Here is a 563,330-nt window from a genome sequence, read left to right as displayed (position 1 = left end):
AAGTTGTCTCTCAAGTCGGACCCACCTCCTCTGATCATCGCCCACTCTCCAGTCCAGATTTCTTTGCAGGTAAATGGACATTCTATATTTTTCTAGGTCGGGTAGACCCAACCCACCATGTTCCCGCGGTAGCAGCATGGTCTTTTTATTTATTCTAGGTGGTTTTTTCTTCCACACGAAGGAGTTGATTAAGTTTTGTATTTGGGTGAGGTACTTAGGAGGTAGAGGCACCAGCACTGCACTCATAATGTAGAGTAATCTTGGGAAGATATTCATTTTTATGGTATTGATTCTGCCCCACCAGGAGAGCTTTTTTGAGCCCCATGAAGAAAGGTCTCGCATTATTGCTGTTTTGATATGTATGTAGTTAGTATGAAATAAATTGTCGACTGACCGTGGGATATAGATTCCTAGGTATTTGAGAGCTTTAGAACACCACTTTAAGGGGCAGCTATTTTTAATTACGTTTACAGAATGGTCGGGTAGACCGAGGGCCAATATTTCAGATTTGTTTGGATTGATAAGGAAATCTGTGAGCTTGTTAAAGAGGAATAATTCGGATAGAAGCGGGGGGATGGAGGTTTCAGGCTCGGTCAAAGAGAATAGGATGTCGTCAGCAAATAACGAAATCTTAAATTCATTGTCCTCCACTGTGACACCTTGGATTTCAGGTGTATTCCTAATCTTCAGTGCAAAGGTTTCAATAAATAGGGCAAATAATAGGGGGGAGAGGGGGCAGCCCTGTCGTGTTCCATTTGTGATTTCGATCGGTGAGGATAGGGAGCCGTTTACTAGAATACGAGCACTGGGCGAGGAATATAGGGCAAATATACGTTGAAGGGTTTTTGGGCCAAGGCCGAAAGCATGTAGGGTAGCTCTTAAATATGACCAGTAAACCCGGTCAAATGCTTTCTCAGCATCAGTGGATATGAAAGTGGTTGGGATATTTTTGTTTGAGACATGCCAGATTAGGTGTATATTTTGTGTCGTGTTGTCCCTAGCCTCCCGCCCAGGGACAAATCCGACTTGATCGTTATGTATGAGGGAAGGGAGAAGGCTATTAAGGCGGGTTGTGATTAATTTAGCGAAAATCTTAAGGTCAGTATTAATAAGTGAGATAGGGCAGTAATTAGTTATTAAGTCTAGGGATTTGTTAGGTTTGGGGATTACAGTGATATGAGCTTGAAGCGAAAGTGGCGAGAAAGCACTTACCTCGTCTATGCTGTGGAAGTATTTTAATAAGTGTGGGGATAGTATTTCCTTCAATAGTGTATAATAGGAGTTTCCAAAGCCGTCGGGGCCGGGAGCCTTCCCAGGAGGGAAAGAGGTAATAGCATTCAGTAGCTCTTCCTCCGAGAATGGGGCATCTAGTTTGTCCCTTTGTTCCTCAGTCAATTTAGGGAGGTTAATGTCGCTTAAGTAATCTGTTATTTCTGTCGGGAGAGGATCAGAGGAACCTCTGCGGATATTATAAAGGGTGTCATAGTAATCCCTAAAGGCCTGAATAATGTCTTTGGAGGTGGACAGTCTAGCACCTCCAGGGTCACGTAATCCCATAATATATTGTTTATTTGTACGTTTCCGGAGCTGCCGGGCCAACATCCTGCCTTGCTTGTTTGCTCCTTCATAATAAACTTTTCTAAAATATAAGGCCTTGTTCTTGGCCTCTGTGCCTAAAAATATACAAAGTTGATCTCTTTTGTGGGTGATACTATCTATCAAAGAAGTACTTGTGGGGCGTAATTTATGTAAGTCCTGTAGTTTATGAATGTCAGCTAAAAGAGAATTAAGGTACTCATTCTGTTGTTTCCGTTTCGCTGCCTTAAGGGCGATTAATTCCCCTCGGATAACGCATTTATGAGCGTTCCATATGTTGTGTATGTGAACTTCGGGGGTGTCATTTGTTTGGAAATAGTCAATCAGTGCTTTTTGTATCTGTATAAATATCTGGGGGTCTCTAAGTAAGGAGTCATTAAGTCTCCACCGAGAGGTCGACGGGTCAATGGGGTGCCAGTAAAGTTGGCAGCTGATGATGGCGTGGTCTGACCACGTTATGGGGTTTATATGAGTCTGGGCAATAGAAGATAGGCTGGAGACATCAGCAAAGATGTAATCTATTCTCGTGTATAATTGATGGGGGTTTGAAAAAAAGGTAAAGTCTCTATCGCTGGGGTGGTGGAGGCGCCAAGTGTCATGTACAGCTAAACATGAGAGGGAGTGTTTAATTTGCCTTAAAGTTTTATGTGGTATAGAAGATGTGCCAGAAGAGCAGTCGAGTGTTGGGTCAAAAGCTAAGTTGAAATTGCCCCCCAATATGAGGCTACCCCTAGCTACTTCTAGGATTTTATTGCTAAGTTGGCTAAAAAAGGGAGCTGGGCATATATATTAACTAGTGTCAGAGGTTTATGATAGAGATGTCCCACCAGGATCAAGTATCTTCCCTCCCTATCTTTATAAGTGGAGGAAGCAACAAAGGGAAGGCCTCTGTGTATCAGGATTCCAACCCCGTTATGTTTTGTGGTATTAGAAGAGAAGAAACTCTGTCCAAATTTCAGAAAACTAGCTTTAGGTTCACTTCCCCTTTTAAAATGGGTCTCTTGGATAAAGAGAATGTCTCCCTTGTGTCTCTTATAGTCTCTTAGAGCCATAGACCGTTTATGAGGGGTATTGAGGCCTTTAGTATTGTGGGAGAGAAATTTAATTTTAGAAGTTGAGCTATTCATTGACAGGGAATTTAGTGGGATCCGCCAATGTATACAAATGCATAGCGCCGCCTACCTGGGATGGGGGTGTAGCTCCCGAGGCTGGACAGAAGGGGAGGGAGGAAGGAAAGTTTAAAAGAAAAAGATAAAAATCACAAACTGAAAAATGGGAAAAGGCATAATACAAAGTCATGAACATCATTTTAACAATAACAATTATGCAAAGTGTAAAAAACAATCTATAATACACCTTGCAAGTAGGGGGGAGAGTATCGCCTAACATACTCTTAGGTTATGTTACATGTATTCGGGATCAGGATTGGACAGTTGAGCAGGGTAGCTTTGTCTCAAAGGACAGACACATCAATTGACCGGGGTCTAGGCCATCAGAGATTGACACTACCACAAGGTAAACAATATAACAATATGTAACGTGAAACATTTGAACCTTGAACAAAATAACATCAAAGCAATATAATCATGGGTTGCATGGATAAAAACTATACACACACAACCTGGCAAGTGAAATGATAAAAACATCTCTTAGATCCCTAGTCCGGTTTTATACACTCAGATATAGTGCCCAAAAGGTGGTCCAGTTTATAATAGGTCAGAGTTAGCTGTGAGATGACCTCTAAGGACACAGGGCAATCAGTAAAATAGAACTTAAGGGAGCCAGAGAACACACCTTGGGGGCGCCAATCTGGGAGAGTCAAGGCGATTAGATAAACACAAGAAAGTACCAACTTATTTCTGACCAAGAGTAACAAACCTTAAACATTGTGAAGAGTAAGCTATACAGTAATGACCAGGGCAGTATAGAGATAAGAATGCAGGCAAGAAAAATTCACATATTTTAACTTCTTTACATATTAAACATATACGTAACTTGGATGATTGTTGCTACGGGTCAGAGAGGGGCAACGCAATGTTTAGCTTATAATTTGCATAAGCCAGCACAAACATGCTGCATGTGACCCTCATAACCCGGTGCAAGAACATGTAATGACCACGGGGGAAATTAACTGAGTTAATCTAAGAAAAGCTTACTGCCTCATAGACTGGAGGGTCAATCAATAATATACATAACATGTGGAAACAGATATTAACATTAGTGAGAATAACAAAACATTGATTGAGCTGTAATGTCCAGGAACATCTAGTATCCAGCAGAGCAAAGTTCCACATAGCCTAGGTTGTGTGATGGCCACCCTGGGAGGGGCCAGGAGGCATAGTCCATGGCATAGGTAGTAGGTATAATCAAGATTACAAGTCAGGCATAAAACTAAGGTCATAAGCATTTTTATACGTTACCAACAGGAAGACGGGACTGTAGAAAGGCCATCCAGTGCGGCCAGGTGGGCATCAAGAGTCTAAGTAGAGGTTTATGCACTGCAGGTTAGCCTATGTGGGAAGGCTTAGGATCCATCTATGGAGGAGGGTATTCCATGAATATCGGATGGAAAGAAAGCAAGAGGAGAAAATTAGGTAGACCCTATATCAGGACCTGGGAGTAGGTCATCCAGAGGGCGGAGAGCCACTTTTGGACGGCAAGTTATCCATTTTTCTTCTTTTCGGTTAGACTTTTTGCCATTGTGGTCTTTGTCCCAGTGGACGTGAGGGCCCTGGCTCCTCAGCTGGGGGTGGGCCCAAGACGGGTGGATCCGATGGATTGTTGAAAGGAATGTTAAGAGATCTGGAAAATTGGTCAAGGTCGTTAAAGTCTTTGTAAATAATTTGTGAATCGTTGTGATTAATAATCAAACTAAAGGGGAAACCCCAACGGTATTTAATGCGGTGGTCTTGTAGAACGCTGGTGATAAATTTAACCTCTTTGCGTCTCTGTACCATGTAAGGGCTGAGGTCTTGGTATATCTGGAGGGAGTGGCCCCTGAAGGATATGGACTGTTGGGACCTTGCAGCCTGCCGTATGTCCTCTTTGGATGAGAATCTTAAAAATCGGACAATGACATCTCGTGGAGGAAGTGGGGGCTTAGGTAGAGGGCGTAATGCCCTATGTGCCCTGTCCAGATCTTCAGGTAATAGCGGCGGTGATCTAGGAGAAAGGTGTTGAGCTAGACCAATGATGTATCTTTTAAGGAGGTCAGGAGTCACCTCCTCTGGGACACCGCGGAACCTCAGGTTGTTCCTGCACCCGCGGTTATCCAAATCCTCTATTTTGTCCTGAAGAGATTGAACTTTAGAGTCCTGAATAGAGAGTTGTTGTGTGTTCAGGCTGACTAGGTTATTCAAAGTTTCCTGACCCTCCTCAAGATAATCCATACGAGCACCCATTTCATTAAGATCTCTTTTGAGGTCCCTCATCTCTTCCTTAATAAAAGATTTTAGAGAGTCCAGGTCAGACTTGGAAGGAAGCGTAGCCAGCTTCTCTTGGATAGCGTGTAGTGGGTCCTGTTGGCCATTCAGGTTTATGTTTAGGCTTGGAAGGCACGGCTGTTCCGGTGGGGTGTCAGGTAGAGCTGAGTTTGAATCTGAAGCTTGAAAAAAGGAAGATACCGATGGGGTTTGGGAGAGTGGTTTGTTTGGCTTATCAGATTTCTGTTCCTTCTTGGAGGCCATCTTAGGCCTGAGCCCTCCAACAGAGGGAGTAGGGTAGTCTGGATTAGTTTCCTCCAATGTTAATATAGAGGTAGGGATAGGTGGGGAGGAACTTGACGTGGCAGGGAACGGGGGATTGCACTCAGTGGGGGGCCTCGGACGGAGACCGGGAGGTGTGAGTAGTCTTGCAGCAGGAGGCTGGAGTTCCGGCGGTCACCCACAGACAGGTCCCAACGCCCCAGAGAGCGCAGCGGTATCCAGGCGCAGTTAGGCAGAGAACGGCTGCATCAGCCGCATCGGAGGACCCCTCAAATGTTCGGGCGGCAGGTCGGAAGAATCCGGACAAGTAGAGCAGACCCGGCTGTAAGTTTAGGTGCGGGGAGATGGCACTGCGGTCCTGTGCCTGATGTAGTTGTAAAGGCGGGTGGTCTTGTCCTTAGTTAACCCTCCAGTAGCATGGATAGATTTGCGGCCATGTTCCTGCATGGCTTGGCTCCGCCCTTTACACCTTTTTTTTTAATTTTTTTTTTTTATTATTATTATTATTATTTTCCTTAGTGTAGGATTAACCTCTTACCTTCCCTCCTCCCTGATCCCTCCCAAAAAGCTCTCTAACCCTCCCCCTTGTAACTAATTCCCGCCATCTTAGGTACTGGCAGCTGTCTGCCAGTACCCAGTTTTCTATAACTTTTAATTTATTGTAATTAAAAAAAAAAACCTTTTATTTCTGTAGCGTAGCTGCCAAACTTCCTCCCCCTCCCTTATTTATCCCCCTCCCCCTCTAAGATTGTTAAGAGTTTATGGTTCAGTCCATCCATTAGTACTACATGGGGCTACATACAAACACGTTTGCCATTTTACTAGTCCATGAGAAGGAAGAAAATGCAGTGGATGAGTAAGAAATTATGGAATCAATTATAATTTATCGGTGATTTGCTCCTGAAATGTTTTTTTTGCTTTCCGATCAAATTTTCATTGATTTTCTCAGGTGAGCACAATGCAAAATGGATTAGTTTGTTAAAAGCCTAAAGCCACAAATGCCTTTCAACAGAAAAGCTCCCAAAAAGGCCTTTTTGTGTGTTAAGTGCCTGTTCTCTAAATAGAAACTGGGAAGTCACCCGAAACAATAGCCAATTCAACCCTTTTAAGGTTACAGTAAGGTCTTTTCAATTAACCGTTTTGTTCACTGTGGAAGGGAAATACTGTCTTACATTTACAAGTGTGACATTACCTATTCTAACCCAGAGCCATCCTCATCACTGATCAGCCATATGCATACCATTTGTATCTTGGAGTGATAGGCATAGTTCAATATTCACATCAAGACCCAACATCTTCTTTTTATTTAAGGTCCATAATAGTCAAAAAAAATATATACTCTAATTTGTTGAAGCATGTAATTTCAAGGCTACCGACCCTGATCCAATCAGCAGCACTAATTGCATGATTCAGCTGTGTAACTAGTGCTGCTGATTGAATTAACAGTGCTCCATAGTTGCTGAGCGGTACTTCTACTGTGTCTTTAAATGCTTTAAGGGGGTTAAACACACAGTAGTGCAGGGTCAACAGTCTTAAAATTACTACTATTGCCCTTTTATGTTTGATTTCAAGTCCCACTCCTACTGTTGTGTTTGTCACTTATAGTACTGGCATCTTCATAACCAGATTTTAAAACAGGAATGCACAATTGCAAGTTCCATAAGAACCTATTGCATATATATATATATATATATATATATATATATATATATATATATATTCATCTACACCATTCCATCTGAATGCCACTTTATATTTGCATGATGGGCATACTACTTGAGACTGCTCTATTCCACAAAGCCTGCTGGAGGGAGTGCATTAATAGCGTGTTCTTGCTAGAATTGTGCTATTATGTCCTGAAAAAACTCTTAACGACCAGTGACATACAGGGTACATTGTGGTCATTAAGGGGTTAAAGTATTGTTAATGTTTGCTAAAGGATAGTTTCACTCTGGCTTGATCGTTAAACAAGATGAAGATTACAGGTATCTGTGTAAAGGACTTATAATACTTGTACTTCATTTTAAAAGATCAGAAGCTATAACACGTGAACCTGCTCCATTGCAACATTGCCTAGGACACGTTCAAACAATATTGTGCCTTTGTGGTCGGATTTTATAGGGGACCTGCTTCCATGCACTCTATGTCCAACAGTGCTTGCACCTACATTACTGAACTCACCTTCATGAAGGCACATTCCTGTTTAGGAGTTAAATGATGTAGAAGCAATAACTTAAAGTGATTGTAAAGTTTAATGAATAGGTGCACTGTATCTAAAAATAATCTTTTAAACAGGGTCATTTTAATTCATTAAACTTTACAATGAAGCTTCTTTTTAAAAATGCTTACCTTTGCTTTATGGAAAAGAGACCGGCGATCCTCCTCCCACTTTTCCTGCTGTAGTTAGCATATCGATGACGAATCCGGCTTCCTCCAGTTGTTGCGTGGCCCCTTTGGCATCCAGCTCGCGGAGTATGCAGCGATTGGAGGAGCCGGATTTGTCATAGCTGTGCTAACTACAGAAGGAGATCCTGTTTTCCATAAAGCAAATGTAAGTATTTTCAAAAAGAAGCTTCATTGTAAAGTTTAATAAATTAAAGTGCCCCTGTGTTTAAGATTATTTTTAGATACTGGGCACTTATTCATTAAACTTTACAATCGCTTTAACTAAATGGCAGGGGTTAAAATAAGTGAATGACTTTAAAGATACTGCAGACACAGGGGGGAAACCAATAACAAGTTAAGACATAATCATGCTAATTTATTTGTGACCAGCAGTTTAATGTCCTTTTAAAGGGAAATGAGTCACCTTTAAGGTGAGGCTAAATTACCCCTTCACATGGCATATTAAAGCCTAGCAATATATATTATTTTTAAAGACAGCTTCATTTTAGGTGGCTGTGGTTTGCACTGACATTAGTTTTTTTTTTCTTAAGTATATATATTGTATATCACTTTAAAGGGTCAGTAAAGTCATAATTAGACAATTGGGATTTAGTCAGAGCACACAATTTTAAACAACTTTCCAACCTACTTCTATTATTTAATTTGCTTCCTTCACTTGTTGGTCCTTTGCTGAAAGATTTATCTAGGAAGTTCTGTTTTGCCATTTACAAAAATAAAATGTTATCTTCATATTTGATTAAAATATCTATTCTAATTGTATTTACAGTTTTTTAAGTTCAATTCTACTTTTGAGCTTCATTTGATTAGTTACTTGCTATAAGTTTTAGAGGAGAAGGCAGCAGGAAACATTTTGCCAACTATGAAATGTAAATTTCTTTCTTGTTGAATAAGCAAAATACTAGAGTTTTTTTCCCCCAACAGTAACCATATTGTTGTCAGCTGGGATCAGCACAATATGTGCTTCCCTGAAGGATACAGGGTTACATCTTGGACAGTGCTCAAAGTCTGGGGATCTGTGACAGAGGGATCATCCTTTGCTGTTGGACTATCTGGGGCATTGTGAAATACTTCCCATACCGGGAGTTTGGCTGGGACCCAAACTGTTCAAATCATTAAAACAGCACTTCACCTACGACTTACTGATGGAAAAAGAGATTTTAACATCGACATCAGTCAGAGAGAGACATTGTAACATCTGTATGAGTGTATAGGAAAAAAACAGACTGTGTGTGAGAGAACTGAAGAAAAAGGGAGAGAGAAGGAAAGAAAATGAAAACATAGGGAGACAGACTGTAGCATATTATCTGTGTATGTGTATGTGTGTGTATATGTGTATGTGTGTGTGTGTGTGTATATGTGTGTGTGTGTGTATATGTGTATGTGTGTGTATATGTGTATGTGTGTGTATATGTGTATGTGTGTGTATATGTGTGTGTGTGTGTATATGTGTGTGTGTGTGTATATGTGTATGTGTGTGTATATGTGTATGTGTGTGTATATGTGTATGTGTGTGTGTGTATATGTGTATGTGTGTGTATATGTGTATGTGTGTGTATATGTGTATGTGTGTGTGTGTATATGTGTATGTGTGTGTATATGTGTATGTGTGTGTGTGTATATGTGTATGTGTGTGTGTGTGTGTGTGTATATGTGTATGTGTGTGTGTGAGAGCAAGAAATTAAACAAAACAATGCATGGCAAAGTCTTGTGTGAAGGGCAGCATGAGAACTGGAGCATCTAAGAGTACTTTTAAAGATGTGAGCAATTTCTACAACACAATATCTGACAACCAGCCAAAAGCACGCATTTGAAAATTGATACATCTGTCTGAAGCAGCAGTGAATATCCCCAGTATTAAAGGCGTTCAAAAGAACTGGATTTCTCATAAACACCGGATTGTGGTGAAAGGCAGCAACTTGACACACAGCGCATTCTGGCAGGCACATAACAGGATCAGCTGAGAGGGAACCTGCGGACACAGGGGGAGGGTGCTCTGTTTGTGCTCCAGATGTTGTAGAGACAGCTGGTGCTGGTATAGCAGAAACCGACAGGAACTTAGTACAGATCCCAAAATTACTGAGGATTAAAGCTCCTACTGAAGAAGTTGCTGGATCTGAAAAGACTCTGGGTGCCTGGACCTACACTCACAGCATGTGTTTCTCCTGGTGGCTTTGTAAAGATCCCTCTGTGCCTTGAAGGATCTAGTGGCCTGTGAGCAGACAGACCCTAACAAGCCCCTCTCACTCATGCAAGGTGAGTGCTTACCCATCCCACTCACCTGTTGTACCCCTATGGGATGTTATTTTCTTGTTTGCAGGCAGATATTAGGTAAATAACATTGTGAGTTCATAATCAAAATATTGACAACCTGGCTAATGCCCTAGTAATCACCATGCTCACAATAAGCTGATAAAAAGGCTAAAAAAGATGTATACACACACACACACACACACACACATACTTATACTATTTACTAGTCCACAAAATGCTAGGTAAAGACAAGTTTCCAAAGAAAGATAGATAGACAGACAGACAGACAGATAGATGGATGAGAGATCGATACCCATACATATAGGTCTACATGTGGTATAAAAGTGTACAGTTTTTAGGACCACCTTTTACCTAGGAGGGTTAACAGTCATTGGTATGCATGGTAAATGGTGTGTGCATGTGTCACTCCTATATTTTAACATTTGTAGACTGGGTAGCTGCTCTAGATTTGTTTATTAAGAGTAGTGTATTTGACATTGTTTAAAGTTTCAGACACTTTTATTAGTTAAGCAATATTAAATAAAAGTTACAGTATGTTTTCTAACCATTTGTATGAATTAATGTTTATGGATCTATTTAAGTGTTATGCAGTGGGTTTAATTTGGTATGGGCACATTTAGATCTACATTTTTATAAAACAGTACTGTTTTTTAGCTAACACATTCTTCGTTGTTGTCATAGTCTACATGAAAACGGTTACATGTATGTGTAAACCTGTAATAAGAATAGGAAGTTTTAAAACATGACTACATTGCAGATTCATCATAAAACACACATTTTACCAAGTTATAGAGTAATTCAACTCATTTTTCCTGTCTAGATCTTCTAAGAATGCAAAGAATTCTCCATTAAAAAAATGTTTGAAGTAACTTCCTTATCCAAAAAAGCTGATTCACTAAAGATTAAAGTAGCTTTACAAATCTTAATCTGCTCCATGATGAGATAAATTGCCAGTATAGTGAAAAACGTACATGCTCTCATTCACAAATATTTTTACACCTTAAAAATGTCTATAGAGTGAGACATGCAGAAATAGCACGGTCTACCACGTTCCTACAGCCCTAGAAGACCTTGTGAGGTGCTGAGGTACAGTGTATATTCATTGCCATTGTCAAGGGGTTAAAATATCAGTCATTTTCCTAGTACAGTTGACAAAGCTTTGCAAATTAAGCGCAGTGTGGGGGGTTTCTCACTGAAATATGGCCTACAGGGCTTAATTGTGAGCAGCATCTACAAACTATAAAACAGTACACTATAAAAAAGTGCAGCACATGGTGGAAATTGCTCAGCAGTTAAAGGGTTAAGCATTCCCATGAAGCAAGTTGTTTGCTCCCATTTCCTATATTTTGGGATAAAAGATTAACACACCTTACAATGTTCACTTAAAGGAAGACGCAGAGCTTCCATGTTTGACAAGGAGTGCCAACAGATAACATTCTTTTGGCAACGACCGGTATCCAGACCAGTATTCAAAATAATTTTATATTGGGATATATTATGTAAGCCCATGGAGGCTATAGCTACCTGCTCTAAAGACCAGCCTTCTATTGAAATCTGTTGCTAGCTATATATATTCTGTTTTCTTCAGTTTTTATTCTGTTAATCTAGTGGAAATTTTCCATTTTTCAGTAGTGGTGCCATCTGCTTCCTATCTGGTTCCTCTGTGTGCTCCCCTGCAAAACATGGTTTACAGTGTAAGAAAAGTGTTTGGATTTACCTTTACAAATATTGTGGCAGGGTTTCCAAAGATGGCTGCCACAGTGTACCGAAAAACCAGCCACCATATTTGTACAGGAAGTGAATATGCGCTGGTCAAAACTAACCAAGGTGAAATGATGACTGCCAGAAAGGGTGCTGTTGTAATAGGGCTTTTGCCCAGGGGACCAGTGAGATCTAGTTATGCAATAGGTGTGAGGCTTTGTGTTCCTGACATTGTATTCTGCAGATGTCTAGACTTCTATAAACTCATTTTTAACCATGTTTTTCTCCTGGAATTTGCAGACAATGTCCTTGATGTTTGGAAAACCTAGAGCTCTCAATGTTGTTAATGTCTCAGGTACTAATGAACGTGGTCCACATTGGGAATGTAACATTGTCCTGCTGGGGTGCAGAGGGGCCGGGAAATCAGGTGAGAGAAGTTTTACAATGGCAAAGCCATTACTGAGTAAATTGATATACAGCACATCATGCTATTCATTGCTCACTACACAGCGACCCCAGCAGACACAATATGTAGCCAGTTATCTGCACTCAGTTCTGTATACTAAAACTGTGAGCACACATCACAATATACAGACTGTTTTCTGCACACTTACAGCACTATATGCTACTGACTGACTGTAGAAACACAGCACAATATTCAGACTGCTTTCTGCACTTACAGCACTATATGTGATTGGCTGACTATAAGCACACAAAACAATATGCAGCCTGCTTTCTGCACTTACAGCAGTATATGTGATTGGCTGACTATAGGCACACAGCACAATATTCAGCCTGCTTTCTGCACTTACAGCAGTATATGTGATTGGCTGACTGTAGGCACACAGCACAATATGCAGCCTGCTTTCTGCACTTATAGCAGTATATGTGATTGGCTGACTGTAGGCACACAGCACAATATGCAGCCTGCTTTCTGCACTTACAGCAGTATATGTGATTGGCTGACTGTAGGCACACAGCAAAATATGCAGCCTGCTTTCTGCACTTACAGCACTATATGTGATTGGCTGACTATAAGCACACAGCACAATATTCAGCCTGCTTTCTGCACTTACAGCACTATATGTTATTGGCTGACTATAAGCACACAAAACATTATGCAGCCTGCTTTCTGCACTTACAGCAGTATATGTGATTGGCTGACTGTAGGCACACAGCACAATATAAATAAAAAGAGAGAAGCGCTCAACCTGAGAATGAACAATAGCATAATAGCTTGTTCTATGGCTAGTTACCACCCAAGAAGCAGCCTCTTTTTGCTCAACATGTGTCTTTCACAGAGAAGAACTTTCCTGAAGCATATCAGTCTGATCCTGACTTCACAGTACAGTCCAGCCCTGAAATACCAGGCAATCCCTCTCTGAACGAGAGAAACAGCAAAACCCCAGACGTACGTTTCGGCCTATTGTGGGCCTTGTCAGTGAGGTGCAGCCATATCCCTCTAGGCACACTGAGCAACGGGTCCACGTCTGGATTCCCGCATCACACTTAGGGAGACTTCCCCAAGTGTCATAATTTGCATAAATAAAAAGAGAGAAGCGCTCAACCTGAGAACGAACAATAGCATAATAGCTTGTTCTATGGCTAGTTACCACCCAAGAAGCAGCCTCTTTTTGCTCAACATGTGCCTTTCACAGAGAAGAACTTTCCTGAAGCATATCAATCTGATCCTGACTTCACAGTACAGTCCAGCCCCGAAATACCAGGCAATCCCTCTCTGAACGAGAGAAACAGCAAAACCCCAGACGTACGTTTCGGCCTATTGTGGGCCTCGTCAGTGAGGTGCAGCCATATCCCTCTAGGCACACTGAGCAACGTGTCCACGTCTGGATTCCCGCATCACAATTAGGGAGACTTCCCCAAGTGTCATAATTTGCATAAATAAAAAGAGAGAAGTGCTCAACCTGAGAACGAACAATAGCATAATAGCTTGTTCTATGGCTAGTTACCACCCAAGAAGCAGCCTCTTTTTGCTCAACTTGTGCCTTTCACAGGGAAGAACTTTCCTGAAGCATATCAGTCTGATCCTGACTTCACAGTACAGTCCAGCCCCGAAATACCAGGCAATCCCTCTCTGAACGAGAGAAACAGTAAAACCCCAGACGTATGTTTCGGCCTATTGTGGGCCTCATCAGTGAGGTGCAGCCATATCCCTCTAGGCACACTGAGCAACGGGTCCACGTCTGGATTCCCGCATCACACTTGGGGAGACTTCCCCAAGTGTCATAATTTGCATAAATAAAAAGAGAGAAGCGCTCAACCTGAGAACGAACAATAGCATAATAGCTTGTTCTATGGCTAGTTACCACCCAAGAAGCAGCCTCTTTTTGCTCAACATGTGCCTTTCACAGAGAAGAACTTTCCTGAAGCATATCAGTCTGATCCTGACTTCACAGTACAGTCCAGCCCCGAAATACCAGGCAATCCTTCTCTGAACGAGAGAAACAGCAAAACCCCAGACGTACGTTTCGGCCTATTGTGGGCCTCGTCAGTGAGGTGCAGCCATATCCCTCTAGGTACACTGAGCAACGGGTCCACGTCTGGATTCCCGCATCACACTTAGGGAGACTTCCCCAAGTGTCATAATTTGCATAAATAAAAAGAGAGAAGCGCTCAACCTGAGAACGAACAATAGCATAATAGCTTGTTCTATGGCTAGTTACCACCCAAGAAGCAGCCTCTTTTTGCTCAACATGTGCCTTTCACAGGGAAGAACTTTCCTGAAGCATATCAGTCTGATCCTGACTTCACAGTACAGTCCAGCCCCGAAATACCAGGCAATCCCTCTCTGAACGAGAGAAACAGTAAAACCCCAGACGTATGTTTCGGCCTATTGTGGGCCTCGTCAGTGAGGTGCAGCCATATCCCTCTAGGCACACTGAGCAACGGGTCCACGTCTGGATTCCCGCATCACACTTAGGGAGACTTCCCCAAGTGTCATAATTTGCATAAATAAAAAGAGAGAAGCGCTCAACCTGAGAACGAACAATAGCATAATAGCTTGTTCTATGGCTAGTTACCACCCAAGAAGCAGCCTCTTTTTGCTCAACATGTGCCTTTCACAGAGAAGAACTTTCCTGAAGCATATCAGTCTGATCCTGACTTCACAGTACAGTCCAGCCCCGATAAACCAGGCAATCCCTCTCTGAACGAGAGAAACAGCAAAACCCCAGACGTACGTTTCGGCCTATTGTGGGCCTCGTCAGTGAGGTGCAGCCATATCCCTCTAGGCACACTGAGCAACGGGTCCACGTCTGGATTCCCGCATCACACTTAGGGAGACTTCCCCAAGTGTCATAATTTGCATAAATAAAAAGAGAGAAGTGCTCAACCTGAGAACGAACAATAGCATAATAGCTTGTTCTATGGCTAGTTACCACCCAAGAAGCAGCCTCTTTTTGCTCAACATGTGCCTTTCACAGAGAAGAACTTTCCTGAAGCATATCAGTCTGATCCTGACTTCACAGTACAGTCCAGCCCCGAAATACCAGGCAATCCCTCTCTGAACGAGAGAAACAGCAAAACCCCAGACGTACGTTTCGGCCTATTGTGGGCCTCGTCAGTGAGGTGCAGCCATATCCCTCTAGGCACACTGAGCAACGGGTCCACGTCAGCACAATATGCAGCCTGCTTTCTTCACTTTACAGCAATATATGTGATTGGCTGACTATAGGCACACAGCACAATATGCAGACTGTTTTCTGCACACTTACAGCACTATATGCTACTGACTGACTGTAGGCACACAGCACAATATTCAGACAGCTTTCTGCACTTACAGCACTATATGTGATTGGCTGACTATAAGCACACAAAACAATATTCAGACTGCTTTCTGCACTTACAGCAGTATATGTGATTGGCTGACTGTAGGCACACAGTAAAATATGCAGCCTGCTTTCTGCACTTACAGCAGTATATGTGATTGGCTGACTGTAGACACACAGCACAATATGCAGCCTGCTTTCTGCACTTTACAGCAGTATATGTGATTGGCTGACTGTAGGCACAGAGCACAATATGCAGCCTGCTTTCTGCACTTTACAGCAGTATATATGATTGGCGGACTGTAGGCACACAGCCCAATATGCAGCCTGCTTTTTGCACTTTACAGCAGTATATGTGATTGGCTGACTGTAGGCACAAAGCACAATATGCAGCCTGCTTTCTGCACTTTAGAGCAGTATATGCGATTGGCTGACTGTAGACACACAGCACAATATGCAGCCTGCTTTCTGCACTTTACAGCAGTATATATGATTGGCTGACTGTAGGCACAAAGCACAATATGCAGCCTGCTTTCTGCACTTTAGAGCAGTATATGCGATTGGCTGACTGTAGACACACAGCACAATATGCAGCCTGCTTTCTGCACTTTACAGCAGTATATATGATTGGCGGACTTTAGGCACACAGCACAATATGTGGCCTGTTTTTTTTTTTTTTGCACACTTACAGTATTATTTATTACTGGTTAATTGTAGGCACACTGAACAATTTACAGCATGTTTTCTACATACTAGCTCCCTTCTGTTCCGCATCTTGCAGGAATGTCACGGTTTTGGAGCTCTGCTCTTGGGAACAGTTACACAATCACTGTTAGCGATCACTGTTAGCGATCAAACACTTATAGGTTCACTCATAGGGGACTATCTATCAAGCTCCGTATAGAGCTTGAAGACCACTGCTCCATAACCTGTCCGCCTGCTCTGTGCAATTGAGTGTTTTACTAAAAAGGATACCCCCCCCCCCCCCCACACACATAATTATTTACAATTGTTATAGGCACATCTATCATAAATCAGAATAATTAGCAGTCCTGGTTATTGCATTGAATGAATTAGCTGCCATGTTTTAATTTTGCTATGCGTGGAAAATCCTATAAAAAGCCTGAGAAAAGTAATTTTCTTTGTTTTGTTTTTTTTGTTTATCCATTTTGAGTTAAGAAAACCTGATGTTTCAGATATATAGAGGTAGATTTATTAAACTGCATACACAGCTTTTCTGGCTATGTGGAGCAGGTTTGCATAAGCAAGGCTGCTTCCACGTATTTAAAAAGCATAAACTGCTTCTTTTTTCCTCTCTGCCGCCTCAGAAGTGGAGGCATCAATCACCCTGACACACGCTCATTCAGTGTGATTGACATAACCTGCTCTAGTGCAATGATAAATGTTGCTGTGCGATGAAACATTGCAAGTTGCAATAGCAGGCAGACAAGTTCACTACTTGCAAACCTGTCCGCCTACAGGGATGGTAAATGTACCATATAGTATATGTTATTTGTGTGATTTAACTAATTCACACTGACCTGCTTCAAATGGAATAAAACATTGGAATACTATAAAAAAAATAAAAAAAATGTGTCTTTAATATGATTTTTTTTTAAGCAAATTAATATGGATAGGAATGGGACCATAGTGTTTATATCACACAATAGGCAGCTTATTTCATACCTCTCAACTTTTCCACAGACTATCTGAGATTGAGAGGTTAATGGATTACTTACTGAGATATGGGTGAATTGTACCAAAGCTCCTGGGGATCTGTGTGTGTGTGTGTGTGTGTGTGTGTGTGTGTGTGTGTGTGTGTGTGTGTGTGAGAGTGTGTGTGGTTGGGGCATCAAGAAGAGTTTCCAAATCATGACAATCCTGCAAAATACTGGACAGTCACGAGTTTTGCTGTTTATTGCACACAAACAGAACTTTATGATTTCCGCACACTTCATACTGAGGCCCCAATTTATCAAGGTCTGTCAGACATGATCTGACAGTGTGGATCAGGTCCGACAGACCTCGCTGAATACGGCGAGCAATACGCTCGCCGTATTCAGCATTGCACCAGCAGCTCACAAGAGCTGCTGGTGCAACGCCACCCCCTGTAGACTCGCGGCCAATCAGTCGCCAGCAGGGGGTGTCAATCAACCCGATCGTACTCGATCGGGTTGATTTCCGGCGATGTCTGTCCGCCTGCTCAGAGCAGGCGGACAGGTTATGGAGCAGCGGTTTTTGTGACCGCTGCTTCATAACTGCTGTTTCTGGCGAGCCTGCAGGCTCGCCAGAAACACGGGGCATCAAGCTCCATTCGGAGCTTGATAAATATGCCCCTGATAGTTTAGTGTGTTTATCAAATACAAAATGTAGCCTGTTATTCCCACATGTACGTTACCAGTACAAGTGACATTTTCCATTGTAAAATTGCAATATCTGAGCATATTATAAAAATAAATAGATAAACAGAAAGACAGACGGATAAATAGATAGACAGATGCATACGTTTACATGCTAATGTGTTCTTATCTTATCCTTACAGCTTTAACTGTTAAGTTTCTTACGAGGCGATTTATAAGCGAGTATGACCCCTTTCTAGGTGAGTATTGCATATCTAGATATTCAGCATTCTGTATTACTTATCAAGATATTGTCAGTATTGTATTAATATGCCATATTGCATACAGTAGAAAACGTACGTGAAGATGAATCTTAAGGGGACATTAAACTCAAAATGGATTTCCTCACAGTGAAAAAACTTTGCACTTTCATCATGTGTTTTGCCTGCTTCCCCTGTAATTTATATCTGATAATTGTTATTATTCTACTACCCCAAAAAGACTGGAGTATATTCCTTGGAAGTCAGAACTCTGACCTTCTACATGATGTACAGTGATTGTTTGATATTTACAGGAACTTATTTATGCCTGACCATAATTGGCCACAATATAGAAAATAAGATAGGCAACACATTTGTTTTGCATGCAGATCTTTTGTAATACAATGTTTTATTAGGCTTCCAGAGTTTAAAACTGTAAATTAATATTGAGCCATGTTACGGATTCAATGTATGAAATGCTAACAACTTTAGACATTGCAGTATTAGAAGTAGTATAATTAATATTCGGCTAGATTACGAGTTTTGCGGTATGAGTGAAAAAGCAGCGTTAAGGCTCTTTTTCACTACCACTGGTGTTACGAGTCTTGCAGGTTTAGGTGTACCGCACACTTTTTTGGCCGTAGCACAACGTAACTACCGCAGCTTTCCAAAAGTCCTTTTTCAATGGGACTTCCTTTGCACCGGTATTACGAGTCTGCCTGGGAGGCCAAAAAGTGAGCGGTACACCCTATACCGTCAAGATCCATACCGTAAACTGAAAGTCAGTAGTTATGAGTTTTATGCTACAACGCCGTAACATAAAAGTCATAACTAAAGTGCTAAAAAGTACACTAACACCCATAAACTACCTATTAACCCCTAAACCGAGGCCCTCCCGCATCGCAAACACTAAAATAAAATTATTAACCCCTAATCTGCCACTCCGGACATTGCCACCACTAGAATAAACATATTAACCCCTAAACCGCCGCACTCCCGCATTGTAAACACTAGTTAAATATTATTAACCCTTAATCTGCTGTCCCTAACATCGCCGCGACCTACATTACTGTTATTAAGCCCTAATCTGCTGCCCCCAAAATCGCTGCCACTATACTAAAGTTATTAACCCCTAAACCTAACCCTAAGTCTAACCCTAAACCCCCCTAACTTTAATGTAATTAAAATAAATCTAAATAAAACCTACTATTTATAACTAAATAATTCCTATTTAAAACTAAATACTTACCTGTAAAATAAACCCTAAGCTAGCTACAATATAATTAATAGTTACATTGTTTCTATCTTAGGTTTTATTTTTATTCCACAGGCAAGTTTGTATTTATTTTAACTAGGTAGACTAGTTAGTAAATAGTTATTAACTATTTACTAACTACCTAGCTAAAATAAATACAAATTTACCTGTAAAATAAAACCTAACCTGAGTTACCCTAACACCTAACCTTACACTACAATTAAATAAATTACATTAATTAAATACAATTAAAAAAATTCAAAATATCAAATATTTAAACTAATTACACCTAATCTAATAGCCCTATAAAAATAAAAAGCCCCCCAAAATGAAAAAAAAAACCTAGCCTAAACTAAACTGCCAATAGCCCTTAAAAGGGTTTTTTGTGGGGCATTGCCCCAAAGAAATCAGCTCTTTTACTTGTAAAAAAAAAAATACAGTAAAACCCACCACCCACACAACCAAACCCCCCAAATAAAAACCTAAGCTCCCCATTGCCCTGAAAAGGGCATTTGGATAGACATTACCCTTAAAAGGGCATTTAGCTCTTTTTCAGCCCAAACCCTAATCTAAAAATAAAACCCACCCAATAAACCCTTAAAAAAAAACTAACACTAACCCCCGAAGATCCACTTACAGTTTTTGAAGACCGGACATCCATCCTCAATGAAGCGGCAGAAGTCTTTATCCAAGCGGCAAGAAGTCCTCAACGAAGCCGGGAGAAGTCTTCATCCAAGCGAGACAAAGTCTTCATCCAAGCTGGCAGAAGTCTTCATCCAGACGACATCGTCTATCTTCATCCATCCGGCGCGGAGCGGCTCCATCTTCAAGACATCCGGCGCGGAGCATCCTCTTCTTTCCACGGCGACTGAAGAATGAAGGTTCCTTTAAGGGACATCATCCAAGATGGCGTCCCTTGAATTCCGATTGGCTGATAAAATTCTATCAGCCAATCGGAATTAAATGTGAAAAAATCCTATTGGCTGATGCAATCAGCCAATAGGATTGAGCTTCAATCCTATTGGCTGAACATACTATTGGCTGATTTGGTTTTATTTTACAGGTAAATTTGTATTTATTTTAACTAGGTAATTAGTAAATAGTTAATAACTATTTACTAACTATTCTACCTAGTTAAAATAAATACAAACTTGCCTGTGAAATAAAAATAAAACCTAAGATAGCTACAATGTAACTATTAGTTATATTGTAGCTAGCTTAGGGTTTATTTTATAGGTAAGTATTTAGTTTAAATAGGAATAATTTAGTTAATGATAGTAATTTTATTTAGATTTATTTTCATTATATTCAAGTTAGTGGTGTTAGGGGTTAATAACTTTAGTATAGTTGCGGCGACGTTGAGGGTGGAAGATTAGGGGTTAATAACTGTAATGTAGGTGGCGGCGATGTTGGGGGCGGAAGATTAGGGGTTAATAACTGTAATGTAGGTGGCGGCGATGTTGGGGGCGGAAGATTAGGGGTTAATAACTGTAATGTAGGTGGCGGCGATGTTGGGGGCGGAAGATTAGGGGTTAATAACTGTAATGTAGGTGGCGGCGACATTGGAGGCGGCAGATTAGGAGTTAATAACTGTAATGTAGGTGTTGGCGATGTCGGGGCGGCAGATTAGGGGTTAATAAGTGTAGGTTGGTGGCTGCGACATTGGGGGCAGCAGATTAAGGGTTAATAAATATAATGTAGGTGTCGGCAATGTCGGGGGCGGCAGATTAGGGGTGTTTAGACTCAGGGTTTATGTTAGGGTGTTAGGTGTAAACATAACTTTTGTTTCCCCATAGGAATCAATGGGGCTGCGTTACGGTGCTTTACGCTCCTTTATTGCAGGTGTTACGCTTTTTTTCAGCCGGTTCTCCCCATTGGTGTCTATGGGTAAATCGTGCACAAGCACGTAAAACCCGCTCAAAGCAGCGCTGGTATTGGAGTGCGGTATGAAGCTCAATTTTGCTCAACGCTCACTTATTGCCTGCTAACGCCGGGTTTATGAAAACCTGCATTAAAAAAGGGGGGGGGGGGTATAAGGTGCACAAATCTATCCCCTGCACATACACTGATTTGCTCCCATAAAGCAGAAAATGAAGGAGATACTGCTAAAAATAGAAATGGGTGTGCATGTGCGCTTGCAGCTATGGGGATTATGAACAATAATGGTTGAAAGTATTTAACAAACTATCCACTACAAAAGTAGATACACTAGCCACTATATAAAAGAATACATATTCAATTATTTATGTCAAAAAATTCATAACTTTTGTAAAAAAAATTCAAGTTAGGCTCAAAGCAAAGAAGTTAATACTCATACAGATTTAAAAGTATTAAAATTTAATCTAAATATAGAAATATAAAATATTACATAAAAAAATTGATGTATGACTACCTGATACACATATTTTAACTTGCTCTAAAAAGTGTCAGATATCACGACAATTGTTTTTTATATATTTTTTATATGTGTTTATGTACATGACCGGTCATACGTCAATTTTTTTATGTAATATTTTATATTTCTATATTTAGATTAAATTTTAATACTTTTAAATCTGTATGAGTATTAACTTCTTTGCTTTGAGCCTAACTTGAATTTTTTGACTTAAATAATTGAATATGTATTCATTTATATATATTTATATGTATTCATTTATATAGTGTATCTACTTTTGTAGTGGATAGTTTGTTAGATACTTTCAACCATTATTGTTCATAATCCCCATAGCTGCAAGCGCAGACGCACACCCATTTTTATGAAAACCTGTAATACCAGTGCTGTAGGGAAGTGAGCGGTGGCAATAATTTGCAAGTTAGTACCGAGCAGCTCTTAACTCAAAACTCGTAATCTAGCCGATTGATAGTAATAATACAAATAATAGTAAACTTACTATTACTAAGCCCCTATTGTCTTTTCCTCCTTTATTCAGAAATTTGGAAGATTATCAGGTCATAAAATCAACGAGGACAAGTGTGAGGCCTTGAGTGTCCATATTCCCCAACACTAAGAAACTGAATTTTGAATTTAAGTGGGCGAAAAAAGGAATGAAATACTTAGTTTATTTATCGCAGACTTTACACGCTCTATATCATTTAAACTATAGACCATTGTTTTAGCATTTGCAGCAGCTTATATCTAAATGATCTCTTCATAAAATGTCCTTTTATGGGAGATTAGTTGTCACTAAAATGACTATACTACCTAGCATCCTCTATTTATTTCTCTCTTCCTTTATCAGTCCCTCTACTTGGGGCTTGATAGATTTCAGAAAGATCTTTTGGCTTTTATATGGAACAGAAAATGACCAAGAATAATAAAAGGGTAATGAGTAGACCTAGGAGGGGAGGAGGTTTAGTTGTGCCTCATTTAGGCCTAGATCACTCAGTAATACCGGCGCAAAGGACTATATAACTAGCCCCTGAGCAAGCTCTTCTCCATCCACCTATCAGAGGTTTCACGTCACAAAATAACAAACATTGCTACAATTTGTACAGCAGTTAGAATGTGTTTAGCCAAGCACTGGAAAAAGGAATTACCACATTTTTCTTATATTCTTAGAAAAATTAACTATATCTATAATATGACTAGCCTCTCATAAGGCTTTTTAGATATAAAAGAGCAGTTTCTGAATACTTGTGAACCGTTGATAATGTATGTAGAAGCAAATAAAAACTCTTGCTGTATCCCATGTTCTGTGATGGATCAGACCTTATCATTAAAGGCTTTTACTATAGCCTATATAGGACAACTATATTTGCTTAACATAGTCATCACCTTATAGCTCACCTGCATTTAAAAGGGGAAAGGATATATCGTTATCAGATTTCCTACATGATCATGACACACTCTTGATAACTGACTTCCATTACTGTCTGTGTTGACACCATTTATTAAGCATGTGAACGACAAGGTTCCCAGCCACAGAACCTGTCCGGACTGATTTGGGGTTATTTATTATTCCCCATCCATATTTATTACTGCACAAGTATTTAGTTGTGCAGTCCCTCCAACCAATTGCATGAGTGCAGGGCTTGTCAATCATCCCGGAATAATTAATTCAGGACGATTTAAATTCAACACCACTGAGCTGGCGAATAGCATAAGAGGGAGCCCACTGCTTCTAAACATGCGGTTGCAGCCTCGCAAGAACAAGCCTGCACTGCTAGGGCTCAGAAGTTCCATCAATACCCCTTTAATTGGAGCGATTAATCTACTGACCCTGTCGTTAGACTCAGTGAAAGCATTTGATAGAAATCTGAGATTCCCTTGAGGAAACTTCTGAAACCTTTGGCCTTGAAAAGTTTACTTCTTCAGCAATTAGCGAAATCTTTCAGCAAGTTACAAGGACTAGTTTGATGAGTCTGTTTTAAAATTAAAAATGGAAGTTAAAGGGACATGATACACAAATGTTCAAAGACTTGACAGTGATCCAGAATAGCTGTGAAAAGCTGACTAGAAAATATCACCTGAACATTTCTATGTAAAAAAGGAAGATATTTTACCTCAAAATCCTGATGGCATTGACCAATCAGATGAGTTGGTGGGCACGGTTTTGACAGTTACCCTGCCCATCCACAGTCCTGATAAACAACTTTAGGTAGTATTTGTTTTTGTTTTTTTATTGTTATTTATTGTAATGTTAGGGGTTGTTAGGTTCTGGGAGTTTATTGACCTTGTAAGAGGACATTGCATGAGACAGCAGTTATTACAGGGGGTTTACCTCTAGGGAGGCTTTGAAGGGAGTCAGTCTTTAGAATATCGTGTCTCATGTAGGGGATGAGAATAGATAGAAAGTTTCTTATAGGTAGATGTTGTATTTAGGTATAGTTATGCTGAGGGTTAGCGGTTATAAGTTAATGTAGTTGGGGTGGTATGCGGTCAGGCTTAATTGCAGTGGTGGTATATGGACAGCAAGATTAGAATTAAAGTGCTGTAGGTGGTAGCAGTTATTATTAAAATGACCATGGGGAAACAGTTAGGTGAACTGCATATAGCAAACTGTCACTGAATATTATTGGTGCAAGTATGATTCAGTAACTAAATGTCAGTTGTTATGAGAAATCTAGACTTACTAGGTTTTTTTATAGTGACCCCATAATAGAGATTTTAATAGTATCAAGGCTTGTGTTTTTTGGAGCTGGTAACATATAGGGATTTCTCCTGTTTATAGTATTTTGTATTTACAATACTTTGTATAGCTTCTATTTTGAGTGATCCCTTTTCTGTAATACATTCTATAGCTTTTATTGCCAGCACCTGGACTTTAGTAGCAAATCATTTAAATATTTGTGACTCTATCTTGAACTTGTAGAGCCGCTTAAAAGATTGTTTTTAATATTTGAATTTTTTTTTGTCAAATTAAAATTAACAACATGCAGTTACAATTTAAATATTTTTTGTGAATAATCTGGCCTATTTTATTTTCTTAAAGAAGATTAGGAATGTAAATCTAAATGTTTTTTTTTTATTATGCACACATTTTCTATTTTTTCTTCCAATATTTCTTTTGTAGCAGGTGTGCCAAAAAGGTAGACTGAAATCTATAAGGAAATCTCTAAGTATCAGGGTTACCAACATGGCTGGAATTTTTAATGCTCCGGTTAAAGATGAAAACAAAGATTAAACATAGAGCAAGTATTTATTTCAAGAGAAGGTGGAAACCTTACTACGTACTGACCAGTAGTTTTTGTGATTTCTTATTTTCCTCTCAGCCAGCAGTGATAGTGGGGACTGGGGAGACCACTTTCAATTCCAGCCCATCACAAGTCATAGCTGCAATATGGAGAATATTTGGGCATGTAGCTTGCTTCACTTGATAGATGATTTAGAAATATCCTGCCTTTTTAAAGCACGAGAAGAAACAATAAACAGTTTTGTTATTTTTTAAATTTTTCAATGACATACAGTATTTAGGAATATTGAAGACCCTATAAATACTGAAGTCCCTAAGTAATATTTTGAAGAGCATTTATATTCTTGGAATAATTTAGGACAAAGTTAGAAGAGCATTCATTTTTCCATTCCCAAACAAATCTGGGGCGAGATTACATATGCGGCGCTAGCCTTAGCGCAACTGCTGAAATTTGCGTCGCCTGTAATTTCACCTCGTACATCGGGGTATCACATAAACGGCTCCAGCAGTTCATAAAGTGCCGTAAGTCGGATAAACAAGTAATGTCCAGAAATGAGCATAAATACAAATTTCTGGAGTTGCCAGTGACTTACGGCACTTTAGAAACTGCCGACACCTAAGAAAATAAAAAAAAGTCAAATCTCCCGTAAAAGTCTAACGTGCCTCCCAAAAATAAAGTCAACACATAAAAGAACTAATAATAAAAGTATTCACCCCTAAACCGACAACCTCCCACAACACAATATGCCTAATTAAACTATTAACCCCTAATCCACCATTCACCCACATCGCAATCTACCTAATAAAAGTATAAACCCCTAAATCCGCCAACCCCAACATTGCAAACTCCCTAATAAATGTATTAACCCCCAATTCGCCATTCACCCACATCGCAAATAACTAATTTAATTGCTAAGCCCTCTAACCTAACACCCACTAAATTAACCCCAAATTACATAAAATAATAAAATACTAAATTATAATTAAAATAAAAAATCCTAACAGTACTTAGTAAAATAAACCTAACATTAAAGGGACAGTCTAGTCAAAATCAAACTATCATGATTCAGATAGGGCATGTAATTTTAAACAACTTTCCAATTTACTTCTATTATCTAATTTGCTCAATTCTTTAGATATCCTTTGTTGAAGAAATAGCAATGCACATGTGTGAGCCAATCACACAAGGCCTCTATGTGCAGCAACCAATCAGCAGCTACTGAGCATATCTAGATATGCTTTTCAGCAAGTGATATCAAGAGAATGAAGCAAATTCGATAATGGAAGTAAATTAGAAAGTTGTTTAAAAATGACATGCTCTTTCTAAATCACAAAAGAAAAAATTTGGGTTTCATGTCCCTTTAAATTAAAATAAATTAATCTAAAATTACCAAAAATAAAAAAGTCTAACATTCTAGAAAATTATCCAAAATAAAAAAATTAAACCTAATCCCTATGAAAATAAAAAATCGCCCCCCAAAATAAAAACACCCCCTAATCTATTACTAAACTACCAATATCTCTTAAAAGGGCCTTTTGTAGGGCATTGCCCTAAGTTAAACAGCTCTTTTACCTTAAAAAATACTAAGACCCCCCTTACCTTAAAAAATACTAAGTCCCTCTGTAAGAAATTACACTTAAACTAAGAAGGATCTTAAGTTAAAAGCTGTTCACGTCGCAAAATTAATATATACATATATCAACAATGGGCCCTGTGCAAACGAATCTATATACAATCTCCTGTATATCTATCATGACCCTCCAGGAACAAATAACAATACAAAATAAACAATTACACATTTATTAAAGAAAGATAAATAACAAGATTACTTGTTATTGTTTACAAGGTTAAAACACAGAGAAACAATTTAACAGAGAAATAGTAAATAAAATGATATTACCCCGTTTGCTTCAACTGTGGAAGGCCTTTAAGTCATGGAGGACTAGTTATCAACGTGTCTACTTACCTGCCTTCGCCGGCCCAATACGCCCGCCTAAGCTCGCCTACCATCGCCGCCGCAGACCTGAATAATCTCGCCAAAGTTATAAAAAAAGCTGTCAAAAAGCCGCGCACCAAGTACGGGGCGATGAGCAGCGGACTGTGATAGTTATCACTCATCCGATCTCGCTGCTCTTCGGCTTTTCCCCAGCTTTATTGATAAGCTGTCACTAAGCACCCACACTAAACTACACTGTTCTACCCCCTATACCGGCGCCCCCGGAGCCCCCCGCAACTAAATAAATGTATTAACCCCTAAACCGCCGCTCCTAGACCCCGCCGCAACTATAATAAATGTATTAACCCCTAAACCGCTGCTCCCGGAGCCCATCACCACCTACATTATACCTAGTAACCCCTATCCTGCCCCCCCTATACCGCTGCCACCTATAATAAATATATTAACCCCTATCCTGCCGATCCCGTACCCCGCCGCAACAAAATAAATTGTTTAACCCCTAAACCTCCGCTCCCGGACCCCGCCGCCACCTACATTATACCTAGTAACCCCTATCCTGCCCCCCCTATACCGCCGCCACCTATAATACATTTATTAACCCCTATCCTGCCGATCCCGGACCCCGCCGCAACTATAATAAATGTATTAACCCCTAAACCGCCGCTCCCGGAGCCCACCGCCACCTACATTATACCTAGTAACCCCTCTCCTGCCCCCCCTATACCGCCGCCACCTATAATACATTTTTTAACCCCTATCCTGCCCCCCCTACACCGTCGCCACCTATAATAAATTTATTAACCCCTATCCTGCCCCCCCTACACCGCTGCCACTAAAATAAAATTATTAACCCCTAAACCTAAGTCTAACCCTAACCCTAACACCCCCTAACTTAAATATTAATTAAATACATATAAATATTATAACTCTTATTAACTAAATTAATCCTATTTAAAACTAAATACTTACCTTTAAAATAAACCCTAATATAGCTACAATATTACTAATAATTATATTGTAGCTATTTTAGGATTTATTTTTAATTTACAGGCAAATTTCAATTTATTCTAACTAGGTACAATAGCTATTAAATAGTTATTAAATATTTAATAGCTACCTAGTTAAAATAAAGACAAATTTACCTGTAAAATAAATCCTAACCTAAGTTACAATTACACCTAACACTACAATATCATTAAATAAATTATTCCTATTTAAACTAAATACTTACCTGTAAAATAAACCCTAAGATAGCTACAATGTAATTAATAAATACATTGTAGCTATTTTAGGATTTATATTTATTTTACAGGTAACTTTGTATTTATTTTAGCTAGTTAGAATAGTTATTAAATAGTTATTAACTATTTAATAACTACCTAGCTAAAAGAAATACAAAATTACCTGTAAAATAAATCCTAACCTAAGTTACAATTAAACCTAACACTACACTATCATTAAATTAATTAAATAAATTAGCTACAAATAACTACAATTAAATACAATTAAATAAACTAACTAAAGTACAAAAAATAAAAAAAACTAAGTTACAAAAAATAAAAAATAAAAAGTTACAAACATTTAAAAAATATTACAACAATTTTAAGCTACTTACACCTAATCTAATAAAATAACAAATCCCCCCAAAATAAAAAAATGCCCTACCCTATTCTAAATTACGAAAGTTAACAGCTCTATTACCTTACCAGCCCTTAAAAGGGCCTTTTGCGGGGCATGCCCCAAAGTAAACGGCTCTTTTGCCTGTAAAAAAAAAAAAATACAACCCCCCCCCAACATTAAAACCCACCACCCACATACCCCTACTCTAACCCAAACCCCCCTTAAATAAACCTAACACTACCCCCCTGAAGATCATCCTACCTTTAGCCGTCTTCAGCCAGCCGACCACCGATGGAACAGAAGAGGACATCCGCAGTGGTCGAAGTCATCATCCAAGGGGAGCTGAAGAAGTCTTCCATCCGATTGAAGTCATCATCCAGGCGGCGTCTTCAATCTTCATCAATCCGGAGCGGAGCAGAGCCATCTTCAGACGAGCCTGCAGTCCCTCCAGCAGGTAGGTGAGTGAGAGTCATATATTTTATGTAAGGTAGCTGGGACTAAATGCCAGCAAACTGTAATCTTATAATGCAGCTCCCACAAGGTCGTGCAATGTAATAATTTCTTAGTAATTATTAGTTCTCTGTACCAAGAGTCAGCGTCAGCCGTGAGGTTTAATTCTGTCTCCCAAGCGATGTATTGTGATATTTTATGCTTTGAGGAGGGGTCTAGTAAGATCTCATAATGGAACAACAAAGTTCCTTTAAGTTTGTGGGGTTGCGACCATCTCTGCTCCCAGACTGTGACTGGTCTGAGGTTCTTCCTGGGAAATCCCCATGATCTTACTATTGAGCATAAACGGAAAGTCTCGAATCTCAGAGAGGTTGGGGTTCGTTAGCCTGATCGTATAAGTCTGCAATATAATCAACGTCAAAAGTTTTCCAGCTAGAGATGTGAGAGTCAGGTAGGCAAAAAAGGACACTAGCTATGGTTTGTCTCGGGGAGGGGTGGGGGGCAATCAGATTTAAATGTCTCACTTGATCCCAAAGGCGCAGAGTGTCGAGAATCACTGGGTGTGTGACACAGAGATTTTTCCAGTAGTGAGACGGGACCCAGGGCAGGTCGGTTAAACATAGGCCTGGGGGGAGGAGGGACTGCTCGACCCTCCTCCAGGAAGCTGGGCTCTCCTGATGACCCCAATTCATAAGGTGAGTCAGCCGGGCTGCTTGATAGTAAAGGATGACGTTTGGTAGACCAAGTCCACCTTTATCGCATGTTCTCTGCAGGGTTTGTCTAGAGGTTCTGGGGTTCTTACCCTTCCAGACATAACTAGTGATAAGGCTCTGGAGTTTGTTGAGAATTGGCCTAGGCACATTAATTGGAAGTGATCGGAACAAGTAGGTAACTTTAGGGATGCAGGACATTTTAATGGCAGCAATCCTGCCTGTCCAAGAAATTTCACGATAGTCCCAGGAGTCTAAAAGTTTTTTCCATTCAGGGAGTCTTTCCGAAACGTTTTTAGAGATGACTGAGGACATGCTAGGGGAGATATGGATACCAAGTAGCTTAATGAAACGGGGAGACCATTGAAACTTATATTGTCTCTGTAGGGAGGATAGGTCTCGTGTTGAGATGTTGATATGTAGAGCCTCTGTTTTAGATAAGTTGAGTTTATAATGGCTAAGGGCCTTGAACTGGGAAATTATCTTGAACACAGCTGGGAGCGACCTAGACGGGTCCGTGAGTAGAAGCGTGAAATCATCCGCATATAATGAGACGGTATGCTAAGATGGTCCCATCAAAACACCGGAAATATCTGGATCTGCCCTTATAGCCTGAGCAAGCGGCTCGATAGCAAGAGCGAATAGGAGCGGGGAGAGAGGGCACCCCTGTCTCGTCCCATTTGATATATCAAAACTATTGGATTGAAACCCAACGCCCTTAACTCTGGCGGTCGGGCATGAATAAAGGGCTTGAATCGATAGAATAAATTTCTCTGGGATTCCAAAAGCATGCAGTGTTTCCCATAGATACTCCCACCTCACCCTGTCAAAAGCTTTCTCAGCGTCCAACGACAGGGCTAACGTGGGAGCACCTCTTTTTGAGCTTTCAATCAGAATGTCGAGAATCCGTCGTGTTGCGTCTGGGCCCTCTCTCCGAGGAATGAATCCCACTTGGTCCGGGTGGACCAAAGTGGAGATAATTCGGGCTAGACGATTTGCGATGATCTTAGCGTAAAGTTTGGTGTCTATATTAAGTAAGGAAATCGGGCGGTAGCTCCCGCATTCCCGAGGGTCCTTACCTGGTTTAAGGATGGTAGAGATAGAGGCTTCGAGGAATTTGCTACGAAAACAACCTTTATTCTGAACTTCATTAAAGACTCTGCATAGAATGGGGGAGATCTGAGGTGTATAGGATTTGTAGAATTGGCTCGTGAAGCCATCAGGGCCTGGGGATTTAGCTAGTTTGAGGTCTCTAATAGCGAAAGACACTTCCTCAAGGGTAATTGGAGATATCAAGTCAGAGACGTTTGATTGATCTAATTGGGGGAGGTTCAGAGCTTGCAAATATCTACGGATGTTGTCTGTATTGAGTTTTACAGAATGGTGAGAGGATTCCAAGTTGTAAAGTTTATAATAGAAATCTTTAAAAGCTTTGCCTATTGCTTGTGGTGACGTAACAATTCCATTACTAGAGGTGATGGAAGTTATTTTGGCTTGAGCAGTCCTATTTCTGAGTTTCCTAGCTAATAGTGATGAGGCTTTATTACTTTTATAGTAGTAGACTTGCTTAAGTCTTTCTAAATTGGACTGGGTTTTATATACTTCCAGGGTCCGTATCTGTTTGGTGATTTCCGAAACTTGAGAGCTGATAGTAGCGGAGTATGTAACAGAGAGTTTGTCTTTCAGCGCTCTAAGTTGACAGTTAAGAGACGCCAGTGAGGCACCCTGGGCTTTCTTAATTTGGGAGGTCTTCTCTATATAGAATCCTCTGAGGTATGCCTTCAAAGTTGCCCATACCACTTCCTCAGTAAGAGGAGGCGTGCGGTTTTTAGCAATAACGACCAGAGTTTCCTCTTTAATTGCCGGATTAGTAACAAGATAGTCTTTGAGGCGCCACGTGTAAACCGCTGAATGGGGGGTACGATCGCCTAGGGTCACGGTTAATGAATCGTGGTCTGACCAAGAGACAGATGAGATTTTCACGTCTGTGACAGTGTCAAGTAGGCGGGAACCTATAAAGAAGAAATCAATCCGAGTATGAGATTTATGGGGAGCCGAGTAAAAGGTGAATTCTCGCCCCTTCGGATGTATCGCTCTCCACACATCATATAAGTCGTACTGTTTGAACAAATTCTGAAAAGCTGCCGACAAAGGATGTAATTCCCTCTCGGATGAGGAGATCGGAGGGCCTGATCTATCTATCAGTGAGTCCCATATTAGGTTGAAATCGCCTCCTAGTATTAAGTCTCCCTGTGACACGGCCGACACTGACTCTAACAGATGCCTAAAAAATTTAATTTGACCTGAATTGGGCGCATAGATATTTACCAAGGTAAATAATTTGGAATTAAGTTTACAAATTAGGATTATAAAACGGGCCTGCGGGTCCCGTTCAATGTAAATGGGCTCATACGAAGTTGAGGAGCTGACTAAAATCGCCACCCCTCTTGATTTGGAATGGAAAGAGGCTGTAATCACTATAGGGAATTTTCTATAAGAGTATGTAGTACCTGAATTAGCTAACCAATGTGTCTCTTAAGTAAAAGCTACATCTATTTTATTGCGGTGGAGCAAGTTGAGTAATAAACTGCGTTTTGTCGGGGAGTTAAGGCCTTGTGTGTTAAGGGTTATGAAATGGAGTTGCGCCATTATGGATATGGAATTATGTAGAGAAGAGTAACAGCGAGGGTCTAGATTCCTCCGAAACCTAGAGTTCTAAACTATGAGAGTATAATGATTGTCAGACTAGAAGCTTAAGATGCCCACACAGTGAGCTGGGGGAGAGGGATGCAGCGGACAAAAGACACTCGTATATTGGGGGGTAAAGGAGAGTAAAGGGAGAGGGGGGGTGGTGGTGAGGGGACGGAGTTGCTTATATAAGGGACTTTTAAATAATAGTTGGTGTGTCGTAAGTAAAGAGAGGCAGACCAAGTGGGAAAAGGGTAAAAAGAATATAAAGGGAAAAAGGTAAGGAGAATAAGATACAAAGATGTAGCTGTAGTGACTATGTCAGCAACTTCAGGACTAAAAGTCCCAATGAGGCTGCACCGAATGGAGGGAGAAGGATAGATTAGGGCTAGGTAAAGAGAGGAGGGGGGTGCCGAGGCCGGATCCCCGCTACACCTAACGTACAGAAGTATAGTAAAGAAGAAACAAGTAGAGAGAAAGAATTCTCTACCAGCAGGTTGGCAAAGGAGAACATTGGGGTAGAAACATAACAAGGAAATTTAACAATATAAACATATATAACATTTCAAACTTGAAATTCTAAGATTCGGGCTAAACCCACATATATATGCATTCTAGAGAGGACTACTTAGATGAATGGAGTCATTACCCATATATAAGAAGCAAGCCGTGTGCTATAAAGGCTGGACACTCAACAAAGCAAATTCTACTAAATCCACTACACCCACTTCAATCTGGCATTGAGTAGAGAGTACAGCATCTCATTTATTTATCCTCCAGATGCTGTGTGAATCGCCATGAACAGGTAAAGTATGGAGGATATATTATATAAAGTTCAGGGTATTAGGCTCAGAACCAAAAATGCTTGAGTGAGGGGGGGGAGGGGGAGGGGGCAACATATCTGCTATATTGGAGGGTAATGTGAATACTGTAACTTAGGACTATGTGTATGCGAGTGACCCTAACCTGTTAAATAGTAAAATAAATGGTGAGGGAGAACCAAAAAGGGCGGAAGAGTTATTTAAGTTTTTCCTATTAGTGTATAATCTTCTTCAGTCAGCAAGGGACTAAATGTCGAGAGAGGGAGTAAAGGAGAGATAAATCTAAAAGTTCTAAGTGTAAGTGGTGGGACTAGTTAAGACCCCCTAAACATTATATCCTGAAGTAGCGACTAAATTTATCTCTATGGTATTGTAAATTGGTCAGAGCAAGTAAAACTTAAGAAGTAATTTGGCACACGGGAGCTTACATCGTTTGTAAGAGTTGTATAGAGTAACACAAAGCAACTTGGAACAGATATTAAACATTAAACAAGAAGAACTTAGCAATTATAAAGTAATAACAATGTCAGTACAGTACATTACCCATCCTCAGTCTGTGAGTCTCTGGTTTATAAATGTCCTGAGATTTCAGACTTCTCTGACATATGGTTGATATCGTAGGGAAGAGACAAAGGCATGTAGGGTGGGGAATGAGAGGCAAAGGAGTAGCAATCTTAGCAGAGTTCAATGACAAAGTGGAGGGTATGCACAGAGTTGTTCCTCATTTCTGATAGTTAAGAGCCTTTGGGAGGTGGTGGTGAGGAGTCTCTCCTTGCAGAATGAAAGCTGAAGGCTTGTGGTAATGGTGGCCAAGCGGGGGTTGTGGCATTGAGCTTCCTAGCATTTTCCTGGGTGCCAGAGGGTATGTTATCAGGTTGTAGGAGTTTCAGACATTGTAGAATCTTGAGGCCTTGTTCCGGGGTTGTTATGATGTATGATGAGTCATTGACTTGGAAGAACAGCCGAACAGGGAATCCCCATCTATACTTGATATTATTGTTGCGGAGACATTGGGTGACCTGATGAAATAGCCGTCTCCTAGACAAAGGGGGGTAGTTATCAAGCCGTCTACTTTTCTGCCTTCGCCGGCCCAATAAGCCCGCCTAAGCTCGCCTACCTTCGCCGCCGCGGACCTTGAATACGTTCACCTAAGTTATCAAATAAAGCTGTCAAAAAGCTGCGGGGCGATGAGCAGCGGACTGTAAGAGTTATCACTCATCCGATCTCGCTGCTCTTCGGCTTTTTCCCAGCTTTATTGCTAGCCTGTCACTAAGCACTCACACTAAACTACACTGTTCTATCCCTATACCGCCGCCCCCGGAGCCTCCCGCAACTCAATAAAGTTACTAACCCCTAAACCGCCGCTCCTAGACCCTGCCGCAACTCTTATAAATGTATTAACTCCTAAACCGCCGCTCCTAGACCCTGCCCAACTCTGATAAATGTATTAACCCCTAAACCGCCGCTCCCGGACACCGCTGCCACCTACAGTATACCTAGTAACCCCTATCCTGCCCCCCCTATACTGTCGCCCTCTATAATAAAATTATTAACCCCTATCCTGCTGATCCCGCACCTCGCCGCAACTAAATAAATAGTTTAACCCCTAAACCGCCGCTCCCTGAACCCGCCGCAACCTATATTAAACCTATTAACCCCTATCCTGCCCCCCCTACACCGTTGTCACCTATAATAAATTTATTAACCCCTATCCTGCCCCCCACTACACCGCCGCCACTGTAATAAAATTATTAACCCCTAAACCTAAGTCTAACCCTAACCCTAACGCCCCCCCTAACTTAAATATTAATTAAATAAATCTATTATTAACTAAATTAATCCTATTTAAAACTAAATACTTACCTTTAAAATAAACCCTAATATAGCTACAATATAAATAATAATTATATTGTAGCTATCTTAGGATTTATATTTATTTTACAGGTAACTTTGTATTTATTTTAGCTAGTTAGAATAGTTATTAAATAGTTATTAACTATTTAATAACTACCTAGCTAAAAGAAATACAAAATTACCTGTAAAATAAATCCTAACCTAAGTCACAATTAAACCTAATACTACACTATCATTAAATTAATTAAATAAACTACCTACAAATAACTACAATTAAATACAATTACATAAACTAACTAAAGTACAAAAAATAAAAAAAGCTAAGTTACAAAAAATAAAAAAATAAGTTACAAACATTTTAAAAATATTACAACAATTTTAAGCTACTTACACCTAATCTAAGCCGCCTAATAAAATAACAAACCCCCCCAAAATAAAAAAATGCCCTACCCTATTCTAAATTAAATAAAGTTCAAAGCTCTTTTACCTTACAGGCCCTTAAAAGGGCCATTTGTGGGGGCATGCCCGGGGTACATGCTCTTTTGCCTGTAAAAGAAAAATACAACCCCCCCCCAACATTAAAACCCACCACCCACATACCCCTAATCTAACGCAAACCCCCCTTACAAAAACCTAACACTAATCCCCTGAAGATCATCCTACCTTGAGTCGTCTTCACTCAGCCGAGCAGCGATGGAACCGAAGTGGACATCCGGAGCGGAAGAAGTTAATCCTCCAAGCGGCACTGAAGAAATCTTCCATCCGATGAAGTCATCATCCAGGCGGCGCTGAAGAAGTCTTCGATCCGGGCGATGTCATCTTCCAAGAGGCGCTGAAGAGGTCTTCTATCCGGGCGATGTCATCTTCCAAGCCGGGTCTTGAATCTTCCTCCCGCCGACGCGGAACATCCTTCTTCACCGACGGACTACGACGAATGAAGGCTCCTTTAAGGGACGTCATCCAAGATGGCGTCCCCTCAATTCCGATTGGCTGATAGGATTCTATCAGCCAATTGGAATTAAGGTAGGAAAAATCTGTTCCGATCAGCCAATAGAATGCAAGCTCAATCTGATTGGCTGATTGTATCAGCCAATCGGATTGAACTTGAATCTGATTGGCTGATTCCATCAGCCAATCAGATTTTTCCTACCTTAATTCCGATTGGCTGATAGAATCCTATCAGCCAATCGGAATTGAGGGGACGCCATCTTGGATGACGTCCCTTAAAGGAGCCTTCATTCATCGTAGTCCGTTGGTGAAGAAGGATGTTCCGCGTCGGCGGGAGGAAGATTCAAGACCCGGCTTGGAAGATGACATCGCCCGGATAGAAGACCTCTTCAGCGCCTCTTGGAAGATGACATCGCCCGGATCGAAGACTTCTTCAGCGCCGCCTGGATGATGACTTCATCGGATGGAAGATTTCTTCAGCGCCGCTTGGAGGATTAACTTCTTCGGCTCCGGATGTCCACTTCAGTTCCATCGCTGCTTGGCTGAGTGAAGACGACTCAAGGTAGGATGATCTTCAGGGGATTAGTGTTAGGTTTTTGTAAGGGGGGTTTAGGTTAGATTAGGGGTATGTGGGTGGTGGGTTTTAATGTTGGGGGGGGTTGTATTTTTCTTTTACAGGCAAAAGAGCTGAACTTTTTTGGGCATGCCCCCACAAATGGCCCTTTTAAGGGCTGGTAAGGTAAAAGAGCTTTGAACTTTATTTAATTTAGAATAGGGTAGGGCATTTTTTTATTTTGGGGGGGTTTGTTATTTTATTAGGGGGCTTCGATTAGGTGTAAGTAGCTTAAAATTGTTGTAATATTTTGCTCTACTATTGTAACTAATATTGGGGTTAAAAACATAATTCAAGATCCCAAATTTGCTTGAAGCTTTCTAAATAATGTAAAAGATCACTTAAGGAGCAGAAGTGTTATTTTGGTGCCAAAGTTTGGGATCTGAGCGAGGATGTGAAGCTGTGAGGTGAGGGCCGCAATCTCACGGATCAGACATCTCTTTCTCACCAGAGTGACTTACCACTTAATATACTCTATTGCAAAAGTTCGGATCTCTTTTTCTTTGGCACTGCAATGGAGGTATACCAGGAGGCTGCCCCGCTAACTATTTTTGCTTGCCTAAAAGAGTTTGAACTCAGAATGGATAACGCTTTTACACAACTGATTCATGAGGTGAAAACTATTGTGACGCAGCACCATTTCCTGGAGCAGGTTGTGGAGACCATTACCACGCCATCGGAGGGTGAAATGCACTTATCTTTACCCTGTGACCTGATCGATACCAAAGCCCAGCTTGTACCTCACTCACCAAGTGCTGTAGAAGATTCCTTCTGCCTTCACATTGATGTCACCCGGGAGAGTGGGGCCGCACCCTTAGCGACATTAGAGGATTGGAGGATGACCGGTCACGATCTTTATCTGCTCCGCAAGGTTGTACTAAGTCTGGACTCTGCTATACTCCACAACATGGGGAAAGATATGTGCGTCCAGGATGGAGACTTGACACTGGCTGTTAGCGGTGATTGTAAGGAGCAGCACGCCTTTTCTCAGCAACGCACCAAAGATATTAGTCTGTCTGGATGGCTATGCGGATTCAAGGGAGACACATTTTGTAAGAAATTCGCCCCTGCTGAGGCCCAAGTCGGTAGCGATCGCTCCTTATTTAAGGGCATATATAGCCATTGGCATTGGGTGACAGTTTTAGTTATAATTTAAAAGCCTTATAAGCCTTTACACATTTATTATTTCAGCTGCCCCTATCTGCTTTCCACAAGACTCTTGCAAGACACTTTGGGTGATAGACTCTCACTCTAACCTCTGGACCCTCTACACATAGTGACCAAAATTGGTTATTAGAATTAAGCTTTTTCTTTTCTTTTTATATGGACATTATATTTCACACTTCCACTCTGAATACCTATTATGGGCATAGGCTAAAGGACTGGTTTTCTGGCTATCAATATTAACCTAAATTAACCCTCAGGGGTTGTGTAATAAAAATCTGTTGCTTGCCCTGTTAATTCACATATGGAACATACTATCACAGACCTGGTATTATAGTGTTTAATGTGTTCTGATATATGCATCATCATACTTCACTGTGTTATCTGGAGGCGTTTGTAAGTTATGTTTATTGTTTTCTGGCTGCATTTTACCTTTCATGCAAGCGCTCTGAATGTATATGCCACAGAAGTTAAAGTGTTCATATTTCACTGAAGAAACTGCTATTGCAGTTAATATTCAAACATGGAACCAATATGTTAGCTGTATTCTTCACCTCTGTGTTATATTTTAGTAATCCCAGGTCTGATATATGCTATGTACTTATAAGACTAATTAGGTACCCAGTTGTTATTGTTTGCAGTGTGTGGAAATATTAGATTATATGCACATTCTCTCTCCCCCTTAGAAGAGTCTAACCCTTCATATTTATATTATGTCTTTGAGTATGTTTGTATTAGAATATTGGGCGCTCATATAATTTCTTGCAGAGTTCACCCTCTATGAGACATGTACTATTTCTAAAGCTGTTTTACTAATTCATGTTTGCCAATGTATATGCCTAATATGAAAGTTGTTAATATCTACTATTCCTCCTGGAGGAAAATTTTTACAGCCCAGCATTTGATTTTATCTGATAGTATTTCACAACTGCCTAAATACCAGTTCTCCTTTATATGCCAGTTTACAATGCACTATTTACATTCAGCTAGGCTTACGCCAACAATTGACTCAGAAGTGTATAAAAATATTTGCTCTGGCACTACTAGTTACATACTCGGATATATACTCTTATGATGCTTTTGGTCTTATGTGTGTGTGTGGGGGCTTGGACGTCAGCGGCCGGGATGTCTGAGCCTTCCTGCTTAATTATGTACAGTCACAACATATAGACTAACTATAGACTGGAGGCTACAGAGCTATCAAAGAACCATGGGCATTTATTGTTTCACATGTTTCTATGCCATTTCATGATAACTATAGATATCTGCGCATGCCCAAAGTTGGATATGGTAGGATAGATGTTTATACCTTTTTCCGTAAGATACGCAAACAGCAACTAGAGGTACATGCCCTCCTCCCCCTCCCCACATCTCTGCTAGCGGCTAGGCCCCTCTCCTTCCTTTCCCGCCGGTACTGGTTGCCTGCGGGTCATACCCCTTTTCCTTCTTCCCACATCGTCTACAGCTGACATTTCCCCAGGAGAGGGGCTCACCCAACATAACTTATGGCTCCGCCCCCCACCCTCACTTTTAGCTACTGTCCACCCTTGTTTTAGGTGGACAAATAAGCGGTATTTATCCGCTGTTGATATCTTTCTGTCATAAGTTGTTCTGAGCTTTTGTCTACAAAGAAAATGAGGCTCTTTGCCCTCCATTTAAGTATATCCAGTAGGAGCAACTTGTTATGACTCCTTATAATTTGTAAATTTTTAGATAATAAATATTCTTATCTTATAATTAACATATCACTCTATAAGAAGTATAAGTTTTTTGGGTTGTTTAAATTCTATCACTTTCTTATGCGTTTATATAGGAAACAAAAGGAAAAAAGAGGTAATGCTTGATAATATGTATTTGATTTGGTACTTGCATACAATGTCCTATACATTCATTATGTTCTTTTGGTGAGATACACATATAATATTTGAATTACGATTTCTTTATTATCTTCTATGTAAAGGTTTCATTGTCCGATGGATAAACGATGTCTTGTATGCAAAATTTCCCAAATTGAAACAAAATGTAAATTATGTTCATGTTCTTTTTTTTTTCTTGAATTGCCTCAATAAAAACCTTTGATTTAAAAAAATAAAATTGTTGTAATATTTTAAAATGTTTGTAACTTATTTTTTTATTTTTTGTAACTTAGCTTTTTTTATTTTTTGTACTTTAGTTAGTTTATGTAATTGTATTTAATTGTAGTTATTTGTAGGTAGTTTATTTAATTAATTTAATGATAGTGTAGTATTAGGTTTAATTGTAACTTAGGTTAGGATTTAGGGGTAACACTACTAGGGGTAGTGTTAGGTTTATTTAAGGGGGGTTTGGGTTAGAGTAGGGGTATGTGGGTGGTGGGTTTTAATGTTGGGGGGGTTGTATTTTTTTTTTACAGGCAAAAGAGCTGTTTACTTTGGGGCATGCCCCGCAAAAGGCCCTTTTAAGGGCTAGTAAGGTAATAGAGCTGTTAACTTTCGTAATTTAGAATAGGGTAGGGCATTTTTTTTATTTTGGGGGGATTTGTTATTTTATTAGGGGGCTTAGATTAGGTGTAAGTAGCTTAAAATTGTTGTAATATTTTTTAAATGTTTGTAACTTTTTATTTTTTATTTTTTGTACTTTAGTTAGTTTATTTAATTGTAGGTATTTGTAGTTAATGTATTTAATTAATTTAATGATAGTGTAGTGTTAGGTTTAATTGTAACTTAGGTTAGGATTTATTTTCCAGGTAATTTTGTATTTCTTTTAGCTAGGTAGTTATTAAATAGTTAATAACTATTTAATAACTATTCTAACTAGCTAAAATAAATACAAAGTTACCTGTAAAATAAATATAAATCCTAAGATAGCTACAATATAATTATTATTTATATTGTAGCTATATTAGGGTTTATTTTACAGGTAAGTATTTAGTTTTAAATAGGAATCATTTATTAAAGTATAGTGTAGTGTTAGGTGTAATTGTAACTTAGGTTAGGATTTATTTTATAGGTAAATTTCAGTTTATTTTAGCTAGGTAAGCTATTAAATAGTTAATAACTATTTAATAGCTATTGTACCTAGTTAAAATAAATTAAAAGTTGCCTGTAAAATAAAAATAAATCCTAAGATAGCTACAATATAATTATTATTTATATTGTAGCTATATTAGGGTTTATTTTAAAGGTAAGTATTTAGTTTTAAATAGGATTAATTTAGTTAATAATAGAAATATTATTTAGATTTATTTAATTAATATTTAAGTTAGGGGGGCGTTAGGGTTAGTGTTAGACTTAGGTTTAGGGGTTAATAATTTTATTACAGTGGCGGCGGTGTAGTGGGGGGCAGGATAGGGGTTAATAAATTTATTATAGGTGGCGACGGTGTAGGGGGGGCAGATTAGGGGTTAATAAGTTTAATATAGGTTGCGGCGGGTTCAGGGAGCGGCGGTTTAGGGGTTAATACATTTATTATAGTTGCGGTGGGCTCCGGGAGCGGCGGTTTAGGGGTTAATATGTATAGAGTAGCTTGCGGTGGGCTCCGGGAGCGGCGGTTTAGGGGGAAATAACTTTATTTAGTTGCGGTGGTGTAGGGGGGACAGATTAGGGGTGTTTAGACTCGGGGTACATGTTAGGGTGTTAGGTGCAGACAGCTCCCATAGAAATCAATGGGATGTCTGTCAGCAGCGAACTTGTACTTTCGCTATGGTCAGACTACCATTGATTCCTATGGGATCCGCCGCCTCCAGGGGTGGCGGTTTGAAAACCAGGTACGCTGGGCCGTAAAAGTGCAAAGCGTACCTGCTAGTCATTTGATAACTAGCAAAAGTAGTGAGATTGTGCCGCACTTGTGTGCGGAACATCTGGAGTGACTTAAGAATCGATCTGTGTCGAACTGAGTCCGGCGGATCGAAGTTTACGTCACAAAATTCTACTTTTGCCGGTCTCGAGCCTTTGATAACTAAGGCGAATCAGCCTCGCCACAAATACGCTGCGGAATTCCAGCGTATTTGAGGTTGACGGCTTGCTAACTACCCCCCAAAGTGTGAGATGAGAGGTCTGGGAAGATTTGTGTGTCCTGAAATGGTTCCTTCAGATTCTTGTTCTGGAATGACGCCCTGAGCACTCTCTCTTTAAATGTGAAGTAGTGCAAGCGGACAATAACATCCCTCTCCGACCCTGATGGGGCATTTCTTGGCCTGAGAGCTCTATGGGCCCTGTCAATGAGGTTTTCCTGTGTTGTAGTGGGGCCTAAAAGTTCTGTAAAAAGAGACTGCAGGTGTTTCAAGAGGTCAGCAGGGCCAATGTCCTCAGGGATACCTCTGATTCTGAGATTGTTGCGACGTGATCTGTCCTCTTGATCAGCTATTTTGGACTCTAGATCTGAGATCATTTCGGCAAGGGACTGAGCGTAGACAAGCAGGTTGGAGTGGTCCACGTGTAAGTCTTCCTGTTTTTTTTCCAGGGACTCTGTTCTCTCGCCAAGCAAAGAGATGTCTCTCTTCAATTCAAAGACAGAGGTTTTGAGCTCATGTTTCAATGACGAGTAGTGTGAGTCCATCTTGCTTGACAGTTCCTTAATGGATTCGAGTATAGAAGAAGATGAGTGAGCCGTTCTCTCTAAAGAGTGGGATAAAGCTCTGGAGGGCTCTTTAGAGGATGTGATTGAGTCTCTTGAGTCGTCATCAGACATGTCTTGTTCAAATGAATTCTTATTAGAAAAATGATCCGAAAGAGTCCGCTTCGGTAGGCCGCTATGTTTCTGTTTCTTCCTTTGTGAGTGGGCCATCACCTACAAGACAGATCTGTGATGTTTATACCTTCTTATCAATCTTAGTAGAATAAGATTCTGCGTTAGGGTGAGGAGCAGGGAGTATGTGTCCGGCACCCCCCAGGTCGTGATGTTTAGCCCAGCATGAGGTAGCAAGCTATCAGCTTGAAATCAAGGATGTATTCTGGTGGAGATCACTTGCTGCATGCTGAGCTCTCACCTCTTGTCCCTGTCAACTTTCTCAACTACTGCTCCCCAAGGAAACTTCTATAGAAATGGCCTCTCTCCCAGGGGAATTGCTCTCTGCTGAGTGAGTAGGGGAAAAGGTTTTATGGTATATGACCCGTAGGCAATGAGGGCCGACGTTAAAGGGGGGGAGAGAGGACAGGCAGTTGTTATAGCAGGAAGCTTCAATCCGGGTAAGAGTAGTATATTGTGGTCAGGAGTCTTTCAGTGGTTAATTCTCATGTGTAAGGTGGCCGAATAGTGTCTGCAATCAATTGCTCCAAACTTGTACAAAAGGGATATATCCTTTGGGGAAGCAGGGTGGGGAGTAGAATAGCAGAAAGACTATTGAGAGGGTCCAGTTTATATAATTTGCGTCAACTCCTGTGCTGTTGAAGTAGATGAAAAGACTGGAGCGAATAAGGGTAAAGTCTCTTCAACTAGCTGTATCACTTGCTGCTTCAGTGTATCTATCTTATAGACAGTAAAATCCCAAGATGAAGGTGGGGTGTCAATAGATATATGAAAGGCCTCAGAGCTAACTGAGAGTAAATAAGGCAGTTCGGTGCAGTTAATAATGACCAGCTATCAGTTTATGCAGAGGTTTTGGGCCCAGAGGTACTAGTAGAAACAAGACTTATAAAATCAGGCTTGTTTGGGGTTAATTAAGTTACTTTATGTGATCTCCCCGTAAAGTAAAACAGTACCGGAGCGTCTTACCCTGAGGAGTGGTGAGACGGAGCTTCCTTATCCCTGCGGGGTGCTCTGTGGCTCAAAGTCGGGTCCGGATAGTAGTCAAACAGAAGCCGGTCCCCACTGAAACTGCCAGAGGCCGTAGTGAGGGGTTGTAGAGGAGCGGTGCGGGTGTTATACATTCGAGTATGCTGCGCCTCTGTCATGCAAGTGGCACCGCTAGGACGGATCACTCTGGGAGGATTGAGGCTGTTGCGTTCTCCCCTCTATGGCTGCCAATAGTCCGCGGTTGTCGCCAGGTGGTGTGGAAAGGCAGTAAGACCGGACTCGGAGGTAAGCTGACAGGCAGAAGTAGTAGGAGCCGAGGGAGAGAGATCGATTGCCCAATTTTATTCACCCAGTCATCCAAAGCTGGACCGGAAGCTCAGCGGGCAGGCCGTTACAAACTGTGGCGCAGTAAAAAGTTCACAGTAAAGGCTTGTTAAATGGCTCTTCCGACACACAATCCTCACTCCTAGTATGAAGAGAAGAGTTCTCCTAAGGGTTAGAGACACAATGGGGTATAAATAAAAAGAAAAAAGTAGGATATAATAAGAAATATAGAACTTGGTCTGCAGAGCTTCAGTATATTGCGACCATCAGACAGCCTGGCAAGCTCCGCCCCCCCTGGATGATGACTTCAATCAGATGGAAGGCTTCTTCAGCGCCCCTTGGATGATGACTTTGGCCGCTGCGGATGTCCTCTTCTGTTCCATCGGTGGTCGGCTGGCTGAATACGACTAAAGGTAGGATGATCTTCAGGGGGGTAGTGTTAGGTTTATTTAAGGGGGGTTTGGGTTAGAGTAGGGGTATGTGGGTGGTGGGTTTTAATATTGGGGGGGTTGTATTTTTTTTTTACAGGCAAAAGAGCTGTTTACTTTGGGGCATGCCCCGCAAAAGGCCCTTTTAAGGGCTAGTAAGGTAATAGAGCTGTTAACTTTCGTAATTTAGAATAGGGTAGGGCATTTTTTTTATTTTGGGGGGATTTGTTATTTTATTAGGGGGCTTAGATTAGGTGTAAGTAGCTTAAAATTGTTGTAATATTTTTTAAATGTTTGTAACTTTTTATTTTTTATTTTTTGTACTTTAGTTAGTTTATTTAATTGTAGGTATTTGTAGTTAATTTATTTAATTAATTTAATGATAGTGTAGTGTTAGGTTTAATTGTAACTTAGGTTAGGATTTATTTTACAGGTAATTTTGTATTTCTTTTAGCTAGGTAGTTATTAAATAGTTAATAACTATTTAATAACTATTCTAACTAGCTAAAATAAATACAAAGTTACCTGTAAAATAAATATAAATCCTAAAATAGCTACAATGTAATTATTAATTACATTGTAGCTATCTTAGGGTTTATATTACAGGTAAGTATTTAGTTTAAATAGGAATAATTTATTTAATGATAGTGTAGTGTTAGGTGTAATTGTAACTTAGGTTAGGATTTATTTTACAGGTAAATTTGTCTTTATTTTAACTAGGTAGCTATTAAATAGTTAATAACTATTTAATAGCTATTGTACCTAGTTAAAATAAATTGAAATTTGCCTGTAAAATAAAAATAAATCCTAAAATAGCTACAATTTAATTATTAGTTATATTGTAGCTATATTAGGGTTTATTTTATAGGTAAGTATTTAGTTTTAAATAGGATTAATTTAGTTAATAAGAATAATGGGCGCGATCCGATAAACGGCGTAGTTTGCGGCGCAAGCGAGGGAACCCGCGTCGCCCGCAGTTTCAGCTCGCAACTCGAGCTATCCCATATACGGCGCCGTCAGATGCTAAAGTGCCGTAAGTCGGATAAACCAGCGATGTCCAGAAATCTGCGCAAGTACAAATTTCTGGCGTCGCCAGTGACTTACGGCACGTTAGAAACTGCCGGCGCCTACAAAACCTGACTAAAGTCTAAATCACCCGCACTGTCTAACACACCTCCCTAACATAGCCCGACACGTCTAACCCTCTATCCGCTATCCCCCCTCACTATCCTAACAATAAAAAATGTATTAACCCCTAAACCGCTGCTCCCGGAGCCCGCCGCTACCTAATAAAGTTATTAACCCCTAAACCGCCGCCAGCTATATTAAATCTATAACCCCCTAAAGTGAGCCCCTAACACCGCCGCCATCTACCTTACCTACCCCCTAAAGTGAGCCCCTACCCTGCCGCTATCTATTTTAAAATTATTAACCCCTAATCTAATCCCCCTACCCCGCCGCCATCTATATTAAATTATTTAACCCCTAAAATACTAAACTATCCCTACCACTAAACCTAAGTCTAACCCTACAAATAGCCCTGAAAAGGGCTTTTTGCGTGGCATTGCCCCAAAGTAACAGCTCTTTTGCCAGCCCTTAAAAGGGCTTTTTGCGGGGCATGCCCCAAAGAATTCAGCTCTTTTGCCAGCCCTTAAAAGGGCTTTTGGCGGGGCTTTGTCACAAAGTAAACTGCTCTTTTGCCTACAATCTACATCCCCCTACACCGCGGCCACCTATAATAAATGTATTAACCCCTAATCTAATCCCCCTACACCGCCGCCAGCTATATTAACTATATTAACCCTAATTATATTAGGGTTAATATAGTTAATATAGTTATTATATTATATATATTAACTATATTAACCCTAATTATATTAGGGTTAATATAGTTAATATCGTTATTACATTATATATATATATTAAGTATAATAACCCTATCTAACTCTAACATCCTAACTAAACTCTTATTAAAATAAATCTAATATTAATATTATTAATTAAAATATTCCTATTTAAAACTAAATACTTACCTATAAAATAAACCCTAAGATAGCTACAATATAATTAATAATTACATTGTAGCTATGTTAGGGTTTATATTTATTTTACAGGTAAATTGTTAATTATTTTAACTAGGTATAATAGCTATTAAATAGTTATTAACTATTTAATAGCTACCTAGTTAAAATAATTACCCAATTACCTGTAAAATAAATCCTAACCTAAGTTACAAATACACCTACTCTATCAATAAATTAAATAAACTACAAATATCTATCTAAAAATACAATTAAATAAACTAAACTAAATTACAAAAACAAACAAACACTAAATTACAAAAAATAAAAAAAGATTACAAGATTTTTAAGCTAATTACACCTATTCTAAGCCCCCTAATAAAATAATAAAGCCCCCCAAAATAAAAAAAAATCCCTACCCTATTCTAAATTAAAAAAAGTTCAAAGCTCTTATACCTTACCAGCCCTTAAAAGGGCCTTTTGTGGGGGCATGCCCCAAAGAAAACTGCTCTTTTGCCTGAAAAAAAAACACAATACCACCCCCCAACATTACAACCCACCACCCACATACCCCTAATCTAACCCAAACCCCCCTTAAATAAACCTAACACTACCCCCCTGAAGATCTCCCTACCTTGTATTCACCCCGCCGGGCAGAACTCTTCATCCGATCCGGGCGATGTCCAGTCAAGCGGCAAAGAAGAATTCTTCATCCCAGCGATGTCTTTCTCCAAGCGGCAGCAAAGTCTTCTTCCATCGGGCAGCATCTTCCATCAAGCGGCATCTTCAATCTTCATTCTTCGCTCCTCCAACGCGGAGCATGCATCCCAGCCGACAACTGAACGACGAATGAGGTACCTTTAAATGACGTCATCCAAGATGGCGTCCGTCGAATTCCGATTGGCTGATAGGATTCTATCAGCCAATTGGAATTAAGGTAGAAAAATCTGATTGGCTGTTTGAATCAGCCAATCAGATTCAAGTTCAATCCGATTGGCTGAACCAATCAGCCAATCGGATTGAACTTGAATCTGATTGGCTGATTCAATCAGCCAATCAGATTTTTCTACCTTAATTCTGATTGGCTGATAGAATCCTATCAGCCAATCGGAATTCGACGGACGCCATCTTGGATGACGTCGTTTAAAGGTACCTCATTCGTCGTTCAGTCGTCGGCTAGGATGGATGCTCCGCGTTGGAGGAGCGAAGAATGAAGATTGAAGATGCCGCTTGATGGAAGATGCTGCCCGATGGAAGAAGACTTTGCTGCCGCTTGGAGAAAGACATCGCCGGGATGAAGAATTCTTCTTTGGTGCTTGATTGGACATCGCCCGGATTGGATGAAGAGTTCTGCCTGGCGGGGTGAATACAAGGTAGGGAGATCTTCAGGGGGGTAGTGTTAGGTTTATTTAAGGGGGGTTTGGGTTAGATTAGGGGTATGTGGGTGGTGGGTTGTAATGTTGGGGGGTTGTATTGTGTTTTTTTTTTTCAGGCAAAAAAGCAGTTTTCTTTGGGGCATGCCCCCACAAAAGGCCCTTTTTTAAGGGCTGGTAAGGTAAAAGAGCTTTGAACTTTTTTAAATTTAGAATAGGGTAGGGCATTTTTTTTATTTTGAGGGGCTTTATTATTTTATTAGGGGCTTAGAATAGGAGTAATTAGCTTAAAAATCTTGGAATCATTTTTTTATTTTTTGTAATTTAGTGGGTTTTTTTGTGTAATTTAGTTTAGTTTAGTTTAATTGTATTTTTAGATAGATATTTGTAGTTTATTTAATTTATTGATAGTGTAGGTGTATTTGTAACTTAGGTTAGGATTTATTTTACAGGTAATTGGGTAATTATTTTAACTAGGTAGCTATTAAATAGGTCATAACTATTTAATAGCTATTATACCTAGTTAAAATAATTAACAATTTACCTGTAAAATAAATATAAACCCTAACATAGCTACAATGTAATTATTAATTATATTGTAGCTATCTTAGGGTTTATTTTATAGGTAAGTATTTAGATTTAAATAGGAATATTTTAGTTTATAATATAAATTAGATTTATTTAATAAGAATTTAGTTAGGGGTGTTAGGGTTAGATAGAGTTAATATAGTTAATATAAATACTATAGTAACTATATTAACTATATTAACCCTAATATAATTAGGATTAATATAGTTAATATATATAATGTAATAACTATATTAACTATAATATACTTAGGGTTAATATAGATAATATAGCTGGCGGCGGGGTAGGTAGATTAAATTAGGGGTTAATAATTTTAATATAGATGGCGGCGGTATAAGGGGCTTATATTAGGGGTTAATACCATTAATATAGGTGCGGCGGTGTAGGGAGGGCAGGTTATAGGGCAAAAGAGCTGTTAACTTTGGGGCAAAGCCCAGCAAAAGGCCCTTTTAAGGGCTGGTAATAGAGTTTATTACTTTATGGATATTAGATTAGGGGTTAATAATATTAATATAGCTGGCGGCGGCGTAAGGGGTCAGATTAGGGGATAGATCAGGTAGATGGCGGCGGTTTTAGGGGCTCGCAGTAGGGGGTTAGTTTATGTAGATGGCGGCGGTTTAGGGGTTAAATACTTTATTAGGGATTGCGGCGGGGGATCGCGGTTGACAGGTAGATAGACATTGCACATGCGTTAGGTGTTAGGTTTTATTTAGCAGATCGCGGTTGACAGGTAGATAGACATTGCGCATGCGTTAGGTGTTAGGTTTTATTTAGCAGATCGCAGTTGACAGTTAGATAGACATTGCGCATGCGTTAGGTGTTAGGTTTATTTAGCAGCTAGTTTAGAGAGTTACGGGGCTCCAATAGTCAGCGTAAGGCTTCTTACGGCTGCTTTTTGTGGCGAGGTGAAATTGGAGTAAGATTTCTCCATTTTCGCCACGTAAGTCCTTACGCTGTATATTGGATACCAAACTGCGCGGGTTTGGTATACCTGCCTATGGCCCAAAAAACTACGGGCGACGCCAGAAATATACGCACGTAACTTCTAGGTTACGCTGTATATAGGATACCAAACCCGCGCAAATATTGGCGTCGCCAGCTTTTGCGGGCGACAATTTTTATCGGATCGACCCCAATATTTATTTAGATGTATTTAATTAATATTTAAGTTAGGGGGTGTTAGGGTTAGGGTTAGACTTAGGTTTAGGGTTTAACAATTTTATTATAGTGGCGACGGTGTAGGGGGGCAGGATAGGGGTTAATAAATTTATTATAGGTGGCGACGGTGTAGGGGGGGCAGATTAGGGGTTAATAAGTTTAATATAGGTGGCGGCGGGGTCCGGGAGCGGCGGTTTAGGGGTTAAACAATTTATTTCGTTGCGGCGGGGTCCGGGATCGGCAGGATAGGGGTTAATAAATTTATTATAGGTGGCGGCGGTATAGGGGGGCAGGATAGGGGTTACTAGGTATAATGTAGGTGGCGGCGGTTTAGGGGTTAATACATTTATTAGAGTTGCGACGGGGTCTAGGAGCGGCGGTTTAGGGGTCAATAAGTTTATTAGAGTGGCTGTGGGCTCTGGGAGTGGCGGTTTAGGGGTTAATATGTATAATGTAGGTTGCGGCGGGGTCCGGGAGCGGCGGTTTAGGAGGTAATAAATGTATTTAGTTGCGGCGGTGTAGGGGGGGCAGATTAGGGGTGTTTAGACTCGGGGTACATGTTAGGGTGTTAGGTGTACACATTTCCCATAGGAATCAATGGGATGTCGGGCAGCAGCGAACATGAGCTTTCGCTATGGTCAGACTCTCATTGATTACTATGGGATCCGCCGCCTCCAGGGCGGCGGATTGAAAACCAGGTACGCTGGGCCGGAAAAGTGCAGAGCGTACCTGCTAGTCATTTGATAACTAGCAAAAGTAGTCAGATTGTGCCGAACTTGTGTGCGGAACATCTGGAGTGACGTAAGAATCGATCTGTGTCGGACTAAGTCCGGCGGATCGAAGCTTACGTCACTAAATTCTACTTTTGCCGGGCAGCAGGGCTTGATAACTAAGGCGAATCAGCCTCGCCACAAATACACTGCGGAATTCCAGCGTATTTGAGGTTGACGGCTTGATAACTAGGGGCCATGGAGTGTAACTTGATGTTTTCCCTTCAGAGAGGCACTCTGACTATTGTTATCTCTTATGCCTCTTAAATACCCTTTGTTCCAAATAAGGTAGTCTGAACTATAGTAAGCTTTTTCAACTCTCATCATTCCTTTCTATCCATATATGATCTCAGCCCTTAGCATGCATAACTAACCACCTCAGCATTACATCATGCCTAATGTTAAAATAGTCAGAAGAATACACTAACCTCTTTGTAACAATAAGGACACAATTTTTATACTCATTAAAATCTTACACCCCCTCTAACAGTAAAACCACCCAACAAACCCCCCAAAATAAAAAACCTAACACTAAAAAATCCTAAACTACCCATTGTCCCTAAAGGGGCATTTGTATGGGCATTGCCCTTAAAAGGGCATTCAGCTCTTTTACTGCCCTTAAAAGGGCATTCAGCTCTTTTAAGAGTGCCCAATAAATCCCTAATCTAAAAAAACACCCCCCCCCTCAAAAAAAAGCCTGTCTCACCCCCAAATAGGTACTCACCATTCCTGAAGTCTGGCGTAGAAGGTCCTGTTCCAGACGGTGTAGTCTTCTTCCAAGCGGCCGACATCTTCTTCCAATCGGGGACCACTTCCTCTGCATCCAGGACCAAGCCTGTGCGGAGCAGAGATGAGCGCAGAGCAGGACTGGTGACTGCGGAGCCATGGAAAGTGAAGGATCCTCTTTGTACGATCACTGCCATACACTGATTAGTGAATTCAAGGTACACGTTTAAATATGGCGTCCCTTGAATTCTTCAAATTCAAATCAGCCAATAGGATGAGAGCTATTGAAATCCTATTGGGGGGGTTTGTTTGTTTTTAGATTAGGGATTTATTGGGCACTCTTAAAAGAGCTGAATGCCTTTTTAAGGGCCTTTTAAGGACAATGCCCATACAAATGCCCCTTTAGGGACAATGGGTAGTTTAGGATTTTTTAGTGTTAGGTTTTTTATTTTGGGGGGTTTGTTTGGTGGTGGGTTTTACTGTTAGAGGGGGGGACTTAGTATTTTTTAAGGTAAAAGAGCTGTTTAATTTAGGGCAATGCCTACAAAAGGCCCTTTTAAGGGCTATTGGTAATTTAGTATTAGATTAGGGGGTGTTTTTATTATGAGAGGGCTTTTTTATTTTCATAGGGATTAGGTTTAATTTTTTTTTTTTTTTTTTATTGATTTTCAACAAGGTGTACATATATACAAGTCAGTTACCTTATGCGCCACGCAAGGCCCCAAGTAGTCCAATAAGCTCTAATATAGACAATTTAAAACTTCATTATCCGTATAATTCCTTACTATTGTACGAACTGATATAGTAAAATAAAATTTTTATCTTTCATAAATCAAACTCAAAAAGAAAAGAGAAAAAAAAAAAAAAAGGAATGTTCTCTCTCCTCTCCCCCCCCCCCCTCCCCCATCCACCCTGTCGTTCACCCGGAACATAGATATACTGCCAATCCCACAGGCTCCTCTGGGTCGGTCTAATCTCTGTCCTCATTATCATTTATCCAAATACCTGGAAGATGTCCCGCTAAAACTTGAAGTTGAACATAAGCCGAGTTTTTAAATGGCCTGACTAAGGCCTTCTGTGTTTCCTCTGGAAAGGAGATAATAAAATTTTTCCAATATTTAAAAGAACTGGCTAACTGGGTATCTGTTGGGTTCTGTAAACTATGCTGCTCAAATATATAGTGAGCGGTCAGTGCATTCTTCAGTTCTTTTGTTCTTTTAAATTTGGTGCTGATTTAGCCTTCCATGCTCTTAAAATTAAATTACGTCCAAGTAATATAATTATATTAATCATTTTATGATTCCTAACCGCGGTTTGTGGTTTCATTAGAAAAAATATTTCTATAGGTAGTATCACATGTTCTATTTTAAGGGTTATTTTCATCCAGTATATTACCTTGGCCCAAAATTGGGCTATTTTAGGGCATGCCCAGAAACAATGTAACATATCCGCTTCAGCTGAGCTGCATCTAGGACATCTAATCATTGTCTTATACCATTTGGTTAATTTTATCGGGGTTAAATATACCATTAAGGCCACTTTAATCTGTGATTCTTTCCATGTGGTTTGTACCCAACTTTTCTGTATCACCTTGAAGGCATTCTCTATCGCTTCCTTATCTATTTGTGGGAATACTTTTTTCCATATTGTCACAATATATTCTATTTGAGCTACGTCTGATTCATAAGTAAGAAGGGCATAAAACGGGGCAATAGAATAGATCCCCCCTTGAAAGTTGTTAATTCTACTTTGAATCTCGGACAGTGACCATTCTATCCCGTAATTTTTTTTAAGTTCATATATAAGATGCCTTGTCTGTAAATAGGCATAAAACTCTTAGTTTGATAATCCAAATTGGTTGCTAATTTCCCCAAACGTTAAAGGTTCTAAATCTGTATTCATCATTTGCGCTACATAGACTAACCCTTTACTGGACCAAGATCTGAAAACCTCATCTGTAATTCCTGGCATAAAAATAGGATTCCCGGTGATGGATAAGTATTTAGACACATGAGGCGATATATCCAGACTCACACAAAACTTTTGCCAGGCTATAATGATATTTTTAAAAGTTTCTAACATAAAAATCTGTGTTGGTAAAGCTGTAATGGGGCAGTGTAGGATAGCGTCTAAACGATAAGGAGCTATTAATGCAGTTTCCCATTCTATTGGGGATACTTGATCTTGTCTTGTCAACCAGTCCACTGCCACTTTAACCCGTGCTGCTAAACTGTAAAGAGATATATTAGGTAGTGCCAACCCAGCAGCTTCTAGATTGTTCATCAATCGCACTACAGAAATTCGTGCTTTAGAGCCTTGCCATAAAAATCTAGAACATGCCTTATTAAATTTTACTATGTCTTTTTTGTGAATATGTAGTGGAATATTCTGCATGAGGTAAAATATTTTGGGGAACAAAATAGTTTTTATGAGCGTGACTCTAGCGGATAAAGAAATAGGGAGGTTTATCCAGTCTTCCATCTTTTTCTTGCATTCTAAAAAACATTTATTATAATTCAGATTATACCATTCTTGTGGGTTCGGATTTAATATAATCCCTAAATAAGTTATCTGTGCGGTTTCTCTAAAAGGATGTTTTATCGTTCAAACTTTTTTATTTAACCAGAGTAGTTCAGACTTGGATACATTAATTTTAAACCCTGAAATCTTACCAAAGATATTGACTGTATCCAAAAATATCGGAAGATTCTTATTGATATTGCTTAAACAGAGCAGTATATCGTCTGCGTACATCAGCAGAACCAGTTTCCGTGCCCCAATTTGAATCCCGTCTAGTTGTTGCCGCAGGAGAATTGCTAGTGGTTCCAATGAGATGTTAAATAATAACGGAGATAGGGGGCATCCCTGACGTGTGCCCCTGTGTAATTCCACTGGTTGTGATAAATCTCCGTTGATAAGCAATGAGGAGATCGGGGTAGAGTATATAATACGAATCACTTCCTGCACATGTCCCTTCAGTCCAAACTGCTCTAAGGAAAAAAATAAGTGCTTCCAGGAGACGCGATCAAACGCCTTCTCCGCGTCAATGGTTAAAAGTGCTAGCTCTGTCATCGTGTTATGCCTAGTTGTGCTGAACTTATACCAGAAATAATCAATTAATGTCATAATCTTACGAGTGTTCCTGGAGGGGTTTCTCCCAGCCATGAACCCCGCTTGATTTTCATGAATTATTAAGCCGAGATGCGGTTTTAATCGTTTTGCGAGAATCAATGTTAACAATTTATAGTCGCCATTCAAAACTGATATAGGCCTGTATGAACCAGGCGACTCAAGATCTTTGTTTTTTTTTTGGAATTAGAGAAATTACCGCTGCTGCAAAACAGGGGGAGCACTTATTATGTTCGATAAAATAATAATTAAATAACTTAACTAAAGATGGAGCGATATGTAGTTGCAAAATTTTGTAAAATTCAGAGGGCAAACAATCAGGACCTGCTGCCATATTATTATTAGCGGCTGCGATTGCTTCCAAAATATCCTCTATAGTAATTGGAGCATTAATTTCTGCTAAGCTCTCAGAGGGGATTTTAGGAACCTTAAATTTGCCCCAAAATGTCTCAGTTATTATATCTTGCTCTTCTGCCTCATATAGTTCCGAAAAAAATTCATAAAAAACTCTGGAAATATCTTTACTACAAGTGAATCTCTCGGTTCCCTTTCTGATGGCATTTATCTTGTTTCTGTTGTTAAATTTGGTCAATCTCGCCACAAATTTAGCGGATCTACCCGCATAACCACAATAGAGGGCCTTTTGCCTTTGTATTTCTGCTCTAGTTTTCTGTTTGATAAAAACATCTCGAGTGGATTTAGCGGAAATATATTTCTGCCAGTGAAGGGTTGAGCGATCCGCAAGATATGTGCTATATGTATTCTTAACATGATGGGACAGTTGAATTTCTTGTTGCCTAGATTTCCTTTTCATTTTACATAGATACGCCTTTACTTTGCCTCTTAACACAGCTTTGACTGCTTCCCAAAACACTTCAGGTTTGCTTTCATAGTCTCGATTATAACTCACATATTCTCGCCATTGCTCGATCAACCAATTATTAAATTTAAGGTTGTTCATTAGATATTTTGGAAAAAATATAGATTGATTCATTGCTCTATCTGGCCGTGGAGAGTTACATGTTAATGAGATTATGGCGTGATCTGATATCACTATATCCCCTATCTCCGCTTCCCAATCTAGGCCAGTCAGGGGTTCAGCGATCAGAAAAAAATCAATTCTAGAGAGTGCCTGCTGGCCCTTTGACATGCACGTATAGGATCTCAAATCCGGATTCTGTAACCGCCAGATATCTATCAGTCCCAATTGTGAACATAATCTCTGCAAAATGCGGGTCTTTCTATCAGGGGTAGGATTACTTACTCCTTTAACCCTATCAAGAGAAGGATCTGCTATTAAATTAAAGTCCCCTGCTATAATAAGGTTCTGGCCTGTGAATTTGTGAAGATGTATAACTAATTTATCCCAGAACACTTTATCAATGTTATTAGGTCCATATACGTTGCATAATACATATCGGGTCTTATTATGTGTTAGTTCTAAAATTACAAACCGCCCTTCTGGATCTATAATGGAAGATTCTATCTTATAGTCAAGTCTTTTGTTCAATAAAATTGCCACTCCCCTTTTGCGAGCATTAAAAGGGACAGCAATCACTTCCCCTACCCAGTTGGTCTGAAGTTTCGGAATTTCAGTAGCCTTTAAGTGTAACTCCTGTAAGAAAGCAATATCCGTTCTGGTTTTAGCCATCTGTTTGATTATTGCTTTTCTTTTAATTGGGGAGGTTATACCTCCAACATTCCAGGAGGTTAACTTAAATGGTACTGCCATAGTATATAATATTAAAAATAAAATACATTATACTCCTGAAAATAACATACTAAACAAATTTGCAGCGGAGATGGGTACGAGAGAGAGGGTGGCTGGAGAGAAGAGAGGACGAAGGGGAGGAAGAGAGAGAGGAAAAAAAAAAAATCTCAGAATTTGCCGCGGAAGTGGCGAAAATGATGGCTCCACATCTAGATGCAGTTAAACAAGAAATAAAATCAGAGATTTCTAATCTCTCGACTGAGATTAGGCAATTTACAGCCAGAATGGAGGAGGTCGAGACAAGAGTGTCTGATTTAGAGGACAGAGTGAATTCTATTGGTTCTGTATCAACCATTCAGGACAAGGCCATTGCTCAATTACAAGCTCGAGTAGAGGACCTCGAAGACAGGTCAAGGCGGAACAACTTGAGAGTGATTGGCCTGCCTGAATCGGTTGAATACCAAGACTTATTACATTTTGTTTCTGTCACTCTGCCTCAGGCGCTCCTGATTCCCCCTCCCCCTACACCATTTCTGATTGAGAGATCGCACAGAATAGGGGTACTCAGAGAAAACAATACTACACTTAAACCAAGGCCCATTATCTTTAAGTTCGTTAATTATCAAGATAAGGTATTATTTCTGACCCACTATAGGAAACTTAATTCCCTTAATATTAACTCTCATAGAGTTTGGATCTTTCAAGATTTTTCTTCAGAAACTAGGGCCAAAAGAAGAGAGATGACGCCTTTTTTTGATAAATTTTTGAAAGCTGAATGCAGTGTTAGACTGTTATATCCAGCTAAACTTATAGTTAATAAGGCAGGAATGACTTATGCAGTGAATAATAGCGTGGAAGCAATGTCTCTATGCAAAAAAATGGGTATCCCTTGAAAAGGTAGCAGAAATGATGATGAACGGTTGCATAGATGAATATTAACAGAGTATAGAATGGAGTATATTGTTTTTTTCTTTATTAAATTGGTGTGTTTTAAATTTATATTTACAAATTTTTGAGGTTTCATTTTTTTATTTTTGATCATTTGGTTTATTATTTTATGTAATGTTAGACTTTTTTTGTAATCTTAGATTAATTTAATCTTAGTTTTTTTTTATTTTTAAGTAATGTTAGCTTTTTTATTTTAATTGTAACTTAGCTTTTTTTAATTTAGGGAATTGGGGTTAATTTAGGGGGTTAACAAAAGAAATGGGTAGGGGAGCGCTTACAGCAAGGGTAGATGAAGGCTCTAAAATGTGTCTTTATAATAAAGCAACATAAAACATTAAATCCTATTTCGAAAAATTAAAATTTTTCAATAGTACTAATTGATCTGGAACTACGGTGGGTAAACCGTATGTGAACGTTCACAAATTGTTGTTTAGAGGATCCACTTTTTGAGTATCTATAGCCGCTTCTATACTAACAGCCGCTTAGAGCATCCAGAGGAAAGGAATCGAATTACGGACCTTGAGATTGATGCAAAAAAAAAACATGTGATAGAGGAACACGTGTGGGAGTACACAGACCCGGAATTACCGCAGTGACTGGAAGATGCCGAGACCACACGGAGGAGAAAACTTTACTCCAGGTAGCTCAGTGCAAGGTCGCTTGACAGTTGGAGTGATCACCACTCACCCAAATTTCTTTATACACCCAGAAGGTCCGGTAAGATTCCCTGGGTAAGCCCGGCTGGAACCAAAGCTCTTAACACTCAATATAGAGACAATTGAAAGTGTCAGCTGTTCATGCAATCTTGCACTAACAAAGTTCATATACTTGAAAGGACTTTTCATCAAGGAACTTTTTTTTTTATATATATATATTTTATGTTGTGGCCACAACTTTATTTATGTTTATAGTTTTGAAATAGGATTTAATGTTTTATGTTGCTTTATTATAAAGACACATTTTAGAGCGTTCATCTACCCTTGCTGTAAGCGCTCCCCTACCTATTTCTGTTGTTAATCTTTCTTTATAGTGGTATTGGGAGAATCACTATTTTTTGAGGGAGCTATAGGGATAGAGGTTTTAGAACTGACTATAACCCTTTCTTGCTTATACGTTAATTTAGGGGGTGTTAGGTTAGGGGTCTTAGTAATTTAATTAGTTATTTGCATTGTGGGGGATTGGCGGATTAGGGGTTAATAGATTTATTAGGATTATTGCGTTGTGTGGGTTTGGCGGATTAGGGATTAATAGTTTTATTAGGTTTATTGCATTGTGGGTTAATGGCGGATTAGGGGTTAATAGTTTTATTAGGTTTATTGCGATGTAGGTTAATGGCGGATTAGGGGTTAATACATTTATTAGGTTTATTGTGATGTGGGCAATAGCAGATTAGGGGTTAATGCATTTATTAGGTTTATTGCGATGTGGGTTAATGGAAGATTAGGGGTTAATACATGTATTAGGTTTATTGTGATATGAGTTAAAGGCGGATTAGGGTTAATATATTTTATTAGTTATTGCGGTGGGGGTTGGCGGTTGACAGGTAGATAGATATTGCGCATTCGTTAGGTGTTAGTTAATGTTTTCAGGCAGTTATGGGAGTTACGGTGCTCACATTTTCAGCGCAAGTCTTGCTGCGACTGCCTATGTGTGGCGAGGGGAAACCTCTCCATTTTTGGCGCGTAAGTCTTTTTTGCGATACCGATTTGCAACTCGGTCCTATGTTAGCTCATGGGAGTAAAATTGTGGGCGACGGGTGAAATATACAGGCCGCATTTATATGCAGCACTGTATATGTGATACCAATACCGCGTAAAAACCGGCGTCGCCGGCTTTTGCGGGTAAGGCCGCATATGTAATCTTGCCCCTGGAGTGTATCCTGTAGACTTCAAAATTCTTACTTTGGAACATTCTACATAGAGTAGGGGGTTATTTGCAGCAGGGACAATAAGCATATGGAATTGTCTGTCTAAGGTTATTTTAGCAAACTCAGTAGATGTTTTTAAGAAAAGGACTGGATTTGTTTTTTGCTGGCAAAAAAGGATATACAGGAATATATAATAGTATACAAAACATAGCAGCTTATTGAGTCAAGGAGCAATCTGATTTCTAGTTTGGGGTCAAGAAGGATTTTTATTTCCTTAAGAGGTACATGTGAAATGGCTTCAATATTTTTATTTATTTGTTTTGGATCAACAGTACTAACAGTAATTTGTAAAAAGTTGTACTTAATGGACTTTTTTTCAACCTATATTACTATTGCCTAGATTACGAGTGGTGCGCACTACAGTTAGCGCACCACTCGTAATCTAGGTATATGTGTTTATTAAACCATACTTTATCAGTGCAGTAGCTCATTTATATTTGTGCCTATCTAGTCACAGCATAGGAGAAAAATCATACTCAGAATGCTTCAAAAGGTACATCCTTAGACTTCAAAACTTTAACAAAAATGCAGTTTTAAATGTTTTAAAAACATTTTGTACCCAGCTATTTTGCAACACAGTACTTAATTGTTAATATAAAGTATGAATATATAAATCATTGAATTTAATGCTCCTTTAAACATAAGTTTCCCTAAAAAGAATAACTGTTAATGAATTGATGTTAAATCAATGTAATATAACTTAGTTCTCTGATATGCTATGCAGCCTGTTTATCAAACGGTATAATGTAAAATGCACATTAGGGCTTTACAGAATAACAACTCCTGTTTATAAATACCAGTCCCTTTATTTCAGGCTCTTATTTCAATATGTACCCTGGAATCCTTGCAGCATCACTGTCTCGTAGATTCTGAGTGAAACGGAAAATGAGTTATATTTGGAAGCAGAGAGAAATGCCAAATATATTAGAGTGTTTGCGGACAAGTGGAGAGAAATCTGGACTCTGTCTTATGGGAATAATTGTCTAATTAACATGACAAGGCCCAGGACTCAGTCAGGAATCAGACCTGATTAATGGCAGAGATTAAAGAGATATGAATCTTATTCCGAGACTTGCTAAAAGCTTAAAGTGCCCAGACAGGCTGTGAAGTAAATGTTTTCCCTCTTAGTTTTGTTGAAAGCACTTCTCCAAGGAAATCGAATTCATTTTCCGTTGTGGCGTTTGAATTACATCCAAAACATTCATTATCAGTTATATAGAATAAAGGGGCAGTCAACACCAGAATTTTTGTTGTTTTAAAAGATAGATAATCCCTTAATTACCAATTCCCCAGTTTTGCATAACCAACACAGTAATAATTACACGTTTTACCTCTGTAATTACCTTGTATCTAAGCCTCAGCAGACTGCCCCCTTATTTCAGTTCTTTTGACAGACTTGCATTTTAGCCAATCAGAGTTGACTCGATGGTAACTTCACGTGCATGAGCTCAATGTTATCTATATGTAGCACGTGAACTAATGCCCTCTAGTGGTAAAAAACTATCAAAATGCATTTAGATTAGAGGCGGCCTTCAAGATCTAAGACATTAGCATATGAACCTCCTAGGTTTAGCTTTCAACTAAGAATACCAAGAGAACAAAGCAAAATTGGTGATAAAAGTAAATTGGAAAGTTGTTTAAAATTACATGCCCTATGTAAATCATGAAAGTTTTTTTGGGACTTGACTGTCCCTTTAACTGTCCTTTTGCCAGATCTGTCTGTCTGTCTGTCTTGTCTGTCTATTTATAATCTATCTATCTATCTATCATCTATCTATCTATCTATTTATTGTGAGCAATTTCTAATTCTAAGAACTTGAAATGTACCCTGCTGACTTCTCAAGGCTAACTCTGCCACATAGCTGTCCATTATTGGGCTTATCAGATAACAACCGCAAATAAATGTATTTTAGAGTTTTGCTAATTAAAAATGAATATATTTTATTTTCAAGATTTACATAAATTTCACTATACAGTGCTTATCCACCTCTGGATCACCTTATATTTCCCATTTATTCTCATTAAAGTGACATTCCAGCCAAAATTGAAATCCACATGTATGCATTAAAGTTTTGAAGCATTTTATAATGTACATGTTTAAGCAAAAATGCTTGTAATAAAAGCTTTAGCTGTTTCAAAAGTGTATTTAAGTATGCACCGTGCACCAGCATTTTAAACACAGCACTTGCTCAGATAGCTTAAAAGGACATGAAACCCAATTTTTTTTCGTGATTTAGCAAGAGCATGCAATTTTAAACTACTTTCTAATTTTCTTTTATTATCTAATTTGCTTCATTCTCTTGATATCCTTTGCTGAAAACATATATAGATAGGCTCAGTAGCTGCTGATTGGTGGCTGCACATAGATGCCTTGTGCGATTGGCTCACCCATGTGCATTGCCATTTCTTCAACAAAGGATATCTGAAGAAAAAAGCAAATTAGATAATAGAAGTAAATTAGAAATTAAAATTGTATTCTCTATCTGAATCGTGAATTTTTTTTTGGGTTTAATGTCCCTTTAAAGTGCTTGTACCATCTGGTAATGACTCAATTGCTGACTTGATATAAGCCCCACTTGTGCTCTAAGCAGCTTCAGTATTTAAAATGCTGGTGCACTAACAATATCTATCTATGCTTCACATGGTGCAGAGAAAAATGTTAACACTAAAACAGTGATAAACTTTACTTAAAGCATTTTGTCAATGCATGTATATTGCAAATATGTTTCTAATTAAAGATGTAATTCACCTATGTGCATTTCAATTTTGACAAGAATGTCCCTTTAACTCTCTCTTTCTCTTTGACTTTTCTATGCCTTGATCTTTCCATTAATTGTTTTGTCATCCGATTGTACCGTTATATTCTACCCCTTACATATCTACCCTATTTTATTGCTGCGCCCTTATGTTGTTTTTCCCCCTGTCATGTCATTTTGTAATCCCTTGCCTTTCTTTGTTCTGTCTTTTTCATAGAAAAAAAATCCCTCTGTTAGGTTGTATTTTAACACATCTCTATGGACGTGATGTCATAATTTACTGCGTGTGTTCTGACTTGCAGTCAATGTAAATTTAGTAGTGAGATTTTGTTTCTTAAAAGAGCTAAATATAATCAGTTTTTATTTTTTTTGTATAAATGCATTATAATTAAATACACCGCTCATTCTTTTGGGTATGAAATATATCAATACATAAAAGCAGTATATGTCTAACTGATATAGGGCCAGATTATATGTGGAGTGCAAAATATTGCTTTCACTAAAGCGATATTTCCGCTCCCCTTTGTAATACCAGTGCATGCAAATGAGCACTGGTATCAGGGGTGGAACTACAGGGGGTGCAGAGGACGCAACTGAGGGTGGGGGCCCAGCTTAAATTTAAAAAAAAAAAAAAAATCAATAAAAATATTGACCTGCCACTGCCTGCACTGATATCATGTGAGTGTGACATGATGCCTCACTAGTGTCTCTGACTACAGGGGTTAGTGTTTCTGTTTTACCCATTGGTGTTTATGTGTGTGTGAGTGTGTGTGTATGTATGTATGTGACTGTGTGTGTATTTATGCATGTGTGTGTGTGTATGTATGTGACTGTGTGTGTATGTATGCATGTGTGTGTGTGTATGTATGTGACTGTGTGTGTATGTATGCATGTGTGTGTGTGTATGTATGTGACTGTGTGTGTATGTATGCATGTGTGTGTGTATGTATGTGACTGTATGTGTATGTATGTGTGTGTGTGTATGTATGTGACTGTGTGTGTATTTATGCATGTGTGTGTGTATGTATGTGACTGTGTGTGTATGTATGCATGTGTGTGTGTGTATGTATGTGACTGTGTGTGTATTTATGCATGTATGTGTGTGTGTGTGTGTGTGTGTGTATGTTTGTGGAACCAGCAAATTACAGACCTTGTTACTACAGCAAGGGGGGCGGGGGGTAAACAGTGTCACTATACAGTACCACTATATACAGTATGGGGGGCTGGACCATGCTACAGACTACTGTGGGGCGGGTAGGGTCAGGCCAGCCATCTCACTGGCAGATTACAGACTGCATCACTAACTCACTATATACAGTACTGGTGGGTTAAACAGTGTCACTATATACAGTAATAGGGGGTCCGACCATCTCACAGACTGTGGGCACAGGGTACCTCCTTTTGCAGACATGTAATCTGATTCACATTATCTTTTTCTGTGTTAAATGTAAAAAAAAAAAAATATATATATATATATATATATATATATATCAAATTCACCTTTTTTGGGGGGGGCGGCCTTCTTTGATTCTTGCACCTGGGCCCTGTGGTTTCTAGTTACGCCTCTGACTGGTATTATGAGTTACGCAAATTACGAGAACGTGCTTCCATAGGCTCCATGGTTAGCAACAATACTCACGTAGGACGTGGCATTTAAACAATGCTCAATTGGTACTAAGGGGCCCAAAGTCTTTCAAGAAAATATCCCCCCCACCAATACACCACCACCACCAGCCTAAACAAGGCAGGATGGATCCATGCTTTCATGTTGTTTATGCCAAATTCTGACCCTACCATCTGAATGACGCAGCTGAAATCGAGACTCATCAGACCAGGCAACGTTTTTCCAATCTTCTATTGTCCAATTTTGGTGAGCCTGTGCGAATTATAGCCTCAGTTTCCTGTTCTTAGCTGACAGGAGTGGCACCCAGTGTGGTCTTCTGCTGCTGTAGCCCATCTGCTTAAAGGTTCGACATACTGTGCGTTCAGAGATGGTATTCTGCATACCTTGGTTGCAATGAGTGGTTATTTGAGTTACTGTTGCCCTTCTATAATTTCAAACCAGTCTGCCCATTCTCCTCTGACCTCTGACATCAACAAGGCATTATTGTCCACACAACTGCGGCTCACTGGATATTTCTCTTTTTTGGACCCTAGAAATGGTTGTGGATGAAAATCCCAGTAGATCAGCGTTTTTTTAAATACTTAGACCAGCCCGTCTGGCACCAACAACCATGCCACATTTAAAGGCACTTAAATTCCCTATCTTCCCCATTCTGAAGCTAGGTTTGAACTTCAGCAAGTCGTCTTCACCACGCCTAGATGCCTAAATGCACTGAGTTGCTGCCATGTGATTGGCTGATTAGCAATTTGTGTTACCAAGCAATTAAATAGGTGAACCTAATAATGTGGCCGGTGAGTGTACATATGTATATATGTGTTAATATGTGTACATACACATATTAACAAATAAATATATACGTGTATAAGCATATAATATATATGTATATAAACATATACATATATTTACAGGGAACACACAGTTCCCATAGATCACAATGGAAAGGCACTTTTCAGTGCTGTTTTTTAACACCCACTAGCCGCCAACTTTAGCCCCCAAAAACTGCCTAGTGCAGTTATTTATTTATTTTTAATAAAAAAAACGCAGCTATTTTTTATTTAAAAAAAAGCACTAGACACTGTCTTTTGGGGGCAATTAGGGCACATTTGAAACATTAACCAGAGGTCTGACCTCTGGTTAATTTTTTAAATGCTAATTGCTAACAAAAGTTCTCAGTAGCAATAACCAGACACTAGTAATGACTGGTTATTTATTGTGCTTGTATGTATGTGCATGTGGCTGTCTATGGGGGCTTGTGTGTGTACCAATGGGACTGCCTATGGGTGATTGTGTGTGCATGTGTGCTGCCCATTTTCATATTCACACTATGCCATTCCTCTGGGATTGAAAAAAATAAAATGAACCTCTGTGATGTGCTTTGAAGGCTTTCAGGAAACCATTTATTACCTTAGAAAAAACATTCTGCAATGCTAAAAGTATGAAGGTGTATTCAGCTCACGCCCATGCAAAAACAGCTTCTATCTTATTAGCCTAAAGAGGCTGCTAGTTAGCCTTGAGGAGCTCATATAGGGCAAAAAGACGTGTGATACCTTTCCACTTACCTTTTACACTAGTACAGACTCTTCTACAGTCTGAGTCCTATTCATTCTCCCCCTGTATGTCTCACAACTCTCACATTGGCCCAGTCACTCTCACTGGCTGGACTCTGACTCTGTTCGACCATAAAGTAAATCCCCGCAAGCTAGACCTCTATAACTAGGGTTGCACCGATACCGATACTAGTATCGGTATCGGAACCGATACCAAGTATTTGCACGAGTACTTGTACTCATGCAAATGCACCGATACTTATACCGATACCTCCACTTCATACCCATATGCTACCTTGTGGCGTTTTTTCAAACTGCATGTTCCCATTTCATTTTAAAATGGAGTGGAGACTAAACTAAAAATTGTTTACTACTGTTCTGCAAATACAAATTGCTGTTATTTGTATTATTGTAGGAGAGATCACTGTACCTCGTTCAGACAAACCCCTGAAGTACTGGGCAGTTAATAAACAGATTTCCAGCTCTGGCTAAAATGGCCCAAAAATATCTTTCTGCCCCATGCAGTAGTGTGGAAAGTGAAAGACTGTTCAACTTAGAGTCGAATCTCCATACAAATGTCAGATTGATGTTATATAAAAGCCCTACAACCCAATTGCATCACCCCTTTAAATGTAATATTTTATTGTAATATTTTTTATTTATAAACATGTTCAGTAAACTTTTGACAAATAAAACTGTTGTATTATTTCATAATGTCTTTTGAATTACAGTCCTTTATAATTATAAAGAAGGAATCTTAAATAATTAGTCTGTATTGTGCTTGGTAAACTGTCACGTGACATTAAAAAAAAAGTATTGGTAATTGGTATCAGTGAGTATTTGAAAACAAGTATCGGTACTTGTACTAGGGCATAAAAAAAATGGTATCGGTGCAACCCTATCTATAACTAACATTAGTCCTGCACAGTCACAGTCTGTGTGACTTTCTATTTTCTAAACCAGTGTTTTTTAATTCCAGTACTCAGGCCTCCCTAAAAGTCCAGATTTTTAGGATTACCTTGGGTAAGAGCAGGTTACTGATCAGATGATTAATTCACCTGAAAGTCTGGCCTGTTAGGGAGGCCTGATGACTGGAATTAAAACAACCGTCTTCTCAATGGAAGACCTCTTCTCTAATGACATGGAGAGAATCACATATACGCTTACTTACTGAAGCTTATAAAACACCTAACAGTCCAAAGGTTCAGACATTTTCGACTAGGATAATTTATTGCCTTTAAATAAATTTGGCAAAAAGAAAGTTAAACTTGTTAAATCTCATATTTAAAACTGCCATCCTTTAGGCAGATATCTCATCTTGAAATCTTGGAAGTCTAAAAATAGTCCTAGCTTTACATTTTTTTGGGAAAGTATATTTGATCAATTTATTCTGGAACAATTTGACCCAACAATTGTCTCAGAAAGGCAAGTTTTTTTATTTATTTCTTAAATGTGGAGATTTCATTAGATACTTCTCCATGAACATACAAACACAGATCATTTACCCCTTTTATAAATCTAAATTTTTCCAAACAGAACTGAAAAAAGGCCACTTCTCAACTAGCTGGAGAGAGGGATTCATTTCTAGCGCATAGTTTATGAGATATGGCTTTGTTTTCTTTATTTTTTCCCCCTCTTTCTTTTTGGAAATACAGTATAAAAATAAGAGATGTAGAAGGATACAATAATGAATTGAGTAATAATGTATAAATTGTTACAAATCAGTGCTGCGTGAAATCTTTTTCTTGTTGCTTTCCATTTTGACATTTGTTCTACTGCTACATTGTGTGTTTATTGTATAGAATGCTTGTTATTTAATCTCTCACCAATAATAAATAAATACAAATTAAAAAACATCCTTGTTCTAAACTAAAGGCTCAGGCTCTCTACAAATGCTGTGTTCATCATTTGAATGACTTACTTGTGTTTACTCTATGTGCTTGTCATCCTAACAAAATCAGATAATGAAACATATGTGATTAACACATTTGGCATAATTTCATGGCAGTAATAAAAACACATTTTCTTAGAGTTGAAAATATAAATTCCAATTTTGATATAATGTTATATCTTGGCTCATTTCAGAGTGTTGATCAGCCTACTTACAGAAAGATCTCTTTAAAGGCCTACAGTCACACACATGTCTTTTCTCTTCCTGCATATACAACAGTCTTGATGAACACAATGTGGCAGGGCAGTATTGAGCAGCATTGCCAGAAAAGCACTCTGCAAAATTGGGACGCATATGTTGTTCCAATAGTCAGCAAAGTTTGTGTCTCAGAACTGCAGAATCATAATCATATTCCTCAAGATATTCTGTATCCAGAGTCACATTTCACTCCTAAAATGAGATATACTAGACTCATACTAGGCATTGGCAGGGGAAATCTGCAACCTTCACTTAAAAGAAGGGACATGCCCAAAACTCTTAAAGGGACAGTCAAGTCCAAAAAAACCTTTCATTTTTCAAATAGGGCATGTAATTTTAAACAACTTTCCAATTTACTTTTAACAACAATTTTGCTTTGTTCTCTTGGTATTCTAGTTGAAAGCAAACCTAGGAAAGCACATATGATAATTTATAAGCCCTTGAAGGCCGCCTCTATTTTATTTACTTTTCACAGCAGGGGAGAGCAAGCTCATGTAGGCCATATAGATAGCATTGTCTAGGAGTTCAGCTGATTTTCAACCTTACCAATTTATCTTGAACTCCTACTACTCTGCCCTTAATTTCCATAAGCAACACTACTTCTCTACTCTTATCTCTAATCTTTCTTCAAACCCAAAATGCTTGTTCTCCACTTTCAATACTCTTCTCCGCCCTCCCCCACCTCCTAATACAACTTCTCTGTCAGCTCAAGACTTTGCCAACCACTTCAATAACAAAATCAACTCCATCAGAAATGAAATCAGCTCTCAACATAATTCCATTCTCTCACCCCCTCAAATGCTCTCAATCAACCACAACCCACATAACCTTAAACTAAGCTCATTCTCCCCTGTTACTGAGGAAGAGGTTTCTGCGCTCTCACCTCACTACCTGTCCCCTTGACCCTATCCCCTCACAGCTACTCCCCTCCCTCTCTGCCACCCTTACCCCTATACTCACACACACTTTCAACCTCTCGTTCAGCACCGGTATATTTCCCTCATCGATGAAACATGCACTGGTTACACCTATCCTCAAAAAACCTTCCCTTGATCCTACCTCCCCATCCAACTACCGTCCTAGTTCCCTCCTCCCTCTTGCATCAAAGCTTCTCGAAAAACTAGCTTATGCATGCCTATCCCATTTCCTTACAATAAACTCCCTCCTTGAATCATTGCAATCTGGATTTCATCCCCATCACTCCACAGAAACAGCAATTGCTAAGGTTACCAACGACCTACTTACAGCAAAATCAAAAGGCCACTTCTCTCTGCTTATTCTCCTTGATCTGTCTGCAGCCTTTGACACTGTTGACCACCCTCTCTTGCTCCAAACCCTCCAATCCTTCGGCATATGTGACACAGCCCTCTCGTGGCTCTCTTCCTACCTGTCAAACCGTACCTTTAGTGTAGCCTTCTCTGGGGCCTCCTCTGCTCCGTCACCACTTTCTGTCGGAGTACCGTAAGGCTCTGTCCTCAGTCCCCTTCTCTTCTCAATCTACACGTCATCACTAGGTTCCCTAATAAAGTCATCAATGAAAAGGCAAAAATGAGGCACCGGATGGTTTTCAAAATGCAAATGTCCTTTATTCAAGGTGTATAAAATCACAACCAGAGTGCATGGGAAAAGCGTAAACCTCAGGGCTAGGTGGAGTAGTGGTCACCCACGTACCCTAACGCTGACATGTTTCGGCAAAAGCCGTAATCGTAGCTATAGGGTAAAAGCCAGGCCTTCCTTTTAAAAGAACAGTTCACCTGTGATAGGTTAAAAAACAATATTACGTGGTTGATGCACACCTCCACCTATGGGTCAAAATGTATACATATACCGCCCTGTTTGGAAGTTAACTCCTCATTATCCACTACATACAATACATGTAAAGACAACTTGGTAATTTCAACCATATCAAATAGAGCTGAATTAAACTAAGCTCCATACATATCTTACTGTGAACCTCTATACAGAGAGATAGAAACAAAGAAACAAAGTTAATAAGAGTCGTATACCTCTGCTTACTTTAAACAGCATTGTGTACAATTGTACTATTACAATGATGGATAGCTATATATATTGATAATCATTCCGTGTCAGTCATGTATTAGGATTGTGGAGAATTGGGGTACCTAGTTAGATAGGTTAGATAAATATCAAATAAAGGGAAAAAACTAAAAAATAATAATAATAACTAATAATAATACCCTTTATATAATGAACTTGATTGGGGACTGTGTGTAAGGGAATTTTTATATATCGTGTATAGTGATATGGTATAGGCAACCCACTATCACTATCTATACACTGTCCATTATGAAGTAATGTGTCGTACATACAGATACACAGGCTAACACCAGAAGTTGATAAGGTCATATTCAGAGTTGAGCCCGTTGGGCATTCTGGTGTGTAGCCTGTGTATCCAGAACACCTCCCTTTTAAGAAGCAAGGTGTCCCTGTCACCTCCCCTGTTGTTTGTACCAACAACTTCAACAATCGTCCATGACAATGTCCCTGGATCTTTGTTGTGTTTAACCTTAAAATGGTTCACCAGGGGGGTGGTTAGTTTGCCCCTTTTAATGTCATTTATATGTTCCCTTATCCTGGTCCTTACTTGTCTGGACGTTTGTCCTGTATATTGAATGTCACAAGAGTCACAACTAAGGAGATATACTGCATATGTTGACCTGCAATTAAAGAGCGCTCTGTGTGCAAATGTCTCTCCAGAATAGGCGCTTCTGAATATATTACCCAATTTGACATGACTACATGCTATGCAGTTTGTAAAACTACATTTGTAAACTCCTTTGCAACTTAGCCAGGAAGATGCACTAGTCTCATCCAGTTTCAATTGTGTAGGTGCCACATAATTTCCTATAGTTTTGCCTCTCTTGAAAGCGAATCTCAATTTGTGTGATGCAATCTGTGTAAGGTCATCATCTGACCTCAAAAGTGACATATGTCTACGTATAATATTACATATCTGGTAATATTGTTTACTGAACTGAGTTACAAACGTTAATTGTTCAGACTTCGCATCACATTCTGTGGATTTATCTTTAAGTAAGTTGGCCCTCTCAATGGCCCTTACTTCATCCCGGGCCCTAATAATATCCTGTTTAGGGTACCCCCTCTCAAGGGATTTTTCACATAGTTCCATCTCATGTTTAGAGTGTTCACTTGCTTTGGTACAATTTCTTTTTACCCTAGTGAATTGTCCTTTCAATACCGACTTAAAAACCTGCTTGGGGTGACTACTCTGAGCGTGCAATAGGGTGTTCCTGGTTATGGGTTTTCTGTAGAGCTCTACCCTTATATAATCAGTTCCCTCACCATGGAGGGTGACATCCAAAAAGTTTATTTTGGAATGCCCAAAATCATGGGTAAATTGTAGACTTGCATCATTGATATTTAGATGCCCTACAAACTCTTGAGCTTCATTCTGACTACCATCCCATATAAACAGCAGGTCGTCTATATATCGACGATAATAGACGATTTTGCCCCTATAGTTATTTGTGTCTCCAAAGATGTGGCACAGCTCCCACCAACCCATATATAGGTTGGCGTAAGAGGGAGCAAGTTTAGCCCCCATGGCTGTGCCACATCTTTGGAGATAAAAAACACGCTCAAAAACAAAAAAATTATGAGTCAGTAAGAACTCAGTGACTCTGAGAATAAACCTGATAAATTTCTCACCCAGTGGATCTCCTTAGAAAGAAGGATATGGCCTCCAAACCAGAGCTGTGCGGGATGGACGAATATAACGATTTAACATCGACTGATAGCCACCCATAGCCCTCCTTCCAAGGGATTACTTCTATCTCTTTCAGCAGTTGTTTAGTATCTCTAAGATGGCTAAGAAGTTCCCCCACCAGGGGTTGTAAGATAGAGTCTAGCCATTTTGATAGTGGCTCCAACATGGAGTCGATCCCACTAATGATGGGTCTACCCTCAACATTCTTCAAAGTCTTGTGTACCTTTGGGAGAACGTTGAAGGTAGGGATCTTGGGATTCATGGCATACAAAAAATCACAAGTGCCATCATCCAAAAAGCCCTCTTCCTTCCCATCATCAATCAAGTGTGAGAGCTCTTTTTGAAATCTGCTGGTAGGGTCACCCCTAAACTGAGCTCCTTATTTTCCCCCCTTCTTCAAAACTCTCCACCCCCAATCTCTCTATAACTGTCGACAACTCCATCATTACCCCTACCCCGCATGCCCAATGTCTCGGGGTCACATTTGACTCAGATCTTTCTTTGACTCCTCACATTCAGTCTTTGGCTAAAGCCTGCCACTTCCACCTTAAAAACATCTCTAAAATTAGACACTTCCTTACACAAGACACAACTAAGATTTTAATCCACTCTCTCATCCTCTCCTGCCTCGACTACTGTAACTCTGTCCTCTCTGGTCTCCCCACCTACCGCCTAGCTCCTTTACAATCCTTAATGAATGCCTCTGCCAGACTCATCTTCCTTACAAATTGCTCTTCATCTGCTGCACCTCTCTGCCAATCTCTTCACTTGTTTCCAGATACTCTCCCTCCCGTCCCCTTCGCTCTGCTCACGACCATCTACTCTCCTCCTCTCTTGTCACCTCATCACACTCCCGTTTACAGGACTTCTCCAGACTGGCTCCCATCTTGTGGGACTCTCTGCCTCGCTCCACAAGACTCTCTTCTAGTTTTAAAAGCTTCAAGTGCTCCCTAAAGACTCTACTGTTCAGGGATGCATACAACCTACGCTAACCTTTCTTTATACCAGTTCCTCTCCTCCATTGCTATCCCCTGAACCCCCTTAGCATGTAAGCTTAAGAGTCCAACTGTTTGTTGATTACCTTCTCAAAAGCTGACTACAACAGTGCAACTCTTGGCAGGGCCCTCTACCCATTTGATCCCTATAACTGTTTTTTTGTACTCCGCCTTTGTTTATAGCGCTGCGGAATCTGTTGGCGCACTACAAATAACCAATAATAATAATAATTGTGATCACGCCCGTGGCTAGTGACAGACACTGCACTAATTTTCTAAAATGCAAGTCAATAGATAATAACTAAAAGTCATGGGATTAGGGGCGGTCAGGAGATGCTTAGATACAAGTTAGTCACAGAAGTAAAAAGTGTATTAATATAATAGTGTTGGTTTGCAAAACTGGGGAATGGGTAATAAAGGGATTATCTATCTTTTTAAATAACAAAAATTCTGGTGTTGACTGTCCCTTTAAGTAAGCACACACTTGTGTTATTTATAGAATTCTGGGTATCTTCACTTTTGGAGTTTTAAGAAAATTGATATGAAAAAGATGTTAGCTAATATAATTCAAGAATACTCTTTCAACAGATCTTTTGTTTCTCAAATCTTTGTAAATCCTAAGAGAAAGGTAATGCTTCATTATTAAGTTATATTGCCTCTCATATCCAAAGCTTTTGAGAGTTTCACTTAAAGGGACAGTCAAGTCCAAAATAAACTTTCATGATTCAAATAGGGTATGTAATTTTAAACAACTTTCAAATTTACTTTTATCACCAATTTTGCTTTGTTCTCTTGGTATTCTTAGTTGAAAGTTAAATCTAGGTCGACTCATATGCTAATTTCTTAGACCTTGAAGGCCGCCTCTTATGTGAATGCATTTGACAGTTTTCCCCACTAGAGGGCATTAGTTCATGTGTGTCATATAGATAACATTGAGCTCATGCACGTGAAGTTACCTAGGAGTAAGCACTGATTGGCTAAAATGTAAGTCTGTCAAAAGAACAAGGGGGCCGAATTATCAAAGGTCTAGCTGAATGCGGAGAGCAATACGCTCTCCGTACTCAGCATTGCACCAGCAGCTCACAAGAGCTGCTAGTGCAACGCCGCCCCCTGCTGACTCGCGGCCAATCGTCCACCAGCAGGGAGCTGTCAATCAACCCGATCGTACTCGATCGGGTTGATTTGTTTCGATTCCTGTCCGCCTCATTAGAGCAGGCGGACAGGGTTATGGGGCAGTGGTCTTTAGACCGCTGCTTCATAACTGCTGTTTCTGGCGAGTCTGAAGACTCGTAAGAAACACGGCCCTTCAAGCTCCACTCGGAGCTTGATAAATGGGCCTCAAGGTAGTCACAGAGTTAAAAAGTGTATTATTATAACTGTGTTGGTTATTCAAAACTGGGGAATGGGTAATAAAGGGATTATCTATCTTTTTAAACAACAAACATTCTGGTGTTGACTGTCCCTTTAAGCAATGAAAAACTAGGTTCTATAATCAATTCTTGTGTCCTCATCTATATCTTCTTTTACCGAGCATGTTTAAGAATGAGTTCCTGCTAACTCTGATCCGCATGATACTTTCACAAGCTTTCATGGTGATATTCCATTTTAAATAGATGTGTATCTGACAATGCTACAGATCCATATTTTCTTGGATTTGCCATGGGAACATACCATTTCCATTTTATTTGTGTTTACTTTGCTCATTCCATGTTACCAAGAACATTTACAAAAGTTTGTAATATTTATTGCAATGCTCAGGAAAGAAGGTATCTAAATATACTGTATATTCTATATAGATGATATTTTAAGGCTCCTTCCATTGACTGCATATGTTAACATATTATTATCTTTTCCAGTCAGGCATAGCTAGAAGTTCATTTAAAAAAAAAAAAAAGACATTTTATTACCAGCCAAACTAGACATAATTAAACCTGGTTGCTCCACTGGATCAAATTAGCCACAATAATTCAGCTAGGCTAGCATTTCAGGTCTCTACACAGTCTCTAATGACTCTTATAGTACAGTTCAAATGTATATGATATTGAGAGTCAGGTGGAGGATGGGTCTAATTCAAGTTTACTTTCTGAAAATTTGGCATCACAAAATGAAGCTCACATTTACATTGCATACGAAATTAAACTGTAATTTTCCTGGTTAAGGATACAGTCAAATCTGGAACCAGGCAGACCATTGATAGACCTTTAACAGGCAGGCTTGACTACAAATTCCAGCACTAAAGGCTGGAGAGCAAATTTACAGAATCAATTTATTTAAGACTATTGGACAGCAAATGAGCCTTTGTTGTAGATAAGTATGATGGCTCTCAGGGGAAATTTCTTTGCCCTTTAGCTTGTTCAGGATCTGTTGCTGAGGCCTGAAACCCATCTTGCAGGCATTTCAACAGTCCATCTTATGGGAGCATGAAATTGACAGGTATAATATCTCATCTTGCAAGAGTTTATTATATTTAAAGATTGTTGTTGATCCAGTAGTGTATCCATGTTTGTAAACTCTCAGAAGTATTTATAACTTCAGATTATTATTGAGTGTGTAATGTCTTCTCTGCATGGAAGCATTCACATGAAAATTTGAATTATATTACTGTACAGTATATAATCTATATTTTACATGATGGATTAATGAAGCTCAGTGTTCTGAAGGTCCAAGTATTTGTGTATCAACCATTACTGGAGTTAGATGGTCTCAAAGAGCACTGGTCTAGCAATTCTATCAAGCGGAGGCACATATTTGGACCTTGGAAACATCTTTAAAGTCTCAATGTTTTTTTCTCTGGTACTTGAAGCCTTAATGACTTCACCTTTTGAATCTTTGGGAGAAGCACCCCTTTAGAATTTCAGTATGGGATATCACCTTAATTAGTAAGTTGCTGATTTTCATGGGTTATCCTGTTGGTCTCTTTATTAGGTTTCCACGATAACAAGATAGTTCTACAGCCGTTCCTGAATGGTTGAATAAGGTAGTTGTCCAAATTTTTGTGAAGGATGGAAAAAATTTATACACCTAGATGTGGCTCAAGAATGCAAAGAAAATGGAGGCAAAATGAAAGAGTACTTGTTATACTAAAGGAACATTGCAGAGATTGGATTGTTCTCATTTCAGTTTGTGAAGTAATGAAGAGATCTATTTCACAGGGGATTTAGGCTATGTAAGGCAGCAGATTGGAATTCTCTTCACACTTTTGTGAATCACTATAAATTGAATACCCAGCCCTCAATAAAGCCAAGTTTGGTAAAATAGAGTATTTGAACTCAGTGTTAGCTGCCAAATCAAACATCCTATTTTAGCATTGACTTGATTTTGTGTTTTTCTTGTGCTGCTCACCCATATATATTACTTTGGTATGTCTTCATTGGTGAGTGCTACTAGGGTGTGCCAAGATAAACACAAAATTAAATCATACATACAATAATTTCCATAGCTTGGCTAGTGTCACCAAATAGGACTAATTAAACATCTGTCCATGCATCTAAAAACTGTATGAAAAGCAAAGACATGGCTTTCAAAAAAGGCCAGAATAGATGTACTTAAAGAAAAGTATCTGAGGAATATACATGGAGCAAAGTAGTTTGGAAATAGTGCAAAAACAGTGTTTATAAATAATGTTGGGTTGTGGATAAAGGTTTATGGAATTTATTTTAAAGACTCAGGATAGATTTTTGGAATGTGTGGATACAGTAACTGACTCTTATGGTGAGGTTGATAGGTACAAAAGTCACTAAAGAAGAGCTAAACATATACGTGGGCTGAAAATTGGCCTATGGTTAATATCTTTAAGCTAAGCAAGTGGAGGATGGAGAAAGTTACATAGGCCACAACTGTTCCCTCATCCTTTACTGGCTCCCAGATAATGAAAAAAATTGTTGTCTATTCTTAAATGTAGTCATGAATGAATCTGAAGGGATGCTGAATTTTCTAATCCTTAAAAAATAAGACATTGACCTAGATTTATTGGCACTTATGAAGTTGCCAAGAGGCCTCATTGTAAAGATGATATGTTCGAAATTCCATGAGCATTGCTTTGCCTATCTTTTCCAGCATTTTGATAGTAGGTATTCCTGCCATTAATATATATAGTTATGTTAGGTGCCTAATACATGATATCTCGTGCATCAAAAGATAACCTCTAGCAACATGGAAAACAACTGCACAACTGTATGTTCAGGTCCCATTTCAAGAAATACTTCTTTTTGTAAATTAAACAATATAAAACCAACCAAATCAAATGCCAACACGTATAATATGATTGAAATTTGATCTTTACTGTTACTTTCATTTATTGTTCATTTCTTTTAAGTAGCATTCACTAACAAAGTTTGACCCTGTTAAAAAGGTTTGAATATTTAAAAAAATATTCTAGCAAATGCACAAAGTATTCTATATACCCTTTTCTGGTTTTAATATTTACAGAAATGTTTTCCTTAACCTAGACCATAATTTAATTTTATCGTTTGTAAGTTAATATCTGGGCTGAAAATAAATGTTGAAAATGCATTAGATCAAAATAAAGCATATGATATATTGCACGGGTTTTAGTAGAGCCGAAACATTGTTTTAGTCTAATTTATTTTTTTAAATAATTTTAGACATATAATTGCACATATTTTAATTATTTTTCACTATTTCTACTTTGTATTTCAGAAGACACATACACTACAGAAGAACTAATAGACCAACATCCAGTTCTTGTAAGAGTTATGGACACGGCTGACCCAGTAAGTAAAAGAATATCAGGCAATTATATGTAAACAAGTAGCGTGATTATTAATCTAGAGAATGCAATTTTTTAAAAAAGTTTTTCAATCTACTTTTATAATCAAATTTGCTTAATTTTCTTGGTATTCTTTATTGAAGAATACACCTAGATAGGCTTATTAGAGCTAAGGATAGTGCATGTGTCTTTAGCACTCCATGACAGCAGTGTTTGCAACAATGTTTGTAACAATATAATACACTGTTGCCAGTGGTGTCTCTAAACTCCACATAAAGGGGAGGGGCACATACATAAGGCTCACTGTTTTTTGTGGGAAGGCTGTGGTGAGATGGGTGTGACCTGGGGTGTCATTGGCTGGGTCAGAGTGCAGTAGGTGTGAACAAGTGGATTCAGAACATGTCCTGGTTATGGGAAACTGCACTAAGAGGGATGGTCACAGTTGGGTAACACATGGGTGGGGCAGCTATTATATAGGGGGCTAGTGTCTCCCCAGTGATATGTTGCAAACATTACCACCATAGAAAGCTAAAGGTACGTGTGTGCTACTGAGCTATATGAGTCTGTCTAGGTGAACTCAAAAAGGATACCAAGTAAAAGACTCAAATTTGGTAATAGAAGTAAATTGAAAAGTTGTTTAAAATCCCTGTACCCAGTACATCGGCTGTCATTTTCAGTTGAAGGGATTAAATAGCAAGACTGGGCTATATCCCAATGCTTCATGGAGTGAGGCATGCTGTAACAGTGCTTCTTAATGCTTTCAGCGAGACCTGTGATATTACAGGGCCAAGAAACCCAAGACACGTGACATACAGGGTACATCAATGTCTTTAAGGGGTTAAAATTAGATACTCTGTCTAAACCATGGAAGTTTCTATTTGACTTCACTGTCTCCTGCAGCTAAGGATACAGCTGGTGAAACAACCAGGATCTAGCATACAGGAGTATGGTCCAGTCACTTACTATCCTGAATGCAATATAATGCAGCTATGTAGTAGATCACCTTTAGTACCCTGTTACAATTGAAAATGTAACAGAAAACAATACAAATAAATACACATAAATGTAGCTGTAAGCTGAACTGGCCATCTACAGTTTTCTTGTTAGTACCTCTATTTGATACAATTATAATTTCTTGTTTTCTTTGTACTATACATCCTGTCTGGTGATTTAAAAGCTAGAACCTCTAAACAAACTGTCCATTACTAATAACATGATGCTTTTCTGGGTACAGTCACTTTGGGATTTGACTACCTTGTGTAGTCAGAATGCTTTTGTGGTGGACAATGAACCTTTTCTTCACAATCATGGCAAAATTCAAAGAAGCCTTTGAAGTCAGGTAAAATATGTGCAGAATCTTGACAGAGGCTGGTAATGAACAAACTGTTTAGAGCACAGGCTCTACTATCCCTTTTTTTAACTGGGCAACCTTATTGGCTATAATACTAGGTAATCTCACAACACAAAAAACATATTAAAAATCCAGGAATTACCTCCTACTATTACCATATCACCTACCTATATTCTGTCATAGATGTTTATGACTTGCTCAGATGCAAAAAAAAATGAAAGTCTTATGGTCAGAGTATTGCAGTGTTATGACATCAAGAATCTTGTATACGATAACTTTAATGTAAGGTAAGGTTTGTGGTTAGGTTTAACCCCATAAATGCCTACAACTCATTTTAAAACAATTACTTACAATCACCTTTGGCGCAGACTGAGGTTTGCACCACTAAAACCACATTCCTGCACAGGGACCATTGGTGCTGTCAACTAGTATCATCAAAGGGAGATGAAACCCAAAATGTTTCTTTAATTATTTAGATTATACATTTTAAACAGCTTTCCAATTTACTTCTGTTATAAATGTTGCTTCATTCTCTAGGTATCTTTCATTTAAGAAGTAGCAATGCACTCCTGGGAGCTAGCTGAATAGCATTAGTAAGCCAATTAAAATGGGCATACAAGTTCAGCCACCAATAAACAGCTAGCTCCAAGCCTCCAAGCCTATCTAGATAAGCTTTTCAACAAAGGATACTAAGAGAGTGAATCAGATTATATACAGTAATAGATGTAAATTGGAAAAGTTGTTTAAATTTGTATGCCCTATCTGAATCATGAAAGAAAAAAATGGGATTTCATGTCCCTTTAATATTAGGAACATGGCAATAGTTTGGAATCTACAATATTGCAGGGTGAAATTTCTCAGTCTATGAAAAAATCCATTTATAAGTAAATCTGATTTTTTGTGGTTAAAGGGACATTAAATTAAAAATGCATTAAATTAAAAATAGTCCAAATATGTTAAATGCATATGAAAGAACACAATATTTAAAAGTTAATGCTTTATTTCAGAGCAAATTTTGATTTTAAAACTAATAGAAGTTGGATGTTTGTGTACAAATCTTTTTTAGGCACACACTACTTACTAGCTAATAAGTGAAATGCCCACAGCTCTACTAGTGGACAATGCCACAACCTACAAGAATACAAACATTTTTTGTTAGCATATGAGCAGCCATTTTTACAAATCTATAACACGTTGTATCCTTTTTACAATAATCTCCTCCTTTCTATTTTCCTGTGAGCTCTCTCACGAACCTTCATTTCTTTCTTCTCTTGTTTTGCAGGATGGGCCAGTAAATCCAGAGCGGTATTTACACTGGGCAAATGTTTTTCTAGTAGTTTACAGCATTGATAACAGACAGAGTTTTGATGGCTGCTGCCAATACCTGGACATCATCTCTCATTTTAATCGAGGAGCCTTGCATGAGAATCCCATCTTACTACTGGGGAACAAGCTGGACATGGAACGGTACAGGTAGGAGAATCATACACCTTTGATACAATATCATATTTTGTTATAGACATTTTCTTGGCTTTTGGTATTTAACACTATATATCAGTAACCTACTCATCTTGATTATTATATTGATACTTGCTGCAAGTAATATTTTTATTTATATGGTTTTTCTTATGTGTTTTTTTTTTTAAATATAGTTCAGGCATTCTATGAGCTTTTAAAATGGTGTTTTCACATTCTCTGCACCAGACTTATACAGTAATTGTATATATGATTCAGATAAAGCCTACAATTAAAATCAAATTGTGAACAAGATTTCGTATTTACTTTTAAGAGTCGGTGATTGGCTGATGGATCTCACAAGATACAAAGCACAGAGAAATGATAGAAAATTTGTTAGTATGGTTGCCAGGTGTCCAGTATTAAACTGGAGTGGACAGTCAAGTATTTTAGCAGACTGTCCAGTAAAATCTTTAAAAAAATACTGGACACTTAAGTCCATGGGTTTTAGACTTAGTTAAATATAAAAGCCTCATATGTCTCAATGCATTATAAATATTGAGCAGAAAGAAATGATTGGCAGTAAAGAGGGTCAGATCACTGCACTTTATGTTTAGTGCCACAGCTGAAGAGATAAAATGGTTGATTTGAATGGTACTGGCATCCGTGGTGTAAAAGACTGCTCAATTGTGAAAAATATACATGGTTGGATCAAGAGTGGTGGCTTTTTTTTGGTGGGTGGGCATTTTGTTACCCCACCTTCCATCGTGCCCAAACACCTAGAGGTTGTCCAGTTTTTTTGTGTTGGACAGCTAACTACCCTATTTGCTAGGGAAAATATATTTACTGTATATATATACTGCTTTGAATAAATTCAAGATAAGTGTTATTGCATTGTATTTTATTATGCACATTTTTTTACCATGAAATTCTACTGTATTTAACAGACTTTTAAAAAAGAGACATGAAACCCAAAATTTTCTTTTATGATTCAAATAGAGAATACAAATTTTAACAACTTTCCAATTTACTTATATTATCAATTAGGCTTCATTCTCTTGGTAGTTTTTATTGAAAGAGCAGCAATGTACTACTGGGATCTAGCTTAACACATTGGTAAGAGGTAATCGTGTGCAGCCACCAATCAGCAGCTAGCTTCCAGCTCCTGAGCCTACCTATGTATGCTTTTCAACAAAGAAAGTTAAGAGTACAAAGCAATTAGATGGAAATAAATTGGCAAGTTGTTTAAAATTGCATGCTCTGTCTTAATCCTAAAAGAATCATGTTGGGTTTCATTCCATGCATACTTGTGTATTTACCTCAGAATCAGAGGGAACTGTTTGAAAGTCTTTACAATTAAATGGTTTTAAGTTATGTTCTTTCACCCACCTTCTTTAAGAGACACTGATGTCATTTGTCATACATATGAAAGCAAATGATTCAATACAATGTCCTTTTAAGGCTGTAATAGATTGTTATACACAGAAATACATTTTTGTGGATCATTACCTAGTAATAAAGTAGACTCATTTGTTCTGTCCTAGGCACATTCTAATATGATACCTTCATTACTCTATTTTTTTCATGTCATCTTTCCCATCATGCCTCTTTGTTCTCTCTACTTTATTGCTGCATAGTTTTGGGTAATCAGCTTTGTGAAACTGAAAACTACTATTCAGAACTAGACAGGTTGCAATAATAGCCTGAATATCTTCTTTACAATTAGTCTGAAGGCAGAATCATAGTGTACTTCACCAAACATATCATTGTGTTTCTAAGCTAGTTAGAAACCATTATTGAAATGATGTGTCAATTGATATGTATAATTAACATGACATATTCTTGCTCAAAGGGGAATAAAGCTGCAATAAGAAAATGCTATAATACATTACAGTCTGTTATCATTGCACTGGTGTTTGTCCATACCTGTATGCTTATCACAACAAGGGGGTTAAACACATAGTTAAAGTCAATTGCAAACCAGCAATCCACTACTGATTGAAAACAAATGCTAAGCCAATCAGGAACAGCATACATGAGTAGCCACCAATCACCGGATATGTTTAGCACTGGACCAGTAGAGCTTTCCTTGTCCAGAGCTGACTTTATAGGGACATAAAAGTGCAGAAATAAAATGATCTGTTGCTTGTGTATCAGTAAACACATAGTTAAAGTAAGTTCTAGAGCAGCAATGCACTCCTGGGAGCTAGCTGAACACATCTGGCCAGTCAATTACAAGGGGCATATGTGTGTAGCCACCTGTCACCAACTGGTTGCCGGTAGAACATTTTCTTATTGGAGCGTTATGTTTTTGTTTAATTTAGCACTGTTAACTATGCTCAATAGATCTCTGCTTTACAAATGATCCTCTTTTTTTTCTCTATCCCTGTTCTTGCTTATTTTACTCAGTGTCTTCTGCACTTTCCAGGGAGCTTTCTCACATTCCATGCAGTTCCATGTAACAGGGGAAAAAAGGTATTTTTAGAAAACATTTTTTTTCTTACAATCAGCTTTATTTTCTTGAAAGGATACAATTACAAGGGGTGGGGAATATTCACTTTTTCTCTATATAACCAAGTATGGTTCTAATCCCTTTTAAAAAAAATAAAAAAAAAATAGTATTTTTATAACTTGTTTCTCACATTCCAACCACTTTATTAACAGCCCTGGCTAAATTTAGTTGCTCAGTGGTGTTAGGCATAACGCTGTAAATGTTACTTTATAAACTGTAAAAACCTTCTAGGATCTCCAAGGAAGCACCCCCTGTACATTAGAGTAGCCCTTACCCCCATTATAGGCTTATTATATAGATCTTGGAGAAATATGATTGTATATACAGACTCTCAGCTTTGGTCTGGTGCCTTTATATGGTCATAGAACGCCTCAGTAACTTGTGTTATCATATTATGCACACACTCTGCACAAATGGCACTATTATTGTATCCTTGGCATCACAGAATAATGTATCTTTATAGGAGTAAAGTAGGGCAATCTTTTCAAACCTGGTACATACTCAGGGACATGCAACAAAATATGGCAGACTCTGATATCCGGCACAGAAAAGTAGTAGCTAAAGAAGTCATGCCCAGCAGACATAGGTGCCTGGGGGATATATGAGGAATGTTTCAAAAAGAAGTGTTGGATTTATTAAATAATATTCCAGCAGGGTTGGTAAAAGTAATGCAGCGTAAATATGAATGAAATCCAGGATACAGGCTTAGAAGGTTCTGAAAACTGATACTAGATACTGTTACTATAATGAAATGTGGGATAGAAGATTTGGGTAGTTTACCATTTATTATACAGTGTAAAATATATATTGTCACCTTTTTGTTGTTTATTGCAACATACGTAAGTGCTTAGCCTTTGACATAACATTTATAAGTGCTTCTTGCTTCCTTATTATAGATATCAGCCTAACTGAGGCCAGTCTTCAAGCCAGTTAACCCATGCCTGCCAACTGCAAAATGCTAAAGAATCATAGTATAATTTAACTGGAAGCTGTTCACTCATTGCTGCAAATGCATTATACTTAAAGGGACAGTCTACTTGATTTTTTTTATTGTTTAAAAAGATACATTTGGGCCCCTTGTTATCAAGCCGTCAACCACAAATACGCTGGAATTCCACAGCGTATTTGTGGCGAGGCTGATTCGCTGTAGTTAAAAAAGCCCTACAGCCCGGCAAAAGTAGAATCTAGTGACGTAACCTACGATCCGCCGGAGTCAGTCCGACACAGATCGATGGTTACGTCACTCCAGATGTTCCGAACGCAAGTTCGGCACAATCTGACTACTTTTGCTAGTTATCGAAGAACTATCAGGTACGCTGCCCCCCTACACCGCCGTCACCTACTTTATACTTATTAACCCCTAAACCGCCGCCCCGCCACCGCCGCCACCTACATTATACTTATTAACCCCTAAACCGCCGCCCCGACACCACCTACATTATACTTATTAACCCCTAAACTGCCGCTCCTGGACCCCGCCGCAACTATAATAAATATATGAACCCCTAAACTGCCGCTCCTGGACCCCTCCGCCACCTACATTATACCTATTAACCCCTAATCTGCCACCCCCTATACCGCCGCCACCTACATAAAGTTATTAACCCCTATCCTGCCGATCCCGGACCCCGCCGCAAATAAATTAATTGTTTAACCCCTAAACCGCCGCACCCGGAGCCCGCCACCACCTACATTACATTTATTAACCCCTATCCTGCCCCCCCTACACCGCCGCCACCTACATTACATTGATTAACCCCTAATCTACCCCCCTACACCGCCGCCACTATATTAAATGAATTAACCCCAAAACCTAAGTCTAACCCTAACACCCCCCTAACTTAAATATTATTTAAATTAATCTAAATAAATATTCCTATAATTAAATAAATTAATCCTATTTAAAAGTAAATACTTACCTACAAAATAAACCCTAATATAGCTACAATATAATTAATAGTTACATTGTAGCTATTTTAGGATTTATTTTTATTTTACAGGCAACTTTGTAATTATTTTAACTAGGAACAATAGTTATTAAATAGTTATTAACTATTTAATAACTACCTAGCTAAAATAACTACAAAAGTACCTGTAAAATAAATCCTAACCTAAGTTACAATAACACCTAACACTACACTATCATTAAATAAATTAAATTAATTAAATACAATTACCTAACATTAAATAAAATTAACTAAAAATAACTAAAGTACAAAAAAAATCTAAATTACAGAAAATAAAAAAATTACAAGAATTTTAAACTAATTACACCTAATCTAAGCCCCCTAATAAAATAAAAAAGCCCCCCAAAATAATAAAATTCCCTACCCTAAACTAAATTACAAATAGCCCTTAAAAGGGACCTTTTGCAGGGCATTGCCCCAAAGCAATCAGCTCTTTTACCTGTAAAAAAAAGAAATACAATACCCTACCAACATAACAACCCACCACCCACACACCCCTACTCTAAAACCCACCCAATCCCCCCTTAAAAAAACCTAACACTACCCCATTGAAGATCACCCTACCTTGAGACATCTTCACCCAGCCGGGCACAAGCAGTCATCCAATCCGTCCAGAAGTCTTCATCGAATCCGGGCAGAAGAGGTCCTCCAAGCGGCAGATGTCTTCATCCAAGCGGCATCTTCTATCTTCAATCAACCGGAGCGGAGCCATCTTGAATCCAGTCGACGCGGAGCCATACTTCTTCTGACGTCCTAACACGGAATGAAGGTTCCTTTAAATGACGTCATCCAAGATGGCGTCCCTCGAATTCCAATTGGCTGATAGGAGTCTATCAGCCAATAGGAATTAAGGTAGGAAAAATCCGATTGGCTGATGCAATCAGCCAATCGGATTAAGTTTGCATTCTATTGGCTGTTCCAATCAGCCAATAGAATGCGAGCTCAATCCGATTGGCTGATTGGATCAGCCAATCAGATTTTTCCTTCCTTATTTCCGATTGGCTGATAGAATCCTATCAGCCAATCGGAATTCAAGGGACGCCATCTTGGATGACGTCATTTAAAGGAACCTTCATTCGGTGTTAGGACATCGGAAGAAGAGGATGGCTCCGCGTCGGCTGGATTCAAGATGGCTCCGCTCCGCCCTGGTTGATTGAAGATAGAAGATGCCGCTTGGATGAAGACATCTGCCGCTCTTCTGCCCGGATTCGATGAAGACTTCTGGACGGATCGGATGACCGTTTGTGCCCGGCTGGGTGAAGATGTCTCAAGGGTGATCTTCAATGGGGTAGTGTTAGTTTTTTTTTAAAGGGGGATTGGGTGGGTTTTAGAGTAGGGGTGTGTGGGTGGTGGGTTGTAATGCTGGGGGGGTATTGTATTTATTTTTTTACAGGTAAAAGAGCTGCTTACTTTGGGGCAATGCCCCGCAAAAAGCCCTTTTAAGGGCTTGTAAAAGAGCTGATTACTTTTGGGCAATGCCCCGCAAAAGGCCCTTTTAAGGGCTATTTGTAATTTAGTTTATGGTAGGGAATTTTATTATTTTGGGGGGCTTAGATTAGGTGTAATTAGTTTAAAATTCTTGAAATTTTTTTTATTTTCTGTAAGTTAGATTTTTTTTTCTTGTACTTTAGTTATTTTTAGTTAATTTTATTTAATGTTAGGTAATTGTATTTAATTAATTTAATTTATTTAATGACAGTGTAGTGTTAGGTGTAATTGTAACTTAGGTTAGGATTTTACAGGTACTTTTGTAGTTATTTTAGCTAGGTAGCTATTAAATAGTTAATAACTATGTAATAGCTATTTACCTAGTTAAAATAATTTCAAAGTTGCCTGTAAAATAAAAATAAACCCTAAGCTAGCTACAATGTAACTATTATTTATATTGTAGCTATCTTAGGGTTTATTTTATAGGTAAGTATTTAGTTTTAAATAGGAATACTTTAGTTGATAACAGTAATATTATTTAGATGTATTTTAATTATATTTAAGTTAGGGGGGTGTTAGGGTTAGACTTAGGTTTAGGGGTTAATTCATTTAATATAGTGGTTGCAGTGTAGGGGGGGTAAATTAGGGCTTAATCAATGTAATGTAGGTGGGGCAGGATAGAGGTTAATAAATGTAATGTAGGTGGCGGCGAGCTCCGGGTGCGGCGGTTTAGGGGTTAAACAATTAATGTATTTGCGGCGGGGTCCGGGATCGGCAGGATAGAGGTTAATACCTTTATGTAGGTGGAGGCGGTATAGGGGGCGGAAGATTAGGGGTTAATAGGTATAATGTAGGTGGCGGCGGGGTCCGGGAGCGGCGGTTTAGGGGTTAATATATTTATTATAGTTGCAGCGGGGTCCAGGAGCGGCGGTTTAGGGGTTAATAGGTTTATTTAGTTGCAGGGGGCTCCGGGAGCGGAGATTTAGGGGGTAAAACAGTATAGTATAGTGTGGGTGCTTAGTGACAGGCTAGCAAGAAAGCTGCGAAGAAGCCGATGAGCAGCGAGATCAATGACTGTCAGTTAACAACAGTCTGCTGCTCATCACTCCGTACTTGGTGCGCGGCTTCTTGACAGCTTTCTTGATAACTTTGGCGAACATATTCAGGTCCGCGGCAGCGATGTTAGGCGAGCTTAGGCAAGCATATTGGGCCGGCGAATGCAGGAAAATACGGAGCTTCATAACTAGAGGCCAATTGCCTTTAATACCCATTTCCCAGCTTTGCACAACCAGCATTGTTATATTAATAAACTTTGTAACCTCTAAACCACTAAATATCTGCATGTTTCAAAGCAACTACCGACCGCCTCTTATCTCAGTGCATTTGATTAGCTTTTCCCTGCTAGACAGCGCTAGTTCATGTGTCATATTAGATAACATTGTGCTCAATCCTATGAAGTTATTCATGAGTTAGCACTGATTGGCTAAAATCCAAGTCTGTAAAAATAACTGAGATAAGTGATACTGATTAAGATATGAAAGACAGACTCAGTATACATACAAGATTCAGTATACATGTTTGTCGTAGTGATCAGTAAATTTCAAATCTATTGTAGCATTATGTTGTCAGGAAGACACTGATGCTTTGCCTGCCAAAAAATGACATAAAACTAGCTAAATTCTTCTTCTTTTAAATGTTTATATGTAAATGTAGTGCATGTATTTTGTTTTGATTAGAAGTATTAGTATTTCTAAAAACGTTCACCACCCTGATAATATATAAACCAGATAACGCCCCTTACACATGTATTAAGACTTTTGTTGATAAAGTTACACTGGCATAAATATTTTGTTATCTTTCAGACAGGTCAGTAAGGCAGATGGTTCAGCTCTTGCCTCTCGTTATGGCTGTACGTTCCGTGAAGCGTCTGCCTGTCTGGATTTCCGGTCTGTACAACAGATCTTCCATGACGCCATACAAGAAGTGAGAAGAGAGACTGAGCATGCATCACCCATTAGACCTCCACTCTACATCAGTGAAGAAAGAGCTTTGCTGGGTCTACCGCCTATATCATCCCCCGCATCATCCTCCCGACATGGTATGCCTACCCTCAGCACCCTGTCACCAATCAGCTACAAGGAGATCCCTTCTGTGGCTCAGGCCAAAGTTGTCACTGTGAAATCATCCAGAGCTCAAAGTAAGCGTAAAGCGCCTACACTTACTCTACTGAAAGGTTTCAAAATATTCTAATGGGATTGTTATAATTGGACAGAAAGGGAACAAAATGCAATAAAAAAAAAAACGTATTTATAAACTAGATGCTGAATCAATGCAGACAAATATTTTTGGGAGCAAATGACTGTTACTTTATACAAAGAGTTGCAAAGTGAGGAACCCTGCACCTTCCTATAAAAAGATAAATAAATCATCATTGCAGCTTTCCGGATTAAGTTTACTTGCTGATTTACTGCTAAGGTCATGTGAAAGACGTTGATAAAAATGGAAACTATCTGTGAACTGCATCTTGGCCTAGAATGTGGAATTCATTTAGTTTTATTGTTTTTGATATGGATCGCATTGCTTCTCTACAAGTACCAGTCAGTAACAACCCTAAAGCATACAGGGAGCACAATCTACAACCTTCCCTGCAGCTCCGGGTCTTTATAAAAAGATTTTTCCCTTTATGTCTGAACATCTGGATAACAGATCAGCACGTCTGTAGCACATGAAGCAGACTTCTCCTACTGCCAATCTAACATCCCACACCCTGTTATCAGAGTACAAAACGCAGACCATGGGGTTCCAGACTTTTGATCAGCAGACAGAATGTGCTTGCTGGCTTCGATAAAATCTAAATGCTTCTCAATCTGCCAGCTGCAGAGTTTTTTTTTAATGTACAGTACCTGACAAAAGCGCACATTTCAGAAAGAAGACATATTTAACTTATATTTGCTCAATGAAAAAATATTATATAAGGCATTAAACATGGAACATGACCACATATAAAAATAAATGTTATTTGTACTATAATTGTATTAAAAAATACACTTCTGATGGTATATGCAAGGTCACACTCATTTTCATATTTTAATCCAAGGCTTCCTATTGTATTCTGTATTTCACTCTCACTCTGCTGAAAAAAACACTCTCTGTCAGCTTAACACACTCACTTGCTATTTAGGACTAGATTACGAGTGGAGCGCTAACTTGCGAATATGCAATATTGTATTTTGTCGGGTTTTTGCGCATGGCTCAAATAGCGTGTGTATTATGAGTTGAACGTTAACCTGTTCACTTGAGAGCAATCGAATTTAACACACGTCAGGTTAGAGCGACTTCAGAGCTCTGGTTAACTGTTATGTGAGACAAAAAAGTTGCACAAAAAACATCAAAAATACCCTTAAAAGTACAATTACACACATAATAACACTGTCTTCTAAAAAGTATTGAAAAATTTGTATTAAAAAAGTTAAAGGGCTCAAAGATATGAGGTCTCAGGTGTTAGAGAAAAAAAGGCAGGCAGGCAAAGGGCTTTAACATAGGGATACATACATACACATGTCTAAATATGTATATGTATTTAGGTACATATATGTTTATATGCGTATACATATGTATTGATATGTGTATATATGTATTTACAGATAGATATATATATATATGATTATGTGCATACTGTCATGTATCTCTAGGGTTTATACATGCTGGCCTGAGATTAATGGATACCCTTTCTACATGTAAACACTATGTCACTATTCATACCCCTAAACAATCTTCATACTCCTAGATCAGACTCTGTCTAAGAAATGGCTAACTCAAGATCTGATGCTTTTTATCATAACACTTATAATTTTCCCAGGTAGCTGCTTTTAATTTGTCACAGCGCTACTAGTTAATGCTCCGCAACAATCCCCATAAGTTATTTTATTTTGTAACTTTTATGTATTAGTGACAAACCTATATTACTAATAGGTACTCACTTTTCTATATACATATTATATCAATATGTTTTCTGTCTATCTTCAGGTTGTTGCCTACACTTTAGCACCTGGCAGTGTTGTTTACTGCTACTATGACAACTGTTACTATGGCGATCTATGTACACATTCACGCATGATTGGCCTGTTTGTTACACTATATGATGTGTTCATACACATTTACATTATGTTTACTTTTATCACGAAATAGATTGTAGATTTATTTATGTTATTCCATTTTGTAACAATTTTGTATTTTGAAGATCATCGCCGAAAACCGGAAGTGATGTATTACAACTTCCGGTTACGGCTCTCACTGTGGAGCGCAATATGCGTTCCACACTCGAAATTTTGGCGCACTTTCAGGAGGGCACTAGGTTTGTGTTTATTCATGATTATTTACACTATAAAAGGTTTGGTTTATGTCTTATTTACATGCTGATGAAGGGGTTGTGAACCCAGAAAACGTTCCTACATTAAATTGTGTTTTTTTGCGAAATTCCTGTGAGTGCATCCTTTTGTCTATATATATATATATATATATATATATATATATATATATATATATATATATATATATATATATATATATATATATATATATATATATAGAGTAAAGAATGGGGATGCACTCACCAGGATTTCCAAAGTTACCTTTAATGTAACGTTTCGGGGTGTTACCCCCTTCGTCAGCCAATACAAAATAACAATCATCAATACTATGGAAGCACCCTGGGTGGATGAAATGTTAACCGTGAGAGCTGGCCTGCCTACATATATATATACATACATACACACACAGATATATATATAGTCAAGTATCTGAAAACATGAAAAATCATAGTTATGTAATATTCATATTTAATATTATATATTTCATATGCCAATGTTATATTTCATATTCCAATGTTCTTCACACACACACACACACATATATATATATACCTATATCTAATATATATATATATATATATATATATATATATATATATATATATATATATATATATATATATATATATAAATAAATAAAAATTTACAAAAAAATATCAGATATATATAGAAATATTTATTTAAGAATGCTACCATGTGAAGAACATTGGAATGTGAAATATTAATATTTCATATCGGGTTTAGCGCTCTTTAATTTCCAGTTTTTGCGCTCCTTTGAAGTCAATGGGAGAATAAATTAACGCAGTCGCGATATTCTAAATTCCAGTTTTTCTCTCACACTTACTTTTTTACTTTCAACTCATAATATAAATGCAAACTGACGAACGCAAAAAGCCTCCGTCTAGGAATGTTATCGCTCGAGCTGGAGCACTAAATAGCGCTCCACTCGTAATCTAGCCCTGAGTCTGATAAAAGTGCTTGGTTACAAAAATGATATCATGACTGGACACATATAGACTTATATGTAAGATTTTACTTTTTTTTTTTTTTTAACACTGGCAACAGATAATACTGATACATAAAAACTTTGCAACTTTAATGAACATATTCTGTGGACCTGACATATTTTAATGAAGCCACATGCCATAAAAAGCTACAAACAATATTCTTTATATATGTACTTGATACCTCTCATTGATATTTCTCTTTAATCATCCTTTTATCATCATTTTATTGTATATTTTTTTTCCAGGCTGCACCTACAAAGACACAATGCAATGCATCCCCTATAGTAATAATAAATTAGCTCTGTAGACAAATCAGTTTCTGTTTTGAGTGGTATAAAGAACACTGTGCTTAAAATATTCCTGTCATCCATATGAAAGGGAGCATCTATACAAGTATATATTTTTGCATAAAAATATGAATTAAAGGGAGATTAAATACTACACATTTTATACGTTTAGTATTGAGGTTATTCCATGATGAAATGTACCTGTCACTGCTTTGCACTGCTGATGTGTTTGCACATGTGCAGCAACTCACCTTCAGATACCTGTAGTAAAACCAAGGTTTCAAAATGGTGGCGCCCATAATTAGAGGAAGGTGCATGATATGTATTTATTGTTTAATGTCCCTTTAAAATATATTAAAACTAAAATTTTAACTGATACTGCTATATGTTTTAAAAAAGCTAAACAATTTTGTATACCCCGCCAGGTAAAATAGACCACTGGGAACACATGGGGGTATTCATCTTATAGGCTATGATATTTACATTCTATGTGTATCTTCACACAAAACAGCTTTCAATCTATGTACTTTATCTTTAATTGAAATGTATTTATTTAAATGCACTGACAAGAGAGCTGTAAAGAAAGAGATTAGGAATGATATATTCTGTAAATTGGTATATTTTGTGTTAGAAAAAGTAAGTCCCTTTTATGTTACGTATATAAGGATCCCAAGGTCACATGCTCAATAAAAATGCATTGTTTAGAGTAAATACCCCTAATCCGCCATTCACCCACATCGTAATAAACCTAATAAATATATTAACCCCTAATCTGCCCTTTGGTTTATTATTTTATGTAATGTTAGACACTTTTTGTAATCTTAGATTAATTTAATCTTAGTTTTTTTTATTATTTATTTTAATTGTAACATCTTTTTTAATTTAGGTAATCAGGGTTAATTTAGGAGGTTTTAGGTTAGGGGGTTTAGTAATTTAAATAGTTATTTGCGTTATGGGGGTTTGGCAGATTAGGGTTAATAGATTTATTAGAATTATTGCATTGTGTGGGTTTGGCGGATTAGGGGTTAATAGTTTTATTAGGTTTATTGCGTTGTGGGTTAATGGCAGATTAGGGGTTAATAGTTTTATTAGGTGTATTGCGTTGTGGGTTAATGGCAGACTAGGGGTTAATAGTTTAATTAGGTTTATTGCGTTGTGGGTTAATGGCAGATTAGTGGTTAATAGTTTAATTAGATTTATTGCGTTGTTGGTTAATGGCTGATTAGGGGTTAATATTTTTATTAGGTTTATTGCAATGTGGGTTAATGGCAGATTAGGGGTTAATACATTTATTAGGTTTATTGCGATGTGGGTTAATGGCGGATTAGTGGTTAATACATTTATTAGGTTTATTGCGATGTGGGTTAATGGCAGATTAGGGGTTAATATACTTTATTAGTTATTGCGGTGGGGGTTGGCGGTTGTCAGATATTGTGCATGCATTAGGTGTTAGTTAATATTTTCAGGCAGTTACGGTGCTCACATTTTCAGCGTAAGGCTTGCTGCACCTGCCTATGTGTGGCGAGGTGAAAATGGAATAAAATTAAGTCCCTTCGCTGAATATGTGATACCGATTTGCAATGCGGTTCTATGTTTGCTTATGGGAGTAAAAATTGTGGGTGACGGGTGAAATATACATGCCGCATTTATATGCAGCGCCGTATATGTGATACCAAAACCGCATTAAAAAACGGCGTCGCTGGCTTTTGCGGGCAACGTCGCATATGTAATCTTGCCCCTTGTGTGTAATAAATAAAAATGACTACAAATTAGCAGTGCCAAAATGAGCAAAACCGAAGGGCTTTAGTACTTGTTTGGCAGCACAAGTTTAACTACTACATTAAAGGGGCATGGGAGTGAGAAAAAAATTAAACTTTTATGATTCAGAAAGAGCATAGAGTTTAAATAAAAAAAGTTTCCAATATCTTTGTATTATCAAATGTACCACTTTCTCTTGGTATCCTTTGATAAAACATAGCTCCTTACTATGATAGCATACCTAGATAGGCACAGGAGTTTGCATGTGTCTTGAACTCTATATGACAGCAGTGTGTGCAAAAAACACCTGTAATGATGTTAAACCTCTATATATGCTCAGTTTCAGCAAAGGATGCCAAGAGAAAGAGCTACATTGAAGTAAATAGGTTCTGTCAGAATCATAAAATCTTAATTTTGAGTTCTACATCATTTAATAATTCAGATCATATGTGTGTTTGTGTAAGTCTTGTACAATCTAAAACACTTTTTCTTCCTTAAAAGAACATCATTTTTTCTTAAAAACCACACCTGCATAAAGTCCTTGCTTGAATTCAATCACATAATACTCTTGGAGCAATGTTTATCTTAAAGAGCATATAACATAGTTGAATGAATAGTTGTTATTGCTTTCATGTGTATACACAAGCTTTACAAGAAATGACACACAGAAAATGCATACAGGGCTTATGCTGTTATAACTGAAGCCCAAGCTTTCTTGTTCATGCGGATTTTTTTGTTTCAATTTACTTTGATCTTATATGTTAAATATTTGGAAATTAGATTAGTCCATCATAAGAGAGATAAGAGTAATTATGCATTTTAATTGTATTTTAATAAGTTAAAGGGTTAAAGAAATGCAGGAATATTAAAATGCAGTTAGTTAAAACATATATAAATTATGATACCATATATTTTTGTAATGACCTATTCAGCAAAAGCTTCAGAAAAATAAATTACATTTAATTGCACAAGTATATAAGAAGGATCCTGCTTCATTCATGCAAGGCACTGATTAAATACAAAGAAGTTCTGGGCAATTGGAAAAGTTAACTTTTAAGTTAAGTTTTATTACTGTTCTTTGATAACTCAAATCAAGAATTAGCTCAGTTGTCAAGGGTGAATGCCACTTTAAGCATAAGAAGTTTAAAGGGACAGTGTACACAAACATTGTTATTGTTTAAAAAGATAGATAATGCTTTTACTACCCATTCCCCAGCTTTACACAACCAACATTGTTAGATTAATATACTTTATAACATTTAAACCTCTAAATTTCTTCCTGTTTCAAAGGTTCTATATACAGCCTCTTAATCACATGCTTTTTTATTTGCTTTTCACAACAGGAGACTGATAGTCCATGTGGGCCAAATAGATAACATTGTGTTCACACCCGAGAAGTTATTTAAGAGTTAGCACAACAAGATAATAAATAGTCACAGTCATGTGATCAGGCGGCTGTCATAAGATGCTTAGATACAAGGTAATCACAGAGGTAAAAAGTATATGAAGATAACTGTGTTGGTTGTGCAAAACTGGGGAATAAAGGGATTCTTTTAAAACAATACAAATTTGTTTGTAGACTGTCCCTTTAATTTAAAAGCTTCTTCCTCTAAGCATCTTGGAGATGGGCTAAAAATAGAATATCATTTATAAACTAACAGATGATAAAAAGGTATACATAATCCTAATGATGGAGAGTCTCAATGAAACAAAATATCTGTTTTGTCTTTTTAAATAAATATGAATTACATTAGGACGGATCTCTAAATCTCTGAAGTGTGGTCTCATTGAGGGGCATAAACAGCAATGCATAGTAGTACATAAATGTAAAAGAATTATATACAAAAACTTAATTTGTTTTATTAATAGGATGTTTTATGTGAAAGGATATATAGCAGGCAGTAAAAAAGTAAAAGGACATTGTGTAAAAATTGTGCTTGTCCCATTCCCTTGAGAACCAAAAAAATCAAACCCTGTAACTTGCAAATGTTGAAAATCAAATCGCTGGCAGAGGCGATACACAGCATTTTGAAAACCTAGGTTACAGAAATGTTAGTAATTTAATAGTCTAGAAAAGAATGAAAGGAGAGAAGCGCAGGACGCAATTCAAGTGTAGATATATTTATTCGAGTGGAACACACAAAGTATTGTACTCACAAGAGTTCAAATAAAAACAGGCACATCATGATAAAAGTTGTCCCTCGTAAACCTGCGGCTAGGACCACGCTGTAATGTTGTGGATCTTCAAATGTCCTTTCGTTGTTTTAAATGTCCGATGTTAATGTATGCAACAGCGGGTATTTCGGTCTCTCCAGCCGCTACATCAGGGACACACCTCCACACACCCTCAGCTCAGTACCAATAGGATAACCCCTAGTGCTGAGCTCACTGCACACGAGGACCTACGGTGGCTTCACTGGGTGAAAAATAGAATGTACAGAAAGCTACGTTCTACGCTTTTTGTCCCGTTCGACGGGACTTTCTCAAGCTTGAGAAAGGGGTTATCCTATTGGTACTGAGCTGAGGGTGTGTGGAGGTGTGTCCCTGACGTAGCGGCTGGAGAGACCGAAATACCCGCTGTTGCATACATTAACATCGGACATTTAAAACAACGAAAGGACATTTGAAGATCCACAACATTACAGCGTGGTCCTAGCCGCAGGTTTACGAGGGACAACTTTTATCATGATGTGCCTGTTTTTATTTGAACTCTTGTGAGTACAATACTTTGTGTGTTCCACTCGAATAAATATATCTACACTTGAATTGCGTCCTGCACTTCTCTCCTTTCATTCTTTTCTAGAAACTACACTTTGGAGATTTGTCTCGTTAAGAGGAGCTGCAGAGCATTCAAGACATAAGACTGTCACCCTTTTGCTTGGGCAGGAATTTACAGACCGGTATTCTACAAAGACATTCATTCTCATAAGGACTTTGGATTGCAACATATATTACATGCAGGTTTTTTCTGTTTCTTTTTTATCAATTAGTATTTTTTATGTGTTTTAACTAACAGCTGCAGTGTTGTATACAATACAGGGTTTGTACTTTGCGCTATTTCATTGCTCTTGTTGAGCAATTTTGAGTAATTTAATAGTCTACATTATATATTAGGATTAGGGCTTCTAAAAATGGGAAGTGTGTTAGGTTTTTCATTCCCCACAATGATAATACAGATAAGGAAAAATGGAAGACAATCTGCATTATTATTTATAACTTAGGAATTTTTTTTTACAATTGTTTTGTTTAAATGAAAGATTTTTTTTACTTCTCATTTTAAATCAGAGCCATAATGTGCAATGAAGATATAATAAACTGAACTGCAGGACCCTCTTACGCCTATTGTAGCAATATGATATGTAAGACAATATACTAGTGGATGTCATGGGAAAATGATGAGCTCCCTTTCTAAACTTGAAAATCCCAAACAACAGTATGAACTGCTTAGTAAAAATAGCATTTAAAGGGATTCTTCAGTCTTTTAACAAAATTCATACTAATGGAAGTGTCTACAAACTTGTGTGCCACAAATGAATATAAATATTATCAATATCATTAATAATAATTTTATATGCCACAGTCTACACTATGTTTTGCACTGTAGGTTGACCATTGTGAACATAATCAGTTGCTTTGAAAACTCCTTTGCTATTAAGCAGTGTTTCATAGTGAAGTAAAACCTAATACTATAGTATATCTGATCTAAAATAAAAAAATGTCCAGGCTATCTTGCAGTTTTATGGTCATGCTAGAGCTAACAGAATGCAAATTATTTAAATAATATTAATATTTGTTTTATGTATGACACATACAATCTGCTAGTAAAAACATATTCTACCTTAAGGTAAGGAATTTTTAGAATTCTAAAGAAACATTTTAAAATACATACTGATGATGGAGATACACGTATGCCTTTTAAACCTGTAAACTTGTCAGTATCAATATTTTTCTTATGGTCTTCATATTCACACACTTCTTTAAGCCTACTTATCAGACTGAGGCAAAAGAGACAAGTAAGAATCAGAGCAGAGCTAATGTGTTGATGGTATTAGAGATCTTTTTTTCTCCTACCACAGAATTATTATCATTTTGTTTTCTAGAGACCTGTCCACACATGCTGCTCCAGTGTGATGTAAATAAATATGTCCTTAAGTTTCTATACGTCTGCCTCTGGTGTCTCTGTGTACAATGATGTGATTTGTCCATCTTTCCACTGCACTGTGATATCGCCTGGCCCAGGTTCCTTTTTCAGTGGAGAATCCTCTGTTGGATCGCCCTTCTCCAAATTCACAATAGCTTGTTTGTTATCAACCTCCGATGACTCTGCATCTCCATCAGCTTTCTGATACATGGCTATCAGCTTGCGTCTCCTGCAATGCATGAAGACTAAAGTTAAAGAAATAGTAAAGTCCAAATTAAACTTTCATAATTCAGAAAGGGTATGTAATTTTAAACAACTTTCTAATTTACTTTTATAATCAAATTTGCTTTGTTCTCTTGTTATTCTTAGTTGAAAGCTAAACCTAGGTAGGCTCATATGCTAATTTCTAAGACCTTGAAGGCTGCCTCTTAGCTGAATACATTTGACAGTTTTTCACAGCTAGAGGGTGTTAGTTCTTGTGTTTCATGTAGATAACATTGTGCTCACGCACGTGAAGTTATTTAAGTCAGCACTAATTGCCTGAAATGCAAGTCTGTGAAAAGATCTGAGATAAGGAGGCAGTCAGCAGAAGCTTAGATAGAAGGTAATTACAGAGGTATAAATTATATTTATATAACAGTGTTGGTTATGCAAAACTAGGGAATGGTAAATAGAGGGATAATCTATCTTTTTAAACAATAACATTTTTGGTGTTTACTATTTTATTGGACTAGGTAAACATGTAACCTTAAATTAAACAGTAAAGGGATATAATAGTCAAAAGTGAAATGTGCATCAGTCTACTTAAATTTTAATTAAACACATTTTTTGCAGCATACTTGTATTGACACAAATGGTTCTAGGAAAAGTAATTACAATTTTAGGGAAATATGTTGAGCATGCCCTGTATTCAAACAATACACCTGCTCATAAAGACTTATATATGATATGGCATGTATCATATCAGTAATGAATCAAGTCATACAAGACGCTACCATCAAAATGAGCAAGCACATGATTTGAATGTTTGTGCATGGTGTAGGCCTCTGAAACAGTGGTATATTTTACTAGATGCATTCTTGATATTGCAAGTATATTGCAGAAATACTACTATTCAAAATATAAATACACTCATGCGCATTTCACTTTTGACTTTTATTTGCATTTAAACAAAAACACAAGAATAATATTAACTTAAAGCAAACAAGGCATGAAAATGACAGTGATGTAAAATAGTATGATTTCTACAACTTCCTGGCTAATATTGACATCATATATTTATATGATTTCATAATTAGAAATATATATTTTAAAATATTATAAAATATTAAAGCTCACTTGTTGCCCATGATGTTTCGACTCAGAAGATAAAGTCCCAAGAACAATCCAACAAAGGAGAGGGCCAATATTGCATAGTTCCATGCAGTAACTGTGGGAGAAAACAAGAACGCTTCACAAACGGCTCCGGTATTATGATTGTGATTTCACAGGTTGTTATATACACTAGCAGCTCAGGGAGCTCTATAGAATAGGACATTGGGGATATATATATTAAATGGAATTGCCACTTATGAGGTTTTGTTTCCGTTTAAAGAACATCAAAACTGGCTATAGACGCATCTATACTATTTTAACCCCTTAATGACCACAGCACTTTTCCAGTTTCTGTCCGTTTGGGACCAAGGCTATTTTTACATTTTTGTGGTGTTTGTGTTTAGCTGTAATTTTCCTCTTGCTCATTTACTGTACCCACACATATTATATACCGTTTTTCTCGCCATTAAATGGACTTTCCAAAGATACCATTATTTTCATCATATCTTATAATTTATTACAAATTTTTTTATAAAATATGAGAAAAAAAATAGAAAAAAAAACACTTTTTCTAACTTTGACCCCCAAAATCTGTTACACATCTACAATCACCAAAAAACACCCATGCTAAATATTTTCTAAATTTTGTCCTGAGTTTAGAAATACCCAATGTTTACATGTTATTTGCTTTTTTTTGCAAGTTATAGGGCCATAAATACAAGTAGCACTTTGCTATTTCCAAACCATTTTATTCAAGATTAGCGCTAGTTACATTGGGACACTGATATCTTTCAGGATTCCCTGAATATCCCTTGACATGTATATATATTTTTTAGAAGACATCCCAAAGTATTGATCTAGGCCAATTTTGGTATATTTCATGCCACCATTTCACCGCCAAATGCGATCAAATACAAAAAATCGTTCACTTTTTCACAAACTTTCGGTTTCTCACCCCCACCTTCCCGTGCACGCGCGCGCGCGCCCGTGCGCGCCCCCGGGCATCCCCGCCCCCGATCCTGCCCCCCTCAGCATCATCCAGGGCCATCGATGGCCGCCACCCGCCTCCCACACCGGCTCCTATCCACCCACAAACCTAGCCGTTAATGTCCGGTGCAGAGAGGGCCACAGAGTGGCTCTCTCTGCATCGGATGGCTACAAATGGTTATTGCAGGATGCCTCGATATCGAGGCATCACTGCAATAACCGGAAAGCAGCTGGAAGCGAGCAGGATCGCTTCCAGCTGCTTTCCACACCGAGGACGTGCAGGGTACGTCCTCAGGCATTAACTGCCTTTTTTTCGAGGACGTACCCTGCACGTCCTCGGTCGTTAAGGGGTTAAAAATAAAAAAGATATTTAATGAAGTATTATGCCTTTTTTCCTGATTAACATACGCCTAGATTACGAGTTTTGTCGGCAGTTTATGCTCACCGCTCACCTACAGACAACGCTGGTATTACAGGTTTTTAAAAACCCGGCGTTAGCCGCAAAAAAGTGAGCGTAGAGCAAAATTTAGCTCCACATCTCACCTCAATACCAGCGCTGCTTACATTAGCGGTGAGCAGGTAAAACATGCTTGTGCACGATTTCCCCATAGGAATCAATGGGGGAGAGCCGGCTGAAAAAAAAACTAACACCTGCAAAAAAGCAGCGTAAAGCTCCTAACGCAGCCCCATTGATTCCTATGGGGAAATACTTTTTATGTCTACACCTAACACCATAACATGAACCCCGAGTCTAAACACCCCTAATCTTACACTTATTAACCCCTAATCTGCCGCCCCGACATCGCCGACACCTGCATAATATTATTAACCCCTAATCTGCCACTCCGGACACCGCCGCCACCTACATTATACTTATGAACCCCTAATCTGCTGCCCCCAACATCGCCGAACCCTACATTATATTTATTAACCCCTAATCTGCTACCCCCAATGTTGCCGCAACCTACCTACACTTATTAACCCCTAATCTGCCGCCCCCAAAGTCGCTGCCACTATATTAAAGTTATTAACCCCTAAAAAAGTCTAACCCTAACCCTAACACCCCCTAACTTAAATATAATTTAAATAAATCTAAATAAAATAACTATCATTAATTAAATTATTCCTATTCCTATTTAAAACTAAATAAAAACCCTAAGATTGCTACAATATAACTAATAGTTACATTGTATCTAGCTTAGGGTTTACTTTTATTTTACAGGCAACTTTGTATTTATTTTAACTAGATAGAATAGCTACCTAGCTAAAATAAGACAAATTTACCTGTAAAATAAATCCTAACCTAAGTTACAATTACACCTAACACTACACTATAATTACATTAATTACCTAAACTAAATACAATTAAATTCAATTTTAAAAAATTATCTAAAGTACGAAAAAAACCCACAGTAAATTACAGAAAATAATAAAATAATTACACGTTTTTAAAACTAATTACACCTAATCTAATCCCCCTAATAAAATAAAAAAGCCCCCCAAAAGTATAAAAAGCCCTACCCTATACTAAATTTCAAATAGCCCTTAAAAGGGCCTTTTGCGAGGCATTGCCCCAAAGTAATCAGCTCTTTTACCTGTAAAAAAAAGTACAATACCCCCCCAACATTAAAACACACCACCCACACACCAAACCCTACTCTAAAACCCCCCCAATACCCCCTTAATAAAACCTAACACTAACCCCTTGAAGATCACCCTACCTTGAGAAGTCTTCACCCAGCCGGGCCAAAGTCCTCAACGAAGCCGGGCGAAGTGGTCCTCCAGATGGGCAGAAGTCTTTATCGAAGCCGGCCAGAAGAGGTCCTCCAGATGGGCAGAAGTTTTCATCCAGGTGGCATCTTCTATCTTCATCCATCCGGCGCGGAGCGGCTCCATCTCAAAGACATCCGACGCGGAGCATCCTCTTCCAACGAAGTCCAACTGAAGAATGAAGGTTCCTTTAAATTACGTCATCCAAGATGGCATCCCTTGTATTCCAATTGGCTGATAGAATCAGCCAATCAGAATTAAGGTAGAAAAAATCCTATTAGCTGATGCAATCAGCCAATAGGATTGAGCTTGCATTCTATTGGCTGATCCAATCAGCCAATAGAATGCCAGCTCAATCCTATTGGCTGATTGGATCAGCCAATAGGATTGAACTTCAATCCTATTAGCTGATTGCATCAGCCAATAGGATTTTTTCTACCTTAATTCCGATTGGCTGATCGGAATTCAAGGGATGCCATCTTGGATGATGTTATTTAAAGGAACTTCATTCTTCAGTTGGACTTCGTTGGAAGAGGATGCTCCGCGTCAGATGTCTTGAAGATGGAGCGCTCCGCGCCAGATGGATGAAGATAGAAGATGCCGCCTGGATAAAGACTTATGCCCGTCTGGAGGACCTCTTCTGGCCGGCTTCGATGAAGACTTCTGCCCGTCTGGAGGACCACTTCGCCCGGCTTCGTTGAGGACTTCGGCCCGGCTGGGTGAAGACTTCTCAAGGTAGGGTGATCTTCAAGGGGTTAGTGTTAGGTTTTATTGGGTATTGGGATATTGGGTGGGTTTTAGAGTAGGGTTGGGTGTGTGGGTGGTGGGTTTTAATGTTGGGGGGGTATTGTACTTTTGTTTACAGGTAATAGAGCTGATTACTTTGGGGCAATGCCCCGCAAAAGGCCCTTTTTTGGGCTATTTGTAATTTAGTATAAAAGTAGGGCTTTTTATTATTTTGGGGGGCTTTTTTATTTTATTAGGGGGATTAGATTATGTGTAATTAGTTTAAAAAACTTGTAATTATTTTATTATTTTCTGTAATTTAGTGGGGTTTTATTTCGTACTTTAGATAATTTTTTTAAATTGTATTTAATTGTATTTAGTTTAGGTAATTAATTTAATTATAGTGTAGTGTTAGGTGTAATTGTAACTTAGGTTAGGATGTATTTTACAGGTAAAATTGAATTTATTTTAACTAGGTAGCTTTTAAATAGTTAATAACTATTTAATAACTATTCTACCTAGTTAAAATAAATACAAAGTTGCCTGTAAAATAAAAATAAATCCTAAGCTAGCTACAATGTAACTATTAGTTATATTGTAGCTATCTTAGGGTTTATTTTATAGGTAAGTATTTAGTTTTAAATAGGTATAATTTAGTGAATTGTAGTAATTTTCTTTAGATTTATTGTAATTATCTTTTAGTTAGGGGGTAGGGTTAGACTTAGATTTAGGGGTTAATACATTTAATATAGTGGCGGCGACATTGGGGGCGGCAGATTAGGGGTTAATAAATGTAGGTAGGTGTCGGCGATGTTAGGGAAGGTAGATTAGGGGTTAATAAAATTTAAGTAGTGTTTGCGATGCGGGAGGGCGGTGGTTTAGGGGTTAATATTTTTTATAGTGGTGGCGATGTTCGGTTGGTTCGGCAGATTAGGGGTTAAATTTGTTTTTAGTGTTTACGATGTGGGGGGGGCTCGGTTTAGGGGTTAATAGGTAGTTTATGGGTGTTAGTGTACTTTTTAGCACTTCAGTTAAGAATTTTATGCTACAGCGTTAGCCCATAAAACTCTTAACTATTGACTTTTAAATGCGGTACCAGTCTTGACAGGAGAGGCTGTACCGCTCACTTTTTGGAAGACTCGTAATACCAGTGTTATGCAAGTCCCATTGAAAATATAGTATACACAATTGACGTAAGTGGATTTGCAGTATTTTTGAGTCTGGCCAAAAAAGTGAGCGGTACACCTGTCATTTCAAGACTCGTAATACCAGCGTTAGGACCTCTCAACGCTGCTTTTTAAGGCTAACGCAAGACTCGTAATCTAGGTGAGGGTATTTGAAACAGTAGATGCAATGGAGTGCTATTTTATGAAGGAAGGGCCTAATTATATGATAACAGGCAAAATCTGTTGAATGTAGAAGCACAAGAACAGGAACCCTGGCAATATAACCATTAAAACCTATTAAAGTTTATTTTGAATGCTGAGTTTAGTCAGTAGGTCAGGATGCTGTAATGTCACTCTCCCAAAGAGTAAATATTACTACAGTTAGTCGTTACTCCAAAGCCTTTCAGTAAAGACCTCACAATGGATGCCCAAGACCATGTCATGGCTTGGCAGACTAAATGTATTTAAGATAACTATTTTACCTAAATTCCTGTATGTCTTCCAAACTGTCCCCATTCCTTTTCCTAAATCATATACATTTGGAAAAAAATGACCACCTATGGTAGCAAAAGCCACTTTAGTTATACCTACCAGTCATGGGGGATTGGGAGTAACACGAGCAGCAGTTTTTCTGCATAAAATAGTTGAATGGTATACATTTGACTCAGACAACCACAAATTATGGGTATCTTTTGAACATTCTTTATTAAAAGTCCAGCAATTAGGGCTTTCTGTTGGCAACATGTCTCTCGCTGTCTGCCATTGGTGGCAGACTATCCAATAGTCAGAGAGACATTTGCAGTTTCGTTTAAACTTTTAAATACATTTCCTACACTATCTTTAAGCCTGTCTCCATTGACAACAACCCTATCTAATTTAGATTTCCTAAAAGAGATTTCCTTGACATTCCCAGGTACTAATATTTTACACAGCCTTCTCCTATCTTACATTCTAACTGGTGCATTTATTGCCAACTGATATTTTTTTTTAATACGGAGAGAGAGAACTTTGTGAACTAGACCCTGTACAGCTTTTGAGAAACTGTGCTGCTACAACAAAACAATACAGCATGCAATTTGACTTCTCTATTCTCTCCTAATACCTCCCTCCTCAACAACTCTTCCATCTTACAACACCTCTTGGCAGAAAGACTTACTTTTCACCTTGACATCTAAAGAATGGCATTCTACAATTCATAGAACGGCTACATGTGCGCACTCTGCGTCTCTTCTGGAAACAAATTACAAACTTCTGCTAAGGTGGAATTTCACCTCACAAACGGCTGGATTATGAGTTTGGCGTTAGCCATAAAAAGCAGCGTTATGGGGTCCTAACACTGCTTTTTAACGCCCACTGGTATTACAAGTTTGGAAGGTACAGGTGTACCACTCACTTTTCTTCCGCGACTTTTCCATACCGCAAATCCACTTACGTCAATTGCGTATCCTATCTTTTTAATGGGATTTGGCTAACGCTGGTATTACAAGTCTTGGAAGAAGTGAGAGGTACAGCCTCTACCTCCAAGACTCCTACAGCATATAAAAGTCAGTAGTTATGAGTTTTATGGGCTAACGCCGGAACATAAAGCTCTTAACTAAAGTGCTAAAAAGTACACTAACAACCATACACTACCTATAAACCCCTAAACCGAGGCCCCCCCCCCACATCGCAAACACTAAAATAAATTTTTTTAACCCCTAATCTGCCAACTAGACATCACCGCGGCCTACATTATACCTATGAACCCCTAATCTGCTGCTCCTAACATCGCAGACACCTACATTATATTTATTAACCCTTAATCTGCCCCCTCCAACGTCGCCGACACCTACCTACAATTATTAACCCCTAATCTTCCGACCCCAACGTCACCGCTACTATAATAAAGTTATTAACCCCTAAACCTAAGTCTAACCCTAACCCTAACACTCCCCTAACTTAAATCTATTTTTAATAAATCTAAATAAAATTACTATAATTAAATACATTTTTCCTATTTAAAACTAAATACTTACCTGTAAAATAAACCCTAATATAGCTACAATATAACTAATAGTTACATTGTAGCTATTTTAGGATTTATTTTTATTTTACAGGCAACTTTGTATTTAAAACCAATCCTGAATGGAATGAAAAGAGGCGCCAATAGGGTGATATTGTATGAACAAAGTCAATTACAGCAAGCGACGATGGTTATACTCACAAACGGGGCGGCACTGGATTGTGCCAGAACCAGCAGACCGGGACCTAATCGTCGCCCGGCAGACAAACACTCGATAGGAAACTCCAAGATGTCACGTGGGACCCTTCAGCCAATCGGGTACGAGAACACGTCCACACCTTACTCCAGACGGTAGAACCTGTTCTAATGTTGGTGTGATCTATCCCTAGAGGATTGTTTATATCTTGAAGCTATAATGGCGAATACACCTTGAGATTGGGATTATTTAAAACTGTGTGCAAATTTAATGTAATTCTGTTACTAATATGTGTAAAATGTCACATTTGTTTTTGATGATATAAATAACTAGCATCTAGCATTAAGTTGTATAGAAATTTCTCTTGTTAATTTGTGATATGACAACGTTGTTAATGGGGGAGTGTTCTACGAAGTAGTGTTTTCATTGGTCCAGAGGGGTATTAATACAGCAGGTGTGTGTAAAACATTAGTACAGCCTGATGAAACGGCTCTGTGCAGCAGAGAAACGCGTTGCTGGTTTCTTTTTAAAACTTTTAATAAATTGTTTTAATTATACCCCTTTGGAGTCCTTTCCTGTGAATTCGTTATCAAGTTCCTTGGTCTGGTGGATATTGGACGCTAGCACCACCTGCCCTGTGTATCTCACAAAGTCTTCCTGCTGTGATCTCAGGGGAGGAAGGTGTGTACCCAGGCCGTCTGTGGATTGGTTAAGCAGCCGTCCGGAGTAAGGTGTGGACGTGTTCTCGTACCCGATTGGCTGAAGGGTCCCACGTGACATCTTGGAGTTTCCTAACGAGTGTTTGTCTGCCGGGCGACGATTAGGTCCCGGTCTGCTGGTTCTGGCACAATCCAGTGCCGTCCTGTTTGTGAGTATAAACATCGTCGCTTGCTGTAATTGACTTTGTTCATACGATATCACCCTATTGGCGCCTCTTTTCATTCCATTCAGGATTGGTTTTGGTCGTTGTCATTTTATCCGAGAGAGCAGCCTTCGATCTTCGTCCATCTTTTGTTTTTCATTTGTTTGGCGCCCAGCGCACCTCCAGAGTTTGATTCATCATCCTCTTCTTAACTTTGTATTTATTTTAACTAGGGACAATAGTTATTAAATAGTTATTAACTATTTAATAAATACCTAGATAAAATAAATACAAATATACCTGTAAAATAAACCCTAACCTAAGTTACAATTACACCTAACACTACTCTATAATTAAATTAATTACTTAAACTACCTACAATTAAATACAATAAAATAAAATAAACTAAATTACGAAAAAAACCACTAAATTACAGAAAATAAAAAAGAAATTACAATATTTTAAACTAATTACACCTACTCTAATCCCCCTAATAAAATAAAAAAGCCCCCCAAAATAATAAAATTCCCTACCCTACACTAAATTACAAATAGCCCTTAAAAGGGCCTTTTGCGGGGCATTGGCCCAAAGTAATCAGCTCTTTTACCAGCCCTTAAAAGGGTTTTTTGCGGGGCATTGCCCCAAAGTAATCGGCTCTTTTACCTGTAAAAAAAATACAATACCCCCCAACATTAAAACCCACCACCCACATACCCCTACTCTAAAACACACCCAATCCCCCCTTAAAAAAACCTAACACTATCCCCCTGACGATCACCCTACCTTGAGCCGCCTTCACCCAGCCGGGCCGAACTCTTCATCCAATCCGGCAAGAAGAGGTCCTCCAGAGGGTCCGAAGTCTTCATCCTATCCGAAGAAGAGGACATCCAGACCGGAAGAAATCTTCATCCAAGCGGCATCTTCTTTCTTCATCCTTCCGGAGCGGAGCGGCACCATCTTGAAGACCTCCGATGCGGAACATCCTCCTTGCCCGACGACTAGACGATGAATGATGGTTCCTTTAAATGACGTCATTTAAGATTGCGCCCCTCGAATTCCGATTGGCTGATAGGATTCTATCAGCCAATCGGAATTAAGGTAGGAAAAATCCAATTGGCTGATCCAATCAGCCAATCGGATTGACCTCGCATTCTATTGGCTGATCTGAACAGCCAATAGAATGCGAGGTCAATCCAATTGGCTGATTGGATCAGCCAATCGGATTGAACTTCAATCCGATTGGCTGATTGAATCAGCCAATCGGATTTTTCCTACCTTAATTCCGATTGGCTGATAGAATCCTATAAGCCAATCGGAATTCGTGGGATGCCATCTTGGATGACATCATTTAAAGGAACCGTCATTCATCGTCTAGTCGTCGGGCATGTTCCGCGTCGGAGGTCTTCAAGATGGTGCCGCTCCGCTCCGGAAGGATGAAGAAAGAAGATGCCGCTTGGATGAAGATTTCTTCCGGTCTGGATGTCCTCTACTGCCCGGATAGGATGAAGACTTCGGACCCTCTGGAGGATCTCTTCTTGCCGGATTGGATGAAGAGTTTGGCCCGACTGGGTGAAGACGGCTCAAGGTAGGGTTATCTTCAGGGGGTTAGTGTTAGTTTTTTTTAAGGGGGGATTGGGTGGGTTTTAGAGTAGGGGTATGTGGGTGGTGGATTTTAATTTTGGGGGGGTATTGTATTTTTTTTACAGGTAAAAGAGCTGATTACTTTGGGACAATGCCCCGCAAAAAGCCTTTTTAAGGGCCGGTAAAAGAGCTGATTACTTTGGGGCAATGCCCCGCAAAAGGCCCTTTTAAGGGCTATTTGTAATTTAGTGTAGGGTAGGGAATTTTATTATTTTGGGGGGCTTTTTTATTTTATTAGTGGGATTAGGGGTTAATAATATAATGCAGGTGGCGAGGATGTCGGGGGCGGCAGATTAGGGGTTAATAAGTGTAAGGTTAGGGGTGTTAAGATTCGGGGTTCTTGTTAGGGTGTTAGGTGTAGACTTAGAAAGTATTTTCCCATAGAAAACAATGGGGCTGCGTTAGGAGCTGAACGCTGCTTTTTTGCAGGTGTTAGGTTTTTTTCAGACAACTCAGCCCCATTGTATCCTATGGGGAAATCGTGCACGAGCACGTTTTGCCAGCTTACCGCTACCGTAAGCAACGCTGGTATTACAGGTAGAAATGGCGCTAAATTTGCTCAACGCTCACTTTTCTGAGGCTAACGCAGCCATTCAGAAAACTTGTAATACCAGCGTTGTTTAAAGTGAGCGCTGGAAAAAAAAGGCTCGTTAGCCCCGCAAGTTTTTACCGGCAAAACTTGTAATTTAGCCGAAAGAGTGAAACACTTATTCCCGGGATCCTCTGAAAGTTGTTGGAGGAATTGTAACCAGATTGGATCCCTATACCACTTGTTTTAGACATGCCCGAAAATTATTTGATTCTGGGAAGAGGTCTGTAAATGTGTAAACACCATACATAAAGTGATGGTAAACTCTCCCCTTTATAAAAACAGATCCGAAATATTAGCAATATTTTAGATGGAGATTAATTAATCAATTGTAATGAAGAATATAGATATGAAATTCAAATGCCCTGCGCTCCATTACCCACTTTAAAAGTAAAAAATTTTCTGTGATCTAAAGGTTTGAACTGTTCTCCAATCAGCATTCTCCCCTTTAGGCACCTTTTGTTGTAGTTAGAGTGCTGATTGGACAGCAATTCAGACCATTAGCTCACAGAAAAATTGACTTTTGTAGTAGCAGCAAAGTGCAGGGGTATTTTAATTTTATATCTATATTAAAAAATAAGTTATAGCGCATCTTCATAACAACTGATGAATTAAACTCCTTCTAAAATATCACTATAGTTTCCAAATCTGTTTTTTTTTTTTTTTTTTTTAATTAAAAGTTTTTTATTCAAGTTAGAACAGCTGACAAGCAATCAATAATTCACATTATTAACGATAGAACAGTTACAGGTACCAGAAAGACATGGCAGGATAATGAACCCTCTCCCGTGGGGGAGGTAAGTAGCTAGTTCTGGATTTTGTAGTTTGTATAAGATAGTGGCCCGAGAGGCGGGCGAGTAGAAAGGGGGAAGATAAGGAAAAAGAGAAAGGTATAAAGAAAGGGGATGGGGGTCAGCTCTTCGGGCACTCCACCGCGGCATGATGATTCTATGCGTGGGGGATCCAGCGTTGTGGAATGTGATAAAGTCTGTGCGTTAGGAGTTGGTTCAAATCTGTTTTTATATAGGAGAGAGTTACCATCACTTTAAAAGTAACTTAAAACCTGACCATTTAATCTTCCTATTTAACTTTATACTAAAACTTACCTCAAAATTACATCAATACTATTGCAATTAGCCATACACAGCACTAAGCAAATAATACCTACCTATCCCCATACAAAGGTGGCATACTCAATTTCAACGTAATCCCTTACAATTCATGACAACGCCATAAAATAGGAAAAACAAAAGGGTCAATGGGATTTTGATCGCTTATCTAAACAGACCCAAAATATCTTGGACAATTTAGAAGCATGCGAGAAGAAGACAAGATTTGACATGCCATCATAGCTTACAGGAGCTTGCCATTATCTAGGTCAAAGTTACATCATAAGTTACCCTGGGCAGGTGGTCAATAACTTATGATTGTCTACCTACAGACATACCCTCTATCTCTACTTGCAAGAATGTAAAATTGTACTGCACATTGCTTTACTGTTTGACCAACTTGGAGGAAACACTTCTGGGATAAAGTACCCCAAGAGACAGGTATCTACATTGTTTAATTAGAAACATGGTCCATCGGATAAAGCATAGACCCCAGCTCAATATACAGCAGTTCATACTTACGGTCTCCAGTGCGAAAAAACCACACAGCTCTCTGTAGCTTCTTCTGAGCAGGGGAAGGTGTGGTCGCAACCACGTCACTCATGTTGTGCTAGATTGTATTTTCTTATCTGACTGCAAGGGAAAGATATAACAGGTAACATTTGCAGATTAATGACAATGGTTTGACTTTGAAATAAAAAGCATGATTTACTAAATGGCTATAAAAACTGAGAATAAAACATGCATGTGTGTACACTATATACTGCAATGACAGTCTATGGAATGCACCAGTCACAGTGCTGCTAGTCTCTTGAATGCATGATGTACATACTGTATATACAAATAAATTGTACATTTTAGTAGTCAGGTGGCTATTAACACACACATACACATACTGTGTTTATACTGTAAATATTTTACATTGAAATGTTCTTCATTTAGAAGAAAATGTTTGTTGTATTTCTAAATATTTATTACTCACTTCGGGTTAGCACTGTAGGTCTAAAGCCGTGTTTGGTTAACGTGCGAGCGATAGATGTTAGGTTTTTTTATTGAGTCTATGGGGAGAAGAAGCTAACATAATCATGATATCTGAAGTCCTACAGTTAGCATGTTGGGTTTCGCTCACACACTAACTTTTTTTTTTCTTTTTGGTTTAAACTTGTTAAACTCTATCCAGCACGCGTTACAAGTTTACTTTTGTTGATGTGAGCACTAAAGCGTGAGAGCTAAATACCGCTCCACTTGTAATCTGGCCCTATGACAGCAAATAATATTTCATTATAGAAGTAAATTGGAAACTTTTTAAAAATTGTATACCTGAATAATAAAAAAAGTGGTTTCATGTCCCTTTAACAATATTAGTCTACTGAAAATGTACACATAACATCATTAGGCTGTTATAGTGCTGCACTGTAGCCTACTGGTTACATTTAGTATAACAATTATGATTTACACTCATGTTAAACTAGGGGTGTTTTACGTTTTTAGCAAAGGGTAGTGTTGGAAATGTTTTCAAGGCTAGAGAGAACAGTTTGATATATAAGATATAAGTCAAACACAATCAGTGTATATTCACAAAAATAATATAATTAAAATTAAAAAAAAAGTGAAACTAAAAATGTGCACATAAAGATAAAGAAACCTTTAAATGCCTGTGATGTAAGTAGGAAGCTTCCAAAATCCTTAGGTAAGTGTATCCAATAGCTGCACATTGCTTGTAGTTAAAGGGATACTGAACCCAATTTTTTTTCTTTGTGATTCAGATAGAGCATGAAATTTTAAGCAACTTTCTAATTTACTCCTCTTATCAAATGTTCTTCATTTTCTTGGTATCTTTATTTGAAATGCAAGAATGTAAGTTTAGATGCCGGCCCATTTTTGGTGAACAATCGGGATTGTTCTTGCTGATTGGTGGATAAATTCATCCACCAATAAAAAAGTGCTGTCCAGAGTCCTGAACCAAAAAAAAAAAGCTTAGATGCATTCTTTTTCAAATAAAGATAGCAAGAGAATGAAAAAAATTGATAATAGGAGTAAATTAGAAAGTTGCATAAAATTGCATGCTCTATGTAAATCACGAAAGAAAAATGTTTGGGTTCAGTGTCCCTTTAACCCTTTGAGTGCTAATGACGGCTCTGAGCCGTCACAGAGTTTCTCACTCTGGTGCTAATGACGTCTCAGAGAACATACACTGCCCCCTCCCTGCATATGAAAAGACAGATAACATAAACAGGAGCCAGCAGGAGTCTGTAAACGTGTGTATACATCTGACACTGTGGGGCTTGGTTAGGAGTCTGAAAATCAGCACAATGTTCTTAAAAAAATAAGCAAAACTATGCATTGTTATACAAACACTCCCAGATGGGCTATATAAAGGGATCATCTACAAAACATGTATGCAAAGAAAAACCTAGTGTACAATGTCCCTAAAAGAATTTTGTAAGCTCCCCTTCTTACATCAGAGGCATTTAAAAGTTTCTTTATCTTTATTTACACAAGGGCTTTATGTGCAGTTTATTGTCGTCGTCCCCCCATAGAACAGTTTAGCAATTTTATTAATAGAAAAATGATTCTAGTACATAACTGTGTGTTTCAGCCCTGCAAAGGGATTAAACAAATAAACTCATCTCTAGAGCAGCAATGCACTACTGGGAGCTAGTTAAACATCTGGCAAGTCAATGACAAGAGAAAAAAAGTGTGTGGCTACAAATCACCAGCTAAGCTATGTACATATTCTTTTCAACCAAGGATAGCAAGAGAATAAAGTATATTTGATCATCAAAATTAAAGATATCTTACAATTAGATTCTCTTTCTGAATCATGCAAGTGTATTAGTGACGTTCCTATCTTTTTAAAGGACCGCTAAAAACAAATTGTAAACTACATGATTTTGAACCTTCATATTTGAGAATAATGTTGCAATATGAACTGCAGCTTTATTTCATCAAATGAGTATATAGTTTAATGTTGATTAATTTTACTGGTTTCTTTGCCCCCCCCCAGGACAAAAGAATCCTTGCTAAACCAATCACAAACTAATATTCAGATATAGCACAAACTCTGTTTGCCCATGTGCAGTTGAGAGAGACTGGGGAAGCCTGCCCTTATCTCTTCCCTTAAAGGGACAGTTTACTCAAAAATCTTCTCCCCTTTAATTTGTTCCCAATGATCCACTTTACCTGCTGGAGTATATTAAATTGTTTACAAGTATTTCCTTTACCCTGTTTTTGGCATTTGAAATAGTTTATTTAGCTGTGAAATCCACACCTATCCTGAAAGTTTTTGGCCTCCAGGCCAAGCTGTGTAAACACAGCCAGTAGAAGAAATTACACTCCCAGTGGGTTATAGAAGAGATAAGGTAACAAAATGTTAATTTTCCATTGTTCTCTCCAAGTATTGGTGATTGGTTTATGAACAGATATAAGATAAAGAAGCAGGTATATGTACACAATGTGATAAAGTAATGATTTCTGATTATACCTACAAGCTCAACCCATTTTATTAGGTTGTGGCTTCAAAACACAAAATCGGCTAACTCATATACACAAATAAGCCTTACAAAAGCAAATCTCATACATTTTATACTCTGCAGCTGAGTTATTGGAAACACATTAAGGGAGAAACTATTTTATAGTGTACTGTCCCTTTAAGGTGATTTAGCACTGATTCAACTTAGTTACTATTGCAAAGGATGCTTCTCCTATCATGAGTGTTGATGCAAAACTGATAATCCACCTTTTACAAACATGGGACTGCTGAGAATCTTAGGTGGGGAGGGCGAAGTAAACAAAAGCTTGCATTAATTGACTAAAACTATTACCCAAACCTCCCTGAGAGAAAGTGAAAAAAGCATAATTTTTAGATGTATTTTACAGCAAAAGGCAGCAAAATAAATAATGAATGTATATTGCAATAATGTTTCATTTGCAATAATAAAAAAAGTTAAAAGGTCCTTTAAATTGGCAACATTTTACAAAAATAGTGTCAAAAGCCCTAGGCTGAGCAATGAAAAAAATCATTTAAAACTATAAACACATAAAAAAGAGCTATAAAATTTCTGTGATATAAAAATACTGTTTATTCCACAGTACAAAGAATGTAAAAAAAACTTTTTACAGAAAGTAATTTATGTGGTTAAAATACCACCTTCCCTTGGCATACTCTGGAGCCTTTAAGAAGAGGGAGTATAAAACAAATTGTTTGTGAGAGGTCAAGATACCGCTTTTTCTGTGTATTATATTGAATTGGTGCAGGCATAATAGGTGTTAGCAATCAGGTACATTTAAAGGGACCGTAAACATGTCTATTGTGCTGCTATAGACTAACATATCAGTCAAGTCTTAGGCCCCAATTTATCAAAGGTCTTGCGGACTTGATCAGACACTGCGGATCAGGTCCGCAAGACCTCGCTAAATGCTGAGAGCAATACGCTCTCCGCATTTAACATTGCACCAGCAGCTCTTGTGAGCTGCTGGTGCAACGCCGCCCCCTTCTGACTCGCGGCCAATCGGCCACTAGCAGGGAGGTGTCAATCAACCATCATTGTATTCGATCGGGTTGATTTCCGGCGATTCCTGTCCGCCTGCTCAGAGCAGGCGGACAGGGTTATGGAGCAGCGGTCTTTAGACCGCTGCTTCATAAGTTGTGTTTCTGGCGAGTATGAAGACTCGCCAGAAACACGGCCCTTCAAGCTCCGTACGGAGCTTGATAAATCGGCCTGTTAATGTTTTTAAAATGAATTAAAACAAACATCCTTTTTACTGCAATTATTTTTCAATGAACAAATTCCCCTCACCATTTGCCTTATTTAGAGGAGCCAATCTATGCTTTAGTCCTCAAACAACAACGCTAATCACTGTCATAATGTTAGTATAAAGCATTTTGTTTTGCAGTTGTGGCCTGACACCGCCAATTAGGGATATAGATGTAGCAATGTTATATTTGATAAGTCAGCAGAGTACATTTCAAGTTCTGAGAATTTGGAATTATTCAGTTTGTCAGAGCTAAATTATATGAAAAGGGGATAAAATAAATAATAAAAATATATTGCAAAGTTGTTTCATTATGCCTAATTAAACACTTTATATAAAAATCTCAAGGTGTTTACTGTCCCTTTAACTTGAAGACAGACAAGGCTTATTAAAGGGACACTGAACCCATTTTTTTTTCTTTTGTGATTCAGATAGAGCATGCAATTTTAATCAACTTTCTAATTTACTCCTATTATCAAATTTTCTTCATTCTCTTGGTATGTTTATTTGAAAAGCAAGAATGTAAGTTTAGATGCCGGCCCATTTTTGGTGAATAAGCTAGGTTGTCCTTGCTGATTGGACAGCACCAATAAACAAGTGCTGTCCATGGTCTGAACCAATAATTTGCTGGCTCCTTAGCTTAGATGCCTTCTTTTTCAAATAAAAATAGCAAGAGAACAAAAAAGAAATGATAATAGAAGTAAATTAGAAAGTTGCTTACAATTGCATGCTCTATCTGAGTCATGAAAGAAAAAATTTGTGTTCAGTGTCCCTTTAAGTCTGGATGACAACACAATTACTTTGTGCATTTTATTTTTTACTCATCTGTACCATGGCTCTGGCCCCTCAGAACAAACACATTTATGTTACATTTCAGACAGCATTTCTGGCATGGTCAAAGAGATGTTTAGAAGCAACTGATTTAACTGTAAAAGTTGTGGTATGATTAACTATTTCACCATATTGTTAAAAAAAATGGCTGCATGGAAGGGGAAACTGCTTAGTATTTGTGCGGGCATTAGAATTGTTATAATGGCCTATCTGTCTTACAAAGTGTGATTACTAGGGTGCACTGCAGCTAGCCTGTGAAAAAAAAATATATTGATTACTTTTTAAATCCAGTAAATCTCTTCCTTCCTCTGGTTACCTTTAAAAAAATGTTCAAATCATATGTTTGGATGAATGTAACTGGATATGATTATTTATCTATCTATCTATCTATCTATCTATCTATCTATCTATCTATCTATCTATATATCTATCACCCCTAACCAAGCCAAAAAGTATTAGATGTAAACTCAAGTCTACAGATTCCTGCTGGCTCCTGTTTGTTTAATGGGTATTTTCATATGCAGAGGAGGAGGGTAGTGTCTGCTTGACCCCTTTCAATGGGTGTCCCAGCCTGACCTCATCAACAGTGCTAAACTGGGAGCTTCTTACTAAGTTTTTAAAAGTTTTTTATACTGGATTATTAGATCAATATCTGTGCATATTCTTCTTTATAGTAGTGTCTATTACATGCAGTTAGAAAATTGGTGTATACTGCCCTTAAACGTAACTGTGTTTTTGTATGTGTGTGACTGCTTTGTATGTGTCTGCATGGGTGAAGAGGGGGAAAAGAAGAAATTAAATACAGGGTGACATAGGGACATTAAAGTCAAAATTAAACTTAAATAAATTGTACAGAACATGATATTTTAAGCAACTTTATCAATTTTGTGTAGTTCTCTTGGTATCCTGTATTAAAGAATAATACTAGCTAAGCTCAGGAGCATGCACGTGTTTATAGCCATCTGGCAGCAGTGCTTGCAGCAATGTTTATAGCAATCTTATACATAGTTGCAAGCACTCCTGGCATAGAATGCTAAAGACATCTGTATGTTTCTGAGCTCCTATCACCCTACCTAGCTTTACTCTTCAACAATCAATACCAAGAGAACAGATACAATTTAATAATAGAAGTAAATGGCATGTTCTATTTGAATCATCAACGTTCCATTTTGAATGTACTGTCACTTTTAGAGGACATGGATGTCAAACTGTGTATTGCATGTATTTTAACATTTTGTATTTCTAGAAAATAATACTGATGCTGCAAATTCAGTTAAAAGTAGCTGTTTACAAAAATGCTTTTAAAAGGAATTTCACTGTGAATCATACAGCTTATACTTCTGGCTCCTATTTATTTTAAAAGTGTAGAAAGTTATCTTTGTGTCTGCCCCCTCCAAGTCCCCTTAAAGGGACACTGAACACAAATTTTTTCTTTTGTGATTCAGATAGAGCATGACATTTTAAGCAACTTTCTAATTTACTCCTATTATCAAATTTTCTTCATTCTCTTGATATGTTTATTTGAACTGCAAGAATGCAAGTTTAGATGTAGGCCCATTTTTGGTAAACAACCTGGGTTGTCCTTGCTGATTGGTGGATAAATTCATCCACCAATAAAAAAAGTGCTATCCAGAGTACTGAAACAAACAAAAAAACTTAGATGCCTTCTTTTTCAAATAAAGATAGCAAGAGAACAAAAATTGCTAATAGGAGTAAATTAGAAAGTTGCTTAAAATTGCATGCTCTATCTGAATCACAAAAGAAAAAAAAATTGGGTTCAGTGTCCCTTTAAAGTTTTGTCTAGCTGCTAAAATACCACCACATGTTTGACAAAAATATATTTAACAGTCTATGATAGTGTCAATATGACATTCTCTAATCCCTTAATACTATAACGGCCCTTTAACCAAGTACATTGCATAGAGCTTCATACTCTGCAAGACTTATTTGGCCTAAAGTATCATTACTTGTGCCACAATTATCTTTAAGGTCCAGGGTAGCCAATTTTAATTATGCATTAGAAAGAGCTGCAACTGAAATTTGTTTAACTGGTTTTGCATTAAAAAAAAAACTGTTAAAGGGAAGCTTCAATAAAATTAATTTTTGCACCCAACTACTACTGATTTAGCCATTTCCATTGGCTAATTTTGCACAAATCCTATAGATGTACTGGCTTACAGGGACAAGCCTTTTACGACCCTGACCAAAAAGTAAGTTTATTCACCCAAAAACTAAAGGAGGAGTATGACCCTGAAACATGTAGCGAGAGAGGAAGATGCAGTGTGGCCATATATTCTTTGTATAGCTTTTGTATGTGATCCAGTCACCTGTTAATGCAGAGATTGGCACTGTGCATGTGCAGATTTCAGCATTAAAGAGACTAAGGCAATCTTTAAAAACACTACTGAGAAGCAGTTGCTCCACTGTGTATCATGCTGGGGCTGAACTACCTGTTAATATCTTCCCTATACCCAGAGTAAATCTGACATCTGTCACATTGTGGTTTTTATGAGACAAACCTTTTCCCCAGAGAGCCATAAAGAAAATGTTTTTCACTCACAGTTTCAGCGAGCACATTTTATAAAACAGCTAAATGAAACAACTATTTATATCTTAAATAAGCAAAATGTAAACAAACTTCAAATGATTTTGCAAGATATGGGCTACTGCCTTGACTTATACTAGTGCCTGTGATTATGTAATGTGCCAAAAAGAAAAGAGAGTGATGCACTCAGCTGAGAATAAACGTGAGCTGGAAAAGCTTTCTTGCTTGTTTGTAAGGCTAGTGCCACTCAGGGTGCCATCCCTTTTAGCTTACTATGCCCTTCACAGAGGAGAAATATGCTGTAGCATATCAGTCTGATCCTGCCAAACGACCATCCAGTCCAAATTTGTTATGCTTAATGCATGGAGAGAAATCACTTAAAAACTCTAGAGGGCTTTATTTAACATTACATTGTAACATATGTGTCTCTCCTTCACACACAGACCCCAGCATAGTGAGATAAACAGTCCTCAAAATAAAACTTGCATTTCTAAAATTCTTTGAGAGACCTCACAGTACTTACGAGACTGCTTAGATAATCTCACTAAAGCAAAGAGCTTTAGATTATCAGGCCCTCAAAGACATGCACAACTTTCAAAGTATTTTCTAACTTTCATCTGTATTTTGACCCTAGCATTCTATTATCTACCCACACAACGTCACAGCTATAAGAGCACACTTGTTGATTTTACCTGCAAAATATACCCTGGGTTTAGTCACATACAGAATTCAGTCTGAAACAGTTCAAGGCCAAGTACAACTCAATGGGGAGTCATATTGTATCCCTGACTGTTGAACATCCCTAAATATGTAAAGATATGTTTATAGAAATATGGTCCTTTCTAAAATATAGTCTTAGGGTATTAATTAAAGGACCACTAAATGCAGCCGAATGGAATAAAATAAACAATATAAAGACAATGCCAAAGCACTTACTTTGAATTTGAAATTAGCAGTAGAATATTTTCTGTCAAATTTCAAAGATAATCCAATTTCCCTTCCCCTGTATCATGTGACAGCCATCAGCCAATTACAAAATTCATATATGTACTGTATATACTCTACACTTGCACATGCTCAGTAGGATCTTGTGCCTCAGAAAGTGTGCATATATAAAGAATGTGCACATTTTAGAAATGGATACTGGAAAAATTTGGGTTTATAATTTTTTTTATGGGCCTCGTCTTACCGACAAGACTTCTTAGAATGTCTCTCTTGAGCAGAAAGGTTTAGACTATCAGCCCCTTAGAAACAAGTTTACAAACGAGCAATTGCAAAATTTAGCAGTTCCCATAGTAACTTTATATCGTGTTGGATTATGCCCACTTCTGAGGGATTCAATGTAATTTAAGAAACATAACAGAAATTCTTCTCTAAATGTCAATAATAAACTAAATATGTCTTACGTCTGTAACAGAGGTCAACAACCCTTTTAGACCTTTTACTATATTAACCTGAAATGGCACCTAAACCCTTTGATTTCCAAGGTAGATAAGTTTTATATATCCCCTGTCCAAATGACACATCTCCTCTCCCAGCTCTAAAATTGCATCACTTACTCAGAACACACATTTGTCCTGGAGGGCGCTCACCTAACTTTCATTTTACCGATCTTCCCTGATACAATCCTTCTCGGCAGATCCAAAGGTTACATTCTACAGATATGACTGTGTACAATTGCTACTGTTACTGAGAAGCAGTAAGGACTTTCTAATGCACTGAGGCCCAGAGGTCACATGCTGCTCCTGGAAGGCCTCACTGTGGCCCACAGCCATCCATCCCCCAAGCTGGACATAATCTTTATTTTGTACCTGCAGGAAAGAAATATGCTCTTTTTCCACAAAAAAATTATTTCCAATGCATTAGCTATTATCCTTCTAATCTACTATCTATAATACAGGCAGTGGATTTTAAATACTTTGTCTCTGGGCCCAATATAGGCCTAGATTATATATATATATCATGATTGTGTGCACACCAATGTACAAAAACATTCTAGTCTCTAGAGTTTAATAAAGCACTATAATGCAAAAGTGATATAGCCAATCAAAATGTGTATCTATTAAAATGTTATGTTTACAATTAATATGGCGCATACAATTTTAAACAACCTACCTAGGTATTCTTTTCAACAAATGTTACCAAAAGAACAAAATCAGTTTGATAACAGAAGATGAACAGGTCTTAAAATAGCATGCTACCTCTGATCCATGAAAGTTACATTTTTACTTTCATATCCCTTTAAATGACAACAGGAGCAATGATGCTCTGCATGTTTACTAGTGAAGGGTAAATAAAACAGCAAAAAACACAAACTGAAATAAGGTCAAAGTCAAAAGCTGGCTCTGTAGAAGGCTGTAATCATCACAATATATAATACAATATTACTGACACATTTAGGCTAAAACTTAGTAAATTACATATTTGGAGTTTTCCTAGCGTGCCCTCTCCTAAGTCTACACTCTCCTCACTTACTTATCAACTCTGGAGAGTCCCCTCAGGAGCAGCGGTTTGATCAGGGTGCCTGTGCCTCAGGTCATGCTGTGTGACCCGCTCTGATTTGTTTGTCTTTCTGCCACCTTATCCAGGCAAACACACTGCGAGGTCAATAGACACTGAGATTTTCACCCTGCTCTCCAGAGCGAGAGAAACTCCTACAAAGGCTGTCACAATGCCACAGAAATAATCTTGCATTTAAATTGCTAATTAAAGATCTCTAAAAGAACAGTTCCAGTAAACTATACTCACTGCTGCTATACAGGAAGTTCTTACAAACATAATTTTGTTGTTCGCTGCTACAACAAATGGAAATAAGACAGCAGAGTCCAACGAGGAAGGGATAGTTTAGCTGGAGTGATATGTGACATATTAACTGTTTAAATACATTCAAGTAGAGAATAGATAGATTGCTACTCTCTGATTCAATTATTTTGTTCCACTCTTATGAAGAACTACTAAAGTACTGCAAAGTTGCCATTTTGAGTTCAGTTAAAAGGGCAGTAAACACCTTGAGATTGCAATATAAAATGTTTATGTGTAGTAAAACAACTGTCCAATACACAGTCATTATTTATTTTGATCCCTTTCCATGTAATTTAGCTCTGACAACTGTGGGTTTTGTGATTCTCAGAACAGGAAATTCACATTGCAGGGCTAACATAATGCATGTTGCTAACAAGTCTGGATTGGCTACTCCAAACAAGGAGTGTGGTGGGTGGAGTTTGGCTATTTAAAAGGTGTCTAGTGTCCCTTTAATGTGTGTAAGTAGAGTTGATAGTGATGCCTTCCATCATAAAAAAAATATACATATCAGGTCCAAAGCAAGATCATTGTTTGTACTAATTTCCTTCTGTATGGTATCATAATATAATTTGAATGGGAAATTAATAGAAAATGAATTGTGCAGTGGTGGGAATCTAAATGCATGATAGGAAATGAAGACCATTATTTATATACTGTACATACTATGTATCATAGCACGTTAATCGGACCCTTTTGCCATTAATCATTTCTTTTTGTAATATGCTGTCACCATAGTAACACTATCATGATAAAACATACAATATAATACATTTTTGGAATATAACCCCCTGTATTTACACAAACAAATGTACTAATGCATGCATGGATTTTAGTCATATATAAATATTTTGTAAACTTTCTTTACACTTCCATTACTCAGTACATTTCAACTCTTCTAACATTCTATACGGCACCTCTCTCCTCTCTTCATCTGATGCATCCAGTGTTCCTGCTATTTTGTTCTAAACAAATCCTTTGTCATCTTCTTCCCCCTCTTCCTTCTCCCATTTCACCTATGACCTCTTCCATTATTTTTTAAACCACTTATTTACCTCTCATACCCATTTACTGCTTTTACTCTCAATGTAGTATTTTCTCCAACATGTAATCTCTATCTTCTCTCACTATTGATATTATCCTCTTTCTACTATATTGTTAAATTCATTGTCTTTCAAACATTGTCTCCCTAGTTGATCACTTTGTTCCTTCTTTCCTACATTGTTACCAAATCCTCTCTCCAATCGTCCTCTCATCCTCCGATATCTTTTTATCGTCTATTCCCTACCATCCCTCTTATTTCCTTTGTCTCCATCTTATCTTCTTTACATTGTAATTCTTCTTACTTCCTATTTCTTTTTCTCAATCTCATCTTCTTACTTCCGATTTCATTATCTCCATCTCATCTTCTTTACACTCTCATTCTTCTTACTTCATATTCCTTTGTCTCCATCTCATCATCTTTACCCTCTCATTCTTCTTACTTCCTATTTCATTATCTCCATCTCATCTTCTTTACACTCATTTGTCTTACTTCCTATTCCTTTGTCTCCATCTCATCTTCTTTACACTCTCATTCTTCTTACTTCCTATTCCTTTGTCTCCATCTCATCTTCTTTACCCTCTCATTCTTCTTACTTCCTATTCTTTTGTCTCCATTTTGTTTTCTTTACATTGTCATTCTTCTTACTTCCTATTTCTTTGTCTCCATCTCATCTTCTTTACACTCTCATTCTTCTTACTTCCTATTCCTTTGTCTCCATCTCATCTTCTTTACACTGTCATTCTTCTTACTTCCTATTTCATTATCTCCATCTCATCTTCTTTACACTCATTTGTCTTACTTCCTATTCCTTTGTCTCCATCTCATCTTCTTTACACTCTCATTCTTCTTACTTCCTATTCTTTTGTCTCAATCTCATCATCTTTACCCTCTCATTCTTCTTACTTCCTATTTCTTTGTCTCCCTCTCATCATCTTTACCCTCTCATTCTTCTTACTTCCTATTCCTTTGTCTCCATCTCATCTTCTTTACACTCTCATTCTTCTTACTTCCTATTCCTTTATCTCCATCTCATCATCTTTACTCTCTCAGTCTTCTTACTTCCTATTTCATTATCTCCATCTCATCTTCTTTACACTCATTTGTCTTACTTCCTATTCCTTTGTCTCCATCTCATCTTCTTTACCCTCTCGTTCTTCTTACTTCCTATTCTTTTGTCTCCATTTCGTCTTCTTTACACTCTCATTCTTCTTACTTCCTATTCCTTTGTTTCCATCTCATCTTTTTTACACTGTCATTCTTCTTACTTCCTATTCCTTTGTCTCCATCCCATCTTCCTTTCTCTTATTTACTTTAGTTCATCAAATCTTCTACTTTCTTCTTATACTCCTATTTCTTTCTCTCAAACTCATTCCATTATATCACAAACATCCTTTTCACTTTACTATATGTCTCCTTCCTTCAATTACCATAGATTGCATCCTTCTCTATATCTCACCACTTCCCCTTCTATCCAAGCTCAGCATTTGGTAAACTTCACCTCAACTCATCTTTCATTCCTCTCATGCTCCTCTCCATGTATCTGTTACTTGTTCCTTATCATCACTTTCATAGTTGCCATTTAATCTATACTTCATTCACATCATCACTGTCATTTTCCTCTCTGCATCATCTCCTCTTTGCTTCTCCTAACATGCTTTGTAGTCCCTTAGTCACTCTTTCTTTCCCTACCCTCACCCTCATCTAGCTCTACTGCATTCCATCACATGTTCCTTAGCCTCATGATTAGCACTCTTATCTTTTCACATCAGATCATCTTCCTTATCTTCCACAACTCTCTCTCAGCTTCACTCCATCTTTAAAAGGACATTGTACACAAGATTTTTCTTTGCATAAATGTTTTGTAGATGATAAATTTATATAACCCATCTGGGCATGGTTTTGTAACAATGTATAATTTTGATTATTTTTTAATATCTGATTTTCAGACTCTTAACCAGGCCCCAAAGTATCAGATGTAGACTGAAGTCTACAAATTCCTGCATGCTTCTGTTTGTGTAATGGGTCTTCTCATATGCAAGGGAGGGTCTGCTCTTCCTGCTTTCTCATCCCCTTTAAGTGGGTGCTCCAGCCTAACCTCATCAACAGGGCTAAACTAGGAGCTTTTAACTAAGTTTTTAAAAGGTTTTAAACTGGATTTTTATATCAGTATCTGTCCATATTCTTTTTTATAGTAGTGTCTACTACATGCAGTTATATGAAAAATTGCTGTATACTGTCCCTTAACATTTGTTACCCTGCCATTATTTGCATCTCTGTATTCACCCTAACCTATCTAATATTTTTTACCCTTCCATTTCCCAATACATTTTAATTTCACTATATTGTAACTAATTATCTGACCTGTTCAGCTTTTTCCTTATTTTACTCCCTCTCACCTTCATTTCTCTGAGCCTCAGCATAGTATCTTCCCCAGACTTTAAACATTTTCTGATTTATCTTCATGCAAATGGCACCCACCTTTCTATAACAGGACTAAATATAACCAAATATCCCTGTTACCTCTATCTCTAGGGTGACCGCTTAATTCTCTATCTTGTGGCATATCATGCCTGACAACAGCTTAAACAATAAGTGTGAAGTGTCAAGTCAAAATTAACTTTCATGATTCTGAAAGAGCATGCAATTTTAAGCAACTTTCTTATTTACGCCTATTATAAAACATTTTTCGTTCTATCTGAATCATTAAAGTTTAATATTGACTAGACTATCCCTTTAAGCTTATCAATAAAAAGGTGACTAATTAACATTAACATACACAAAATATCATAATTCTAGTATGTTTATCACAAAAACAATATTGGTTTGTCTTACATTTACATGTAAAATATTTGTTATCCTTAAAGGGACAGTTCACCCAAAAACTTTCTCACCTTTAAATTATTCCCAATCATCCTTTTTACCTGCTAGAGTGTATTAAATTGGTTGTAAGTAGCTCCTTTACTCATATTTCAGCATTTGAAATAGCTGATTTAGCTTGTAGTTTCCCAACCTATACTGAAAGTTTTGATACTGGCGTATACGCTATTGACAAGCCTAAGTAAACACAGCCAGCAGAAGAGATTACACCCTCAGTGGGGGCATGATAGTTAAGTAATAAAATGATAATTTTCCATTGTTCTCTCTATGTATTGAGCTTTGGTGTTCCAGACAAATATAAGATAAGGAAGCAAGTATGTGTACACAAAGTGATAACATAATGAGATCTGATATTACCTGAAGCTCAACCCATTGTAATAGGCTGTGGTTTCAAAGCACAAAACCAGCTACTTCAGATACACAAATAAACCAGAAAATGCAATTTCTCAAATATTTTATACTCTGCAGTTGGTATAACAAGTCATTTAAAATACATTTATGGAAAAACAATTTTACAGTGTACTGTCCCTTTAAAGGGACACTGAACCCAAAAAAAAATATTTCTTGATTCCGATAGAGCATGCAATTTTAAGCAACTTTCTAATTTACTCCTATTATCTTTATTTGAAAAAGAAGGCATCTAAGCTAAGGAGCCAGCCAATTTTTGGTTCAGTACCCTGGACAGTACTTGTTTATTGGTGGGTGAATTTATCCACCAATCAGCAAGAACAACCCAGGTTGTTCACCAAAAATGGGCCGGCATCTAAACTTACATTCTTGCTTTTCAAATAACGATACCAAGAGAATTTGATAATAGGAGTAAATTAGAAAGGTTCTTAAAATTGCATGCTCTATCTGAATCACAAAAGAAAACATTTGGGTTCAGTGTCCATTTAAGGCTAGGTGAAATTAACTTTTTTGACTTATATTCAGGTTGATATTGAGTAAATAAATAAACAGGCTACCCTCACCTTATCCACTCCACCAACCAAAATCTAAACCATTTTCCAGACATGCATCATACTTTATGGGAGAAGATTTTAAATGTTCATGAATACATTGTAATAGCTCTATGTTCTATAGACTCTATAACTAATTGGATTTTACCAAGGATAGTTGTAAAATATATTATTAAGCATACCGTTCAAGAGTGAGAAGTTAGATCTCTAAGTGTAATAACAAAAAAAGTACTTTTCATTGATAAAAACAAAATGAACAGAGTCAGTACTTTTTATTTTTTATTTTTACAAAGACAGCGCAATTGATATCAAATTCTTACCCATAGCAACATACTTTAATACACACAAAGGAACAAAATCAATTATTCACTATCTATCTATGTTATATATCTATCTATCTTATCTACATATCTATCTATTTATACTATCTATGTTATCTATATCATCTATCTATCTTATCTATCTATGTTATCTATCTATCGATCAATCTATCTATGTTTTCTATTTTTTATCTATCTTATCTATATATCTATTCTATCTATGTATCTATCTATCTTATCTATATATCTAGCATATATCTATTTATCTATCTATCTATCATCTATCTATCTATCTATCTATCTATCTATCTATCTATCGGAGACACAGAACATTTACTAATTGCATTCCTGTATACATACCTAATTCCGAAACTAAACAATATTATCAGTGTCTATTAAAAAAAAAAGCCTTCTGAAACACTTACATTAATTTTGTCATGCTAAAGCAAGATTCTAATACAAAACTTACATGTTGTTAATTGTTAGAGCCTGTCATTTTTATACTACTGATTTGAGTACAATCTTATTCAGGAACAGTAGGCCTTGTAGCTCCCAATAAGGACATAGCCAGTCAGCCAATCAGGAATAGCAATCAAACAAACAGCCAATTAAAGACACTTCTATTTGGGAGCTAAAATAATGTGCAACTCGCAAACACTAGTATGAGTTAGTAATTAATACAGTACAGTAATAATAATACAGTAATTACATGCTCTAACAAATTAGAGTATATAATTTTTTAATAGAACACCCCATAAATATTAGTAAACTAGTGAAAGGATTAACAAATGCAACAATCAAGATAACTCTCAAAACACAATTTCTAGACAAGTAAATAAAAGGTAACATTTTATGAATCCCACAGGCCCACACATAAGTTTGAACCTATAGTTCTAGCATTCCCCTGTGCTGAACAAACTGAATCATTGATACCACACAGTAAAGTTCTATGTAATAGTAGAATGATTTTTAGGAACAAGCTATATTTACCTTCAGAGTAGTTTGGCAATTGGAGACAAATTGGCACAGTGGCAGCATGTTCCTGTGTTTTATATTTCTATAGTAGGAGGGAATGAACTGTGCCCTTGGCATATAACCCTGCTTATCAGTAAATGTAATTGCATTTTGATTCTTGTAGTGTCTTTGACCCCGACAACCTGGTTACACAATAACCAGCCTATGATATAGTAACATGAAAAGGCTGAAGGAAGAAAAGGTTGTAATGATTTAACCATTAGAGACACTTTACTATATAACCCAGTAGTAAATTTAGTTCCTGTGCTGCCCTAGGCACTGGGAAATCTGCTGTACCTACAAACACTGCCACTGACAAGATTTTTATTTCATGTTTGCCTCATGCATTTCTCACATTCTGAGGCAATGGAAGCAGAAAGGGGTCAATCACTCCCACTAGACAACCATAAATAATTGATATGTAATAAAATTAATAAATAAAACATTATGGGCCAGATTATGAGTGGAGCGCTAACAGTTGCATGCGATCGAAAGGGGGTTTATTGTGCCTGTTTACATGCACCAGATGTATCGTTCTTTTACAAGTTGAAAGCAAACGTAATCACTTGAGCGCAATTGAAGTTAATGTGCGTCAGGATATTGTGTTCTCAGAGCTCTGGTTAACTGTTTAGGAAAACAAAAAAAGTGTCACAAAATACATCAAAAAATACATTTCAAAGTACAATTACACTCCTAATAACACTATCTAATTAAAAAATAAATAAAACAATATTGCAAAAAAAAGTTATAGGGGCTCAACGTTATGAGGTCTTAGGTGTAAGAAAAAAAAAGGCAGGCAAAGGGCTTTAACCTAGAGATACATACATATACATGTCTGAATATATATATGTATGTATGTATATATCAGTGACGTGCAGTGACGTCAGAGGCTGGTGAGGCAGTGGCAGGATACGCCTTCATTCTTTAGATATCCTTTGTTGAAGAAATAGCAATGCACATGGGTGAGCCAATCACATGAGGTATCTATGTGCAGCCACCAATCAGCAGCTACTGAGCATATTTAGATATGATTTTCAACAAAGGACATCAAAATAATGAAGAAAATTAGATATTAGATGTAAATTGGAAAGTTATTTAAATTTGCATATGGGTTTCATATGGGTTTCATGTCCCTTTAAATGGTGTCTTGGAAAACTGGTCAACTTAGTAAACATCTGATTTTAGTCTAAAAGGATTGTAACAGAAACTCTTGCCAGATAACACAATGCTTGCTCTGATTATGAGATCTAGAAATCCATGCCCATTAAAATATGTTTAAAACATACATTTTACTTTAATGCTGCAAATTATGCTTATAGATTCTTTCATTACATAAGGGATGAGAGTCAGAGGGGGAGGAAGAGAGACAGAGAGAGAAAGAGACCATGGGGGAGAACAACACATAAGGAGAGAGATGGATAGATAGAGAGAGAGACACACACACAAGGGGGGGGAGAGGGACCACAGCATTTTAAAGTAATAAAACAGCAGAGCTACAGAGAGTTCAGAAAATTAGTCTATAATTTAGTGTGAAGTACAGAGGCAAGCTGCTAAGTTAGTGGGTGTAAAGTTTGAGTAAACAAAATACAAAAACGGTCCTTTGCTGTAAAAGAGTAAAAAAAACACTAAACCACATTCATTAAATTATCATTTTCACTAACAGAATCCCTATCAGTAAAATCTTACTTTAATAAGATGTGGGTGAAACACTGCTCTCTGTGCCTCTCTCCTGCTCTGGAAGGATTCAGGAAGTGACAGTGGCACATTCCACTGCACTTAAAGGGGAAGAACAGAACTCTCTTTTTCACTTTAGCAAAGCTGGCAGCTTCACAGGACAGCAACAAAATATATGAAAGTTGTTTTTTTCCGTTTTTGTTTTGTTTTATATGATTTAACATCCAGCCCCAACACTATATTCCACTTACTAATGCCTCTCGCTAGATTGGTTCAGCCCAAATAGGACTGCCTCAAATAAGCAGTTAATGGGCCATGCAATGATCTTAACCACTTGCATCCAGTAGATGGCGCAGCATGTTGTGTAATGGTGGGCAGACCTGCTTGTGCCTCTTCATTGCACAACATATAGCTGTGAGAAAGAAAAAATGCTGGGAAAAAAAATTACAATTTTTTTTTAAAGCCAATAAAAAAATATATATTTTTGCCCATATGAGAGGTGAAGCACTGCCTCACCTGCCTCTAGTGACTGCACATCACTGGTATATATATATATATATATATATATATATATATATATATATATATATATATATATATATATATATATATATATATATATATATATATATAAAGACAAAAAATAAATGAACCAGTAGAAAGAATCCACTGAATCACTCCTGGGCGCTCACAGTCAAATAAAAGCTATGCCACAAGGTATATACTCTATACCCAGCACCTCATAAAGGTATATATATTTTCAGTAAGAAGTATCCAGCTGCCAAAACCCAAAATAGCAGAGGAGACCTATCACTCCTCAATAAAGAGCATAAAAAGAAAGGGGCAGGGTGGCGCAGAAAACTCAAACTAAAAAATATATAATGAATAAATAAATAAAATATATAATACAGTTTATAGTAAAATATTATAGCAATACGAAGTTATAAAAATATATGTATATAAAATAAATAATATAATATATAGTGTATAGTGTAACAAATGTCCATAAGCTATAAGAAATCCTAAACGATCAGAGGTAATCAGGAGCACATCAAAATACGGAGAGCAAAGTCTTCAGATGTTAGTCCCCTATTAGATGTGCACTTACTTGAATGAACCTCAATCACATGAGGTAAGAATGTAGCACTTTCATAAAAGAGTGAGGCACTCCCTGTAGAAAAGATTGAATGATCCACTGGATCTCCCAGAGTGCAGGCTTCTGTATCTTGGAATATGGATAGTAGAATCCTCCAAATGTCCTCGTGCTCTCTTTAGTAAGTAGTAACTTCCAATTCCAGTGTTGGTGTCATATAAAGAGAACCAGAAAAGCAAACATAGTGTAAAACTGCTTTAATGGAACATAAATGACACACAATAAGGTACACTCACATAGAAAACCTCAACTAATGAGGTATGAAGAGAGCACATAGATGTAATAAAGCTGCAGCCCAAGAATTCAATAGGTATCCGCAGTGGGAATCTTAGTTCAAAGGCAAATGCAGGCTCCACAGTTACAGAAGTATCAAACAATTCATACAACAGGTAATGTACCTTCCTTAAAAAATCTTACGCGTTTCGAAGGGTTAAATTAATTAAATTCCCTTCTTCATCTGATGAAGAAGGGAATTTAATTCATTTAACCCTTCGAAACGCGTAAGATTTTTTATGACACCAACACTGGAATTGGAAGTTACTACTTACTAAAGAGAGCACGAGGACTTTTGGAGGATTCTACTATCCATATTCCAAGATACAGAAGCCTGCACTCTGGGAGATCCAGTGGATCATTCAATCTTTTCTACAGGGAGTGCCTCACTCTTTTATGAAAGTGCTACATTCTTACCTCATGTGATTGAGGTTCATTCAAGTAAGTGCACATCTAATAGGGGACTAACATCTGAAGACTTTGCTCTCCGTATTTTGATGTGCTCCTGATTACCTCTGATCGTTTAGGATTTCTTATAGCTTATGGACATTTGTTACACTATACACTATATATTATATTATTTATTTTATATACATATATTTTTATAACTTCGTATTGCTATAATATTTTACTATAAACTGTATTATATATTTTATTTATTTATTCATTATATATTTTTTAGTTTGAGTTTTCTGCGCCACCCTGCCCCTTTCTTTATATATATATATATATATATATATATATATATATATATATATATATATATATATATATATATATATATAGATAGATATATATATATATGTTTAAATGTGTTTACATATTTATTGGAGCCCTTTGCAGTTAAATAGATGAAAACATGAAAAAGCATATTTACGCAATATTCATATTTAATAAAGTATTATATTGTGTATATACTGTAAATATGTCACATTCCAATGTTCTGCACAAAGCAAAATATGTTCTATGTATTTTTAAATAGCTATTCCTATATATCTATACCTTTAAGTAATCATCAACATATATATAGGTATAGATATATATTGTACCAAAATACCATCAGATACATGTAGAGATATGTATTTATAAATAAATAGAACATATTCTATGTGAAGAAAAATGTTCTTATATTCATATAGATACATAGGTATAGATATATATTTTACAAAAATAATTATATATATATATATATATATATATATATATATATATATATATATATATATATATATATATATATATATAAGTCATGGAATGGAATTCTAGCGGTGCACCACCCGACTAATTTTACAGACCACCCGGCTAAACTTTTAGCCAATATTAAACTAAAATAAGATAGTATTAAAATGTAAATTTTTTATTGCACAAATTTATATTAAATGATGCAACTCATTTGTGCTTTAGATAGCTTAAAATGATATAATATTAGAAAATAGTATACTGTCCCCACCCGGCTACTTCATAATGCCACCCAGCTACTTCATAAAGCCACCCGGCTGGCAAAATTTTAAAGGGACAGTCAAGTCCAAAATAAACTTTCATGATTCAAGTAGGGCATGTAATTTTAAACTTTCCAATTTACTTTTATCACCAATTTCTCTTTGTTCTCTTGGTATTCTTATTTGAAAGCTAAACATAGGCAGTTCATATGCTAATTTCTTAGACCTTTTAGGCCGCCTCTAATCTGAAAGTATTTTGACAGTTTTTCATCACTAGAAGGCGTTAGTTCATGTGTTTCATATAGATAACATTGTGCTCACGCACGTGAAGTTACCTAGGAGTAAGCACTGATTGGTTAAAATGCATGTCTGACAAAAGAACTGATATACGTTTGCAGAGGCATAGATACAAGGTAATCACAGAGGTAAAACGTGTATTATTATAACTGTGTTGGCTATGCAAAACTGGGGAATGGGTAATAAAGGGATTATCTATCTTTTTAAACAACAAAAATTCTGGTGTTGACTGTCCCTTTAAGGCATTTTCATTCTATTTAAATAAGAACCTATGGTGTTTCTTGATTCTTGTGCATTGCTGGACAAGCAAATTAAACACTCACTTGTCAGCGTTCAGTCAGACAAATACCATTTTAGGTGTGTTTATAACTTTATTAAAATTACAGCTACCAGGCATTTGTGAGGCTCCACTAGTACAGGTTTATATGAGACAAAAATATATAAAACAAACTCCGGCTATAAAAATGTCACATGGAAGTATTTACTTAAGGAAGCAGAAGATTGCAGCAGGAGACGTATGTGACATATACAGTGATTCCTGGCTTTCCTTCCTGCGCTTTAATACAGAGGTGAGGACTATATGTAGAGAACATGACGCCTCTACATACATGGTTGGGAAATCAGAGGCTATAGATATACAGGAGAAATGTGTCCTGTATCCTCCAAACTTAGAATGTTTACTTATGCAACTGAAAACAATAACTGCATTGCACATACAGTCAGACTTGATATGCTGAAAAAATGCATGATATTTAAAACAAATCACAGTCATACATATTTAGATAAGATTATGAACAAAGTTATGGCTGATCTCTATATAACAAAGTATAGGGTCAGTCTCAATTGGTAAGAAAATCTTAGCAAATTATTAATCTACAAAAATCTCCATATTTAATGGTTAAAGGGACATTAGACCCAATTTTTTTCTTTCATGATTCACAAAGAGAATACAATTTTAAACAACATTCCAATTTTCTTCTATAATCTAATTTGCTTTATTCTTTAGATATACTTTGTTGAAGAAATAGCAATACACATGGGTGAGCCAATCACACAAGGCCTCTATGTGCAGCAACCAATCAGCAGCTGCTGAGCCTATCTAGATATGCTTTTCATCAAAGGATATCAAGAGAATGAAAAAATGAGATAATAGAAGTAAATTAGAAAGTTGTTTAAAATTGCATGCTCTTTCTAAATCATGAAAGAAAAAATGTGGGTTTCATGTCCCTTTAATTATGAAGAAAATTGATACAATAAACATTTCTAAAGGATTGTGACTAACCCTAATATCTGAAATTATAATGGCCTAGATTAGGGATAATAAAGCACTATCGATTGTACATGGTGCACTATTACTTTAGTGGGCCCATGCTCAAAATAACGCACAATCTGGTATTACAAGTTAATGGTAAAACATAATAACCAGAGAATGTTTAGCACAGGTGACATCTCTTTAGTGCTCCCTATTAGATAGTATGGCCGTGCTAAACATTGTTCATATTACAAGTTGTGAGTTATGTGTTGCATGACTGGAGACCTGAAGTAAAGTGTTAAGACTAGAATAAAAGTATAATAAAACACATGTAAAATATATTAAAGTACTACAATATATGCATATACTGTATATGGCATATTGAATGTAAAATATATATTTATTAATTAAAAAATGTAAAAAAACATAATTTATGCTTACCTGATAAATTCCTTTCTTCTGTAGTGTGATCAGTCCACGGGTCATCATTACTTCTGGGATATTACTCCTCCCCAACAGGAAGTGCAAGAGGATTCACCCAGCAGAGCTGCATATAGCTCCTCCCCTCTACGTCACTCCCAGTCATTCGACCAAGGACCAACGAGAAAGGAAAAGCCAAGGGTGAAGTGGTGACTGGAGTATAAATTAAAAAATATTTACCTGCCTTAAAAACAGGGCGGGCCGTGGACTGATCACACTACAGAAGAAAGGAATTTATCAGGTAAGCATAAATTATGTTTTCTTCTGTTAAGTGTGATCAGTCCACGGGTCATCATTACTTCTGGGATACCAATACCAAAGCAAAAGTACACGGATGACGGGAGGGATAGGCAGGCTCTTTATACAGAAGGAACCACTGCCTGAAGAACCTTTCTCCCAAAAATAGCCTCCGATGAAGCAAAAGTGTCAAATTTGTAAAATTTGGAAAAAGTATGAAGCGAAGACCAAGTTGCAGCCTTGCAAATCTGTTCAACAGAGGCCTCATTCTTGAAGGCCCAAGTGGAAGCCACAGCTCTAGTAGAATGAGCTGTAATTCTTTCAGGAGGCTGCTGTCCAGCAGTCTCATAAGCTAAACGAATTATGCTACGAAGCCAAAAAGAAAGAGAGGTAGCGGAAGCTTTTTGACCTCTCCTCTGCCCAGAGTAAATGACAAACAGAGAAGACGTTTGTCGAAATTCCTTAGTTGCCTGTAAGTAAAATTTTAGAGCACGGACTACATCCAGGTTGTGCAGTAGACGTTCCTTCTTTGAAGAAGGATTTGGGCATAAAGAAGGAACAACAATCTCTTGATTGATATTCCTGTTAGTAACTACCTTAGGTAAGAACCCAGGTTTAGTACGCAGGACTACCTTATCCGAATGAAAAATCAAATAAGGAGAATCACAATGTAAGGCTGATAATTCAGAGACTCTTCGAGCCGAGGAAATAGCCATTAAAAATAGAACTTTCCAAGATAACAACTTTATATCAATGGAATGAAGGGGTTCAAACGGAACGCCCTGTAAAACATTAAGAACAAGGTTTAAACTCCATGGTGGAGCAACAGTTTTAAACACAGGCTTAATTCTGGCCAAAGCCTGACAAAAAGCCTGGACGTCAGGAACTTCTGACAGACGTTTGTGTAACAGAATGGACAGAGCTGAGATCTGTCCCTTTAATGAACTAGCAGATAAACCCTTTTCTAAACCTTCTTGTAGAAAAGACAATATCCTAGGAATCCTAACCTTACTCCAAGAGTAACCTTTGGATTCACACCAATATAGGTATTTACGCCATATCTTATGGTAAATCTTTCTGGTAACAGGTTTCCTAGCCTGTATTAAGGTATCAATAACTGACTCAGAAAATCCACGTCTTGATAAAATCAAGCGTTCAATTTTCAAGCAGTCAGCTTCAGAGAAGTTAGATTTTGATGTTTGAAGGGACCCTGTATCAGAAGGTCCTGTTTCAGAGGTAGAGACCAAGGTGGACAGGATGACATGTCCACCAGGTCTGCATACCAAGTCCTGCGTGGCCACGCAGGTGCTATTAGAATCACTGATGCTCTCTCTTGTTTGATTCTGGCAATCAATCGAGGAAGCAACGGGAAGGGTGGAAACACGTAAGCCATCCTGAAGTCCCAAGGTGCTGTCAGAGCATCTATCAGGACTGCTCCTGGATCCCTGGATCTGGACCCGTAACGAGGAAGCTTGGCGTTCTGTCGAGACGCCATGAGATCTATCTCTGGTTTGCCCCAACGTCGAAGTATTTGGGCAAAGACCTCCGGATGAAGTTCCCACTCCCCCGGATGAAAAGTCTGACGACTTAAGAAATCCGCCTCCCAGTTCTCCACTCCCGGGATGTGGATTGCTGACAGGTGGCAAGAGTGAGACTCTGCCCAGCAAATTATCTTTGATACTTCCATCATAGCTAGGGAGCTTCTTGTCCCTCCCTGATGGTTGATGTAAGCTACAGTCGTGATGTTGTCCGACTGAAACCTGATGAACCCCCGAGTTGTCAACTGGGGCCAAGCCAGGAGGGCATTGAGAACTGCTCTCAATTCCAGGATGTTTATTGGCAGGAGACTCTCCTCCTGACTCCATTGTCCCTGAGCCTTCAGAGAATTCCAGACGGCACCCCAACCTAGAAGGCTGGCGTCTGTTGTTACAATTGTCCAGTCTGGTCTGCTGAATGGCATCCCCCTGGACAGATGTGGCCGAGCAGTTTGAAAGCTTGAAGCTTGTATCAGAATGTCGTCTAGGTATGGAGCTACCGAGATTCCCCGCGGTCTTAGTACCGCCAGAAGAGCACCCAGAACCTTTGTGAAGATTCTTGGAGCTGTAGCCAATCCGAATGGAAGAGCCACAAACTGGTAATGCCTGTCTAGGAAGGCAAACCTTAGGTACCGATAATGATCTTTGTGAATCGGTATGTGAAGGTAAGCATCTTTTAAATCTACAGTGGTCATGTATTGACCCTCTTGGATCATAGGTAAAATTGTCCGAATAGTCTCCATCTTGAACGATGGAACTCTTAGGAATTTGTTTAGGATCTTTAAGTCCAGGATTGGTCTGAAAGTTCCCTCTTTTTTGGGAACCACAAACAGATTTGAGTAAAACCCCTGTCCCTGTTCCGATCGTGGAACTGGATGGATTACTCCCATTAACAAGAGCTCTTGTACGCAGCGTAGAAACGCCTCTTTCTTTGTCTGGATTGTTGACAATCTTGACAGATGAAATCTCTCTCTTGGAGGAGAGTATTTGAAGTCCAGAAGGTATCCCTGAGATATTATCTCTAGCGCCCAGGGATCCTGAACATCTCTTGCCCAAGCCTGGGCGAAGAGAGAAAGTCTGCCCCCCACTAGATCCGATCCCGGATCGGGGGCCCTCAATTCATGCTGTTTTAGGGGCAGCAGCAGGTTTCCTAGTCTGCTTGCCCTTGTTCCAGGACTGGTTAGGTTTCCAGCCTTGTCTGTAGCGAGCAACAGCTCCTTCCTGTTTTGGTGCAGAGGAAGTTGATGCTGTTCCTGCTTTGAAATTACGAAAGGAACGAAAATTAGACTGTCTAGTCTTGGCTTTGGCTTTGTCCTGAGGCAGGGCATGGCCTTTACCTCCTGTAATGTCAGCGATAATCTCTTTCAACCCGGGCCCGAATAAGGTCTGCCCTTTGAAAGGTATATTAAGCAATTTAGACTTAGAAGTAACATCAGCTGACCAGGATTTTAGCCACAGCGCCCTGCGTGCCTGAATGGCGAATCCTGAATTCTTCGCCGTAAGTTTAGTAAGATGTACTACGGCCTCCGAAATGAATGAATTAGCTAGTTTAAGGACTCTAAGCCTGTCCGTAATGTCGTCCAGAGTAGCTGAACCAATGTTCTCTTCCAGAGACTCAATCCAGAATGCCGCTGCAGCCTTGATCGGCGCAATGCATGCAAGGGGTTGTAATATAAAACCTTGTTGAACAAACATTTTCTTAAGGTAACCCTCTAACTTTTTATCCATTGGATCTGAAAAAGCACAGCTATCCTCCACCGAGATAGTGGTACGCTTAGCTAAGGTAGAAACTGCTCCCTCCACCTTAGGGACCGTTTGCCATAAGTCCCTTGTGGTGGCGTCTATTGGAAACATTTTTCTAAATATCGGAGGGGGTGAGAACGGCACACCGGGTCTATCCCACTCCTTAGTAACAATTTCAGTAAGTCTCTTAGGTATAGGAAAAACCTCAGTACTCGTCGGTACCGCAAAATATTTATCCAACCTACACATTTTCTCTGGTATTGCAACTGTGTTACAATCATTCAGAGCCGCTAACACCTCCCCTAGTAATACACGGAGGTTTTCCAGTTTAAATTTAAAATTTGAAATATCTGAATCCAGTCTGTTTGGATCAGAACCGTCACCCACAGAATGAAGTTCTCCGTCCTCATGTTCTGCCACCTGTGACGCAGTGTCTGACATGGCCCTAATATTATCAGCGCACTCTGTTCTCACCCCAGAGTGATCACGCTTACCTCTTAGTTCTGGTAATTTAGCCAAAACCTCAGTCATAACAGTAGCCATATCCTGTAATGTGATTTGTAATGGCCGCCCAGATGTACTCGGCGCTACAATATCACGCACCTCCCTCTGAGCGGGAGATGTAGGTACTGACACGTGAGGCGAGTTAGTCGGCATAACTCTCCCCTCGTTGTTTGGTGAAATTTGTTCAATTTGTACAGATTGACTTTTATTTAAAGTAGCATCAATACAGTTAGTACATAAATTTCTATTGGGCTCCACTTTGGCATTGCAACAAATGACACAGGTATCATCCTCTGAATCAGACATGTTTAACACACTAGCAAATAAACTTGCAACTTGGAAATACAATTCAATTAGAATAATATTAAAACGTACTGTGCCTTTAAGAAGCACAGAAGATCTATGACAGTTGAAAATTAATAAATTGAAACAGTTATAGCCTCAATCCTTGTAAACAACACAACTTTAGCAAAGGTTTAATCCCATTAGCAAAGATAACAAATTCTGAAAGCAGGAAACAAATTACAGAATAAACGTTTTTTATCTCAGTCAAACTATAATTCTCACAGCTCTGCTGAGAGAAATTACCTCCCTCAAAATAAGTTTTGAAGACCCCTGAGCTCTGTAGAGATGAACCGGATCATGCAGGGAATACAATGAGTTGCTGACTGAAATATTTGATGCATAGTAAAAGCGCCAAAAAACGGCCCCTCCCCCTCACACACAGCAGTGAGGGAGAACAGAAACTGTCAGAAAAACAGATTAAGCAACTGCCAAGTGGAAAAATAGTGCCCAAACATTTATTCACACAGTACCTCAGCAAATGAAAACGATTTTACATTCCAGCAAAAACGTTAAACATAATCTCTAGTTATTAAACAGCTTTATGTATTTCTTACAGTGTAATTCTAGTGAAGTACCATTCCCCAGAATACTGAAGTGTAAAGTATACATACATGACATTATATCGGTATGGCAGGATTTTCTCATCAATTCCATTGTCAGAAAATAAAAACTGCTACATACCTCTATGCAGATTCATCTGCCCGCTGTCCCCTGATCTGAAGTTTACCTCACTCCTCAGATGGCCGAGAACAGCAATATGATCTTAACTACTCCGGCTAAAATCATAGCAAAACTCTGGTAGATTCTTCTTCAAACTCTGCCAGAGAGGTAATAACACACTCCGGTGCTATTTTAAAATAACAAACTTTTGATTGAAGATATAAAACTAAGTATAATCACCATAGTCCTCTCACACATCCTATCTAGTCGTTGGGTGCAAGAGAATGACTGGGAGTGACGTAGAGGGGAGGAGCTATATGCAGCTCTGCTGGGTGAATCCTCTTGCACTTCCTGTTGGGGAGGAGTAATATCCCAGAAGTAATGATGACCCGTGGACTGATCACACTTAACAGAAGAAAGTGTTTTAAAGTGATATGGTATATGATAAGGTGTTTAACTGGGAAGGGCTCAAAGGTATATATACAGTCTTGTGAAAAAGAAAGTATACCCTCTTTGAATTCTATGGTTTTAGGTATCAGGACATAATAACAATCATCTGGTCCTTAGCAGGTCTTAAAATTAGGTAAATACAGCCTCAGATGAACAACTACACATGACATATTACACTGTGTCATTATTTATTTAACAAAAATAAAGCCAATATATATATATATATATAGTGCTGGACTTTCTCTGTGTGTTTTATCAATTTGTTTTGTAATTTTCCCTATGGTTCCCGGTTTGTTGGATTGAGAGCTTGCATTGTCTGGCTGTTTTAGGGTCCCAGGTTTTTGGAAGGGACCTTGTTGTGGTACCTGGGCTTGTCCCATTTGGTCAAATGCGGTAACTAACCTTTCCATTTTAGCTTTTTTTCCTTAGCTGAGAGCTTGTAAGTGAGTGCTGGACTTTCTCTGTGTGTTGTATTAATTTGTTTTGTAATTTCCCCTATGGTTCTTGCATCCAGACCTGTCTGGGGTTAGCTGCCTGTGACTCTGGGGACAGCACAGCTTCCTGTGAGTGCCAGTGAGCACCCAGGGCTGAGCATGTTGCAGGGTCATGGGATGTGTATCCGGTCCGGCCTGAGAGTGCAGTCCCCTTCTGTGTTTTGTATATATATATGTGTGTGTGTATATATATGAATGTGCACACATAGATACACATAATATATATATATATATATATATATATATACACACACACATTTTTTTTAATATATACATATTTGTATGTATATATATATATATATATATATATATATATATAATGTGTGTGTATCTATGTGTGCACATTCATATGTACATATACACACACATATACACAGTATATATATATATATATATTATCTTCAAGGATAGCACCATAAAATAATGGATTTCTGTTCCAAAAATGTAGAAAATATCTATGCCCGGGACAAATGGCTCCCTCCAGTCTGTGGAGTTTAACAAATAATAAACAACAACCATAATGTCCCCCCACTATATAAGAAACATAAAGAAAAAATAAGTTATGCAAATATGAATTTATTTAAATCCACTAGAAAACAAGTGCTGTATGATGCATATAGTAAAGTGAATGTCAATTTTGATGCTAAAGTGCCCAGTTTTTAAAAATTCTATTAAAAACAGGGGCACTTTAATTCATCAAAATTTACATTTCACTCCTATGGAGAAAAAAAAAACCCTCACCTTTTAAACTTGACAGCCGCTCTAGCTTCCTCCACCCGTCGCAAAGCCTCTTCCTGGGTCTAAAATGAGGAATCTGGCTTCCTCCAATCACAGCGTTGAATCAGACACCGATTCCCCCGGGGGGGGGGGTATAAGCCGTGATTGGAGGATGACCTATCCATAATCTCTCCAGGAACCTGGAGCTGCTGTCAAGATTAAACGATAAGTTTTTTTTCTCAACAGGAGTGAAATGTGAACCTGTGAACCTCCTAGATTGGGCATCGCCAGTCAAACTAAAAACAAGACGTCCGTATTGTAGGAGATTTCATAAGCTATAGTGATAATGTACGAAATGTAAGCAAACATGAAGCAAAAGCTAGCTAGTTTATAAATGGTATTCCCACAGTTGTATTTGTCAGTAAGCAGTGTGATCAAGTTCAATGTGGTTCATATAGTTATAATATTAGTATAAGTATCCTTGCACATATATGCCACATCCATTTCCAGCCTTACAGCTCTAAAAAAATAAGTTATGCAGGAAAGCAGTACTCTGTGCACAGTTCATGCAACATGTATGCAATTAATAAGGTATTTCATATACGTGCAAATGTTAGAAGTAATATAGCAGTCAGAGTAGCGAATCAGCACTCCAGGATAAAATCCGCCAGGATCAGTCTCCGCTATTCTGTTGAGAGTGAATAACGTGTAACGAATGTGTAGGTTGTATGAGCCCTAGGAAAGGTCTCACTTGAGGTCCGCCGTGCAGATAGAGAGAATCAGTCTTATATATAAAGGGACTTGTTCTGTCCCGAAACGTCACAAATATTAAAGTTTTTTTGCCACAGATTCTGATGGATCAGCGAGTGCTTCATTTATGAACTTCTACAAATACCTTCAAAGCACCCTAGCAGTTGCTACAGTACAGTTGGTGGGAGTGCATACACACCTATTGTTGTATATATATATATATATATATATATATGCGTGTGCTTGTATATATGTGTATTATGTGCACATATGAATGTACATATATACACATACACACACACAAATAAGAACATGTATATATATATATATATATATATATATATATATATATATATATATATATATATATATATAGATGTGTGCCCTTCCCTGCATAATACTTTATCATATACCATATAACTTTAAAAGAATTTTAACACTACGTTATTTATTTATTTTAAAATAGAAATATTTGAAATAGTTTTGTTCTTCAATGATAATTTTTATCGATTATATATATATATATATATCTCACAGGCCTTGTGTTGAGCATGCCTATTGGTGTCATTTTCCCAACATACATACACATATAAACACATAAATACACATGCATAAACATATATGCACACCTATATATATATCTATATATATATACATACATACATACATTTATATACACACACACCACCAGCAATAGGATTATGACTCACTTAAGGCTCCGATGACGGTTAGCATTTTTTAGCAATAAGGTATTTTTTAATTAAGTTATGTACATTGTTGTTGTTTTTTAGATATAATGCTATTGCCCTACTACAGAATAGTGTCAATATAACTTTTATATGCACTTGTAAACAAAAAATGGATGTATTGCTATATTTGCTTTATTGTGATGGTCTGGAACCGAACCCGCAATATCTATGAGGAATGCTTGTATAAATATACTATATATATATATATATATATATATATATATATATATATATATATATATATATATATATATACACACACACACACCGGTATATATATATATAAGCTTTAGGAAGAATGTGGGAGGTCTTCTATGCAATGTAGCAAATGTCCCAGCAAAATCTACATTAACCACTTCTACTATAATAAGTAACATACAGTCCTTAGGAAAAGTGCTTACCGTTTACCAACTATTAGAATGGATTGGTCTATCTATCTATTATCTTTTTTTATGCAAACTAATCATTAATTTTTTATTCACACACACAATACACTCACAAGCATATAGTATGAGAGAGTGATGTGTACTACCAACACACCACGCCCTTAGGGGGCGCTTCCTCAGTAGCAGAATGAGTTAAATTGACAATATGTGGGACTTAGGGATATCTCATAGGTGAGTAGTCACACAATTGTATATACTATACACCAACCAAATGATAATAACAATAATAAAAACAGTGCACAAAACAGAGAACAATGTATAAAAAATAAAAATAAAAATAATAATAGAAGCAAAACCAAAAATATAAAAAAATATATGAAAGTCTATAAATCCAAGGTGGTAAAATGATCCAAACGTGGAGGCAGCACTCTGTCAAAGGAAGGCTGTCCTGATGTACAGAATCTGATAAAAGTAAAACACAGAGGCGCCGCCATGGCCTAATATCGCCAATACAAATAAGAACAGCAGCACAGAAGAATATGATTACTCACAAACATGGAGCACCCAGCTGGTGCAGATGGAGTGGGCTGAAACTTTGCAGTGGTCCAGCACACTGTATCCTTGGCACAGAAGCAGTTAGATATCCTCTGAGAACCCAGAATTCATGTGCCTATATGGGCAAGAGAAAGCAAACCAACATGGCCAAATATTATCTGGACAAAGATAGATAAACCCAAATGTTTGCACTTACAAGATAGTAGGCACCAATATGTTGGACGTACCTGTCGCAAGGTAAAAAAGAGGTGGAGTGAACATTCATATAACATTAATAAAAAATCCAAATCACACAGTGTCTCAAGACACTGTCTTGCTTATCATAGTACCCAAAAAAATCCAATGAAAATTACACCCATAGAGGTAATCTCTAGAGCTTCACCTGATGCTTTTTCTACTCTTAGAAAAAGAGAGACTTTTTGGATTAGAAAATTGAGGACACTCCAACCAGATGGACTCAATGAGAATTTAGACATGGCAGCCTTTTGAAACAAACTATTAGGAATTTTAGTACTTCAAATTAATATTCTCTATTCTGATGCTATGAAACCATTTCAAGTAACCTTTTAGTTTTTAGTTATGATACCTAATAATTCACTGGGGTGTACTTATTCAACCTTATCTGATATATATAATGACTATTGAGAATCCCGTCCTAAAAGGTATACTATCTACACAAATACATTTTACTTAGATGTGAATTCTATTATCACTCCTGACTATACTCTTATATAGTGACTTTTGTCAATGACACATAGGAATCTTAAATACATCACTAATGTTTGTTCACTATCACACTTAATACAATATACTAGACCAATTGAAGATTCAATATATGACTATTGAATTATTCAACACCTAACACTTATAGGTTAAGTATAATCATACACACTTCAAACTTTTTTTAGTTAGTTTTAAAAGATTAGTATACCAATGTATATATTGGTAATTAAGGGTAGTCTCAATATTCCAGTATATATTATTTTTCACACATCTTTATCTCACTATAGTCATTTATATCATATTAATACACATATGCACCAAATCACGCTTACATGTCATTTATTTGTCTATTTATTTATAAGCACACTGGTATATACGTCCTGGATATGAGTTCTGTTTATTTTTTACCACTACTAGCATAAAGTATCTATATTCAATCATTATGATCTGAATATACCTAGATACATTACAGCTAATTTGTTTCAAATATTTCCTAACTGATATACACAAATACCATTTACAAAACTGCCTTATGCTGTTACGTGTCCAATTTTTCCTACCTATCAATTTTTGATTAATATAATCATAGTTTGTTACTATTAGTGTATGTCTTTATTATTCACAATGATACACTTGTCAAATCACATTAGTTTTAGTTTTATTCCATATATATTTTTCCCTTATGCCTTAAAATCTGTCCTTACCCCTAGCAATTTTTGTTGACAGTCTGTCACTGATGCAAACGATCACGCACGATCTCAGTGCACTGACAGATGCTTAGGCTAATCACATACTATTCCTTTTCATTGACACAACAAATTTTCTCATCGAATTAACTAAGCGTGTGAGACAACAGTGCACGCCTACACATGTGATCCTATTGGATCCTTTTTAGTTTGCTATATTACATACGCATTGGGATTGGTCTATTGAAACCCCTTCATGGATTGGGTGCTCCTTCACACTCCCCTGTCAATATGGATGTATCGGCTTTTGTTTAAAGGTTTGGATTCCGGTTTCAAATGTATACACATACAGCTGATTTAGTTACACGCAGTATAACACACTAAGAGCAATGGTTTCTCTAAATACATTTACACGTCTATCTGTTTACCTCCCAATCTTAAAACCAGTATTGACCTTTTACAAATTTCAAGTAAATCAGTTAAGCAACGTTTAATAAAGATCTTCACATGATCGCTCCTACAAACTGTAAGTTAGTATTAACGGGATTCTCATCCTAAACTTGATACTATTGGGGTATTTTTAGACGCTGATCACACTTTGTATATTTCTAATACATTGACAAATATGATCGTCCATATCGTAAGGATTTATTGATGGCACAACAGATGTTTGTATTTTGAACGTCTAAAAAATGTTTGTATTTTTAATTTCTAAAAAATCTTTATCTTTAGGTGCCAGTAATGGTTTTATGAATCGTATTTTAGTATGGTTATAATAATTTTTTGTTAAAGGGATGACTAAATTACAAGAGAGCCATTTATAGTATATGTATTATGCAAATTTTATTGTATGTTAGATTTATATATGAAAGAGTTAATATTGGTTGGACACCACCTGACCTATATATGTACACAATGGTTACTAAACAACCACACAAATGAGATTGCAGACAGGTGTGGTGTGTTAATGGATTAACCAATTACAATAGTTTCCTCTTTTTAGATTTTTGTTAAATAGCAAGTGTATCACAATGTTTGTTATAGCCTGATGAAACAGCCCTGAGTAGGCTGAGAAACGCGTCGCTGTATGAATAAAGTTTTTATATTTTTATACACTTGCTATTGTGTGGTTTATCACCTTTTTGTGACAACTACTTTTTTGTTCCTGGTCCTTGCTGAGGATTGCCTTTGCATTAGTCTACTGGGCGACGCTTTGGTTGCAGATTGCAGTGATTGCACCTACAGGTGCCTACTATCTTGTAAGTGCCAACATTTGGGTTTATCTATATTTGGCCATGTTGGTTTGCTTTCTCTTGCCCATATAGGCACATGAATTCTGGGTTCTCAGAGGATATCTAACTGCTTCTGTGCCAAGGATACAGTGTGCTGGACCACTGCAAAGTTTCAGCCCGCTCCATCTGCACCAGCTGGGTGCTCCATGTTTGTGAGTAATCATATTCTTCTGTGCTGCTGTTCTTATTTGTATTGGCGATATTAGGCCATGGTGGCGCCTCTGTGTTTTACTTTTTTTCACACTCACAAGCATGCACACAATTATATTCCTCTCAACTTTTCCCGGGAAGGGGGGTTCCAGGATGAGGAGATCTGGGAACTTGTGGGCAGTGTGGAGGGAGAAGCTAAGAGATGGAGAAAGTGGGGGTGTGGCTGGGCAGGGGAAACTGAGAAGTTATGGGCAGAAAGCAGGTCAGACCTACCAACCCATGACAATCCCGCAGTATCCAGGATGGTTAGGAGGTCTGTGTACGCACACACGCACGCACGCACGCACACACATATATATATACACACACAAACACACGCACACACACACATATATATATATATATATATATATATATACACACATACACAGGTGGCCCTCGGTTTACAACGGTTCAATTTGCACGGTTTCAGAATAACAACCTTTTTTTTAGTCATGTGACTGCTATTGAAAAGCAATGAGAAGCAGTGCATTGATTAAAAAAGCCAGTAGGTGGAGCTGTCCGCTTGTGTTGCAGAAAAGATATGCAATCCAAGCAAGCTGAAATTAATCAGTTTAACCAGACCTGAGCTATTGAGCAGATTTAAAAGAAACAAGCTCTTCCTGTCTATAAATCAGTCCAGATTGGAATGCATAGAAAGAACTGTTTGCAGAAAAATGCAAGTAAAGCCTTGTTTGTGGTATTATTTTATTAGGTTTATAATGCTGTTTAGCAATTGTTTTTGTTCATTTAACTTAGTTTAATTATATATTCTGTGTTGTGTGATTATTGTATTAGGTTTATAATGCTGTTTAGCATGTAAAGTCTTCATTTCAAAGCTTTAAAAATAATGTATTAGGTGTTACTTATGACAATTTTGAGAGGGGCCTGGAACCTAACTCCCTCACTTCCCATTAACTTACATTATAAACTGGGTTTCAATATACAACGGTTTCGATTTACAACCATTCCTTCTGGAACCTTACCCCGGCGTAAACTCAGGGCTACGTGTATATATATATATATATATATATATATATACACGCACACACACACACCAAAGTTGAAGTTTAAATGAGTTTTTAAGGTTGCTGCTGTTAAACTACTTACAACTTTTGAATGGATATAGGAATATGTATTAAATTTGACAATTTTAGTTGTCATACAAGTCATAAAAAATGGGAAAGTTTAAAATAAATCTGTTTTATATTTTGAAAGTTATTAATGCATGAAAACATTTTCTTTTTCTAATAAAGAAGAATAGGCAAAGGATTAGACAAAGTTACAACAAAAAACAGTTGCACCGTTATTTAACAAAATTTGGCAGTTTTATAGATCATATGGGGTATAGAATCAGTTTTATAGCAGTAAAACTTTGTTTGAATTAACGTTATGAAGCTTTCAAGAGACATAAACATGCAAAAGAGATGCTATCAGTTGATGGAGGTTTCTCTTACTGCACTGTTGCTTCCATGTAACTATGGGCTCCATTTATCAAGCTGAGTATGCGGATTTAAAGCACCTCCGTGCAGGATCGCATGAGCAAGCCTGTAACCGATATTTAAGAAGCAGCAGTCCTCAGACCGCTGCTTCCTAACCTGTACGCCTGCTCTGAGCTGACAGATTAAAATCCCCCCTGCGTGTGCGTAATTGGCCTAGTGTGAGCAGCCGCTTGTGCAAAGTTAAGCGTGCTGGCTGCAATCCCGGCGGTCAGATTTGCAGAAGCAAACTTTGTCTGTCCGGGTATTGATAAATGGGGCCTTAGGTGTTCAACCTTTGTAAAAGGGTTAAACACATGGTTAAAGTCAGCTGAGTATGATCCATCCACTGCAACTCTTGGTTTCATAGCTTTAAACAGCTATTTATTCATGTGCTAATGTAAACTATTCCCAGTGCTTTCATTTTGTACAACAATCTGTCACTTGGCACAGACTTTTGAAGAAAAAAAACAAACTAGAGCATCAACTGGTTCATGTTTAAATAATTCTCGTTTAAATAGACAATAAGGATACCAAGAGAACAAAGCAAGTTTGATTTCTGAAGTAAATAGGAAAGTTGTTTAAAGTGATTGGAAACCACAAATATTTATTTCATGATTGAGATAGAGAATACATTTTTAAAAAAGTTTACAATTTACTGCTATTATCAATTTTGCTTCATTCTCTTGTTATTCTTTGTTGAAGAGATATCTAGCTAGGAAGCATGCACATGTTTGAAGTACTACATGACAGAAAATAGTGCTGCCATCTAGTGTTCTTGCTAATGTATAACATTATTGCAAAACGGCTGCCACATAGAGCTACAGACACGTGTACACTCCTGAACTCACTTTCCTGCTTTTTAACAAAGGATAACAAGAAAACTAAGAAAATGTGATGGTAGAAGTAAATTGGGAAGTTGTTTAAAATTGTATGCTCTATCTGAATAATGAAAGAAATAAATGTGGGTTTTATGTCCCTTTAACTCTTTATTTTGCTGGTTTTTCAATAGTACGGTATCACCGCCAGCGGCGAGACCACACTATTTTAGCAAGCCTGCAGGAGGGAGGGTCTTACAGACAGACAATCCCTTAACAACCAGTGATGTACAGGGTACGTCGTGGTCCTTAAGGGTTAAAATCGCATGTTCTTTCTGAATCAATAAAGGGGGGTAACTACAGACATCCCAACCTGCAAAAACTCATTTCAGGGAGGTGGCTTCACCGGCTACTGCGCTGCGTGCCACCCGCCTCCCCCTGTTTATATACCGGACACCAGAAAACCTTAAATAAGATAGAGACTTATCATTAAATTAGCTTCCACTAAACTCACATTAAAAAAAACAAAGTAACTTTATCGCACAACCACATACAACAAACCTATTTTCCAGCGATTGTACGCTTGTTGAATGCTCAAATATTTTAAAATACAAAGTTTAATTCCGTGCAGTAAATAAGATAGTATTTGTGTTAAATTATATTAAAATCAGTGGGGGCTTTTTGGTTACTGATGCATGCTTTGAGGGTTCCATAGCGTCCCAGCTTGTGAAGTACTCAGCAGAGTTGTCCCTGTACAATTTTCGGATTTTGTGTCTGGGAGCGTGTGTGATTTTGAGTTTGAGAGGCTATTTGTAATTATGTTTTGTACTCACAGTAGAGTCAGTTTGATAAGGACTTGGCAGCAGGGGTGTGTATCTCCTTCCTCACAGGGGCACACTCTCTTTGCCCTCTTTCTCAGTTCTCACTCAGGCTATGCTGCAGCAGATGTTGCCTGCTGCTGATTCTCCTCCCCCCAAGAGCCTTATCACCGCCTCCAAACAGCAGGAGGGAGGGTGGCAGACACGCAATATGCAAAGTAAAGACAGTTTTGCTGTGAAGCCTTCCTGCTCAATGACGTCACCGCAACCAAAGGCATTTCTTAAAGAAACACTGCTTCTGTGCTTCTGAATTTGGGCCACGTTGAATAATGATACTTGTAGTTTCAGGGAGATTGCATTTCATTTGCGGGCTTTAGGGAGCCGCTATTACAACGAGGAAAACTCCCTGAACTTCAGGGAGAGTTTAGATGTCTGGATACTAACAGACTGGAATGCTCTAAAACAGTGATTGTCAACTGGCCACCTGAGGGTTACATGTGGCACGTTGCACTAGTTTTTGCTTCCCTTCAGGAAAAGCAGGACTAACAAAGTGTGGCATCCTTTTTGTAGCCCTAGGAAAAAATTTAACGTGACTACAACTCAGAAAAGCCCACTAGAGGGAAGAACAGAAGACAGAAAATATCATGCAACCATACCTAAATCTATTATATAATTATATATTATTTGTTTAATAGTCATAAATTTTTATTCACCCTAAGGCTTCTAAAATATTGATCTGTGGCTCACTTGTGCTAGGAAGTTATCGATTACTCCTCAAGAACAGGAATAGCCAACAGGCAGTCAATTGGGCAAAATGGGTCTCTGTGCACTGTTTTTTGGGCCCCTGGGGAATAGTAGACTAGAAAACAAAATTTATGCTTACCTGATAAATTTCTTTCATGTGCGATGTATCGAGTCCACGGTTTCATCCTTACTTGTGGGATATTGTCCTTCCTAACAGCAAGAGCCTTATCACCGCCTCCAAACAGCAGGAGGGAGGGTGGCAGACACGCAATACGCAAAGTAAAGACAGTTTTGCTGTGAAGCCTTCCTGCTCAATGACGTCACCGCAACTAAAGGCATTTCTTAAAGAAACACTGCTTCTGTGCTTCTGAATTTGGGCCACGTTGAATAATGATACTTGTAGTTTCAGGGAGATTGCATTTCATTTGCGGGCTTTAGGGAGCCGCTATTACAACGAGGAAGACTCCCTGAACTTCAGGGAGAGTTTAGATGTCTGGATACTAACAGACTGGAATGCTCTAAAACAGTGATTGTCAACTGGCCACCTGAGGGTTACATGTGGCACGTTGCACTAGTTTTTGCTTCCCTTCAGGAAAAGCAGGACTAACAAAGTGTGGCATCCTTTTTGTAGCCCTAGGAAAAAATTTAACGTGACTACAACTCAGAAAAGCCCACTAGAGGGAAGAACAGAAGACAGAAAATATCATGCAACCATACCTAAATCTATTATATAATTATATATTATTTGTTTAATAGTCATAAATTTTTATTCACCCTAAGGCTTCTAAAATATTGATCTGTGGCTCACTTGTGCTAGGAAGTTATCGATTACTCCTCAAGAACAGGAATAGCCAACAGGCAGTCAATTGGGCAAAATGGGTCTCTGTGCACTGTTTTTTGGGCCCCTGGGGAATAGTAGACTAGAAAACAAAATTTATGCTTACCTGATAAATTTCTTTCATGTGAGATGTACCGAGTCCACGGTTTCATCCTTACTTGTGGGATATTGTCCTTCCTAACAGGAAGTAGCAAAGAGAGCACCACAGCAGAGCTGTCTATATAGCTCACCCCTTAACTCCACCCCCCAGTCATTCGACCGAAGGCCAAGGAAGAAAAGGAGAAACTATAAGGTGCCGAGGTGACTGAAGTTTTAAAAAAAAAAAAAAATACTATCTGTCTTGATAGACAGGGCGGGCCGTGGACTCGGTACATCGCAAAAGAAAGAAATTTATCAGGTAAGCATAAATTTTGTTTTCTTTTGCAAGATGTACAGAGTCCACGGTTTCATCCTTACTTGTGGGATACCAACACCAAAGCTTTAGGACACGGATGAAAGGAGAGACAAGACAGGAACCTAAATGGAAGGCACCACTGCTTGCAAAACATTTCTCCCAAAAATAGCCTCCGAAGAAGCAAAAGTATCACATTTGTAAAATTTGGAAAAGGTATGAAGTGAAGACCAAGTCGCAGCCTTACAAATCTGTTCAACAGAAGCATCATTTTTAAAAGCCCATGTGGAAGCCACCGCTCTAGTGGAGTGAGCTGTAATTCTTTCAGGAGGCTGCTATCCAGCAGTCTCATAGGCCAAACGGATGATGCTTTTCAGCCAAAAGGAAAGAGAAGTAGCCGTAGCCTTTTGACCTCTGCACTTTCCAGCATAGACAACAAACAAAGAAGATGATTGGCGAAAATCTTTGGTTGCCTTCAAATAAAACTTCAAAGCACGAACCACGTCCAAGTTGTGCAACAGACGTTCCTTCTTAGAAGAAGGAATAGGACACAGAGAAGGAACAACAATTTCCTGATTGATATTCCTGTTAGAAACAACCTTAGGGAGGAACCCAGGTTTGGTACGCAAAACCACCTTATCAGCATGGAAAACAAGATAAGGCGAGTCGCATTGTAATGCAGATAGTTCAGAAACCCTTCGAGCTGAAGAGATAGCAACTAGAAACAGAACTTTCCAAGATAGAAGCTTAATATCTATGGAATGCATGGGTTCAAACGGAACCCCCTGAAGAACATTAAGAACTAAATTTAGACTCCATGGTGGAGCAACAGGTTTAAACACAGGCTTGATTCTAACTAAAGCCTGACAAAAAGCCTGAACGTCTGGGACATCAGCCAGACGCTTGTGCAATAGGATAGACAAAGCAGATATCTGTCCCTTTAAGGAACTAGCTGACAATCCTTTCTCCAATACCTCTTGAAGAAAGGACAAAATCCTAGGAATCCTGATCTTACTCCATGAGTAGCCTTTGGATTCGCACCAAAAAAGATATTTACGCCATATCTTATGATAGATTTTCCTGGTGACAGGCTTTCGAGCCTGAATCAAGGTATCTATGACCGACTCAGAGAAACCCCGCTTTGATAAAATCAAGCGTTCAATCTCCAGTCAGTTGCAAAGAAATTAGATTTGGATGCTTGAACGGACCTTGAATTAGAAGGTCCCGTTGCAGTGGCAGAGTCCATGGTGGTAGAGATGACATGTCCACCAGGTCTGCATACCAAGTCCTGCGTGGCCACGCAGGTGCTATCAAAATCACTGAAGCTCTCTCCTGTTTGATTCTTGCAATCAAATGGGGAAGGAGAGGAAAAGGTGCAAACACATAAGCCAGGTTGAACGACCAGGGTACTGCTAGAGCATCTATCAGTACTGCCTGAGGATCCCTGGACCTGGATCCGTAACAAGGAAGTTTGGCGTTCTGACGAGACGCCATCAGATCCAATTCTGGTGTGCCCCATAGCTGAACCAGTTGAGCAAACACCTCCGGATGGAGCTCCCACTCCCCCGGATGAAAAGTCTGACGACTTAGAAAATCTGCCTCCCAGTTCTCTACCCTTGGGATATAGATCGCTGATAGATGGCAAGAGTGAGTCTCTGCCCATCGGATTATCCTGGAAACTTCTATCATCGCCAAGGAACTCCTTGTTCCCCCCTGATGATTGATATCAGCTACAGTCGTGATGTTGTCCGACTGAAACCTGATGAATCCGGCCTGTCCAGAAATGCAAACCTTAGGAATTGGTGATGATCTTTGTGGATAGGAATGTGTAAATACGCATCCTTTAAATCCACGGTGGTCATATATTGACCCTCCTGGATCATTGGTAAAATAGTCCGAATGGTCTCCATCTTGAAGGATGGAACTCTTAGGAATTGCTTTAGGATCTTGTGTGGTATATTGAGGTTTACAATTCAGAAAACAAGTATTTGTGCAAATTTTATAAAGGTTAGCCCTAAAAGTAGAGCTTGTTGCTCTTTTTTGAACTAATCAGAAAACAACTTCTATGTATCCTGATTAGACAACATGAGACATTTAATATATGATGAATTTATGTATTAACTCCAGACTTAGGTGTTAATAATGATAAGGATTTATAAATAAGATATATATCATATGTTCAATATATATCTAAATGAGAGCCACAGATGAGTAGAAATACTGACACGGTCTTAATCAGTAATGATAGTAACAGGAATTAGACAGAATGATCTCCTTTTACTTCACGCATTCACACACATCCTAAAATATTTACAAGTTCAGACACTCCGCAGACACACATTGTTTGTTTGTAACTGATATTGTAGATAACAGGATTTGCCCAATAATTCAGAATGGTGACAACAAATAGGCAGGTAAGAAGCTTAAAGGCTTTAGTTTTGTTCGTGTACGTTACCACCTTGAGGACTGTGACTGTTCCGTTACCACAATGGGAGATCCGTGTCTGGGACTGGCAGCGTGTGTGAATGCGGCTTACTTCCGGGTAGCGGTAAAAAAGTAGATCCGGCCGTTCAATGATCCAAGCTCTGTAATAACAAAGTTGCGACAAGATCATAAGAGATTCAAAGGTAGCAAAAGTAAATATTGGAATGTTACTTTGCTCAGGATTCAAGTGATAGGAGACCTGAAATAAGAATAGCTACAACAGAGTAGGTATGACTTCAATAATCAGGCAGTGAATGAATGTTACAGGTAGTCCTTAAATAGGGAGGAGACCACATAGGAGGGGTTAGAGTTAAAGGTATACCACATCTCCCCCCCTTCAAGGAAGCACCCCAGGGGATTCCAAGCTAGGTTTCTCAGGATAGCGGCGATGAAAATTTCGCAAAAGACGGGGAGTGCGAAGATCAGAATGAAGTTGCCAAGAGTTATCCTCCTAACCATAACCTTTCCATTTCACAAGGTACTCCAACCTCCGCCTATGGATCCTAGAATCCAACACAGCTTCGACTTCATACTCCTCCCGATCATCAATCAGTATCGGAGGTGGTCGAGACAAGGAGAGGGACTGAGGTGATGGAAGATATGGCTTCAACAAAGAGACATGGAAAGAAGGGTGAATTTTAAAATCCTGAGGAAGCTCCAATCTCACAGCATTGAGGTTGATTATTTTAGACACCTTAAAAGGACCCAAATACTGATTTGCAAGCTTTTTACTAGGAACGGAAAGCTTGAGATTTTTTGTCGAGAGCAGAACTAAATCTCCAATTTGATAAGAAGGACCGGCTGTGTGATGGGTATCATACAACCTTTTCTGATAATCTTTAGCTTCTGAAAGATGTTTTTTCAGGATGTCCAGCCTTTCTTGTAAAGTAGTCGCAAAATCCAATGCAGAGGGTGAGTTCACCTGTTGAGAGGATAAAGAGATGGTGGTAGGATGATATCCGTAAGTAGCAAAGAATGGGGATAGTTTAGTTGATGAAGAAGTGGTATTGTTGTAGCAGAACTCCGCCAAAGGTAAATAAGATGACCAATCATCCTGGAGATGAGTTATGTAGCAACGAAGATATTGCTCAAGAGTTTGGTTAAGTCGCTCCGTAAGACCATTTGTCTGGGGGTGAAATGCAGTCGAGTATCTTGAATCAATCTTGATTAGCTTGCATAAAGATCTCCAAAAATTAGAGGTAAACTGAGTACCACGGTCAGTTATAATAACTTTAGGCAGTCCATGTAAGGGAACTATGTTGTCTAGGAAAACGTGAGCTGTTGTGAAAGCTGTAGGGAGACCTTTTAGGGGAATGTAATGAGCCAGTCTTGTTAGATGGTCAATGACAACTAAGATAGTATTGTAATGGTGGGATTCAGGTAACTCGACTATAAAGTCCATTGATATGGTACTCCAGGGTTTGTCAGGAATGGGCAGAGGAGATAAAAGACCTGATGGTTTTTTGTGTACTAACTTATTTCTGGCGCAGGTATCACAATGTTTTACGTAATTTGTTATATAAGTATCCATGAGTGGCCACCAATAATTTCTTCTGGTTAGGTCAATAGTTTTAGAAATACCTGGATGACCCGCTAGTGTCCCATCATGGGTTTGTTTAAGAATGGAAGATCTCATTTGTTGGGGGATATAAAGTTTAGAATTATGGTAAAAAAGACCAGTATTGGAATCTTTCTGACAGTCTATTCCATGTGGTGGTTCATGCTTTAATTCTTTTAATACCTCTTCTTCTAAAGGTGTAAGTAAACCTATAATTTTTTCTTTTGGAATGATTTGGTTGATTTGATCTTGAGTGTTTTGATCATGTAGTCTAGAGAGAGCATCGACTTTGGTATTCAAGTGTCCCGGTCTGTATGTTAAGAGAAAATTGAAACGATCAAAGAATATTGACCATCTTGCTTGCCGTGCAGACAAGGTCTTACTTGTTTTTAAAAATTAAAGATTTTTATGATCTGTATAAATCTTAAAAGGCAGTTTGGAACCTTCTAATAAATGCCTCCAGTGGTCTAGGGCACGTTTTATAGCTAGAAGTTCTTTATCTCCTATGCTATAGTTTTTCTCAGCACTAGTCAACATTTTCGAATAGAAAGCAATAGGATGAATCTCAGTCTTGTTCTTATCTTGTTGTGATAATACTGCACCGATACCTGAGTCGGATGCATCGACTTCAAGGATAAATTCCAAATCAAAGTCTGGCATAGCTAGGATGGGTGCTGTTGTAAAATATTCTTTCAACTTGTTAAAAGCATGAGTTGCGGATTCTGTCCACTTAAATCTTTGTTTTTCACTAGTAAGTGCTGTTAAAGGTTTAACGATTGAAGATAAATTTTTAATAAACTTTCTATAGAAATTCGCAAAACCAATGAATCGTTGTACAGATTTTGTTGAAGTTGGAGTAAGCCAATTCAAAATTGCTGAAACCTTCTCCGGATCCATTTGTATTTTGTTGGGACTGATGATATAACCCAAGAATTTTATTTCTGTGACATGAAAAGAACATTTTTCCAGTTTAGCATATAATTTGTGTTCTTTTAAACGAGTTAATACCCAGCGTACATGCTTTTCATGTTCCTGTGGTGTTCTAGAATAAATTAGGATGTTATCTAGGTATATTATGACACAAACGTCAATAAGGTCACGAAATATCTCGTTTATAAAAAACTGAAAAGTTGCTGGGGCATTACTCAGCCCGAAAGGCATTACGTTATATTGAAAAAGGCCATATCTGGTTCTGAATGCCGTTTTCCATTCGTGACCTTCCTTGATTCTAATCAAATTATAAGCTCCCTTTAAATCTAATTTGGTGTAAATAGTTGCACCAGTTAGACGTTCCAAAAGTTCAGGTATTAAAGGTAAGGGGTACCTGTTTTTTATTGTGATGTTATTCAATGCCCGATAATCAATAATAGGTCTTATGGTACCATCCTTGTTTCTTACTAGAAACATTCCTGCAGCTGCAGGGGATGTGGAGTGGGAAATAAATCCCTTACGTAAATTTTCGTCTAAGTAATTTCTAATATATTGAAGTTCCTCTTGAGAGAGAGGATAGATCTTACCATGAGGGATTTTGGAACCAGGTATTATATCGATAGGGCAGTCAAATTCCCTATGGGGTGGAAGGTTTTCTGCCTCTTTTAAATTAAATACTTCTGCCAAATCCTGATAACACGAGGGTAAACCATTATCAAGAGACGCTATGGTTTGATGTGGGTAACAAGTGTTTGAGCAAAAGGCAGAATCTAATGTTACCTTATTTGAAACCCAATTTATGGTTGGGTTGTGTTTCTTCAACCAAGGGTACCCTAGGATGAGAGTATGCTGATGTATGGATATAAGATCGAAAGATAAATATTCGGTGTGTCCCTGAGATGATGTTACAAGCAGGGGAACAGTATGATGTGTAATAGGTCCTTGTTCTATGAATGAACCATCTATTAACTTAATGGACACAGGGTTTTGTTTGCAAATAACTGGTATTTTATTTTTATTTACATAGGTGGAATCAATATAATTGCCAGAAGCGCCTGAATCAATTAATGCCTTGGTTTGGATATTTTTCTGGTCCCACTGTAAAAAAATGGACAAAGTCATGTGTGTATCATTTGTAATGCTGTAAATATAGTCACTGGTTATTGTCTTACCATTCTTTTGTTTCTTCAACAAAGGACAAGTGGATACTGCATGTTCCTTTTGAGCACAGTATAAACAGAGATTTTCCAACCTCCTTCTAATTTTTTCCTCTGGTGGCAGAGGTCCTCTAAGAACTCCAATCTCCATAGGGGTAGCACTGCCATGAGCTCTATCATGACTTGTTGTGACTTGATAAGGTTTCCTGGATGGGTTATCATAAGAGGCCCTCTCTGCTCTCCTTTCTCTCAAACGTCGATCCAAAGAAGTGCTTAATTTGATAAGACCCTCAAGGGTATCTGGGATCTCAAGACGGGAAAGTTCATCTTTGAGTGATTCAGACAAACCCAGGCGATATTGATTCTTTAAACTGATTTCATTCCACTGAGAGTCCTCTGCCCACATCTGAAACTCAGTGGTATAATCTTCCACATTTCTCTTACCTTGTTTTAAAGACCTCAATCTCATTTCAGCATTTATTTGAGTATTTGAGTCTTGATATAGACTAGTCAAAGCAGAAAAGAAATCCTGTAATGAATCTAGGATAGGGTTATTGTTTTCAAAAAACCTATTAGCCCAAGTCCTTGGTTCACCTTGTAGGAAAGATATTGTGGTACATACTTTAATCCGCTCAGTGTGATAAGTCTTAGGTCTAAGGGAAAATAATAAGTTACAGGCATTCTTAAATTCCCTGAACTCAGAACGTTTCCCTGAGAAAGGTTGTGGATAATTAATATGAGGTTCAGGTGGATCATGAGGCTTTTGTGAAACATAATCTTTAACTATTGTTTTAAGTGCAGCATTTTCAGTCTGTACTTCAGTCACTGCTCTTGCTAAATAATCAAGTTTGAGATAGACATTATTAAACTCCTTTTTTAATTCATTGGGATCCATAATGGTAAATATTTAAAATCAAAAGAAATTTTGATTGTCTTTGGGCCTGATTATTATGTGGTATATTGAGGTTTACAATTCAGAAAACAAGTATTTGTGCAAATTTTATAAAGGTTAGCCCTAAAAGTAGAGCTTGTTGCTCTTTTTTGAACTAATCAGAAAACAACTTCTATGTATCCTGATTAGACAACATGAGACATTTAATATATGATGAATTTATGTATTAACTCCAGACTTAGGTGTTAATAATGATAAGGATTTATAAATAAGATATATATCATATGTTCAATATATATCTAAATGAGAGCCACAGATGAGTAGAAATACTGACACGGTCTTAATCAGTAATGATAGTAACAGGAATTAGACAGAATGATCTCCTTTTACTTCACGCATTCACACACATCCTAAAATATTTACAAGTTCAGACACTCCGCAGACACACATTGTTTGTTTGTAACTGATATTGCAGATAACAGGATTTGCCCAATAATTCAGAATGGTGACAACAAATAGGCAGGTAAGAAGCTTAAAGGCTTTAGTTTTGTTCGTGTACGTTACCACCTTGAGGACCGTGAGTGTTCCGTTACCACAATGGGAGATCCGTGTCTGGGACTGGCAGCGTGTGTGAATGCGGCTTACTTCCGGGTAGCGGTAAAAAAGTAGATCCGGCCGTTCAATGATCCAAGCTCGGTAATAACAAAGTTGCGACAAGATCATAAGAGATTCAAAGGTAGCAAAAGTAAATATTGGAATGTTACTTTGCTCAGGATTCAAGTGATAGGAGACCTGAAATAAGAATAGCTACAACAGAGTAGGTATGACTTCAATAATCAGGCAGTGAATGAATGTTACAGGTAGTCCTTAAATAGGGAGGAGACCACATAGGAGGGGTTAGAGTTAAAGGTATACCACATCTTGAGATCTAGAATTGGTCTGAAGGTTCCCACTTTTTTGGGAACCACAAACAGATTGGAGTAGAAACCTTGTCCCTGTTCTGCTTTCGGAACTGGGCAGATCACTCCCATGGTAAAAAGGTCTTCTACACAGCGTAAGAACGCCTCTCTTTTTGTCTGGTTTACAGACAATTGAGAAAGATGGAATCTCCCTCTTGGAGGAGAATCTTTGAAATCTAAATGATACCCCTGGATTACAATTTCTACGGCCCAGCAGTCCTGAACGTCTCTTGCCCAGGCCTGAGCAAAGAGAGAGAGTCTGCCCCCTACTAGATCCGGTCCCGTATTGGGGGCTACCTCTTCATGCTGTCTTAGTGGCAGCAGCAGGCTTTTTGGCCTGTTTACCCTTGTTCCAAGCCTGGTTAGGTCTCCAGGTTGGCTTGGATTGAGCAAAGTTCCCCTCTTGCTTTGCAGCAGGGGAAGAGGAAGCGGGACCACCCTTGAAGTTTCGAAATGAACGAAAATTATTTTGTTTGGTCCTTGTCTTATTTGACTTATCTTGGGGAAGGGCATGACCCTTCCCGCCAGTGATGTCTGAAATGATCTCTTTCAGTGCAGGCCCGAAGAGGGTCTTTCCTTTGAAAGGGATGGTCAAAAGCTTAGATTTTGATGACACATCAGCCGAGCAGGACTTAAGCCATAACGCTTTACGCGCTAAAATGGCAAAACCTGAATTCTTTGCCGCTAACTTAGCGAGATGAAAAGCGGCATCTGTAATAAAAGAATTAGCTAGCTTAAGAGCCTTAATTCTGTCCAGAATCTAGTCGGGTCTCCACCTGAAGAGCCTCTTCTAGAGCCTCAAGCCAAAAGGCAGCTGCAGTGGTTACAGGAACAATGCACGCTATGGGTTGAAGAAGAAAACCTTGATGAACAAAAATTTTTCTTTAGGAGACCCTCTAATTTTTTATCCATAGGATAGGTATAGTTGTACGCTTAGCCAGAGTAGAAATAGCTCCCTCCACCTTAGGGACCGTCTACCATGAGTCCCTCATGGTGTCAGATATGGGAAACATTTTCTTAAAAACAGGAGGGGGAGCGAACGGAATACCTGGTCTATCCCACTCCTTAGTAACAATGTCCGAAATCCTCTTAGGGACCGGAAAAACATCAGTGTAAACAGGAACCTCTAGATATTTGTCCATTTTACACAATTTCTCTGGAACTACAATAGGGTCACAATCATCCAGAGTCGCTAAAACCTCCCTGAGCAATAAACGGAGGTGTTCTAGCTTAAATTTAAATGCCGTCATATCTGAATCTGTCTGAGGGAGTAACCTTCCTGAATCAGAAATCTCTCCCTCAGATAGCAAATCCCTCATCCCTACCTCAGAACATTGTGAGGGAGTATCGGATACGGCAACTAAAGCGTCAGAAGGCTCATCATTTGTTCTTAACCCAGAGCTACTGCGCTTCCCTTGCAACCCTGGCAGTTTAGATAAAACCTCTGTAAGGGTAGTATTCATAACGGAGGCCATATCTTGCAAGGTGAAAGAATTAGACGCACTAGAAGTACTTGGCGTCGCTTGTGCGGGCGTTACTGGTTGTGACACTTGGGGAGAACTAGACGGCAAAACCTGATTTCCTTCTGTCTGAGAATCATCCAATGCCAAACTCTTATAAGTCAAAATATGCTGTTTGCAATTTATAGACATATCATTACAAGTGGGACACATTCTAAGAGGGGGTTCCACAATGGCTTCTAAACAAATTGAGCAATGAGTTTCCTCAATGTCAGACATGTTGAACAGGCTAGTAATGAGACAAGTAAGCTTGGAAAACACTTTATTTAATGAAAAAAAACACAATTTTCAAAAACGGTACTGTGCCTTTAAGAGAAAAGAAAGACATACACAAACTGCAAAATTGCCTCAAATTTTCCGAAATTTTTACAGTATATTCACTAAGCTTTAGTAAGATTGCACCACAAATATCTAAGCAATGGGGGGCGGAGCTTGGTAGCAACCATGATGGTCGCATAAATCCGGAGCTCCGTACATAGGGTCCTGCAAGCACTGACTGGGGCTGATTTCAATAGCTAAAATTGGTTATATATATCACAGCAGGAGAAGGGAACATACCCTGAGCCTGGGGATATCACCCGGACTAACAAAAAAGCTAAGAGGAGAAGCGGCAAAGCGGTCACTACAGGCCTAGACTGAACACGCAGCGGGCGCCATCTTACAGACACTGCAACCAGGACCGGTTCACTTGCGCTGCTCACCGTGCAGCTCATATTGCAGCATCACCTTATAGAAGGCTGTAGTTAGCTTGAGCTGGCTGAACGGGGATCCCGGTGCACAGGGGAGCGCTGTCACGGCTTCACAAACGGAACAGAGGTGAGATTATGCGCAAACCTAACCCACGAGGGCAGCGCTTGTAAAACGCCATCACCACAGGGATATAAAATAACGCTACCAGCACTGCACTTATACCATTAGCTGGGAGAGGCCCTCTGGTACCACTGCTTTATCCAACTGCTAATTATATAGATAGAGAGGTACCTGTAGGCAGAAGCTTGCACCCTCAAACAAATAAACAAAAGTGACTTTATAATAGCTGAGTGGTGACTGCTGGCAGATAGGGGTATCCCTTACACGAAGTGGCCACATTTATTAGAATTAAGGGGAACGTGTGTAACCTTTCCAAATGGCATCCAAAAGACTAAATAAGTCAGATAAAATCGCCAAAGTGCCAACAACTAAAACCCACACAATGCCATCTTACTTTGCTACAGAACACTCTCCTACAAATACTTTGGCTGGTAAAAATAAACCTCCCCCTGCCACACAGTCTCCAAGCCCTGCACCTGGGCCTACACCTGAAGAGACCACTCCAATCCCTGCTTCACTCTCATTTTGCATCCAAGCAAGGAAATTTCAGAAATCTTCAGAAAATGCCTTAGAGAAGAACTCACAGAACTCAAGCAAGAAATTCAAACTATGAGTTCCAGAGTTGAAATGCTGGAAGCAGAAACCGACGAAATCAGGGAAGATATTATCCGTATTGATAACAGCTCTACTTCACAACAGGAGAATATTGAAGCACTAATGGATAAAATAGACGATTTAGAGAATAGGAGTCAGAGGAAAAATCTGCGACTAAGAGGAGTTCCTGAATCCATTCTACCTAGAGACTACCCAGAGTATCTACAGGCTCTTTTCTCTGCTATTAAAGAAAAATCATACACAGAGGATATTCTGTGGGTACGGGCCCACAGGGCTCTCCGGCCTAGGCCTCCAGATAAGGCTCCACCTAGAGATATTATCATCAGATATAAAAATTTTCTTGAAAAAGAAATGCTTCTTAATCAATCCCGACGACAACAGCCTGTAAGGTTTAGAGGTAATGTTATACAAATCTACCAGGATCTCTCAACGAGAACATTGCAGAGACGAAAAGAATTTACCCCTTTAACAACATTACTTCGCAACAAGAAAATACCGTACAGATGGGGTTTCCCCACCCACCTCATGGTCGTACAGGACAATAAAAGATGGATATGTCACAAGCCTGAGGACATGAATACCTTCAGCAAAGATCTAGGCATTGACCATTCCATGGATTTAACACCCCCAACGACAGACCAACAAAGAGTCAACAAAAGGTCAAATGCCAACCCTGCAAAATGGCAAACCAAGATGCCCCGACCGGACAAAACACCATCAATGATAGAAAAACCCGGAAAACAGCAACCCTCGCCTAGAGACACTCACCCCTCTGAATCGGAAGAGGACTAGAGCTATAACATTTGTATTTCTTGATACTTCTACATGTGGCCCGACTCTCAGGCTTCCTTGTTGATGGACATGTGCTGGACTCTGATTCCTGGCGAGCGACGAGACAGGTATCGTATCCAGCTTACTTATTCATAATAAGGACTGTTTAACACCGCATGAAGTAATGCGAGGCTCTTGTCCAGAGCTCACACAGGCCCCAGGACGTTAATATATAAGCCTTATCCCTATCTTTGGGATGGGTAAGAACTTTATATTTACAAAATAAAGGACCTTATGATTGTATTCCCCCCTTTAGTGTTATATCTCTTTTTATGTCTGGTTTCAGATTTAGAGATTTGTTTGTTTTTATAATTCTACAGTTTTATATTGCACAATATGTTGACACTGTTTTTCTGCATATATATTCTGATTGTTTTTATTGTTTGTATGAAGCTAATACATGTTCAGATTATGTTCTTATAGGGAAAAAAAATTTCACTACTTATACAGTCACTATAGGCTTGACAAGTTTAAATGTTCATAAGTTTAGCTGGCAATTACACCAAGATAATGTCTTGTCACAACTCTAACAAGCCACGCTCCCTAGTCCTCTTTTCCCAAAATGCTATAGGTCTTAATTCCCCATGCAAACGATCAAAAGCCCTCTCAGATATTTCCAAAAGACAGGCCGATATACTCTTCCTCCAGGAGACCCACTTTAGAAAGGGAAATATACCAAAATATTTAGGACAAACTTATACACAACATTTTCACAGCACAGGACCTTCTAAAAAATGTGAGCATTTTAATGAAAAGGAGCGTACACTTTACATTAATCAAACAAGAATCAGATAACGAAGGCCGATTCCTGGGACTGAAGGGCCTCCTATATGGACGTCCGATCACACTTATCAATCTTTATGCACCCAATAACAAGCCAAAACCCTTTTTTGTACAATTGTTTAATCGTATATTAGACATCTCAGCAGGACCAATTTATATGGGCGGAGACTTTAATCTACACTTCCAACCACATTTAGATAGCAATAACCCCTGCCCAACACATAGGACGAAATTTCATACATACTTTTGGAAGCAACTTAAACTCCATAAGCTATATGACATCTGGAGACTTCAGCATCCTAGCACCAGGGACTATACGTTTTACTCCCATCCCAACAAATCACACAGTAGGATTGATTATTTTCTTACTAATCAAAAAGGTCTCACACAGGTTAAAAAATGTTTAATCTCCCCCACAGCCTGGTCAGACCATTCAGCAGTCTTGCTGCATATCACATGGCCAGAACATACAGACGTACCATTTCTATGGAAGTTAGATGACACACTGCTTAACAAGGCAGATCATATCGACAAATTGCATAGAGTCATAGAGGAATATTTTCAGATAAACACCCCCTCAACTCCCAACCAATTTGCGGTCTGGGAGGCACACAAATGCTCACTTAGGGGAGAATTTATTAAATTAAGAGCCCAACTAAGACATACCCAAAGGGTAGAATATGACAACCTCACCACTAAACTCTCAGACCTGGAACACTTACACAAGCACTCTCCGTTAGATGATAATATTCTGACTGAAATAATGAAAGTCAGGCAAGCTTTAGATGACTTTTTGGAAATGGAACACCATAATCTCCTGCATAAAACAAATAGTTTTTTCCATTATGAGAATAATAGAGCCGGTAAATACCTAGCAAGGGCCCTAAAAAGAAAGAAACTTAAATCACACATATATGAACTAAAACCCCCAAATAAATCAACATTAACAACTACCCCCGAAATTCTCCAAGCGTTCCACTCTTATTATTCGGACCTATATAACTTATCTCCTACTGATGACTTACCCCATTTCAACAATACATTAGGTAGATATCTTAAAAACTGTCCTTTAACCAAGCTCACAGAGGCCCACTTAGAACAACTTAATCTACCCTTTTCTATACCAGAAATCAAGAAAGCCATACAAACACTGAAAAATGGGAAAAGTCCGGGCCCAGATGGGTTCTCTACGAAATATTATAAAGTTTTCCAAGAGGATCTGGCTCCACACTTGGCCACAATTTTTAATGAGATAAGTCAAGGGGCTAAATTTCCGCCCGCGATGTTGGAAGCACACGTTGTGGTCTTGCCCAAACCGGGCAAAACCAGCCACGACCCCTTCAAATTTCCATCCCATTTCTTTATTAAATGTGAGAATAATAGAGCCGGTAAATACCTAGCAAGGGCCCTAAAAAGAAAGAAACTTAAATCACACATATATGAACTAAAACCCCCAAATAAATCAACATTAACAACTACCCCCGAAATTCTCCAAGCGTTCCACTCTTATTATTCGGACCTATATAACTTATCTCCTACTGATGACTTACCCCATTTCAACAATACATTAGGTAGATATCTTAAAAACTGTCCTTTAACCAAGCTCACAGAGGCCCACTTAGAACAACTTAATCTACCCTTTTCTATACCAGAAATCAAGAAAGCCATACAAACACTGAAAAATGGGAAAAGTCCGGGCCCAGATGGGTTCTCTACGAAATATTATAAAGTTTTCCAAGAGGATCTGGCTCCACACTTGGCCACAATTTTTAATGAGATAAGTCAAGGGGCTAAATTTCCGCCCTCGATGTTGGAAGCACACGTTGTGGTCTTGCCCAAACCGGGCAAAACCAGCCACGACCCCTTCAAATTTCCATCCCATTTCTTTATTAAATGTGGATGTTAAGCTTTATGCTAAAATTCTTGCCACCCGCCTAAACAAAGTACTCCCAAATTTAATACACCTGAATCAGGTAGGATTCACCCCAAATAGAGAGGCTAGGGACAACTCCACTAAAATCATTAATCTCATAGAATATGCAAGTAAACAAAATATCCCTACCGTAGTCTTATCTATGGATGCTGAAAAAGCATTTGACCGTTTGAATTGGTCTTTCCTTAAAAATACACTTTTAGGATTTGGTTTTAACACTAAATTCCTTACTAAAATCTTTGCACTATATAATAATCCCACAGCCAAAATTAAGTTTAATGATTTTCTATCTGACCCATTTACAATCAAGAACGGAACCCGACAGGGATGCCCCTTATCCCCCACGTTGTTCATTTTGGCAATAGAAGTATTGGCCACATACATTAGAGGTAACCCAGATATCAAAGGAATAACCGTAAATCACACAGAATACAAAACCTCCTTATATGCGGATGATATCATTTTAACTTTAACGCATTTAGAAACTTCAGTGCCCGCACTCATGGTAACTTTACACGAATTCGGAGAGATGTCATACTTTCGTATCAATTATTCGAAATCGGAATTTATTAATATAGGAACTCCACAACATGAGTTACGCCATTTGCTGGTGCACCAATTTAGACACCAACCGGTAGCACTCAAGTATTTATGTGTATACATTACTCCCTACCTGAATAAAATAATCCCACTGAACTTTGATCCTCTTGTAACACACGTTATATCTATTTTGGCCTCCTGGAAACAAAAACCTTTATCTTGGATAGGTAGAATTAACTTTATAAAAATGATTATTCTCCCAAAAATCCTTTTTTACCTCCTTCAAGTACTTCCTATCCCCATTCCAGACAAATCACTATATCAGTTACAGAAAAATATTAACTCCTTCATATGGAGCAATAAACGACCAAGAGTCGCTACACAGACTTTGTATCGTAATAAATTACAAGGAGGACTAGGGGTACCTAGTTTACAGCTGTATAATTATGCAACCCATATGTCCAGGATTGTGGATTGGTGCAAGCATGCTGCTCATAAAGAATGGGTAACTTTAGAAACCGAGCTTTGTGGGACTTCCCACTTAGGAGGACAATGCTGGTCGCCAGACAATCAAAGGCGTACTGGTACTACCAAACCAGATCGCCCAATTACAGTTCAGGAAACTCTCAAGGTTTGGAATAGGATTTTGAGGTCACACAAATCAATTTCGTCCCTACAATCCCCACTGACTCCACTAACCTATGATACCCAATCCCTCACCCAACCCCACACACATGCTCAAAACATACTAACACTAAGCCAGACTACGCATTGGTACAAGGTCTTACAAAATGGTAAGCTTAAAACTAAGCAAGAGGTCTTGGATATACTAAGCCTAGATCACGATAACTGGTTGGCGTACCATCAAATTTCAAATTTTGCCATCAGACGCACCCATGTAAGGCCAACATATCTAGACCCCTGACACCCTTTGAGTCTATGTGCCACGCGCCGCTACCGAGCAGCAGTACCTTGTCCATTTCTTACAAATTACTTATAGCACACCAGACCACACAACCACCAACATATGTTGTAAGATGGGAGTCCGAACTAAATGAACACCTCTCACCTAAAACATGGGACACGATTTACAGGCAAATGAGCTCCTCAGCCTCGTCCCCACAGGTTGCCGAAATGAATACCAAGCTGCTATGCAGATGGCATTATACTCCAGACAGATTAGAGAGAATGATTTCCACTTACGATGCAAAATGCTGGAGGGGGTGCGAGGACAGAGGCACATTTACACATATATGGTGGACATGCCCCATTGTAAAACAATATTGGCTAGAAATAGGAAGAGAAATGTTTAATGTCCACCCCAAGATACGCTGTATGTACAGACTTTAACTTTTGACGATCATGATTAATACGGCCAAGAGATATATTCCTTATAATTGGAAGAAAAACACATTACCAACACTACAGTTTTGGAGAGGTAGAGTGACTATGCCCTTAAAACTAGAACAATATCATTACATCAGGATAGGCAAACTGGGGGAATTGCACGACATCTCCTTTATCTGGGAGGAATACCTACACTCTTTGACAGAAGATATTACCCACCTTACACCCCCACCTTGCAACCCAGATGCCTTATAGGAATTCTTAGCATATTTTAACAACACCTCGCAGGTTGATGTGGGATATACTTTATGATCTAGTTATTGCTTTGTAAAATATACTGGAGTGATGGGGGATGGGCCATGCATTGACATCTGTAAGAATACAACTTTATTCTGTAGCAATTTGGAACTAGAGGAGTTATATGATGTATGGATCTTAATACGATGTTATACTAGATTGCCAACGTTATTTTCTCTTTTCAAGGAAGATCCATAAGCTGTATATGTTTTAGTGACTGTATTATTGATGGTCATGATATGTAACATTTAAAAAACAAACAAAAAAAAAACACAAATATCTAAGCAATATACCCCCAAATAAAAAAAACGGATTGACAAATGTCTAAAACCGGTAAAAAAACCACTGTCAGCACCTTGCCACAGCTCTGCTGTGGCCCTACCTGCCCTTAGGGAACAATTCTGTGGGAATAAAGCTTCGATTGGGCCCCAGAAGAGTACCAGGACCTCTGGAGACTTGCTTGCTGCTTGCCTGCATCAACTAAGTGCACAACTGAGGTGCGAAAATAGGCCCCGCACCTCTCACTCGATGTAGCTGGGACCTACACAAAAACCTTATTTTGAAAGCCATGTGGGTTATAAAAACCCTTAAATAAGCCAAGTGTACCCTCAGACATATGTCCCATAAAACACAAACGTTTGCCCGATATATTATACACAAACTGAGTGCCCATAAGATTATGAAAATTAGTAGTGAGAGACAGCACCTTTTCAATCAGGGGCACAGGAAAGGGTTAGCCAAACCCCAATGTCAATCTCAAAAAGGTAATTTTCCAGCCTCCAATAGATTTTTAAAAGACCTTTATTAGTTTCTTACAGGGTCCATTATAACAACGACGTTTCAAACCTATACCAGGTTCTTAATCATGTTTATAGAATAGTGTACAGGTGTGTCTTTTATACCTGTCCTTTTCCTATAAGATTGCACAACAGTGCCATCATGTGGTCAAAATTTAAAATTACAAGTGATAAATAAAAATCTTCAGTTATTCAACTTCTTATACATCTCAAATTGAATTTTTAAGCTAATTGCTATCTTCTTCTTGATTTTTATGTGTGTTTATCACATGCAACATTAAAACCAAATGCTAATACATTTACAAATAAAACCTATACACATAAAAAATTCGGAATCAAATTTGCTACTACAGATAAATGCTACAATTATCAATTAAAAAAATAATGACCATTCAAATTCTTTATTCAGACCTTCAGGTATCATGGTATTTAATTTATTAATCCAAAACATCTCCCTTCTTTTAAGCAATTTGTCCCTGTCACCTCCCCTCCTGGGTCTGTCAACTTGCTCAATGACTTGAAATCTCAGTTGACTGATGTTATGACCCATGGAGAGGAAGTGACAGGAAACAGGAGCTTCTGTATTTTTATTTCTGATATTGGATTTGTGTTCAGTGATTCTTGTTCTTACCTCCCTACTAGTTTCACCTATGTAAATCCTGGCACACGGACATTTAATGAGGTATATAGAGTATGTACTTCTACATGTTAGATATTTTTTGATTGGATATTTGGTCCCCTTGATAGGGTGGAAAAATTCCTTCCCCTTTATTAAGGAACTACAGTGACTACAATGTAGGCAAGGATAACAACCTCTATTATCAGGTCCTATTGATGTTTGAATGCTTTTCTTTTTGCTACCTATATCTGCTCTTACCAGTAAATCTCTCAGGTTTTTAGTTTTTTTGTAAGCTACTATGGGTATGTTTTTGAAATCTTCAACTTGAGGATTGCATTCTCGAAGTATGTGCCAGTATTTATTAATAATATGTGATATTTTAGATCCTAAAGTATTGTATTGGGTTACAAAAATCATTCTGTTTTCTTTTGTTTTGTTTTTTGTGTTATAATCTTCCTTATTTTTAAAGTACTCTAATTGTTTTGTAATTAGTTCTTCTGGATATTCTCTTCTTTTGAATTTTTCTGCCATTTCTTTTAATCTTATATCACATTTCTTTTTGTCAGTCACTATTCTTTTCACTCTTTTAAATTGGCCTTGGGGTATGGCTTCTATTGTTTTTTTAGAGTGGAAGCTATCATATTGTAGTACTTTATTTTTGTCTGTGGGTTTCACATATAAGTCAGTTTTTAGGAAGCCTTGTTCTTTATATACAAAAGTGTCTAAGAATGCTACTCCTGTTTCCTCGGTATTGAGTGTGAATTTTAAACCTGTGACAGATGAGTTAAGATGTTCAACAAATTGCAATAGGCTACCAGTGTCACCCCACCATATGCCAAATATGTCATCCACAAATCTCCACCATGCTGCACCATATTGTAAAAATAATGGATTTGAGTATACAAATTTCTCTTCTATGTGGGACATAAAGATATTGGCATATGTTGGGGCGACACTGGAGCCCATCGCAGTACCCTGTTTTTGCAAATAAAAGGTGTCTTGGAATAGAAAGTAATTTTGATATAGGATAACAGACAATAAATCTGTCAGGAACTGTATTTCTTTCTCAGTGTATTTATTATTCACTTTTAATGTGTTTGTCACAGCCTCAATGCCGCTGGTGTGCTTTATAGAGGTATATAAGCTAGTGACATCTAGTGTATATAGAATGCATTTGTCTCCAATTTGTCCAATATCTTTTAATTTCTCAAGAAAATCATTAGTGTCTTTCAGGTAAGAAGATGTCTCTAACAAGAAGGGCTGTAACACTTTATCTAGGAAGATTGCAATTTTTGAAAAAATAGAATTAACTCCCGCCACTATTGGGCGGCCTGGGGGTTGAAATTTATCTTTATGTATTTTGGGTGAAGCATAGATTACAGGTCTTACTGGATTTTTTTCTATTAGGCACTCTTTAAATTCAGTAGTGATGATGCCATTCTTGACTGCTATATTGGTGATGTGCTCTATTTCTTTACTTATTTGTGTTGTGGGATCTCTAGTTAGGGCTTCATATACTGTGGTATCGTTTAATTGTCTTTGAATTTAATTTACATAGTCAGTTTTGTTTAGTAGCACTACTGCCCCGCCCTTATCTGCCTCCTTTATTATGATCTCTTTATTGTTTTTTAATTTGTTGATGGCATCTTGCTGTTTCTTATCAATTTGTACTAGTTCTCTCTTTTTATTTCTTTTTAGTAAGTTTTTTACTTCTTTTTGAACTAGTTTTGCAAATGTGGCTACACTGTATTGTGTTGGTGGGTTAAATTTACTCTTGCCTTTAATCCCATATGTCTTTGGATTATTAAATTTTGTATCCTTGTTGATACTATCCTTTTTCATTATTACAGGTGTTTCTGTCATACTTGTGAGTGTAGAGAAATGTACCTTGAGTTTCAGTTTTCTAAAAAATCTCTCTAAATCTTGTTCTATAACAAATTCATCATGCATATTAGATAAACAATACGATAAACCTTTATTTAAAATTTTGTGTTCTATTTCTGATAAGGTGTAATTAGAAATGTTATGGACTAAATCATCCTCTGTAGTTTCTATATTGTGATATGACTCAGTATTGCTTTTAACTATAGTGTTGCCATTAAACTTGGTAGATATTTTCTTAAGTTTTGAAGTGCTACTGTCTTCAGTGGTGTCCTTTGCTAAAGTGCTTTCTGCATCAAAAGTGCTATTCAAATTTAAAGTGCTAATATTGTTATCGGTATTAACCACTAATGTGTTCTCTAATTCTAAAGTGTCTGTGTCTTTAACAACATTACTTTCTAAAGTGTTTACATTGACTGGATCGGAAGTGCTATCTTCATTGTGAATAATTTTAACATTCAAAAACCTTTTGTTTGTGCTGGTGCTTAAGTTACCATTGTGAATATTTAAGCGATACTCAGAGTCTTTAATCATATCATACATTTCATTGGACTGTCCATCATTTTTTTGGTGAATTGTCTCTTTAGAATGTCTATACACCGTATGTTTAGGTACATTTACTTTACCCATATTGCTTGTGTGTTCATGTGTCATTTTCTTACTGTGCCTTGTTCGTTCCTTGTATGCAGCTTGGAGAATGTTTCCTTGGTTCTCGAGTGCCATTTCACCGATATTTTCTTTTTGTTGGGGAGGTTCTGTCTATCGACAACGTCTGCTTCATTTGATGTGCCTGGTGGTTCTACCTCGCTACTCAGTAGCGGTATTGCCCCCGCTGGTGTCCTTTCGTCCGTCGGGCTCTCTGGCGCTCCGGTTGTGACGTCGAATAGTATGCGCCTCTTCCGATGCTTGCGCCCGGCGCGGTGTGATCTACGTCTGAATCCTCGGTTAAAAAACCGGCAGACGATTCTGAACCACTACCGCTGATGTCTTCCTGAGCCGGGCGTTTTCTGGCTTCTCTCCTTCGGTCTTTAATTTCAGCATTAGGAGGTCTTTGATTGCTGCTTCTCTGGCGCCACTTATAGACGTTACCTGATGAATAATCTTGTTCATCTCGTATGAATTTGGATCTTTTGCGGCTCTCCAGTTGTTTCCGGTAATCTTGTGTCGATTTCTCCACCTCTTTGATAAGTTTGTTGTATTCATCTAAAGATATATTGTGAATGAGTTGTTCTTTCTGTTCACTTATGATTTCTTTATATTTATTAATTTCTCTTTGTGCATATTCGACAGTCCATGTAATTAGATCATATGAACATTTGTTGAGAATACTTTCAAATTTCTCACAATAATCTTTTTTGTCTGAAAAGAGTGTTGGGCAGGTAGACATCCTCAATCCTCTGGGTATCCTTTGAACTTTATGATATTCACTCAATGTTATGGCATGCAATTCTAAAACCATTCTCCTTTTGTTGTTTTTTTCAAAATTTCTGCTTGTTGCTTCCCCAGATGTAATCTGTAAAAAGTCTCTATTACCAGATACTGTAGCATATATCTGTTGAGCTGATTCCTCATCATAAGCAAATGTTTTGGGAACCACTTCAGTTGTCTTCTCAACGTTTTTATCAGCCATTATGCTTGATTTTTCTTTTGTAGATGCAGGTACTCTCCAGGCTCCAAAGTGATATGAAAATTAGTAGTGAGAGACAGCACCTTTTCAATCAGGGGCACAGGAAAGGGTTAGCCAAACCCCAATGTCAATCTCAAAAAGGTAATTTTCCAGCCTCCAATAGATTTTTAAAAGACCTTTATTAGTTTCTTACAGGGTCCATTATAACAACGACGTTTCAAACCTATACCAGGTTCTTAATCATGTTTATAGAATAGTGTACAGGTGTGTCTTTTATACCTGTCCTTTTCCTATAAGATTGCACAACAGTGCCATCATGTGGTCAAAATTTAAAATTACAAGTGATAAATAAAAATCTTCAGTTATTCAACTTCTTATACATCTCAAATTGAATTTTTAAGCTAATTGCTATCTTCTTCTTGATTTTTATGTGTGTTTATCACATGCAACATTAAAACCAAATGTTAATACATTTACAAATAAAACCTATACACATAAAAAATTCGGAATCAAATTTGCTACTACAGATAAATGCTACAATTATCAATTAAAAAAATAATGACCATTCAAATTCTTTATTCAGACCTTCAGGTATCATGGTATTTAATTTATTAATCCAAAACATCTCCCTTCTTTTAAGCAATTGGTCCCTGTCACCTCCCCTCCTGGGTCTGTCAACTTGCTCAATGACTTGAAATCTCAGTTGACTGATGTTATGACCCATGGAGAGGAAGTGACAGGAAACAGGAGCTTCTGTATTTTTATTTCTGATATTGGATTTGTGTTCAGTGATTCCACATAGAAGAGAAATTTGTATACTCAAATCCATTATTTTTACAATATGGTGCAGCATGGTGGAGATTTGTGGATGACATATTTGGCATATGGTGGGGTGACACTGGTAGCCTATTGCAATTTGTTGAACATCTTAACTCATCTGTCACAGGTTTAAAATTCACACTCAATACCGAGGAAACAGGAGTAGCATTCTTAGACACTTTTGTATATAAAGAACAAGGCTTCCTAAAAACTGACTTATATGTGAAACCCACAGACAAAAATAAAGTACTACAATATGATAGCTTCCACTCTAAAAAAACAATAGAAGCCATACCCCAAGGCCAATTTAAAAGAGTGAAAAGAATAGTGACTGACAAAAAGAAATGTGATATAAGATTAAAAGAAATGGCAGAAAAATTCAAAAGAAGAGGATATCCAGAAGAACTAATTACAAAACAATTAGAGTACTTTAAAAATAAGGAAGATTATAACACAAAAAACAAAACAAAAGAAAACAGAATGATTTTTGTAACCCAATACAATACTTTAGGATCTAAAATATCACATATTATTAATAAATACTGGCACATACTTCGAGAATGCAATCCTCAAGTTGAAGATTTCAAAAACATACCCATAGTAGCTTACAAAAAAACTAAAAACCTGAGAGATTTACTGGTAAGAGCAGATATAGGTAGCAAAAAGAAAAGCATTCAAACATCAATAGGACCTGATAATAGAGGTTGTTATCCTTGCCTACATTGTAGTCACTGTAGTTCCTTAATAAAGGGGAAGGAATTTTTCCACCCTATCAAGGGGACCAAATATCCAATCAAAAAATATCTAACATGTAGAAGTACATACTCTATATACCTCATTAAATGTCCGTGTGCCAGGATTTATATAGGTGAAACTAGCAGGGAGGTAAGAACAAGAATCACTGAACACAAATCCAATATCAGAAATAAAAATACAGAAGCTCCTGTTTCCTGTCACTTCCTCTCCATGGGTCATAACATCAGTCAACTGAGATTTCAAGTCACTGAGCAAGTTGACAGACCCAGGAGGGGAGGTGACAGGGACCAATTGCTTAAAAGAAGGGAGATGTTTTGGATTAATAAATTAAATACCATGATACCTGAAGGTCTGAATAAAGAATTTGAATGGTCATTATTTTTTTAATTGATAATTGTAGCATTTATCTGTAGTAGCAAATTTGATTCCGAATTTTTTATGTGTATAGGTTTTATTTGTAAATGTATTAACATTTGGTTTTAATGTTGCATGTGATAAACACACATAAAAATCAAGAAGAAGATAGCAATTAGCTTAAAAATTCAATTTGAGATGTATAAGAAGTTGAATAACTGAAGATTTTTATTTATCACTTGTAATTTTAAATTTTGACCACATGATGGCACTGTTGTGCAATCTTATAGGAAAAGGACAGGTATAAAAGACACACCTGTACACTATTCTATAAACATGATTAAGAACCTGGTATAGGTTTGAAACGTCGTTGTTATAATGGACCCTGTAAGAAACTAATAAAGGTCTTTTAAAAATCTATTGGAGGCTGGAAAATTACCTTTTTGCCCATAAGATTAGCCCTGTATGCAAGCTAGTAATGCCGCTTATATAACTAGGATTACTGCTTACCCTTCCCATAATGGGGATACTGTCAGCCTTTCTGAGTTAACACAGTCTCTGCAGAAAAAATGACTGAACATACCTCATTGCTGTATAGCAAGAAAACGTTCCTCACACTGAAGTTTTCCTGTACTCCTCAGCTTCTGTGGGAACAGCAGTGGACCTTAGTTACAAATGCTAAGATCATCATCCTCCAGGCAGAAATCTTCATCTATGTCCTGCCTGAGAGCAAATAGTACAACACCGGTACCATTTAAAAATAACAAACTCTTGATTGAAGATAAAATAAAAACTAACAGTTTAACACCTCTTCTCTTTACCCTTCCTGCTTAGAGCCAGCAAAGAGAATGAGTAGGGGGTGGAGTTAAGGGGGGAGCTATATATAGGCTTACCATAATTTTTAGAGGTGAAACAGGGACCACCTGGCGTGGTGCCAGTGGGGGTGTGGTCAAGGGGGTGTGACGATTACCGACTGGAGCTAATTTTAAAAAAACCCTCACAAATGCGTAATTTAATCTCTTTAAAAATAGGCTTCGACTGGAATAGAAGGTATCAATAAGTGGCACTAGATCATTCAGTTATATGAAAGTAGTTAGGGTAGAAAAAGTAAGAAATTAAAGCAGAAACTACTCAGAGATGGTGAAAATATGGCAATGCAAATTATTATTTCTACATATATAAAGGAATTATATAATATTTACCATTATACATGTTGGCATCTGTGTTTGCAGTGTTAATTATCATTAGTATGACCAATGCAACAGCATGGTGCACATAAGGAGACACATATAGGCCCTGCAATTGTACTGGGATGGAGATAGATACTGTGATATGGAAGCATTATACTACTGGTCTGTGTTCATGACCAGATTTTAGTAATAAAACTGAATGAACAGTCAGTAGTTTAAGAGCAGGGGCAGAATGCTCATTGATGGGAGGCTACTGCTTGACCAGTCTGGGGCATAACTAAAGAAACCCTAGGCCCCATAGCAAAATGTAAAAATCGAGCTCCTCCTTTACACCCTTTCCTTTTATTTTTCACCCATATAAAAGAGTAGTCATTTGATCTGTTGCACTTGAATGCTTCGTTTGGGGGGACAACAAAGGCTAATTTTTAAATCTCTATTTAACCTCTTTGCATCTGCTGTATAATAGAGAAGAGACAGAAAAAGATGAGTGTGGCTTCCAATCGGAGGGTTGTGTGGTACTTGCAATTAATTTTGCGTTTTAAGGGGGCATTCAAGGACGTACACAGTATAGCATTTTGTGATAATACCGCCCATGTCAGCTATACTAGCCAATTGCAATCAGAATGTAAAAAAACAGCTTTTGCATTGCCAGTATTTGTAATCCCGGCACCGACTGGGACAGAATGAACAATCGAGTGGGACACTGGGACAGTGCCTCCAAACAGGGACAATCCCAGTCAAACTGGGACTTCTAGTAAACCTAGCTATATAGACAGCTCTGCTGTGGTGCTCTCTTTGCTACTTCCTGTTAGGAAGGACAATATCCCACAAGTAAGGATGAAACCGTGGACTCTGTACATCTTGCAAAAGAAATAAAAATGTGTGCTTTAGGGGGATTTTGGTGGGTGGGCGAACAAGCAGAAGGTCACAACTCAAACAATCCATGTTTCTGGAAAACAGCAGGCAAAGGTATCCCATCCTTACCTAAAGATTGCCCTGTGCCACTGAACATGTTTAGGAAATGTAATATTTGTTTAATAGTTATACTGTATATGCAGCCTTGATAATATATTGGCAGGAAGTTGGCCATTACTACTCTAGAAAAGTTTTCACAAACTCTAACCGTTTGGAATGAGACCTATATATACTTGCACCACTGCGCATTAGAAATAACAATGTTTGTCCCTTTTATATTTAAGAACTAACGTCATTTCGTGTGCCCCCCCCCTTCTTTTCTATCACGTAGGTTGCAAATAGCGCTTTGCTAATTAATTTTCCTCTTCTTTTTTTTTTACCCGTATTACAGTGTAATAAAGTAGAGAATGTAAACACAAGGACTAGTTGAAAATAAAAAAAGTTGCTAAAAGTATATCAGCGTCCTACATAGTCACGGCTTTGCTAGGAACCTTTGTGCACTGTGTGTTTCCTCCGGAATGTTTTAATTCTGTGCGACCTTCTAAAGATGGCGTCCTATTACAGCGTGTTGTAGTGGGAAGGTTGTACCTCTATGTTAAACTGGCTTTAGCAATATGGGTTTGTGTAGTCCTGTTCGGAGAGGGCTACTCTACGGGGAACATGTATGTACTGCTCCTGGTATCCGTGCCTGGAAAGGGAAGATAGACTCTGGAATTAGAGCATATACAGTAGAAGAGGATACCGGGTTTATGCATGTGAAGGAGGCCAATGGTTGGGCTAGTACTAGAATCTCAGTGGGAGTATTTATGAGAGCTCACCGAGATGATACATGTGATATTGCTTGTAATAAAGACAATTATGCTGTTGATGAAAAAACGACTACCGAAGGAAGAGTTAGAGGAAATCAAAAGTACATGAAAGGGATATGGTGTCCTTATACACAAACACAGAGACTCAAAGCTTGGATTTGTGGCATTAATCCACATAGTACATTATGGGGGATTTTGAGCACAAAAGACAGATATGTAATACCTAACCATAGAGAACCCCCTTTGGTGTTTGTGTGTATGAAAAGTAACATATTTAGGCCAGTAATGGACAATCGTAGTTCTCTGATCTTTATCCATAACCTGCAAGCAAAAAGTAAATGGTGCTTTCCTGTAAGGTTTTACTCTCATTACAACCAAGCATCATGTAAGGAAGATACTCACTTTGATGTAGTTGGGAAGTTCAGAGGCCCCTGGAATGTAATGTTTTTTGGAACAGATGATTTTGCAACACAGTCTCTTAAAATTCTGAATAAATACAGGTAAATTGATAATAGAGCTTATATAAAAAAATTATCTCCACCTTTAGGTAGAGCGTGGTTATTTGAAACAAATGGCATTCTATTTTAGTACTAATAACAATCAGTACCCCCTGCTGGTGTTCTCTTCATTCCAAGCTGCCAATCACCTTTGCCTTTCTATTTGGTACCAACTGTCTAGCCTAACAGGGGAGTGCCACTTAGAACAAGTTGATGTATACTGGCACTATTAACATTTCCCCTTGCTGCAATTAGCATTTGAAAATGCGCGTTAACTGTATATCTGATGGGAGAGTCTAATCAACTGATTAGAAAAACACATGCATTCAGCTAATTAGAGCTTATATTTTTCAAACATTATGTCTGCTTGAAATTGTTTGTGGCTGTTAGAATGTTTGACTGGAAAATATCACATGAACATGTAAAAAAAGATATTTTGCTTAAAAATTTGGAATATCCAATCAGGATGTTTGTCCCAGGGCTTGCAAGGGACAGTGCTTGTTATATGTGCAGGCACATTCACTTTATTAACTTCAGTTTAAGAAAGTTTACTATGAAAACTTGCAAGATTGGTGAAATCCCATGAGATCACAGTAAAAATAGTAGCTGGAGAATAACTTCTCACAGAGCACTTACTCTGGTGATTTAAATACATTTTGGGGTAAAATATTATCCTTCTTTACATATAGATAATCATATTTTATAGTCAACTTTTTACAGATATTCTGCATAATTTTCCTCAGTATGTTAAAGGATATTACATTTCTGACAGCAGAAACCATTAAAACTCACTCTGTATCACTCTTAATTTACTTTAATACTCATTGTATTTAAGCACTTTTACTGTCCAATATAAATGTAAACAGTATTGTGCAGTCATTTTAAGGCATGAATGGCCACATATACTGCTATCTGGGTAATAATGGCTTCCGTAGTTTATGGGACAAGGCAGATAAACTGCACTATATGGCTACAAATGTGTAAATACCTCTACTAATTCAGGTGTTTCTGCCACACCTATTGTTAACAGGTGCATAAAATCCAGCACATAGCCATGAAATCTCCATCGACAAACATTGTCAGTGCAATGGGTTGTAATTGAAGAGCTCAGTGACTTTGACATAGGATGCTACATTTGCCACATGTTAGCTTGTGAAATTTTTACCCTACTAGATTTGCCCTGGTCAGCTGTGTTATTATTGGGAATTGGAAGGGTCTAGGATCAACAACAGATTACTCAAACTCAGAGTTGGGCTGCCAAGTTCTGAAGCTTGTAGTGTGTGAAAATCACTTATCTGTTGCATCACTCACTACAGAGTTCCAGACTGTCTCTTAACTAGAGATGGTAAGGCCTTGAAAAAAGAAAACGTAAAGATTTTTTTTCCCAAAGCAGTTTTTTTTCCACCTGGAAAAATTGGAGTACGGAATGTTCTTTTACAATGAAAATATGTTCATAGTTTTTCATATATTTAAACCTGCAGTATTATTTCTAAAATCTATATAACATGAACACTTATGAAAGACTTATATTTATATAAAGTCTCAAATCATTGCACTTCCTGTACCCTGCAAATCCTGGAATATAATCCAAATACTGAGGATGCAATTCTCAAATAGAGAGGTACTGCAGGGAAAAAGGTTTGTTTATTTTGCTTGTGAGCTCCATCTTGTTGGTATAGTTGATTACGTTGTTGCTGTCCTCTCAGTCCTTAAAGTGATAGTAAACTTTCATGAATAAGTGCCAGGTTTTTAAAAATACTATTAAAAACAGGGGCACTTTCATTCATTAAACTTTTTACATTGCAGCGTATTTTTAAAAATATTTACCTTTTTTTCAGCAAAGCCAGATCGGTGATCCTGCGCCTCATGCTGTACTTAGCACAGCAATGACGAATCCGGCTTCCTCCAATTGTGGCGTGGCCTCACAAGATGGACGTTCAGGGGTGGACGCCATGATTGGAGGAAGACTATTTCGTCATTGCTGACGTAAGTACAGAGGAGCTGCGGTCGGGGGATCGCTGATCCGGCTTTGCTGAAGAAAAAGGTAAGTATTTTTAAAAATATGCTGCAATGTAAAGTTTCATGAATAAAAGTGATCTGTTTTTAAAAACCGGGCAGTCAATCATGAAAGATTCACTTTAGTTATTCCTCTGAATTTTGAAAATGTAACCATATTTTAACTGCATTAGTTTGTCGTAATAAGCTTTTATCTGATAACTTGATTCCTACTAATGTTCTGCTCCACCATCACAGCATAGGTTTTACCTGCGATCTGACCACTACATTTTTTTTTTCTTCTTCTCATCCTCTCAGTAAAATGGTGAGACCAACATTCAGCATTTGGAAACATTTCCACTGTGCAATTTATTTTGAGGGAAAAAACCCTGCAATTTAGAAATACTGTCAAAAGAAATATAGTTTTTCAAATGCTACCAGGATGACAAAACATATCCTTGTATGCTAGCAGTGTCCTACAGACATTAAAAATTACTTCATGGAATTAAATGAAGAGGGATAAAGCAAAGAAAGTGCAATTAGCTTTTCCCTCCAATGTTCCCATTCCAGAAACAGTATTTCTGCCCCTTCTGTACAAGCTGCATCATCTTTAAAGTGATGGTAAACTCTCCCCTTTATAAAATCAGATCTGGAATGTAAGCACTATTTTAGATGGGGTTGTATTCATCATGTGCAATGAAGATGCACTATAACTTAGTTATTAATATAGATATGAAATTCAAATACCCCACGTTACACCACTGACTTCAAAAGTCAATTTTCCTGTCAGCTAAATGATTGAATTACTCTCCAATCAATGCTCTAGCTACAACAAAAGTGCCATATGGGGAGAGCGCTGATTGGACAACAATTCAATCTTTAGCTCACAGAAAAGTTTACTTTTGAAGTGGGCGGAGGAGCATGCAGTATTTGCATTTCATATCTATATTAATAACTAAGTTATACTGCATCTTCATTACAGCTAATGAATTAAACTTCATCTAAAATAGCGCTTACATTCCAGATCTGATTTTATAAAGGGGAGAGTTTACCATCACTTTAAGTAAGCAAGCGTTGTAAACAGCTGCCTTTAAAAATACACGCTATCTTAATTTATAGATTGGAGAACATCTGAAAATCAGGAGAAAGTTGATCAAGCTCTTGCAAGAGCAATATATATTTTTCTGTTATCGGTCGCCCAATCAGATTCTTCTTACAGGGAAGCATTGGTATCCAGGGGGGCATTCCCATCCTGTTTTATTAAAGTGCATTCTCATAAAATAGGCACTTTAACAAAACAGGAGTAAGGGGGACCTCCTAAACACACCTAAAGAATGTCTCTTTTATGGAAATTAGTGTTTTCACTCTGTTTGGTACTATGAATCAGTGGGAGGATTAAAGACAAAATAATGTTCTTAGTTTTGTTATGATGTTGGTTTCTTTGTTTTTGTTTGGGAGGGGAGGGGCTTGCCTGTTTACATGTACTGGCAAAGATGTTCCTAATAGTTCACATGCTTTTAGCATATCAGGTCCTTGTAGCTTTTGAAATAATTTTTTTTAGTTTATTTCATAAATAAGCTGTACTTTCATTTAAAAAATGTTTTATACACGTTGCATTTAATGTTCCAAATGTAACAAATTAACTTTCAGTTTGTAAGAGTACTTCGCTCCTGCATTTTGTTTTCTCTCAAATTTTTCAGGAAAGTTTTTTTTTTTTTCCGTTTTTTTTAAATATTTTTTTTTAAATCTCTACTCTGGACACAACATCAGCAAGAGACCTGTGCGTCAGTAGCTTTATAAAATGGGTTTCTAATTCTAAGCTGCTCTACAGAAGCTTCATATCAACTCTGTAGCAGTGTAAACATATTCTCTGGAGTGATGACTTACTCTTCACTATCTGAGACAAAAAGAGAAAGGGCGCCTCCTAGTGTAGCCAATATAGAACTGGACAGATATAATCAGATATAAATTTTATACTTACAAATTGTGAAGGCAAAGATAATGCCAAGGTGAACGCTCTGGGAACTCAGCAGTGTCCCAGTTGACTGTGCAGCAGATGGCAGGGCAGCTCCTCCTGTTAAATTGTTATGGCAATCTGTAGAAATGGAAGATATATAGAGGGCGACTCCTAGTGCAGATCAGTTAGCTTTAAATTCTCCCACTAACAACTCCCCTTGGAAGAATACTCACACAGTGGGAAGCACACTATAGTGCTAATTCAGTCTGCTGGGTATATTGCAGTGGCCCAGCGCACATATACACTCTGGTAATGAATAGTTCCAAGGTTTTTTGCAGGATGTTCCAATAAAACAACAGGAGACTTCAGTGGATAAAAGGAACTTTATAAAAATCAATGAATCATATAAAAACAGTCAGTAAAACACGCTACGCGTTTCTCAGAGTTAACCACTCTGTTTTCCTCTGTTTTTATAAAGTTCCTTTTATCCTCTGAAGTCTCCTGTTGTTTTATTGGAACATCCTGCAAAAAACCTTGGAACTGTTCATTACCAGAGTGTATATGTGCGCTAGGCCACTGCAATATACCCAGCAGATTGAATTAGCACTATAATGTGCTTCCCACTGTGTGAGTATTCTTCCAAGGGGAGTTGTTAGTGGGAGAATTTAAAGCTAACTGATCTGCACTAGGAGTCACCCTCTATATATCTTCCAACTCTTCACTATCTGATGGTCTTATAGAAGAATCTGGGTGTGGCAGATGCCAGGGGAATGCAACCTTACAGAATGCATAGTGCCTACTGTAAAGTTTGGTGGAGGAGGGATTAATTACCTGGGGCTGTTTTGTCATGGTTTTGGGCAGGCCCCTTTAGTTCTATTGAAGGATCATCTTAATGCTACAGGATACAAAGACATTTTAAACAATTGGGGCTTCTAACTTTATGGGAACAGTTTGGGGAAGGCCCTTTCCCGTTCCAGCACGACTGTGCATAAAGTGAGGTCCACGAAGACCTGGTTTGACAAGTTTGGTGTAGAGGAACATGAATGACCCCAATGAACCCGTTTGGGATGATTTAGAACGCTAATTGTGAGCCAGGCCTTCTCATCCAATATTAGTGGCTGACTTCACAAATGCACTTTTGGTTGAATGGGTGCAAGTTCTTACAAACTCCAATATCTTGTGGAAAGCCAAAGGAAGGGTGGGGACTATCTCCTACATACCAGAGTACATAGTGCCTATTGTAAAATTTGATGGAGGAGGGATAATAGTCTGGAGCTGTTTTTTCCCCCAAAGTTTTTGGCCTAGGCTCCTTAGTTCCAGTGAAGGGTCATCTTAATGATACAGGATACAAATATATTTTAGACAATTGGGGCTTTTAACTTTGTGGCAACAGTTTGGGGAAGGCCCTTTCCTGTTACAGCATGACTGGTACCCCTTGTGCACAAAGCAAGTTCCATGAAGACCTAGTTTAATAAGTTTGGTGTGGAGGAAATAGAGTGGCCTGCACAGAGCCTTGAACTTAACCCTATTGAAATCCTTTGGGATAAATTGGAACACTGATTGCGAGCCAGAGCTTCTCTTCCAACTAGAGCTGTAACAACTAATAAATAATAATTGATTATGAAAATAGTTGTCAACGAATCTCATAATCGATTATTTGGTCTGTAGCACACAGCACCAGCAGCTTCACTCCGATAAACTCCTGCACATGGTATTGTGTTGCGGTTATGTCCTTAGCCTAAAGGACGTCTACAGAAGTTTACATTTCACTTTTTCAGGACAGTATAAGTTTTTATTTTTAAGTTAACTGCTAATGGCTTATATGCAACACAGAACTAATAGCAGTCGTCATATGGATTGTTTGTATTAAATCAGGTGACTTGGGACTAAGCTTTGCGTGATATAGTGGCAAAATGATTTACACCTAGCCCTAGATTGATGGGAGTTATTTGAATTGATATGCACTATTTATCCGTTTGCACAATTATTAGCTGATTGCTTGCTATTGCTGATTATATGTACTGTATAGATACATGTGTAAAGCTTTGTCCTGTTATTGATATATAGTGCTTAGTGCTTTTGACTTTTTTCAATTGTTTTATTTTTTTATTTTTTAAGTATTTATTTGTTTTTAAGAGTGGACTAGATCAATTTATTTTCCCCTAAACCTTTAGCTGGTTATTTACCTTTGCATATAGATATTTAAAATATTTTTATATTTTATTTATATATATTCTATAGCTTGCAAAAAGAGTCAGTCTCAGCCAGGAGCATGTGGACATCTTGAAATTTTTGCATTTCAATGCAAAGTTTCTGAAAGAATGAATAACAGAATGTTATAAACAGTGATAGTCTACTTCTTCTAATTCTACCTCTTTCTAGTTCTATGCTTTTCAAACAGTTTGTGGTTTTTGTTTTGCTTAATGTGTTCTGCTGCTTAAAATTTGGACAAACCATTGTATTAATGTAAAGTTTTAGGGACTAATTTATTATTTGTCAAGCAGACATGATTCTCTATTTCTGGTGAAATGCTTGTGAAATGCCGTCCCCTGATTACTGGTGGGCTATCGGCCGCTAGCAGGGGCTGTCAATCATCCCGATCTTATCGGGATGGTTTCAATCCACAACACAGGTTAGGGAGCACCGGCCTTACGACACTGCTTCTTAACTTTCTTTCAGGTTCGGGGCTTCCGAAGCAGTATCCGCTGCTTGATAAATGGAGCCCTTAGTCTGAAGTTTTATATTTGCAACGTTCAGTATGTGGATTTTATTTTAAATACATGGAAAAAAAATATAGTTTTTTTTTGTTATTCTTTTTTAGATTAGTCGATCGAAAAAATAATCGGCTGATTAATCGATTATGAAAATAATTGTCGCAGCCCTACTTCTAACATCAGTGCCTGACTTCACAATTGCTCTTTTTGCTGACTGGGCACAAATTCCCACAGACACACTCCAAAATCCTTCCTAGAAGAGTTGCATCTGTTACAGCCGCAAAAGGGGCATCTCCCTTAGTAATGCACATGGTTTTGGAATGAGATGTCCAACAAGCACATAAAGGTGTGATGGTTAGTCGTACACTTTTTGCCATATAGTTTACCTTCTAATATTTATTATTGAATAAATACATTTTATATCTACTACTTTTATTTTAGTCATTGATCACCTAATTAACAGCTTACATACAGTGTACCCATTTGTCTTCAGCATTTGCTTGTAGGTACATTTTACTAGTTTTGCTTTTAACACAAGTTCTTGCAATATATTTAGTTTTGTAACCCCTACAGCTATGCATGTGACGGCAACACTATAGAGACTATTATTGTTTCCCCTCACATTGAATATTTGTTCTGTTTACTGGATTTCTTTTTTTAACCCCTTTTATCCCCAAGTTGCAACACAATACATAACTTCTGTGATATAATAGGTTAAAGAATTGTCTATTTTTTCCCTTGTTGAACTGTTTAATTATAACATAGGATATGCTGTACCCCAAAGTTAATTGTCTGTAAAATGTAATTTATGTATTTTTTTAATTTAAGAGGTACCCAGGAGCCAGTGGTTGGAAGGTTGGAGGTTGTCACTCTACCGTCTTCCTTGCCAAAAGGTCTACCTGTGAAAAATTATGCAGTAGAACATGGGATTCAAGTTCATGAATGGCCCCACATAGGCGATCGTGACCAGTTTGATGTTGGTGTTGTGGCATCATTTGGGAGACTCCTGAGTGAAGACCTCATCTTAAAATTCCGATAGTAGGTTTTCTCTGGAGTTCAATGCAAGCATAATAGTCCATGTGCTGTTTCTTGGTTCTGAACCCTGTTATCTGTTTCAGTGGCATCTTGAATGTACATCCCAGCTGCCTCCCAAGATGGCGAGGCCCTGCTCCTATCATCCACACAGTGCTGAATGGGGATGAGAACACTGGTGTTACAATAATGCAGATAAGACCAAAGAGGTATAGTATGGCTTGATACTGATTATTCTTATAAAGACTATGAAACAAAAAACACAAGTTAATGTACTCTGAGTAATTTAAATGTAAAAGTAATATATGCATAGCATATACCATCAACTCAAGTAAATATCTCCATGCTAACTGTTAAAAATAAGTTTAAAACTGTAATTTTGTTAATGCAATTTACTGTTTTTCCAGGAATATACCTCTTGAAAACATACTAGTCCTAAAGCCCATGTACACTGGCCATTTTTTGCAGTACAGCGGTCTCACCTCTCCCCCCCCCCCCTGTCTTTTTGCTCGTTCTCCCCCCATCCTCTTTTTGCTCGCTCTCTCCTCACCCCCTTTTTTGCTCTCTCCCTCTTTTGCTCGCTCTCTCCTCACCCCCTTTTTTTGCTCTCTCCCTCTTTTGCTCGCTCTCTCTTCACCCCCTTTTTTGCTCTCCCCCCTCTCTCGCTCTCTATCCTCCCTCTTTTCCTCTTTCTCCTTCCTCTTTGTCGCTATCTCTCGGCCTCGGCCACGCCCCCATCACGGGTGCTCCCGCTGATCATGCCTTCTTCACGCGCACGACCAGCCACGCCCCTTGAGTTTTTAGTGCTAAAAAAAAAAAAAAAGAATTTACATATAAATTAGATGCTTTAGATACAAGTCAATCACAGAGGTAAAAAGTATATTAATGTAACCATGTTGTTTATGCAAAACAGGGGAATGGGTAAAAAGGGATTATATAACTTTTTAAACAAATATTATGGAGTAGAATGTCCCTTTTTAAATATAAAGAAAATATTTAAAATTCTACATTAAAGAAATTAAAGGTTTAAAATTATATAAATTTAGCCAAGCTCTGCAAATAATGGATGCTTACCACTCCTAATGTCCGGGAGAAATTCTGCTGTGTCAGCAAGATGATCACCCCTCAGTGAGGAGAAGGAAAGTCCAGAAAATAGCATAATAAGGAAAAAATATATTCCTAAAAGGCTCAAACTCCTGATCTGAGAGCCTGCTGCTGAGGAGTACTGGAGCTCTAGTGTGTCATAAAGCTGAAAGTGGTACATTAAGAGACACTACATTAATTTTTGTGTAAAGTGCCCAAAACTGTACAAAGTGTATATGGCTATGTCCCCATGCTATGTGAAGCTACTGTACATGGTCATACTAATAGCCTGTAGCTATATCCCCATGCTATGTGAAACATGTTGGTTATGACGGTGCATGGTACCTAACAGCGCCATCATCTACCAAGCTCATCTTGGCTGCAGAAGATCCATCCGTGTCAAGGATCTGTGAGTTGTAACAAGGAGCGGCACACTGTAGATCAGGGGATTGGCAGGCATGCCTAAATTTTACGTGAGACTGGTGGCATCTCCGCATTGATACAATCACTATCTGGCCTCTTTCTATGTTCTCTGAGGAGGAAATGGGTCTAAAATTGGATAAAGAAACCCTACCAAACTTAATGAAGACCAGTATATCAAAATTTACCTCACTCCTTGCTAAATGCAAAAAAACAATTGACTGAGGAATTATGGATTAAAAGCTTTGTATGTTGGGTGCTTTTGCCTCCTCGTAGTGGATTAGAGTAGTCACCATCTTATGACAGATATGCAGTTTTTATTGAGGTGAATTACAAGAAAACAATAAAGCTATTTTGAGTTTTTAATGGACCTTAATTCTGTATCACTATTTTTTTTTAAGAACATTTATGTTTTATCATTCCCTTAAAACCTTATTATAAATAACCTTTTAATTATTGAAACACTTTTTGCCATTATTTTTTATTAACCCCTTAACGACCGACGACGTATGCCATACGTCCTCAAAAAAAAAAGCACTTAACGACCGAGGACGTATGGCATACGTCGTCTGTTTAACAGAGCACTGGAAGCGATCGAAATCGCTTCCAACTGCTCTAACAGTATTGCAGGCTTGCCTTGAGGTCTAGGCATCCTGCAATACTGTTCCCGAGTGCCGGGACCGGATTGATCACTCCCCCACGAGTGATCACTTCCGGTTTCGCTCCACGTGGAGCCCGGCAGTGTTTCAGAGCATCTGAAGCGATCGGACACGCTTCCGATGCTCTGCTTGTGTGCTAAGTGCCTCGGTGGGTCGAGGCACTTAGTTGGTTATTAAATAATAAATAAAAAATAAAAATAAAAAAACGGATAAAATAAAAAAAAAAAGCCCAAATAGCCCCCCCCTCCCCCTTCACTAGGCATCCAAGATGGCGATGCCCAGTGCATCATGGGGCCTCTGGGGGTGTCCCTAGTCTGCATCATCATAGGGGCAAGCTAGGGTCACCCAATCTGAGCCTCCCACCCTAAAAAAAATAATAATAATAAAATACCCCATTTGTCTGATCATGTCAATATTTGTAAATATTGACACTGATCAGTGTGGATCTCCCTCTCCTCACTTGCCATTTTGTTGGAGAGAGAGAGAGAGACCTGTATTTAGCAGAGAGAGAGATTTATTTCTTTTATTTGTTAAAAAATATAGAACCAAAGGCTCTTTTCAGAGCCATTAACCCCTAGCTTGCCAGTGATCACTATATATCACTGGCAGTAGCATAGGTGCACTTTTTTTTTTGCTGCATTTTGCTGTCTGTGCATTTTTTTAGGGGTTAATTTTGTTGTAATTTTTTAAAAACCCAAAAGCTCTTTTCAGAAACATTTAGTTAATTTAATTTTCAGAGCCATTAACCCCTAGCTTGCCAGTGATCGCTATAAATCACTGGCAGTTGCATAGCTGTACTTTTTTGCTGTCTGTGCATTTTTTTAGGGGTTAATTTTGTTGTAATTTTTTAAAAACCCAAAGGCTCTTTTCAGAAACATTTAGTTAATTTAATTTTCAGAGCCATTAACCCCTAGCTTGCCAGTGATCGCTATAAATCACTGGCAGTAGCATAGCTGTACTTTTTTGCTAGTTAATTAATTTAGTTAATTTAATTTTCAGAGCCATTAACCCCTAGCTTGCCAGTGATCTCTATAAATCACTGGCAGTTGCATAGCTGTACTTTTTTGCTGTCTGTGCATTTTTTTAGGGGTTAATTTTGTTGTTGTAATTTTTTAAAAACCCAAAGGCTCTTTTCAGAAACATTTAGTTAATTTAATTTAATTTTCAGAGCCATTAACCCCTAGCTTGCCAGTGATCGCTATAAATCACTGGCAGTAGCATAGCTGTACTTTTTTGCTAGTTAATTTAGTTAATTAATTTAGTTAATTTAATTTTTTTTAGTAATTGTTTTCTGTGACAGATACAAAAATGTCACAGAAAAGATATAGTGCTGAGGAGGCGTATGCCATCCTTGCGTCAGAGTCAGATGCCTCTATTTCTGACTCAGACCCCAATTTTGACCCTGCCATGTGCTTAGATACATCACTAGATGCAGTCTCAACTGATAGTGATGTATCTGTGGCTGCCAGCCCCCCTGCTAGCCCCCCTGCCAGAAGGAGGGGTGTTGCTGCCATTGCTGCTGAAGAGTGGGTAACGCCTCATCTCCAGAGGCCAGATATCCCACCCTTCACAGCAAATGCTGGCATAAATATAGATGTGGCAGGTTTTAGCCCCCAGCAGTTTCTGGAAGTGTTTCTGGGCGATGATATATTGGGGAACATTGTCGCCCAAACTAATTTATATGCCCATCAGTTCCGTGCTGCAAAGCCTGGAACATATTTGGCAAAGCAGCAATGGGCCCCCATCAATGTGCCAGAATTCAAAAAATTCTGGGCATTGACTATGCTGATGGGCATCATAAAGAAACCCTCCATTCGCTCCTACTGGAGTACTAGCCCCATCTGCTCTACCCCCATTTTCTCCCAGACTATGTCGAGGAAGAGGTATGAAATGATTCTGCATTTCATGCACTTCAGCGACAACAGCCTGTGCCCCCCTAGGGAGCATCCCCAATTTGACAGGCTGTATAAAATCCGCCCCCTGATAACCCACTTTTCTGCCAGGTTTGCAGAGGCTTATACACCTGGAAGGAATATATGCGTTGATGAATCCCTAATGAAGTATAAGGGAAGGCTGGGATTCAAGCAGTATATTCCTTCCAAACGCTCCAGATATGGGGTAAAGGTGTATAAGCTCTGTGACAGCGAGACTGGGTATACTCAGGCCTTCCGGGTGTATGAGGGAAAGGATAGCCACCTTGACCCTCCAGGTTGCCCAGAACATATGGGAACCACTGGCAAGATTGTCTGGGACCTGATATTACCCCTAATGAACAAAGGGTATCACTTGTACTTAGACAATTTTTATACAAGTGTCCTTTTGTTCAAGCTACTGTATTGCTTTGATACAGTAGCTTGCGGTACAATTAAAAAGAACCGCGCAGGTTTCCCAGGACAACTTGTACGCACCCGGCTACGAAGGGGGGAGACCTCAGCTCTGCGCCAAGAGGAGCTGTTGGCACTTAAGTACAGAGACAAGAAGGATGTATACCTTCTTACCACCATCCACACAGAGAGGACGGTGGCGGTTTCTGTACGTGGCAGAGCTGAGATCATAAGGAAGCCAGTGTGCATCAAGTCTTATAACCGGCATATGGGTGGGGTTGATCTGGCTGATCAGCTGCTGCAGCCCTACCTAATTATGCGGAAGACAAGGGCCTGGTACAAAAAGGTTGCAATTTACCTAATGCAGATTGCAACCCACAACGCTTTTTTGTTGTTCAAAAAAGCAAACCCCAGAGTTAAAAAAAACTTTTTTACAGTTTCAGCTCCAGATTATTACTGGGATTTTGTACCATGATGCACCTGCTCCCCGGGCGGTGATGGGAGAGAGCAGAGTTGGGGCTACTCATTTTATTTTTAAAATCCCCCCCTACTGCCGCAAAGCAGAAACCACAAAAAAAATGCAGAGTCTGTACCAAGAGGGGGAAGAGAAGGGACACCATATATCACTGTCCTGATTGCCCTGGACAGCCTGCACTCTGCATTGGGGACTGCTTCAAGCGGTACCATACAATGGTCAATTTAAAAAAAAAAAAAATACATTTGGTGTTTTTTATATATATATATATATATATATATATATATATAATATATATAATATATATATATATATTTTTTTTTTTGGTTATGTTTACTGTTAGATGGGTTTTTTTTTTTTTTTACTTTTTACTGTGCCAGATTTTTACATTTCACTACTCTATTTTTTTCTAAAATTGGGCCTGTTTTTTTTTTTTAACCAAAACCCCTGTCAAACCTATGCATGGGGGACATAGGTGTTCTCAGGGTGCCTTGCAAAAAACAACCTGAAGTATGTTTTTGTAATAACTTACAACAGTCTCTCCTAAATCATAGTCAAAAAGCAATGTGTCTGTAAAAATGAAAATTGAAAAATTACCACCATACACTTTCTCCAATTTTTTGGGCTAAAACGGTTGCTTCAAAGGCATCAAAGCACACCATATACAATACCTTGGGGTGTCAACTTTTCAAATATATGCACATTCATGGAAAACAAATAAATTGGGGTATGTTAAAAGACCCCCCAAAAAGACGATAGGCAAAGAAAATATGTTAAATGTGAAAAAAAATCACAAACGCATGTCAGACATTTGGCATTGCACCCCCCAAACAAGCCACCAAACCTATGGTGGTATCACTGAACTCAGGAGATGTTGGTGACCATATATTGGTGTCTTCTTTGGTAGTAACACATAACAGGAGCTGTGAATCCATGTCTAAAGTACAATGTATGTGAACAATAACACAAAAATATGAATGCCCAATAGTTTGACAAAGACTAGTGGTTAAATTAGTGCATGGGAAGTGTTAAAATACCTGCATTTGAAATACCCTAGGAAGTCTACTTTTCAAAAATATATAGTTTGATTGAGGTAAATTACATTGGCCGGCTTCAGAAATGTCTTAAATAGGACATGGGTGCATGGGATGTGAAAATTCAAAGTGGAAAAAATGGAATGGGCTTCCTAAAAATAAGGCCTTTTAGCCCCCAGAGAACCCAACACACCTATACATGGGTGGTATCACTGTACTCAGGAGAGGTTGTTGAACACATATTGAGGTGTTTTTTGGCAGTAACACATAACAGGAACTGAAAATCCATGCCTAAAGTACAATGTGTGTGAAAAATAACACAAAAAAATGACTACCCAAAAGTTTGACAAAGACTGGTGGTTGAATTAGTGCATGGAAAGTGTTAAAATATCAGCATTTGAAAAACCCTAGGGTGTCTACTTTTCAAAAATATATGGTTTGATGGGGGTAAATTCCATTGGCCAGCTTCAGAAATGTCCCAAATAGGACATGGGTGCATGATGACCGATGTGAAAATTCCAAGTTGAAAAACTGGAATGCGCTACCTAAAAATAAGGCCATTTAGCCCCCAGAGAACCCGACACACCTATACATAGGTGGTATCACTGTACTCGGGAGATGTTGTTGAACACATATTGAGGTGGTTTTTGGCAGTAACACATAACAGGAACTGAAAATACATGCCTAAAGTACAATGTGTGTGAAAAATAACACAAAAAAATTACTACCTAAAAGTTTGACAAAGACTAGTGGTTGAATTAGTGCATGGAAAGTGTTAAAATACCAGCATTTGAAATACCCTAGGGTGTCTACTTTTCAAAAATATATGGTTTGATGGGGGTAAATTCCATTGGCCAGCTTCAGAAATGTCCCAAATAGGACATGGGTGCATGATGACCGATGTGAAAATTCCAAGTTGAAAAACTGGAATGCGCTACCTAAAAATAAGAACATTTAGCCCCCAGAGAACCCGACACACCTATACATAGGTGGTATCACTGTACTCAGGAGATGTTGTTGAACACATATTGAGGTGGTTTTTGGCAGTAACACATAACAGGAACTGAAAATACATGCCTAAAGTACAATGTGTGTGAAAAATAACACAAAAAAATGACTACCCAAAAGTTTGACAAAGACTAGTGGTTGAATTAGTGCATGGAAAGTGTTAAAATACCAGCATTTGAAATACCCTAGGGTGTCTACTTTTCAAAAATATATGGTTTGATGGGGGTAAACTCCATTGGCCAGCTTCAGAAATGTCCCAAATAGGACATGGGTGCATGATGACCAATGTGAAAATTCCAAGTTGAAAAACTGGAATGCACTACCTAAAAAATAAGGCCATTTAGCCCCCAGAGACTACCCAAAAGTTTGACAAAGACTAGTGGTTGAATTAGTGCATGGAAAGTGTTAAAATACCAGCATTTGAAATACCCTAGGGTGTCTACTTTTCAAAAATATATGGTTTGATGGGGGTAAATTCCATTGGCCAGCTTCAGAAATGTCCCAAATAGGACATGGGTGCATGATGACCGATGTGAAAATTCCAAGTTGAAAAACTTGAATGCGCTACCTAAAAATAAGGCCATTTAGCCCCCAGAGAACCCGACACACCTATACATAGGTGGTATCACTGTACTCAGGAGATGTTGTTGAACACATATTGAGGTGTTTTTTGGCAGTAACACATAACAGGAACTGAAAATCCATGCATAAAATACAATGTGTGTGAAAAATGACACAAAAAAATAACTACCCTAAAGTTTGACAAAGACTAGTGGTTGAATTGGTTGAATTAGTGCATGGAAAGTGTTAAAATACCAGCATTTGAAATACCCTAGGGTGTCTACTTTTCAAAAATATATGGTTTGATGGGGGTAAATTCCATTGGCCAGCTTCAGAAATGTCCCAAATAGGACATGGGTTCATGATGACCGATGTGAAAATTCCAAGTTGAAAAACTGGAATGCGCTCTCTAAAAATAAGGGCTTTTAGCCCACAGAGAACCCGACACACCTATACATGGGTGGTATCACTGTACCCAGGAGATGCTACTGAAGACATATTAGGGTGTTATTTGGCAGTAACCCTTACCATTTTATCAGTAAATGTATTCTTAAATTGCTATTTGTCAAAAAATCTAATTATTTGTTTTTCCCCCCAAACTTTGGCATAGATTGGTGGTAAAATGGTTGCATGAAAAAAGTCAAAATACCCCAAGTGTAATACCTTAGGTTGTCTTCTTTTAAAAAATATATACATTTGAAGGGTTATTCAGGGATTCCTGACAGATATTGGTGTTACAATGTAACTATCGCCAATTTTGAAAAAACATGGTTTTGAAATAGCAAAGTGCTACTTGTACTTATTGCCCTATAACTTGCAAAAAAAGCAAAGAACATGTAAACATTGGGTATTTCTAAACTCAAGACAAAATTTAGAAACTGTTTAGCATTGGTATTTTATGGTGGTTGTAGATGTGTTAGAGATTTTGGGGCTCAAAGTTAGAAAAAGTGTGTTTTTTTTTCATTTTTTCCTAATATTTTATAATTTTTTTATAGTAAATTATAAGATATGATGAAAATAATGGTATCTTTAGAAAGTCCATTTAATGGCGAGAAAAACGGTATATAATATGTGTGGGTACAGTAAATGAGTAAGAGGAAAATAACAGTTAAACACAAACATTGCAGAAATGCAAAAATAGCCTTGGTCCCAGATGGTCAACAAATTGAAAAGTGGTCTGGTCACTAAGGGGTTAAAGATGTTTTTTTGTTTTTTTAATGTATGTGTCAACTATTGACATACAATAATTTGATACACCAAAGTGTAAAGTATAAAAACACAAACATCTATATCTTAAAGTGAAGGTTTAGTTACAAGCACAGCCTCACGGCATTGCATAGACTTATCAAAACGAGCAGAAGTTTGTCATGATTTTTTTTAAATCTATTTATTTTCTTTTATTTTTAGCTTTAAACTGCTCCACCGATAAGCGCAGCACTACTGCCCGCCATCTTGTCTAATTGACAGATGACGTATCCTAAACCAACTAATCCTTGTTTCCTGTGAAGTTTACGCAAAGGGGCTGAATGCCCCGGGGGGGTAAACAACGATTAGTTGGTTTAGGATACGTCATCTGTCAATCAATTAGATAAGATGGCGGGCGGGAGTGCTGCGCTTATCGGCGGAGCAGTTTAAAGGTGAAAATAAATAGATTTAAAATAAATCATGACTTAAACTCCTGCTCGTTTTGATAAGTCTATGCAATGCCGTGAGGCTGTGCTTGTAACTTGACCTTCACTTTAACCCTGATGCATGCTAGTTGGTCTTGGAGTCTTTGAACACACAGATTGAAAAGCTGTTCTCATGCCAAAAAGACCTAAGTATATGTTTACTTTTTTTATTTATTTTTTAATATTGTAGAAAATAAAAAAATTCAGCTGTTAAATGAAGTGCGTTGTCTCTACTGAAAATGTTAACATATAAATAATGTTTCCTGTAGGTTTGACGTGGGTCCAGTTCTGATGCAGGAGACATTCCCTGTTCCACCCATGTGCACTGCTAAGGAGCTAGAAGCTGTACTTTCTAAACACGGGGCTGAAATGGTAAAGGGTAAATAAGCCTTTGACTCGGTGACCCTGTGTAAATAAACAGTTGTTCTCAACAATTTAGCAATGCAATAGACGAAACTAGCCATTAACTTTGTTTTATAAGCAAGATTATCAATAGCAAACATTGGGCACAATGTACTAAAATCCCCAAGTTCCTATGTTATTCTAGGGAGTCATTCAGTAATGCTCACTTCTCTCTCCATTCTTTAGAACAGAATAGCATTGGAACTGGTGACGTTATAAAAAGACTGGAGAGGGCTTATGGGAATTTTAGCCAGTTCCTTGTGAGAGACATTTATAGATGTTATATTTCCAGAAGGACAAGTGATTGGCTCCTCTTTAAAACGGCATTTACTATATCCAGAATTATAATTATAGCAGAAATCATGGCACAGCTAATTTAATTGGAGTCAAGTAGCCAGGTACACACATCCATACACAATTACGTTTAAACTTTTTGGCTGCCCCTAAAGACATTTATGACAGGCATCTTAATTAAACCCTTGGCAACATGTAGTATGCAAATGACAGGGATATAACTTACATTTCAGGGACACACAAACAATAACTGTGCATGTGGTTAACAACTGTGTTCTCCAAATCCTCCTCCACTTACTCTTATGCTGTGGACATTTCCTCCATCACATTCTCTCTTAACCTGTTTGGGATGCAAGCCACATTCAAGGGCGCCCTCCGCTTGGGATTTTCTGTAGCAAAACCTAATTGGATCTGCTGACAGCATTGGCCTTTTTAAAGTGAATCCTAGCGTTTTACAAACGCTAGGGTTTACTATTGAAACAAATAAAGGGGACTTTCATTCATGAAGTATAAGATACTTCATGTAGAAAGCTCCTTTATTTGATTCAATCGATTGCCGCTCTTAGCTCCTACAGCAGCCCACGGCTTAATTTTTTTTTGGCTAAGAGGTGACGTTTTCACCTCTTAGCCAATAGCCGTGCGGTAAATCCGGCTTGGCACCCATGGGAGCCGGATTTACCGCACGGCTATTAGCTAAGAGGTGAAAACGTCACCTCTTAGCCAAATTTTTTTTTTAGCCGTGGGATGCTGTAGCAGCTAAAAACGGCGATCGATTGAATCAAATTTAAAGGAGCTTTCTACATGAAGTATCTTATACTTCATGAATTAAAGTGCCCTTTATTTGTTTCAATAGTAAATCATAGCATTTGTAAAACATTAGGATTTACTTTCACTTTTTAATGAAGAAAAAAAAAAAAAGCAGGTTGTTTTGGGCCAGCCAAGGTGAGGGGGTCAGTAGAAAAATTGCTAAAGAAGTAGACGGACCAGGGGAATTCACTGGGTTACAATTCTATGTTCTCATGGAGACCTGGTGCCCAATTTTTATTTTTTATTTAAACAGGTGTAGGGTTTTTGATTTCCTGTGTAAAAACATTCATATCGTGGTGTTGTGTAGTTATGAAAACTAGTTAAACCGTTAGATTCTGTGGGTTTGATGAGTAGATTAGATACATCCAATTTTTATTACCTGCTGATAATTGTGATTTTAATTTTTATTTTCTTTCAGCTCATTTCTGTTCTGAGAAATTTACCTCAGTGTCTGAAACAAAGTAGAGAGCAGTCAAGTGAAGGAGTTACATTTGGTAAGCATTCTGTGGCATTAGTTTTTGGAAGACTTTCATAATCCTTTGTAAGCAAAGTTATAATTTAAGAGCTAAAACAATGCTGCAAACATTACATATTTTAATTTGTTTGGGCATGATTCAGATAGAGCAGGCATTTTTGAGCATTTCAAATGTACTTTTTTTATTTGCACGCTTTCTGCACCAGCTACCAGTGCCGGATTGGACTGCAGGGGTACTGGGACTTTTCAAGGCTGCCCCGCCCCTCACGTGGGTGTGGGGGCATATTGTGGCATAAAAGGGGCTGCCTAAAGAAATGCGCTACGCATGCGCACAAGGCTTGCTTCGTGGTCTCCCTGACCAAGGCTGTGGCCTGAGATGTCCCACCGGAAAAGTCCTGGTATCCTGCTGGGCCAATCCGGCACTGGAAAGTGGGGCCGGGGGGTGCTGGGGCTGATCTTCAAACATTTCCAGGTCCGGTCTGATTTCCCAGTCCGTCCCTGCTAGCTGCTACTGAGCATGTGCGAGAGTTCGTATATGAGTCTGTAATTGGCTGAAGGCTGTCGCATGATACAGGGGCTGACAAATTGAAGTACATTTTGAAAATGTGTAAGAAAAAAAATTACTGCTTTAATTAAAATTCAGAGTGCTTATTGCATTGTCTTGTTGTTATGCACTTGTTGGTAAAGCAATTCTACTGATTTTATGGTTCTTTAATTCATCATAAAATGCACTTTGGCTAGCTGGTAATTGGTGGCTACACATACATGCCTGTCATGTAATTTGTTCACATGATGTGTTCAGCTAGCTCACAGAAGTGAATTACTGCCCTTTAGCTGACTTTGTGTTTAACCCCTTTGCATGGGTAAACCATAGATGTATGCAACAAATAGCTCAGTAATGACCTACTTGTACGTTACAGCATTTTCTGTTTGTACTTTCAGGTGTCTTTTACCTATATAGTGCAGGAAGCATGACGACAGGGTTATTCTCACTCAGTGAGGACAACCACTTAAAGGGACACTGAACCTAATTTTTTTCTTTCGTGATTCAGATAGAACATGCCATTTTAAGCAGCTTTCTAATTTACTCCTATTATCAATTTTTCTTCGTTCTCTTGCTATCTTTATTTGAAAAAGTAGGCATCTAAGCTAAGAAGCCAGCCACTTTTTGGTTGAGTAGCCTGGACAGCACTTGTTTATTGATTAGTGAATTTATCCACCAATCAGCAAGAACAACCTAGGCTGTTCACCAAAATGGGCCGGCATCTAAACTTACATTCTTGCTTTTCAAATAAAGATACCAAGAGAATGAAGAAAATTTGATAATAGGAGTAAATTAGAAAGTTGCTTAAAATTGCATGCTCTATCTGAATCATGGAAGAAAAAAATTGGGTTCAGTGTCCCTTTAACACAGTTTGTTCTTTCTTTCTTTTTATTTTGCTTCTTGCTGATTTGTATAGGAGCTTAAAGGGACAGTCTACACCAGAATTTTTGTTTTAAAAGATAGATAATCCCTTTATTACCCATTCCCCAGTTTTGCATAACCAACACAGTTATAATAATATACTTTTAACCTCTGTGATTATCTTGTATCTAAGCCTCTGCAAACTGCCCCTTTATTTCAGTTCTTTTGACAGACTTGCAGTTTAGCCAATCAGTGTCTGCTCCCAGATAACTTCACGTGCACAAGCACAGTGTTATCTATATGAAATACGTGAACTAACACCCTCTAGTGGTGAAAAACTGTTAAAATGCATTCTGAAAAGAGGTGGCCTTCAAGGTCTAAGAAATTAGCATATGAACCTCCTAGGTTAAGCTTTCAACTAAGAATACCAAGAGAACAAAGCAAAATTGGTGATAAAAGTAAATTGGAAAATTGTTTAAAATTACATGCTCTTTCTGAATCATGAAAGTTTATTTTGGCCTAGACCTCTTCCACTTAAAAAAAAAAAAAAAGTGGATTGAGACTATTACAGAGCATTATCTTCTTTCCAATGAAAGGTGGTGTCCCCTTGTAGGTGAAAGATGTTTGTGTCGGGGCTTGTTTTATTCTAATAAATTTGAGAATTTGTTTGAAACATTTATATTATGATTTATTGATGCAAGTATTTTATGGTTTTGTTAATTGTTTTTTGTTTGTCTTTCAAAGAGAGTGTACACATTGTCACTTAAAGGGAAATAAAACCCAACATTTTTCTTTCATGATTCAGATAGAACAAACAATTTAAAACAACTTTCCAAATTACTTCTATTTTACCAAATGTTTGTTGTTTTCTTGCTATTATTTTTTGAAAAGCAAAAAGTAAGTTCAGGAGTGTGCACGTGTCTCCAGCACTATATAGCGGCAGTTTTGCAACAATGTTATATATTAGCTAGAGCACTAGATGGCAGCATTATTACCTGTCATGTAGTGCTTCAGACATGTGCACGCTACTTATCTAGGTATCTCATCAACAAAGAATAACATGAGTGACACAAATTTCATAATAGAAGTAAATTGGAAACCTTTTTTAAAAATGTATTCTCTATCTGAATCATGAATGAAACATTTTGAATTTTAAGTCCCTTTAAGCTGGAATTTTCTGCATTAGTATGAGATGGTGAAACTTGGCAAAAAAATAAGTTTTACACATTTTTTTTTTAATTAGAGGATATATTTTAATACATTTATTTAGAGACGGTAAATGTGGAACCAAGTCGATTTGTTGCCACTTTTGGGTATTTTTTTTAGAAATTTGTGAGTAATATAAGGTTAATTCTTTAAATTCAGTGAGTGTATAGATGACTTTAACCAAGGGATATAAAAAGTATTAGCAGGATTTAAATACAAAATGTAATGAAATTTTACACTTCTCATATCACAGGGGATTTCTCAAGCAGGATTACTTTCTGGGGCCTTCTCCTATTTCCTATTAGGATGGTTAAATAGGGGATTTGTATTCACCTCTGTTCATATTTATTTTTGTTTTACTGTCTTTATTTTAATATGGAAAAACTAAATAAATTTATAATACACTTATCTTTTCAGTAAAATGATTACATAAGTTAGCATGGCGTTAGGACATTCCATGCTGTCCTGAAAATGCTGTGCTTTAACGACTTCCATAGCTTCCCTTAAAGGGACATTATACACTCATTTTTTCTTTGCATAAATGTTTTGTAGATAATCTATTTATATAGCCCATAAAGTTTTTTTTTTAATTAATGTATAGTTTTGCTTATTTTTAAATAGTATTGCTCTGATTTTCAGACTCCTAACCAAACCCCAAAGTTTTATGTGAATACGCTCGACTACCTACTCCAGCTTGCTCCTGTTTGTGTAAAGGGTCTTTTCATATGCAAAAGAAGGGGGAGGGGGGGGGAGTGTCTTATTTGCCACTTGCAGTGGGCTTTCCAGCTACCTTTTCAACAGAACCAAAGTGACAGCTTCTAAGTAAGTTTTTAAACAGTTTTATACTGGATTTTTATATCAGTATCTGTGCATCTTATTCTTTATAGTAGTGTCTATTACATGCAGTTATATGAAAATGAGTGTATACTGTCCCTTTAATACTTACCTTGTCAGATCCGACAACAGACCCCCCCCCCCCCCCAGGATCCAATCAGCGCCTTGAATTGCAGTGACAACCAGTCACTGATACTATGTGAAAGCCAATGATCAAATCATTGGCTGTTTGCACTGCCTCTGCCTCTCTCTTCAGTGTGATCTGAGGCGAGAGGCAGAGAGATGATTGCTACAATTCACAGTACACAGTTATAAATACAAACAGAAAGAGAAGCAGTCTGCCAGAAAATGACAACAGCTCAGTGGCTTGTTCTATGGCCCAGTTACCACCTGTGAGTAGCTTCATTAAGCCCAATTGCGCTTTTCACAGAGAACTTTTCCTGAAGTATATCCGTCTGATCCAACCTAACATGGTCAGTCCAGCCCGAAATACCAAGCAATTCTCCTCTGAACAAGGGGAATGGCAAACCAGATGATCATTTCGGCCTAGTCAATGAGTTGCAGCCATATCCCTCTAGGCACATTGAGCAAGGAGTCCACGTCCGTTTTCCCCAGGATCATAATACAAATACATACAGAAAGAGAAGCAATCTGCCAGGTGGTAACAGGGCCATGGAACAAGTCACTGAGCTCTTATTCAATCCTGGCAGATTGCTTCTCTTTCTCATAAAACCTGTATGTGGGTGGCGGGGGGGGGGGTATTGTTGTATTCGGGGGACATCACTGAAAACAAATATTTGTTTTATAGCAGTAAAACATATAAGGATGATTATATAAACAGTGAAAGTGCAGTGTTTGTGTGAAAAATGCAAAAGAAAATATGACCACTAAATTTGGCCAGATTTTGTCTCTCACACTTACTTAGATTTTATTCATATAAATTATAGTTCATATATACATATTTGATGTCAAAAGAAAGCCCTATTTGTTCTCTAAAACTATATATAAGTAAGGGTGCACTTAATGTGAGGGAGGTAAAACATATAGCTAAAATTCTAGGTTTTGTTTAAGTTCAGTACATGGACAGTTGCCTCCGTCCTTTAGGGGTTAAATAAAAAAACATATACCGTGTAATCCTCTATGATTTTACTTTAATATCAATAGATATCTAAAAGGAAGGAACACATTTTCTATAGGCGCTCAGATTGATATAACATGCGACTCCACTTCTATCATTGTAATATTCGGAAAGGTACCTATATCCACTGATTAGTTGTTCTAAATGTTATTGAGGCACTGTAATACATCAAAATGAATAAAACGGATCCTTATTTTGGTGTGAGCGGTGCTTTGTAGGTGGCAAATATTATTAGCGCACTGCAATTGGTAAGAGGCAGTGTGCAGTAACTGTTATGTGTTTGTTTTATTCGACTACTTCAATGGGGACAATTCCACTACCTGGATATCTATACTCCCTTATACATATTAATCAATACTCTCCACTAGGTAAGCTCATTTTGCAAATTGGTTAGTCCTATCTTATTATCTAAATCCACATCTCTTTAAACAGATTGTATTTTCAAGCTCTTCTTAAAAATGCCAATAAGCAGACAGTTTGACTCTAACAATAATGATTTATTTCTCATATGTTATGAGTAAAGTAAGAAATCTGGGTAAGGGCTGTGGGTAAAGCACGATGTACTCTAATTCCCCCATATACACTATTTTGCCTCCGCCTGGGGGTTCAAGGAAGGTGCCCCGCCGATCCCCTGGTATCCATCCCAAGTGAACCTTGGGAATGAGGTTTACAAGGGGGGCTTCGCCTCCATTGAACCACCCAGACGGAAGCAGAAAAAGATAGTGAAGATGGTATATATGTTTGATACGGTGACTCTGCACTCTGAGGGTATTTATGATCATACATCGGGCTTTACCCACAGCCCCACAGCCGCTTGTGCAATGTCAGGATTACCCAATATCTGATTAATAAATATATATATATGCACTTCACAGATATTGCTCCTTTTTTTTTTTTTTTTTTTTTTTTTTTACAAATTAAAGGTTTGTGGAAACCCTGTGTCAAGCAAGTCTATCTGTGCATATATATATATATCTCACCAGCAAAAAGAAGGCTAATGACGCTTAGCATTTTTAAGCAGTAAAGTATTTTTTAATTAAGGTATGTACATTGTTTTGTTAAACATAATGCTATTGCTTACTTAATAGACTACAGTATAGTGTAAATAAAACTTTTATATGCACTGGCAAAAAATTTTGCATGACTCAATATTGCTATATTCGCTTTATTGCGGTGATCTGGAACCAAAACATGTCATAGGTACCTAGTATGTGTGTGTATATAACGGGCAGACAAATGTATGTCAAACTTGGAAGTAAGGGAGAATTAAAAAACAAAGACATTTGTTTAGGATCCAGAGAAGGGTGTTAGAACATATTAAAAGGTAGAAATAATATTTTGGGAGTCATGGTTTATGGCTTTCAGGATTTGTCAAGAAATATAATATATCCGAAGAAATTTGTTTAGATTCTGTGTGTGCATCAGTCTCTAGATTGGCCACATACTCATCCTACATAGTTATGTTTAGTGAGATAATATTCAGGCAAGTACACTCATTTTGTGACATAATATTCATGCAGACACAATCAGTATGTAGGATAAAATGTCTGCTAATGCCTTATCTTATTGAAATGTATTTCATATACCTAGTTCCCATACAGTTTTACTACATATCCCAGGATGCAACCTAAAATTTACACTTCTTGCTAGGTGGTTGTTACTTAAAGCATACGGTGACTGAGCTCATAAAGCAATTTGGACATCTGCTACTTTTATTTGCATAAAAGATCAAGCATATAAACATTAGCTTATATATATATATATATATATCTATATCTATCTATCTATCTATCTCTATCTCTATCTCCTCTATCTCTATCTCCTCTATCTCTATCTCCTCTATCTCCTCTATCTCTATCTCCTCTATCTCTATCTCTATCATCTCTATCTCTATCATCTCTATCTCTATCATCTCTATCTCCTCTATCTCTATCATCTCTATCTCTATCTCTATCATCTCTATCTCCTCTATCTCTATCTCTATCATCTCTATCTCCTCTATCTCTATCTCTATCATCTCTATTATCTCTATCATCTCTATCTCTATCATCTCTATCTCTATCATCTCTATCTCTATCATCTCTATCTCTATCATCTCTATCTCTATCTCTATCATCTCTATCTCTATCATCTCTATCTCTATCATCTCTATCTCTATCATCTCTATCTCTATCATCTCTATCTCTATCTCTATCTCTATCATCTCTATCATCTCTATCTCTATCATCTCTATCATCTCTATCATCTCTATCTCTATCATCTCTATCTCTATCATCTCTATCTCTATCATCTCTATCTCTATCATCTCTATCTCTATCATCTCTATCTCTATCATCTCTATCATCTCTATCTCTATCATCTCTATCTCTATCATCTCTATCTCTATCATCTCTATCTCTATCATCTCTATCTCTATCATCTCTATCTCTATCTCTATCATCTCTATCTCTATCTCTATCATCTCTATCTCTATCATCTCTATCTCTATCATCTCTATCTCTATCATCTCTATCTCTATCATCTCTATCTCTATCATCTCTATCTCTATCATCTCTATCTCTATCATCTCTATCTCTATCATCTCTATCTCTATCTATCCTGTATCTACGTTAATTACTTTACTTTCTTCTCTTTAGCACCCAAGCTATCTGCTAAAATGAGTTGTGTGCGCTGGGAGGAGCAGACTCCAAAGCAGATTATTTCCTTGGAACGTGCTATTGGATTTTTGGTAAGTTATGGAGTAATTTATGACTGCATAAGGCAGTTAACCAATGAGCTAAGACCTCAGCTCCAGGATGATGGACAGAAAAATAAACAGCTACTCAGTAGCTTTGCTAGTTCTCTTGCTACTAACCTTCTTGTTCCTGGTCTCACAACGTGTTGGAGTTTGTTCTGTTTAGAACATACTGTTTAGAGTTGTGCTTTTTTTATTTTTATTTAAATAATAGTAAAAAAAGAGTAAACGTGGCAGATGCATAATTTGATTTACTGCTTATTACATTCTCAGTACTTATTTTTCCCTCCTTAGTGCATTGCTGCAGGACTGCCTGTTATGAGTCTCCTCTGTAAGCATTTCTCGGATTCTAATAGGTTTGGGGCATGATGCTAGAAAAATATTCAACACATTTTGACCTACTAATGCAGTGTTGCTTAAAGGGATAGTAAACCCAATTTTTTTCTTTCATGATTCAGATGGAGCGTGCAATTTTTAGCAGCTTTCTAATTTACTCCTATTAATTTTTCTTCATTTTCATGCTATCTTGATTTGAAAAAGCAAGACTAATCTTAAGAGACTGCCCATTTTTGGTTCAGAACCTGGGTAGCGCTTGCTGATTGGTGGTTAAATGTAGCAAACCAATCGGCAAGCGCTACCCAGGTGCTGAACAAAAAATGGGCCTGCTCCTAACCTACATTACTGCTTTTTCAAATAAAGTAACAAGAGAATGAAGAAAAATTGATAATAGGAGCAAATTAGAAAGTTCCTTAAAATTACATGCTGACAGCAGAGACACAGGTGTGCCTCCATATGTTCATAGTAAAAAATATTTTGATCCAAATTTGTACTTTTGTTTATTCAAACAATTTTATATTTGTTTAAAAGAATCACACAGCATAATATTTATGTAACATTAGCCTATTTAGCTGCAAATAGTAAACTTAAAGTCTCAACAACCGATCTCCAGTAATACAACAATGATTGCTTTATCAGGTACTCCAGGCTGTTTTTGGTTATGTGGCCTGCTCTAGAATCATATATGACTAGTAAAAATGTTGTGCTTTAACACAGCACAATATCTTGTATGCGGTATGACACTTTTGAATGAGTCCATGGTACCAAGTTAAAAAGACATCTTGACACTAAACATTCACCACAGTCCATTTTTTAATTAAGTAGTGTAAACTGTAAAATTCTATAAATTTACAGTTAATTACATGAGTCCACCATTAAGAACGCAGGTGTGCCTTGATATGAATTTGCTTTGCCACGTGTACCACAGTCGTTTGAGAACCACTGTTCTAGTGAAAATACAAACATAAGTATATCTCTCTACAGTGTATGCACACACTGTACTTATATATGGATATTGGCTACTCAGGGGAGAAAAATTATTTTCTGTGCAGGCTTTGAAACATGGGCCTTAAACTCGCATAAACCCATGGCCGCCTCCTTTAGCGGTTATGGGAACCAGTGAAGCTGAACACCTGCTAAGATAAGCTATAAAAAAATAGACATGGCGTCATCTAAACAAGTTAACCCATTCTGGCTCATATTCACAGAGCACTGAATCTTTAGATCTTCAGGCAACTTCAAGCGCAAGCTTTGGATGCTGCTGCATTGTTTTGAATTATGACAAAATGAACTTGCACAATTTATGTGGTCCATATCTTTCTTATGCTGTTCTAGTAATTAGGCTTTGTGATTTCTACAGCAAGTGAAGGAAAAATACATCTATAGCTTTATTACATTACTTCTTTGTAGACTCTTGAAAAACACTTTGATGTTGGAAGTTCTCTATAAATTATTGGCTGGTTGAATCTGAGAACAGGCATTAACTCAGTAAATGACTCTTTCATGCTCACATCTGATATATCTAGGAATTCCTGATGAATTTTTGACAAACTAGTATAAATGCTTCTGAGTAGGTGGTACCCTGTTCCTATCACTAGAAGTGTTGCTGATCTTGTTAGTGAATGCTCCTACAGTATTGAGTGTGTCTGCTTAGAACATTTTCTTTAGTTAGCCAGGTGTTCTCACCAGAAATCACTATATCTGCATTTTTTTTCTCCACGGATATTATAAAGTTCTAAGCCGTCTCAAATGTTCTTTCTTTTAGATGCCCCTGAAAACTCTCTGGATGGGCTCTCCCATTAAACTACTCAATTTTGTGGATGTTCCGGACTTAGCAGACATTTCAGGTCTTTGCCAAAGCTTGTATTTTTATATGAAAACGCATTGCAGGGTTCTGTTAAAATTGTAGTTTACACAATGCTGCCATTATCTTTATCTTAATTGAATGGTGTTAGGCTAATAATTTTCAAGAAGTTTTAGAATAGATTATGAGTTAATAAAAATGTTCCTCAGTAAGAATTCTGCATAGATGTTACAGTTGTAAATGAGATTCTGAGCACATTAAGAAAGGGACATAAATTGCTCTGTTTTAAGTATTGACCTTTGTTTCTAGAATTAAATAAGGATGTCTTCTCTTCCTTCATGCTCAGATCATCTGAACAATGGGTGGTGGCTTCAATGATCAAAACTAGTTATTTCAAATATTTAAAAAAATTAACCTCAGTGAATACGCTACAGCTGGTAAAACAATTAATTGAAAACGCATTAAGGGGGGAAAAAACCTAAATGTACTGCCCCTTTAAAATCGGCTCCAGAGCAGCAGTGTACTATGGACCTAGCTGAGCATATCTGGTGAGCCAATGACAAGTTTATATATGTGCTCCTGAGCACATCCCTTTTAATAAAGACACAGCTACAAGGTTAGCAATCTACTATAAATACATATAAAAAGGGATATGAAACACAATTTTTTTCTTTCATGATTTAGATAGAGAATACAATTTCTCCAACATAGGTGTGTCCGGTCCACGGCGTCATCCTTACTTGTGGGATATTCTCTTCCCCAACAGGAAATGGCAAAGAGCCCAGCAAAGCTGGTCACATGATCCCTCCTAGGCTCCGCCTTCCCCAGTCATTCTCTTTGCCGTTGCACAGGCAACATCTCCACGGAGATGGCTCAGAGTTTTTTGGTGTTTAAATGTAGTTTTTATTCTTCTATCAAGAGTTTGTTATTTTAAAATAGTGCTGGTATGTACTATTTACTCTGAAACAGAAAAGAGATGAAGATTTCTGTTTGTAAGAGGAAAATGATTTTAGCAACCGTTACTAAAATCGATGGCTGTTTCCACACAGGACTGTTGAGAGGAATTAACTTCAGTTGGGGGAAACAGTGAGCAGACTTTGGCTGCTTGAGGTATGACACATTTCTAACAAGACTTGGTAATGCTGGAAGCTGTCATTTTCCCTATGGGATCCGGTAAGCCATTTTCTTAATTTTCAATATAAGAATAAAAGGGCTTCACAAGGGCTTTAAAGACTGGTAGACATTTTTCTGGGCCAAAACGATTACTTTATAAGCATATTTAATGGTTTATAACTTTGGAGAGTTATTTTAATCTTGGGAATTTTATTAAAAAAAAACGGCAGGCACTGTATTGGACACCTTTTTCACTGGGGGCCTTTTCTAGTCATAGGCAGAGCCTCATTTTCGCGCCACTAATGCGCAGTTGTTTTTGAGAAGCAAGGCATGCAGATGCATGTGTGAGGAGCTCAGATCCACTGAAAAAGCTTATTGAAGGCGTCATTTGGTATCGTATTCCCCTCTGGGCTTGGTTGGGTCTCAGCAAAGCAGATACCAGGGACTGTATAGGGGTTAAATGTAAAAACGGCTCCGGTTCCGTTATTTTAAGAGTTAAAGCTTTCAAATTTGGTGTGCAATACTTTTAAGGCTTTATGACACTGTGGTGAAATTTTGGTGAATTTTGAACATTTCCTTCATACTTTTGCGTATATTCAGTAAAAAAGTGTGTTCAGTTTAAAATTTAAAGAGACAGTAACGGTTTTATTTTAAAACGTTTTTTGTGCTTTGTTATCAAGTTTATGCCTATTAACATGTCTGAACTATCAGATAGACGATGTTCTGTATGTTCGGAAGCCAAGGTTCCTCTCCATTTAAATATATGTGTTGAATGTGACAAACAAAGTAGGGACAATGATGCCACTGATAATAATGTTGCCCAAAATGATTCCTTAAGTGAGGGGAGTAAGCATGGTACTGCATCATCTCCTTCTATGTCTACACCAGTCTTGCCCACTCAGGAGGTCCCTAGTGAATCTAGTGCGCCAATCCTCCTTACTATGCAACAATTAACGGCTGTAATGGATAATTCTATTAAAAACATTTTAGCCAAAATGCCCACTTATCAGCGAAAGCGCGACTGCTCTGTTTTAGATACTGAAGAGCATGAGGACGCTGATGATAATGGTTCTGACATGCCCTTACACCAGTCTGAAGGGGCTAGGGAGGTTTTGTCTGAGGGAGAAATTTCAGATTCAGGAAAAATTTCTCAACAAGCTGAACCTGACGTTATTACATTTAAATTTAAATTGGAACATCTCCGCGCTCTGCTTAAGGAGGTGTTATCTACTCTGGATGATTGTGACAATTTGGTCATTCCAGAGAAATTATGTAAGATGGACAGGTTCCTAGAGGTCCCGGTGCCCCCCGAAGCTTTTCCTATACCCAAGCGGGTGGCGGACATTGTAAATAAAGAATGGGAAAGGCCCGGCATACCTTTTGTCCCTCCCCCTATATTTAAGAAATTATTTCCTATGGTCGACCCCAGGAAGGACTTATGGCAGACAGTCCCCAAGGTCGAGGGGGCGGTTTCTACTCTAAACAAACGCACCACTATCCCTATAGAAGATAGTTGTGCTTTCAAAGATCCTATGGATAAAAAATTAGAGGGTTTGCTTAAAAAGATGTTTGTTCAGCAAGGTTACCTTCTACAACCAATTTCATGCATTGTTCCTGTCACTACAGCAGCGTGTTTCTGGTTCGAGGAACTAGAAAAGTCGCTCAATCAAGCATCCTCTTATGAGGAGGTTATGGACAGAGTTCAAGCACTTAAGTTGGCTAACTCTTTTACCTTAGACGCCACTTTGCAATTAGCTAGATTAGCGGCGAAAAATTCAGGTTTTGCTATTGTGGCGCGCAGAGCGCTTTGGCTGAAGTCTTGGTCAGCGGATGTGTCCTCCAAGAACAGATTGCTTAACATCCCTTTCAAGGGGAAAACGCTGTTTGGCCCTGACTTGAAAGAGATTATTTCAGACATCACTGGGGGAAAGGGCCACGCCCTTCCTCAGGATAGGTCTTTTAAGGCTAAAAATAAAACAAATTTTCGTCCCTTTCGCAGAAACGGACCAGCCTCAAATTCTACATCCTCTAAGCAAGAGGGTAATTCTTCTCAAACCAAGCCAGCCTGGAGACCGATGCAAGGCTGGAACAAAGGTAAGCAGGCCAAGAAGCCCGCTACCGCTACCAAGACAGCATGAGATGCTGGCCCCCGATTCGGGACCGGATCTGGTGGGGGGCAGACTCTCTCTCTTCGCTCAGGCTTGGGCAAGAGATGTTCAGGATCCTTGGGCGCTAGAAATAGTTTCTCAAGGTTATCTCCTGGAATTCAAGGAACTACCCCCAAGGGGAAGGTTCCACAGGTCTCAATTGTCTTCAGACCAAATAAAAAGACAGGCATTCTTACATTGTGTAGAAGACCTGTTAAAAATGGGAGTGATTCATCCTGTTCCATTAGGAGAACAAGGGATGGGGTTTTACTCCAATCTGTTCATAGTTCCCAAAAAAGAGGGAACATTCAGGCCAATTTTGGATCTCAAGATCCTAAACAAATTTCTCAAGGTCCCATCGTTCAAGATGGAAACCATTCGGACAATTCTTCCTACCATCCAGGAAGGTCAATTCATGACCACGGTGGATTTAAAGGATGCGTATCTACATATTCCTATCCACAAGGAACATCATCGGTTCCTAAGATTCGCCTTTCTGGACAAGCATTACCAGTTTGTGGCACTTCCATTCGGACTAGCCACTGCTCCAAGAATTTTCACAAAGGTACTAGGGTCCCTTCTAGCGGTGCTAAGGCCAAGGGGCATTGCAGTAGTACCCTACTTGGACGACATACTGATTCAAGCGTCGTCTCTACCACAAGCAAAGGCTCATACGGACATTGTCCTAGCCTTTCTCAGATCTCACGGGTGGAAAGTGAACGTAGAAAAAAGTTCTCTATTCCCGTCAACAAGAGTTCCCTTCTTGGGAACAATAATAGACTCCTTGGAAATGAAGATTTTTCTGACAGAAGCCAGAAAATCAAAACTTCTAAGCTCTTGTCAAGCACTTCATTCTGTTCTTCTTCCTTCCATAGCGCAGTGCATGGAAGTAATAGGTTTGATGGTTGCGGCAATGGACATAGTTCCTTTTGCGCGAATTCATCTAAGACCATTACAACTGTGCATGCTCAGACAGTGGAATGGGGATTATACAGATTTGTCCCCGACGATCCAAGTAGATCAGAGGACCAGAGATTCACTCCTTTGGTGGCTGACCCTGGACAACCTGTCCCAAGGGATGAGCTTCAGAAGACCAGAGTGGGTCATTGTAACGACCGACGCCAGCCTGGTGGGCTGGGGCGCGGTCTGGAAACACCTGAAGGCTCAGGGTCTATGGTCTCGGGAAGAATCTCTTCTCCCGATAAACATTCTGGAACTGAGAGCGATATTCAATGCTCTCAAGGCTTGGCCTCAACTAGCAAAGGCCAAATTCATAAGGTTTCAATCAGACAACATGACGACTGTTGCATATATCAACCATCAGGGGGGAACAAGGAGTTCCCTGGCGATGGAAGAAGTGACCAAAGTAATTCAATGGGCGGAGCTTCACTCCTGCCACTTGTCTGCAATCCACATCCCAGGAGTGGAAAATTGGGAAGCGGATTTTCTGAGTCGTCAGACATTTCATCCGGGGGAGTGGGAACTCCATCCGGAAATCTTTGCCCAAATAACTCAATTATGGGGCACTCCAGACATGGATCTGATGGCGTCTCGTCAGAACTTCAAGGTTCCTTGCTACGGGTCCAGATCCAGGGATCCCAAGGCGGCTCTAGTAGATGCACTAGTAGCGCCCTGGACCTTCAACCTAGCTTATGTGTTCCCACCGTTTCCTCTCATTCCCAGGCTGGTAGCCAGGATCAATCAAGAGAGGGCTTCGGTGATCTTGATAGCTCCTGCGTGACCACGCAGAACTTGGTATGCAGACCTGGTGAATATGTAATCGGCTCCACCATGGAAGCTACCTTTGAGACGGGACCTTCTTGTTCAAGGTCCGTTCGAACATCCGAATCTGGCATCACTCCAACTGACTGCTTGGAGATTGAACGCTTGATTTTATCAAAGCGTGGGTTCTCAGATTCTGTCATTGATACTCTTATTCAGGCTAGAAAGCCTGTAACTAGGAAAATTTACCATAAAGTATGGAAGAAATATATCTGTTGGTGCGAATCGAAAGGATTCCCATGGAACAGGGTAAAAATTCCTAAGATTCTATCCTTTCTACAAGAGGGTTTGGAGAAAGGATTATCTGCAAGTTCTTTGAAGGGACAGATTTCTGCTTTATCTGTTTTACTTCACAAGAAGCTGGCGGCTGTGCCAGATGTTCAGGCTTTTGTTCAGGCTCTAGTTAGAATCAAGCCTGTTTACAAACCTTTGACTCCTCCTTGGAGTCTCAATTTAGTTCTTTCAGTTCTTCAAGGGGTTCCGTTTGAACCCTTACATTCCGTAGATATTAAGTTATTATCTTGGAAAGTATTGTTTTTGGTTGCAATTTCTTCTGCTAGAAGAGTTTCAGAGTTATCTGCTCTGCAGTGTTCTCCTCCTTATCTGGTGTTCCATGCAGATAAGGTGGTTTTGCGTACTAAACCTGGTTTTCTTCCGAAAGTTGTTTCTAACACAAATATTAACCAGGAGATAGTTGTGCCTTCTTTGTGTCCGAATCCAGTTTCAAAGAAGGAACGTTTGTTGCACAATTTGGATGTAGTTCGTGCTCTAAAATTCTATTTAGAGGCTACAAAGGATTTCAGACAAACATCTTCCTTGTTTGTTGTTTATTCTGGTAAAAGGAGAGGTCAAAAAGCAACTTCTACCTCTCTCTCTTTTTGGCTTAAAAGCATCATCAGATTGGCTTATGAGACTGCCGGACGGCAGCCTCCTGAAAGAATCACAGCTCACTCCACTAGGGCTGTGGCTTCCACATGGGCCTTCAAGAACGAGGCTTCTGTTGATCAGATATGTAAGGCAGCGACTTGGTCTTCACTGCACACTTTTACCAAATTTTACAAATTTGATACTTTTGCTTCTTCTGAGGCTATTTTTGGGAGAAAGGTTTTGCAAACCGTGGTGCCTTCCATCTAGGTGACCTGATTTGCTCCCTCCCATCATCCGTGTCCTAAAGCTTTGGTATTGGTTCCCACAAGTAAGGATGACGCCGTGGACCGGACACACCTATGTTGGAGAAAACAGAATTTATGTTTACCTGATAAATTACTTTCTCCAACGGTGTGTCCGGTCCACGGCCCGCCCTGGTTTTTAATCAGGTCTGATGATTTAATTTCTCTAACTACAGTCACCACGGTATCATATGATTTCTCCTATGCAAATATTCCTCCTTTACGTCGGTCGAATGACTGGGGAAGGCGGAGCCTAGGAGGGATCATGTGACCAGCTTTGCTGGGCTCTTTGCCATTTCCTGTTGGGGAAGAGAATATCCCACAAGTAAGGATGACGCCGTGGACCGGACACACCGTTGGAGAAAGTAATTTATCAGGTAAACATAAATTCTGTTTTTAAGCAACTTTCTAATTTACTCTTATTCATTTTTCTTTGTTCTCTTGGTATCTTTATTTTTTGGTTCAGCACTTGGGTAGTACTTGCTGATTGGTGGGTAAATGTAGCCACCAATCGTCAAGTGCTACCCAGGTTCTGAACCAAAAATGGGCTGGTTTCTAAGCTTACATTCCAGCTTTTTAAAAAAAAGATACCAGGAGAACAAAGAAAATTGATAATAGGAGTAAATTAGAAAGTTACTTAAAATTGCATGCTCTATCTGAATCATGAAAGAAAAATAATTTGAGTTTCAGATTCCTGTAAAGACTGTGGTTCATTGCACTGGATCAATTAAAGTTACTAAAATGTTCATCCTTACTTGTGGGATATTCTCAATCCCTACAGGAAGTGGCAAAGAGAGCACACAGCAGAGCTGTCCATATAGCTCCCCCCAGGCTCCGCCCCCCCAGTCATTCTCTTTGCCGCTCTAACAAGTAGCATCTCCACGGGAGGGTAAAGAGTATGTGGTGCTAGATTTGTAGTTTTTATTTCTTCAATCAAGAGTTTGTTATTTTAAAATAGTGCCGGTTTGTACTATTTACTCTGAGGCAGAAAGTGATGAAGATTTCTGCTGAGAGGAAAAAGATTTTAGCATGTTGTAACTAAAATCCATTGCTGTTCCCACACAGGACTGTTGAGTATCGGAGAACTTCAGTTGGGGGGAACAGTTTGCAGGCTTAACTGCTTAAGGTATGCTCAGTCACTTTTTTTCTAACAAGACTTGGTAATGCTAGAAGACTGACAGAAATTCCCCATGTGGGAAGGTAAGCCATATTCTCAGACTCAGTATAGAAGGATGGCTTGATTAAAAGGGCTTAAATCACTGGTGGACACTGTTATGGGGAAAATTTATTATTTTTTAATATAATCTGATGTTTGCTCAAGTGTTTGTCATGTTTGGAACACTTTATAGGGGTTTTATACGCCTGGCATAATTTTAGACACCTAAATTGACTCAGAAAGGCCCCACAACTCCGGAGTGAAGAGGGAGGGGGCCTAATTTTCGCGCCTCAGTTGCGCAGTTGTTTTGCAAGTCAGCTTCATGCAGCTTCACATGTAGAGTCCAGAGATTGCAGAAGGACTTCAGGGAGGCTTATTTTGTTCCAAAACTAATCCCCAAGGAAGGTAGCGCCACAGCAGAGACTGTGGCATCGTGCTGTAGTGTGTTAAACCGGTGGCAGCTTCAATTTGCTCCGGTTTGGGCAATAAGGGGTTAATTGGCTTGAAACTTGGTATGCAATCTTTTCAAAGTATTAGGATCATATGGTGTACATTTCATAAAGATGGGATGTTTTTTTGAGATGTGGTAAAAAAAAGTGGGTGCTTTTTATTATTTAAAGGCACAGTAACATTTTTTCAAAAAGTGTATTTTTTTTGTATTTAAGTGCTATCTAAGTCTGTCTAACATGTCTGAGCCTACAGATAGACCTTGTTCTATGTGTTTGAAAGCCATGGCGGTACCCCCATTGCATTTGTGTTTAAAGTGTGCTAAGGTATCTAAACATTTTAATGACCATGCAGTAACACTTAAAAATGTAGCCCAAGATGATTCTTTGATGGAAGGTAATGAGGATAGTCCTCCTTCCTCTCCCCATGTGTCTACACCAGTTACACCCGCGCAAGCGTTGCCTAGTACCTCTAGCGCACTGGCCCCTATTACATTACAACAATTAGCAGCAGTCATGGAAAATTCCCTTGCAGCTGGAACACCTCCGCGTCCTGCTTAAGGAGGTTTTGGCTACGCTAGATGATTGTGACCCCATGGTGGTCCCAGAAAAATTGTGTAAAATGGACAGATTTTTAGAGGTCCCTGTATACACTGATGCGTTTCCGATCCCGAAGAGGGTGGCGGATATTGTGACTAAGGAGTGACCAGGTGTGCCTTTTGTTCCCCCCCCCCTATCTTAAAGAAAATGTTCCCCATAAATGACCCCAGGCGGGACGCGTGGCAGACGGTCCCTAAGGTGGAGGGAGCAGTTTCAACACTTGCTAAGCGTACAACTATACCAATAGAAGACAGTTGTGCTTTTAAAGACCCTATGGATAAAAAATTGGAAGGTTTGCTAAAGAAAATGTTTGTTCAGCAAGGTTTCCTTCTCCAGCCAATTGCCTGCATTATTCCTGTAACTACTGCAGCGGCTTTTTGGTTTGAGGCGCTGGAGGAGTCGCTCCAGAGGGAGACTTCATATGACGAAGTCATGGATAGACACACTTTAAAGCTGGCTAATTCTTTTATCACTGATGCCGCTTTCCAATTAGCTAAGTTAACGACGAAAAATTCAGGTTTTGCCATTATGGCGCGAAGAGCGCTTTGGCTCAAATCATGGTCGGCTGACGTGTCGTCCAAAACAAAATTACTAAACATTCCTTTCAAGGGAAAGACCCTTTTTGGTCCCGAGTTGAAAGAAATTATCGCGGATATCACTGGGGGGGAAGGGTCATGCCCTCCCGCAGGATAGACCGTTTAAGGCCAAAAACAAGGCTAATTTTCGCTCCTTTCGCAACTTCAGGAGCGGACCTGCTTCAACCTCTGCTGCCGCTAAGCAAGAGGGTAACGCTTCCCAGCCTAAAGCAACCTGGAAACCCTTGCAGGGCTGGAATAAGGGTAAACAGGCCAAGAAGCCTGCGCCTGCTGCCAAGACAGCATGAAGGGGTAGCCCCCGATCCGAGACCGGATCTAGTAGGGGGCAGACTTTCTCTCTTTGCCCAGGCTTGGGCAAGAGACGTTCCAGATCCCTGGGCATTAGAAATTGTTGCTCAGGGGTATCTTCTTGAATTCAAGGACTCTCCCCCAAGGGGAAGGTTCCACATTTCTCGTTTGTCTTCAGACCAGACAAATTAACAGGTGTTCTTACGCTGTGTCGAAGATCTTTTAAAGATGGGAGTGATACACCCAGTTCCAATTGCAGAACAAGGACTGGGATTTTACTCAAACCTGTTTGTAGTTCCCAAAAAGGAAGGAACTTTCAGGCCAATCCTGGATCTAAAAATTCTAAACAAATTCCTCAGAGTTCCATCTTTCAAAATGGAAACTATTCGGACAATCTTGCAGATGATCCAGGAAGGTCAATATATGACTACCGTGGATCTAAAGGATGCGTACCTACTTATTCCTATCCACAAAGATCATCATCAGTTCCTAAGGTTCGCCTTTCTGGACACGCATTACCAGTTCGTGGCCCTTCCTTTAGGGTTGGCCAACGCTCCCAGAATTTTCACAAAGGTGCTAATGTCCCTTCTAGCGTTACTAAGACTGCGGGGCATTGCAGTAGCACCTTACCTAGACGACATCTTAATACAGGCGTCGTCTTTTCACAGAGCAAAGGTTCATACGGACATTGTTCTGGCCTTTCTAAGGTCTCACGGGTGGAAGGTGAACGTAGAAAAAAGTTCTCTGTCCCCGCTCACAAGGGTTCCCTTCCTGGGAACACTAATAGACTCGGTAGAAATGAAAATCTTTCTGACAGAAGTCAGGAAGTCAAAACTTTTGAATACTTGCTGAGTTCTTCATTCCATTCCTCAGCCTTCTGTGGCTCAGTGCATGGAGGTAATCGGTCTAATGGTTGCGGCAATGGACGTAGTCCCTTTTGCCCGAATTCATCTAAGACCACTGCAACTGTGCATGCTCAAACAGTGGAATGGGGATTATGCAAATTTGTCTCCTCAAATACAAATGGACCAGAAAACCAGAGACTCTCTTCTCTGGTGGTTGTCTCAGGATCACCTGTCTCAGGGAATGAGTTTCCGCAGACCGGAGTGGATCATTGTCACGACCGATGCCAGTCTGTTAGGCTGGGGTGCGGTCTGGGACTCCCTGAAAGCTCAGGGTCTATGGTCTCGGGAAGAATCTCTTCTCCCGATAAACATTTTAGAACTGAGAGCGATATTCAATACGCTCCAGGCATGGCCTCAACTAGCGGAGGCCAAATTCATCAGATTTCAGTCGGACAACATCACGACTGTAGCGTACATCAATCATCAGGGAGGAACAAAGAGTTGCCTAGCGATGAAGTAACCAAGATCATCAAATGGGCGGAAGATCACTCCTGCCATCTATCTGCAATTCACATCCCAGGAGTAGACAACTGGGAGGCGGATTATCTGAGTCGTCAGACTTTCCATCCGGGGGAGTGGGAACTCCACCCGGAGGTCTTTGCTCAGCTAACCCAGATATGGGGCATTCCAGAATTGGATCTGATGGCGTCTCGTCAGAACACCAAACTTCCCCTTTACGGATCCAGGTCCAGGGATCCCAAGGCGGCATTGATAGATGCTTTAGTAGCGCCTTGGTCATTCAGTCTAGCTTATGTCTTTCCACCGTTTCCTCTTCTCCCTCGGATAGTAGCCAGAATCAAACAGGAGAAGGCTTTGGTAATTCTGATAGCGCCTGCGTGGCCATGCAGGACTTGGTATGCAGATCTAGTGGACATGTCATCGGCTCCACCATGGAAACTGCCATTGAGGCAGGATCTTCTAATTCAAGGTCCATTCAAGCATCCAAATCTAGTTTCTCTGCAACTGACTGCTTGGAGATTGAACGCTTAATTCTAGCTAAGCGTGGGTTCTCTGAATCAGTTATAGATACTCTGATCCAGGCTAGAAAGCCTGTCACCAGGAAAATTTACCATAAGATATGGTGGAAATATCTTTTGTTGGTGCGAATCCAAAGGTTACTCGTGGAGTAAGGTTAGGATTCCAAGGATATTGTCTTTTCTCCAAGAAGGATTGGAGAAAGGTTTGTCAGCTAGTTCCTTAAAGGGACAGATATCTGCTCTGTCTATCCTGTTACACAAGCGTCTGGCAGCTGTACCAGACGTTCAGGTGTTTGCACAGGCCCTAGTTAGAATCAAGCCTGTCTACAGACCTGTGGCTCCTCCATGGAGTCTAAATTTAGTTATTTCAGTTCTTCAAGGGGTTCCGTTTGAACCTTTGCATTCCATAGATATTAAGTTATTACCTTGGAAAGTTTTGTTTTTGGTAGCTATTTCTTCTGCTCGAAGACTTTCTGAATTGTCTGCTTTGCAGTGTAATTCACCCTATCTGGTGTTCCATGCAGATAAGGTTGTTTTGCGTACCAAAAGTGGTTTCTAATAAGAATATTAACCAGGAAATCATTGTTCCTTCTCTGTGCCCTAATCCAGTTTCTAAGAAGGAACGACTGTTACACAATCTTGATGTGGTTTGTGCTTTAAAATTCTATTTAAAAGCAACTTAAGATTTCAGGCAAACATCATCCTTGTTTGTTGTCTATTCTGGTAAGAGGAGAGGTCAGAAAGCTACTGCTACCTCTCTTTCCTTCTGGCTGAAAAGCATCATCCGATTGGCTTATGAGACTGCTGGACAGCAGCCTCCTGAACGAATTACAGCTCATTCCACTAGAGCTGTGGCTTCCACATGGGCTTTCAAGAATGAGGCTTCTGTTGAACAGATTTTTAAGGCAGCGACTTGGTCTTCACTGCATACATTTGCCAAATTTTACAAATTCGATACTTTTGCTTCTTTGGAGGCTATTTTTGGGAGAAAGGTTTTGCAAGCAGTGGTGCCTTCCGTTTAGGTTACCTGACTTGTTCCCTCCCTTCATCCGTGTCCTAAAGCTTTGGTATTGGTATCCCACAAGTAAGGATGAATCCGTGGACTGGATACACCATGTAAGAGAAAACAGAATTTATGCTTACCTGATAAATTACTTTCTCTTACGGTGTATCCAGTCCACGGCCCGCCCTGGCAATTAAGTCAGGTTCAAATTTATTTTAGTAAAACTACAGTCACCACTGCACCCTATAGTTTCTCCTTTTTCTCCTAACCGTCGGTCGAATGACTGGGGGGCGGAGCCTGAGGGGAGCTATATGGACAGCTCTGCTGTGTGCTCTCTTTTCCACTTCCTGTAGGGATTGAGAATATCCCACAAGTAAGGATGAATCCGTGGACTGGATACACCGTAAGAGAAAGTAATTTATCAGGTAAGCATAAATTCTGTTTTTTTTCTTTCATGATTCAGATAGAGCATGCAATTTTAATCAACTTTCCAATTTACTTCTGCTATCAAATTTTCTTTTTCTTGTTATCCTTTGTTGAAAAGCTGGGATGTAAGCTCATGAGTGTCCACTTGTCTGCAGCACTATATGGCAGCAGTTTTGCAACAATGTTATACATTAGCAGAAGCACTAGATGGCAGCAGTATTTGTCACGTACAGCTTCAGTCATGTGCACGCTACCTACCTAGGTATCCCTTAACAAAGAATAACATGAAAAAGAAGCAAATTTGATAACAGAAGTAAATTGGAAACTTTTTTTTTAAAATTGTATTCTCTATCTAAATAATGAAAGGATTTTTTGGGTGTTATTGTCCCTTATAATGATCAGTTTGCTGTAAGTAAATATCTTCTATGTTTCTGACGTGTTTTAGTGTAGTGACACTTATATATAATAATGTTATATGTAACCAATCTTATTCAGTTAACAAATATAAGCTTCATGGTATTTTGAACTAATTAGGTGCATAATATAAAAAGGTGATCACGATATGTGTTTTTTTCTTCCCCCCAGAATCTGTTGCGCCTGGTTCTGTTAGATATCACCATAAATCCAATTTATTGGTTGTACAATGCAAGGTAGGTTTGATATATTTTTTTTTTTGTGTGTGTGTTTGCTTAAAGGGACACTGAACCCAAAAAATTTTCTTCCGTGATTCAGATAGAGCATGCAATTATAAGCAACTTTCTAATTTACTCCTATTATCAAATGTTCTTCCTTCTCTTGGTATCTTTATTTGAAATGCAAGAATGTAAGTTTAGATGCTGGCCCATTTTTGATGAATAATCTGGGTTATTCTTGCTGATTGGTGGATAAATTCATCCACCAATAAAAAAAAGTGCTGTCCAGAGTCCTGAAACAAAAAAGAAGCTTAGATGCCTTCTTTTTCAAATAAAGATGGCAAATGAACGAAGAAAAATTGATAATAGGAGTAAATTAGAAAGTTGCTTAAAAACATAATTTATGTAAGAACTTACCTGATAAATTCATTTCTTTCATATTAGCAAGAGTCCATGAGCTAGTGACGTATGGGATATACATTCCTACCAGGAGGGGCAAAGTTTCCCAAACCTCAAAATGCCTATAAATACACCCCTCACCACACCCACAATTCAGTTTAACGAATAGCCAAGAAGTGGGGTGATAAAAAAGTGCAAAAGCATATAAAATAAGGAATTGGAATAATTGTGCTTTATACAAAAATCATAACCACCACAAAAAAAGGGCGGGCCTCATGGACTCTTGCTAATATGAAAGAAATGAATTTATCAGGTAAGTTCTTACATAAATTATGTTTTCTTTCATGTAATTGGCAAGAGTCCATGAGCTAGTGACGTATGGGATAATGATTACCCAAGATGTGGATCTTTCCACACAAGTCACTAGAGAGGGAGGGATAAAATAAAGACAGCCACTTCCTGCTGAAAATAATCCACACCCAAAATAAAGTTTAATGAAAAACATAAGCAGAAGATTCAAACTGAAACCGCTGCCTGAAGTACTTTTCTACCAAAAACTGCTTCAGAAGAAGAAAATACATAAAAATGGTAGAATTTAGTAAAAGTATGCAAAGAGGACCAAGTTGCTGCTTTGCAAATCTGATCAATCGAAGCTTCATTCCTAAACGCCCAGGAAGTAGAAACTGACCTAGTAGAATGAGCTGTAATCCTTTGAGGCGGAGTTTTACCCGACTCAACATAGGCAAGATGAATTAAAGATTTCAACCAAGATGCCAAAGAAATGGCAGAAGCTTTCTGGCCTTTTCTAGAACCAGAAAAGATAACAAATAAACTAGAAGTCTTTCGGAAAGACTTAGTAGCTTCAACATAATATTTCAAAGCTCTAACAACATCCAAAGAATGCAATGATTTCTCCTTAGAATTCTTAGGATTAGGACATAATGAAGGAACCACAATTTCTCTACTAATGTTGTTGGAATTCACAACTTTAGGTAAAAATTCAAAAGAAGTTCGCAACACCGCCTTATCCTGATGAAAAATCAGAAAAGGAGACTCACACGAAAGAGCAGATAATTCAGAAACTCTTCTGGCAGAAGAGATGGCCAAAAGGAACAAAACTTTCCAAGAAAGTAATTTAATGTCCAATGAATGCATAGGTTCAAATGGAGGAGCTTGAAGAGCCCCCAGAACCAAATTCAAACTCCAAGGAGGAGAAATTGACTTAATGACAGGCTTTATACGAACCAAAGCTTGTACAAAACAATGAATATCAGGAAGAATAGCAAACTTTCTGTGAAAAAGAACAGAAAGAGCAGAGATTTGTCCTTTCAAGGAACTTGCGGACAAACCCTTATCTAAACCATCCTGAAGAAACTGTAATATTCTCGGTATTCTAAAAGAATGCCAAGAAAAATGATGAGAAAGACACCAAGAAATATAAGTCTTCCAGACTCTATAATATATCTCTCTAGATACAGATTTACGAGCCTGTAACATAGTATTAATCACAGAGTCAGAGAAACCTCTTTGACCAAGAATCAAGCGTTCAATCTCCATACCTTTAAATTTAAGGATTTCAGATCCTGATGGAAAAAAGGACCTTGAGACAGAAGGTCTGGTCTTAACGGAAGAGTCCACGGTTGGCAAGAGGCCATCCGGACAAGATCCGCATACCAAAACCTGTGAGGCCATGCCGGAGCTACCAGCAGAACAAACGAGCATTCCTTCAGAATCTTGGAGATTACTCTTGGAAGAAGAACTAGAGGCGGAAAGATATAGGCAGGATGATACTTCCAAGGAAGTGATAATGCATCCACTGCCTCCGCCTGAGGATCCCGGGATCTGGACAGATACCTGGGAAGTTTCTTGTTTAGATGAGACGCCATCAGATCTATTTCTGGAAGTTCCCACATTTGAACAATCTGAAGAAATACCTCTGGGTGAAGAGACCATTCGCCCGGATGCAACGTTTGGCGACTGAGATAATCCGCTTCCCAATTGTCTATACCTGGGATATGAACCGCAGAGATTAGACAGGAGCTGGATTCCGCCCAAACCAAAATTCGAGATACTTCTTTCATAGCCAGAGGACTGTGAGTCCCTCCTTGATGATTGATGTATGCCACAGTTGTGACATTGTCTGTCTGAAAACAAATGAACGATTCTCTCTTCAGAAGAGGCCAAAACTAAAGAGCTCTGAAAATTGCACGGAGTTCCAAAATATTGATCGGTAATCTCACCTCCTGAGATTCCCAAACTCCTTGTGCCGTCAGAGATCCCCACACAGCTCCCCAACCTGTGAGACTTGCATCTGTTGAAATTACAGTCCAGGTCGGAAGCACAAAAGAAGCCCCCTGAATTAAACGATGGTGATCTGTCCACCACGTTAGAGAGTGTCGAATAATCGGTTTTAAAGATATTGAGATATCTTTGTGTAATCCTTGCACCATTGATTCAGCATACAGAGCTGAAGAGGTCGCATGTGAAAACGAGCAAAGGGGATCGCGTCCGATGCAGCAGTCATAAGACCTAGAATTTCCATGCATAAGGCTACCGAAGGGAATGATTGTGACTGAAGGTTTCGACAAGCTGCAATCAATTTTAGACGTCTCTTGTCTGTTAAAGACAGAGTCATGGACACTGAATCTATCTGGAAACCCAGAAAGGTTACCCTTGTCTGAGGAATCAAAGAACTTTTTGGTAAATTGATCCTCCAACCATGATCTTGAAGAAACACCACAAGTCGATTCGTATGAGATTCTGCTAAATGTAAAGACTGAGCAAGTACCAAGATATCGTCCAAATAAGGAAATACCACAATACCCTGTTCTCTGATTACAGACAGAAGGGCACCGAGAACCTTTGAAAAAAATCTTGGAGCTGTAGCTAGGCCAAACGGTAGAGCCATAAACTGGTAATGCTTGTCAAGAAAGGGGAATCTCAGGAACTGATAATGATCTGGATGAATCTGAATATGCAGATATGCATCCTGTAAATCTATTGTGGACATATAATTCCCTTGCTGAACAAAAGGCAAGATAGTTCTTACAGTTACCATCTTGAACGTTGGTATCCTTACATAACGATTCAATATTTTTAGATCCAGAACTGGTCTGAAGGAATTCTCCTTCTTTGGTACAATGAAGAGATTTGAATAAAACCCCATCCCCTGTTCCGGAACTGGAACTGGCATAATTACTCCAGCCAACTCTAGATCTGAAACACAATTCAGAAATGCTTGAGCTTTCACTGGATTTACTGGGACACGGGAAAGAAAAAATCTCTTTGCAGGAGGTCTCATCTTGAAACCAATTCTGTACCCTTCTGAAACAATGTTCTGAATCCAAAGATTGTGAACAGAATTGATCCAAATTTCTTTGAAAAAACGTAACCTGCCCCCTACCAGCTGAGCTGGAATGAGGGCCGCACCTTCATGTGGACTTAGAAGCAGGCTTTGCCTTTCTAGCAGGCTTGGATTTATTCCAGACTGGAGATGGTTTCCAAACTGAAACTGCTCCTGAGGATGAAGGATCAGGCTTTTGTTCTTTGTTGAAACGAAAGGAACGAAAACGATTATTAGCCCTGTTTTTACCTTTAGATTTTTTATCCTGTGGTAAAAAAGTTCCTTTCCCACCAGTAACAGTTGAGATAATATAATCCAACTGAGAACCAAATAATTTGTTACCCTGGAAAGAAATAGAAAGTAGAGTTGATTTAGAAGCCATATCAGCATTCCAAGTCTTAAGCCATAAAGCTCTTCTAGCTAAAATAGCTAGAGACATAAACCTGACATCAACTCTGATAATATCAAAAATGGCATCACAGATAAAATTATTAGCATGCTGAAGAAGAATAATAATATCATGAGAATCATGATTTGTTACTTGTTGCGCTAAAGTTTCCAACCAAAAAGTTGAAGCTGCAGCAACATCAGCCAATGATATAGCAGGTCTAAGAAGATTACCTGAACACAGGTAAGCTTTTCTTAGAAAGGATTCAATTTTCCTATCTAAAGGATCTTTAAACGAAGTACCATCTGACGTAGGAATGGTAGTACGTTTAGCAAGGGTAGAAATAGCCCCATCAACTTTAGGGATTTTGTCCCAAAATTCTAACCTGTCAGACGGTACATGATATAATTGCTTAAAACGTTTAGAAGGAGTAAATGAATTACCCAATTTATCCCATTCTTTGGAAATTACTGCAGAAATAGCATTAGGAACAGGAAAAACTTCTGGAATAACCACAGGAGATTTAAATACCTTATCTAAACGTTTAGAATTAGTATCAAGAGGACCAGAATCCTCTATTTCTAAAGCAATTAATACTTCTTTAAGTAAAGAACGAATAAATTCCATTTTAAATAAATATGAAGATTTATCAGCATCAATCTCTGAAACAGAATCCTCTGAACCAGAAGAGTCATCAGAATGCTGATGTTCATTTAAAAATTCATCTGTAGGGAGAGAAGTTTTAAAAGATTTTTTACGTTTACTAGAAGGAGAAATAACAGACATAGCCTTCTTGATGGATTCAGAAACAAAATCTCTTATGTTATCAGGAACATTCTGCACCTTAGATGTTGAAGGAACTGCAACAGACAATGGTACTTTACTAAAGGAAATATTATCTGCATTAACAAGTTTGTCATGACAATTAATACAAACAACAGCCGGAGGAATAGCTACCAAAAGTTTACAGCAGATACACTTAGCTTTGGTAGATCCAGCACTAGACAGCGATTTTCCTGTAGTATCTTCTGACTCAGATGCAACGTGAGACATCTTGCAATATGTAATAGAAAAAACAACATATAAAGCAAAATTGATCAAATTCCTTAAATGACAGTTTCAGGAATGGGAAAAAATGCCAAAGAACAAGCTTCTAGCAACCAGAAGCAATGAAAAATGAGACTTAAATAATGTGGAGACAAAAGCGACGCCCATATTTTTTAGCGTCAAATAAGACGCACACATTATTTGGCGCCTAAATACTTTTGGCGGCAAAAATGACGCCACATCCGGAACGCCGACATTTTTGGCGCAAAATAACGTCAAAAAATGACGCAACTTCCGGCGACACGTATGACGCCGGAAACGGAAAAGAATTTTTTGCGCCAAAAAAGTCCGCGCCAAGAATGACGCAATAAAATGAAGCATTTTCAGCCCCCGCGAGCCTAACAGCCCACAGGGAAAAAAAGAGTCAAATTTTTGAAGGTAAAAAAAAAAAATGAATAATTCAAATGCATAATCCCAAATATGAAACTGACTGTCTGAAAAATAAGGAAAGTTGAACATTCTGAGTCAAGGCAAATAAATGTTTGAATACATATATTTAGAACTTTATAAACAAAGTGCCCAACCATAGCTTAGAGTGTCACAGAAAATAAGATTTACTTACCCCAGGACACTCATCTACATGTTTGTAGAAAGCCAAACCAGTACTGAAACGAGAATCAGCAGAGGTAATGGTATATATAAGAGTATATCGTCGATCTGAAAAGGGAGGTAAGAGATGAATCTCTACGACCGATAACAGAGAACCTATGAAATAGACCCCGTAGAAGGAGATCACTGCATTCAAATAGGCAATACTCTCCTCACATCCCTCTGACATTCACTGCACGCTGAGAGGAAAACCGGGCTCCAACTTGCTGCGGAGCGCATATCAACGTAGAATCTAGCACAAACTTACTTCACCACCTCCATCGGAGGCAAAGTTTGTAAAACTGAATTGTGGGTGTGGTGAGGGGTGTATTTATAGGCATTTTGAGGTTTGGGAAACTTTGCCCCTCCTGGTAGGAATGTATATCCCATACGTCACTAGCTCATGGACTCTTGCTAATTACATGAAAGAAATTGCATGCTCTATCTGAATCACGAAAGAAAAATTTGGGTTCAGTGTCCCTTTAACTTCTTTTTAGATTTTACTTTTACTTTTTCAAGAATTTTTTTTTCTTGACCTGTTTTTGTATGAACAATTGACTTGCTTATATTATGAATATAGATATCAATTAATAGTTTCTGTGCTCTAGAAATGTTTCTACAACTCAGCTTCCACAGAGGTTAGCAACTAAGAGTGCATCACAGATATTTATAAAGAGAGTATTTTGGATGATATTTGTGATCAGTAATAATAATATATTATATCTATATATCATTTTATTTCTTTTTCCCGCCTATGCTCAGATATGGAATTTGTTTTATTACAGGACGGCTGGGTTGGAGTTGAAAATGTAATATTCAAGAAGAAACTTTCAGCTACAGATTTTTATAATGGATATATGCACCCTTGGTTCAATCAGAAATTGGGTATGAAGCAGGATGAATGTCGGTTCCATACCATGCATCTGCAGTCAAAAAAGAAGCTTCCAAAGCAGCAACATGCATCATGTTTGAACACAGGGCTGTAAAACCACCAAAAAGTCCTAAACATATCAGGTTTACATAGACTCTGTGTGCAGTAAGGGCTTCTGAGGATAGCAGAAAGGCTTTGCTCGGATCGGTCAGAACCGAAGCCATATAGTAAATATTCCCTTATCTCTATGTGTAAGATTATGCAAGACTGTCTCATGAATGTACCGAATGCTGCTTTTAAAAAAAAGATATAAAATGGTTAACCTCCGTCAGTACTAGAGATATATGGCTGGAGCAAATAGAATACAATTGTAATTACTTTTCTGGAGATATTTGTATTGTAATTTGTGGTTGTGTATTCACTGCAACGTATGTAAATATATATATTTTTTAATTTTAACAGAATTGTTTCAGTATCATCTAATTAAAACCATGTTTCTGGAATAATTGTTTTTTATACTATTAAAGGGACAATACCCAAATGTTGAAGCACTTGAAAGTGAGGCAACATAGCTGTAAAAAGCTGATTAGAAAATATCACCGAAACATCGCTATGTAAAAAAAAAAGATATTTTATCTAAAAATTACCTCAGAAGCCACATCCCATTGTAAAGAGACTTTAAGCAGCCAATCAGAATGCTAGTCCTAGGACTTGCAAAGGAATAGGCATCTGGCATATGCAGGCACAGTTTTAAGGAGGTTTTCTAGGAAATCTTGTGACATCAGCTCAAGCTAATAGGCTGGGGTTTTTTTTGTTTTGTTTTTTGTATCATGCAGAAGAAATTTTGAGGTAAAATATTTTCCTTTTTTACCTAGAGATGTTCATGTGATATTTTATAGTCGGCTTTTTACAGTAAGGTTGCATCACATTCAAGGTGATTTAGCTTATGAGTAGTATGACCTTATAAACAGATTAATTTAGCATTTTCTGCACTGGGAATTAATGACCCCAATACCAATGGTCAAAACTCTCTTTTAAAGGGATAGTAAAAACCAGAAATGTTATTGTTTAAAAAGATAGGTAATCCCTTTATTTATCATTCCCCAGTTTTGCTTAACCAACACTGTTATAGAAATATACTTTTTACCTCTGTAATTACCTTGTATCTAAGCTTCTGCTGACTGCCTCCTTATCACAGATCTCGACAGACTTGCATTTCTGACTCGTAAATAACTTCACGTGCGTGAACACAATGTTATCTATACGAAACACATGAACTAACGCCCTCTAGCTGTGCAAAACTATTCAAATGCAAGAGACGGCCTTCAAGGGCTTAGCAATTAGCATATGAGCCTGCCTAGGTTTAGCTTTCAACTAAGAATACCAAGAGAACAAAGCAAATTTTATGATAAAAGTAAATTAGAAAGTTGTTTAAAAACATAATTTATGTAAGAACTTACCTGATAAATTCATTTCTTTCATATTAACAAGAGTCCATGAGCTAGTGACGTATGGGATATACATTCCTACCAGGAGGGGCAAAGTTTCCCAAACCTTAAAATGCCTATAAATACACCCCTCACCACACCCACAAATCAGTTTAACGAATAGCCAAGAAGTGGGGTGATAAGAAAAAAAGTGCGAAGCATATAAAATAAGGAATTGGAATAATTGTGCTTTATACAAAAAAATCATAACCACCACAAAAAAGGGTGGGCCTCATGGACTCTTGTTAATATGAAAGAAATGAATTTATCAGGTAAGTTCTTACATAAATTATGTTTTCTTTCATGTAATTAACAAGAGTCCATGAGCTAGTGACGTATGGGATAATGACTACCCAAGATGTGGATCTTTCCACACAAGAGTCACTAGAGAGGGAGGGATAACATAAAGACAGCCAATTCCTGCTGAAAATAATCCACACCCAAAATAAAGTTTAACAAAAAACATAAGCAGAAGATTCAAACTGAAACCGCTGCCTGAAGAACTTTTCTACCAAAAACTGCTTCAGAAGAAGAAAATACATCAAAATGGTAGAATTTAGTAAAAGTATGCAAAGAGGACCAAGTTGCTGCTTTGCAGATCTGGTCAACCGAAGCTTCATTCCTAAACGCCCAGGAAGTAGATACTGACCTAGTAGAATGAGCTGTAATTCTTTGAGGCGGAATTTTACCCGACTCAACATAGGCAAGATGAATTAAAGATTTCAACCAAGATGCCAAAGAAATGGCAGAAGCTTTCTGGCCTTTCCTAGAACCGGAAAAGATAACAAATAGACTAGAAGTCTTACGGAAAGATTTCGTAGCTTCAACATAATATTTCAAAGCTCTAACAACATCCAAAGAATGCAATGATTTCTCCTTAGAATTCTTAGGATTAGGACATAATGAAGGAACCACAATTTCTCTACTAATGTTGTTGGAATTCACAACTTTAGGTAAAAATTCAAAAGAAGTTCGCAACACCGCCTTATCCTGATGAAAAATCAGAAAAGGAGACTCACACGAAAGAGCAGATAATTCAGAAACTCTTCTAGCAGAAGAGATGGCCAAAAGGAACAAAACTTTCCAAGAAAGTAATTTAATGTCCAATGAATGCATAGGTTCAAACGGAGGAGCTTGAAGAGCTCCCAGAACCAAATTCAAACTCCAAGGAGGAGAAATTGACTTAATGACAGGTTTTATACGAACCAAAGCTTGTACAAAACAATGAATATCAGGAAGAATAGCAATCTTTCTGTGAAAAAGAACAGAAAGAGCGGAGATTTGTCCTTTCAAAGAACTTGCGGACAAACCCTTATCTAAACCATCCTGAAGAAACTGTAAAATTCTCGGTATTCTAAAAGAATGCCAGGAAAAATGATGAGAAAGACACCAAGAAATATAAGTCTTCCAGACTCTATAATATATCTCTCGAGATACAGATTTACGAGCCTGTAACATAGTATTAATCACGGAGTCAGAGAAACCTCTATGACCAAGAATCAAGCGTTCAATCTCCATACCTTTAAATTTAAGGATTTCAGATCCGGATGGAAAAAAGGACCTTGTGACAGAAGGTCTGGTCTTAACGGAAGAGTCCATGGCTGGCAAGATGCCATCCGGACAAGATCCGCATACCAAAACCTGTGAGGCCATGCCGGAGCTATTAGCAGAACAAACGAGCATTCCCTCAGAATCTTGGAGATTACTCTTGGAAGAAGAACTAGAGGCGGAAAGATATAGGCAGGATGATACTTCCAAGGAAGTGATAATGCATCCACTGCCTCCGCCTGAGGATCCCGGGATCTGGACAGATACCTGGGAAGTTTCTTGTTTAGATGAGAGGCCATCAGATCTATCTCTGGGAGCCCCCACAATTGAACAATCTGAAGAAATACCTCTGGGTGAAGAGACCATTCGCCCGGATGCAACGTTTGGCGACTGAGATAATCCGCTTCCCAATTGTCTACACCTGGGATATGAACCGCAGAGATTAGACAGGAGCTGGATTCCGCCCAAACCAAAATTCGAGATACTTCTTTCATAGCCAGAGGACTGTGAGTCCCTCCTTGATGATTGATGTATGCCACAGTTGTGACATTATCTGTCTGAAAACAAATGAACGATTCTCTCTTCAGAAGAGGCCAAAACTGAAGAGCTCTGAAAACTGCACGGAGTTCCAAGATATTGATCGGTAATCTCACCTCCTGAGATTCCCAAACTCCTTGTGCCGTCAGAGATCCCCACACAGCTCCCCAACCTGTGAGACTTGCATCTGTTGAAATTACAGTCCAGGTCGGAAGAACAAAAGAAGCCCCCTGAATTAAACGATGGTGATCTGTCCACCACGTTAGAGAGTGCCGAACAATCGGTTTTAAAGATATTAATTGATATATCTTCGTGTAATCCCTGCACCATTGGTTCAGCATACAGAGCTGAAGAGGTCGCATGTGAAAACGAGCAAAGGGGATCGCGTCCGATGCAGCAGTCATAAGACCTAGAATTTCCATGCATAAGGCTACCGAAGGGAATGATTGAGACTGAAGGTTTCGACAGGCTGTAATCAATTTTAGACGTCTCTTGTCTGTTAAAGACAAAGTCATGGACACTGAATCTATCTGGAAACCCAGAAAGGTTACCCTTGTTTGAGGAATCAAAGAACTTTTTGGTAAATTGATCCTCCAACCATGATCTTGAAGAAACAACACAAGTCGATTCGTATGAGACTCTGCTAAATGTAAAGACGGAGCAAGTACCAAGATATCGTCCAAATAAGGAAATACCACAATACCCTGTTCTCTGATTACAGACAGAAGGGCACCGAGAATCTTTGTGAAAATTCTTGGAGCTGTAGCAAGGCCAAACGGTAGAGCCACAAATTGGTAATGCTTGTCTAGAAAAGAGAATCTCAGGAACTGATAATGATCTGGATGAATCGGAATATGCAGATATGCATCCTGTAAATCTATTGTGGACATATAATTCCCTTGCTGAACAAAAGGCAATATAGTCCTTACAGTTACCATCTTGAATGTTGGTATCCTTACATAACGATTCAATAATTTTAGATCCAGAACTGGTCTGAAGGAATTCTCCTTCTTTGGTACAATGAAGAGATTTGAATAAAACCCCATCCCCTGTTCCGGAACTGGAACTGGCATAATTACTCCAGCCAACTCTAGATCTGAAACACAATTCAGAAATGCTTGAGCTGTCACTGGATTTACTGGGACATGGGAAAGAAAAAATCTCTTTGCAGGAGGTCTCCTCTTGAAACCAATTCTGTACCCTTCTGAAACAATGTTCTGAATCCAAAGATTGTGAACAGAATTGATCCAAATTTCTTTGAAAAAACGTAACCTGCCCCCTACCAGCTGAACTGGAATGAGGGCCGTACCTTCATGTGAACTTAGAAGCAGGCTTTGCCTTTCTAGCAGGCTTGGATTTATTCCAGACTGGAGATGGTTTCCAAACTGAAACTGCTCCTGAGGACGAAGGATCAGGCTTTTGTTCTTTGTTGAAACGAAAGGAACGAAAACGATTGTTAGCCCTGTTTTTACCTTTAGACTTTTTATCCTGTGGTAAAAAAGTTCCTTTCCCACCAGTAACAGTTGAAATAATAGAATCCAACTGAGAACCAAATAATTTGTTTCCCTGGAAAGAAAATGGAAAGTAGAGTTGATTTAGAAGCCATATCAGCATTCCAAGTCTTAAGCCATAAAGCTCTTCTGGCTAAGATAGCCAGAGACATAAATCTAACATCAACTCTAATAATATCAAAAATGGCATCACAGATGAAATTATTAGCATGCTGGAGAAGAATAATAATATCATGAGAATCACGATTTGTTACTTGTTGCGCTAGAGTTTCCAACCAAAAAGTTGAAGCTGCAGCAACATCAGCCAATGATATAGCAGGTCTAAGAAGATTACCTGAACATAGATAAGCTTTTCTTAGAAAAGATTCAATTTTTCTATCTAAAGGATCCTTAAACGAGGTACCATCTGACGTAGGAATGGTAGTACGTTTAGCAAGGGTAGAAATAGCCCCATCAACTTTAGGGATTTTGTCCCAAAATTCTAACCTGTCAGGCGGAACAGGATATAATTGCTTAAAACGTTTAGAAGGAGTAAATGAATTACCCAATTTATCCCATTCCTTAGCAATTACTGCAGAAATAGCATTAGGAACAGGAAAGACTTCTGGAATAACCGCAGGAGCTTTAAAAACCTTATCCAAACGTATAGAATTAGTATCAAGAGGACTAGAATCCTCTATTTCTAAAGCAATTAGTACTTCTTTAAGTAAAGAGCGAATAAATTCCATCTTAAATAAATATGAAGATTTATCAGCATCAATCTCTGAGACAGAATCCTCTGAACCAGAAGAGTCCAAAGAATCAGAATGATGGTGTTCATTTAAAAATTCATCTGTAGAGAGAGAAGATTTAAAAGACTTTTTACGTTTACTAGAAGGAGAAATAACAGACAAAGCCTTCTTTATGGATTCAGAAACAAAATCTCTTATGTTATCAGGAACATTCTGCACCTTAGATGTTGAGGGAACTGCAACAGGCAATGGTACATCACTAAAGGAAATATTATCTGCTTTAACAAGTTTGTCATGACAATTATTACAAACAACAGCTGGAGGAATAGCTACCAAAAGTTTACAGCAGATACACTTAGCTTTGGTAGATCCAGCAGGCAGTGGTTTTCCTGTAGTATCTTCTGGCTCAGATGCAACGTGAGACATCTTGCAATATGTAAGAGAAAAAACAACATATAAAGCAAAATAGATCAAATTCCTTATAAGACAGTTTCAGGAATGGGAAAAAAATGCCAAACATCAAGCTTCTAGCAACCAGAAGCAAATGAAAAATGAGACTAAAATAATGTGGAGACAAAAGCGGCGCCCATATTTTTTGGCGCCAAATAAGACGCCCACATTATTTGGCGCCTAAATGCTTTTGGCGCCAAAAATGGCGCAACATCCGGAACGCCGACACTTTTGGCGCAAAATAACGTCAAAAATGACGCAACTTCCGGCGACACGTATGACGCCGGAAACGGAAAAGAATTTTTGCGCCAAAAAAGTCCGCGCCAAGAATGACGCAATAAAATTAAGCATTTTCAGCCCCCGCGAGCCTAACAGCCCACAGGGAAAAAAGTCAAATTTTTAAGGTAAGAAAAAATATGATAATTTAAAGCATAATCCCAAATATGAAACTGACTGTCTGGAAATAAGGAAAGTTGAACATTCTGAGTCAAGGCAAATAAATGTTTGAATACATATATTTAGAACTTTATAAATAAAGTGCCCAACCATAGCTTAGAGTGTCACAGAAAATAAGACTTACTTAGCCCAGGACACTCATCTACATGTTTGTAGAAAGCCAAACCAGTACTGAAACGAGAATCAGTAGAGGAAATGGTAAATATAAGAGTATATCGTCGATCTGAAAAGGGAGGTAAGAGATGAATCTCTACGACCGATAACAGAGAACCTTATGAAATAGACCCCGTAGAAGGAGATCACTGCATTCAATAGGCAATACTCTCCTCACATCCCTCTGACATTCACTGCACGCTGAGAGGAAAACCGGGCTCCAACTTGCTGCGGAGCGCATATCAACGTAGAATCTAGCACAAACTTACTTCACCACCTCCCTTGGAGGCAAAGTTTGTAAAACTGATTTGTGGGTGTGGTGAGGGGTGTATTTATAGGCATTTTAAGGTTTGGGAAACTTTGCCCCTCCTGGTAGGAATGTATATCCCATACGTCACTAGCTCATGGACTCTTGTTAATTACATGAAAGAAATGACATGCCCTATCTGAATCTTGAAAGTTTAATTTGGACTTTACTATTCCTTTAAGGAATGTTCATCTTTAACATTTAGACAGATAACAAACGTATGTTTAACGGGAAATTAAACACTAAATAAATGCTAGATAGAATGATGCAGTCTTATAATAACATGTTGATGCATTTTTTAAAGTTTCATTAGCAGTTTAAATATTGACAAAATAAGTGTAAAGTTTTAGTCTATAAAACAATGGGAGCTGCCGTGCTGTAACTTAAGTTATCTTATCTTCTCTTCTGTGGCCATTTAGGGACAGTTATAAATAGTTCACTAGAGTGTGCAGCCAATGGCTGTGTAGTATATAACAGCGTTCTGCACTTCAATTTCTAACAGGAACTGAAAAGCCCACAATTTCAGAATGGAGTTAGAGGAAAAGGGACAAAATAAATAATGAAAGTATATTGCAGATATATATATACACTTTATCATTTTACTTGATACAACCCTGAACTGGTTTGAAAAGCACATTTTTTATTTGTCTTAACTTCATACAAATAACTGGGATATTAAAACATTTTTTTTTAATTTGCGTTCAGTAAATTAATAAAATATTAATTCTAACATTGACTACAGAGTGACATACCGAAAATGTAATATTGTTCTAGCACTTTTGTACCTGTTAGAATGTTATTTGCAATTCCTAAGCAATGTTGGCCAGACCTGCACTATGCAAGGCCTAGGAAAACAGTACAGCAAAATGAATAGAAAACCCATAATGTAGATATTAGAAACATAGTCCTTATCTATTCAACAACGTACAATTTTCTTGACCAATCATGTAGTATGATTATTTAAAATAAATAAATTAGGAAGGTGTGACAGATTTCAGAAAAAAAACACATTGTCATGAATCCACTGCAAGACATTAGAGAACTGTTAGATGTATCAGAGGTAAACAACAGAGTGAAATGGAAGTAGTTGTGTTGCTGCTTGGTAAACTCCATTGCAAAATGCTCTAGAACAAGCAAGGTAAATGTTCCACATGTGTCACAGAGGAACTCAGGATGGTTTCACCAAAGGTAAGTACCACTGGAAAAAAAGGGGGGGAAAAAAGGGTTAATCATTTAACTGATCCCAAAAACCTAAATATGACCAGGCTGAGTTAGTAAAAGTATAAGTGCAATATCATGCAAAGAGAAACAACTATATTTTATCTCTAGGAAGTGTTATATTTAGTAACCTGTTGTAAAATTAACTAAGGCAAGCTGGCTAGAAAATTTGATCATCTCGCTAATACAGTAGCACTATAATATTTCCGTATAAAGCAGGTATCAATACCACAGTATACAGTGTGTTAATAGTAAGCAATTTCTGTCTGACGTATGGCAGTAGGTTTCTAGGGGCACTAAGCAAAAACATAATTTATGTAAGAACTTATCTGATAAATTCATTTCTTTCATATTGGCAAGAGTCCATGAGCTAGTGACGTATGGGATATACAATCCTACCAGGAGGGGCAAAGTTTCCCAAACCTTTAAAATGCCTATAAATACACCCCTTACCACACCCACAATTCAGTTTAACTAATAGCCAAGTAGTGGGGTGATAGAAAAAGGAGTAAAAAGCATCAAAAAAGGAACTGGAAATATAATTGTGCTTTATACAAAAAAACGTAACGACCATAAAAAGGGTGGGTCTCATGGACTCTTGACAATATGAAAGAAATGAATTTATCAGGTAAGTTCTTACATAAATTATGTTTTCTTTCATGTAATTGGCAAGAGTCCATTAGCTAGTGACGTATGGGATAGTATCAAAGATGTGGAACTCCACAGAAGAGTCACTAGAGAGGGAGAGAAAATAAAAATAGCCATTTTCCACTGAAAAATTAAATCTACAACCAAAAGAATAAGTTTCTTATAATTGAAAAGAAAAAAACTTAAAACATAAGCAGTGGAATGAAACTGAAACAGCTGCCTGAAGAACTTTTCTACCAAAAACTGCTTCCGAAGAGGCAAATACATAAAAACGGTAGAAATTGGTAAATGTATGCTTCGAAAATCTGATCAACTGAAGCTTCATTATTAAAAGCCCACAAAGTGGAGACTGATCTAGTAGAATGAGCTGTGATTCTCTGAGGCGAGGCCTGACCCGACTCCACATAAGCCTTATGAATCAAAAGCTTTAACAAAGATGCCAAGGTTAATGGCAGAAGCTTTCTGAACTTTCTTAGAACCAGAAAAGACAACAAATAGACTAGAAGTCTTCCTGAAATCTTTAGTAGCTTCAACATAATATTTCAAAGCTCTTACAACATCCAGAGAATGTAAGGATCTCTCCAAAGGATTCTTAGGATTATGACACAAAGAGGGGACAACAATTTCCCTATTAATGTTGTTAGAATTCACAACTTTAGGTAAAAATTTAAATGAAGTCCGCAAAACCGCCTTATCTTGATGAAAAATCAGAAAAGGTGACTCGCAAGAAAGAGCAGATAATTCAGAAATTCTTCTAGCAGAAGAGATAGCCAAAAGGAAAAACACTTTCCAAGAAAGTAGTTTAATATCCAAAGAATGCATAGGCTCAAAAGGAGGAGCCTGTAAAGTTCTTAGGACCAAATTAAGACTCCAAGGAAGAGAGATTGATTTAATGACAGGCTTGATACAGACCAAAGCCTGAACAAAACAGTGAATATCAGGAAGCAGAGCAGAGATTTGTCCCTTCAATGAACTTGCAGACAAACCTTTATCCAAACCATCCTGAAGAAAATGTAAAATGCTAAAAGAATGCCAGAAGAATTTATGAAATATAACTCTACCAAACTCGATAATAAATCTTCCTAGAAACAGATTTATGAGCCTGTAACACAGTATCAAGAGTCAGAAACCTCTATGACTAAGCACTAAGCGTTCAATTTCCATACCTTTTTAAATTTAATGATTTGAGATCCTGATGGAAAAACGGTCCTTGAGAAAGAAGATCTGGTCTTAAAGGAAGTGGCCATGGTGGACAACTGGACATCCGGAAAAGGTCCACATACCAGAACCTGTGAGGCCATGCTGGTGCTACCAAAAACACAAACAAATGTTCCATGATGATCTTGGAGATCACTTTTGGAAGAAGAACTAGAGGCGGGAAGATATAAGCAGGTTGGTAAAACCAAGGAACTGCTAACGCATCCACCGACTCCGCCTGAGGATCCCTGGACGTGGACAGGTACCTGGGAAGTTTCTTGTTCAGCTGGGAAGCCATCAGATCTATTTCTGGAAGACCCCACATTTGAACAATCTAAAAAAACACATCTGGATGGAGTGACCACTCCCCCGGATGTAAAGTCTGACGGCTGAGATAATCTGCTTCCCAATTGTCTACACCTGGGATATGTAGCGCAGAAATTAGACAAGAGCTGGATTCCACCCAAGCAAGTATCCAAGATACTTCTTTCATAGCCAGGGGACTGCAAGTCCCACCCTTATGATTGACATATGCCACAGTTGTGACATTGTCTGAAAACAAATGAATGGTTCTCTCTTTAATAGAGGCCAAACCTGAAGAGCCCTGAAAATAGCACGGAGTTCTATTAATTGGTAACCTCGCCTCTTGAGATTTCCAAACCCCTTGTGCTGTCAGAGATCCCCAGACAGCTCCCCAACCTGAAAGACTTGCATCTGTTGTGATTACAGTCCAGGTTGGACGAACAAAGGAGGCCCCTTGAACTATACAATGGTGGTCTAACCACCAAGTCAGAGAGAGTCGAACATTGGGATTTAAGGATATTAATTGTGATATCTTTGTATAATCCCTGCACCATTGATTCAGCATACAAAGCTGGAGAGGTCTGAAAACGAGCAAAGGGGATCGCGTTCGATGCTGCAGTCATGAGACCTAGAACTTCCATGCACAAAGCCACTGAAGGGAATGACTGAGACTTAAGGTTCCGACAAGTTGAAACCAATTTTATTCGTCTCTTGTCTGTTAGAGACAAAGTCATGGACACTGAATCTATCTGGAAACCTAAAAAGGTGACCTTTGTCTGAGGAATCAAGGAACTTTTTGGTAAATTGATCCTCCAACCATGTCTTTGAAGAAACAACACTAGTTGATTTGTGTGAGATTCTGCAGAATGTAAAGATTGAGCTAGTATCAAGATATCGTCCAAAAAAGGAAACACCGCAATACCCTGCTCTCTGATTACAGAGAGTAGGGCACCGAGAACCTTTGAAAAAATTCTTGGAGCTGTCGCTAGGCCAAATGGAAGAGCAACAAATTGGTAATGCTTGTCTAGAAAAGAGAATCTCAGAAACTGATAGTGATCTAGATAAATCGAAATGTGAAGCTATGCATCCTGTAAGTCTATCGTGGACATATAATGACCTTGCTGAACAAAAGGCAGAATAGTCCTTAAAGTCATCATTTTGAAAGTTGGCACTCTTACAAAACGGTTCAAAATTTTCAGATCCAGAACTGGCCTGAATGAATTTTCTTTCTTTGGGACAATGAATAGATTTGAATAAAACCCCAGACCCTGTTCCTGAAACGGAACTGGTATAATTACCTCTGAAAGCTCTAGATCTGAAACACACTTCAAAAAAGCCTGAGCCTTCACTGGATTTGCTGGAATGCGTGAGAGAGAAAGAATCTCACAGGAGGTCTCATTCTGAATCCTATTCGATACCCTTGAGAGACAATGCTCTGAATCCGATGATTTTGGATAGAATCTGCCCAAATGTTCTGGAAAATTTTTAATCTGCCCCCCACCAGCTGACTGGAATGAGGGCCGCACCATCATGCAGACTTGGGGGCTGGCTTTGGTTTCTTAAAAGGCTTGGATTTATTCCAACATGAAGAAGGCTTCCAATTGGAACCAGATTCCTTGGGGGAAGGATTTGGTTTCTGTTCCTTATTCTGTCGAAAGGAACTAAAATGATTAGAAGCTTTAGATTTACCTTTTAGATCTTTTATCCTGAGGTAAAAAAACTCCCTCCCCCCCCAGTGACAGTTGAAATAATGGAATCCAAATGAGAACCAAATAAATTGTTATCTTGGAAAGAAAGAGATAGTAATCTAAACTTAGATACCATGTCAACATTCCAATATTTGAGCCACAAAGCTCTTCTAGCTAAAAAACAGAATTTATGTTTACCTGATAAATTTCTTTCTCCAACGGTGTGTCCGGTCCACGGCGTCATCCTTACTTGTGGGATATTCTCTTCCCCAACAGGAAATGGCAAAGAGCCCAGCAAAGCTGGTCACATGATCCCTCCTAGGCTCCGCCTACCCCAGTCATTCGACCGACGTTAAGGAGGAATAATAGCATAGGAGAAACCACATGGTACCGTGGTGACTGTAGTTAAAGAAAATAAATTATCAGACCTGATTTAAAAACCAGGGCGGGCCGTGGACCGGACACACCGTTGGAGAAAGAAATTTATCAGGTAAACATAAATTCTGTTTTCTCCAACATAGGTGTGTCCGGTCCACGGCGTCATCCTTACTTGTGGGAACCAATACCAAAGCTTTAGGACACGGATGAAGGGAGGGAGCAAATCAGGTCACCTAAATGGAAGGCACCACGGCTTGCAAAACCTTTCTCCCAAAAATAGCCTCAGAAGAAGCAAAAGTATCAAACTTGTAAAATTTGGTAAAAGTGTGCAGTGAAGACCAAGTCGCTGCCCTACATATCTGATCAACAGAAGCCTCGTTCTTGAAGGCCCATGTGGAAGCCACAGCCCTAGTGGAATGAGCCGTGATTCTTTCGGGAGGCTGCCGTCCGGCAGTCTCGTAAGCCAATCTGATGATGCTTTTAATCCAAAAAGAGAGAGAGGTAGAAGTTGCTTTTTGACCTCTCCTTTTACCTGAATAAACAACAAACAGGGAAGATGTTTGTCTAAAATCCTTTGTAGCATCTAAATAGAATTTTAGAGCGCGAACAACATCCAAATTGTGCAACAAGCGTTCCTTCTTTGAAACTGGTTTCGGACACAGAGAAGGTACGATAATCTCCTGGTTAATGTTTTTGTTAGAAACAACTTTCGGAAGAAAACCAGGTTTAGTACGTAAAACCACCTTATCTGCATGGAACACCAGATAAGGAGGAGAACACTGCAGAGCAGATAATTCTGAAACTCTTCTAGCAGAAGAAATTGCAACTAAAAACAAAACTTTCCAAGATAATAACTTAATATCAACGGAATGTAAGGGTTCAAACGGAACCCCCTGAAGAACTGAAAGAACTAAATTGAGACTCCAAGGAGGAGTCAAAGGTTTGTAAACAGGCTTGATTCTAACCAGAGCCTGAACAAAGGCTTGAACATCTGGCACAGCTGCCAGTTTTTTGTGAAGTAACACCGACAAGGCAGAAATCTGTCCCTTCAGGGAACTTGCCGATAATCCTTTTTCCAATCCTTCTTGAAGGAAGGATAGAATCCTAGGAATCTTAACCTTGTCCCAAGGGAATCCTTTAGATTCACACCAACAGATATATTTTTTCCAAATTTTGTGGTAAATCTTTCTAGTTACAGGCTTTCTGGCCTGAACAAGAGTATCGATAACAGAATCTGAGAAACCTCGCTTCGATAAAATCAAGCGTTCAATCTCCAAGCAGTCAGCTGGAGTGAAACCAGATTCGGATGTTCGAACGGACCCTGAACAAGAAGGTCTCGTCTCAAAGGTAGCTTCCAAGGTGGAGCCGATGACATATTCACCAGATCTGCATACCAAGTCCTGCGTGGCCACGCAGGAGCTATCAAGATCACCGACGCCCTCTCCTGATTGATCCTGGCTACCAGCCTGGGGATGAGAGGAAACGGCGGGAACACATAAGCTAGTTTGAAGGTCCAAGGTGCTACTAGTGCATCCACTAGAGCCGCCTTGGGATCCCTGGATCTGGACCCGTAGCAAGGAACTTTGAAGTTCTGACGAGAGGCCATCAGATCCATGTCTGGAATGCCCCAAAGTTGAGTGACTTGGGCAAAGATTTCCGGATGGAGTTCCCACTCCCCCGGATGCAATGTCTGACGACTCAGAAAATCCGCTTCCCAATTTTCCACTCCCGGGATGTGGATAGCAGACAGGTGGCAGGAGTGAGACTCCGCCCATAGAATAATCTTGGTCACTTCTTCCATCGCTAGGGAACTCCTTGTTCCCCCCTGATGGTTGATGTACGCAACAGTCGTCATGTTGTCTGATTGAAACCGTATGAACTTGGTCCTCGCTAGCTGAGGCCAAGCCTTGAGAGCATTGAATATCGCTCTCAGTTCCAGAATATTTATCGGTAGAAGAGATTCTTCCCGAGACCAAAGACCCTGAGCTTTCAGGGATCCCCAGACCGCGCCCCAGCCCATCAGACTGGTGTCGGTCGTGACAATGACCCACTCTGGTCTGTGGAATGTCATCCCTCGTGACAGATTGTCCAGGGACAGCCACCAACGGAGTGAGTCTCTGGTCCTCTGATTTACTTGTATCTTTGGAGACAAGTCTGTATAGTCCCCATTCCACTGACTGAGCATGCACAGTTGTAATGGTCTTAGATGAATGCGCGCAAAAGGAACTATGTCCATTGCCGCTACCATCAACCCGATCACTTCCATGCACTGAGCTACGGAAGGAAGAGGAACGGAATGAAGTATTCGACAAGAGTCCAGAAGCTTTGTCTTTCTGGCCTCTGTTAGAAAAATCCTCATTTCTGAGGAGTCTATAATTGTTCCCAAGAAGGGAACCCTTGTTGACGGGGATAGAGAACTCTTTTCCACGTTCACTTTCCAGCCGTGCGATCTGAGAAAGGCCAGGACGATGTCCGTGTGAGCCTTTGCTCGAGGGAGGGACGACGCTTGAATCAGAATGTCGTCCAGGTAAGGTACTACTGCAATGCCCCTTGGTCTTAGCACAGCTAGAAGGGACCCTAGTACCTTTGTGAAAATCCTTGGAGCAGTGGCTAATCCGAAAGGAAGCGCCACGAACTGGTAATGTTTGTCCAGGAATGCAAACCTTAGGAACCGATGATGTTCCTTGTGGATAGGAGTATGTAGATACGCATCCTTTAAATCCACCGTGGTCATGAATTGACCTTCCTGGATGGAAGGAAGGATAGTTCGAATGGTTTCCATCTTGAAAGATGGGACCTTGAGAAATTTGTTTAAGATCTTGAGATCTAGGATTGGTCTGAATGTTCCCTCTTTTTTGGGAACTATGAACAGATTGGAGTAGAACCCCATCCCTTGTTCTCTCAATGGAACAGGATGAATCACTCCCATTTTTAACAGGTCTTCTACACAATGTAAGAACGCCTGTCTTTTTATGTGGTCTGAAGACAACTGAGACCTGTGGAACCTTCCCCTTGGGGGAAGTCCCTTGAATTCCAGAAGATAACCCTGGGAGACTATTTCTAGCGCCCAAGGATCCAGAACATCTCTTGCCCAAGCCTGAGCGAAGAGAGAGAGTCTGCCCCCCACCAGATCCGGTCCCGGATCGGGGGCCGATATTTCATGCTGTCTTGGTAGCAGTGGCAGGTTTCTTTGCCTGCTTTCCCTTGTTCCAGCCTTGCATTGGTCTCCAAGCTGGCTTGGCCTGAGAAGTATTACCCTCTTGCTTAGAGGACGCAGCACCTTGGGCTGGTCCGTTTTTACGAAAGGGACGAAAATTAGGTCTATTTTTTGCCTTGAAAGGCCGATCCTGAGGAAGGGCATGGCCCTTACCCCCAGTGATATCAGAGATAATCTCTTTCAAGTCAGGACCAAACAGCGTTTTCCCCTTGAAAGGAATGTTTAGTAGCTTGTTCTTGGAAGACGCATCAGCCGACCAAGATTTCAACCAAAGCGCTCTGCGCGCCACAATAGCAAACCCAGAATTCTTAGCCGCTAACTTAGCCAATTGCAAAGAGGCGTCTAGAGTGAAAGAATTAGCCAATTTGAGAGCATTGACTCTGTCCATAATCTCCTCATAAGGAGGAGAGTCACTATCGAGCACCTTAATCAGTTCATCAAACCAGAAATATGCGGCTGTAGTGACAGGGACAATGCATGAAATGGGTTGTAGAAGGTAACCCTGCTGAACAAACATCTTTTTAAGCAAACCTTCTAATTTTTTATCCATAGGATCTTTGAAAGCACAACTATCCTCTATGGGAATAGTGGTGCGTTTGTTTAAAGTAGAAACCGCTCCCTCGACCTTGGGGACTGACTGCCATAAGTCCTTTCTGGGGTCGACCATAGGAAACAATTTTTTAAATATGGGGGGAGGGACGAAAGGAATACCGGGCCTTTCCCATTCTTTATTAACAATGTCCGCCACCCGCTTGGGTATAGGAAAAGCTTCTGGGAGCCCCGGCACCTCTAGGAACTTGTCCATTTTACATAGTTTCTCTGGGATGACCAAATTTTCACAATCATCCAGAGTGGATAATACCTCCTTAAGCAAAATGCGGAGATGTTCCAATTTAAATTTAAAAGTAATCACATCAGATTCAGCCTGCTGAGAAATGTTCCCTAAATCAGTAATTTCTCCCTCAGACAAAACCTCCCTGGCCCCCTCAGATTGGGTTAGGGGCCCTTCAGAGATATTAATATCAGCGTCGTCATGCTCTTCAGTAACTAAAACAGAGCATCCACGCTTACGCTGGCAAGGGTTCATTTTGGCTAAAATGTTTTTGACAGAATTATCCATTACAGCCGTTAATTGTTGCATAGTAAGGAGTATTGGCGCGCTAGATGTACTAGGGGCCTCCTGAGTGGGCAAGACTCGTGTAGACGAAGGAGGGAATGATGCAGTACCATGCTTACTCCCCTCACTTGAGGAATCATCTTGGGCATCATTGTCATTATCACATAAATCACATTTATTTAAATGAATAGGAATTCTGGCTTCCCCACATTCAGAACACAGTCTATCTGGTAGTTCAGACATGTTAAACAGGCATAAACTTGATAAGAAAGTACAAAAAACGTTTTGAAATAAAACCGTTACTGTCACTTTAAATTTTAAACTGAACACACTTTATTACTGCAATTGCGAAAAAACATGAAGGAATTGTTCAAAATTCACCAAACTTTCACCACAGTGTCTTAAAGCCTTGAAAATATTGCACACCAATTTTGGAAGCTTTAACCCTTAAAATAACGGAACCGGAGCCGTTTTAAGCTTTAACCCCTTTACAGTCCCTGGTATCTGCTTTGCTGAGACCCAACCAAACCCAAGGGGAATACGATACCAAATGATGCCTTCAGAAGTCTTTTATAAGTATCAGAGCTCCTCTCACATGCGACTGCATGCCATGCCTCTCAAAAACAAGTGCGCAACACCGGCGCGAAAATGAGACTCTGCCTATGCTTTGGGAAAGCCCCTAAAGAATAAGGTGTCTAAAACAGTGCCTGCCGATATTATTATATCAAAATACCCAGAATAAATGATTCCTCAAGGCTAAATAAGTGTTAATATCAATCGATTTAGCCCAAAAAATGTCTACAGTCTAAATAAGCCCTTGTGAAGCCCTTATTTACAATCGTAATAAACATGGCTTACCGGATCCCATAGGGAAAATGACAGCTTCCAGCATTACATCGTCTTGTTAGAATGTGTCATACCTCAAGCAGCAAAGGACTGCAAACTGTTCCCCCAACTGAAGTTAATGCTCTCAACAGTCCTGTGTGGAACAGCCATGGATTTTAGTTACGGTTGCTAAAATCATTTTCCTCATACAAACAGAATTCTTCATCTCTTTTCTGTTTCTGAGTAAATAGTACGTACCAGCACTATTTGAAAATAACAAACTCTTGATTGAATAATGAAAAACTACAGTTAAACACTAAAAAACTCTAAGCCATCTCCGTGGAGATGTTGCCTGTACAACGGCAAAGAGAATGACTGGGGTAGGCGGAGCCTAGGAGGGATCATGTGACCAGCTTTGCTGGGCTCTTTGCCATTTCCTGTTGGGGAAGAGAATATCCCACAAGTAAGGATGACGCCGTGGACCGGACACACCTATGTTGGAGAAACATAGATTTAACATCAATTTTGATGATATCAAAAATAGCATCACAGATAAAATGATTAGCATGTTGAAGCAAGCTAACAATGCTAGAAAAATCAGAATCTGTTTCCTGTTGCGCTAAGCTTTCCAACCAGAAGGTTGATGCAGCTGCAACATCAGCTATAGAAATTGCAGGCCTGAGAAGATAGCCAGAAAATAAATAAGCTTTCCTTAGATAAGACTCAAGTTTCCTATCTAAAGGATCCTTAAAAGAAGTACTATCTTCCATAGGGATAGTAGTACGTTTGGCAAGAGTAGAAATAGCCCCATCAACGTTGGGGATTTTTCCCCAAAACTCCAATCTGGCTGCTGGCAAAGGATAAAACTTTTTAAACCTAGAAGAAGGAATAAAAGAAGTACCAGGCCTATTCCATTCCTTTGAAATCATATCAGAAATAGCACCAGGAACTGGAAAAACCTCTGGAGTAACCACAGGAGGTTTATAAACTGAATTTAAACATTACTAGTTTTAATATCAAGAGGACTAGTTTCCTCAATATCCAAAGTAATTAACACTTCTTTCAACAAGGAATTAATTTACTCTATCTTAAAGAGATAAGTAGATTTGTCAGGGTCAATATTTGAGGTAGGATCTTCTAAATCAGATAGATCCTCAGGAGGATAATTCAGTATGTTTTTGGTCATTTGAAAATTCATCATCTTTATGAAAAGTTTTAAAAGACCTTTTACGTTTTTTAGAAGGCAGAATGGCAGACAAAGCCTTCTGAATCGCATCAGCAATAAAATCTTTTATATTCACAAGGATATCATGTACATTAGATGTTGAAGGAACAACAGGTATTGTACTACTACTGATGGATACATTCTCTGCATGTAAAAGCTTATCATGACAACTGTTACATACTACAGCTGGAGATATAATCTCCGCTAACTTACAACAGATACACTTATCTTTGGTAGAACTGTTATCAGGCAGCAGGAATCAAACAGTGGTTTCTAAGACAGGATCAGATTGAGACATCTTGTAAATGTAAGAGAAAAAACAACATATAAAGCAAAATTATCAATTTCCTTATATGGCAGTTTCAGAAATGAGGAAAAAATAGCCCTCTGAGCATAGAAAGAGGCATATAGGAAGTGGGGTTTAAATAATAAAATTATTTGACGCAAGTATGGCGCGCAACGCAAAACAAATTATTTTGGCGCTAACAACATCCGGAAATGACGCCACTCGCATCATAGCAGACACAACCTTGTGCAAGGAAACCTGGCGTCAACTAAGACGCCGGAAATGACAAATTTCCGTCACCGAACGTACCTTTGCGCCAAGAATGACGCAATAAATATCAGCATTTTGCGGCCTCGCAAGCCTAAATTCTGCCCGTGAAAATTAATGAAAACAGTCAATTTTGAAGAAAAGACTATGCCCCAGGTAAGAAAAATAACTTCCTAAATATATTTTTCCCAATTTTGAAACTGATAGTCTGCAAAAGGAAATATACATAAACCTGACTCATGGCAAATAAGTACAATACATATATTTAGAACTTTTCATTAATACATAAAGTGCCAAACCATAGCTGAGTGTCTTTAAGAAATAAAAACATACTTACCGAAAGACACCCATCCACATATAGCCAAACCAGTACTGAAACAGTTATCAGTAGAGGTAATGGAATATGAGAGTATATTGTCGGTCTGAAAAGGGAGGTAGGAGATGAATCTCTACGACCTATAACAGAGAACCTATGAAAAGATTTCCTGCGAGGAAAACCATAGAATTCAATAGGTTATACTCCCTTCATGTCCCTCTGACATTAACTGTACTCTGAAAGGAATCGGGCTTCAAAATGCTGAGAAGCGCATATCACAGAAGAAAATCAAGCACAAACTTACTTCACCACCTCAATAGGAGGCAAAGTTTGTAAAACTGAATTGTGGGGGAGTATTTATAGGCATTTGGAGGTTTGGGAAAATTTTCCCCTCCTGGTAGGATTGTATATCCCATACGTCACTAGCTCATGGACTCTTGCCAATAACATGAAAGAAATGTCTATAATTAAATGGTCAGTAAACATCTCTAAAACAAATTGACATCTTGTTTGCTGAAACATCACCCACCATTTACCTACTTGGAGAAGTGAATCTAGGCTTAAAGGTACATGAAACCCAAAATTTTTCTTTCATGATTCAGATAGAGAATCCGATTTTAAACAACTTTCTAATTTACTTCTATTATCTAATCTGTTTCATTCTCTTGGTATAATTTGTTGAAGGAGCAGCAATGCACTACTAGTTTCTAACTTAACACATGGGTGAGCCAATCACATTCAATATATATATGCAGCCACCAATCAACAGCTAGAACCTAGTTTCTCTGCTGCTCATGAACTTGCCTACATAAACCTTTCAGCAAATGATAACAAGAGAAGGAAGCAAATTAAATTATAGAAGTAAATTGGAAAGTTGTTTAAAATTGTATTCTCTATCTATCTGAATCATGAAATAAATTTTTTCGGTTTCATGTTCCTTTAAGTCTGCAACCAACAAAGCTAACCACAGTTATATCTATACAATAATCGCGTTTGTAATGCGTTTGTCGGCAGTTGCGCACGCATCCAAAGAGGAATGTTGGCTGCACACGCAGCCAAAAGAATCCTCTCTATCCAGTTGGATTCCGAAAATGGCAGGGTGGTGAAAGAATCCATTGCATTTTCGGAATCCACCTGGATGCAGTGTAGGCAAACAAAGCATTAAGAAAAAAACAGGGGCACTTTAATTCATCAAAATTTACATTTCACTCGTGTTGTGAAAATACTTACCTTTTAATCTTGACAGCCGCTGCACTGCTTCCTCCGCAGGTTGCAAAGCCTCTTCCTGGGTCTAAAATGAGGAATCCGGTTTCCTCCAATCACGGCGTTGAATCATACACTGATTCCCCTGGGGGGAAGCCGTGATTGGAGGATGACGATCCGTCATTTCTGACGTAGGAAGAGGCTTGCGACGACCGGGGGAAGCTGGAGCGCCTGTCAAGATTAAAAAATATTTCCCCAACACAAGTGAAATGTAAATTTTGATGAATTTAAGTGCCCCTGTTTTTAATAGAATTTTTAAAGAACGGACACTTTATCATCAAAATTTACATTCACTGTAACCTATTAACCCCTAAACCGCCAACACCCCACATCGCAATAAACCTAATTAACCTATTAACTCTTAAACCGCAAACCCCCACAACGCAAATAACTAATTTAATTACTAAGCCCCCTAACCTAACACCCCCTAAATTAACCCCAATTACATAAAATAGAAAATTCTAAGTTACAATAAAAAATCCTAACATTTAAAAATAAAACTGAAGATTAAATTACAAAAATAAGTCTAAAGTTACAGAAAAAAATAAACAAAATTATCAAAAATAAAAAAATTAAACCTAATCTAAATCCCCTATGAAAATAAAAACACCCCCTCAACTAAACTACCAATAGCCTTTAAAAGGGCTTCTAAGTTAAACAGCTCTTTTACATAAAAAATACTAATTCCCCCAACATCACCAAACCCCCCAAAATATAAAAAACCTAACACAGAAAAACATAATTTATGTAAGAACTTACCTGATAAATTCATTTCTTTCATATTAGCAAGAGTCCATGAGCTAGTGACGTATGGGATATACATTCCTACCAGGAGGGGCAAAGTTTCCCAAACCTCAAAATGCCTATAAATACACCCCTCACCACACCCACAATTCAGTTTAACGAATAGCCAAGAAGTGGGGTGATAAAAAAGTGCAAAAGCATATAAAATAAGGAATTGGAATAATTGTGCTTTATACAAAAATCATAACCACCACAAAAAAAGGGCGGGCCTCATGGACTCTTGCTAATATGAAAGAAATGAATTTATCAGGTAAGTTCTTACATAAATTATGTTTTCTTTCATGTAATTAGCAAGAGTCCATGAGCTAGTGACGTATGGGATAATGATTACCCAAGATGTGGATCTTTCCACACAAGAGTCACTAGAGAGGGAGGGATAAAATAAAGACAGCCAATTCCTGCTGAAAATAATCCACACCCAAAATAAAGTTTAATGAAAAACATAAGCAGAAGATTCAAACTGAAACCGCTGCCTGAAGTACTTTTCTACCAAAAACTGCTTCAGAAGAAGAAAATACATCAAAATGGTAGAATTTAGTAAAAGTATGCAAAGAGGACCAAGTTGCTGCTTTGCAAATTTGATCAATCGAAGCTTCTTCCTAAACGCCCAGGAAGTAGAAACTGACCTAGTAGAATGAGCTGTAATCCTCTGAGGCGGAGTTTTACCCGACTCAACATAGGCAAGATGAATTAAAGATTTCAACCAAGATGCCAAAGAAATGGCAGAAGCTTTCTGGCCTTTTCTAGAACCGGAAAAGATAACAAATAGACTAGAAGTCTTACGGAAAGACTTAGTAGCTTCAACATAATATTTCAAAGCTCTAACAACATCCAAAGAATGCAACGATTTCTCCTTAGAATTCTTAGGATTAGGACATAATGAAGGAACCAAAATTTCTCTACTAATGTTGTTGGAATTCACAACTTTAGGTAAAAAATCAAAAGAAGTTCGCAACACCGCCTTATCCTGATGAAAAATCAGAAAAGGAGACTCACAAGAAAGAGCAGATAATTCAGAAACTCTTCTGGCAGAAGAGATTGCCAAAAGGAACAAAACTTTCCAAGAAAGTAATTTAATGTCCAATGAATGCATAGGTTCAAACGGAGGAGCTTGAAGAGCCCCCAGAACCAAATTCAAACTCCAAGGAGGAGAAATTGACTTAATGACAGGTTTTATACGAACCAAAGCTTGTACAAAACAATGAATATCAGGAAGAATAGCAATCTTTCTGTGAAAAAGAACAGAAAGAGCAGAGATTTGACCTTTCAAGGAACTTGCGGACAAACCCTTATCTAAACCATCCTGAAGAAACTGTAAAATTCTCGGTATTCTAAAAGAATGCCAAGAAAAATGATGAGAAAGACACCAAGAAATATAAGTCTTCCAGACTCTATAATATATCTCTCTAGATACAGATTTACGCGCCTGTAGCATAGTATTAATCACAGAGTCAGAGAAACCTCTTTGACCAAGAATCAAGTGTTCAATCTCCATACCTTTAAATTTAAGGATTTCAGATCCTGATGGAAAAAAGGACCTTGCGACAGAAGGTCTGGTCTTAACGGAAGAGTCCACGATTGGCATGAGGCCATCCGGACCAGATCCGCATACCAAAACCTGTGAGGCCATGCCGGAGCTACCAGCAGAACAAACGAGCATTCCTTCAGAATCTTGGAGATTACTCTTGGAAGAAGAACTAGAGGCGGAAAGATATAGGCAGGATGATACTTCCAAGGAAGTGATAATGCATCCACTGCCTCCGCCTGAGGATCCCGGGATCTGGACAGATACCTGGGAAGTTTCTTGTTTAGATGAGACGCCATCAGATCTATTTCTGGAAGTTCCCACATTTGAACAATCTGAAGAAATACCTCTGGGTGAAGAGACCATTCGCCCGGATGCAACGTTTGGCGACTGAGATAATCCACTTCCCAATTGTCTATACCTGGGATATGAACCGCAGAGATTAGACAGGAGCTGGATTCCGCCCAAACCAGAATTCGAGATACTTCTTTCATAGCCAGAGGACTGTGAGTCCCTCCTTGATGATTGATGTATGCCACAGTTGTGACATTGTCTGTCTGAAAACAAATGAACGATTCTCTCTTCAGAAGAGGCCAAAACTGAAGAGCTCTGAAAATTGCACGGAGTTCCAAAATATTGATCGGTAATCTCACCTCCTGAGATTCCCAAACTCCTTGTGCCGTCAGAGATCCCCACACAGCTCCCCAACCCGTGAGACTTGCATCTGTTGAAATTACAGTCCAGGTCGGAAGCACAAAAGAAGCCCCCTGAATTAAACGATGGTGATCTGTCCACCACGTTAGAGAGTGTCGTACAATCGGTTTTAAAGATATTATTTGAGATATTTTTGTGTAATCCTTGCACCATTGATTCATCATACAGAGCTAAAGAGGTCGCATGTGAAAACGAGCAAAGGGGATCGCGTCCGATGCAGCAGTCATAAGACCTAGAATTTCCATGCATAAGGCTACCGAAGGGAATGATTGTGACTGAAGGTTTCGACAAGCTGAAATCAATTTTAGACGTCTCTTGACTGTTAAAGACAGAGTCATGGACACTGAATCTATCTGGAAACCCAGAAAGGTCACCCTTGTCTGAGGAATCAATGAACTTTTTGGTAAATTGATCCTCCAACCATGATCTTGAAGAAACAACACAAGTCGATTCGTATGAGATTCTGCTAAATGTAAAGACTGAGCAAGTACCAAGATATCGTCCAAATAAGGAAATACCACAATACCCTGTTCTCTGATTACAGACAGAAGGGCACCGAGAACCTTTGTAAAAATTCTTGGAGCTGTAGCTAGGCCAAACGGCAGAGCCACAAACTGGTAATGCTTGTCCAGAAAAGAGAATCTCAGGAACTGATAATGATCTGGATGAATCGGAATATGCAGATATGCATCCTGTAAATCTATTGTGGACATATAATGCCCTTGCTGAACAAAAGGCAAGATAGTCCTTACGGTTACCATTTTGAATGTTGGTATCCTTACATAACGATTCAATATTTTTAGATCCAGAACTGGTCTGAAGGAATTCTCCTTCTTTGGTACAATGAAGAGATTTGAATAAAACCCCATCCCTTGTTCCGGAACTGGAACTGGCATAATTACTCCAGCCAACTCTAGATCTGAAACACAATTCAGAAATGCTTGAGCTTTCACTGGATTTACTGGGACACGGGAAAGAAAAAATCTCTTTGCAGGAGGTCTCATCTTGAAACCAATTCTGTACCCTTCTGAAACAATGTTCTGAATCCAAAGATTGTGAACAGAATTGAACCAAATTTCTTTGAAAAAACGTAACCTGCCCCCTACCAGCTGAGCTGGAATGAGGGCCGCACCTTCATGTGGACTTAGAAGCAGGCTTTGCCTTTCTAGCAGGCTTGGATTTATTCCAGACTGGAGATGGTTTCCAAACTGAAACTGCTCCTGAGGATGAAGGATCAGGCTTTTGTTCTTTGTTGAAACGAAAGGAACGAAAACGATTATTAGCCCTGTTTTTACCCTTAGATTTTTTATCCTGTGGTAAAAAAGTTCCTTTCCCACCAGTAACAGTTGAGATAATAGAATCCAACTGAGAACCAAATAATTTGTTACCCTGGAAAGAAATGGAAAGTAGAGTTGATTTAGAAGCCATATCAGCATTCCAAGTCTTAAGCCATAAAGCTCTTCTAGCTAAAATAGCTAGAGACATAAACCTGACATCAACTCTAATAATATCAAAAAATGGCATCACAGATAAAATTATTAGCATGCTGAAGAAGAAGAATAATATTATGAGAATCATGATCTGTTACTTGTTGCGCTAAAGTTTCCAACCAAAAAGTTGAAGCTGCAGCAACATCAGCCAATGATATAGCAGGTCTAAGAAGATTACCTGAACACAGATAAGCTTTTCTTAGAAAGGATTCAATTTTCCTATCTAAAGGATCCTTAAACGAAGTACCATCTGACGTAGGAATAGTAGTACATTTAGCAAGGGTAGAAATAGCCCCATCAACTCTAGGGATTTTGTCCCAAAATTCTAATCTGTCAGACGGCACAGGATATAATTGCTTAAAACGTTTAGAAGGAGTAAATGAATTACCCAATTTATCCCATTCTTTGGAAATTACTTCAGAAATAGCATTAGGAACAGGAAAAACTTCTGGAATAACCACAGGAGATTTAAATACCTTATCTAAACGTTTAGAATTAGTATCAAGAGGACCAGAATCCTCTATTTCTAAAGCAATTAGTACTTCTTTAAGTAAAGAACGAATAAATTCCATTTTAAATAAATATGAAGATTTATCAGCATCAATCTCTGAGACAGAATCCTCTGAACCAGAAGAATCATCAGAATCAGAATGATGATTTAAAAATTCATCTGTAGGGAGAGAAGTTTTAAAAGATTTTTTATGTTTACTAGAAGGAGAAATAACAGACATAGCCTTCTTGATGGATTCAGAAACAAAATCTCTTATGTTATCAGGAACATTCTGCACCTTAGATGTTGAAGGAACTGCAACAGGCAATGGTACTTTACTAAAGGAAATATTATCTGCATTAACAAGTTTGTCATGACAATTAATACAAACAACAGCCGGAGGAATAGCTACCAAAAGTTTACAGCAGATACACTTAGCTTTGGTAGGTCCAGCACTAGACAGCGATTTTCCTGAAGTATCTTCTGACTCAGATGCAACGTGAGACATCTTGCAATATGTAAGAGAAAAAACAACATATAAAGCAAAATTGATCAAATTCCTTAAATGACAGTTTCAGGAATGGGAAAAAATGCCAAAGAACAAGCTTCTAGCAACCAGAAGCAATGAAAAATGAGACTTAAATAATGTGGAGACAAAAGCGACGCCCATATTTTTTTAGCGCCAAATAAGACGCCCACATTATTTGGCGCCTAAAAGCTTTTGGCGCCAAAAATGACGCCACTTCCGGAACGCCGACATTTTTGGCGCAAAATAACGTCAAAAAAATGACGCAACTTCCGGCGATACGTATGACGCCGGAAACGGAAAAGATTTTTTGCGCCAAAAAAGTCCGCGCCAAGAATGACGCAATAAAATGAAGCATTTTCAGCCCCCGCGAGCCTAACAGCCCACAGGGAAAAAAGAGTCAAATTTTTGAAGGTAAGAAAAAATGATAAATTCAAATGCATTATCCCAAATATGAAACTGACTGTCTGAAAATAAGGAATGTTGAACATTCTGAGTCAAGGCAAATAAATGTTTGAATACATATATTTAGAACTTTATAAACAAAGTGCCCAACCATAGCTTAGAGTGTCACAGAAAATAAGATTTACTTACCCCAGGACACTCATCTACATGTTTGTAGAAAGCCAAACCAGTACTGAAACGAGAATCAGCAGAGGTAATGGTATATAAATAAGAGTATATCGTCGATCTGAAAAGGGAGGTAAGAGATGAATCTCTACGACCGATAACAGAGAACCTATGAAATAGACCCCGTAGAAGGAGATCACTGCATTCAAATAGGCAATACTCTCCTCACATCCCTCTGACATTCACTGCACGCTGAGAGGAAAACCGGGCTCCAACTTGCTGCGGAGCGCATATCAACGTAGAATCTAGCACAAACTTACTTCACCACCTCCATAGGAGGCAAAGTTTGTAAAACTGAATTGTGGGTGTGGTGAGGGGTGTATTTATAGGCATTTTTAGGTTTGGGAAACTTTGCCCCTCCTGGTAGGAATGTATATCCCATACGTCACTAGCTCATGGACTCTTGCTAATTACATGAAAGAAAAAACAAGCTACCCATTGGGGCATTTGTATGGGCGTCCTATGTTAAACAACTCTTTTACCTACAAAAATTATCAGTTGCCCCCTAACAGTAAAACCCCCCACCCAACCAACCCCCCAAAATAAAAACCCTAAGTCTAAAAAAAAAAAAACCTAAGCTACCCATTGCCCCTAAAGGGGCATTTGTATGGGCATTGCCCTTAAAAGGGCGATTAGCTCTTTTACTGCTCATTAAAATAAAAAAAAGCCCTAATCTTTAAAAAAAAAAAAAAAACACCCAAAAGACAAAAAAAAACCTAAGTCTAACCCCGAAATAGATACAGTTCCTGAAGTCCGGCGGTGAAGGTCTTCTTCCAGGCAGCTCCATCATCTTCTATCTTCATCCAGAGCGAAGGCGGCTCGGAGCGGAGGTGCGGAGCAGTCTTCCCAAATGCACGGATCCGGAGCGGCAGTCCTCAGTGGCGTGGAGGCTCCTCTTCATGCGATTGTCAGCCGCACTGAAATTTTATTGGCTGATTTGAACAGCCAATAGGATTTAAGTAGCTATAATCCTATTGGCTGATTTCAAGATTTCAGCCAATAGGAATGCAAGGTACCCCAATTTGATTGCGGTACCTTCCATTCAATTTTTAGTGCACAATGGAGATCGTATGAACAGGAGCCTCCACGCCGCTGAGGACCGCCACTCCGGATCTGCACAATCGATGAAGATAGGAGATGATGGAGACGTCTGGAAGAAGACCTTTATCGCCGACAGACTTCAGGAACTGTGTTGTTTTTTTTTCCGTTTTTTTTTAGATTTGGGATTTATTTTTATTTTTTAATGGGCATTAAAGGGACAGTCTACACCAGAATTTTTATTGTTTTAAAAGATAGATAATCCCTTTATTACCCATTCCCCAGTTTTGCATAACCAACACGGTTATATTAATACACTTTTACCTCTGTTATTACCTTGTATCTAAGCCATTGCAAACCGCCGCTTTATTTCAGTTCTTTTGACAGACTTGCAGTTTAGCCAATCAGTGCTGGCTCCCAGATAACTTCATGTGCATGAGCACAGTGTTATCTATATGAAACACATGAACTAACACCCTCTAGTGGTGAAAAACTGTTAAAATGCATTCTGAAAAGAGGTGGCCTTCAAGGTCTAAGAAATTAGCATATGAACCTCCTAGGTTAAGCTTTCAACTAAGAATATCAAGAGAACAAAGCAAAATTGGTGATAAAAGTAAATTGGAAAATTGTTTAAAATTACATGCTCTTTCTGAATCATGAAAGTTTATTTTGGACTAGACTGTCCCTTTAAAGAGCTGATTGCCCTTTTAAGGGCAATGCCCATACAAATGCCTCTTTAGGGGCAATGGGTAGCTTAGTTTTTTTAGACTTAGTTGTTTTTATTTTGGGGGGTTGGTTGGGTGGGTGGCGGGTTCTACTGTTAGGGGGTAATTGGTATTTTTTTTAGGTAAAAGAGCTGTTTAACTTACAAAAGCCCTTTTAAGGGGTATTGGTAGTTTAGTATTAGATTAGGTGGTGTTTTTATTTTGGGGGGGATTTTTTATTTTTATAGGGGTATTAGTTTAGGTTTAATTTTTTTATTTTGGATAGCTTTGTTTACTATTTTCTGTACTTTTTTATTTTTTGTAATATTAGCTTTGAGTTTTGTATTTTTAAAAATAGACTGCCCTCTGGGCAGGCTTATCGTCTTGCTATTAATATATATATATATATATATATATATATATATATATATATATTATATCTGTTTAAAGGTACATGAAACCCACATTTACTTTCCAAAGGCAGGGAGACTCCACAACTTCATTCATTACTGTTGGGAATATCAACACCTGGCCACCTAGAGGAGGCAAAGACACCCCAGCCAAAGGCTATAAATATCCCTCCACTTCCCCCAGCCACTCTTTGTCTTTTGTCACTATAGGAAGATGGCAGAGAAGTGTTAGAAGAAAATTGTAATCCATTAATGAGCATTTTCCTTTCAAGTGTGGACTGGGGTGTTTGAGTAACCATGTAATCCTCTCAGTGAGAGTTGTGGTGAAAGTTGGCTCTAGATGTCGCAGGGAACGATCTCTGACCACTATCTAAGAATTAAAGTTGTCACCTCCTGGGAAATCAGTGTTAACGTTTTATACTGTTTTCCCCTTCTCAGGTCCCTGTCAGATGTGTGTGGTGAGACTGTCAGACCTTGAGACGCTGTGCCTGCTCCACAGCTTTGATCCTGGAGGGTAAGCCCTTTATTTTACTTTTAGGGATTATGCCTAGTAGGGCTGCAAATTCACTGAGGTTATAGGGACATTTAAGCAAACAGTTCACAGTGTGATACTTTTTATTCCTCTTCTGGATATGGCGACAATTAATACCTTTTATATAAGAAGGTTATTATTTTGAGCAGTTGGGGCTTAGCTCCTTGCCAACTGAAGCACATGTGTAAGGGTTTTTTGGCTCATGAGGATGCAGATAGATGATGCAGGGCAGTTTTGAAAAAAAATCCTACTGGGGTCATTATACCGCTACGCAGCTGATATTCAGCTTTGCACGGTTTCTCTAATAGCTGGGGACGGTCTCTGGATTGTGCACCATGTGACAAGGGCACAGTTTTTCCTCTGAGGCTGGTCGGAAGTTTGCTCCTGCGCAGTGATCAGCATACAGAGTTCACTGCAGGCATTGGGAGAGATCCAACGTCATTCCAGTCCAGGTTGTCTAGCTAGGAGGTGGCGAGTAGAGGTGCCACGCTAACATTTTTATTTTTTCACTAACGGTATTGAGACCTTATACCCGCTATGGAGGGTTCTGTTTCAGCGATCACTGTAATGAATGCACATTTGTATTGTGAGGAGACTGGTTTGCCCACTTGCACAATTCTGTTCTATTTGCTTTTGTTCTGTTTTAAAGTCCAAGAAGGGGTCTAAATATGTTTTATCCCCTGGCACTTTTATTCACTCCGAGCCTTCCACCTCTCTGGACTCCATTGTCCAGGAGATGCCTATTTTACATCCGCAGTCCCCTTTTAACCCTATGACACAGGCAGTGCCCACGTCGTACCTTTATCTCCAGGTGGAGGTAATTTTTTACCAGCAGATTTTACTTCTCAGCTTCAATCTGCTGTATCAGCTGCATTAAACGCTTTACCTATCTCAGGGAAACGTAAGAGAAAGGTTAAGCATAGTTCCACTGACTTGGGGGTTAATACCTCTATTCAGTCTGAGTTGGCTAGCTTGTCTCACCTTTCTGAGGATGAACTAAACTCTGTAGCATCTGAGGGCGACACAAAGATCATTTTTCAGTTTCTGAGGTTCACATTCCTGGACTAACATTTCCAGTTCATAGCCTTGCCATTTGGCTTAACTACTGCTCCCAGAATTTTCACAAAGGTTTTGGGAGCTCTTCTAGCAGTGGCCAGATCTCAGGGTATCACTGTAGCCTCGTACCTGGACGATATCTTGGTTCAAGCTCCATCTTTTCCTTTGGCAAGATATCAGTCTGAGTCTCTTCTGTGTCTTCTCCAAACTTATGGATGGAAGATAAATCTAGAAAAGAGTTCCATGTTCCCCAGTACCAGGGTTGTTTTTCTCGGAACTATCATCGACTCAATATCTATGAAGATAGGCTGATCTGTACACTAACGGGGGTCACGTGCATATGCCAAATATATCATTGTTGGCATTTGCAGATTACTATGGGTTGTACATATCGTTATTTTTTAGGGGCGCTTGAATCAAGTACCAAGCCTTAGTTATATATCTCTTAAAGAGACCCACATTTAGGTGTTTTTGGTATTTATAATTTTTGTGTATTTTATTTTACTTAGTTCTAGCCTTCAATATCGAGTTAGTTTAGTTCTTAACATTTACATAAATATGCCTTTTCACATTTATAGGTCTGATTCACTAGATTTAGCACATTATGTTTCCAGTCACTAGTTTACCAACATACATTTACATCCTTATAATTAGGGTTTATGTTTCTCTTTTTGCAATATATGACTGTAGTTTATATCACAGTTTAGTTTAGGTCCAACATACCAGATTTATATTTTATCCTTATTTGTTTTCCTTATTTGTATTTTAGAATAAAGGTGAGTGTATGGGCCTCATCTTAGTCTGTTGTGTAATAGCATAGTCCCCTTGCAGCACACTAAGGGTTTCTTACTAGCTACGAGCTCAGTCATGTACGTAAGAGATGATTCAGTGGGGGTTTGACCGCTCTTTGACCAATGGTGAGCTCGCTGCCATCTTTCTCTCAACTCTCTTTTGAATAGCGACTTGCGATTGGTCTGGGAGTTACACACCCTCTTTTCTTTCAAGATAGAAAAAACGTTTGAGTAGTTTGATGGCAGCGTGATAACCATTGGGTCTAACAATTGTTTAGCAAATGCATTTTGTTCATCGCTATTTAAATTTGCATATTGTACATATGTATTTGGCATATCCACTATTCAGGATGAGATCACTTTTGATGTAGCCTAATATGAAGGCTGGTATTAAAGGTTAAAGTTTTTACTTCTTTGCTTCTTTTTGTTGGGGGTTTGTATTGAGATTAGTATATGATACTGTGTAAAATGTGTATATATATGTATAATCACTATCATTGCGTACTTAAGATATATGTGTCAATTGGAACAGGTACATATAATAACCATTATTGTGTGTTTAGGATATATGAATACCATACTGGGCCATATGTTTGGATTGTATATATCACACAGTTTGTATTGTTTATAAATTTATGTCTATGGCCAGGGTTACTGAACAGATGATGTTGTGTAAATTTTGATATGCATACATTACTAAATTTATTGTGCACATAGGATACATCATCTTAATATTGTGTGTGTTATATATACCTTTTTATTTAATATATTATATATTGTTTACAATTTCATGTATATGATCAGGGTTGTTTACTATACATCACCATGACAGTGAAACCACAAGGAGGCCGAATTACACAGATAAAACAGAATGGAGGGGCGCCTCATGTGTGGTATCATCTATTAATTAACAATGAGTCACAGAACTATTGCCAAATGGGTACTCACAAATTTGGAGAGCACACTTATGTGCTGGTAGGGGCGGGCTGCAAAATTAGAAAGGTGTGACAGTTCACCCACTTGAAGGCGCTCTTGGCGTAAGATGGTGGGGCTATAAGGGAGACAAGAAATACGGGCACCACATGTGCAGACTATTAATGGTACAGATTCCTTAATTGGAGGGTACTCACATATTCCCAGAGCACACCAATGTGCTTGTAGAAGCAGGCTGCAGATTGGTAGAGGTGTGGCAGCTCACCCAAACTCTAGGTATCTTGATATTTGTATGATAATGTGTTCCCTCAGGTGCTGGGCTGGTCTCTCATAGGTGAACAATGGCAGATGGTGGGTAGAAATGAATCCACTCAAAGGATAAAAGATATATCCAAATTTATTTAAAGCATAAAAGTTTAAAAACAACAGCACAATGATTGCTGATGAGAGTGGATAACAGGGTGTCCAATAATCACCCAATCATGCAACGCGTTTCACGGTTCACAGACCGTTTCATCAGGCATAAAAAATCATTATGATTTTTTATGCCTGATGAAACGGTCTGTGAACCGTCCAGCCTGTCCCACTAGCACCATAGGGTGCACCACGTTTGTGAGTACCTCGTTATTTTGCTATCTCTTGCCCTTGTGCTGGTGGTACTAGGCCATTGTGGCACCTCTGTGTTTTTTCTTTTGCAGTCAATATCTATGAAGATCTGTCTGAAAGATCAGAGACATTCCAAGCTGGTTGCAGCATGTCTATCCTTTCAGACCACCCTAAATCCTTTGGTGGCTCAGTGCATGGAGGTAATTGGTCTCATGGTGTCCTCCATGGACACTATTCCTTTTGCTCGATTCCATCTCAGTCCTCTATAACTATGCATGCTAAGGCAGTGGAACAGAGATGACCTAAACCTGTCTCAACAAATTGTTCTGGACAATCTGACGATAGACTCTCTCTCTTGGTGGCTCTGTCAAGATCACCTGGCCCTACGGTGTGACTATGAATGCCAGTCTCTCAGGCTGGGGTGCAGTCTGGGGCTCCAAGAGGGCTCAGGGGATGTGGTCCCGAGAAGAATATTCTCTTCCTATCAATTATTTGGAGCTTCGGGGGCGATTCACAATCTTCAAAGGGCATGGCCCGAGCTCTGTTCTGCCCGGTATATAAGATTCCAATTGGACAATATAACCTTGGTGGCTTACATCAACCACCAAGGAGGAACAAGAAGTTCCCTAGTGATGACAGAGGTGTCTCAAATTCTTCAATGGGCAGAATCTCACAACTGCCTTATTTCCGCAATTCACATCCCGGGTGGACAACTGGAAAGCGGACTTCCTCAGCAGACAATCCTTTCATGCAGGGGAGTGGGCTCTGCACCCCGAGGTGTTTTCCGAGATAACTCTCAAATGGGGGATTCTGGAGATCTACCTCATGGCTTCTTGTCTCAATACCAAGCTATCCAGATACGGGTCGAGATTGAGGGATCCTCAAGCAGAATTAGTAGATGCATTAGCGGTTCTATGGAGGTTCAATCTCATATCTTTTTCCTCCATTGGCCCTTCTCCCTAGAGTAGTGGCTCATATCAAGCAGGAGCAGGCTCCAGTTATTCTAATAGAACCATCATGGCCACAAAGGACAATGTCCTCCTCCCCTCCGTGGAGTATACCTTATTGTGCGGACCTTCTGATTCAGGGTCCTTTCCTACATCAAAATCTCGATTCTCTGAGACTGACTGCGTGGAAATTGAATGCTTAGTCTTATCCAAGAGAGATTTTTTTGGAAAGTGTGATAGACACTTTGATCCAGGCTCACAAGCCGGTCATTTGCCGTATTTACCACAAGGTATAGCGTACCTACCTTCATTGGTGTGAGGAACGCAGTCTTCCATGACACAAGGTGATGTCTATCCGCCAGGTCTCTGAAGGGTCAGATCTCGGCCCTGTCGGTCTTACTGCCCAAGAGATTAGCGGATCTTCCTGACGTGCAGTCCTTTGTTTAGGCTCTGGCTAGAATCAGGCCTGTTTTTAAACCTGTTGCTCCTCCTTGGAGCCTCAACCTTGTGCTTCGTGTTTTTGCAGCAGGCTGCGTTTGAGCCTATGCATTCTGTTGATCTTAAGCTTCTATCCTTGAAGGTTTTGTTTTTGTTGGCTGTCACCTCGGCTTGCAAAGTTTCTGAGATTTCTGCTTTACAGTGTGATCTGCCTTACATTATTTTCCATGCCAATAAGGCAGTTTTACATACTGTTAGGTTTCCTACCTAAGGTAGTCTCGAATCGCAACATCAATCAGGAATTTGTTGTTCCTTCCCTTTGTCCTAAACCTTCTTCCTTGAAGGAACATTTGCTCCACAATCTGGATGTTGTACATGAAGAAGAATAAAGAGAGGGCACCACAATAGCGTGATATCGTCTGGAATACAGGTACAGATAAAAGTAGGTATTATGCTTACCAGATGGTATGGCACTGTACTGTAACCAGTGCAAGAGAGCAGGCTAGAAAGGCACTTGTCCTAGTTGCAACTTGGTGTTTGTCTCCTGTTGTCTGGACTTCAGGTGCTGCAAAGGAGTAATCTTATGTGTGTTGTTTGGTTGGTATGTATGAACCACAACACAGACAACTTCAAATAAAAATGAATTTTAATATTTTATGACGCGTTTCTCAACCTACAGGGGTTGTTTCATCAGATAAAAAAGTGAATGCCATCATTAACAATTGTTGGCAATTTATACACATTTGTGTATCAAAAGAGGAAGTTGTCATCAAATATGTAATCCAATAGAAAAACATTTGTGTGCATTCAGCTGTGGAACCAGCACAGGATCCCAGCTGTTACAATTTAAAAAATTTGGCTAATTTGCAAGGTTGTATATATGTGAGAATCTAAACTTTAACCTGTTAGTTGCAAAATGAGTGAAATAAAACAATCTTATCACTTTATGTTTACTACCATTTATTACATATGTAACCTCACTGAATTGTTTGTTATAAAAGATGCTATTCATTTGCATTTAAAAGATAATAGATTTGGTTAGAATGTTGGCAGATAAAAAGTGTGTGTGTTGGAAGTAAAATAGTTCATAATACAATTCTGAATGGGAGACAGAGTTTTAGACCTGTTGTTTATATTTAAGCATATGAAAAATGTTAAATCTTTGTAGAAGATAGAAAGTGTGTATGTGTGAAGTAAAGTAGTTTATAATCAAAATCTAAATGGGAAACTAAGTTTTGAACCTGTTGTTTGTATTTAAACATATGAAAAATGTTAAATTCTTGTAGAAGATGTATGCTTGTATAGATGGTCACTTTGTTAACTTTAATAGTTCTTGTATAAACACATATTAATTTGTGTGGTGAACACTATTCTTTATAAATTGTGTGTATATATGTATGTGTATGATGCCTATACACAAAATAAATTGTTCAATAAATAGGAAAATTTAGGAGTATGTATATCCATGCACACATAATTACAAGAAAAAAAACCCTCTTTCTCCTTGTAAAAAATAAAAATAAAAAAAGTGTTTGTGTGCTAGTATATATACATATTGTGTATGTGTGTATGTACAATATGTGTGTGTGTGTGTGCTTATATATATACATATTGTACAGGTGTGTGTGTACATTATGTGTGTGTGTGTGTGTGTGTGTGTGTGTGTGTGTATATGTAACAGAATGTATATATGTGTATGTGTGTATGTATATATGTGTGAATGTGTATGCATATGTGCGTGTACACACACATACACAAAAATACAAATGTATGTGCGTGTGTGTGTGTACACTTATATGTAATGAAATATGAAATATTGGAAATCAGTACTTGGTCTCACTCCCTTCACCTAAAGTGAGGACAATGGTAATGCCAAATTGGGAGTGTTGTTTTAACCTATTTGTCAATAGTGCCTCTTTTTTTGGGGGGATTTTTTCACTTGGATGTTGTACATGCCTTAAAATTCTATCTTCAGGCTACTAAGATTTCAGGCAATCCTCTTCCTGGTTTGTGTTATATACCGGTAAGTGCAAGGATCTGAAGGCCACTGCGACTTCCTTATCTTTCTGGCTGAGAAGTATTATCCGTTTAGCTTATGAGAAGGCTGGACAACAGTCTCCTGAGAGGATAACGGCTCATTCCACTAGAGTAGTTTCTTCTTCCTGGGCTTTTAAGAATGAAGCTTCTATGGATCAGATTTGTAAGGCGGCTACCTGGTCCTCCTTACATACTTTTTCAAAGTTCTATTAATTTTATGTTTTCGCTTCTGTGGAAGCAGCTTTTGGGAGAAAAGTGTTACAGGCTGTGGTGCCCTCAGATTAGGGTCCGCATTTTTATTTTTTGCCCTCCCGTTTGGTTCATTCAGTGTCCTCTGGAGCTTGGGTATTGGTTCCCAACAGTAATGAATGAAGTCGTGGACTCTCCCTGCCTTTAGAATGAAAACAAAATTTATGCTTACCAGATAAATTCCTTTCCTTCCTGGCAGGGAGAGTCCACGACCCTTTTCTTCCACAGACTTTTTGGATACTTTACTGATTTGGGGGTAACAGTAACCCCTTACCACCTGCACCACTAGTGAAAGAGAAGAGAGTTGATACTACAGGGTGCTGAGCTCATTTACTGATTTTATTTTTTCTTCTGGCACCTCTATACCCTAATGTTTCTCCTGCTTTTCCTTGTTCCCTTGGCCATTGACTGGCGGGATGGGGGAAATGGGAGAGATATTTATAGCCTTTGGCTGGGGTGTCTTTGCCTCCTCCTGGTGTTGATATTCCCAACAGCAATGAATGAAGTCGTGGACTCTCCCTGCCAGGAAAGAAATGAATTTGTCTGGTAAGTCTAATTTTTTTCTTTCTTTCAAGATTTAGATAGAGCGTACGATTATAAACAACTTTCCAATTTACTTCTATTATCTAATTTGCTTCATTCTCGTGTTATCCTTTGTTGAAGAAGCAGCAATGTGCTACTGGGAGCTAGTTGAAAGCCAATATAATGAGGCATATATGTGCAACCACCAATCAGCAGCTTCTGAGCCTACCTAGGTATGATTTTCAACAAAAATAATTCAATAAATTGGAAAGTTATTTAAAGTTGCATGCTCTAAACCATGAAAGAAAAAAAAAAAATGGGGTTCATGTCCCTTTTAGCCAAATAGGGAAAGCTAGCCTTAATAAGTTTGCAATATGCTTTTTAACCCTTTCATGACAGGGTAATTTTGTCCGCTGTAGACAAATTGAAATCCCATGATTGTGCACGTGATTGTGAGATTTCAATGATGGGATTGGGTAAGGGAGGCGTCCCTATGAAGCTAGGCACGCCCTCCAGACCGCGATTCCAGACAAACAGCTCGGAAGTTCTATTCCGTCCTAACGGCGCTAAAGCCCGGCGTGGTTAGGACGGAATAGAACGCCGCAACGGCATTAAAAGGTTAAGTTATGTGAATTATAAAATATTCAGATCTAAATTGCATAAAAGGGGGCAAAATAAATAATGAATGTACATAGCAAAACATTTTATATTACAATTTCAAAGTGCTTACTGCTCCTTAAAGCCTTGAATTTCTCAAGATTCTTTGGCTTCTAGTTTATTTAATTTTAAGAATAATCAAGATTGAAGAATAATCAAGATTTTTCTTCATTTATTTATTACTTCATTTCACCTTTGGCAAAAATGCCCAATAGTTTGGAACTGTTTTCTGGTTTGAAGTCTGAACTGTGCATAATACACTCCAAGTGAAATACAGGAGAATCGAATACTTGCCAAATACGCAATATAAAGACAATGCAATAGCACTTACTTTGCATCTGAAAGTATAATATTTTCAGCCAAATTTCAACGTTAATCCAATTTTTCCTCCCCATGTACCATGTGACAACTATCAGCCAATCACAAATGCATATACGGTATACTTTTGAAGCTGGAGCCTCAGAAAGTGTGCATATAAAAATAATGTGCATGTTTTGATAATGGAAGTATATATATATTTGTGTTGTTGTTATAAATTGCATGCTATACCTGAATCATGAACCTTTAATTTTGATATTAGTGGCCCTTTAACTGTTTAAATTGGTTCCCGCAAAAGGGAGGCTTTCTGTTTTTATAAAACACAACATTATAACATGGCCAAAATATATTCATCAATTTTATATTGCAGATGAAAGAGCAATATGTTTGTATAAAGAAAAAAAAAATTCTGTTCACAGCTGGTCATTTGCTGATAAGGAACCCCCCCCCCCCCCCCCACAGCTGTACTAGTGGACAGTAATAAGTATTAAACAAACATTTATTTTTTCAGCACAGGAACATGTAAAAAGTTAAAAAAAAACAGTAATGCATATTAGATGCAACAAAGAAAATTACTTCAATGTCCCTTTAAGCATTTTCAACTATAATCATGAATTTTTGCCAGTAGGATATGGAAAGCAGTGATTTAACTGCCTTTACCAGTAACACACATTATGCTCTCTCTAGCTAGCAAATGAATATTTTGACACACAGGGCCTGTGACATTTGCACTAGACAGAAGGATTACTTGGTCCTGCAACCTAGACATCTTACTATCTAAATGACTCACTAATCCAATTATCTTGGTGATGTTTTCAGGTTCATCAGTATTACCCTTATTAAACCTCGTCTTTGGAATTATTAACTTTCAATCTAATCAGAGTAATTAAGAGTTCTATTTTGTACTCGTTTTCTGTTAATTTCTTATAATAAGGCAATGTTTATCTTCCTTCCAACTAATGTCAAAAATATAAAAACAATTGGAAAACCACTAATAGCCTTCATGCATGACTGTAAATGGTAAATAAAAAGAAGAGAGATTGCTGCTGTTTAGTGAATAGATTTTATTTACAAAATATTTATTTAGGATATGACATTTAATTAAACAAAATAAAAAAAATACGTAAAAACAAAGTTTGATATTTTAAATTAATTTGATCAAAGTTCATATTTCCTATGACCTTTAGCTGTTATGTTCCAAATTCAGAATTCTGTGATTCATCATTGCAGAAATACAAGCAAGAAACTACCTTACCTCTTCTGACATGCCTGCTGAGCTTCTACCCTCGGTATTAAAAGGGGGTTTCAAGTAGCCTTTAAAGTATAAAGGTACCAACTTGTGGAAAGTGGAAAGGCAATCCTGTGTGGAGATTTAAAAAAAAAAAAATATATATATATATTTACTGAAGATAAACTAAATAAAACATATAAAATATGTTTATCAGCATGTTTAAGTCCAGTCATGCACTTAAACAAACGTATCACAATAGTGTAAAACACAATTACACGTATTAAAGAAAATTTTCATTTTTGCTTGAATGAATAACTGCATTGCAAAATAAATGCTTTAAAAGTATTTAATACAGTCAATTAATTTTTTCTTAATTATTTTTCAGGCTCAAGACACAACCCTAAAAAAAAGCTTAAAGGGACAGTCTAGTCCAAAATAAACCTTATTTATTGAGAAAGACACAGATATCAACAAAAGATATGCATTGGATACATATGAAGATACAACAGGGGCTCAGTATAAGCATTATCAGTTGTAAAGTATCATAGTTCTTCACTTGTTATGGTTATGTCCATTAGTTATGCTCACCAGCGATTGAAGTTGGTGGGAATGTCTCTTTTGGGTGGACCATTACGTAGGTGCAGGCTCATAAAATTGCACATCTTAGTGACAACTGTGTTTCCATTTTTCTTATTAAATCATTTAACACAAATTAATAAAATATTAAACATTAAATTAAACACTGACTTTTGTTTCTAGCGATCTTCGAGCATCTTAATGTATTTATGTCTATGGGGGGAGTGAGAGAGAGAAAAGAAAAGGGGAAAAAAGGGGGGGGGGGGGAGAGAAATGGTGTATCCACCTCTGCTCGTCACCATTCTACTACAGTGTTTTGGAGTGGGGAATAGAAAGAGCATTTCCTCCATTATATTAATTCGTGTTGTAGGAATAGAGTGAGGATTTGTCATTTCAGGGAAGGGGCCAGTGAGGTTAACAAGGGCTTCCATTTCCCTAGGAAGAGCCTGAGTCTGCGCTTTGCGTCTAACTTTACATCATATTGTTCGATAAAGAGTTGTTTAATTAGAAGGCGCTTGAATTGAGACATAGTGGGTGCTTTTTTTTTTTTAATCCACCGACACAAGATACAATATCTTGCTAGTAGAGAGCATAAGGTAAGGATATTATGTCCACCTTAATTTTATCACCGATTTTGCTTTGTTCTTTTGGTATTCTTAGTTGAAAGCTAAACCTATGCGGTTATTATGCTAATTTCTTAGATATTGAAGGCCGCCTCTTATCTAAATGCATTTTGTCCGTTTTTCACCACTAGAGGGTGTTAGTTCGTGTGTGCCATATAGATAACACTGTGCTCATGCACATGGAGTTACCTAGGAGTCAGCACTGATTGGCTAAAATGAAAGTCTGTCAAAATAACTGAAATAAGGGGGCAGATTGCAGAGGCTTAGATACAAGGTAATCACATAGATAAAAAGGGTTTCAATATAGCTGTGTTGGTTATGCAAAACTAAGGAATGGCTAATTAAGGGATTATCTATCTTTTAAAACAAAATTTCCCTTTAAATATGGTTTTATCTTACTTTCCTTTGCATGGAATGCACTCTAGGAGAGTGGTAGCTCTATAATTTTCTAAATTTAAAATACATAATGAAAATGTATTCAAAGACACTAAAAGGGCACTGTACAGTATAAATGTCTTCTCCTAACATATTCCCAATGACTTGTTAAACAATCTGCAGAGTAAACGCTTTGGAAATCGCACCTTTGGGTTTATTTTAGCAATTGAAATAGCTGGTTTTGCTCACCGAAACCACCACACATAGTGAAAATGTCAATACCTAGGCCTGTATGTAGAGACAGATAAAATAAAGATGTTGGCTGTTCCTACAGGTTGAGTCCACATGAATGGGCATGTTTTTGAGAACACTGGGTGGTGGTTTCTGTGAGAAAAATATTTAAAATACAGAAATAAACCTTAAAGGGACACTTAACACCTGAAAAAAAAATCTTAAAACTAATATTTTCTTATTAATAAAAAACATAATTTATGCTTACCAGATAAATTCCTTTCCTTCCTGGCAGGGAGAGTCCATAACTTAATTCCTTACTGTTGGGAAATACAACACCTGGCCACCAGGAGAAGGCAAAGACACCCCAGCCAAAGGCTTAAATATCCCTCCCACTTCCCCTATCCCCCAGTCATTCTGCCGAGGGAACAATGAAAAGTAGGAGAAACATCAGGGTATAAAGATGCCAGAAGAATTAATATAAAAAAGGAGCCGCCTATCAAAAACTAAATTACGGGCGGGGTCGTGGATTCTCCCTGCCAGGAAGGAAAGGAATCTATCTGGTAAGCATAAATTATGTTTTCCTTCCATAAGGCAGGGAGAATCCACAACTTCAGTCCTTACTGTTGGGAAACTATACCCTACCCAAGCTCCAGAGGACACTGAATGAATAATGGGAGGGAACAAAAAAGAGGCGAACCCTATTCTGAGGGCACCACAGCCTGTAAAACCTTTCTCCCGAAAGCTGCTTTAGCCGAAGCAAACACATCAAACTTGTAAAATTTAGAAAAACTGTGTAAGGAGCACCAGGTAGCCACCTTACAAATCTGATCAATTGAGGCTTTATTCTTAAAAGCCCAGGAGGAAGCCACTGCTCTAGTGGAGGCTGTCGTCCCGCTGTCTCATAAGCTAAGCGGATGACACTCCTCAACCAGAAAGATAGGAAAGTTGTAGTAGCCTTCTGCCCCTTAAGCTTCCCCGTATAGAAGACAAACAAAGAGGAAGATTGTCTGAATACCTTAGTAGCCTGAAGATAGAACTTCAAGGCACGAACCACATCCAAATTGTGAAGCAAACGTTCCTTCGCTCAAGAAGGATTAGGACACAAGGAAGGAACAACAATTTCTTGATTAATGTTACGACCCGACACCACCATAGGGAGGAACCCTAATTTAGTACGTAAAACCGCTTTATCAGCATGAAAAACAACATAAGGGGAGTCACATTGTAAAGCAGAAATCTCAAACTCTGCGCGCAGAGGCAATAGCTAGCAAAAAAAGAACCTTCCAAGATAACAATTTAATGCCAACAGTATGCATAGGCTCAAACGGAGCCTGCTGCAAAACACTAAGAACAAGATTTAGGCTCCAAGGCGAAGCCCCAGATATAAACACAGGTCTAATCCTAGCCTAAAAGGGACAGTCAACACCAGAATTTTTGTTGTTTAAAAAGAAAGATAATCCCTTTATTACCCTTTCCCCAGTTTTGCATAACCAACACTGTAATAGAAATACACTTTTTACGTCTGTGATTACCTTGTATTTATGCCTCTGCAGACTGCTCTCTTATTTCAGTTATTTTGACAGACATGCATTTTAGCCAATTAGTGCTGGCTCCAGGGTAACTTCACGTGCATGAGCTCAATGTTATCTATATGAAACACATGAACTAATGCCCTCTAGTATTCAAAATGCATTCAGATTAGAGGCAGTCTTCAATGTCTAAGAAATTAGCATATGAACCTCCTAGAATTAGCTTTCAACTAAGAATATGAAGAGAACAAAGCAAAATTGTTGATACAAGTAAATTGGAAAGTTGTTTAAAATTACATTCCCTATTTAAATCATTAAAGTTTTTTTTGGACTTGACTGTCCCTTTAACAAAGGACTGCACATACGGAAGCTCAGCCAATGTCTTGTGCAGTTTAACCGACAGGGCCGATATCTGTCCCTTCAGGGAACTAGTAGGTAGACCCTTCTCCAGACCATCCTGGAGAAAAGATAAAATTCTGGCAGCCTTAACCTTATGCTAGGAAAAGTCATGCTCTTCACACCAGTACAAGTAAGTCCTCCACACTTTATGGTAGATACGACGAGTAACTGGCTAACAAGCTTGAACCAGAGTTCACCACTCTCAGAAAAACCTCTCTTGGCTAAGACTAAGCGTTTAATCTCCACGCAGAATCTAGATTTTTATGAACAAAAGGACCCTGTATCAGCAGATCTCTGCAACAAGGTAACCTCCACTGAGGAGATGAGGACATCCCTACCAGATCTGTAAACCATGTCCTTTGCGGCCACGATGAAGCAATCAGAATCACTGATGCTCGCTCCTGCTTGATGCCAGCCACCACACGAGGGAGAAGCGGTAATGGAGGAGAAAGATATATGAGTCTGAATCTCAATGGTACTGATAGGGCATCTATCAATTCCACCTGAGGATCCCTCAACCTCGACCCGTACCTGGGTAGCTTGGTATTGAGGCGGGATGCCATGAGATCTATCTTTGGCGTCCCCCACTTGCTGCATACAGGGAGTGCAGAATTATTAGGCAAGTTGTATTTTTGAGGATTAATTTTATTATTGAACAACAACCATGTTCTCAATGAACCCAAAAAACTCATTAATATCAAAGCTGAATAGTTTTGGAAGTAGTTTTTAGTTTGTTTTTAGTTATAGCTATTTTAGGGGGATATCTGTGTGTGCAGGTGACTATTTCTGTGCATAATTATTAGGCAACTTAACAAAAAACAAATATATACCCATTTCAATTATTTTTTTTTACCAGTGAAACCAATATAACATCTCAACATTCACAAATATACATTTCTGACATTCAAAAACAAAACAAAAACGAATCAGTGACCAATATAGCCACCTTTCTTTGCAAGGACACTCAAAAGCCTGCCATCCATGGATTCTGTCAGTGTTTTGATCTGTTCACCATCAACATTGCGTGCAGCAGCAACCACAGCCTCCCAGACACTGTTCAGAGAGGTGTACTGTTTTCCCTCCTTGTAAATCTCACATTTGATGATGGACCACAGGTTCTCAATGGGGTTCAGATCAGGTGAACAAGGAGGCCATGTCATTAGATTTTCTTCTTTTATACCCTTTCTTGCCAGCCACGCTGTGGAGTACTTGGACGCGTGTGATGGAGCATTGTCCTGCATGAAAATCATGTTTTTCTTGAAGGATGCAGACTTCTTCCTGTACCACTGCTTGAAGAAGGTGTCTTCCAGAAACTGGCAGTAGGACTGGGAGTTGAGCTTGACTCCATCCTCAACCCGAAAAGGCCCCACAAGCTCATCTTTGATGATACCAGCCCAAACCAGTACTCCACCTCCACCTTGCTGGCGTCTGAGTCGGACTGGAGCTCTTTGCCCTTTACCAATCCAGCCACGGGCCCATCCATCTGGCCCATCAAGACTCACTCTCATTTCATCAGTCCATAAAACCTTAGAAAAATCAGTCTTGAGATATTTCTTGGCCCAGTCTTGACTTTTCAGCTTGTGTGTCTTGTTCAGTGGTGGTCGTCTTTCAGCCTTTCTTACCTTGGCCATGTCTATGAGTATTGCACATCTTGTGCTTTTGGGCACTCCAGTGATGTTGCAGCTCTGAAATATGGCCAAACTGGTGGCAAGTGGCATCTTGGCAGCTGCACGCTTGACTTTTCTCAGTTCATGGGCAGTTATTTTGCGCCTTGGTTTTTCCACACGCTTCTTGCGACCCTGTTGACTATTTTGAATGAAACGCTTGATTGTTCGATGATCACGCTTCAGAAGCTTTGCAATTTTAAGAGTGCTGCATCCCTCTGCAAGATATCTCACTATTTTTTACTTTTCTGAGCCTGTCAAATCCTTCTTTTGACCCATTTTGCCAAAGGAAAGGAAGTTGCCTAATAATTATGCACACCTGATATAGGGTGTTGATGTCATTAGACCACACCCCTTCTCATTACAGAGATGCACATCACCTAATATGCTTAATTGGTAGTAGGCTTTCGAGCCTATACAGCTTGGAGTAAGACAACATGCATAAAGAGGATGATGTGGTCAAAATACTCATTTGCCTAATAATTCTGCACTCCCTGTATCTCTGCAAACACCTCGGTGGAGAGATCATTCCCCTGGGTGAAAGATTGCCTGCTAAGGAAGTCCGCTTCCCAGTTGTCCACACCCGGAATGTGAATTGCTGACAGCGTACATCTGTGAGTCTCCGCCCACTCTAGTATCTGAGATACTTCGCTCATCACCAAGGAACTTCTCGTTCCCCCCCTGATGGTTGATGTAGACAACCGAGGTTATATTGTCTGATTGGAATCTGAATTGGAAACTGGGACGAACCTAGAAGGGGCCAATATATTGATTGGAAGGGAGGACTCCTCCTGAGGTCACAGACCTTGTGCCTTCTTGGCACCCCAAACGGCTCCCCAGCCGGAAAGGCTTGCATCCGTAGTCGCAATCTCCCAGGACGGCTCAAGAAGCACGTGCCTTGGGACAGATGATCTGGACAGAGCCACCAAGAGAGCGAGTCTCTAGACAGGTTGTCCAGCACAATCTGTTGAGACAGATCTGAATGGTCGCCGTTCCATTGTCTCAGCATGCATAGTTGTATGGGTCTGAGATGGAATCTGGCAAAAGAAATTATGTCCATATAGGACACCATGAGTTCAATCACCTCCATACACTGAGCCTCAAGGAGGCCTGGAGGGCAAGACATGCAGAAGTTAGCTTGCAAGGTCTCTGATCTGTGAGGAATATCCTCATTGATATGGAGTCTATTATTGTCCCCAGGAAGTTCACCCTTGTATTTGGAGTAAGAGAACTCTTTTCCAAGTTTATCTTCCATCCACCCAGGACATACTTGAAAACGAGAGAAATCTCAATGTATCTTTCCTGGTAAAATATTTTATAAATAAATTCCTGGTAAAATATTTTATAAAATATTTTATAAATAAATAAATCCATATAATCAAAGAAGATTGAGAAGGGACTCTAAATGTTCTTCCGCTAGATGAAAAGATGGTACCAAGATATTGTTCAGGTAAGGCACTACTGCAATACCTTGTGTTCTGGCAACGGCTAGAAGAGCCCCCAAAACCTTTGAAAATATCCATGGAGCAGTAGCTAGTCCTTACGGAAGAGCTATGAACTGGAAGTGCTGGTCTAGAAAAGCAAACCTCAGGAACTGAAAATGTTCCCTGTGTATCAGGACGTGAAGGTATGCATCCTTCTGGTCTATTGTGGTCATAAGCAGTGCTTCCTGAACCAGAGGAAGAATTGACCTTATTGTCTCCATCTTGAAAGAGGAAACACTCAGAAACTTGTTTAGGCACTTTAGGTCCAGAATTGGACGAATAAAGATGGATGAATAAAACCCCAAACCTCTTTCTGCTGTAGGTACTGGGACAATTACTCTTAGAGAGGAGAGATCCCGTACACAACCTAAGAAGGCAGCCCTCTTTTCTGGTCTTGAAAACAGACTGGAGAGAAGGAATCTGCACCGGGGCAGATGAGACTTGAATCCTATCCTGTATCCCTGAGATACAATCTCCAGGAGCCAAGGGTCCTGTATCTCCTGGAACCAAGCGTCTGAAAAAAGAGACAGTCTGCCCCCTACTCGATCCGATCCCAGATTAGGGGCTGCCGATTTGTTCTTGGCGGGCTTCTTAGTCTGTTTGGACTTATTCCAGGACTGAGCTGGCTTCCAAGTACTCTTGGGCTGCTCGGACTTGGAGGTTGTGATTTGTCAGAACGAAAGGAAAGAAAATTAGACAATTGCCATCCCTTAGGCCTATTTTTCTTATCCTGTGGTAGGAAGGTACCTTTCCCTCCGGTAACCGTAGAAATAATGGAGTCCAGCCCTGGACCAAATAAAATCTTCCCCTTGAACAGAAGAGAAAGGAGTCTGGATTCAGAAGTCATATCCGCAGACCAAGACTTCAACCAGAGAGCCCGGCGGGCTAGGACCGCAAAGCCAGAAGCATTTGCATTAATGCGAATAATCTGCATATTCGCGTCACAGATGAAGGAGTTAGCAATTCTCAGAGCCTTAATTCTCTCCTGAATATCCTCAAGGGGAGTCTCCATCTCAATGAGCTCCGACAGAGTGTCGCACCAGTAGGTAGCTGCACCAGCAAGCAAGGCTACATCTGCCGCCGGTTGAAATAAAAACCCTGTATGTTGAAACACTTTCCTCAGAAAAAGTCTAAATGAGAGTCAGGGACCGGGAATAATTTTTTAAAAGTAGACGAGAGGGAAAAAGGAGTTCCTATTCTTTCCCATTCGTTACTAATAATGTTTGCCATTTTAACTGGCACAGGAAAAGTCAGAGGGACCTTCCTGTCTTCATAAACCCTGTCTAATTTAGGGATCTTAGGTTCCTCAGGGAGTGTAGCCTCTGGAACCTCTAGCGTAGACAAAACCTCCTTTAATAAAAAACGCAGATGCTCAATTTTAAATCTAAAGGAGGGTTCCTCTGCTGAAGGAGGTTTAGAAACTGAAGTCTCTGACTCAGAAAGTTCACTCTCTGAAGCTACAGAGGTTAACTCATTCTCTAATAGCTGGGACATAGTAGCTAAAACTGACAACTATTTAGATGACTAAGTCAGGAGAACTATGTTTAACCTTTCTCTTGCATTTGTTAGAGCGAGGTAAGGCACTCAGTTCCGCAGACACCGCTGATTGTAACTGTGCGGTAAAATTCTTTGTCCGCATGGAACTGCATGTGGAGCGGGTAGTGTAGAAAGGGTAGTAATCTCTCGGGTCCCAAATTCCTGAGAGGTAAACGGCTCAGAGGGGCTAATAGCACTATGAGTATTAGCAGGCTTGTCTTCCTTCTTAGACTTTAGAACAGTGCTTAGGCAAATGGAACAAAACTGAGCAGGCGGCAACCCACAGCCTCCTCACAATATAAACAGGAACTATTAATCAGTACAGAAGGAGCGGAACCTTCTAATGTAATATCAGAGTCCTCCATAGCTAGAATATATTCACAGAAGGACAGACAAAAAGTAAACACTTAATTTAAAAAAAAAAAAAACACAGCACCTTTATAATCTCAATGGCTGGGGCACTCACCACCTCCTAGACCCAGACAGCTAACAGAGAAAATGCTTTCCTTAGGATCGATGTTCGCAGCACGATCTTAGGAAAAACTAAAAGACCGCACCCGGTCATGTCGTGCTTAGGACAGGATTTCCCCTGCTATGAAAAGCTGTGCAACACACCAAAATGAAAGTGAAACCTGTTTGTTCCAAGCCAAAAGCACGCAATCAATGAGCCCCAAAACAACTCACATAAAAGCAGTTATAAATAACCCCTTGCTGTTCAAATAATCTCCCTGAAGGAGACATTAACCTTTGATCCTATCGAGGCATAAAGGAGCCACACTGTGACCCTGTATAGCAAAAGAGTATATATAAAACAATCTTACCTCCAGGATTCATGCTGTGGAACAGACACAGCCTCTCAAGTGTGTCAGTCTTGCAGCAACGCCTTTGACATGGACTTGCGTGTGTAACAGCAAGCAGTGAAACTCGTCAACACTAATTGCCTAGGAGCTGTTAGGCAGCAGTCTGGATGGGTTCGCAGAAAAACTTTCCCTGCATCTCCAGACTCTAACATTCATCAATACTTTTACTGAGAGGTTGACATGATTACTTAAAACTCCAGTCCTTTCTTGAAGGGAAGATACCCATTAAAGGACTATCCAAATCTTCTGACACTTCTCTGCCATCTCCTATAGTGACAACAGGCAAAGAATGACTGGGTGATAGGGGAAGTGGTTGGGATATTTAAGCCTTTGGCTGGGGTGTCTTTGCCTCCTCCTGGTGGCCAGGTGTTGTATTTCCCAACAGTAAGGAATGAAGTTGTGGACTCTCCGTGCCTTATGGAAGGAAATCAGGTAATCACTGCTGTTTATTTCATCTGCTCAGCTTACCCCAAAGTGTTGAAAAAAATTGTTTGGAAACAGTGTGAATATGGTGCTTGATTCTGCTATGTATGGTGTCATATTGTAACTTAAGTTACACTGGGGCACAGCAGTCGCGTGATGCTTGATGCAGTCATGTGGCACACATGGCATATTTTCCTATAGTGTATGCTTATCACAGCAGCAGTACTAGCTCACTGTGATGCAGAGCTTGTGCTGCAGTTTATGCTGAGAATCTTTTAATTAAATACAATATTTTCTAAACATCGTTTTCTATGTTAAAATGTTTATTTCTCAGTCTTTACTACACTTTTTAAGGTTCCTAATCTGTGTCAGTGCACGGCTCCAGGCAGGGTTATAAATCTTATCAAACTCCGGTCCGGAGAGGGAGGGGGAGAGAGGCTCCGTGGAAGAGCAGGCTGAAGAACTCATGCAGCATATACTTTAGCATGAGTTATTCAGCCTGTTTTCTTTCATGGAGCCTCTCTCCCCCTCCCTCTCCGGACTGGAGTTTGTTGAATAGATTTATAACCCTGCCTGGAGCCGTGCACTGACACGGATTAGGAACGATAAAAAGGGTGGTAAAGACTGAGAAACAATGTTTATAAAATATTGTATTTAATTAAAAGATTCTCAATATTAACTGCAGCACAAGCTCTGTATAACAGTGAGCTAGCACTGAGCTGTGATAAGCATACAGGGAAAGAGTGATAACGTTTTAAAAATAAACTTTTACATAGAAAACTATGTTAATAAAATATTGAATTTCAGTAACGGATTCTCAACATAAACTGATACACAAGCTCTGCATAAAATAGTGAGCAAGTGCTGCAGCTGTGCTTACTCAGCATACATTATAGGTAAATATGCTGTGTGCATCACATGACTGCTGTGCTGTCACAATATGGTGCCATACATAGCCACATCAAGCACTGGATCAGTATCCTATAAGAAAACACTTTTCCTGAAATGTTTGGGGTAAGCTGAACTTCCAGCATAGAGAACTGTCCTCAGTTTGTTATAATTATTTGGTAGCGGTTAGTTTAAAGGATTTTTAACAGTCAGGTGTTTAATGTCCCTTTAAGGACCATACATTTAAAGGGATAGGGAAGTAAAAATTAAACTTTCATGATTCAGATAGAGAATGTCATTTTAATACACTTTTAAATTCACTTCTATTTTCAAATAAGCTTCATTCTCTTCATCCCTTGTAAAAAAAGAATACACACATATCCTACACTAGTGGGAGTTAGCTGCTGATTGGTGCCTAAACACATTTGTCTCTTGTGATTGGCTAACTAGATGTGTTCAGCTGCCAGTAGTGCAATGATGTTTCTTCAGCAAAGGATAACAAGAGAATGAAACAAATTTGATAATAGAAGTAAATTAGAAAGTTGTTTAAAATGGTATGTTCTATATCCAAATCATAAAATAAAAATTTGGGATTTCTTTTCCCTTTAATACTCTGCAGCTGATCATAAAAAAAATACATTAAGAGGAAAGAAAGTACAGTACAGGGTGGCATTAATGCAACCTGCCAAAAAAGGACTAGGATAAGTACAAAATGGTAACTGACAGAACAATGAAAAGACTTCATCACAGAGTGCCCACCTACCTGCTCCTCCTTGGTGCAAATATAGGTGAACCACTTCAGCCCTGTTGCTACATGCGTGATCTCATCTGCGTAAATCACCTCCAGTATTCTAACAGAGCTCTCATCTCCCTGAGCACAAAATCGCTGCAGTGTCTGAGGGTGAACATCTAAACCTCTGAAACAATAGACAATAATGCTGTTTTTAATAAACAGAAATGTACTACGTATTTCCACAAACCTAAACCTACTGACTGCTCAATTAAATAATTTACCTTTTTAAAATCACAAATTGTATGCCTTTTGTATTTAATGTATTTTTTTATGGGCTTTTTGCATCTGGCTCTACCACAGATTTTATATAAGAATCTTACTATTCGAGATGGATCGATAACACTTTTTTATTCTAATAGCTATTTTTGAGCTTTGAATTTCAATACTACATACTAAAAGTTTCAACAGGCAGGGCAATTCTAATGCATAGAATTGGAGAGGTATGTACATGGATAGCACTCGATAACACAACTCAATATGAGGAGTGAGGCATAGTAGAAAGCAATTCTCAATCCCCGGTTGAAGGGGTTAAATTTTAACTTTTATTAATCTAATTAATAAAAACATAATTTCTAAAAACACAGTGTGATATTATTGGAGCAGCAAAAATACAAGTAAATTCCCCAGTGGGTGGATACCCCTGATGAGCGGGTCTGGAATAAATCATTATTGAATATACTGGTGAACCCAATTATAATTGCCCTCTAGTATGTTACATGCCACTGATATAAGTACTATAGGAGATAGTAGTGTATTGTATCGGTATAATACTGTGCTTACTGAATATTTAGACTAGGAGTAATAAGAAAGGGGTACTACCGTAGACTTTGTTTACTTATGTAATTCACAATGGCAGTAGTACCACTCTACATGTATTCCCTCAGCTGGTAAAAATCGTGATAACCTGTTAAGATAAATTAACACATAATTCCCAGCTGACTCCACATCACGGCTAGGGTCCTAATGTTATATCACAGTAAATGCTGGACTGGCAAAAATCTTTTAAGGGTTGCAATTAGGAAGTATTATCACCACTACTGATTAGTTATAGTGGGTTAAGTACAATGAAAAATGTTTCCCATTGGCCCCCTGATAACTTAATATAGAAGTTAATGCACTCTACATGTGTTATAAAAGCCGGGATAGTAATGCTGGATATATCTAAAAATTAATTGCGCAAATAAAGGTGCGAATATTTTTAGATAAATTGGACCCAACACTTGCTCCACTGGTAGGGTCTAAAGATTATATTAAATATAAGCTAGGCGACACAATTAGTTTGCCACTACCATTAACATCAGTTGGAGTAAGTAGTTAGGACAATAAAGATTGGTTGCGCAATTAAAAGTGAGAATAATTTATCCGAAAAGCTCCAGCTACATCCGCATCGCGGTCAACGTAATGCTATGTCACAGTAAATGCTGGGCTAACAGATACTCCTGAGGGTTGCTACCGGTGTTGTGTCGAATCTGGGGATCTATCAAAATCGGAAATCGGCAATTCACGGAACCCCGCCCACACATCTCTACTAAGCTAACACTATGCCTAACCTCCGCCCAGGCTACCTCCCATTTCTACTAAACTCCACCCAGGATACCTCCCCACTCCTCCAAAATGCCACCCAGGTAAGTTGCTACAGATGAGCCGTCACATTTACTATGTTGATAACATAGTATTTGTGACAGCTTGTCACATACGAGGCAGGGTATTTATTAGCAGTGGATTTCGTACTTACTATATAGCTATATTTAAATATGCTCTTTAAATAATGACGTATAAACGCTGCCATATGCCACTTTATATAGTAAGTACGAAATTCACTGCTAAAAAAACTGCTAATAAATACCCTGCCTCGTACGTGACAAGCTGTCACAAAAGAAAATTTATGCTTACCTGATAAATGTATTTCTTTTTTGACACGATTTGTCCACGGATCATCTTAATTACTAATGGGATATTCACCTCCTGATCAGCAGGAGGAGGCAAAGAGCACCACAGCAGAGCTGTTAAATAGCTCCTCCCTTCCCTCCCACTCCAGTCATTTGACCGAAGTTAGGAAGAGAAAGGAAAAGCCAGGGTGCAGAGGTGTCTGAAGTTTACAATAACCCATAACCTGTCTCAAAGAACAGGGCGGGCCGTGGACTCATCGTGTAAAAAAATAAATAAATTTATCAGGTAAGCATAAATGTTCTTTTCTTTTTTAAGACACGATGAGTCCACGGATCATCTTAATTACTAATGGGATTCAATACCCAAGCTAGAGTACACAGATGATACGGTAGGGACAAGACAGGGAACCTAAACGGAAGACACCACTGCTTGAAGAACCTTTCTCCCAAAAGTGGCCTCAGCCGAGGCAAAAGAGTCAAACTTGTAAAACCTTAAAAAAGTGTGAAGAGAGGACCAAGTTGCATCCTTGCAAATCTGTTCCACAGAAGCAACATTCTTTGGATGCCCATGAGGGAGCAACAGCCCTCATGGAAAGAGCTGTAACTCTCTCTGGAGGCTGCTGACCAACAGTTTCATATGCAAAAAATGTAAAATACTCTACAACCAGAAAGAAGGAGAAGTAGCCATAGCTTTCTATCCCTTGTGTTTTCCTGAGAAAACCACAAACAAAAAAGATTGACGACAGTCCTTAGATGCCTGCAGGTAAAAACTTTAAAACACGGACCACGACCAAGTTGAACAGAAGTCTTTCCTTCTGAGAAAAAAGATTAGGACACAAGAAAAAGACCAACAATCTCCTGATTAATGTTCCAATCAGAAACAACCTTAGGAAGAAATCCTAAGTTAGTACGTAAAACTACCTGATCTTAATGGAAGTAAGATAAGGAGACTCATACTGAGATGTCGAGAGCTCTGGCACTCTCCGAGCCAAAGAAATAGCAACAAGAAATGAAACTTTCCAAGATAACAACTCGTATCTAAAAGAAAGAATAGGCTCAAACAGAGCCCCTTGAAAAACTCTAAAAACTAAATTCAGACTCCATGGAGGAGCAACTGGTATGAACACAGGCATGATCCTGACCAAGGCCTGACAAAATGATTGTACATCTGGGACAGCTACTAGATGATCGAGTAACAAAATAGAGAAAGACAGAGTTTTTACCCATTAGGGAACTTGACAATACATTTTCCTCCAAATCTTCTTGGAGAAAAGACAAAAAAACTAGGAATCCTATCTACTCCATGAGTAGTCCATGGATTCACACCAATAGAGATATTTACTCCATATCTCATGATAAATTTTGACTAAGAACAGGCTTTCGAGCCTGAATCATGGTCACAATGACCGAGACATAAAAACCCTGCTTGGAAATAAGTGTTCAATCTCCAAGCAGTCAGTATGAGATAAACCAGATTTGGGTGAAGAATGAGCCCGAGAATTAGCAGGACCTTCCGCAACAGAAGTCTCCAAGTTGGCAGAGATGATAGGTCCACCAGATCTGCATACCAAATCCTACAAGGCGAAGTCGGTGCCATGAGGATCACCGAAACCCTCTCCTGTTTGATTCGAGCAATGGCCCGAGGAAGAAAAGCAAACGGAGGAAAAAGCTGGAGAACACTTCTGGATGAAGTTCCCACTGCCCTGGATGAAAAGACTGCCTGCGCAGGAAATTCTCCTCTTCCACCCTTGGGATGTAGCTCGCCAACAGGCAGCAAGAATAGGCCTCCGCCCACTGAATTATTTTGGATACCTCTGTCATCGCTAAGGAACTTTTCCTCGTTCCTCTCTGATGATCGAAGGAAGCCACTAACGTAATTTTGATTGACTGGAACCTGGTAAACTGGAGAGAAGAACATGGTAGATCGTTCTCAGCTCCAGAATGTTTATAGGAAGAAAAGATTCTGGCTGAGTCCAAACCCCCTTAGCCCTTAGGGAGCCCCAGAATGCTCCCCACCCTAGAAGGCTGACGTCTGTCACAAACACCTAAGATGGTCTGCGAAGGCAGGTTCCCTGGGAGAGATGATCCAGAGAAAACCATCACTGAATAGAATCCCTTGTCTCCTGCTCCAATAGAATTTGAGGAGACAAATCTGTATAATCTCCGATCCATTGCCTGAACATGCTTAACTGCAGAGGTCTGAGAAGGAACCAAGCAAACGGGATGATGTCCACCATCAGCCCGATTACCTCCATGCACGGAGCCACTGAAGGCCGAGGAGTGGACTAAATGACAAAACAAGTATCGATAAACTCTGATTTCCTGACAATCTGTCAGAAAAATCTTCATTGATATGGAATCTATAATGGTTCCCAAGAAGTTACCCTTGTGTATGGGACTAAGGAACTCCTTTCCAAATTTACCACAGGAAGGATAACACCAAGTCCGTGTGAAATCTTGTTAGCTGTAAGGATGGAGCCTGGATTAGAATGTCGTCCAGATAGGACGCCACTGCAATGTCCTGTAACCAAAGCACCCCCAACAGCACTCTGTGAAAACTCTGAGAGCTGAGACAAGACCGAAAAGAAGAGCCACGAACTGGAAGCGTTTGTCCAACTTGTGAATGGCACATGAAGGTACACGTCCTTTAAATCCACTGTTGTATAAATTGACCCTCTTGGATCAATCAAGGAAAGGATGGAACGAATAGTTGCCATCTTGAAGGACGTACATTAAGAAAATCTGTTTAGACTCTGAGATCTAAAAAGTGGTCTGAAGATTCCCTCTTTTTTTGGAAACCACAAACCAATTGGTATAAAAAAAAAAAGACCCAGTAACCTGTATTGGAACTGGAATAATCATTCCCAGGTCTGAGATATCTCTTACGCAGTGTAGTGCAGTGTATAAAAGGAGCAGTCTCCTTTTATCTGATCTGCAGATAATCTTGAAAACAGAAACCTGCTTCAGGGAGGAAAACTGTTAAACTCCAATTTGAATTCCTGGGACACTATTTCCTATTGCCCAGGGATTCTGAACATCTCGAACCCAAGCCTGAGCGAAGATTGAAAGTCTGCCCCCTACAAGATCCGATCAAGGATCGGGGGCATATCCGTCATGCTGTCTTTGATTCAACAGCAGGCTCTTTGGGTCCCTTTTTTTTTTTAATTCTTTAAAATTTCAAGGAGATTATTTCTGTCAAGCCAGGTTCCAACAAGGTCTTCCCCTTGTAATGAATCGTTAAAGGCTTAGGCCATACATCCGTAGAACAAGGCTCTAACCATAAAGCTCTGTGAGCTGGAACAGAGAAACCTGAAACCTATACTCCCATTTTGATAACTTGAAGGGAGGAATTTGAAATAAAGGAATTAGCCAATTTGAAAGCCTTTATCCTATCCTGGATTTTATCCATGGGAGTTTCTGACTTAAAAACATCAGACAATGCATCAAACTAATATGCCGTCGCACTAGTGACGGTAGTAAAGTACATAGCTGGATGCCATTGTAAGCCCTGGTGTACATCCCTTTTCTAATTTTTGTCTATAGGACCTTTGAAAGATCCAACTATCCTCTAAGGATATAGTAGTTCTTTTAGTTAAGTTGGAAAATACTCCTTTCACCCTAGGAAATGTCTACCCAGCCTCCTTAGCTGAGTCGGTTATGGGAAACATCTCTTTAAGTATAGGGAATGCAGTCTTTTCCATTCTTTATAACTTACTGGACGCACTAGGATAGATTACACCGGTATAGTGCTAAAGTTGAAAATAATTCCTCTAGTAATGTTAGCTTCCACGTGGGAAAAACACAGAATGCATGAGATGCAGAGAAAACTCCGGAGTATAAGAGGAAACGCAGGGCACTGCATGTGGGCACTAACATTTTGTGGACACTATAGGTTTGTGGCATAAAGTGACCATTGTCAACATACTCCCAAATAGCAAACGCCTTAAAAGGAGAAGGTCCATAAAATGTGTAATTTTTTAATAAAAATTGACACAAAAAAACGTTACTGTCTCTTTACATTTTTAAAAGTAACTTCTTATTTCTGTGTGCAGAAACAATCCAATAAGTATGTTAACCTTGCTGTTAATAGACATCGCTATGTACATTAAAGAAGCAATGTCTTGTGCAACAATTCCATATGAAAATTGCAAGGAACCGCAGAGCACTGTATGTGGGCCTTAAAAAAATTTGGGACACTATATGAGAAATTTGTGGCATGGATTGACCAGTGTCAACAGACTCCTAAACAGCAATCGCTTTAGAAGGAGTATTTATAATAAAAATTGACATATAAAAAACGTTACTGTCTCTTTAAATTTTAAAGTAACATCTTTTATGTGCTTCTGTTCCATCCTAAGTCACAAAGGATGAATTAAACAAAACAACTGAAATTATTTTAATAAAAATAACAGATAAAAAATGTTACTGTCTCTTTAAATTTTAAAAGCAACATTATTTTTTGTGTGCTTTTCTCTTTAAATTTCAAACTGTCACCTTTCCATTATGCGTGCAGGATTGAAATAAATTAGTAAGCAAACATTTGCAGGACCTACTGAACCTCAGCTAGTGTGCTGAGGTGCCCATCTGTCCAAGTTATAAATGCTATAAAACTCAGAAACTGCAATTTTAAACCGTTTGAAAATTTCATGGAGAAACGATTTACTTAAGTCTGATACTGAACGATTCATAGTGCTAACTGCACCTGCATGAAGCAATAAAAAACACTAAAAAGCTGTTTTATATGCTCTGCCCTCCGGTATCGTAATGGAGGTGGAGAGCGCAATCCAACAAAGCCTCGACATAGCTCCGCCCCTCGTGGGCGTGACAGCACTCCATCCCCCGGCACCCTGATTGACTGTGCCCTGAGATAGAGGAAATGAGCCCAAAAAATGGCGCGAAAGGTAACTCCGCCCATCGTGGGCGTCACAGTACTCAATCTCCCAGTCGCCATTAAGAACTTATAGATTAACAATACAAGATAGATTAACAATACAAAATGAAATAAATTGAAGCCTTGTATGCTACTGCATGTCAGGTAGCTCCAGCGCCCAAAAGAGTGACCCAAAACACTTCTTTCTGAGACCTGTATTATAAAGTCCCAAGTGATTAATGTCCCTGAGTATCGCCACATAAATTTCATGGTTACAATGACCCTCTTTAGCCCCAGTGCCTGCCAAAAAAACTGTGCTGTCATAGGATCCCCTCCCCTATATAAGACTAGGAAGTTAACATCCTAATACAAGAGATATATCTCAATCAAGTGCCCCACTTCCTCTGAGGTTCCCAGACCCAGAATAAAAAGTTGGCACTTACCTAATTATCCCAAATGTTAGTGGGTTGTGTAAATAAATAAATAAGAAACATTCTCTTTGGCTCCCTACTAACATCACATAGGAACTTTAAACACTCTGCCTGCCTTATTACGAGCTGTAATAGTGACGCTGTTTATGTCAGCAAATTTATAGCGTACACGAATGTATAACTTTGTATGTATAATTGTCGTCGTCCTACATTGGCTTCACAGTTCGGATCTTACTGTTATATTTTAATATAAGCTAGGCGGCACAAATAGTAAGCCAGTACCATTACTATCGTTTTCAGTAAGTAGTTAGTGCAATAGGGATTAGTAAGGGAACCCACTTAATTGAGTTCAGTTACCCACTTTGGAGTCAGCTATACTGACCGTATCAACAGCCCCAGGGTTAATTCCACCCAAGTTAGCGGTATTATATTATAAGGCGACACAAATCGTCAGCCATCAACTAGAGTATTTACATAGAATAAAATATCATTAGTAGCAACGATTTACACAACTGCAAGTTAGAAAAGGATGCTAAGCGTCCCCGCTCCCCCTGACATGTTTCGCCTTTTGGCTTTGTCAAAGGTGGGGCGGCCGCCTTCATATCGGAAATTTATAGGCTGAATAGTTTATGATCTCATATTATCTCTGTCACCTGATAGGCCCATAATAGAACCACTATTGATTGGTTCGTTATGGGGGTGTGACTGGCCATTCATGAGCGGATTTATGTATTGTGAGTGTATATATACTGTTGCCTAGCAACTGTATCGTTAGTTCAGACATATTCATCTAATTATGTTGATAGAACTGAGACAGAGGATTTACTATTGGCAGAAAGGTATACTAGTCGTATTACCATTACAACCTTGTCACTTATTTTTAGTCATATGCATTAGTAGTGCCGAAGGAATAGCAGAAACAAGTGGTTTTATCACACTCTTCGTGCACAAGAGTATATATTACATCGCTTCTAAAATTATATCATTTTCTACAAGGATGTAAGTAAGTCATGGCTATTTTACAGGATTCACACTGCAAATAAATGTCCCAATAGGCCCGGAATATAGTTTATACACAGTCTAATGGGCAGATAATATTATTGCTACAGATATTCTCTAGTGAGAGTAAAGGATGTACTTATTTCATACCCTATACAGGTCCAAATTATTGTCTTGCTGTAGCCCCTCCGATATCATAATAGGAAGGATACATAGGTAATTGTACTGCTCTATGCCAGATGAATTAATAATACACTTTCCTCAAGCGTGTTAATTTGATATTAAATAAACAAATAAAAAAGGGTGAACAAATACACAAGGGAGGGATGAATGTTGAAAGTGCACTAGTGTGGGAAAATTGAATGTTGGAAAAGTGAATGGTTAAAGTGAACTATAAAAATACATGAGGTACGTGAAAAATAACAATACCCTACTATCTCCTATAGTACTTACTGTATATCAGTGGCATATAACATACTAGAGGGCAATTATAATTGGGTTCACCAGTATATTCAATAGTGATTTATTCCAGACCCGCTCATCAGGGGTATCCACCCACTGGGGAATTTACTTGAATTTTTGCTGCTCCAATAATATCACGCTGTGTTTTTAAAAATTATGTTTTTATGAATTAGATTAATAAAAGTTAAGTTTTAACCCCTTCATCCGGGGATTGAAAATTGCTTTCTACTATGCCTCACTCCAAATATTGAGTTGTGTTGTCGAGTGCTATCCATGTACATACCTCTTCAATTCTATGCATTAGAATTGCCCTGTCTGTTGTTTCTTTTTATGTTCAGCACCCCTGTTCCTATTACACATTATTGATATCTATATTTCTATTTAATATAGAACTTTATTATTAGGACACAACACTTGTAGTGCCATTGTCTCTCTCGCCAAATAAAGTTTCCCATAAATTTAAAGTATCAAAAGTAATATTTTATTATTAAATTTAACATTTGGTATCTGTGATGTAACAGATACGATTGTGTGTTTTTTCTGTTAATGCAACTGATATGATTTCACTTTCCTGTACTTGTATGCCATTTAAATAATTGCTTGTATGTTGTATTGTACACTAAACCTCAATAAAAAATAATTAAAAAAATTTAAAAAATTAACATTTGGAACTTTTATTGTAAGAATAGAATGTAATGAAAAAACAAAAACACTATCTTGACAATTCCTAAAGGAAAAGTGTACTGTAAAATTGGTTTCCCCTTAATGGGCCAGAAGAAAAAAAAAATCCGCTCACACGCTAACTGTGCTGAAAAGAAAAAATAATTGCAGACGCATTATCGCGCATGTCACGGTTACCGGGCTGCAAGGGCTAAACCCCTACCCCCCTACATCCTCACCCCTGTTGTTTCTCAGTGGTTTTTGGGCTCCTCAGAGCAACCACAATCTATGGAAGCTTTTTGTTGGTTTGTTTTTGTGTTCTAAACTTGTTAAGAGAAGAGCTGGTCTATGACCGGGAAAACACTCCTAGGCTGGCCGGGCTCTTGGAATTCCCGGTCGGCCGCCTCACAACGGAAACCCGCCTAACCCCTCTCAGGCTGGCCGGGCTCCTGGAACTCCCAGTTGGCCAGAGGACACCCGCTAAATTTACCCCTGGTTGCTCCAGCAGCCCTTTGCCCTAGAGCTCCGCTCTTTTGGGGATTGGTAGCCCCTAGGGGAGGACAAGAGCTGGGGAATTATCAGAGGGGAGCTCCTTTGGGAACCAGGGGTTTTGGACACCCCTAACCCCATAACTTCAACGAACTGTAACTCCTGTCCCCAGTAACGAATCACGCAGATTTTTGGACTGTGGCATCTGGGGACTTCTGAAAGCTTTAAAATGGCACACTGGAAGTGCAACCGCTCCACTGGGATCACCCCGAAACCGCCACCCCTAGGTACTAGGATTCTATGGGACTGTGGCTGCTATGGAGGTGCCGGTCGGTCTGGAGGGGCGGGAATGGCAGGAAAATTGTGGGATTTATCAAGATGAGCTGTGTGTGTAAAAGGAGTGTATGTTTTAGCTCCTGCTAAAATCACTTTCCTGGGCTACATAGCAGCCTGTTCCGGGCAGAGGAAGGACCCTCTGGCAGAGCTACCTAGTCTGGGTAGCCGGAATCTGCCACAGGGTGGGACCCTGAGTACTGGTGCTGTCAGGCATCAGGGGTGGCTACAGGCTGTGGTCACTTGCCAGCTACATAGCTGCAGTCGGCAGGGAGGAAGCAGGACCCGTTTGGCGGAGCTACCCAGTCGGGGTAGCCGGGGTATCCATCACATTGGCTGGCAGCGGTGGGATCTGCTTCTTCCACATGATTCCTGCTGACAGAGAAGGGCCACAGAAGCCAGCAACTATGGAAGTCAAATTTCTAAGGAGAGTACAGGAGGCGCTGGCCCAGCTGGACGGTCCTATTTACCAACAGGACGTGCTGGAACAAGGAACCTGATCCGCCGGGACCTCTGGTGGGAGGCTCTTCAACAGGAGCGGGACAATGGAAAGGCGCCCACGAATGACACAAGGTTCCGGGTTTGGCGGACCGCGAAAGTGCCTTTCCTGGGAAAACAGTCAAAGAAGGAATGGCTATCTGTTCTACATAGACTGGTCCAGCAAGAGATGTGGGTGGAGGATGGCTATCGGGCCCTCCAATGGCTCGCTATGCAAATGCAGCCATGACTGGAGGATGGCTCCCCCACAGAGGGCTTTGGCTTCGGCGGCCCTGGATTACTATTTACAAAAATGACAGAGGACCCACAGTTTGGGAGCGAGACGGACCAGTGTCTGGAGGATATCTCTGGGCTCCAAGAGGAACTGCTAGATCTCTTGGACGAATCCTGGATACTAGACAATCTGGATTTTATAATTGACCAGGAAGAGGCACTGGTCAAGGAATACAAGAGGCTGCTAGATCTTGCTAAGCAGCGTGCCAGGGGTATACAGATCTGGGGTGCAGTCCTCTGGGATTCATGGAGCTCGACCGTGGAGGAGTGGCAACAAAGAAAAAGGGAACCAGGGCTGCTGGATCCCGATCAGTAGTCTGGCTCCTAGCTTATGGTCTTGGAACAGGGGGCCACCCTAGCAGAAGCACTAGCAACAGGGCAGAGAGCCGCAGGCCTCTGCCCAGCCCCTGCAGCAGCTCTGGTAAACCAGGGAGAGGAGGTAGTCATCCTCCCTCCCCTTACACAGAACCCCTTGCAGGGAGAAACGGATATCGATAACTCTCCCCAGCAGCAGAACCCCTTCCCGGGAGAGGAGACAGTTGGGCTCTCTCCCCAGCGGCAGAGCCAGGAGCCGGGAGAGGAGACAGTCGGTCTCTCTTCCCAGAGGCAGAGCCATCCCCTGGGAGCGGATGTAGTCGTTCTCCCTCCCCTTACACAGAACCCTTTCCTGGGAGAGGAGACAGTCGGTCTCTCTCCCCAGTGGCAGAGCCGGGAGAGTCGGTCTCTCTCCCCAGTGGCAGAGCCATCTCCTATGAGCGGAGGTAGTCGTCGTCCTCCCTCCCCGTAAGCAGAACCCCTTGCAGAGAGAGACGGATGTCGATAACTCTACCCAGCAGCAGAACCCCTTCCCGGTAGAGGAGACAGTCAGTCTCTCTCCCCAGCGGCTGAGCCAGGACCCGGGAGAGGAGACAGTCGGTATCTTTCCCCAGCGGCAGAGCGGATGTAATCGTCCTCCCTCCCCTTACGCAGAACCCCTTCCTGGGAGAGGAGACAGTTGGTCTCTCTCCCCAGCGGCAGAGCCAGGAGCCGGGAGAGGAGACAGTCAGTCTCTTTCCCCAGTGGCAGAGCCATCCCCTGGGAGCAGAGGTAGTCGTCCTCCCTCCCCGTAAGCAGAACCCCTTGCAGGGAGAGACAGATGTCAATAACTCTCCCCAGCAGCAGAACCCCTTCCCAGGAGAGGAGACAGTCGGTCTCTCTCCCCAGCGGCAGAGCCAGGAGCAGGGAGAGGAGACAGTCGGTCTCTCTCCCAAGCAGCAGAGCCATTCCCTGGGGGCGGAGGTTGTCGTCCTCCCTCCCCTTACACAGAACTCCTTGCAGGGAGACACGGGTATCGATATCTCTCCCCAGTAGCTGGGCATGATCTCTACCCTTTTTGCGCCCAGGAGGATTTCTCACCGGGGGGACAGGCGTTGCATTGGGCAAGGAGGATAAAAGCTTATGCAGTTGATGCCACATGTTTGGGCACCCAAGCTTTGCCTGCCCCACCAAGGAGCAACCTCACCCTCCGGTCTGGGGTGGGAATACAGCTGGGAAACAGGCACTGGCTTTGTTTGTGGGTGGGTCAGCCAGTACTCAACAGAGTGTCACAGAGGGAGGCAGTATGGCCATGGAACTTAAAGACACTGGAACTTGTTGGAGAGCAACTGTTTGGGAGCCGGCCTTGGTAAACTTGTTTGGTACTTTGCATTGTGTAATTATCCCTGCGTCCAGGGTGCGGGGGATAAACGCCAGCAGAAACCCCCCAGGGTGCATCAAGCGCAGAGGACATGGGATAACCTTCTCCATCATCCGAGAAGTGGAGGGCCACCTTCGGCAAGCCCCAAATAGACCCGTGTGGATATAGCCATGTCTGCTGAACTTGAAGGGGGGAGTTGTCACGGTTACCGGGCTGCAAGAGCTAAACCCCTATCCCCCTACAACCTCACCCCTGTTGTTTCTCAGTGGTTTTGGGCTCCTCAGAGCAACCACAATCTCTGGAAGCTTTTTGTTGGCTTGTTTTTGTGTTCTAAACTTGTTAAGAGAAGAGCTGGTCTATGACCGGGAAAACCCTCCTAGGCTGGCCAGGCTCCTGTAACTCCCGGTTGGCCGCCTCACAATGGACACCGGCCTAACCCCTCTCAGGCTGGCCGGGCTCCTGGAACTCCCGGGTTGGCCACAGGACAGCAGGACACCCGCTAAATTTACCCCTGGTCGCTCCAGCAGCCCTTTGTACTGGTGCTGTCGGGCATCAGGGGTGGCTACAGGCTGTGGTCACTTGCCAGCTACATAGCTGTAGTCGGCAGGGAGGAAGCAGGACCCGTTTGGCGGAGCTACCCAGTCGGGGTAGCCGGGGTATCCGTCACAGCGCATTTTAGAAGTTGAAAGTAAAAAGGTAGCATGCAAGCAAAAAACAGGTGCGCTATCTTCAGAAATTCAGATATTGTGACCGTGCTAAAGCATTCTCCCCACGGACTTCTATGGGGCTTGGTGGAAAAAAATGCTTGTGTGCTGAGCCGACACTGTCCTAGATCTACTGCGATAAAACACAAAGTTGTTAGGAATAGCTTACATTTCTATGTTGCTCTAGAGCAACGTCGGCCGTGCTAACCCTTCTCTGCTAAATCTGCTTTACCATGGACGTATAACGACCCGCGCTATTGCGTACCATTTGTAATCTGGCTCAGTGTAAATTAGGAAATTGATCCTTTAGGTTTCTAATCAAACAGCTGAGCTTTCAATGAGAGCAGAACCTCAATAGCTTATCTCCCTATATTACACAACATCCTCCTTATCTACCTCTTCTAAACATTCCTGTTTACATATATTTTCTATACCCATTACTTAAGTATTGAAATACCATGTATACTGTAGATGAGGAGATATCAGGCAAAATAAGCTATTTCAAATAACAAACTAAAGGTAATTGATCAATGGAATCATATTAAGAGTAAAGAGAAGGGAAGAAAAATAATGGTACACTGTCCCTTTTTGGGGGCATAAAGGTATTGAGAGCCATACCAAATCCTTATATTTCCCTTACCCTAAATTAGAGCCTCAAAAATGATTCTCTCCTTTTTTATTCAATTAATTTTACTACAATAAATTATTTTCTTTTGAAATCGCTCTACAGGTTTGTTTTGCTCCAGAACTTTTACCACATCTTACTTGTGGCGATTGAGAACATGGAACTAATTTAAAAAATCTGGTGGTGGTCCTTTTCAGTTGAATTATGTAATTATTACGATTTAATAGGATTCTTGTTTCATCTTTTATTCTAAGCAATATCCAAAGGACACTTTTCTCTGCTTATCCTTCTTGATAGGTCGGCAGCCTTTGATACTGTCGACCACCCTCTTTTGTTCCAAACCCTCCAATCCTTCAGCATTTGCAACACAGCTCTTTTGTGGTTCTCATGCTATCTGTCTTACCGTACCTTTAGTGTAGCCTTCTCTGGGGCATGCTCTGCCCCGTTACCACTTTCTGTTGGGGTACCGCAAGGCTCTGTCCTTGGTTCCCTTCTCTCCTCAATCTACACGACTTCCTTAATAAAGTCCCACGGGTTTCAATATCATTTGTATGCCGACGACACTCAAATCTACCTCTCTGCACCAGACCTATCTCCTTCCGTGCTAACCAGTGTCACTAACTGTCTCTCTCAAATCTCATCTTGGATATCCTCACACTACCTCAAGCTAAATCTCTCCAAAACTGAGCTCCTTATTTTCCCCCCTTCTTCCAAAAGTTCCACCCCCCATTTCTCTATAACTGTCGATAACTCCATCATTACCCCTACCCCACATGCCCGATGTCTTGGGGTCACACTTGACTTAGATCTTTCTTTCAATCCACATTCAGTCCTTGGCTAAAGCCTGCCACTTCCATCTTAAAAAACATCTCTAAAATTAGATATTTCCTTACAAAAGAGACACAACTAAGATTTTAATCCACTCTCTCATCCTTTCCAGCCTTGACTACTGCAACTCCATCCTCTCTGGTCTCCCTAGCTGCCGCCTAGGTCCTTTACAATCCATAATGTATGCCTATGCCAGGCTCATCTTCCTTACACGTCGCTCTTCATCTGCTGCACCTCTCTGCCAATCCCTTCACTGGCTTCCTCTTGCCTCCAGGATTAAACACAAAATTCTCACTCTGACATACAAAGCCCTCAACTGCACTGCTCCCCCCAGGGCCCTTTACCGATTTGATCCCTCTAAATGTTATCTTGTATACCGCCTATGTTTATAACGTTGCGGAATCTGTTGGCACTCTACAAATACCTGATAATAATAATATTAATTTGAATGAAATAATCATAACTGCCTGATATAAGTAGGTAAGAGATATACTTAATAGAGAGGTTTATACTGAAAAACACAAGCCAACACATCTTAAATTTATAATCTGAAAAACTGATATTGTGCTAAATGTGAAAACAGAATTTATGTTTACCTGATAAATTACTTTCTCCAACGGTGTGTCCGGTCCACGGCGTCATCCTTACTTGTGGGATATTCTCTTCCCCAACAGGAAATGGCAAAGAGCCCAGCAAAGCTGGTCACATGATCCCTCCTAGGCTCCGCCTACCCCAGTCATTCGACCGACGTTAAGGAGGAATATTTGCATAGGAGAAACCATATGATACCGTGGTGACTGTAGTTAAAGAAAATAAATTATCAGACCTGATTAAAAAACCAGGGCGGGCCGTGGACCGGACACACCGTTGGAGAAAGTAATTTATCAGGTAAACATAAATTCTGTTTTCTCCAACATAGGTGTGTCCGGTCCACGGCGTCATCCTTACTTGTGGGAACCAATACCAAAGCTTTAGGACACGGATGAAGGGAGGGAGCAAATCAGGTCACCTAAATGGAAGGCACCACGGCTTGCAAAACCTTTCTCCCAAAAATAGCCTCAGAAGAAGCAAAAGTATCAAACTTGTAAAATTTGGTAAAAGTGTGCAGTGAAGACCAAGTCGCTGCCCTACATATCTGATCAACAGAAGCCTCGTTCTTGAAGGCCCATGTGGAAGCCACAGCCCTAGTGGAATGAGCTGTGATTCTTTCAGGAGGCTGCCGTCCGGCAGTCTCGTAAGCCAATCTGATGATGCTTTTAATCCAAAAAGAGAGAGAGGTAGAAGTTGCTTTTTGACCTCTCCTTTTACCAGAATAAACAACAAACAAGGAAGATGTTTGTCTAAAATCCTTTGTAGCATCTAAATAGAATTTTAGAGCGCGAACAACATCCAAATTGTGCAACAGACGTTCCTTCTTCGAAACTGGTTTCGGACACAGAGAAGGCACGACTATCTCCTGGTTAATGTTTTTGTTAGAAACAACTTTTGGAAGAAAACCAGGTTTAGTACATAAAACCACCTTATCTGCATGGAACACCAGATAAGGAGGAAAACACTGCAGAGCAGATAATTCTGAAACTCTTCTAGCAGTAGAAATTGCAACCAAAAACAAAACTTTCCAAGATAATAACTTAATATCAACGGAATGTAAGGGTTCAAACGGAACCCCCTGAAGAACTGAAAGAACTAAGTTGAGACTCCAAGGAGGAGTCAAAGGTTTGTAAACAGGCTTGATTCTAACCAGAGCCTGAACAAAGGCTTGAACATCTGGCACAGCTGCCAGCTTTTTGTGAAGTAACACAGACAAGGCAGAAATCTGTCCCTTCAAGGAACTTGCAGATAATCCTTTTTCCAATCCTTCTTGAAGGAAGGATAGAATCTTAGGAATCTTAACCTTGTCCCAAGGGAATCCTTTAGATTCACACCAACAGATATATTTTTTCCAAATTTTGTGGTAAATTTTTCTAGTTACAGGCTTTCTGGCCTGAACAAGAGTATCAATAACAGAATCTGAGAACCCTCGCTTTGATAAGATCAAGCGTTCAATCTCCAAGCAGTCAGCTGGAGTGAGACCAGATTCGGATGTTCGAACGGACCTTGAACAAGAAGGTCTCGTCTCAAAGGTAGCTTCCATGGTGGAGCCGATGACATATTCACCAGATCTGCATACCAAGTCCTGCGTGGCCACGCAGGAGCTATCAAGATCACCAACGCCCTCTCCTGATTGATCCTGGCTACCAGCCTGGGGATGAGAGGAAACGGCGGGAATACATAAGCTAGTTTGAAGGTCCAAGGTGCTACTAGTGCATCTACTAGAGTCGCCTTGGGATCCCTGGATCTGGACCCGTAGCAAGGAACCTTGAAGTTCTGACGAGAGGCCATCAGATCCATGTCTGGAATGCCCCACAGTTGAGTGATTTGGGCAAAGATTTCCGGATGGAGTTCCCACTCCCCCGGATGCAATGTCTGACGACTCAGAAAATCCGCTTCCCAATTTTCCACTCCTGGGATGTGGATTGCAGACAGGTGGCAGGAGCGAGTCTCCGCCCATTGAATGATTTTGGTCACTTCTTCCATCGCCAGGGAACTCCTTGTTCCCCCCTGATGGTTGATGTACGCAACAGTCGTCATGTTGTCTGATTGAAACCGTATGAACTTGGCCCTCGCTAGCTGAGGCCAAGCCTTGAGAGCATTGAATATCGCTCTCAGTTCCAGAATATTTATCGGTAGAAGAGATTCTTCCCGAGACCAAAGACCCTGAGCTTTCAGGGATCCCCAGACCGCGCCCCAGCCGATCAGACTGGCGTCGGTCGTGACAATGACCCACTCTGGTCTGCGGAAGGTCATCCCTTGTGACAGGTTGTCCAGGGACAGCCACCAACGGAGTGAGTCTCCTGTATAGTCCCCATTCCACTGACTGAGCATACACAGTTGTAATGGTCTTAGATGAATGCGCGCAAAAGGAACTATGTCCATTGCCGCTAACATCAAACCTATCACTTCCATGCACTGCGCTATGGAAGGAAGAGGAACGGAATGAAGTATCCGACAAGAGTTTAGAAGTTTTGTTTTTCTGGCCTCTGTCAGAAAAATCCTCATTTCTAAGGAGTCTATTATTGTTCCCAAGAAGGGAACTCTTGTCGACGGAGATAGAGAACTCTTTTCCACGTTCACTTTCCATCCGTGAGATCTGAGAAAGGCCAGGACTATGTCCGTGTGAGCCTTTGCTTGAGGAAGGGACGACGCTTGAATCAGAATGTCGTCCAAGTAAGGTACTACTGCAATGCCCCTTGGTCTTAGCACCGCTAGAAGGGACCCTAGTACCTTTGTGAAAATCCTTGGAGCAGTGGCTAATCCGAAAGGAAGCGCCACGAACTGGTAATGCTTGTCCAGGAATGCGAACCTTAGGAACCGATCATGTTCCTTGTGGATAGGAATATGTAGATACGCATCCTTTAAATCCACCGTGGTCATGAATTGACCTTCCTGGATGGAAGGAAGAATTGTTCGAATGGTTTCCATTTTGAACGATGGAACCTTGAGAAACTTGTTTAAGATCTTGAGATCTAAGATTGTTCTGAACGTTCCCTCTTTTTTGGGAACTATGAACAGATTGGAGTAGAACCCCATCCCTTGTTCTCCTAATGGAACAGGATGAATCACTCCCATTTTTAACAGGTCTTCTACACAATGTAAGAATGCCTGTCTTTTTATGTGGTCTGAAGACAACTGAGACCTGTGGAACCTCCCCCTTGGGGGAAGCCCCTTGAATTCCAGAAGATAACCTTGGGAGACTATTTCTAGTGCCCAAGGATCCAGAACATCTCTTGCCCAAGCCTGAGCGAAGAGAGAGAGTCTGCCCCCCACCAGATCCGGTCCCGGATCGGGGGCCAACATTTCATGCTGTCTTGGTAGCAGTGGCAGGTTTCTTGGCCTGCTTTCCCTTGTTTCAGCCTTGCATTGGTCTCCAAGCTGGCTTGGCTTGAGAAGTATTACCCTCTTGCTTAGAGGACGTAGCACTTTGGGCTGGTCCGTTTCTACGAAAGGGACGAAAATTAGGTTTATTTTTGGCCTTGAAAGAGCGATCCTGAGGAAGGGCGTGGCCCTTACCCCCAGTGATATCAGAGATAATCTCTTTCAAGTCAGGGCCAAACAGCGTTTTCCCCTTGAAAGGAATGTTAAGTAGTTTGTTCTTGGAAGACGCATCAGCTGACCAAGATTTCAACCAAAGCGCTCTGCGCGCCACAATAGCAAACCCAGAATTCTTAGCCGCTAACCTAGCCAATTGCAAAGTGGCGTCTAGGGTGAAAGAATTAGCCAATTTGAGAGCACGGATTCTGTCCATAATCTCCTCATAAGGAGGAGAATCACTATCGACCGCCTTTACTAGCTCATCGAACCAGAAACACGCGGCTGTAGTGACAGGGACAATGCATGAAATTGGTTGTAGAAGGTAACCCTGCTGAACAAACATCTTTTTAAGTAAACCTTCTAATTTTTTATCCATAGGATCTTTGAAAGCACAACTATCTTCTATGGGTATAGTGGTGCGTTTGTTTAAAGTGGAAACCGCTCCCTCGACCTTGGGGACTGTCTGCCATAAGTCCTTTCTGGGGTCGACCATAGGAAACAATTTTTTAAATATGGGGGGAGGGACGAAAGGTATACCGGGCCTTTCCCATTCTTTATTTACAATGTCCGCCACCCGCTTGGGTATAGGAAAAGCTTCTGGGAGCCCCGGGACCTCTAGGAACTTGTCCATTTTACATAGTTTCTCTGGGATGATCAAATTCTCACAATCATCCAGAGTGGATAATACCTCCTTAAGCAGAGCGCGGAGATGTTCCAACTTAAATTTAAATGTAATCACATCGGGTTCAGCTTGTTGAGAAATTTTCCCTGAATCTGAAATTTCTCCCTCAGACAAAACCTCCCTGGCCCCATCAGACTGGTGTAGGGGCATTTCAGAACCATTATCATCAGCGTCGTCATGCTCTTCAGTATCTAAAACAGAGCAGTCGCGCTTACGCTGATAAGTGGGCATTTTGGCTAAAATGTTTTTGATAGAATTATCCATTACAGCCGTTAATTGTTGCATAGTAAGGAGTATTGGCGCGCTAGATGTACTAGGGGCCTCCTGAGTGGGCAAGACTCGTGTAGACGAAGGAGGGAATGATGCAGTACCATGCTTACTCCCCTCACTTGAGGAATCATCTTGGGCATCATTTTCATTGTCACATAAATCACATTTATTTAAATGAGAAGGAACCCTGGCTTCCCCACATTCAGAACACAGTCTATCTGGTAGTTCAGACATGTTAAACAGGCATAAACTTGATAACAAAGTACAAAAAACGTTTTAAAATAAAACCGTTACTGTCACTTTAAATTTTAAACTGAACACACTTTATTACTGCAATTGCGAAAAAATATGAAGGAATTGTTCAAAATTCACCAAAATTTCACCACAGTGTCTTAAAGCCTTAAAAGTATTGCACACCAAATTTGGAAGCTTTAACCCTTAAAATAACGGAACCGGAGCCGTTTTTAACTTTAACCCCTTTACAGTCCCTGGTATCTGCTTTGCTGAGACCCAACCAAGCCCAAAGGGGAATACGATACCAAATGACGCCTTCAGAAAGTCTTTTCTATGTATCAGAGCTCCTCACACATGCGACTGCATGTCATGCCTCTCAAAAACAAGTGCGCAATACCGGCGCGAAAATGAGGCTCTGCCTATGATTAGGGAAAGCCCCTAAAGAATAAGGTGTCTAAAACAGTGCCTGCCGATATAATTTTACCAAAATACCCAGATTAAATGATTCCTCAAGGCTAAATATGTGTAATATATGAATCGATTTAGCCCAGAAAAAGTCTACAGTCTTAATAAGCCCTTGTGAAGCCCTTATTTACTATCTTAATAAACATGGCTTACCGGATCCCATAGGGAAAATGACAGCTTCCAGCATTACATTGTCTTGTTAGAATGTGTCATACCTCAAGCAGCAAGAGACTGCTCACTGTTCCCCCAACTGAAGTTAATTCCTCTCAACAGTCCTGTGTGGAACAGCCATGGATTTTAGTAACGGTTGCTAAAATCATTTTCCTCATACAAACAGAAATCTTCATCTCTTTTCTGTTTCAGAGTAAATAGTACATACCAGCACTATTTTAAAATAACAAACTCTTGATTGAATAATAGAAACTACAGTTAAACACTAAAAAACTCTAAGCCATCTCCGTGGAGATGTTGCCTGTACAACGGCAAAGAGAATGACTGGGGTAGGCGGAGCCTAGGAGGGATCATGTGACCAGCTTTGCTGGGCTCTTTGCCATTTCCTGTTGGGGAAGAGAATATCCCACAAGTAAGGATGACGCCGTGGACCGGACACACCTATGTTGGAGAAATGTTATGCTTTCACCGTGGTGTTTCATACCTTGCTTCATGGACCATGTGCACAATAGCCAAACGTCCCAATAGATCATGTGCTGTTTCTGCTGCTGACTGCCACAATCCTAGCAATACATCAAAATGTTATTATATTAGATAAAATTAGAACATTGAACAAAGGTAACAGATGTATAGTTATGAACAAGACACCCGTAAAAAAAAATACAAAAAATATTCAAAAAAACATAAATTATGCTTACCTGATAATTTCATTTTCTTCTGATGGAAAGAGTCCTCAGCTGCATTCATTACTTTTGGGAAATAAGAACCTGGCCACCAGGAGGAGGCAAAGATACCCCAGCCAAAGGCTTAAATACTCCTCCCACTCCCCTCATCCCCCAGTCATTCTGCCGAAGAACAAGGAACAGTAGAAGAAATATCAGGGTGAAAGGTGCCAGAAGAATATAAGGACGCCCCACATAAAACACATAAAATTACGGGTGGGGAGCTGTGGACTCTTTCCATCAGAAGAAAAGGAAATTATCAGGTAAGTATAATTTATGTTTTTCTTCTTAAATGGAAAGAGTCCACAGCTGCATTCATTACTTTTGGGAAAACAATACCCAAGCTATAGAGGACACTGAATGCCAAGACGGGAGAGGATACAATAGGCGGCCCATACTGAGGGCACCAGGCCTGAACCTCTACCCAATAAAAATCCAGAGGCCTAAAAATGAAGGCCAAACCGCTCAACTGCGGTAAAGGGCGTTTAGCCCTCCAACCCATGGGGGAGGCTCTAAGGTCTGATGAAATCAGATGTCAAATAGAGTGACGCAGCGGGAAACCTCCCTACCCGGCCATCTATGACTGAAGGCTATAAGGACTGGAACAATCCTTCCCGTCTCACGGACCCCCAGGTACTCTCGAATGCTTAGTTGAACATGAAAAAACAATGATAACCTGAGCACTTGGCGGTTTTACCGAACCAGTCAAGCAGAACAGCCCCACGTGTCTGAACAGCCACAAGACTGAACGAACCCGACAGGACCAGCCTGCACCTAGGGTCCTAACCGGCAAGCTGCATAAATTCTCCCTCATAGGGGAAAAAAACAGAAAACAGACATATTTAACATAGGACTAACATGTCCAAAACAACTTCCGAAGAAGTAATAAAGAGTATCAATCCCAGAAAGTTACCGAAAAAAAAAAAAAAAAGACATCCCATCGGATATAAAGTAAATATAAGGCAACCCGGAGGTTAACGCCCAAAAAATACACAGGCCTACCCGCAGGACCAGCCAAACTGAGCCCTATCTTTCAAAAACTGGGAAAGATCTCAAACAAATGACAATCAGGAGATTACCTCATCCCCAAATGTCTAATGAGGTGCACCATTCATATTAGCAGACTGAAAATCCCTGTATCTGGTAACGATAAGGTCATTCAATAACTGAAAAACATGTCTGAGTAATATCCGAAGTCGCGCAATCCTGTAAGGAAAGGCACAACACTCAGGGACACCCGCGGGGAACTGCAGAGGCCCTCCCCAAGGCAGAAGGCCCGGAACAATAGGGCACGAGCACATTCTCAAAGAAATGTCTGGACTCTGCAGCGAACAATCGCCAACATTATGTGGAAGCGAAAACGTGCCACAACCTCCGGGGGGGGGGGGGGGGACACGCCACCCTGCATGGAGGAATCAGAAACTGGGTTACCCGCATGTGTAGAAGTATGAATTGGTAGGGAACTCGCCTCTCGGAGGACAGGACCCCCAGAGGAGGATGGCTCAGCAGTCCGTTGATTCCCCGAGCCCGAGGAACAAGGCGCTCTAAAATGGCATACGGAACAAAACTGGTCGACATGTGTCAACAAGGCCAATCCGGATTTGTCACCGGACACAGAATCTGAAATCAAAATAGTCTCGGTATCAGAACAGAATCCTCTGTAACTGAATCTGAAATTAGCACAGTCTCAGCATCAGAATCCTCCATAACTGGATAGAGGAACTATCAATATGGACTATAGTATGAAAACAAAAACGGCACCTGACAGCCACAATGGCTGGGGTACTCAACACCTCTTATGACCAGACCCCTGCGGACTGCGTGAGTCTTTCTTTTTTGGCATAATTAAACTGGTACAAGGGTTTTAAGAAATAAAGGTGAAGGTTTTATTGATAGGTTAATTAGCAATGCAGTGAGATGCAAACTAGATAAAAGGCAAAGTCTCTGTGCAGACAATAATACAAAGTAACTTGGTTCAGACAGTCTTAAAGCAGACAAAAATGTAAATAAACTGTAGACAAGAAACTTGGCAATAGAAGGCAGAATACGTTGATATGCTGTAGACCAAAACTTGGCAGTAACAGGCAGGATATGAAGAGATGCTGTAATCAGGTAACTTTGTAATACCAAGAAGGATACTTGCATAGGCTGTAAACTAGAACTCTGTAGTAACAGGCAGGAATGTAGATCTTTGTAATAACAGACAGAATACTTGCATAGGCTGTAGACTGGTAACTTTGTAGTAACAGACAGGAATGCAGAGCTTTGTAATAACAGGCAGGATACTTGCATAGACTGCAGACTGGAACTCTGTAGTAACAGACAGTAATGCAGATCTTTGTAATAACTAGCAGGATACTTGCATAGGCTGTAGACGGTAACTTTGTAGTAACAGGTAACAAGCAAGCAAAAGTACCTGAGGCAGTCTGAAATATTAGAGAATTAGCTAAGGTCAATTGTCAGGAAATCGGTCAAGAAACGAAACACAGTGCCAAGGGAAAATCCAGAAGAGTAGTCTCAAAATGAAGCAGAAATCAGGCACCAGGAAATCCAAAAAATCTGTATTCAAACAGGAATCAGGACCAGAGGCTCTGTCAGAGTGCAACACTCAATGTCAAGGCCCAGAACTGAAAGCAAACCTGCCTAATATAGCAGGCTGATGATTATATAATTTGTTTAAGATGGTAAGCAGGTGGAGCCAGAGAGCCAAAGTTGCAGCAAACAGAAAACCAATAATCTCAGCCTGTGACCAAGCCATCTGGTGGCGAAGAGGTAAGTCAGCAGGCTGGGAAAGAACAGCAGCAGAAATAGAAACAGGTCCCAGGTTCAATTCTAGGCTGGATCATGACACACTGTCAGGAATGCGGAAATGAGGAACGGAACGGAACCACGCCCGAACACAAGGTGAACCGAACAGTCCAAAAGAGCCACCCAACCAAAAGGCTGCATCACTTCCAAAGGCCTCAAAGTTCCAACCACGAGCCCATAAACATCACACATAAGCAGGTTGAATCACATAACAAACATGATTATAAACCCTCCTGTTCAATAACTCCTCTCAGGAGATATTACCCTCGATTCCAAGATACTCACTGAGACCCTTATGTCATATAGTTAGACCCGCAAAGGTGTGTAACCTATCGGGAAAACATTCACATTACAGTACATTGACGATAAAGTAAAATGAAACAATCTTACCGTAATCAACGCCGTGGAACAGGAACACGGCCTTTTAAGTGTGACGAATAGTAGCATCGCCTCCGCCATGGACCTGAGAGAAGAAAGCAGGCAGTGGAGCGAAGTTCGACAACGCCGATTGCTTGAGGAGCAGTTAATATGAGTCGGGATGGTTTCGCAGAAAGACTCTCCCTGCATCTACGGACTCTAACTTTCATCCAAGCCCTCACTGAGAGACTGACAGGACTACTTAAAACTCCTGTCCCATGCCGAAGAGTACTACCCTCCATAAGAGATAAAAATGAAAAGTTCTGACACGTCTCTGCCAACCTCCTGGGACGAAAGTCAAAGAATGACCGGGGAGTGGGAGGAGTATTTAAGCCTTTGGCTGGGGTGTCTTTGCCTCCTCCTGGTAGCCAGGTTCTTATTTCCCAAAAGTAATGAATGCAGCTTTGAACTCTTTCCATTTGAGAAGAAAATATAAATTTTAATCTAATTTTCATAAGATTATTTTTTAATTACTGAAAAGATGGGTAATAGAATCCTAAATTTTGTTTTTGGGATAAGTTGAACTAATACTAACTGTGGAACCATACTGTATATATATATATATATATATATAGTCATTGACAAGGTTAGAAATAATGAATTTTAAGTGAAAGGAAATGTATGCTTACCTGATAAATTTGTTTCTTTTACGATATGACGAGTCCACGGATTTCATCCTTACTTATGGGATATCGCCTCCTGGTCAGCAGGAGGAGGCAAAGAGCTCCACAGCAGAGCTGCATAAATAGCTCCTCCCTTCCCTCCCAACCCAGTCATTCGACCGAAGTTAGGAAGAGAAAAGGAAAAGCCAAGGAGCAGAGGTGACTGAAGTTTAACAAAAATAAAGACCTGTCTTAGAAAACGATAGGGAGGGCCGTCGTTTTCTAAGACAGGTCAAGCATAAATTTCCTTTTCTTTTACAAGATATGACGAGTCCACGAATTTCATCCTTACTTATGGGATACAATACCAAAGCTATAGGACACGGATGAAAGGGAGGGACAAGACAGGAACCTAAACAGAAGGCACCACTGCTTGAAGAACCTTTCTCCCAAAAACAGCCTCAAACGAGACAAAAGTATCAAAATCGTAAAATCTGGAAAAAAAAGTGAAAAGAGATGACCAAGTTACAGCCTTGCAAATCTGTTCCACAGAAGCCTCATGTTTAAATGCCCATGAGGAAGCCACAGCCCTAGTAGAATGAGCCGTAATTCTTTCAGGAGGCCGCCGTCCAGCATTCTCATATGCAAAACGGATGATACTCTGCAGCCAAAAAGAAAGAGAGGTAGCTTTCTGGTCCCTACGTTTTCCAGAAAAAAACAACAAATAATGAAGATGATTGATGAAATTCATTAGTCGCCTGTAAGTAGTCGCCTACAAGTAAAACTTCAGGGCACGGACCACGTCCAAGTTATGTAACAGACGCTCCCTCTTAGAAGAACGATTAGGACACAATGAAGGAACAATAATTTCCTGATTAAAATATTAGTTGGAAACAACCTTAGGAAGAAAACCAGGTTTGGTACGTAACACTACCTTATTGGAATGAACAATAAGGTAAGGAGAATCACATTGTAATACTGAAAGCTCAGAAACTCTGCGAACAGAAGAAATAGCAACCAAAAATAAACCTTCCAAGAAAATAACGAAATATCTATGGAATGCAAAGGTTCAAACGAAACCTTTTGAAGAACTAAATTCAAACTCCAAGGAGGAGCAAATGGACTAAAAACCGGCCTGATTCTAGTCAGAGCCTAACAAAAGGATTGCACATCCGGAACATCTGCCAGACGCTTGTGTAGTAAAATAGACAAAGCAGAAAACTGTCCCTTTAAGGAAATTGCTAACAACCCTTTCTCCAATTCTACCTGGAGAAAACATAAAGTCCTGGGAATCCTAACCCTACTCCATGAGTAGCCCTTGGATTCACACCAAAAAAGATAATTATGCCATATCTTATGGCAAATTTTTCTAGTGACAGGCCTACGCGCCTGAATCAAGGTATCAATGACCGAATCAGAGAACCCTCGCATAGATAAAGTCAAGCGGTCAATCTCCAAGCAGTCAACTGCAGAGAAATCAAAGTCAGATGATGGAAGGATCCCTTAATGAGAAGGTCTTCCCCCAACGGAATCTTTAACGGTGGAAGAGATGACATTTCCACCAGCTCGGCATACCAAAGCCAGCGAGGCCACGCCGGAGCAAAAGGGATTACCGACAACCTCTCCTGATTGACTCAAGCAATCACACGGGGAACGAAAGCAAATAAAGGGAACACACAAGATAGGTCGAATGACCCAGGCACTGCCAAGGCAACTATCAGTTCAGCCTGGGAATCCCAGGACCTGGACCCGAAACACAGAAGCCTCGCATTCTGACGAGATGCCCTAAGAACAACTCTGGCCTTCCCCATCTGAAAATCAGATTGGCAAATACCTCCGGATGGAGTTCCCATTCCCCCGGATAAAAAGGCTGTCTGCTCAGAAAATCCACTTACTAGTCTTCCACTCCTGGAATGTGGATTGCTAACAAAAAAAACAAGAGTGAGCCTCTGCCCACTGAAATATCTTGGTTACTTCTTTCATCGCTAAGGAACTCTATGTTCCTCCCAGCCGATTGATGTAAGCCACAGACGAAATATTGCGACTGGAAACTGATGAACCTGGCCGAAGCAAACTGAGACCAAGCCTTAAGCGCATTGAATATTGCTCGCAACTCTAGGATATTGATGGGAGTAGATACTCCAATTGAGACCCTACACCCTGAGCCCTCAGGGAGCTCCAGACTGTTCCCCATCCTATCAGGCTGGCGTCCGATGTCACTATCACCCATGAGGGACTGCGGAAGCATGGTCCCTGAAATAGAAGAGCCAGCGACAATCACCATAAAAAAAGAGTCCCTTGTCTCCAGCTCTAGATTTATCTGACGAGACAAATTTGTGTAATCTCTATTCCACTGACTGAGCAAGCTCAGTTGCAGAGGACGGAGATGAACCGTCATGCACTGACCCACTGATGGCCGTTAGGATTGGCCTGAAGAGATCGGCATACATCCAGAATCTTAAACTGTCTGACCTTCATCAGAAAGATATTCAAGGATAACGAGTAGAGTAGAGCCCCAAGAAAGGAATCTTTGTCTGTGGAACTATCAAGCTCTTTTCCAGATTCATTATCCACCTGTGAGTCCTCAGAAAGGATAAAACCATGTCGGTATGAGACTTTGTTAGCTGATAAAACAATGCCTGGATCAGATATATCGTCCAGCAAAGGCGTCACTGCAATGCCCCGCGGTCTCAAAGCCGCTAGCAGCAAACCAGAAACCTTGCGAAAATTCTGGGTGTTGTGGCCAGACCAAAAAGGAAGAGCCACGAACTGAAAATGTTTGCCCAGAAAGGCAAACCTCAGGAACATGAAAACATTCATCCTTTAGATCCATAGTAGACAAAAATTGACCCTCCTGGATCAATAGAAGAATGGCACCAATAGTTTCTATCTCGAAAGATGTAACACTGAGAAACTTGGTTAGACTCTTGAGAGCTAAGATAGTTCTGAAAATTCCTTCTTATTGGGAACTACAAACAGATTGAAATAAAAACTTGTTTTTTTTTTATTTTTTTTTTAAAGTGCAGCTAATCACCCGTAAGTGTCTCAAGGTGCTGCTCATTTTATCGTCTGTCCCCGTTCCTGAATCGGAACGGAACAAAATACTCCCATGAAGGATAGGTCTCTTACACAGCGTAAGAACTCCTCCCTCTTCATCTGGTCTACAGACAATCGAAAAGAAGGAATCTTCCTCTGGGGGAAGAATCTGCGAAATCCAGTTTGTATCCTTGAGACACTATATCAAAAGCCCAAGGAAAACAAAGAATTAGTCAATATGCCGCAACGCCAGTGACGGTAGAAAAACACACAGATGGTAGACATTGTAAACTTTGGTGTGTGACCTATAAGAATGTATAGCCCATTAGGACTATCCTCCAAGGGTATGAAAATTCACGTAGTGATCGAAACCACCCTTTCCCCTAAGGAATGACGTCTAATCTCTTAGCTGAGACGGCTAAGGAAAACTATATTTTGCCATTTGTAAAATGGTCATCCAGCACCTGGATTCGACCAACAACCTTTGTGCTGCAGAGCCAGAAAGGTATCCACTAAGCTACATTAGCTCCTAGTTTTAACCAACTCTCAAACAGCAATCGCCAAGGAGAGAAAAGGTGCAAAAGAGCAAAACAAACTTGAAAATAGGAAACAACACAATTCCTTTAATTCACTAAAGTAGCATTATGTCTGAGCACATTTGTCTCAGCCTCAGTCATAAGAATGAACTTTCAAAGCAAATAACTGAAATCTGTTAAATATAATGCACACATAACGAGACGTTACTGTCTGAAATTCTCAAAGAAACTTATCCTCGACAGAGTTTGTACCATCCTATGCCGCAAAGGCTGACGAGACCAACAAAATAGATGCAATTCTCTTAATAAAAATCTTCAGAGAAAAAAGGTTACTGTTTCTTTAAAATGTAAAAGGAGGTGTTATGTCTTCATGTAGAAACACCAGCCAAAAACAACATAACGTTGCAGCAAATAGACAGCGCTATAATAACAAATGCAAAGTCCAATCTAGGAACCACAGAGCACTTCCTGTGGGTCAAAATTAAATTTGGGCACCCCATGTAGAATATTTTAATGGGTATTGACCGGTAACATCATATTCCTAACAGCCACTGCTGTAGACAGAGAATCAGGAATAAAAAAATGTAATCAAGGAATGATACTACTGTCTCTTTTAAAATGTAAAAGGACAACAGTATCCCATTATATGAGCTGCAGAATAGAAAAAACGTTCTCGGTTGCAGCTAAGAGTGAACGCAAAACCCTGACCTGGACACTGGTCCACAGGACCTTTAAGAGGTACTTATAACAGTAGGGTCAACGATAATATGACACAGAAAAAAGGGTTGCGTTTGCATATATAAAATGACACACTGCCATCTTTCCATGCTCCTTTATTAGAGAACCAAATATCTTGTCTTCAGTAAAAATACATTAAAATGTAAATGTACCCCCCCCCCCCCAGCAGTGTGTTCCCTAGAACCGGAACTCCACCGCAACTGAGCCTGTGAACCTATCACTGTGAGCTCATAGAAAAGAGGGGAGCAGACACTTAAGAACGCGCAGAGCCTCTCAATTATGTTTGTAAACAAGGCCAAGAGGCATCTGGCGCTGATAAAAGGGATTAAGCAAAAGGTGCGCAAACCATGGAGCGTACCTTAGCTCTGCCCATCGTGGGCGTTTAAGTCAGTCTTCCCGGTTGCTATGACATAGCAAATGGATCCGTCGGAGAACCGCATGGCACTAATAAACACTAGCCAGCGTCCCGACCACAGTTAACCCTTGTAACTCACAATAAAGTAAATCTCCCAGGTGGCTGCTGCTTTCGACACTGTGCAAAGTTCTTAGTGGAAACATATATTTAGTCGAGTGCAATCTAAACATGAAGCACCGTCTCTAGTCATCTCCCGGTCACCATCTTTATTTTGTTAAATCAGGCCACCGGGAGAAACAATAAACTGCGCAGATTCTCTTAAACCTTGCCACACACACTGTGTAGTAATCCCAGTTAAAACATTTTCAGTCGAGTGCAGTACAGCACACAGTTGAGCCACTGGGATAAATAACCCACAGAGCAGTCTCGGAAGAAAGTCTGCGTAGTCCTACCTGACAGAGAAACCCCCCTATCATTAGGACATTATCTTAGGCATGTGAATTCCGAATCTCTCACAGAGCAAGTCATTGCCCATATCAAATCTCCCTGACGGTGACTATTAATCATGAGAACCGCCGGGAGAGAGTGTCACAATCCATACTGCCATATTAACCCCTATTATGCTAGGAGAACTTACCATAATTACCATGAGGATCAAATATAAAGTGTCCAAACTTATCCTGCGTTCTTCTTACCCCAGAATAAAGTCAGCACTTACCTCATGAGAAGTCTGCCCAGCAGTAAGGCATCTCACCCGGCTTGTGAAGTTCTTTCCTCCTCTTCACATTGGCCTGTGGAAATAAAAAGTACTGAGCATTTACTCCCTCAGACTTTTACAAGCAGGGTAGCATACATCTATGGGAGGCGCTGTGAAAATTATGTTCCACAAGTTCCCATTGCTTTGAAGCCACCAAATGCTTTTCTTTTTGCACTGAAGAGAGTGATTTGGTCTAGGCTATACCCCAGAACAAAGTAGCACACTGTGGCACTACTTAAAAAATAATAAACACTTGATTGAAGAAACTATAACTAACACCTCACTTTGCCTCTTCCTATCACTAACACAGGCAAAGAGAATGACTGGGTTGGGAGGGAAGGGAGGCACTATTTATGCAGCTCTGCTGTGGAGCTTTTTGCCTCCTCCTGCTGACCAGGAGGCGATATCCCATAAGTAAGGATGAAATCTGTGGACTTGTCATATCTTGTAAAAGAAATAATAATTGTGGCCTTCAAACTTTGCTTTCATCAAAGAACCCTCCATGTAATGCAACTACATCCTTGCAGACCTTTGGCATTTTAATTGTCAATTTGTTGCGGTAATCTAAAGAGATTTCAAACCACGCTTCCTGAAGCACCTCCCACAAGTTGTATTGGCTTCAAGCGCACTTCTTACGTAGCATAAGGTCAAGCTTCTCCTACAGCTCAATAGGGGTGAGATCTGGTGACTGTGCTGGCCCCTCCATTAAAAACAGAATAGAAGCTGACTGCTTCTTTGCTAAATAGTTTTTGCAAAGATTGGAGCTGTGCTTTGGGTTATTGTCCTGTTGTAGGAGGAAATTGGCTCCAATCAAGCACCGTACACAGGGTATGGCATGGTGTTGCAAAATGCCTTCCTTTTTCAAGGTCCCTTTTACCCTGTATAAATCTTCCACTTTACCACTACCAAAGCACCCCAGACCATCACACTGCCTCCACAATGCTTGACAGATGGCATTTTTCTTTGTGATCTGAACACTTCAAACTTAGATTTGTCTGTCCATAACACTTTCTTTCCCAGTATTCCTCTGCCCTGTGTCTGTGTTCTTTTGCCCATCTTAATCTTTTCATTTTATTTGACAGTCTGAGATATGGCTTTTCTTTGCAACTCTGCCTAGAAGACCAGCATACCGGAGTTGCCTCTTCACTGTTGACATTGAGACTAGTGTTTTGCAGGTATTATTTAATGAAGCTGCCCATTGAGGACCTGTGAGGCGCCTGTTCCTCAAACTAGACACTAATGTATTTGTTCTCTTGCTCAGTTGTGCACCGGCCTCCCACTCCTTTTTCTATTCTGGGTAGAGTCAGTTTGCGCTGTTCTGTAAAGGGAGTAGTACACAGCAATGTATGAGATCTTCAGTTTCTTCACAATCTCTCACATGTAATAGCCTTCATTTCTCAGAAGAAGAATTGACTAAAGAGTTTCAGAAGAAAGTTCTTTGTTTCTGGCGATCTTGAACCTGTAATCAAACCCACAATTGCTGATGTTCCAGATACTCAACTAGTCTAATGAAGGACAGTTTTATTGCTTCTTTTTATCAGCAAAACAGTTTTCAGCCGTGTTAACATAATTGCAAAATAATTTTCTAATAATCAATTAGCATTTTTAAATGATAAACTTGGATTAGCAAGCACAACGTGCCATGGAAACACAGGACAGGTTGCTGGTAATAGGCCTCTGTACGCCTATGTAGATATTCCATAAAAAATCAGCCGTTTCCAGCTACAATAGTTATTTACAACTTTAACAATGTCTACACTGTATTTCAGATTTGATGTTATTTAATAGAAAAAAAAAATGTGCTTTTCTTTCGAAAACAAGGACATTTTTAAGTGACCCCAAACTTTTGAACACTGGTGTGTGTGTGTGTGTATATAATTGTATCAGCTATTTTCCCCAATGTTTACGTATTTCTGCAAACTAACCTTATTTTTTCCAAAAGTTATTGGTCTTCAAGAATTTGTGTAGATAACTTACAAAAATGCACTAAAACAGACGTTAAAATGCAACAAGTGCAAAATACTAAAAAAAAGTCAAAGATAAAATTATGATTGCCAGAAAGCTGCATTTTTTACAACCTAGACTATAATGGTTAAACAATGTGTTGACAAGAAGTATAACTGTTTGTGTATTAATATTTAAGAAATTTGTCCTTGTAATAATACCAATCTTGTAATTCAAAGGTTGAAAAACAATCTCTTGCAACTGTAGCTTTAGTGCAGAACTTACTCAAATTTCCATCCTCACATAAAAATGCATATTACTCTGACCCTAGGATTCCATGCAGAGTGCCTTATGTCAGTATATATGAGAACAATCTCAAAGTCTATACATTAGAACTTTACATTAATAAGATCCTTGCTGTAATAAAAGCCAAGCAGATGACTGTTTGGCATCTGGAAATGTTTTCCCAAGTAACCAGAAGGTAAGGTGTGGGGTTGCAAGAGTTTGTTCGTCAACCTTTGGGGTTATAAAGAAGAGTACATTACCCTAGTAAGTTAATTCTGTTAGGAAATATATAAGGAGCACTTACCATTGTGTACAGGAAGATCACCAAACTTGCTATCTAGCTCTGATAGCCTTTTCTCCAGCAAACTATAATGCTAAGGAAATGAACAGAGGTTATTTTGGTAATCTTTAAAGGGACAGTCTACTAAAAAAATGTTATTGTTTAAAAAGATAGATAATGCTTTTAGTACCCATTCCCCAGCTTTGCACAACCAATATTGTTATTTCAATATATTTTATAACCTATAAATCTCTAAATTTCTGCCCGCTTCTAAGCCCCTGAAGGCCGCCTTTATCTTAGTTAATTTTTATAGCAAGACACTGCTAGTTCATGTGTGCCATATAGATAGCATTGTGCTCACTCCCATTGAGTTATTCATGAGTCAGCACTAATTAGCTCAAATACAAATCTGTAAATAGCACAGAGGCTTAGATACAAGGTAATCACGTAAAAAGTATATTTATATAACTGTGTTGGTTGTGCAAAACTGAGGAATGGATAATAAAGGGATTATCTATCGTTTTTAACAATACCATTTTTGGAGTACACTGTCCCTTTAACTGCTTAATACACCAGCACAGACAAAATAGACTGAAACCTACATGCTACTAGAGTAAGAAACTACTTTTAGAAGACTTTAATGAAACTGTTACCACATGTAGCTGATAAATTTACAGTATACCAAGGCTATTTAGACAGGCTTTGGTCTGTACTTGCATTCTAACCAGACACACTTTATTTATATTAGATGTCAGAGCTCATATTATAGCTAGACCACTGGAACTATTCTCGAGAAACAAACCTTTGCTTCATCTCCTGCCACTTTGAGAAAGTCAGAGAAGAATTCTTGAGGTAACTTTTCTCCATTGCTCAGATGGAATCCGGCAAAACGGGCAATGATGTCCCAGGAGAGGTCTATTGCCCACTGCTCAATGTTTGCTAAGGAGTGCAGTAAAGCAATCCTACTGGCCTAAAGAGAAAGCACACAGACATTAAAGCAACATTATCACAAAGCTTCTTTCTGTGCTGGCAACTGCCATATTGGCATTACAGCAGCTCAACCACTTTCCTTTTGCATTTACTGCATGCCATTGCCATGAGTTTGAAAAGCAAAGATATCCCTTACAGTAAGTGATATCCTTTATATTCAAATTCAGAGCAATTAGCTTTTTAACACTATTTATTACAATTTGAAATCTGGTTTAAATGTTATTATACTGCGTTTATGCAATAAACAGATTAATGGGTCCATTGGGCACCGTATGTTCAGAATCCTCTCAATCTCTTCAATCACAGCAACCCAGAGACATTGAATGCTTGCACACCACATATGCACCATGTCACTATTGACATGGCCCACCTCTAACATCTATTACATTTTCGGGGTGATAAAGAAGTCGAGGGGGAATAACTCTTAATAGGGGGCGCTATTGGTCAAATACAAGAAGTATAGGTAGAACTAAAACAATGGTATATTCAAATCAAAATGTGTCTGTATTTAATATACAACCTAAAAAATTGAGGATGTATAGTGAAATAAAAAATACTAATACAAAAATGTTAACAAACATACGGCTAGATTACGAGTTTTGCGTTATGAGTAAAAAAAGCAGCGTTAAGCCTCATAACGCTGCTTTTTTACTACCGCTGGTATTACGAGTCTTGCAGATTTAGGGCACACTTTTTTGGCCTAACCGCAAATCAACTTACGCAAATTGCGTATAGTCTATTTTCAATGGGACTTCCATAGCGCCGGTATTACGAGCTTGTCCTGGGAGGCCAAAAAGTGAGCGGTACACCCTATCCCGTCAAGATTCGTACCGCATTTTAAAGTCAGTAGTTATGAGTTTTACACTACAAAGCCGTAGCATAAAACTCATAACTAAAGTGCTAAAAAGTACACTAACACCCATAAACTACCTATTAACCTCTAAACCGAGGCTCTTCCGCATCGCAAACACTAAAATAAAATGATTAACCCCTAATCTGCCGCTCCGGATATCGCCGTCACTAGAATAAACATATTAACCCCTAAACCGCCGTACTCCTACCTCGCAAACATTAGTTAAATATTATTAACCCCTAATCTGCTGTCCCTAAAATCGCCGCCACCTACCTACATTTATTAACCCCTAATCTGCCGCCCCCGTCACCACCACTATACTAAAGTTATTAACCCCTAAATCTAAGTCTAACCCTAACACCCCCTAACTTAAATATAATTAAAATAAATATAAATAAAACTTACTATTAATAACTAAATAATTCCTATTTAAAAATAAATACTTACCTATAAAATAAACCCTAAGCTAGCTACAATATAACTAATAGTTGCATTGTAGCTATCTTAGGGTTTATTTTTATTTTACAGGCAAGTTTGTATTTATTTTAACTAGGTAGAATAGTTACTAAATAGTAATTAACTATTTACTAACTACCTAGCTAAAATAAATACAAATTTACCTGTAAAATAAAACCTAACCTTACACTACAATTAAATAAATTACCTAAATTAAATACAATTAAATAAATGAAATACAATTAGCTAAATAAAAAAATAAACACTAAATTACTGAAAATAAAAAACAAATTACAAGATATTTAAGCTAAATTACACCTAATCTAATCGCCCTATCAAAATAAAAAAGCCCCCCCAAACTAAAAAAAAACCCTAGCCTAAACTAAACTACCAATAGCCCTTAAAAGGGCCTTTTGCGGGGCATTGCCCCAAAGAAATCAGCTCTTTTACCTGAAAAAAAAAATTACAAACAACCCCCCCAACAGTAAAACTCACCACCTACACAACCAACCCCCCCAAATAAAACCCTAACTAAAAAAACCTAAGCTCCCCATTGCCCTGAAAAGGGCATTTAGCTCTATTGCGGCCCAAAGCCCTAACCTAAAAATAAAACCCACCCAATAATCCCTTAAATAACCTAACACTAACCCCTGAAGGTCCACTTACAGTTTTGAAGATCCGACATCCATCCTCAACGAAGCCGGGAGAAGTGGTCCTCCAGACGGACAGAAGTCTTCATCCAGACGGCATCTTCTATCTTCATCCATCCGGCGCGGATCGGCTCCATCTTCAAGACATCTGGCGCGGAGCATCCTCTTCAATCAACGTCTTCTTCCAGAATGAATATCTCTTTAAGTGACGTCATCCAAGATGGCATCCCTTAGATTCCGATTAGCTGATAGAATTCTATCAGACAATCGGAATTAAGGTTGAAAAAATCCTATTGCCTGATGCAATCAGCCAATAGGATTGAGCTCGCATTCTATCGGCTGTTCCAATCAGCCAATAGAATGCCAGCTCAATCCTATTGGCTGATTGGATCAGCCAATAGGATTGAAGTTCAATCCTATTGGCTGAGGATTGAAGTTCAATCCTACTGGCTGATTGCATCAGCCAATAGGATTTTTTCAACCTTAATTCTGATTGGTTGATAGAATTCTATCAGCCAATTGGAATCTAAGGGACGCCATCTTGGATGACGTCACTTAAAGAGATATTCATTCTGGAAGAAGACGTCGATTGAAGAGGATGCTCCATGTCGGATGTCTTGAAGATAGAGCCGCTCCGCGCCGTCTGGATGAAGACTTCTGCCCGTCTGGAGGACCACTTCTCCCGGCTTCGTTGAGGATGGATGTCGGATCTTCAAAACTGTAAGTGGATCTTCAGGGGTTAGTGTTAGGTTTTTTTTAAGGGTTTATTGGGAGGGTTTTATTTTTAGGTTAGGGCTTTGGGCCGCAATAGAGCTAAATGCCCTTTAAAGGGCAATGCCCATCCAAATGCCCTTTTCAGGGCAATGGGGAGCTTAGATTTTTTTAGTAAGGGTTTTATTTGGGGGGTTGGTTGTGTGGCTGGTGGGTTTTACTGTTGGGGGGGTTGTTTGTATTTTTTTTTCAGGTAAAAGAGCAAATTTCTTTGGGGCAATGCCCTGCAAAAGGCCCTTTTAAGGTCTATTGGTAGTTTAGTTTAGGCTAGGGGGGGGGGGTTATTTTGTTTTTGTATTTTGATAGGGCTATTATATTAGGTGTAATTATTTTAAATATCTTGTAATCTGTTTTTTATTTTCTGTAATTTAGTGGTTTTTTTTTGTAATTTAGCTAATTGTATTTAATTTATTCAATTGTATTTTATGTAAGTTATTTAATTGTAGTGTAGTGTTAGGTGTTAGTGTAACTTAGGTTTTATTTTACAGGTCAATTTGTTTTTATTTTAGCTAGGTAGTTAGTAAATAGTTAATAACTATTTAGTAACTATTTGACCTAGTTAAAATAAATACAAACTTGCCTGTAAAATAAAAATAAACCCTAAGTTAGATACAATGTAACTATTAGTTATATTGTAGCTAGCTTAGGGTTTATTTTATAGGTAAGTATTTAGTTTTAAATAGGAATTATTTAGTTATTAATAGTAAGTTTTATTTATATTTATTTTAATTATATTTAAGTTAGGGGGTGTTAGGGTTAGATTTAGGGCTTAATAAATTTAGTATAGTGGCAGCGATGTTGGGAGCGGCAGATTAGGGGTTAATAAATGTAGGTAGGGGGCGGAGATGTTAGGGACAGCAGATTAGGGGGTTAATAATATTTAACTAATGTTTGCGAGGCGGGATTATGGCGGTTTAGGGGTTAATATATTTATTATAGTGGCGGCGATGTCCGGAGTTGCAGATTAGGGGTTAATAAGTATAATGCAGGTGTCGGCGATGTCGGGAGCAGCAGATTAGGGGTTAATAAGTGTAAGATTAGGGGTGTTTAGACTCGGGGTTTATGTTAGGGTGTTAGGTGTAAACATAAATTTAGTTTCCCCATAGGAATGGGGCTGCGTTGCGGAGCTTTACGCTGCTTTATTGCAGGTGTTAGATTTTTTCTCAGCCGGCTCTCACCATTGATGTCTATAGGGAAATCGTGCACAAGCACATACAACCAGCTCACCGCTGACTTAAGCAGCACTAGTATTGGAGTGCGGTATGGAGCACAATTTTGCTTAACGCTCACTTCTTGCCTTCTAACGCCGGGTTTGTAAAAACCTGTAATACCAGCGCTGTAGGACAGTGAGCGGTGAGAATAACGTGCAAGTTAGCAACGCACCCCTCATAATGCAAAACTCGTAATCTAGCCGATAGATCGCTATGCGTAACAGTCCCTTTATAAAAGATGGTCCAACTGAAAGTTAGTGGATGAAGCTGTTGCTCTGTGGTATCGATAGCAAGGATAAAAAAAAAAAAAGGTTGCACTCTCCTCACATGAAGATGTCACGAAATCTGAAGATTGAAGAAAATAAGAGAGGCGCCTGTGTGTACCAACAATAGAACACAATAATCGCAATAATTTAACCCAGGGTACTCACATTTGTGAAGAGCACTCACAGTGCTATTAGGCAAAGGCTGCATATTTGACAGCAACCCAGCTCACTGATCAGTCTGAATACAGGAACATGGTAACATCAGATATTTGAGAAGAGCATTCAGACAGTGCTATCAGAAGCAGGCTGGATATTTGACAGCAACCCAGTTTACTGATCAAACCGGTGGCAGGACCACTGGAACTCAGGAACCCTGGGGCACTGGGGACCCAGTAACTTAAAAGTGCAAAAGTATGCTGTAGAGGTGCTGCAGTTAGTGCAGCAAGAAACTCCCTAAGGGAGGGGTAGGTGATTGGTAGGCAAGTAAGGCAAGGTTCCAAGGAAATAACATTGTTAAAAGAAAATGTATTAAAAATAAAGGTATGAATAAAATAATGGAACCAGAAGGTAGGGAATGCTAGCAGCCCTCCTTACAAATTGCAACTCGTTTCTCAGCGTTTCAAAATGCTGTTTCATCAGGCATACAATCTAAGCTATGAATAGTCTTTAAATACACATACAAGCCTTACCAATTGTAATACAAACAGATTAACTCATTAGCCTGTGTTCTATTATTTGTACACACAGGCACCTCTCTTGTTTTCTTCAATCTATTACATTTTGCAGGAAACAATCTAATTTCTTTGGAGTATAATACCATTCTATACAGTATCTTTAAGTTGATTTCCAGCATTCTAGCCAAGATGGAGGACTTTACTATTTGTGTAAACATTGACTGGCACTGCTATGGAAGAATAACCACACCTAATTTTGCCTCTCAGCTTTATTTACAAGGGTGGAGATTACCAACATGAGGTTGCATAAAAATGTTATAAATAATCAATAGCAGGTGTGGTACTGAAGGTGACAATGTACATAACCATTCTAAAGACAGTGACTACATGTTTTGATATGAGACAGTATGCAGTCATGCACTTGAAATTAAATAAACAAATTCCTAAAACAATGAAGATCGTTAAAAAAACAAATTCCTAAAACAATGAAGATCTTTATCAAATAACTGTTGTCTGGTCTTCATACTAATATCAGAAGCTACAGATATAATTTGTAGATCTCTACAACTAGGGTCCAAGAGTTGCTGCAATGTAAAGAAATTGAAAGGAAACTCCTCATTAGCTATTATAGACGTTGACGGTGATGGTATGGAAGAAACATAATGAAAAAAGGCATAAGACATTATTCTATACAGTAAGTGCTTCTTTAGTAATGGGGCTTACTATTTGTTTTAATAAATTAAACTGGTTTGATCTACAAAAAACAGTTGACCAAGTGTCTTAGTTGCTGTATATCCTGTTTAAATTGAACTAATAACTTATGGTCTACATGTATATTCAAGTCCAATATCCATTATAACATTATAGCAAATCTGTATGTTTCCAGGTTTTGCACGCTGAAGTCATCATGTGATTTAGACAAGGACATCACCTATTTGCTTATCCTACTTTTGCATATTAAATATTTTGCAAAGAGGGAAAATAACGATCTGGGATGGGTAAAAGCAAGGTTTGCATTATGTATAAAATCATGGGAAAAGCATTAATTTTTATGAAATTTATTCTGCCTTACCATGTTATTTTTTTTTATTATTTCCAAGAGGAAAGGTAATTTTTTAAAGTTTGTTTGAGTAGATTCATAAATTTAATTTATAAACATCATCCAATGTAAACTCTTAAATATTTAAGAGCAGAGGAGCACCACTTAAACGGGCAAATAGGTTAAAAAGACATTAAAGGGACATTAAACACTTTGAGATGGTAAAATAAAATGATAAATTGTATATATATAAAAAAGTCTGCACTATGCTTTAATTATTTATTTTGTCCCATTTCCTGCAATTCCATTCTGATATTGTGAGATTTTCATTTCCTGTTAGAAATGGAAGTGTAGAACACTGTTATATTCCACACAACCATTGGCTGCACACTCGAATTACCTATTTATAACTGTCCATAATTGGCCACAGCAGTGAAGATAACCTAAGTTACAATATGGCAGCTCCCATTATTTTATAGACACTAAAACTTTACACTTATTTTGTCAATATTTAAACAGCTAATACAAGTTTTAAAAATACATCTACATGTTATTCTCAGACTAATCTTTTCTTTGAATGAATCATACTATCTGGCATTTATTTAGTGTTAAATGTCCCTTTAATGCTTTTATTTCAATATCTAAGTCTATTAACAAAATAAAAATTGAGAGTGTAAAAATACTGTTCTGGAAATGTTAATTAGCTTTTTTGGATTTGGAACTAATAAATATAATAAATATTTAGCAGAATATGTATATATATATATATATATATATATATATATATTACATATTCTGCTAAAGTAAAACAGAATTTATGCTTACCTGATAAATTACTTTCTCCAACGGTGTGTCCGGTCCACGGCGTCATCCTTACTTGTGGGAATATCTCTTCCCAGCAAAGCTGGCCATATAGTGCCTCCTAGGCTCCGCCCACCCCAGTCATTCGACCGACGGACAGGAGGAAAAAACAGGAGAAACTATAGGGTGCCGTGGTGACTATAGTTAGAGAAAATAATTCATCAAACCTGATTAAAAAACCAGGGCGGGCCGTGGACCGGACACACCGTTGAAGAAAGTAATTTATCAGGTAAGCATAAATTCTGTTTTCTCCAACATTGGTGTGTCCGGTCCACAGCGTCATCCTTACTTGTGGGAACCAATACCAAAGCTTTAGGACACGGATGAAGGGAGGGAACAAATCAGGTTACCTAAACGGAAGGCACCACGGCTTGCAAAACCTTTCTCCCAAAAATAGCCTCCGAAGAAGCAAAAGTATCAAATTTGTAAAATTTGGCAAAAGTGTGCAGTGAAGACCAAGTCGCTGCCTTACATATCTGATCAACATAAGCCTCGTTCTTGAAGGCCCATGTGGAAGCCACAGCCCTAGTGGAGTGAGCTGTGATTCTTTCAGGAGGCTGCCGTCCAGCAGTCTCGTAAGCCAATCGGATGATGCTTTTAAGCCAAAAGGAAAGAGAGGTAGAAGTCGCTTTTTGACCTCTCCTTTTACCAGAATAGACGACAAACAGAGAAGATGTTTGTCTGAAATCTTTTGTAGCTTCTAAATAGAATTTTAGAGCACGGACTACGTCCAAATTGTGTAACAAACGTTCCTTCTTTGAAACTGGATTCGGACACAAAGAAGGTACAACTATCTCCTGGTTAATATTCTTGTTAGAAACAACCTTTGGAAGAAAACCAGGCTTAGTACGCAAAACCACCTTATCTGCATGGAACACCAGATAGGGCGGAGAACACTGCAGAGCAAATAACTCTGAAACTCTTCTAGCAGAAGAAATAGCAACCAAAAACAAAACTTTCCAAGATAACAACTTAATATCTATGGAATGTAGAGGTTCAAACGGAACCCCTTGAAGAACTGAAAGAACTAGATTTAAACTCCAGGGAGGAGTCAAAGGTCTGTAAACAGGCTTGATCCTAACCAGAGCTTGAACAAATGCTTGAACATCTGGCACAGCTGCCAGTCGTTTGTGTAGTAAGACAGATAAAGCAGAAATCTGTCCCTTTAGAGAACTCGCAGATAATCCTTTATCCAAACCTTCTTGTAGAAAGGAAAGGATCTTAGGAATCTTTATCTTATTCCATGGGAATCCCTTGGATTCACACCAGCAAATATATCTTTTCCATATTTTATGGTAAATTTTTCTAGTTACCGGTTTTCTGGCTTGAACCAGAGTATCTATCACAGAATCTGAAAACCCACGCTTTGATAGAATCAAGCGTTCAATCTCCAAGCCGTCAGCTGGAGGGAAACCAGATTTGGATGTTCGAATGGACCCTGAACAAGAAGGTCCTGTCTCAAAGGTAGCTTCCATGGTGGAGCCGATGACATATTCACCAGGTCTGCATACCAAGTCCTGCGTGGCCACGCAGGAGCTATCAAGATCACCGAGGTCCTCTCCTGCTTGATCCTGGCTACCAGCCTGGGAATGAGAGGAAACGGTGGAAACACATAAGCTAGGTTGAAGGTCCAAGGCGCTACTAGTGCATCCACTAGAGTCGCCTTGGGATCCCTGGATCTGGACCCGTAGCAAGGAACCTTGAAGTTCTGACGAGACGCCATCAGATCCATGTCTGGAATGCCCCATAATTGAGTTAGTTGGGCAAAGATCTCCGGGTGGAGTTCCCACTCCCCCGGATGGAATGTCTGACGACTCAGATAATCTGCTTCCCAGTTTTCCACACCTGGGATGTGGATCGCAGATAGGTGGCAGGAGTGATCCTCCGCCCATTTAATTATTTTGGTCACTTCTTTCATCGCCTGGGAACTCCTTGTTCCCCCCTGATGATTGATATACGCAACAGTCGTCATGTTGTCTGATTGGAATCTTATGAATCTGGCTTTTGCTACCTGAGGCCAAGCCCTGAGAGCATGGAATATCGCTCTCAGTTCCAGAATGTTTATCGGGAGAAGAGACTCTTCCCGAGACCATAGTCCCTGAGCTTTCAGGGATTCGCAGACCGCGCCCCAGCCCACTAGACTGGCGTCGGTCGTGACAATGACCCACTCTGGTCTGCGGAAGCTCGTTCCCTGGGATAGGTGGTCCAGGGTTAGCCACCAACGGAGTGAATCTCTGGTCTTCTGATCTACTTGAATCACTGGAGACAAGTCTGTATAATCCCCATTCCACTGTTTCAGCATGCACAGTTGTAATGGCCTTAGATGAATTTGCGCAAAAGGAACTATGTCCATTGCTGCAACCATCAACCCTACTACTTCCATGCACTGAGCTACGGAAGGACGAGGAATAGAATGAAGAACTTGACAAGTGTTTAGAAGTTTTGACTTTCTGACTTCTGTCAGGAAAATCCTAATTTCTAAAGAATCTATTATTGGTCCCAAGAAAGGAACTCTTGTCGACGGAGACAGGGAACTTTTTTCTATGTTCACCTTCCATCCGTAAGATCTGAGAAAGGCCAGAACGATGTCTGTATGAGCCTTTGCCTTTGAAAGAGACGACGCTTGTATTAGAATGTCGTCCAAGTATGGTACTACTGCAATGCCCCTCGGTCTTAGAACCGCTAGAAGCGACCCGAGTACCTTTGTGAAAATCCTTGGAGCAGTGGCTAACCCAAATGGGAGGGCCACTAACTGGTAATGTTTGTCCAGAAAGGCGAACCTTAGGAACTGATGATGTTCTTTGTGGATAGGGATATGTAGATACGCATCATTTAGATCCACGGTAGTCATAAATTGACCTTCCTGGATTGTAGGTAGAATCGTTCGAATGGTCTCCATTTTGAACGATGGTACTCTGAGAAATTTGTTTAGGATTTTTAAATCCAGAATTGGTCTGAAGGTTCCCTCTTTTTTGGGAACTATGAACAGATTTGAGTAAAATCCCATTCCTTGTTCCGCCATTGGAACTGGGTGTATCACTCCCATCTTTAACAGGTCTTCTACACAATGTAAGAATACCTGTCTCTTTATTTGGTTTGAGGATAAGTGAGATATGTGGAACCTTCCCCTTGGGGGTAGTTCCTTGAATTCCAGGAGATAACCCTGAGAAACTATTTCTAGCGTCCAGGGATCCTGAACATCTCTTGCCCAAGCCTGAGCAAAGAGAGAGAGTCTGCCCCCTACTAGATCCGGTCCCGGATCGGGGGCTACTCCTTCATGCTGTTTTGTTAGCAGCAGCAGGCTTCTTGGCCTGCTTACCTTTGTTCCAGCCTTGCATCGGTTTCCAGGCTGGTTTGGTTTGTGAAGCGTTACCCTCTTGTTTAGAGGATGCAGAGTTAGAGGTCGGTCCGTTCCTGAAATTGCGAAAGGAACGAAAATTAGACTTATTCTTGGCTTTGAAAGGTCTATCTTGTGGAAGGGCGTGGCCCTTTCCCCCAGTGATGTCAGAAATAATCTCTTTCAATTCTGGGCCAAAGAGAGTTTTACCCTTGAAGGGGATATTAAGTAATTTTGTCTTGGAAGATACATCCGCTGACCAAGACTTTAGCCAAAGCGCTCTGCGCGCCACAATTGCAAACCCTGAATTTTTCGCCGCTAATCTAGCTAATTGCAAAGCGGCATCTAAAATAAAAGAATTAGCCAACTTGAGTGCGTGAACTCTGTCCATAACCTCCTCATACGGAGTCTCTCTACTGAGCGACTTTTCCAGTTCCTCGAACCAGAACCACGCTGCTGCAGTGACAGGAACAATGCACGAAATGGGTTGCAGGAGGTAACCTTGCTGTACAAAAATCTTTTTAAGCAAACCCTCCAATTTTTTATCCATAGGATCTTTGAAAGCACAATTATCCTCGATAGGGATAGTAGTGCGTTTGTTTAGAGTAGAAACTGCCCCCTCGACCTTAGGGACTGTCTGCCATAAGTCCTTTCTGGGGTCGACCATAGGAAATAATTTTTTAAATATGGGAGGGGGGACAAAAGGTATGCCGGGCCTTTCCCACTCCTTATTCACTATGTCCGCCACCCGCTTGGGTATAGGAAAAGCGTCGGGGTGCACCGGAACCTCTAGGAACTTGTCCATCTTGCATAATTTTTCTGGAATGACCAAGTTGTCACAATCATCCAGAGTAGATAACACCTCCTTAAGCAGTGCGCGGAGATGCTCTAATATAAATTTAAATGTCACAACATCAGGTTCAGCCTGTTGAGAAATTCTACCTGAATCTGAAATTTCCCCATCTGACAAAACCTCCCTCATGGCGCTTTCAGATTGGTGTGAGGGTATGACAGAGCAATTATCATCAGCGCCCTCCTGCTCTTCAGTGTTTAAAACAGAGCAATCGCGCTTTCTCTGATATGCAGGCATTTTGGATAAAATATTTGCTATGGAGTTATCCATTACAGCCGTCAATTGTTGCATGGTAATAAGCATTGGCGCGCTAGAAGTACTAGGGGCCTCCTGCGTGGGCAAAACTGGTGTAGACACAGAAGGAGATGATGTAGAACCATGTCTACTCCCTTCATCTGAGGAATCATCTTGGGCAATTTCATTATCTGTGGAAGTACTGTCCTTACTTTGTTTGGACACTATGGCACAATTAAAAGTGGGGAGTTAACCTTGGTTTCTAATTATCGTCCCATATCTTTGCTCCCAGTATTGTCAAAAATTTTAGAAAAATGCGTCCATACGCAACTTTGTAAGTATTACCAACAATCTAACTATCTGACCCCTGATCAATCAGGTTGTCGCCCGAATCACTCCACTACAACTGCCCTCCTAAAAGTTTGCAACGACATCCAAACTGGCATGGAACAAGGAGACCTAACTGGAGCTATTTTCCTTGACTTTGCAAAGGCCTTTGACACAGCAGACCACGATATACTACTGCTCAAACTAAAAAAACATAATTTATGTAAGAACTTACCTGATAAATTAATTTCTTTCATATTAGCAAGAGTCCATGAGCTAGTGACGTATGGGATATACATTCCTACCAGGAGGGGCAAAGTTTCCCAAACCTTAAAATGCCTATAAATACACCCCTCACCACACCCACAATTCAGTTTAACGAATAGCCAAGAAGTGGGGTGATAAGAAAAAAGTGCGAAAGCATATAAAATAAGGAATTGGAATAATTGTGCTTTATACAAAAAAATCAAAACCACCACAAAAAAGGGCGGGCCTCATGGACTCTTGCTAATATGAAAGAAATGAATTTATCAGGTAAGTTCTTACATAAATTATGTTTTCTTTCATGTAATTAGCAAGAGTCCATGAGCTAGTGACGTATGGGATAATGATTACCCAAGATGTGGATCTTTCCACGCAAGAGTCACTAGAGAGGGAGGGATAAAATAAAGACAGCCAATTCCTGCTGAAAATAATCCACACCCAGAATAAAATGTTAATGAAAAAACATAAGCAGAAGATTCAAACTGAAACCACTGCCTGAAAAACGTTTCTACCAAAAACTGCTTCAGAAGAAGAAAACACATCAAAATGGTAGAATTTAGTAAAAGTATGCAAAGAGGACCAAGTTGCTGCTTTGCAAATATGATCAACCGAAGCTTCATTCCTAAACGCCCAGGAAGTAGAAACTGACCTAGTAGAATGAGCTGTAATCCTTTGAGGCAGAGTGTTACCCGACTCAACAGAGGCATGATGAAATAAAGATTTCAACCAAGATGCCAAAGAAATGGCAGAAGCTTTCTGGCCTTTTCTAGAACCGGAAAAGATGACAAATAGACTAGAAGTCTTTCGGAAAGACTTAGTAGCTTCAACATAATATTACAAAGCTCTAACAGCATCCAAAGAAAGCAAAGATTTCTCCTTAGAATTCATAGGATTAGGACATAATGAAGGAACCACAATTTCTCTACTAATGTTGTTAGAATTCACAACCTTAGGTAAAAAATTCAAAAGAAGTTCGCAGCACCGCCTTATCCTGATGCAAAATCAGAAAAGGAGACTCACAAAAAAGAGTAGATAATTCAGAGACTCTTCTGGCAGAAGAGATGGCCAAAGAAACAAAACTTTCCAAGAAAGTAATATAACGACCAAAGAATGCATTGAAGAGCCCCCAGAACCAAATTCAAACTCCAAGGAGGAGAAATTGACTTAAAGACAGGTTTTATACGAACCAAAGGTTGTACAAAACAATGAATATCAGGAAGATTAGCAATCCTTCTGTGAAAAAGAACAGAAAGAGCAGAGATTTGTCTTTCAAGGAACTTGCGGACAAACCTTTATCAAAACCATCCTGAAGAAACTGTAAAATTCTCGGTATTCAAAAAGAATGCCAAGAAAAAAGATGAGAAAGACACTAAGAAATATAAGTCTTCCAGACTCTATAATATATCTCTCTAGATACAGATTTACGAGCCTGTCACATAGTATCAATCACAGAGTCAGAGAAGCCTCTTTGACCAAGAATCAAGCGTTCAAACTCCATAGCTTAAAATTAAGGTAATGAGATCCTGATGGAAAAAAGAACCTTGAGACAGAAAGACTGGTCTTAACGGAAGAGTCCACAGCTGGCAAGAGGCCATCCGGACAAGATCCGCATACCAAAACCTGTGAGACCATGCTGGAGCTACCAGCAGGACAAACGAGCATTCCTTTAGAACATTGGAAAATACCCTTGGAAGAAGAACTAGAGGCGGAAAGATATAGGCAGGATGACACTTGCAAGGAAGAGATAATGCATCCACTGCCTCCGCCCGAGGATCCCGGGATCCGGACAGATACCAGGGAAGTTTCTTGTTTAGATGAGAAGCCATCAGATCTATTTCTGGGAGTTCCCACATTTGAACAATCTGAGGAAATACCTCTGGGTGAAGAGACCATTCTCCCAGGTGCAACGTTTGGCGACTGAGATAATCCGCTTTCCAATTGTCCATACCTGGGATATGAACCGCAGAGATTAGACAGGAGCTGGATTCCGCCCAAATCAAAATTCGAGATACTTCTTTCATAGCCAGAGGACTGTGAGTCCCTCCTTGATGATTGATGTATGCCACAGTTGTGACATTGTCTATCTGAAAACAAATGAACAACTCTCTCTTCAGAAGAGACCAAGACTAAAGAGCTCTGAAAATTGCACGGAGTTCCAAAATATTGATCGGAAATCTCACCTCCTGAGATTCCCAAACCCCTTGTGCTGTCAGATACCCCCACACAGCTCCCCAACCTGTAAGACTTGCATCTGTTGAGATCATAGTCCAGGTCGGAAGAACAAAGAAGCCCCCTGAACTAAACGATGGTGATCTGACCACCATGTCAGAGAGTGTCGTATAATCGGTTTAAAGATATAAATTGAGATATCTTTGAGAAATCCCTGCACCATTGGTTCAGCATACAGAGCTGAAGAGGTCGCATGTGAAAACGAGCAAAGGAGATCGCATCTGATGCGGCAGTCCTAAGACCTAAAATTTCCATGCATAAGGCTACCAAAGGGAATGATTGTGACTGAAGGTTTTGACAAGCTGATATCAATGTTAAACTTCTCTTGTCTGACAAGGACAGAGTCATAGACACTGAATCTATCTAGAAACCTAAAAAGGTTACCCTTGTCTGAGGAATCAATGAACTGAATGGTAAATTGATCCTCCAACCATGAACTTGAAGAAACAACACAAGTCGATTCGTATGAGATTCTTCGAAAATGAGAAGACTGAGCAAGTACCAAGATATCGTCCAAATAAGGAAATACCAAAACCCTGTTCTCTGATTACAGAAAGAAGGGCACCGAGAACCTTTGAAAAAAAATTAAAAAAAAAAAATTCTTGGAACTGAGGCTAGGCCAAACGGTAGAGCCACAAAACTGGTAATGCTTGTCTAAAAAGAGAATCTCAGACACTAAAAGTGATCTGGATGAATCGGAATATGCAGATACACATCCTGTAAATCTATTGTAGACATATAATGCCCTTGCTAAACAAAAGGCAGGATAGTCCTACAGTAACCATCCTGAATGTTGGTATCCTTACATAACGATTCAATATTGATAGATCCGGAACTGGTCTGAAGGAAATTAACCTTCTTTGGTACAATGAAGAGATAAAATAAAACCCCAGCCCCTGTTCCAGAACTGGAACTGGCATAATTACTCCAGCCAACTCTAGATCTGAAACACATTTCAGAAATGCTGAGCCTTTGCTGTGTTAACTGGGACACGGGAAAGAAAAAAATCTCTTAGCAGGAGGCCTTAACTTGAAGCCAATTCTGTACCTTTCTGAAACAATGTTCTGAAACCAGAGATTGAGAACGGAATTGATCCAAATTTCTTTGAAGAAAACGTAATCTGCCCCATACCAGCTGAGCTGGAATAAGGGCCGCACCAACATGGGTACTTAGGAGCTGGCTATAGGTTTCTATAAGGCTTGGATATATTCCAAACTGGAAATAGTTTCCAAACTGATACCGCTCCTAACAGTTGAGATAATAATTTATTACCCTGGAAATAAAGGGAAAGCAAAGTTGACTTAGAAGACATATCAGCATTCCAAGTTTAATCCATAAAGCTTTTCTAGCTAAAATAGCTAGAGACATATAGTTGACATCAACTCTAATGACATCAAAAGATGGTAGCACCAATAAAATTATTAGCATGTTATAGAATAATAATAATGCTATAAAATTATGATCTGTGACTTGTTGCGCTAAAGCTTCTTAACCAAAAAGTTGAAGCTGCAGCAACATCCACTAAAAATATAGCAGGTCTAAGAAGATTACCTGAACATAAGTAAGCTTTTCTTAGAAAAGGATTCAATTTTCCTATCTAAAGGATCCTTAAATGAAGTACTATCTGCCGTAGGAATAGTAGTACATTTAGCAGGAGTAGAGACAACCCCATAACCTTAGGGATTTTGTCCCAAAAAACTCTAATCTGTCAGATGGCAGAGGATATAATTGCTTAAACGTTTAGAAGGAGTAAAAGAATTACCCAAATTATTCCATTCCCTGGAAATTACTTCAGAAATAGCATCAGGGAGATTAAACACTTCTGGAATAACTACAGGAGATTTAAAAACCTTATTTAAACGTTTAGATTTAGTATCAAGAGGACCAGAATCCTCTATTTCTAATGCAATTAATACTTCATAAAATAAAGAACAAATAAATTCCATCTTGAACAAATACAAAGATTTATCAGCATCAACCTCTGAGACAGAAACCTCTGAACCAGAAGAACCATTATCAGTATCAGAATGATGATGTTCATTTAAAAATTCATCTGAAAAAAGAGAAGTTTTAAAAGACTTTTATGTAAACTAGAAGGAGAAATAACAGACATAGCCTTCTTAATGGATTTAAAAAATAAAATCTCTCATGTTATCAGGAACACTCTGAAAATTAGATGTTGACGGAACAGCAACAGGTAATGTAACAGTACTAAAGGAAATTTTATCTGCATTAATAAGTTTGTCATGACATGCAATACAAACAACAGCTGGAGAAACAGATACCAAAAATTTATAGCAGATACACTTAGCTTGGTAGCTCCAGCACCGGGCAGTAATTTTCCTGAAGTATCTTCTGACTCAGTTGCAACGTGGAACATCTTGCAATATGTAAAAGAAAAAAAAAACATATAAAGCAAAATTGATCAAATTCCTTAAATGACAGTTTCAGGAATGGGAAAAAAATGCCAGTGAACAAGCTTCTAGCAACCAGAAGCAATAAATAATGAGACTTAAATAATGTGGAGACAAAAGCGACGCCCATATTTTTTTAGCGCCAAATAAGACGCCCACATTATTTGGCGCCTAAATGCTTTTGGCGCCAAAAATGACGCCACATCCGGAACGCCGACATTTTTGGCGCAAAAGAACGTCAAAAAAATTACGCAACTTCCGGCGACACGTATGACGCCGGAAACAGAAAAGATTTTTTGCGCCAAAAAAGTCCGCGCCAAGAATGACGCAATAAAATGAAGCATTTTCAGCCCCCGCGAGCCTAACAGCCCACAGGGAAAAAGTCAAATTTTTTAAGGTAAGAAAAAAAGATTGGTTCAAATGCATTATCCCAAATATGAAACTGACTGTCTGAAAATAAGGAATGTTGAACATCCTGAGTCAAGGCAAATAAATGTTTGAATACATATATTTAGAACTTTATAAAAAAGTGCCCAACCATAGCTTAGAGTGTCACAGAAAATAAGACTTACTTACCCCAGGACACTCATCTACATGTTTGTAGAAAGCCAAACCAGTACTGAAACGAAAATCAGCAGAGGTAATGGTATATATATAAGAGTATATCGTCGATCTGAAAAGGGAGGTAAGAGATGAATCTCCACGACCGATAACAGAGAACCTATGAAATAGACCCCGTAGAAGGAGATCATTGAATTCAAATAGGCAATACTCTCCTCACATCCCTCTGACATTCACTGCACGCTGAGAGGAAAACCGGGCCCCAACTTGCTGCGGAGCGCATATCAACGTAGAATCTAGCACAAACTTACTTCACCACCTCCATAGGAGGCAAAGTTTGTAAAACTGAATTGTGGGTGTGGTGAGGGGTGTATTTATAGACATTTTAAGGTTTGGGAAACTTTGCCCCTCCTGGTAGGAATGTATATCCCATACGTCACTAGCTCATGGACTCTTGCTAATTACATGAAAGAAACTCAGGTATTGGTGATCGTCCGCTAACCTGGTTTCGATCATATGTATCGGATCGATCACAATATGTCTCCATTTCTGACAGTGACTCCCTCCCTCTCCCGGTCACGTGTGGTGTTCCCCAAGGATCCATTCTCGGCCCCCTGCTATTCACATTATTTATAAATGATCTGCCTAATGTCTGCAAATCCTCAACTGTACACATGTACGCAGACGACACGGTAATCTATGTAAACAATTCCGATCTGCCGCAGCTTGAAGCAGTGCTCCAAGACCAATTCACAGAGGTAGAAAAGTGGATATCAAAAAACAAACTCTTCCTAAACACTGACAAAACTGTCACAATGATCTTTGGAACAGGGCCTAAATTACACAAATTACAAAATTCCCATCTACGCATCAAAACAAAATCCAATTGCACACTGACTGCAGTCCACTCTTTCAAATACTTGGGTATGTTGTTAGACCCCAATCTATCTTTTGGCCTCCACATAGAAAAACTTGCCTCTAAACTTTATCCAAAACTAGGTGCCCTGTACAGAAACAAATCTTGCCTCAGCCCTACAGTAAAGGAAAATATTGTACAGCAAATGCTGATGCCTATCATGGATTACGGGGACGTAGTATATGCACCTGCACCGCAAACTCACCTTAATAAACTAAATACGTTATATAACTCGTTCTGCCGCTTTGTGCTACAATGTAACTACAGGACCCACCATTGTGACATGCTAAAAGAACTAAACTGGCTGTTGCTGGAATCCAGACGCTCCCTCCATCTTTCTTGCCTTGTGTTTAAGAGCATTTCTGGGAAGCTCCCACCCTACCTGAGCAGAATGCTCTCCCCGGCTATTCCCACCTCCTATAACCTCCGATCCAATACCAGCACATTATTTAGCTTGCCTCAATACAAAAAGAAAGCAGCTCGATCCTCCTTTTCCTACAGAGCACCACAATTATGGAACAACCTCCTGCACACTTTCAAACCTTCCCCAAGCCTAATATCCTTTAAGAGATCCCTCTCTACATATCTCAAAACAGAATGCATCTGTCATGGTTAATTAAATACCTGTTCTATGTTAATTTTTTTTTTTTTTCATATATTGTGTATTATTATTGTTTTTTGTATTTTATTGTACCCTATGTTATCAATGCAATGTCTTGTGGACCCAGGACATACTTGAAAACGAGAGAAATCTCAATGTATCCTTCCTGGTAAAATATTTTATAAATAAATAAATAAATAAAATTATCACACAATTTTGAAGGGGGAGACACATTGGCTTTCATACATAAAGAACATAGCTTATCTGAAGGTGCAGACATGCTAAACAGGCTTAAACTTGTCAATAAAGTACAAAAAAAACGTTTTAAACAAAACGTTACTGTCACTTTAAATTTTAAACAGTGCACACTTTATTACTGAATATGTGAAAAAGTATGAAGGAATTGTTAAAAAATTACCAAATTTTCACCACAGTGTCTTAAAGCATTCAAGGTATTGCACACCAATTTTCAAAGCTTTAACCCTTAAATTAAAGAAACCGGAGCCGGTTACAGTTTTAACCCCTCTACAGTCCCAGCTACAGCCTTTGCTGCGACTTTACCAAACCCAGAGGGGAATACGATACCAAATGAAGCCTTCTAGGAAGTTTTCCAACTACTTTGGGATCCTCACACATGCATCTGCATGTCTGCTCTCAAAAAGTAACTGCGCAGTAATGGCACGAAAATGAGGCTCAGCCTACAACTGGGAAGGCCCTTCCTGACTGGAAAGGTATCTAACACAGTGCCTGACGTTAAAAAACGTTCCCCAAGCTTATAAGTGTGAATTACAAGCGTAAACATGTATAAAATGCCCAAATAAAGCAATCGATTTTGCCCATAAAAGTGTCTACCAGTTTTATAGCCCATATTAAGCCCTTTATTCTGTTTGAGACTAAGAAAATGGCTTACCGGTCCCCATGAGGGGAAATGACAGCCTTCCAGCATTACACAGTCTTGTTAGAAATATGGCTAGTCATACCTTAAGCAGAAAAGTCTGCTAACTGTTTCCCCCAACTGAAGTTACTTCATCTCAACAGTCCTATGTGGAAACAGCACCCGATTTTAGTTACTATCTGCTAAAATCATCTTCCTCTCACAAACAGATTCTTCATCTTTTTCTGTTTCAGAGTAAATAGTACATACCAGCACTATTTTAAAATAACAAACTCTTGATAGTAGAATAAAAAAACTACAACTAAAACACCACATACTCTTAACCATCTCCGTGGAGATGTTGCCTGTGCAACGGCAAAGAGAATGACTGGGGTGGGCGGAGCCTAGGAGGGACTATATGGCCAGCTTTGCTGGGACTCTTTGCCATTTCCTGTTGGGGAAGAGATATTCCCACAAGTAAGGATGACGCCGTGGACCGGACACACCAATGTTGGAGAAATACACAGTATAACACCTTATTAAATATGAATATTGCATAAATATGCTTTAACATGTTTTCATCTACTTGAAAACAAATGGCTCCAATGCACTTATATACAGTATATGTCTATATAGGTATACATATGTATTTGTGTGTTTATATCTGTATATATGTCTGCAAATACATAAATACACATAAAAATACATAAATGCACATGTATACACATACACACACACATATATATACACACATATACATATTTAGACGTGTATATGTATGTATCTCTATGTTAAAGTCCTTTGCATTCCTTTTTTTTCTAACAATTGTTTTTCTAATTTTGATCAGATAGTGTTATTATGAGTGTAACTGTATTTTTGATGTGTTTTGTGACACTTTTTTTTGTCTTGTGTAACAGTTAACCAGAGTTCTGAGTTCACGGTAATCATTCTAGTGTAAATTGCAATTACGCTCATGTGTTTGCATCCACTTTCAACTTGTAATACCCGATATTGTTTGCATTAAACAGTTAGCACACCACTCGTAATCTGGCCCTATGTGTATTACTTTTCCTTTGATTTCATTTGAATCTCTTACATGGAGTACTTACAGCTGTATTAGCAGTTTCAGATGGCACTATTGTGAATGACCATGTATAGTACTGCATAAATGCACCCACAAAAGATAAACAAGTGTCTCTTACTAGTGTGCCTCCCTTTCCCCTCTTGATTCTGCCGGGTTGTACTATGGTCAAATTCTCCTTACGACTTGGCTGGGCAGGGGGCTCCACAAGGCCAATTTCTTTAATCTTTCCAGACTGCCACATAGATTGTACTTGCAGTGTAAGCTTTGCCTGTCAAGCAGATTACACATAAGTAATTATATAATTATTTACACTTCAAACAAACCAAACTTGATCACAACTGGAGATTCACCTTGTCTTCTGGATCTGCAGTGCTGAGAATTTTGCATGCCCAATAACAAAGGCTGGTGTCTGATTCTGAGCTCTGAGGACTATCCGCATTCATCATACTGACTAAAAATAAAATAAAGAATACATTCTTCAGATTTCCTTATTTTTTTTTAAATTAATTAAAAATATTGTGAACTGTTATATATGCTTTGAGAGCCAACTTCAACATATTTTAAAGGGACCTAAAAGTGACAAAGAAAAAGTTCTAGAGTGTTAGAGCATATTATTATTGTTCTAATATTTGCATATAACAATGCATTTAACCCCTGCAAAATGGGTTAGATACATAAAGGCAGCTCCAGAGCAGCAATGCATTATAGGTGAGCCAATAACAAAAGGCATTTATGTGTCTCTTAAAACTGCATGCTCTACCTGAATCGTGAAAGTTTAATTTTGACTTTCATTTCTCTTTAAATGACACAAAAGAAAAAGATAACTAGAAAACACAATTTATGCTTACCTGATAAATGATTTTCTTTCAGGATGATGATAGTCCATAGGAATCCATAACATGTGGGATATAATTGCCATCTCTAGGAGGCCAAGAACATACACAAGAGCTTTAATACCTCCCACCTCTCCTCAGTTTAAGGTATAGCCAAGCAAAGATAAGGTAACAGATAGGTCGGAAAGACAAATGCAGGGTCTACCAAGGTGCAAATTAGAACTTTCGCCCAAAATTTTGAAACGGGCAGGGCCTATAGACTATCATCATCACAAAAGAAAATAGTTAATCAAGTAAGCATACATTTTGTTTGCTTTCGTAGGATGATGATAGTCCATAGGAATCTATAACATGCAGTATTTAATACCCATGCTGAGTGTCCATGTTAAGGAAAGGGTGGGACAAATAAGGCAGATCCATTTTGCCAGACACTGAGGAAGTAAAAAAACAATCAAAATGGTAACATTTGGAGAATGTATGCAGAGAAGACCATGTTGCAGCTTTGCAAATCTGCTCCAAGGATGCATAATTTTTGAAAGCCTAGGAAGTAGCAACTGATTTTGTAGAATGAGCTGTAATATGCTTAGGGGGAGACTGCCACCAAGTACGTTTTGTGAATTATCTGTTTGAGCCAAGAAGCTAAGGCTACTGCAGTAGCTTTCTGCCCTTTACGAGAACTAGAATAGTGAACAAATAAACTAGAACTTTGTTTGAAATCTAGTAGCTTGAAGGTAAAAATGTAATGCTCTAACAACATCAAGATTATGAAGAAGCCTGTCTTTGGAATTTGAAAGATCCAGACACAATTATGGACAACAATTTCCTGGTTGATATTCCCTTAGGGAGCCACCTTAGAAAGAAAATCATACTTTGCATGCAGCACGACATTATCCTTATGAAAAAAAAAACAGAAACAGAAAAGGAGATTCACAAAATAAAGCAGATATCTCAGAAACTCTCCTAGCTAATGAAATGGCTAGCAGAAAAAGAACATACCAGGATAACAGTTTAAGATGTATGCTGTGCATAGGATTAGGAGGACCTTGTAAAACTGAAAAAACTAAATTCAAATTCCAAGGTGGAGAGATAGGCCTCACAACTGGCCTAATTTTCACCAACACTTGGACAAAAGTCTGAACATCAAGAAGTTTGGCCAACTTTTAGTGAAAGAGAACAGAAAGGGGAACGAGCTTTGAAGCTAAGCGGTCACATAGTACTACAGCTCCTATAACATATTACACAAAATCCTTTACTCGACCGTCCAAACCTGCCTAAAATTGTCACAGAAGGGTGGCTAACACTAAGAGAAACAAATGTGATACAGGAGCACTGTTGATCAAAAAGTTCTTTATTCCACAAACTTGGATGCACATTAAAAGTTGTAACAAAAACAACAGTGGAGGGATGCAGGAGTGCTGGTGGGTCACTCCTCTACTTGCTGACGCATTTTGTCCCTAATCGTAAAAAAAGTATCACCTGTGACTATGCCTCTTTATACCTAAAACAGCACTTCTATTGGCTAAAAACAAACATGTGATAGTGACTTCACCGGCTCACCTGTCCGCATACATTAACTTACTTGAATTCCTTTAAAACATACATATGCGTGAAGCTTTATTTAGTGAACAATTTTCAACGAACAAATATTCCTTGTCATAACCAGAGTACATATTGCAACATATCATGCTCGTATCACTGATTAATGACACTAAGCTTGAATTGCAATCAGTTAGGTATTTTTCTCCTGAAAAGTGTTTAAGGCTAGTAGAAAACCGATATTGATTTGCGCTATATATATATATATATATATATATATATATATATACACACACACACAAAATATACAAAAAGTGATTAAAAAAAGGTACATAAATTAGTTCTGTATCCCCAATGTAAATGATACAGAGTAGGAAGAAGTTATTACAGCTATACAAATAATATGGAGAAGCTTTACAATTGCACCTACAAGATAGTGTCCATTGTGTAGGTACCCTTTAAAAAATGCAAAGGAGTGTGCACTTGATTCTAAACTAATGTACTATTTTGGAAAATGTAATCGGGAGTCATCTCCCATTACTCCCAATGGTTTGTTAGATGTTGTTTCAAGGGGTTGCAGGTTTGCATTTAAAAGGGGCAGAACCATTGGTAAAGTGGTTGCCACTACCCAGCTTAAACTGGTATCACTACAGAGAAGCTCATGGCTCCAATGTAAAAAAGTTTATAAATGCAGTTATCACAAATGTACAGCATGTGAATCTGTTGAGGTAGGGGATCATTTCAGAAGTGCTATAAAAGGTGAAGTTTTTGAACATAAGGCAGCCTTCAATTGCAGGTCTACTTATGCCATTTATTTACTCACCTGTACCCACTGTGATGTACAGTACGTAGGTCTCACCACTAGGGAGGTGAGATCTAGACTACGGGAGCATATGTATAACATCAAACAGGGATCTCTGTCCACGCCGCTTGTTCAGCACTTCAGAAATAGACAGAACAAAGAAGTCAGAACTCTGACTTGGTCTATAATAGAAGTAGTAAAGACTGGTACGAGGGGTGGTGACAGAGATACCCTTTTGGATTCACAATCTAAAAATTAGGGTACCTGAGCGCCTAAACTAAGAATTTAATTTAATTAACTTCTGGGAATAGGCTCCCTGTTTTTTGTTAATCCAACAGTAAATATAGCTTCACGCATATATATGTTTTAAAGGAATTCAAGTAAGTTAATGTAAGTGGACAGGTGAGCCGGTGAGTTAACCATCAAAATAACAGAATTTATGCTTACCTGATAAATTACTTTCTCCAACGGTGTGTCCGGTCCACGGCGTCATCCTTACTTGTGGGATATTCTCTTCCCCAACAGGAAATGGCAAAGAGTCCCAGCAAAGCTGGTCACATGATCCCTCCTAGGCTCCGCCCACCCCAGTCATTCGACCGATGGACAGGAGGAAATATATATAGGAGAAACCATATGATACCGTGGTGACTGTAGTTAGAGAAAATAATTCATCAGACCTGATTAAAAAACCAGGGCGGGCCGTGGACCGGACACACCGTTGGAGAAAGTAATTTATCAGGTAAGCATAAATTCTGTTTTCTCCAACATTGGTGTGTCCGGTCCACGGCGTCATCCTTACTTGTGGGAACCAATACCAAAGCTTTAGGACACGGATGAAGGGAGGGAGCAAATCAGGTCACCTAAATGGAAGGCACCACGGCTTGCAAAACCTTTCTCCCAAAAATAGCCTCCGAAGAAGCAAAAGTATCAAATTTGTAAAATTTGGCAAAAGTGTGCAGTGAAGACCAAGTCGCTGCCTTACATATCTGGTCAACAGAAGCCTCGTTCTTGAAGGCCCATGTGGAAGCCACAGCCCTAGTGGAGTGAGCTGTGATTCTTTCGGGAGGCTGCCGTCCGGCAGTCTCATAAGCCAATCGGATAATGCTTTTAAGCCAAAAGGAAAGAGAGGTAGAAGTCGCTTTTTGACCTCTCCTTTTACCAGAATAAACAACAAACAAGGAAGATGTTTGTCTGAAATCTTTAGTAGCCTCTAAATAGAATTTTAGAGCACGGACTACGTCCAAATTGTGTAACAAACGTTCCTTCTTTGAAACTGGATTCGGACACAAAGAAGGTACAACTATCTCCTGGTTAATATTTTTGTTGGAAACAACTTTCGGAAGAAAACCAGGCTTAGTACGCAAAACCACCTTATCTGCATGGAACACCAGATAGGGCGGAGAACACTGCAGAGCAGATAACTCTGAAACTCTTCTAGCAGAAGAAATTGCAACCAAAAACAAAACTTTCCAAGATAATAACTTAATATCTACGGAATGTAAGGGTTCAAACGGAACCCCTTGAAGAACTGAAAGAACTAGATTTAGACTCCAGGTCAAAGGTCTGTAAACAGGCTTGATCCTAACCAGAGCCTGAACAAATGCTTGAACATCTGGCACAGCTGCCAGTCTTTTGTGAAGTAAAACAGATAAAGCAGAGATCTGTCCCTTCAGAGAACTTGCAGATAATCCTTTCTCCAAACCTTCTTGTAGAAAGGATAGAATCTTAGGAATTTTTATCTTGTTCCATGTGAATCCTTTAGATTCACACCAACAGATATATTTTTTCCATATTTTATGGTAAATTTTTCTAGTTACAGGCTTTCTAGCCTGAATCAGAGTATCTATTACAGAATCTGAAAACCCACGCTTTGATAAAATCAAGCGTTCAAACTCCAAGCCGTCAGTTGGAGGGAAACCAGATTCGGATGTTCGAATGGACCCTGAACAAGAAGGTCCTGTCTCAAAGGTAGCTTCCATGGTGGAGCCGATGACATATTCACCAGGTCTGCATACCAAGTCCTGCGTGGCTACGCAGGAGCTATCAAGATCACAGAGGCCCTCTCTTGATTGATCCTGGCTACCAGCCTGGGGATGAGAGGAAACGGTGGGAATACATAAGCTAGGTTGAAGGTCCAAGGTGCTACTAGTGCATCTACTAGGGTCGCCTTGGGATCCCTGGATCTGGACCCGTAGCAAGGAACCTTGAAGTTCTGACGAGACGCCATCAGATCCATGTCTGGAATGCCCCATAATTGAGTTATTTGGGCAAAGATTTCCGGATGGAGTTCCCACTCCCCCGGATGGAATGTCTGACGACTCAGAAAATCCGCTTCCCAATTTTCCACTCCTGGGATGTGGATCGCAGACAAGTGGCAGGAGTGATCCTCCGCCCATTGAATTATCTTGGTCACTTCTTTCATCGCCAGGGAAGTCCTTGTTCCCCCCTGATGATTGATATATGCAACGGTCGTCATGTTGTCTGACTGAAACCTTATGAATTTGGCCTTTGCTAGTTGAGGCCAAGCTCTGAGAGCATTGAATATCGCTCTCAGTTCCAGAATGTTTATCGGGAGAAGAGACTCTTCCCGAGACCATAGACCCTGAGCTTTCAGGGATTCCCAGACCGCGCCCCAGCCCACTAGGCTGGCGTCGGTCGTGACAATGACCCACTCTGGTCTGCGGAAGCTCATTCCCTGTGACAGATTGTCCAGGGTCAGCCACCAACGGAGTGAATCTCTGGTCTTTTGATCTACTTGAATCGTCGGAGACAAGTCTGTATAATCCCCATTCCACTGTCTGAGCATGCACAGTTGTAATGGTCTTAGATGAATTCGTGCAAAAGGAACTATGTCCATTGTTGCAACCATCAATCCTATTACTTCCATGCACTGCGCTATGGAAGGACGAGGAACAGAATGAAGTACTTGACAAGAGCTTAGAAGTTTTGATTTTCTGACCTCTGTCAGAAAAATCCTCATTTCTAAGGAATCTATTATTGTTCCCAAGAAGGGAACTCTTGTTGACGGGGACAGAGAACTTTTTTCTTTGTTCACCTTCCATCCGTGAGATCTGAGAAAGGCTAGGACGATGAGCCTTTGCTTTTGACAGGGACGACGCTTGAATCAGGATGTCGTCCAAGTAAGGTACTACTGCAATGCCCCTTGGTCTTAGAACCGCTAGAAGGGACCCTAGTACCTTTGTGAAAATCCTTGGAGCAGTGGCTAATCCAAATGGAAGTGCCATAAACTGGTAATGCTTGTCCAGAAAAGCGAACCTTAGGAACTGATGATGTTCCTTGTGGATAGGAATATGTAGGTACGCATCCTTTAAATCCACGGTAGTCATAAATTGATTTTCCTGGATAGTAGGTAGGATCGTTCGAATAGTTTCCATTTTGAACGATGGTACCCTGAGAAATTTGTTTAGGATCTTTAGATCCAAAATTGGTCTGAATGTTCCCTCTTTTTTGGGAACTATGAACAGATTGGAATAAAATCCCATTCCTTGTTCTCTTATTGGAACTGGATGTATCACTCCCATCTTTAACAGGTCTTCTACACAATGTAAGAATGCCTGTCTCTTTATTTGGTTTGAAGATAATTGAGACCTGTGGAACCTTCCCCTTGGGGGTAGTTCCTTGAATTCTAGGAGATAACCTTGAGAAACTATTTCTAGCGCCCAAGGATCCTGAACATCTCTTGCCCAAGCCTGAGCAAAGAGAGAAAGTATGCCCCCCACTAGATCCGGTCCTGGATCGGGGGCTATCCCTTCATGCTGTTTTGGTAGCAGTGGTAGGCTTCTTGACCTGCTTACCCTTGTTCCAGCCTTGCATTGGTTTCCAGGCTGGTTTGGGTTGTGAAGTATTACCCTCTTGCTTAGAGGATACAGAATTAGAGACTGGTCCGTTTCTGCGAAAGGGACGAAAATTAGGCTTATTATTAGCCTTAAAAGACCTATCCTGTGGGAGGGCGTGGCCCTTTCCCCCAGTGATGTCTGAAATAATCTCTTTCAAATCAGGTCCAAATAATGTTTTACCTTTGAAAGGAATGTTAAGCAATTTTGTCTTGGAAGATACATCCGCTGACCAAGACTTTAGCCAAAGCACTCTGCGTGCCACGACAGCAAACCCTGAATTTTTCGCCGCTAATCTAGCTAATTCCAAAGCGGCATCTAAAACAAAAGAGTTAGCCAATTTAAGTGCTAGAACTCTGTCCATAACCTCCTCATACGAAGATTCTTTACTGAGCGATTTTTCTAGTTCCTCGAACCAGAAACACGCTGCTGTAGTGACAGGAACAATGCATGAAATTGGTTGTAGAAGGTAACCTTGCTGTACAAAAATCTTTTTAAGCAAACCCTCTAATTTCTTATCCATAGGATCTTTGAAAGCACAACTATCTTCGATAGGAATAGTAGTGCGTTTGTTTAGAGTAGAAACCGCCCCCTCGACCTTGGGGACTGTCTGCCATAAGTCCTTTCTGGGGTCGACTATAGGAAATAATTTCTTAAATATAGGGGGGGGGGGGGGGAACAAAAGGTATGCCGGGCCTTTCCCACTCTTTATTTACTATGTCCGCCACCCGCTTGGGTATAGGAAAAGCGTCGGGGAGCACCGGAACCTCTAGGAACTTGTCCATCTTACATAATTTCTCTGGAATGACCAAATTGTCACAATCATCCAGAGTAGATAACACCTCCTTAAGCAGTGCGCGGAGATGTTCTAATTTAAATTTAAATGTCACAACATCAGGTTCAGCTTGATGAGAAATTTTTCCTGAATCTGAAATTTCTCCATCAGACAAAACCTCCCCCATGGCCCCTTGAGATTGGTGTGAGGGTATGTCAGAACAGTTATCATCAGCGTCCTCTTGCTCTTCAGTGTTTAAAACAGAGCAATCGCGCTTTCTCTGATAAGTAGGCATTTTGGATAAAAGATTTGCTATGGAGTTATCCATTACAGCCGTTAATTGTTGCATGGTAATAAGTATTGGCGCACTAGATGTACTAGGGGCCTCCTGTGTTGGCATAACTGGTGTAGACACAGTAGGGGATGATGTAGTATCATGTTTACTCCCCTCATTTGAGGAATCATCTTGGGCAATATCATTATCTGTGGCATTACTGTCCTTACTTTGTTTGGACACTATGGCACAATTATCACATAAATTTAAATGGGGAGACACATTGGCTTTCATACATATAGAACATAGCTTATCTGATGGTACAGACATGTTAAACAGGCTTAAACTTGTCAACAAAGCACAAAAAACGTTTTAAAATAAAACCGTTACTGTCACTTTAAATTTCAAACTGAAAACACTTTATTACTGAATATGTGAAAAAGTATGAAGGAATTGTTCAAAATTCACCAAAATTTCACCACAGTGTCTTAAAGCATTAAAAGTATTGCACACCAAATTTCAGAGCTTTAACCCTTAAATTAACGGAACCGGAGCCTTTTTTACATTTAACCCCTATACAGTCCCAGAATGAGGCTCTGTCTATAACTAGAAAGGCCCCCATCTGAAAAAGGTGTCCAACACAGTGCCTGCCGTTTTTCTAAATGTTCCCCAATATTATAATACCAATAATTAGTTAGAATCTGCATAATATGCCTAGTAAAGCAATTGTTTTAGCCCAGAAAAATGTCTACCAGTTTTTAAGCCCTTTTTGAAGCCCTTTATTCTTTTATGTTTAACTAAGAAAATGGCTTACCGGTCCCCATGAGGGGAAATGACAGCCTTCCAGCATTACATGGTCTTGTTAGAAATATGGCTAGTCATACCTTAAGCAGAAAAGACTGCTAACTGTTTCCCCCAACTGAAGTTACTTCATCTCAACAGTCCTGTGTGGAAACAGCAATCGATTTTAGTTACTGTCTGCTAAAAATCATCTTCCTCTTACAAACAGAAATCTTCATCCTTTTCTGTTTCAGAGTAAATAGTACATACCAGCACTATTTTAAAATAACAAACACTTGATAGAAGAATAAAACTACAAAAAACTCTTAACCATCTCCGTGGAGATGTTGCCTGTGCAACGGCAAAGAGAATGACTGGGGTGGGCGGAGCCTAGGAGGGATCATGTGACCAGCTTTGCTGGGACTCTTTGCCATTTCCTGTTGGGGAAGAGAATATCCCACAAGTAAGGATGACGCCGTGGACCGGACACACCAATGTTGGAGAAAGAAGGGCTGTTTTAGGTATAAAGAGGCATATCCACAGGTGATACTTATGCTACGATTACGGCACAAATGCCAAAACGCGTCAGCAGGTAGAGGAGTGACCCACCAGTGCTCCTGCATCCCTCCACCGTTGTTGTTTTTGTTACAACTTTTAATGTGCATCCAAGTTTGTGGAATAAATAACTTTTTGATCAACGGTGCTCCTGTATCACGTTTGTTTCTCATTGCCATGGATTTGCCAGTGAGCACGGATCTTGACGTCTGATTAGACGATCCACGGAACATGGTCAAGTCTGGAGAGCTTCCAAAAAGGTCAAGCCCCGCCCCAGAGTCTGCAAACTGAGCTGGAAGAAGGGAAACGCTGGTCTATGGTTGTAGAAAGAGTTTTTGCTGAAAGAGAGGAGAGATTTGCTTGTCGGATTGACATTGCATATCGGTTTCCAAAATTTCAGGAAGCAACACCCCTAGGACCGGCATTAGCACGCTTCCACCATAAGTCTATAGCTACACACTGTTTGACAGAGGCTGTGTTTTTTCACTTGTATGGGTACACCGTTCCTCATTGCCTATTATCAGGACACTTTAAGCTTCATAAGGGAGGTTGGTGACTTGTGGCCACTATAGACTTTATCTTTGACCTTTAAACACAGAGACATACTGCAAGTGCTGCAGCTTCACACACAATTTTGGCTAACACTAAGAGCATAATCTGCCCAGCTTAGAATGTCGGAAGATACCATGAGATGAAGGAGAGTGACAAGAAAACCTGAAAAGTTCTGTGGCGATCTGCACTGCGATAACCGTGGAGAGGCCATCTTATGGGAGGACAGTTGCGGCCTAGTCTATAATCGACCCTTGCCTAATACTACAACCATGGACCCGGACATAATCAAAGTTACTCAGCTACATATCTCCTTAACGATGAAGCGTTGTGAAATAGTGCTGTTAGAAAAATGGAGCACATTTTTTCTGTGGAGCTGCCACATCTTGAGACAAGCAAAGTGAATGCATGGCAGAGTATCAACAACGGCTATGAGAAGTCTGAGTCCTTGGCCATGTTGGCAGAAAGGAAGGAAAGAGCCCAGCCCCTACTTACAATAGCAGATAGGACCATGGAGGTGGATGATTCTGATGCTATCTGTAGTGCGAGGTGGGATCTACATCTGCAGGACAGAGGGGATATCTTGGGGAGTCCTCAACCGCATGAGAGAAAGGATCAGCGCTTGCTGCAGAAGACGGACACAGAGGAGTCCTTTAGAGAACTGACAATGTGCCTCATCCATAACAGTCAAATAGATGAGCTTTATGAGAGAGGCAACCCCTGACAGGGAACCCGCTGGCTCCATTCTTATGGACACAATACAGGGTAATATGATATCCCAGCATAGGAAATTAAGAGATTGGAATGGCGGTTTTAGGTCATGGCAAGCTAAGAGAAGTCCCTATATGTTTTCTAGACAGGACACCATCGCCCTAAACGTCCACTATCCTGAATACGACTTCCTGAACAACACTGCTAATCCTAAATCCACAATACACATACTGCAACTGAGAGACAATGCCTCTGAATGCAATAGATCAGGGATCGGTTGAGATCTTACTTGAGGTATCATGCCTCTTTTGCCTGAGGTATCATACCTCAGATTACTGAAGCTGCTTTTTTTCTAAAATGTTTAGTGCTAGATATTATGATGGATTTGTACCAGAATTTAAAGCTAACACAAGACTATATTTCCAAGGATACTACTGTCCCCTAATGTTTTTGCTCTAGCCTACTATGCATGTTTGCCTGTCTACATGAACAAATCATAGCTGGATGGGTGTATACTTCTTTTATAGTCATACATCATATAAGTGAGGGCTGCTACCTACATCCCTAAAACAACCTTGTCATATATTTGTCGATTTCTTAAACTTTGGCAACATAGTAGGCACTGTTCATTGTTTAGTATATATATATCATATATCATATTTCAAAGTTATTTCATTGATATTTAAAGAAGGCTCCTTTTCCATAAGAGTAATATTTATACATTTTTTCACTAAATCATTAAAGGTGGGAGTGGCGCACATTGATATAACCTTTTTTAAGAAATAGTTTTAATCACTAACGCTTACCTCTCTATAGTTGTTAACCCTTTGAGTGCTAAGCACTTTCCCACCTGGGTGCTAAGATTTTTTTAAGATTTTTTTATTTTTTAACTTTTTTTTCAGACCCTCAAGACTTACACTGTTGGAAAGGTTAGGAGATTGGTAGCTGCTTAGATGCCTGAGATACAGGCTTCTAAGCAGCATGCCCCCTGCTCCTATACTTAACATTGTTAAGTATAAATAAAGTTGCGCGGTGACGTCATCACATTATTGCGCGTGACGTCACCACGCAAAACAGGAAGCCCCGACGATGCCTGTCCACGGCGTCATCCTTACTTGTGGGATATTCTCTTCCCCAACAGGAAATGGCAAAGAGTCCCAGCAAAGCTGGTCACATGATCCCTCCTAGGCTCCGCCCACCCCAGTCATTCGACCGATGGACAGGAGGAAATATATATAGGAGAAACCATATGATACCGTGGTGACTGTAGTTAGAGAAAATAATTCATCAGACCTGATTAAAAAACCAGGGCGGGCCGTGGACCGGACACACCGTTGGAGAAAGTAATTTATCAGGTAAGCATAAATTCTGTTTTCTCCAACATTGGTGTGTCCGGTCCACGGCGTCATCCTTACTTGTGGGAACCAATACCAAAGCTTTAGGACACGGATGAAGGGAGGGAGCAAATCAGGTCACCTAAATGGAAGGCACCACGGCTTGCAAAACCTTTCTCCCAAAAATAGCCTCCGAAGAAGCAAAAGTATCAAATTTGTAAAATTTGGCAAAAGTGTGCAGTGAAGACCAAGTCGCTGCCTTACATATCTGGTCAACAGAAGCCTCGTTCTTGAAGGCCCATGTGGAAGCCACAGCCCTAGTGGAGTGAGCTGTGATTCTTTCGGGAGGCTGCCGTCCGGCAGTCTCATAAGCCAATCGGATAATGCTTTTAAGCCAAAAGGAAAGAGAGGTAGAAGTCGCTTTTTGACCTCTCCTTTTACCAGAATAAACAACAAACAAGGAAGATGTTTGTCTGAAATCTTTAGTAGCCTCTAAATAGAATTTTAGAGCACGGACTACGTCCAAATTGTGTAACAAACGTTCCTTCTTTGAAACTGGATTCGGACACAAAGAAGGTACAACTATCTCCTGGTTAATATTTTTGTTGGAAACAACTTTCGGAAGAAAACCAGGCTTAGTACGCAAAACCACCTTATCTGCATGGAACACCAGATAGGGCGGAGAACACTGCAGAGCAGATAACTCTGAAACTCTTCTAGCAGAAGAAATTGCAACCAAAAACAAAACTTTCCAAGATAATAACTTAATATCTACGGAATGTAAGGGTTCAAACGGAACCCCTTGAAGAACTGAAAGAACTAGATTTAGACTCCAGGTCAAAGGTCTGTAAACAGGCTTGATCCTAACCAGAGCCTGAACAAATGCTTGAACATCTGGCACAGCTGCCAGTCTTTTGTGAAGTAAAACAGATAAAGCAGAGATCTGTCCCTTCAGAGAACTTGCAGATAATCCTTTCTCCAAACCTTCTTGTAGAAAGGATAGAATCTTAGGAATTTTTATCTTGTTCCATGTGAATCCTTTAGATTCACACCAACAGATATATTTTTTCCATATTTTATGGTAAATTTTTCTAGTTACAGGCTTTCTAGCCTGAATCAGAGTATCTATTACAGAATCTGAAAACCCACGCTTTGATAAAATCAAGCGTTCAAACTCCAAGCCGTCAGTTGGAGGGAAACCAGATTCGGATGTTCGAATGGACCCTGAACAAGAAGGTCCTGTCTCAAAGGTAGCTTCCATGGTGGAGCCGATGACATATTCACCAGGTCTGCATACCAAGTCCTGCGTGGCTACGCAGGAGCTATCAAGATCACCGAGGCCCTCTCTTGATTGATCCTGGCTACCAGCCTGGGGATGAGAGGAAACGGTGGGAATACATAAGCTAGGTTGAAGGTCCAAGGTGCTACTAGTGCATCTACTAGGGTCGCCTTGGGATCCCTGGATCTGGACCCGTAGCAAGGAACCTTGAAGTTCTGACGAGACGCCATCAGATCCATGTCTGGAATGCCCCATAATTGAGTTATTTGGGCAAAGATTTCCGGATGGAGTTCCCACTCCCCCGGATGGAATGTCTGACGACTCAGAAAATCCGCTTCCCAATTTTCCACTCCTGGGATGTGGATCGCAGACAAGTGGCAGGAGTGATCCTCCGCCCATTGAATTATCTTGGTCACTTCTTTCATCGCCAGGGAAGTCCTTGTTCCCCCCTGATGATTGATATATGCAACGGTCGTCATGTTGTCTGACTGAAACCTTATGAATTTGGCCTTTGCTAGTTGAGGCCAAGCTCTGAGAGCATTGAATATCGCTCTCAGTTCCAGAATGTTTATCGGGAGAAGAGACTCTTCCCGAGACCATAGACCCTGAGCTTTCAGGGATTCCCAGACCGCGCCCCAGCCCACTAGGCTGGCGTCGGTCGTGACAATGACCCACTCTGGTCTGCGGAAGCTCATTCCCTGTGACAGATTGTCCAGGGTCAGCCACCAACGGAGTGAATCTCTGGTCTTTTGATCTACTTGAATCGTCGGAGACAAGTCTGTATAATCCCCATTCCACTGTCTGAGCATGCACAGTTGTAATGGTCTTAGATGAATTCGTGCAAAAGGAACTATGTCCATTGTTGCAACCATCAATCCTATTACTTCCATGCACTGCGCTATGGAAGGACGAGGAACAGAATGAAGTACTTGACAAGAGCTTAGAAGTTTTGATTTTCTGACCTCTGTCAGAAAAATCCTCATTTCTAAGGAATCTATTATTGTTCCCAAGAAGGGAACTCTTGTTGACGGGGACAGAGAACTTTTTTCTTTGTTCACCTTCCATCCGTGAGATCTGAGAAAGGCTAGGACGATGAGCCTTTGCTTTTGACAGGGACGACGCTTGAATCAGGATGTCGTCCAAGTAAGGTACTACTGCAATGCCCCTTGGTCTTAGAACCGCTAGAAGGGACCCTAGTACCTTTGTGAAAATCCTTGGAGCAGTGGCTAATCCAAATGGAAGTGCCATAAACTGGTAATGCTTGTCCAGAAAAGCGAACCTTAGGAACTGATGATGTTCCTTGTGGATAGGAATATGTAGGTACGCATCCTTTAAATCCACGGTAGTCATAAATTGATTTTCCTGGATAGTAGGTAGGATCGTTCGAATAGTTTCCATTTTGAACGATGGTACCCTGAGAAATTTGTTTAGGATCTTTAGATCCAAAATTGGTCTGAATGTTCCCTCTTTTTTGGGAACTATGAACAGATTGGAATAAAATCCCATTCCTTGTTCTCTTATTGGAACTGGATGTATCACTCCCATCTTTAACAGGTCTTCTACACAATGTAAGAATGCCTGTCTCTTTATTTGGTTTGAAGATAATTGAGACCTGTGGAACCTTCCCCTTGGGGGTAGTTCCTTGAATTCTAGGAGATAACCTTGAGAAACTATTTCTAGCGCCCAAGGATCCTGAACATCTCTTGCCCAAGCCTGAGCAAAGAGAGAAAGTCTGCCCCCCACTAGATCCGGTCCTGGATCGGGGGCTATCCCTTCATGCTGTTTTGGTAGCAGTTGTAGGCTTCTTGACCTGCTTACCCTTGTTCCAGCCTTGCATTGGTTTCCAGGCTGGTTTGGGTTGTGAAGTATTACCCTCTTGCTTAGAGGATACAGAATTAGAGACTGGTCCGTTTCTGCGAAAGGGACGAAAATTAGGCTTATTATTAGCCTTAAAAGACCTATCCTGTGGGAGGGCGTGGCCCTTTCCCCCAGTGATGTCTGAAATAATCTCTTTCAAATCAGGTCCAAATAATGTTTTACCTTTGAAAGGAATGTTAAGCAATTTTGTCTTGGAAGATACATCCGCTGACCAAGACTTTAGCCAAAGCACTCTGCGCGCCACGACAGCAAACCCTGAATTTTTCGCCGCTAATCTAGCTAATTCCAAAGCGGCATCTAAAACAAAAGAGTTAGCCAATTTAAGTGCTTGAACTCTGTCCATAACCTCCTCATACGAAGATTCTTTACTGAGCGATTTTTCTAGTTCCTCGAACCAGAAACACGCTGCCGTAGTGACAGGAACAATGCATGAAATTGGTTGTAGAAGGTAACCTTGCTGTACAAAAATCTTTTTAAGCAAACCCTCTAATTTCTTATCCATAGGATCTTTGAAAGCACAACTATCTTCGATAGGAATAGTAGTGCGTTTGTTTAGAGTAGAAACCGCCCCCTCGACCTTGGGGACTGTCTGCCATAAGTCCTTTCTGGGGTCGACTATAGGAAATAATTTCTTAAATATAGGGGGGGGGGGGAACAAAAGGTATGCCGGGCCTTTCCCACTCTTTATTTACTATGTCCGCCACCCGCTTGGGTATAGGAAAAGCGTCGGGGAGCACCGGAACCTCTAGGAACTTGTCCATCTTACATAATTTCTCTGGAATGACCAAATTGTCACAATCATCCAGAGTAGATAACACCTCCTTAAGCAGTGCGCGGAGATGTTCTAATTTAAATTTAAATGTCACAACATCAGGTTCAGCTTGATGAGAAATTTTTCCCGAATCTGAAATTTCTCCATCAGACAAAACCTCCACCATGGCCCCTTGAGATTGGTGTGAGGGTATGTCAGAACAGTTATCATCAGCGTCCTCTTGCTCTTCAGTGTTTAAAACAGAGCAATCGCGCTTTCTCTGATAAGTAGGCATTTTGGATAAAAGATTTGCTATGGAGTTATCCATTACAGCCGTTAATAGTTGCATGGTAATAAGTATTGGCGCACTAGATGTACTAGGGGCCTCCTGTGTGGGCATAACTGGTGTAGACACAGTAGGGGATGATGTAGTATCATGTTTACTCCCCTCATTTGAGGAATCATCTTGGGCAATATCATTATCTGTGGCATTACTGTCCTTACTTTGTTTGGACACTATGGCACAATTATCACATAAATTTAAATGGGGAGACACATTGGCTTTCATACATATAGAACATAGCTTATCTGATGGTACAGACATGTTAAACAGGCTTAAACTTGTCAACAAAGCACAAAAAACGTTTTAAAATAAAACCGTTACTGTCACTTTAAATTTCAAACTGAAAACACTTTATTACTGAATATGTGAAAAAGTATGAAGGAATTGTTCAAAATTCACCAAAATTTCACCACAGTGTCTTAAAGCATTAAAAGTATTGCACACCAAATTTCAGAGCTTTAACCCTTAAATTAACGGAACCGGAGCCTTTTTTACATTTAACCCCTATACAGTCCCAGAATGAGGCTCTGTCTATAACTAGAAAGGCCCCCATCTGAAAAAGGTGTCCAACACAGTGCCTGCCGTTTTTCTAAATGTTCCCCAATATTATAATACCAATAATTAGTTAGAATCTGCATAATATGCCTAGTAAAGCAATTGTTTTAGCCCAGAAAAATGTCTACCAGTTTTTAAGCCCTTTTTGAAGCCCTTTATTCTTTTATGTTTAACTAAGAAAATGGCTTACCGGTCCCCATGAGGGGAAATGACAGCCTTCCAGCATTACATGGTCTTGTTAGAAATATGGCTAGTCATACCTTAAGCAGAAAAGACTGCTAACTGTTTCCCCCAACTGAAGTTACTTCATCTCAACAGTCCTGTGTGGAAACAGCAATCGATTTTAGTTACTGTCTGCTAAAAATCATCTTCCTCTTACAAACAGAAATCTTCATCCTTTTCTGTTTCAGAGTAAATAGTACATACCAGCACTATTTTAAAATAACAAACACTTGATAGAAGAATAAAACTACAAAAAACTCTTAACCATCTCCGTGGAGATGTTGCCTGTGCAACGGCAAAGAGAATGACTGGGGTGGGCGGAGCCTAGGAGGGATCATGTGACCAGCTTTGCTGGGACTCTTTGCCATTTCCTGTTGGGGAAGAGAATATCCCACAAGTAAGGATGACGCCGTGGACCGGACACACCAATGTTGGAGAAAGAAGGGCTGTTTTAGGTATAAAGAGGCATATCCACAGGTGATACTTATGCTACGATTACGGCACAAATGCCAAAACGCGTCAGCAGGTAGAGGAGTGACCCACCAGTGCTCCTGCATCCCTCCACCGTTGTTGTTTTTGTTACAACTTTTAATGTGCATCCAAGTTTGTGGAATAAATAACTTTTTGATCAACGGTGCTCCTGTATCACGTTTGTTTCTCATTGCCATGGATTTGCCAGTGAGCACGGATCTTGACGTCTGATTAGACGATCCACGGAACATGGTCAACTCTGGAGAGCTTCCAAAAAGGTCAAGCCCCGCCCCAGAGTCTGCAAACTGAGCTGGAAGAAGGGAAACGCTGGTCTATGGTTGTAGAAAGAGTTTTTGCTGAAAGAGAGGAGAGATTTGCTTGTCGGATTGACATTGCATATTGGTTTCCAAAATTTCAGGAAGCAACACCCCTAGGACCGGCATTAGCACGCTTCCACCATAAGTCTATAGCTACACACTGTTTGACAGAGGCTGTGTTTTTTCACTTGTATGGGTACACCGTTCCTCATTGCCTATTATCAGGACACTTTAAGCTTCATAAGGGAGGTTGGTGACTTGTGGCCACTATAGACTTTATCTTTGACCTTTAAACACAGAGACATACTGCAAGTGCTGCAGCTTCACACACAATTTTGGCTAACACTAAGAGCATAATCTGCCCAGCTTAGAATGTCGGAAGATACCATGAGATGAAGGAGAGTGACAAGAAAACCTGAAAAGTTCTGTGGCGATCTGCACTGCGATAACCGTGGAGAGGCCATCTTATGGGAGGACAGTTGCGGCCTAGTCTATAATCGACCCTTGCCTAATACTACAACCATGGACCCGGACATAATCAAAGTTACTCAGCTACATATCTCCTTAACGATGAAGCGTTGTGAAATAGTGCTGTTAGAAAAATGGAGCACATTTTTTCTGTGGAGCTGCCACATCTTGAGACAAGCAAAGTGAATGCATGGCAGAGTATCAACAACGGCTATGAGAAGTCTGAGTCCTTGGCCATGTTGGCAGAAAGGAAGGAAAGAGCCCAGCCCCTACTTACAATAGCAGATAGGACCATGGAGGTGGATGATTCTGATGCTATCTGTAGTGCGAGGTGGGATCTACATCTGCAGGACAGAGGGGATATCTTGGGGAGTCCTCAACCGCATGAGAGAAAGGATCAGCGCTTGCTGCAGAAGACGGACACAGAGGAGTCCTTTAGAGAACTGACAATGTGCCTCATCCATAACAGTCAAATAGATGAGCTTTATGAGAGAGGCAACCCCTGACAGGGAACCCGCTGGCTCCATTCTTATGGACACAATACAGGGTAATATGATATCCCAGCATAGGAAATTAAGAGATTGGAATGGCGGTTTTAGGTCATGGCAAGCTAAGAGAAGTCCCTATATGTTTTCTAGACAGGACACCATCGCCCTAAACGTCCACTATCCTGAATACGACTTCCTGAACAACACTGCTAATCCTAAATCCACAATACACATACTGCAACTGAGAGACAATGCCTCTGAATGCAATAGATCAGGGATCGGTTGAGATCTTACTTGAGGTATCATGCCTCTTTTGCCTGAGGTATCATACCTCAGATTACTGAAGCTGCTTTTTTTCTAAAATGTTTAGTGCTAGATATTATGATGGATTTGTACCAGAATTTAAAGCTAACACAAGACTATATTTCCAAGGATACTACTGTCCCCTAATGTTTTTGCTCTAGCCTACTATGCATGTTTGCCTGTCTACATGAACAAATCATAGCTGGATGGGTGTATACTTCTTTTATAGTCATACATCATATAAGTGAGGGCTGCTACCTACATCCCTAAAACAACCTTGTCATATATTTGTCGATTTCTTAAACTTTGGCAACATAGTAGGCACTGTTCATTGTTTAGTATATATATATCATATATTATATTTCAAAGTTATTTCATTGATATTTAAAGAAGGCTCCTTTTCCATAAGAGTAATATTTATACATTTTTTCACTAAATCATTAAAGGTGGGAGTGGCGCACATTGATATAACCTTTTTTAAGAAATAGTTTTAATCACAAACGCTTACCTCTCTATAGTTGTTAACCCTTTGAGTGCTAAGCACTTTCCCACCTGGGTGCTAAGATTTTTTTAAGATTTTTTTATTTTTTAACTTTTTTTTCAGACCCTCAAGACTTACACTGTTGGAAAGGTTAGGAGATTGGTAGCTGCTTAGATGCCTGAGATACAGGCTTCTAAGCAGCATGCCCCCTGCTCCTATACTTAACATTGTTAAGTATAAATAAAGTTGCGCGGTGACGTCATCACATTATTGCGCGTGACGTCACCACGCAAAACAGGAAGCCCCGGCGATGCCTGTCACTCTACAGGCACGATCGCCGAGGTAGGAGCGGGTGAAAGCCCCCAGATCTCCCTCAAGATGGGAGAGTGCTAGTGACGGCTCTGAGCCGTCATTAGCACCAGAGTGGGAAACTCTGTGACGGCTCAGAGCCGTCATTAGCACTCAAGGGGTTAATATTCTATTGAGCTGTCAGCAGCCGAGGCAGCACGATACAGTAAACATTAAGTTAAGGGTAAGCTGGTCAGTATCGAGTAACTGCAAGGATTTATCAGAATTAACGAATAGTTTTCATTGCATAAATGCAATGCAGACAACTCCAGTGCTGAGGCTCTAATATCTCTTATGGTACTGTGGGAATATTATTCGTCCTAAATTTTAAATGGGAACAACACACTAGTTTTAAGCGTAGTAGAACCCCTTTATAAGAGTTTGCGTCTTGGACTGACCTGAAATTCACGTGTTTTTATTGCTGACATCCCTTAGTGCTCCAAATGTGAATAACTTTCCCCTTAGAGTAATTTAAAATTCTGAGCAATACTCAAACACTAGGGACTGAGCCACAAGTTGCTTTATTGAGAGCGGGTTGATTGCCTTCTTATATATCAAGGTGAGAGCATAGCTGAGATACTAATGATCGTGTAAGCTGAAATGTTTCGTATATATGGATGAATATTAAGACTCTTTTATGTTTGAGATTATATGTAACATCCATAGCTCATGCCCTCTACAGATACTAAGCGTTTTCTGTTACGGTTAGTTATGCCCACTTATAATAATATTGGTATTTTATGTTATTATTCCCTACCAACAGACATACACCAATTTAAGATCTCCTTAACTAAATTAAGAAAGGTAATAGTTAACAGACCACTTCCTAATAATATGATTGAGGGGCTGATAATCCTATTTTTGTTTCAACCTTGCCTACATTTAATAGATATTCTCAAGGAATATATCCCTTTGATTTTAGCTACGAGTACAGTCATTAGCTATTATATTATTCAAAACTGTAATGTGTCTAGACTTTATTCACAATGCAACCTACTCCAATTTCCCTGTTTTGTACACTATATTCCAGTCTCTATCTCCCCCCCCCCCCCCCGATACTGCTTACAAGGTAAGCATATGAACATGCATCCTTTGAAAACTCTATTTCTTTCCCTTTTCCCCCCTGAAAAAACCCTCTGGTTAAAGATAGCATTTTAGAGGGCCATGAGAGGCCCTTGCTTACTATATGGGGATCACATGTTACTAGTCATTTCATTATATTTGAAGGGGGTATATAACCATATATATTGTTCTATAAATTAAAAAATGAGAACAGATAAAGCAGAAATTTGGACTTTTAAGAAGCTAGCAGACAACCCCTTGTCTAGACCATATTGTAAAAGCTGAAGGATTCTAGGGATCCTAAAGGAATGCCAGGAAAAACCTCTGGAAGGGCACCAATTGAAATACACCCTTCAGGTTTTGTGATTTTTGGGGTAACAGGTTCCCTGGCTTGCAACAGAGTATCAATAACAGGCCTCTGTGTTTCAAGATTAGGCGTTTAACTTCCATGCCGTTAAACTTAGAGATTTAAGATCCAGACGGAAGAGAGGCCCTTGAGACAACTGATCTTGTCTCTGAGGAAGAAGCCATGGACGGAAAAAGGACATTTGAACCAGATTTGCATACCATGTTCTGCAGGGCCAAGCTGGAACTATCAGACTCTTGTTTGATTTGAGCAATGACTCTTGGAAGAAGAACAAATGGAGGGATCAGATAGGCTAGACTAAAGTTTCATGGATGCACTAAGATGTCTACCATTTGAGCTTTTGGATCTCTGGATGTTGCACAATTAACAGAAAGTTTGTGATTCAAATGATTAGCCATCAGACCTATATCCAGCCCCATTTGGCAAGTAACTGATCGAAAATCTCTCGATTGAGAGACTACTCGCCTGGATGGATAGATCAACATCTGAGATAATCAGCTTCCCAGTTCTTTACTCCTGGAATGTGAACCACAGACAGAGAGCATTGGTTCTTCTCTGCCCAGGATACTATCTGGAACACTTCCAGCATCACTAGAACACTATGGGTTCTCCCATAATAATTTATGAATGCCACTTCCGTGACAATGTCCGACTGAAAGCGGATGTACTTCTTCTTGAAAATGGGTCAGAACTGAAGAACTCGAAGAATCGCCCGGAGTTCCAAGATGTTAATTGGTAACCACGCCTCCAGAGGAGATCAAAATCATTGCACCCTTCTAGACTCCTGGGCAGAGTACCAACCCAAAAGGCTGGCATCTGTAGTCACAATAGCACATGAAGGCTGAAGGAAGGATGCCCCTAGGGTCAAAGAAAGGACTTTCCATCTACCAAGAAAGAGATTGTCTGACAAAGGAATCCAGAACAATATGATGGTCCAATTTCAGATAATTATTTGTCCATTGTTTGAGTATAGATAGTTGGAGAGGCCGTAAGTGAAGGCGGGCAAAAACAGAATTTATGCTTACCTGATAAATTACTTTCTCCAACGGTGTGTCCGGTCCACGGCGTCATCCTTACTTGTGGGAATATCTCTTCCCCAACAGGAAATGGCAAAGAGTCCCAGCAAAGCTGGCCATATAGTCCCTCCTAGGCTCCGCCCACCCCAGTCATTCGACCGACGGACAGGAGGAAATATATAGGAGAAACCATATGGTACCGTGGTGACTGTAGTTAGAGAAAATAATTCATCAGACCTGATTAAAAAACCAGGGCGGGCCGTGGACCGGACACACCGTTGGAGAAAGTAATTTATCAGATAAGCATAAATTCTGTTTTCTCCAACATTGGTGTGTCCGGTCCACGGCGTCATCCTTACTTGTGGGAACCAATACCAAAGCTTTAGGACACGGATGAAGGGAGGGAGCAAATCAGGTTACCTAAACGGAAGGCACCACGGCTTGCAAAACCTTTCTCCCAAAAATAGCCTCCGAAGAAGCAAAAGTATCAAATTTGTAAAATTTGGCAAAAGTGTGCAGTGAAGACCAAGTCGCTGCCTTACATATCTGGTCAACAGAAGCCTCGTTCTTGAAGGCCCATGTGGAAGCCACAGCCCTAGTGGAGTGAGCTGTGATTCTTTCAGGAGGCTGCCGTCCGGCAGTCTCATAAGCCAATCGGATGATGCTTTTCCATAAGAGTAATATTTATACATTTTTTCACTAAATCATTAAAGGTGGGAGTGGCGCACATTGATATAACCTTTTTTAAGAAATAGTTTTAATCACAAACGCTTACCTCTCTATAGTTGTTAACCCTTTGAGTGCTAAGCACTTTCCCACCTGGGTGCTAAGATTTTTTTAAGATTTTTTTTTTATTTTTTTATTTTTTGAATACTTTTATTTTTTAACTTTTTTTTCAGACCCTCAAGACTTACACTGTTGGAAAGGTTAGGAGATTGGTAGCTGCTTAGATGCCTGAGATACAGGCTTCTAAGCAGCATGCCCCCTGCTCCTATACTTAACATTGTTAAGTATAAATAAAGTTGCGCGGTGACGTCATCACATTATTGCGCGTGACGTCACCACGCAAAACAGGAAGCCCCGGCGATGCCTGTCACTCTACAGGCACGATCGCCGAGGTAGGAGCGGGTGAAAGCCCCCAGATCTCCCTCAAGATGGGAGAGTGCTAGTGACGGCTCTGAGCCGTCATTAGCACCAGAGTGGGAAACTCTGTGACGGCTCAGAGCCGTCATTAGCACTCAAGGGGTTAATATTCTATTGAGCTGTCAGCAGCCGAGGCAGCACGATACAGTAAACATTAAGTTAAGGGTAAGCTGGTCAGTATCGAGTAACTGCAAGGATTTATCAGAATTAACGAATAGTTTTCATTGCATAAATGCAATGCAGACAACTCCAGTGCTGAGGCTCTAATATCTCTTATGGTACTGTGGGAATATTATTCGTCCTAAATTTTAAATGGGAACAACACACTAGTTTTAAGCGTAGTAGAACCCCTTTATAAGAGTTTGCGTCTTGGACTGACCTGAAATTCACGTGTTTTTATTGCTGACATCCCTTAGTGCTCCAAATGTGAATAACTTTCCCCTTAGAGTAATTTAAAATTCTGAGCAATACTCAAACACTAGGGACTGAGCCACAAGTTGCTTTATTGAGAGTGGGTTGATTGCCTTCTTATATATCAAGGTGAGAGCATAGCTGAGATACTAATGATCGTGTAAGCTGAAATGTTTCGTATATATGGATGAATATTAAGACTCTTTTATGTTTGAGATTATATGTAACATCCATAGCTCATGCCCTCTACAGATACTAAGCGTTTTCTGTTACAGTTAGTTATGCCCACTTATAATAATATTGGTATTTTATGTTATTATTCCCTACCAACAGACATACACCAATTTAAGATCTCCTTAACTAAATTAAGAAAGGTAATAGTTAACAGACCACTTCCTAATAATATGATTGAGGGGCTGATAATCCTATTTTTGTTTCAACCTTGCCTACATTTAATAGATATTCTCAAGGAATATATCCCTTTGATTTTAGCTACGAGTACAGTCATTAGCTATTATATTATTCAAAACTGTAATGTGTCTAGACTTTATTCACAATGCAACCTACTCCAATTTCCCTGTTTTGTACACTATATTCCAGTCTCTATCTCCCCCCCCCCCCCGATACTGCTTACAAGGTAAGCATATGAACATGCATCCTTTGAAAACTCTATTTCTTTCCTTTTCCCCCCCTGAAAAAACCCTCTGGTTAAAGATAGCATTTTAGAGGGCCATGAGAGGCCCTTGCTTACTATATGGGGATCACATGTTACTAGTCATTTCATTATATTTGAAGGGGGTATATAACCATATATATTGTTCTATAAATTAAAAAATGAGAACAGATAAAGCAGAAATTTGGACTTTTAAGAAGCTAGCAGACAACCCCTTGTCTAGACCATATTGTAAAAGCTGAAGGATTCTAGGGATCCTAAAGGAATGCCAGGAAAAACCTCTGGAAGGGCACCAATTGAAATACACCCTTCAGGTTTTGTGATTTTTGGGGTAACAGGTTCCCTGGCTTGCAACAGAGTATCAATAACAGGCCTCTGTGTTTCAAGATTAGGCGTTTAACTTCCATGCCGTTAAACTTAGAGATTTAAGATCCAGACGGAAGAGAGGCCCTTGAGACAACTGATCTTGTCTCTGAGGAAGAAGCCATGGACGGAAAAAGGACATTTGAACCAGATTTGCATACCATGTTCTGCAGGGCCAAGCTGGAACTATCAGACTCTTGTTTGATTTGAGCAATGACTCTTGGAAGAAGAACAAATGGAGGGATCAGATAGGCTAGACTAAAGTTTCATGGATGCACTAAGATGTCTACCATTTGAGCTTTTGGATCTCTGGATGTTGCACAATTAACAGAAAGTTTGTGATTCAAATGATTAGCCATCAGACCTATATCCAGCCCCATTTGGCAAGTAACTGATCGAAAATCTCTCGATTGAGAGACTACTCGCCTGGATGGATAGATCAACATCTGAGATAATCAGCTTCCCAGTTCTTTACTCCTGGAATGTGAACCACAGACAGAGAGCATTGGTTCTTCTCTGCCCAGGATACTATCTGGAACACTTCCAGCATCACTAGAACACTATGGGTTCTCCCATAATAATTTATGAATGCCACTTCCGTGACAATGTCCGACTGAAAGCGGATGTACTTCTTCTTGAAAATGGGTCAGAACTGAAGAACTCGAAGAATCGCCCGGAGTTCCAAGATGTTAATTGGTAACCACGCCTCCAGAGGAGATCAAAATCATTGCACCCTTCTAGACTCCTGGGCAGAGTACCAACCCAAAAGGCTGGCATCTGTAGTCACAATAGCACATGAAGGCTGAAGGAAGGATGCCCCTAGGGTCAAAGAAAGGACTTTCCATCTACCAAGAAAGAGATTGTCTGACAAAGGAATCCAGAACAATATGATGGTCCAATTTTAGATAATTATTTGTCCATTGTTTGAGTATAGATAGTTGGAGAGGCCGTAAGTGAAGGCGGGCAAAAACAGAATTTATGCTTACCTGATAAATTACTTTCTCCAACGGTGTGTCCGGTCCACGGCGTCATCCTTACTTGTGGGAATATCTCTTCCCCAACAAGAAATGGCAAAGAGTCCCAGCAAAGCTGGCCATATAGTCCCTCCTAGGCTCCGCCCACCCCAGTCATTCGACCGACGGACAGGAGGAATTATATAGGAGAAACCATATGGTACCGTGGTGACTGTAGTTAGAGAAAATAATTCATCAGACCTGATTAAAAAACCAGGGCGGGCCGTGGACCGGACACACCGTTGGAGAAAGTAATTTATCAGGTAAGCATAAATTCTGTTTTCTCCAACATTGGTGTGTCCGGTCCACGGCGTCATCCTTACTTGTGGGAACCAATACCAAAGCTTTAGGACACGGATGAAGGGAGGGAGCAAATCAGGTTACCTAAACGGAAGGCACCACGGCTTGCAAAACCTTTCTCCCAAAAATAGCCTCCGAAGAAGCAAAAGTATCAAATTTGTAAAATTTGGCAAAAGTGTGCAGTGAAGACCAAGTCGCTGCCTTACATATCTGGTCAACAGAAGCCTCGTTCTTGAAGGCCCATGTGGAAGCCACAGCCCTAGTGGAGTGAGCTGTGATTCTTTCAGGAGGCTGCCGTCCGGCAGTCTCATAAGCCAATCGGATGATGCTTTTAAGCCAAAAGGAAAGAGAGGTAGAAGTCGCTTTTTGACCTCTCTTTTTACCAGAATAGACAACAAACAAAGAAGATGTTTGTCTGAAATCTTTTGTAGCCTCTAAATAGAATTTTAGAGCACGGACTACGTCCAAATTGTGTAACAGACGTTCCTTCTTTGAAACTGGATTCGGACATAAAGAAGGTACAACTATCTCCTGGTTAATATTCTTGTTAGAAACAACCTTTGGAAGAAAAACCAGGCTTAGTTGTAAGATAAATTGTATCTTTTAGAATTGTAGTGTGTTGCTAGTTGCAAACGCCAAGAGATACAAATTATAACCTGGCAATATGCTTCAAGCGTTTTGCTAAGAGTGAACTCACAGGAAATGCTGCTAGACAAATATGATTCTATTCAGACAAACAAGTGTGCAAGTCTGATAAATTCACAGAGGCAAATATGGATAGCTAGATCAAAAATAGAGTTCTTTAGCATAAGATCAATTGTTAATATAAAGACTGAGTAAGTACGGTTGATAATATGAACTAGAAACAACTTGAGAGAATCTGATTAGCAGAGTTATACTTGCGGTAGCCTGTGCTTGGCTTTCCCTTGCAGCATGGAACGCTGTAATGGCGGAGTGAGACTGGAGTTCTTCCTGAGAGCTGAGTGGCTAGTTGCAGTACTGGTCAGGCTGAGAGATTGTTCTGTAGCTTCCGGAAGGAAGGTGAGTTGAAGTCCTAGCGAAGCAGGTGAATGAATCAGCTGCAGCTGGAGATGTGAGAAAATCCTCTGTAATACTGTGGTGGAGCTGCACTTTAGGAGAGAGACTGACAGGCAATCTATGAAATGGATTCAGATGGCTGTGCAGATTAAGTGTCTTTAGTAGAAAGCAGCAATTAGTTAGAAAGTTCCTTTTTGAGGGTTAAATTCAAATAAGCAAAAGTTCAATATCACTCAGTTTGAGATGATAGCAGGAGTGACTTGATTTCTGTGAAGTATTCCAATCAGAACAAACACAATAATCAAGCAAAGTAGATCTCAGGAAGTGAGGTTTTATAGGCAGGTGAAAAGGTGGAAGTGGAATGTCTTAAAGGGACATTACATTAGTACGCAAAACCACCTTATCTGCATGGAACACCAGATAGGACGGAGAACACTGCAGAGCAGATAACTCTGAAACTCTTCTAGCAGAAGAAATAGCAACCAAAAACAAAACTTTCCAAGATAGTAACTTAATATCTATGGAATGTAAAGGTTCAAACGGAACCCCTTGAAGAACTGAAAGAACTAGATTTAGACTCCAGGGAGGAGTCAAAGGTCTGTAAACAGGCTTGATCCTAACCAGAGCCTGAACAAATGCTTGAACATCTGGCACAAATGCCAGTCTTTTGTGTAGTAAGACAGATAAAGCAGAGATCTGTCCCTTTAGAGAACTTGCAGATAATCCTTTCTCCAAACCTTCTTGTAGAAAGGAGAGAATCTTAGGAATTTTTATCTTATTCCATGGGAATCCTTTGGATTCACACCAACAGAGTATCTATCACAGAATCTGAAAACCCACGCTTTGATAGAATCAAGCGTTCAATCTCCAAGCCGTCAGCTGGAGGGAGACCAGATTTGGATGTTCGAATGGACCCTGAACAAGAAGGTCCTGTCTCAAAGGTAGCTTCCATGGTGGAACCGATGACATATTCACCAGGTCTGCATACCAAGTCCTGCGTGGCCACGCAGGAGCTATCAAGATCACAGAGGCCCTCTCCTGTTTGATCCTGGCTACCAGCCTGGGAATGAGAGGAAACGGTGGAAATACATAAGCTAGGTTGAAGGTCCAAGGTGCTACTAGTGCATCTACTAGAGTCGCCTTGGGATCCCTGGATCTGGACCCGTAGCAAGGAACCTTGAAGTTCTGACGAGACGCCATCAGATCCATGTCTGGAATGCCCCATAATTGAGTTAGTTGGGCAAAGATCTCCGGGTGGAGTTCCCACTCCCCCGGATGGAATGTCTGACGACTCAGATAATCTGCTTCCCAGTTTTCCACACCTGGGATGTGGATCGCAGATAGGTGGCAGGAGTGATCCTCCGCCCATTTAATTATTTTGGTCACTTCTTTCATCGCCTGGGAACTCCTTGTTCCCCCCTGATGATTGATATACGCAACAGTCGTCATGTTGTCTGATTGGAATCTTATGAATCTGGCTTTTGCTAGCTGAGGCCAAGCCCTGAGAGCATTGAAGATCGCTCTTAGTTCCAGAATGTTTATCGGGAGAAGAGACTCTTCCCGAGACCATAGTCCCTGAGCTTTCAGGGATTCCCAGACCGCACCCCAGCCCACTAGACTGGCGTCGGTCGTGACAATGACCCACTCTGGTCTGAGGTAGCTCATTCCCTGGGATAGATGGTCCAGGGTCAGCCACCAACGGAGTGAATCTCTGGTCTTCTGATCTACTTGAATCATTGGAGACAAGTCTGTATAGTCCCCATTCCACTGTTTGAGCATGCACAGTTGTAATGGTCTTAGATGAATTCGTGCAAAAGGAACTATGTCCATTGCTGCAACCATCAACCCTACTACTTCCATGCACTGCGCTATGGAAGGACGTGGAACAGAATGAAGAACTTGACAAGCGCTTAGAAGTTTTGACTTTCTGACCTCTGTCAGAAAAATCCTCATTTCTAAGGAATCTATTATTGTTCCCAAGAAGGGAACTCTTGTTGACGGAGACAGAGAACTTTTTTCTATGTTCACCTTCCATCCGTGTGATCTGAGAAAGGCCAGAAAGATGTCTGTATGAGCCTTTGCTTTTGACAGGGACGACGCTTGTATTAGAATGTCGTCCAAGTAAGGTACTACTGCAATGCCCCTCGGTCTTAGAACCGCTAGAAGGGACCCTAGTACCTTTGTGAAAATCCTTGGAGCAGTGGCTAACCCGAATGGGAGGGCCACAAACTGGTAATGTTTGTCCAGAAAGGCGAACCTTAGGAACTGATGATGTTCTTTGTGGATAGGAATATGTAGGTACGCATCCTTTAGATCCACGGTAGTCATAAATTGACCTTCCTGGATAGTGGGTAGAATCGTTCGAATGGTTTCCATCTTGAACGATGGTACCCTGAGAAATTTGTTTAGGATCTTCAAGTCCAAAATTGGTCTGAAAGTTCCCTCTTTTTTGGGAACTACGAACAGATTTGAATAAAATCCCATTCCTTGTTCCTTTAGTGGAACTGGGTGTATCACTCCCATCTTTAACAGGTCTTCTACACAATGTAAGAACGCCTGTCTCTTTATTTGGTTTAAGGATAAGTGAGACATGTGGAACCTTCCCCTTGGGGGTAGTTCCCTGAATTCCAGAAGATAACCCTGAGAAACTATTTCTAGTGCCCAGGGATCCTGAACATCTCTTGCCCAAGCCTGAGCAAAGAGAGAGAGTCTGCCCCCTACTAGATCCGGTCCCGGATCGGGGGCTACTCCTTCATGCTGTTTTGTTAGCAGCAGCAGGCTTCTTGGCCTGCTTACCCTTGTTCCAGCCTTGCATCAGTTTCCAGGCTGGTTTGGGTTGTGAGGAATTACCCTCATGCTTAGAGGATGCAGAATTAGAGGCCGGTCCGTTCCTGAAATTGCGAAAGGAATGAAAATTAGACTTATTCTTGGCCTTGAAAGGCCTATCTTGTGGAAGGGCGTGGCCCTTTCCCCCAGTGATGTCTGAGATAATCTCTTTCAATTCTGGTCCAAATAGAGTTTTACCTTTGAAAGGGATGTTAAGCAATTTTGTCTTGGATGACACATCCGCTGACCAAGACTTTAGCCAAAGCGCTCTGCGCGCCACGATTGCAAACCCTGAATTTTTCGCCGCTAATCTAGCTAATTGCAAAGCGGCATCTAAAATAAAAGAGTTAGCCAACTTAAGTGCGTGAACACTGTCCATAACCTCCTCATATAGAGTCTCCCTACTGAGCGACTTTTCTAGTTCCTCGAACCAGAACCACGCTGCTGTAGTGACAGGAACAATGCACGAAATGGGTTGTAGAAGGTAACCTTGCTGTACAAAAATCTTTTTAAGCAAACCCTCCAATTTTTTATCCATAGGATCTTTGAAAGCACAATTATCCTCGATAGGAATAGTAGTGCGCTTGTTTAGAGTAGAAACTGCCCCCTCGACCTTAGGGACTGTCTGGCATAAGTCCTTTCTGGGGTCGACCATAGGAAATAATTTCTTAAATATAGGGGGGGGAACAAAAGGTATGCCGGGCTTTTCCCACTCCTTATTCACTATGTCCGCCACCCGCTTGGGTATAGGAAAAGCGTCGGGGTGCACCGGAACCTCTAGGAACTTGTCCATCTTGCATAATTTCTCTGGAATGACCAAGTTGTCACAATCATCCAGAGTAGATAACACCTCCTTAAGCAGTGCGCGGAGATGTTCTAATTTAAATTTAAATGTCACAACATCAGGTTCAGCTTGTTGAGAAATTTTTCCTGAATCTGAAATTTCCCCATCTGACAAAACCTCCCTCATGGCCACTTCAGATTGGTGTGAGGGTATGACAGAACAATTATCATCAGCGCCCTCCTGCTCTTCAGTGTTTAAAACAGAGCAATCGCGCTTTCTCTGATATGCAGGCATTTTGGATAAAATATTTGCTATGGAGTTATCCATTACAGCCGTCAATTGTTGCATGGTAATAAGCATTGGCGCGCTAGATGTACTAGGGGCCTCCTGCGTGGGCAAAACTGGTGTAGACACAGTAGGAGATGATGTAGTATCATGTTTACGGCCCTCATCTGAGGAATCATCTTGGGCAATTTCATTATCTGTGGCAGTACTGTCCTTACTTTGTTTGGACGCTATGGCACAATTATCACACAAATTTAAATGGGGAGACACATTGGCTTTCATACATATAGAACATAGCTTATCCGAAGGCACAGACATGTTAAACAGGCTTAAACTTGTCAATAAAGCACAAAAAAACGTTTTAAAACAAAACCGTTACTGTCTCTTTAAATTTTAAACAGAAAACACTTTATTACTGAATATGTGAAAAAGTATGAAGGAATTGTTCAAAAATTACCAAAATTTCACCACAGTGTCTTAAAGCATTAAGAGTATTGCACACCAATTTTCAGAGCTTTAACCCTTAAAATAACGGAAACAGAGCCGTTTACAAATTTAACCCCTATACAGTCCCAGCTATAGCCTTTGCTGTGACCTAACCAAGCCCAGAGGGGAATACGATACCAAATGACGCCTTCTAGAAACTTTTCCAGCTACTTTCAGATCCTCACACATGCATCTGCATGTCTTGCTCTCAAAAAACAACTGTGCAGTAATGGCGCGAAAATGAGGCTCAGCCTACAACTGGGAAGGCCCTCCCTGACTGGAAAAGGTGTCTAACATAGTGCCTGCCGTTAAAAAACGTTCCCCAAGTTTATAAATGAGAATTATCAGCATAAACATGTATAAAATGCCCAAATAAAGCAATCGATTTAGCCCATAAAAGTGTCTGCCAGTTTTATAGCCCATATTAAGCCCTTTATTCTGTTTGCTTGACTAAGAAAATGGCTTACCGGTCCCCATGAGGGGAAATGACAGCCTTCCAGCATTACATGGTCTTGTTAGAAATATGGCTAGTCATACCTTAAGCAGAAAAGTCTGCTAACTGTTTCCCCCAACTGAAGTTACTTCATCTCAACAGTCCTATGTGGAAACAGCAATCGATTTTAGTTACTGTCTGCTAAAATCATCTTCCTCTCACAAACAGAAATCTTCATCCTTTTCTGTTTCAGAGTAAATAGTACATACCAGCACTATTTTAAAATAACAAACACTTGATAGAAGAATAAAAAACTACATTTAAACACCAAAAAACTCTTAACTATCTCCGTGGAGATGTTGCCTGTGCAACGGCAAAGAGAATGACTGGGGTGGGCGGAGCCTAGGAGGGACTATATGGCCAGCTTTGCTGGGACTCTTTGCCATTTCCTGTTGGGGAAGAGATATTCCCACAAGTAAGGATGACGACGTGGAACGGACACACCAATGTTGGAGAAAGGAGCTGCATTTAAAGCCACCACCATAAGGCCCACCACCTCCATGCACTGAGCCAATAATGGTAGAGAGCATTGAAGGAGTTTACATGCCTTCTGAAGTTTTATTCTGTGAGATTCTGTGAAGAAAAGGCACATTGGTAGAGTCTATTCTGAAATGCCTCCACAAAGGATGGTTCTGCAGCCAGTTTAAATAAATAAAAAAAATTGCACTATAGGGCCCCCCCAACAGCCACACATGTAACAGCCACTGCTGGTTTAAGCAGAAGTCATGTTTGTTGCTATCTTCCATGGGGATAGTAGCGTGTTTTGCTAATGTAAAAATCTAGTTTCTCACAATTCCACATTTTGTTCTGGAATTGGATAAATCTTTTTAAACCTGGAAAAAGGAGCAAATGGTAGACCAGGCTTTTTCCATTCCTTGGCAATGTAATCAGACACCAAATCTGGAACCTGAAATACTTCTGGGATTTTTGTAGGAGCTTTGAAAACAACATTTAACTGATTAACTGGTTTGTTTTTAATAGGCTTTGACTCAGAAACGCCCAGAGTCTGAAGCACCTCATGTAATAAGTTAAATTCAGGGTCAGTTACAGAGTCCTGATCTCCAGATGACAATTCCCCCTCTGAAATAGAATAATCTGACTCTACGGAATCAGAGCTCTATAGAAGGTCAGGTAATGAGGGGAAAAAAAAACCTGGATGTAGACAAATCCCCAGATTTGCGTTTACGCTTCCTTGGCTTGGGGATAGCCACCAAATATTCTGCCATTGCTTTGTGCAGATTACTTTTAAATTCAGGGGTAAAATAAGTAGTTGCTCCCTGAGTTACATATACTAAGGCAGAACATAGGCCCTTAGAAAGGATAATGGCTTGTGGCTGATTTACATGCATAAGGTGAGGTAGACAAATATTACATAGCTAGTTAACCTGACACAATGGAACAGTTTTGCAAAGTATACAGAATTGGAATGAGGTATCATCAGGAAATATACCCTCCAAAGGATCAGACATAATAACAGGGGGGACAGACATGTTAGAATCCATAGAAACAAAACTGTTTTAATATAACAATAGTATGTAAAAACACACAGATATTAAAAAAACATAATTTATGCTTACCTGATAAATTTATTTCTCTTGTAGTGTATCCAGTCCACGGATCATCCATTACTTATGGGATATTCTCCTTCCCAACAGGAAGTTGCAAGAGGATCACCCACAGCAGAGCTGCTATATAGCTCCTCCCCTCACTGCCATATCCAGTCATTCAACCGAAACAAGACGAGAAAGGAGAAACCATAGGGTGCAGTGGTGACTGTAGTTTAATTAAAATTTAGACCTGCCTTAAAAGGACAGGGCGGGCCGTGGACTGGATACACTACAGGGAGTGCAGAATTATTAGGCAAATGAGTATTTTGACCACATCATCCTCTTTATGCATGTTGTCTTACTCCAAGCTATATAGGCTCGAAAGCCTACTACCAATTAAGCATATTAGGTGATGTGCATCTCTGTAATGAGAAGGGGTGTGGTCTAATGACATCAACACCCTATATCAGGTGTGCATAATTATTAGGCAACTTCCTTTCCTTTGGCAAAATGGGTCAAAAGAAGGACTTGACAGGCTCAGAAAAGTAAAAAATAGTGAGATATCTTGCAGAGGGATGCAGCACTCTTAAAATTGCAAAGCTTCTGAAGCGTGATCATCGAACAATCAAGCGTTTCATTCAAAATAGTCAACAGGGTCGCAAGAAGGGTGTGGAAAAACCAAGGCGCAAAAACATAATTTATGCTTACCTGATAAATTCCTTTCTTCTGTTGTGTGATCAGTCCACGGGTCATCATTACTTCTGGGATATAACTCCTCCCCAACAGGAAATGCAAGAGGATTCACCCAGCAGAGCTGCATATAGCTCCTCCCCTCTACGTCACTCCCAGTCATTCGACCAAGAATCAACGAGAAAGGAGAAACCAAGGGTGAAGTGGTGACTGGAGTATAATTTAAAAGATATTTACCTGCCTTAAAAAACAGGGCGGGCCGTGGACTGATCACACAACAGAAGAAAGGAATTTATCAGGTAAGCATAAATTATGTTTTCTTCTGTTATGTGTGATCAGTCCACGGGTCATCATTACTTCTGGGATACCAATACCAAAGCAAAAGTACACGGATGACGGGAGGGATAGGCAGGCTCTTTATACAGAAGGAACCACTGCCTGAAGAACCTTTCTCCCAAAAATAGCCTCCGAAGAAGCAAAAGTGTCAAATTTGTAAAATTTGGAAAAAGTATGAAGCGAAGACCAAGTTGCAGCCTTGCAAATCTGTTCAACAGAGGCCTCATTCTTAAAGGCCCAAGTGGAAGCCACAGCTCTAGTAGAATGAGCTGTAATTCTTTCAGGAGGCTGCTGTCCAGCAGTCTCATAGGCTAAACGAATTATGCTACGAAGCCAGAAGGAGAGAGAGGTAGCCGAAGCTTTTTGACCTCTCCTCTGACCAGAATAAATGACAAACAGGGAAGACGTTTGTCGAAAATCCTTAGTTGCCTGCAAGTAGAACTTGAGGGCACGAACTACATCCAGATTGTGTAGAAGACGTTCCTTCTTTGAAGAAGGATTCGGGCACAGGGAAGGCACCACGATCTCTTGATTGATGTTCCTGTTAGTGACTACCTTAGGTAAGAACCCAGGTTTTGTACGCAGAACTACCTTATCTGAATGAAAAATCAAATAAGGAGAATCACAATGTAAAGCTGATAACTCAGAGACTCTCCGAGCCGAAGAAATAGCCATTAAAAATAACACTTTCCAAGATAACAACTTTATATCAATGGAATGAAGGGGTTCAAACGGAACTCCTTGTAGAACGTTAAGAACAAGGTTTAAACTCCATGGCGGAGCAACAGTTTTAAACACAGGCTTGATCCTAGCTAAAGCCTGACAAAAGGCCTGGACGTCTGGATTTTCTGACAGACGCCTGTGTAACAAGATGGACAGAGCTGAGATCTGTCCCTTTAATGAACTAGCCGATAAACCCTTTTCTAAACCTTCTTGTAGAAAGGACAATATCCTAGGAATCCTAACCTTACTCCAGGAGTAACCTTTGGATTCGCACCAGTATAGGTATTTACGCCATATCTTATGGTAAATCCTTCTGGTAACAGGCTTCCTAGCCTGTATCAGGGTATCAATAACCGACTCAGAAAAACCACGTTTTGATAAAATCAAGCGTTCAATTTCCAAGCAGTCAGCTTCAGAGAAGTTAGATTTTGATGTTTGAATGGACCCTGTATCAGAAGGTCCTGTCTTAGAGGTAGAGACCAAGGCGGACAGGATGACATGTCCACTAGATCTGCATACCAAGTCCTGCGTGGCCATGCAGGCGCTATTAGAATCACTGATGCTCTCTCCTGCTTGATTTTGGCAATCAATCGAGGAAGCAGCGGGAAGGGTGGAAACACATAAGCCATCCCGAAGTTCCAAGGTGCTGTCAAAGCATCTATCAGAACCGCTCCCGGATCCCTGGATCTGGACCCGTAGCGAGGAAGTTTGGCGTTCTGGCGAGACGCCATGAGATCTATCTCTGGTTTGCCCCAACTTCGAAGTATTTGGGCAAAGACCTCCGGATGAAGTTCCCACTCCCCCGGATGAAAAGTCTGGCGACTCAAGAAATCCGCCTCCCAGTTCTCCACTCCCGGGATGTGGATTGCTGACAGGTGGCAAGAGTGAGACTCTGCCCAGCGAATTATCTTTGATACTTCCATCATTGCTAGGGAGCTTCTTGTCCCTCCTTGATGGTTGATGTAAGCTACAGTCGTGATGTTGTCCGACTGAAACCTGATGAACCCCCGAGTTTTTAACTGGGGCCAAGCCAGAAGGGCATTGAGAACTGCTCTCAATTCCAGAATGTTTATTGGCAGGAGACTTTCCTCCTGATTCCATTGTCCCTGAGCCTTCAGAGAATTCCAGACAGCGCCCCAACCTAGTAGGCTGGCGTCTGTTGTTACAATTGTCCAGTCCGGCCTGCTGAATGGCATCCCCCTGGACAGATGTGGCCGAAAAAGCCACCATAGAAGAGAGTTTCTGGTCTCTTGATCCAGATTCAGAGTAGGGGACAAGTCTGAGTAATCCCCATTCCACTGACTCAGCATGCACAATTGCAGCGGTCTGAGATGTAGACGTGCAAAGGGTACTATGTCCATTGCTGCTACCATTAAGCCGATCACCTCCATGCATTGAGCTACTGACGGGAGTTGAATGGAATGAAGGACACGGCATGCATTTAGAAGCTTTGTTAATCTGTCTTCTGTCAGATAAATCTTCATTTCTACAGAATCTATAAGAGTCCCCAAGAATGGAACTCTTGTGAGAGGAAAGAGAGAACTCTTCTTTTCGTTCACTTTCCATCCATGCGACCTTAGAAATGCCAGAACTAACTCTGTATGAGACTTGGCAGTTTGAAAGCTTGAAGCTTGTATCAGAATGTCGTCTAGGTACGGAGCTACCGAAATTCCTCGCGGTCTTAGTACCGCCAGAAGGGCACCCAGAACCTTTGTGAAGATTCTTGGAGCCGTAGCCAATCCGAATGGAAGAGCTACAAACTGGTAATGCCTGTCTAAGAAGGCAAACCTTAGATACCGGTAATGATCTTTGTGAATCGGTATGTGAAGGTAAGCATCCTTTAAATCCACTGTGGTCATGTACTGACCCTTTTGGATCATGGGTAAGATTGTCCGAATAGTTTCCATTTTGAACGATGGAACTCTTAGGAATTTGTTTAGGATCTTTAAATCCAAGATTGGCCTGAAAGTTCCCTCTTTTTTGGGAACCACAAACAGGTTTGAGTAAAACCCTTGTCCTTGTTCCGACCGCGGAACCGGATGGATCACTCCCATTAATAACAGATCTTGTACACAGCGTAGAAACGCTTCTTTCTTTATCTGGTTTGTTGACAACCTTGACAGATGAAATCTCCCTCTTGGGGGAGAGAATTTGAAGTCTAGAAGGTATCCCTGAGATATGATCTCTAGCGCCCAGGGATCCTGAACATCTCTTGCCCAAGCCTGGGAGAAGAGAGAGAGTCTGCCCCCCACTAGATCCGGTCCCGGATCGGGGGCCCTCGATTCATGCTGTCTTTGGGGCAGCAGCAGGTTTTCTGGCCTGCTTGCCCTTGTTCCAGGACTGGTTAGGTTTCCAGCCTTGTCTGTAACGAGCAACAGCTCCTTCCTGTTTTGGTGCAGTGGAAGTTGGTGCTGCTCCTGCTTTGAAATTCCGAAAGGGACGAAAATTAGACTGTCTAGCCTTAGCTTTGGCTTTGTCTTGAGGCAGGGCGTGGCCCTTACCCCCTGTAATGTCAGCGATAATTTCTTTCAAACCGGGCCCAAATAAAGTTTGCCCCTTGAAAGGTATATTAAGTAATTTGGACTTAGAAGTTACATCAGCTGACCAGGATTTTAGCCACAGCGCCCTACGTGCCTGAATGGCGAATCCTGAGTTCTTAGCCGTAAGTTTGGTTAAATGTACTACGGCCTCCGAAATGAATGAATTAGCTAGTTTAAGGACTCTAAACCTGTCCGTAATGTCGTCCAGCGTAGCTGAACTAAGGTTCTCTTCCAGAGACTCAATCCAAAATGCTGCCGCAGCCGTAATCGGCGCGATGCATGCAAGGGGTTGCAATATAAAACCTTGTTGAACAAACATTTTCTTAAGGTAACCCTCTAATTTTTTATCCATTGGATCTGAAAAAGCACAGCTATCCTCCACCGGGATAGTGGTACGCTTAGCTAAAGTAGAAACTGCTCCCTCCACCTTAGGGACCGTTTGCCATAAGTCCCGTGTGGTGGCGTCTATTGGAAACATCTTTCTAAATATTGGAGGGGGTGAGAACGGCACACCGGGTCTATCCCACTCCTTAGTAACAATTTCAGTTAGTCTCTTAGGTATAGGAAAAACGTCAGTACTCGCCGGTACCGCAAAGTATTTATCCAACCTACACAATTTCTCTGGTATTGCAACAGTGTTACAATCATTAAGAGCCGCTAAAACCTCCCCTAGTAATACACGGAGGTTCTCCAATTTAAATTTAAAATTTGAAATATCTGAATCCAATCTGTTTGGATCAGAACCGTCACCCACAGAATGAAGCTCTCCGTCCTCATGCTCTGCAAGCTGTGACGCAGTATCAGACATGGCCCTAGTATTATCAGCGCACTCTGTTCTCACCCCAGAGTGATCACGCTTGCCTCTTAGTTCTGGTAATTTAGCCAAAACTTCAGTCATAACAGTAGCCATATCTTGTAATGTTATCTGTAATGGCCGCCCAGATGTACTAGGCGCCACAATATCACGCACCTCCCGGGCGGGAGAAGCAGGTACTGACACGTGAGGCGAGTTAGTCGGCATAACTCTCCCCTCGCTGTTTGGTGAAATTTGTTCAATTTGTACAGATTGGCTTTTATTTAAAGTAGCATCAATACAGTTAGTACATAAATTTCTATTGGGCTCCACCTTGGCATTGGAACAAATGACACAGGTATCTTCCTCTGAATCAGACATGTTTAACACACTAGCAATAAACTTGCAACTTGGTTACAATCTTATTTAACAAAAACGTACTGTGCCTCAAAGAAGCACTAAACGATTAAATGACAGTTGAAATAATGAACTGAAAAACAGTTATAGCATCAATCCTTGAAAACAACACAACTTTTAGCAAAGGTTTGTTCCCATTAGTAAAGTAACAATAATTAAATTTGAAACATAAAAATTACAGAGCAACGTTTTTAATCACAGTCAATATAAAAGTCTCACAGCTCTGCTGAGAGAATCTACCTCCCTCCAAAGAAGTTTGAAGACCCCTGAGTTCTGTTAGAGATGAACCGGATCATGCAGGAAATACAAGAGTAACTGACTGGAAATTTTTGATGCGTAGCAAAGAGCGCCAAAAACGGCCCCTCCCCCTCACACACAGCAGTGAGAGAAACGAAACTGTCACAATTAAAACAAGCAAACTGCCAAGTGGAAAAATAATGCCCAAACATTTATTCACTCAGTACCTCAGAAAATGCAAACGATTCTACATTCCAGCAAAAACGTTTAACATAATAAATACCTATTAAAAGGTTTAATGTACTTTTAACAGAGTAATTCCAGTGAAATACCATCCCCAGAATACTGAAGTGTAGAGTATACATACATGTCATTATAACGGTATGGCAGGATTTTCTCATCAATTCCATTCAGAAAATAAAAACTGCTACATACTTCAATGCAGATTCATCTGCCCGCTGTCCCCTGATCTGAAGCTTTTACCTCCCTCAGATGGCCGAGAAACAGCAATATGATCTTAACTACTCCGGTTAAAATCATAGTAAAAAACTCTGGTAGATTCTTCTTCAAACTCTGCCAGAGAGGTAATAACACGCTCCGGTGCTATTGTAAAATAACAAACTTTTGATTGAAGTTATAAAAACTAAGTATAATCACCATAGTCCTCTCACACATCCTATCTAGTCGTTGGGTGCAAGAGAATGACTGGGAGTGACGTAGAGGGGAGGAGCTATATGCAGCTCTGCTGGGTGAATCCTCTTGCATTTCCTGTTGGGGAGGAGTTATATCCCAGAAGTAATGATGACCCGTGGACTGATCACACATAACAGAAGAAATAACTGCCCATGAACTGAGAAAAGTCAAGCGTGCAGCTGCCAAGATGCCACTTGCCACCAGTTTGGCCATATTTCAGAGCTGCAACATCACTGGAGTGCCCAAAAGCACAAGGTGTGCAATACTCAGAGACATGGCCAAGGTAAGAAAGGCTGAAAGACGACCACCACTGAACAAGACACACAAGCTGAAATGTCAAGACTGGGCCAAGAAATATCTCAAGACTGATTTTTCTAAGGTTTTATGGACTGATGAAATGAGAGTGAGTCTTGATGGGCCAGATGGATGGGCCCGTGGCTGGATTGGTAAAGGGCAGAGAGCTCCAGTCCGACTCAGACGCCAGCAAGGTGGAGGTGGAGTACTGGTTTGGGCTGGTATCATCAAAGATGAGCTTGTTGGGCCTTTTCGGGTTGAGGATGGAGTCAAGCTCAGCTCCCAGTCCTACTGCCAGTTTCTGGAAGACACCTTCTTCAAGCAGTGGTACAGGAAGAAGTCTGCATCCTTCAAGAAAAACATGATTTTCATGCAGGACAATGCTCCACCACACGCGTCCAAGTACTCCACAGCGTGGCTGGCAAGAAAGGGTATAAAAGAAGAAAATCTAATGACATGGCCTCCTTGTTCACCTGATCTGAACCCCATTGAGAACCTGTGGTCCATCATCAAATGTGAGATTTACAAGGAGGGAAAACAGTACACCTCTCTGAACAGTGTCTGGGAGGCTGTGGTTGCTGCTGCACGCAATGTTGATGGTGAACAGATCAAAACACTGACAGAATCCATGGATGGCAGGCTTTTGAGTGTCCTTGCAAAGAAAGGTGGATATATTGGTCACTGATTTGTTTTTGTTTTGTTTTTGAATGTCAGAAATGTATATTTGTGAATGTTGAGATGTTATATTGGTTTCACTGGTAAAAAAAAATAATTGAAATGGGTATATATTTGTTTTTTGTTAAGTTGCCTAATAATTATGCACAGTAATTGTCACCTGCACACACAGATATCCCCCTAAAATAGCTATAACTAAAAACTACTTCCAAAACTATTCAGCTTTGATATTAATGAGTTTTTTGGGTTCATTGAGAACATGGTTGTTGTTCAATAATAAAATTAATCCTCAAAAATACAAATTGCCTAATAATTCTGCACTCCCTGTACAAGAGAAATAAATTTATCAGGTAAGCATAAATTATGTTTTCTCTTGTTAAGTGTATCCAGTCCACGGATCATCCATTACTTATGGGATACCAATACCAAAGCTAAAGTACACGGATGATGGGAGGGACAAGGCAGGATTAAACGGAAGGAACCACTGCCTGAAGAACCTTTCTCCCAAAACAGCCTCCGAAGAAGCAAAAGTATAAAATTTGTAAAATTTTGAAAAGGTGTGAAGCGAAGACCAAGTCGCAGCCTTGCAAATCTGTTCAACAGAGGCCTCATTTTTAAAGGCCCAGGTGGAAGCCACAGCTCTAGTAGAATTAGCTGTAATCCTTTCAGGGGGCTGCTGTCCAGCAGTCTCATAGGCTAAGCGAATTATGCTCCGAAGCCAAAAGGAAAGAGAGGTTGCCGAAGCTTTTTGACCTCTCCTCTGTCCAGAGTAAACGACAAACAGGGAAGATGTTTGGCGAAAATCTTTAGTAGCCTGTAAGTAAAACTTCAAGGCACGGACTACGTCCAGATTAAGTAAGAGACGTTCCTTCTTTGAAGAAGGATTAGGACACAATGATGGAACAACAATCTCTTGATTGATATTCTTGTTAGAAACCACCTTAGGTAAAAACCCAGGTTTGGTACGCAGAACTACCTTATCTGCATGAAAAATCAGATAAGGAGAATCACATTGTAAGGCAGATAGCTCAGAGACTCTCCGAGCCGAGGAAATAGCCATCAAAAACAGAACTTTCCATGATAAAAGTTTAATATCAATGGAATGAAGGGGTTCAAACGGAACTCCGTGAAGAACTTTAAGAACCAAGTTTAAGCTCCACGGGGGAGCAACAGTTTTAAACACAGGCTTAATTCTAACCAAAGCCTGACAAAATGCCTGGACATCTGGAACCTCTGCCAGACGCTTGTGCAAAAGGACAGAGCAGAAATCTGTCCTTTTAAAGAACTAGCTGATAATCCTTTATCCAAACCCTCTTGGAGAAAGGACAATATCCTAGGAATCCTAACCTTACTCCATGAGTAATTCTTGGATTCACACCAATAAAGATATTTACGCCATATCTTATGGTAGATTTTCCTGGTGACAGGCTTTCGTGCCTGTATTAAGGTATCAATGACTGACTCGGAGAAGCCACGCCTTGATAGAATCAAGCGTTCAATCTCCATGCAGTCAGTCTCAGAGAAACTAGATTTGGATGACTGAAAGGACCTTGTATTAGAAGGTCCTGCCTCAGAGGCAGAGTCCATGGTGGAAAGGATGACATGTCCACTAGGTCTGCATACCAGGTCCTGCGTGGCCACGCAGGCGATATCAGAATCACCAATGCTCTCTCCTGCTTGATTTTGGCAATCAATCGAGGGAGCAGAGGAAACGGTGGAAACACATAAGCCAGGTTGAAGAACCAAGGAGCTGCTAGAGCATCTATCAGCATCGCTCCCGGGTCCCTGTACCTGGATCCGTAACAAGGAAGCTTGGCATTCTGGCGAGACGCCATGAGATCCAGTTCTGGTTTGCCCCAACGATGGACCAGTTGAGCAAACACCTCCGGATGGAGTTCCCACTCCCCCGGATGAAAAGTCTGACGACTTAGAAAATCCGCCTCCCAGTTCTCTACGCCTGGGATGTGGATCGCTGACAGGTGGCAAGAGTGAGACTCTGCCCAGCAAATTATCTTTGAGACTTCTAACATCGCTAGGGAACTCCTCATTCCCCCTTGATGGTTGATCTAAGCCACAGTCGTGATGTTGTCCGACTGAAATCTGATGAACCTCAGGGTTGCTAACTGAGGCCAAGCTAGAAGAGCATTGAATATTGCTCTTAACTCCAGAATATTTATTGGGAGGAGTTTCTCCTCCTGAGTCCACGATCCCTGAGCCTTCAGGGAGTTCCAGACTGCGCCCCAATCTAGAAGGCTGGCATCTGTTGTTACAATCATCCAATCTGGCCTGCGAAAGGTCATACCCTTGGACAGATGGACCCGAGATAGCCACCAGAGAAGAGAATCTCTGGTCTCTTGATCCAGATTTAGTAGAGGGGACAAATCTGAGTAATCCCCATTCCACTGACTTAGCATGCATAATTGCAGCGGTCTGAGATGCAGGCGCGCAAATGGCACTATGTCCATTGCCGCTACCATTAAACCGATTACTTCCATGCACTGAGCCACTGACGGGCGTGGAATGGAATGAAGGACACGGCAAGCATTTAGAAGTTTTGATAACCTGGACTCCGTCAGGTAAATTTTCATCTCTACAGAATCTATAAGAGTCCCTAGGAAGGAGACTCCTGTGAGTGGGGATAGAGAACTCTTTTCCACGTTCACATGCGACCTCAGAAATGCCAGAACTATCTCTATATGAGACTTGGCAATTTGAAAGCTTGACGCCTGTATCAGGATGTCGTCTAGATACGGAGCCACCGCTATGCCTCGCGGTCTTAGAACCGCCAGAAGTGAGCCCAGAACCTTTGTAAAAATTCTCGGGGCTGTAGCCAACCCGAAGGGAAGAGCTACAAATTGGTAATGCCTGTCTAGAAAGGCAAACCTTAGGAACCGATGATGATCTTTGTGAATCGGTATGTGAAGGTAGTCATCCTTTAAGTCCACTGTGGTCATGTACTGACCCTCTTGGATCATGGGTAGGATGGTCCGAATAGTTTCCATTTTGAATGATGGAACTCTGAGGAATTTGTTTAAGATCTTTAGATCCAAGATTGGTCTGAAGGTTCCCTCTTTCTTGGGAACCACAAACAGATTTGAATAAAACCCCTGTCCCTGTTCCGTCCGAGGAACTGGATGGATCACTCCCATTACTAGGAGGTCTTGCACACAGCTTAGGAATGCCTCTTTCTTTATCTGGTTTGCTGTTAACCTTGAAAGATGAAATCTCCCTTGTGGAGGAGAAGCTTTGAAGTCCAGAAGATATCCCTGAGATATGATCTCCAGCGCCCAGGGATCCTGAACATCTCTTGCCCACGTCTGGGCGAAGAGAGAAAGTCTGCCCCCCACTAGATCCGTTTCCGGATAGGGGGCCGTTCCTTCATGCTGTCTTGGGGGCAGCAGCAGGTTTTCTGGCCTGCTTGCCCTTGTTCCAGGACTGGTTAGGTTTCCAGGCCTGTCTGGAATGAGCAACAGTTCCCTCTTGTTTTGAAGCAGAGGACGTTGATGCTGCTCCTGCCTTGAAATTTCGAAAGGCACGAAAATTAGACTGTTTGGCCTTTGCTTTGGCCCTGTCCTGAGGAAGGGTATGACCCTTGCCTCCAGTAATGTCAGCAATGATTTCCTTCAAGTCAGGCCCGAATAAGGTCTGCCCCTTGAAAGGAATGTTGAGTAACTTAGACTTTGAAGTCACGTCAGCTGACCAGGATTTAAGCCATAGCGCCCTACGCGCCTGGATGGCGAATCCGGAATTCTTAGCCGTTAGTTTAGTCAAATGAACAATGGCATCAGAAACAAATGAGTTAGCTAGCTTAAGCGTTCTAAGCTTGTCAATAATTTCCTCCAATGGAGCTGTACGGATGGCCTCTTCCAGGGCCTCAAACCAGAATGCCGCCGCAGCAGTGACAGGCGCAATGCATGCAAGGGGCTGCAAAATAAAACCTTGTTGAATAAACATCTTTTTAAGGTAACCCTCCAATTTTTTATCCATTGGATCTGAAAAAGCACAACTGTCCTCAACCGGGATAGTGGTACGCTTTGCTAAAGTAGAAACTGCTCCCTCCACCTTAGGGACCGTCTGCCATAAGTCCCGTGTAGTGGCGTCTATTGGAAACATTTTTCTAAATATAGGAGGTGGGGAAAAGGGCACACCGGGTCTATCCCACTCCTTGCTAATAATTTCTGTAAGCCTTTTAGGTATAGGAAAAACGTCAGTACACACCGGCACCGCATAGTATCTATCTAGCCTACACAATTTCTCTGCAATCGCAACTGTGTTACAGTCATTCAGAGCAGCTAATACCTCCCCAAGCAATACACGGAGGTTCTCAAGCTTAAATTTAAAATTAGAAATCTCTGAATCAGGTTTCCCTGAGTCAGAGATGTCACCCACAGAATGAAGCTCTCCATCCTCATGTTCTGCATACTGTGACGCAGCATCAGACATGGCTCTTACAGCATTTGCGCGCTCTGTATCTCTCCTAACTCCAGAGCTATCGCGCTTGCCTCTTAACTCAGGCAATCTAGATAATACCTCTGACAGGGTATTATTCATGATTGCAGCCATTTCCTGCAAGGTAATCGCTATGGGCGTCCCTGATGTAGTTGGCGCCATATTAGCGTGCGTCCCCTGAGCGGGAGGCGAAGGGTCTGACACGTGGGGAGAGTTAGTCGGCATAACTTCCCCCTCGACAGAACCCTCTGGTGATAATTCTTTTATAGATAAAGACTGATCTTTACTGTTTAAGGTGAAATCAATATATTTAGTACACATTCTCCTATGGGCTCCACCATGGCTTTCAAACATAATGAACAAGTAGGTTCCTCTGTATCAGACATTTTTAAACAGACTAGCAATGAGACTAGCAAGCTTGGAAAACACTTAAAACAAGTTTACAAGCAATATAAAAAACGTTACTGCGCCTTTAAGAAACACAAATTTTGTCCTAAATTTGAAATAACAGTGAAAAAAGGCAGTTACACTAACGAAATTTTTATAGTGTATGTAACAAGTTAGCAGAGCATTGCACTCACTTGCAGATGGATGATTAACCCCTTAATACCAAAAACGGAATTACAAATGACAAAAACGTTTTTTAAACAGTCACAACAACTGCCACAGCTCTACTGTGGCTTTTTACCTCCCTTAATACGACTTTTGAAGCCTTTTGAGCCCTTCAGAGAAGTCCTGGAACATGCAGGAAGAAGCTGGGTGTCTGTGTCTTTAATTTTTTCTACGCAAAAAAGCGCTAAAATAGGCCCCTCCCACTCATATTACAACAGTGGAAAGCCTCAAGGAACTGTTTCTAGGCAAAATTCAAGCCAGCCATGTGGAAAAAACTAGGCCCCAATAAGTTTTATCACCAAACATATATAAAAAACGATTAAACATGCCAGCAAACGTTTTAAAATACACTTTTATAAGAGTATGTATCTCTATTAATAAGCCTGATACCAGTCGCTATCACTGCATTTAAGGCTTTACTTACATTACTTCGGTATCAGCAGCATTTTCTAGCAAATTCCAACCCTAGAAAAATCATTTAACTGCACATACCTTATTGCAGGGAAACCTGCACACTATTCCCCCTCTGAAGTTACCTCACTCCTCAGAATATGTGAGAACAGCAAAGGATCTTAGTTACTTCTGCTAAGATCATAGAAAACGCAGGCAGATTCTTCTTCTAAATACTGCCTGAGATAAACAGTACACTCCGGTACCATTTAAAAATAACAAACTTTTGATTGAAGAAATAAACTAAGTATAAAACACCACAGTCCTCTTACGACCTCCATCTTTGTTGAGAGTTGCAAGAGAATGACTGGATATGGCAGTGAGGGGAGGAGCTATATAGCAGCTCTGCTGTGGGTGATCCTCTTGCAACTTCCTGTTGGGAAGGAGAATATCCCATAAGTAATGGATGATCCGTGGACTGGATACACTTAACAAGAGAAAAGTATCAGAAACTGATAAATGATAGGAAAGTTTACAGGCCTAAAGACCAAACGCTTCCCAATCACCCCTCTAACAACTCTAGGGACCTTAGTGGAAAACAGCCCTCCAAAAAGCAGAAAATTATCTTAGAATCTGAGAATTCCTGAGTTCTTCACAGAGACAAAAGAAACTCTGGAGAAATAGTGCCAAGTGAGGGAGCGGTGCTACCACCGGGAGCACTCCCAGTACCTCAGAAAGGCCAAAAGTATGCATAAAAGTTAAATAAAAGTAAAATGAACAATTTTGAATTTAAAACCCCTAAAGGAGTTCCCAGACCCCAGCCAGAGCTAACTTCCCTCTGTCTACCTGAGGGAACCGCTGACTCCTGTGAGCAATCAGCTGATTTCTTAAAGGGCCATAACCCTTATTTTTAAAAAGGACAAAAGGAGCTGCCAGAGGGAAAGTAAGGTCATGGGGATTCTTAAATAGCCTCTACAGATATGTTAAGGATCATGAGAGCTATTTTTTAGAATAAAAAAATGTGTCAGCAGGTAGACAGGCTAAGTCCCCTGGCTATGCTATACTTGTGATGAAGTATGTTCTTATAGTCTGTGGGCTATGTGAGTGTTGTATAAAGGCTTACCCGAGTGATGCACCCCTTCACTGAGCTTACCAGACACTGTAGCTGTAATCAGTAGAGAGCTCACCCAGTGCTCGTACAGGTACAGCAGAGGATCTGAGAGGAAATACCTATGGGGAGGCTACGGGAGATGTCCCTGTGATGCCTTAGGGTAGTTATGGTTGAAATGCCATAGGGAGATACTGCGCACGTAACAAGGTATTCCTATACCCCTGTATCCTTCAGAGGGTTGATTGCTTCTTTCTGCTGTTTGTTTGTTTCTTACTGAATTAATATGTCCTAGTAGTTGTGAGTCTCACATTGGTCTGAGCTTTCATAAAATAATCCATAAGCAAGTAGCTGGAGGACCTCTATCCTCAGCCTTCTCCTGGGAAGTCAAGAACAAAACTTAGGGGATATGGGAGGTGGGATGGATTAAAGTTCTGTGGGTTCTTGGCCTCCTCCAAGTGGTGAGAATTATATCTCACTTATTATGGATTCCTATATACTATCATCATCATATGAAAGAAAGTAGAAAACAAAATGTATGTATTTAATTTAATGACTTCCAAAAATTATTACACAGGATAGCAAGCATGATCAATTTGAAATCACAAATAAGGCATGCAATGTCTATGACTTTTGGCACTATGCCAAGTCTTTGGATGTCAGGTTATTATATAAACTTGCATTAATTTAATGCTTACCAGAGTGTTGACATGTGGTTTCCTTCCAAGGAGTGTGTGACAATGCATTCTGAGATTGGATATAAACCTTTCCATTGCAAACCTTGACCTCATACACTTGGTTCTAGAAGAGAAAGAAATCAAGCAGACTTATTGAAACAAAAATGTCATGGCTGCCCCATTCTCATACAAATGATACCAGAGATTGCTACACACTAACAGAGAAGCTATTAACCTCATGTACTATAAATAAGCTTCCTTAAAGTGATACTAAACCCAATTTTTTTCTTTAATGAATCAGACAGAGCATGCAATTTTAACCAACTTTCTAATTTACTCCTATTATCAATTTTTCTTCATTCTCTTGCAATCCCAGATGTTCGTTTTGACTTCTGTGGGCCTTGTCAGTGAGGTGCAGCCTTATCCCTCTAAGCACATTGGGCAAGTAGTCCACATCTGGTTTCCCCATCATCCTTATGAAGACTTCTCCAGGGTCATAAAACAAATGCATACAGAAAAAGAATCCCTCTACTAGGAATGAACAACTGCTGAGTAGCTTAATTCTTGTTACCACCAAGGAGCAGTTTAAAGGTATATGGCTGCACCTCACTGATGAGGCCCACACTTGGCCTGAAACATATGTCTGAGGTTTGTCAAGTCTCTTGTTCAGAGAGGAATTGCCTGGTATTTCGGGGCTGGACTGTACTGTTTAGTCAGGATCAGACTAATATACTACAGGTAAGTTCTTCTCTGTGAAAGGCACATGCTGGGCAAAAAGAGGCTGCTTCTGTGGTGTTAAATAGCCATAGAACAAACTATTACGCTATTGTTTGTTCCCTGGTTGAGCGCTTTCCTATTTTTGTGTACACGATTAAGAATAAATGTGAAATTATATATATATATATATATATATATATATATATATATATTATAATAAATAATATACTATTATTAAAAGTTTATTGTGCTGGCTTTTGCAATCATATAAGCTTTAAACATAACCATATTATTTAAACTCACTATAAATCTGTGGGGAAATATTAATATAATCACCTGACTGACGAGAGGCAATCAACATAACCGTTATAAAACAAATGTTATAAATGCAGCAAGCGTTCTAAAACAAATCAGTGCTGATACTGCACAGTGATATATTCGATCACGAACTGTGTGAATACAAGAGACAGGCCCTTAATGCGTCACAGCTTCAATGTGCAAACCCAATACCTATTAACCATAAACAAGCCAAAATGTGTAAGCTATAACTAACATCCTAGGGACAAGGGTCAGTATTATAATGGACCAAAGTAATACATCTCATAGCAGAGGCGATATAAAGACATTGGTAATGTAAATCAACACATATAGGGACAGCTTAAAACATCAAATGGAAACAAAAATCTTAAGCAATCAAGCTCAAATTACAACAAGAGCATATATAGTGAATATCACATCCCAGTCAAGACATGTAATTAAAGTGACATGATTACAATGAAGTGGGATAGATGTAAAAATAAAAGGATAACTTTCAGTACCACCTACACTTCCGCAATATGTAGAGTGTTATGGGAACATTAGAACCTGCTTACAACAGATACTGCACTAACTTTGAGGAGAAGGCTCCCGAAATTTGGGTTCCATAGGGGAAGAAATCTTACAGATCATTTGATGCTCACTGACCCTGAACATACATAGTGTATCTGCTATGTGCCGCACGAAAACAGAATTTATGCTTACCTGATAAATTACTTTCTCCAACGGTGTGTCCGGTCCACGGCGTCATCCATAACTTGTGGGAATATTCTCTTCCCCAACAGGAAACGGCAAAGAGCACAGCAAAAGCTGTCCATATAGTCCCTCCCAGGCTCCGCCCCCCCAGTCATTCGACCAACGGTTAGGAGAAAAAAGGAGAAACTATAGGGTGCCGTGGTGACTGTAGTGTATAGAGAAAGACATTTTTCAAACCTGATTAAAAAACCAGGGCGGGCCGTGGACCGGACACACCGTTGGAGAAAGTAATTTATCAGGTAAGCATAAATTCTGTTTTCTCCAACATTGGTGTGTCCGGTCCACGGCGTCATCCATAACTTGTGGGAACCAATACCAAAGCTTTAGGACACGGATGAAGGGAGGGAGCAAATCAGGTTACCTAAACAGAAGGCACCACGGCTTGCAAAACCTTTCTCCCAAAAATAGCCTCCGAAGAAGCATAAGTATCAAATTTGTAGAATTTGGCAAAAGTGTGCAGAGAAGACCAAGTCGCTGCCTTACATATCTGATCAACAGAAGCCTCGTTCTTGAAGGCCCATGTGGAAGCCACAGCCCTTGTAGAGTGAGCTGTGATTCGTTCAGGAGGCTGCCGTCCGGCAGTCTCATAAGCCAATCGGATGATGCTTTTCAGCCAGAAAGAAAGAGAGGTAGCAGTAGCTTTTTGTCCTCTCCTCTTACCAGAATAAACGACAAACAAAGAAGAAGTTTGTCTGAAATCCTTTGTTGCTTCTAAATAGAACTTTAAAGCACGAACTACATCTAAATTGTGTAACAAACGTTCCTTCTTTGAAACTGGATTCGGACACAAAGAAGGAACAACTATTTCCTGGTTAATATTTTTGTTGGAAACAACTTTTGGAAGAAAACCAGGCTTGGTACGCAAAACAACCTTATCTGAATGAAACACCAGATAGGGTGGATCACACTGCAAAGCAGATAATTCAGAAACTCTTCTAGCAGAAGAAATAGCAACCAAAAACAGAACTTTCCAAGATAGTAACTTGATATCTATGGAATGCAAGGGTTCAAACGGAACCCCTTGAAGAACTGAAAGAACTAAATTTAGACTCCAGGGAGGAGTCAAAGGTCTGTAAACAGGCTTGATTCTGACCAAAGCCTGTACAAAAGCTTGTACATCTGGCACAGCTGCCAGTCGTTTGTGTAACAAGACAGATAAAGCAGAAATCTGTCCTTTTAAAGAACTCGCTGACAATCCCTTATCCAAACCTTCTTGGAGAAAGGAGAGGATCTTAGGAATTTTAATCTTACTCCAGGAGAATCCCTTGGATTCACACCAACAGATATATCTTTTCCATATTTTATGGTAAATCTTTCTAGTCACAGGTTTTCTGGCTTGGACCAGAGTATCTATTACTGAATCTGAAAACCCACGCTTGGATAAAATCAAACGTTCAATTTCCAAGCAGTCAGCTGCAGAGAAACTAGATTTGGATGTTCGAATGGACCCTGTACTAGAAGATCCTGTCTCAAAGGTAGCTTCCATGGTGGAGCCGATGACATATTCACCAGGTCTGCATACCAAGTCCTGCGCGGCCACGCAGGAGCTATCCGAATCACCGATGCCTTCTCCTGTTTGATCCTGGCTACAAGCCTGGGAAGGAGAGGGAACGGTGGAAACGCATAAGCTAGGTTGAACGACCAAGGCGCCACTAATGCATCCACTAGAGTCGCCTTGGGATCCCTGGATCTGGACCCGTAGCAAGGGACCTTGAAGTTCTGACGGGACGCCATCAGGTCCATGTCTGGAGTGCCCCATAATTGAGTCAACTGGGCAAACACCTCCGGGTGGAGCTCCCACTCCCCCGGATGGAAAGTCTGACGACTCAGATAATCCGCCTCCCAGTTGTCTACTCCTGGGATGTGGATTGCAGATAGGTGGCAGGAGTGATCCTCCGCCCATTCGATGATTTTGGATACCTCTCTCATCGCCAAGGAACTCCTTGTTCCCCCTGATGGTTGATGTAAGCTACAGTCGTCATGTTGTCTGACTAGAATCTTATGAATCCGGCCTTCGCTAGTTGAGGCCAAGCCCGGAGAGCATTGAATATCGCTCTCAGTTCCAGGATGTTTATCGGGAGAAGAGACTCTTCCCGAGACCATAGACCCTGAGCTTTCAGGGAATCCCAGACCGCGCCCCAGCCTAATAGACTGGCGTCGGTCGTGACAATGACCCACTCTGGTCTGCGGAAACTCATTCCCTGAGACAGGTGATCCTGGGTCAACCACCAACGGAGTGAGTCTCTGGTCATCTGGTCTACTTGAATCTGTGGAGACAAGTCTGCATAGTCCCCATTCCACTGATTGAGCATGCACAGCTGTAATGGTCTTAGATGAATTTGAGCAAAAGGAACTATGTCCATTGCTGCAACCATCAATCCTACTACTTCCATGCACTGAGCTATGGAAGGCTGCAGAATAGAGTAAAGAAGCGTTTAGAAGCTTTGACTTTCTGACTTCTGTCAGGAAGATCTTCATTTCTAAAGAATCTATTATTGTTCCCAAAAACACCACATACTCTTCACCATCTCCGTGGAGATGCTACTTGTTCAGAGCGGCAAAGAGAATGACTGGGGGGGCGGAGCCTGGGAGGGAATATATGGACAGCTTTTGCTGTGTTCTTTGCCGTTTCCTGTTGGGGAAGAGAATATTCCCACAAGTTATGGATGACGCCGTGGACCGGACACACCAATGTTGGAGAAACATGTCTCTTTCCTGTATATCTGGATTCTCCTTTCATGCAATGTAAGCCTACAGGCTATTTGTTTTTTTTGCTGCAACTTTTTGTTACAATAAACTGAACTTTTTATTGCAAGTGAGTATAGCTTTTATTAGGTGATGCTGCAGACTTTCTTTTCACTAGCTACTTTTATGTGTGGAAGACAATAGATAACATCAAAAACAGAATGGTAAATCACTGAGGAGTATTTGGAGCTGCTTTGGTAAGAGTGAGCAGCCAGTTGCTCAACACTTTTCTGAATGTCAACATACTGTGAAGGATCTTCATTTTATGCTTCTTGACCACATTCCCCAATTAAGGGGGGGGGGAGATACACATAAAAAAACAAATTTAGTTTGAAGCCCGATGGAAGTTAAACACTCTACATCACAATTGTCTCAATGCTAGCATAGATGGACATTACTTTTCTTCTGTTAAGTGTGATCAGTCCACGGGTCATCATTACTTCTGGGATATTAACTCCTCCCCAACAGGAAGTGCAAGAGGATTCACCCAGCAGAGCTGCATATAGCTCCTCCCCTCTACGTCACTCCCAGTCATTCTCTTGCACCCAACGACTAGATAGGAGGTGTGAGAGGGCTATGGTGATTATACTTAGTTTTATATCTTCAATCAAAAGTTTGTTATTTTAAAATAGCACCAGAGTGTGTTATTACCTCTCTGGCAGAGTTTGAAGAAGAATCTACCAGAGTTTTTGCTATGATTTTAGCCGGAGTAGTTAAGATCATATTGCTGTTTCTCGGCCATCTGAGGAGAGGTAAACTTCAGATCAGGGGACAGCTGGCAGATGAATCTGCATAGAGGTATGTAGCAGCTTTTATTTTCTGACAATGGAATTGATGAGAAAATCCTGCCATACCGATATGTCATGTATGTATACTTTACACTTCAGTATTCTGGGGAATGGTACTTCACTAGAATTACACTGTAAGAAGTACATTAAGCTGTTTAATAACTAGAAATTATGTTTAACGTTTTTGCTGGAATGTAAAATCGTTTTCATTTGCTGAGGTACTGAGTGAATAAATCTTTGGGCACCATTTTTCCACTTGGCAGTTGCTTAATCTTTTTCTGACAGTTTCTGTTCTCTCTCACTGCTGTGTGTGAGGGGGAAGGGCCGTTTTTTTTTGGCGCCTTTTCTATGCATCAGTTATTTCAGTCAGCAGCTCATTGTATTTCCTGCATGATCCAGTTCATCTCTACAGAACTCAGGGGTCTTCAAACTTATTTTGAGGGAGGTAATTTCTCTCAGCAGAGCTGTGAGAATTATAGTTGACTGTGATAAAAAACGTTTATTCTGTAATTGTTTCCTGCTTTCAGAATTTGTTATCTTTGCTATTGGGATTAAACCTTTGCTAAAGTTGTGTTGTTTACAAGGATTGAGGCTATAACTGTTTCAATTTATTAATTTTCAACTGTCATAGATTTTCTGTGCTTCTTAAAGGCACAGTACGTTTTTAATATTATTCTAATTGAATTGTATTCTAAGTTGCAAGTTTATTTGCTAGTGTGTTAAACATGTCTGATTCAGAGGAAGATACCTGTGTCATTTGTTGCAATGCCAAAGTGGAGCCCAATAGAAATTTATGTACTAACTGTATTGATGCTACTTTAAATAAAAGTCAATCTGTACAAATTGAACAAATTTCACCAAACAACGAGGGGAGAGTTATGCCGACTAACTCGCCTCACGTGCCAGTACCTGCATCTCCCGCTCGGGAGGTGCGTGATATTGTAGCGCCGAGTACATCTGGCCGGCCATTACAAATCACATTACAGGATATGGCTTCTGTTATGACTGAAGTTTTGGCTAAATTACCAGAACTAAGAGGTAAGCGTGATCACTCTGGGGTGAGAACAGAGTGCGCTGATAATATTAGGGCCATGTCAGATACTGCGTCACAGGTTGCAGAACATGAGGACGGAGAACTTCATTCTGTGGGTGACGGTTCTGATCCAAACAGACTGGATTCAGATATTTAAAATTTTAAATTTAAACTGGAAAACCTCTGTGTATTACTAGGGGAGGTGTTAGCGGCTCTGAATGATTGTAACACAGTTGCAATACCAGAGAAAATGTGTAGGTTGGATAAATATTTTGCGGTACCGACGAGTACTGAGGTTTTTCCTATACCTAAGAGAATTACTGAAATTGTTTCTAAGGAGTGGGATAGACCCGGTGTGCCGTTCTCACCCCCTCCGATATTTAGAAAAATGTTTCCAATAGACGCCACCACACGGGACTTATGGCAAGCGGTCCCTAAGGTAGAGGGAGCAGTTTCTACTTTAGCTAAGCGTACCACTATCCCGGTGGAGGATAGCTGTGCTTTTTCAGATCCAATGGATAAAAAATTAGAGGGTTACCTTAAGAAAATGTTTGTTCAACAAGGTTTTATATTGCAACCCCTTGCATGCATTGCGCCGATCACGGCTGCAGCGGCGTTCTGGATTGAGTCTCTGGAAGAGAACATTAGTTCAGCTACTCTGGACGACATTACGGACAGGCTTAGAGTCCTTAAACTAGCTAATTCATTCATTTCGGAGGCCGTAGTACATCTAACTAAACTTACGGCGAAGAATTCAGGATTCGCCATTCAGGCACGCAGGGCGCTGTGGCTAAAATCCTGGTCAGCTGATGTTACTTCTAAGTCTAAATTGCTTAATATACCTTTCAAAGGGCAGACCTTATTCGGGCCCGGGTTGAAAGAGATTATCGCTGACATTACAGGAGGTAAAGGCCATGCCCTGCCTCAGGACAAAGCCGAAACTAAGACTAGACAGTCTAATTTTCGTTCCTTTCGTAATTTCAAAGCAGGAGCAGCATCAACTTCCTCTGCACCAAAACAGGAAGGAGCTGTTGCTCGCTACAGACAAGGCTGGAAACCTAACCAGTCCTGGAACAAGGGCAAGCAGACCAGGAAACCTACTGCTGCCCCTAAAACGGCATGAATTGAGGGCCCCCGATCCGGGATCGGATCTAGTGGGGGGCAGGCTTTCTCTCTTCGCCCAGGCTTGGGCAAGAGATGTCCAGGATCCCTGGGCGCTAGAAATAATATCTCAGGGATACCTTCTGGACTTCAAATACTCTCCTCCAAGAGAGAGATTTCATCTGTCAAGGTTGTCAACAATCCAGACAAAGAAAGAGGCGTTTCTACGCTGCGTACAAGAGCTCTTGTTAATGGGAGTAATCCACCCAGTTCCACGATCGGAACAGGGACAGGGGTTTTACTCAAATCTGTTTGTGGTTCCCAAAAAAGAGGGAACTTTCAGACCAATCCTGGACTTAAAGATCCTAAACAAGTTCCTAAGAGTTCCATTGTTCAAGATGGAGACTATTCGGACAATTTTACCTATGATCCAAGAGGGTCAGTACATGACCACTGTAGATTTAAAAGATGCTTACCTTCACATACCGATTCACAAAGATCATTACCGGTACCTAAGGTTTGCCTTCCTAGACAGGCATTACCAGTTTGTAGCTCTTCCATTCGGATTGGCTACAGCTCCAAGAATCTTCACAAAGGTTCTGGGTGCCCTTCTGGCGGTACTAAGACCGCGGGGAATCTCGGTAGCTCCATACCTAGACGACATTCTGATTCAAGCTTCAAGCTTTCAAACTGCCAAGTCTCATACAGAGTTAGTATTGGCATTTCTAAGGTCCATGGATGGAAGGTGAACGAAAAGAAAAGTTCACTCGTTCCACTCACAAGAGTTCCCTTCCTGGGGACTCTTATAGATTCTGTAAAAATGAAGATTTACCTGACAGAGGACAGGTTAACAAGACTTCAAAGTGCTTGCCGCACCCTTCATTCCATTCAACACCCGTCAGTGGCTCAATGCATGGAGGTAATCGGCTTAATGGTAGCGGCAATGGACATAGTAGAGTCTCCTGCCAATAAACATTCCTTCTCTGAATCTGGATCAAGAGACCAGAAATTCTCTTCTTTGGTGGCTTTCTCGGCCACATCTGTCCAGGGGGATGCCATTCAGCAGACCAGACTGGACATTTGTAACAACAGACGCCAGCCTTCTAGGTTGGGGTGCCGTCTGGAATTCTCTGAAGGCTCAGGGACAATGGAGTCAGGAGGAGAGTCTCCTGCCAATAAACATTCTGGAATTGAGAGCAGTTCTCAATGCCCTCCTGGCTTGGCCCCAGTTGACAACGCGGAGTTTCATCAGGTTTCAGTCGGACAACATCACGACTGTAGCTTACATCAACCATCAGGGAGGGACACGAAGCTCCCTAGCTATGATGGAAGTATCAAAGATAATTCGCTGGGCAGAGTCTCACTCTTGCCACCTGTCAGCAATCCACATCCCGGGAGTGGAGAACTGGGAGGCGGATTTCTTAAGTCGTCAGACTTTTCATCCGGGGGAGTGGGAACTTCATCCGGAGGTCTTTGCCCAAATACTTCGACGTTGGGGCAAACCAGAGATAGATCTCATGGCGTCTCGACAGAACGCCAAGCTTCCTCGTTATGGGTCCAGATCCAGGGATCCAGAAGCAGTCCTGATAGATGCCCTGACAGCACCTTGGGACTTCAGGATGGCTTACGTGTTTCCACCCTTCCCGATGCTTCCTCGATTGATTGCCAGAATCAAACAAGAGAGAGCATCAGTGATTCTAATAGCACCTGCGTGGCCACGCAGGACTTGGTATGCAGATCTGGTGGACATGTCATCCTGTCCACCTTGGTCTCTACCTCTGAAACAGGACCTTCTGATACAGGGTCCCTTCAAACATCAAAGTCTAACTTCTCTGAAGCTGACTGCTTGGAAATTGAACGCTTGATTTTATCAAGACGTGGGTTTTCTGAGTCAGTTATTGATACCTTAATACAGGCTAGGAAACCTGTTACCAGAAAGATTTACCATAAGATATGGCGTAAATACCTATATTGGTGTGAATCCAAAGGTTACTCTTGGAGTAAGGTTAGGATTCCTAGGATATTGTCTTTTCTACAAGAAGGTTTAGAAAAGGGTTTATCCGCTAGTTCATTAAAGGGACAGATCTCAGCTCTGTCCATTCTGTTACACAAACGTCTGTCAGAAGTTCCTGACGTCCAGGCTTTTTGTCAGGCTTTGGCCAGGATTAAGCCTGTGTTTAAAACGGTTGCTCCACCATGGAGTTTAAACCTTGTTCTTAATGTTTTACAGGGCGTTCCGTTTGAACCCCTTCATTCCATTGATATAAAGTTGTTATCTTGGAAAGTTCTATTTTTAATGGCTATTTCCTCGGCTCGAAGAGTCTCTGAGTTATCAGCCTTACATTGTGATTCTCCTTATTTGATTTTTCATTCGGATAAGGTAGTTCTGCGTACTAAACCTGGGTTCTTACCTAAGGTAGTTACTAACAGGAATATCAATCAAGAGATTGTTGTTCCTTCTTTATGCCCAAATCCTTCTTCGAAGAAGGAACGTCTACTGCACAACCTGGATGTAGTCCGTGCTCTAAAATTTTACTTACAGGCAACTAAGGAATTTCGACAAACGTCTTCTCTGTTTGTCGTTTACTCTGGGCAGAGGAGAGGTCAAAAAGCTTCTGCTACCTCTCTTTCTTTTTGGCTTCGTAGCATAATTCGTTTAGCTTATGAGACTGCTGGACAGCAGCCTCCTGAAAGGATTACAGCTCATTCCACTAGAGCTGTGGCTTCTACTTGGGCCTTTAAGAATGAGGCCTCTGTTGAACAGATTTGCAAGGCTGCAACTTGGTCTTCGCTTCATACTTTTTCCAAATTTTTCAAATTTGACACTTTTGCTTCACAGGAGGCTATTTTTGGGAGAAAGGTTCTTCAGGCAGTGGTTCCTTCTGTATAAAGAGCCTGCCTATCCCTCCCGTCATCCGTGTACTTTTGCTTTGGTATTGGTATCCCAGAAGTAATGATGACCCGTGGACTGATCACACTTAACAGAAGAAAACATAATTTATGCTTACCTGATAAATTCCTTTCTTCTGTAGTGTGATCAGTCCACGGCCCGCCCTGTTTTAAGGCAGGTAAATATTTTTTAATTTATACTCCAGTCACCACTTCACCCTTGGCTTTTCCTTTCTCGTTGGTCCTTGGTCGAATGACTGGGAGTGACGTAGAGGGGAGGAGCTATATGCAGCTCTGCTGGGTGAATCCTCTTGCACTTCCTGTTGGGGAGGAGTTAATATCCCAGAAGTAATGATGACCCGTGGACTGATCACACTACAGAAGAAAGGAATTTATCAGGTAAGCATAAATTATGTTTTTGTGAATTGAATAAAATGACATTAACCAATATATAAAAATATATTGAAAGCAATTTTTTCGTATTGAATTTCTGTTATGATGGTTTTGCAATTTTTATCAAGCAGTGCTCTTTGTTTTTAATTACATTTTTAAAATTTTACTTATGATTTACATTTGTTTTATTTTGCTTGGTTTTCCATGAACTGTCTGGATGTGATATTCACTACGTGTGCTATTATTGATGGAATTTGAGCTATTATTTCCATTTTACTTTCATTCCTTTAATTGAATTAGCCATTATAGATTTACTAGTAATTATATAGTGGTATTATGTTGCCATTTGATGATTTAAGATGTTCCTAGACATATTAATTTATATAAGCAATGTCTTTACATTGCCTCTGCTATGAGATGTATCAGTTTGATCCATTATAATACTGACGATGGGATGTCAGTTAAAGCATACACATTTGGCTTGTTTATAGTTAATAGGTATAACTATGAGTTGGCACAATTACCTATGAAGACCCTACCCTTTGCATTTGTGTTGGATCGCTTCAGATGATCAATGGTATCACTTTGTAGTGGTGTATCAGCATTGATTTATTTTAAAACGTTTGCTGTATTTACGTTTGTTTTACCAAAGTTATATTGATTACCTCTGTTCAGTCAGGTATATGTTGTTATATTAATATTTCATAGATCCATAGTGAGTTTGTTTTTTATTTTTAATGATATAGTTATGGTTTAAAGCCTGCACATATATACGATCATGATATATTTAAGACACAAATAACAGATGTAGTGATTTTGACACAACTGTCACTATGCTTTGGATGAAAGTTTTGAACAGCTCATGTTATTTATTTTTTTAATTGGTCTGCTTTCATGTATAGTATGATACATAATTTTATGTTTGCTACTATGTCTGAGGAAAGGTGCAAACCCTGAAATGTCACTTTATTAAAAGCTATTTGCATGCACTTAAAGAGATAGTAAACCCATTTTTTAAAAAAAAAAAAATCACATACATATGCAATTAACACTTATTAAAGATTTTTTTCATGTTATAATGTTCCCAAACCCATTAAAAAGCTCATTATATTAGCCCTATAGCGATGTTCTACCAAGGTAGAAACATCATGACGGCCACATGCGCATTAGAGTTGCCTACCGACTGACACATGCCAATATACAGACCCGCTCTCTCCTGCACTGCTTCACAATCCAGGAGCCAGAAGCAGGGCAGACACAGGGATTGTGACGTCGACAGCACACTCAGGGTTCGATTTATCAAAGGCTTTGCAAGCCTTTCGACCCACTACGGCTGCAGGTTCTCACAAGAGAACCTTCACGCCGTATTTAACAAGCAGCGGTCATCAGACCGCTGATTCCCTAATCTTTCGCCACCTCTAAAGTGGCGAAATACAATCTCTGGGGTCTAGACCAACTGGGGAGATTGACAGCTCCTGCCTGTGCACAGTCAATCACGAGGATTGCACGCGAATGAAAAATAGCGCTCGTGTGCAATGCTGAATTCTGCCAGGGGAATTCAGCCCGCCAGAGGCGAGCTGCGGCAGACAGGGGCGCGGACAGGTTCGAGATGATAGAAAGGCAACAGTAACTCAAGCAACCACTCATTAAAACAAAGGTATGCAGAATACCATCTCTGAACACACAACACGTCGAACCTTGAAGCAGATGGGCTACAGCAGCAGAAGACCACACCGGGTGCCACTCCTGTCAGCTAAGAACAGGAAACTGAGGATACAATTCGCACAGGGTCACCAAAATTGGACAATAGAGGATTGGAAAACTGTTGCCTGGTCTGATGAGTCTCAATTTCAGCTGAGACATTCAGATACTAGGGTCAGAATTTGGTGTAAACAACATGAAAGCATGTATCCATCCTGCCTTATATCAACGGTTCAGGCTGGTGGTGGTGGTGTAATGGTGTGGGGGATATTTCCTTGGCACACTTTGGGCCCCTTAGTACCAACTGAGCATTGTTTAAACGCCACAGCCTACCTGAGTATTGTTGCTGACCATGTCCATCCTTTTATGACTACAGAGTACCCATCTTCTGATGGCTACTTCCATCAGGTTAATGCACCATGTCACAAATACCTTGTTGAATCTATGCCACAAAGAATTAAGGCAGTTCTGAAGGCAAAAGAGGGTCCAACCCGGTACTAGCAAGGTGTACCTAATAAAGTGGCCGGTGAGTGTATATATGTATATGCAATGCTTGCAGCTCCTGGCTGGGGCTTTATCTATGTGGTTAGCCTTATTTAGCAAGGGTAATGCAAAAATGACATGTTCTAACAAATTAGAGCTTGACGTTTTTGCTTTAGTCCAAAATGCAAGCTGCAAATTGCCCGAGTCAGTTTTATACTACATAGTGATTGCTTAGAGCAGTGAACACACAATTACAGCTTTCCGTAATTAGCTACAATCTAAGGAGATAAGTTAAACATACACAGAGTTTTCAAATGGATTATTCCTGACAATAGCTAACAATGGGCTTGATTACAGGTGGCGCGTTAACGTTACCCTGAATGATATAAGAATACTGCATGAGCCTTAATTTGTGTGCGTATTACAAGTTGAAAGAAAAACACGTTCGCTCGAGTGCAATAGAATTTAACACACGTCGGGTTAGAGCAACTAAAGACCTTGCGTAAAGGGTTTGGGATAAAATAAACGTTGCACCAAACACAACATAAATACATTAAAATCAATTGTTACACTCATATAAACACTATCTGACAAAAAATAGTCGTATAAATATTATAAAATTTTGTTATAACAATTTAAAAGTATATGGTATATGACCATGTATTTTACTGCAAAGGGCAATAACATATATATATATATATATATATATATATATATATATATATACTGTATGTGTCTAATTAATAATTCTATAATAATATTTAATAATGTGTTTTAATTTGTATTCACTGTAAATATTTAACATTCCTAAGTTCTTCACATACAGGAATTATATATATATAAATATTCAAAAAATCTATGTGAAGAACGTTAGAATGTAAAATATTCTGGTTGCAAAATGTAGGTCTAACGTGGTGTTGGGTTAGTGCACATGAAGAATTAGTTATCTTATGGCGCATCATTGAAATATTAAATAATAATGTAAAAAATATGAATTATATATAATATATATATATATATATTCTATGGATTATTTAGAATTTTTTTTATATATCTTTAATAATTATTTACATTTACCATTAATATTTTTCAATATTTTATATTTAATAAATACATAACACGCATGAAGTATTAGTGTACTCCTTTCAGTTTGCGCGTTATGTATTTATTAAAGGAACATAATGTTTTTTTCATGATTCAGATAGAGCATGGAATTTGAAACAATTTTCCAAATAACTTCTATTATCAAATTTGCTTCATTCTCTTGGAATTCTTTGTTGAAGGAGAAGCAATTTACTGCTGGGAGCTATCTGAAAACATCTGGTGAGCCAATAACAAGAGAGAAATGTTTGTAGAAACCAATCAGCAAGCGCTACCCAGGTGCTGAACCAAAAATGGTCTGGCTCCTAAGCTTACATTCCTGCTTTTTCAAATAAAGATACCAAGAGAACGAAGAAAATGTGATAATAGGAGTAAATTAGAAAGTTGCTTAAAATTGCATGCTCTATCTGAATCATGAAGGAAGAAATAAAAGGATAGAAAGGTCAAAATTGAAATGTGCAAAGGTGCATTTCAATGGCAAATAGAAGCATTTGTGCAACATTCTTCTATTAGCAAAAGTGTTTTAGTAAAGGTTATTACTGTTTTTTTACGGAATACGCACATATTCTGTGAGGGCCCTGCACCAGTATACCAAACACTACAAATTCTCAAAGAGTCAGTGGTGGCTTCTATGACACAAATTAAGTCTTCAAAGACACAATACACACTACCGCCAGCTCTCTGAGCTTGAATACAGGTGGCACAGGCCCTCAAAGGATATGTGCATATGCCGCAGAAATACAGTAATCATTTTTACAAGTATAAAACCATTTATCCAAACTGCTTGATACCGGAAAAGGTTTGGATTTTGTAATATTTGCATCTTTAAAATTGGACAGTTGGGAGATGGCTGGGACCAAAGTGTAAACCACAATATCTTTTGTCATTTAGGCAATATTTAAATGTCATAATACAGCTTATACATGCAACTAAAGATATTTTTAGGTCATTTTTAATACTTTTGTGACTTACAGATAGGGAAAATAGTAATTTTTTAAAAGTTTATTTTAAAAAAAATATTAAACTAAAAAGTTTGGATTTAAGAATAAGTTTGGATTTTGGAACTAGAAGATTTTTTGCTAATAGAAGTATATTGCAAAAATGCTTTGATTTCAAATTGAAATGCACCTATGCACATATAAATTTTGACCTATCCCTTTAAATATAAAATATTGAAAAAATAGTAATAATTAATGTAAATAATAATAGCTGTACTAAAATATTAAAACATTTTAAATAGTCCATAGATATATATATATATATATATATATATATATATATATATATATATATATATATATATATATATATATCAGGGATTTGATTTAAATCACTAGGTTTTCAGTTTTAGAATAACATCAGAATTTTTTTCCGGTTATAACAGATCATTACTCATTTGGTTATATATAATTAGATATGCCTAGATATATCATTGAAATTAATACTATTATTGGGAGGCAAACTATCTCCAGTTTTATAAAATAATTACTAATTTTTATCAACTTTTCAGCTGTACTTTATTGGATGGAGAAAGTAATCATTACCTTAATAACAGCAATTTAAATAGTTTTATTTAACTAAAACAATAACATTATATTTCATTTTTAATGCTTGCCCCTCCCTCCTCACACTTAGGTCCTTGTGCAGCGCTATTCAATTCCAAAGAATTTTTTCAGTGAACTTCTTGAAACTATTGGTTGATTATATGTACATAGGTTTGCAGTGGAGCAATGAAAGGGACAGTAAATTGATCATTCAGAATGAACAAGCAATTTTTTTTAACAATTTTCTACAATGTAATAATATGTTCAGTATGGAAAAATTGCCAAAAATAATCTGACAGAAACCACTGGGAGAAAATGATATTGTGAATAGATTTAATGGAATTAATTTACCAAATTAAACATTGCGGCCATTAATATACAGCATCTTGCTATATTATTAAAATCTAATTGATTTGTCAGGATGAATAGCCTTTAGAGTTGTACAAAAAAAAAAAATCAGATTTAAATAAATAAAATAATTAAAAAAAAAAAGATTTCTTTTTAAATCATTGATTTTTATCCACCCTAAAATAATATATATATATATATATATATATACACACACACACATATATACACACATACTGTATATATATATATATATATATATATATATATATATATATATATATACATATATATATATACACACACACAAACTTTACAGTATCTATAATTATTAATGTTATTTTTTACAATATTTCCTATTAAAATTTCAATTAAGTGTCTAATTCTTCAAGTGCGTTAACCCGACAACACATTGGACCTAAAGAAAGCAAACCCGAAGCAGATTATGAATATTTTACATTCCAAATAAATGAAATTTTTATTATTAAAAAAATATTTCTCTACATATTTGATAATGTTAATGTTTATATATATATATATATATATATATATATATATATATATATATATATATATATATATATATATATATATATATATATATATAGGAAAAGATATACTGGTATAAATATATACAGATATATATAGAAATATTTAGTTAAAATAAAAATAAAAATTTCCTGTACGTGAAGAACATTGGGATGTGAAATATTAATAACTCCTGTCGGGTTAGAGCGCAAGCAATAATTATTTTTTTTGTCTACACTCTCCATTGAAGTCTATGGTCACGATATTTGATGTCCTGAAATTATCGTTCATTGGATTTCATTTGCAATCAAAATTTTACTCTCAACTTGTAATACACGCTCAAGCAAAAGCGCAAAATAGCGCGCCACTTGTAATCTAGTCCAATGTGATTTAACTGCTTTTGAAACACTTATTTTGTGAGTAACTCTTCTAAAATACAGTGTAAATAATAACACTTCATATACACTAATTTTTCATTCTATTATATCTGTATTATAAACATTTTATTGTGCAGAGTGCAAGTGCTACGGAAGCGATTAAAACCTAATTTTTATCTTTACCGTTTTTTTCCTCCTCTGTTTGCCCATGCAGCCTGAGTAATTTTTTTCATAGTCAGTGCTGAAGGGCAGTTACGTCACACTCTAGACTTCATACTCCCATTTCATTACCCGGAGCGCGCATTCAGAGTTAGTCTGCGCATGCGCATTACCGCCACTCTGCTTCACAATATAATTAGTTGATCGTGATGCAAAGCGCATTGCGATTTACTGCTTATATTACATTCGTTTATTTCATATAGATTGTGAAGACTTCCAATCAGTTACCGACCCTAGACTATAACGAGCAATTAAAACTAAAATCTTTTAATTGGTAAGTTTAATTTTTTAAGGCACAATATATTTATTTTTTGACACCAATAAAAAATAATGTTTTTTTTATTTACAACATTTCATTATTATACTATTAATTTAATATATCATGATTGATATTTTCAATGTTAGAGTAATCAATTATTTGATATTTATAAACAAACAATGTTACATGTCACACAATATCTATGTCACACAACTGTAATCAACCATATTGTCATTGATAATGATCACAAATGCATCATTATCTCACACAGCCATTTTTTTCAACTCTGAATACTTTAGATTTTTTTAGCACCTATTGTGATATCTCCCACACTATATATATATATATATATATATATACTGTATGTATATATATATATATATATATATATATATATATATATACACTGTATGTGTGTATATATATATATATATATATATATATATATATATATATATATATATATATATATATATATATATTAAAAAAAGGATAGAATACACCTCTAACTAGTAGAGGTATAAGCTCTGGACCTATTGAGGCGCACGTGAAAGAAAGAGAGCTAGCCCCTATACCTGGTAGAGTAGATGCGTTATACTCCAAATATTATAAATATAATAAACGAATAAGTGTACCAATGCACACTTACAAAAAAGGACTAAGATATAACAAGGTCCAATGACTGAAAGTATAAAAATGTCTCTTAGTGAAAATAAAAACGTATTTAGAAACCAATAAAAAGACTATCAAAATGGTAACTATGTATATATGTATACGAGGACCTATCTATAGAAGCTGCTAGGAACACTAAACCCCCAAAGGTCGAAATATCTTTTCCAAATATTTCTAAAGTGGAGTGTATTGTAAAGAGGTGTATGGGGGAGGTGCTCGAAACGCTAATACAGAAAGGTCTGTACAAAAGTGTCTAAAACAATATAGATCTCAATAATGGCTAAAATAAATATTGTTATAAAACTAAGTTAAAAAACCGTAGTAATAAAAATATGTTGTTTAGCGAAAATAATAATGTTATCTGGAATAGATAGACAAATGTATATCTGCAATGACGCCAGAATATATAACCATTAATGACATAAAATCCAATTTTCAAATTAACTATACAAAAACAAAAGTGCAGATACAAATAGGAATATATGAGAGTACGTGATATACAATGCAGGGAAATAGTTTGGAGTCTATTGTAACTGGTGGGAGGCCCAGTATAGGTTAATCAGTGATGAGAGAAAAAAAAACCCCCCGAAGTGCAGTAGATCAATGGTTCTTTTTGCACCCTTCACAGTGTGACTTCCAATCCAAGTGAAAGACCCCTTAAGGATGTGTACTCACAGAAAACAACCTCAATCGATATGAGGTAAGGTATAGGTGAACACCACTCTCTGCAGCTCCTACGTCCTGGGTAAAGCTAGAATGCTTGTTTCACTACGAAGTGCAGTTTCTCCTCAGAATCCGAACTGTGTTATTCTTTTCAACTCTATTTCCACAGAAGTTTACATAAAACCGATGAATATGTGGATGACAAAGATATGCAAAGAATGATATCAGTGCAGGCAGTGGCAGGTCAACGTTTTTTCGTCCCTGCACTCTCTCTTTTCTTGCTTCAGTTCTGTGTGACTTGAGCAAGTGACGAATCTGGTATGTTAGGACCTATTGACAGGAATCTTATCATTCCCTGTGGGCGTTACCATGTAAAATGTTGCAATGCTGGACTCCCACCAGTTACAATAGACTCCAAACTATTTCCCTGCATTGTATATCACGTACCCTCATATATTCCTATTTGTATCTGCACTTTTGTTTTTGTATAGTTAATTTGAAAATTGGATTTTATGTCATTAATGGTTATATATTCTGGCGTCATTGCAGATATACATTTGTCTATCTATTCCAGATAACATTATTATTTTCGCTAAACAACATATTTTTAACTACTGTTTTTTAACTTAGTTTTATAACAATATTTATTTTAGCCATTATTGAGATGTATATTGTTTTAGACACTTTTGAACCGACCTTTCTGTATTAGCGCTTCGAGCACCTCCCCCATACACCTCTTTACAATATATATATATATATATATATATATACTGTATGTATATATATATATATATATATATATATATATATATATATATATATATATATATATATATATATATATATATATATATATTGTGACAGAAAGTCTGGTTTGGTGATAGAGGGAGTAGTTTAATACATTTCACTTTACCATTTTGCTAAGAAACCCCAGGGAAGTGATAAGTGTTTTCTAGTTGTGAATACCTTACAGCTGTTAAAGGAAATTAAACTCAGGTGTGGCTCATGATTACTGCTCCTAGGGTTTAAAAGGGAAGCATTTCTCTAGCTAAGTAGATTACAGTCAGACAGGAGGCCTGATATGATGTGTTGTGAACAGGGCCAGACTGGGACCAAAAATAGGCCCAGGCATTTTAAGGGAAGGTGGCCCTCCCATACACACACACACATATTTATCCTGAAAATAGTCTTCTACAAAAAAAAGTGCAAATAGAAATACATATAAACACACACACACACACACATAAATACATACAGACAAACTATCTATGTTACATTTATTTCTCAGGACAAGTTTATATCAAACACTAAGGATACAGCTAGGTTTTACATAGAGGTATATGTAAAATTATAAAATATACATGATGTGTGAAGCTCTATAGTTATACAGATACTTGAGAGAAACTAGAGACTGATAGATAAGTGTGATACAGATCGTGATAGATACAAAAAAAGATGCTTATAGGTAGATAAATACATATAGTTATACAGGGAGTGCAGAATTATTAGGCAAGTTGTATTTTTGAGGATTAATTTTATTATTGAACAACAACCATGTTCTCAATGAACCCAAAAAACTCATTAATATCAAAGCTGAATAGTTTTGGAAGTAGTTTTTAGTTTGTTTTTAGTTATAGCTATTTTAGGGGGATATCTGTGTGTGCAGGTGACTATTACTGTGCATAATTATTAGGCAACTTAACAAAAAACACATATATACCCATTTCAATTATTTATTTTTACCAGTGAAACCAATATAACATCTCAACATTCACAAATATACATTTCTGACATTCAAAAACAAAACAAAAACACATCAGTGACCAATATAGCCACCTTTCTTTGCAAGGACACTCAAAAGCCTGCCATCCATGGATTCTGTCAGTGTTTTGATCTGTTCACCATCAACATTGCGTGCAGCAGCAACCACAGCCTCCCAGACACTGTTCAGAGAGGTGTACTGTTTTCCCTCCTTGTAAATCTCACATTTGATGATGGACCACAGGTTCTCAATGGGGTTCAGATCAGGTGAACAAGGAGGCCATGTCATTAGATTTTCTTCTTTTATACCCTTTCTTGCCAGCCACGCTGTGGAGTACTTGGGCGCATGTGATGGAGCATTGTCCTGCATGAAAATCATGTTTTTCTTGAAGGATGCAGACTTCTTCCTGTACCACTGCTTGAAGAAGGTGTCTTCCAGAAACTGGCAGTAGGACTGGGAGTTGAGCTTGACTCCATCCTCAACCCGAAAAGGCCCCACAAGCTCATCTTTGATGATACCAGCCCAAACCAGTACTCCAACTCCACCTTGCTGGCGTCTGAGTTGGACTGGAGCTCTCTGCCCTTTACCAATCCAGCCACGGGCCCATCCATCTGGCCCATCAAGACTCACTCTCATTTCATCAGTCCATAAAACCTTAGAAAAATCAGTCTTGAGATATTTCTTGGCCCAGTCTTGACGTTTCAGCTTGTGTGTCTTGTTCAGTGGTGGTCGTCTTTCAGCCTTTCTTACCTTGGCCATGTCTCTGAGTATTGCACATCTTGTGCTTTTGGGCACTCCAGTGATGTTGCAGCTCTGAAATATGGCCAAACTGGTGGCAAGTGGCATCTTGGCAGCTGCACGCTTGACTTTTCTCAGTTCATGGGCAGTTATTTTGCACCTTGGTTTTTCCACACGCTTCTTGCGACCCTGTTGACTATTTTGAATGAAACGCTTGATTGTTCGATGATCACGCTTCAGAAGCTTTGCAATTTTAAGAGTGCTGCATCCCTCTGCAAGATATCTCACTATTTTTGACTTTTCTGAGCCTGTCAAGTCCTTCTTTTGACCCATTTTGCCAAAGGAAAGGAAGTTGCCTAATAATTATGCACACCTAATATAGGGTGTTGATGTCATTAGACCACACCCCTTCTCATTACAGAGATGCACATCACCTAATATGCTTAATTGGTAGTAGGCCTTCGAGCCTATACAGCTTGGAGTAAGACAACATGCATAAAGAGGATGATGTGGTCAAAATACTCATTTGCCTAATAATTCTGCACTCCCTGTAAACAGGTACAAAGAGAGAGATATAGATAGAAAGATACAGAAGAGAGCTGTAGATAGAGAGCCAGATACATAGACCGAGATAGACAAACAGATATAGAGAACGAGATAGACAAACAGATACAGAAAGTGAGATAGACAGATACAGAGAGCCTGATAGATACAGAGAATGAGATAGACAGAGAGATACAGAGTGTGATAGACAGACAGACATAAAGTGTGATAGAGAGACAGATACAGAGAGTGAAATAGACAGACAGCAGACAGATACAGAGAATGAGATAGACAGACAGATACAGAGAGTGTGATAGACAGACATACAGATACAGAGAGTGTGATAGATACAGAGAGACAGACAAATAACATAGGGAGAGAGAAATAGACAGACAGATACAGAGAGTGAGAGATAGATACAGAGAGATAAACAGATACAGATAGATACAGAGAGACAGATACAGATAGAGACAGACAGATACAGATAGATACAGAGAGATAAACAGATACAGATAGATACAGAGAGACAGATACAGATAGAGACAGACAGATACAGATAGAAACAGACAGCTACAGAGAGAGAGAGAGAGATACAGAGAGAGATAGATACAGAGAGAGACAGATAGATACAGAGAGACATACAGATACAGAGAGAGAGAGAGAGAGACAGAGAGAGATAGATAAAGAGAGAGACAGACAGATACAGAGAGAGACAGATACAGAGAGAGAGAGCTACAGAGAGACAGGCACAGAGAGAGAGACAGGCAGATACAGAGACAGACAGATACCGAGAGAGACCGATACTGAGACAGATACTGAAAGAGACAGATACTGAAAGAGACAGATACTGAAAGAGACAGATACTGAAAGAGACAGATACTGAAAGAGACAGATACTGAAAGAGACAGATACTGAAAGAGACAGATACTGAAAGAGACAGATACTGAAAGAGACAGACAGATACTGAGAGAGATATAAAGTGAGAAATAGACAGACAGATACAGATAGAGAGAAATATATAGAAAGATGGGCACATACACAGAGCTATAAACAGACATATATAGAGAGTGAGAAACAGACAGATATAGAGAGAGAAATATACTGATAGAAAGATGGACAGATACAGAGAGCGACAGATAAAAGTGATAGATATACGTAGACAGACATACAGATGCAGAGCTATAGACAAACAGATGCACACAGAGATAGCCAAATACAGAAATGTAGATATAGTTGCATAAATACAGATAGATATAGATAGATGCAAAGATAGACAGATAACTTATTTTTAAAAAAATAGGTAAACTGGATAAGAATATTTTTACATGAAGAAAATAATGTATTTGCACATATTGTTTATTTGAATAGACAGAGTATTTAAGGAAATGCATTAAAATTAGAATGAAAGCTCATAGATGTTGCTATTAAACTTCTGAACTAAACTGCACACAACTACAGTGTTATTAAGAGGAACAAATACCTATTTTTTTAGCTGAACTTCACTGCAGCTGCACTGTCTGCTGTCAGGGAAGGGAATAAACTCACATTGCTGTTCAGTCTCAGTATAGTCCGATCAGACTGTGGCCGCGTTCGGGCAGCGCTCAGGAGCTAGTGGGAGCGCTTCACTTCCAGCGATGACGTGGCGCTGGGTGACGTCACAAGCAAGGGAGCTTAGAGAAAACGATCGCATGCGCAATGGGATCTGCTGCACAATAATGGACTTTGTGCATGCGATCGTTTTTACCAAGCTCCCTTGTAGCTGACCGTACAAATTGTGTCTCTCTTTTAATTTGTATGTGTCTAAGTGGAGGATTATTTTTTTACAACACCGAGAATGGTTTCCCCTGCCTCTCGGCAAACATCGGAACCCTGACCCACCTCCATTCAGCTGCTCTCAGCTCAGCCCCTGTAGCTTATCCTGCCCAATTCAGCTAATAATAATACAGATGCTGAGCTGAGAGCAACTGAATGGAGGTGGGTCAGAGTTCTGATGTTTGCCGAGAGGCAGGAGAAACCAGAGACACTGGGGAAACAATAACACTGGATAAGCCTGACAGCAGCATTTAGTACAGGGCAAAGTGGAGATAGGTTACTAAACCACTTTGCCCTGTACTTAATGCTGCTGTCAGACTTATCCGCCTCACCGGTCCCTCTGCTGCTTATAAAAACATGGCGGCCTCCACAGCAACACGTGCCATGTTGCCAAGCGTTTGAGCTTGCTCTGAAAAGTCCCAGCTTTTCCAGCACACTGGAAGCGCTGGGACTTACGTCATCAGAGGGCTCAAAAAACATCAGGCATCTCACTTGCAAGTGTGAGAAAAACGCTCCAAGCGAGTCCCAGTTCGCTTGGAGCGCTGCCCGATCGCAGCCAGTGTGTGCTGCTGGGGGTCCTGCATTCCAATCCTTGCATTTGTTTAGTCAATGCTAATTGGAAGATGCAGCTGTCAGTCACTGAGACAAGAAGACTTCTAATCATTACATAAATGTTGTCATGGTTTTCGGTCTCAAGCTTCCTGGCTTCCCGTAAGTAAAGCCTGCCTGACTGCTGGCTCTGCCTGCTTCAAGATCACTCAGCACCCGGTGATCACACAGCAGCAATCATACAGTACAAACACAGTGATTATAGCACACAACATAGAAGTGATCAGACTGCACGCATTGTCTTTACTCTATATTTCCTGCTCTGCATTTTACCACCTTTTACATTGGGGATAAATCTTTATTAACTCTTGCGCCCTGGGCAGCCACCCCGAGTAACGGCCCTCTATATAACCTAAAACAACAGCACCTAACTCCTCCTCTAGCCTCACATTTTAGAGCATCCCTAGACAAGTTGTGATGATGGCTCACTCACTAAACTACAGTAACATTTAGTGGACAGAGCTGTGTGTGCGTGTGCGGTAATGGTGGGTGGGGGCGGGGCTAAGGTAACCTGCGGCCCAACAGCTATAACATCATGTCACAAAAAAATAAGTTTCCCACAAACAAAGAGCCACAGTGAAAGTACTCGGTGGGTGGGGCCAAGGTAACTGGCGGCCCACCAGGCATTTGCCTGGAATGCCCTATGGTCAGTCCGGGCCTGGTTGTGAAAAATATGATGTACTAAACATTTTGCTGGATTTCTGTTTGCTGTTACATTCTGTAAAGGACATTTGTATTGCTGCAGACAAAGATTTGCTCTTTTAGAAGCTTGTGCAGAGACTGTGAACAAACTGTATGCTGCTGTTAAAGTCACCTTGCTATTTTGGAAGAAAATAAAGTTTTGAAAACTTTAATTGGATTGTCCTCTATTGCATTTAAACCCTAGAAGACAGTGGTTGTCAAAGGTTCTTGTTATATATGGTGGAGAAGGCGGGCCGCCACATTTTATGTCTGTGGGTTTTATAATTTGCAAACAACATGGAGGAAGTTATTAAAGCACTGATTCAGTCTACCGCTGTGCAACAGGAGGCCAATAGAAAAGCTGCTGAAAACAGTGCAGCTCTGCAGCAGTTGGTGTTGGCACATACGGAGAACGCTATGATTATTGCAAAAACACAGAGAGCGTACTGCACGTTGCGGCAAGAGATTCAAGCTATATCTGAGAGACTGAGCTCTGATCCTGCTGGTGGCTGTCAAGGCTCTAAAGTTATACAAGCTAGTCACTATATTCAAAAGATGTCTGCAGCGGACAATGTTGAGGCGTATCTTCTTGCCTTTGAGAGAACAGCGGAAAGAGAAGGATGGCCAGCAGATGAGTGGGCGAGCATACTTGCACCTTTTTTAAGTGGAGAACCTCAAAAGGCCTACTTTGACCTAGAGCCGGAGCAAGCCAGTAACTATGACAAGCTGAAGGCTGAGATCCTGGCACGCCTAGGAGTGACTTCTGCAGTACGTGCTCAAAGATTCCACTCTTGGAGATATGCATCTGATAAAGCTGCAAAATCACAGATGTTTGACCTCATTCACCTTGCCAGGAAATGGCTGCAACCAGAGGTTAACTCCACTAATAAGATTGTGGAGATATTGGTGATGGATCGCTTTCAGCAAGGATTACCTGCTTCCCTGCGTCGATGGGTCAGTCAGGGTGACCCTCAAACTGAAGACCAACTGATTGCTTTAGTGGAAAGGTATATTGCGGCAGGAGAAGTTTTGCATTTACCTCCAGCAGATTTACCCTCCTCTCCTATTTGCCAGAAATCTACAAGAACTGGTAAGACTGTTCAAGGGGGAAGGGGGGTGAGAGACCAACAGTTATATTACAAGATACAAGGGACACTCCTCTGGGAAATAGAGGAACATTTAAATATAACCAACCTGGAAGGAAATCTAATTATAGTATTAAATGTTTTAAGTGTAATGAGGTTGGTCATGTTGCCAGAGACTGTGCCCTTAAAGAAGAACTGATGGACTATAATACAAGTGATAATACAGGGCCGCTCTCATTTCTGTCTAACTGTATTCATCCTGATAATAGTGATGTCTCTCACATGTGTTTGGTGACTGTAAATGATAGAATGTGTAAAGCATTACTTGATTCAAGTAGTATGGTTACATTAGTGGCAAAATGTATAGTACCTGATGTGACTATAGATCATATGCATAAAATGGGTATTCTTTGTGTTCATGGTGATAAACGTGAATATGCTATAGCTGATGTAAATTTCGAAACACAATGTGGTTCTTTAAAACATCGGGTAGGTGTAGTACCCAAATTAGTTCATGAGGTGGTGATAGGAAGAGATTTTCCTAAGTTTTTTTTTAATTATGGGCTTTAATAGTAAATTCAGCTAAGGAGTCCAAAGGAAATGAAACAATTGAGGATTTTGTGTTTCCTTTTTCTGAAATTGATTTGACCGAAAACAGTAAAGTAAAACTTATTGTCCTATGCCTGTATTGATAGGAGACCAGCCTATCCAGAATAATGAGCCAGGTGTTAGTACAGAAAGCAATGATGATTTATTAGATTTGGAGGTTAATTGTGGTAATTTTAAAAGTGCCCAATGGGAGGATCCCACTTTGGCTGAAGCAAGAAATTATATCCGGTTTGTAAATCGTGTTATTTCACAGCCAGAAAATCCATTACCTTATCCTAGCCTCACTTTGAAGTAAATAATAACCTGCTATACAGAATAGACAAAAAGGGCACAGATATTGTTAAACAGTTGTTGGTACCTCAAGTTTTTCGTAATACAGTGTTAAATCTTGCACATATTCACATACTAGGGGGGCACCTGGGAATGGATAAGACTAAAGAAATGGTCCTTAGAAGGTTTTACTGGCCAGGTGTGTTTAAGGCCGTTAATAATTATTGCTCTTCATGTCCCAAGTGCCAGCTAACTGCTCCCATTAGTGCCTTTACCAATCATTGATGTGCCATTCGAAAGAATTGCCATGGACTTGATAGGTCCACTGGTGAAGTCAGCCAGAGGACACCAGTATATACTGGTTGTCCTGGATTATGCAACCTGCTATCCTGAGGCAGTACCCCTACGTAATAGTTCTGCAAAATGTATAGCAAAGGAACTTATGCTTATGTTTAGTAGAGTGGGTATACCCAAGGAAATGTTGACAGATCAAGGGACTCCTTTTATGTCTAAGGTTACAAAAGAATTGTGTAAACTGCTCCATATTAAGCAGCTGAAAACCTCAGTATATCACCCTCAAACTGATGGGCTGGTAGAGAGGTTCAATAAGACCCTAAAGAGTATGTTACGGAAGGCAATTGATGTGGATGGAAAAAATTGGGACATTTTATTGCCTTATTTAATGTTTTCTATTAGGGAAGTTCCTCAGGCCTCAACATGGTTTTCACCTTTTGAACTTTTGTATGGTCGATATCCACGTGGGTTACTTGATATTGTTAAAGAGACATGGGAACAAGAAACTACACCCTATAGAAGTGTTATTGAGCATATATCTCAAATGCAGGATCAAATGGAGGCTGTCATGCCCATAGTTAGGGAACAAATGGGAAAAGCCCAAGAAGCACAAAAACACAGTTGTAATCGTAATTCTAGGGTAAGAGTGTTTCAGTCTGGTGACAGGGTACTAGTTTTAGTCCCTACAGTAGAAAATAAGTTTTTGGCTACTTGGCATGGCCCATATGAGGTCATTGAAAAGGTGGGTGATGTAAACTATAAGGTGAGTCAGCCAGGGAGAAGAAAACCTGAGCAGATATAATCACATTAATTTACTGAAACCCTGGAAGGATAGGGAGGTTTTGTGTGCGGTAAATACAACAGAGATACCTGTTACTGAACCACAGGTAAATGTTTCTGAAACCCTATCTGTGCATCAAATGCAAGAGGTCAAGGACTTTATTAGAAGGAACAGAGAGGTTTTTTCCATGATGCGAGGGAGAACTAACATAATTAAACATGACATAGTTACAGAACCAGGGAAAAATGTTTCCCTTAAACCCTATAGAGTTCCTGAAGCCCGTAGGGAGGCTATTAAATTGGAGGTGGAAAAAATGTTAAAACTTGGGGTGATTGAAGAATCATACAGTGATTGGAGCAGTCCAATTGTGTTAGTTACTAAACCGGATGATACTTTACGATTTTGTAACGATTATCGTAAATTAAATTGTATTTCAAAATTTGATACCTACCAATGCCTAGGGTTGATGAGTTAATAGAAAAACTAGGAAAAGCACGTTATTTAACAACAACTGATTTAACAAAGGCTATTGGCAGGTACCCTTCACTGATCAGGCAAAGGAGAAAACTGATTTTTCAACTCCAGATGGGTTGTTTCAGTATAGAGTTTTGTCATTTGGGTTACATGGTGCTCCTGCAACATTTCAGAGAATGATGGATAGAATTCTAAAGCCCCATGTTCATTATGCTGCAGCGTATCTTGATGATGTAATCATTTATAGTACAGATTGGGAATCCCATCTCCCAAAAGTTCAGGCAGTTCTTGACTCCATTTGACTCTGCTGGCTTAACTGCGAATCCTTCAAAATGTACCATAGGTTTAGAGGAAGCGAAGTACTTGGGATATACAATTGGGAGATGATTAGTTAAGCCACAGACAACTAAAATAGAAGCCATACAAAAATGGCCCCAGCCCCTAACTAAGAAACAAGTCAAAGGCAAAATCACCAGTGATGGTTAAATGGTCTACAGAAGCAGACAAGGCTTTTAAGAATTTGAAAGATGCCCTGTGTGCCTATCCAGTTTTGATAAATCCAGAGTTTTGTAAAGATTTTATAGTGCAGACTGATGCTTCTGATGTTGATGTGGGGACTGTTCTTTCCCAAGTGTACCAAGGGGAGGAACATCCTGTATTATTTCTTAGTAGAAAATTAAACCAACAAGAGAAAAATTACTCTATTGTTGAAAAAGAAGAAGAAGTGGGCTTTGGAGTCTCTTCAGTACTATTTGTTGGGGAGGAAATTCAGGTTGATTACAGCTAATGCTCCTCTCAAATGGATAGTCTGCAGCCTTTTGATTTCTTTGTTGAGCACAGAGCAGGTCTTTTGCAGGGTAATGCTGATGGTCTTTCAAGGGTACACTCTTTAATGTCTATGGTCGCTCACTCCACCAAGTGTGAGCTGGGGGGGAGGAAGTGTGACAGAAAGTCTGGTTTGGTGATAGAGGGAGTATATATTAGACCAAGTTTAATACATTTCACTTTACCATTTTGCTAAGAAACTCCAGGGAAGTGATTAGTGTTTTTTAGTTGTGAATACCTTACAGCTGTTAAAGACAATTAAACTCAGGTGTGGCTCATGATTACTGCTCCTAGAGTTTAAAAGGGAAGCATTTCTCTAGCTACGTAGATTACAGCCAGGCAGGAGGCCTGATATGATGTGTTGTGAAAAATATGATGTACTAAACGTTTTGCTGGATTTCTTTTTGCTGTTACATTCTGTAAAGGACATTTGTATTGCTGCAGACAATGCAGACAAAGATTTGCTGTTTTAGAAGCTTGTGCAGAAACTGAATCTGTTCCTTTTGCCTTACCTGTGAACAAACTGTATGCTGCTGTTAAAGTCACCTTGCTATTTTGGAAGAAAATAAAGTTTTGAAAACTTTAATTGGATTGTCCTCTATTGCATTTAAACCCTAGAAGGTTCTTGTTACAATATATATGTGTGTGTCTGTGTGTATATATATATATATATATATATATATACATACACACACACACACAGTATCTAACAAAAGTGAGTACACCCCTCACATTTTTGTAAATATTTTATTATATCTTTTCATGTGACAACACTGAAGAAATGACACTTTGCTACAATGTAAAGTAGTGAGTGTACAGCCTGTATAACAGTGTAAATTTGCTGTCCCCTCAAAATAACTTAACACACAGCCATTGATGTCTAAACCGTTGGCAACAAAAGTGAGTACATCCCTAAGTGGAAATGTCCAAATTGGGCCCAAAATGTCAATATTTTGTGTGGCCACCATTATTTTCCAGCACTGCCTTAACCCTCTTGGACATATAGTTCACCAGAGCTTCACAGGTTGCCACTGGAGTCCTCTTCAACTCCTCCATGATGAGATCAAAGAGCTGGTGGATGTTAGAGACCTTGCGCTCCCCCACCTTCCGTTTGATGATGCCCCACAGATGCTCAATAGGATTTAGGTCTGGAGACATGCTTGGCCAGTCCATCACCTTTACCCTCAGCTTCTTTAGCAAGGCAGTGGTTGTCTTGAAGGTGTGTTTGGGGTCGTTATCATGTTGGAATACTGCCCTGCGGTCCAGTCTCCGAAGGGAGGGGATCATGCTCTGCTTCAGTATGTCACAGTACATGTTGGCATTCATGATTCCCTTTAATGAACTGTAGCTCCTCAGTGCTGGCAGCACTCATGTAGGCCAAGACCATGATACTCCCACTACGATGATTGACTGTAGGCAAGACACACTTGTCTTTGTACTCTTCACCTGGTTGCCGCCACACACGCTTGACACCATCTGAACCAAATAAGTTTATCTTGGTTCCAGTAATCCATGTCCTTAGTCTGTTTGTCTTCTGCAAACTGTTTGCGGGGTTTCTTGTGCATTATCTTTAGAAGAGGCTTCCTTCTGGGATGACAGCCATGCAGACCAATTTGATGAAGTGTGCGGCATATGGTCTGAGCACTGACAGGCTGACCCCCCCACCCCTTCAACCTCTGCAGCAATGCTGGCAGCATTCATACGTATAATATCCAAAGACAACCTCTGGATATGACGCTGAGCATGTGCACTCAACTTCTTTGGTCGACCATAGCGAGGCCTTTTCTGAGTGGAACCTGTCCTGTGAAACCGCTGTATGGTCTTGCCCACTGTGCTGCAGCTCAGTTTCAGGGTCTTGGCAATCTTCTTATAGCCTAGGCCATCTTTATGCAGAACAACAATTCTTTTTTTTTCAGATCCTCAGAGAGTTCTTTGCCACGAGGTGCCATGTTGAACTTCTAGTGACCAGTATGAGAGAGTGTAAGAGCAATAACACCAAATTTAACACACCTGCTCCCCATTCACACCTGAGACCTTGTAACACTAACGAGTCACATGACACCGGGAAGGGAAAATTGAAAATTGGGCCCAATTTAGACATTTCCACTTAGGGGTGTACACACTTTTGTTGCCAACGGTTTAGATATTAAAGGCTGTGCGTTTAAGTTATTTTGAGGGGACAGCACATTTACACTGTTATACAGGCTGTACACTCACTACTTTACATTGAAGCAAAGTATCATTTCTTCAGTGTTGTCACATGAAAAGATATAATAAAATATTTACAAAAATGTGAGGGGTGTACTCACTTTTGTGAGATACTGTATATATATATCACACTAACTACCTATATATCCTATGGATCAATAAATGTAAAGTGTGTGAAATAGGAGTTATGATCTGTGTGGTATATTTCTTTTAAAATATTTATGCAAATATGATTGAGGGTGCAATCGATTTTTTAATAATCAAAACATAGTGTGAAAAAAGTATTGCAGTTTAATTCCAAATTTATTACACTTGCTCGTTCATCTGTAGGAGTGACTCACCGCTCTATCAGAAACACAAAATCGCAATGCACAACGAAGCATTGCGATTCTGTGTATAGGGAAGAAGCAGGATTGCAGCGCGCATGCGCACGTCTAGAGGGACCGCGCGCTGTAAAAATAGTAGAAGACGGACGTTCGATCGGCTGTTGGCTCCAGGGGCAATGACGGTAAGTATATAAAAAAGGTTTTTTTCCGTAGGCGGACAGAAAAGGCTAGTTTAGCTAAAAATCAAATAAATATTTTTAATGCTTCCACTGCGCTTTTGCTCTGCATAACATTAATAAATAAAATAATATATTATAATTTTCAAATGCATAATTTTTATTAAACATTGTTTACAGTCCCTTTAATAGCAATTTCATTTATGCCCGACATTTAAGAAGCACCGGGCAGGCAAGGCTCGATCCAGTGAACCTGTCCACCCAGTATCACAGCCGCCAATACACTGCCCGCATTTATCATTGCACCAGCAGGTGGTAGTGCAATGCCGCCCCTTGCTAGCAGGTGGCCAAACGCGTGCCAGCAAGGGCCGTCAATCACCTTGGTTGGACTTGATCTGGGTGATTTCAGTTCGCCAGCTAAGAGCAGTCTGATGACCGCTGCTTCTTAACTGCGGCTGCAGACTCGCTTATGCCAGCCTGAACTTAAGCTACATAAAGCTGCATCTTGCAAAACATAATACTATTTATATAAAAAGCAAGCTAAATAAAAAATAAATGTATATTGTAATTTTGTCTATTTTCTTTCATTAAATGAATGCATTAATTAGGAAAATACATTTTGTGTTTAATGTCATTTTAATGCAACACATTATGGCTGGAAAGTCAAAACACCTCACCTTAGCAAAAGGATTTCTGAGACAAAGTAAGACAAAATGAGATACATCACATGACAGACAAGACATTATTTGGATGTCCTCACTAAATCAATTAATGATTCTCAAAGCATATGCCAAAATTACATTTCAACTGGACCAAAACAATATCAAACATTTTAGGAGTGACATAACTGGACTGGGTTTAGGCCAGCATAAAATAGATATATACGTATTACACCAACAACCTAATTCCATTACAAATACTACTATGATCTGACCTGTAGTCCAGAAGATGAGGAGCCATCTTCCAAGCAGAATTCAAAATCATGCCATGGGCATATTAATGCCAAGCGACCACTGCACAGTTCTTCAATGTCCCCTTGTTCCAATGGTCCCCCTGCCAAGAAGAGACATTAAGGGGAAAATGTGATTAAATACAATAATTTAAGCCACCACAACAGGACCTAATTATGTAATTTCTCACCAAAATCTATATAACAAAAATTACTATGACTTATAAATAGAATACCTTCATGGGGGCACGCAGAATCCATGGCATAGAATTTATCGTCTTTTGTGTGGATTAAAACCACATGCTCACCATCCTCAGAATAAAGCCTAGAAGAAGATAACATGGTTAAACACTACAAAACCATCTGCACATTCCTGTTAAAGAAATCAACCATTTTTCGAACTGTATTATTTAAAAAAAAATAATAAAGAGGAGAAGATATGATTCCTCCAAAAAAAATTCTCTGAAAACAATAATATATGGTAGGAAATTGGCATACACTGAGAGGGAAAAATAGCAACACTTATCTCACAACATAATAAATTAGGGAATCTTCTACTTCTTGAATTACAGTGTATGAAAAGTACACAGATTAATTTTCCCTATTTCAATCCAGAGTGAGCAACCCCTGAAACCAAAGCTTCATGACCACAGGTTTAATTATATAGTAAAGTATAATTATAATAGTAAATCACAAAAGCTGGTTCTGACAACTCACAAATTTCCTCAGCATGTGCAAGTTTGGATGGAGTTACTGCAAAATCTAATAGAATGTCCAAATAAACAATTCCAACATCACTATGCATGTTTATTCATCTTTATTGTAACCTAATGATCAAATGCAATATGGCGACATTTTGGGCTAAAAACCCTTACTCACGCCATGGGTTGTTAGCCTGAAATGTCGCCATATTGGCTTTTATCTTTGTTCCAATAAAGATGAATAAACAAGCATAGTGCTGTTGGAACGGTTTAATTCTAATAGTAAACAAAGTAACCACAAAGAGACCAGTCTCCTCCACAGAAAATGTTGACAACCGGGTGGCATTATAAAGTAGCTGGGTAGGGGAAGTGTAATACTTTCTAATATTATATCATTTTCTGCTATGCAAAGCACAAATGAATGCAGAGGCGGCCTTCACAGGCTTATAAATTAGCATATGAGCCTACCTAGGTTTAGCTTTCAACTAAGAATAACAACAGAACAGAGCAAATTTGATGATAAAAGTAAATTGGAAAGTTGATTAAAATTACATGCCTTATCTGAATCATATAAAAGTTTAATTTGGACTTTACTATCCCTTTAACACAAATGTATTTTAATGATAATTTGTGCACTAAAAATTTAATAATTTTAATATTAGCTAATCTTAATAATGGCTAAAATTTTAGCCAGGTGGTGTACGCCCTTAAAAGGTCCTGGGGAGAGCACTATAAAGGCTATATGAGAAGCTAACAAGAAGAGTATCCTATATATACAAAATGTTAAAGAAAGCAAGATATATTCCTGCAGGAAACGTTTTTGAGCTTGTCTGTTGAGCTGTTGTTGGGCCACTTCTCTCTTTTCCATCTATCTCAACATTGTTTATAGATCAACTATACTTCAAAATGGTGTCCTAGAAAAATAGGAGGATACTGCTTTAAAACTTTTGGGAATTTTTTTACCTGTTCCCATTTATTTAGAGTGACCGAGTACATTATAGTACACTTCAAACAGACTCAGCCAGTTCAAAGAGAATTAGTCAGTTTTCTACTACCAGATCTATAAACCAGATTGCATATTAAAAGGGACAGAAAACCCAAAATTTTATTTCATGATTTAGCTAGAGCATACATTTTAAAGAACTTTCCAATTTACTTATATTTTAAATTTTGCTTCATTCTCTTGGCATCCTTTGTTGAAGGAGCAGCAATGTACTACTGAGAGCTAGCTGAACACATCAGTAAGCCAATGACAAGAGGCATACATGTACAACTACCAATCCGCAGCTAACTTCCAGCTGCTGAGCCTGCCTAAGTATGCTTTTAAACAAAGGATTCCAAGAGAACTAAGCAAATTAGATAATAAAATAAATTGGAAAGTTGTTTAAAATTGTATGCTCTGAATCATAAGGGAAACATTTTGGGTTTCAAATCCCTTTAAGGGTTGAAAAAACATAATTTATGTAAGAACTTACCTGATAAATTCATTTCTTTCATATTAGCAAGAGTCCATGAGCTAGTGACGTATGGGATATACATTCCTACCAGAAGGGGCAAAGTTTCCCAAACCTCAAAATGCCTATAAATACACCCCTCACCACACCCACAAATCAGTTTAACGAATAGCCAAGAAGTGGGGTGATAAGAAAAAAGTGCGAAGCATAAATATAAGGAATTGGAATAATTGTGCTTTATACAAAAAAATCATAACCACCACAAAAAAGGGTGGGCCTCATGGACTCTTGCTAATATGAAAGAAATGAATTTATCAGGTAAGTTCTTACATAAATTATGTTTTCTTTCATGTAATTAGCAAGAGTCCATGAGCTAGTGATGTATGGGATAATGAATACCCAAGATGTGGATCTTCCACGCAAGAGTCACTAGAGAGGGAGGGATAAAATAAACACAGCCAATTCCGCTGAAAAAAATCCACACCCAAAAATAAAGTTTATATTTTATAATGAAAAAAACTGAAATTATAAGCAGAAGAATCAAACTGAAACAGCTGCCTGAAGTACTTTTCTACCAAAAACAGCTTCAGAAGAAGAAAACACATCAAAATGGTAGAATTTAGTAAAAGCATGCAAAGAAGACCAAGTTGCTGCTTTGCAAATCTGATCAACCGAAGCTTCATTCCTAAACGCCCAGGAAGTAGAAACTGACCTAGTAGAATGAGCTGTAATCCTTTGAGGCGGAGTTTTACCCGACTCGACATAAGCATGATGAATTAAAGATTTCAACCAAGATGCCAAAGAAATGGCAGAGGCCTTCTGACCTTTCCTAGAACCGGAAAAGATAACAAATAGACTAGAAGTCTTTCGGAAATTCTTAGTAGCTTCAACATAATATTTCAAAGCTCTAACTACATCCAAAGAATGCAATGATCTCTCCTTAGAATTCTTAGGATTAGGACACAATGAAGGAACCACAATTTCTCTACTAATGTTGTTAGAATTCACAACCTTAGGTAAAAATTGAAAAGAAGTTCGCAACACCGCCTTATCCTGATGAAAAATCAGAAAAGGAGACTCACAAGAAAGAGCAGATAATTCAGAAACTCTTCTAGCAGAAGAGATGGCCAAAAGAAACAAAACTTTCCAAGAAAGTATTTTAATGTCCAATGAATGCATAGGTTCAAACGGAGGAGCTTGAAGAGCCCCCAGAACCAAATTCAAACTCCAAGGCTTTATACAAACCAAAGCTTGCACAAAACAATGAATATCAGGAAGATTAGCAATCTTTCTGTGAAAAAGAACAGAAAGAGCAGAGATTTGTCCTTTCAAGGAACTTGCAGACAAACCTTTATCCAAACCATCCTGAAGAAACTGTAGAATTCTCGGAATTCTAAAAGAATGCCAGGAAAATTGATGAGAAAGACACCAAGAAATGTAAGTCTTCCAAACTCGATAATATATCTTTCTAGATACAGATTTACGAGCCTGTAACATAGTACCAATCACAGAGTCAGAGAAACCTCTTTGACTAAGAATCAAGCGTTCAATCTCCATACCTTTAAATTTAAGGATTTGAGATCCTGATGGAAAAAAGGACCTTGTGACAGAAGGTCTGGTCTTAATGGAAGAGTCCATGGTTGGCAAGAGGCCATCCGGACAAGATCCGCATACCAAAACCTGTGAGGCCATGCTGGAGCCACCAGCAGAACAAACGAGCATTCCTTCAGAATCTTGGAGATTACTCTTGGAAGAAGAACTAGAGGCGGAAAGATATAGGCAGGATGATACTTCCAAGGAAGTGACAATGCATCCACTGCTTCCGCCTGAGGATCCCTGGATCTGGACAGATACCTGGGAAGTTTCTTGTTTAGATGAGAAGCCATCAGATCTATTTCTGGAAGTCCCACATTTGAACAATCTGAAGAAATACCTCTGGGTGAAGAGACCATTGGCCCGGATGTAACGTTTGGCGACTGAGATAATCCGCTTCCCAATTGTCTATACCTGGGATATGAACCGCAGAAATTAGACAGGAGCTGGATTCCGCCCATACCAGTATTCGAGATACTTCTTTCATAGCCAGAGGACTGTGAGTCCCTCCTTGATGATTGATGTATGCCACAGTTGTGACATTGTCTGTCTGAAAACAAATGAACGATTCTCTCTTTAGAAGAGGCCATGACTGAAGAGCTCTGAAAATTGCACGGAGTTCCAAAATATTGATCGGTAATCTCACCTCCTGAGATTCCCAAACCCCTTGTGCTGTCAGAGACCCCCACACAGCTCCCCAACCTGTCAGACTTGCATCTGTTGAAATTACAGTCCAGGTCGGAAGAACAAAAGAAGCCCCCTGAACTAAACGATGGTGATCTGTCCACCACGTCAGAGAGTGTCGTACAATCGGTTTTAAAGATATTAATTGAGATATCTGTGTAATCCCTGCAGCACTGGTTCAGCATACAGAGCTGAAGAGGTCGCATGTGAAAACGAGCAAAGGGGATCGCGTCCGATGCAGCAGTCATGAGACCTAGAATTTCCATGCATAAGGCTACCGAAGGGAATGATTGTGACTGAAGGTTTCGACAAGCTGATATCAATTTCAGACGTCTCTTGTCTGTCAAAGACAGAGTCATGGACACTGAATCTATCTGGAAACCTAAAAAGGTTACCTTTGTCTGAGGAATCAATGAACTTTTTGGTAAATTGATCCTCCAACCATGATCTTGAAGAAACAACACAAGTCGATTCGTATGAGATTCTGCTAAATGTGAAGACTGAGCAAGTACCAAGATATCGTCCAAATAAGGAAATACCACAATACCCTGTTCTCTGATTACAGACAGAAGGGCACCGAGAGCCTTTGTAAAAATTCTTGGAGCTGTTGCTAGGCCAAACGGTAGAGCCACAAACTGGTAATGCTTGTCTAGGAAAGAGAATCTCAGAAACTGATAGTGATCTGGATGAATCGGAATATGCAGATATGCATCCTGTAAATCTATTGTGGACATATAATGCCCTTGCTGAACAAAAGGCAGGATAGTCCTTACAGTTACCATTTTGAATGTTGGTATCCTTACATAACGATTCAATATTTTTAGATCCAGAACTGGTCTGAAGGAATTCTCCTTCTTTGGTACAATGAAGAGATTTGAATAAAACCCCAGCCCCTGTTCAAGAACTGGAACTGGCATAATTACTCCAGCCAACTCTAGATCTGAAACACATTTCAGAAATGCTCGAGCCTTCGCTGGGTTTACTGGGACACGGAAAGAAAAAATCTCTTTGCAGGAGGCCTTATCTTGAAGCCAATTCTGTACCCTTCTGAAACAATGTTCTGAATCCAAAGATTGTGAATGGAATTGATCCAAATTTCTTTGAAAAAACTTAATCTGCCCCCTACCAGCTGAGCTGGAATGAGGGCCGCACCTTCATGTTGACTTAGGAGCTGGCTTTGGTTTTCTAAAAGGCTTGGATTTATTCCAGACTGGAGATGGTTTCCAAACTGATACCGCTCCTGTGGATGAAGGATCAGGCTTTTGTTCCTTATTGTGACGAAAGGAACGAAAACGATTATTAGACCTAAATTTACCTTTAGATTTTTTATCCTGTGGTAAAAAAGTTCCTTTCCCTCCAGTAACAGTTTAGATAATAGAATCCAACTGAGAACCAAATAATTTATTACCCTGGAAAGAAAGGGAAAGCAAAGTAGACTTAGAAGACATATCAGCATTCCAAGTTTTAAGCCATAAAGCTCTTCTAGCTAAAATAGCTAGAGACATATACCTGACATCAACTCTAATGATATCAAAGATGGCATCACAAATAAAATTATTAGCATGTTGAAGAAGATTAATAATGCTATGAGAATTATGATCTGTTACTTGTTGCGCTAAAGCTTCTAACCAAAAAGTTGAAGCTGCAGCAACATCCGCTAAAGATATAGCAGGTCTAAGAAGATTACCTGAACACAAGTAAGCTTTTCTTAGAAAGGATTCAATTTTCCTATCTAAAGGATCCTTAAAGGAAGTACTATCTGCCGTAGGAATAGTAATACGCTTAGCAAGAGTAGAGACAGCCCCATCAACCTTAGGGATTTTGTCCCAAAACTCTAATCTGTCAGATGGCACAGGATATAATTGCTTAAAACGTTTAGAAGGAGTAAATGAATTACCCAAATTATTCCATTCCCTGGAAATTACTTCAGAAATAGCATCAGGGACAGGAAAAACTTCTGGAATAACTACAGGAGAATTAAAAACCTTATTTAAACGTTTAGATTTAGTATCAAGAGGACCAGAAGCCTCTATTTCTAATGCAATTAAGACTTCTTTAAGTAAAGAACGAATAAATTCCATTTTAAATAAATATGAAGATTTATCAGCATCAACCTCTGAGACAGAATCCTCTGAACCAGAAGAACCATTATCAGAATCAGAATGATGATGTTCATTTAAAAATTCATCTGAAAAATGAGAAGTTTTAAAAGACTTTTTACGTTTACTAGAAGGAGGAATAACAGACATAGCCTTCTTAATGGATTTAGAAACAAAATCTCTTATGTTATCAGGAACACTCTGAGTATTAGATGTTGACGGAACAGCAACAGGTAATGTAACATTACTAAAGGAAATATTATCTGCATTAACAAGTTTGTCATGACATTCAGTACAAACAACAGCTGGAGGAACCGATACCACAAGTTTACAGCAGATACACTTAACTTTGGTAGATCCAGCACCAGGCAGCAGATTTTCCAGAAGTATCTTCTGACTCAGTGTCAACGTGGGACATCTTGCAATATGTAATAGAAAAAACAACATATAAAGCAAAATTGATCAAATTCCTTAAATGACAGTTTCAGGAATGGGAAAAAAATGCCAGTGAACAAGCTTCTAGCAACCAGAAGCAATAAATAATGAGATTTAAATAATGTGGAGACAATAGTGACGCCCCTATTTTTTAGCGCCAAAAAAAGACGCCCACATTATTTGGCGCCTGAATGCTTTTGGCGCCAAAAATGACGCCACATCCGGAACGCCGACACTTTTGTCGCAACTTCCGGCGACACGTATGACGCCGGAAATAGAAAAAAAAAATTGCGCCAAAAAAGTCCGCGCCAAGAATGACGCAATAAAATGAAGCATTTTCAGCCCCCGCGAGCCTAACAGCCCACAGGGAAAAAGTCAAATTTTAAGGTAAGAAAAAATTGATTTATTCATATGCATTATCCCAAATATGAAACTGACTGTCTGAAATAAGGAACGTTGAACATCCTGAGTCAAGGCAAATAAATGTTTGAATACATATATTTAGAACTTTATAAAAAAGTGCCCAACCATAGCTTTAGAGTGTCACAGAAAATAAGACTTACTTACCCCAGGACACTCATCTACATGTAGTAGAAAGCCAAACCAGTACTGAAACGAGAATCAGTAGAGGTAATGGTATATATAAGAGTATATCGTCGATCTGAAAAGGGAGGTAAGAGATGAATCTCTACGACCGATAACAGAGAACCTATGAAATAGACCCCGTAGAAGGAGATCATTGAATTCAAATAGGCAATACTCTCCTCACATCCCTCTGACATTCACTGCACGCTGAGAGGAAAACCGGGCTCCAACCTGCTGCGGAGCGCATATCAACGTAGAATCTAGCACAAACTTACTTCACCACCTCCATAGGAGGCAAAGTTTGTAAAACTGATTTGTGGGTGTGGTGAGGGGTGTATTTATAGGCATTTTGAGGTTTGGGAAACTTTGCCCCTCCTGGGAGGAATGTATATCCCATACGTCACTAGCTCATGGACTCTTGCTAATTACATGAAAGAAATGGCAGTTTGTCAGAGAAATACAAGAGTTGTGATTCTTTGACTTTTTTTCTAAAGAAATCAGAGTATGTTTTAAAGTTTTCTGATTAAAGCCCATTTACACTTGTACTGCTATTCTTATTTAATGTCAATTTCTGTGATTTATCTGCAGTTCTCCTTTCAAGATTCATCTGAATTGTTCTACATTTAAAAACAAAATTTATGCTTACCTGATAAATTTCTTTCTTTTGCGATGTACCGAGTCCACGGTTTCATCCTTACTTGTGGGATATTATCCTTCCTAACAGGAAGTGGCAAAGAGAGCACCACAGCAGAGCTGTCTATATAGCTCCCCCCTTAATTCCACCCCCCAGTCATTCGACCGAAGGCCAAGGAAGAAAAAGGAGAAACTATAAGGTGCAGAGGTGAATGAAGTTTTCAATAAAAAATACTGTCTGCCTTGAATAGACAGGGCGGGCCGTGGACTCGGTACATCGCAAAAGAAAGAAATTTATCAGGTAAATATAAATTTTGTTTTCTTTTGCAAGATGTATCGAGTCCACGGTTTCATCCTTACTTGTGGGTTACCAATACCAAAGCATTAGGACACCTTTGAAGGGAGGGACAAGACAGGAGCCTAAACGGAAGGCACCACTGCTTGCAAAACCTTTCTCCCAAAAATAGCCTCTGAAGAAGCAAAAGAATCAAATTTGGAAAATTTGTAAAAGGTATGAAGCGAAGACCAAGTCGCAGCCTTACAAATCTGTTCAACAGAATCATAATTTTTAAAAGCCCATGTGGAAGCCACCGCTCTAGTAGAGTGAGCAGTAATTCTTTCAGGAGGCTGCTGTCTAGCAGTCTCATAAGCCAAACGGATGATGCTTTTCTGCCAAAAGGAAAGAGAGGTAGCCTTAGCCTTTTGACCCCTACGTTTTCCAGAATAGCCAACAAACAAAGAAGATGTTTGACGAAAATCTTTGGTTGCCTGCAAATAGAACTTCAAAGCACGAACTATGTCCAAGTTGTGCAATAAACGTTCCTTCTTAGAAGAAGGATTAGGACACAGAGAAGGAACAACAATCTCCTGATTGATATTCCTGTTAGTAACAACCTTAGGGAGGAACCCAGGTTTGGTACGCAAAACCACCTTATCAGCATGGAAAACAAGATAAGGCGAGTCACATTGTAATGCAGATAATTCAGAAACCCTTCGAGCTGAAGAGATAGCAACTAGAAACAGAACTTTCCAAGATAGAAGCTTAATATCTATGGAATGCATGGGTTCAAACGGAACCCCATGAAGAACATTAAGAACTAAATTTAGACTCCATGGCGGAGCAACAGGTTTAAACACAGGCTTGATTCTAACTAAAGCCTGACAAAAAGCCCGAACGTCTGGGACATCTGCCAGACGCTTGTGCAATATTAAAACAAAGCAGATATCTGTCCTTTTAAGGAACTAGCTGACAATCCTTTCTCCAATCCCTCTTGAAGAAAGGACAAAATTCTAGGAATCCTGATCTTACTCCATGAGTAGCCTTTGGATTCGCACCAAAAAAGATATTTACGCCATATCTTATAATAGATCTTCCTGGTGACAGGCTTTCGAGGTATCTATGACCGACTCAGAGAAACCCCGCTTTGATAAAATCAAGCGTTCAATCTCCAAGCAGTCAGTTGCAGAGAAATTAGATTTGGATGCTTGAACGGACCTTGAATCAGAAGGTCCTGTCTTAGTGGCAGAGACCATGGTGGCAGAGATGACATGTCCACCAGGTCTGCATACAAAGTCCTGCGTGGCCACACAGGTGCTATCAAAATCACTGAAGCTCTCTCCTGTTTGATTCTGGCAATCAGACGAGGAAGGAGAGGGAAAGGTGGAAACACATAAGCCAGGTTGAACGACCAGGGTACTGCAAGAGCATCTATCAGTACTGCCGGAGGATCCCTGGACCTGGATCCGTAACAAGGAAGTTTGGCGTTCTGACGAGACGCCATCAGATCCAATTCTGGTGTGCCCCATAGCTGAACCAGTTGAGCAAACACCTCCGGATGGAGCTCCCACTCCCCCGGATGAAAAGTCTGACGACTTAGAAAATCTGCCCCCCAGTTCTCTACCCCTGGGATATAGATTGCTGAAGATGGCAAGAGTGAGTCTCTGCCCATCGGATTATCCTGGAAACCTCTATCATCGCCAAGGAACTCCTTGTTCCCCCTGATGATTGATATAAGCTACAGTCGTGATGTTATCCGACTGAAATCTGATGAATCCGGCCGAAGCCAGCTGAGGCCACACCTGAAGAGCATTGAATATCGCTCTTAATTCCAGAATATTTATCGGTAGGAGGGCCTCCTCCTGAGTCCACAAACCCTGTGCTTTCAGGGAGTTCCAGACTGCACCCCAGCCCAGTAGGCTGGCGTCCGTCGTCACTATAACCCGCGCTGGCCTGCGGAAACACATTCCCTGGGTGTTAGGGGTAATATGAACCTGACGGCAGCCATCTTGTTCCCCGCATCCATTTTGTAATGATTAGACTTTTATTATAGTGGTTTATTATGTAGTAAGAAATATGCTGATGTTAGGGAGACTTGCATAGATATAATAGCCCTGAGAATGACCCTGTCGATGTGCATTGCTATCTCTACAAGATGTCAAACGGCTGTGATTTGTGCTGGGCCAGGAGGCCCAGTTACTGTTTATCTATAGTTAGGTATTCCTGTAGAAATGACTCCCTAACACTCCTTTTATTCCAATTATATTTTCTATGAGTTTCTTTGTTCTTATAGAAATACCATGTGAAATGATGTAATTATGAATACGTCACTTGTTAAACCTATATGCTGTAACTCTTATTGTAAGAATATTATAATATCTAGGGAGCATATATATACATTGTATCATTTTATATGTTATGTTTAATTGTAATGTATCTTTTCTGTATCCCTTTAATATTCAATTGTAGCTAGACGCATAGTGACCTTTATACACACATTTTACATGTACTTTTAAACCCTTGAGCTATGTGTGAGAAAACACTGCTGATGTAAGGAATTTTAGTTAGGTCAAAGGTAGCTATACATCAGATTGGAATATTTTGAGATCCTACATTACTCCTTTTTCCTGTCAGTCATAAATTTACTTAATATCTTCAAGGATATCTGACAAATGTGATGTACAACTTACAGGATGCCAGATGTTTTCCTTATCTTAGAAATGAGCTAATGACTACAGATTTCAATGTATTCTGAAATGTATATAAACTCGCTATCCTGACCAATAAAGTTAGAGTTGTTCTGCAGACATATCCTTGTGTGTATTTTGTGGAACAACCCTCCAAGTACTTGTAACAACTTTGCAGTGCCGATACCAGAGTCCTGAAGCAGAGGAGAACAAGAGGGTCGTAGTCCTAGAGGAGTCCTCTAACAAATGGTGTCCAGAAGTGATAGCTTGTCAAGGGGTAAGTAAAACACTTGTTTTGCACTGTTTTTTGCTTACCCATTGTCAAACTAGAACCCTATAGGACCAGACACTCAGGTTATCTATACAAAAAATATATATAAATATAGTGGGGAATGTGTATGTATGTTATGCATATCTGTGTTTTTTTATGGAAATTTTTGGTTATAAAGTAGTATCTGAGGTTAGAGGCCTCCAAGTGATACATGGTTTATTGATTACATGGTATCTGAGGTTAGAGTCCTCTGAATGATACATGTTAATTGTTTTTTTTTTTATTAGATATGGTATCTGAGGTTAGAGTCCTCTGAATGATACATATTTATTGGTTCTTTGATATTAAATAGTGTCGGAGGTTAGAGGCCTCCAGTGACATATGATGAGGTTAGAGGCCTCCAGTGACATATGATGAGGTTAGAGTCCTCTAGAGACATATGTTTTTATTGGTTAAAATATAGTATTTTAAGGTTAAAACGGAGTTCGAGTCTCTGTTGGAATATAAGGATTTAATGTGGTATTTGAAGTATATAGTGTTGTATGCGGTATATATGTTGTAAAATAAAGGGGTATAATTCATAAAATTTATTGCATATTATCCATAAACTGTGGTATCAGCCTGGAAATTGTTTTGCTATCTTTGTCTATGCGCAATCTGTTTCTTTCATGCTTGCTATAAACTGAACTTGCTGTATTGCATTTGTTTTTCTGCTTGCACACTTCAAATTGCTGTATTGCATTTGCATTTTCTAATTGCTTTTAAAGTTTGCTTTTTTATTGCTATATAATTACTGTGCTGTTTTGTGCTTAAAATATATATTAAGTGACTGTGCATTTTATTACTGCTGCTCTTTTTGTGTTGTTAAAGAAAAAGTTTATTTCAGGCAGAAAGGCACCCACTCTAGAGAGGGAGGGGGGATCATAAAAAGATCTGTCAGTGAGCAGCTGTGTAGAGTCAGTGAAGAGAAATTTAAAAAAACTGTTCCGTTGTATGTGTGTGCAGTAAGAAAAGGAGATTTAAGTGTAACAGATTTAATTATTTGAAATGTATTTATCTCAATTTGTGAGGACATGGCCAATCTTTTCAGATTCAGATATATACAAATACATTTTAAATTTTGAGGAAAATTAATAAATATATGTTTTCCTGAAACATGTCACGCTCTGGTAAATATGAAACTGTTTCTGGTATGATTAAAGGGTTGACGTATGTTGTATTTGTAAGGTCTGTGCACAGAGTTGGTGCACCCAATGACATATAGTTATAAGCTGTAATTGAAAGTTTATTTAAAAGTGCGTCCGTTTTTGTTGCAAGTAAATTAATCTGCAGGGCATGCTACAATACAGAGGTGAAATTTGTGTGGTAAATCATACAAGCAGCCTAAATTATGGTTAGAATATACATATGTAATTTACGTAATGAATGGTTAGTCCTTAAAGGGACAGTGTACTGTAAAATTGTTTTATATTAATGTATTTGTAATGACTTGTGATACAAGCTGAATAGTTTCAAATGTAGGAGAAGTTGCATTTGCAAGTTTGTGTATATATAAAGTAAATTGTAATGGTTTGAATTGTTTGTCTGTAAAATCAGAACTCCGTGTGTAGACAGAGCACTAGAAAATTGTCATTTTATTAGCAGCAATAACACTGTATTAGTAGTTTGCAAAATATATATTTTTTGGGACCTTTCTTTGTATTCTTTTTAAATCTGCCATTTAGTTAGCAGATATTTCTTTTGCAGTGTAACTGAATTCTCTCTGTAATGCAAACTAATTGATAAGTTGTCTACAATCTTAGTGTTACGATCTGTGAGACAAAAAAAAAAAAAAAAAAGACAAACAGAGGAGTGAAAATATTTAAAGGGATATAAAATCTGAGATTTTAAGGAAATATTTACAGAGAAGACAATGAGGTTTACTGTAAGCCTAACACTAGTATATTTAACTGTGTCAGCAGTTTCAATTAAAGATAATTTTTAATTTGAGTAAAATGTCCCTTTAACTAGCCTGCATCCCACTGTGTGTTTTTATGCTGGTTATGCTTGCTTAGGCTATTTAATGAATGTCAGTATACATGTTTATTATAAGTAAGGCCAATGACTCATTGGGAATAATTTAAAGGGGAAATTTTTATTATTATTTTTTTTTGTAGAAAGCTTATTTTATTTTTTGTTATATACATTTGTTACATTTGGCTAGAGAGCTGCAGAATGGTGAATATCAAATTATAAACAAAGTTAAATCAAATAATTGTGTTGTTATTAAAATTTTGGTTATGTAAAAGTATAAACTGGATTCTAGCAGCTTTTCACAAATTATTTGTGCCACATCTGATTTACTTAAAGGGACAGTCTACCATATAATTGTTATTGTTTTGAGGATGGATAGTCCCTTTATTACCCATTCCCCAGTGTTGCATGGCCAACACAGTTGTATTGGTATGCTTTTTGCCTCTGTAGTTGCCTTGTGTCTAGGGGCATTCTTACAGCTCCCTGGTCACATGACTGTGACTGTTTATGGTCTATTGTCTTAAATTTAGCATTGTTTTGTGCTGGATCTTGGATGACCCCCTGTGCCTGAACACAGTGTTATCTATATGGCCCACGTGTATTTTGTCTCTCTGTGTTGGAAAGAGATTTAAAAAGCCTGTGATAAGAGGCAGCCCTCAAAGGCTTAGAAATTAGCATATGAGCCTACCTATGTTTAGTTTAAACTAAGAATACCAAGAAAAAATTTGATGATAAAAGTAAATTGGAAAGTTGATTAAAATTAAAAGTCCTATCTGAATAATGAAAGTTTAATTTATACTAAAATGTCCCTTTAACAGTGGATTTGCATGGTGCATGTGAGCAGGAGCTATATAGAACAGTGGCTGTATCATTATTATCTAATTATTCCCAAAATTGGATACTTAGGTGTTTGTGTGTTCTTTTGTAAATATATGGTTAGGGATTTTATGTGTAAATATGCAACTGGAGTTTATTGAGCATCTGCGGTGATTGCATTATTAGTGTGATCTCATAGAATTGTACATGGTAGAATTTGCAGAACCATGGTATAGATGGTTGTTTTAGGATTTTAATTATTTTGTAGTGTTTTGCGAGTGCTGCGTTTCAGGGAATGGCAGAATTGGTTTTGAATTTCAGGTTAATTTTGGTTGTTAAAAGTTTGTGTCGGCTGTTCATGTTTTGTTTTGTAAAATGGACAATTGGTTTAAGTGTTTTCTAAGAGAATGTTGTGTTTTTATTTTTCGTGAATGCGTGTGGTAAGGTGCTGTATGAATGGAATATTGCATGTGGAGGTGTATTTGATTTTGCTTGCTATTGAGAATTGCATTCTGCATGCATGAGTGGAGTGCATAATTTGTCTTTTCGTTTTTTGTTATGTTGTGTTTGCATGCCACATGGGATGTTTCACGCAAACAAGGGGGAAGTATTGATGAGTATCTTTATGTGATAGGGGTGATTGTTTTTAGGTACTGTCTTCAGAGATTAAAAGACACTAACTGAATTATCTTTGAGTTTTCATATTTAGGTGAAATCTGTACAGGCAAAATTCCATAAGTGCACTCTTCAAAAGATTAAAGATTGAAAGCAAGTAAACCTTTAAAGAAAGAAAAGAAGAAAATGAAAGACCTTTTGTCAAGCTTGTTTTAACCACCATACTGCAGTAAAAAAAGTTACTGAACTATCTTTGGATCCATTCTTTGCTTTGCATGCTGGTACCAGCCCCAGAACTGGACTCTGGGTAATCCATGACTTTCTCCTCTGATGTGTGTCTTCAGGACATAAAGACTATCCTTCTCTGGACTGTGCCTTATCGCTCGATATGGAGGTCCTGTTATGGTGTTACAGGGTCAACCAATTAAATTAGGGGAGTATTGTTTAACTTGATTACTTATATTGCTTGTTTTGTATTCTCTTGTATTTTATTGATCATATTGGGTATAAGACATCATATGCTTCATTGGTATTAGTGCACATTGTAGTTTATGTGCTTAACATAGTAATTTTTAGATAAATGTAACTGTGAACTGTGCAGTATTGTACCCTATTGAATGGCCCACTGAGTATAAAAATATGTTTCAGGAAAATGCTGCAATATATCATAATATCTTAGACCCTTCACCCTTTAGAACATAAGGAGGACACTTCTAAGCTAGAAGTTTATAGTAAATATACAGAGAAATGTTTGTTTCAGGGAATAGCCTAATTATAGTTTATGAAAGCAAATGTATTTTTCCCTTTTATTAATTAGTATGGTATCTGCAAAGTGAATTTGGTCATTCCTGATGTTTGTCAAAGAGAGTAATTCTTACCATAAAGATGTGTTTACCTTTAAAAGAACTTGTAGTTTTAAATTATGTTCTGTTTGTATGCTTTCCTCATACAGGAGTGTGAGAGAATTTAGGTTGGAGAATTATAAACATTATAGATAGCAGCCATCCAGAATAAAGCAACACGAGGTTCTTTTATTTTTAGAAGTTCAAAGTGACTGTGTAAAGAAATTCATTTATTTTTATTGACTGTTTTCTTTTTTTTCATTTTTGCTACAGGGCAGGCCTTAGAGTCTAACAGGTTTTCACTTGCGTAGTATTCATGAAGTATCATTTAAAAGTGTATAGAGAAGTTGTAAATTATTCTCTGAGAAATGTCAATGTATTTAGTTTGTATTATATATCAACAATGTTTTGTTTTATTTTAAATGACATAGGAGGAAAGTGACGTTTTATTTGGACATAATTGTGATTGTATTGCGGTGTGTACTCATCCTGTACTGTTTCTGTTTGCTTCCTAGACTCCCTGTGACTCGAGTGTTTGCTTGCCATGGGTATCCACTGGTTGCCTTGTCTACCCCATGAACAAACCATCAGATTTCCAGTATCTCCCTGCGGAAGAACCGTGGATAAGCACCCCTACTGCATGACCCCCTGTGCCTGAACACAGTGTTATCTATATGGCCCACGTGTATTTTGTCTCTCTGTGTTGGAAAGAGATTTAAAAAGCCTGTGATAAGAGGCAGCCCTCAAAGGCTTAGAAATTAGCATATGAGCCTACCTATGTTTAGTTTAAACTAAGAATACCAAGAAAAAATTTGATGATAAAAGTAAATTGGAAAGTTGATTAAAATTAAAAGTCCTATCTGAATAATGAAAGTTTAATTTATACTAAAATGTCCCTTTAACAGTGGATTTGCATGGTGCATGTGAGCAGGAGCTATATAGAACAGTGGCTGTATCATTATTATCTAATTATTCCCAAAATTGGATACTTAGGTGTTTGTGTGTTCTTTTGTAAATATATGGTTAGGGATTTTATGTGTAAATATGCAACTGGAGTTTATTGAGCATCTGCGGTGATTGCATTATTAGTGTGATCTCATAGAATTGTACATGGTAGAATTTGCAGAACCATGGTATAGATGGTTGTTTTAGGATTTTAATTATTTTGTAGTGTTTTGCGAGTGCTGCGTTTCAGGGAATGGCAGAATTGGTTTTGAATTTCAGGTTAATTTTGGTTGTTAAAAGTTTGTGTCGGCTGTTCATGTTTTGTTTTGTAAAATGGACAATTGGTTTAAGTGTTTTCTAAGAGAATGTTGTGTTTTTATTTTTCGTGAATGCGTGTGGTAAGGTGCTGTATGAATGGAATATTGCATGTGGAGGTGTATTTGATTTTGCTTGCTATTGAGAATTGTATTCTGCATGCATGAGTGGAGTGCATAATTTGTCTTTTCGTTTTTTGTTATGTTGTGTTTGCATGCCACATGGGATGTTTCACGCAAACAAGGGGGAAGTATTGATGAGTATCTTTATGTGATAGGGGTGATTGTTTTTAGGTACTGTCTTCAGAGATTAAAAGACACTAACTGAATTATTTTTGAGTTTTCATATTTAGGTGAAATCTGTACAGGCAAAATTCCATAAGTGCACTCTTCAAAAGATTAAAGATTGAAAGCAAGTAAACCTTTAAAGAAAGAAAAGAAGAAAATGAAAGACCTTTTGTCAAGCTTGTTTTAACCACCATACTGCAGTAAAAAAAGTTACTGAACTATCTTTGGATCCATTCTTGCTTTGCATGCTGGTACCAGCCCCAGAACTGGACTCTGGGTAATCCATGACTTTCTCCTCTGATGTGTGTCTTCAGGACATAAAGACTATCCTTCTCTGGACTGTGCCTTATCGCTCGATATGGAGGTCCTGTTATGGTGTTACAGGGTCAACCAATTAAATTAGGGGAGTATTGTTTAACTTGATTACTTATATTGCTTGTTTTGTATTCTCTTGTATTTTATTGATCATATTGGGTATAAGACATCATATGCTTCATTGGTATTAGTGCACATTGTAGTTTATGTGCTTAACATAGTAATTTTTAGATAAATGTAACTGTGAACTGTGCAGTATTGTACCCTATTGAATGGCCCACTGAGTATAAAAATATGTTTCAGGAAAATGCTGCAATATATCATAATATCTTAGACCCTTCACCCTTTAGAACATAAGGAGGACACTTCTAAGCTAGAAGTTTATAGTAAATATACAGAGAAATGTTTGTTTCAGGGAATAGCCTAATTATAGTTTATGAAAGCAAATGTATTTTTCCCTTTTATTAATTAGTATGGTATCTGCAAAGTGAATTTGGTCATTCCTGATGTTTGTCAAAGAGAGTAATTCTTACCATAAAGATGTGTTTACCTTTAAAAGAACTTGTAGTTTTAAATTATGTTCTGTTTGTATGCTTTCCTCATACAGGAGTGTGAGAGAATTTAGGTTGGAGAATTATAAACATTATAGATAGCAGCCATCCAGAATAAAGCAACACGAGGTTCTTTTATTTTTAGAAGTTCAAAGTGACAGTGTAAAGAAATTCATTTATTTTTATTGACTGTTTTCTTTTTTTTCATTTTTGCTACAGGGCAGGCCTTAGAGTCTAACAGGTTTTCACTTGCGTAGTATTCATGAAGTATCATTTAAAAGTGTATAGAGAAGTTGTAAATTATTCTCTGAGAAATGTCAATGTATTTAGTTTGTATTATATATCAACAATGTTTTGTTTTATTTTAAATGACATAGGAGGAAAGTGACGTTTTATTTGGACATAATTGTGATTGTATTGCGGTGTGTACTCATCCTGTACTGTTTCTGTTTGCTTCCTAGACTCCCTGTGACTCGAGTGTTTGCTTGCCATGGGTATCCACTGGTTGCCTTGTCTACCCCATGAACAAACCATCAGATTTCCAGTATCTCCCTGCGGAAGAACCGTGGATAAGCACCCCTACTGCATGACCCCCTGTGCCTGAACACAGTGTTATCTATATGGCCCACGTGTATTTTGTCTCTCTGTGTTGGAAAGAGATTTAAAAAGCCTGTGATAAGAGGCAGCCCTCAAAGGCTTAGAAATTAGCATATGAGCCTACCTATGTTTAGTTTAAACTAAGAATACCAAGAAAAAATTTGATGATAAAAGTAAATTGGAAAGTTGATTAAAATTAAAAGTCCTATCTGAATAATGAAAGTTTAATTTATACTAAAATGTCCCTTTAACAGTGGATTTGCATGGTGCATGTGAGCAGGAGCTATATAGAACAGTGGCTGTATCATTATTATCTAATTATTCCCAAAATTGGATACTTAGGTGTTTGTGTGTTCTTTTGTAAATATATGGTTAGGGATTTTATGTGTAAATATGCAACTGGAGTTTATTGAGCATCTGCGGTGATTGCATTATTAGTGTGATCTCATAGAATTGTACATGGTAGAATTTGCAGAACCATGGTATAGATGGTTGTTTTAGGATTTTAATTATTTTGTAGTGTTTTGCGAGTGCTGCGTTTCAGGGAATGGCAGAATTGGTTTTGAATTTCAGGTTAATTTTGGTTGCTAAAAGTTTGTGTCGGCTGTTCATGTTTTGTTTTGTAAAATGGACAATTGGTTTAAGTGTTTTCTAAGAGAATGTTGTGTTTTTATTTTTCGTGAATGCGTGTGGTAAGGTGCTGTATGAATGGAATATTGCATGTGGAGGTGTATTTGATTTTGCTTGCTATTGAGAATTGTATTCTGCATGCATGAGTGGAGTGCATAATTTGTCTTTTCGTTTTTTGTTATGTTGTGTTTGCATGCCACATGGGATGTTTCACGCAAACAAGGGGGAAGTATTGATGAGTATCTTTATGTGATAGGGGTGATTGTTTTTAGGTACTGTCTTCAGAGATTAAAAGACACTAACTGAATTATTTTTGAGTTTTCATACTTAGGTGAAATCTGTACAGGCAAAATTCCATAAGTGCACTCTTCAAAAGATTAAAGATTGAAAGCAAGTAAACCTTTAAAGAAAGAAAAGAAGAAAATGAAAGACCTTTTGTCAAGCTTGTTTTAACCACCATACTGCAGTAAAAAAAGTTACTGAACTATCTTTGGATCCATTCTTTGCTTTGCATGCTGGTACCAGCCCCAGAACTGGACTCTGGGTAATCCATGACTTTCTCCTCTGATGTGTGTCTTCAGGACATAAAGACTATCCTTCTCTGGACTGTGCCTTATCGCTCGATATGGAGGTCCTGTTATGGTGTTACAGGGCCAACCAATTAAATTAGGGGAGTATTGTTTAACTTGATTACTTATATTGCTTGTTTTGTATTCTCTTGTATTTTATTGATCATATTGGGTATAAGACATCATATGCTTCATTGGTATTAGTGCACATTGTAGTTTATGTGCTTAACATAGTAATTTTTAGATAAATGTAACTGTGAACTGTGCAGTATTGTACCCTATTGAATGGCCCACTGAGTATAAAAATATGTTTCAGGAAAATGCTGCAATATATCATAATATCTTAGACCCTTCACCCTTTAGAACATAAGGAGGACACTTCTAAGCTAGAAGTTTATAGTAAATATACAGAGAAATGTTTGTTTCAGGGAATAGCCTAATTATAGTTTATGAAAGCAAATGTATTTTTCCCTTTTATTAATTAGTATGGTATCTGCAAAGTGAATTTGGTCATTCCTGATGTTTGTCAAAGAGAGTAATTCTTACCATAAAGATGTGTTTACCTTTAAAAGAACTTGTAGTTTTAAATTATGTTCTGTTTGTATGCTTTCCTCATACAGGAGTGTGAGAGAATTTAGGTTGGAGAATTATAAACATTATAGATAGCAGCCATCCAGAATAAAGCAACACGAGGTTCTTTTATTTTTAGAAGTTCAAAGTGACAGTGTAAAGAAATTCATTTATTTTTATTGACTGTTTTCTTTTTTTTCATTTTTGCTACAGGGCAGGCCTTAGAGTCTAACAGGTTTTCACTTGCGTAGTATTCATGAAGTATCATTTAAAAGTGTATAGAGAAGTTGTAAATTATTCTCTGAGAAATGTCAATGTATTTAGTTTGTATTATATATCAACAATGTTTTGTTTTATTTTAAATGACATAGGAGGAAAGTGACGTTTTATTTGGACATAATTGTGATTGTATTGCGGTGTGTACTCATCCTGTACTGTTTCTGTTTGCTTCCTAGACTCCCTGTGACTCGAGTGTTTGCTTGCCATGGGTATCCACTGGTTGCCTTGTCTACCCCATGAACAAACCATCAGATTTCCAGTATCTCCCTGCGGAAGAACCGTGGATAAGCACCCCTACTGCAAATGAACTGTTGGAGAACTGTATTATAGCAAAGTGTCAAGGTGCAGCGCTCTCAAATGGACAAAGACTGTTCTTAAAGTGATCAGAGGCCACCTAGAGACAGTTGTGCTGTTGCTATGTCATGCTTTAAAAGGAACTGTTGGACATATTGGGGGGTGCTAGCAATGCAGGTGGAGAGATAGAAGATGCAGAGTTGTTTGGGGGTAGATGGGGGGCTGGTTGGGTCTCTGTGCCGGTGGACCGGTAGTTTTGGGAAGGCTGGAAGATAGATGGAAGGTATTGGAGGGACTGTACCGATATGCAGTGACAATTAGCCTATAAAAGTATATCACGACATGCAAATATTTTTCTCTTTAGTATTCTCACAGAGTTCTGTTACCATAATATAAGGCTTTACTACTTTTCTATGCCAGTCTATTTTTATGTTATTCTGTTAGAATAAAAGGATGGTATGTTAGGGGTAATATGAACCTGACGGCAGCCATCTTGTTCCCCGCATCCATTTTGTAATGATTAGACTTTTATTATAGTGGTTTATTATGTAGTATGAAATATGCTGATGTTAGGGAGACTTGCATAGATATAATAGCCCTGAGAATGACCCTGTCAATGTGCATTGCTATCTCTACAAGATGTCAAACAGCTGTGATTTGTGCTGGGCCAGGAGGCCCAGTTACTGTTTATCTATAGTTAGGTATTCCTGTAGAAATGACTCCCTAACACTCCTTTTATTCCAATTATATTTTCTATGAGTTTCTTTGTTCTTATAGAAATACCATGTGAAATGATGTTATTATGAATACGTCACTTGTTAAACCTATATGCTGTAACTCTTATTGTAATAATATTATAATATCTAGGGAGCATATATATACATTGTATCATTTTATATGTTATGTTTAATTGTAATGTATCTTTTCTGTATCCCTTTAATATTCAATTGTAGCTAGACGCATAGTGACCTTTATACACACATTTTACATGTACTTTTAAACCCTTGAGCTATGTGTGAGAAAACACTGCTGATGTAAGGAATTTTAGTTAGGTCAAAGGTAGCTATACATCAGATTGGAATATTTTGAGATCCTACATTACTCCTTTTTCCTGTCAGTCATAAATTTACTTAATATCTTCAAGGATATCTGACAAATGTGATGTACAACTTACAGGATGCCAGATGTTTTCCTTATCTTAGAAATGAGCTAATGACTACAGATTTCAATGTATTCTGAAATGTATATAAACTCGCTATCCTGACCAATAAAGTTAGTTGTTCTGCAGACATATCCTTGTGTGTATTTTGTGGAACAACCCTCCAAGTACTTGTAACAACTTTGCAGTGCAGATACCAGAGTCCTGAAGCAGAGGAGAACAAGAGGGTCGTGGTCCTAGAGGAGTCCTCTAACACTGGGACAGGTGATCCTGTGACAATCACCAAAGAAGAGAGTGTCTGGTCTCTTGATCCAGATTTATCTGAGGAGATAAATCTGCATAATCCCCATTCCACTGTTTGAGCATGCATAGTTGCAGTGGTCTGAGATGTAAGCGAGCAAACGGAACTATGTCCATTACCGCTACCATTAGTCCGATTACCTCCATACACTGAGCCACTCACGGCCGAGGAATGGAATGAAGAGCTCGGCAGGTGGTTAAAATCTTTGATTTCCTGACCTCCGTCAGAAAAATTTTCATGTTCACCAAATCTATCAGAGTTCCCAGGAATGGAACTCTTGTGAGAGGGATAAGTGAACTCTTTTTTACGTTCACCTTCCACCCATGAGATCTTAGAAAGGCCAACACTAAGTCCGTGTGAGACTTGGCTAGTTGGAAAGTCGACGCTTGAATCAGGATGTCGTCTAGATAAGGCGCCACTGCTATGCCCCGCGGCCTTAGGACCGCCAGAAGGGACCCTAGCACTTTTGTGAAGATTCTTGGCGCCGTGGCCAACCCGAAGGGAAGAGCCACAAACTGGTAATGCTTGTCCAGAAAGGCAAACCTGAGGAACTGGTGATGATCTTTGTAAATAGCAATGTGTAGATACGCATCCTTTAAGTCCACGGTGGTCATATATTGACCCTCCTGGATCATTGGTAAAATAGTCCGAATGGTCTCCATCTTGAAGGATGGAAGCTTTATGAATTGGTTTAGGATCTTGAGATCTAGAATTGGTCTGAAGATTCCCTCTTTTTTGGGAACCACAAACAGATTGGAGTAGAACCCTTGTCCCTGTTCTGCTTTCGGAACTGGGCAGATCACTCTCATGGTAAAAAGGTCTTCTACGCAGTGTAAGAACGCCTCTCTTTTTGTCTGGTTTACAGACAATTGAGAAAGATGGAATCTCCCCCTTGGAGGAGAATCTTTGAAATCTAGAAGATACCCCTGGGTTACAATTTCTACGGCCCAGGAGTCCTGAACGTCTCTTGCCCAGGCCTGAGCAAAGAGAGAGAGTCTGCCCCCTACTAGATCCGGTCCCGAATCGGGGGCTACCCCTTCATGCTGTCTTAGTGGCAGCAGCAGGCTTCTTGGCCTGTTTACCCTTGTTCCAAGCCTGGTTAGGTCTCCAGACTGGCTTGGATTGAGCAAAGTTCCCCTCTTGCTTTGCAGCAGGGGAGGAGGAGGCGGGACCACCCTTGAAGTTTCGAAAGGGACGAAAATTATTTTGTTTGGTCCTTGTCTTATTTGACTTATCTTGAGGGAGGGCATGACCCTTCCCCCCAGTGATGTCTGAAATGATCTCTTTCAGTGCAGGCCCGAATAGGGTCTTACCTTTGAAAGGGATGGTCAAAAGCTTAGATTTCGATGACACATCAGCCGACCAGGACTTAAGCCATAACGCTCTACGCGCTAAAATGGCAAAACCTGAATTCTTTGCCGCTAACTTAGCGAGATGAAAAGCGGCGTCTGTAATGAAAGAATTAGCTAGCTTAAGAGCCCTAATTCTGTCTAGAATATCACCTGAAGAGCCTCTTCAAGAGCCTCAAACCAAAAGGCAGCTGCAGTGGTTACAGGAACAATGCACGCTATAGGCTGAAGAAGAAAACCCTGATGAACAAAAATTTTCTTTAGGAGACCCTCTAATTTTTTATCCATAGGATCTATGAAAGCACAACTGTCTTCAATAGGTATAGTTGTACGCTTAGCCAGAGTAGAAATAGCTCCCTCCACCTTAAGGACCGTCTGCCATGAATCCCGCATGGTGTCAGATATGGGAAACATTTTCTTAAAAACAGGAGGGGGAGCGAACGGAATACCTTGTCTATCCCACTCCTTAGTAACAATGTCCGAAATCCTCTTAGGGACCGGAAAAACATCAGTATAAACAGGAACCTCTAAATATTTGTCCATTTTACACAATTTCTCTGGAACTACAATAGGGTCACAGTCATCCAGAGACGCTAAAACCTCCCTGAGTAATAAACGGAGGTGTTCTAGCTTAAATTTAAATGCCGTCATATCTGAATCTGTCTGAGGGAACATTTTTCCTGAATCAGAAATCTCTCCCTCAGGGAGCAAATCTCTCATCCCTACCTCTGAACATTGGGAGGGAATATCGGATACGGCTACTAAAGCGTCAGAAGGCTCAGCATTCATTCTTAACCCAGAGCTACTGCGCTTCCCTTGCAACCCAGGCAGTTTAGATAAAACCTCTGTGAGGGTAGTATTCATAACTGAGGCCATATCTTGCAAGGTAAAAGAATTAGACGCACTAGAGGTACTTGGCGTCACTTGTGCGGGCGTTAATGGTTATGACACTTGGGGAGAACTAGATGGCAAAACCTGATATCTTTCTGTCTGAGAATCATCCAGTGTCAAACTCTTATAAGTCAAAATATGCTGTTTGCAATTTATAGACATATCAGTACAAGTGGGACACATTCTAAGAGGGGGTTCCACAATGGCTTCTAAACAAATTGAACAATGAGTTTCCTGTGTCAGACATGTTGAACAGGCTAGTAATGAGACAAGCAAGCTTGGAAAACACCTTATTTAATGAAAAAAAAAACAATTTTCAAAAACGGTACTGTGCCTTTAAGAGAAAAAAAGGCATACACAAACTGCAAAACTGCTTAAAACTACTTCAAATTTTCAGAAATTTTTGCAGCAGACACACTAAGCTATGGTAAGATTGCACCACGAGCAATTTAACATTTAACCCCCAAATAAGAAAACCGGATTGACAAAGTGCCAAAAACCGGTAAAAACCCCCTGTCAGCACCTTGCCACAGCTCTGCTGTGGCGCCTACCTGCCCTTAGGGATCGATAATGTGGGGATAAAGCTTCGATTAGGCCCAAGAAGTTCCCCAGGACCCTCCGGTGTTGAAGCTTGCTGCTTGTCTATGGAAAACAACTGCGCAACTGAGGCGCGAAATTAGGCCCCGCCCACCGCACTCGATGTTACTAAGGCCTTAAGAAAAAACTACCAAGCGTTTTTTCAGCCATGTGGGTTATAAAAACCCCAAAAAAGCCAAGTGTACCCTCATACAGTTGTCCCTTCAAATAATAAAAAACGTTACTCCCAGAACACACAAACGTTTGGTATAAATCATTCAAACTGAGTGCCCATAAATTAAGCCCTTTATGCAAGCTAGTAAAGCCCCTTCTAAGACTAGGATTACTGCTTACCCTTCCCCTTATGGGGATACGGTCAGCCTTTCTGAGTTATCACAGTCTCTACAGAAAAAATGACTGAACATACCTCATTGCTGTATAGCAAGAAACCGTTCCTCACACTGAAGTTTTCCTGTACTCCTCAGCTTCTGTGGAAACAGCAGTGGACCTTAGTTACAAATGCTAAGATCATCATCCTCCAGGCAGAAATCTTCATCTATGTCCTGTCTGAGAGTAAATAGTACAACACCGGTACCATTTAAAAATAACAAACTCTTGCTTGAAGATAAAATAAAAACTAACAGTTTATCACCTCTTTCACTTTACCCTTCCTGCTTAGAGCCGGCAAAGAGAATGACTGGGGGGTGGAGTTAAGGGGGGAGCTATATAGACAGCTCTGCTGTGGTGCTCTCTTTGCCACTTCCTGTTAGGAAGGATAATTTCCCACAAGGATGAAACCGTAGACTTGGTACATCTTGCAAAAGAAAACTTGTTTATTTTTTTTAAAACTTTTCCCTGTAGCGGGGTCTACTGGTGCCATAAGGACGTTAAGATAGGAGAAAGTATTTCTTTAAATAAAAGGTATTCAGTTCTCCCACCTGTCATACAATTCTGCCCTGCAAGTGCATAACTTCCTCTAATATCTCCAATTGCCCTCATGGATTCAGAGTCAGGCATCATTCTCCTTAAAGGGACACTAAAACCAATTTTTTTTATTTCATGATTCAAATAGAGCATGCAATTTTAAGCAACTTTCTAATTTACTCCTATTATCAATTTTTCTTTGTTCTCTTGCTATCTTTATTTAAAAAGCAGGAATGTAAAGCTTAGGAGCCACTGTTCTAAATTAAGTTGTCTACCCTGTAGGAATGTGACTACCACGTCACTTCCGGTGACGTGAATCAGCTGCTTGAGGTTTGTGGTGCTCACTGCGCATGCGCTAGAGACCCAACCTTCTACAAACAGCTGATTTACACGGCAGTGGCTTGCACAGTGCACACAGAGAGCTCAAAGCAGCAAACAAAAACAAAACAATCATACAAAACCATTAGACCATTTACAATCATTAAAATCATTAGGCAAAATATGTTAGAATAAAGACTGCATTGTTTACATAAGTGTGAGTACATAGATATTTACATTGTTGAAAGCTGGGGAGAGGCAAAACACAACCAAATACAAATACAGTTTAGTATATAAAATACTATATTTGTCATTAGATTGTGTAGTAAAACAAGGTGTTACATCCTATTACATCAAAGGCATGAGAAAAACTATGACTTTTGTGCCACTTTTAATCTTTTAAAATCGGATCCTATGCAGAATCACTTGTTCTTTATGCACTGTCTGCTTCTGTCATCCTTAGCACTTTAATATGCCCAGACATGCTGTAACTCCAATAAAGTCCAATGTGATTTCAATTAAAGTGTCATAAGAACATCCCCTAATTGTATAGAGAATTGTCATCAATTAAAAATTACACGATCTAACAACAAATATAGTATTTTATATACTAAACTGTATTTGTATTTGGTTGTGTTTTGCCTCTCCCCAGCTTTCAACAATGTAAATATCTATGTACTCACACTTATGTAAACAATGCAGTCTTTATTCTAACATATTTTGCCTAATGATTTTAATGATTGTAAATGGTCTAATGGTTTTGTATGATTGTTTTGTTTTTGTTTGCTGCTTTAAACTCTCTGTGTGCACTGTGCAAGCCACTGCCGTGTAAATCAGCTGTTTGTAGAAGGTTGGGTCTCTAGCGCATGCGCAGTGAGCACCACAAACCTCCAGCAGCTGATTACACGTCACCGGAAGTGACGTAGGTCGCGCATTCCTATGGTAGACAACTTAATTTAGAACACCGGCACATTTTTTGTTCAGAACCTGGGTTACGTTAGCTTAATAGTGGCTAAAGGTAACAACCAATAAGCAAGCTCTGTCCAGAGTGCCGAACCTAAAATGGGTCGGCTCCTATGCATCACATTCCTGCTTTTTAAATAAAGATAGCAAGAAAATTAGAAAGTTGCTTAATATTGCATGCTCTATCTGAATCATGAAAGAAAAAATGGGTTTAGTATCCCTTTAACATTTCTAGCAAGAAAAAGCATAAGGGTTTTCTTTCTGTATATCTATTGTGACTTATTTTTTGGATACTATGTGTTTGACATTTAAATACCCAGACTTGTGGAGTGGCATGACTTAAACCCTGGCAGATAATTATTGTAATCCAAAAATGCCATCCTTTTCATCCAAGTAGTCGTATTTATAGAAAAATATAAAATGACTGACAAATTCCTAGTTCAGACACATTCAGTATTGACTGAAGGAATAAAAAGCTGGATAAATGAGTTTCAGCAATGTATTTTATCACCTGTACCCAAGGCAGAACTGGAACCAAAATTGGGCCCTGACATCTTAAGGAAAAGCACTCATACACAAATATACACAGACTTACACACACATATATGTACAGACTTCACACATATGCACAGGCTTATACTCACATACACGCATATGCACAGACTTACACTGACACAACTATGCAAAGACATTCACATACACCCAGACTATACTTACACACATATATATGCAGAGTACACACACACACAGATATGCACTTAAACACATTTAGCCACCAATCAGCAAGCGCTACCCAGGTGCTGAACAAAAAATGGGCAGGCTCCTAAGCGTACATTCCTGCATCTCAAATAAAGTTACTAAGAGAACAAAGAAAAATGGATAAGAGGAGTAAATTAGAAAATTGCTTAAAATTGCATGCTCTATCTGAATCATGAAAGAAAAAAAAAAGTAGGTTTTATATACCTTTTAGGTAAATCATGCAAATGAAAACTGTATTTGCACATAATAGCCACTAGAGAGCGCAGTGAACATTAGATACTATTCTCATTAGCAACATTAGCAAGTAGACTAACCAACCATATTTTTTTCTTTAATTTTTATTGTACTAATATAGACTGAAATCTAGACGTAAAAAAATTACAAAAAGAAAAAATATCTATAAAAGCACATTATTTCAAATATAGAGCTATAAGTAGGGTGACCATATTGTCGCTTTAAAAAAAGGACACATAAAAATACATGTGTCAGGGCTGTATAAAGAAATGTTTTGTATAAGAAATTAAGAACCCTGACATGTGTCTCCAAGCATCAACCAGCTTTATCACTCTCTTCAGTAAATTCATCACTAAATACATAAAATGACTGGTTCCTAAATGTTTATTTAAATAGGTTGAACCCAGCAATAACATCTTCATAATTACATTAAGAAAAATCATCTAGAAGGACACAAATAACCCCTTAACGACCAAGGACACTACATTAAGTTCAGAGAGGGAAATAAATATTCTTAAAGAGATCTGGGAGGGTATTGAGGGGGGGGGGGGGCAGCTACACTACAGAATGTATTATTATTATTATAAAAAGCCATTGTTTTTTAGCAAACTGGGTACTGGCAGACATACTGTCTGCCAGTACCCAAGATGGTGGAAAATAGGTAGAGGGAGAGGGTTAGAGGGCTGTATGGGGGAGGGGGATCAGGGAGGATGGGGGCTAAGGGGGGATCCATCACTGCAGAATAAATATAAAAAACAATGCCAGTACTTAAGAAGGCGGTGACAATTATGAGGTGGGGGAGGGAAGAGAGCCGTTTGAGGGGGGTCAGGGAGGGATCAGGGGGTGGGATGTGTCAGGTGGGAGGCTGAGCTCTACACTAAAGCTAAATTAACCCTACAAGCTACCTAATTAAGCCCTTAATTGCTGGGCATAATACAAGTGTGGTGCGCAGCGGCATTTAGCAGCCTTCTAATTACCAAAAAGCAATGCCAAAGCTATATATGTCTGCTATTTTTGAACAAAGGGGATCCCAGAAAAGCATTTACAACCATTTGTGCCATGATTGCACTAACTGTTTGTAAATAATTTCAGTGAGAAACCTAAAATTGTGAAAAAGTTAATGATTTTTTTTTTTTTTATCGCATTTGGCGGTGAAATGGTGGCATGAAATATAGCAAATTGGGCCTAGATCAATACTTTGGGTTGTCTACTACACTAAAGCTAAGATTAACCCTACAAGCTACCTAATTAACCCCTTCACTGCTGGGCATAATACAAGTGTGGTGCACAGCGGCACTTAGCCGCCTTCTAATTACCAAAAAGCAATGCCAAACCCATATAGGTCTGCTATTTATGAACAAAGGGGATCCCAGAGAAGCATTTACAACCATTTGTGCCATAATTACAGAAGTTGTTTGTAAATAATTTCAAAGAGAAACCTAAAGTTTGTGAAAAAGTAAAAAAAAAATTATTTGATCGCATTTGGTGGTGAAATGGTGGCATGAAATATATCAAAATGGGCCTAGATCAATACTTTGGGTTGTCTACTAAAAATATATATACATGTGAAGGGTTATTCAGGGATTCCTGACAGATATTAGTGTTACAATGTAACTATCGTTAATTTTGGAAAAAAATGGTTTGGAAATAGCAAAGTGCTACTTGTACTTATTGCACTATAACTTGCAAAAAAAGCAAAGAACATGTAAACATTGGATATTTTTAAACTCAGGACAAAATTTAGAAACTATTCAGCATGGGTGTTTTTTGGTGGTTGTAGATGTGTAACAGATTTTGGGGGTCAAAGTTAGAAAAAGTGTGTTTTTTTTCCTTTTTTTACTATATTTTATAAAAAAAAACATTTATAGTAAATTATAAAATATGATAAAAAAAAAGGTTTATAATATGTGTGGGTACAGTAAATGAGTAAGAGGAAAATTACAGCTAAACACAAACACAGCAGAAATGTAAAATTAGCCCTGGTCCTTAAGGGTAAAATTGAAAATCGGTCTGGTCACTAAGGGGATAACTAAATTTAGGTCCTATGGAAGAATGTAATGCATAAAACCAAAAAACATTCTTATCAGATCTTGGAAGAATGTAAAAACACAAGGCTGAAGAGGTTGCTTCCACTGAAACAAAATGGCAGACAATTAGAGGGATAATGGATAGTCGCATACCAACATAATCTTAGAAAAAAAGACTGAGATCTGTAGTAGTTGAATGAAGATCATTCGCTTCACAATGGTTTGCAAAAGTTTCCTAGGCATGGTAATGCGCCAAAACTCAACATATAACATTCTAATCAAAACCCTGGCGTAATAACGAAAAATGTGAGATGCACTACTGCTCCTACAAAACGCTTCATAAACTAAAACTCTCTGCTCTGAAGAGATTATCTAATAAATCTTGCCAGTACTGCATGAGCCCTCAAAATATGTTTTAAAGACAAATGCTAGCTTGAGATGTGTTATCCAGCTATGCAAGGTTCTAAATGTTAAGGATAGACAGAGTAAATTGTGTAATTTCTTTCCATGCAGGTGAGTTTTTGATCATCAGGCCCAAAGTCTTCAACAGAATGTCCATAAGATAGTTCAATGAGATCTATAAAATCTGATTTTTCCTTGACGAATGGCAAGGGTCTTGGTTGAGTTTTGGTGCATTATCATGCCTGCGAAACCTTTGTAAATTGTTGTGAAAGGAAGAATCTTCACTTAACTACTACTTACTTACTGGCCAGGAGTGTCCATTTTCTAGCCACCACAAAACCGTGCATTAGTGAAGCCAGTGTTAGTAGCTTTGCTAACAGCTAAATGAATGTCTGATGCTTTGCTTAACATCTGTACTTTTGTTAATATAAGATAGTTCTGATGACATCTTCTTTGCTCTTTATTAACCCATTAAAGAGACATTAAACACTAAATAAATGCTAGATAAAATGGTGCATTAAAAAAAAATATTAGTCTGAGAATAACATGTAGATGTCTTTTTTAAAGTTTCATTAGCTGTTTAAATATTAACAAAACTAGTCCTAAAGTCTGTGTACATGGGCCATTTTTTGCAGTACAGCGGTTCCACCTCTTGCTCTCTCTCTATCCCTCCTCAATTTTGCTCTCTCTCCCCCTCTTTTGCTCTCTCTCCTCCCTTTCTTTTGCTCTCTGCCCCTCTCTTTTGCTCTCTCTCTCCCCCCTCTCTTTTGCTGTCTCTCTCCCCCTCTCTTTTGCTCTCTCTGCTCCCTTTCTTTTGCTCTCTCACCCTCTCTATTTTGCTGTCTCTCTCCCCCTCTCTCTATTTTGCTGTCTCTCTCCCCCTCTCTCTATTTTGCTCTCTCTCCCCCCTTCTCTTTTGCTCTCTCCCCCCCCCCCTTTCTTTTGCTCTCTCCCCCTCTCTTTTGCTCTCCCCCCCTCTTTCTCTTTTGCTCTCTCTCTCTCCCCCTTTCTTTTGCTGTCTCTCTCCCCCTCTTTTGCTCTCTCTCTCCCGCCTCTTTTGCTCTCTCTCTCTCCCGCCTCTTTTGCTCACTCTCTTTCCCCCTCTCTTTTGCTCTCTCACCCTCTCTTTTGCTCTCTCTTCTCCCTTTCTTTTGCTGTCTCTCTCCCCCTCTCTCTATTTTGCTCTCTCTCCCCCTTCTCTTTTGCTGTCTCTCTCCCTCTTTTGCTCTCTCTCCCTCTCTTTTGCTCTCTCTCCCCCTCTCTTTTGCTCTCTCTCCCCCTCTCTTTTGCTCTCTCTCCCCCTCTCTTTTGCTCTCTCTCCCCCTCTCTTTTGCTCTCTCTCCCCCTATCTCCCCCCTCTCTTTTACTCTCTCTCTCTCCCTTGCTCTCTATATCTCCCCTCTTTTGCTCTCACTCTCACTCTCTCCCCTTTCTTTTGTTCTTCCTCCCCCCTCTCTTTTGCTCTCTCTCTATCCCCCCTCTTTTGAGCTATTTCTTTCACGGTTGCAAGGCCCTGCCTGTGTCACATCCGGCCCTGTCCTGCCCGGTCGGCCCCAGATGCCAGGAGGTTAGTCTGCTGAAGGCCAGGTGTGTTTGTCCTCGCACAGTCTCTACTGCGCATGACAGCTTCGGACAAACACACTTGGCCTTTTATATAATAGGATAAGGTAAAGTTTTAGTGTCTATAAAACAATGGGAGCTGCCATGTTGTAATTTAGGTTACCTTCTCTGCTGTGGCCAATTAGAGACAGTTATAAATAGGTCACTAGAGTGTGCAGCCAATGGCTGAGGGGAATAAAACAGTGTTCTGCACTTCCATTTCTAACAGGAACTGAAAAGCTCACAATTTCAGAATGGAATTATAAAAAAAGGAAACAAAATAAATAGTGAAAGTATATTGCAGAGTTTTTTTTATACATACGATTTATCATTTTATATTACTATCTCAAAGTGTTTAATGTTCCTTTAAGGACCAGGAATTTTAAAGAAAGACTTGCTCAAAGTACTAGAGACTTTTTAGCAAACCCTCCCGTTCCTTCCCCTCCTGTGATGCAAAACTGTTGGTATATAGTTATCCATATAAATGCACACTACATATGTATATAGTCTTTTCAACAAATATAATGAGAATGAAGAAAATTTGATCATAGAAATAAATTGGAAAGTTTTCTTTTTTAAATTGTTTGCTCTGACTCATGAAATAAATGTTTGGGTTTCATGTCCCTTTAATTGTATATGTTGTTTTTTTTTATTGATTCAAACACTAAAACCAGACAATAGAAATGTTATACTAAGCTACAATAACTTTGCTAAAAATGTGGTGGAAAGAGATGTGCAATATTCAACTGTGTTTTTAATTAAAGGGATAGTAAACCCCAAAATTTTCTTTTATGATTCAGATAGAACATACAATTTTAAAAAACTTTCCAATTTAATTATATTATCAAATTTTCTTTATTCTCTTATTATCCATTGCTGAAGGGACAGCATTACACTACTGACATGAAGCTGAAAATATCTATTTAGTCAATCACAAGAGACAAATGTGTCACCAATTATCAGCAGCTCCCACTAGTGTATGATATGTGCGTATTACTTTTTTTTAACAAGGGATACTAAAAGAACAAAGCACATTTGAAAATAGAAGTGAATTTAAAAGTATCTTAAAATGACAGGCTCTATCTGAATCATGCAAGTTTATTTTAATTTAATTTTGACTTTCCTATCCCTTTAAAAAAAAAAAAGTGAATACAGGAATTTAAGTAGCAAAAGCTTATTTTGCCTCTCCGTCACCTCAGAAGTGGTGAGATCAGTCACCCGACACGTGCTCCTCATTCAGGGTGATTAACATGTCCTGCTCTTGTGCAATTGGCTGCAGGGAGTAGCATTGCACAAAAAAAGCTCTTGTGCAATGTTAAATTTTGCCACGCGATTACAGGTGCACAGGTTTTCTAATACATCTCATATTATGTACACATGCACACACAAAACACCCATACACTTTTTTTGTTTTTTTTTTAACAATAAAAGCCCTACGTTAAAGGGATATGAAATACCAAAAAAGTATTTTGTGATTCAGACAAGAGAATTCCATTTAAATAAAAAAACTTCCACTTAACTTCTATTATCAAATTTGCTTCAAAGTAAGAGATATCTAGGTAGGCACCTGAAGTACTACATAGCAGGAAATAGTTCTGCCATATAGTGCTCTTGCAAATTAATCTTTCTTGCAAAGCTGCTGCCATATAGTGCTCCAGAAATTGGCTGGCTCCTAAGCATATATTCCTGATTTTCATTGATACCAAGAGCTGCTTTTCAACAAACAAAAACAATAGAACAAAGAAAAAATGATAATAGAAGTAAATTAGAAATGTGTTTAAAATTGCATACTCTATCTGGATCATGAAAGAAAATATTTAGGTTTTATATTCCTTTAATGATGGAATTTAAAGGGCCATTATAGTAGAAAAATGAAATGCTCTAATCCGCCACTGATCCAATCAGCAGTGCTGATTGCACAACTCAGATGTGCAAATAGCGCTGCTGATTGGATTAGCAGCGGTTTTTGTTATGGACCAGCAGTGCACTGCGAGCCCTGCGCTATATTTCTACTGTGTATTTAACCCCATCACCAGGGGTTAAACAAAGAGTTGCAGGTCAATAGTCTTAAAATGACGTGCTCTTACCGATTAGATCATGTAAATTTACAATTGTAATGGCCCTTTAACAGACATCCCAACCTGCAAAAATTCATTTCAGGGAGGAGGCTTCACCCGCTATTGCGCCGCTATCCCCCCTCCCAATTATATATTGGACACCTTGAAACCCTAAATAAGATAGAGACTGATCATTAAAGTAGCTTCCCACTAAGGTCACATTAAAAAAAGTAGCTTTATTGCACAACCACATAAAACAAGCCTATTTTCCAGTGATCGCGTACGCTTGTTGAATGCTTAAATATTTTACAATACGAAGTTTAATTACGTGCAGTAAATAAGGTAGTATTTGTGTTTTATTTTATTAAAATCAGTGGGGGCTTTTTGGTTACTGATGCACGCTTTGAGGGTTCTATAATGTCCCAGCAGCTAAAGGCATTCCTTAAAGAAACACTTTTCCGGATTTGGGCCACATTGGATCATGGTACTTGGAGTTTCAGGGAGATTGCATTCCATTTGCTGGCATCAGGGAGCCGCTATTACAATCAGGGAGACTCCCTGAACTTCAGGGAGAGTTGGGATGTCTGCATTAATGATATTTGACTGGGGAGATAAATGTCAAAATGTCCATGATTTAATTAAAAAAAATTGGGGACTTAAATTCTGGCATGAACACAAGTTTTTTTCATTGAATGTATATTTTTCAAGCAGTTTATGTCTGTATGTGTAGTACAGTGTTTCTCAGCGGTATGGCGTTTCAAGCTATGTGCCCACAATAAGCAACAAACCACTGGTGGTTAGTTATTTTGCAGGGCCCAATCCAGGACACAATGATGCAGGGTTTGGTCATACAAGGACCACTGCGAGAGACAAATTTCCATTAAAAGGGACACTCAGGTCAAAATTAAACGTTCATAATCCAGATAGAGCATGCAAATTTAAAATGAGTACAGTCTTTTTATATACACTTTTTATTGCACTTCATTCCGCTTCACAGATATTGCTTATTTTACAGATTGAAGGATTATGGCGCCATTTTTCCAACATATATACACATAAATACACACCACCAGCAAAAAGATTATGACTCACTGCAGGTGTTCTGGTAAGAAGGTGAACTTTTGAAAAGAGCGAACCATGTCACTTCCTGTGACATTTCATCAGCTGTTTCACACATTTTGGAGCCAATGCGCATGCGTGCCAGTGTCATCACATACCTGGCCGCATACGTCACTGCTAAAATATTTATTGCTGTGAAATTCAGGAACCTTTATAGAGCGCATGCGTGTGACTCATGGAAAGCTGTTTATTAGGCTCCTCTGCAATATTCAGAACTCCGCCCTTCACTGCAACTACTCCCATTACTACTACTGTAAAGCTGAGTCTCCATGCATGAGAAACAGCCCCCGCCATTCGGCTATAGCCACTGCTTCTGATGATCCAATGCAGCTTTTCACAGGCTCCGTTCAATGTCATTATGTTATGAAAGATTATGAAAGATAATGACATTGAACTGAGCCTGTGAAAGGCTGCATTGGATCATCAGAAGCAGTGGCTATAGCCGAATGCTGGGGGGGGCCTGATTCTCATGCACGGAGACTCAGCTTTACAGTAGTAGTAATGGGAGTAGTTGCAGTGGTGGCGTAGTTCTGAATATTGCCAAGGAGCCTAATAAACAGCTTTCCATGAGTCACACGCATGCGCTCTATAAAGGTTCCTGAATTTCATAGCAATATATATTTTAGCAGTGACGTATGCGGCCAGGTATGTGATGACGCTGGCACTCATGCGTATTTGGTCAAAAATGTGTGAAACAGCTGATGAAACGTCACAGGAAGTGACATGATTCGCTCTTTTACAAAGTTTGGCCTCTTACCAGAACACAGGCTCAGGTGATGGTTAGCATTTTTTTTTAGCAATAAAGTATTTTTTAATTAAAGGGATAGGAAAGTCAAAATTAAACTTACTTGATTCAGACAGAGCATGTAATTTTAAGACACTTAAAATTCACTTCTATTTTCAAATGAGCTTTGTTCACTTGGTATCCCTTGTTGAAAATGAATAACACACATATCCTACATAAGTGGAAGGTAGCTGCTGATTGGCGCCTGCACACATTTGTCGCTTGTGATTGGCTAACTATATGTATTCAGCTAGCTGCCAAGTAGTATGATGCTTTTCCTTCAGCAAAGTATAAGATAATGAAGCAAAATTAATAATAGATGTAAATTGGAAAGTTGTTTAAAATGGTATGTTCTATCCAAATCATGAAAGAAATTGTTAATGTTTCCTGTCCCTTTAAGATATCTGCATAGTTTTTTTTTTTTTTAGACATAATGCTACTGCCCACTTAATAGCTTACAGAAGAGTGTAAATATAACTTTTATATGCACTGGAAAACAAAAAACAATTGTGTGACTTATTTTATTGCTATATTCGGTTTATTGCGGTGGTCTGGAAACAAACCAGCAATATCTCTTAGGTACGCCTGTATACACTTGAGTCACCAGCTCCTACTAGTAAGCAAGCATGTGCAAGAATTCACAAAATACGTATATGCATTTGTGATTGGCTGACGTCTGTCACATGATACAGGTGGTTGGAAATAGAAATATGCAAAATTTACCAGAAAAAAAAATCTAGTACGACTCATTTGAAGCTCAGGCTGTGCAATGGCATTGTCTTTTCAGTATGCATTTGTTGATTATGAAAAACCTCTATATTTTGTCCGTGTGTACATTATCTTTACAAATTATTTGGGTTTTAAACGTAGTAACAAATGCTATAACGAGTTCTGACACGTCAACTTACAAAAAAACATGGTTTACAGATTTGCACTGAAGTGTGTGTAATTAAAATATTTTACATTTCCAACTGAAGCATCGTGTCAAGGTTTTTATTTCTTTAACGGTATACCTGAACTCTCAATGCCTCATTTACAGCATGGTACACTACATATGTGGCGGACATATCAGCTCTTACTTGGTACAGGGGGACTTGAAGCTCTCTTTGTCGCCCACGCACTGCCAGTTGCTGTTGCTCACCACTTCCTTCAGGGCGCTCACCAGATCCTCACGGAAACCATCCATAATGGTCACACGGGGAGAGACCCTTAATGGCCGGCGACAGCAACTAAGACAGAACGAGGACTAAGGCCCTGTTGTTACTCTCACGCCCACAGCACTGACACCCAACTCCAACCTATGAACGAGCTCCTATGTTATACAGCAGAGCAGCTCAGTACAAATTCCTCCCACATCATATAACGAAACGTAAAGAACCACGCCTAGTAGATTCAAGCCTCTTAGGTCAGGTGTTCTTCTACTCTCACATATAGACAAGAACTGCACTATAATTGCAATCTTTTCGAAGACGCCTTAGTTGTTGTGCACAACTGCACATATGCAAAATGTAATCAGAGCTACTGCAGTACTGAAGCTAATAGAGCGCGCTTCCAGTTTCCCTTGTGCGGGGTGGCTTGGTTGCTTTTTAGGGTGCGAGACTACAGACGATCCGACTTTACTACAAAAAGAAAAACTTAATCGTGTAAACGACCTCAATGGAAAAAAAGCCGATGATAAAAACAAATGTTATATTTTTCAGGTTGGCCTACAGTTGCGCTCTTTTACCAATAATAAAAAAAATACGTATACTGACGTCACCTGCTGCTATTTATATCCTATTCCTTCCTTACGTCTGAAACGACTCGGAGTCGGAAAAGGGAAATTTGTGAGTGGCCGCGGCATGCTTGGAAATATTTTATGCACACAGTACTAGGAAGGAAGGAAATAGCTTTGTGTACCACAGACGTGAGGTAGAGTTGTGTAGCCAATACGTTATACAATACATGCACTACTGTTAGGCCGAATCCTGATGAGTGAACTTTCACAATTGCTTCATAGGGATATAAATCCTAACATTTTTTGCTGCCACTCTTCAACCTCAAGTACACACTGGAGTCAAGCTATCAGACAGTTTAAAAATCCAAGTCAAGCTATCAGACACTGTTTTGGAGCTATCAGACAGGTTTAAAACAGTAGTCAAGCTATCAGACACTTATTTGTTAGTACTTTCTTAAGACTATTAAAGGCTGCACCATACATATATGCTAATAAGAAATGTTTTAATGAATACCACAAGCATTTTTGTTATAAATGTCACTCAAATGTAAAAAAAAAAGTCATATTCCAGCATTTCTCTAAGCGTTAAAAACAAAATTCCCCATTGTGCCACTACATTTTCACCACAGCTAGTTCAAACAATGACCCCACTAAGATATCACAAAGTATGGAAACTTTTTAGTGTGGAATTTTAAAAATATAGGGCCCCAAACGTCCCTAAAATTGCAAAAATCATCACTTTCAAGCAATTTCACTTTGGGATAAAAGCAAAATCTCTCATTGTGCCACTACATTTTCACCACAGCTAGCTCACACAATGACCCCTCTACAATATCATAAATTTTGGAGAGTTTTTACTGTGGATTTTTAAAAATATTGGGCCCCAAATGTCCCTCAAATTGCATAAATTTGCCCTTTTCAGCAAATTCAATTAGGAATAAAAAAGAAATCTCCCATTGTTCCACTAAAATTTCACCACAGCTAGCTCACACAATGACCCCTCTACGGTATCACTAAGTTTGGACCATTTTTACTGTGGAATTTTAAAAATATAGGGCCCCAAACGTCCCTAAAATTGCAAAAATCATCACTTTCAAGCAATTTCACTTTGGGATAAAAGCAAAATCTCTCATTGTGCCACTACATTTTCACCACAGCTAGCTCACACAATGACCCCTCTACAATATCATAAATTTTGGAGAGTTTTTACTGTGGATTTTTAAAAATATTGGGCCCCAAATGTCCCTCAAATTGCATAAATTGGCCCTTTTCAGCAAATTCAATTAGGAATAAAAAAGAAATCTCCCATTGTTCCACTAAAATTTCACCACAGCTAGCTCACACAATGACCCCTCTACGGTATCACTAAGTTTGGACCATTTTTACTGTGGAATTTTAAAAATATTGGGCCCCAAATGTCCCTTGAATTTCATAAATCGTCCCTTTTCAGCAAATTCACTTAGGAATAAAAAATAAATCTCCCATTGTTCCACTAAAATTTCACCACAGCTAGCTCACACAATGACCCCTCTACGATATCACAAAGTTTGGAGACTTTTTACTGTGGAATTTTAAAAATATTGGGACCCATATGTCCCTCGAATTGCATAAATAGTCCCTTTTCAGCAAATTAACTTAGGAATAAAAAAGAAATCTCCCATTGTTCCACTAAAATTTCACCACAGCTAGCTCACACAATGACCCCTCTACGGTATCACTAAGTTTGGGCTATTTTTACTGTGGAATTTTAAAAATATAATATAAGTCTCCAAACTTTGTGATATCGTAGAGGGGTCATTGTGTGAGCTAGCTGTGGTGAAATTTTAGTGGAACAATGGGAGATTTCTTTTTTATTCCTAAGTGAATTTGCTGAAAAGGGCCGATTTATGAAATTCAAGGGACATTTGGAGCCCAATATTTTTAAAATTCCACAGTAAAAATGGTCCAAACTTAGTGATACCGTAGAGGGGTCATTGTGTGAGCTAGCTGTGGTGAAATTTTAGTGGAACAATGGGAGATTTCTTTTTTATTCCTAAGTGAATTTGCTGAAAAGGGCCAATTTATGCAATTCGAGGGACATTTGGGGCCCAATATTTTTAAAATTCCACAGTAAAAACTCTCAAAAATGTATGATGTCGTAAAGGGGTCATTGTGTGAGCTAGCTGTGGTGAAAATGTAGTGGCACAATGGGAGATTTTGCTTTTATCCCTAAGTGAAATTGCTTGAAAGTGATGATTTTTGCAATTTTCGGGACGTTTGGGGCCCTATATTTTTAAAATTCCACACTAAAAAGTTTCCATACTTTGTGATATCTTAGTGGGGTCATTGTTTGAACTAGCTGTGGTGAAAATGTAGTGGCACAATGGGGAATTTTGTTTTTAACGCTTAGAGAAATGCTGGAATATGACTTTTTTTTTTACATTTGAGTGTCATTTATAACAAAAATGCTTGTGGTATTCATTAAAACATTTCTTATTAGCATATATGTATGGTACAGCCTTTAAAAGTCTTAAGAAAGTACTAACAAATAAGTGTCTGATAGCTTGACTACTGTTTTAAACCTGTCTGATAGCTCCAAAACAGTGTCTGATAGCTTGACTTGGATTTTTAAACTGTCTGATAGCTTGACTCCAGTAAGTACACGCATATTATAAAATATTGTATATTCGTATTACACATAGTTTGTAAAATATTACATATGACTTCTAATTGATTTAATTCTTGATTTAAATCCCTAATCAGTAAAACCCAATGTAATCAATTAAAATCATGGTTTTCACTTTTAGAATAATAACATTTTTCCAGTTATCTCAAACCATTACTGATTTGGTTATATATCATTAGATTATACATAGATAGATTATTGAAATGATTGTGAGGTGAACTATCACCAGTTTTCTCATTCATATTTGATCAACTTTGCAGCTCTTCTTTATTGGAAGGAGAAACATAAGGATTACCTTAATAAAACCATTACCTTAATAACAATTTAAATACTAGTTTTTAAGAAAAAAATAACATAGTTAATTGTTAATGCTTTCCCCTCCCTCCTCACACTTAGGTCCTTGTTCAGATCTATTCCACTCCAAACAATCTTCTATTCATTGAACTTCTTTTAAACTTAGAATGGGTTGATTCTGTGTGCATAGATTTGCAGGGGAGCAATAGCATTAAAGGGAGAGTAAAGTCAAAATTAAACCATGATTCAGAATTAACATGCAAATTTCAACAATTTTCCAATTTACTTCTCTTACCTAATTTACTTTGTTCTCTTGGTATCCATTGTTGAAATGCACACATAGGTAGGCTCAGAAGTAACGCACTACAATGAGCTAGCTTCTTGTCACTGTCTCACCCAATGTGTTCAGCTACGCCCCAGTAGAGCATTGTTCTCCATCAACAAAGGATACCAAGAGATTAAAGCATATTTTATAATAGAGGTAAATCAATGATTTAAAAAAACATATATGATTTTTTTAAATTTAAATCTGATTATTTTATTTAAATCTGATTATTTTATTTAAATCAGATTTTTTTTTTAATTTAAATAGGATTTTTTAACTAAAATGCTGTTTGAGGAAAAAATCGAAAGATAGTTTCTATTTAAGATAAATTATAGTCTATAAGTTATTCATCCTAAAATATAGATTTGTTTTTAATTATATAGCAAGATGTTGTGTGCATTCATAGCTGTAGTGTTCTCTTTCATGATTATGTCCCTTTAAGGTGTATTTCTCAAACTTGTAAATTTATTTTATAACATTCTTCACAGCAAAAGAATGTTATAAAATACATTTACAAGTTTGAGAAATACACCTTAAAGGGACATAATCATGAAAGAGAACTTTTGAGTTTCAGATAGAGCATACAATTTTCAGATTTTTATCCATCCTGATTTTACTCTATATCTAAAGTTACACCTTTCTGTATTTTGAAGGCTAATTTACTGTGCACAGCAGGGGCGGAGCAATTTTTTTCTAGGTCCCCCTGCGAGCTAGATTTATAGGGCCCCCTCAATGACACGGCGGCTGCATATAACAGGTTGCTCCTGACTACTTCTCTTACATTTCAAACTGATTACACTATAATTATTGCAGCATTACAGACCACTCAGTATTACAGCTCAGTGACAATCTGTCAGCCAAATAGTTCTAAAGGGTCATTCTGTGGATACAACAATTTTATTTTCTATATTATTTATTATATATTTATTATTTTTGTTGAAAATTAATCACATTAAGAATAAATGTATATATTTTAGAGCCCTAATATGATCTATTAGTGGCAAGAGACTTACTAGTTAGTAACTGACCACAGTGCTCAGACAATATCATTACACATATATGCATATGGGGTCCCTGTACCAAGCAGATAAATCAAATTGTGTCTCCAGAAAGGAATTACAATTTATACACATTAAAAAAAATTTGTATCACAATGTTATACTAAATTTTAATGTGTATAAATAGTAATTCCTTTCTGGAGACACTATTTAACTTATTTAGTAGAGAAAGAAAGCGCCTCATGGTGTGGATAACTCTAGACAGTTGCGTAATACGACAGTTATCGTGTGGAATAATACTCACAAGGAGATTGGCACTCTTGTTAAAAGAAGTGCGAACAGGAAGGCTGACGTTAAAGTAGTCAGTACGCTGGAGTGAAGAAGCTTGTGATCTGTCACAGAATCTGCTGTCAGCTCTCGGTAGTCAGAAACACAGGAGTCCCTTTATGTGTAGGTAGTCAGTGCAGATTTTTTCTGGTGGATACCGTATAAGCAACTCTGATTGCAAACAAATCAGCAGAGGAAACTGCTGAATAAAAATCAGCAACTGTGTTGACGGCATAGAATGAGGGCTTAATAAAGCTGGAGACAGATTGTTCTAGACAGTTCGATATAAAATCAAATAGTATTTATTGTGAGCTTAAAACGCGTTTCTCGGCCGCAAGCTCCTGGCCGTTTCATCAAGATAATTAACTGATTTTTATTCAGCAGTTTCCTCCCCAAAAATTGTTTGCAATCAGAGTTGCTTATACGGTATCCACCAGAAAAAATCTGCACGGACTACCTACACATAAAGTGACTCCTGTGTTTCTGACTACCGAGAGCTGACAGCAGATTCTGTGACAGATCACAAGCTTCTTCACTCCAGCGTACTGACTGCTTTAACGTCAGCCTGCCTGTTCGCACTTCTTTTAACAAGAGTGCCAATCTCCTTGTGAGTATTATTCCACACGATAACTGTTGTATTACGCAACTGTCTAGAGTTATCCACACCATGAGGCGCTTTCTTTCTTTCTCTACTATCTAGATCGACCCTCCTACCACCGGTTATAAGAAAAGCAGCCTGCCCATTACCTCCTTTGGAACGAACTTTTTTGCCTGTTTTACGGTTTTTCAATTTAATCCTATTCCTATTTTGCACAGTATTGCATTGCATTGTATATATTGTGTACACTTATTTTGTTTTTATATGTTTTTATTGTATGTCCTATTTTTGATCAATTGATCATCACATTTTATTAACCTATGTGATTTTTCTCCTGTTAAGTGTAGTCAGTCCACGGGTCATCCATTACTTATGGGACTATAACTCCTCCCCAACAGGAAGTGCAAGAGGATCACCCAAGCAGAGCTGCTATATAGCTCCTCCCCTCTACGTCATACCCAGTCATTCTCTTGCACCTAACTAAAGATAGGACGTGTGAGAGGACTGTGGTGTGTTAAACTTAGTTTTTATTTCTTCAATCAAAAGTTTGTTATTTTAAACGGCACCGGAGTGTGTTGTTTGTTCTCAGGCAGCATTAGAAGAGTTTTTTTTCTATGATCTTAGCGGTCGTAACTAAGATCCACTTGCTGTTCTCGGCCATTCTGAGGAGTGAGGTAACTTCAGAACAGGGGATAGCATGCAGGGCCCACCTGCAAGGAGGTATGTGCAGTAAATTATTTTCTAAGGAATGGAATTGACTGAGAAAATACTGCTAATACCGATGTAATGTAAGTGCAGCCTTAAATGCAGTAGTAGCGACTGGTATCAGGCTGATATGTATGTATGTATACTCTGAGGTATTTCTGGGGAATGGAATTTCACTAAGAAAATACTGTCAATATTAAAGTAATATTTGAGCCTGCACTGCACTGAAAGCGACTAGCAGCAGGCTTATTAATAACACTTAATAATTTTCAATTTTAAAACGTTTACTGGCATGTTAATCGTTTTTTCTGAGGTACTTGGTGATAAAACTTTATGGGCATGATTTTTACCACATGGCTGTCGTTTTTTTCTGCATAAAAACAGTTTACTGAGCTTCCCCACTGTTGTAATATGAGTGTGAGGGGCCTATTTTAGCGCTTTATTGCGCAGTAAAAATTTAGTCACAGTCTTCATATTTCTTCCTCCATGATCCAGGACGTCTCTACAGAGCCCAGGGGTCTCCAAAACTAGTTTTGAGGGAGGTAATCAGTCACAGCAGACCTGTGACAGTGTGTTTGACTGTGATAAAAACGTTTATTTCAACTGTTATCCGTTTTGGGTATTAAGGGGTTAATCATCCTTTTGCTGGTGGGTGCAATCCTCTGCTAACTTTATACATTTTCTGTTAAAATTTGGTTGTTTTAACATATTTGGTTCATTGTTAATTCAACTGTGTCACATTTTTATATTTCTTAAAGGCGCAGTAGCGTTTTTTATATAGCTTGTAAATTTATTTAAAAGTTTTTTCCAAGCTTGCTAGTGTTATTGCTAGTCTGTTTAAACATGTCTGACACAGATGAATCTGTTTGTTCACTGTGTTTAAAGGCCAATGTGGAGCCCAATAGAAATTTGTGCACTCAATGTATAGATGTTACTTTGAATAAAAGTCAAACTTTATATGTTAAAAAAATATCACCAGACAACGAGGGGGAAGTTATGCCGACTAACTCTCCTCACGTGTCAGTACCTTCGCCTCCCGCTCAGGAGGTGCGTGATATTGTGGCGCCAAGTACATCAGGGCGGCCCATACAAATCACTTTGCAAGACATGGCTAATGTTATGACTGAAGTACTATCTAAATTGCCAGAATTAAGAGGTAAACGCGATCACTCTGGGGTAAGAACAGAGTGCGCTGATAATAGTAGAGCCATGTCTGATACTGCGTCACAATTTGCAGAACATGAGGACGGAGAGCTTCATTCTGTGGGTGACGGATCTGATCCAAGTAAACTGGATTCAGAGATTTCAAATTTTAAATTTAAGCTTGAGAACCTCCGTGTATTACTAGGGGAGGTATTAGCGGCTCTGAATGATTGTAACACGGTTGCAATTCCAGAGAAAGTATGTAGGCTGGATAAATATTTTGCGGTACCGGCGTGTACTGACGTTTTTCCTATTCCTAAAAGGCTTACAGAAATTGTTAACAAGGAGTGGGATAGACCCGGTGTGCCCTTTTCACCCCCTCCTATATTTAGAAAAATGTTTCCAATAGACGCCACCACACGGGACCTATGGCAGACGGTCCCTAAGGTGGAGGGAGCAGTTTCTACTCTGGCTAAGCGCACCACTATCCCGGTGGAGGATAGCTGTGCTTTTTCAGATCCAATGGATAAAAAGTTAGAGGGTTACCTTAAGAAAATGTTTGTTCAGCAAGGTTTTATATTACAACCCCTTGCATGTATCGCGCCTGTCACTGCTGCGGCGGCATTCTGGTTTGAGTCTCTGGAAGAGACCCTTAGCACAGCTCCATTGGATGAGATTATGAACAAGCTTAAAGCCCTTAAGCTAGCTAATTCATTTATTTCTGATGCCGTAGTACACTTAACCAAACTTACGGCTAAGAACTCCGGATTCGCCATTCAAGCGCGCAGAGCGCTGTGGCTTAAATCCTGGTCAGCTGATGTGACTTCTAAATCTAAATTGCTTAATATTCCTTTCAAAGGGCAGACATTATTCGGGCCCGGCTTGAAAGAAATTATCGCTGACATTACTGGAGGTAAGGGCCATGCCCTGCCTCAAGACAGGGCCAAACCAAAGGCTAAACAGTCTAATTTTCATGCCTTTCGTAACTTCAAGGCAGGAGCAGCATCAACTTCCTCCGCTCCAAGACAGGAAGGAACTGTTGCTCGCTACAGACAGGGCTGGAAACCTAACCAGTCCTGGAACAAGGGCAAGCAGGCCAGAAAACCTGCTGCTGCCCCTAAGACAGCATGAAGTGAGGGCCCCCGATCCGGAAACGGATATAGTGGGGGGCAGACTTTCTCTCTTTGCCCAGGCTTGGGCAAGAGATGTCCAGGATCCCTGGGCGTTGGAAATCATATCTCAGGGATATCTTCTGGACTTCAAAGCTTCTCCTCCACAAGGGAGATTTCATCTTTCAAGGTTATCAGCAAACCAGATAAAGAAAGAGGCGTTTCTATGCTGTGTACAAGACATTTTTTTTCTAATGGGAGTGATCCACCCAGTTCCGCGGTCGGAACACGGGCAAGGATTCTATTCAAATCTGTTTGTGGTTCCCAAAAAAGAAGGAACCTTCAGACCAATCTTGGACTTAAAGATCCTAAACAAATTCCTAAGAGTTCCATCGTTCAAAATGGAAACTATTCGAACCATCTTACCCATGATCCAAGAGGGTCAGTACATGACCACAGTGGATTTAAAGGATGCCTACCTTCACATACCGATTCACAAGGATCATTACCGGTATCTAAGATTTGCCTTCCTAAACAGGCATTACCAGTTTGTAGCTCTTCCCTTCGGGTTAGCTACGCCTCCAAGAATCTTTACAAAGGTTCTAGGCTCTCTTCTGGAGGTACTAAGACCGCGAGGCATAGCGGTAGCTCCGTACCTAGACGACATTCTGATACAAGCGTCAAGTTTCCAAACTGCCAAGTCTCATACAGAGTTAGTTCTGGCATTTCTAAGGTCGCATGGGTGGAAGGTGAACGTAGAAAAGAGTTCTCTATTGCCACTCACAAGAGTTCCCTTTCTAGGAACTCTTATAGATTCTGTAGAAATGAAAATTTACCTGACGGAGGACAGGTTATCAAAACTTCTAAATGCTTGCTGTGTCCTTCATTCCATTCAACACCCGTCAGTGGCTCAGTGCATGGAGGTAATCGGCTTAATGGTAGCGGCAATGGACATAGTACCATTTGCGCGCCTGCATCTCAGACCGCTGCAATTGTGCATGCTAAGTCAGTGGAATGGGGATTACTCAGATTTGTCCCCTCTGCTAAATCTGGATCAAGAGACCAGAGATTCTCTTCTATGGTGGCTTTCTCGGCCACATCTGTCCAAGGGGATGCCCTTCCGCAGGCCAGATTGGACGATTGTAACAACAGACGCCAGCCTTCTAGGTTGGGGCGCAGTCTGGAATTCCCTGAAGGCTCAGGGATCATGGACTCAGGAGGAGAGACTCCTTCCAATAAACATTCTGGAATTAAGAGCAATTTTCAATGCTCTTCTGGCTTGGCCTCAGTTAGCAACTCTGAGGTTCATCAGGTTTCAGTCGGACAACATCACGACTGTGGCTTACATCAACCATCAAGGAGGAACAAGGAGTTCCCTAGCGATGATGGAAGTCTCAAAGATAATTCGCTGGGCAGAGTCTCACTCTTGCCACCTATCAGCGATCCACATCCCAGGCGTGGAGAACTGGGAGGCGGATTTTCTAAGTCGCCTGACCTTTCATCCGGGGGAGTGGGAACTTCATCCGGAGGTGTTTGCCCAACTGCTTCATCATTGGGGCAAACCAGATCTGGATCTCATGGCGTCTCGCCAGAACGCCAAGCTTCCTTGTTACGGATCCAGGTCCAGGGACCCGGGAGCGGTGCTGATAGATGCTCTGACAGCACCTTGGGTCTTCAACATGGCTTATGTGTTTCCACCTTTCCCGATGCTTCCTCGGTGATTCTAATAGCGCCTGCGTGGCCACGCAGGACCTGGTATGCAGATCTAGTGGACATGTCGTCCTGTCCACCATGGTCTCTGCCTCTGAGACAGGACCTTCTGATTCAGGGTCCTTTCAAACATCCAAATCTAATTTCTCTGAGGCTGACTGCATGGAGATTGTACGCTTGATTCTATCTAAGCGTGGATTCTCGGAGTCAGTGATTGATACCTTAATACAGGCTAGGAAACCTGTTACCAGGAAAATTTACCATAAAATATGGCGTAAATACTTATATTGGTGCGAATCCAAGAGTTACTCATGGAGTAAGGTTAGGATTCCTAGGATATTGTCTTTTCTACAAGAGGGTTTAGAAAAGGGTTTATCTGCTAGTTCGTTAAAGGGACAGATTTCAGCTCTGTCTAGTTATAGAATAGGATAACTGCATACACCTGCATACACCTTTCAGGAATCCAATGTAAAAATATACTCCCACAGCACCATGGAATTTTTCAGAGCTTTATTGGTACATAAAGGTCTAGGACATCACAGGCGATGTTTCCAGTTCAATCACCCTTAAACATGCCCTTGATTAAGGGTGATTGAATCCGAAACGTCACCTGTGATGTAAAAAGAAAAATGTAATTAAAAAAAACAAAAAACTTGAAGCTTTAGGCGTTCATATTTAGATAAAGAATAACTGCTTATCAACATCTACAGGCACCCGATGCACACACAAAGCACGCCAGACATCTACAATCAAATAGTAACAGGCACCCACAGACATCAACAGACACCACCAATATGAGCTTCTTCTCTGTGACTGTCTTCATTCCCCCTTGGTTAGTTCACACCAGAGCATATTCCCTTGCACAGCCTTCCTGTACATATATGGTGGCAGGTTTTTCTGAACAACACTGTAGGGGCTATCTTGAAAATTCTGTCACCAAAAGGGCACATTTGTACACTTTACATAAACTGTAAGCCCTCTTTTACTGAGGGAAGGGCACCCAGAGGGACCAGACATGATGGAGGTAGGAATGCCCCTACTGACTGAGGGGCCAGAAGAAGCCTCTGCATGTGTGGGTCTAGTCTCAAACGAGACTTCTGAGACCCCTGTAGTTATGCCTCTGCCCAAAGGGCAAGACACAGGTAAACCCAAAATTACAGTTGATAGCCATTGCATTGCGAGGAAGATAGTTTTTATGTAATACTGGGGGCAGGACACTTCCCAGGGCCATCTTACAGGAACAGAGTGAGGGCCATGATCTGGCTCACAGACACAGAAGGGCAGTGGGAGACAGGGCTGGCTCTGTTTCATGAATAAAATTGCTGCTGACTGAATGGTTTAAAGTAACAGTCCTAGCCCACAACTGGCCCCAGCTCACTGGTAACATGCCCTTTAACCAGTCTGGGCCTGCACATTTTAAAACATTGTTAACACCTATTTTTTATTTTAAAATTGTTTTCTTAATGAACAACAATGCTGTTTAAACTATTTCTTCGCACACATTTGGCTCAAAGGAACAGGAAACCCCAATATTTTTTTCATGATTTGGATAGCACATACAATTTTTAAACAACTTACCAATTTACTTCCATTATCAAATTTGCTTCATTCTCTTGTTATCCTTTGCTAAAGGAACATCATTGCACTCCTGGCATCAAAATGAACACATATGGTCAGCCAATCACAAAAGACAAATGTGTGAAAGCACCAATTGGCAGTAGCTCCCTCTAGTGTAGGATATGTGCGTATTCCTTTTCAACAAGGGATACCAAGAGAATAAAGCACATTCGAAAACAGAAGTGAATTTAAAAGTGTCTTAAAAATGACATGCTCTATCTGAATCATGCAAGTTTAATTTTGACTTTCCTATCCCTTTAGGCACTTGTGACACAAACTCTGCACACAACCCACATCTTTTCCTTCCAACAATATACGAAAACACACTCTATCTAACCTATTACACACACATATCTTTTTTTTTCTTAAATGCTGTATAACTGTATACACCCACACACACATACACATAATATTGTGCAACTATAATTCTAAAAATGGAAAAAGGAACAGAATCAGGAAGGGAACCAGAACCAGGATAATCAGAAATGGAACAGAACCAGAACTGAAAGGACCAGAACCACAATTGGTGTTAACTGCAATTTATTCCACAATCCCAATGTTGAAAAACTTGTTTAATGATGTTTATTTGGTCAAAGAAAGTTGATGATGCAGAATAATATTAGATGGTGTTCAGTCTGCAAGTTGGCATTATATTATAACGTCACATTTTATTAAGCTTATTGCACTATGAGGTGCATATATATTTGCCAATTACAGCAATATCTGCATTATCATTGAATATTAAATAGTTCACAAAAAAAATTGCTTCTACTAAGAGGCCAGCTGTTATGGGGGAAAGGTGGTGGTTTCAGGGGCTAAAATCTTAGCAATAGTAATGTTTACAAAAGTGAGCGCCCAGCAAGCATCTTCCACGCTGTACAATAATCATAAAATAATGATTATCTTTACTGTTCCTTTAAGTGGTGAGATTTATGCCACCAAGTTCACTTTTTTTAACTTCATAGAGGAAGACTACATATGCCACCGAAATATTTTATGATTAAATCGTTTTTATTAAATTTTTAAACGTGTCAAGTTACATATTTCTCCTACATTGGTGTGTCCGGTCCACGGCTTCATCCTTACTTGTGGGATATTCTCTTCCCCTACAGGAAATGGCAAAGAGAGCACACAGCAAAGCTGTCCATATAGCCCCCCCTCTGGCTCCGCCCCCCAGTCATTCTCTTTGCCGCTCTGAACAAGTAGCATCTCCACGGGGATGGTAAAGAGTATGTGGTGTTAGTTGTAGTTTTATTTCTTCTATCAAGAGTTTGTTATTTTAAAATAGTGCCGGTTTGTACTATTTACTCTACAACAGAAAGTGATGAAGAGTTCTGTTAAAAGAGGAGTATGATTTTAGCACCAGTAACTAAAATCCATTGCTTTTCCCACGCAGTACTGTTGAAACCAGAGAACTTCAGTTGGGGGGAACAGTTTGCAGACTTTTCTGCTCCAGGTATGACCAGTCTCTTTTCTAACAAGACATAGTAATGCTTGAAGACTGTCAGTTTTCCCTTATGGGATCGGTAAGCCATTTTCTTAGACTCATAACAGAATTAAGGCTTATAAAATGGGCTCTATGCTGGTTGACACTATTGTGGGCTAAATCGATTGGTTTATATCATATTTATATGACATTTGGAGTGTTTTGTGAATTTGGAAACCCTTTTGGGAACGTTTTATTACGCCTGGCAGTTGTTTAGACGCCTAATCTAGTCAGGAAGGCCCCTTCACTCTGGTATGCAGAGGGAGGAGGCCTCATTTTCGTGCCTCAGTTGCGCAGTTACGTCTAGAGGCAGTGCATGCAGCTTCATGTGAGAGGGTCCTGTGGCTGAAAAACGGTAGCAAAGTCTGTGGCAGGGACTGTAGTGTGTTTAAACTGGTAAATTGAACAATTAGCTCCGGTTTGCTCATTCAAGGGTTTAGAGACTTGAAATTTGGTGTGCCATACTTTCAAAGCATTAAGACACTGGGGTGTAAATTTTGTAAAGATCGGATATTTCCTTCATAGTTTTTCAAACATTCAGAAATAAAGTGTGCTCTTTTTATTATTTAAAGAGACAGTAACGGTTTTTGATTAAAAACGTTTTTATTGCATTAATAGCCTGCCAAAATCTGTCTAACATGTCTGTACCTTCAGATAGCATATGTTCTGTGTGTATGGAGGCCAAGGTGGTTCCCCCTTTAGATGTATGTGCAAATTGTGCCATGGCGTCCAAACAAAGTAAGGACAGTACTGTCACATTTAATAAGGTTGCCCAAGATGATTCTTCAAATGAAGGTAGTGGGGATAGCTTATCATCCTCTCCTTCTGTGTCAACACCAGTTTTGCCCGTGCAGGCGATACCAAGTACATCTAGCGCGCCAATGCTTGTTACTATGCAGCAATTAACTGCAGTAATGGATAATTCTATAGCAAATCTTTTATCCAAACTGCCAGCATTTCCCAGAAAGCGTGATTGCTCAGTTTTAAATACAGAGGATGAGCAAGTTGGCGCTGACGATAATTTATCTGTTATACCCTCACATCAATCGGAATTGGCAGTGAGGGAGGGTCTGTCTGAGGGAGAAATTTCTGATTCAGGAAAAGTTTCTCAGCAGGCAGAACCTGATATCGTGGCATTTAAATTTAAGTTAGAACATCTCCGCGCCCTGCTTAAGGAGGTGCTAACTACTCTTGATGATTGTGACTCTTTGGTGATTCCAGAGAAGTTGTGCAAAATTGACAAATTCTTAGAGATCCCTGTGCACGCTGATGCCTTTCCGATACCCAAGAGGGTGGCGGACATAGTGACTAAGGAGTGGGAGAAGCCAGGTATACCTTTTGTTCCACCTCCTATATTTAAGAAAATGTTCCCCATTGTCGACCCCAGAAGGGACGCATGGCAAACGGTCCCTAAGGTTGAGGGGGAAGTTTCAATGTTAGCCAAGCGCACAACTATTCCTATTGAGGACAGTTGCGCTTTCAAAGATCCTATGGATAAAAAATTGGAAGGATTGCTTAAAAAGATATTTGTTCAGCAGGGTTTCCTTCTTCAACCAATTTCGTGCATTATTCCTGTCACCACGGCGGCGTCTTTTTGGTTCGAGGAACTAGAAAATTCGCTCCAAAAGGAGACTCCATATGATGAAGTCATGGACAGAATTCACGCACTAAAGTTGGCTAATTCCTTTATTTTGGATGCCGCTTTTCAATTGGCTAAATTAGCGGCGAAAAATTCAGGTTTTGCAATAGTGGCGCGCAGATCGCTTTGGCTAAAATCTTGGTCGGCGGATGTGTCGTCCAAAACAAAATTGCTTAATATTCCTTTCAAAGGTAAGACCCTTTTCGGTCGGGAATTGAAGGAGATTATTTCAGACATCACTGGGGGAAAGGGCCATGCCCTCCCACAGGATAGGCCTTTCAAGGCTAAGAACAAATCTAATTTTCGTTCTTTTCGCAATTTCAGGAACGGACCGACTCCTAACTCTGCAGCCTCTAGACAAGAGGGTAACGCTTCCCAGCCTAAACCAGCATGGAAACCATTGCAAGGCTGGAACAAGGGTAAACAGGCCAAGAAGCCTGCTGCTGCTTCCAAGACAGCATGAAGGGGTAGCCCCCGATCCGGGACCGGATCTAGTAGGGGGCAGACTTTCTCTCTTTGCTTAGGCTTGGGCAAGAGATGTTCCGGATCCCTGGGCACTAGAAATAGTCTCTCAGGGGTATCTTCTAGAGTTCAAGGAACTTCCTCCAAGCGGAAGGTTCCACATGTCTCGCTTATCTTCAGACCAGATAAAGAGACAGGCATTCTTACATTGCGTAGGAGACCTATTAAAGATGGGAGTGATACACCCAGTTCCAACAGCGGAACAAGGTCTGGGTTTTTACTCAAACCTTTTTGTAGTTCCCAAAAAAGAGGGAACTTTCAGGCCAATTCTGGATTTAAAAATTCTAAACAAATTCCTCAGAGTTCCATCATTCAAAATGGAAACCATTCGGACGATTTTACCAACAATCCAGGAGGGTCAATATATGACTACCGTGGACTTAAAGGATGCGTACCTGCATATTCCTATCCACAAAGATCATCATCAGTTCCTGAGGTTCGCCTTTCTGGACAAACATTACCAGTTTGTGGCTCTTCCATTCGGTTTAGCCACTGCTCCCAGAATTTTCACAAAGGTGCTAGGGTCTCTTCTAGCGGTTCTAAGGCCGAGGGGCATTGCTGTAGCACCTTACCTAGACGACATTCTAATCCAAGCGTCGTCCCTTTCCAAAGCAAGGGCTAATACAGACATTGTTTTAGCCTTTCTCAGGTCTCACGGGTGGAAGGTGAACGTAGAAAAGAGGGAACAATAATAGATTCTGTAGAAATGAAGATTTTTCTGACAGAGGTCAGAAAGTTAAAGCTTCTAAACGCTTGTCAAGTTCTTCAATCTATTCCTCAGCCTTCCATAGCTCAGTGCATGGAGATAATAGGATTAATGGTTGCAGCAATGGACGTGGTTCCTTTTGCTCGAATTCATCTAAGACCATTACAACTCTGCATGCTCAAACAGTGGAATGGGGATTATGCAGACTTGTCTCCCCAGATTCAAGTAGACCAGGTAACCAGAGACTCACTCCGCTGGTGGTTGACTCAGGATCACCTGTCTCAGGGAATGAGTTTCCGCAGACCAGAGTGGGTCATTGTCACGACCGACACCAGTCTCTTAGGCTGGGGCGCGGTCTGGGACTCCCTGAAAGCTCAGGGTCTATGGTCTCGGGAAGAGTCTCTTCTCCCGATAAACATTTTGGAACTGAGAGCGATATTCAATGCGCTCCTTGCTTGGCCTCAACTAGCGAAAGCCAGATTCATAAGATTTCAGTCGGACAACATGACGACTGTAGCGTACATCAATCATCAGGGGGGAACAAAGAGTTCCTTGGCGATGAGAGAGGTATCCAAGATTATCAAATGGGCGGAGGATCACTCTTGCCATCTATCTGCAATACACATCCCAGGAGTAGACAACTGGGAGGCGGATTATTTGAGTCGTCAGACTTTCCATCCGGGGGAGTGGGAACTCCACCGGAGGTCTTTGCCCAGTTAACTCAACTATGGGGCATTCCAGATATGGATCTGATGGCGTCTCGTCAGAACTCCAAGGTTCCTCGCTACGGGTCCAGATCAAGGGATCCCAAGGCGACGCTAGTGGATGCATTGGTGGCGCCTTGGTCGTTCAATCTAGCTTATGTGTTTCCACTGTTCCCTCTCCTTCCCAGGCTTGTAGCCAGAATCAAACAGGAGAGGGCCTTGGTGATTCTAATAGCTCCTGCATGGCCACGCAGGACTTGGTATGCAGACCTGGTGAATATGTCATCGGCTCCACCATGGAAGCTACCTTTGAGACAGGATCTTCTAGTACAAGGTCCATTCGAACATCTAAATCTAGTCTCTCTGCAACTGACTGCTTGGAAATTGAACGCTTGATTCTATCTAAGCGTGGGTTTTCAGATTCAGTTATAGATACTCTGGTTCAAGCCAGAAAACCTGTGACTAGGAAAATTTACCATAAGATATGGCAAAAATATATCTGTTGGTGCGAATCCAAGGGATTCTCCTGGAGTAAAATTAAAATTCCTAGGATACTTTATTTCTCCAAGAGGGTTTGGATAAAGGTTTGTCAGCTAGTTCTCTAAAGGGACAGATATCTGCTCTGTCTGTTTTGTTGCACAAACGTCTGGCAGCCGTGCCAGATGTACAGGCGTTTGTACAGGCGTTAGTCAGAATCAAGCCTGTCTACAGACCTATGACTCCTCCATGGAGTTTAAACTTAGTTCTTTCAGTTCTTCAAGGGGTTCCGTTTGAACCCTTACATTCCATAGATATTAAGTTACTATCTTGGAAAGTTCTGTTTTTGGTTGCTATTTCTTCTGCCAGAAGAGTTTCTGAATTGTCTGCTTTGCAGTGTACTTCACCCTATCTGGTATTCCATACTGATAAGGTAGTTTTACGTACCAAGCCTGGTTTTCTTCCAAAAGTGGTTTCCAACAGGAATATTAACCAGGAAATAGTTGTTCCTTCTCTGTGTCCGAATCCAGTTTCGAAGAAGGAACGTTTGTTACACAACCTAGATGTGGTCCGTGCTTTAAAATTCTATTTAGAAGCAACAAAGGATTTCAGACAGACATCATCCTTGTTTGTCGTTTATTCTGGTAAGAGGAGAGGGCAGAAAGCTACTGCTACCTCTCTTTCCTTTTGGCTGAAAAGCATCATCCGATTGGCTTTTGAGACTGCCGGACGGCAGCCTCCTGAACGAATTACAGCTCGCTCTTAGAGCTGTGGCTTCCACATGAGCCTTCAAGAATGAGGCTTCTGTTGATCAGATCTGTAAGGCAGCGACTTGGTCTTCTCTGCATACTTTTGCCAAATTTTACAAATTCAATACTTATGCTTCTTCGGAGGCTGTTTTTGGGAGACAGGTTTTGCAAGCTGTGGTGCCTTCCGTTTAGGTTACCTGACTTGTTCCCTCCCTTCATCCGTGTCCTAAAGCTTTGGTATTGGTTCCCACAAGTAAGGATGAAGCCGTGGACCGGACACACCAATGTAGGAGAAAACAGAATTTATGTTTACCTGCTAAATTTCTTTCTCCTACGGTGTGTCCGGTCCACGGCCCGCCCTGGCTTTTAGTCAGGTTTAAAATTTTTATTTCTGTACACTACAGTCACCAGGGCACCCTATAGTTTCTCCTTTTTCTCCTAACCGTCGGTCGAATGACTGGGGGGCGGAGCCAGAGGGGGGGGGGGCTATATGGACAGCTTTGCTGTGTGCTCTCTTTGCCATTTCCTGTAGGGGAAGAGAATATCCCACAAGTAAGGATGAAGCCGTGGACCGGACACACCGTAGGAGAAAGAAATTTATCAGGTAAACATAAATTCTGTTTTCAAGCTAAAATGTACAAATCATACAATGTGTATATGAACATACTTCAATATCTATCTCAATGCGGGTCTAGGGTTGTATCAATTATCTCTCCATGTCACTACCCAATGGGAAAAAAATATTGCAAAAACTAATCTCTGACTTTCCCATGTCACCCACTGATTACATAATCATTTCAATTGTTTATAGTTTTGTATCTGCTGACACAACTCTAAGGAAAATGAAGAAAAAATAAGAAAAGAAAAAAGAAATAAGTACCCTGTAACCACGTCACCTGCTCTGACATCCTGTAGGTAACTGTTATTTTACCCATTATTTCCTTCCACATGCCACAAAAATATTTTAACTGTTTTTTTCCCCATTGTCACCTGAAATTTATTTTATATATGGCCTTTGTCATAAAAAGCAAACCAAAAAAGAAAAATATGTCTGTTAATAGTAATATTTGTCCACAAGAGGGTGATCTTTCTCTTTTACAAATTGCAGATTACAAATTAGGCCATTATAAATCACAATACTTAGCATTTTTTTCCCATTTACTTTTTCGGGTATTACCAAATCCTCCTGTTGTCATAATTTTGCTTATATTTTTTATTCTCCTCCTTTTGCTTCTGACTAGTGATGTTCATTTTTAGATTTTCTATGAACCATGTATTAATAAGAATCCACCGTTCTTAGAGTTCTATAATGAACTGATAATTCAAATATGTAATGTGAAACACTTTTACATTCTAATACATTTTTTAAAAATATAAATAGCGAGAATTCTCAAGAATTTTCAGATTAGCCTTGCTATCGATTTGATAGCTTGTAACATTTGCAAGCTAGGCAAACTGCAGCTTTTTTATTATACATTTTATGTCCTTGTCTCCTTTTGACATCATATTATGTTGCTGTTTTCTATTAGTCACTTATTTGACAAGTTACCGTCTTGCTGATCTGTTTGTTTTTATACATTGTATAATTTTCTATTAGTCACTTATTTGACAAGTTACCGTCTTGTTGATCTGTTTGTTTTTATACATTGTATCAACTATGTTACAAATGCTACCATTGGTAAATCTAATGTCCAATCACATCCAATGTATACACTTTTAAGCCTCATGGCAGGCAAAGTTTGTATTCAACATGAGGAAACGGCCAAGAGCATACGGCCGAGAAACGTGTTGTTTAGCTCAAATAAATTCATGCTTTTATCATACTCGGAGATCTTTTAATTCTTATATCTACTGCTCTATCCAAGTACTCATTTGGCATATAGGATTGAACCACACTTTATTCGTTGGTATTATACTCAGAGTACTGGTTCTCAATCAGCTGCAGTGCATACGTCTTCATCATTCATCCGGCCCCCTGTCAGAGCAATTCCGACAGCCACACACAGATTGAAGGAGTTACCTTTCCCCTTGTGGAGAGCCAGCAGCCGTTCCTGTTGCTATTAAGATTTCGTCCTTCCAGCGTACTGACTGCTGTTAAAGGTCAGCCTGCTCGTTTGCACTTCTTATACTAAGAGTGCCACTACACTTGTGAGTACCTGTTCACTTGTTCTACACACACTGCTCTACATGTGTTTGTGATTTCTACACCATGAGGTGCTTTCTTTTTGTTTTCACCTTTATGTTAGGGTGTTAGGTGTAAACATAACTTTTCTTTCCCCCTAGGAATCAGTGGGGCTGCGTTACGGAGCTTTATGCTCCTTTATTGCAAGTGTTGGGCTTTTTTTAGCCGGCTCTCCCCATTGATGTCTATGGGGAAATTGTGCACAAGCACGTAAAACCAGCTCACAGCAGCGCTGGTATTGGAGTGCGGTATGGAGCTCAATTTTGCTTTACGCTGCAATATTGCCTGCTATCGCCGGGTTTATGAAAACCTGTAATAGCAGCGCAATAGGGAGGTGAGCGGTGACAATAACTTGCAAGTTAGCACCGAGCCGCTCATACAGCAAAACTCGTAATCCAGCCGATAGTGTCTTACTTGTAGGAACGCGGAAAATTCCCTGTTATCAAGATTAAACTCCTGTTTTAATTCTTCAAAGATTTTCATATTTTGTGCAGTTTGATCAATAAATTGTGTAACGAAAAACAAGCCTTTCCTTTGCCAAGTCCTGAAAACTAAGGATTGCACACCCTCCTGAAACTCTGGGTTCCCCAAGATTATCTGGTATTTCGATATGTTCGTATCTATTCTCAAGATCATTCCAATTTTTTTCCAAGCTTGGATTACCGTATAGATCGATTTAAATTGTTTCACTTGTTTTGGGATTATGTGAAGCGGGCAATGAATTTGAGAAATGGGAAGAAAAGGATGTCTCATATTTGCTTCTAGGCTATTGTTGGTAAAATAGTCCGATGTCATAATCCAATCAATGGCAATACATCCTAAAATAAAAAAATTGTACATATTTAAATCCGGAAGGGCCAAGCCGCCACTTGACTTGGGGAGAAACAACTTTTTCAGAGAAATTCAGGGCCTTTTGTTTTGCCAAATGAAGTAAGGAAGTGCCGTGTTAAGGCCTTTGATGTCCTTACTTTTTAACAAAACAGGAACGTTTTGCATAACATACAAGATCTTGGGCAGAAGTACCATCTTGAATAAGGCGATTCGGCCTGAGAAGGAAAGAGGTACATTTTGCCAGTTCTTCATATATTCTTTAGTCTGTCTGAAAATAGGCAAGATGTTAAGGTGGTACCAATTATGGGGTCTGATGAGATGTTAATCCCAAGATATCTAAATGAGTTAGATACTATTCAAAAAGGGTTCTCTAGGGAAGGGTCCTTCAATTTTCTGATCCATAGAAGTTCCGATTTTGTGGGATTCATTTTATAGCCTGAAAATGAGCCAAACATACAAATAAATTTTATTAAGTTTGTGATATTAACTGCAGCATTAGATAGGTATACAATAAGATAATCACCATACAACGTGACTTTTATTTCCTTTTTCCCTATTCTTATTCCTTCAATTTGACATCTGATCTTTATGGCTAGTGGTTCGATGGCCAAGTCAAACAGTAACAGGGAGACTGGGCACCCTTGATGCGTATCTCTATTGAGGTTAATAGAAGAAGTTTCTCTATTATTAATAAGCAGCTTGGTAGAGAAATGCTTATATCGATTATTAACCAGACTTAACAGATTATTCTTAAAACAAAACTGATACATTGTGTCCAACAGGTGATCATGGAGTATACAATCAAAAGCTTTTTCACCATCTATAGCAACAATTGCAGCATTATAATCAACATTATTACTGAGCTCCACGTTCTTAAAGTAATCAATAGTTAGAAGATGCTCTCTAATTTTAGCAGCCGAATTCCGCCTGAGTAAGAAACCTGCTTGATCCTTATGGATGATATCAGGAATAACTTGTAGTCTCTTTGCTAAAATAGAAGTAAGGATTTTGTAACCTACATTGAGCAGCGCAATAGGCCTATAGGATTCTTTTTTTAGGGGATCTTTCCCCTGTTTAAAGGGACACTGAACCCAATTTTTTTCTATTGTGATTTAGATAGAGCATGCAATTTTAAGCAACTTTCTAATTTACTCCTATTATCAAATTATTTTCATTCTCTTGGTATCTTTATTTGAAATGCAAGAATGTAAGTTTAGATTTCGGACCATTTTTGGTGAACACACTGTGTTGTTCTTGCTGATTGGTGGGTAAATTCACCTACCAATATACAAGTGCTTTCCATGGCTCTGAACCAAAAAAATTGCTTATATTCCTTCTTTTTCAAATAAAGAAAGCAAGAGAACGAAGAAAGATTGAGTAAATTAGAAAGTTGTTTAAAATTGCATGCTGTATCTAAATCACAAAATATAAAATTTGGGTGTGACTTTAAGAATTAATGTTGTCTGTGAAGCTGCAAAATTCTGGGGGATCTGACCTTCGTCTGTGAAAAAGTAATTAAACAGTCTAGTTAAATGTAGGGAAATATTAGGAGCCAGTATTTTATAAAATTTGTTTGGTAATGCATCCGGACCTGGGGCTTTGTCGGCTTTCAATTTCTCTTACTTGGTGTATCCAGTCCACTGATTCATCCTTACTTGTGGGATATTCTCATTCCCTACAGGAAGTGGCAAAGAGAGCACACAGCAGAGGTGTCCATATAGCTCCCCCTCAGGCTCCGCCCCCCCAGTCATTCTCTTTGCCGCTCTAACAAGTAGCATCTCCACGGGAGGGTAAAGTGAATTTGGTGTTAGATTTGTTGTTTTTATTTCTTCAATCAAGAGTTTGTTATTTTAAAATAGTGCCGGTTTGTACTATTTACTCTGTGGCAGAAAGTGATGAAGATTTCTGCTGAGAGGAAAACGATTTTAGCATGTTGTAACTAAAATCCATTGCTGTTCCCACACAGGACTGTTGAGTACCAGAAAACTTCAGTTGGGGGGAACAGTTTGCAGGCTTAACTGCTATAAGGTATGTTCAGTCACTTTTTTCTAGTCAAGACTTAGTAATGCTAGAAGACTGACAAGAATCCCCATGTGGCGAAGGTAAGCCATATTCTGAGACTTAGTATAGAAGGAAGGCTTAGTTAAAAGGGCTCAAAACACTGGTGGACACTGTTAAGGGGCAATCGATTATTTTATTACAAAAATCTGATATTTGTACAAGTTTGCATTACATTTGGAACGCTTTTTTGGGGTTTATTCCGCATGGCATATATTTAGACACCTATTTTGGCTTGGGAAAGCCCCACAACTCCAGAGTGAAGAGGGAGGGGGCCTAAAATTTGCGCCTCAGTTGCGCAGTTGATTTGGCAGACAGCTTCATGCAGCTTCACGTGAAGAGTCCAAAGATTACTTGAGGACTTCAGAGAGGCTTATTTTCGATCAAAACTAATCCCCAAGGAAGGTAGGGCCACAGCAGAGGCTGTGGCATGGTGCTGTAGTTTGCTAACCAGTTGCCAGCTTTAATTTGCTCCGGTTTGGGCATTAAGGGGTTAATTGTCTTGAAATTTACTGTGCAATCATTTCAAAGCATTAGGATCATATGGTGAAAATTTCATAAAGATTGGATGTTTTTTTGAGGTTTAGTAAAAAAGTGTGCGCTTTTTATTATTTAAAGGCACAGTACCGTTTTTTCAAAAATTGTATTTTACTGTATTTGAGTGCTGTCTAAGTCTGTTTAACATGTCTGAGCCTACAGATAGACCTTGTGTGGCGGTACCCCCTTTACATTTGTGTTTAAAGTGTGCTAAGGTATCTAAACATTTTAAAGACCATGCTGTGACACTTAAAAATGTAGCCCAAGATGATTCTTTGACGGAAGGTAACGAGGATAGTCCTCCTTCCTCTCCCCATGTGTCGACACCAGTTACGCCCGCGCAAGCGATGCCTAGTACCTCTAGCGCATTGGGCCCTATTACATTACAACAATTAGCAGCAGTCATGGATAATTCCCTTGCGGCATTTCTATCCAAACTGCCAGTTTTTCCTAAAAAGCGTGATAGCTCAGTTTTAAGAACAGAGAATGAGCAATCAGAAGCTTTAGATGATTTATCCGTTGTACCCTCACAACACTCTGAAGTGGCAGTGAGGGATGTGCTGTCCGAGGGAGAAATTTCTGACACAGGAAAGGTTTCTCAGCGGGCAGAATCAGATTCCTTAGCGTTTAAATTTAAGCTGGAACACCTCCGCGTACTGCTTAAGGAGGTTTTAGCTACGCTGGATGATTGCGACCCCATGGTGGTCCCAGAAAAATTGTGTAAAATGGACAAGTTTCTAGAAGTCCCTGTATACACTGATGCGTTTCCGATCCCGAAGAGGGTGGCGGATATTGTGACTAGGGAGTGGGAGAGACCAGGTGTACCCTTTGTTCCCCCCCTATCTTTAAGAAAATGTTCCCCATAACTGACCCCAGGCGGGACGTGTGGCAGACGGTCCCTAAGGTAGAGGGAGCAGTCTCAACACTAGCCAAGTGCACAACCATACCAATAGAAGACAGTTGTGCTTTCAAAGATCCTATGGATAAAAAATTTGAAGGTTTACTAAAGAAAATGTTTGTTCAGCAAGGTTTCCTTCATCAACCGATTGCCTGCATTTTTCCTGTAACTACTGCAGCGGCTTTTTGGTTTGAGGCGCTGGAGGAGTCGCTCCAGAGGGAGACTTCATATGACGAAGTCATGGATAGAATTCATGCTCTAAAGCTGGCTAATTCTTTTATCACAGATGCCGCTTTACAATTAGCTAAGTTAGCGGCGAAAAATTCTGGTTTTGCCATTATGGCGCGAAGAGCGCTTTGGCTCAAATCATGGTCGACTGACGTGTCGTCCAAAACAAAATTACTAAATATTCCTTTCAAGGGAAAGACCCTTTTCGGACCCGAGTTGAAAGAAATTATTGCGGATATCACTGGGAGAAAGGGCCATGCCCTTCCGCAAGATAGACCGTTTAAGGCCAAAAACAAGGCTAATTTTCGCTCTTTACGCAACTTCAGGAGCGGACCTGCTTCAACCTCTGTAACTGCAAAGCAAGAGGGTAATGCTTCACAGCCCAAAGCAACCTGGAAACCCTTGCAGGGCTGGAACAAGGGTAAACAGGCCAAGAAGCCTGCGGCTGCTACCAAGACAGCATGAAGGGGTAGCCCCCAATCCGGGACCGGATCTAGTAGGGGGCAGACTTTCTCTCTTTGCTCAGGCTTGGGCAAGAGATGTTCCAGATCCTTGGGCATTATAAATTGTTGCTCTGGGGTATCTTCTAGAATTCTTGGACTCTCCTCCAAGGGGAAGGTTCCACATTTCTCGTTTGTCTTCAGACCAGACAAAGAAACTGGCGTTCTTACGCTGTGTAGAAGATCTACTAAAGATGGGAGTGATACACCCAGTTCCAATTGCAGAACAAGGACTGGGTTTTTACTCAAACCTGTTTGTAGTTCCCAAAAAGGAAGGAACTTTCAGGCCAATCCTGGATCTAAAAATTCTAAACAAATTCCTCAGAGTTCCATCATTCAAAATGGAAACCATTCGGACAATCGTACCAATGATCCAGGAAGGTCAATATATGACTACCGTGGATCTAAAGGATGCGTACCTACATATTCCTATCCACAAAGATCATCATCAGTTCCTAAGGTTCGCCTTTCTGGACACAAATTATCAGTCCGTGGCCCTTCCTTTCAGGTTGGCCACTGCTCCCAGAATTTTCACAAAGGTGCTAGGATCCCTTCTAGCGGTACTAAGACTGCGGGGCATTGCAGTAGCACCTTATCTAGACGACATCTTAATACAGGCATCGTTCTTTCACAGAGCCAAGGCTCATACGGATATTGTTCTGGCCTTTCTAAGGTCTCACGGGTGGAAGGTGAACGTCGAAAAAAGTTCTTTGTCCCCGCTCACAAGGGTTCCCTTCCTAGGAACATTAATAGACTCGGTAGAAATTAAAATATTTCTGACAGAGGTCAGGAAGTTAAAGCTTTTAACTACTTGCCGAGTTCTTCATTCCATTCCTCAGCCTTCTGTAGCTCAGTGCATGGAGGTAATCGGATTAATGGTTGCGGCAATGGACGTTGTCCCTTTTGCCCGAATTCATCTCAGGCCACTGCAACTGTGCATGCTCAAACAGTGGAATGGGGATTATGCAGATTTGTCTCCTCAAATACAACTGGACCAGAAAACCAGAGATTCTCTTCTCTGGTGGTTGTCTCAGGATCACCTGTCTCAGGGAATGTGCTTCCGCAGACCGGAGGGGATCATTGTCACGACCGATGCCAGTTTGTTAGGCTGTGGTGCGGTCTGGGACTCCCTGAAAGCTCAGGGCATATGGTCTTGGGAAGAATCTCTTCTCCCGATAAACATTTTGGAACTGAGAGCGATATTCAACACGCTCCAGGCATGGCCTCAACTAGCGGAGGCCAAATTCATCAGATTTCAGTCGTACAACATCACGACTGTAGCGTACATCAATCATCAGTGAGGAACAAAGAGTTCCCTAGCGATGAAGGAAGTAACCAAGATCATCAAATGGGCGGAGGATCACTCCTGCCACCTATCTGCAATTCACATCCCAGGAGTAGACAACTGGGAGGCGGATTTTCTGAATCGTCAGACTTTTCACCCGGGGGAGTGGTAACTCCACCCGGAGGTTTTTGCTCAGCTGACCCAGCTATGGGGCATTCCAGAATTGGATCTGATGGCGTCCCGTCAGAACACCAAACTTCCTCTTTACGGATCCAGGTCCAGGGACCCCAAGGCGGCATTGATAGATGCTCTAGTAGCGCCTTGGTCCTTCAGTCTAGCTTATGTCTTTCCACCGTTTCCCCTTCTCCCTCGGCTAGTAGCCAGAATCAAACAGGAGAAGGCTTCGGTAATTCTGATAGCGCTTGCAAGGCCACGCAGGACTTGATATGCAGACCTAGTGGACATGTCATCTGTTCCAACATGGAAGCTGCCATTGAGGCAGGATCTTCTAATACAGGGTCCATTCAAGCATCCAAATCTAGTTTCTCTGCAACTGACTGCTTGGAGATTGAACGCTTAATTCTAGCTAAGCGTGGGTTCTCTGAATCAGTTATCGATACTCTGATCCAGGCCAGAAAGCCTGTCACCAGGAAAATTTACCATAAGATATGGCAGAAATATCTTTGTTGGTGTGAATCCAAGGGTTACTCGTGGAGTAAGATTAGGATTCCAAGGATATTGTCTTTTCTCCAAGAAGGATTGGAGAAAGGATTGTCAGCTAGTTCCTTAAAGGGACAGATATCTGCTCTGTCTATCCTGTTACACAAGCCTCTGGCATCAGTACCAGACGTTCAGGCGTTTGCACAGGCTTTAGTTAGAATCAAGCCTGTCTATAAACCTGTGGCTCCTCCATGGAGTCTTAATTTAGTTCTTTCAGTTCTTCAAGGGGTTCCGTTTGAACCTTTACATTCCATAGATATTAAGTTATTATCTTGGAAGGTTTTGTTTTTGGTAGCTATTTCTTCTGCTCGAAGAGTTTAGAATTGTCTGCTTTGCAGTGTAATTCATCCTATCTGGTGTTCCATGCAGATAAGGTTGTTTTGCGTACCAAACCTGGTTTTCTTCCGAAAGTTGTTTCTAATAAGAATATTAACCAGGAAATCATTGTTCCTTCTCTGTGTCCTAATCCAGTTCTAAGAAGGAACGACTATTACACAATCTTGATGTGGTTCGTGCATTAAAATTCTATTTAAAAGCAACTAAAGATTTCAGACAAACATCATCCTTGTTTGTTGTCTATTCTGGTAAGAGGAGAGGTCAGAAAGTGACTGCTACCTCTCTTTCCTTCTGGCTTAAAAGCATCATCCGATTGGCTTATGAGACTGCTGGACAGCAGCCTCCTGAACGAATTACAGCTCATTCCACCAGAGCTGTGGCTTCCACATGGGCTTTCAAGAATGAGGCTTCTGTTGAACAGATTTGTAAGGCAGCGACTTGGTCTTCACTCCATACTTTTGCCAAATTTTACAAATTCTATACTTTTCTTCTTCGGAGGCTATTTTTGGGAGAAAGGTTTTGCAAGCAGTGGTGCCTTCCGTTTAGGTTACCTGACTTGTTCCCTCCCTTCATCCGTGTTCTAAAGCTTTGGTATTGGTATCCCACAAGTAAGGATGAATCCGTGGACTGGATACACCAAGTAAGAGAAAACAGAATTTATGCTTACCTGATAAATTACTTTCTCTTACGGTGTATCCAGTCCACGGCCCGCCCTGGCAATTAAGTCAGGTTCAAATTTATCTTTGTAAAACTACAGTCACCACTGCACCCTATGGTTTCTCCTTTTTCTCCTAACCGTCGGTCGAATGACTGGGGGGGACGGAGCCTGAGGGGGAGCTATATGGACAGCTCTGCTGTGTGCTCTCTTTGCCACTTCCTGTAGGGAATGAGAATATCCCACAAGTAAGGATGAATCCGTGGACTGGATACACCGTAGGAGAAAGTAATTTATCAGGTAAGCATAAATTCTGTTTTTTTTATACACAGTGTAATTTCAGACTCAGAAATGGGAGCATTAATTGCAGCATTTGAATTAATGCTAATAGATGGGAATATCATGTCTCTCCAGAATTCTTCTCTTACTAACTAGTCCGAATTCTTAAAAGAATATAAATTCTTATAATATGCATAGAATAACTCTCAAATTTCTTCTGTGGAATAAATTATCTTCCCTTTCTCATAGATTGACTCAATCAGTGTAGATTTTCTACTAGTTTTTACTAGACTGGCTAATAGTCTCCCAGCCTTATTACCATGCTTATAAAATTTTGCCTGGAATTTTAAATCTGCTTGAGTTGTACGGTATAATAGAAAAGTGTCCCTTTCTTTTTTAGCTCTTGAATACCTTGACCAGGTTTCCTCAGAGGTGTGGTGTAAATAGCGGTTATAGGACTTTACCACTGTATTTGTAACTTATTTCTCCAACATAGGTGTGTCCGGTCCACGGCGTCATCCTTACTTGTGGGATATTCTCTTCCCCAACAGGAAATGGCAAAGAGCCCAGCAAAGCTGGTCACATGATCCCTCCTAGGCTCCGCCTACCCCAGTCATTCTCTTTGCCGTTGTACAGGCAACATCTCCACGGAGATGGCTTAGAGTTTTTTAGTGTTTAACTGTAGTTTTTATTATTCAATCAAGAGTTTGTTATTTTAAAATAGTGCTGGTATGTACTATTTACTCAGAAACAGAAAAGAGATGAAGATTTCTGTTTGTATGAGGAAAATGATTTTAGCAACCGTTACTAAAATCCATGGCTGTTCCACACAGGACTGTTGAGAGGAATTAACTTCAGTTGGGGGAACAGTGAGCAGTCTCTTGCTGCTTGAGGTATGACACATTCTAACAAGACGATGTAATGCTGGAAGCTGTCATTTTCCCTATGGGATCCGGTAAGCCATGTTTATTAAGATAGTAAATAAGGGCTTCACAAGGGCTTATTAAGACTGTAGACTTTTTCTGGGCTAAATCGATTCATTATTAACACATATTTAGCCTTGAGGAATCATTTAATCTGGGTATTTTGATAAGATTATATCGGCAGGCACTTTTTTAGACACCTTATTCTTTAGGGGCTTTCCCAAATCATAGGCAGAGCCTCATTTTCGCGCCGGTGTTGCGCACTTGTTTTTGAGAGGCATGACATGCAGTCGCATGTGTGAGGAGCTCTGATACATAGAAAAGACTTTCTGAAGGCGTCATTTGGTATCGTATTCCCCTTTGGGCTTGGTTGGGTCTCAGCAAAAGCAGATACCAGGGACTGTAAAGGGGTTAAAGTTAAAAACGGCTCCGGTTCCGTTATTTTAAGGGTTAAAGCTTCCAAATTTGGTGTGCAATACTTTTAAGGTGAATTTTGAACAATTCCTTCATATTTTTTCGCAATTGCAGTAATAAAGTGTGTTCAGTTTAAAATTTAAAGTGACAGTAACGGTTTTATTTTAAAACGTTTTTTGTACTTTGTTATCAAGTTTATGCCTGTTTAACATGTCTGAACTACCAGATAGACTGTGTTCTGAATGTGGGGAAGCCAGAGTTCCTTCTCATTTAAATAAATGTGATTTATGTGACAATGACAATGATGCCCAAGATGATTCCTCAAGTGAGGGGAGTAAGCATGGTACTGCATCATTCCCTCCTTCGTCTACACAAGTCTTGCCCACTCAGGAGGCCCCTAGTACATCTAGCGCGCCAATACTCCTTACTATGCAACAATTAACGGCTGTAATGGATAATTCTGTCAAAAACATTTTAGCCAAAATGCACACTTATCAGCGTAAGCGCGACTGCTCTGTTTTAGATACTGAAGAGCATGACGACGCTGATAATAATGGTTCTGAAGGGCCCCTAAACCAGTCTGATGGGGCCAGGGAGGTTTTGTCTGAGGGAGAAATTACAGATTCAGGGAACATTTCTCAACAAGCTGAACCTGATGTGATTACGTTTAAATTTAAGTTGGAACATCTCCGCGCTCTGCTTAAGGAGGTATTATCCACTCTGGATGATTGTGACAATTTGGTCATCCCAGAGAAGCTATGTAAAATGGACAAGTTCCTAGAGGTCCCGGGGCTCCCAGAAGCTTTTCCTATACCCAAGCGGGTGGCGGACATTGTAAATAAAGAATGGGAAAGGCCCGGTATTCCTTTCGTCCCTCCCCCCATATTTAAAAAATTGTTTCCTATGGTCGACCCCAGAAAGGACTTATGGCAGACAGTCCCCAAGGTCGAGGGAGCGGTTTCCACTTTAAACAAACGCACCACTATACCCATAGAAGATGGTTGTGCTTTCAAAGATCCTATGGATAAAAAATTAGAAGGTTTACTTAAAAAGATGTTTGTTCAGCAGGGTTACCTTCTACAACCAATTTCATGCATTGTCCCTGTCGCTACAGCCGCATGTTTCTGGTTCGATGAGCTGGTGAAGGCGGTCGATAGTGATTCTCCTCCTTATGAGGAGATTATGGACAGAATCAATGCTCTCAAATTGGCTAATTCTTTCACCCTAGACGCCACTTTGCAATTGGCTAGGTTAGCGGCTAAGAATTCTGGGTTTGCTATTGTGGCGCGCAGAGCGCTTTGGTTGAAATCTTGGTCAGCTGATGCGTCTTCCAAGAACAAGCTACTTAACATTCCTTTCAAGGGGAAAACGCTGTTTGGCCCTGACTTGAAAGAGATTATCTCTGATATCACTGGGGGTAAGGGCCATGCCCTTCCTCAGGATCGGCCTTTCAAGGCCAAAAATAAACCTAATTTTCGTCCCTTTCGTAGAAACGGACCAGCCCAAAGTGCTACGTCCTCTAAGCAAGAGGGTAATACTTCTCAAGCCAAGCAAGCTTGGAGACCAATGCAAGGCTGGAACAAGGGAAAGCAGGCCAAGAAACCTGCCACTGCTACCAAGACAGCATGAAATGTTGGCCCCCGATCCGGGTCCGGATCTGGTGGGGGGCAGACTCTCTCTCTTCGCTCAGGCTTGGGCAAGAGATGTTCTGGATCCTTGGACACTAGAAATAGTCTCCCAAGGTTATCTTCTGGAATTGAAGGGGCTTCCCCCAAGGGGGAGGTTCCACAGGTCTCAGTTGTCTTCAGACCACATAAAAAGACAGGCATTCTTACATTGTGTAGAAGACCTGTTAACAATGGGAGTGATTCATCCTGTTCCATTAGGAGAACAAGGGATGGGGTTCTACTCCAATCTGTTCATAGTTCCCAAAAAAGAGGGAACGTTCAGACCAATCTTAGATCTCAAGATCTTAAACAAGTTTCTCAAGGTTCCATCGTTCAAGATGGAAACCATTCGAACAATTCTTCCTTCCATCCAGGAAGGTCAATTCATGACCACGGTGGATTTAAAGGATGCGTATCTACATATTCCTATCCACAAGGAACATCATCGGTTCCTAAGGTTCGCATTCCTGGACAAGCATTACCAGTTCGTGGCGCTTCCTTTCGGATTAGCCACTGCTCCAAGGATTTTCACAAAGGTACTAGGGTCCCTTCTAGCTGTGCTAAGACCAAGGGGCATTGCTGTAGTACCTTACTTGGACGACATTCTGATTCAAGCGTCGTCCCTTCCTCAAGCAAAGGCTCACACGGACATCGTCCTGGCCTTTCTCAGATCTCACGGATGGAAAGTGAACGTGGAAAAGAGTTCTCTATCTCCGTCGACAAGGGTTCCCTTCTTGGGAACAATAATAGACTCCTTAGAAATGAGGATTTTTCTAACAGAGGCCAGAAAAACAAGACTTCTAGACTCTTGTCGGATACTTCATTCCGTTCCTCTTCCTTCCATAGCGCAGTGCATGGAAGTGATAGGTTTGATGGTAGCGGCAATGGACATAGTTCCTTTTGCGCGCATTCATCTAAGACCATTACAACTGTGCATGCTCAGTCAGTGGAATGGGGACTATACAGACTTGTCTCCGAGGATACAAGTAAATCAGAGGACCAGAGACTCACTCCGTTGGTGGCTGTCCCTGGACAACCTGTCACAAGGGATGACCTTCCGCAGACCAGAGTGGGTCATTGTCACGACCGACGCCAGTCTGATGGGCTGGGGCGCGGTCTGGGGATCCCTGAAAGCTCAGGGTCTTTGGTCTCGGGAAGAATCTCTTCTACCGATAAATATTCTGGAACTGAGAGCGATATTCAATGCTCTCAAGGCTTGGCCTCAGCTAGCGAGGGCCAAGTTCATACGGTTTCAATCAGACAACATGACAACTGTTGCGTACATCAACCATCAGGGGGGAACAAGGAGTTCCCTGGCGATGGAAGAAGTGACCAGAATCATTCAATGGGCGGAGTCTCACTCCTGCCACCTGTCTGCAATCCACATCCCAGGAGTGGAAAATTGGGAAGCGGATTTTCTGAGTCGTCAGACATTGCATCCGGGGGAGTGGGAACTCCATCCGGAAATCTTTGTCCAAATCACTCAACTGTGGGGCATTCCAGACATGGATCTGATGGCCTCTCGTCAGAACTTCAAAGTTCCTTGCTACGGGTCCAGATCCAGGGATCCCAAGGCGGCTCTAGTGGATGCACTAGTAGCACCTTGGACCTTCAAACTAGCTTATGTATTCCCGCCGTTTCCTCTCATCCCCAGGCTGGTAGCCAGGATCAATCAGGAGAGGGCGTCGGTGATCTTGATAGCTCCTGCGTGGCTACGCAGGACTTGGTATGCAGATCTGGTGAATATGTCATCGGCTCCACCATGGAAGCTACCTTTGAGACGAGACCTTCTTGTTCAAGGTCCGTTCGAACATCCGAATCTGGTCTCACTCCAGCTGACTGCTTGGAGATTGAACGCTTGATCTTATCGAAGCGAGGGTTCTCAGATTCTGTTATCGATACTCTTGTTCAGGCCAGAAAGCCTGTAACTAGAAAGATTTACCACAAAATTTGGAAAAAATATATCTGTTGGTGTGAATCTAAAGGATTCCCTTGGGACAAGGTTAAGATTCCTAAGATTCTATCCTTCCTTCAAGAAGGATTGGAAAAAGGATTATCTGCAAGTTCCCTGAAGGGACAGATTTCTGCCTTGTCTGTGTTACTTCACAAAAAGCTGGCAGCTGTGCCAGATGTTCAAGCCTTTGTTCAGGCTCTGGTTAGAATCAAGCCTGTTTACAAACCTTTGACTCCTCCTTGGAGTCTCAACTTAGTTCTTTCAGTTCTTCAGGGGGTTCCGTTTGAACCCTTACATTCCGTTGATATTAAGTTATTATCTTGGAAAGTTTTGTTTTTGGTTGCAATTTCTTCTGCTAGAAGAGTTTCAGAATTATCTGCTCTGCAGTGTTCTCCTCCTTATCTGGTGTTCCATGCAGATAAGGTGGTTTTACGTACTAAACCTGGTTTTCTTCCAAAAGTTGTTTCTAACAAAAACATTAACCAGGAGATTATCGTACCTTCTCTGTGCCCGAAACCAGTTTCAAAGAAGGAACGTTTGTTGCACAATTTGGATGTTGTTCGCGCTCTAAAATTCTATTTAGACGCTACAAAGGATTTTAGACAAACATCTTTCTTGTTTGTTGTTTATTCCGGTAAAAGGAGAGGTCAAAAAGCAACTTCTACCTCTCTCTCTTTTTGGATTAAAAGCATCATCAGATTGGCTTACGAGACTGCCGGACGGCAGCCTCCCGAAAGAATCACAGCTCATTCCACTAGGGCTGTGGCTTCCACATGGGCCTTCAAGAACGAGGCTTCTGTTGATCAGATATGTAGGGCAGCGACTTGGTCTTCACTGCACACTTTTACCAAATTTTACAAGATTGATACTTTTGCTTCTTCTGAGGCTATTTTTGGGAGAAAGGTTTTGCAAGCCGTGGTGCCTTCCATCTAGGTGACCTGATTTGCTCCCTCCCATCATCCGTGTCCTAAAGCTTTGGTATTGGTTCCCACAAGTAAGGATGACGCCGTGGACCGGACACACCTATGTTGGAGAAAACAGAATTTATGTTTACCTGATAAATTACTTTCTCCAACGGTGTGTCCGGTCCACGGCCCGCCCTGGTTTTTTAATCAGGTCTGATAATTTATTTTCTTTAACTACAGTCACCACTGTATCATATGGTTTCTCCTATGCAAATATTCCTCCTTAACGTCGGTCGAATGACTGGGGTAGGCGGAGCCTAGGAGGGATCATGTGACCAGCTTTGCTGGGCTCTTTGCCATTTCCTGTTGGGGAAGAGAATATCCCACAAGTAAGGATGACGCCGTGGACCGGACACACCGTTGGAGAAAGTAATTTATCAGGTAAACATAAATTCTGTTTTTTCTCTAAACCTGAGTTTCTTCCTCAGGATTGCAGTATAAACTATAATCTCATCTCTGAGCACTGCTTTTGCAGCTTCCCAAAAAGTTGAAGGATTGTCTACAGAATCTTGATTAAAGGGACAGTCTAGGTAGAAATAAACTTTCATGATTCAGATAGGGCATGTAATTTGAAACAATTTTCCAATTTACTTTTATCACCAATTTTGCTTTGTTCTCTTGGTATTCTTAGTTGAAAGCTTAACCTAAGAGGTTCATATGCTAATTTCTTAGACCTTGAAGGCCACCTCTATTCAGAATGCATTTTAACAGTTTTTCACCACTAGAGGGTGTTAGTTCATGTGTTTCATATAGATAACACTGTGCTCGTGCATGTTAAGTTATCTGGGAGCAGGCACTGATTGGCTAAACTGAAAGTCTGTCAAAAGAACTGAAATAAAGAGGCAGTTTGCAGAGGCTTAGATACAAGATAATCACAGAGGTTAAAAGTATATTGATATAACTGTGCTGGTTATGCAAAACTGGGGAATGGGTAATAAAGGGATTATCTATCTTTAAAAACAATAAAATTCTGTTGTAGACTGTCCCTTTAAGAAAGGTATATTCATCCATTCTCCCCTTTAACCAGTTTTTGAATTTAGGATTTTTTGCTAGATATTTTGGGGGAAAAAAACGGAATGGTGTTATTTGAAAATTAAAATGTCAAGCAGAATCGGTGCATGATATGAAATACGTATGGGGGTTATAGAGGGTTTAGCCCCCAATTTATAAAGACTATCGCTAATCAACATTAGGTCAATTCTGGAAAAGGTTTTGAAAGTTTTTGAATAGCAGGTATACTCCCTAATGTCAGGATTGTGTGCTCTCCAAATGTCTCTGACAGCAAGAAAAAATTGATCTGAACATTTTGGATTCCAAAGCGTCTTTTTTCGTCTTGTTTTTGTTTGTACCTCTCCTAAGTCTATCTATAGGATATTGGGGAGACATGTTAAAGGCGCCCGCCAATATGAGTTCACCTTCCATACTAGTCAAGATCTTTGTTTGGAGGGAGTCCAAAAATGTTGGATCAAGGGTATTTGGGGCATACAGGTTACAAAGAGTAAATATATGATTTGCTATTTTCAGCCTAACTATCAAGTATCGACTTTCTGGGTCTACTATAGTTAGCATTGTTTCATATACTAGATATTTGCCCATCAAAATTGCAACCCCCTTTTTCCTAGCTATGCTAGGAGCCTCAAATACCTCTCCCACCCAAGACGATTCCAGTTTCAGGGATTTTTCTGAGTTTAAGTGTGTTTCCTGTATTAGTGCAATATTAGCGTTTAATTTTCTAAGATGAGATATTATTGTTTTGCGTTTTATCAGGGATGTGATACCACCGACATTCCACAATGAAATTGTGAGGCTCTTTAAACTATTCATACCAAGGTTTTAGATGGTGTACCCCTGTATACAATCAGTGACCAAAACACACAGGGGGAAAGGGAAGGGTGTGGGAGGGGAAAATAGGGGTCCCCTTTTTGGAGGGGGAATAACATATTAAAATTTGTACATTTAAATCAATTAACCCCAGTAGGGACTGACCATCAACAACTTTGACAATTGGTAAAGAAGAAAAAAGAAAACCATAATGTTAGCTTAAATTTTGACATTTATCAGCAAACTTTTTCTCTGCCTAAATAAATTTGGCCATCAAGAACTACTCTTAATTTAGCTTGGTAGATTACTGTGGCCTGATGTCCTGCCTTGATCATCTTGCTACAAACAAAGGAGAAGTCTTTAAAGAGTCAAATTTTGGCCTCTCCTACAAGTATCGGTTGGTTTTTACGAAAATGTTGTAGAAACCTTATTTTATCCTGAAAATTCAGAATAGGTTTAGAAGATCCGTTAGGGGACAAGGGAGGTTTCCCCAGCCTATATGCCCTTTCGATTATAATTGGGGAGGTCAAGGAAAGTATATTTAAGAGCTGGGGGAGTGTATATGTTGTAAAAGTTATCAAATCTTCCTGTTGCTTACTTTCAGGGAGGCCTATGATTCTGATATTATTTCTCCTTGACCTGTTTTCAAGTTCTTCTAATCTGTTTTGCAGTTTGACCAGGTCTTTATGACTTCTTTCTATCTTGGAATCATGTGATTCAGTTAAATCCTCCAGATCTGAAATTCTTTGCTCTGCTTCTTGCATTCTTGTGAAGAACTGTCTAAATTATTTTGTTAAGGCAGATAAATCTTGTTTAATCTCTAATCTCAGTGAGTCAAACTTGGGGATCAAGGCTTCTATTATACTATCAACAAGTGATTGGGAATCCTGGGAATCAGTGTGTTTTGATATGTTGTTCATGTCAGGGTGGATTTCGACTAGGGTCTTGGTGGAGTTTTTATTCCTCTTTTCTCTATGTTTGGCCGCCATAACTAGATTCAATTTTAGGGAGTGTGAAGGTGGAGTGAGGAATTTATCCATAAACAGTGAATATAAGTGGCAAAATCAATTTGTGAAAAGAAGAAAAAAAAAAGGGGGTGGTGAAAATAGAAGGGGGGGGGGGGGGGGGACAGAGTGAACGGCTTACTCGCTTTAAGGTGAGTGTAATTAACTCAGTGAAAGTGTCAAAAGTGAAGTAGACCAGTCTTGGCAGACAATCAAAGGAAAAAAAAAACCCAGTTTAGGAGGCTAATTTATTGAATATGATATTCCTCTACCCTCTCCTCCTAACAATTTTTGCCCTGAGTGGATCTGAGACGTAAGTTAATGGATTGGTTGCCCACTACCACAGTGTAAACTGTTCTTCAGTAGCCTTCTTGATTTAACTTTCCATCTAAAAAACTAACTGAATCCAGGAAACAGCAAATGAAATTAACAAAAAACCCAAGGCTGCTTTCACTGGTAAAATGTTCTGCCATACCAAAAAAATTGCAGAGAACTTATTACAGCATATGCATAGGTTAAATGTTCAAATAAAAATAAAAAAAAGAGGGTAAAAAACAAAAAATAATAAGACAATCAATGGATTGTTTCAATCAGATTGTTTTATTAGAGGAAAAGTTTAAAGAACGAGTCTATACAGAAGAGAATATAAATAATGCAATAGTTAGAGCAAGGAATACAGAGAGGGAATCCCTTTTACAATATAGACAAAAAAGACACAAGATACAAATACATGTATTGTTCCATTTATAACACAATATAGTGATGATCATAAGATAATATGTAAGGCAGCATTGGCACCTTCTAAAAAATGACCCTGTTTTAGGTGATAAGCTGCCACCATATCCCAAAGATCTAAAAATGTTAAAATGATGTTAGCACCAAGTGAATTTAGAAGAAAGAAATTGTGACAAAGACCTAACAGGCTTTTTTTTCCTTGTTTAACCTGCAGAACTTGTAGATACAGCAATAAAAAGAAAGACATTGATATTCCAGGCTCAAAAAGAAAATATACTATAAAAGGCACTATTAGATGCAGTAGTAAAGGGGTCATTTATATACTACAGTGTTCATGTAATTTAATCTATGTAGGTGAGATGTCCAAGATGCTTAAAGATAGGATAAAAGAACAGCTATGCAATATAGAAAGAGGAAATCTAGACACACATTTATATTCAAATTTTTTTTTTTTGAGTTTTCAAAAGTTTTATTTAAACGTTCAAATAGATTTACATGAGAATAGAAAATCAACTAGTGCATGAGGTCCACATGACCTAGAGAGTATACATATAAGTACATTATCAACACAAGATTATTACATGACAAAGCTTAGATAGCTGATTACTAAAAATTATCAAGAATGGTAAATTCAAAGCGCAGAAGGGGACTGTCAGGCCCCAGAATTTCTGATTTATTAAGTAGGGGGAGAGAGAGGGGGGGAGGGGGGTAAGGTGGAGCGGCGACGTTACTGACTAATATATGGGGTTTCAATGTAGGTCTCGCGTATCCATCTCAGTCTCTAACTCAGTCAGGTGTGGATAGATTAGGTTTCCATTCAGTGTCATATTTGTGTTTCCAGTCTGCCCATGTTAATTCAAATAAATCTGGGTTGCCTAACTTATAGAACACATCCTTCTCCATTGTGTAGATGTATGCCATAGTGTTAGGAACCTTAGCCCAACTAGGTGGGAGCTCCTGTTTTCCATTCACAAGCTATAGTATTTTTAACAGTCGTGAAGAGGTAAATGCATATATACGAATGGTGCTTTGGTAAAGTGTGTGCGACTATGTGTAGCAAGACCATGGCAGGGGTCCTGTATGAACTTTCAAGTTTGCCGCTGTTTTGCCGCTGATCTAAGTTGTAGCAGGTGCTGGAGGGGCTGGCAGAGTCACGCTTGATATAAGAGCATTATTAGACCTGCAACCGCGGAAGTGGAGCCACGCACATTGCTACTATATGTTACAAAGGCCAAAAACTTTCTACTTGCCACTGTTAGTCTTGAGCTGTTGGAGGGGACGTATGTGTGAAAGCTATTGTTGTTAAATTTCCCCTCACGGCTTGACTACTGATCTACTGACCTCCTAGGACACTGCTATATTTGCTTGGTATCTCCCTAATTATTGATTGAGCTTTATACAAGCCCTGTTTACATTTGGGGAAGTTTATGACCAATAGAGAACTTTTTCACAATGGAAAACCGTGACCTGTTTTCTTTACAATCATTTGTAAGCATGGATCAAGAGAGACTGACAATTGAGGACACTTTTGTTAATCAAAGGGAGTCATTATCAATAAGTGACATTTCTCCAACATTGGTGTGTCCGGTCCACGGCGTCATCCATTACTTGTGGGAAATGTTCTTTCCCACAGGGAAAGGCAAGGAGAGCACACAACAAGAGCTGTCCATATAGCTCCCCCTCTGGCTCCGCCCCCCAGTCATTCTCCTTGCCGCTCTGAACAAGTAGCATCTACCACGGGGATGGCGAGGAGTTTGTGGTGTAGTTGTAGTTTTTTATTCTTCTATCAAGAGTTTGTTATTTTAAAATAGTGCTGGCTTGTACTATTTACTCTATAACAGAAAAGTGATGAAGATTTCTGTTTAAGAGGGCTATGATTTTAGCACAAGTAACTAAAATCCATTACTGTTACCACACAGGACTGTTGAAACTAGAGAACTTCAGTTGGGGGTAACAGCTTGCAGACTCATCTGCTTCAGGTATGACTAGTCTCCTTCTAACAACACAGGCTAATGCTAGATGACAGTCGGTAAGCCATTTTTCTTTCACCTCAGCAAAAAAGATAACAGGCTTCCCCTTTTTGTTTTTTATGCTGGTAGACACTGTTAGGGGCTAAATCGATTGGTTTTTATTACAATATTATACCATTTGAAATATTTTATAAGCTCACATACACTTGGGAACGTTTTTTATTGATCTGGCTTGTTTTAGACACCTAAATCTAGTCAGGAAGGCCCCTTCACTCTAGTGTGCTGAGGGAGGAAGCCTCATTTTGGCACTTCAGCTGTGCAGTTGAATTTCAAGGCAGTGCATGCAGATTCATGTGAGAGGGTCCTGTGGTTCAGAAAGTGACTCCAAAAGGCTTTTTTTCTGTGAATGGTGACCCCTAAGGAAGCATTAAGACACTGGGGTCCAAATTTCAGAAAAATCGGATATTGCCTTCATAGTTTTTTTGAACATTCAGAAATAAATGTGTCATTTTATTATTTAAAGAGACAGTAACGTTTTTGTTTAAAATCGTTTTTATTGCATTGTTTGCCTGCCTAAATCTGTTTAACATGTCTGTTCCATCAGATAACCTATGTTCTGTGTGTATAGAGACAAATGTGGTTCCCCCTTCGAGTGTTTGTGATAATTGCGCCATAGCGTCCAAACAAAATCAGGACAGCTCTGTTATTTTTCATAATGTTGCCCAAGATGATTTATCTAATGAAGGTAGTGGGGATAGCTCTACATCCTCTCCTTCTGTGTCTACACCAGCTTTGCCCGCGCAGGCGACACCTAGCGCGCCAGTGCTTATTTCTATGCAACAATTATCAGCAGTAGTGGATAATTCTATAGCAAATCTTTTATCCAAACTGCCAGTTTTTCAGAGAAAGCGTCATTGTTCAGTTTTAACTACAGATAAAAAGGATGAACAATCAGACGCTGACGATGCCTTATCTATTTTACCCTCACATCAATTGGAATTGGCTGTGAGGGAAGGGCTGTCTGAGGGTGAAATTTCAGACTCAGGAAAAATTTCTCAACAGGCAGAACCTGATCTAGTGGCATTTAAGTTTAAGCTAGAACATCTCCGCGCTTTGCTTAAGGAGGTATTAGCTACTCTGGATGACTGTGATTCCATGGTAGTACCAGAGAAGTTGTGCAAATTGGACAAATTTTTAGAGGTCCCAGTGCACGACAACGCTTTTCCAATACCTAAGAGGGTAGCGAACATAGTGGAAAAGGAGTGGGAGAAGCCAGGTGTACCCTTTGCCCCACCTCCTATATTTAAGAAAATGTTTCCCATAGTAGACCCTAGAAGGGACGCATGGCAAACGGTCCCGAAGGTTGAGGGAGCTGTTTCAACACTAGCGAAGCGCACAACTATTCCTATAGAGGACAGCTGCGCTTTCAAAGATCCTATGGATAAAAAATTGGAAGGATTGCTTAAAAAGATTTTTGTTCAGCAAGGGTTCATCCTTCAACCAGCTACGTGTGTTATTACTGTCACTTCAGCGGCGTCCTTTTGGTTCGAAGAACTAGAAAGGTCGCTCCAGAAAGAGACTTCCTATGAAGAAGTCATGGACAGAATTCACGCATTAAAGTTAGCTAATTCCTTTATATTGGATGCCGCCTTTCAAATAACGAAATTGGCGGCGAAAAACTCAGGTTTTGCTATAGTAGCGCGGAGGGCGCTTTGGCTAAAATCCTGGTCGGCAGACGTGTCGTCCCAGACTAAGTTACTGAATATTCCTTTCAAGGGTAAGACCCTTTTTGGGCCGGAATTGAAGGAAATTATTTCAGACATCACTGGGGGTAAGGGCCATGCCCTCCCACAGGATAGGCCTTTTAAGGCTAAGAACAAGTCTAATTTTCGTTCCTTTCGCAATTTCAGGAACGGACCGGCTAATAACTCCACTGCCACTAGACAAGAAGGTAACGCGGCCCAGCCCAAACCCGCTTGGAAGCCCATGCAAGGCTGGAACAAGGGTAAACAAACCAAGAAACCTGCTGCTGCTACCAAGACAGCATGAAGGGGTAGCCCCCGATCCGGGACCGGATCTGGTAGGGGGCAGACTATCTCTCTTCGCTCAGGCTTGGGCAAGAGATGTTCTGGATCCCTGGGCACTAGAGATAGTTTCCAAGGGATACCTGTTAGAATTCAAGGGACTTCCTCCAAAGGGAAGGTTCCACCTGTCTCGCTTATCTTCAGACCAGATAAAGAAACAGGCATTCTTACATTGTGTAAGAGACCTATCAAAGATGGGAGTGATAAACCCAGTCCCCTCCGGGGAACAAGGTCTAGGGTTTTACTCAAACCTGTTTGTGGTTCCCAAAAAAGAGGGAACTTTCAGGCCAATTCTGGATTTAAAGATATTAAACAAGTTCCTCAGAGTTCCATCCTTCAAGATGGAAACCATTCGGACAATCTTACCAACAATCTAGCAGGGTCAATTTTTGACTACCGTGGATCTGAAGGATGCGTATCTGCATATCCCAATCCACAAATCTCATCATCAGTTCCTGAGGTTCGCCTTTCTGGACAACATTACCAGTTTGTGGCTCTTCCATTCGGTTTAGCCACCGCTCCCAGAATTTTCACAAAGGTGCTAGGGTCCCTTCTAGCGGTCCTAAGACCGAGGGGCATCGCTGTAGCACCTTATCTAGACGACGTCCTAATCCAAGCGTCGTCTCTTTCCAAAGCGAGGGCTCATACAGACATTGTGTTGGCTTTTCTCAGATCTCACGGGTGGAAAGTGAACATAGAAAAAAGTTCACTGTCACCGTCCACAAGGGTTCCTTTTCTGGGAACAATAATAGATTCTGTGGAAATGAAGATCTTTCTCACAGACGTCAGAAAGACAAAGCTTCTAAAAGCTTGTCGAGTTCTTCACTCTATTCCTCACTCTATTCCTCAACCCTCCATAGCTCAATGCATGGAAGTAATAGGACTAATGGTTGCAGCAATGGATATGGTCCCTTTTGCTCAAATTCATCTAAGACCATTACAACTGTGCATGCTCAATCAGTGGAATGGGGACTATACAGACTTGTCTCCCCAAATTCAAGTAGACCAGGTAACCAGGGACTCACTTCTCTGGTGGTTGACCCAGGATCACCTGTCTCAGGGAATGAGTTTCCGCAGACCGGAGTGGGTCATCGTCACGACCGACGCCAGCCTCTTGGGGTGGGGCGCAGTCTGGGACTCTCTGAAAGCTCAGGGCCTATGGTCGCGGGAAGAGTCGCTTCTCCCGATTAACATTTTGGAACTAAGTGCTATATTCAATGCGCTCCTGGCTTGGCCTCAGCTAGCGGAAGCCAGGTTCATAAGATTTCAGTCGGACAACATAACGACTGTTGCGTACATCAATCATCAGGGGGGAACAAAGAGTTCCCTAGCGATGAAGGAAGTAACCAAGATAATCCAATGGGCAGAGAATCACTCCTGCCATCTATCTGCTATTCACATCCCAGGAGTAGACAACTGGGAGGCGGACTATTTGAGTCGTCAGACTTTCCATCCGGGGGAGTGGGAACTCCATCCGGAGGTCTTTGTTCAGTTAACCCAATTATGGGGCATTCCAGACATGGATCTAATGGCGTCCCGTCAGAACTTCAAGATTCCTTGCTACGGGTCCAGATCCAGGGATCCCAAGGCGACTCTAGTAGATGCATTAGTGGCGCCTTTGTCGTTCAACCTAGCATATGTGTTTCCACCGTTTCCTCTCCTCCCCAGGCTCATAGCCAGGATCAAACAGGAGAAGGCCTCGTTGATTCTGATTGCTCCTGCGTGGCCACGCAGGACTTGGTATGCAGACCTGGTGAATATGTCATCGGCTCCACCATGGAAGCTACCTTTTGAGACAGGACCTTCTAGTACAAGGTCCATTCGAACATCCCAATCTAGTTTCTCTGCAGCTGACTGCTTGGAAATTGAACGCTTGATTTTATCCAAGCGTGGGTTTTCAAATTCTGTGATTGATACTCTGGTCCAAGCCAGAAAACCTGTGACTAGAAGTATTTACCATAAAATATGGAAAAAATATATCTGTTGGTGTGAATCCAAAGGATTCTCCTGGAGTAAGATTAAAATTCCAAAGATTCTCTCCTTTCTCCAAGAAGGTTTGGATAAAGGATTGTCAGCTAGTTCTCTAAAAGGACAGATTTCTGCATTATCCGTCTTGTTGCACAAACGACTGGCAGCTTTGCCAGATGTACAAGTTTTTGTTCAGGCTTTGGTTAGAATCAAGCCTGTTTACAGACCCATGACTCCTCCTTGGAGTCTAAATTTAGTTCTTTTATTTCTTCAAGGGGTTCCGTTTGAACCTTTACATTCCATAGATATTAAGTTACTATCTTGGAAAGTTCTGTTTTTGGTTGCTATTTCTTCTGCTAGAAGAGTTTCTGAATTATCTGCTTTGCAGTGTGATCCACCCTATCTGGTGTTCCATTCAGATAAGGTTGTTTTGCGTACTAAGCCTGGTTTTCTTCCAAAAGTTGTTTCCAACGAGAACATCAACCAGGAAATAGTTGTTCCTTCTTTGTGTCCGAATCCAGTTTCAAAGAAGGAACGTTTATTACACAATTTAGATGTTGTTCGTGCTTTAAAGTTCTATTTAGAAGCAACAAAAGATTTTAGACAAACCTCATCCTTGTTTGTCGTTTACTCTGGTAAGAGGAGAGGTCAAAAAGCTACTGCTACCTCTCTCTCTTTCTGGCTGAAAAGCATTATCCGCTTGGCTTATGAGACTGCCGGACGGCAGCCTCCTGACCGTATCACAGCTCACTCTACTAGGGCTGTGGCTTCCACATGGGCCTATAAGAACGAGGCTTCTGTTGACCAGATATGTAAGGTAGCGACTTGGTCTTCTCTGCACACTTTTGCCAAATTCTACAAATTTGATATTTTTGCTTCTTCGGAGGCTGTTTTGGGGAGAAAGGTTTTGCAAGCCGTGGTGCCTTCTGTTTAGGTAACCTGATTTGCTCCCTCCCTTCATCCGTGTCCTAAAGCTTTGGTATTGGTTCCCACAAGTAATGGATGACGCCGTGGACCGGACACACCAATGTTGGAGAAAACAGAATTTATGCTTACCTGATAAATTACTTTCTCCAACGGTGTGTCCGGTCCACGGCCCGCCCTGGTTTTTTTTTTTAATCAGGTTGAAAAAAATTTTCTTTATACACTACAGTCACCACGGCACCCTATAGTTTCTCCTTTTTCTCCTAACCGTCGGTCGAATGACTGGGGGGCGGAGCCAGAGGGGGAGCTATATGGACAGCTCTTGCTGTGTGCTCTCCTTGCCTTTCCCTGTGGGGGAGAACATTTCCCACAAGTAATGGATAACGCCGTGGACCGGACACACCGTTGGAGAAAGTAATTTTTCAGGTAAGCATAAATTCTGTTTTTTCTTCATATGGAAAAAACACTCATTAAAGAGTACAAGGTGTGGTGGGATAAAAGATCCCTAGAAAAATATCTCATGATGGATCTTATCCCTAGGGGCTTGCGTCTTAATAAATATCCCACCTTTCAGGTTGATGACCCTGAATTTATACTGAAATGGAATGTCATCTTGAGTGATTGTTCCAAGAGATTAATGGGGTTAATTATTAATCATAAAGAAACAGCTCTCCAAAAGATAAGAGAAGAAATTATTGAATTGCAAATGAGAATGAATGATTACACTATGCATGTCAAGTTTGCTGATATGGATAAGTTATTGAAAAAATCTGTTAACAAATTTAGAGCTGATTTAGATAACTTTAAATTGAAGAAATTTCTGAGAGACAGTGATGACCATCTGCATAATAGAGTTTATACATGGCACTTGAGAGGCATGAACACACAGAATAAGCCCAGATCTAGGTCTAGGTCTAGAGGTAGGGGTACAGTACAGCAGACAGAGAAGCATGTATCCTTTTCAGATCAGCAGACAATAACCACAATTGACACACAATTAAGCCTACCTTCCACTTCAACCTCCACTACACCGACTATACAGACAGGACAGGTAGTTAAAGCCAAAACAAACAGCACTATCCGTCAGGACCCAATTGTAACCAGGAATACAAATAAGAAAACTAATGTAGATCATGTTGGGGGTTCACAATCAGAACAGAGAAGACAAGAGTTCTTGACAGTTAAAGATAGTGACTCTAGACCTATGTCATATGAAACTGAACCTACTACTACCCTCATGACACAGCAGGTTTTTCACAAGGATCAGAGTCTGGGAGAAGGGGGAGGAAATGTAGGCGTAGGAAGAGGCCAAAGAGGCAGAGGAGCAGGAAGATACAGACGAGGCGGACGCAACAAATGCGATTTGAATGTAATTAATATTTCCAGTACTACACTTACAGACGATGGCCTAGGTTTAGGATTTGTACCTGTTGCTAAGTTCAATTTGTTCAAAACAATAGTGGACGTTAATAGGCTGATTTGTAGTTTTACATTAAAGAAATTTTTTTGGAATATAAATAAAGATAATGAGACCAATATCATGATTGATAATTCTGTCCCCAGGGGGAGTGATGCATTTAAAGTGTATGATATAACTGAGTTTAAAGAGGCAAGTGATTATTTAAATATTCACGATCTTGCCTTGGAAACCATGATAGATGAAACAATTCCCAAAACATCACATGGGGGGTATAGGCCGAAATCAGTCTTCTACCCAACCAGGGATAGAAGGCCCTTCTTAGAGGCTTATCATCGTAGGGTAGAGGAAGACCTAATTAAACTCTCAGCTGAGAGCCGCCATCCACGTCCTAACCTAAGTGCAACTCAATCAGAAGCCTTAGAGAGTCTTAGAAAGAGGGAAGACATAGTGATTAAGCAAGCGGGGCAGTGTGGTTGTCCAGGATAGGGCAGCCTATATAATAGAAGCAAAGAGACAACTAGGTGACCCCGAAGTTTACCAGACATTATCATGTAACCCCACGAGTGAATTTGGTAAACGTTTGGATTCTATTATAGATGATGGTCTTGAATTGGGGATCTATGACCAAGAAACAGCTGACTATCTGTGTGTGCCACATCCTGTTATACCCATCTTCCATCACCTCCCCAAGGTACACAAGTCCTTGGAGGAGGTGAAGGGGAGACCGATTGTGGCAGGTATAGGTTCCCTCCTTGAGAACATGTCTAACTGGGTAGAATCATTGCTACAGCCCATTGTTTACAATTTGCCTTCTTATCTTAGGGACTCTAAACACCTTCTTAATTGTGTAAAACATGTGGTATGGAATGAGCAAATGGAGTGGCTAACAGTTGATGTGGTTAGCCTTTATTCTGCAATACCACATGCCAGTGGATTGGAGGCTGTCTCTTTTATGCTGGATAAGTTCAGTGATTATGATGGAATCCTCAAAGGATTTCTGATGACCACTCTGGACTTTCTGCTCTCGCATAATTATTTTCAATTTGAGGGTAGTTTTTATCTCCAAAGACGTTGCACAGCAATGGGGGCCAAGTTTGCCCCCGCCTACGCCAACCTCTTGTCATGAATGGATCCGCTCACTGCCGTGTCGCCGCGGCTCACGGATCTCCTCTGTATCACGTTACGTTGCCTAGCAACGTGACGCGGTATCTGCACTCCTCCTGACGTCAGAGTCTCCCTGCCTTCAAATCTCTGCAGGAGATTTGAATCGGCGCCCGTTTGTTTCTCTTCCCCTACATTCTGATCGGACCTGTGTGAGTATTTCCTGATGTCTCCTTCCTTGCCAGAATCTCCTTGCCAGAATGTATCTCAGTATGTTTGCTAAACCTGCTTATGGGGATAGTTGCTTTAACAAAACTGCTGCAAAGATTACTTCATTGTTTGTTTGCTAAACCTGCTTTAAAGGGACATTTGCTTTATTCAAACCTGCTAAAAGGAATCTCTGTTTGTTTGCTAACCTGCTTAAAGGGACATTTGCTTTACTCAAACCTGCTAAAAGAAATCCTGTTTGTTTGCTAACCTCCTTAAAGGGACTTTTGCTTTATTCAAACCTGCTAAAAGGAATCTCTGTTTGTTTGCTAACTTGCCTAAAGGGACATTTGCTTTCTCTAGACCTGCTAAAAGGAATCACTGTTTGTTTGCTAACCTGCTTAAAGGGACATTTGCTTTATCCAGACCTGCTAAAAGGAATCACTGTTTATTTGCTAACCTGCTTAAAGGGACATTTGCTTTATCCAGATCTACTAAAAGGATTATCTGTTTGTTTGCTATCCTGCTCAAAAGGACATTTTATTATTCACTTGCTAAAAGGAATTTCACTTGGTTTTATTTATCTTCTTAAAAGGACATTTGCTTTCCTCAATCCTGAGTGGGTCACGTCCTGGATATTTCTCAGTGTGCTAGCATGTGTTTTTACTTTTCACGCTAGCAGTTGGGTTGAATCCTGGGCTGGTCCTTTACGGCTGACATAACAAACGGGCCATAAAATGGACCCCACTGAATTATCCATGGCCGTGACCCACCAGGGACAGTTATTGGGATCTCATGCTACCCACTTGCAATCCTTGGACGCAAAGTTGGATCAGATAACTACTTTACTTCAGAACATGGCTGCTCCTATACCTCCTAATCCTATTCCTTTGGATCCCTCTCCCCCTACGAATCCTACAAATCAGTCACAAGGTCAGCTCAGTCCCAGGATACCTCTTCCGGACAAATATGATGGGAATCCTGAGGATTGTAGGGGTTTTCTGAATCAGTGTCGCCTTCATTTTCGGAATAGTCCTGTTCTCTTTGCAACACCCTCCTCTAGGATCACTTTCCTTATTTCCTTAATGAAAGGTAGAGCCTTAGCCTGGGTATCACCTTTGCTTGAAAAGAATGATCCAATACTCCAGGATGTGGATACATTCCTCTCTGTCTTTTCAAATGTCTTCGATAAACCTGGGAGGTCTGCCGCTGCTGAAGCTTCTCTTCTAGACTTACGACAAGGTGGTCAACCTGTATCTCAATATGCCATTGAATTTCGCACTCTAGCTTCTGAGACTACTTGGAATCAGGGAGCACTTAGAGCAGCTTTTCGCAAAGGACTCTCTGAACGTCTCAAAGATGAGTTGGTCTATCGTGAACTTCCAGAATCTCTAGAAGCTCTGATAAATCTCTGTATTTGCCTCGATTCCAGATACCGCGAACGCCAACAAGAAAGAGAGAGAAGTCAGAAAGCTTCTAATCGACCTTTTCGTCTGGTACCTCGCCTCTCTAACCCTTTAACTCCCGCCTCTCCACCCTCCGATCAGGCTGAACCAATGGAAATAGGCACCATTAAATTAACTGAAACTGAAAGTCTGAGGAGACGCTCTCTTGGATTGTGTTTATACTGTGGCCTTAAAGGACATTTATTAAAAGATTGTCCTACCAGACCGTTAAAAGCCAGGGCTTAACTTCTGTCCAGGGAGCTAAGTTAAGCCAAATAGGATTTCATTCCCTCAATAATAAACTTTTTGTTCCGGTTACTCTTCTAGTTGGAGGAGACAAGATTCATACTCAAGCCCTTGTGGACTCTGGTGCTGGAGGAGTCTTCATCGATTCCACATTTGTAACCACTCACTCTATTCCATTATGCAAAAAGGAGTATTCTATTCCTGTCTCCACTGTTAGTGGAGATCCTTTGGGTCCCGGACTTATCCAATTTGCTACTAGACCCATTCTCTTTTCTGTAGGAATTCTTCATTCAGAGACAATATGTTTTGACGTAATCTCGACTCCTCAATTTCCCATAATTTTGGGTCTTCCCTGGCTCCAGTTACATAACCCTGTGTTCTCTTGGACTCAAGGCGAACTCATTTCCTGGGGATATACATGTCAAAATAGGTGTCTTCAAACACCCACTAAAGTGCTTCTCACTATTGCTCTCACAATTAATACCTCTGGGTCGTTACCCGCACCTTATCAAGATTATGTTGATGTTTTTTCCAAGAAAGAAGCTGAACGGCTTCCCCCACATCGTCCTTTTGATTGCTCCATTGATCTACTTCATGGGGCAACCTACCCTCGTGGCAAGACGTATCCACTCTCAAGGCCTGAGAATGCTGCCTTAGAGGAATATATCCAAGATAGTTTGGCTAGAGGTTTTATTCAACCTTCCTCTTCTCCTCTAGGGGCAGGATTCTTTTTTGTGGGAAAAAAGGATGGAGGTCTACGACCTTGTATTGATTACCGGGGTTTGAATCAAATCACAGTCAAGAATAGTTACCCTCTGCCTCTTATTCCTGAACTGTTTACTTATCTTCAAGGAGCTACAATTTTTACCAAACTGGACCTTCGTGGTGCTTATAACCTTATTCGCATGCGCAAAGGTGACGAATGGAAAACAGCCTTCAACACTCGATTTGGCCATTATGAATATCTGGTCATGCCCTTTGGGCTGTGTAATGCCCCTGCTGTTTTTCAACACTTTGTGAATGAGATTTTTCGGGATTTTTTGAACTCCTTCGTCATTATCTACCTTGACGATATTTTAATTTTTTCCCACGATTATCAAGATCATGTACAACACGTCAGGAAGGTTTTGCAACGATTACGAGACAATCATCTATTCGCCAAGTTGGAGAAATGTTCATTTCATCAAAAATCCATATCTTTCTTGGGTTATGTAATATCTGAATCTGGATTTGAAATGGATCCGAATAAACTTTCTTCCATTTTGGACTGGCCTAGACCTGATTCTCTTAAGGCCCTACAACGGTTTCTTGGCTTCGCCAATTATTACAGGAAATTTATCAAAGGATTTTCTACTATTTCTACTCCCCTAACGTCACTCACTAGAAAGGGGCAAGATTGTAAAGAATGGTCTCCAGAGGCTATTAAGGCCTTTGAGTCCCTCAAAAAGGCCTTTTCTTCTGCACCCATACTCCGTCATCCTAATCCGGATTTTCAATTTATCCTAGAAGTGGATGCTTCTTCTGTTGCTGCTGGGGCTGTTCTTTCTCAACGAATACCTGACACGGGTAAGATTCATCCTGTAGGTTTCTTTTCCAAGAAATTTACTTCTTCTGAATTAAATTATGACGTTGGCAATAAAGAGTTATTAGCCATCAAGATGGCTCTGGACGAATGGAGGCATTGGTTGGAGGGTACTACCTTTCCATTTTCCATACTCACGGATCATAAAAATCTTCTTTATCTTCAAACTGCCAAACGATTGAATTCCAGACAATCTCGTTGGTCTTTATTCTTTTCACGTTTTAACTACAATCTTTCCTATATACCTGGTTCTAAGAATATAAAGGCGGATGCCTTATCCAGACAGTTTCAATCTACCTCTACTCCTGAATCTGGTACCATACTTCAACCACAAGAAGTCATAGCTCAATTATCAACCTCTTGTTTACAGGACTTACAGTCTGCTCAAAAGGATTTTCCTTCATCCCTCAAACCTCCTGACGGTTTATTATTTGTTCCTGAACATCTCCGTCCAAAGATTCTACATTGGGCTCATGATAGTCCTCTCTCTGGACATCCTGGCGTCAGTAACACGACTCGGAATCTCAAACAGTATGTCTGGTGGCCTACTCTCACTCAAGATGTTAAAGATTATGTCTCAGTTTGCACACAATGTGCTACAAATAAAACTCCTCGTCAACTTCCTTCTGGTTTACTTCAACCATTACCCATTCCTCACCAGCCTTGGACCCATTTATCTATGGATTTTATTACAGATCTTCCTCTTTCTGCTGGAAACAACACAATTTTAGTGGTGGTCGACAGGTTTACGAAGTCAGCTCATTTCATTCCTTTGCCTGGTCTTCCATCTGCCAAGGGACTTTCTGAGCTTTTCCTTTTGCATATCGTGAAATTACATGGATTTCCTATTGACATCGTCTCTGATAGAGGGGTGCAATTTGTTTCTCGGTTCTGGAAATGGCTCTGCAAACATTTTGGCACTACAGTCTCTTTATCAACTTCTCATCATCCACAGTCTAACGGCCAAACCGAGAGAGTAAACCAGTGTCTGGAGACTTACCTTAGACATTATGTGGACCATCATCATTCTAATTGGACTCGTTATCTTCCTTTGGCGGAGTTGGCCCATAATGCTCGTTACAATTCTTCTCTTCGGTCTTCTCCCTTTTTTGCAGCTTACGGATTTCAACCCAGAACATTTCCTCTGTATACTTCCTCTTCTGAAAATCCTGCTTCTGATCAAACTGCTCGGAGATTAACTCGACATTGGCGTAAGATACGTGTTCTTCTTTCCAAAGCCTCTAATCGATACAAGTTGTTTGCTGATCGCAGACGGAAAAAGGCTCCTAATTTTCGTCCTGGAAACAAGGTTTGGATTTCTACTCGTCACCTTCATCTCAAACAACCTTCTATCAAATTGGGGCCACGATATGTGGGACCTTTCCGAATATTGGGTCAAGTTTGTTCTACTGCATACCGTGTTGCTCTTCCCAAGACTCTCAAAGCTCACCCTGTTTTCCATGTTTCTCTCCTGAAACCGGTGAGATCTAATAGATTTTCTAAATCTCTGCCCAAACCATCTCCTCTCTTGGTACAGGGACAGCCTGAGTTTGAGGTTGCTCACATTCTGGATTCCAAACTTTGTGGCAGGAAACTATACTATCTCATCCATTGGAAGGGTTATCCAGTCACGGAGCGAACTTGGGAACCAGCCCAGCATGTACACGCCCCTGCTTTGATTAAGGCCTTTCACAAAGCTTATCCTGCTAGGCCTGGTCCTGTCCCCCGGAGGGGTCCTTGAGGGGGGGGGGGTGCTGTCATGAATGGATCCGCTCACTGCCGTGTCGCTGCGGCTCACGGATCTCCTCTGTATCACGTTACGTTGCCTAGCAACGTGACGTGGTATCTGCACTCCTCCTGATGTCATAGTCTCCCTGCCTTCAAATCTCGGCGGGAGATTTGAATCGGCGCCCGTTTGTTTCTCTTCCCCTACATTCTGACCGGACCTGTGTGAGTATTTCCTGATGTCTCCTTCCTTGCCAGAATCTCCTTGCCAGAATGTCTCTCAGTATGTTTGCTAAACCTGCTTATGGGGATAGTTGCTTTAACAAAACTGCTGCAAAGATTACTTCATTGTTTGTTTGCTAAACCTGCTTTAAAGGGACATTTGCTTTATTCAAACCTGCTAAAAGGAATCTCTGTTTGTTTGCTAACCTGCCTAAAGGGACATTTGCTTTATTCAAATCTGCTAAAAGGAATCTCTGTTTGTTTGCTAACCTGCTTAAAAGGACATTTGCTTTATCCAGACCTCCTAAAAGGAATCACTGTTTATTTGCTAGCCTGCTTAAAGGGACATTTGCTTTATCCAGATCTACTAAAAGGATTATCTGTTTGATTGCTATCCTGCTTAAAAGGACATTTATTATTCACTTGCTAAAAGGAATTTCACTTGGTTTTATTTATCTTCTTAAAAGGACATTTGCTTTCCTCAATCCTGAGTGGGTCACGTCCTGGATATTTCTCAGTGTGCTAGCGTGTGTTTTTACTTTTCACGCTAGCAGTTGGGTTGAATCCTGGGCTGGTCCTTTACGGCTGACACCTCTTTATGGGTTGGTGGGAGGTGTGCCATGTCTTTGGAGATACTAATCCGTTTCATTCTGATAATTTGATGTACAAAAGATACATCGATGACCTCCTGTTCATTTGGACAGGAGGTCATCAAAAAATGTATGACTTTATCAGCTATTTGAACGCCAATAACGTCAATCTTAAGTTCACTTATGAATGTTACTCAATGTCTATACCATATCTTGATCTGCTATTGATAGCGGACATTGACACTCACAGTGTTAAAACAACACTATATCGGAAACCGATTGCAACTAATGCTGTGCTTCATGGCAGGAGCAATCACCCAAGATATACTGGCTTTGGCGTAGCCAAGGGCCAGTTCATCCGTATTAAAAGGAATTGTACGGATGAACAGGATTTCAAGAGTGAAAGTGAGACTCTCATGAATGATTTGTTAGAGAGAGGTTACAAGATTGACACTGAAACGTGCCCTCTTAGAGGTTACCCGGATGGATAGGCAAATTCTTTTGGAAGATTCCAAAATTAATAAACATTCAAAGAATTGATTTGATCCGTTAAAACCAGCATTTATTACTACATATAGTGCTCAATTTGAGGACATTGGTGAGATTGTTAATAAACACCTACCTATACTTACAGCTGAAGATAGCCTTAAAGACTATGTGTCACAAGGTTGCAACTTTGTACCGAGGAGAGGATGTACATTAGGCAATGTGTTATCTCCTAGCCAGTTGAGGCAGCCCATCATGAGGAGGGGTAGCTGGCTAGAAGTAAAGGGCCACTATAAATGACACTTTAGCAATTGTATATCTTGCAGTTTTACTAATGTTACACACAACTTTCAGTCATGTGTAACTCAGAGGGTTTTTGATCTTACTTCCTACACAAACTGTAGAACTAAATTTGTAATTTACCTGGTAGAGTGCACCCAGTGTAATAAACAGTACGTGGGGTGCACCACCCGTGAGGGTAGGAGCAGGATCAGGGAACACCTGAAAAATATTGAAAATGGAACTGAATGCTCTGACCTAGTCAGGCATTTTATTCATGCCCATGACAAAGCTGTGGCCGGGTTTAAATGGCAAATTATAGACCATATTAAACCATGCATTCGTGGTGGAGATCGTGCTTCCAAGTTATTATACAGGGAAGCGTTTTGGATATTCAAGCTTAAGACTAGAAGACCTCTTGGCTTTAATATTGATGGAGATGTCATCAATTTTTGGACCCATCAACGTTGAATATATGACCATGTCTTATAGCTTTTGAGACTATTAGACTACCATTATCAGTTTTTGCTTTACTAACCTTTATAAAGGGTTAGGGTAATATATTATATGTGTGCGGAATAACTAGTACTGTTATATGGATGTTAAGATACTTCCCTTCCTTTTTAGTGTATATATATATTTTTAGCATTACTGCAATGGTGTGCGATTTGTTTAAGAGTAAGGGTTATCCATTGTATGTGTGCTGAAATAGAACAGCCACAGAAACATTATGATATTTCCCCTCTTTAATGCCTAGAAGTGTGTATATATCTATACCTTTTGCATTATTGCAATGGCTGGTTATTTGTGTCTTTTGAAAAAAACTTTTTTCTCATTTGCTATTAGTTGATTATATACCTACTAAATAACTGATCTATAAATATTGGGCATTTAATGTTTAGCAATAAAGGGTTTTGAATATGGGTACTTACTGTATCCTACCCCTAAACAGACATACACATTATTGGATTAGACATGACTCCATGATACTGAATAGTGGAAATATTTGCTCATTTCATATTATAATAATCATGTACAACCAATATTATAGTTTAAATTAGTATATTGGTAAACTTCAACTAATCCTTTAGTTAGGATAGCATGAGAATAGTATCTTATACTTTTATACCAGCATTTTATTCATGGGACTTGTATTTGACTACCATTTGTATTAACAATTTCAGGCATGCTAATGCACCAGGAAGGTTTAGTGACAATGGTACCTCTGAATAACGCCTCTAAAGCTTAAGTTTCAATAAATTTCTAGATAATGATCACTTTTTATATCATAGAATTTAAATCTTTAAATCTAGATATTTAATTAACAAATTATAAATAACATATAAAATATGTCTTTAATAACTTATCTGATTGTCATCTCTCTCTGTTCCTTTTGTATTACGATTTGTAATGTAACATGTATATATTAGACAGGTAATATCCCTTTAAATTTCTGACAAGTAATTCTCACACCTGGGGACACAGGTGAATATAAAGTGCTTTGACACCTTTATTGTTAGTCCATGAATAAGGCAGGGGGCTGCCAAAACACGTAGGACCTTTTCTCACTTGTCAATAAGGGATAAAGCTTTTATGCTTTTTAATATCGTGTTTTCAATAAAGAACTTTACTTTACGCATTGAGGCTTGCTGGTCATCTTTGCTGCTGGGAAGGGATATACCTAAATTGGATAGAACCAAAAAGCATGTGTTCCACAGAGGGCGAATCTTAGGGCACTCCCACCAAATGTGCATCGTGTTACCCTTCTGACCACAGCCTCTACAACACGTAGGGGAAGCACTCAGAAACATCTTAGCTAACCTAGTGGGGTCGTAATACCAGTGCGCTAGAAGCTTGTAAAAGGTTTCATATTAGTACGTAATGCAGAGATAAGGGTCTGTGGAGTCTATCCCCCTGTCTCCAAATGGCTTCCCAGGGGGTTAGGGGTCGAGCTAAAGTAGGTTTAAAACCCAAGCTAATTAGGAAGCTTTTTATTCTGTGGTATTCAAAAGGTAAGTATAGTAGGATTTGGGACCCAGTACCGATTTAGGTAATATGTTTAAAGAAGTCCCTCCTTTAAACATATTTAAACTGTAATGACTCCAAGCTGAGCCCATTTGCACAGGTGGGTTTCCTGCAATCCCGCAAGGAGACCAGCCACAGAAGTTATAGGGGAGGAGTGTGGGGCTATGTAGGGATAGTGCCGGAGTCTGTCCCACATACCCAGACACTCGCGGACAATAGGGTTTATCAAGTCTAGTTCTCTTCGGCAGTGTGGGGGGGGTCCATATTAGGTCTCGTAGGTGAATATTATAAGGTAACGAGGCCTGTTTGATTGCCCCCCCACCTGCACTGGGAATGTTTGACTCCCCATTGTGCAATATGGGTAAGCATTGCACCCTCATAGTACCGTACAACAGAAGGCGACGCTATGCCTCCAGAATCCTTGGGGAGCTGGAGAGTTTTGTGTGCCACTCTAGGAGGCTTACCCTGCCAGATATATTTAGTTAACTCGCTTTGAAATTGCAGCAGAACTTGTTTAGGGACCCTGATAGGGAGGCACCGAAATAGATAGGTGAGCCTGGGCAAAAAGGGCATTTTCAATGCAGCTATTCTACCTAGCCAGGAGACAAGAGATAAGCTATATTCACATTTTACAAAGATCCATGATAATAGTATAAAAGATCTGAAATATTGGGGTATATGTAAGGTCGGGAAAGACTGGAGAGGGGGCAATTATGAGAATAAACTCCTCAAAAAGGAGTCAGAGTTTATTTATAATCTAGATACACTATTTCCTAAAGGGTTGAATTCAGAGATGGAATTTGCCCCATTTTTAGTGTAATCAGAGATATCAAAAAATAAAAAAAAAAATATTGGTCACTATTAAAGTTCTGGAAATATTATATAGGCAGCCTTTTGTGTTAAAGGGTTAAACTCAAAGATGGAATTTACCCCAACTTTTGGTTAATTAGAAGTATCGAAAATAGTAAAAATAAAATAAAAAAATGTGGTCACTATGAAAGATTTAAATAGTCTATATGGGCAGTTTTTAAAGTTGGTTTACAAATCAAAATTGTATTAATAAAATTGTTATATTAAAATGTCCTTTTTAGTAATGTTTGGATTACTTGGAGGATTGACTCAGAATAAGTGGCAACGAATAAATAACAATTTTGACTCAAAGAAAAACATATATTTTTTATATTCTTATATAATTATATTTTTCTTAATATGATAAACACAAGTAGAGAATAAGCTTGATTTGCGTGAAAGAAAAGATAATATATTTGACTATCACTTTAAAAACAACCAAACATGCAATAATATGAGAAACAAATCAAAACTAAGAGAGGGACTTTTAAAAATGGAGCCAATACATCAATCTGAATCTTGAGAAAGCCCTGAAGGGGGTGAAACGCGTGGATTCGTAACTTAGAGCTTGGCAGATTGTGGCAGTGTTTGCTGAAAAGAGAATTATAATTTGTGTAACCAGACACAGCCGAAAAGTGAACGAAGGTCTGATCTCTGCGTATATTATACTAAAGTGCAGAGGTTTGAGAGAGATGAAAAATCTAAAAGAAAAGAGTATAAAGTACTTGCGCAAGTATCCGACGAAGAGAACCGGGAGTGAGTGATGTCACACCAACCGGTAAAAGAGGGAGTTGAAGCTCCGGAAACCATCAGAGTCTGTGAAAAGACCGCCAGAGAGATCCAGAGGTAAGATCCACCTAGAAAATTAACTGTGAAGGACTGCAGATCCAAAGGTGAGAATTAAACCTCTTACAAACCACAGACAAGGTCTTTAAAAGAGCTTATTACAAATCAACATCACAAAATATAACAACGGAGATTGTTTTGAGTTTAAACTCACTGTCTAAATCTAATACACTTGTATGTATTCACGTAACACCATTATGATGGAAGTTTAATAAACCTAAAGGAACTTGGCATAAAGATCCCACTGAAATAAAAGTTTGGTTATGGACTTTGTTTTTAACTACTTGTTTTATAGAATATATTTTTAATTTTTCACCGGAATGTTTTGTATTTTTTTTTTCTGAGTCAATTCGATAGCCACATTTTAACCGTTTGAATTAACTGTATCAATTGTATCAGGTGTAAATAACTGTATTAATTGTATCAAAGTAAGGAACAAATATAGGTATTTAAATAAGCTAGTATTGGATAAAGACACATGAGAGGTTTAATAAAAATCCCACATTATTATACAGAGAAGAATTAAAATCTCTTTAAAAAAAGTGAATGAAGAAGGGATACTAAATGATAAAGAATTTTCTTTCCTATGTGTGGATTATCATAAGATACCGCTCCTATACTGTTTACCCAAAATTCACAAGTATATAGAAAACACACCAGGATGCCCGATAATTTCATGGAAAGACTTCATTTCTAGTAATCTGCCCCAATACATAGACTTTTTCTTACAGAAACATGTTAAAACCCTTCCATCCTATCTAAACTATTCAACTGATGTTCTAAGAATTTTTAAAGATATGAAATGGGAAGATGATTTTCTTCTAGCCACATGCGACGTGTCAGCCCTTTAAACTAGCATAAGGCATAAAGATGGCTTAGAAGCATTTAGTTACTATTTGGAGAGAGATGCGAGTCTGAATGAAAAACAAAAGTACTTCATTTTGGAAGCTATTAGTTACATACTAACTCATAATTATTTTTTCTTTTAAAATCATTTTTATTTACAGTTGTGTGGTACAGCGATGGGAACTAGGTTCTCCCCCAGTTACGCTAACTTCTTCATGGGGTTATGGGAACACATTTTTTTAGACTGGGACGAGCCTAGTTCTCTTCAAACGATACATAGATTAAATTCTTATAGTATGGCGGGGCCCAAGAGAAAATTTGGAATGTTTTTTTGAAGTTATGAATAAAAACACTAAAAACCTAAAATTTACGTACGAAATCAACAAAGATTAGATAATTTTTTTGGATTTAAATATCAAAGTAGTTCAGAATAAAATAATCACTAAGACCTTCTTTAAAGAGGTGGACGCAAACAATTTTATGCATTCAACGAGCTGCCACCTACAAAAATGGAAGGAGAATATCCCCAAAAGCTAATTAATAAGAGTAAGGAAAAACTGCTCAGATGAACAAGACTTTGAAGAACAGGCTGAAATTATTCAAAACAATTTTTTAGAAGGGGGGTATAATGAAGCTAGCTTAGAGCAGAATAAGAATGAAGCCAAAACAATTGACAGAGAAGGTCTGATGACCAAAAAAGACCGGTTAGCACAAAAAAGAGAATGTTACAATCAAGAGGAACAACTTTTTATACCTTTTGTCACACAATTTAGTACTAACAAATTTAAGATTTAACAAATTCTGAAGAAACGTTGGGCAATTTTGAAAACTGACAACATTTTGGGACCAAAATTGGAAAAATACCCATAGATTGTCTATAAGAAGGCAAAACATTTGAAGAACATATTGGTGCCTACTGATATGTACAACAATAAATATAATTCTATAGACAGGGACCTTTGGGGAGAAGATATAAAAGTTTTTTTTCCCTGTAACATGTGTAAATCCTGTAAACATTCCCAGGAAAGTAAGACTTTTACCTCCTTTAGAACTTAAAAAAAATACAAACGTAATAAGACCATTAGATGTACAGATAAGGATGTGGTCTATCTGATTGAATGTAAATGGGGGTGCAGTATATAGGGGAATCTGAGAGACCCATAAAAGAAAGAATAAGGGAACACATAAATTCAATCGAAAACATGGCTCTAGAAAGGAACAAAGACCTACCTGTCCCCAAACATTTTAAAACTTGTAATAAAGGAGATTTAAGTACTTTTAAATTCATAGTTATAGATAAAGTACAAAAAAATTGGAGAGGGGAAATAAACACAAAGCTTTATTGAGATTAGAAGCTAAATGGATATTTGAGATGCATACTCTAACTCCCTCAGGCTTAAATATAGACTTTGATCTGGGAAGTTTCCTCACTGATGGATTACATTACAAATTATAATAAATATAACTAAGTTTGTTTAAGTTTAAATTAGCTTAAGTTCAAAATATGTCAATAGACGACTTCAATGTTATTATTATAATAGAAATAGCTAATTTGAAAAGTATAATTTACTAATGGTTACTAACTTTAGAGTTAAAGATAATATTAAACAACACTACCATCTAGTGGCAATATATATTCAAATTATACTGTACAGATATACCTCACTTTACAGCGCTTCACTTTACAGCGCTTCGCTAATACAGCTCTTTGTGGAGCTGAAGTTCAACCTCCAAGGTTTTTGAAACAGTGCTGTAATCATTGTGAGATTGCGAGAAAAGTGACTGGCACCATCTTGTTATGCACTGTTCACTCTGTTTACAGCAATTTATGTCTCAGTGTTATAGTCTGGCAAATTTTACTACAGTTATTGTCACTATTTTACAGGTGCAGTATTTATTGAATACTAATTGAATACTGTGCTGTGCTAGTGTTAAACTAAACTTCGTACTATTGCACCCCTAATATATGTTAGTTCAAACATGTTTTCACGATTTAAAAACACTGGCAAGTGAAAAGAAAGCTAAAACTGCTATGTTTCACTTTAAGGCGGTTTTCACTTTACAGCGGGGCTCCGGTCCCTAACCCGCTGTATGAGCGGGGTATACCTGTATATCTAGCAGGTTTAATGAGATTGAAAAAGTAGCATTAATACAATCCCTGCGTTTCTGTTATGTATTTCTAGACACTATTTTTCAAAGATAAAAAAACAATTTTTTTACTTTAAGGAAAATATCTCTCAGTATCAAACATTTTTAAATTAAAAATATCCTTTTTTCAATAAATATAATTTTAATTTTTGTTAACCATTATTATTTTTAATTATATATTTTAATCTTTGATGCAACAATTATCTGCTACTTATACAAAATATATAAGATTATGATCTGTGCTTTATTACGGTAAGGAAATAATATCACCGTTATTTTGACAACACATTAAAAGGCTATTAAGCAGTATATTGCCTTTAAAGACTATGGGTCCTATCTATCAAGCACCGAATTGAGCTTGAGGGCTCGTGTTTCTTCAGACTCGCCAGAAACAGCAGTTATGAAGCAGCGGTCTAAAGACCGCTGCTCCATAACCCTGTCCGTCTGCTCTGAGCAGGCGGACAGATATCACCACAATTCAACCTGATCGAGTACGATCGGGTTGATTGACACCTCCCTGCTGGTGGCCCATTGGCCGCGAGCCTGCAGGGGGCGGTGTTGCACCAGCACCTCTTGTGAGCTGCTGGTGCAATGCTGAATACGGAGAACATATTGCTCTCCGTATTCAGGGATGTCTGTCGGACCTGATCTGCACTGTCGGATCAGGTCCGACAGACATTTGATAATTCTGCCTCTTTGTATACAGATAATAATGCTGTTTGCAAAGCTTTTTAATATTTTCAGTATTAAATTTGTAATATTATGTGTGTATATGTATATATGAAAGTGTCGTTTACAACTGTTCAAAATACTGGCTAAAAACAGAGCCTAAAATAACCTATATTCTCACAGTGTTTGAATATCCAATGAACGCTCCGATTAAAAAAAAAAAGCCTATTTAAGGTGACACCTACCAATAGACATTTGAGCTTGAGAAAGGAGGGTAACCTTGAAAATGCGTTGCTCAAATCACTTATCGTGTAATCTTTGTCCAGAAGGAGCACCTGTAAATAGCAGGTGTAGGAAGCGGAGCTGTAACGGTCTGGGTTAGAGGTGTGAGAAACACTGTGTGCAGTACGCTAGACAGCCATTTGAAAGAGACCCTAGGATGTCCTTATGGTGACCAAAATATCACAACTGGTATTGGATACACTAACCCATGAATACCAAGAATACTGCTACTATCTGTGGTTCTCTGAGGGATTTCGGAAGCCGGATCGAAATTACCTGCTGTAAGTACCTATATACACCATTTTGATATACTTTTTACCCCCGATAACGAGACCTTTCCTGTCTCCTTTGCTTTCAGACAACATCAGTTCTGGAAGCACAAAACATTTGGACTTTTTGCTTATGGACTTCATTTGCATAATTGTGCTTTTAACTGCTTTATGTGTATACATTTTTTTTGTTTTTTATGTATTAGGTTTGAAATATAAATTGTTTTTATGCATTTGTTTTGAAATATTTTATGAATTTGGTTTGAAATATAAATTGTTACTTCTTTGTTACTAACCCATTTTCTACTTACTTACGGCTAGATTTAGAGTTTTGTCGGTAAGGACCCCCGTAGCTAACGCCGGCTTTTTTCTGGCCGCACCATAAAAATAACTCTGGTATTGAGAGTCCACATAAAGGCTGCGTTAGGTTCCAAAAAAGGAGCGTAGAGCATATTTAACGCAGCTTCAACTCTCGATACCAGAGTTGCTTACGCAAGCGGCCAGCCTCAAAAACGTGCTCGTGCACGATTCCCCCATAGGAAACAATGGGGCTGTTTGAGCTGAAAAAAAACCTAACACCTGCAAAAAAGCCGCGTTCAGCTCCTAGCGCAGCCCCATTGTTTGCTATGCGTAAACACTTCCTACGTCTGCACCTAACACTCTAACATGTACCCCGAGTCTAAACACCCCTAAGCTTACACTTATTAACCCCTATTCTGCCGCCCCCGCTATCGCTGACCCCTGCATATTATTATTAACCCCTAATCTACCGCTCCGGACACCGTCGCTACTTACATTATCCCTATGTACCCCTAATCTGCTGCCCTAACATCGCCGACCCCTATATTAAATTTATTAACCCCTAATCTGCCCCCCACAACGTCGCCTCCACCTGCCTACACTTATTAACCCCTAATCTGCCGAGCGGACCTGAGCGCTACTATAATAAAGTTATTAACCCCTAATCCGCCTCACTAACCCTATAATAAATAGTATTAACCCCTAATCTGCCCTCCCTAACATCGCCGACACCTAACTTCAATTATTAACCCCTAATCTGCCGACCGGAGCTCACCGCTATTCTAATAAATGTATTAACCCCTAAAGCTAAGTCTAACCTTAACACTAACACCCCCCTAAGTTAAATATAATTTACATCTAACGAAATTAATTAACTCTTATTAAATAAATTATTCCTATTTAAAGCTAAATACTTACCTGTAAAATAAATCCTAATATAGCTACAATATAAATTATAATTACATTGTAGCTATTTTAGGATTAATATATATTTTACAGGCAACTTTGTAATTATTTTAACCAGGTACAATAGCTATTAAATAGTTAAGAACTATTTAATAGTTACCTAGTTAAAATAATTACAAAATTACCTGTAAAATAAATCCTAACCTAAGTTACAATTAAACCTAACACTATACTATCATTAAATTAATTCAATAAAATACCTACAATTACCTACAATTAAACCTAACACTACACTATCAATACATTAATTAAATACAATATCTACAAATAACTACAATGAAATAAACTAACTAAAGTACAAAAAATAAAAAAGAACTAAGTTACAAAAAATAAAAAAATATCTACAAACATAAGAAAAATATTACAACAATTTTAAACTAATTACACCTACTCTAAGCCCCCTAATAAAACAACAAAGCCCCCCAAAATAAAAAATGCCCTACCCTATTCTAAATTACTAAAGTTAAAAGCTCTTTTACCTTACCAGCCCTGAACAGGGCCCTTTGCGGGGCATGCCCCAAGAAGTTCAGCTCTTTTGCCTGTAAAAAAACATACAATACCCCCCCCCCCAACATTACAACCCACCACCCACATACCCCTAATCTAACCCAAACCCCCCTTAAATAAACCTAACACTAAGCCCCTGAAGATCTTCCTATCTTGTCTTCACCATACCAGGTTCACCGATCGGTCCTGAAGAGCTCCTCCGATGTCCTGATCCAAGCCCAAGCGGGGGGCTGAAGATGTCCATGATCCGGTAGAAGTCTTCATCCAAGCGGGGCAGAAGAGGTCTTCCATCCGATTGAAGTCTTCATCCAGGCGGCATCTTCTATCGACATCCATCTGGAACGGAGCGGCAGCATTCTGAAGACCTCCGACGCGGAACATCCATCCTGGCCGACGACTGAACGACGAATGACGGTTCCTTTAAATGACGTCATCCAAGATGGCGTCCCTCGAATTCCGATTGGCTGATAGGATTCTATCAGCCAATCGGAATTAAGGTAGGAATATTCTGATTGGCTGATGGAATCAGCCAATCAGAATCAAGTTCAATCCGATTGGCTGATCCAATCAGATTGAGCTCGCATTCTATTGGCTGTTCCGATCAGCCAATAGAATGTGAGCTAAATCTGATTGGCTGATTCCATCAGCCAATCAGAATATTCCTACCTTAATTCCGATTGGCTGATAGAATCCTATCAGCCAATCGGAATTCGAGGGACGCCATCTTGGATGACGTCATTTAAAGGAACCGTCATTCGTCGTTCAGTCGTCGGCCAGGATGGATGTTCCGCGTCGGAGGTCTTCAGGATGCTGCCGCTCCGTTCCAGATGGATGTCGATAGAAGATGCCGCCTGGATGAAGACTTCAATCGGATGGAAGACCTCTTCTGCCCCGCTTGGATGAAGACTTCTACCGGATCATGGACATCTTCAGCCCCCCGCTTGGGCTTGGATCAGGACATCGGAGGAGCTCTTCTGGACCGATCGGTGAACCTGGTATGGTGAAGACAAGGTAGGAAGATCTTCAGGGGCTTAGTGTTTATTTAAGGGGGGTTTGGGTTAGATTAGGGGTATGTGGGTGGTGGGTTGTAATGTTGGGGGGGGGTATTGTATGTTTTTTTTACAGGCAAAAGAGCTGAACTTCTTGGGGCATGCCCCGCAAAGGGCCCTGTTCAGGGCTGGTAAGGTAAAAGAGCTTTTAACTTTAGTAATTTAGAATAGGGTAGGGCATTTTTTATTTTGGGGGGCTTTGTTGTTTTATTAGGGGGCTTAGAGTAGGTGTAATTAGTTTAAAATTGTTGTAATATTTTTCTTATGTTTGTAGATATTTTTTTATTTTTTGTAACTTAGTTCTTTTTTATTTTTTGTACTTTAGTTAGTTTATTTCATTGTAGTTATTTGTAGGTTTTGTATTTAATTAATGTATTGATAGTGTAGTGTTAGGTTTAATTGTAGGTATTGTATTTAATTAATTTATTGATAGTGTAGTGTTAGGTTTAATTGTAGGTAATTGTAGGTATTTTATTTAATTAATTTAATGATAGTATAGTGTTAGGTTTAATTGTAACTTAGGTTAGGATTTATTTGACAGGTAATTTTGTAATTATTTTAACTAGGTAACTATTAAATAGTTCTTAACTATTTAATAGCTATTGTACCTGGTTAAAATAATTACAAAGTTGCCTGTAAAATAAATATTAATCCTAAAATAGCTACAATGTAATTATAATTTATATTGTAGCTATATTAGGATTTATTTTACAGGTAAGTATTTAGCTTTAAATAGGAATAATTTATTTAATAAGAGTTAATTAATTTCGTTAGATGTAAATTATATTTAACTTAGGGGGGTGTTAGTGTTAGGGTTAGACTTAGCTTTAGGGGTTAATACATTTATTAGAATAGCGGTGAGCTCCGGTCAGCAGATTAGGGGTTAATAATTGAAGTTAGGTGTCGGCGATGTTAGGGAGGGCAGATTAGGGGTTAATACTATTTATTATAGGGTTAGTGAGGCGGATTAGGGGTTAATAACTTTATTATAGTAGCGCTCAGGTCCGCTCGGTAGATTAGGGGTTAATAAGTGTAGGCAGGTGGAGGCGACGTTGTGGGGGGCAGATTAGGGGTTAATAAATTTAATATAGGGGTCAGCGGTGTTAGGGGCAGCAGATTAGGGGTACATAAGGATAACGTAGTTGGCGGTCGGCAGATTAGGGGTTAAAAAAATTTAATCGAGTGTCGGCGATGTGGGGGGACCTCGGTTTAGGGGTACATAGGTAGTTTATGGGTGTTAGTGTACTTTAGAGTACAGTAGTTAAGAGCTTTATGAACCGGCGTTAGCCCAGAAAGCTCTTAACTACTGACTTTTTTCCTGCGGCTGGAGTTTTGTTGTTAGAGTTCTAACGCTCACTTCAGCCACGACTTTAAATACCGGAGTTAGAAAAATCCCATTGAAAAGATAGGATACGCAATTTACGTAAGGGGATCTGCGGTATGGAAAAGTCGCGGCTGAAAAGTGAGCGTTAGACCCTTTTTTAAGTGACTCCAAATACCAGAGTTAGCCTAAAACCAGTGTTAGGAGCCTCTAACGTTGGTTTTCACGGCTAACGCCAAACTCCAAATCTAGGCCTTAATCTATTGGCAATTGTGGATTTTAGCAATTATTTTTCATACATTTTATACTTTTTATTTCTGTTTTATCCAGACAGCATTAAAAATTGGTGATACTACGCTTAAAATAGTTTATTGTCAGATATTTGTTAGCAGGTTTAGGATAGGGGGATTTTCTAAGTGTGAATTACCTCATTTTCTTTTTCCCAGCGCTTCCTTTTTGTTTTCTTAATAACTGTTTCTTTGTTTTGATTGTTTCTCTGGATCAATAAGTTAATAGGAGGCACAGAATTTTTAAGAATTGCGCCGAGACCTTTTTTGTATTATTTGTATTTTTTTTGTGTTTGATTAGTAAAATGCTTGTGCAGTTGCGCCCCCTGCATATTCGCGGCTGCTAGCAGGGGATGTCAATCATGATTGCTGTCTGCTGCTTCTTAACTTATGTTTCCAGCAAGCCTGAAGGCTCCCGCGGAAACTGCTGCTTTCGCAGCATAATAAATCGGCCCCTATAACTTAAGTAAATATGACCTCTCTTTCTGAAATCTGCAGCTACACTTCTGCACTCACTGCTGCTGTCTCCAGAATTTGTGCATCAGTGGCGACTCTAGGAACAATATATAGGGGGCCACATAAGATACCACAGTCAAAACTGGGGGGCACTAATCATTTTCACCACTAAATCATATATATATATATTACGGTACCTACTAAACCTCTGCACTGTGCAATGTAAGACTCATTTATCAAGGTCACCATCTAACAAAGCTTTATTTAAAAATTAACGGAAAAAAAAAAAACCCATGGTAGCCAGACACATGTTTCTGAACTACTCTGTATAAGCTATGTGATTATTTTTCTTTCATTATTCAGAAAGAGCATATATTTTTTAAACAGCTTTCCAATGTACTTCTATTATAAATTGTTCTTTATTCTGTTGGTATCTTTTATCAAAGGAATGGCAATGCACTAATGTGAGCTAGCTGAACACATTGGATGAACCAATGACAAGAGGAATATATGTGTAGCCACCAATCAGTAGCTAGCAAACAGTATTGCTTTGCTGCTCCTGAACCTACCTAGATCAACAAAGGATACCAAAGGAAGGGAGCAAATTATATACTAGAATCAAACTGGAAAGTTGTTTAAAACTACATGCTCTATTTAAATCATGAAGGTGTAATTTTTACTTTATTGTCCCTTTAAGAAAGTTTTTTTACACACTTTTATAATCCCAAACATGCTAATGTTATACACTGTATGGCAGATCAGCAAGTGGGCAATACATGGAAGCATTCTGCATTTAAACTCTCCTGTAGATAGATTGACAGATACAGTAGATAGATAAATACTGTATAGATACTGTATAGATTGATAGATAGATAGATGACAGATATGTTAGATAAATAGATATGCAGATAGACCCCAAGGCAGAACATAGTGCGATCTGCGATATTATCGCAGAAAGTGGAGCCTGCCTGCAGAAAGAACGGCCAGGTCTGTTAAACAGAGAATTTTTTCTTCAACAGAATTTTTTTTTTTTTTTTCTGGCCAGTGCAGTGCTTTCAAATGGACAACCGGCACATTTTTAGTGCAGACAGTACTTTTAAATGATTGGCTAATGGCTGCTCTGCTCCTGAAATTGATACTTTTTTATGCAATATCATTATTGATACTTTTACCCGCCAGAACAGCTTCTGCGACTGTGAGGTAAGTCAGTTCTCGGCACAGGGCATGTGTTTTTTTTTACTTTAGCCCTGCTGCGGGCAAGCAGAAGGATTAAAAGCTTTTTAAAAATGTTTTATTATTATTGTATTATTTCAATAGAGCCGAGCGGTGGTGCAGCGGTAGTGTGGGAAGAGGGCTGAGTGAGAACAGGAAAAGAGCGCACAACAAATGTTTACATTTGCGCACATCTCCTACTGCAGCGCATCACATAATTCTGGGAGACCGCAGACCGGCAATGTGTGCTCTATGCCTCAACAGCGTATCACCTACAGCACGTTTTAGCTATGATCTACATTTACAGACCGGCCCCTGCATTAATATTTCAATAGAGCCGAGCAGTGGTGCGGTGGTAGTGTGAGAAGAGGGCTTAGTGAGAGCAGGAAAAGAGCGTATCACCTTAGCTATGATCTACATTTACAGACCGGCCCCTGCATTAGTGTACAGCATGGTGACCTGCAAGATCCCATATACCGGAGAAATGCTGTGCAAGTGGGTGATGAGGTTACATATGCTGTACACTAATGCAGGGGCAGGTCTGTGAATGTAAATCATAGTAGACGTGCTGTAGGTGATACGCTGTTGAGGCATAGAGCACACATTGCCGGTCTGCGGTCTCCAAGAATGATGTGATGCACTGCAGTAGGAGATGTGCGCAAATGTAAACATTTGTTGTGTGCTCTTTTCCTGCTCTCACTAAGCCCTCTTCTCACACTACCACCGCACCACCGCTTGGCTCTATTGAAATATTAATGCAGGGGCAGGTCTGTAAATGTAGATCATAGCTAAAACGTGCTGTAGGTGATACGCTGTTGAGGCATAGAGCACACATTGCCGGTCTGCGGTCTCCCAGAATTATGTGATGCGCTGCAGTAGGAGATGTGCGCAAATGTAAACATTTGTTGTGTGCTCTTTTCCTGCTCTCACTAAGCCCTCTTCTCACACTACCGCCGCACCACCGCTCGGCTCTATTGAAATATTAATGCAGGGGCAGGTCTGTGTAATGAGCCCACTGAATGTAAATCATAGTCCTCGGTGTATACTGGCCCTTTAAGCAGATTTTTTTGTTTGTACTATGGCACTTACTGGGTGGAAATTGCTAAATTAATTTACTCCTCCTGAGCCCTTCCATGTCCCTAGCCAAAGCCGCCCTGGGGCCACAATTCAATTATACAGTAATTTGTATCTTATAATCCAGTATTTCTCCAGTCCAGTGTTACCAAAACTCCTCTCCTTTACAAATGTTTTATTCCTGTCCTCACACCCTCAGTGTTAATATAATCTATACATTTGTGTGTCTATGTATACTATCTTGCTTTAAAAAAAAATAAAAAAAAGTTTTCATCTATTTTTTAAAGTTTGTTCACTGGCTGTGTGAGTGTAAAGAATACATTCCAGTACATTTCAGGTTCTTTTGGCATTACTGCAATAAGCTTGTTTTTTTGTTTTTTTTAAATGCTTCTCTGAAAGAAAAAAAAAATGATGCCAATATGTTCTAAAAACTCGCCCTAAGACACTGTTAGTGTTAGGTTGGCAGTATTTTGGTTATTGTGGTGGGTCAGTTTGTTGTCAGAAGGGGCTAAATAGTTTGCACACTCCTCTTTTACAACCAAGGGGTTATGCTAGCAAATTTAGATCAGCGACACATCTGTTATTTATTATCACCTTCCTTCACTAAATATTGGAATCAGATTTTAAACAATGAATGAACAGCCAAAGCCTTTTTATTTGCAAATTGTAAATAATAGCAATAATAATACTAATATAATTAGTACTAGTAGACTAGTATTTTATTACTATTAGCCTAAGTTTCTCTGATGAAAGAAAGTCTACTTTTGTTTGCCTACTATAGCAGTGCTTCCTCAAGAACAGTAAAAATTAAACCAGGGCTGTGAGTGATATACATTTTAAATGTTAACAGAACAAAAATTCTATTAACATTTAAAATGTATATCACCACCCTGTTTTTATTTTTATTTTTCTTGGGGGAAAAAAGGAATGGTAACTATATTGTGGTTCTTTAAGCATATATGCACAAAAGGTGGGATAGGGGACTTTATATTTGATTGTCAGCTGAGCAGAGCTGGTAATGATAGAATGGGGTCAGTCCACACATATACACACACACCCACATTACATGTGAAAGTTTACCAAGTTTTAAATAAATGTTTGTTTATGAATGATTTAAAACCGAATTTTATTTCAAAATGACCTGCAGAAAATTTTTCACTACAAAAAATCTGATCGCAGAAAGTGAAAAAAAGTTCTGCTTCTGGGCAGATAGATAATAATAATGCATATGTTAAAACTAATGGCTTCCTTGAAGGAAGCAAGGATTACAATGTGTGTCCCCCATCTCAGAGTAAACCTGACATCTAATATTTACGTCTGGAGGCTGTTGTGCATGTCTGATCAGGGTCTGTATTTTCTGGGGGTCTCTGATCAGGGTCTGTATTGTCTGGGGGTCTCCCTCTGTTCTAGCTGAGAACACAGGATAGTCATGATTGTACTCAGCTATTGCAGCAGCTAGGTCTGCTTCCTTTGCCTGCAAAAGTAGAATAACTCACAGGGAACAGAAGCAAGGGGCCAGGGTCAGGGTAAGGTCAGAGTCATGGGACTGATGACTAATTTCAGTATATGAAAATACATTTTTTACTCCATTATCAATTTCAGTATATAGCATATGTATTTCAGCATATGACAAATGGATTTCATTATATAGCATATACATTTTCAGTATATGACATAGGGATTTCATTATACAATATATGCTTTTCACTATATAGCATATGAATTTCATTATATGACATATATTTCAGTGTATAACATGGATTTCAATATATGAAATATGGATTTGAGTGTATGATACATGTTTTTCACTATATAGCATATGAATTTCAGTGTATGACATGGATTTCATTATATAGCATATACATTTCAGTATATGACATATGTATTTCAGTATACAGCATATGGTTTCCAGTATATGGTATGTGGATATCATTATATAGCATATGCATTTCTATATATGACATAGATTTCAGTATATGCCATGAAATTCAGTATATAACATATCGATTTCATTCTGTGATATATGAATTTCAGTATATGATATAATAATTTCAGTATAGAATATATGTATTTCAGTATATAGTATATCAATTTCATTATATAATACATATATTTAAGTTAATGACATATGGATTTCATTATATGATACACATTTCTCACTATATGATGTAACCGATTCTATGACGAAAGCGAAGTATAAGCAAAGCTGAATTATGTCCCTAATGTCCCCTCATAGGAATAGGCAGTTTTGTTAAAGGGACACTGAACCCAACTTTTTTCTTTTGTGATTCAGATAGAGCATGCAATTTTAAGCAACTTTCTAATTTACTTCTATTATCAATTTTTCTTTGTTCTTTTGCTATCTTTCGGCCAGATTACGAGTTTTGCGTTATGAGAGGTGCGGTACTAACTTGCACGTTATTGTCACTGCTCACTTACCTACAGGGCTGGTATTACAGGTTTTTATAAACCCGGCGTTAAAAGGCAAGAAGTGTGTGTAGAGCAAAATTGTGCTCCATACCGCACTCCAATACCAGCGCTGCTTAAGTCAGTGGTGAGCTGGTTGTACGTGCTCGTGCACGATTTCCCCACAGACAGCAATGGGGAGAGCCGCCTGAAAAAAAGCCTAACACCTGCAAAAAAGCAGCGTAAAGCTCCGTAACGCAGTCCCATTGATTCCTATGTGGAAACAAATTTTATGTTTACACCTAACACCCTAAAATGAACCCCCGAGTCTAAACACCCCTAATCTTACACTTATTAACCCCTAATCTGCCTCCCCAATGTCGCCGCCACCTACATTATACTTATTAACCCTTAATCTGCTGCCCCCAACATCGCCAACACCTACATTATACTTATTAACCCCTAATCTGCCGCTCCGGACATCGCTGCCACTATAATAAACGTATTAACCCCTAAAACGCCGCACTCCCGCCTCATAAACACTAGTTAAATATTAATAAACCCTAATCTGCCACCCCCAACGTCGCCGCCACTATACTAAATTTATTAACCCCTAAAACTAAGTCTAACCCTAACACCCAATAACTTAAATATAATTAAAATAAATCTAAATAAAATCTACCTTTAATAACTAAATAATTTAAAACTAAATACTTATCTATAAAATAAACCCTAAGCTTGCTACAATATAACTAATAGTTACATTACAACTATTAGGTAGTTTAGTTTAGACTAGGGTTTTTTTTTTGGGGGGGGGGGGCTTTTTTATTTTGATAGGGCTATTAGATTAAGTGTAATTAGTTTAAATATCTTGTAATTTGTTTTTTATTTTGTGTAATTTAGTGTTTTTTTTTTAATTTAGGTAATTGTATTTTATTTAGTTAATTGTATTTAATTTATGTAATTTATTTAATTGTACTGTAAGGTTAGGTGTTAGTGTAACTAAGGTTAGGTTTTATTTTACAGGTAAATTTGTATTTTTTTAGATAGGTAGTTATTAAATAGTTAATAACTATTTAGTAACTATTCTACCTAGTTAAAATAAATGCATACTTGCCTGTAAAATAAAAATAAACCCTAAGCTAGATACAATGTAACTATTAGTTATATTGTAGCTAGCTTATGGTTTATTTTATAGGTAAGTATTTGGTTTTAAATAGGAATTATTTAGTTATTAATAGAAGATTTTATTTAGATTTATTTTAGTTATATTTACGTTATTGGGTGTTAGGGTTAGGTTTAGGGGTTAATACATTTAGTATAGTGGCGGCGACGTTGGGGGTGGCAGATTAGTGGTTAATAAATGTAGGTAGGTGGCGGCGATGTTAGGGACAGCAGATTAGGGGTTAATAATTTATAACTAGTGTTTGCGAGGCGGGAGTATAGCAGTTTAGGGGTTAATAGGTAGTTTATGAGTGTTAGTGTACTTTTTAACACTTTAGTTATGAATTTTATGCTACAGCTCTGTAGTATAAAACTCATAACTACTGACTTTAGAATGCGGTACGAATCTTGCGGGATAGGCTAACTTTTTGGCCTAAAAAAAAAAGCTTGTAATACCGGCGCAATGGAAGTCCCATTGAAAAAAACTTTACGAAAATTGCGTAAGTTGATTTGCGGTATGGCCAAAAAAGTGTGCAGGACAGCTGTACCTACAAGACTCGTAATAGTAGCGAAAGTAAAAACGCATCGTTATGAGCCTTAACGCTGCTTTTTTCCTCATAAAGCAAAACTCGTAATCTAGCCATTTATTTGAAAAAGAAGGCATCTAACCTTTTTTTGGCTCATACCACTGGACAGCACTTTTTTATTGGTGGATGAATTTATCCTTAAAATAGCAAGGACAACCTAGGTTGTTCACCAAAAATGGGCCGGCATCTAAACTTACATTCTTGCATTTCAAATAAAGATACCAAGAGAATGACGAAAATTTGATAATAGGCGTAAATTAGAAAATTGCTTAAAATTTCGTGTTCTATCTGAATCACGAAAGAAAAAATTTGGGTTCAGTGTCCCTTTAAGTTTAAAAAAATCTCCCAGCTTGCAGGTTGACCTTTTAATAGAACTTTTTTCTTTTAGCAGTATTTGTTTTAAATTTTGTGTAGTTGCTGTTGATACATTTGTCCCTTGACTGCCAGAGATGGATTCTATGATTTACAACACAACACACTACAATACTCTTTTGTACTCAATACATTGAAGATGCCTTCTTTAATTGTCTAATAAAAGTCTCAGTTTTAACTCGCAAGCATTCATTACTGGCTCAGTATGCAATCAATGCTTGGATTTTGCTACAGGAAGAAAAAAATCTGCTGCTTCATCAGTATGTACCTAGGAAAGGATTAGTGCTAGAAGTTATGTAGACGTTTAACAGACCCAAAGCTGTAAAATGAACAAGTAGAAGCAGCGAAAGTATCAGAACTGAGTGTAAATATCAAGAGATTTTTAAGAGCTTTGGTCAACTAGTCAAATGGTTTAGATTTTCATACACATCTGTTGTTCAGTAGAGACAGTCTGAAGTCAGCCCTATATATACAGCTGTCCAGACGTGCTTACAAGTATGTTAGGTTGTGAGTGGGGGCTCTGCCATCATATAAACATTACGTTTCTGGCGTTGGTGTATCAAAAAAACATGAGCAGACACAACATTTAATCCAATAAACTTTAGCACATGATAAATTCTCAGTCAGGTTTGTGCTGGCAGCTTGGAGAGTGTTTAATTTATTAAGATGCTTCCAGATTTCTAGTTCTGCTGTCTGAAGAATATTTAACTATTTAAGACCAATTAAAATTTGTACATTAAAGACCAAATATTGTTTAGATTTTGTCAGGAAAAAATAGATATTTATATTGAAGTAATACATTCATGTGTATTTTTAAATACTTAAAATAATGCAACATTTTGATAAAACATTAAAGTATCATGAAACCCAAAAGATTTCTTTCGTGATTTAGGTAAAGCATACAAATTTAAACAACTTTCCAGTTTACTTCTATTATCTAATTTCCTTCACTCTCTTGGTATCATTTGTTAAAGGAGCAGCAATACACTACTGGTTTTTAACTGAACACATGGGTAGACCAATGACAATCGGTATATATATGCAGCCACCAATCAGCAGCTAGAACCTAGGTTATTTGCTGCTCCTGAGCTTTCCTAGATAAACCTTTCAGCAAAGGATAACAAGAGAAGGAAGCAAATTAAATAATAGAAGTAAATTGGAAAGTTGTTTAAAATTGTATGTTCTGTCTGAAACATAAATGTCTAATTATGACTTTACTGTCACTTTAAGGGCTAGATTACAAGTGGAGCTATAACTGTTATGCGGGAGTGATAAGGGGTTTATCGTGGATGTTTGCACACATTCACCTAGATTATGAGTTTTTAGCGCTATAAGGAAAGTAAAGAACGCAACAAAAGTGGAGTTATTTAACCCCCTATAGCGCTGCCATTACAAGTTTAAAAAACCCCGGCTTGTGCGGGTGATATGGCTGCGTTTAGTTCCATACCGCACACAAAAGCAGCAGTGTTTTGACGTGCTCGTGCACGCTTTCCCCATAGACATCAATGGGGAGAGCCGGCAAAAAAAAAAACTAACACCTGCGATCAGGGCCGCCACTAGAAATTTTGGGGCCCCTGACTTAACCATTGATCAGGCCCCCCCCCCTCCTTTGACATGTGCAATTTTTGGCCAAGTGACTAAAATGTATATGCACTTTATTCTTAAGTGTCTATTTAAACTTTGAAATGTTGTAAAGGTAGTAACATACAAACACACACACACACTCATACACTGAAACACACACACACACTCACACATAAGGATTTACATATAGACACTCTAGCAGACACGCAAAGAAACACACTCAGACACCCAAACAGACACTCAGCACTTGTTTACATTAACCTGACAAGTATGAGGTAAACTACAGTTTTGTAAAAAAAGGAGATTTAGAAAACAAAATATGGAGTTCTGATTATCTTTTTGTAAAGGAAGATGCCATCTAAATGATGACAACAGCATACAGTGGGCTGAAAGGAAGGGCCCTGAACTGCCTAAACAATAATTTAAAGGTTAAATGGTAGATTGGTGACTTCCGGAAAGGTCTAATTAGTCTTAAAGTCTGTAGAAAGATGTGAATAATCAGTAGTAAGGTCAAAATGTCCTAAAAAGGAACAGACAATGGACACATACACAAACTCGAACTTGCACATACAGCCAAGGAAACATCGACAGAGACAGTATCAGAAAACAAACAAAGACATACTCACACACAGAGACACCCACAGAAAACACACAAAGACATACACACACACAGAGAGACAACCACATAAAACACATAAAGACATACATACACACACCCTCACTGAGACATCCACAGAAAACACACAAAGACATACACACACCCTCACAGAGACACCCACAGAAAACACACACCCTCACAGAGACATCTACAAAAAACACAGACATACACACCCACCCTCACAGAGGCATCCAGAGAAAATACGCAAAGACAAACATACACAAACCCTCACAGAGACACCCATAGAAAAAGCTCAAAGACATATATGCATGCACACACCCTCACAGACATCCACAGAAAATTCACAAAGACATACACACCCACCCACCCACACTCACAGAGAGACTCACAGAAAAAAAAATACATGCGCACTCATAGAGACACAAACCAAAGCACAAAGACATAAACACAGACACCCACAGAAACACTCACAGGAGGAAACATTTATGCACATTGCATCCCCTAAATCAACAGTGTGTGACATGCATGATAAAAAAAATTGCAGAAATTAAGAGATAACTTTTTAAATAATCATATTTGTAAATGCAAACAAAAATAATTCTGTGAATTCAAAATTGTACATTAATGATCTGGGTAGATGGCTAGATGACATATGTTTGATTTTTCCCCATTTTCCCCATTTTCCCCAACCAAGAGCACCACTTCAAATATAGTGTACAAATGTTCCCATCTGTCAGCTGTACTTATGGATTTTTAAAATGCTGTACTCTATATGGTCTTGGTGGAACCATAAGCTGTGGTACGCACACACTGTACAAACAAAGTGCCAAGTCTGTGTCACACTGTGCATAGTGGTTTAGTGCACACTCAGAAATCCTCTCAAATGCTAATACTTTACTCCTTGTACTAACATCTCCCATGCAAAATTAGCACTCTGTTGCAGTACCCACTGGTGGCTGCCAAAATGTAAAAAAAAATAAAAAAAATTTTTTTAGTTCTTGCCTCATGGGGCTCCCCTGGCCCATTGGGCCCCTGATGGCGGCCCTGCCTGCGATCCCGGAAACAAAAGCTCTGTAACGCAGCCCCATTTAGGTCTATGGGGAAAAATAAAATACAGTTTAAACCTAACACCCTAACATAAACCCCACGTCTAAACACCCCTAATCTGCTGCCCCTGACATCACCGATGCCTACCTACAGTTATTAACCCCTAATCTGCCACCTAAATAAAATTATTAACCCCTAATCTGCCGTTCCCGATATCGCCACTACTATACTAAAGTTATTAACCCCTATTCCGCCACACCCCAACATCGCCGCAACTATTTTAAAGTTATTAACCCCTATCCCGCCGCTCCCCAACATCGCCGCAACTAAATAAAGTTATTAACCCCTAAACCTCTGGCCTCCCACATCACTACCACTAAATAAACCTATTAACCCCTAAACCACCAGCCTCCCACATCGCAACAACCTAAATTAAACTATATTAAACCCTAAACATAACCCTAACGTAAACCTAACATCCCCTAACTTTAACATAATTAAAATATAGCTAAATTAAAATTACAATTATCAACTAAATAAACCTATTAACCCCTAAACCGCCAGCCCCCCACATCGCAACAACCTAAATTAAACTATTAACCCCAACACCTACCCCTAAACCTAACCCTACCCCTAAACCTTACTCTAACACCCCCTAACTTTAACATAAATAAAATAGATCTAAATTAGATTTACAATTATTAACTAAATAATTCCTATTTAAAACTAAATACTTACCTGTGAAATAAAACCTAAGCTAGCTACAATATAACTAATAGTTATATTATAGCTATCTTAGGTTTTATTTTTATTTCACAGGTAAGTTTGTATTTATTATAACTAGGTAAACTAGTTAGTAAATAGATATTAACTATTTACTAACTACCTAGTTAAAATAAATACAAACTTACCTGTGAAAAAAAACCTAACCTGCCTTACACTAAAACCTAACATTATAAAAAAAACCCACTAAAATCACAAAAAATAAAAAAAACTACCATTACAAAAAATAAAAAAACCTACCATTACAAAAAAAACAACAAAATTATCCACAAAAAAAAAGATTATTCCTATTCTAATACCCTTTTTTAAAAAAAACACCCCAAAATAAAAAAGCCTAATCTAGAATAAAATACCAAGGGCCATTAAAAGGGCCTTTTGGGGGCCCTTAAAACGGCCTTTCTTCTGTTAAGTGTGATCAGTCCACGGGTCATCATTACTTCTGGGATATTACTCCTCCCCAACAGGAAGTGCAAGAGGATTCACCCAGCAGAGCTGCATATAGCTCCTCCCCTCTACGTCACTCCCAGTCATTCTCTTGCACCCAACGACTAGATAGGATGTGTGAGAGGACTATGGTGATTATACTTAGTTTTATATCTTCAATCAAAACTTTGTTATTTTAAAATAGCACCGGAGTGTGTTATTACCTCTCTGGCAGAGTTTGAAGAAGAATCTACCAGAGTTTTTGCTATGATTTTAGCCGGAGTAGTTAAGATCATATTGCTGTTTCTCGGCCATCTGAGGAGAGGTAAACTTCAGATCAGGGGACAGCGGGCAGATGAATCTGCATAGAGGTATGTAGCAGCTTTTATTTTCTGACAATGGAATTGATGAGAAAATCCTGCCATACCGATATAATGTCATGTATGTATACTTTACACTTCAGTATTCTGGGGAATGGTACTTCACTAGAATTACACTGTAAGAAGTACATAAAGCTGTTTAATAACTAGAAATTATGTTTAACGTTTTTGCTGGAATGTAAAATCGTTTTCATTTACTGAGGTACTGAGTGAATAAATGTTTTGGGCACTATTTTTCCACTTGGCAGTTGCTTAATCTTTTTTCTGACAGTTTCTGTTCTCTCTCACTGCTGTGTGTGAGGGGGAGGGGCCGTTTTTTGGCGCTTTTGCTACGCATCAGATATTTCAGTCAGCAGCTCATTGTATTTCCTGCATGATCCGGTTCATCTCTACAGAGCTCAGGGGTCTTCAAAACTTATTTCTCCAACATAGGTGTGTCCGGTCCACGGCGTCATCCTTACTTGTGGGATATTCTCTTCCCCAACAGGAAATGGCAAAGAGCCAGCAAAGCTGGTCACATGATCCCTCCTAGGCTCCGCCTACCCCAGTCATTCTCTTTGCCGTTGTACAGGCAACATCTCCACGGAGATGGCTTAGAGTTTTTTAGTGTTTAACTGTAGTTTTTATTATTCAATCAAGAGTTTGTTATTTTAAAATAGTGCTGGTATGTACTATTTACTCTGAAACAGAAAAGAGATGAAGATTTCTGTTTGTATGAGGAAAATGATTTTAGCAACCGTTACTAAAATCCATGGCTGTTCCACACAGGACTGTTGAGAGGAATTAACTTCAGTTGGGGGAACAGTGAGCAGTCTTTTGCTGCTTGAGGTATGACACATTCTAACAAGACGATGTAATGCTGGAAGCTGTGATTTTCCCTATGGGATCCGGTAAGCCATTTTTATTCAGACAGTAAATAAGGGCTTCACAAGGGTTTATTAAGACTGTAGACATTTTCTGGGCTAAATCGATCATATTTACACATATTTAGCCTTGAGGAATCATTTAATCTGGGTATTTTTTGTAAAATAATATCGGCAGGCACTGTTTTAGACACTTTATTCTATAGGGGCTTTCCCTAATCATAGTCAGAGCCTCATTTTCGCGCCGGTATGGCGCACTTGTTTTTGAGAACAGCATGGCATGCAGCTGCATGTGTGTGGAGCTCTGATACATAGAAAAGTCTTTCTGAAGGCATCATTTGGTATCGTATTCCCCTTTGGGCTTGGTTGGGTCTCAGCAAAGCAGATTCCAGGGATTCTTCTGCTAGAAGAGTTTCAGAATTATCTGCTCTGCAGTGTTCTCCTCCTTATCTGGTGTTCCATGCAGATAAGGTGGTTTTACGTACTAACCTGGTTTTCTTCCAAAAGTTGTTTCTAACAAAAACATTAACCAGGAGATAGTCGTGCCTTCTCTGTGTCCGAAACCAGTTTCGAAGAAGGAACGTTTGTTGCACAATTTGGATGTTGTTCGCGCTCTAAAATTCTATTTAGATGCTACAAAGGATTTTAGACAAACATCTTCCTTGTTTGTTGTTTATTCTGGTAAAAGGAGAGGTCAAAAAGCAACTTCTACCTCTCTCTCTTTTTGGATTAAAAGCATCATCAGATTGGCTTACGAGACTGCCGGACGGCAGCCTCCTGAAAGGGTCACAGCTCCTTCCACTAGGGCTGTGGCTTCCACATGGGCCTTCAAGAACGAGGCTTCTGTTGATCAGATATGTAGGGCAGCGACTTGGTCTTCACTGCACTCTTTTACCAAATTTTACAAGTTTGATACTTTTGCTTCTTCTGAGGCTATTTTTGGGAGAAAGGTTTTGCAAGCCGTGGTGCCTTCCATTTAGGTGACCTGATTTGCTCCCTCCCTTCATCCGTGTCCTAAAGCTTTGGTATTGGTTCCCACAAGTAAGGATGACGCCGTGGACCGGACACACCTATGTTGGAGAAAACAGAATTTATGCTTACCTGATAAATTACTTTCTCCAACGGTGTGTCCGGTCCACGGCCCGCCCTGGTTTTTTAATCAGGTCTGATAATTTTTTTTCTTTAACTACAGTCACCACGGTATCATATGGTTTCTCCTATGCAAATATTCCTCCTTAACGTCGGTCGAATGACTGGGGTAGGCGGAGCCTAGGAGGGATCATGTGACCAGCTTTGCTGGCTCTTTGCCATTTCCTGTTGGGGAAGAGAATATCCCACAAGTAAGGATGACGCCGTGGACCGGACACACCGTTGGAGAAAGTAATTTATCAGGTAAGCATAAATTCTGTTTTTGAGGGAGGTAATTTCTCTCAGCAGAGCTGTGAGAATTATAGTTGACTGAGACAAAAATGTTTATTCTGTAATTTGTTTCCTGCTTTCAGAATTTGTTATCTTTGCTAATGGGATTAAACCTTTGCTAAAGTTGTGTTGTTTATAAGGATTGAGGCTATAACTGTTTCAATTTATTAATTTTCAACTGTCATAGATCTTCTGTGCTTCTTAAAGGCACAGTACGTTTTTAATATTATTCTAATTGAATTGTATTCCAAGTTGCAAGTTTATTTGCTAGTGTGTTAAACATGTCTGATTCAGAGGAAGATACCTGTGTCATTTGTTGCAATGCCAAAGTGGAGCCCAATAGAAATTTATGTACTAACTGTATTGATGCTACTTTAAATAAAAGTCAATCTGTACAAATTGAACAAATTTCACCAAACAACGAGGGGAGAGTTATGCCGACTAACTCGCCTCACGTGTCAGTACCTGCATCTCCCGCTCGGGAGGTGCGTGATATTGTAGCGCCGAGTACATCTGGGCGGCCATTACAAATCACATTACAGGATATGGCTACTGTTATGACTGAAGTTTTGGCTAAATTACCAGAACTAAGAGGTAAGCGTGATCACTCTGGGGTGAGAACAGAGTGCGCTGATAATATTAGGGCCATGTCAGACACTGCGTCACAGGTGGCAGAACATGAGGACGGAGAACTTCATTCTGTGGGTGACGGTTCTGATCCAAACAGACTGGATTCAGATATTTCAAATTTTAAATTTAAACTGGAAAACCTCCGTGTATTACTAGGGGAGGTGTTAGCGGCTCTGAATGATTGTAGCACAGTTGCAATACCAGAGAAAATGTGTAGGTTGGATAAATATTTTGCGGTACCGGCGAGTACTGAGGTTTTTCCTATACCTAAGAGACTTACTGAAATTGTTACTAAGGAGTGGGATAGACCCGGTGTGCCGTTCTCACCCCCTCCGATATTTAGAAAAATGTTTCCAATAGACGCCACCACACGGGACTTATGGCAAACGGTCCCTAAGGTGGAGGGAGCAGTTTCTACTTTAGCTAAGCGTACCACTATCCCGGTGGAGGATAGCTGTGCTTTTTCAGATCCAATGGATAAAAAATTAGAGGGTTACCTTAAGAAAATGTTTGTTCAACAAGGTTTTATATTGCAACCCCTTGCATGCATTGCGCCGATCACGGCTGCAGCGGCATTCTGGATTGAGTCTCTGGAAGAGAACATTAGTTCAGCTACTCTGGACGACATTACGGACAGGCTTAGAGTCCTTAAACTAGCTAATTCATTCATTTCGGAGGCCGTAGTACATCTTACTAAACTTACGGCGAAGAATTCAGGATTCGCCATTCAGGCACGCAGGGCGCTGTGGCTAAAATCCTGGTCAGCTGATGTTACTTCTAAGTCTAAATTGCTTAATATACCTTTCAAAGGGCAGACCTTATTCGGGCCCGGGTTGAAAGAGATTATCGCTGACATTACAGGAGGTAAAGGCCATGCCCTGCCTCAGGACAAAGCCAAAGCTAAGGCTAGACAGTCTAATTTTCGTTCCTTTCGTAATTTCAAAGCAGGAGCAGCATCAACTTCCTCTGCACCAAAACAGGAAGGAGCTGTTGCTCGCTACAGACAAGGCTGGAAACCTAACCAGTCCTGGAACAAGGGCAAGCAGACCAGGAAACCTGCTGCTGCCCCTAAAACAGCATGAATTGAGGGCCCCCGATCCGGGATCGGATCTAGTGGGGGGCAGACTTTCTCTCTTCGCCCAGGCTTGGGCAAGAGATGTCCAGGATCCCTGGGCGCTAGAGATAATATCTCAGGGATACCTTCTGGACTTCAAATACTCTCCTCCAAGAGAGAGATTTCATCTGTCAAGGTTGTCAACAATCCAGACAAAGAAAGAGGCGTTTCTACGCTGCGTACAAGAGCTCTTGTTAATGGGAGTAATCCATCCAGTTCCACGATCGGAACAGGGACAGGGGTTTTACTCAAATCTGTTTGTGGTTCCCAAAAAAGAGGGAACTTTCAGACCAATCCTGGACTTAAAGATCCTAAACAAATTCCTAAGAGTTCCATCGTTCAAGATGGAGACTATTCGGACAATTTTACCTATGATCCAAGAGGGTCAGTACATGACCACTGTAGATTTAAAAGATGCTTACCTTCACATACCGATTCACAAAGATCATTACCGGTACCTAAGGTTTGCCTTCCTAGACAGGCATTACCAGTTTGTGGCTCTTCCATTCGGATTGGCTACAGCTCCAAGAATCTTCACAAAGGTTCTGGGTGCTCTTCTGGCGGTACTAAGACCGCGGGGAATCTCGGTAGCTCCATACCTAGACGACATTCTGATACAAGCTTCAAGCTTTCAAACTGCCAAGTCTCATACAGAGTTAGTACTGGCATTTCTAAGGTCACATGGATGGAAGGTGAACGAAAAGAAAAGTTCACTCGTTCCACTCTCAAGAGTTCCCTTCCTGGGGACTCTTATAGATTCTGTAGAAATGAAGATTTACCTGACAGAGGACAGGCTAACAAGACTTCAAAGTGCTTGCCGCACCCTTCATTCCATTCAACACCCGTCAGTGGCTCAATGCATGGAGGTAATCGGCTTAATGGTAGCGGCAATGGACATAGTACCCTTTGCACGCTTACACCTCAGACCACTGCAACTGTGCATGCTAAGTCAGTGGAATGGGGATTACTCAGACTTATCCCCTTCTCTGAATCTGGATCAAGAGACCAGAAATTCTCTTCTATGGTGGCTTTCTCGGCCACATCTGTCCAGGGGGATGCCATTCAGCAGACCAGATTGGACAATTGTAACAACAGACGCCAGCCTTCTAGGTTGGGGTGCCGTCTGGAATTCTCTGAAGGCTCAGGGACAATGGAGTCAGGAGGAGAGTCTCCTGCCAATAAACATTCTGGAATTGAGAGCAGTTCTCAATGCCCTCCTGGCTTGGCCCCAGTTGACAACTCGGGGGTTCATCAGGTTTCAGTCGGACAACATCACGACTGTAGCTTACATCAACCATCAGGGAGGGACAAGAAGCTCCCTAGCTATGATGGAAGTATCAAAGATAATTCGCTGGGCAGAGTCTCACTCTTGCCACCTGTCAGCAATCCACATCCCGGGAGTGGAGAACTGGGAGGCGGATTTCTTAAGTCGTCAGACTTTTCATCCGGGGGAGTGGGAACTCCATCCGGAGGTCTTTGCCCAAATACTTTGACGTTGGGGCAAACCAGAGATAGATCTCATGGCGTCTCGACAGAACGCCAAGCTTCCTCGTTACGGGTCCAGATCCAGGGATCCAGGAGCAGTCCTGATAGATGCCCTGACAGCACCTTGGGACTTCAGGATGGCTTACGTGTTTCCACCCTTCCCGATGCTTCCTCGATTGATTGCCAGAATCAAACAAGAGAGAGCATCAGTGATTCTAATAGCACCTGCGTGGCCACGCAGGACTTGGTATGCAGACCTGGTGGACATGTCATCCTGTCCACCTTGGTCTCTACCTCTGAAACAGGACCTTCTGATACAGGGTCCCTTCAAACATCAAAATCTAACTTCTCTGAAGCTGACTGCTTGGAAATTGAACGCTTGATTTTATCAAGACGTGGGTTTTCTGAGTCAGTTATTGATACCTTAATACAGGCTAGGAAACCTGTTACCAGAAAGATTTACCATAAGATATGGCGTAAATACCTATATTGGTGTGAATCCAAAGGTTACTCTTGGAGTAAGGTTAGGATTCCTAGGATATTGTCTTTTCTACAAGAAGGTTTAGAAAAGGGTTTATCTGCTAGTTCATTAAAGGGACAGATCTCAGCTCTGTCCATTCTGTTACACAAACGTCTGTCAGAAGTTCCTGACGTCCAGGCTTTTTGTCAGGCTTTGGCCAGGATTAAGCCTGTGTTTAAAACTGTTGCTCCACCATGGAGTTTAAACCTTGTTCTTAATGTTTTACAGGGCGTTCCGTTTGAACCCCTTCATTCCATTGATATAAAGTTGTTATCTTGGAAAGTTCTATTTTTAATGGCTATTTCCTCGGCTCGAAGAGTCTCTGAATTATCGGCCTTACATTGTGATTCTCCTTATTTGATTTTTCATTCGGATAAGGTAGTTCTGCGTACTAAACCTGGGTTCTTACCTAAGGTAGTTACTAACAGGAATATCAATCAAGAGATTGTTGTTCCTTCTTTGTGCCCAAATCCCTCTTCGAAGAAGGAACGTCTACTGCACAACCTGGATGTAGTCCGTGCTCTAAAATTTTACTTACAGGCAACTAAGGAATTTCGACAAACGTCTTCTCTGTTTGTCGTTTACTCTGGGCAGAGGAGAGGTCAAAAAGCTTCTGCTACCTCTCTTTCTTTTTGGCTTCGTAGCATAATTCGTTTAGCTTATGAGACTGCTGGACAGCAGCCTCCTGAAAGAATTACAGCTCATTCTACTAGAGCTGTGGCTTCTACTTGGGCCTTCAAGAATGAGGCCTCTGTTGAGCAGATTTGCAAGGCTGCAACTTGGTCTTCACTTCATACTTTTTCCAAATTTTACAAATTTGACACTTTTGCTTCATCGGAGGCTATTTTTGGGAGAAAGGTTCTTCAGGCAGTGGTTCCTTCTGTATAAAGAGCCTGCCTATCCCTCCCGTCATCCGTGTACTTTTGCTTTGGTATTGGTATCCCAGAAGTAATGATGACCCGTGGACTGATCACACTTAACAGAAGAAAACATAATTTATGCTTACCTGATAAATTCCTTTCTTCTGTAGTGTGATCAGTCCACGGCCCGCCCTGTTTTTAAGGCAGGTAAATATTTTTTAATTTATACTCCAGTCGCCACTTCACCCTTGGCTTTTCCTTTCTCGTTGGTCCTTGGTCGAATGACTGGGAGTGACGTAGAGGGGAGGAGCTATATGCAGCTCTGCTGGGTGAATCCTCTTGCACTTCCTGTTGGGGAGGAGTAATATCCCAGAAGTAATGATGACCCGTGGACTGATCACACTACAGAAGAAAGGAATTTATCAGGTAAGCATAAATTATGTTTTTATAGGGCATTGCCCTGCAATAAACAGCTCTTTTGCTCCCTAACACTATACAAACCCCCACCCCCCAAACTACCAAAGGCCCTTAAAAGGGCCTTTTGGGGGACCCTTAAAAGGGCCTTTTGTAGGGCATTGCCCTGAGATAAACAGCTCTTTTGCACCAAAAAAAATACAAACACCCCCTAACACTATACAAACCCCCACCCCCCCAAACTACCAAGGGCCCTTAAAAGGGCCTTTTGTAGGGCATTGCCCTGAGATAAACAGCTCTTTTGCTAAAAAAATACAAACCCCCCCTAACACTATACAAACCCCCACCCCCCAAACTACCAAGGGCTCTTATTAACCCCTATCCCGCCGCTCCCCAACATCGCCGCAACAGGGCCTTTTGGAGGACCCTTAAAAGGGCCTTTTGTAGGGCATTGCCCTGAGATAAACAGCTCTTTTGCTCCAAAAAAAAATACAAACACCCCCTAACACTATACAAACCCCCACCCCCCAAACTACCAAGGCCCCTTAAAAGGGCCTTTTGGGGGGCCCTTAAAAGGGCCTTTTGTAGGGCATTGCCCTAAGTTAAACAGCTCTTTTGCTAAAAAAAAAAAAACACCCCCTAAAAATATACATTACACAAAATAACAAACAAATTATCAAAAATAAAAAAATTATTCATATTCTAATACCCATAAAAAAAACACCCCCTAAAAATATACATTACACAAAATAACAAACAAATTATCAAAAATAATAAAATTATTCATATTCTTATACCCATAAAAAAAAAAAACACCCCAAAATAAAAAACCTAATCTAGAATAAACTACTAATGGCCCTTAAAAGGGCCTTTTGTAGGGCATTGCCCTAAAGCTATCTGCTCTTTTAGTGAAAAAAAATTACAAAGACCCACCCCCCCAAACCCACAAAATAAAAAACTATCTAAAAAACCTAAGCTACCCATTGTCCTGAAAAGGGCATTTGTATGGGCATTGCCCTTAAAAGGGCATTTAGCTATTTTACTGCCCAGACCCTAAACTAAAAAAAAAAACCACCCCAAAAACCCTTTAAAAAGCCTAACACTAACCCCAAGACGATCCACTTACAGTTTTTGAAGTCCCGCTTGAACAATCTTCATCCCGGAGTTCAAGTCCTGATCCAGGCAGCTAGAAGTCTTCATCCAGATGGCCTCTTCAATCTTCATCTGGCGGCGAAGTCCTGATCCAAGCGGCGAGAAGTCTTCATCCAGACGGCCTCTTCAATCTTCATCCAGGCAGCATTTTCTATCTTGATCCCGGAGGCGCGGAGCGGGTCCATACTGAAGACATCCGGTGCGGAGCATCCTCTTAATACAGTTGCCGCCGTACACTAAATCTTCAATGCAAGGGACGCAATCTAAGATGGCGTCTCTTTCATTCCTATTGGCTGAAAATTTTGAATCAGCCAATAGGAATTAGAGCTGCTAAAATCCTATTGGCTGTTCAAATCATCCAATAGGATTTAAGTAGCTCTAATTTTATTGGCTGATGAATTAGCCAATAGAATGAGAGCTGCTAAAATCCTATTGGCTGATTTAAACTATTAAACTAAAATTACACTAACTACCAATTATATTAAACTAAACTACACATTAAAAAAATCCTAACACTACTCTAAGATACAAAAAATTATTAGTATCTAAATACAAAAACAAAAAAATACTAAGTTACAAAAAATAACAAACACTAAATTACGGAAAGTAACAAACTAAATTGTACAAATGATCGTCTTGGGGTTAGTGTTAGGCTTTTTTAAGGGTTTTTTGGGTGTGTTTTTTTTTGGAGCTTAGGGTCTGGGCAGTAAAAGAGATAAATGCCCTTTTTTAGGACAATGCCCATACAAATGCCCTTTTCAGGGCAATTGGTATCTTGTTTTTTTTTAGAATTAGGTTTTTTATTTTGAGGGGTTGGTTGAGTGGTGGGTTTTACTGTTCGGGGGTCTTTGTGTTTTTTTTACAGGTAAAAGAGCTGATATCTTTGGGGCAATACCCCACAAAAAGGCCCTTTTAAGGGTCATTGGTAGTTTATTGTAGGCTAGGTTTTTTTATTTTGGGTGGGCTTTTTTATTTTGATAGGGCTATTAGATTAGGTGTAATTCTTTTTTATTTTGGATAATTTCATTTGTTATTTTCAATAATTTAGTGTTTGTTATTTTTTTTAACTTAGTATTTTTTTGTTTTTGTATTTAGATACTAATCATTTTTAGAGTAGTGTTAGGATTTTTTTAATGTGTAGTTTAGTTTAATTTAATTGGTAGTGTAATTTTAGTTTAATAGTTATATTAGTTTAATTGTTAGTTTAAACTTAGTTTTTTTTAATTTGACAGGTACGTTTTAATTTAATTTAAGTTAGGGAAATTGTAATTTTAATATAAAATTAGGGGGTTGTTAGGTTTAGGGGTAAATAGTTTAATTTAGTTTATTTTGATGTGGGGGGCTTTCGATTTAGGGGTTAATAGTTTAGTTTAGTATATTTCATTGTGGGGGGCTTGCGGTTTAGGGGTTAATAGGTTTAGTATAGTGGCGGCGGTGTAGGGCTTAATAACTTTAGTATAGGAGGGGCGATGTGGGTGGATGGCAGATTAGGGGTTAATAATATTAAAATAGTGTTTGCGATGCGGGAGGGCGGCGGTTTAGGGGTTAATACGTTTATTATAGATGTGAGGATGTCAGGGAGCGGCGGAATAGGGGTTAATATATTTATTATAGTGTTTGCTATGCGGGAGGGCCTTGGCTTAGGGGTTAATAGGTAGTTTATGGGTGTTAGTGTACTTTTTAACACTTAAGTTATGAGTTTTATGTTACAGCTTTGTAGCTTAAAACTCATAACTACTGACTTTAGATGGCGTTACAGATCTTGTCATTTTAGGCTGTAACTCTCGCTTTTTAGCCTCACTGCAAAACTCGTAATACCGGCGCTATGGGAATCCCATGAAAAAAACGTCATTTTTAGGAGTGCGGTACTGACGTTGCGGTACAGGCTAAAAGGCTTGCGGTACACCTATACTGACAAGACTTGTAATGGCTGCGTTACGGAAAAAAATGCGTTATGGGCTACAACGCTGCTATTTGACTCATAACACAAAACTCGTAATCTAGGTGATTGGAAGTAGCATGCGTATCACAAGTTGAAAGTAAACTTGTTCGCTTGAGCGCAATTGAATTGAATGCTTGTCGAGATAGTGTGACCTCAGAGCTCTGGTGTTACGTTTGAATAAAAAGTTGCACAAAAACCATAATAAATACATTTAAAAGTACAATTACACTCATCATAACACTGTCTGATAAACATTATTCAAAAAAAATATTGCATAAAAAGGTTATAAGGGCTCAAAGATATGAGGTCTCAGGTATTAGAGGAAAAAAAGGCTTCAAAGGGCTTTAATATAGATACATACATATACATGTCTAAATTTGCATTTCGTTTATGGGACAAGCAAGTCTATCGGCGCCATTTTTCCAACATATATACACATATAAATGCACACGAATGTACACAAATATATACACACCACCAGCAAAAAGATTACGACTCACTGAAGGCTCAGATGATGGTAAGCATTTTTAACATAAAAAGGCTAGATTACAAGCGGATCTCTAATTTATCGCGCACCCGCAAATGGGAAAATTTGCCCGTTTGCGTGCGTGCGTTAAATAACCAGCCATTACAAGTGGCTGGTGATTGCTACCGCAAGCTTGCGGTTGCAATGGGTTATTATGAAATTAACCAGAGATCAGATCTCTAAATAATTTTATAAATGTCCACCAAATGCCCCAAAAATCAAGTGTAATACACTTTATTAAAAAATAGTGGGGTATATTTCGCGAGTCAGGAGAAATTGCGATTGCGCTTTTTCCACTTTAATCGTTACCGCGATCTAAGAGCTGTGGTAAACTGGGTTCCGAAAATAAAAAGTTGCACAAAACACAACAAAAATACACATACACCCATAAACTACATTATTAACCCCTAAACCGCCATTCCCCCACAACGCAAAGTATCTAAATAAACAATAAAGCAATAAACATCTAAACCCCCTAAGCTAACACCCCATAACTTAACCCAAATTAAAATACCCATAAATATATTAAAATAAATCCTAAGTACCTTAAAATAAAAAAAAAACGTACCTGTGAAATTAAATAAAAACCTAATCTTATTGTAAAATAAAAAAACCCTACCATTAAAAAAAATAAAATAAAAACTACATTACAATAAAAAAACTAACATTTTAAAAAAATGATAAACCCTGACATTAAATAAAAACTACCCTTACAAAACAAACTGTCGGCTAGATTACGAGTTTTGTGGTATGAGTAAAAAAGCAGCGTTAGGGCTCATAATGCTGCTTTTTCACTACCGCTGCTATTAGGTACAGCTGTCCCGCACACTTTTTTGGCCATACCGCAAATTAAGTTACGCAATTTTCCTAAAGTCTTTTTTCAATGGGACTTCCATTGCGCCGGTATTACAAGCTTTTTTTTTTAGGCCAAAAAGTGAGCGGTACAGCCTATCCCGCAAGATTCGTAAACGCATTCTAAAGTCAATAGTTATGAGTTTTACACTACAGAGCTGTAGCATAAAACTCATAACTAAAGTGCTAAAAAGTACACTAACACCCATAAACTACCTATTAACGCCTAAACCGAGGCCCTCCCGCATCGCAAACGCTAAAATAAAATTATTAACCCCTAATCTGCCGCTCCGGACATCGCCGCCACTAGAATAAACATATTAACCCCTAAACCGCCACACTCCTGCATCGCAAACACTAGTTAAATATTATTAACCCTTAATCTGCTGTCCCTAACATTGCCGCAACCTACATTACAGTTATTAACCCCTAATATGCCGCCCCAACGTCGCCGCCACTATACTAAATTTATTAACCCCTAAACCTAAGTCTAACCCTAACACCCCCTAACTTTAATATAATTAAAATAAATCTAAATAAAACTTACTATCATTACCTAAATAATTCCTATTTAAAACTTTGCAATGGGAAAAATAGGTGTTTTGGGGTTGCACACAAAGAAGCTGTAAAACCAGTTTGTTACTGTAGATGCATTATGACCTGAGCTGTTCCTGACAGAGAAGCTTATACCTCTCTAGAGTGACCATATACATGTGAATACATGTCAACCGGGACTTAAAGGGACACTGAACCCAATTTTTTTCTTTCATGATTCAGATAGAGCATGCAATTTTAAGCAACTTTCTAATTTACTCCTATTATCACATTTTCTTCATTCTCTTGGTATCTTTATTTGAAATGCAAGAATGAAAGTTTAGATGCCGGACCATTTTTGGTGAATAACCTGGGTTATTCTTGCTGATTGGTGGATAAATTCATCCACCAATAAAAAAGTGCTGTCCAGAGTACTGAACCAAAAAAAGAAGCTTAGATGTCTTCTTTTTCAAATAAAGATAGCAAGTGAACGGAAAAAAAATTGATAATAGGAGTACATTAGAAAGTTGATTAAAATTGCATGCTCTATCTGAATCATGAAATAAATTTTTTTGGTTCAGTGTCCCTTTAAAGCCCAAGGTCGTTTGACATGTATACCTATATAATAAATAGTCTTAAAGGGTCAGGAAGCACCCTGTATACATATCAATCATTATAAACAGTGACTTACAATTGAAAGAGGAGGTCCTTTATACATTTAAATATTTTCCTCTTTAACAGTCCTTACAACAGTACCTTCATACACACTTGCCCCCTCATCCAAAATGACACCAATGAGATCCTGTAACATTTGAATTGTTACATGTTAACTGGGCCCCTCCAAACACATGCACAGTGTGTTTTCTAGTGGCAAACCCATTATATTTTGAGCAATGTAGCCTAATTATTTAACTCAAGCACACATGTAACAGCTGTTATTTAGTGTGGGTACATCAGTTAATAATATTTCTATAAAATAATATGTTTTGTTTTGTTTTCTCAGTGTGCTAGTCTACTATGCATTAGAGGAAAATAGCTTCCCTATATGCCTTCAGATACATAGTTCCCTATCCCCCAAAGGTCACACTCTGTAGAATTATATTTAGGTAGATTTGGGTTTTAATTTTGTTTTTGTTCCAAATAAGAAATATATAATATTTTTTGAAAACGTATAAGGTTTGTATTTGGAATAAGGATAGGTAATGTTTGCATTACTTACAGGAGTCATTCATCTTTTTTTGTAGAAATTATGTTGACCTAAGATCTTAATTTAGCAAATACTCCGTCATTTTCCTTTTGTAAAAGTAATGTAAAAAACAGCACCTGTAAAGTCTTGTTGCGTGAATGCTCTAGGAAAGACTGTGCAAACTCTGTTATATCCAACAAACAAAACGTCCAGCAGCACCGCTTGCAATAAAAACTTAGTATTTATTCCAAACAAGGGATAAGGTACAGCATGACGGGCGCTATGCTCTTAAAAATGTCATATCATTTCATGCCAATAGATTGCCTTTTGAATACTTTGGGGACTATTTATTAAGGTGCAAGCGGATATGATCTGATATAGCGGATCATGTCTGCTGCACATCGATAAATGCCGACAGCATACACTGTCGGCATTTATCATTGCACAAGCAGTTCTTGTGATCTGCTTGTGCAAATCCACCCCCTGCAGATTCGCGGCCAGTCGGCCGCTAGCAGCCCGATCGTATAGGATTGGGCGGATTGATGTCCGCGGCTTCAGAGCGGGCGGACAAGTTATGGAGCAGTGGTCTTTAGACAGCTGCTTCATAACTACTGTTTCCGGCAAGCCTGAAGGCTCGTGCGGAAACAGGGGCATCAAGCTCCATTCGGAGCTTGATAATTTGGCCCCTTTGTTTGTGTGTGTCATTAAATTAATTCCTGGGTATTTTATGGTTTGAGTCCCAAATAGGAGCCAGATTACAAGTGGAGTGCTAATGGTTGTGCGCAAGCAATAAGGGGCTTATCGCTGGTGTTTGCGCTTGTTGGGTATACCGCTGGTATTATGAGTTGAAAGTAAACCCGATCACTTGAGCGCATTCCCAATTTACGCTAGAATGATTACCACATCCTCAAAGCTCTGGTTAACTGTTTCACGAAGCAAAATAGTTGCATAAAACACATCAAAAACAAAATTGATGCTTACTTGATAAATTCTTTTCTTTCGGAATGATGATGGTCCACAGTTCTCCATAAAAAGGGATATATTTCCCACCACTAGAAGGAGGTCAAGAACTCATACAAGAGCTTTAAAACCCTCCCACCTCCCATCTCTCTCTTAGTTTTACATATACCCGAGTAGAAAATTGGAGGGCAAGGTAGGAAAGGCAAAGCAGGGTCTATAGAGGTGATATTATAACTGTTGCCCAAAAATTGAAATGGGTGGGGCATGTGAACCATCATCCCGAAAGAAAATAATTTATCAGGTAAGCATACATTTTTTTGTTTTTTTTTCCGTAAAATGATGATAGTCCACAGTCTTACATAATTTATGGGATTAATACTCAAGCCGATGGTCTATGTTATGGAAAGACAATTTTTCTGGCAGTTATTATTTAGCTGACACTGTGGCCTGAAGTACTTTCCTGCCAAAAGCTGCTTGCTAAAAGGCAAAACCTCAAAGCGATAAAATCTGGAGAAAAAAAAGAACGCAGATAAGACGTTGCAGCTATGCAAATCTGCTCTAAAGATGTATAATCTTTCAAAAACCCAGAATGCTGCAATCGCTCTTGAAGAAAGAGCTGTAATGCTCTTAGAATGGTGACCTTCCAACCATCAAGAAATTCTTGAATAGCTTCTTATGAGTTGAGGCAAATGCTACCTTATTAGCTTTCTGCCCCTTACTAGATTTAGTAGTGATAAAATAAACTAGAAGGTTGACTGAAATGTATAGTTACTTGGAGATAGAACTTTAAAGAGTTTACTATAATCAGATTATGTAATATCCGCTACCTAGAGTTAGCAGGATCTGAACATAATGAAGGAACAACCATCGAAATATAGCCTTCACCTTGTGATAGTGAGAAATGACAATCACAGACAAGGTTTTTAATGATTTAGAAACTCTTTATGCTAGAGATTGCTAAAAGAAAGAGTACTTCCCCAGTTAATAGACAATAGCAATGTAAGGCAAATGTTCAAGAGCAGAACCTTGTAATATATATATAGAGAAGTTCAGATTCCAGGGTGGAGAAATAGGTTCCATCTGTTGCCTAATTCTAACACCTGAACAAAAGTCTGAACCACAGGAAGTTTAGCTAACTTCCTATGGAAAAGAGATAAGGCAGAAAAAAGTGGACAAACCCTTTACCATTGCATCCTGAAAATGAAAGGATTCTTGGAAATTTAAAGGATACCAAGAAAACCCTCTGAAAGAACACTGCTTAAAGTATGTCTTTCAATCTAATGTTAAATCTCTTGTGTTACAGGCTTTATGGCATGCTTTAAAGAATCAATGACTAGATCAAATAAATCTCTATGTTCCAAAACTATGTGTTCAAACTGCACGCCATTAAATTAGAGATTTGAGATCTTGATAGAAAAGAGAACCTTGAGACAACAAAGGTAAAAAAGAGCTATGGAAAGCAAAAAGACATCTGCACTAGGTTCGCATACCTAGTTCTGTGGTGCCAGGTTGGAGCAACTAATATTACTAACATTGACTCATGTTTGATCCAAGAAAGACTCTTGGGTAAAAACAAACAAATGAAATAGGCATGCTAGATGAAAGTTTCATGCGCATACCAAGGTGACTTATATGTAAACCTAGGATCTTTTTTTTTTTTATAATTTTTATTGAGGTTGAAAATATAAAGGCAGTACAACATTGCCACATACGTGGCCAGCATGATACCACTGGTAACAATCAGCAAGGCTATTGTAATACAAAACAAAGTTATGGAGTATGATTTTAAAATATAACAGGTGCGTATGATATGATAAGACATATAATATGATATCAAGTTCCTTTAATGATGACTGTAACCCATAATGAAACATTGAAACTAGTGCCTCAATAGAAGCAACGTAAAGCTATGGTAAGATTGTATGGTTAGATAGTAGATAGTAGTGATCAGTCCTGCTGATCTAGATGGGCATATAGATTTATTACTACGGTATTATGTAGGAGTGAGAATATAGGAAGTAGTCCAAAACAGTAATTAGAGTGTGGTATGGGCAAGATAAACCGCCTATTAAGTCCCTCCAAAGTAGAGGGCACATTATTGTGGGGGGGGGGGGAGGTGGTATTCTAAGTGTTTAAGCAAGATATGTCAAAGAGCTACATATCACTAAAAGGGTAGGGTAGGCCACTGTATCCTGATTTATAGTAAACAGGATATATAAGAGCAAATCATTATATTCATGTGGAGAGACTATTTCAGTATGGGCCGAGGTTGTGCCCTGCTCAATAGGATCTGAGAGCATAGAATGTTTCATACTACAAAAGTCATACAGCTCTAATATAAAATAGAAGGGCGAGAGATCAAAACATTAGCATTTATTGGGAGCTGAATGAAACACGCTACACTACACAACTCCCATGGACTGGAGGAGATGGATTTACTATGCTGTATCGGAGAGTAGAGGACTGACACATTCTAGGATTAACTGAGCCACTAAAATAATGCTCCAGAAGAGAATCTTATACAAACAATTGGACGTGTGTAGGGGATTGGGGTTAGTTTGTTGGGGCTATATATATGAGTGTGAATACGGCTAGAAGGCCTTATGGTCAGAGTTCTAGGACAAAACTTATGTACATGTAAATTATATTCCTAGGAACTCTGAGAGCTATAGGGGGTACTTAAAGGATCCGCCGAAACCATCTTAATAGGCTGTGAGTCAATAGTAATCTCATATAAAAATTGGGTACCAAGGGGCCATATATGAAGAAAGGCAAGGGAGTGATCGCTAAGGGTCATACTGACTAGAAATAAACATTAGTCTTTATTAAATGCTAAATGACATATGCCTCACTCAACGGTTCCTGTAGTCTGGAAGGAGTGAGTTTACCATGTCATATGGGAGGATAAAAGACTGGTATGTTTAAGGCTGAACTAAGCCAAAAATATAAGCCTCCAAATGTAAATCTTATGAAGCCATGCTGCCACGGCCGCTAGCAGCACAGCATCATGCACTGGTATATGCATGGAGAATCTTATATAGCATATACTCCTGTGTCAACAAAGGCCTATCTTTACTATGTGAAATGTTAAAGACAAAAACAGATAGTGCTACATGCTAATTCAAAAATAAATGTCATCTATCTTTAACAGTAACTGTCTCAAATATCACATAAACATATAGTTGTATGGTTAAATCACAGTAATTCCTTAAAGACATGCAGATTGAACACCCTATGCTGCAATATAAAAATGTGTATGATCACCATAAAAGCATAACTGTAGCAAGGTCAAAATATCTAGATAGAGCAGTCTAGATGCAGTTATAGCTTTAGCCAACATGTGAGCTTCACGGGGTGTGTACAAGATAACTAGGTTGTTCGAGGGGCTGCAAACAACTATGAAGCCAAAAGTTAGCTAACTCTGAACTATGTACAAAATTTTATGGGGAGGAACTGTTTGTTAGATGTAGAAACTTGGCGGCATTAGAAGATAGCAAGTGCTATGCCCTGCAACTTAAATAGGATGCAGCAATACAGACCTAAGTCGCAGCGTTTTAACAATATCTCAGTTCAAATGTCCATAGAAACCAGACACAGCAATATTATGTTGAAAAGTCATTCAGCCTTGTAAAGGATAGTGTCTCTGCGTTCTCTATGACCAGAAGTGGTACTTCTGCTGGGCGTACTGCAGCAATGGCCAAATTAAGCTATGCCCTTTCTAAGGTTAAAGGGAACACGCTGCACTCGCAGTATGTGTAAGGTATCCAGTAGCCCGCTAGTTATAGGTGCCTGCTTAGCGTCCATCTGTTTCAAAGGGGATCCTAAACTCTTCATTCTTGAGATGTCTGCCGTTGGTGTAGGGCTCAAGATTCTATGGTTTGGCTGCTCAGTGAGGATAAGTTGCCTGCGATGTGGCTGTAGACTAGTTATCGATGGGCTGTGCACAAGAGGAGAGCGTAAACTATGTAAAGTATGTGGCTCATTGGTAGTGTCCAGTGCATCGCCAATATCCTGCTCCTCTGTTTCCATCGTGTCGCATATCAATGGGTAATGTTCCGATATTGTTCTCCAAGTTGGCGACTTACGTGACTCAATTGCCATGTCTGAGCACTTCTCCTCGTGTTCAACCGCGACGCCTGTAATGACAGTGTGTGCAGAAAGGGGCTTGAAAGCCTCAGCCACTGTGTTTAAAAGAGCTTCGTTGTGGCGCTCCAGTAGTTCCATCAGCTGGTTCAAAAAAAGCGTAGCCATATCCTCACACATGTAGCGTGCCAGAAAAAAATTAGAAACAGGGTCTCCAAAATTATTTAGTGCTATTGGGCTGCCGTCAATGTGGCTAGAAGATAGCTGCCCCTATGTATCTGGTTCAAGGCGCTTGAGTCGGATTGTTGTTTAGTCTCCTATAATGATGGAAAGATTGAGATCGTTGCTATCCGGCATCCAATATGGCCGCCTGTCTCAGCTAGCCGCTCTGCAAATCTTAAGGTTTCTCAACTATGTGTATCTCCCCGTTGCCTCTAATACTGAGTGTGCAGGCTAGAAGTGATTAGTAAGCTAACTTGGGGAGTTTAAGCTGCTTTGGCTGTCTTTTTATGGTAGGTGAGCGGTATAAGATCAGGGTTTGTTCAGAGCTCACATAATATGCGACCGCTCACCTACACAGCTGGCTCCGCCAAACTAGGATCTTTTGATCTTGCACAATAGCTTGGAAGTGTAAGTTCTTAGTGAGAGGCCATTAGAACTATGTCCTATATGCCTATTGGATAAGTAAGCCATCAAAAATATCCTATGGAGAGACCACTCTCATAAATAGACTGATTGACTGCTGGAATGATCCAACTACCAGTTGTTCACACATAGTATTGTGATTGCCAATAGGGATCTGTAATTCCTCTCTGCCCAAGACAGAGTAATAGACACTTCCTGCACAGCCAATGGACTGCAGTTAACCCCCATGCTAATTTATGAAGGCCACCACCCTGATGTTGTCTGACTGGAAATGGATATACTTTCCTCCTTCAAGAGAGGCCAGGGCTCACTAGCCCAAAGATTGTTCAAAGTTCCGGAATGTTGATTGGTAACCTTGCCTCAAGGTGATACCAAACTTCTTGCAATCTTCGAGAAACCCAGACTGCCCCCCATCTGAGAGACCAGAGTTTGTCAGGAAAAAAGAGATAGACTAACAAAGAAAGGATGTCCCAAGAGTAAGAGCAACAGCTGTTGACATAAAATAAACTTGCACTAGATATCAGCCAGATAAGGAGCAACTGAAATGTCCTGATTCTGATTACCCCCAAGAGTGTATGCCACACAGAGTGGCAAACTGGCAGAGTTTTGCAGATATTCAAAACTCAAGAACTGAAAATAATCCTTATCTATAGGGAAGTGCAGATAAGAATTCTAGTGATCTATAGTAGTCATAAACTGACCCTTGATTAAGGAAAAGAGACTGAGTTGGGATGTTCCCATTATACAAGAGAGAATCCAGACCAATATGTCTAGGGATATAAAATCCAGGGTAGGACTGTAAATCCCTTGGATAAAAACAGATTAGGGTAAAATCTCTTGACCTTGAGATTGCACAGGTACTAGGATCCAAATCCTTTTATAACTGCCCCTATCCTCCAAATCCTTTTATAAATGTTGCTGCTCTTAAAGATCATAGACAGCATTTAGAAAGACTGCTGGTCAATCAGAGGGACTCTGCTTCAATGAGAACAAAAACACTCAATCTCTTGAAGGATAAGATAATCAGTCTGGATATCTAAACTATTTTCAGGGTAGAACCTGAAATGTAGAAACTTATACATAAGTTTTATACAAAGTTTAAAAATGTGTACATGACATAAGCATCAGATGTACCTACTTAAGTATTTGCACATAGTTAGACTGTTATGTGGCCTTCCTGACTAAAGGAGCAGCACACATAGAGCAGCAGGTTCACATTAGATACTTGTAAATCCATATCCATGGAAAGCAGAGACTGTGTATATTCACAAAGTAAATATATAAAAAGTGAATACTAAATGAAAATATTCATAGTAATGATCAGTGTCTGCATGATAAATGTATGTGCATACATATAAATCACTCATACAATGGAATACAAGAGATAACAATGGATCTTATATTTAAAGGATCTCTACAAATAGTGAAACTATTCATGAACAATGTCCAGTATCTGCATGAAAGAACTTAGGGTATATAAATTACGCATAACATAGGTTTAAAGAGATACCAATAGATCTTATCTCTAAATGATCTCTACATATAGCAAAAATGTCATGATCAATATCCAGTAGTTGCATGAAAGAACTTTTGTGCATATAAATTACACATAACATAGGTATAAAAGAGATACCAGTATAGGGAGAATCCCCTCTGAACATTAGACTGTTGCAGCTGATAAGTATGCAAAATTTGAGGTATACAATTCTTACAGATTTGAGTGATGTGTCAAATGGGAACATCTTTGCAAAATAAACATATATAAGTATATAAAGGGATATCTGTAACTGACTCCTCTGGAAAACCAGTGGGGACAGAAAATTATGTTCCATGCTTGTAGTTATATAACAGTATACAGTGAAACCTTATATAATAAACAATACAGAGAAAACCTGGTAGAGAACCCTCTACACTATAAAATACTCCCTCAGACACTTACACAATCTCCCAATGTAATCAGTTTGATAGCCCCCAGAAATAAAAAGATGCCTATAAGTACCCCCTGGCAGCTCCTATATGGGTACTCACCCCTTTCCTGGGTTTGGCAGGCACTGAAAATCAGATTAGAATCTATTTATAAGTTGGCCTTAACTGTTGTAGCTAAAATCGAGTCAGAGAGATGGGAGGATCTTAAAGCTCTTGTATGTGTTCTTGACCTCCTCCTAGTGGCGGGAAATATATCCCATATGAATGAAAATACATCCCATTATAAAAGAAAATGCATTACAAAGTACAGTTACAATCATAATAAAACCATCTAATAAAAATTATTCAAATAAAATATTGCCACAAAAGTTATAAAGGCTCAAAGATATGAGATCTCAGGTGTTAGGAGAAAAATATATGTCTGTATATTTGTATATATGTATTTATATGTGCATATATGTATTTACAGACATATATATGCATATAAACACCTAAATAAACATGTACACATATATAGACATATATAGAAGTGCATTGGAGCCATTTAAGCAATTAAGTAGATTAAAACATGAAAAAACATATTTAGGCAATATTCATATTTAATAAAGTGTTATACTGTGTATTTACTGTAAATATTTCACATTCATGTTTGCACATAACAGAATATGTTCTATGTATTTTTAAATATATATTTCTAAATATATCTGTATATCTCAATACCTATATATAATCATCTATATATAGGTTTAGATATATATTGTACAAAAAAAACACAGCTATAAATATAGAAATATGTATTTATGAATAAATAGAACATATTATTCTATGTGAAGAACAGTGGAATGTGAAATATTCATATTTTCATGTAGAGTTAGCGCACATAAGAATATGCGATCGGGTTTGTGCACGTGTAGGGTTTTAGTTTTTCCCCCACATTTTTTGCTTTATTGACTTCTAGGGGGCAATACATAAATGCACAACCAATATTGTAAGTTCCGCTTTATAGCGCTCGTTGGTGAGTGAAAACAGTTTGTTTTAACTCATAATATGAGCACAAACCCGATTCACGCAAAAAGCTTACTTCTAGCACAGTTTACGCCCTATGTGAATAAAATTCACAGTGCACTGTAATACGTAAGAAACTTTCAATAAACATCATTCTCTGGAGAGATTTTATGAAACAGGAACAGTTGGAGCAATTTCAAAGCTCTCACTGGTAAACCTTCTGTAATACAACCACAAACGAAATAAAAAGAAATATAGTGCAACACTGTAACACACAGAGGGATATCTTCATAAGCCAAATAATGACTTAAAGGGACAGTTTACTCAAAAATGTTCTCCCCTTTAATATGTTCCCAATGATCCACTTTACCTGCTGGAGTGTATTAAATTGTTTACAGGTATTTCCATTACCCTTACATTGGCATTTGAAATAGTTTATTTAGCCTGTGGTATCCCCAACCATCCTGAAAGTTTTTGGCCTCAAGGCCAAGCTGTGTTAACACATCCAGTAGAAGAAATTACACTCCCAGTGGGTTATAGAAGAGATAAGGTAATAAAATGTTAATTTTTCATTGTTCTCTCCAAGTATTGATGATTGGTTTATGGACAGATACAAGATAAAGAAGCATGTATATGTACACAATGTGATAAAGTAACGAGATATGATTATACCTACAAGCTCAACCCATTTTATTAGGTTGTGGCTTCAAATCACAAAATCAGCTACTTCATATACACAAATAAGCCTTAAAAAGGCAAATCTCATACATTTTATACTCTGCAGCTGGTAAAAAAAAGTAATTGGAATTAAGGGAAAAACATTTTTACAGTATACTGTCCTTTTAAGGTAATTAGAGGTACGTTAGCGCTAAGATAAAAGCCCAATATCATAAACCTATGGCAAACTGGAATTCTTCTGGACTTTAAAACGTACATAAATATAGTTAAAAACAATATGTGTATATATATATATATATATATATATATATATATATATATATATATATATAATTTATGCTTACCTGATAAATTCATTTCCTTCATGATGGTGAGAGTCCACTATATATTGCTCTTGGGGATTACTCTTCCCTGCCACTAGGAGGAGATTTGTCTTAAATTCTTATAATACTTCAGCTCTTACATCGAAGTTATGAAGAAGACTCTCTGAAGAATTCTAGGTTTAAGACATAAAGAAGGGACAACGATTTCCTGACTTTTATAATCCGAAGACACAACCTTAGGAAAAAAGCCAAATATAGTCCACGATATAGCCTTATGCTGAGGAAAAATAAGATAAGGAGAATCACTTGGAAGAGCAGACAACTCAGAGACTCTTCTAGCAGAAGACATAGCCAAAAGAAAACACAATCTTCCAAAAAAGTGAAATTGGCTTAAGAACAGGTGAAATTCTAGCCAAAGATTCAACAAAATGAATGTCAGAAAAATTAACAATCTTCTAGCAGAACAAAACTGAAAGAGCAGAAATCTGACCTTTTAAAGAGCTGGCAGATAAACCCTTATCTAAACCATCCTTAAAAATGCTGTTAAGCGTAGAGAATCAAGATCCTGATGGAAAAATGGATTTTAAGACAGAAGGTCGAGATGCAGAGAAAGAGACCAAGGATGGCAACTGGAAATCTGAACCAGATCTGCATACCAGACACTGCAAGGCCAAACTGAACAAATCAGGATATTAGCCTGATCTTGGTAATTTCTCTTGGAAGAAGAACCCGAGAAGGAAAAACATAAGCCAGCCGCAATGATCATATATATTCGGGGTGTCACTCGGGATCATTTGCTTCATGTCACCGGGAAGGATATAAAAACGACCCACTGATCCGCTCCCTTATAGTGACTCTAGAGTTTGTACTCACTACCCAGTTAGAGAAAACAGATGATCAGTGTCACCTATTTCACTGAAGGCTTTACTAAGGAATCAGAGGGGATGAGCAACTTGTTAGCATATTATGTTAATTTACATGGAATATGTTTTACTTTAATGCCATGCATCCTGAAGGTTTCCTCAGAGCTTTATGGCCAAAGTCTCCATCCAAGGTTCAAATAGTATGGGGCTTCGTTGCCTCACACTGTGAGAAATTGTAAAGGGTTGTGATAGGGTACCAATTAATTTTATCCTAGCATATGGTAGTATATAAAATGAAAAGATTATCTGTATAATTGTTTTTACAAATCCAAAACAACCAAGTGTCTTCTGTAAGAACTGCCAGCTGATTCTGTTGAGATGTTCTTGGTTTTGGCATATTGTGTGTCACAATCGGCCGCTGGGAAGCTCCAGCTGTCCTCTCTGTGTGCTTGATTGACAGGTAGTCTGAGCCGCCCCTTCCTGATGATGTCACTACCAGGCTTTTTATTCCGGGCTTCCTGTTTCCTCAGTGCCCGTTTGTTTGTTTCTCTTTGTGGCTCCTGTGACGACTTCGCTGTGGAATCTCTCTAACTGCCAAACTCTGCAAAGACTGACTATCCTGGGTTAATCCTCTAACTTCCTGATAACCTGTTGCCGAACTTTGCAAGTACTATTTATTCTGTGAATCTCTCAATCTGCATGTTTACCTGTTGCCAAAACTCTGCAAATACTGGTAATTCAGTGTAAACCTTCAAACTGCTTGATATCCTGTTGCCAAACATTGCAAAGACTGTCTATTCTGTGAAACTCTCAAACTGCATGACAACCTGTTGCCAATCCTTGCAAGTACTGATTAATCTGAATTAACCCTCAAACTACCTGTTATCCTGTTATCTAACTCTGCATTTACTGCCTATTCAGTATAAACCTACAAACTGCCTGATAACCTGTTGCCAAACTCTTCAAGGACTGACTACACAGTATTAACCCTCAAACTGCCTGATAACAAGTTACCTACTCCTGCATTATTAACTGTTTCTTGTTTACCCTTCCTCTGTCTGAGTATAAGTGACTATCCCTGCTCTCCTGATTCTGTGGAAGACTTTTCCTGTAACCAGTTCCTTACTCAGAAGTCTATTTGGCTGATATCTTGAATTACTTTGGACTCAGGCTAACCCTGCTCCATATCGTGAGTACATTGTTTTTTAGAGGTTGTCGTGGGGTCACGTCCTGGATTAAACTCAGAGTGCAAGGGTGTTGTTTAAGTTCGCCCTAACATTTGGGTCTTCTTCTGGACTTTTCCTAACCTGACATTGTGTTAGTTGAGCTATTTTTACTGTGTTATTGCGTGCCTATTTATTAGCCTGAGTGATGAGTGTGTAGGCTAGTTTCTATTTATATAAATTTGAGAGCAGTAATGAGTTCATCACATTTATATTGTTTTTTTTGGTTCTTACTTAATAAGTGGCCTTTTGTCATTCTGGTTTACAAAGAGGTACAGTGGACAAATCCACCTGTAGGTAATTAAAAATGTATGTGAATGTTTACTACTCTAAAATATACATAAAGCCCAAAATATTTTTTTTATGATTCACACAGAGAATGCAATTTTAAACAACATTCTAATTTACTTCTATTATTTAATTTGCCTCATTCTTCAGATATCCTTGTTGAAGAAATAGCAATGTACATGGGTGAGTCAATCACACGAGGCATCTATGTGTAGCCACCAATCAGCAGCTACTGAGCCTATTTAGATTGAACAAAGATACCAATAGAATGAAGCAAATTAGATAATAGAAGTACAACACCCCCCAACATTAAAACCCACCACCCACATACCCCTAATCTAACCCAAACCCCCCCTTAAATAAACCTAATACTACCCCACTGAAGATCATCCTACCTTGAGCCGTGTTCAGCCAGCCGACCACCGATGGAACCGAAGAGGAGATCCGGAGCGGCAGAAGTCATCATCCAGGCGGCGCTGAAGAAATCTTCCATCCAATGAAGTCATCATCCAGGCGGCGTCTTCAATCTTCATCCATCTGGAGCGGAGCCATCTTCAGAGGAGCCTACGCGGATCCATCCTCTTCTTCCCGACGACTAACGACGAATGTGACGGTACCTTTAAGTGACGTCATCCAAGATGGCGTCACTCGAATTCCGATTGGCTTATAGGATTCTATCAGCCAATCGGAATTAAGGTAGAAAAATCTGATTGGCTGACTGAATCAGCCAATCAGATTCAAGTTCAATCCAATTGGCTGAACGTCATTCGTCGTTAGTCGTCGGGAAGAAGAGGATGGATCCGCGTAGGCTCCTCTGAAGATGGCTCCGCTCCGGATCTCCTCTTCGGTTCCATTGGTGGTCGGCTGGCTGAACACGGCTCAAGGTTGGATGATCTTCAGGGGGGTAGTGTTAGGTTTATTTAAGGGGGGTTTGGGTTAGATTAGGGGTATGTGGGTGGTGGGTTTTAATGTTGGGGGGGTGTTGTATTTTTATTTTACAGGCAAAAGAGCTGTTTTCTTTGGGGCATGCCCCGCAAAAGGCCCTTTTAAGGGCTGGTAAGGCAAAAGAGCTGTTTACTTTTTAATGTAGAATAGGGTAGGGATTTTTTTTTATTTTGGGGGGCTTTGTTATTTTATTAGGGGGCTTAGATTAGGTGTAAGTAGCTTAAAATTGTTGTAATATTTTTTAAATGTTTGTAACTTATTTTTTTTATTTTTTGTAACTTAGCTTTTTTTATTTTTTGTACTTTAGTTAGTTTATTTAATTGTATTTAATTGTAGTTATTTGTAGCTAATTAATTTAATTAATTTAATGATAGTGTAGTGTTAGGTTTAATTGTAACTTAGGTTAGGATTTATTTTACAGGTAATTTTGTATTTCTTTTAGCTAGGTAGTTATTAAATAGTTAATAACTATTTAATAACTATTCTAACTAGCTAAAATAAATTCAAAGTTACCTGTAAAATAAATATAAATCCTAAAATAGCTACAATGTAATTATTAATTACATTGTAGCTAGCTTAGGGTTTATTTTATAGGTAAGTATTTAGTTTTAAATAGGAATAATTTATTTAAGTATAGTGTAGTGTTAGGTGTAATTGTAACTTAGGTTAGGATTTATTTTACAGGTAAATTTCTCTTTATTTTAACTAGATAGCTATTAAATAGTTAATAACTATTTAATAGTTATTGTACCTAGTTAAAATAAATTGAAAGTTGCCTGTAAAATAAAAATAAATCCTAAGATAGCTACAATATAATTAATATGTATTTAGTTTTAAATAGGATTAATTTAGTTAATAAGAGTTACATTTATTTAGATTTATTTAATTAATATTTAAGTTAGGGGGGTGTTAGGGTTAGTGTTAGACTTAGGTTTAGGGGTTAATCATTTTATTAGAGTTGCGGCGGTGTAGGGGGGGCAGGATAGGGGTTAATAATTTTATTACAGTGGCGGCGGTGTAGGGGGGCGGCGGTGTTAGAAAAAAAAGTACTGCAAAGACCTTTAACATAGTGATACATACTTACACATGTCTAAATAGATATTCATATATACATATATGTATATATCTATACCTATGTATAATGATATATATATATATATATATATACAGTATATATTACCAAAAACATGAGAAATATATAGAAATATGTATTTATGAATAATTAGAACATATTCTTCTACAGTATGTGAATAACATTAGAATGTAAAATATTAATATTTCAGGTTGGGTTCTCGCACTTGAGAAAATGCGATTGGGTTTCCGCGATTTGTTGGGTGTTTTTTTTCCACTTTTCTCATTCCATTGAAACATATGGGAGGATACTTTAATGCGGTTGCGATATTGTAACTTCAGATTTTTGCATACACTTAATTATTGAGCGAGCAGGATCAATAAATAGCGCTCCACTCGTAATCTAGCCCTGTGTGGGTGACGATCACATATGCAGTTAAGGTGTTAATTAACGCGTTGTCTGTCTTTATTGTATTCAAAATATATCTTTATTTTGAAAAATTCAATTGTACCTTTTTGCTAGAATATTCCTAAAATGGATTTCAAGAATCCATCCATTTGTGATAGATACAAAAAAAGATCATAGACCCTGTTAAAGTTTTACAGCTTTGTAGAGAATACAAATTGTACGTTTAATTCCAAATTTAATTGTGAAATATGGGGTTATAAACAGGGCCGGACTGGGAAACCAGACTGGTCCTGGAAATGTTAGAAGACCAGCCCCCCCTCCTGGCCCCAGCCCCCCTACCTTGCCTAGGGCCAATTTTCCTCTGGAACAGGCCCCCACACCTTCATTAGGAACAGTCCTTGACAGTAATTTTTTTGCCACCACCAGAGGCCCCACACCCTTGTCAGCAGCGGTAGTGCACTGGTCTGTGTCATGATCCCTATTATCAATGACTGCCGTCACACGTGGCCTCCGCTCCAACAAGGCTCCCTCCTGACCTTGTCACGTGTGACTGTGTGCGACGTTCTAGTGCCCGCCCGATTCCTATCCCTCACAAATTGTCTCTATTGGTGCGTAAGCAGCCATGGCACTGGCGCATCACCTATGTAAACTAAGCACTGCAGGCTGCGGTGGCTGCTCCGCTCCCGACCCTCACCTGCTCACATGCCTGAATGAGTGGCTGAGCCTGTCAGTCTGTTTGCTGCTTGCTAGAGGCTCTGACGCTGCACTCCCTCACAGCTGTACTTTGCTGCTCTCCACACACACTGCAGCTGCCCCTGCCAGCCCACCAGGATTTTTCCCAGGAATCCCGGCGGCCCAATCCGGCCCTTGTTATAAACTGTGAACCCTTTATATTGCCGGATTCTTTACAGTTTAATGTGTTAATTACAGTAAATGCTAGTCTAAATATAGTTTCAATAAGAGCCCATACAGAAATACAGTGAATTATAAAATATAGTTATATTTATATATTGTTGTACTGTTTTTTATGACTTTTTTATACAAAAAACAAACAAAAAAACAAAGGAAGCAGACAACGCTTACAAAATTTAGCTTTTTATTACAAACGTAGTTTGTTTTACAGATTTTAGAAGCAGATAGTTCCTTCCCCATAAAGCTGGTTCAAATCTTTTCTGTTAAGTAATCCTTTCTAGCATATAATGCTGTTTTTTTAAAAAGAAAATACATTCAGTTGTCAAAAAGAGCATGGTTTAAAATAGTAGGATATTTACTCCCTTCTATGGCAAGTTAGCTTCATAATTACATTTTCATTATGGAAGTGGATACTATTTACTTGACATTACTAAAATTCCAATTGCTTCCAAAGTAATTTTAACCCAATAAGCTTGATTATTAATATTGATATATTTGGCACTGAATGGGTTAGACCTCTGATTTTATAATGCCAGGAAATTTTCATTGTTCTACTATGACCTAAAAAAGAGAGAATCCAGCCACATAGACTATTATATATATATATTTAAGAAAATAAATACAATGTTATTTACATTTCAAGTACAATGTTACAGATTTTGGAAAATGGTGTGAGTAATGTTCCCTAGCGAGGGTTGTATTTCAGAGAGGAAATTATTAAAGCAATCTATTTTACACTACAGATTTATTGTAACCACATTCATGTTCTCATCCCTGCCAGTGGGGCCTGTAAATAGTTTTTTCAGCAAAGACTACTTTGATTTTGAAATCTACTTAAGTTAAAACCTATAACTGTTTGCAGAGGATAAATAATAGGGATTATTAAAGGGAAGTGAAATATAATGTAAAACTACAGATTTTATCCATACATGCCTGTAATTTAAAAAAAAACATTACAGTGGTTACCTGTTCTAAATAATCTCTCTGTTTAAATGTACCAGAATCCTTGCTGTCTGTGATGCTGTACATTGCCTTAAACATACACTCCCATGAATTACTCCTATTATTATTTATATAGGGGCCGAGTTATCAAGCTCCGAATGGAGCTTGATGCCCCTGTTTCTGCGCGAGCCTTCAGGCTTGCCGGAAACAGCAGTTATGAAGAAGCGGTCTAAAGACTGCTGCTCCATAACTTGTCAGCCAGCTCTGAAGCTGCGGACATCAGTCCGCCCAATCCTATACGATCGGGCTGATTGACAACCCCTGCTAGCGGACAATTGGCCGCAGATCTGCAGTTATCGATGTGCAGCGGACATGATATGCTACATCGTATCATGTCCGCTCACACTTATAAATCGGCCCCATAGACTCTTTATTGACTCCTAGTATTTACAAACAAAATAAAGTGGTAGTTGAGCTAGGCTCACTACTTCCAAACCACTTAAAGAACTATCTCCTTCTAGACAGATATATTGTCAAATCAAAAACACCAAATAAGAGGGCGCTATAAGCAGGAAGTATACATAGTAACTACATAATTAACCTTACACAGTGGTAAGAATAGCAAAACAGAATAGCAAAAAAAACAATACACTATTAAGTATTCCAGAAAATGTGGTTTAATTATGAATAAAATCCTATAGCATATGTATCATACTAAAATCCTATAAATATCCACACATAAAAAATTATGTATACATTTAGAAAGTCTCTATTCGGTACTTCGCCCAAAAACAAAGGAAAAAATAAATACCACCTTAGATTAAAAAGATGGGAATGTCTTCATCTGCCCTAGAAAACATAAAACAACAACAGCAAACTGCTTGATGGCTTGATAGAGGTTCTCTCATTCAATCCTTAAATGAAAGTCACAAATGACTGTCAGAATAACTCCGGTCTGCATGTAAAAGGTAATCCCGGTATCTGATTATACCCTAAAAACCTTTAAAGAGACCCTAACTGCTTTGTCTCACCTCTTCAGCCTAGGGGCATATTTATCAATGTGCGAGCGGACATGATACGAAGTAGTGTATCATGTATGCTGCACATCGATAAATGCCGACAGCATACGCTGTCTGCATTTATCATTGCTCCAGTTCTTGTGAACTGCTGGTGCAATGCCACCCCCTGCAGATTTGTGGCCAATCGGCCGCTAGTAGGGGGTGTCAATCAACCCGATTGTATTGCGTATTTACCGAGCTTGATAAATATGCCCCTTAGTTCGTCTCTGTGTATCACAGGAGCAGTCTGGTCTATAGTCTGACCATCTACCTTTTGTCAGACCTCTGGTACTCAGTCCTTTATTTCTTCCACCTTCTTAGAATCTGATGGAGTTGGGTCTAGAGGCTTAATCCCTAGTGAGCTCGCTAGACAGGTTTATTCACCCAGGTCTGAGCTGCTGATCCTGTACGTGTCGCTCACTTGATTCTCTTTGGGACCTGGTGTGTTGCTCTGTTCCGGAATCTCCAGGACACTTGGGTAACGATGTCACGCTGGCAATAGTCGACTTCTGCACTTCAGTACTATCCGTATGCTGCATGCCTACTCAGACTGTGTCAAAGATGTCAAATTACCAAAGTTTAACAAACGTAGCTTTGAGTTTATTAACGTATTGCATTTTCACTTTGAGTCACTGAGAGTCACTTCCAGTTCTACGCATTTCACCCTGCTGACAGATATAAGGTTAAAGTAGATTAAAGACTATGTAGAAGAAATTTCACCTTATCATATAATACCACCTTAAACCTATGGAGTTTTAGTTAACCAATGAGGAAGCAGCAGGTGCCTTAAAAAAGAAGAAATCACTGGTGTTAACCATCTTGACTAAGCCCTGTAACAGGGTGAAACACGTAGAAGTGACTCTCAGTAACTCAAAGTGAAAGTGCAATACGTTCATGCACTCCAAGCAGCATTTATGAAACTCTGGTAATTTGACATCTTTGCTGCGTACAGATAGTACTGAAGTGCAGCAGCTGATTATTGCAAATGTGACATTGTTACCCACGTGTCCTGGGGATTCCGGGAACAAAACAACACACCGGGTCCCAAGGAGAATCAAGTGAGCGGCACAGGATCAGCAGCTCAGACCCGGGTGAATAAACCTGTCCAGCGAGCTCACTAGGGATTAAGCCTCTAGACCCAACTCCATCAGATTCTAAGAAGGTGGAAGAAATAAAGGACTGAGTACCAGAGGTCTGACAAAAGGTAGATGGTCAGACTATAGACCAGGCTGCTCCTGTGATACACAGAGACGAACTAAGGGGCATATTTATCAAGCTCGGTAAATACGCAATACAATCGGGTTGATTGACAAATAAGGTAAGAATGGGGTACTAAAGGTCTGACAACAGGTACACGGTCAGACTGTAGTCCGGATTGCTCTGTGATACACGGAGACCGACTAAGGCTGAAGAGACGAGAACAAGCAGTTAGGACCTCTTTAAAGGTTTTTAGGGTATAACCTTTTACATCCAGAGTCAAGACCGGAGTAATTTGTGACTTTCATTTAAGGATTGAATGAAAGAGCCTCTATCAAGCCTTCAAGCAGTTTGTTGTTTGTATATTTTCTGGGGCAGATGAATACATTCCCCTCTTTTAAATTTAAGTTGGTATTTCTTTTTTCCATTTTTGGGAGGCATCCCGAATATAGACTTTCTACATATATACATATTTTTTATGAGTGGATATTTATAGGATTTTAGTATGATACATATGCTATAGGATTTTATTTATAATTAAATCTCATTTTCTTAAATACTTAATTGTGTATTGTTTTTTTCTATTCTATTTTGCTATTCTTACTGTGTGAGGTTAAGTATGTTTTGATAGCTACTATGTATACTTCCTGCTTAAAGCGCCCTCTTATTTGGTGTTTAATTATTTTGCTAGTATTTACATGCCAATTTAAATCATATTTGGGAGTATTTAATTGTAACATATACTGCAAAGCAGTGAAAAGCCAGTGGAGATTTAAACAGTGGTTGACCTGATTATTTTTTTAAACGGGTAACTATTGCATTGCATTTTTAAAAAAACAACAACCATATACTTCTATGGTCTGGTATACACTGAAATTGCACAATGGGTATTGGAACCCTAGGATAGAAGCATAGGCATGGCAAGAACTATGTTCTTCTTCACAGTACCTCAAAGTCCCTCTCTATACTCCCTGCACTAACAGCCAACAACTAGGAACTTACTTTCGGTGTAGTCAACATATGCTACCAAGGGAAGGAAAAGGACACATGGACACTTTCTGAGAGATTTTTACATTTTTACATTAGTTTTGAACATTTTTTTATTATTCTGTATGTACCTAAAACAGATTTACAACTGTGATTGCAATTGGGTTCCTTTTTTACGGATTTGGGATTTAATGGGAATATAAGTAAAATAAATGACATTTACATTTTCGATTGATTTTGGAATCTGTCAAATAATTTTCAGATTTTTCATATCGTTTTTTGACTAATAAATTATTATTATTATTTTTTACGAAGAGAACTGATAGATACCATAAGAAAATTGTTGTGACATAACAATTTGGATGTAAAATAAGTATAATTTTTTACTTATCTAACAAACACCTTAAATGGCAGCACAAATGATTGAGAGTTTGGTTGCATTGAAGCACAGTTGAACTGTTAACTTTTTTGTTTGTTTGTTTGTTTGTTTGTTTAGGAAAAATAACTTTTTACTAGATATGTACATACATAAATAAGCATATGCACATGTCATTTTTTACATATTCTTTCATACCCCTTTAATAAATGAACCATACCTCAGCAATAAACATAGTGACATGGGGGCCAATTTATTAAGTGCATTTTTCTTGTGAAATGCTTGTGCAATGCCGCCTCCTGCACATTCGCGGCCAATTGGCCGCTAGCAGGGGTGGACAAGTTAAGGAGCAGCGGTCTTACGCCCGCTGCTTCTTAACTTAAGTTTCCGGTGGGGGTAGATTGCAGCATCCGCTGCTCTGTAAATCAACCCCATAAGGGCTGATTTATTATAGTGCGAGCGGACATGGTCATGTCCGCCGCATACATATGCTGTCAGCATTTATCATTGCACAAGCATTTCTCGTGAAATGCTTGTGCAATGCCGCCCCCTGCACATTCGCAGCCAATTCTGCTAGCAGGGCATGTCAATCAACCCGATCATATCCAATCGGGCTGATTGCTGTCCGCCGCCTCAGAGGTAGCGGACGAGTTAAAGAGCAGCGGTCTTATGACCGCTGCTTCTTAACTTCCGCTTCAGGCGGACTTAAAGCGGAGTGGGTCGGAAGTAGCATGTTCTCTAAAACATTGACTTAACACAGTTAATAGATCTGTAGGGACCATGAGGTACAGTGAAACACAACATTATTTTAGCCAAGCCTATGCTTCTGTCATAGTGTTCCAATATCCAATGTGCAATCTCAGTGTATAAAAAAAGACAACCAGTTTTTTAAATTTTATTTAGTTAAAGGGACACTGAACCCAATATTTTTTTTTCGTGATTCAGATAGAGCATGCAATTTTAAGCAACTTTCTAATTTACTCTTACTATCAAATTTTCTTCATTCTCTTGGTATCTTTATTTAAAAAGCAAGAATGTAAGTTTAGATGACGGCCCATTTTTGGTGAACAACCTGGGTTGTCCTTGCTGATTGGACAGCATCAATAAACAAGTGCTGTCCATTGTTGAATTCAAATAAAGATAGCAAGAGAACGAAGAAAATTTGATAATAGGAGTAAATTATAAAGTTGCTTAAAACTGCATTCTCTATATGAATCCCGAAAAAAAATATTGGGTTCAGTGTCCCTTTAACTAAATAAAATTGGCTAAAATAATGTTGTAAAAATTAATTTCACATGCCACATCATCAATTTCCTCCTACATTTTGCAATAGGATATTATCCTCCATTTTCTTTTGTTACTACTATGGCAATACAATTGCAATTCATTTAAATAAAAAATATTGCAGGGATTTTTTAACCAGCATATATGACCTACTTTAATTGATAGTTCAGTTCCTTTTGCCAGTATGAAGTGCTAGAAAAAA

The 563,330-nt window shown here is 39.4% G+C and overlaps 4 protein-coding genes across 6 annotated transcripts; 2 read left to right on the top strand and 2 right to left on the bottom strand.

The window, feature by feature from the left end:
- The first annotated feature begins 9,355 nt into the window (after positions 1-9,355).
- Positions 9,356-87,914, top strand: RASL12 (RAS like family 12). The gene is made up of 6 exons (XM_053717584.1): positions 9,356-9,959; positions 11,979-12,105; positions 18,009-18,065; positions 76,073-76,146; positions 78,776-78,966; positions 86,718-87,914. The coding sequence occupies exons 2-6, from the start codon at positions 11,982-11,984 to the stop codon at positions 87,103-87,105; spliced, it is 834 nt and encodes a 277-aa protein (XP_053573559.1). The 5' UTR covers positions 9,356-9,959; positions 11,979-11,981; the 3' UTR covers positions 87,106-87,914.
- Positions 87,915-96,324: 8,410 nt separating this feature from the next.
- Positions 96,325-125,956, bottom strand: SLC51B (solute carrier family 51 subunit beta). Of its 2 annotated transcripts, none has more exons than XM_053717582.1 (4): positions 125,902-125,956; positions 109,303-109,413; positions 97,757-97,847; positions 96,325-96,647 (listed from the first exon to the last, which is right to left on the bottom strand). In XM_053717582.1, the coding sequence occupies exons 2-4, from the start codon at positions 109,382-109,384 to the stop codon at positions 96,434-96,436; spliced, it is 387 nt and encodes a 128-aa protein (XP_053573557.1). In that variant the 5' UTR covers positions 109,385-109,413; positions 125,902-125,956; the 3' UTR covers positions 96,325-96,433. The 2 variants fall into 2 exon arrangements, with proteins under 2 accessions (XP_053573557.1, XP_053573558.1); XM_053717583.1 differs by lacking the exon at positions 125,902-125,956 and adding an exon at positions 119,387-119,410.
- A 49,662-nt stretch (positions 125,957-175,618) lies between these two features.
- On the top strand, positions 175,619-183,522 carry LOC128663312 (uncharacterized). The gene is made up of 2 exons (XM_053717581.1): positions 175,619-176,518; positions 183,289-183,522. Exons 1-2 carry the CDS (start codon positions 175,824-175,826, stop codon positions 183,329-183,331), a joined length of 738 nt encoding a protein of 245 aa, XP_053573556.1. The 5' UTR covers positions 175,619-175,823; the 3' UTR covers positions 183,332-183,522.
- A 366-nt stretch (positions 183,523-183,888) lies between these two features.
- On the bottom strand, positions 183,889-449,576 carry LOC128663311 (uncharacterized protein HI_0077). Of its 2 annotated transcripts, none has more exons than XM_053717579.1 (12): positions 449,333-449,576; positions 411,971-412,059; positions 411,720-411,838; positions 378,982-379,084; positions 330,963-331,063; positions 330,731-330,880; positions 309,950-310,117; positions 309,172-309,241; positions 297,152-297,230; positions 275,949-276,102; positions 264,619-264,723; positions 183,889-184,369 (listed from the first exon to the last, which is right to left on the bottom strand). In XM_053717579.1, exons 1-12 carry the CDS (start codon positions 449,437-449,439, stop codon positions 184,238-184,240), a joined length of 1,377 nt encoding a protein of 458 aa, XP_053573554.1. In that variant the 5' UTR covers positions 449,440-449,576; the 3' UTR covers positions 183,889-184,237. The 2 variants fall into 2 exon arrangements, with proteins under 2 accessions (XP_053573554.1, XP_053573555.1); XM_053717580.1 differs by lacking the exon at positions 183,889-184,369 and adding an exon at positions 232,619-233,196 and having other exon boundaries at positions 449,333-449,564.
- Between the last annotated feature and the right edge of the window lie 113,754 nt (positions 449,577-563,330).

This window comes from Bombina bombina, chromosome 6 (assembly GCF_027579735.1).
Source record: "Bombina bombina isolate aBomBom1 chromosome 6, aBomBom1.pri, whole genome shotgun sequence".
NCBI classification, from domain to species: Eukaryota; Metazoa; Chordata; class Amphibia; order Anura; family Bombinatoridae; genus Bombina; species Bombina bombina.
Note: the sequence above shows the minus strand (reverse complement) of the source record. Positions and strands in the feature narration are given on the sequence as shown.

Excerpts from the sequence above, each read along its gene's own strand:
- SLC51B (XM_053717582.1), bottom strand. The coding sequence starts at position 109,384 with ATGAGTGACGTGGTTGCGACCACACCTTCCCCTGCTCAGAAGAAGCTA. Across the intron at positions 97,848-109,302 it reads GTTTTTTCGCACTGGAGACC|TTACTGCATGGAACTATGCA; the intron begins GTAAGTATGAAC and ends TTTCTCCCACAG. Across the intron at positions 96,648-97,756 it reads CGAAACATCATGGGCAACAA|GAGACGCAAGCTGATAGCCA; the intron begins GTGAGCTTTAAT and ends CATGCATTGCAG.
- RASL12 (XM_053717584.1), top strand. The coding sequence starts at position 11,982 with ATGTCCTTGATGTTTGGAAAACCTAGAGCTCTCAATGTTGTTAATGTC. Across the intron at positions 12,106-18,008 it reads CAGAGGGGCCGGGAAATCAG|CTTTAACTGTTAAGTTTCTT; the intron begins GTGAGAGAAGTT and ends TTATCCTTACAG. Across the intron at positions 76,147-78,775 it reads TTATGGACACGGCTGACCCA|GATGGGCCAGTAAATCCAGA; the intron begins GTAAGTAAAAGA and ends CTTGTTTTGCAG.
- LOC128663311 (XM_053717579.1), bottom strand. The coding sequence starts at position 449,439 with ATGGATGGTTTCCGTGAGGATCTGGTGAGCGCCCTGAAGGAAGTGGTG. Across the intron at positions 411,839-411,970 it reads TTCTGCGTGCCCCCATGAAG|GGGGACCATTGGAACAAGGG; the intron begins GTATTCTATTTA and ends TCTTCTTGGCAG. Across the intron at positions 330,881-330,962 it reads CTGCAGATCCAGAAGACAAG|GCAAAGCTTACACTGCAAGT; the intron begins GTGAATCTCCAG and ends TCTGCTTGACAG.
- LOC128663312 (XM_053717581.1), top strand. The coding sequence starts at position 175,824 with ATGGGTTTGTGTAGTCCTGTTCGGAGAGGGCTACTCTACGGGGAACAT. Across the intron at positions 176,519-183,288 it reads AAAATTCTGAATAAATACAG|ATTAGTCGATCGAAAAAATA; the intron begins GTAAATTGATAA and ends ATTCTTTTTTAG.